The 554,794-nt window shown below is 40.5% G+C and overlaps 3 protein-coding genes and 4 long non-coding RNA genes across 18 annotated transcripts in view; 5 read left to right on the top strand and 2 right to left on the bottom strand.

Annotated features, from left to right (window-relative positions):
• The window catches only part of astn1 (astrotactin 1), a 406,003-nt gene extending 348,953 nt beyond the window's left edge, over nt 1-57,050 (bottom strand). For 2 of the 8 annotated variants that reach the window (XM_037083604.1, XM_037083606.1), the window contains exon 1: nt 56,333-57,050. In XM_037083604.1, the coding sequence (XP_036939499.1) occupies nt 56,333-56,642 (310 nt within the window). In that variant the 5' untranslated portion in view covers nt 56,643-57,050. The remainder of the gene's footprint in view (nt 1-56,332) is intronic. The other 6 variants (XM_037083602.1, XM_037083603.1, XM_037083607.1 and 3 more) reach the window with 5 other exon arrangements.
• A 33,731-nt stretch (nt 57,051-90,781) lies between these two features.
• On the top strand, nt 90,782-321,354 carry brinp2 (bone morphogenetic protein/retinoic acid inducible neural-specific 2). Its single transcript, XM_037085301.1, has 9 exons — nt 90,782-91,585; nt 183,025-183,474; nt 225,286-225,476; nt 229,180-229,361; nt 240,509-240,614; nt 263,359-263,595; nt 308,865-309,087; nt 316,991-317,297; nt 318,940-321,354. The coding sequence occupies exons 2-9, from the start codon at nt 183,092-183,094 to the stop codon at nt 319,759-319,761; spliced, it is 2,451 nt and encodes an 816-aa protein (XP_036941196.1). The 5' UTR covers nt 90,782-91,585; nt 183,025-183,091; the 3' UTR covers nt 319,762-321,354.
• LOC119011867 lies at nt 191,464-192,118 on the top strand. The gene is made up of 2 exons (XR_005072288.1): nt 191,464-191,700; nt 191,813-192,118. It is a non-coding gene; the product is annotated as an uncharacterized LOC119011867 (long non-coding RNA).
• A 71,079-nt stretch (nt 321,355-392,433) lies between the features above and the next one.
• LOC119010569 lies at nt 392,434-397,182 on the top strand. Its single transcript, XR_005071998.1, has 3 exons — nt 392,434-392,451; nt 392,867-392,930; nt 397,101-397,182. It is a non-coding gene; the product is annotated as an uncharacterized LOC119010569 (long non-coding RNA).
• A 99,838-nt stretch (nt 397,183-497,020) lies between these two features.
• On the bottom strand, nt 497,021-499,068 carry LOC119011882. The gene is made up of 2 exons (XR_005072292.1): nt 499,031-499,068; nt 497,021-498,878 (listed from the first exon to the last, which is right to left on the bottom strand). It is a non-coding gene; the product is annotated as an uncharacterized LOC119011882 (long non-coding RNA).
• A 351-nt stretch (nt 499,069-499,419) lies between these two features.
• Nucleotides 499,420-505,799, top strand: LOC119011881. Of its 5 annotated transcripts, XM_037085321.1 has the most exons (11): nt 499,420-499,540; nt 499,621-499,736; nt 499,810-499,914; nt 499,996-500,061; nt 500,160-500,230; nt 500,326-500,432; nt 500,508-500,613; nt 500,694-500,776; nt 500,850-501,875; nt 502,138-502,209; nt 502,318-505,799. In XM_037085321.1, the coding sequence occupies exon 11, from the start codon at nt 502,497-502,499 to the stop codon at nt 503,832-503,834; it is 1,338 nt and encodes a 445-aa protein (XP_036941216.1). In that variant the 5' UTR covers nt 499,420-499,540; nt 499,621-499,736; nt 499,810-499,914; nt 499,996-500,061; nt 500,160-500,230; nt 500,326-500,432; nt 500,508-500,613; nt 500,694-500,776; nt 500,850-501,875; nt 502,138-502,209; nt 502,318-502,496; the 3' UTR covers nt 503,835-505,799. The 5 variants fall into 5 exon arrangements, with proteins under 5 accessions (XP_036941216.1, XP_036941219.1, XP_036941220.1 ...); XM_037085323.1 differs by lacking the exon at nt 499,420-499,540 and having other exon boundaries at nt 499,630-499,736; nt 500,326-500,417; XM_037085322.1 differs by lacking the exon at nt 499,420-499,540 and having other exon boundaries at nt 499,630-499,736; nt 500,142-500,230.
• An 11,207-nt stretch (nt 505,800-517,006) lies between these two features.
• LOC119010589 lies at nt 517,007-523,844 on the top strand. The gene is made up of 6 exons (XR_005072005.1): nt 517,007-518,599; nt 519,415-520,013; nt 521,048-521,083; nt 521,217-521,291; nt 521,567-521,724; nt 523,694-523,844. It is a non-coding gene; the product is annotated as an uncharacterized LOC119010589 (long non-coding RNA).
• Nucleotides 523,845-554,794: the final 30,950 nt, after the last annotated feature.

Here is a 554,794-nt window from a genome sequence, read left to right as displayed (position 1 = left end):
GCAAATTGAAGGTGATTTTCAATAACTGTGCTGACGAGCGGCAACAGGCGGATCAGAGTCATTCTCTCCATCTGACAGGCTGTAATAAGAGCGACGATCTGACGCTCTCTGTGTTTTAAGTGGATCGTAGCTTGGTTTACGCAGCCTGCTAGAAGAGCATTTTTACCAGCCTGGAGGTGATGGATATGGCGGTGCGTGTGCGAAATGTATGCTGATAGGAGTCTTGTCATAGCCTCGTCCTGCTTGCATTAAATGTCAGATTGAATGTGAACAATGTGAAATGCTGGACTCAAGTCTACATCATTTACATCGATTTACATCACTTACATGTCAAGTCCTTAACATCATCAAACAATACAGTTTAGATCAACATCCATACACATCCCAACAACAACAAACATACTGTGAAAACTATACATACCAGAACACTACAGGTGAACAGGGTAAAACTTTTGATGATAGATGACACTTCCTTCGTTGATTACTTACATTAAGGTAATTATTTTTTGTGTTTCAAGTTTTCTGAAATGTTATGTTTAAACATGTTAATGTACTATCTGATGAAATATGCAGTAGTTTACATGAATTTCCAGAACTGTCTGAATCTGAACAATGTGAACATTGGATAAGGCCAGGTTTAAATGTCCAGTCTCAATCTGATTGATATATTCAAGTCAAATCAAGTTTTTCCACATGGAAATTTTCGTGGAAATCTGTTTTTATCACTGTTTAAATACGTAAAGACTGTCAACAGCCATGATAAAAAAACCAAACATTTTCAACATGTCTTTAATAAAATGTTATATTACTCAAGCTGCAAAAGATTTAATGTTTGATCAGACACCGCTGTGAAAACCGTAAGAAAATTGGCATGAATAAAACTGTAAAGTCTGGTGTGTTTAAATCCTTCCAAAGGGGAAATTTCAGGCTCAGACTATGAGGAGAAAAACTTAGGCTTTAAGTTGTTTGTATCATAAAATGATGTACAAATTTGGACAAAGAATAAGAAACAATACGTTTTTGGATTACATTTTTCAGTAAGTCTATCTGAATAGTCAAATAAAGCAATATGTTATTAAATCTGTAGTTATTAACATGATGAAAAAAGTAAGAACATTCAACATAATGAGTGAGTGTTACACTAGAGAAAGTGTTACACTATCTGAGAATTCATTTTTTAAAGTATTTGGCCTTTTTATGGTTTTCTTGATAGTACAGCTGAAGAGGGTGACAGGAAATAGGAGACAGAGAGGGGGAGCGACACGCAGCAGAGGGGCCCAGGCCGGGAGTCCAACCCCGGTCCACTGCAGAGCCTCAGCACATGGGACGCTCGCTCTACCAACTGAGCTAAACTGCACCCCATGACAACTTCATAATGCTGTTTCTTCTTCATCATTTCTTCCTAGAAAGGTGTCCAGATTTAATTTAAAGATCTCAGTTCTGTAGCATGATCCACATCATTCCTAACTTAACCTCTGTCTTGCTTTCAGCAAGTTAGAAAGAGACAGAAAAGGAAAAACAATATGAGCTGACAGCATGAATGAAGTCTTTGGGACACTCAGATCTGTATTTTTCACCCGAAAATAGTGTTGTGTTCCCGTGCAGACAGAATCACAAGCAGAAAACTGCTTTATGGAGGGCGGTGTAGAAAAGCACCCATAAATCTCTTAAAATGACAACGCTGCTAAACAATATTGGCTTGGAAACAATCTGGGCTTGATCAGAAATGGTGGTTGGACGAACATTTTGGCTACAACATCATCATCATCCAATGTCCCTGTTTTCTGCTACCTCTAAAGCCATTCCACGGCCTAATCAAAATGAAACATGACTAATTGTGTCAGAACTAATCAACAGGCTCATAATAATCTGTAGTGTGGCTCACAGTCAGTATGGACCCACCATGTCTAAACATATTAAGCAAACAACTAAATCACATGCAAAGCTTTATCCCACAACAAATTGCAAACAAGCTTGTATACGATGTTTGCCTTCTGTTTCACTCGATTGGTGTTGGCTAGAAGCACGGCGGAAACAAAGGCTGCATGGCGGGATACCACTGCAGTAATACCTTACACACACATGCCACCCACCATCTCAAAGTCACACACTTAAACTCTCATCACTTTTAACTGTGATTAGAATGCTAAGAAAAGACATGATTTTTCTCAGCAGACCTTCACTAAACAAATTCATTGAATTAAATTGGATTTTGGATTAAACTGCATTACAGTGCTCCAGGTGCTACATTCAGAAACAGTAAATAGTGGTAATTTTGTAAAGCCCCCCTTGTGGTGAGAGAGGTAGCAATCTGCTTGAGTGTAGCAGGATGTAATGGACAGGCTGAGGTTTTAGAGGCATGGCCCATACTACCTGGTATCTACCTGCAATAGCTGGATAAAAGAACCCAACACAATATTGTTTCAGTCAAAATACAGCAGTTATTTTTACCTAATTTCACAGTGAACGGTAAGAACATTAACATCTTTTAATAAAAACTTGATGAAAAACATTTTCAAATACATGTCAAACTGTCTGATCAAATCTACGGTATGAATGACAATATTTTTTTTTTTATATATTTAATATATTATTGTGATTGGCTGCTTGCAGATTATATTGCTAGCACCAGTTGCTCAACCCTCTTGGAGCCTACAGATATGGTCTTCTCTTGATCTGTTTCTGGACTTGTAGTACTAAATCAATTGAATATTCAATGTCACTGCAATGAAGAAAATCCTTTACATAACTAGGTACATGTATATACTACCTCATAATTTGGAATGTGTGCGTTCAATTAACATGCACCAGAGATAGATTTGCACTCTGTATGCAGAGAAAGATTACATTCTTGGCCAAAACTGTTTTTATGATGCAAATGTTCTGAACAGGTAGACAGATTTACTGGTAACCAATGATTACGTTAATCCATCCACAAAACAAGCTGATGAATTATGCAAATACTGCATCTGTTTCTGCACAAATGAACCTCACAAAATGGCACTGCCTCCACAATGTTAAATCCATCCTCAGATGTCAGCAACGAACCGCCACAGATGAGACTAACAGTGTGATGCATTCCATGAGCTCTCGTAAAAGCTGGGGTGGATGAGTGCCTTAGGCAATCACAAGGTTTACACATATAAATTTGCCTGGTTATTGTCCTTATAGCCCAAAAAATGATATACCTACTGGGCTGTTCACATGACAGGCTGGCCTCTGCTGGCCTTATGACTTGATTCCAATACAATTCAGCCCTTAGTAACTGTTGTAAGGCAGAAGTCACACTCAGTGTGGGTCTCATCCAGTTTGTGCTTCCCAGCAAGTTCATAGACTCCGACATGTGCCCCAAGATGTCTGTATTAAAACATACTCATACATACACACACAACAAACATATCTTTTTTTTTTTTTCACTCTCACTCTCAGGTGATCACTGCCTCCCTCTGACATCACTCCTACACAAGTAACATTAACCTAATGTCTGCCTTCAAAAAGCACGGGAGCAACTTTGGAACATAACTTTATTGTCCAGCTGAGGCCAGATACTGAACAATCGATGTAAGTTTGTAAACAATTAATTTGAATTGGTGCCAAGTTTCAATACCTGATTGCACATCTTAACAGTAACATTACAGAGAGAGAGACACAGTGACACATCTCCAAAATTGCTTACCCATATGTTGTTTAGTTTACTAAAATAGTATTTCTATAGGTATGTCTTAAACATTGGTATGAAACCAAAAGTATGTGGACTGCATACTGTCTATGAGGAAATATTACAGCATGCTTACTTTGACTCCAGAAATTGATTTTATACAAGAAACGCTCAGTCCACTGGGATGATGCTAACACATAATGGGAATTCCCTTTAATGCACTAATGGAGGTTAGCATCACTACCGCATTAAAAGCATATATGAAAAAAACAGTTTTCAGTGTGTGCTCATATTTGCATACATTTACAATATTTAATATGCTCTGGAAATGACATTAAACCTGCTGATGTCACATAATAAGCTCGATTGGCTGCTGTGTCACTGTAACACTTACCCGCTGCAGCATGCTAAAGAAATAAAACATAACTCAAAACTCCCAGTCTGTTTAAAATACCACCACTGCCAGTGGAGATGTTGTGTGCCAGGAGAGTGCAGCATATACAGTACAAGTCTTGATGTTTCCTATTACATTTATTCGTATAGCACTAGGTTGAGCAGTAAAAGAAAAACATAGCTGTTTACTTTAAAAAGTATTTGATTTATCAGATCTATATGCAATATATCAAGGTGGTGCTGAAGTGAAACTTGAGACTGACTTCCATGTGATGTGCTTTGTTACTGGAAAATTGGCTCATAATATACTGACTCTAGAAGTTAATGATTTGACTGGTTAGAAGTGAAATTACTTTTTTGTAATTACAGAGAAAGTGAAGTACAGAAAAAAGGTTCCATTGTGTATCAGAACCAGTATTGGTTCAAATGTGAATGGTGTGCAGCCCCACTGCACAGGGCCTCGCTCCTGGTCTGCACTTCTGCAGTTTTTGAGGTGAGTTCAAACTAATTCACAGCTATTTGTTCACCTCTATGTCACAGGACAGACTATACTGGCTGACCCATCTGTCGAATTAAAAAAATGTTGCATTCAGCCAAGAAGGCAAGTAAAGTGACTTTCATATCCTTCAGATTTTTGTTTTAGTTTTGTTACAATACAGTGCACATGGATATAGCATTAGTTCAGATTTTCCATTCCTGGTTGAGTCAGATGTTTCATATATAGAACATTGTAATCATTGTCATATGTTTTTTATGGCTGTTATTTCTGCTCACTTCTCTGCTTCCCAACATGATCGCAAAACAGAGAACCTTTCAGAGAGCAGCCAATAGAAAAAACGGTTTCATCTAGGATCCCTCAGATGAATCTAATTTGTCACCTTTTCATCCTTAGTTTTCTGATCAGCTATATGCATGCTGACATCTATTTGCCGGACTGACCCTGTGCTTTATACATCCCTGACATTAATATTCCTTTGAACCAAATGTCAGGTTCATCTGTGCGGGAATTGACCCTTGCTGAGTGACCAAGGTGAATGTTAATTATTACTAGAGCAAATTGACTTTCTAGTTCAGAGGTTGTATTAATTAAGGAAAAGCACAAACCACCCCCACAACCACCTCATGGGTCCTGCCATTTTTCCATATCTGAGAGCACAATCCTTGGTCGTGACCCTAACTGGAACATACATGCAGACAGAAATTCAAGTAAAATCCACTTATTTGATTTGTCTTATCTAGGAGGACACTACTTTTCAAATTAGATTAAATGTCTAGACAGAAATATTAAATGAGTGTTCATTTTAATGTAATGTAGTCTCTACTGAGCTTGGAATAAGAGATGTCTGAAAGAGTTCTCCCCATCAATGAGCAAATAAAAATTTGCAAGTATTAGCATGCTAACACATTAATCTAAGACTGTAAAAATGGTAAGCATTACAGTGGTCACCTTGTTCTTCCCCACCACTTTGCTGTCGCAAGACAATGGGTGATTTGCAGCACAAATGTTGCAAACTTTATATTTTTTAAACATACTTATTTATAATGCATACATTTGTTATACGTATTTCTACTTTGTCACTGAGGGTTTACTGATTAGATTGAAAGCACTGTATGGTCAAAATGAGGACTGGAAACTGAAAACAACATCTGACGATGATAAATTTATCATATAACTCTAAGCAAGAATGTTTTATTACATTTCCAAAATGTTAAACTTTTCCTTTAAAAAAGCCACAGAATTCTTATTAATAACAAAGTCCTCTAACTTCCTAAATAAGTCTGTATTTTTTAAGGTTGTTGTATGGGTACACGTATTCATTTTTCATGTAAGTATTCTAAACTGTAACTCTGTGGAACACTAAAAAAGGCAGAAGAAAACTTCTCTTCATACTTTGACACATGCATTCAAATCTCTGCTCGTAGATATTTTGGGACTCTGTTCACCACAAAACTTGGATGACGCCTGGGTGCAAAGATGCTGCTGTAGTGAACAAGCACTTGAGCGAACAGATCCATGCAACCTGTCCCCTGCATCATGACAGTAAATCGTCCCAGCTCCTAAACCTGTTCCCCCACCAGCGCACTGACACTCCGCTGTAGGAGTCATCAAAGAGGAGTGAGTAATAAAAGAGAAACATTGAAGCATCTTGCAGCAAGAGCAGTGCTATAGTTAGAGGTTGACGTCCCACAGGGGCCACCCAAACAACAATTGTATACACTCAGAACACTCCAAGTGTCCAAATTAGTGTGAGAAACATGTTCACTAATTGCAATGTCTTGCCAAGTCAGTGGATACTGGCCTTAAAGCAGATTTGAATAAAAAAAAAAATCAGCAAAGAATTGGAGTTTCATAAAATCCCACATTGTGCCAATAAATCAGTTGAATCTGAATTTCTGAGAATCTGTCTGAGAAATATAACAGCTCAATTCTCCTTTAAAAAGTAACTTATATTACTAGTAGGAGTACTCCTATATGATGCTAAAAGTTCCCAGCTGAAAGTTACTTTAGTACTTTTCAATGCTTTACATTGCTACAGAGAGCAAATTTTACAAACTGGGGTTTCAAGAGTATGGGTTGGGTGCACCCGTGACAACATGAATCATGAATGAACTGAGCTTGATTGACTTGACTGATTGACAGGTGACTGGTTCTATGTCAGTGAAATGAAATATTCATCAATATACAGGAGCAGATGGATAGAATGACAGAAAGAGAGATGAGTTGATAGATTCAAAATATGTTTTTATTTTCTTAGCCCTGTCTTAGATTCAATGCATGAAAAAAACATCTGGCATCAAACGGAATCTTCATGTTTATATGGTGGTATTGATTAAAGTTGAACATATCTACATATTTTGTTAGGATAATTGAAAAAAAAATCCATTTATGAAATAGGTTTTGTAAATGCTTTTTATCACAGGTGGTGCGTAATGACCCTTTTTCAAAGTATCCAGGTGATGGACAGTGACACGAACTTTCATCCCTACTGTATATGAATTGTTTCAATATGTTAGGCAGCTGATTGGATCATTGTTTACCAAACAACAGCTGATGCTTCAAGGTGTATTAGCAGCAGATCAATGGTTATGAAAAAGTGTTGGTGACTCAGTCCTATAGAGCATTTTTCAAACCTGTGTTGCTTAGTTCAGAAAAAGACAGTCATACTTGGGAGTTGACCAAAACAACCATATCAAACTTCTTAAGAGGATGTATGTTTGTCATCAACAAATTCCAGAGCAATTTCTTGGTGGTGGCAAAGTTATCCGACCTCAATCTGGCCCAATTACAAGCCACAAACTCCAAGTCTGAGCTGAGTGGCTCCCATAGCCTTTGCATCCTGGGAGGCTGATTAGTAAGGCCAACACATGCTAGCAGCTATCCAAACAAGGAATGAATGAAGAACAAATGAAGGTCTGATCTGGATTTAGTATCAGTGTACCCTTTTTTGCAGATATTTTAGCAGAATATACCTTCTTCAAACCTTTCTTTCTGTCTTTACTTTTTTATCAGGAGCATTGAAAAGCTTTGTCAGTTACTCATATACCAAAAATAAAAAAATAAATCCTCTTTTCCTCTTTCTTGTCTTTTAACAGAGCCAGCTAGAAGCTACATTAAGCCTTAGGACATTGAGTGAATATGACCCTATTATCAGTAGAAACAAATTACACATATTTTCAGTGTCCTTATTTGTAGCCTTAAACCATCACAGCTCAGTAAGTCTAATCTATTCTAAATAAATTCTCCAAGGAAACATTAGTACTTCCTGTTTCCTGTTTAGCTGTACAAAATTAAAAACTTATGAATTCTGTCTACAGTCAAGACACCATAACACAAACACTTCAAATCAATTCAGGGAATTTTTAAACCTCAAATTGATGCAATGCATTGCTTGCTTTTTTGACAGGTGTTGATTGACTGTCTTAATCTTCTGCAATTCAAAAGAGGATCATCTGACAATAAAAGCACAAAAAATTACCAGGGCAACAAATTGCATGATCACTTTAAGGGTCAGTTCTCATTTAGAGTTTGTTGTGATGATGGGATGTTTTGAGCTCTTATGTGTTTTTAAGAGACACTTTAGACTGAGCTATAACCTACATGTGGTCAATGATGCTTTAACCCTGTCTTTCTCCAAACACAACATGTGTGAAGTTGTATCTCTAAGGTAATTTCATGCCTGCACTGTTAGCACTCTGAAGCAGGAGCTCACATTCAATTATGATACATCTGCAAACACTAATTGCAGACTTGTTAGCAGTGCTAATCAGCCAAGTCATTATGATAAACAAAACAGCAGATGAGAGAGATTTGAAGCAAAACAGTTTTAAGGCGGTATCTGACAAAGCGAAAATCAGGTTCATAAAATTGGGATAGGATATTAAGGCTACTTTCTAAAGCTGAAAGCAGCACATAGACAACAATTTAGTGGGTGTAAAAATAAGAATTAGATACAGCCATGATATTATTTTGCTGTTATCATAGTTTATTGCAGGAGACTACATTATAGTCATGCCTTAAGAAAATTTGAATTTTCTACATTAAATCTGATTCTCAGTCATTATTATGCAAGATGAATTGGGCTGAGATGGGATAGAATGGTTGATGCAAAAATGGATGGGCCACAGGGACGGGGGAGGACACTATGCTGTGATTGGTTGTTACCTCAATAGTAGCTTATAGCAAAACAAATTGTAACAGCAGCTTCAAAAGGTTCCTGGATTTCAAATGTATCTGACTGCACTTGTGAAATATTTGTGTTTTTGTGGCAGTCGGTTTGTACTACAAAACAGCCCGCAGTGGAGGTGATACAGTAGACTGCTAGCTGTACTTTCCCTAGAAAACACACTGTCCTATTTGGCAAGCCCAGCAAGCTTGCAGCTGTGGATCTGAGCTAAGCAGAGTGGCCAGGCCGGATGTACACATGAAAGTCTGCCCCTCCACATGCACTGAGCTTGGACGCAGGAAACTCTACTTGGTTTTGGCAGGGCGTGTGCTGACACCAGACTGCTTGTGGAGGAGCAGCAGCATGCCATTCTGACACCCAGCCTGTCTGCTCTCTCTAGCCCAGAGACACTCCAGCAGCAAAAAGCGACTCTGAAGGAGGAGTGTAACCCAAGAACAGCAGTAGCAGTTTGGTCAGGAGGGACTGCAACATCCAAAAAAGTTGGCTTGTTCACAAGGGTAACTACAGATCACAAACCCCTCTATTAACAGTACCGCTGCTGGCTGTTACACAAACCAACAACAAGCAAAACTACCCATAAGACACACCTAATCCAGTTTCTATGCCTGATTCAATGTGTTAAAAATAAGCTTACACAACCAATCACAGCAGAACCCACAGCCAAATGTCCCTCCCCTGCTCCTTAGGCCCATCCATTCTATCAATTGAGTAGAGTGACAGCAAGCACAGCTTGCTAGCAGTTCAAACAAGATGTTGCCCATATGGACACTTTGAAAGTTTCAGATGTAGACATCTGTATGTAGACAGATGTAGATTGCAATTTGCAAAACATGTGCTGCAAGGGTTTCAAAGAAAAGCCGGTGAGGTTTAACTCAACAAATCTTATAAGTCGCTTTAAAAGACGAGTGCTCACCACCTACACTAGCTCCTATTGAACAGGCATTTGAAAAGTGCAGTTTTGTAAAGAGAATCTGTTCCCTAACCATTTAAATGTACTTTTCTTTTATCTGCAGATAAGCAGCCACACACTTTCTGTTCTATGAAGCCTCTTTTTTGTATACAGTATTCAATACAACTGATTTGATCGATAATGTCAATGTATTTATCTTAAAAGAGAAAATACTCGTCAAAGTATATTTGACGTTTTCTTGTTTAATTAAAAAAGTGTTTGCATGGCAAAATTAGAAAATTAGAGAGATTAGTGGAGACATCAAATATCATGAAAATCGAAAACAGAGACTCTACTCAAAAGTATTAAAGTGTCAAATCAGGATGTACTGTTAGTACATCGTCCAAGCCCTAGTAAACAGATGGTATTCACTGCCACAGATAATAAGTATAGTAGACACAGAAGGAAATATAAATCATTTTTTGTTATTGTTCCATGGACTAGAATATAAAGGAAAGAAAAACAAAGTTTACCATCACACTGCAGTTAAAGTTTCAAATCTAGCATCCTTCTTCCTGAAGAAAACATAATGATTTAGAGAGATATGAAAGCCGGTAGGGACTGAAAAATTCAGGTCAAGGCAGAGGACTGCATGACCACCATAGACAACTTACACAGTGATCGAAGAGCTGAACAACTGGCCTCATCTAAAACTGTGAAATTTCTCATTGTGCAACAGTCACACATGTACATGACTGATTCCCCTGATGTCAAAGCCTAGAACCTTAATTTACTTTCTGTTTTTCGACTGAAGAAAAAAGATGAAATAATAGCCCTCAGAGTGATGAAATGTCAAAACCAATTATGATTATGACAAAGGAGCCATGAGTCATCTACTTTAATGAAATTAAACATCGTTCAGTCCTTCAAGCAGTGTGTGCAGGACCACTTTATTTTACACGATTTTCTTCACTGATAGAATCTAATTATCTGATCTCTATTATTGGGCCTAATGTGTAAAAAGCCGAATAAAATCCCATAAATCAAAGGAACATTTCTTCTACCAGCGACATAGTCTGGCTTCCTATAGAACGTTGTCTTGTCAACAGCCCTCTGGCCTTTCCAGTGATCACAGCTTTGGCATCTAGTTTGTTGAGTGACAGGTTGAAAAAAGGATGGAGAAGATATTTTGGCGATTGGTAGATGCCCAGTTGAAAAATTGGTCTGGTGTTGGAGGTGGATAATTTAGAGCCTGTCAGACATGAACTTGCTGGTCATTGCCATGTCGGAAAAAGACATGTTATGATTTTTTCCTCTCAAAGTCACTGTGTCAGTCTGTCTTCTGTGAGCTTAGTCAAATATCTGCAATGTTTTCTTCATGGCTCCAGGCTGAATACAACACAAATGGTGGCACTAGGTGATACAGGACTCAAACTGATATGTTCTGGGAACAGCTGTCAGTCTACACCACAGCTATTTTCTACTGAAAAGAGAAAAAAAGTCTGTATGAGTATTGTATGCTGGGTCAGCTGAGGTTAAATTACTGCTCCTCCTCATACAATGCAACCTAACCACACTGCAAGTACTTTTGTACTCACCACTCAGACTTTGACTATTCTTTTTAAACATTTTATAATCCATTTAACTGTTAAATCAATTTCCAGAAGGTGATCTTAGCAGCAAATATAAATCAGTTTTATTTTGTAATTTCGAATTTAAATAGATTGACTCTCAATAGATTCAGAATAAGCCTTCAAAACGTATTATGTGTCATTTTTGTGCAAATGTTACATACAGTTCAGCTACAATTCAAAATAACTCCTCAGGTCATTAAAATAATATTATACATTCCAAGAGATACTGAGCAGCTATGGCCCTGTAACACCTTGAATTGTTGAATTCAGTGAATTATACTCATTGATGGCAAAGTACTGATTTCTCAGTTGTAATCTTTTAATGACGTGTTGCAAAAATAAAGTTTGAGAGTAAAGTTAGTTAAACTGAACCTTTAAAGTTATAATGCTTCCAATTTTATTTGTGATGGTAGTGCACTGAATGTCCCTAATAGTCTAAGAGTTCAGATGGAATCACACATTTATTGATCACTGGAGCCAAGGAAAGTATACTGATTAGCTTATTGAATTCTTGAATTCTTGACCATGTTTGACAGTACCATGACATAATGCAATGTCCTGTTTTTGAATCACTACACTTGACACAAATAGGTAGCAGTGATACAATGCTAGAATATCAAAGAAATAAACAGACAAAATCCTCAGACTCTAGCTCCCTAATTGTGACTATTTTCCTCCTCTGTGACAGTTAGTGAATATCTTTCAGTGGTCAGCAAAACAAGACATTTGAGGTTATCTTGGGCTTTGGGAAACACTGATAGACATTTTTAATTTTCTGACATTTTCTAGCCCAAACAACTACTCAATTGATCAAGAAAATAATCCATGATTAATTTAAAATGTAAACATAAATTTGTTGCACCCCTAGCTCACACCTACACAGAGCTTCATTCTCACTGCAGCTCTCCTACCTTTCTGCTATGTGACCTACACTGGACACTCATGGAATTAAGGGACAGGCAAAGCACATTTCAATGTCAGAACATACCAACATGTCATTTATATTTTTTACAACCTACAAAGTAAATCACTCCACTGACATTAAGTAGCCGTTAGCAGTCATAATGATATACAATACTTAAATCTGCCATGTCAAACACAACAAAGTCATATTACAAAATTGTGTTGAGAGCTTCATGATTCCACAATATGTGTCCTTGAACTGTTCTTTTTTTTTTTCAGCGTCCTGCAGCCTCAACACTTCTCTTTGCCTCTGATGAGTGACAGAAGCAGAGCTCGACTCCTCTCAGCAACATAGTCCAGTCCCCCCTCGTCTTGTTGAATTAAAGGAAAGCTAATCTTAAGTGATGCTAATGGAAGTCAATGATGACCACGAGGAACAAGTGCTAATGTGCTTGAGCAATTAACCTAATATTTACTGGCTGTGACTCTCTGGAGATGCTAGCTTATGCCTGTCTACTTGCTCCAATGCTCTGACATGATGTGTGACTGCTGTAAGTCATGGAGTTATATGTATTTACAAGATAATGTTATCATAACACTGTTTAATTGACCAAAATAATGACAAAACACCTAGAATGTAAATAAATGAGATTACATAATGTACGTGGAAAATATATTTCTGTTACAAAGGACTTTTCGACCAGAAGAACTTAAAATGTTAACGCTCCTCTCATATATATACAGGGCAGTATATTTGTTTCATTGCTGTCACCTGTGTCACACTCTGCTGTGACATGGATTTTGAAATACAGTCATTACTGTGTTAAGTGTTGTGGGTGTATAACAAATAAAGTGCTTTACTGAATACATTCAGTTAAAGGGCGAAATACATTCTCATAGATCTTAAGTTAGATCCAGGAACTACTGGTTTCCTCGGGCAGTGCTAACTTTGGTAGTGCAAACGTGTCGAAGTTACAATTAAAGCCTCTCTCGGGGTGTCTGCAAGAACTTTGACTCTTCAACCTTCCTTATTTAAATCTATTTTCCTTTCTTCAGATATGATTCCTTAGACTGCCAATGTTGACAAGTGAAAAGAGCTGGAATCATAATTGAGTGGAGTATCCCTTTTATTTTCGTAATGACGTGACATACCACCTTCACCAGCAAAAGAAAACAACATTTCTTGTAAAATTTTTGATTTAGCAAAAGGTTGCAACCCTCTTTCATCACAGTTATAGACATCTGTGGTAAGACAGATGTGGGAGCAAACAATGCTGTTATACAACCTTCACTCCCACCTCTGTAATGAGGAACAAAAACAACAATATGCAACCGCACAGTATTAGCATAAATGGAAAAATAAATACATGTATTTTAATACCAAAGAGAATGAAACAAAGTCACTGTGAGGTCTGACAAAAGACAGAGCCTAAATACATCAATTAAGTAATGATTATAATTTGCATTAAAAACACTTTTTTTTTCCCCATATTTTTAAAACTATTTTTACTTTTTGTCAAATTATGCAAAGAGGCAGAATAATTTTAATGTGTTATTTTGTCTACCAACATAAAACACCACAGGACCAATTCTTTTTAATTGACTAAGGAGCCAAATACAATAGAAAAGTCAAGATTTGCTTTAAGGCCAGATGGTAATGGATTTTTTGGGGTCGACATTGATATTGGGAAGCAAAAATAATCCAATCACCGATACATCAGCAAAATGAAAAGGTTACACATATTTAAATACACTATATTACCAAAAGTATTCGCTCACCTGCCTTTACTCATTCTATGAACTGAAGTGCCATCCCATTCCTAACTCATAGAATTCAATATGATGTCGGTCCACCTTTTGCAGCTATTACAGCTTCAACTCTTCTGGGAAGACTGTCCACAAGGTTGAGGAGAGTGTTTATAGGAATTTTTGACCATTCTTCCAAAAGCGCATTGGTGAGGTCACACACTGATGTTGGTCGAGAAGGCCTGGCTCTCAGTCTCCGCTCTAATTCATCCCAAAGGTGTTCTATCGGGTTCAGGTCAGGACTCTGTGCAGGCCAGTCAAGTTCATCCACACCAGCCTCTGTCATCCACGTCTTTATGGACCTTGCTTTGTGCACTGGTGCACAGTCATGTTGGAAGAGGAAGGGGCCCGCTCCAAACTGTTCCCACAAGGTTGGGAGCATGGAATTGTCCAAAATGTTTTGGTATCCTGAAGCATTCAATGTTCCTTTCACTGGAACTAAGGGGCCAAGCCCAGCTCCTGAAAAACAACCCCATACCATAATTCCTCCTCCACCAAATTTCACAGTTGGCACAATGCAATCTGAAATGTACCGTTCTCCTGGCAACCTCCAAACCCAGACTCGTCCATCAGATTGCCAGATGGAAAAGCGTGATTCATCACTCCAGAGAACGCGTCTCCACTGCTCTAGAGGCCAGTGACGGCGTGCTTTACACCATTGCATCCGACGCCTTGCATTGCACTTGGTGATGTGTGGCTTGGCTGCAGCTGCTCGGCCATGGAAACCCATTCCATGAAGCTCTCTGCGTACTGTACTTGGGCTAATCTGAAGGTCACATGAAGTTTGTAGCTCTCTAGCAATTGACTGTGCAGAAAGTTGGCGACCTCTTTGCACTATGCGCTTCAGCATCCGCTGACCCCTCTCCGTCACTTTACGTGGCCTACCACTTCGTGGCTGAGTTGCTGTTGTTCCCAAACGCTTCCATTTTGTTATAATAGAGCTGACAGTTGACTGTGGAATATTTAGGAGCGAGGAAATTTCACGACTGGATTTGTTGCACAAGTGGCATCCTATGACAGTTCCACGCTGGAATTCATTGAGCTCCTGAGAGCGGCCCATTCTTTCACAAATGTCTTGTTTCACAGTCTGCATGCCTGAGTGCTTGAATTTATACACCTGGGGCCAGGCCAAGTGATTAGAACACCTGATTCTGATCATTTGAATGGGTGAGCGAATACTTTTGGTAATATAGTGTATGTGTAAATATGGAGTTGTTACAAATATGTCTACAGTTACATGGGGCATGTTTTTTAAATACTGTGTTTTAAAACTCAGTATTTAAACAGCATTTTTCTTATGGCAAGGCTTGTCTACATGAATATAGCTTAAATTTACAAATAATGAATTTATTATTACCTTTATATTAGGTGATAGATGTAGGGTTAGGTGTATAAGCAACATGATAAGTAAAGTCACTGGCAAAATGTTATTTGAAATGCACCTCTCTGATGCCCACTAAATGTTAATTCACATTTTTTCTACTACATTTTGAACCATTAGGTCATTATGAACCAAACATCGACCAAAATGCCTTTAATTGCTTAATTTTATATACCATGTTCTCTTTTGCAAGATCTATTTTTTAGTGTATAATGGTCACAAAGAGTCAAGAGATGACCAATGCAGGTAGCAAGTAGCACTCTCAATGTAATGTAAATTAATCCAATGTAAACAAAAAAAAAAAAAAAACTACCAAAAAATAAACACCCATTGTGCTGCTTTGAATATAGCCTTAATGTGCTTAGTCATAAAGTTAACAGCTGTTGCAGAAGAGTAAAGAATGGGGATGTTTGTGTTATGTTATTCATTTTCTTCCAGGCATTCAATGCATTTCACTAAGCACGACTGTGCACCCTCCGCTGTACTACGCTAGCTTGCACTAATGTTGAGCTAGTGCAACAGCTAAACACACCACCTGTGTTTCTTGTGTTTAGCTATTTGAAGTAGTATGTCCCCTGAGTGTTGTCGTAAAGCTGCCATCATAAAGTGGTTGTTGTTGGCGGAGTTCTGCTGTGGTTGACTTGTGCGAATGATCATGAACGATTTATCTCAGATAATAATTGTCCAATTAAATCAGCATGTGTTCATGAGAGAATTATCTTGTACTCGATTATTCATATTTTTTCACATGTATTTTTCAGCATCTAGTATTTAACATGTTTGAAGGGCACACGTTTGTGAATTTTCTTTCACTTTCAATCTTAACCAGTATCTCAGTTTTTTGTTAGGTCTCTGATATAAAATGTTTACAAAAAGTTTTGTCAACAATAACCTAACACTGATTTAAAACATTAGGTTAACTTGTTTGTTTTTTTGTTTTTTTTTCCATTTGTTTTTCACTGATATATATGAATCTGAACAGTTCCCACATAAACAGTCCACATTGAAAGCACAACAGTTTCCCAGTAGCTGTCTATTTTGGTAAGCTTTCAATGTGTAATTTGTGCAGCTCAACAAAACGATACACAGACCAGTGATTGTCATTGTGTCTAGATAAACAATATAAAAGCAATGTTAGGGATGCCACATAAAAATCGCTTGAATGAACATCCCAGTTTCCAGTTAATTGCTTTAGGTCTGTAGTCTGGTTTGACAAGGTTTCTCAACACAAAACTCTACTGGTGTACAAAACTGCAACAGATAAAGGTAACCTATTCTAGACCTATTCAGAATCTAATTTTTATAAATTGTTGTTCAAAACAGAATACCAATAGCACCATTTTCATGAGGAAATCTATTCATACATGCAGTATACATATTCATACATACTCTGCACTACACAGAGATCTTGCAGTTAAAACAGCCCTGGCAAAGGTCAAGATGTATTTCCAGGCCTACTGGGGATCTAAGCATTATAACATCATCCATGCCAGTTCTAGTTTATTCAGTTCCGTCTTGGCTGACATGTGGCCATGGTATGGCCTTCTTGTTGCTCAGATCAGGCAAACATGAGTGGACCGCCCAAGTGCCATGTGGTATGTGGTATGTGGTATGGCTGGTAAAATGTTGCAGTCTGACATAGGATTTGATTATTTTTCTTTATTTTAGTTAAACCACGTAACACAGAATCTAATTTCTATTCATCTTAAACACACAACACTGGAATTAGAAATAGAGAGTCCATTACCACACGGCCACTTATTATTCCATCTCTTCCTTATTAGCCATTGTTTGTGTTCAAGCCTCAAGGCACTGGCTGTAGTCATTTTTTTAAAGAAAAATGTTTACCCGCAACAGACAGAATCAATGCAGTTAACATGCTCTCCTGCATCATGTTTCTATAGAGATTTGGAAACTTATGTTTCACAATGTGTCACAACACTGCGATAGCTCATCTGCATAAGTTAAATGTGATCCTGGAAGATTTCAATCTGCCTAATTGGTATTCAGCCTAATGATCTATTGTGTGATACTTTAATTGATTTCAAACATTCAAACATTAATATAACGGTCCTGGTTATTTCTCAGATTAAAAGGTTAATTGCACACACATCATTGTGTCCTCTTCATTACATAACAACAATATGCATTGCTTAATGGTTTGCTTTTGAACTAGTAGCCATGATTTGGATGCAGGAAACAGAAGTTCAACTTTTGCTAAACAAAAGGTGAACTTAGCATGTTAGAACGTAGCAAAATGATGAAACTAACTATTACTGTTTACAACTAGTTCACCCATCAACTTCAACGCTTGTGAACTTTGACTCAGTCATGCACTTTGGACCAATAGCAAATGTTCTGCCTTGACGCTGATTCCAATTTTGCTTTGTATTAGAATTCTGCCATCTGATCAAATTCCAACAGGTCCTGACAGAGTTCTATGATTCACATCAGGTTCACGGTTTCACGGAAGCTTCAGCCTAAAGCCAGGTTTGTCAGTTGCATCTGTAATGAAAATGAAGAAATTAAATGAAAATTTCTCTCTTTCTCACTGTAAGTGTGCTAGTTATCTGCATCTATGATTCAAAAGTAAGCAGCTAAGGCCCTCTGTTAGTAGTGGTTGATATCAAAGGTCCAGTGTGGGGATGTTTTGGCAGAAATGGAAAATAATATCAATAATCATCTCTTCATCAGTGTATAATCACCTGAAACTAAGAATTAGAATGTGCCTCTTATATCTAAAGGGCGAGCGGGTTGTCTTTCACAGAGTCTGCCATGTTGGCACTTCCATGTTTTTAAATGTGGCCACTGTAAGGGAAAGTGAGGGGAGGGGTATTTCACTTGCAACTTTACCATGATGCCACTAAATCTCACACACTGGTCCTTTAGGCAAAAATAAGTCCTTAGTATCTTAGTATAGATTGTTGGTATACACTGCTGTTGTTTTTGCACTGACTCAGTTATACAATTATTATTGAGAATGTACTTTATTGCAGTAGTATTGTAGTGGACTGTACAGTACTAATAGGTGTTACCCACCCAACTTCACCTCCCAACTTTACATACTACTTCTGATTTTGATATTAACCAGCTATACCAATTCTATAATCATCAAGTAAAATTGTACAAGTGCTTCTGGTTCAAGTACCATTCTATGATTTAATGAATCAAACCTGCTGTTCACTATATGGGATGATATGGGACATGGGCTGTGCTGTGTTTGGCTAGAATTTGTCAACCAAATATCCTTGGCTAATATTTATTTGTACAAGTCTGAGGTGCAGAAATTTACTTGAGGATTAATATATCAATGTTACTTATGTTGGAAAAAAAAACACACATGCAATTTGTATTTGTTAACTACCTATCAGCATGAAAGTACATAAGCAGTTTAATCACAACTACTTAAAACATTACAATGTTTCCTTTGTGGCAATTAGTCAGTAGTAATATTCAAATAGTGTACTTTTTTTGTATAACGAATATTAATAAAGATAATAATAATGTTACTGTACTTTTATTTAATTCCAGGTTTTTGAGCTTTTATACTTAAAGCAAAGATCTAAATACATTTTCCACCATTTTAGGTAACAGAAAATAATTTTCCATTGGCTTGGGTCTGGCATGTGATTCTCTCTCAATGATTCCCTGTTACTCACTTTGCACTGTATGTGATTGCATCAATCTCCACTCAGACTTTGACTTCTTGTCCTGCCAGCATTGCTCACTGACCTTAATATATCACTGAGCTCATCAAGGAAGCTGTTTGTCCAACAATGAGGTCCGGCAAACAAAATTGTCATTATTTCAGGCAATTATAGTTGCTCAAAAGACGATCAGTATGACTAATAGGTTGGTAAATAATGTGAATTCAGAAAGGCTGTTGGCATTCTCTTTGCTCATTAGGGAGGAATGACACATACAACCAAGATCAGCTGCTTTATTCTAAGGACATTAAATTAGAACAAAAACACTTATTTCCTTGTGGAATCAGCATGCAGTGGACAGTCGGCTTGTCTCTTCCAATCAGAGGTATAAGCAATAACAACTAACCAGAAATAGCCAGTCTTATTGCTGATGGTTTTGTTTGCTTATGCAGGTTATGCAAAGCCATCAGTATTGAACTGAAACTATTGAAAGCCAGTCAAGTGTGTTAAGACGTGGATTTTGCTATGTCTAAATGGAATTCAAATTCATTAAACTGTTGATGGTAGGACTGACAGTGAATGCTAATATCCTACTAAATGCCTTCACCTCATTAATATCATTCATTTAGCTTGCTGACATACTTTTACTTGCTGAAATACTTTTATCATAAAACTAAAAACTTTTGCATCCAAAGTAGTGCTGGGTGGTATGACCAAAAATGTGTATCATGGTATTTTTCAAAATTCTAACCATTTCATGGTATATGACGATATTTTTTTTTCCATGCATAATCAGGTGTTCACAGCATTTTCTACTGGTTGAGAGAGGAATTACTGGCCCCTTTTAGATAGAAGAGACGGCACATTTGCTGCAAGGTAAAGGCTGCACTCTGCCGCCCTGTCTGTCTAAAAGGGAGGTTTAATATTCCATCTTTCCCAAAAAGCACCACTGGTGTGGGCATAAACATGTGATGTGACGTGAAGCATGAAGTTGGGTGTGAACAGTAACGTACAACATATGCATCAGAAGAAATGTGGTGACACTTGACAGATTTACTTAATTATTGACCCGTGGCCCATATTCTCACCTCCTCAGTCAAACACACGCCAATGTTAAACCCCCGCTATTAAAGGAAGCGTGCAGCAGAGCACCTCGTGTTAGCTGCCCCAAGCAACAGAAAGCTAACAGGAAGCAGGTCAAATTTGTCTTCAAAATAAGAGCTTTACATTGCACCCCGCTGGAGTTTAGAACTGGGTTCCTAGCGGGGGGCTTTCAATTTGAAAGCAGAGACCATAGTAGTGAACAACAAGCGGACAGCTACAGAGACCGAGGAGAGCTAGCATCTCCCGGATCTCAGCGGCTTTCCACTTACTCATCTTGACATCCACGGATGAAGTGATGAACTGCTATCCTAGCTATCCTCACCGTAACATAACACCAGAGCACTACTGTTTACCCACACCACGCCTTGCAGTTGCACCATACCTGTTTAGAAGCGCAACATTGAAAACGGTCCAGTCTGAAACAGTGTCACGCGGTGCAGCGTTCCGTACATTGTGTAATCAAATTCACCGCTATGGTGGTATGTAAAAAATTCCTATCATAACGAAAATATACATCGGTATTCAGTGTGAACCGGTATACTGCCCAGCACTAATCCAAAGGATACATGACGATGTCATTTATTCTGTTGAATGCATGCAGTGCAGTCTCTTGAGGTGTTACATTTTTTGACGTTTAGGTTAAGCGCTGTTCAAAATTAAACGAGTCACAGTAAGTTCACCAGTGCAAGGGCCAAAAGGACCAAGAATAGATGCCTAGAGCAAAATCTGAAACTGCAGTCACTCACTAGAGCCATACATTCACATATATTGACGCACAATGCCTGTTTGGCAAAGCTGAGACACAACAGTGGCACAGTGCCTTTAACAATCAGCCTCCTTTAAAATGATTTTTATTATTTCTAATGAGCAGCATACACTGACGGCTAGTTTATACAAAGAAAAATGAGAATATGCATTTTTCCATTTTTGTTCGCATCATGGTGGAAAAGGTTATGACTGCCCTCAGAAAGAAACTAAAAAAAAACATGTTATGTTTGCTTATTTTCAACCAAATAATTCATTCTCTCTCTGGCTCAGCATTTGTAGAAATGGTATCCTGGGGGCCAAAGCATGACTCGCATCCAAAATGATGATTACATGCTACACATTCACTTCCTCCATGTGCGAGAATGCTTGTTTTACTGTGACAGCCCAGACCAAACTAACTCCAGATCCACCTCAATTATGTCTGCTATTTGTCATAATGCACCTATACGTTTTCATTTGTCCAAGGCCTGGCTAGTGTTCGGTCCACACTGCAACACACACAACAGCAGCAGCTGAACTACAATCATTTTCAACAAGCAACATGATACAAATCATAGAAGATGATGCTTCATTGTTTTAAAACAGAGACACAATAAAGTGGTGATCCTCTCAGAGTGGTTAATCATGATCATAATGTCATGATTTATTAGAGAAAAGCAAGCTGAAGATAGATACAGTTGTTGGATCTTAAGATAAACACGTAAATTAAGTTACATATCTATTGTTTGAAGTTTTCCATGAAAAAAAGCCTAACTGATGAAGAAGAAAATACTTTTATGTCTGTTCAGCGCATCTTGCCAAGCTTTAATCAAATGTCAATTTCAGAGCGCTTGGCCTTGTTCCTCCTTTGCTTTTTGTTTCACAGCTGATTTCTAATTTTATTCCAGTCCTGTTGGATTACCTTCATCTACTTAATGGCTTCCTGATTGCGTGTTGAGTTCTTCTGTTGGCTTTATTAAAATTTCATTTCTGCAGTAATTAAGCAAAGCGGCACTTCTTTTCTTGAGGGGTGCTTGGGCTGCTGAATTGTAGGCACATTAATTAAACGTGATGGTCTTGTAAATAAAACAAGCTGTGGTTTAATTGTAAGGTTGGCATAGTGTCTGGAAAGAATGCTGGAGGACTGTGTCATATTAATAGTGCTCCGCAGGGACTTAGAAGAGTGCTTTCTTATGTTTGTTGATAAGTTGATCCATAAAAATAATCATGTCATAGCTGCCTGGAGCAATATTCGAGCTGACAATGTGTGGCAAGCAGTGCTTTCACTATACTTCAGAAATGAGGGCGTATCTCTTCAGTAAAGACCTTCAGCCAACAGTCGGCTTAGCTCAAAAAAACTTGAAATGTTTCTTCCCTCCCTAAAAACAAGCCTTACTGACAGTGAGAGAGAGTAAGCCATTGTTATGGTGCAGGCAGCTGGAGTGAACAGTGTGGTGCAGAATGCAAATGTGAGAGCTGCTCCACCACCAAAAAAAAAACACAATTTCTCAGCTTCAGTTGTGAAGACAGGTCGTCTGTCTTCCTCCTCTGGGCCAAGACGATAACATCTGTTAGCACATATGGCACATCAGAAAAGAGTAGGTTTGTAAATCTAACGGAAACAATGACAACAAAGATGCTGAATGGTGGGCAAAAATCATATGCTGATTAGAACCAGGCCTATACATCTTGTGCACTGTCACCATGCACATGCGTATGTATGTATGCATCTTCTGGAATGCAATCACTTCTACCTGCCTTATGTCCTGCTGTCCTTTGTGCATGTTTGTCTTCCCTCAAAGCTGCCTGCTACATATCAGATAATAAGTACAACTGAATTAAAGATGCCTTTCCCTCTCGTTTGATGTGACAGTCACATGAAGAATTGATGTATGTGAATATACAAATTAAAGTGCGATTAGAATCTGGAGCTAGATAGTCTCAAACTAATGTATGTGGAAACAGCCATGCCTTGCCTTCCTGAGAGCTGATTCAATCAGGACTGCTCCTTCTAGCCCTTTATATTAATTCTGTGGACAGGATACATTATGAAGTCCTGTCTGATAAATAGTAAGGGCCTCCACCCTCTTCTGCACTGGCATTCACACAGCCTAATGGCCACATGTTTTGAGACCAACAGATGCTCACTTAACCTTCTTCCATTAGGTCAAAGATAGACTGCAAAGTCCATCACAGCCAAATATCTCATGGTCAGCAATGTGCCTCAAGCCAACCACAGTGTTTTACATCACTTATAAATATATTGAGTATATTTATTGTAACTCCATTGTAAATATTGTAAGTGTATGTAGCTAATCATCTCAGTCAAATCCACAGAAACACAAAAGCTGTCTGTTGAATGCAAAGAGTGCATTTGTGTCCATGTATGTCCTCAAGAATCAAGAAAAGAAACAAAGAAACAAAAATCTTACCATGCTGACATACTTGCCAGTCTGAGTGACTACCGCACTGCAGTTTTGCTTATTTCTTAGCTTCCCAGTATTTGTATTTTCATGACACACCACTGCGCATCCCAATACTCAAGATGGCTGAATATCCCTAGATACCACTGTGCATCCCAGTACCTAAGATCTTTAGATATGTACTGACACCACTGTGCATCCTAGTACCCCAGACTATTGGGTCCTACTAGACACCTTTGTGCATGCCAGTACCCAAGACAGTTGGGCATCCCCAGACACCGCAGTGTATCACAATACTCAACATTGTTGTGTATACCAATGTGCATGCTAATACTGTATATTATCAGCTATATTAGACACCCCTGTGCATCCCAGTACCCATAACTGTATGCCTAGAACACCAATGTGTATTCCAATACTGCAGATCTTTGGCCTGTACTAGACATCACTGTGCATCTTAATAGCCTGGATCATTGGGCATCCATGTTACCAACTGTAAATCCCATTACCCTAAATTTTAATATACATTTAAATTTTGGGCATCACTTTTGTACGAAGCTAAGTACATCTGTCACAAGAAAAAAAACCACAACATATCACTGTCGATAAAGTAAGAATGGCAAAATAGAAGCAATTTTCGAGCCCTCATCTGAGCATAGATCATTGGGCATTGTACTTATTATGTGCATTATTGTTGTTTTCTAATATGATGTGAGGGATAATAACAAACATCTAGAAAGGTAAGTTTAAATAAAAAAAACTCTAGAATGACCACTGGGCATCTCCCGGAACCCTGTAGATTTTCAGAGCTAACATCATTATGAATTCCTAGTGACTAATATGTAGCCTCATTCAATACTTGACTGCATAATTATATCTTCTAGTGTTATGTCTCTGGACCACAGACCCTAGATCACTGTACTGTATATCCCCATAAATTACTGTGCATCCCCTTTCACTGTTTAACTAGATAATTGTTTTTTCTTTCCAATCCCATAATGTTATGATGAACAACATCATCAAGTTCATTTAAATAATGTATCATATTTGGTGCTTCCAACAAACTAAAATGAAATTGTTTTCTATTCTCTTTCACACAATGGGAGCCGGTGAATCTGACAGCAATCTGACAGCACAGAAAGCAGGATCTTCTAATTGTGGCAAACACTGAGTATTAGTGGGTTTAGAATTCCATAAACATAAATGGTAATAGGAAAATAAATTAGTGTGGTATTATCCTTCAGGCTCAGTTTGGATTACAGCAAGTTCAGAGGGATTCACCCCTGATTCACCTGACGTGGGAGGGGAGACATTGTGAGTGTTAGAGATGTGAGTATGAAACGGAAGAAAAAGGTGGGGGGTAGCTACCCCGGCAAAATAATGTAGGTACTTTGTTATTTTCTAATCTTTAAGTGTCAATATGTGTTTGTTTTAGATTAGGTTATTTAGGAATACTCCAATCTGCAATCTGAGCCTGACATCATTCATACAGATACTAGCATTGTGACACTCATTTTAGTTTATTCTGTCTTTAGTTAAAAACACTAATGTGTGTTGCAAGATTGCATGGATTTTAATTCATTTTTCTAGGTTTTAAAGCATTTCATTTGTTTCCACTGAGCAGCTGTGACACAAGAAGCTGACATGGGTATAGAGGGTGTATGCACTAGGTGTAGACCAATTATCTGTCTGGCAGATTATGCGGGCCGATATACAACATTTTACTGATTATCGATATCAGAGCTTTTCGTTACTCTGATCTTCGCATCCAGAGATCAGATGTTACAAGTAACAGCTGATCAGCACTGAATAATCTGATTTTGCAAAGTAACTAGTAGCTAAAGTAATCAAATAAATGGAGTAGGAAGAAGAATTATATATTAATTAGCAGAAAATGGATAAACTGAAGCCAAGCACCTCAAAAAAGTACACTACTCGAGCCTTACTAACACTAACTTTGAAACTAAAATGTATATCTATTGTGAAAGTACATCAGGTCTTAATATTGATTATTGGTTTCTTGCATTATAATAAACTGTATCAGCCCTAAAAAAAAAAAAAAAAACACTTCAGTCAACCCCCAGACCACACAGGGTCTCTGTCTTACCACCTTTATGGAACCTCAGGAAGGATATCAATTTACTGCTGTTGACAGCTTACTTTCTGCTACAATGTTAACCTGCTACAAATAACCATTATAGAGTCATCAATGTATTGACTTCAGGTCTTATGAAAGGGAAACAAAATACACATAATGCTGATGTAAAATCCATTCTGCTTTTCTCAGAAGCATCCTGTAAAGTGGTGCTTGGAGTCGCAAAGCTGTGCAGCATTTTTGTTTCACAGTGCTTGTACAGCTGTATGGCTACATAACAGTGCTTATGGCTACAACCAACAAACAGATGACAGAAAAGAAAATAATAAATAATAATAAAAAAAAATTCTAACAAATATGTCAAGCTATTTTTGTGAATTTTCAGATCATGAGCTTATAGTTGGCAGTTTTGAGACAGTGTTTTATGCTCCTCTTACAAGAATTTTACTTATTGTCATCCACCAAATCTTTGGAATAGATCTTACTGTCATTACTTTACAAAAACATGAATAGCAATTATCATTATACATTCCATGTTATTTGCATGACTGTAACAACTCAAAAGTTTATTAAGGAAGTCAATGGAGACATTGGAATAAAATAACTTTTAAAGAGTACCTTTAACTTCAATTAAGCTTGCTAATAAGCATTTTTACATGTGTGGAGCTAATACTGGCTGTTACGTTGATCCTTTGAAAATATCTGAGGATTTTTCATAACGGCAAAGAGTGCTTGTAGATCTTTGAAGAGCACTGATCCTACTAACTCCTTCATATATTCATGTTTAATCTCAACTCTATGATGATGTGCTACATGATTAAAACATCTTAAAATCAAAAACAACCAGAAAGAAGCATATGATCTGGCACACAGCCTGATATTGTGGCCTCCATAAGCAAATATGTCCTGTCATGTCGTGGTCTGTGATCACTTTATCCCTTTTTTTTCAAGGGGTAGCAGGGTTTGGTCCTGGAGCTGATCCCAGCTGTCTCCAGGTGAAGGCAGGGTACACCCTGGACAAGTCGCAGGACCCTCAAGAGCAGGTTCAGTATCTTGCTCAAGGACACTTTGACAGTCAGCTCTGCCCAGGAGAGCCAGGATTTGAACCAGCAACCTTCCAATCACTAGTCGACCTGCTCTACCCGCTGAACTACAGCTGAACTATGCAAATATGTATAAAGTAAAAACTATTTATGGTTGCATAGTGAGATACAGCACCGTCAGCTTATTTGGATAGCATTGTCTGTTATTTCTCATGGTGGAACTTGAGCTGAAACACATTGCAGGGCTCAATCAAGGGATCGTAAGGCAAGTGTGTGAAGGTGACATACACACTACATTAAGCCCACTGCAGTGAGTTCAGTGCTGCTGAACAAGAGATGGTAGAACTCAAAACAGACTTACACATCTAAGCATCCTGATGGCTCACCAAGGGCCAAAACACACAATTTGACTTTGGCTAAAGGGTCAGTTCACCCAAATTAAACCACTAGCCTTACAGCTGCAGCAACCTCTAATTTCCCAGTCAATTTCTAGCCCTACAGATGCCAAATGAATGACATGTTCTAGTGGACTTTTACTAACTCAAAAGTGGAGGACATGTACCACAAAAATTGTGTGTTGTGATACTAAGTTGAAAACTGATACTGATTGAAAATCTGTTCCTGTTTGAAAGTACTTAAGATTTTGACTCCGGGACTTTAACTTGTAAGTATGTGTATTACTATTACTTTTTTTATTACTTACATTCAAAAACTTGTGTTGGATGATACATAAATGTTGTAACCAGATTTGAGACAGTTGACTGTAAGGTCATAGACGTTCAGACTAGAAATCATCCGGTTTCAACTAGAACAACACCAATGACATCCCAATGTGTGCTCACTGGAACTGTTTAAACAGAATCAACTAGATTAAAGCACAGTATTTTGATTAATTAATCATTATTAATCAAAATAATTTAGTTTAAAACATGTTGTGAGGTTAGTCCTGTTTCTCACCAGCGGTTGCTCCTGAGCACTGTGACACGTACACCATCTGCCCACACTTTATTCGACAGTGTGGATCTTCAGGCCATCAGTCCCTACAAACCTTGGCGTAAACTCACTCCACAATCGTTGTTGTACTTCCATTGCCATGTGCTTGTCCATCCAGCTGAGACTGTCGGGCAGCGCAGTCTAGTAGCAATCTAACAGCACCATAAATTACATGTATATCACTACCAAAACAAACAACAATAAAAAAAAAACATGTACCGCTCTTGCGCTATAGATTTTCCCAGTACCACTGCAGATAAAGTCAGCCACTCAGATGAGTGTCACACACAGTTTTTTTCTTACTGTTACATCATGAATGTCCCAATGTTCATGCAGTTCTGCTGAATAACAAAAAGCTTAACCATAATATTTTCTAAATCATGATATGGTAGTCTATTAATCATTAAATGATTGATGATGTGAAGCACACGCCGCAATAGACATCAAATACTGTGGGCCTGTGATACACCAGTACCCACTTCAGCTCCCATAAATACTGCTCCTGCTGCTGGACAGATTAACCAATGCAAGCGGTTTCCAAACGTGGCACTTAGAGGCATTTTAAGTTTCCCCCATATTCATGACATCAGGGAATTTCATTCCGGTCAAGAAATCATCCAGGTCACAACAGGGACCTGCCACACATCATCATGGGCCCTGCCACAGAGAAACAGAAAATCTGAGGGGGCTGCATCTGTATGCAGCCATGTAGGACATGCGGATCATACACATAAGTCACAATGAAGTAGGGCCACTACTAGTAGTTAATTTACATTATCGGTTTATGTACCACTTATAATCACAATTAATCAATTGATCAGTAGCTTGGGCCCAATAATAATAAGGTGGCACAATCCCGCTCAATAGTTGTTGTGCCCTCTGCCACTTACACAGTACACGTGAAAACATACAATACTTCTGCAGGGTTCCGAGAGGAGTCACTCAAATAGTTGTCATCCCCACAAAAGTGCATTAAAGGAGTATGAAAAAGCAGCAGCTAGCTTTTCAACAAGAATAGTGCTCCACCACCTACACTAGTGCCTAATCAAAAGGCATTTGAAAACTGCAGGAACTTTTCTTAAGACAACCCAAAGGCCAAGGTAATTGTATTTAATTATTGCATTTAATGAACATCCCTGTTCCGTGGTCTGACTGATTGACTCTGGAGTGGGGCCAAGCTGTGCCCACTGCCAAGCTACTATTATGTCACATGACTGCTGCTCAAACTGCTGCTGTGTGTTGCAAATCAATGCTCAATGGATGTCTTTGCAGGAAACCTGATAGAAAATCTGTGTTCAACTTTCAATACCATTCACATTTGAACTGATTTTGATCCCTGTAACTGGAATTCAATACCAATTGGCACATCATATTTCAGTCAGTCTTTCTGTTATATTTCAGTAGCATCTTGCTATATTGCATACCAATCTGGTAAATAAAATACTTTTTGAAGTACTGCTACATTTAGTTGTTCCTGCTGCATTAATAAACTAATGAATAATAGACACATAGACACATACTACTGATTTAATACTAAAAAAATACTGTTTTAGTAGCTAAACAGCATGTTGGTAAGGAATTTCAGAAGCAGCCAGTGGCTGACTTTCGGAAAGATTGTCTCACTCTGTCTTTCTTTGTATACAGTAAAAGATCTCTCCTGTACCAAAATTTGGCACCAAATGATTGAATGTGTGACAGTGATAGTGACGTGACAGGTCTCATTTGACAAATTATGTAAAAAGCATTTCTATCCAAAGCCTAAAATGCTCAATAAAAGGCAACTATTTGAGATATTTTCCATGTGTTTTACTAGTAAAATTCATTTTAAAGAGTCAAAACTGTTAGTGCTGGGTGGTTTTTCGGTTCACACCGAATACCGGTGTATATTTTCGTTATGATATGAATTTTTATTATATCGCCATGCCGGTGTATTTGATTACACAACATTCAGAGCGCCTTTTCAATGTTGCACTTCTAAACAGGCATGGTGCGACTGCGAGGCATGGTGAGGGTAAACAGTAGTGCTCTGGTGTTACGTTACGGTGAAGATGGCTCGAAGGTCGTCAGGATGAGCAACTGGAGCTTTCTGTTGCTTGAGGCAGCTAACACGAGGCGCTCTGCTGCGTGCTTCCTTTAATAGCGGAGGTTTAACATCGGTATGTGTTTGACTGAGGAGGTGAGAATATGGGCCACTGGTCTGTAATTAAATAAATCTATCAAGTGTTGCCTCATTTCTTCTGATGCATATGTTATATGTCACAACCACCTTCATGCTTCACGTTACATCACATGTTTATGCCCACACCAGTGGTGCTTTTTGGGAAAGAAGGAATATTAAACCTCCCTTTTAGACAGACAGGGCGGCAGAGTGCAGCCTTTACCTTGCAGCAAATGTGCCGTCTTTTCTTTCTAAAAGGGGCTAGTAATTCCTCTCTCAACCAGTAGAAAATGCTGTGAACACCTGATTATCCATGAAGAAAAATACCGAAAAATAGCGTGATATACATTTTTGGTCATACCGCCCAGCACTAAAAACTTATGAAGAGAATTTTGCTCCTTTATTACTCAATCAAATAAAATAGATTTGAAACCAAAAAAGAGATTTGAGAGCAAAAAAGAGCAAGTGGCAATCATATTTTTTCTTTTTTGATATCGAAACAGAATAGGTTGCAATTGAAAGAAAATATGAGAGAACATATTTCTTCAACTCAAAACTAATGTTTGTAAGTAAAAACATATGACCATTTTGCTTATCAATCAGTCCTCTTTGCTTGTGGTTACAAAGTAACCTCTGCGAGCTCTGCTACTCACGGCTGACTAAAGGCTGCGCGTCGGACGGTTCTTAGGCCTTCGCGTCGTCTATTAACTTCTGTTTATGGATACCAAGTCGGGCATTATCCCTTACATGTTGCATGGTACTCGCGGTGCCAAAACTTCACTGTTCCTACACAACAGCACTGTCAGTCGGGGGATGGACGGACGGAGAAGACCGCGGCAGCCCACAAACACCTGCTGTATAGGAACAGTGACGTTTTGGCACCGCTAATACTGTAATAACATTTTTTGATTAAACTATTTTTTTTTTTTTTCAAATTAGATATGATTATTGACAACTGTAAAAGAAACATTTGCTCAGTAGTTACATAGGTTGTTTTGTTCTTGTTTAATTATAAATGACAATGAAAAGCAGAAAATCCTTGCATGAAAGAAGCAAATATTTGACATTTATTTATACATTTACATTTTTACAAAACAGTTGGAATTTCATTTTTGTATCATTCTATCTACTAATTAATCAAATGTTGTAGATTTAATATTGGAGCTATTTCGCAAAAATGAACCATTGATTTCAATACTCCCTCCAGTGCAAAGAGAGAGTTTAGAGAGTATTTACAAGTGGCAATTCATAGCACTTCATCAATGACTGCATTTATTCATGTTAATCCTACTCTGTCTACACTCGTTCTCTACTGTCTATTGTCAAAGCATCATTTCTTTGGATGAGGCCACAAGGTAAACAACTAGTACTAAACTGATGTTTTCACACTGCATTTTGTGGTCAGAGGGAGAGGGAGTATAAAACTCTTGCCACTGCCATGTGTAGCAGCACTTGGCTAGAGTCAGGGTAACTTTACAAACTGCGAAGGGAAAGATGCCTAGTCTTGGTCATCCAACGAAGGCCAAGGGTAGAGCAAATCAAAAGACGAAGACAACCGGGAGGTGTGCAAAAAATCAGTTAGAAGGGCCGGCTGCTTTGCTGAGGATGAAATAGAAATGTGTCCACGTCCTCCATAGAACACTGAAGTCTTTCAAGCCTCTGACAGCGAGGGAAATAGATGATTCCTTTTAATTTAACCAACAGTTCACAGTACGCCATACAAATAAGTTATTCTTCAGCTCTCTGGCCTCTTTTCAGGTCCTACTAATACAGCATGATTACATGTGCTGCTTCTATAGTGTATTTTTAGGATACTGTAATTCACTTTTCTCAATGGTCAGCACAAACTTATAGTACAAAATTGCATGTGCAGTGCAATATACCTGTTAAGATGTTGGTGGAATGGTCTATTACAAAGTGCAAGGAGCCTCATTTTACCTCTCAGCAGCTGTGTATTGCTTTGGTTTGGCATTCTTGCTCATAGACTGTACGGCAGTAAGTTGTTTTTCAGCATTTGTATGCTGAGAATGACTGTATCTTAAAAGTTAATTACATTAACGCAGCACAAACAAAGCCAAGCTTTATCAGCAGCAGCTCCTGGGCAAAGACTCACTGACAATTACTGCCACTTATCTAATAGATCGCTTGGCTCAAATCTTGTCTGACTGTCTGTCTTTCAGCCTCATCGCAATTTAAATTTCTTAGCTCCCTTATTGGTTGGCCTATCTTGCATTGACCTCTTCTTTTTTCCACCATCTTTGCTTGTCCTTAGTCTCCTCATTCTCCTTCTCTGTCAACTTCTCTACTCTCTCACGTCAGCTGTCTCTCGCTGCCTTGCTCGGTTGTCTCTTGCTTCCCTCACCTGTCACCCTCGAGGGGTTTTATCATCAGCTTACTGTCACACCCTATTTAGGGAATGCCTGAAAACTCACACGCTCGCATACACACATGTACAGCCACACTCACTCCCTGCAGGTTGGTGATCTTACACTTTCAGCTACTTTAGCTTTATTTTCTTGCGAGTACCAAAAAACTTGAAAGAGATTCTCAACAAGACGGCGCTTTCCCAAATGCAGACTGCTGTGCCCTGTTTGCATATGTTACCTTGCTATGCTTATATCCTTGATATAGTATGTGATAAATATATCTGTGAGAACACAGACACTTGGGTTGCCACTATCACACAGGTGAAGATGAGTGGCAGACAGATGTGATGCTGGTGCTGAGACAACAGAGGCAGGCAGTTCCGCAACTGATAAGCACAGGGACTGACAGACAGAAGTAATGGGGATAACAGGGAAGCTCAGAGGAAGGACAGCAGGAAAAGGTAAACATGAAGTAAAAAGTAAACATTTTGTAGCCCTGATTTAAGTTTTCCACTTGCCGCAGTCTTCACAGTTGCTGGAGACCAAAAACAAATTTGCTCCGAGTCAAGGAAGCAGTGCCATCGCCACCGCTGACTATGATAGGCTGGGACAATCAAGCAAAAACACCCTAGAATTCACTAGTTTTAAAGTGAGGTTTCCTGTATGTAACTGTTATGGCCACAAGGGAAGTTAAAATGTAATTTTACACAGAATTTTCCCAAAATTGTGTTGGATAAGTTGGATCAAAGATGATTGGATTGAAACAGAAAGCAGATAACAACGAACGTTTCCTGGTGAGCTACAGCACGTGTTTTTTTTTTTGTTTTACTCTGTGTTTACAGTGTGAAATCTTGTTTAGATGTTGTGATTTTTTTGAAATAAATAATTAAAAATTGTAATCAGCACTTCATGCGACCTTACATATAGGAGCAAAGTAGTTTGGGTACCCCTGTCTTAATTGCTTAGTCTATACCACACGAAAAATGTTCCTCACAGCATATCAGGGGATAAACAGGCAGTGCAGTGACTGATTCTTGCTTTGTGTGTTATCAGCAAAGCCAGGTTTAGACAGTTTGATCGGAGTTTAGAGTGTGCGCGGCAGCTCTCGCTCTTGAGATCGGTCTGTTCTCTTTGTGTCTGTGACGCATGCTGACAAAATGATGGACAAAATTCTCTAGTTGATTCAACAGCCCTGCAGCTGCCAGATGATTGCGGGGGCTGGGGGACCTGTTGGGATGTCCACTGAATAAGAACAAAGACATGTACTGTAATACTATTGATGTGTTTGGCCTCTGTCACTTCCCAAGATGCGCAGAGGATGTACGTGGACATACTTTTATAAAGTGATTGCATCTCTTTTATCATCCACCACTGCACAAGGACTTGCTGATAAATAATATCAGAGAATGAACACACCACCCAAACCCAGTTAAATATTCAAACCAAATATGTCAATTACAAATAACATCATGGACAAAGCATAGTCAAATATGATCTACCATATCATGAGGTTCTCACATTTTATGCCTCAGCTTTTTATTTTTCAACAGTACTGCAGGTAAGAGCAAGTAATGCCCAGGGTATTAACTATTTAACAACGGGACAAACTATTATAGTAGAAGAGCTGAAAAAGGAAAGAGCTGTTCTCTTATTTGTTATTATATGTATAAAAATGTAATTTCTCATGCTGCTGAATAAATGTTAGACCAGACCATCAGGTGTTTGTGGGAAATCCAAGAGAAAACTTTGTTTTGCCTCACTGAAAATATTGTTCTTGTCATCAAACACATATTAAAGCAGAATAGTTCCTAGGTAAAAAGGAGTTGTGGATTTTGGAAATGATTACATAAATATTATATATATTTTTGGGACTTTCTTTTTGGAATTTTTATTTTTTAGAAATATTTTTGTAATTATTTAACACTTTAGTTATAACATACACCACCACCACACCACCATAAAATACACCACATATTTTTACCTATGAAATATTCTGAATCCATATCTGTTGGTGTAGTCTTTTAAAAAATAACATTTTCACTGTGGCAAACAACTTTTGCTCTCAGATTTCCACACACCTGCGAGCGTGGTATCGCAGTGATCTAACAGCATGATAAATTATATTTATATAACTACAATAAAAACAATAAAACAGCTCTTACACTATAGTAGTTTGTCCTGGTACCACTGCAGACGCTGTTGGCGCACTCAGCCGCTCAGACAAGTGCTGCACACACAGTTTTCTCCTTCCTGTTAAATCATTAAATCCCTGGCCATATCACGTTCACTTTCATTCAGTACTGTTGAAAAACAAAAAGCTGAAGCATTATATTGATTCTTCTAGTCATCGACTCTTCCAGGTACGAGCACGGACCCCTAACGGACCGATTAGGGCCCCGTCACGGAGGAACAGGAAGTTTTAAGAAGGCTTCATCAGTAGATCTTATTGTCTGTTCCAAATTACAGGCTGATAACAATCAGTTACTATTCAGGATAAGAGGAGCTTTCACAATGTTGTCCATTCATGTTTAGAGATCTCACTTTAACACGGGTCCTCCATATACAAGCAACACACTCTTATGAGTGCGTTGCTTGTATATGGTAAATCTTTCATGACCCCATCTACATCTTGTGTGAAGAGAAATAGCAATGCACCATCAAAGGAGTTGAAGAAGAATAACTCTAGCGAGAAAATATGAATGTAAACAATGCAGATTTCTGACATCAAAATCATCGTGGAAGGAAAACCTTTAAGCCATTTTGGTAACTGTAGTGCAACACACTGCAGGTCAACATATCTGTTGTTGATATCATAAAACTCAACAGGGCAGATTTCATTTCAATATATTATCACTGCCTTCATGTTCTTAAAAAAGCCAGGGTAAAGTTGTTACCTTTTGATTGCTCATGACAACTAGTACAATCAAGTTACACCTGCATCAGCCAGTACCAGTGTCTGTCCTGCTAAATAGTTTGAAATCACAGATTTTGTTTTTCATCTATTGCTTTTGAGGGGAATTGAGTAAATATGGTGGTTCTTTTTAGCTGGCAGTTGCTTTTTGAAGCAATGGTTAATATATATTCTCATGAAATATTACAGAACTTCACTGCAAAAGTGGTTAAAAATGTAGCTCTTGGCAGTACTTCACCTGTACTTCAGCAGGGCCTTGTTAACATTTTGCCCCACCTTATGCCCAAATCCCTGTGTCACTGTCCATTTTATAATAAATAGGCTCTATTTTTACAACCTCCATAGTTTATAGGTGATAAGCTCCCCCAAGGGAGCAATCCCTGACAAATTGAAAATTCATGACCATGTAAATATTTCACTAACATGGAACTGCTGGCATGCACGGCACATTCACAGCCGTCTGGTACAGCCCTACTTGCAGCCTCAGGCTGGTCCTGACATTGTGTAAAAAATAAATTCCCTATTAATCCACTTGGTTTAAACTTCCAGATGCTACAGCCGTCTTTGACACGCCTGACCAGGTGACTTTATGAGACATCTCACTGGAAATGTAGCAGTGCTGTAAAAGTGAGGGAGAAATGTGAGACTTTCCCTTACTGCACATCTTGTGTTGGTTTTGTCTCAGTCGCTAAAATAAAGCAGAGCCCTCCAAGAATATTTCAAAACTCTGTTGCCAACTTTCCCATCGACTTTTATGAGGCGATACATTCACTCTTCAACATTAAGGGCCTAATGTTAACGATAATGTCTTAACAGCAAGCTATTCATTGATTTGACATCACTGTATCAATAAAGTCTCAAAATATCCAGTTATTAAAAAACAACATGTCAGGAACTGAAGCATATTTTACTATTTGACCAATCAGCTAAAGCCTTTGATCAAGACCAAGTTCTTAATCTTATTATCTGGGTGTGCAAGGGAAGCAGCTCTTTTATCAGAACATTCCTCATGCATGGCTGATAATGTGGTAATTTATTAAAGCTGAATGTGTATGATAATGTGATGCCTGTCATAATCTGTGTCATTTAGTTGACAATTAGGCGGCAGTCCTAATCAATGTTACTATGAAAGATGATAATGTACCAGGCCTCAGGGACGTGGGCCATTTTGTCAAATTAGTTGCTGGCAGTGGCAGAATGCAGGGAAAGTATGCCACAGGGCTCCATCAGAAACTGAAGTAAGTCAAATCTAAAACAGAATTTGTCCTCATGATAATTATTCTTTGTTTGTTTGTTTTTTCAACATAATCTATTTGGTTTCGGCTCTGTGCAGAAAAAAATATGCCTTTTGCAATATATTCTAAACCACAGCTGCAAATGTAAAATTATCCCACCATAAATCCGGAATCTCAGTTTCCTCTCTTCCACTTCACTCATGCAACATGCCAGGCTTGACATATCAAGGCCACAGAAAAAAAGGAACCCATGCAAATTTTCCGCCCTCACCTTTGACCCAGCATCCGGTGAACTTTTTTTTTTTTTTTTTTTAACTGTTCTGGGAGCCAAAAGGAGAAAGTCTGTGCCCTATTTTGAGTTCTGACTGATTGATCTTAAGCAACTATATTTCCCTGGGTTCAGACTGAGAGACTGACAGAAGAAGGTCAGGAGATGCCAAAGGGAGACTGAGATGTGCCAGTAGGTAGCAATAAATCAAGCAAGTAAACTACACATATAAATAGAACTGGAAAATGTCAGATTACTTACTGGGGCTATAATTTATCTAAAAACTGAAAAGTCAGATGATCGACATTGTTAAATTACCACTGACTAAGTATAACTAGCTGGGCCAGCTAAAGACATAAGCCATGCAGTCGCCTAGATTGAAAAAAACAGATAAGGTAAGATAAGTGAATACTAATTTGCTGGTGGTTTCCTCATTTTTTTGCCTTGATGCAACAAATGAAAAAAATAAAGAGAGACATACATTTTACAACCCTGCTCCACACGGTTTTTCATCTGCCTTAGCCTGAACACAAACTGCCCAACTCTGAAAGTGCCAAAGTCGATGATGGTGTAAAGCACTCAGTTGTATTAATAAGTCGGCAGGTTTTGTGACTTACTGATCTAAAATATGCCGGTTTTGAGCTGTCTCAACACCAGAGTGCCCTTCTTCAAGTGACTGCCCATAAATTCACTCTTGTTGTACCTCGGTTTCTATCACTCTCTATCTCCCTCCCTGCTTCCTCCTTGATTTGTGCCGTAGTGCTGCCTTCATTTCCAGCCCAGTGACAGTCCAAATAACAGTGACAGCAAGGGTTATAGGGATCCAATCTATACACGGATGGTGTCATTGTTCTACAGCCAATCAATATTTGCTTCTGAAAAACTTCAGAGGTTAAAGCAAAGAAGTTATGTTTAAAGTTGCTGTTGTGGCCAATGACAGGCTGAGATTGTAACTGACAACATGATCCTCTTCTAATCTGTAGGGCACCACAATGTCTAGAGCTGACCCTGGTACTTTGGATCAAGTCTAAAAATTTACATAGATCAAATATTCTTAACACAAGATATAATTAAGGATCCCGTTTACAGTTGGAGGCATTCTGTCAATGGCTTTACAGAAATATAGACAGTATATTGTTTTCTATGGTGAAAATAACCACCATGAAAATCCTTATTTTATGACTGGTGCTTTATCCAGTGCTCTTAATGATTCCAAGGGATATGTAAAGGTTTAGTACTGTGCCAATAGCAAAAAATAAATATACTGTCAAAAATGAAACAACAAGGAGCGCTGTTTAGCTTAATGGGTAGAGCAGGTGTCCCGTGTATAGAGGCTTTGTCCTTGCTGCAGCGGACGTGGGTTCAACTCCCACCGTTTGTTGCGGGTCACTCACCCTCTCTCTTCGTCCTGTTTCCTGTCAAAATCTTCATCTCATCTCTCAATAAAGGCCAAAAACAAAATGAAATGGTTAAAAATCAATCACTAAAAACAGGAGGGGAGTATAAAGCTGTACATATATATATATATATATATATATATATATATATATATATATATATATATATATATATAGATATATATATATATATATATTTTTTATTTTTTTATTTTTTTTTTAATTATGTTTTGTTTTTTTTTACACTCTTTCTTTATTTATCAAACGAAAATCGAAATTTTTAATTATCGAATGCAAACATTTTATATTTTGGATTGTCAGATAACCTTTTCTAATATTTTGTCAGTATATGGGCCTAATTAAATCGACCATACTGGCATAGAACTACATCAACTCTGGTGGAATTTTGATTAGTAACCTGATGTATTCTACTAACATTTTACATAGTAAATCAAGCATTTGAAGTCTCGCATGGGAAAAAAAGTGTATTGGATTGTGAATTTAATCAAATCCTATTTATTTTCATCTGTTTTTGGTGACTGATCAAACGTTCAAATTTAGTTTATCAATGCATTTTGCACATCAAAGTTTAGTTTGGTCGAACATATTCAAGATTTCACTTCAAAAACATTCCAACATATCAGCAGAATCAAAAGTGGCTGTACAGAGTTCTATCAAACCTGAAACTAACAAGCCCTCTAAAAAATGACTGCTCAAGTGTCGTGTTGCCTTTGAACCGATGTCCTTCTTCTGAGTAACACCTCTCCCCGAGGTTGAGAAACTGACAGATCGAGGCCAGCCTATGATGACAGTAGCAAATTAAGATGTATTGCTTTTACTGGGGTGATGAAATCAGGACATCAGAGGGGGAAACGGAGAAACCAGTCTGCTGCTCTCACGGCAAGAACTTACCAACATGCTCACTTTGACAGAAGCTAATTTGAGAATCTCTGGAGAGAATGCTTTTCTTTTTTGTCTATGTGAATTTCCCCATTCTTCTGTGTGCCATAACAAGATTCCTCAATCTTTCACACTATTTGCCTTAAGAACTCTCGAAGGTGGGCTGTTCATGGGGCGCCATAAATTACAACACCCTGATCTTAAAACAAGGATGAAAAATATTTCTAGCCAGGGTCTGACTGTTTGTCCAGCTTCTAAACCGCTCCCACTGGTCTCTGTGAGCCTGCATACAGATTACAGTTTCTCTCTGCCTTGATCTGCCCTGGCCTGACAGCCTAATAAAACACATGTGGGCAGCAGTACCGCTTTTTAAAAACTGTTTCAACAAACTGCATGGGAGCCGGCAAAAATGGATATGTATTTGAGTGTGCCTTTCTGTTTTTGGCATTTGCTGATTTATTTGTTTGCTTTTACCCCCCCAACAAAAAGCCGTTCTTTAGAATAGAATCAATCTTTTTCCTCTTTCATCTCCACAGAAATGCTAAGAATCTATTGTACCCATGTATTTCTAGTGTTGCTAATCAAACTTTAACGAGTTTTGATATGTGCATGCCACTGGGATTAACTGTCAAGTACTTAAATCTGGCATTATTCACACAATTTTGTCAATTTTAGGCTATTTTAAGTTCTCGTTTGGCTGATTGTGTTTAGACAACTCTGAACATTTCAGAAGTCTGGCTGTTTTCGTTGAGTGGTAGTGTGAATATAAGGTAGAAATTGTTTTGGTGTCATCTTATCAGGTTTCACATGAGTACCATTAATAAAAGAAATGGAGTGTAGGAGTCCTAATTCAGTAAGATATAGAACTAGATATCACTGGGGGTCCTTTATACTGGTTCTGATTAGGGTTGAGTGGTAATACAGTAATACCATTACTGTACCATCCCAGCGTATTTAAAGGCAACTATGTCCCTTTCATCACCATCATGAATTCACAACAGAAAACAGCCCAGTCTCTGCAGCTGTTGCAGTCCCACCTGAATGGCCGACTGCTGCTCTTTTTGGGTAATGCTTCTTCTTCGGAGCTGCTTTTTCACTGCCATAGTTTCTCTGGGCTAGAGAGAGCGGACAGGCTGGATGTCCACTCTCCCTAACCTGGAGACATAACAGTGAGCCACTTGAATCAGTGTGTTTAATGTGGGAAAGTACAGCTGGAAGTCCGCTCACCACTGCCAGCAGCACAGACACATCAGCGCACATGTTGAAATGCCCACTATGGTGTAGACCACTTAAATATGGTGAACACAGCTGCACTGACCAAACGACAAGGGAAAACCAGCAAATTATATAATTTAAGTGTGACCACCCTTCCTCAACTGCAACAGCATGGGATGCGCTGGCAGGCTGTAGTGAGACACGGCCATTCCTTCATGCTGCCTCCTGCAGCTGCAGTTGTACCCTCCAGCCCCTCACCACCACCACCACCACACACATAAAGACATAATACACAGGGTTTGTTGGCACAAACGCAGCTGCAGACTTCTCGGTCAAATACTCCCAGTTTTCTTGCCATTAAACAGGTTGGAAATTGTCCCGTGGTCTAAATGTTCACTGGTTTTACACTGACAAATGCTGAAGCACAGTCAGACAAACTGCTGTCACTGACTGGGTAGTTTTCTCTCACATTACTCCACTTCCATCACCTCCACCTCCACCTATCTCAACATTAGCTAACAACAAAATTTCAATATTTTCTACACAATCGGGGGCGGAGTGGCAACAGGGACGATCAGGAGATTTCGGCCAGCCAATGAATCTGCATAAACCATCCCACAGATTATTCTGAGCGGCCGTGAAACGTACATGGTCGGTCCTTGGGCTAATCGAAATTATTGACATTTTTTAATTCTCCGCGAAAATATCTACATCTACTAAAACTTCTACTACACTAGAATGGATTTGAAGCCCTCTCTAAGTATATATGTGTGTGTGTATATATATATATATATATATATATATATATATATATATATATATATATATATATATATATATATATATATATATAGATATAGATATATATTTATAGTGACTCAAGGTGACCAATTCGAGTGATTTGGCTTGTTTATAAGTAGTGGTTCCATCCAATAGTGAGTGAGGATATTCAAGCCAGCCCACACATTCGCTGCTACATTTGCAGGCTGTAAATTGTTGTTAACTGCCAAAAATTAGGGAGATTTTCGGCGTTTACAGGGATGAAAATCCCACTTTTCATGCAGTGTTATCTGAAATTAGTGTCACTGTAACCTGTTTAATGTATGTTTGTTTTAAAATGAAAATGCAACCCCACAATAGCATTTAATAGCGTTTTTCCACTTTATCATTTGTATCATAATAGAAATGAAAATTCAATAATCAATGACCGCTTTTTACAATTATTTTGCTAAGTTCTAGTTAGAATTGAAATGTAAAATAAGGCACATAATGTGTTTAGACCTTAACCATAGTTAAGCTGAGATAATGCCATTGTTTCTGGGCCTGCATGGTACATTTTTGTCTGACATAAACATAGACATGACCGCGGTCCCTCCGCCCTCCGGCTAGACACGAGGGGGTAATATGTTGACACTGAACCCCCGTCTCTCCCTGGAGGAGAGCGCTACCCACGGCCAGGGTCAGATCGGCTGCGCTGCGAGTTTACAGTCTCAGAAAGAGCGTTATGTCAGATATTCAGAGGACTTTCTGGATCGATATTGAATTGGGAAAAAATATATGACAATGCATTGATGAATCAATATTTTACCCACCTCTAAGCAGGTGTAGTGGAGAAAGTGAGCGAAAGCAGTATAAAGAGCGACAACTCCATATATGATTAAACAAGGACAGAGTTTCTTTAGGAGACTGCTGTTTGTGTTCCAGTGTGAAACTGGAAGTCGGTTTCATTTGAATTGACTAAACCACCATATATGACCCAGTAATTGAAAGCCCTGCTGCTGTAACTGCAATAATACGGACTGGGAAACCAAGACTGAATTTGACAACGAATAATGATTAAAAGAAAAAAAAAAAATGAATGGAGATTTGGAAAGAGGGTGAAAAGCTGCCATAAATTGTCGCTGGGCAGAACAATATTTTGTGAATTAGTGTTTGGTATCATAACATTATCTCATAAAAAGACACCAGCAGTATATGGACTTAAAGGTGCCACATCTGATGTCTGTTCCTCCTCCCTCTCCATCCTCCGCTGTTCCTGTGATGAAAACCTTTCTTTAGAACATCTGTCTAAGCACCTGATCATGTTGCCATGGAAACCATTCAATAGCAGCTGTATGCCATTCTCTCTCTGGCCATAGCTTCTTGCATTCTCTCTCGGCAATTTCCTCCTGCCCTTGCCTTGAACAAACACCAAAACAATCCTTGATCTCTCAGCTTGATGTTAATTGCAGATTTATCCTCCCCGACTGCAGCACAGGTTCAATAAAAGAAGTGAGGATTCTGTTGTGATGAATTAAGGCACATACATTGGCTTGCAGAGTTTTGGTAGGTTTTGGAAAAGATAAACAACTGTCGCAAAGCACAAAGGGGGCACAGTCCAGAAATGTAAAGAATACATAAGGAAATAAAACACAGGGTTAGTGTAAATTATGACAAACTGAATTAGATCATCTTATCCTGTTTTAAGGACAACAGAAATAAACACAAAACAGTCTCACTGAAATCCAGACATAGTGTGGGTTTAATGAGTTCACCTGCCTTGCTCCTCATGGATAGACAGATCCCCCCATATATGACCATTAACTTTTACCTTAATAAATAAACACTCAGCAACACTGAATGTGCAAGAGAGAACAATTGATTTGATTTCCCATTAAATGTTAAGGCTGGGGTTGGTGAGAATGTAAAAACCGGCAACAGCCGGTGTCCAACCCAAAAAATTCCACCCTTCCACCCAGGCCTCCCTCCAAACACCGACTGTCCCCTGCTCTTGCTGGTCAGCTGGGAAATGTGTTAGAAGCTAGCTTAATATGTTCAATGTTCAGCTAGCTTAACACTCTTAGCTTTTCTAGTCAAATAAATACATAAATAAACTATGTCAAGTGCTACAATTACATAAAGACGTGCAGCATAGCAGCCACAATGTTCCTCAGTCTGTAAGGGCTAGCTGTTGCAACAGTTTGTCGTACTGCTGAGGGTGAAGGATTTGTGCTCCTGGGTTACCTGCTAAGTGTGTTTGTATTGGGGAATTCTGGCTGCACTTTCTCTGCCACTCTTGTGTGATTAGCTTTCTGGTGGCTTTGGCAATATTGCCTAGTCTTGTGGAGTGTGCCTAATCTTTTGATTTATTGATTGATGTCAGGATATTAGAGATTTTCTACAAATATAACAAACAATGCTTCCAGAATAACTTACCAACCTTTGCTTTAACAGACTTTATGTTTATTTTAACTTAAAGTTTCACAATATCAGTTGAGTTCTGGATAAGGATATACATTGGATTGCAAAGAGAAAGTCCTGAGGGACTTTATGGATGCAGAGGGTGAAGAAAAACTCTTTCACTGACTTGTCTATTCCACCTCAGCAATGTATCCATAGGAGGCTATCATCTTTATCCATATGTCTGTGAGGACGTGCTTGACAAATATATGCAAGAGCTAAACAGATTCAAGCCAAAAAGTTCTAGCCTACTTATTCTGCAAAGACACACTGTACTGGGTGTACAGCACAATCTTTTTTGTCGGCTACTTCAACACTGGAAATGACAAAAGAAACTATAGAGAGGGATATGATTCATTTTAGACTGTAGCGTGGACTGTTGTCCTGCAAGCAACCCATGACAAGAGAAATGAAAGAGGTACTACTTTTTGGCATCGATATGAGTATTTAATTTCCTTATTATTATTAACTTTACTTTTACATACAAACTCACTAAATATCAATATTTAATTACAGCATAGTAGTTCAAGGTTCATTTATTCCTTATTCTAGAACACAGGGCTGTACAACAAAATGCATGTTGCAGACAGTTGGTTTTGCTATGTGCAAAACAAAAAACATCTATATGGATGAGGTCACAGAAATAAAACATTATTTATGATGGACCCTACTAATGGGACTGGTATATTGCTGTGTCCTGGTGGAGAACAGCTGAAAACTTTGAAAACAAAATTTCTCATAGAGATACAGAATTTGAGGGCATCAATGTTTTTTATAGCTTAACCGTAACATTTTTTGAGATCAGAAGTGTATGCTCTTTCAAGGGTCCTGTTCATCTCATGCAACTGCTCCCATGTCCATAAAATGCAGAGCTGTAACTTTTTATAGCCACCTGCTTACGCATTGCATTTGCTTTATGAGTCACTGTTTCTAATGTTTGTAAAATTAAACAAATGTAGATATTTTGGGGTTGATTGATGATGATGATAATAACAATAACAACAACAACAATAATAACAATGATAATAATACAAATAATACAGAAATAAAATTTAAAAAATCATAATTAGACAATGACATGTCTATGAGGATTTCAGTAGCCCAGGGTGATGGTTTTAAATGTTTGTTTTGTCCAGTCTACATTTCAAACCCCAAAGATTATCAGTATGATTATCAAACAGAAAACTGGTCCATTTGAAAAGCTGGAAACTGTGAATGTTTGGCAACGTTTCTGCTTGAAAAATGACTCAGACAATTAATTATTTTGGGTGATTAATTTTGTTTCAATTGAGTAACTGTCTCTGCACAATGCCAAATATATATTCTAGTTCTGGTCATTAGTGGTAATGACAGCACCTATTGTCTGTCCATTCATGTTGATCAACCTCTGTACTTTTCCAGCGATGTTTCTGCATCAGTCTCAGCCTAGTGAAGTTTCTCACTAGAAAAACTTCATTAGACCAACTGGAAAATGGCCAAACAAGGCTTGTGGTTCTAAGTGCTGGATATCCTCAAAGCAAGGAGCACTCACCATTCATGGTTCTGTTCATAGGTTGTCTGAGATTATCTAACTCACTAACAATGAGAAAAAAGCATGAAAAAAATCAATTAATAGAGAGTTGTGTGCTCACTAAGCTCTGCGAAGTCTTTCTGACACCCGACATGTACTGTAATTAGATGTCTCTGTAACATATTCATTATGACGGAGTAAACAAAGGAAGTTTTAATTGCACAGGGGGATGCAGCTCCAGCCCACTGTTTCACACCAGGGTCCTATCACATACTAAAATTTCTTCTCAATAGCACAGTTGCTATTATATGAGTTGTGGAACTCCTCCCACCAATTACTAATACTGATTTACCAGCCAATCCCTCCTGTTACAGTAGCACTGCAGCATAAAATCCATCCAGTATTACCACGAGTGTGACAAATAAGCCTGGTTTGGATTACAGCAGCTGAACTGCTGGTGTATGTAAGAAAAGCTTGAAATCACTTTGGGTAATTCAAAGTGATACACACAACTGGACAGGATTTAAGGAGCAATACTGAAATTGAGGCCAGCACAACAATTTTGCTCGACTAGTTTTTTTTTTTCTGTGATTGTATTCACTTGAGAGGCCAGAGAGCACTGAGTCAGGAATTGGTTCCACGGAAAGAACTGGAAACATGTCTCTGATGTGGCCAACAGCACGTTTTCCTGATGGACTAGGAGTGCACTTTCATTTAAACTGACAACCATGGTGCTTTTTAATTAATGTTTGGTTTCTGTAGCAATCTGTATGTGTATGGTGAAATATTGGCTATGGTTGAGGTTGCTATCAGTGAATGGTGTTCACGTTTAGAAAGTAAATCAGTCATCAATCAACTCGTCCACTGACAGAAAATTGAGCTTCAGCTATTTTAATAATCGACTAATTATTTGAATTATTCAAGTGAGGGGTTCGCGCTTAACACCAAGTAAGGATTTTTGCCTTTCTTTGTTTAGTAAATCAAAAATGTCTGGGCTCTTGTTCACATCTCCATTAAACAAAACAAGCAAATTTGTAATCCTGCTGTAAACTGAAGTCTTTTTGGAAACTTCAAAAAATAAATACATAATGATAAACTAAAACTTAATGTTGTTAGTTAAAATGTATCCATTGTCCATGTAGATCTATCGACCAATCTGAGGCTGTGTTCATGAGGCTGAATAGAGAGGGTTTCCATTTCCAGCCATGTTGCATAAAACAGTGCATAGTTAACGCTCACGTTCCAGTTTGCGTTCATTAGTTGTAAATGGATAATTCCATAATACAATTCCAATTGCTCTGAGTTTTTTCAAAACAATAAAGGAAATGCAACAGTTATGTGTAGGGCTGTAATCAACCAAAGAAATCCTTGGTCGACCGAAGCCGTGACCCTGTTATTTTGCACTGAAATTAATTAATTAAAATAATCAATCAATAATAAATACATTAATTAATTAATTAATTAACACACTCAAGTCTGTCAGCTCTGGCAGCATTTTGCATCACGTGCACCTGCACAATCATAGCCCATGATTTCCGAAAATATACAAAGTCAACTAGTGATATCAGCACAAGAACTCTTGAGGAATATTGTTATATATTGGAATATTGGAATATGTCATTTCGCTCTGTGCTTGTCAGGAGCTCAGCTTTGTGGCTGAGATCTGGGGGTTGCTGCCGTTGTGGGCAGGTGCAGGTGATTATTAGACTAAAACATTGAAATATGCCAATTCTGATATGCTCATATAATGCACATAAACGCAGACAAATCAGCTTACTGTTTTTGGGTGATATGCCATGTTTGTAGTCAAGCTGCTGTGATATACAAACTGTTGCTTACAAACTTGCATTCAGCTTTTTTTCCATTTTCTGTTTTTATATAATGCTGCCACACTGCTGATATCTTTGACATGGTAGAGTAGGAATGACTGTAATGGAATGGAATGCTTAAAAATAAATAAATATTTAACAAACCACCAGACCTAGGCCTTCTGGTACGTACGGTATCTGTTTGTCTGTTGTGTGTTGGGCTAATCCAAAATAGTGAAAACAAGGGGGGGGGGGGTTCTGAAGACATACCCGTTAGCACTTGGTACTTTCCTCCTGATGACGTCAAATATGCCATGCAGGACACACAACACTGGGATGGAGAGGACCCACTGCGTGTTTATGCACTGCCATAGCAGCATGTAATTAATACACCAAAATCAGAATTTCGGTCGAGCCAGAACGTATCGACCAATAAATCAACCAATTGACTAAAAGATTACAACTCTTGTAATTTGCTGTCCTCCATCTGTTTATACTGTATGAGAAGGGAAAACAGTTGGAAATTTGATGCATTTCTGTTTTTGTTTTTTTCCCCGTTTCAGTTAAAATTGCTGTGTGTTTTATAACAGCTTCATGCAATCTTACACATAATACCACCACCATCATCACCAACAACAACAACAACAATTAATATTCTTGGCCTTGCAAAAACACAGTTATCATCACATCTTAAACTTCAAAGACTGTCAAGTTTTTTATGACAATTTACACTGGGCCAAAGATGGTTTCCTGAAGGAGGACGCACCACTCAGTGTCAGTGCAATATCTGAATGGATAAAAAGTGGACTGTCTTTATGATGTTCAAAAAATTCCAAACCATGGTCAGTAGTTCTTTATAAGCAATCAAAAGGACATCAGTATTAAGTCTCTTCTTCTGCATCACGTATTTTGGGCATTGAAGAAAAAAAATAATCACATTCATAGATTAAATGATTAACTGATTAAGTAAAAAAACACCAGATTCATTAACAGTAACATAAACTCTTGTTGAAGCTATATTCAAGTTTGTTTCTGGTTTAATCTGTCTAGTTGACACAACAACATCATTTCATGCCATTACTTAAGCAGAACAACAATCATGAGGTGAAATAATATAATATAATGTCAAGTTGTCACTAATAAGTTGTCACTATAATGTCACTAAAATGTCCCATCAGCTTTGCCAGTTTGAACACGTGAAAAACAAACCAGTTAAATGACGTGCATTCAGGACTCAGAGGTGACATGTAAGGTTCAAGCACCAGCAGAGTTTAACTCCATTTACACTGGCAACAATATAAAACCTTTTCTGGCATGGATCTGGATTGTACCAGCCAAATTATTGTTCAGAAAGCTGATTTGAATGGGAGGCAGTTAAGGGCTGACTTCCTTCCAAGCCTCCGGCCCAGATGTGCAAATCACTTCCAGAGCAAATACAGCTCGAGTCTCTCACAGGGCAACTTTATTACCTCACCTCCCGCACAATTTATGGTACAACACCAAAAGGGTAAATTTCTAATAACGTAACCGTGCTTCGCTGACACTAACGAGTGGCTGCAGTCCTACAGCTGAAATTTACTGTCAGTCACAGAATCCACTCTTTTCAAATTGCTTCTTAGAAGCTTCACAGAGAAGCAATTTGGCGAGTAAAATGTGAGCCACAGTAAAAGGTGAAAAAATAAAGAGGAATTTAAATTGCATGCACACAACCAACCCCCCATCCCCACCCCCAACACACACACACACACAGTAGTACACAAGCATGCTTTTATAACCAGCTACACTTTCTAAATGATATAACTGCAAAGAGGTTGATGGACTGAGGAAAATAAAAGATTCCCAGCATGCGTCTTAACAAGACTCCTTTTTTTCTTGTCCCAAAATGAGGCTTACAGCTTTAAATTTTCGCCTTTCACTGCAACATTCAGACCATCAGCAAGAAACGTCTGATCTTTGTCTCTATGGTCTGCCAAAATTTAAATTATTACTGGGGTTTAGCTAAGGATATTCCTGATGAGGAATGGATGAGGATGGACCGCAGTTGCCAGCAAGACTCACTGCTGCTTGTACTAGATTTAAGTGTGCTACAGAACAGTGTATTTGACTGACCAGAGTGGTGTGGGTCTGAAGTTAAAACCCGTAAGTGCCTTTTACTTTAATTGATGCTCAGTCTTTTTATCATCAAATGCTCCAGGCCTGTGGGGTTGCAAGGTGACTGAATTTATGTCACTAGTACCCCGCGGTGACACATTTTCATGGCAGAAGCAAATATATAAAGCACTCTGAAAGAATAATCTACTCCATTTTCCATAGTGTATGATCCAACCAGCAATACATTTACAAAGCTAATTCAGGGGGCTAATTCTTGTGTTAACTTTTTGTGAGAATTAGCAAAGCAGCAATAAATTAATTTCACTTATAACTGTGGTTTAAAACACCAAGTATTTCTGTTGGCACCCTTTGAAAAGACATTCTTTTAAAATTGACAATAACTGTACATTGAGGAAAACAAACATAAACAATTGATCGGGCAACCGGCAGACTGCAGGCAGAATGAAACAAACACCAGTGCAATGCTTGGGAAAATATTACAAATGATCAAATTTCACAATATTTGCTGTCATATATGATATTTTTCACAATATCAATGGTGTTCACAATAGTGTTATTTCTCACCTGGCACTCCCTGGAGTTTAGAGGGAAGGGGACCAAGTGATAGAGTAGCTGCATGTAATATATCATACTATTACACTAACTATATATATAATTTAAAGGTTTCTGTTTAATATCATTCTGTTATTTAAAAGTGTTGTATGTGTTGCTGCAAAGAGAGAAGTAAAGAAGTCGACAGCAAATCAACCTGTTAGTCCATTTTTTATTTATATTATCTATACTACTAGTCAACATAAAATACAAATAAAATAAAAGACTATAATTATAAAATGTAAGAAATCTAAACCCCACAGCAATAACATTGCTTATCATGATAAGTGGGCAGTATGGTTCTGGATATTGCCCGAGCCTTTCCTGGTTCACCAACGTAATATCTCATCCAGCAACAAGTTCAGGTAAGCAGAGATACACATTCTAATGGAAGCAAATCCCCCTATTTGTGTCTGAAGGTGGATTCATTAGTTATGGTGGACGCACCAAACACTGAAGCTCTGTTTCCAAAAAAAAAAAACTCCCTGATTATTATTTTGCATTCTATTATTAGCTCAGTGCATTATTTTTGTTATGAAAACAACTTCTGTAAGGCAGCAAAGAAACGGTGTATGGACAAAACACAATAAAACCTCTAATTGAAAATGCCCATGTGACTTCATGCATTTGTAGTGTTATGAAATGAATAAATGCATTATAATCATGAGACTGTGAAAGAAGGATTACAATCTTAACATCAAAATCCAAGCAGTGCTGTGTTTTTCAATAATCAATAAATAATAATAAATAAATGCCAAGTTAGTATCACTCATAGTCAGACTGGACACAAATATAAATAGGACCTCTGTAAAGGTGTGTTCCTGCATCGTTGACAATTACGGTTTACATAAGTGCTCCTAGGAGCAATTACTACAGCTGTGTTGATTGATTATTGATTGGTTAGGGGGAAACCAAAACAGAAAAGCCTATAATTTACTGTACATAACATTAGACTGTAAGTGATTATTTTGTTATTGTGCTTGTTATTTGGTTGCAATCCACAGGTGGACTTGTGACAATGTGCCCTCTAGGTTGCCCTTCAAACGGATAAAAAATGGTGAGAAAGTGCACTCTAGAGTGGCCTTGTAGTGGCCAAAACATATTATACAACAAGTAGTTCTGACCAAGCAATATGATTGGTCAACAAGACATTTAGACTGTGCTCAAATCAGCATGACAGCACACCTGACTCATTACTCAAAACTCCGCCAAGTGTGTTGCAATATTGTATCCATCTCCATGGCAACACAGTGAGAGTCAGAGCTGGAGCAAAAAAATAAAAAGTACGGCTTGAAATTCAAACTTTCTGCTGTAAAATATGCAGAGGAAAACTCGGAAAATATGTTTCTGTGATGACCCCAAGAGAGTGACAGATTGGCGAAAAAATAAAACTGAGCTTTCCGAGGGGGACAGCAACAGGGTCAGGCTGCTTGGTGGACTGAGGAAGAAGGCTAGCAAGGAGCCTGAGACAAACATGCTGGGATGGGTGATCAGCAAACGGGCACGCCACGAGAGAGTGTCCCACAAAATGATCACCACAACTGTACACCACCGTGAGTGACAGCAGAGATGAGGAGTTTACTGCGAATGCTGGTTGGATAAATTGTTTCCTCCACCCAACAACTTCACTTGCAGAAGACGTACAACTATTGCCCAGCAGGATGTCAGAGAATTCACGGAGAAGCTGGCGAAGTTGTGACATTTTCATCCCGGATTTTTGAGAGGAAGGATCTAAACGCCTGTCCCAAATAAACGCCTGGTCTGTTAAGTGATTGAAACAAATAAACGGCCTGGCTGTTATTTATTTTCCCTTCAGTGTGAGAGACACTATTGTGACCGCGGTTAAAACGTTTTAAAAATATATATAAAAGAAAAAAAATCAACACCTTTGTTACAACTTGGGCAATAAAAAATAAGCATTTTCTGTTGATCTGTGCAGTATTGACTTAGTTCGGGAAATTCCGAGACCACGATAAAACATTAACGTCAGCTCAGACTTCACTCATCTGGGACTAGAAAATCCTTTCTGTTGCTAGGTCGTTACTAAGGGCTGGATTATTTGCTGTAGTGGTAAACTACGTTCCATTACATATATGAGTCTACTGATGTGACTGATTGTGTTTCAGTTATTAGGCAGACCCCATGTGTTTCCATGGAAACGCGACGCACACTCACAAAAACCTTTAAAATTTGAGAGTAAATGTCCATCCACATGGATATATTTCGATTATACATTTTATTTTTATTGGTATTGGTTGTATAATCGCAATATTACTCTCGAGGGTGTGCTTTAACGTCATTTGAGCACTTCAGTGCTGCTTGCGGACTGCATCACTGTCGTGCTCAAATGACATTAAAGCACACCCTCTCGGGTAATGTTGCTTAAGTAATGTGCCCTCTAATCACAGATTTTTGTACGTTGGTTGCCTGCAAGTGGTGCCATTTTAATCTTTTTCGCCCCTGCCCCTTAAACAACCTGAGTCCACCACAGCTGCAATCTAATCTCATTGGGTCAACTCCTACTGTCAAAGTTACATCCACTCAAAGTGCTTGTTTTCACCACTGACAGGCTGAGGTTGTTGTCCTGGCAACATTACTGAAATGATTCCTATGGCGATAGATGTGTTCGTTAGATAGATCCTTTTTGTAGCAAGAAACACAAGTCTCAAAAACACCAATAAGAAACCCGTGCTGATGTTAGAATTTCTGTTGAACTGGCCTACAGCATGTGTTTACACTCAGACACCTGGTGTAATGTCCCACACACCATGTATAGTTGTTAAGGGATTGAGAAAATATGCTGAGAGGAACCTTGTCCAACATTAATCATAATGAGGCCATGGCAGGCTCCAACAGAAATGGAGAGGGACAACAACATCCTTAACAGGAGCTACAAACGAGTTTAGTGCTTACAATACAGCATTCAGCAGGCATCTTATCACATTGCTGCCGAAACACTGGTTTAAATGTAATTACTCCTTGTTATCAATACAGCAGCACAATGTTAACATAAATCGATTCTGTTTCCTGAGAAGACACGTATGCAACAAGTGAAAGTTCTGGTTTGTAATTCAAAGATGGCATCCTGCATTCGACAAAAGAGGAAATCATCAGCAAAGGAAATTAAACAACAAACAAAAGAAACATAAGACCAAATAAATAAATAAAAGGCTGCAGCTGCTCCAGTGTTTATATTTGGGTAGCAGGGATCCTACTTGCACTGCGAACGGGAATTGTGCTGGACTCCCCAGTGTCAGTTTTCATTAAAAGTTTTCCGTCCTGGAGTGGAATGCTATGTAAGGAAATGTCACACACCAACTCAGTCTCATTAATATTCCACATCAGTCTTGGGAGAGCTTGTGTGCTGTGCATTTGCCTTAGCTTATTTCTCTTCACCCCATTATGAGACTTTTGGAGTTCAACATTAAGTGCATCTGTATAAAGTACGTTAAATATCTAAGGTCTCTCTTTTTCAGTGTTGTCACGATACTAAAATTATGACTTCGGTAGGATACCTGCCTAGAATATCTCAATACCAATACTGAAACGATACCACGGCAGAAAACTAGAACATCATCAAAAGTAAGGGAATAAAATATCAGATGACAGAATGTGGAAGTTATTTTGGTCAAATAAAATGAACAGGCTGTGTCAATCTTCTGTGTCAAATATAGACTGTTAAATCTTACTACTTGTTCATAAAGCTCTTAGTGGTCTCTGTCCTTCATTCAGATAGCAGCTCCTCATTACACTGGCCATCACTTTCACTGCTTGTGACAAATGTCACTGGTGGCCAGTCACATGACAATCCAGATTCCCAAAAAGTTGGGATGCTGTACTAACCTTAACCCTAACCCAAATCCCATCCACTAGCAAAATGTTGGTAATGTATACAAGTGGCTGGTAGAATTGCTTCAGGGATAAGCCAAAAGAACAAGGGTAATCTTTTGAGTATTGACTGATTTGCCATCAGGCAGTGGACATAAAAGTTAATTTTACACCTCTGAGGAGAGAAGGTCCACTCTGTAATACCACGGTACAATCAGCAGAAAGTGTTTCTGTAGTTCCAACAAGAGTTGCACTCTCATTAACATTTACCAGATCAAAATATAAGCGGAAACATAAGTTATAGTCTGACCAGGACCTTCAGTGTGTGAATAATGCGGCTTGTAATAAAGAAGTTACAGTTATTATCAATACAATAAACTGAACGCTATGTCAGATTCTTTATGATTCTTTTGTGTTTGCTTTCTGTTCTCAAAATAAATCAGGAAACTTTCATAACTTTAGACTATATGGCATACATTTTAGCAGCACTGCTCAGCAGTGCAGCGGCATGTGTGTCAACCACTGATGAGCAGTAACGTGTTAGAAGTAACGCATTACTGTAATCTGATTACTTTCTTCAAATAATGAGAAACGTAAGGGATTACAATTGCAAAAACAATTAGATTACTGTTACTTTCCCACAAGCAGGCTGCGTTACTGCGTTACTTAACCGTGATTTTGTTTTGTGAGACCATCTCGTGAGTAACAATGACGTATGAGCAGTGCAACGTCAGTGGTAAACACTGACTGATGTAGTGATCAACAAGAGACAACATGGAGCGCAGGAGAGAGCAGGACCATGCAGCCTTCAATGCTTGGAAGTACCGACATTACTTTGAGTTTGACTCGGTAAAAAAACAACAGCATCCGCTGTACACTCTGCGTGGGAAGAAACTTTTATTTACAGAGAAAAATTCCACCTCAAATCTGAGCAAGCACCTAGCAAGCCGGCACAGGAATGTGAAACTCACTGAAAAAACCCTGGATCCCCCAACTGATATGACCACTGCGGATATCACATCCAATTCCACCGGGCGAACCTCTGAGGGCCCCTGTCCTGCTAAACAGGTGAAAACAGACTTAAGAGCGACAGGACTTAGTGCCGCTGAACAGAAGAAGCTCGTCGATGCCTAACGTTATATTGTCGAGGACATGTTGCCCATTTCCACTGTAGACTCTGCATCGTTCCCATGCATCGTAGAAAAAATACCAACCAAAAGCAGTTATTTGATTACATTTTAGATGATGGACTAGATGGTGTCGACTCGCTGTTGGAAACAAGACAGAGCAAGAAAACACAGCTGGTATCAGTACTGTTAATGTGGAAAATGAGCACTGAAACAGTTTAAAATATTCAGTATCAGTGTTTATCTATAATTCAATATTGTTGACAACAGAATAAACTCAAGTAACGCATTTTATACTGAAAACGTTCAAACTATGCCCAGCCTAGAAGAAGAATAGTGTAATTTATGTTTAGTGTTTAAATCTATAAGTAATAATGCATTTTGAGCTACAGAAGTTACAAATGAACTCTTTGGTCTGCTCAACAATTCAGTCATTATTTCCTGTCAGCTCTTTACTCTATCTGACCACGGTAAAAAAAAAAAAAAAATCAAAAAAGCCCTCAAAATAGTTCAGAAAAGTCCAAATTCCCACATAAATTAAACAACAGGGTGAGCAGTTTATTATGAGACAGTGTGCAGAGCATATGTGACAACCTACAGCTGCTTTTTTTCAGCCACAGCTCAGACTGCATTTGCACATCTGACACATCAAAATGTCACTACAGAGTGAAACAAGAACTACAGCATCCATGTGAAATGCACATATGAAAGCGCAAGTCAAACAGGAAACTGCTTCCAAAACGTGACAACAAAGAGACGGCCAGATGAATCCGCCTAGATAAAAACCACCAACACACACACACACATGCCAGACATGCTTTCAAACTGCTCTCCTGTTGATTGCTGACTTGGCCCAAGAGAACATGAAATGACTGGTTACAATCAGATCGGGGTACACCACTAACAACACACCATAATAGTAAATCCACTGCAGATCACACAGAGCCACACAGTGTGTCTCGGTGCTCTGTGTAGCTCAGTGGGGCTCTTCCCTACTGCCAGCAGCTTCCCATGAAGCTGTGCGATTGTGATTCAGCACCATGGACAGCAACCAGCTCATTTCCACTGACAAATGAACAATAATCAGCCATGAACAGAGGAGGTGGCCTGAGACAAAACTTATCACTCACTTACAATGCTGTGCTGAGTTCCCTTCCCAGACAGCTTTACAACCATTCACACCTGGGCTCACCTAGCCATAGTAACCCTAATGAAGGCCGATTTAACTAACTACCCACAAGTGGCCCAAACGACTCTGTAAGGACATTCCCACACATAGTTTAAAAGCCTGCCAACTCCTCTCCAGTTAGAACCGGAGAAGCCTCTTGGATGAGAGGTGAAGTCCAGTTGCCTAAAATGAGAGCTACCATGACCCGCATGACTGGGAGCCTTCATCAACAACAATTAGCTATATTTAGCCAGCTGCTGCACATTGAATGCTATGTCAGATTCTTAGTGATTTCTTTGTGTTCACTTTCTTTTCTCAGGATAAATCAGGAAACTTTCCTAAGTTTAAGACTATGATGTATAAATATTATACCAGTGTAAATGCTCAGCAGATTAAAGGAACAGATTAAGAGCCAGGTCATGTGGACTTGCAGGGGGTCCACACTCGGATGAACTTTGCTTTTAACCCGCCTGAAAAACTTCCCCGAGTCCGTCAGCTGTCGCATTTTAAAAGGTTACAAAACATAAAAGACAAGGACAGCATGGAGAAGCCCAGGAGACACTAGAAAGAGAGATACAGGCGGTAAAAGTTGTGTGGACGTGAGAGCAGTTTGGCTGCTTAATTCGCAAGTAGTTTCTCACACATGTGGCCAGGTGAGCCACGTGTGTGTCAGGGAGAATACACTCATGAATGAGCATCCAAGGCAAGGAAGTGAACCTTCTACAAATGTATTCAATTGCTAGCTGTAGCTGAGAGGAAATTTAACTACAATTTGTGTTAGCATTAGGATGCTATGCGGCCTATTCTTGCAATAAGTAGTGCTAAGTGTGACTTAGCCCACCACAGTGTTATCATTACCAGGCGCTAAATTAATAGTCATCCACTGGCGTGCTTATTATGACACACAGACGCGAGCTAACTGCTGCTAACAACCTTACATGTTCATCCTGGTGGTTGTTGAGCCTACACAGCGGTGAAAACATGCTGTAGCTGGCCTAAGCTAATAGACAGATGTTCCGGTGTAATAATAAAGAGTGCGGGAGGGGGCGGGGGTGGGTTAATCCGCTCAATTAGAGGCTAATGAACGGCTGGACGCCGTTGTGCTTTCAAAGACTCACCTAAGACGAAAAAGGGGAGCTCGGTGTTTTCCAGGTCGTCCACCACCACGACGTCTCCGGGAAAATCGTTTCGAACGGAGAACAGCAGCTTCGGCTCGGAGGCCGACGGACTGTGCATGATGCTCAGGTCGTTTTCCCTCAGAAACGGCAGCGCCGACACGGTGACGCTCTTTATCTTGCACTCGGTGTCCTGGCTCTGGTCCTCGTCGCCGTTCAGACATCGGACATTAGGTGTTAGGACGGCCATCAGGACCCAGGCGAGCCCCACTGGCAGCAGCAGCGCTCTCGGCCCCATGTTGATGCTCGCCATCTCCGTCTCCGCTTCCTCTCTCCCCCCTCCTCGCTGTGTCTCTCGCAGGCGGCTTCGGGTCTCTCAGCCCGGCGGATGAGAGAGCAGCGGAGTGAGTGAGGCGGGAGAGATGCTCCGGCGGGCTCTCACAGCGTCGGAAACGAACGCCTCTCGCTTCTCGCATATGATCAGTCACGGGATTTTTCCCTTTTTATTTTTTTTTTTTGTTTAACATACAATACTGACCACCGGCTCTGTGTGGCTGCTCTGTGTTTTAGTGCCACTGACCCCTTTTACTGTAATTGATCGATAAACTGTCCAAATGGCCCTTGTAATGGTTTGGCCATAGATTACTAACCAGGACATGCACCCCTAATGCCCCGGGGGTCCCCTCAACAAAAGCATCATCATTTTATAATTTAATTGTACATGTGGGCACATTTGCATTTCCATCTCCATGCGGCACCACTGAGCATCTTCAGTAGTGTGTCTGACCTCTCTGATTGGGTGGACACTTGACTGAGTGCGTGCAAATTGCTTAATTGATGGTGTAGCTGTATGAGCTGAATGTAAAAACTCTCTGTCTGTCTGTCAGTGTCTGTACAGCCACCTCAGATACTGAAGTACTGGGGATCATTAAAGGGGATTAAGAAAGAACTGCAGGGGAAAAAAAGATTTTTGTATGAGTCTTTTTTTCCCCCCCTTTTTTTTTTAGATTAAATTACACAAAGAACCCAAGATGTTCCAAAAAAGCTCTTTAAAACAAGGGGAAAAAAATTGAGCAAGGCCAATCCTGATACAAGACGTTGAAAGAACATTAAAGGGTAGCTCCACCAAAATGACATGTTTAAGTGTGTTTACGGATCTCAGGGAGAACTACTGCCTATGTGGGGGGAAAAAAAAAAACAAAAAAAACTGGCATTGAAATAATCTGGAATTGACTCCAGTGATGTCACTCAGGGGCTTAGTTGTATTGTGGGAATTGTAGGCACCAGCTCTTAAAAAGGAGGACGAGCGCATAAATATCACTGGATTTGCTGTTACGATTTTGAGATCATTTGTTTTCAAGCTACCCATAATGAGTGTTATAGTGTTATATGAGTGCAATGCTAGACAATTGGACTTCTCTTTAAAACCTGGCGCCTAGATTACCCACAATGTAGCATAGTCATCAAGTAGCATCACTGGAGGAAATGTATCCTCTGGAGCCGCAAAAGGTTTCATACTACTTTTCACATATGCTGTAGTAAGCCCCCAAACCTGTAAACACACTTTAGAATTGGCAGAGTTATCACCGCTGGCAATCTCAATCTAGTGATGTGCAGGCTCACGCGTGCGCTCGCTTTAACACAATGACAGTTACAGCAGGTCAGCTTTACCCTTCAAAACTGACAGCACTCAGTCCCTCACGCCTGAGAGCACCTAATGATGTACACCTGTTTTCACTATCATTGACTGAGCAAATGATCTGAATAACAACAACAAAAACATCATCTCTCACCACAGCTCAATGTGGAACACAAGTGAAACAGCACAACCTTAATGAGCTGGTCATTAACAGAAACACTGGACTGGAAACATTAACAGAAACTGTTGGGCTATAACAGCCAGTCAGAGCTAACATTATGGCTACTTATGAACATGTATTAAATATATAATATGTAAAAAAAAAAAAAAAAAAAAAAAATGCTAGTGAAAGGAGGATCTATCCAGACATTCACTGAACGTATGTTGTTCTACACAGTTCAGCTAATTTACTTTAAACATATATCGCAATAATCATATACCACCATAAATAAATGTACATCGTTCACACACACACACAAGCACACAAAGGCGTTTTCCATTATTGTGGCAGATTCTCCTTCTGCTCAAGTTGAAGCAGGTGGGCAGAGCAACAGTGTACTGTCACCTCACTCTGTGTACCAGTGACAATGATTAAGGTGTAAACATCATGTGGAACAATAAAAAAAAACAACCTGTGTACAAAGAAAACATCATGGTTGCAAAATGGAATTCTGACAGTTGGACTGTTATTAATAATTATTGTTGTTTATTATCTTATGAATATGTTCAAAAAACCTATATAACCAGAGGAGTATGTTTTACTTTTTGATGCTTTACTCTTCTAAAAAACTCTGGTATTGCAGAGTTGCCATTTAATTTTGAAGACTGCAGGAGATATTTATATTGATTAAACACATATTCTGAGAGAGATGAATGAGAATAGTGGATCACACTTCATGTGTTGTGTTTCTGTCCCTTCATGTAGATGTTTTTGGTCTTCCATAGTCAGTGATATACAGTGGGAGCATGGGAAATTGATGATAAACATTGTATCAATAACAAACTTAAAGGGGCTCTATCTAATTTGAAGCATTTACACACTTTTTTTATTTGCCATATTCGTGCAAATTGTCACTTGTAATATCATTTGCAGTTGTAATGATTTGAAACAAGACCTTTCCCTTGTCTCTCTAGATCGCCTATACAAGCCTGTGATGACTTGCCTAAGTTGTCTATTGCTGCTGGACTGTGGATTTCTTTGTGAAGGACTTGGGTCACATTTTGCGCAACTTTATGCGTGAGACTTCATGTACGCTCCACTGACGAAGAGCAACAGTAGCTAGGTAGCTAGTTTAGCAACAACCAGCTTCTAGCACAACACAGAAGTTCCACAGTGTCTTTCAAAATATATCATAGAATTGAATGGCAAAAAACCTGTGTCAGGAAGTCATAATGCTCATTGTGAGTGTGATTTCTGTTGGCTAGGCAAAAAGAGTATTTCCCATGTTCTTTCCAAATGCTTCCGAATGCAGCAAACTTTCACTGTTTTTGAGATTGAAATGAGATGCAGATTGTTGCCTGGATTTTATTAATGAATTTAAACAACATACTATCACCATATCTAATGTTAAGAACAACAAAGCTATAGTATGATGCATTTTTTGTTTTGTCTTGTCTGTGTATCTGGCTATAACTTTGAGCACAATAATGTAATGGAAAACCACTCAGATTATCATTGAAAGAAATGATAAAGGTGTCCTGCTGTGTACAGTCTGCACTTTCCCACACAGTCCTGACAACAGGTCCAGTTAGACAACATCGTTAAAATCAACTGTGTGCCAGGCCTTTAGGAAAAGTCATGGACATAAATGAATAAAAAGTGCAACTTTTTTTTAGCCTAACTTTGCATTGATATTTAATCAACTGTGGTTACATTCTGTTGAGTTTCTTTCCTTCTTTTACATTTCCCATTCTGCTCAGTGCACAGTGTCTGTGTCGGTTCTCAAAAACATAATTGTGTTGCTACTTGCTGCAAGGATTCTTTTTATTCATTTTATATTCTGCAGTAAGTGAGTTTTGTTATAGATTTGAAGTTGGGAGAAGTGTTTGGCCTTGCTCCAACATAGAAGACGGTGTAGACTGTAACAGTGCAGCTGCAGCTGATCCAACTGACAAATGTGAGCCAGACATGGAACGACTGGCTGTGTTGTTTCAAAATTCAATAATGTAATTAAACAGAAACAGAACACACATACTATTGTATTTTACTTTTGTACCAAGTTATACTGAACAATGTTTGTGTGGATGAAGAGCCAGGTGCATTAATTTTCACTCCATTTGTTCCACTTATAAAGCAACAGCTCTTCAAATGGGCCATGCACCCTGGTGCAAGTAATTATGTCACAACCAGGCAAACTCCTTAAGTTCCCCTTTTTGTAATCCTCATGTTTATTGTCTTGGGTTTCCCGTTTTACCTTGTCAGTCAAATGTTGTCTCATTTCAGGTTCCCTCACTTCCTGCCCTCCTTTTTTTCCCACCTGTGTAATTACCTGCCCCAGTCTAATATGTCACACCTGTGTTTGATTGTCTCGCCTCATGCAGAGTATTTCGTGCTCCCTTCCCTTCAGGACTGGCAGTTGCTGAATGGAGAAAATTGCCCACATTTGTAATAGTCCACAGTGTATCAAAAAAGAGTTGAATTGGAGTCCAGTGGATGAAGTGAAGTCACAAGGGCAATATGTATAGACCTATTGCTGAATATAAAGCTCTGCTTTATATGCCCAGTGGTTGCACCTACATCTAAAATCAAGCAATTTTCATTTGATCTCAAATATACTGAAAGTTAAATTAACTATTCCAATAAACCAGCTTTAAGTTTGAAATGCTAATAATGGCCTCGGAGTTCAATGAATTAATTTCTCCAATGTGATATGAAATGATCTTCAACAGTTTGCCAACATGGAAATTAACTGGATGGTGAAATAATTTCAATCAATCATCCAATTAGCATACTGTTGCCAAACATCAGAATTTCCAGGTCCGTTATCTAATAAAAAATTTCAAGTAGAAAAAAAATGTGCAGTATGATCAGCTGAAATAAGACTTTTAAAGCAATTTGCTGACAAAATACTAATCTGCATACTCACATTTTTTATTAATAATAGTGTGGGGCTAAAAGTCAGTAGCCCTGCTAGTGTCTCTGTGATGCTGTGCTTCAAAATAAAAGCTATTCATCGTTGAGGATTATCTTGCCGAACAATACGTGTAAGTATCATGAACTTGTGTTTGCCACAGAGCTTATTTACTGGAATCATCCACATTTCCATTGAAATGATCCCACTGGCTTTTTGAGGAGGACACCAGTGAGAACCTCTGGGTTAGCCTACAAAAATGTGTCATCGCTCTATATTATAGATGCAAGCTAAAACAAGACAGAAAGGTGGGCCTGTGTGAAAAAAGCCCCATACTAAATCGATGTGCTACATCAGCACCACAGAAAGCACCACGCCTTACACCACCCAGACGTCCAACTGCCTTATCACCACTGTCTGACCACTCCGTTGCCTCTTGTCTGACCCGTTTGGCAGAAAAATTGCACTGCACCGCTTCGACGTGCTGCCTGCTGCACAGTAGTGTGTACGTTCTGCGCTTGTGCGAGATGCAATAAGCTGGTGGCGCTTGTGTTGTGAGTTGTAAATGAGGCTTATGCACACAACTCTCTTCACTTTCGATCAAAATGAAGCTTAACTATTTCAGATAAAAACAGCTGCATACTAAACATGCAGCGAGGCATTACCAGACGAACACAATTAATTCCTCCTGAAGGGACATAACAACTAGCCTCGTGTCAGGAATGCAAAGCATGAAAACGGGGAATGACAGTTGGTTGGAATGACCTGCGCACACAGTATTCCGACACACAGCGCTGATTCGCTAGCTCACCGCCAATCAGAGAATCCAATGGCTCAGTCGTCCAACGGCCCTCCTCCTCAGACTTTGCACGTTCAGTTGGAGCAGACAACGTCCAACACAGCTGAACACACTGAACATATCTGTTCCCGACCTCATCCGAGTGTCTCCAAATGCTTCAGACGTCCAACGGTTGGGCCGGTGTGTTCATGCCTTTAAGGCAGTGTGCTGATATTTCAGAACCATGGTCAGTACCATAGGTTCTGACTTGCACAAACCTCTGCCAGATTAAGGATCAACGAGTCAGGCAGGCTAGACTACATCAACTAAACAACCCCCCTGTCACTGAACTTGCTGTGCCTGTAGCGGATGCAGACATGGAATAGCAGTTTAACAAAGGGGGATTTCTTATTGGCCATTTTCTTGACAAAATCGTCCCCCTCAGATCATCTACTGGGTGTAACATTTACTACTGTCACCATCCGAGCTTAGCATGTTAGCAAGCTGACATTTGATAAGAGGCACAAGCAAAAGTACAGGTCAATGTTGAAGTCCTTCATTTTTTCAAATGTTTATTGATAAACTAAGACCCGACAATGGTGTGATAGTAAGTCATTACTATTCATCCTGAGGGAAACATGAATGTCTAGACCACATTTCATGGCAAACTTTTCCATAGCTGTCGAGACATTTCACTTAAAAACACAGATGTCAACCTGGTGGTGCTCGATGAAGAGTCAGGGGATCACCAAAGTCAGTCGACATCATCTTCAGGGGACCATGAATGTCTGTCCAAAATATAATTGTGACCCATTCAATAGTTGAGACATGAGACATTTTCATATGAACCAACCAACCATAAGCCATTTGACACCACTGCCAACACACAGCTTTGACATAAAAAACAAAAGTATTGGCTGAAAGATGCCAACACAACATGTAAAGCTGAAGGGACCTGCAGGGTTGGGTGATAATCTGAGTGATCCTTCCCATCAGACTCAGTCATTTGATACAATGTTGGTATCTAAACATTGATCAGTGAAACTGAACTTTCCAGGTTACAAAAAACAATGGCACATGTATGTTGACTTGACATTTTTCAACAGTGTATTTTTACGATGAAGAAAAAGGGACAACAAACAAATACACAGCAGAAATCCACTGGAATTGTACCGAGACTAACATTTGCAGAGGGCTTTGGGACTCTAAATCCCCAAACTGTTTTGTGGACTAGACAATTGCCATTTGGATTTGGATGCAAAGCCATAAGACAAAGAGATTGTGTTTTCTGTGTCACCACTGTCCATCAATTTAATATTTAAGCAGCTCTGTGGTCTCCTATTAACTGCCATTGCTCTCTCTTTGTGTCCTCATCAGAAGCTGTTTTAAAGTCCAAAATAGGGCAATGCCCCCCCGCAGTGAAACATTAAAAAGTTAAAAGTGATTGAAGAGAATAAGTGGCATAAACAGCGCCCAGACTATAAGACATTTCAATTATTGATGGGTCTTGAGGACGCTGGATGAAGTAATTTCATTACTATTCAAATATGATCTAGTGCTGTTACAAAGTTTTAGCTGCTGGAAGTGTTTGGCCTTTTTTTTTTTAACTTTCCGACTTCTCTGCTGTTGGACAGTCCAGAAGAAATAAGTGACAGAGAAGATAAGGACAGAGTAAAACTTTTCTGGTACATTGCCTTACAGCGCCAGGGAAACTTTTAAACGATCGTTTGGAAGAATTTTACACACTGTGTCAGTAATATAATTTCTTTGTCGAGTTAAAGGGTAAGGCTGGTGATGCTCTATATTTTTTTCGTCATGTCGGAAAAATATATGAAAAGACCAAAACTACCAAATGAATGTTTCCTACAGCGAGAACTGCCTCTGTATTCAAATCTATGTGCCCTCTTCCTCTGTGTCAGTGAGCTCCACTGTCACACTGGACACACACACTGCAATTCATTTTGACACAATCCCACATATACCGTGCCGCAGCCATAATTACTCAAAAGAGCGCCAAATCGATCCCAACTAAGAAGTCCCGATCAAAGACACTGCTCAAGCCTGTTTGTAATATTTGCCCTAAATTGCAGTGTCCGGCTGTTTAAGTAAATAGCACTTGCAACCTGTTTGACACATTCAGGTCTTTACATTACATCACGCTCATTTGTCACTTCTTTTGTCCAAAGCAAACTTGCAGTAAGCGCGTGTAACAATCACAGGAGCTAGACATCATCAAAAATTGTATGTGTAGTCGAAGCGCTAGCCTTTGAAGTGTAGTCTGAAATGGAGCTGCAGGAAACTCTGATGAGCAAGCCCCGCTAACCAAACATCTCCATCAAACAGCCCAGCTCCTTTCACTCCAGCAGAAAGTGTCTGACTTCAGGAGGAATTCAACAGTCACAGGGAAGCTGTACAGGGAAAATACAGTGAGGAATGTCACAACAAAGACATTTTAAAAAGCATGTCTATTTCTGTAACTCGGAGCTCTTCGGTTGGATTTAGCCAGAAGGGAGGGTGGCTGACTTTTTTGGTTTAAAATAAATGTTCATTTTTGTCTCATTTGTATTAGGACTGGCCTGACGTTATATCATCCTGCCACAGACCTGCCAGTGCAGACAAATATTGGAGAGAGTGACTTTTCAGGTCTTGTTAACCCAGTCGCCAGCGCAAATATTGGCATTAAAGGTTTCCGTAAACCATGGACTTGAATCACTACATTTTAATTTCATCTTGTGGTTACACTGTGATTGAAGTGAAGGTCTGGTTAGATTTAGGCACATTAAATTAATGCAATGTTTTGTGTTAGGGTTAGGGTTTATTTTCTGGCTTTTGTGCCAGAAAAAGTGTTTTGCAAAAAGTTTTACCATCCTCCAACCCCACCTCCTCCAAGTGAGAATGTCAGCTCATATAAAGTTGACGTCATCTGAACTAGATCACTTTACTTGTATTGTATAAATCCGAATATGATATGTATCAAACTTAGACGTTCAACTTATCCATGTCCTGCAGAAATGTGCAATGAAAATATTTTAGTCTGATGACAGGCTGCCAGAGGCTAGAGGCTATACAGAGAAGACAATTAAAGGGTGATGCAGAATTGGCATGGATCAACATTCTTGTCCGGAAATAGAGCAGGTTCTAATCGGGACGGGTGAGTCATCCTGCATTACGCTAGTTCTTTCTGTCCTCAGTAAAAAGTTTTTGGACTCAGCGTCATGAAAGGGGTAGAAAAGTCAGGAGGTGCTGAGAAAGGAGGCACCGCATTGTTGATTTTGGTCTTTACATGGGACTCATTAACAGTCAGACAAATGCAGAAATGACGCCAGCGTTACCCTATAATTCAATTTATCTATAGGTGGCAGTAAGGTGGCTTTGCTTTCGGGACAAAATGTCCTTCAACCACAGGGCTAAAGCTCTGGTGTCACCAAGCATCCACCCTTCTGCAGTGTCCTTGACTCTCTACCTGCACTGTTCTGCACCTCACCAGGACCTCTGATCCCTCCACTAGAGATAGAGATTTTTCCCGTAGGGATCCCGGAAATATCTCCCACTTTCTCTCCTATTAATTTACAACTGCTGAGCACTCAATTAGTCTTGAGGCTGCATTTAGAAACGCACCTGAAACTTCCTTAATTCAGTGATAATGACTGGAACATCAACTCCTCCTTCCTGTGGAATCGGAGAAGGGTCCCCCACCTCCGTGTATTATACAGTGACAAACAGAGAAAATGAGTGAGCACCTTGAGTCTAGTCTGGATTATTCAGTTCTAGTGTTTATGATTAGACTTGAGAGACTTGAAGAATGACAAAATAGGGGTGAATGTGTGTGTGTGTGTTTGTGTGTGTGTGTGCAGAGAGAGCTGAGAGTGTGCGAAGACATGGTGAGACAGAGTGCACATGTGAATGTGATTGCAAGCGAGGCAGAGATGAAATTCCGATAGATTTTCTCGCATGAGTTTCAGGTCGCTGCCGATAATCAAAAGCGGTGGAAAAGGGTTGGAGGGGGAGGAGAATAAAGACAGTCAGTGAAAGTTGAGAGACAGAGGGATGGAGAGAGACAGAGACGGAGGGGAAGAAGAGGGCACATACATCAGGCGCTGAGACTAGCAGGTGCAGGGATGGCGGGGAGGGCAGGCCGAGGGCCTGATCAAGAGAAAGATCTCATTGTTTAATCTTGAGACTCTTCCTGATGCCAAACTAGCACGGCTTTGGCCCACTGCATAGCTTGTTCTGTGATCAGGAGCGAACAGATTCATCTTTTCAGCTCACTCGCCCCTCAGCCTATGCGTGGGCTGCAAAGTTGATTACAGCCTAGAAAAGGCCTTTGTCATCATGCTGTTGGAGCTCCGACAACTGGTTCAAATCATCCTGCAGCAGCTCCAGCTACAGCCTCTTCAGATGCTCAGAACACTATCCGAACGTGCCACTTCAGGCAAACCGCCCCAGATTATGCAGAGCCTTTCAACCCAGTGCTGGAGGATTGTAATGGTCTGGAATTGTTGGTTACATGACTGTGTGCATGTGTGTGTGTGTGTGTGTGTGTGTGTGTATGCCGGTGTTTGTGTGTGTTTCATGTGATGTGAGCTCAGGGGGCCGTAAAGTGATGCAAAGATTGTATGAAATCAATGGGCTCCTTCAACTGCATTGTTTGTGCCCAGACACATATACAGCGATGCACATAGTGATGTGTAAATGCTAAAATAATAAAAAATAACAGCATTTTTATCACAGAGAGCCACATTACAATCTTACTTATGGATTTAAAACAATATGTAGTTTGCTCCAAGCTCACTCCAATTCCTCCGTAATCCCCTGCAATCATCTGTGCTTATAGTTCGGCGTAATCAGAAGCTGTGTCTCAAAGCTGTCTTTATCATAAAAACAGTGGGACATAGAGTATACCACACGTCAGTGATTTTTATTGGAGATGTGAGCTGTTGCAAACGTTAAATTGTTCAGCTCTCACTGAGATTTACTGTAATCTCCTTCAGTCATCTGAAAAGGAAAAACAGGGTTCATTGTCGAGTACTGTTGCTTCTGTCCAACCTCATTTGGATAATAATGCTCCTGTTGCCTTTTCTGGAAACTGGACCAAGGTCACTCTGCAAAGTAAAATGGATAATAATGCATTGGCACATGAATAATAAGTCCGAAAGAATCCTAAAGGGATCTTTTGTTCATCACGAGAAGGCTAGATCCTTCGAGGTCAAGTTAAAATGTTGCTGTGGAGTTTATTCTTTGAGTTGGATAAATTCCCCTTTAACTTGTTTAGTTTATTTTTTGCATCTTATATGTGAACACTCTGTATTGGTAGCATGGCAGCGGAAAAGAGTGTTCGACATCTATAATGATGTTGTCCTGTTTTGATCCAGTGAATGGAAGCTGAGCCGTGGTGTATTAATGTCACTGTTTCTACAGTTCTTACTTTCTACATTATCTCCCATTCAAAATGTCCTATGGGTATGCATAGGTAAAGATTATGGTTAGGGGAAAATAAACTATGCTTGAGATATGATTGGCTGGGCCCTGAATGTTGGCACATGGGGATTATAGTAATCATCTGAGCTGAGTGCACACGCACCGTCGTGGAAAGCACTTGGCTCAGGATTAAAAAAATCATGTATAAGAATTTGATAAACAACCTGGTTATGATTTATATCTCTATGCGATTTTAACATTATTAAGTTAACTTAGAACCTGTACATGAATATCTTTGATGCCTCTGCATTAGAATGTCATTTCCGGACTAAGCTGCAGGTATTATCAGCGTTAGACTTGTATCTGTAATTGTGTATCATTATTATATTTTTTCCCCCCTTATTATCTATTTCTTGGCACACACTTTAGGCCTGAATCCAAAATACTGAAAGAACTTTATTGTGTTTAAAGCTACACATCTCTACATCCAGAGAACTCAAACTAATTGGTACCAATATAGATTTTTTTCTATATCGAGAGTGGACGTCGGCGTTAATCTGTTAGGTGGACACTTATCAACCTCAGCATGAACAATACATTTTGTTGCTCAGTGTTTTAACAGAGCACAGAGAGGAGCTGCCAGCAGGACAATGACATCACAGCAAGTGTCAGTTTCCAGCAGGGTGTCCTGCTATGGATTGTCTCGTCTCCACTCATTTTCACTTGTATAAGTGTGAGCAGAGGAGAGCCAGGTGTAAGTTAAGCATGTTTGGCATTTTGCTTTGGATATGCGGCTCGGTCAACAGGATTAAAATGCTGTCAGTTAACCTTTCTACAAGCCACTGATGATGTTCACAGCTGAGCGTGTCATAGGCCCGCGCTTTGTGTTGACATTTCTAAAAAAAGGCGTTGTGTCACATTCACATTCCATGTTTATGACCTGACTGTCATATATGGAGGTGTAGGGGATGGTGGTGGAGTTGCTAAGCCAGTGACCTGTGCTCTGGAGAAGAAATGAAACGAGAAGCTGCAACATAGAGAATTTTCCGGAATTTTCCATTAAGTTATATGCAGAGTTAGCTCTTCTCTAGTTGTAGGTTACGTTGAATGAGGAGGCAGCACAGGGATTTGACAATATATTTATAAAGAAAATATATAAAGTAATAGTCAGGATATAAATCCTGTGCATCAACAGAATGAGACCAAAATAAAACTGCCAGCTTTTATGTCTTGACAGTGAGGAAGAGCTTCAGGATGTAAGAATTAGCCTGTAGTCAGCAGATCTTTCAAAATTAGGTTTGACTGTGACACTGTAGATGAGTAAGTTATTGCTGCGCTGTGCAGTTTTGTAAAAGCACAGAATCAGTGGAGCTGATTTTTTTTTTTTTACAGGAGACATACCAGACACAGGATCTGCTAAATAGGAAGGCTGCTTGTGTTTGACTAGATGGACGTCTCTGATCAACAGGCCTAACGACGACCGGCAGTCATTGTGTGCATATTAAATACAAAAGACACCATTCACACAGTGTCTTGATGTTCTTTGAAGTACGGCAGGTGTTGAATCTAAAAACGTCCCTTGAACGGTTGATTTAATTCCAAAGGAAAACTTCCACCTTTCTCTGCGATGTCGGCCAAACACACTTTCACCATCGTGGGTTGCAAACAGAGACTGTAAGTCATATGCAGTGTCAGCCGGTCACTGTTAGCTCAACTTAGTCAACCAACCAATGCCAGCAGGGTGAGTGATTGCCATGGCAACCGGGGGCTGGTTGACTAGAGAGATTACCATAAGAAACAGATACTGTGTACATCCCTGGCTAGGGAAATGTTTGGAGAGCTGCTCTTCACCGTGAGACACTTGAGGTATTCATGTTGCTGTCAAACCCGTTCCAGTGTTATCGTGCAGATTCTTCCATTGTGTGTCCTTCTTTGTAACAGCAAGAAAATGCACCTGAAATGTGAACCTCTGGTAACTGGCAGGAGATGTTTAATCACTCTGAAGTACTTTTTGTCCAGCCATGCCAAACCTGTACTTCAGTAACTGGGTTTTACAATAATAATTTAAACAAAGTGAAAATGGTAAAACGACAACTGGCTGCAAAAGGATAATTCATGATATCTTGATTTATTTCAATATCTTTATGATGAAATGTTGCTTTTTTTTCTTATTTAGGATGAAAACTCTTGTCATGCACCATTTGCTGCAGATTATTAAACTTGTTTTCAGGTAACTGGTCTTTATTTTCAACATAAACATTCAATGCACTGAGCTTCCCAGATACAAGTGCAAAAAATGGATTCCATGGTTGTTGTCACCCAAGAGAAAGCTCGAAGGTTTCACATTTTAATGAATCAGACCAAACAAAGCAAGACAAAGGCAAAATGTCATCATCATCATCATCATCATCATCATCATCATCATCATCCGATTTAAATTTGGGTGAATTGGTTCAGTTTTGCTCCGCTTCATCTATTCCAGCCATTGTTTTGCCAAGAATATTCAGTACATGTTTGCAGTTCATTCATGATTGATGCAACCCGGTATCATGCCAGACTGTGGTAATAGACCTGTCAGTCAACCGTGTCCCTGTCATTTTTGGCCTCGCCTAACTGTGAAAACAACAAGCCCTGTGATCCAATACCCATACTACCACACTATGTAGTATGCCAGAAAAAAAAGCTTTGTATGTTCTGATTCGAAAAACATTAGATGCAGAATGAAAAAAAAAAATACCAGGATGTCTCACTTCATCTGGCTGCAATTTGTAATGTGCAAGCTGGCCTGCATGCTAAATCTAAATGAAGCTAAGAGAGGACAAGAATCTGACAGCTCATGACGAAGTAGTAAGTCCCAACTATATGCATACTGCATGCAACAGTACTCCGTAAAGGCGGACACAGTACGTACTAAAAGTAAAAAGCAAAAGCATGTGTTTCAAAATGCACCTATTCTGTGGTCAAGTTATCCTGTCCACTTGGAATCAAAACTACTTGGATACGTTTCAGAAAAGATCACGGTTTGGCTCAAAATGAATAAAAATGGCTCCGTTAACACAGTCATTTTTGATTATGGCTCAACATAGGACTTAAGACTGTAATCACTAATCAAAGTCCTTTGATTGAATCACTCAACCAACCCTGAGCTTTTAGCCTCTTTACTGTACGTTCCTTCTTTACTACATGCTGCCCTTTGGACCCTTTGGTGTGATACTGAGCTGAGGGATGCCAGATGCTTAGACACTTAGTTAGCGGGTGACTGTTCCCCGTCCACTATCGCAATACAAAGCTAACAGATAATGGACAGATAGATTATATTCAACAATTCTTTCACTGCATGATAGAGTAAACGACATTGCAGTTAGTACCAGCATATGATGAACTGCTGAATGGAGTGATGGATTTATGGATTAAATTAAAAACCAGTCTGTTCATACGTATGTCAGGCAATGTAAAATCCATCATATTTCCTTTCAGTTGTTATAGTGGGGCTTCCTGGAGGCCCAGTGGTTAACACATATCCCATGTACTGTGATAGTAACATCTCCAGTTTGATTCCAGTTGGGAAGTTTAATTGCGCATCATTCCCCTTCTCCAGCTCTCTCCTATTGATCTGAACTGGTCATCTCCAAGTGTCTCCCCTGTCATTCCCCCCAATACAACAAACAATTATCTAGCATTGTTAAATATAAAAAAATATTTATAGAAATTCACAAGTCAATTTCATGCTTCAGAGACACAAGCTGGTCGAGTAAAAGGACACCTGGCACATAAAGCTGAGAGTGAAAGTTGCTCCATTCATGCATCTTGTTGATACTGGCTCACTGGATGGTAGCAGTCAGAGCTGGAACATGAACATAGCTGTATCAAATAACCATGTCAGGAGAGCCGTCTTTCATTTAGATATAACATCAAGCTGGACTTGAATCAGGAAGATTTTCATGTTTAATAACAGTAAATAATTCAAGATCAAACAATATTTTGATGGTTTATAGAGGGGGATTTTTTAATCTTTACATTATGTCTTCATCCTGCCTGCCAGCTGACAGCTAGATGAAACACTGATCTGAATTTTGTATACAAAGGACAGCGAGTACAGCATCACTGAAATTAAATCAGGGGGCTACCAGATGTCAGCATAATGATGTATGTGCGACGGTTCAGTGTGACTGATAATGATCTGACTTACACCACAAAAGAGCAAGAAAAATGTATCCGCAGGAGATTTAGCACTAGGAAATGCCACTTCGCTCTTTGCAGAAAACATCTGGCCGAGACAAGAAAAGGTCACTTGGAAAAAGCTAATTCTGCACTTGAAAGGAGGATGTCTTATGTGCAAAGACTTTTTCATTAAGGAGACAAAACTGCGGAATATGCCCAAAGCATGGCAAACAAAGCTGTTCAAAAGATAAATGGTGATGACATGAGCTAAAGACCACAATGGGTATAAACAGAGCAAAGTGGATACCGAAAAGAGGGAGGACGCTCTTCGAGTCTACACACTACAGCAGAGAACAACCACCCAACTCTCCAGATCCAGAGCCAGAGCTAAAACATGAAGGAGGCAAGGCAAAACAACCACTGAAGATGTCCGCCTTTAAACTTGTTAAAAGACTGAAGTTTTCAGCTGCACGACCTCCAGAGACTTCCCGTCTTATGCAGCCATGTTAGGGGCAGCAGCAGTGATGCTCCCGGCGGAACCAGATTGTGATGAAGACATGAGTCAATGGCTATCTTATTTTTGAAAAAAGCATTCCTAAAGATAATATATGAAATGGGGCAATATCTCAGAGTGGGTAGCCAACTGAAGTGTCTTCATTCAAGTTTATTGAAACGTGTTCGGTAAATAGTTCTCTCATTCTCATGATGAGGAACTATGATCTGAAGCTCAGCTCTGTGACAGCTCTGTAAATTGTTTTTCTAATCAGCAATAACTATAGAAACTCTCAACCCGTATTAGCTTATGGCCTCAATGATCAATTTTGAGTAAGCGCCAACCCCTTCAGCTTGAAGCACCACCCGATTCTATAGACCTTGATTGTCCTAGAGATAATTTAGTTTAAAAGTTACAGATACAGATGATGGCATAGCAAAGATGCATTGTAGCCAAATGTACTCTGCATCCAAATACACAACCAAGCCAGGAAGGACAAGAGACACCTCCCCCATCTTCCTCATGGGGAACAATGTGTGCACAGATCTGTTGACTCAACGTACATTTTTGACACTGACTGATTTGAAGTTGAGCCGAGGACAACATCTAGGGAACAGGTGAGCATTTCAAGCAAGGTGAAGATATGACTTCTAGGCATCACTTTGACACATACAATGACAGACCGGTTTACTGCCAGAATGTGAGCTCCTCTGGATGTTGGCAAACGTGGACGAACAAACAGCAAACTTTCTCCCACTTCAGTCACGGGGACATGCTTTAGACATGCTTTACGGTAACAGTTCACTATGTTATCTGCATTACTGTATACTCACTGGCATTAATACAAGAACTAAGACCCGTTCGCAACAGAAAGTGAATGAATTATGTAGTTCTATAAGCTTGGTGATGTATTGGGTCATCGCAGGGCTATTTTGAAAATTGGTATAGTTGCTGAGCTAACAGCTCCAGATTTATCCAACATGGTGGCAATCACAATGGAGTCATGCTGCCATGAGCCTCTCCACCAGCTTCTGTAACTCAATGTAATCACTCACCCAGCATTTCATAAAACTCACTCTTTCTGTCTTGTAAAATCAGTGCTTGACTTCCTATCTGTGCCGCCTGCTTGCTAAACCTTTTAAATAGTCCTCAGTCATCTACGTCCTGCTATTAGCACAGGCGTGTCTGAGCTAGACCTTTTACTTGCCCACGTTCACTTTTTCTGTTGAGCTGTGATGTTTAGCCTGCAGATGGCTAAGGCTTATGGGTTATGGTGTTCATTAACAGCCACAATAAGCCCTCATTTAAATGTATGAGGTAAGCCACACAGTACAGCTGAGAAGGCTTCTTCTCCAACACAGCATTTTCACTTGGAAGTGTTATGTCGGTGGGAATTTTCAGGACTTCTTTCACATTGAGAACAGCACCCTGAGCTTTGTTGCCCATTTAGCTTATTTCTATTATTCTTTTTACTCTGTTGTCCCTCTGGCATTTTGATGTCAGGGCTGTACATCATTTTATTCAATAAAGCGTAACTGAAGGGGAGACGACAAAAGCTAGCGAGCTTGCTTACTATCAGTTAGGGAGCTCATTAGCGAAAAAGAACAATAAGTTCACACCGTTTATTTGAAAGATGTGTACCATCGACTTCTGTCTCATAACTGTCTGCCAGCTAGCCCTCTTTTATAGTGCTATTTATACTTGGAGTGAGGAGGTTAAATAAAAGTTGATGGTGCCACACAGCTAATAAGCGAGAGGTGCTTGGTCCTCTTTGGCTCAGTGAAATGTTGCTGTTCTATATGCTGGTCTGACCAGGTCTTTATACTGTGTTGTCATATGATATAGGAGCAATGAAGGCAAAGCTCTTGATTTACCCAAACATACACCTTCCTTCTCTCACCTGTGGTCAAAGATGTTAAAGGTCACCCTACTGATAGTTCAGAAAGAAAAGGGCACTCAGTCTCAAAAAAATGTCATGGGCTTCATTGGAGGAGGCAGGGGGTGCTGTTTCAGGTACCAGTGAGGCAATACAATACAGGCACAAATTATGCATTTATACCTGTTTCACCTGAACATAACTGCTTCAAAATCATTTTAATGTTACAGTGACCTGCAATTAGGTGGATGATGTCTATGACTCAACCACTTGGGTGCCCCCATCACTTGTTTCTGCTGTATGCAACTTTGGTGAACAGATAGCATCACAGTGTGTTAAACTTTAGTATTACTACATCACACACAGCACCAACAATCTGTGATTTTGGTGAAGCTAGATGATATTGTACAGAGTGAAGGTTTTCTGTTTTTCCCTCCACTGTCCTCCAGCAGCTGCTCAGCCTCAACTCTCCATGATTATGGAGTTTCCCGAAAGCACAACTTGTAACTGCTGCTGCTTATTGCCGGTACAAACATAACTCCAGCTCAATAAAAGGCTGCAAGATGCTAACGACCGGCGCTGAGCTGGACATGTTGCTGTTGATTAGCAGGTAATCTGTAGGGTCTGTCTTATGTTATTGCGCTTCCTTGATGTTTGGTTGTGCTGGCAAAGTTGTCAGCCTGCTAGCTTTTCATCATTCTGCAACCTACATGCTATCAGTGGAATTCCTGGGTAAATCATATTTCATCCAAGGTTTAGCTGGTAGCATGTCATTGCCAGGTGTTACTGTGTCTGGTTTAGTTCACGTTAGCTTGGCGTGATGTTACTGTTCTGAGCTGCGTGTCCCGCTTGTGCAAACTTTGACTGCCACATGGCTAAAATCCCTCAGCATGCAACGTTTACTTCAAGACACAAGTTTGCAAGACTTGAAGTTGATATGAAGTGCAAACGTTTGTATGTAGTTAGCATAACATGCAATCATATAACACTAATTGTTATAGAATTTGTATTTTCTGATAGTAGTGTTACCCCCCAATAAACTGCTGGGGGCACCAAACCCCGCAAAATACAAATGAATACATACTGTTGCATGAAGTATTATTAATTTCCAATGAGCTTTTACTTCAAGTGGCTATGACAATATGTCAGATGACAATATCAGAACAATGCATTGCTCGTAGTAACACAACCACAGAGAAATATCACATGAATCTTCACCTCCCCCGCTTTTAAAGATCCTGGGTCAAGCCTGGAACACAGCAGAGGGATTATAGGAATGCACCAGTATCCTTCATAAAGGAGCTGGAGGAAGTGTCTGGAAAGTAAGGCAATTGGGGCTACTTCTCTCCGCCTGCTAAGATCACGACTTGAACCGGGATAAGCTGGCGGAAATAGCAGGACAGATGTTTTAAGCTGAAGTCACAAGAGGCATTGTCAAGCCTAAACGAGACACTGTCAAGAATCTGCTTCACATAAAAAAGAAGAAATCAATACTCGGGACCCTTCGCCGTCTGCTGCTGTGCTTCCTCTCCAGTCGGGTTAGACACAACGGAGTGATATTATGTTTAGACAGCTTGTTTGACCTCGTGGTTTTATTTGAATGCTATTTGGTTTGAACATTGCTGCCGACTGTTGTTGCTACGGTAACAAGAAACTGTGCCACCTCCTAATCGTGATAAAGCGAGCTTACTTTCATGAAAACATTGTTTCCTCTTGCATCCATGGAAACATTGAAGTTATAATCATGCCATATGCACCTTGAATCTGCTAAGTCATGGCTAGCTTGATGTAGTTGTGATCAGTAAAGAATATCGACTGATGGGTATATCCTCATGCTGCTGACCGCCACTCACATGAGTACATTTTGCCTTTCCGTGAATTACTTGAATCCTGACTCTGAATGTAACACCAGTAAGACCTTCAGCTTTGCATGCTTCATTTTCATTTATTTATTTATTTGTGTCTATAATTTATAACTCTCACTGTTCCACTCACTAAAGCGGATTTAGATATATAAGAGAAATACTTTCATCAGGATAAACATAAAAGACGGATATAAAAAAAAAGGTGCTTGTTGGACACAGCATGCTCTCTATATGGCTCTAATTTGATTTTCCAACCCTAAAACAACCGACTGCTGCGCAAAAAAAAAGGCACAGTTGGTAATCCCGCTCTCTTGTAAGTGGTATTTGTTAGAATGCTTTGATCTGACAGGCCAATTAAATGTGTTTTGCATTCTTTACAGATATCTACAGTGTGCGGTACAGTAGGCGCGGCTTCCGCCCACTCGTTCTTCTGTCAACAAGTCTGCCTTTGCAAGGAATCGGTTCTTATTGCGGTGACATCATGTGCTTTGCTGCACGGGCAGTCTAATGAGCACAAATGATCCGGATCATAGCATGAGTACGGTGGTCGATAAATTTTTAAACAAATACTGGCGATGGATAATTTGTTAAGGCCATTAATAATTTATCGACACATGTATAATGAGGCTTCCTCGCCCAGAATATTATAATCTCACCTCGTGTAGGAAGAGTTTGTGCGTGGGGGAGGGCTGATGAGTACCTGAGGGCTGGTGGAGGTACAGTCTCTGTGTCTCTCTCTCTCTACTAACAGGCACACATGCTACATGGTTCGAGATGCACTCGAGCTCCTTAAAAGTGCAAGGTCTTTTTTTGTGCAGCGACTTGAATATGCAAAATGAAGCATGAGCAGGAAATGAGGCACCTGGAGACTCTACCTCCTGTATGATTGCTGGAGAGATGTGATTGTAATTAGTCTCTTGACAAGTCTGATTCCTAGGGCTAAGGTCGTGTTCAGAGGTTCAGAATTTGACTCTTAAATGTACCAGATTAACATTTTTTTTTCTTTTGCCAAGACTGACACTGAATAGCATTTCAGAGTGTACAAATTGCCTTACTGTTCCTACAAAGGACAGGTTAGCTTGTCCAAATCACACATTGTTTCTAGATAGAAAGAATATCATCAACTTAAACAGCATGTACACACACACACACACACACACAAACACACAAACACACACACACACACATATGAAATAACTGTTAATAAAGTGGCTATAGAATGATGGTGCCATCAGTGTCAACACTGGTTCCCTAAAACTTCACTTTCACTGTGCATTTGTCTACCAATCTGCACAAAATTACCTGGGACATGAAGGCTGGCAGCATTTCTGTCTTCTTTCATGTCACAATTACAGACCAAATTAATGAATAATCTCACCATTTGTCCTGAATGGTTGGAAGTTATGACTCTGAGCGAATCAGAAACAATCTGACACAGATGTACCTACAATAATACGGAAAGGAATGCTGAACAATGCGGAATAACAAGGCAAGGCGGTCATGGAAGTTTCACTTTATAATATCATGGAACGTCTTTAACCTTAAAATAACAGCTTGTCTCTGTCTCAGCCACTCCACCAACCTATCATTTCTTAAAATACACGTTTTTTTTTCAAGAATTCTACATAATGTTGCTTTAACTAACAACTTCTGGATTCAGTGCGGGCTGCAAAATTGATTTTAAATGTTTGAATTTGAAACGTGCTTCCTTGCAGGACGTGTAATTTGTCTGCAGTGAGAAAACTGATTTATGCATTTATTACAGTTATTGTTGGTCAAACCCTGACATGGACGACAGCTCAAGTCAGTGCTCCATACTATTTGCACACCTGCCACAGTTTAAGAGGCTGGCTAGACTCCAGGTATCTCATGACTCGTCCTGACTCACCTGCCTTGAATCTTAATGGTCTTAATGATTCCAAGAGAAACAGACTGAAGAAGAACTCGCAAGTGACCCCAAATTAAGTCTGAGCAATTTTTTTTTTATAAATACACATTGGGTAGCTGAATTAAGTTGATTTATTTCATTTTACAAAATGGTTGTTTTGTATATAGGTCTCTATCCCGAGGGATAGATTGCTTGAAGATGATCAGCTTTCGAAAGACCTTGGTGGACACTGGAATTTCAGTCGAACCATGGCGGCACCAGAAGGTGACGCAGCTGTATCCAGTATGTGAGAGTGATGCACTGACTGACTTTATAGAAAAAGGCACTGCTTGTTATTTCCCTTATCTTATCCATCCGTTATTTAAGTGTCACATTTAACAAAAACCTATTTTAGATGGAAAAACAGTTACAAATAGTATATTTGTACGGCACTCAGTTCCTGATCCATTATCTGTGAGCTGACTGATTATGTGCCTTTATTTCAGACTTCTCTGACCGAGTCTGGCAACCCACCAATCTTTCTACCTCCTTCTGCACTGTTTTGCCCTCTGTACAAACTTGCTTACTCCCTGAAGAAACATTTTCCCATCTAATAGAGGTAGGAAGAACAAATAGCTAGGTTGAACTAATTACTGTAGGAAACCAGCCAAAACAGCTCGCTCTCTGTCTCTGCTCTCACTCTATCCCTCTCTGTGTTTCACACACACATAAAACACTCTTTCCTTGCATTCCCTCCCTTTCTCCTGAGATCTGACCGCAGGGAGTGTTTCTATATGTCAGCTTTACAAGACGGATGGCCGACATCTGCCACAAAGCCTCGCCGGACGTATTACCTGAGACACCAAACAATAACCTCCACCTACACACACATAGACACTTGCAGAAAGCACACACTGAGGAAGAGCTCTGTCTGGCCTTAACTGGCCTGCCAAGACCTGACCTTCTAGTTACGACCATGATCACCCCCATGGGCACGGGTGGCATCTGGCTAGGTGATGTGCATGTGTGTTTTTGTGTGCACCGTGTGTGTTCTGTATCATGCATGCTTGTGTTTTTGTGTGCACCGTGTGTGTTCTGTATCATGCATGCTTGTGTTTTTGTGTGCACCGTGTGTGTTCTGTATCATGCATGCTTGTGTCCCTGCTTCCCCGCGTGGCAGTGCTGGCGTGCCGTATTGCACGTGTTTATCTGTGTCCCTTTGCCTGTGTGTGTGTGTGCGCGTGTGTGTATCGTTGGCATGAAGAGCAATGCCGCAAGGAGCCTGGGCAGCATCAGAAGGGCCGCTGTGCCCCCAGAGTTTGACCATCTGTGCGTTATTGGTTGTCATTAAGGTTTCTAATTTGGAGGTGTCTTGGGGATTAGCCAAACGAGGGCAGAAAATGTCATTACGCTGTTCCTCCCGCTGAGCTGCCGTGACCATATTTACATATTTATACACCTTAATTGTCTTTGCCTTGCTGCCGTGACATTGAGGCAGCCAGAGCCGAGAGTGAGAGGGGGGCCAAAAGAGAAAAAGTGAGGAGGACACAGTGCAAGACAGTGTTACACACACTCAAATCGAATTTGGCTCCAAAGTGGATTTAAATTAACAAATTCATTGCTGAGCAGACTAGAGAAGATTAACAAAAGGCAGAAATGCAAAACAGAAAGATGCAAACAACTCTGAAATAAGAGACGAAAGAAAACAAGATATTTTCTAAATGCTCCACTGCGTACATTTTTGGCTTCCTGAATTTTAAACATCATACTGTCTAATTTGTTTTTAAGTACATTTGAAATTCAAATGTAAGATTTTAGTGCAGCGGTATACAGATCTGCTCTGTATACTGCCATTACCGTCTTAAAACAGTGAGCAAAAGGGAGAATTGTATATTCTATATGTTTTGACATATGACAGCCAGCCTGTACTGAAGGACCAAGCCAGTGTCACAGATGTTTCTGAAATAGTGATGAAATGTATGACATACATTTTTTATGCATGAGGTGTCCATTTGTACATGACACTCAGCAAGTTTGAAATGGATTCATGTCCACATACAGTAAGAATGAAATTGCATTACTTAAAAACTGATTTTTCTGGTCACCATATTATCATAGTTAGCTACCTTTAGCTAATTGGCTCAGTTAGCTGTAGAGCCAGCGGCCATGGAGTTTGCTTGGAGCAAGACCTGAGCCTGTGAGTGAACATGGCTTACCACTGAACTGGGACTGAACACAGATCGCTAGAGGTCAGTTTGAAGACAGATGAAACCGTATGGAGGTGATTTACAGCGACTGTGCAGCTGGAGAGGAGTGAGAAAGAGTGGGGCGTCAGCAGCAGGCAAAAATGGTGTGTAGAACCAGAATAATTTCGCATTCTACTTGGGGAATTGGAGATTTATTTTAATCAAACCAGAGGTGATTGAGGATTGACAAACCAAGACTGTTTAGGTGAGTTTTACTGTGTTCATGTCAATTAATTAAGTCAATTTGTGAATTAAATGTGTCTTAAGATGAAGTAACATAACAATTTAGCTCAAGAGGAACTGGAATTCATACGTTGCATCGTATTTCTCTGTTTAGTAAGAACAATGTTTGTAAGAGTATTTTCTTCCTCGACATTTTGTTCAGTTTTTATGCTGAAAGCTGGCAAAGGCTTGGCCAGGCTAACTGGTTAGCATGCTGACTCTGTCAATTTTTAATTTTTGAGATGATAAAAAACAAAACCTGCCTGCATCTTTCAAATTGCCCCTTTAATGCCAGATTTAACAGTCATTGCTTTCTGGCTAATGTCTCCATTTCATCTACAGGCATGCACATGTATTGTTTGACTACAACCAAACACCAAATGGTACGGAAGCCGAGAACCGTCATGGATTTTTCTTTGTTGTGATACATTGTTATCTCGTGATAACAACTTATTATCTCATTATCTCGATATAACAAAGATTGTTTTCTCATGATAACAAATTCATTAATAATGTGTTCGTCTTGATTTCAACCTACAAGGGCTGCCATGAACGGCTTCTGTAGCCACTGGCTGTAGCTGTAGCCTACTGGTAAGTTACACTTCACATTAGTTTGTTTACTTGACTGGGTTGGTTTAGGGGCTACCGGTTAGCAGATGAGAGGCTGGCAAACTCCCATCTATCTGACTGCTTCAGCTAAGGTAACTTAAATATAGACTGACATCAACTTAGCAATGTATTGTGAAACATAATTAAACATTTATCAGTTCATTTAATATTATGGCACACATTATTAATTAATTTGTTATCACAAGAAAACAACCTTTGTTATATTGAGATAACCAGATAATAAGTCGTTATCATGAGATGACAGTGCATAAGAAAAAGAAAAATCCATGGCTGTTATCGGCTTCCATAAAATGGGGGAAAGAATGACTGTTAACACCAGTTTGCAGGCTACATAACTGGATAGTTTAACAATCCTGCTAGCAACACTCTGTCCTGGATGGAACTCGGTGTTCCTGTCAGCTGTGCTGTCAATAACTTGTACACCATTCAAAGAAATGTCCACTCAGCAGTTTTCTGATATATCTCTGAATATTTACTTATTTACTTCTTTAATATTTTTTTTTTTTCTGTCATGAAACTGCCTTTTAATATTCAAAACATGTTACTATTGAATTGTAAAACAACTGGAAAAAATAGTAGTTGGACTTCTGGCCTTTACTGCTGTCTTCCTGGGGGAGGTAATAACGAGAGAAAAGCAGGTGTGCCATCATGTTCTATTTCTGGTGTAATTAGAGAAGAAATGGCCTCAGTGCTTTTACAGAGAATTCACTGTGGTAAAATCACACTTGTGTTGTGTTGACACTCAGAGAGGTGCCCAGAGAGGTGGCACTGAAAACGGGGTATTGCAGCCGCTCAGAAATTTAACACATTCAGTACTACACACAGGTGAATATTTGTACACTGTTTAATTTGGAGCAACAATCTTGTGTTTCTCATTAACAATAGCTTATTTGTGGTAACTGGTACACAACGGAAATACATGTAACTTGTTCATCTGGCCTAGAGCCAGTTTCTGCTACTATTTTGGTGCTTTTGCTTCCAGTATGCTTTAGCCTCGTCCTGTCTGATAGGTATGTGATGCAAGACTCTGTAGTCAACTCCAGTTATCCAAATGAATGGAACACTACTACCACCTCAGACATCTAACTCAGAATTTATAAAATACTATTGATTTGGACAGCCCAGCCAATCAAAGACAATGCTGCAGGGGCCTAAAGTCAGCTCCACCAAATAGAATGAATGGAAACTCTGTAGTCTGCTCCATCCAGGACCGCCTTAACCTAATGTTAGGCCCCGGGGCTGAGAGGGTTTGTAGGCCCTCCATCTCCTCCATTTATAGAGTCTCATTTAAAAAAAAATGTAATATCTAGGTAATCTACATCACTAAATGTACAACAGAGAGTTTTCCCTCTTTGAGCCAGAAAACACCATGATATTGTTATTAACATATCATAACAAAACAAAACAAGTAGTACATGAGTACAGAAAAGAATACAACCTGGTTTATTGCTGAGAATAAGCTATACTCAAAAGAGTCCTCTATAAAGAAATAAATAATACTCAAATGAGTAAAATGACGTTGGCCAGTTGTTTAATTTTACCAGCTAGTGCTGGCACTGCTGCTGCTCAGTGCGTCAAACACATGGCATTGCTGGATTATAATGATGCGTTGTGTGGCCAAATACTTGGACATATTAGTTGTATTACCTTTGGTGCACAGATCCGATCCCGAGGTGTCGTCCTTCTTTGTGAAATGCAGCCAGACACACCGCTTCGACGTGCTGCCTGCTGCACAGTAGTGTGTACGTTCTCCGCTTGTGTGAGATGCAATAAGCGATTCGCTAGCACACCGCCAATCAGAGAATCCAATGGCTCAGATGGAGCAGACAAAGTCCACGTGGCTCCGAAACCTTCTGACGCAGCTGAACACACCGAACTTATTTGTTCCCGACCTCGTCCGAGACTCTCCAAATGCTTCAGACGTCCAATGGTTGGGCCGGTGGGTTCCTGCCTTTATGCTCAAGCCTAAGGTTCGATCGCTGTATGAGGATAAAGGATAAAAAAAAGGCATGAACTCACACTGAAATGGACTCAAATAAAATTCTAATTGTACTGTATGTTGTCTTTTCTTTTCTTTTCTTTTTAAATTTTTTTTGTACTGTTTTTATATCTTGGCTACTGCTATGTGAATCATGTATTATCAAATGAGGCTACTTTTTATTTGATATATTTTCGCAAACACAGGGATGACGAGAGGGAAACACAAAGTTCAAGTAGCAGCCTACTGCCACATCATGTGAAAATATAAGTGAATACTGATTTAGGACTATTAATAACCTTGATAGGCTAATTTAGACTTTCTAGGTGGCCTAACCTTCATTATTAGACACAAATATGTTTTGCGTCTCCAAACAGATTTTTTTTGTTAGGGGACAGGGGCAAAAATGTCTCTTTTGATATGAAAGCATAGCATCTGTTCCATTCAGCCAGTAGAACTCAGCACAAATTTCCCATACTCATGAACATCATCAAAAAGTGTTCCCGAGTATCATTTTATATAATGTAAAGATTTACCATCATGTCGGTACTGACTTCGACATGTGTACACCTTTAGTCAGTGAACGAGGAAGTGCTTGAGTATGGATATTAGGACCAGGGTCGGACATTTCTTGTTGTTGATTAGATTTAAAAAACAAATGCAGGTTTTGTTGCCTGGTTCCAGAAAGAGAGTGACTGAGCTGACACGTCGAGCGAGTTCGAGTGGACGAGATGAGTGCTGGTGGCTGAGGGTGCTAGAGAGCGAACAGGGAAGCGGGGAGCATGATGACAGATCAAAGTGTGTGGAGGAGAGAAATAAAGCCTTTTTTGTGCTGATTGTTTCATGGTGGTTACATTCCAATGCAGAAAATAAATACCCTTCAGCTGCGGAGTTTCAGCCCCTTTGCATCTCCTTCTTGTTCTTTCATGCGACCATTCATAATGAATGACAGTGAACATTAGGGCCCTGCATGACAGCATGACTTTATTGTTGATTCTGATGTGCAAAACGTTTTTTAAACCACCATGGATCTAATCTGCCTAATCGTCATGGTTCTTCAGATGAGTTGGACACACAAACAGGGAATTCTCATCAGGGACCTCTTGTTCCTGATGTAGTTCCTGAAATGAGTTTCTCTGGTTTTTTGGCTCATGCTCATACAGCCAGTCACATGTACTTATGTTTGGATGCCACACTGAAACATCAAAGCTGTTTTAAAAAAAGGAATACAGTCAAGTATAGGGCAGCTGTGGATCAGTGGTAGAGCCAGCATCTTGTTATCAGAAGGTCGCTGGTTCGATTCTGCTGGTCTGAAAGACGAAGTGTCCTTGGGCAAGATACTGAACCCCAAACTACTTCTGATGCGCTGGTTGGCACCTTACGTGGCAGCCACCACCATCAGTGTATGAATGTATGTATGAATTAGTTTAAGTTGCTTTGGACAAAAGTGTCTTCCTAAATATAAATATTAAGCACATTTGATCCATACACTCATATACAGCTAATGTTATAATTTAACTCACCAATGGTGTCCACAGCCGGGAATAAATGGTGCCACTGGATTGGTTGCTGCAAATTGCTACGGCTTCCACCTTTTGAAGATGGTGATTCAAACAAGACACTTAATGTCACTGCATGACAGTGTCAAAGTATGTTACATAGAAAAGTATATTGAAAAATGTGATGGAAACGCCAATGTGTCACTTTTGCAAAAATGTTTTGAGCTACATGCGTAATGAAAAAACACAGAAGGATGAAAAAAGATAGCAGCAGATTAAAACAGTCCATTCATTAGTCCAAACAGATCTGATGTAACCTTCCACATATTAATGCATGAGACAAACTTAAATGTCATATTTCATCAGGGTTTTTTGGTGCTTTTAAAAAGATTGACTGCCGCTCTTTTAATCATGTAACCTTGCCACACTCCCTTCTTTTGCAATCGTATATTGGTTTTCTTTTAGAATTTGTGCCCACTCAGGGTTGGATTAAATGGATGGATTATGCTCAGCAGCTGTGATATCAATGCGCCCCCTACACACACACATTTGGTTTATGTTGATCTATTTGTTGGCTATCTCTTTTTTTGTATTCACACACAACTGATTAATGTTTAATTTAAAGAAAGAGTAAAGCTCAATATTATACATTTGTTTTTTTCAATGTCCTTCCTTACCCAGATTTAGACACTTAAATAAACAATGTGCATTTGCAGATGCTTTCTCCCGACATCGAAAAGAGGAAAATGTTGGAATGCTTTTTCCTGCATGCCGATGCTTACATTATATAACCTATGTTTAAAACAATGTAATAGATGAATGTATAAACTCTGCAGTACAGTTTATATTGGAGAATCATTTTAGTTTGTTCCAATAAAAAAAACAAAAAAAAAAAAACATGTTAAACATTACTTGACGTATGCAGTCCATGATCTTTTTTTTCCTCCTAGTGGCAAAGGTATTCACTAGGCATGCACATAGAATGTCTAGTCCTGGCTCAGTGTGCAACCCTAATGCCTGTTTCAATGAACCAACTCCTTCCAAAAGTAGTGCACTGACACGCATTTTGTGTCTCAGATTTTCTTGAAATTTAGTTTACAATCCAGGAGCTCAGAAACACATCTACTGAATGACCAAAACCAGCAGGGGAAGGTTAGATGCCTTCAAGAAAGTTAAACTCACACCTGTTACCCATGTGCCGTTATACTAGGGTAACTTTTTCAAATCGTTGGTTTTGCCAAATCATTGAAACTCCATACCAAGTTTCCACTGCTGCCTTGAACCCAGGTAGATTGACACATTACACACACAGATGTGATATCATGGATCCCACTCATATTCAGGATATTTGAATTTGAATTTCTCTTTCAAAAGCTTCAAATCTGCCAATCTCTGTCAGTTGGAGACATTCTCCTTTTTTTCCATGACCAACACATAAATAGTACTTATCTGATAGTATATCCCACTTTGATCTGCATTTTAATTCATGATTTGGCATTTTACGTTGGCACAGGAAGGACATCCGCCTTCAGAATCATCTGTGATAACAGCTGTCAGAGATTCCTGTATGTACCTCTGTATGCAGAAATCTCACATGAACAGCCATCAGCCGTGGTTACTATTTAATGCACTGAAATTTGTCCCTGATGTCCAGTATTTAACATCACAGCACAGAGCAGGAAAAAAGGCAAAAAACGAAAAAAGCGAGATCACGCTGAGCTACTGAGTGGGTGTTGTACTTTCTAAGCCCCAAGACAAAGAAAATACATATCTTGTGGATTTCAGTGAGATGCTGTCATCCTCTTGCTCCTCTCCCATCTCAGTCTTCTGTTCTAAATGTCTCTACTTTAATCCCTCATTTGTTTCATGGGGGGATGGTTTCATGGGGGCAAGAGCAGGAGTGAGTGATCCCACACTGAATATCCTGATGAGGAGACATACAAAAAAAGCACACTTGGCTTTCGCGGTGATACAAAATGGTGTGGTTTCCTACTAACGATGCCCAACCTGCCAATAAAGTGCTCTCCTATAGTTGGCGATGAGGGCTTGGCTCCCATGCATGTACATAAACTGAGGTGACGGATGGAATCTAATTATGGATGAGTGCAAACAACAAATTTAAACTACTTTTAATGAACTGATCCATCAGCAATGCAACAGGAAGAACTAAGCATGAAGAAATACAAGGCAAAACAAACGTGAGTGTAGTTTTACAGAAATCCACTGAGGCTTGTGCGCTGTGAGTGCACGCCTTGCATACATGCAAACAGACATATAAACACCTGAAGAGATTGTCTTTTCTAGCCATGAAAGTTTTGACCGTAACAGAAGTTTTAATTTGCAGCACATCTCTGCTCATCTGACCCCGTTCAAGCTTGAGAATCTATTCAGTATCTCGTTGATGTCCTCTGTCTGTGAAGCTGCAGCCCTTTGGTTGGCCATCAGACATGGGCTGCTCCTATTATGTCAGTTCATATGTATTTAACTTCCCCACTGTTGGTCACATACTGTAAAAGTAAGACTTCAACAGTATGAATGAGAGATCATTAAAAAATCCTTAAGGAGGGTCTGGGATTACTTGTGATATGTAATCTATTTGAGCCTGAAATTATTTTACATATGGTAAATTCAGCACATTGTAGAAGTCCACAGCGCTATTTCCATCAGTACAACTGGCGACTACCAGTGACCCCCCGAAACAAACCGTTCCCACAAAGACGCGAATGTCGGGAATAGGTTTTGGCACAAAAGACTGTTTTGATACGTTTTGGAAAAAAACTGAAAAAAAACCAAAACAAAACAAAACAAAACAAAACAAAAAAAGACGGCAGTTGAAGTAAGCACGACACATCAGTGATGTCAAGGTAAATTAAATACGTCATGTGGTTTATGTCCATGTTGTCTCCTGAGTGAAAGTCTGGTACTTGATTGAACAATCAATCCCATTGTCCTCTTTTTACACTTCATCACCTGACTTCCTTCTTTGCCATCTTGTGAGTATTATGGCCACTAGAGGTCGCCACCTAACAACAAATGTACATACTGGCTATTCTAAGCTGCTTGCACAGACACACTAGAGCAGGGGGGTGTCAAACTGATCCAGTAAAGGGCCATGTGGCTGCAGGTTTTCATTCCAACCAAGCAAGAACACACCTGATCCAAATCAGGTGTGTTCTTGCTTGGTTGGCTGATTGGTTGGCTGATCCAAATCAGATGTGTTCTTGCTTGGTTGGCTGATTGGTTGGCTGATCCAAATCAGGCGTGTTCTTGCTTGGTTGGGATGAAAACCTGCAGCCACATGGCCCTTTACTGGATCAGTTTGACACCCCTGCACTAGAGGCATGGATATATAGTTTTTATACAGACATTGCTCTCACATCACTGTTTTTTCTTTTAGTCTGTTAAGTTACTGCCACACTTACTGCAGATGTGAGTCATTAAACGCCTGCTAAAGGGGGGGGTGGTACCCTTTGAGCCCCGTAAATGCAGCAGCTATTGGGTTCTAATTGATGGCAGCTAAAGAACGAAATGAAAAAATGTGGTTGTGACAAAGTGTTGAGTTTGCATTAAAAGCAAATTAAAACAGATAGTATCTGCCGTAATATAATCAATGATAACAGAGAAAATGATGAATAAAGGTCTGATGGACTCCGTATCAGAGATTTTACAGTGCACAGATGGATGCAAAATGAACTTCTCTTAACATTTTGGCATTAGACACTTTTTTTTACTTTAACATATCAGTATCAAGTTCATGATGATTGCACAGCGTAGTGGCTAAAGAAATAATGACACCATTCGGGCTCAGATTGCTTCTCTATAACCATATTTTGATTGCCGCTGGGCTCAAATTCTTCTGGGAAAATGAGGGCTGACTGGTGCTCTAATCAGGATCAACCAATTTCATGTCTCCATTAGAGACTAAATTAATGAATAGACTCCCTTTTCATTCTGTTTTGTTGCCCGTTGGTTTACTGTTAGGACAATGGTGCTAACTATCCACCTTGTTCCTGACTTCGTGAGTTTACCCATGGTTCATAGCGGTAGTCGGCTTTGCTCTTCCGGTTGAACTGGCTGACCTCGGTGTTTACGCTAGTGTAGCTGTCATGCTCGCTTTAAAAAATGGCTTTTAACACAAAGAAAGTGACAGAATGGATAAAAATCGGAGGTTGATACACAGTACGGATGTTTTAATAGGTGGTGAGGACAGTTCTGTAACAGTGTCTCATCCGTCATCATCATTCTCACAGAGTGGGCAGATGACATGAAGAATCAGCTCGATGTCAGCTGCACCGACATAGTTAATTACCTTATATTTTCTGAAGGTGTTGATGGTGGAGAATTACACAGTTACAAAGGCACAGAGGTATATAACAGAGAAGTCATCAGAATCAGAATCAGAAATCCTTTAATGTCCCGCAGATGGGGGAAATTTGTTTGTCACAGCAACGTCAGAATAGAACAGAGCAATAGCAAAATAGACAATACAAAAATAGACAATATAATTAAAAAGGAAAGAAAATAGTGCGAGAATGGAAAGTAAGTACATTTTTATATGTAGTCATGTAGTCCTGCAGCAGCTATTCTATGGAAGATATTCATAAACCCAAATATTTATTTTAGTCTCAAAGACGCGAGCCATGCTAGTCTCCGTTCCACCTTCCTCAGCATGGCGTGTAGGGCGCAGGGCACGGACATGTTTGTCAAAGTGGTTGATGTTCTACACAAGAAGTTTCTGAAAAAAAAACTTCAATTTTCGTGAATTGCTGTGGCAGCCAACAACGGCACATGTTGTACCTGAGCTCATTTTAAAAACAATTTAACATTTATGACATAACGCTAGTTGTTCAGGGCTAGTTTGGCAGCAGTGGTTCATGCAGTTGCAACCGGAAACAGAAAACCGCTGGCGGAAGTAGTTATCTGTCATGGCAGCTCCCACAGGAGTCTGAGGAAACGGGTGGATAATACCACTTGTAAACACTTGGTGTGGGAAAGTAGTCAGTAACCACTTCAACTGATCTTCAACATAAAGGTATGTATTACTGTACAGATTCTTGGTACTGCATCTTAGGCAACTGGACTTGTTTCAGTTTCTTGAAGGCGTTTCACCTCTCATCCAAGAGGTCAGTTAAGTCAGTGACCCACGAGTGGCCCCTGCCACTCTGAAACTTGGAGCTCACTCGTGTCCTTAACAACCCTGTAAGGACACTCCCACACAGAGTTTTAAAGCCTGCTACTCCCCTCCAGTTAGTTAGAACTGAAGAGGCCTCTTGGATGAGAGGTGAAATGTATCAAGAAACTGAAACACATCCAGTTGCCTACGATACAGCACTTAGACTTACCATGGCCTGGATGACTGAGAACCCTCATCAGCATCACTGTACAGAGTAGATTTACAAGTGCGCTTGCGGCTTTTTATAATAATATGCGATAACTAAACCCTCTCATCCTGTGCAGGTCATTGGTTGGAGGACATAAGGATATAGATAATATAAATGTGCTCTGAATGATTTGAATGTTTTGGAAGACAAGCTTTTATTCATTTATTGCATAGCTCAGTGTGTTGAACATCCGTCAGCCTCCGCCCTCAGACCCTTGGAACTTGGTGAGCGACTTGAAGTATCAGCAGTCAGGTGGTTGATGATGTGATTTGAGGGAGTGCCGGAGATCTGTTGATGTGAGCCTTAAAATAGTTGCAGATGGGTAGTTTCTGTCCCTCTGTAGATGTCCCCCCCCCCCCAGGTGGCCTTTTTCTAAATTGAATGCTGCCTTGCTCGCGGTGGTGAGCATCTCACTCTGGTATGGCAGCTCGTGATGAATGCTTCATGTGGCTCCGAGTTAACCAAGTTCATATTGAAACACTCCCTGGAGTGTCGCCATCAATCAAAGCCTCTCCTGGAGCTGTCAAGCGTTTTTTTTTGTCTCCCGCTAACGTGTGCGGTTGCGCCACAACAATCGCAATATCCGGCCCACCTCATTTGCTCCCATTACAGCGGTGGCTCAGGCTGTTACTTATTTCCCTCCCGACGCCCCTGGGCAGTGTATTCAACATGCACTCCACTCTCCAGCCCTCCCTTCAGCCACTTACTTATTCATCACAGACTCGCCAAGGAAGCTGCGTGGCTGACAGACACCAGATTTTTCTAAAGAGAAGGAGACAGACAGACACAAGTGTGTGACTCGGCTCTGTAATGGGGGACACTGTCAGTATGAATCCAGTTTTGCCTCGAGTCAAAGCAACGGACAAATTTGGCTAAAGCACTGCGAGAGAATGAGTGGGTACAAAAAAAAAAAAAAGGAGGGAAGCATTTTCACTTTCATTAGCCAGCCTGTCCCTTTGGGCTTAAACACATAGAGCTCAGTGCACGAACTGCCCCCTTACACACACACACACACACACTCTCATACACACCCTCACTGTTTCTGTTTCTCAGCCTCCTTTATCCTCCTTCCCTGGCACTTTCTCCCTCCTCTCCTCTCCTCTCCTCTCCTCTCCCATCTTCCCCAGCCCACTCTCCCCATCCTCCCGTCTTCCCTCCGTTCCTCTCTCGCCTCCTCTCCTCAGTGCGCATCATCTCGCCGTTCACCTCCTTCCCTCTCCTCCTTCTCTGCGGCTCTCGGCCAATCGCAGCCCGAGAGAGGTGCGGCTTCACAACAGGGAGGATGGACGGAGCTCGTTGAGGGAGAGGGAGAGAGAGGGAGAGGAGAGGAGAGCGCTGCTGAACAGAGACGCTTTCCTGAGCCACTTGGAGAAACAACGCCAGGCTTGACACTGAGTGATGACCGTGGCGCGGAGAGACTCAGCAGACCGGGGATAAAAACGCGGACTTAAACACACACACACACACACACACAGAGGAGGGGAGGAGGGGGCTCGGTTGTGGATACCTGCGCGTCTCCGCTGCGGCCGCAGGTGCGCTACAGTCCCTCTGAAGGGAGACTTTTTCTGATCCGGAGAGGAAAGTGAGAAAAGAGGAAATCTTGCTCGGATTATTTCTTCTTTTCTCGCCCGGTCTTGTCCGTTTTTCAGCCACTCCGAGAGCAAACTTTATCAGCTTTATCAACCGCATTTCAACTCCAGGTCTGACTCAAGATCTCGACTCGGAGCTTTGCCAGTTCGCGGACTGTTCACCCTGACTGTTTTCCAAACGCGGATTACACCGGACAGCATCTCCTTCCTCTCAGAAAGGAGAGTCCCCTCCCGACTCTAAACTTGTGTCTCGAAGCAGAGTCTTTTCATCCCGTCGGTGTTTATTTGAACGCGGTGATGAAGAGGGCAATGCCTGGATTATTACAGCTCACCCTGACCCTGGGAGCAGGGCGAGAGTGAGGGAAGCGGAGAGAGAAGCGGGCTAAAGAAGAGAGGAGAGAAGAAGGAGGGAAGTCGGTGGCGTTTGGCTGCCGTCCACTAGTTCGTTAGCGCCTTCGCCGCTCGGGCTCTCCCACCTCCTTTTACTGGATACACGGACACACACCAAGAGGCGCACGGGGAGGACCTGCGATCACACCCTGGGTGAGTTGAGCGTGTGTGTTCACGCCGAAAGGGGGGCGCTTAAAGAAAACTGGGGGTTTAGAGTCTGGGTGCTGTGCGTTCAGTGCCAGACGTGTTTTTTACGCGGAGCGCAAGACGGTAATGCGGCTTCGCACTGGTCAGCTGCGCTGTGACAGCGTTCGAGTCATGACGCATGATCCATCAGCGGAGGGTGAGGAAGGAGAGCAGAGTAGATCTGATATCAGAGGCATCACTCCCGAGGCTCATCTGCCAGCTTTCACCAACATGGACGGCACGAGGACAGAGAGCACACGTTAATGTTGTGCAAAGACCTGTCACACGTGGCTCTGTAGACGTATTATTATTATTATTATTATTATTATTATTATTATTATTATTATTATTATATAATTGGTTAAATGTGTCTGATTACCCCATTAGACTGTAGTGACGCCCCATAATCGGACCACGCTGACCAAATGTGTGTGTGTGTGTGTGTGTGTGTGTGTGTGTGTGTGTGTGTGTGTGTGTTTGGGTGGGTGAGTGTGTGCTGAATATTTGCATAGTATAACTTTTAAACGTGTTGCATTCTCCTTCCATTGTGTGTGTGTGTGTGTGTGTGTGTGTGTGTGTGTGCGCGCGCGCGTCAGTCTACTGTCACATCATTTAAGATAGAGACCGGAGCTGTATCGACTTGTCCTTCAACCTCTGCTTTGCCTCATCTCACCAACGTCTATGTGCGTCTATGTGCGTGTGTGTGTGTGTGTCTGTGCGCTCCTGCTGTCTCTCCTAACCAATGAAAACCTTGCTGCACGCCTGCCTCTGTGTGTGTGCGTGTGTGTGTGTGTGTGATATTGTTGCTCCATCAGTCACCCTGAATGCCAGCCACGCACCGCGCAATTTCTCACAAATTCTCTCAACCATGTAAGCACAACATTTACCTGTCAGCTACTTTGTCGGGACTACTATATGTGGCCCCTAAGAAATCCTCGGAGAAGTGGAGCTGCTGCCTCAGATTTATACTTTATTTCCGCTGCCCCTGCCGGAGACCCAGGGTGGGAAGGGGGTCTTGTCAAACAGATCATTGAGGAGGGACAGGGAGGGAGGGAGGGGGGGAAACAGTCCAAATCCAGCTCGAATCAATATCTACACCCACATGCACCTCCAGAGTTCACAGCTCTTTCTATCCTCACTGTATAGCTTCAGCTGGGAGAGAGACATGCTGGAAGAGTGGCTATATGTGTCACATACTGTAGAACCATAGGTGGCACTCAGCTCTGATGACATGTTATTTAATGACAGTGTGAGAGTACATCCGTCCTTATATCATGACCGGAGGGGTGGTGGAGGAGAATCCTTTATGTTAGAGACGGTGATGATGAGTGCAGGAGTGTCCATAACAGGCGACTGAAAACACACATAATGCATTCAAACTGCAGGTGTCGATATTCTCTATACTACTTCATACCAAGCCTCTTCCTCCTCCTCCTCCTCCTCCTCCTCCTCCTCGGAGATACACGTGAGCAAGGGCTGGGCGATCTTGCTAGAATCAGTGTTCTAATAACAGAAAGGTATCAGCGTTTTAGTACTACACTCCCATAGTCGAGCAACTTGTGACAGATGGGTTGAAAAAACAGAAGAATGATTAAAATCGGTGCAGAGGTCAAGATATCCTGACGCTGATTCCCTTGTATGTGTCAGACTTAAAAAATGCTGGATCATGCATTTCCCCGGCTGATTTTGTTTGACCTTCTCTGTCCTCGTGTCCCCAGCGTGGAGCACAGGCGTCCTGTTAGGAATGTGCGGTCCACAATCCCTGAGATGAGATTTCTGGGAGGTGTCACACGATTCACTTTCTGGGACTCGACATGGAGGCCTGCGCCTGTACTTTGGAAATGTATCAGTCCACCAAAATAAGGCAAATGTAGGCAAAGGTACATTCAAAATGATCAAATTGCTTTGAGTAGACTGACTTCAGATCTGTAAAAATCGCACATCATTTAGAGGTGCGTTACTGCCACTAACTGTCGCTCTCTTGTCACTTGAGAACATGGTAAATACTCCAGCTTTGTATAGCAGATAAAGTAATCTGTGCTGTACAGTATAATGTGTAGCACATTGTCTCATTCTTTTCACTGGAAGTTGATCCTGATGATACTGAATTATAGGACAATAAACAGCACAGTGAATTAAAGCCCCTGATCAGGCAATGTTTCTACCTCATCTAGTCTTCATGAGGCAAACGGCTTACCTGACCAAGAAAAGGAGCTCTTTCAATAAGATGTTTAAAGGTTCAGTTCACCCAGAAATGAACATTCAGTCATTATCTACTAACTGTCATGTCGATGGAGCCCAGGTGAAGTAACATTGTTCACTTGGCAGCAGAACAGCGCTGCAGCACGCTCCTAAAAAAAAAAAAAAAAAAAAAAGAAGCTGTAGCTGGGGACTAAAGAAAATAAAAAAAAGACAAACTTAAAAATTCCATAAATGGCATCATCTGGCTCATCAGCCAGAAGGGTCTCATAGAAGATAGATAGATGACAGAAATGATACGAAACGTCAAAGGTTAAAGCTGCTGATATTCTCCCATGGAAAGACCAAAACCTACAATTTAATGATCCTACTAACAAGCAGTGTGAGCGTGTCAAAGCCTGATGTATCTCCTTCCTCTGGGCCACAGAGCTCCATTGTTGTCTATAAACTATTCAAAACACATCCGTGAGCCACTGTTGCACTGGGTGACATCTGAACACACACATATTTTATTCTATTTTATTTGACTCAGTCCCACACCCCACGGTGTCCTTCTGCCAGGAATAGTCATTAGAGTGCCAAATGCGTATTAATCCACTGCTAAAAATAGTCCCAGACAAATGCACAATTCCCTCCCGTTCGAGTGTTGTTTGATCACGACCACAGCTGATTTCGGAAACGATTGTACTGATGAATAAAAATAACGATGCATTGCTCTCGAAAATGCCTCAGTGTGCTGAAGCTGGATTAACAGTTGGTTTTGGACTTCTGATTGGAATTTAGCGATAATTATGGCTAGTCCTCCAGTATTTTTACACACCCTATACTGCAAGTAACAGGGAAATAATGTGTCTACCTCCAGGTTGGAGGAGAAAGTAACTGTTGTGATAGCAGGATATGTTGTATGCCTGGAATTCACCAGTCATCTTCATGCATTCTCTCCGCATAATAACGTCTCTGTAAAGCTATGAAACAAGAGCAAAATTAAACCACTTCTCATTTCCCCTACCACCCTGTGGAATCCATTTAAAGACCCCAGGCGGTCCCCGCTCGGCACTGTTGGAACTGTTAATAATAAAAGTACATTCCTCTGTATGGATTAGTTTATATGCTTATAGTACCCAACAGCTGAGATAGACGGCCCTCTGCTGACACATCTCGTGGCCAACAACTCCAAATCAGACCTCTTAAAGATGTCAGCTTGATTATCCTCCGTGATGCAGTATGATTCTGCAGATATTTCCGGCTTTCTCGGACGTTTTCGCAGCACGGTGGCTTGCGTGTTTCATCAATGCCTTTTTTTTTTTCTCCCTCCCAAATACAAGGCGTCAGATTTATTAACCAAAACAGAAAGGTGCCCAATTTCACCGAATCTCCTGGAAGCAGCTGTTGTTTTAAGATGCATTGTCCCATCGAACAAATAAAAGACGGATCCCTACTTCAGTCCTGTCCTCTTCTCCAAAAAAAGGAAAAAAAAAAAAAAAAAGATAAAAATCCAGCTGACCTGTCATTTTAGCTCTGATTTCTCCCCCTTATTTTCCCTCACATTCTCTCTTACATTATCATCCAAGGTCCCACTTTTTCAGGATGCTCTGTCTCTGACCTTTACTTTGCTTGGTAAGTGGTCAAAGAAAAAAAAAAAGAAAAAAAAAAAGAGTTCCATCCACTGTCGCTCTCACCGTGAGTCCCTCTGCAGAAAAGTGCATCAGCTAAATGCGTGTATATAAATGTAAATGCGTGTACTCAGCATGTATGCTCTTCAGAGATGCGTATAGTATGTGTGTGTGCCCTTCAAACCTGCAAGGACGCGGGGAGATATTGAAAATGCAGCCTTTTCAACGATTGATACATAATAGCAGGCTTTTGGATTCGCCACTGGTCTCCTCTCTGAGCATTGTGAGCTGTCCCTTTTTCAAGATAAGCGGTATACAGGTTTTTGAGGTTCAAGTGAGGCTGTGGAACCATCTCAGTATAATGGAAGTTATTCACAAATGTACAAAGATTGCTCTTTCTATGGCATGTATAGGTGGATAAGCGATGAATGTGTCACCCGGCTTTGCTTTACAATGGGTTTTATTTTTCTGGCCGGGTTGAGAGAATATCCAACTCAACAGCAACTGTGGAACCACTGTGTCTTGGACACTGTGCAATCCGGATTCACAATAGTTTGAAATAGTGCTGTGATAGTTTATCAATAATTCCACGATTCAGTTGACAATTTTACAAATTTCTTTTCTTTTTTTGCATAAGAAAATTGATAATACAGGTACAGACATGGCTGGAAACAGGATGAGAGAGAGGGGGAGTGACACGCAGCAAAGGGCCCCAGAATGGGACTTGAACCCAGGGCTGCTGCAGGAGGACAAAGCATCTGTATGTGGGACTCCCACTTTACCAACCGAGCTAAGCGGCACCCCTCAATTAACAATTTTAATCATTAGAATTTTTTTTTGTACCAATATTTAACACTAATGTGTGTGTGTTTGTGTAAAAAAAAAAATTATATATATATATATATATATATATAGCAAGGAAGCAAAATTTCAGGTATACTTTTAAAATCCTCTAAATGAAGATTAGCTTCTTGTATTATTATTATTATTATTATTATTATTATTATTATTATTATTATTTGTAGGAAACATTTCGGATAACAAAAGTACAAAACTCAACAAAGTATTCAAGGTCAAACAAAAATAATAAAAGCAAAAGGTTTTGTTGTTGTAAGACACTGCAGGGGGAAATATTATATATTATATCTTAAATATTACATATTATATCATAATTAAATCACATGTTTATTTTTTTTTTATGTTATTTATCTAATAGTGTTTGCTTGGATCCCATACAATACCGGTGGTATCATGTAGAGTTAAATTCATGTGAACATGATAATGTTATGTCTGTTTTGGTCTGTAGAACATGTGATGGGCACCTTTGACTTTTTCTAGATGTTAAAAGTAAAAAAAAAAACAAAACAAAACAAAAAATGAATGTTATTTTTTAAAAGGGGAATACAAACTGATGAAATAACAACATTAAACAGGAAAAATGTGTTGTTTTTTATAATTTATTTCATTAATTTACTTACAGAATTTAGTCGTGTGATCATCACATTTTGAATGGCATGGAATCCATACAAGGATGGTAGCATTTAAAAAAAGTTAAATTACCATTAAGGTATCAGTCTTGTCTTTTTGGTGACAAAATAACAACAACAACAACAACAACATAATCAGCTGTAATGCGTGGCAAAATATACAAGTTAAACCTTCAAAATAAGAAGTCTTCCAAAATTTGAAGCAGCTGTCCTTTTATAAAGCGGGTGAGTCGTGGAGGAGTTTGATAAATGTGTCTGCTGTAGAGACTCAGTTACCTTTAGAGTGTTAGTTTCATATTAGGTCTGAAATCAGGTGTATGGAACCTCATAACCTGGCACACAATACAATACAACAGCGCTGCAATAAATTCTACCTTTGTGAAGGTTACAACACTCAGTGTTATTGAAAATGTTCTTAAATGCTGTGCGTTTTCACCTTTTCGTGAACGATGTAGAAAGGTTCATCTGCCAACCTCCGGATATTGATTGGCCCACATGATGCTTTTTATTTACAGTAGGTATCTGGTGGTGAAAAATCTTTAAGCAATGCTCTCATGCTGGAGCAGGAAGGCAGTCCTGTGCAGTGGGGTCCTGGAGTAATTGATTATTGACCGATGGAGGTGCAATATCATTGTGTCTCTGTGCACTAATATGGTTTGCTGGAGACACGTTGTTGGCAGAAGTGATGTGAGCACACGCTGCTGTGAGATGTAGACTGAAGCAGCAGGCTGTATGTTCTGTTCGCCGTGTCGTGACTGAACCTGCTGCAGGTTCTGACACACGCTGTACTCACTCTGACTAAGTGGGCTGACTGTCACGTTGTACAGAGGCCCGTTGGATTACAGGTTTCTGTCATGCCCACGTCTATAAAAACAAATCTAACTATCCCACAAAAAAAACATGAATCAGCCTTTCCTCAAAAGACCATGTTGTCAAAAAAAAGTCTAATTAGACTCCTCATTTTGTAGAGACTTAAGAACCTTACTTGACAATAAAAACGGATTAATATTAAAAATGCAGATTTCCATCATATTTTGCAGGTGAGCAGTGATTTTAACTGTGAACTGACAGTAATTAACAGGTGCTCCGTTTGGCTCCGAAGGGAAAAGAAAAGTTCCCTTTGAGTCTCCAGCTGTGGCTCCTCAACACACCTGCTTAACGTTTCTGTTTGTGCGAATCGGATTTATGACGCCTAATTGGTTTAATTATGACGGACAGCGCCTCATCTCAGGAAACACCACCAGATCTAATTCTATGTGGAATGTGAGGGTATGGCAAAAATAATCACAGCTCTCAAACCCCTCACAAGCCACAGCTGGTTGCTGAGCGCTGACGCAGATCGACGCACAGGAAAGCCTCATGTGTGCAGGGAGCCTGGCTGTCACTTACCAATTTGTGCTGATTTAAATTTGACTGTCAGTCGGAGGAGCCATTTACATATGGCATGTTATGACAAAGAGAAAAAAAACCCTTCTAATAGACATTAATATTGCCTCTTACGAGAAGGGCACCCTATTTAATTTACCCCAAGTTGCCTGGTCATGCAATTCAGGCATCATGTAATGGGTTTATTATGCATCTTATACACGCTAATGTATATAATCTAATGTAATTCATATTTATTTTTTATGAATGTGAATCCTGAGTGGGGTGCCTGTGTCTTTTTTGTCATTAGGCTACAGAGCCAGTTGTAAGAACATAGTATATATTGTAGACAGTATATATCACCTTGGTTTAAAAGCCCATGGAGAGCATTCAGCATTTTCTACCCATTGAACTTTAATTAACTGGTTTAAACATGTGTTTTTAAACCCACTTTGACATGACCCGTGCCTGTGGATGATCATTTATAGCCTTCGCAATCTTTGTTTAATGAAGCCAGAAGTGACCATATTTGGACATGAGGGTGGAGCATTGCTGGGCCTCTCCCTTCACTGGATCAGGCTCAAACCCCAAAGACACCGTGTGACAGAAACGTATCAATCACAAGGCAACCATGCCTTAAAGCGTACACCCTGCAACTTTGCTGATCCAATTTCATGTTTTTCAGGCTGTTATTCAGATTGGGGTGGAGATATCAGCAGCTACAGCTGACTCCTGTCAAACAGTTTATTAAATAGCTCTTTATTCACAGTTAGACACCAGCTGCATTTTCCGCCTTTTTGTTTTTATCAAGGGGAGAGTCCAATATATTTTTATTTTAGATTAGATACAACTCCTCTCCTTGCCCCATTCATTTCCATACTGTTTTTAACAGCCTCTGATCATCTGATCTTAGTATTTTTCCACCAGATGTAACAACCTGGCTGCGGGGATTTACTCCCCTTCAGTCACAACAGCATATGAGTGAGGTCCAGCACGGATGTGATGTTGATGTAGCCTGGCTCACAGATGGGATGCTGTGATGGAGATTTTTGCTACAAAACTATTTGAATCAATGGGCAGACATAACCACTCTGGAGAGACAAGATATGTGTGTTTGGGTTAACTGACCCATATAGATAAATGAATGTATGTATGTGTGTTTGTTCCTGGTGCCCAAGTTGGCAGTTAATTTACTAGATTCGGCTGAAAGGAAACTCCAGTCATATGTAGATGTATTATATGTTTTTTAGAGAAGGAATGACCTATAAATGAGTGCTGCCAGCAGCCAGTATACTGAGCTCTCTTAACTTCGTATCCAAAAGATTGTGATTTTCCTTTATCTCCCTTGTTTTCGTGCCAGTCATTAGAAACAGCACCTCAGGGGAAAAAGAGAGAAAAAAAAGAAAAGATGAAACAATAGCCCCCCAACACCGACACTAAGACTGCTGTTCCAATCGGCAGCGCTGACACGCCTCTCACGGCCAACCTTGGAGATGTGCCTGACTTCAGCGGTTTGTTTTAAGGCAAAACAGGGGAGCGTTGGAGTGAAGGGAGGGAGGGACATGAAAGGCAGTTAAACTCTCTCCTCTCTGCCCCTTCTCCCTTTCTCTTTGTACATCAAAGTGCTTGTATCTTCTTAAGGAGAAGCCACTGCAGCTGTAGTGGGAGGGGATGAGGAGAGCGGGCCTGAGTGAGCAGTGTGAACGCTCCATTGTTTCTCATATGTTCATTAATCCCGAGACGGGCTCCAACACGGCCTGTAGCAGTCCAAAGCCTTGCTGACATTTCTATCTACAAAGCGGGTGGACAGAAGCGATGTGTTGCGTGTGCGTGCGCAAGTGAGTGGGGTGTATTTAAAACCCTTTTTTTCTACGACTCAATAGAAAAAAAAAAAATCCCCACAATGCTTTCTTTTTCATTTAATCCACTGAGGATTTTTTTTAAAGCCACTTCCAAGTATTCTTATGAGCTGGGCTGTTGAGTTGTGTAACAAAATGTCCCTCTCATTAATGAGTTTCACTTTGGAGAAATCAGTTGAGGGATTGGTCTGTCTGTCCCTTAATGCCTGAAGAAATTGCTCTGCGAACAGGAAGGCCAAGCACAAAATGACCACTTCGTCTTTTGAGCTCTTTCACTGTACTTAAGAACCGAACTGTCTGAATAATAAATGCATACCCATCATCATCTCATCTTTTCTAACTTTCTTGGCCCCACCTGGAATTCAAAACGGTCGCGCTCAAATGTGGCGCTGTCGCAGAGGGGGGCAAGCTGGGAATAATGGCACACGCTATTCTTCCTGAAAAGATATTCACCGTGTTGCACTCCTTAGTTCATACAGAATGTAAAAGTGCTGGTAGGTAAAAAAAAAACAAAAAAAAAAAAACAGCATCTCCAGTGACAACGTTGTAAAGGTCTGCGAGGACAGGGGTTTTTAAACACCCATTTGAAGTGCAGATTGCACGTTGACATTTCATCAATAAACTGATGCCTTTACTTTATGGATACCATTGCTTTAGTGCGTCCCAGTTTGAGATGCTCCGCTGCCAATTTTTCCTCTCCGATACAATTCTGACAGCTGAACTTTGTGTATCAGCTAATAGAGTATCGATGCAATACCAGTGTATTACAAACCCGGACTGGAAAGTACATTCTGCTGAAAGAAGACCAAAGAATGACTGTGAATGCCTCGATGGAAAAGATGTTTTCGTTCTTCTCTCAGTTGGCTTCTGTGTTTGATTACCTAAGCTATCAAAAAAACACTGTAGTCCTATGAGCGAAGTGGGATGTCTGCACAGAGCCCAGCTGCTCTTCTCAGGCTGAATGAATCTTGAACTCATCCTCAACACACACCAAAAAAATTGTTTTTCCTACATACAAATTGCATTTTGCCATACAGCCCTGACAAAATAGATGAACCCTGAATCCTAAACTAACCTCACAGAGCAGAGGAATTTCTTTCCGTTCGATTAAACTTTCTGGAGCCTGCGGTCTTTCACACCGCTCATTTCTTCTGTCCATCCCCAACGAGCGGTTGATGCGAAGCCAAAAACACATCACTTTCTCTGGGCAGGAAGGTTTTTGCAGTAAAGACCTCACGTCCCATGTTTACTAAGGCAAAAGCCCTCAAGGCTTCCATTATTGTCTTGCATTTCTGTCAGGGAAAGAAACTTCCAAAATGGACCTGCATTTGCATAAAAATGTAGTGCATTGTTACTCCAAATTCATGTATAAGTGATGTTGAGTCTGAAACTTGTCATCCAGGTCCCTGTCACACGCTGGAAGAAGGAACATTAAGGAACACCAGACTCTCTCAGCGCAGAGGCAGTACATTATTCATGACTTATCCTGCACTACAATGTTTGATGACTGCATGGGATTCTCTTTCTCACACCTTCTCATCATCCACCTTCCCTTCCACCTCTCCTCTACTTCCCGGTAATGATTAACAAAGACGTCTATTGGCAAGTAATACAATGATTATAAGTTGCAGCATTGATCCATGCATTGAGCTACATCATCCCGATTCATTGGTCCTGACATCCAAACTGCCGCCATTGATTTTCGTTGTTGCAGTTGAGGGGGATTTATCCTCCGCCACCCATTCTCTCCCCCACATGCATACACACAGCCCGCCCTAAGCCAAACAGGTTGCGCTGCAGAAATGTACCAGTTGTACTTTTCTGACCCACTTTATCAGCATTCATGTGTTCGGTGCTTGTGCAAACATTCAGTCGACCCTCTGTGGGGGAGGGTTTTAATGGGAGGGGAAGGGAGCGGAGAGAGATGGAGGGAGTATGGTCACATACACGTTACTTTATATTCATGCTGTTTTACATCATGCATGCAGGGCAGAGAATTTGACAACCGTGAGAGGGAAAAGAAAAAAAAAAAAAAATCAAGTCAAACAGCCCTACCTCACCTTGTCTCTCACATCAGCAAGATACTCGTTGGCCCCTGGAATACATTTTATAGCACAGATCGAGTGGGCTGCTTCAAAGTGGAGTGAAGTGGAACAACCGTGTGCGCTTATTAAAAACAGATCAGGCAGCTGCATCAGCACGGCAAACTTTGCAGAGAACATCTGCAAAGACGTGATAATAGTCACAGCAGCTCCCACGGATAGAGTGCCATCACGATCACATGTGAGAGCAGGTGGAATATAGATGACTCTGGAGGACAAGGATCTTCATGTGCATTTGTCCGAAGGCCAGATTTTCCCAAGCAGAGAATATAGGGTTCAGATTTTCAAATAGAAAAATACAATTCAAACGTGTGTTATTTTCTACAAAGATAAATGACACTTCACTACTGTAGAAAATGCAGTCAGCCCTCTGCCAAGGAGGCAGAGAGTTGGCAATGTACGTTTCATTAAACCACAGACATGTTGAAACTGTACGCTGAGACTTTAATGCTTTTAGGCTTTTTCAATTTTTCTATTTCATGCTGTGACAGTGTTGTGCTTATGGAGTCGTTAGGTTTATCCACAAAAACCTGTAGGTCAGGGTTATGAAAAGATCACGTTTTTGCTTATCTGTGTTTCCGCTAATGCAGCTGTGAACTGTTCTGTCTCATCAAAACTATCCGTTTTAAAATATCTCCTACCCATCAATCCAACCATCCATCTTCATTCACTTAACCGCAGTCCTGGTGGCAGCAGACTGAGGAGGATATTCTAGACATCCCTTTCCCCAGCTATGCCTCCCAGCTCCCTGTGGGGGATCCTGAGTTTTTTCCCAGGCCAGATGAGATATATAACCCTGCAGAGGAAACTCATTTCTGCCTCTTGTATCTGCAGTCTCATTCTTTTGTTCACTACTCACAGCTCATGACCGTAGGTGAGGGTTGGAATGTAGATCAGTTAAATTGAAAGCTTTTTCTTTTGGCTCAACTCCCTCCTTGCCAGGAGTTCCAAAACTAAAAGTATCCAGAGGCTTTAGACTTGAAAATGTTGATGGGTTGGACTGGGCTGGCTCTATACAAAACCCACTGTTTAGTTACCAATGAATTACTCCTTCTCGCAACAAAAACCCCTGTAGGATCCCAGGGAAGCAAACAAAAATACAAGTTTGAGGCCGAAAACACTGTTGGTCAATGAAATAAACTGTAGTGACGCCTGTTATCTCTGATAGACACGCTAAGCAATTCTCCGACAACTCTGGAGTTGCCTCCTGTTGTCCGGCCAGCACACTGCTGTCAGCTCCAGGGAATGGCCAGCTTGGGGGCTTGGCTGTTTGATGGTAGGTCAACAGAGTAGAGAAGATGGATTGGTAGACTTTACGGATTATTTCCAGGGGTTGCTAAGCTCATTGTGATCACTCTTAGGACAGACAAGGTCTGGTGAGTAACATTAGTTGCGCACATATTCTGAATTCAATAATATTGCGGAGAATTGCTTAGCGTGTCATTGGCTGCACATTGAGGGTCACTGTCACATGAGATCTCACACTTTAATTGTTTTAACGTAATGGTCAGATGCCAATATGAGCCAATAGAAAGCTGAACAGTAAGAACACAATTGAAGAGCCTGTTTTTTTTCTCAGGAAATCAGAGCTAAAACCAAAGTGAGCACTGGACTTGAACAGAAACATGACCACAGCTGCATACTAATGAGACTGTCTCTGCTGGAGATGGAAATAGGCTTTTACTTCTTTTACTTTAGGAGTCTGTTGTTAGCTGTCGCTTTTTGGATTTCTTGAATTTATCTTTGAAAACGGAAACAGGTCACTGACATTTACTGTATCGCAAGGTAAAAGAAGAATACTTTAAACTCTGTTGTCCTTGAAAGGCCATCACAGTACAACTCGGAATGAACACTAGTTTTACACCATGTGTGCTGGATGTGAAGTAGAGAGTTCTTCTGCCCCTAGTGCCCCCCCCCCCCCACCAAAAAAAAATAGTGATGATAATTTAATTCTTTTGAAAGACTTTCTTTTTATTTAGAAATCATGTAAGGTGTAAGGTAAGGTTACATCAATCACTCCTCTTTAGATGTGACTGCCATAGTCAGAGTCCAAACACATTTGTGGCAATGTAAGCGCCCACTCTTTCTGTTTTGATTCCTGTTTTGAATTAGAACTTAGAACTAGAACAGCTTTACGATACTTTTTATTTGTGTATCCGTGATATTAGAATATTCAGTTGCATTTAAAGTTGTTAGTTTGGCTTTGTAAGAATGCTGATGGCTTCATAAACATGAACAGGAGGATGCAGGGTGTGTCTGTGCATGAAACAGCAGAGATTGTGTGTTCATTATAATCCCTGTTAAAAATTGAATATCAGCAATAGTTTATCAGCCTTCCTTCTGTTGATACAGGGAAATGTGATACTTAACTAACTGAAAGTCTTCCCAGTGAAAGAAAGGAAATGAGCTCCAAATAACTGCGCCTCTGATAATGCTAATTTATTCGTTGAAGAGGCATTTCTGCGTCTTTTATTGGCTTAGTTTCAGCAAAGTTGAAACCCCAAATTTGTCTGGCTCCGTTTGCATGCCTGATTACATATTTAATTCATGAGAAGACGTTGCAAAATGCAGGCTAATAAAGCCCCCCTGCCTCCCGCGTTTTGGCTGACTGGCCCAACGTGGGCTTTTGAACTCACTCATGCGCATAGTTTTAGGAAGGCGCTCATGTGAATCTGACTTAACATTGACAACACAAAGTCCAACACATGGATTTTCATTTGGGGGCATGAATATTGTGAAATTCAGCGTTTGGAAGCAAGGTGTGTGTGTGTGTGTGTGTGTGTGTGTGTGTGTGTGCCATCTTTAAAGGGTGGAATAAGTAACAGGCTTTTGATCTCAATCAATATTTATAAATAATAAAGCAGATAAGGGAAGATATACAGTCTGAAGCTGATCTCTGCAGTTGAACAGCAGCGTGGAGCCGCTGCAGAGCCCCGGGAGCAGAACATGGTTAACGGCAGGATGGCGAATATCAAGCAAAAACGTCTGTGGTCTCAAGTGAATTGTATTATAATATAGAATACACGGGACTGCAGGCCTGCCCGAAGACGAGCCTCTGGGCCGATGTTCGAGTCGGCCCAGAGGCCATTTGTTAAACTTCATTACAATGTATCCTTCACCATCTTATAATTCTTTACTTTTAGGTCGTATCCACTCACAATGCATCAAATACAGCAGCCTGGTCAGTGGCTGTGCACTTGTAATTTTGATGCTAGGTGTCCCTGTAGTGTCACTTCTGAAGCGCACCAGCAGTTCAGTTGTTTAAAGAATGAGAAATACCAAGTTTGGGGCAGCTGGGATGGTTGGATGGGTGATACATACTGACTTTATTTGCATCCTGTTCATAAGTTAACTGTGATATATCTTAAAAATTTTCATAGGGAAGTAAAATACGAAAGTGAATGTATTCATTTCAACCCAAAGCGTGATCTTTTCCTTAACCTAACCACGTAGTTTTGTGCCGAAACCTAAACCAAATCGCAAAGATTTAACAATATTAGTCGAATTACTGAATAAGAAAATGAATAAACAAATAAATAACTAAAGTAAAAAAAAACAAAACAAAAAAAACAACAAGAAGAATGCGTAAGGTTAAGAGGGGATGATGGCTTCAGGGATGGCTTTCTTTTTCATTCTCTCATTGTAAAAGCTAGTTTTTACAATATTTATGTCCAAAAATTGTTCTATTGTTGTTAGCTGTAATTTAAGCTCTAACAATACTATTTCCATGTGCTTCACTGCTTCCACACACACAATAAACTCCACAATGAATTAAGACATACAGTGATCAGCCAAAACATTCAAACCATTGACAGGCATCTAAATTACCATCGTCACGATCATTGAACGTCTCTTCACAATTCTGTGGGGAGACCTTGGGTCCTGGTATTCATGTGGACATTCTTTTGTTGATCTAAACGCTGCTGCAGATGACGTACAACCTGTCATGGCTTAGCCTGATGGCTGCAGCCCGCTCGAGCAGGATAATGCACCTCCCTCCACCAGAAACAAAGACTGGATGAGAAGCGAAGAGGTTGAGAAATATGTTGACTGAGTAACCTTCAGCCATTAGCGTTTGCTCAAAGCAATAAGCTTAACGAGCGGCAGCGGGTGCGCTGCAGCCTTATGTGCCCTGGGTTTAGCCTTTCCCACAAACATTCAGGCTGATTGTTGGGGCTGTATGTAGCCCTGGAGGATGACCTGAAGACATCGCTCTGGAAACACTGAAGAGTTTTTAATTTACAGTCAATATTCTTCACAAAGAAGCCATTAAGGCACAGGATGACAGAGTACCGGAAGTAAAACAAATGAAATACATTCAAACATCAATCTGAGACAGCAAAGTTTTTCTGACACTGCCGTTGTGTTTTGGTGACTAAAGCTGTCACACTTTTATTGCATTTCTTTTTGGTTCAGTTTTGGTTAGGGAGTTAAAGGAATACTTTGGTACTTTGGTAATTTCCCAAATTTACAACAAATCCCTAATTCATTTACCAGAGAAGACACTTAGGTATTTTTATTCTAAAACTGTAATTTGGTTAATAAATGTAAATAAATAGTAGTCACATTTTATTTAATTTTTTACGTCTGGGTGGAGAATAGATCTGCTCCTTGGACCCTTGAATCACATTCATCAGATAAAAAGGCCAAACACTTTCTAATTCCAACCACTCCAAGGTGAGAAGCTGCATCTTTTCTCTTGCGTATTATTAGAAACCAAATTTCTTTGGGTTTTTTAAACAGTATGGATGACAATGTGGAGACTGGGAACTTGTAACTGGCATTTTCTGACTTTGCTAATATAATTACTAATCTAACTACGTCAATTAGTTTTTCATTTCAAAAAGGACAATTTAGAAAGACTGCTCTTTGTTTTCCCTGGCAGATGTTCAGCAGGTTAGGCCCTGGCCAAAATCGTCTCCATATATTTGAGCATAGGAATAATGTGAGCTGCTTTGGATTAAAGCGTTTGCCTAAATTAATATAAAGTCAACAAAGTTCAGAAATTCTCCGAAATTTGCTTAAGGGATACACGGAGTTGATTCAATCTAATTTAATTATAGACTAACAGCCTCAAAAAGCCTTTGGGCAAATGCAGGTTAATCACTTTGCCTTCTGTATGCTGGGACTGTATTTAACACATCATGATGGAGCAGCTACACCAGGAAATCTTTGTTCTCTACCTTCCTTCCTCCCAGCATCAGAAGCTGGTCCAACTTTAAAGCGTCACTTTCAACTTGGCGTCTCCACTGATCCTGCAGTCAGCCCCGATGTGCCAGCTCCACTGAATAGCTTTAACAGGATTGGACCTTCGCCTCAACAGTGACGTACTAAGCCAGTCAAGGTCACTAACAGCATCACATAAAAGAAGACATCAGTTCTTAATGAAGTCATACATCACATTTAGCATATGGTTCAATTAGAGGCTTCATAGAGATTATTGAGATTATATTATCCCAGTGCATTCATTAGCTAAGCTCCAATAGTCACCCATCTGATTAAAAGCTGTGAGGGGATTTGCTGCTATTGACTGGGAGGGATCCAAGCATGGTGAGAGATGGAGATGCTGCTAATTTCTGGGGTGAAGCCTACATGTCTGCATGTGTGTTTAATCATGTAAATATGTAAAGAGTGTTTTCTCTAAATGCACTTGTGGGTGTACGTGTTTACATCTGTAAATACCAACGGGGGCAACGGCGGCTAAATGCATGCTGATACGCGCACTCACCCACACCCAGTCACCGAATAATAAACTTAACGCACACTGAGAGGGTGTGCATGCACGGGCAAATTCAGTGTGATGGACACAGAGGTCATGGATCTCCTATTAGATGAGCCGGTGAAAGCAGAGAGTTGTGTTGCATTTAATGGCGATGTGGGTTCTCAGTGATCTGAAGCGGCTCGGTTCTTTTTAGAGAGACACAATGTGCTTTTCTATTCTATTCTAAGTGTTTTCATAATGGAAGATATTCTTTTACACTGTTGTCCAGGATATGTGCTGTGATTGATTTTCTCCATCTAAATGGTGCCGTTTTCATCCTGGGACGCACTTTGTTTCCTTCATATGATTTAAAAAAATAAAAAATAAATTAAAAAAAAAAAAGTTCTGAAAAGTTCCAATAAAGAATAATTGCATACAAACATATTTTGTATTGCTTTTAGAAACAAGCAGCATTGAACTATGCCACATGCTGCAGCATTCATAGCCTAAACTGGTGCAAAACACCTGCCTCAAACTGTGCCTTCATACAAATGCTTCTCTACCTGCCAATACTCCCGATTTCTGCTGGAGTCTAAAGGTAATTTCTTCTGCTCTTCTCTATCTTCGGCCCACTTCCAATTACCCTCCAAGGGCCTTAAGCCCTGAGTCCTCACGGGCTCGGTTGATGTCAGCTGGTAACTGGTGCTGCAGAAGGCTGATATGATATAAACAGGAACTTTGTCACATTTCCCCTTTTGTAATGTAAGGTTAGATTTTGACTTTTGATCGCTTTTACAGTGAGCAAATGGATTAGAGGTGCATTCCTCAAGTCAACTCTATTCCACTGCACTTTTGTAATCAAAGATAGAGCTGATCTCTAAAATAACTAATGATTTATTTATTTATTTATTTTTTCATGTAGTATTTTATCCTCGATAAAATGGATGTTGCTTCTTCTGCAACAATGAACTTGTGTGTCTGCGTGTGTGTCTGCTCATCTCTAAGGGATGAATAAGGTTCCGTCATTAAAAACCACAATCACAAAAAGCAGTGACCCTATTTTTGATAGATTATCAGTGTGTTTTCCAGCCTGATTCAATTGTTGCACACAGATTAAATAAAACAGAAGCCCCAAAGGAGAACTGTGGTCTGGACACATCGCGTTCTGTCTCAACAGCCCAGCTGGTCAACACGGGCACAGAAAGGAACCAGCAGGAAAACATGTCACAGTATGCTGCAGTTAAATTCCTAGAAAAAAACAAAACAAAACAAAAAAAAAACAAAAAACGACAACACTCTCTCTGAGATGTCACACGTGTCAGACTTGTGTTAAACTGTACGTGAATACACTCAAAGCAGTGTCACAGGGAGTTTAAAGGTTTGATTAATCCAACTTTGAACTCTTTTGTAAACTTTATAGATATTGCCTTTAGACAATATCTAGGTTGAGAGTACACCCTCTGTCTTTACTTCCCTCTCTGAGGTCCTGATAAATTCTTCTTACTCATCAGAGTAAAGCAAGGTAACAGAGGCTACTGGACATGACAGAGACATGTCAGGGTCAGCCCGGGCCAGCTGCTCCCTCTATTGGATCTAAAGACACTCTACTGTACTGGATGCTTACAGTTGTATGGCTCGACATATTGGGGTTATAATTGAGAATTCCCTGACAGTGCCCTAAACTGACAAGTGCTCTCAGAGACACAGGTGTGGCTGGATGTGTTTTCTTCTGTGTGATTGCACTACAAGAGAGGGGTCTCCCTCTGTCTTTCAACACCCCCCCCCCCCCAAGCCTATCTCCGGGTCATCTTGAAATCACCATTTAATGTTTACCGGCATAGATGGCTTTGATATCAGCTTCAGATGAAGTGGAATTTCCTGATTGCGTGGGTCAAAGAGGCTCCGCTCGCTGAGAAAATGATTTATTGGACACAGGAAGTCGGCGGAGATCAAAAGAGACGGACGAGCTGCCAACTCAAACCAAGGGCCAGGAGCAGGCTGGGGCCTGTCCAATCTCTCGCACCAGCAGGACCCCTGTCACTGCTGTCGCTGCTTTTTAATTGGCCGCAGAGAGAGAGAGAGAGCGAGAGAGAGCGAGAGAGAGGTGAGGAGGCTGCGCAGAGAGACGGGGCTGAAGGGCCCTGCAGGTCACCAGAGAGCTCGGCCGGAGCCCATTACTCAGGGAGAAGATAGAAGGCCCAGCTCCGATGGAGGGTCGCTGCAACACTGATTGCACTGCTGAGAGTGAGTTCCCATTGAGGCGCATGGAGATTACTCCGCTGTCCTGTCTTCTGAGTTGGAAAGAGGGCAATGGGACAGAGCAGAGGAGCAGCAGGACGTTGCGGCAGAGGAAGAGAAGGCAAGCGAATTAAAAGCATGGAGAAAAAAAAAAAAAGTGAGGTATTGATTTTTTATGAGAGAGAAGATTTGCTCCCAAGATTGAGAGCAATATCATATTAAACCCTGTTGCTGGTCCAGAATGAGAAAATAAAGCCTGTGAATCAATCCTCCCCCCTTCTTTTTCTTCTTTTTTTAATAACTTCCGGGCCAGAACTGCGGCAGCAGAGAATTACAGCTTGTGAGATAATTGGAAAAACATCGGCACGCAAATGCTCCTTTGGCGGAGGGATACGCATTATTCATGAGATGTTGTCTAGGTGTTGTTACAAAGAAGGAATGAGCTTGTAAAAATGAGAGCTGACACCCGGAGTAAATGGTCATCACAACACAAGATGCAAATTAAATAAAGGGCTGATGACACACTCATCCAAAAGAACTTTACAAAACTCATGAATCTATTTTGGCAGAACATTTTTCTTCTCTTTGTATTTGTGACACGAGGTGGACTGTGAGAACAGATGGAAGGCTAACATAGTGAGCTCGCGGAACAGGTTGCTGGATGTACCGTCCAATACGGACGTCAGTCAAATTTTAGGGTTCGTTTTTAAGTTGGAAGTAAGGAAATAAGATCCTGAAATAGTTGTTTATCAGAGAAGCATGTATTCTCCAAAATAGAACAGCGGTATTGAACGTCAATATTAATTGGAATATCGATTGATTCATACAAATAGAACGGAGAGGCTGAAGCCATGCTTGCAGCTCTGTTATGTGCTAACATGCTTGTTTGTATTTGTTGGCATTTATAGTGAGAAGGATGGATTTATCTATTGGAATCTCATTGTTGGAGATCTTTTTTTGGAATATTCTACTGTGTGCAAGCTGTCTGTTCATGTTGCCAATACATGAGGCCACCAGGGAGAGGAAGTCCAGTCTCAGCTGCCTCTGTTCCACTGGCTCGCGTAAATCACTGCAATGTCTCGTTTAACATTTGTCTTATGTTTGATGCATTATGGTTTTTGGGTGGGTCGTCCATCCTGCATCCAACCCAATTCTTGTGAACATCTCAAAGACACCTTGAGGATATTTCTTCAACCTTGGTGCAAACATCCACTTAAATTCGAGGTTGAACTGAGGAGATTCAGGGCTCACTGTGAGCTCATACAACACATTTTTGGCCAAAACCCAAGGCTTAATTAGATGATGATGACAGAATTTCACGCAAATAGGACAATATGATGAAGTGATGACATTTTATGTCCAAAAGGTCAAGTGTGAACCAGCCACTTTTAAAAATCTTTTTTTGCATCTTTGTGTTCTCTCAGAATCAGCAGTTAGGGCGAAGCAAGCAGACGAATGCAAGGGATTTGTTTCTCTCAGTGAACTTACACAGCAGTCGTCCCTACAAAGCCCATTGGTTTTGCTGTTACTGAGCTTCAGGTGATTGTTGTTGCCTCATGTGATAAAACTCTCCGTCAGTCCTCTATACTTCTCTTTACAAATTGTCTCAGCATGCGGCCCACAGCATGGCTGCATGCATGTCCCATGCAAACATGAGGCTAACTGAGTTGTCACAAATGTTAGCAGGCTTTTGAATGATGTTTTCTTCCCTTTCAAACGGTATCATGCAAAACAGTTTTAATTTCACATTGGCTCTCTATTTATTGTGTTTATAAACATATCTGAATTTTGATTGGTTGTACATTGGTGTATCTGAATAATGCTATGACCCAGCCTACTTAGGGCACTTTGGTCATGTAAATGATAAAATCACAGTGTATTGATTCACTTGATTCACTCGCTCTCTTTCCTCGGATCACTTCGCAGATTCACTCCACTCAGTAACCCAGCGCTGCATTGCTAATATTTGTCATTTCAGTCATATTACAGGAAAAATAATGAAAAACCAATGTTGTGCAGGCGTTGGCAGCTCAGAATGGTGTAGGGTATTTACTGCAGTGAAAACACACCACCATTAACACAACATCACGTGTGTACTGAAACTAATGCACCGAAATATTATGTTTGCCTACCCTCCGCAAGCTGGTTTTTATGCAGCACGCTGACTGAACGCACAGAGTGTAAAAAGGGACAGCAGAGAAATGGGGGAAAATGGAGATTAATGGCTTACGCTTAATTAAAATCTCCGGAAACTAAGGGTGGGAAAATTGAAATGTTCCTTACAGATTAAATTTCCCACCACTGCCCAGTTTCACAGTACAGTGAAGCAGAGTGTGACCATCTCGTGATCTCTTCTATGCATTATAGAGTGTCCTACATGTAATTGGAAAGTGGGAGCTGTCTAAAAAGTTGTCAGCTGCTACCACATATTCTCTCCTGGACTCGGTGGGACCTCGAATCATCCTGTTCTGATGCAGTGCTTTACTTTTTATGGGTCTTATTTCATACAGGCATGCGCTTTCTCAACAAATAAACTCAGAAACTGTGAAAACAACAGTGATATATTACTAAACCATTAAACACCTACATTTGGTTCTCTGCAAACTTCAAACTCAACAGTAAATTAAAATGAGAAGTTTCACTTGAATTATTCGCAGTGCTGATAAATGTTCCATTTTTCGCCCACCAACTGTAATCAAAAATGTATTACTGGTGCCCACTTCAAGCCAAAATTCAGATTTTCAGTCCCTTTGTAAACCAATTAGGACTACACACAAGAGAACATTGTCATAAGTCTATCTATGAAATTGATGTGAATAGCATGGCACAGGTTGGCTGATTAACATTAATAATTGATGGCGGATGATGATAGATCAAGTGTCAGTGTTAAAATGGGTGGATTTGGAATTAACTGAATATGGGAAACAATTATTTTAAGGTACAGTTAGCAACATTTTAACATTGATAAATTCATTATGGTTTATCTAGTAAGGTTTCTGTGGAGGGATTTTTGCAGTTGTGAGGCTGTTCTTCGAAATCGTGAAACTGGAAAACAGAAATTCTGCCAGAATGCTTTCAAGAATTGACAAATAGAATTGTGGACGCAATCTAGCCGTCACTGAGTTGCTTTACAGCGCCAAACAGGAAGGGCCCTGGTCGTTTGACACATGGTTGTGATTTTGGACCGAGAACAATTTCAGTGCTTCACGGGACAAAAAAAGTAGAAAAACAAGAAGTCTGTCAAATCGCATTACAGCACAAAGCAGTAAGACCGCACACAAATTCCAACCTGATCCCATCCGACTAAATCTGGAGGCTGCGATGATGAAAATGTGCTAGTTTGCTTATATAACCCTAAAGTGTAAGATGATCCAAAATATTGCCTCTAACCTGACCGTCTGACCCAATGCATTCATATTTTTAATTGATAATTAGACATGTGCTTAATTGTTTACAACACAAATAAGGAAATGGTTATCAAATCTCATGTTATCGTTCAGTGGTGAAATTTGAAGCCACTGTAAGAAAGAGAGACAGTTCACACTCTCCTTCCTCCCCGCAATGATAGTGGCATTACATGCTCAGAGCTGAGTCCACTCTCATCCAATATTGAGGTTTTTTTTATTTTTTCCAATCCCTCTGACAGTGATGTACTGATCCATTAAAACACAATACATGACAACATTACACTTGCAATCCTACATTGAAAATTCCTGAGCGACGCTGTGAACAGAAAGAAAATGCTTGGAAACTGAGCACAGCTGGTCCTGCCATCTGAGGTGGCAATAAGAATTGGAGCAGCCGCTTATAACACACCCCACATCACAACGTATCATAGACCCTGGTGGTTTCGTGTTCCCCCATTTGCCCCCTGCACTTCAAGATGGATGTTTATCATTATCTGCCCTCCCCTGGCGTCTGGCTGGGGTCCAGTGACCTTTGTTGGGGCCGTCGCCATCAGGATTACCTATCGATCAAGCGCTCCAACATAGGGAGCTTGTTGAAAATGTGTAGAAGTGTGTGTCCTCTACAGGCGTGAAGACTATTACCAACAAAGTGAGGGTGTGTAAGTGATCAGGTGTGCTCCGGTGTGGTGAAGGCGTGTGCATCTCCTCGACCGAAGTAATGAGCATATCAAGTGTGTGTGTGTGTGTGTTTGTGTGTGTCTGCGTGTGTGTGTGTGAGTCTCCTTGACCAGAGTGATGGGTGTATCAACTCACAGAAGGTATTAAAGTTGATGAGGTGATTTAAAGTGAGCAATACGACCAATGGACTGAACAATGGGACCCCGAGGACGCGCGCGCACACACACACACACACACACACACACACACACACACACACACACACGTAAACAGGTAGGTTTTTAATGAGGACTCTGAACTCTGATTGATGGGAAACGTATGTCCCTCACCTGATTCATGTACTGCGCCGGGCTGTTACTCTCTCCTTTATATTGAGCTGTAATTTTATCTCTCTGGGGTCAATCATAGGTTGATCTCCAGTAGGATCTTTTGGAGAACTCAATATGGGGAATGATGAATGATGAGCTCTGCAAGCTGTTTGTCAAGGAGTTAAACAGAAGCGCTGGAAGTGCGGAGGAGACTGCTACAATGGCCCCTATCCACACACAAATCTTCCCTCCACAGCGCTGTGTTGAAATATGGAACTATATATTTGCCATAACAATTCGGTGTCACGTAGAGATTTTGTTTGGCTGGGCATTTTTTAAGCTTGTTGGAGCAGCAGTCTCCAGCATGTTCATCTACCTGAGTGTCTCTCTTTTGCTTATAGATGATCGTGATTCAACCTCTGGCTTATAGGAATGATTTTAATGATCCCATGAAGGCAAAAACAATGTTTTAGTGGTTTTATCGCATTTTAGAGTTTGTGACTTCCTGGCAAAAGATACAAATCATCCTGCACTTTATTCAGTAAATGCTCTGTGCATTTTATAAAGGTGCCATGGGTGTTTTAAAAGAAGGACACCACAAGTGTCTGGGGATGGCTTTTGACCAGGCCTCACTGAGTTGTTATAAAATTTCAACAAAAACACAACTTTATGTAAGTTAAAGGTGCACTATGTAATTTGGAGAATACAATTTTAATCAAAAGAGAAAATTGATTGTTGTATTGGCTGAATGAACGGAATAAACAGATTGTGCTCAGAGGACAACACAATTTAATACTGCTTCACTTTGTTTAGATTGAACTAATCTCAGTAGACACCTCTCTAGCTTCAAACAGTCTGGGGACCTAATTCCCCTCTGAGGACGGCTTGTTTATTCAGTTATGGAAAGAAACTTCAGAGTTTTTATTATTACCTCATTAACATTGTAGTAACTACCCTTTTGCATTTGAATTTCTTTTTGGAAGAGGTATGTCAAGCTATTTCAGATTTGTATGAGACTGGATCATATCTTATGGAGCTTATCTTCGGAGCTACGACTTAGCAAGAAACCCCACTTGGCACTATATTGCTGGTTGTCAAACTGGCCTCCATCTTCTCAGAGGCAGCGTTGTTTCGTAGCTGTCCGCCTGTTTTCACTGGGGAACTGCCATTCTGGGCAGAGTCAGTGGACAGCTAGCGACATGCTTGAGGACGTAAGGCACCTTTAGCGCTAATAGCTACTGTAAATGCCAATCATTATCCATGACAAGTATTTCTCTAGCTGCCTGTTTTTTTTTTTTTTTTTTTTACCGGAATCATGTAATAATTATGTGTCAGTGGCTGAGACTCAAAAAACACGCACCAAGAAAATTATCAACAGAAAATTCCAAAAGGACGGATCACATCTACTGAAATCTAGTATAGTGTACGAGCTGCACAAGAGCGGCTGTAGTTTCTGCACCAAACATATCACAGAAATACATATTTTTTGTACATTTAGTACAATATAAACTCTCTAGAAGCAACGAGTTAACAGGAGTCTTGTGGTCGGTACCACAAAGTTGTTTTTGCTTTACAATTCGGCTCCAGAATTCACAAAAAATTGCACCAGAGTTACACCAGACACATATATTGTATGAGACTACAACATGTTTTAATCATATTGGTTTGGCTGGTTAAAGTTATCAAGTGGAAGTTAATAGCTGTGTAGCCTACTATACAGAGGAAATGGTGTTCATTTAGTGTCTGATTTAATTTACCATGTGATAAACAGTACAGGGAAAGTAGGATATGCATGTTCATACATAATTTGACTTATTTCCTGGTCACATCTTTTTGGGCTCGTCTCATTACCAGATAGGAAAATCACTGCCGTGAAGTCTCTATGTTTCTGTTTCTTCATGACTGTGACAGAGAGCGGTGATTGCAGTGAGCAGATTTGCAGAGTAATTGGCTTTGCTGGATGTGTGTTACTGAAATGGAGACGATAACGGAGCCTCCCTTGAACCAAAATTAAAAACTTGCGGGGGAAAACAAAGCAGCCCAAGCTCACCAATCACACTTCTTGCAGTCTTACTGGAGTAACTCTGAGGCCTGGTTTGTTGTTACATTGATGATGATCTGCACAAAGCTGCTTGGTAACCCCTTACCATAAAACACAAAACCAAAGTACCTTGCAGGAAAAGAAGTACTAAATCCAAAATATTCTTGAAACAAAATATGTGCCACACTGGGTAACTTTTACGGCACATCTGGCTAACCGCAGCTAATCCAGTGAACGTAGTGATCGATTACGGTGAGTGTCACTCAAATGAGCCGATCAAATAGAACTTCTCAAAATAAATAGACCGACAATGTTCATTCTTTCGGCAGACAGTACGAAACCATTGTGTCTCAAATGTTGTGAAACTGTGGAGTTGATCAAAAGCGGCAATATTGAGTGACACTAAACACTTGTTGTGCCTTTGAGGAAATATATCCACAGAAGTCTGAGGCATTGTATTGAGAAGAAATTTGGTCCTGTTTGCAATGTAGGCCTCAAGTTTGTTGTGCTTGCTGTAGGTTGGGACAAAATGTGTTATATGTTATTGAGGTAAAATTCCAAGTTATTTTCAAAGAAATAATATAATAATTAATGAATAATACCAATAAGACACTAGTGCATGGTTAAAATGTATACCCTAATATGAAGTGTTACCAAATTATAACGTGTCAGTATGTGTAACATGACACACAGCAGAAAGATGAGATGTCAGGACATTTGCAGCCATGTTTGTTTGGGGCGACCATATCAGGTATTTTAAGCCAAAACATGAGTTTTTTTCACTGAAATTAACACAGTGGTTTTTGTGCTGTAACCTAACCAGAGCATCAGCACTGTGTTGTTAAAACATGCAGTTTCATCATTTGTTGTGACAATTTGGTTGTTATGGCAATAAACAAAATAAAAAGACTGCTAATAAAATAATTCTGGATGACTTAACCAAAACTGCAGGGGTGTCCAGTCACATGCCATGCACGTGCATAAACTAAAAAGCTGAACATTATTTGTGACTGTGTTTTAAGGTCCTGTTGATGTAATAGTGGAGCTCCTCAGCTGCTGGGTTCTGTCTCTCACAGTTCACTCTTTATCCATGTGGTCACAGTCTAATTGATTTTTGCTTTGCTTGAATCTGGCAGCACATGAGGCCAATTTCATACATCCCACTGTTGCTCCTGCTGAAGGAAGGCCGAGCCACACCGACTTCATATGTGATGGATCTGGGCAGACGATGTGTACTGTAGAAGCAGCTGAGGAGGTTATCATTGCCAACATCCTGAAAATTTACATACAAAGCAGACTGAAAATGATCTGTTCTTCAACTTGGCCTTTAGCTATCTAATATTCACTGCTCTCATCTCTGTGTTGGATCCTCCTTTGCATGATTTTTGTTTTTCTTAGTGAGAACAAAATTCACTCTTTGAAACATTTAACAACTAACAATTCCTGACAATGTCTTTCTCAGGTTTGTTGGGATCGGCCAGTATTTGTTTCTGCTGACCTGAGTTATATAATTTTGCTTGTGTGTTTTCCTTGTCAGCACTGTGCTGCCGTTTGTGGGCAGAAGATGAATGAACAGCAATGGGCTGTTGCTTCAAATGCCGCGCTTCAAACGGCAGCACAACGACGCGTCTGTATCCAGCAGACGCTCTCTTCCTGAGAGCTTTGATCCAATGAGCGAGATATACAAAATAACTGTCATCATCCTCGCTTTTAGCCACTGACTCCCGGAAACCTGCAGCTTACCTAATGTAACAAAATTGGACAAAATGGCTGGTTCATTCTCAGATAAATTGTGAGAGATGCACTCCAGGTTTATACAAGAGTCCTGAAGTGTGTACGAGATGGATATGGAAATTTCCATCTCGTACGATGAAAGTGTGCTGCAGGAGCAGGTTAAAACACAGAGAGCAATATTGATGAAAGCAACACTGGAAACCCATATATATGTAAGTTACTATGTTTAAAAGGCTAATTTCTCTTAAAATAATAAAAAAAAACAACACAAAACCCCAAAAACCTTCCCATAATTTCAAATATTTTTAGAAAAAAGGAGAAGGGAAAAAGAAAAAGGCTTTAAAGGCTGGATTGCACCATGTCTCAATACACTTATTCCCTGAGGCCGGGTGAAATCTAGCGTACTGCAGAATGAGGCTTTGAAACACCTGCTGCATGATGGAAATGTTACATTATGATCTTTGCAGAAACAACAACATTGCGGTGAAATATGGCATGATGCAGCTATGTGGCAACGTCAACGCACTCCGCAGCCAGTCATGCCAGAATGAATATCACAATGCGTGCGAAAAGAACACACCACGGGCCTATCAGGTGTGAAATATGACCAGTGTTGTCATTGAGAAAACACTCGGCAAATGTGTCATCACTCAGACTTGTGTACATTACAGGTTCCACAACTTGATGTCTGTAATGATGAATAGCCTGCTGAGTGCATTCTCCAGTGTGAAGGCCTTGACATAAATGCAAGATTTATGTTGACGCTATTTCTGGTAAATATTCATCTAGCTCCTACATCATTTTAAATAGGCTGTACACATGACTGTGGTGAAAAGAATGGCCGTATGATCACACCTAGTTTATGTGCCTGGTTCCGAAGTGTAGTGAATGGGCGAAGTGCGGAAAAAAAACATACAGGTAATGGTTTGTATGCATATGTTTAATATCACAGGCAGTATCTGGGGACGGCATGGCACTGAAACATCTGGAGTGACTCAGTATGTTGTCAAGTTGCCGTTCTCATTTGGTTTGAGCGCCAGGTAAAGGCAATCACATAGTCTAGCAAAACTGATGTCATGTCATGCAGAGAGAAGTTTTCAGGCTGCGGTAGCCGAGATGTGTCAGTGTGTGAAGCAGGTGTAATTAAAGTGGAAACAGATAACTTTTTTCATCTCCAAACCCCAGTCCCCCAGCCCTGATCTCAGTGCTGTGCGCTGGAGTAACATTGTAATATTAAGTAGGCAGGCTTTGTATCTTACTGATCTAGCAGAGGGGCTGTGGGTTTTGAACCGTCTCAAGTCCCGGAGGTAAGGGGGAACACATCAGCAGAGGGATGAAGTTCAATACAATACATGAGTGCTCCATTGAATGAAAGTCCATCAGTTCATCCTTGTTTCGCTCTCCCTCTTTGCCTTCTTTGCTTCTTCCATCAGCTGAGTTTTTTTTTTTTTTTTTTGTTAGTGAAGAGTTGAACAGTGGATGATGTCATTGTTCTGCAGCGGTCACACTCTGCAATCAGCATTTGCTTCAAGATGATAAGTTAATTCCCCAGAAAGGTTGCCAGTTCTAATTGCTGGAAACTGGACATATGTTGATGATGACAAATAAGACGGTGCCATATCCTGATAATAATACAGAATACTCACAACTGTTGTTTGTGGAGCAGCTTTAAAAACAGAGCTTATGAAGTGCTTTGACGGAACGAAAGCAACAAAAGATTATACAACAGGATGATGGGTCGAGCAGAATTCTTCTTCTTTTTTTTTTTTTTTTTAACACAACAGAACTACAGAGTTATAAGGCCATTCTTGCCCTGTGGTGAGTCTCTCAGACAGCACTTAGTTGCAGGCAATGAGCTTCAACATCAGAGAAATATAAATCCTGGCGCAGTGATCTTTCTCTATCAGGGGCTCACGCTACAACCTGCCCAACAGTGTCACAGCCCTGAGATAAGGAAAGTGAGCTCTCTCACATGGATCAAAGAAACAAATATGCAACGTTTTGTGCTGAACAAATTCGAACGTCTGACAAGAGCGGCATCCCGAGCTTATCACTCGACTGTCAAACATACCATTTAGCGGTCCTCACAAGATAAACGTAGGGTGCGCACCGCAGCACACAAAATAATTGTAGCACGCCATGTATCGTCTTTTTTCTCTGACTTTGCCGCACTGAAGCAGAATGAATGAACTTCATTGAGGCAGGTGTCTTATCGTTTTGCTTCTATATTACTTTGTGAAATCTGAGCAAAATACTGTCAGCTAGAAGGCCCCCCTCTAGCAGAAGTCAAAACAGCAGGGAAGGAGCACAGGTTTCAAATGTTAGTGTACAAAGCCCCACTGGTGGTCAGGGAAGGAAGCCGTGTTCTTTTTTCTTCAAGGCTTGATTGCTAGAATGTGAACGAATTGCAAGCACCCATGCCTCTCTATCTCCACTGCATTTATGGCAAATGGCATTGTACTAATACTAGGATTGACACAGTTAAACAAGTGATATCACCACAGCTGAAGGCGGTGTATTGGAAAGTTCAGCCGTGTCACGCCACGATTACTGAGGGTGTATGTGGGTCATGTATGAGGATTTTGATTTGATGATTTCAAAGGAGGAGATTTAATCCACAACCCATTGTAACTCTAGTGGGGCCAGTGGGGGCTTTCAAAAATGGGGCGTAAGGTGTAAAAGTGGAAATTTGAATCCTTGTTAGATTCATGGTTAGGTTCTTAGACCACAGGTTTTGCAAGTACTTGCAGAAATGTGCCATCTGTCAGTGTCATATGTCTTGAGATTTACGTAACCGGGTCTGAAACTGGAAATGATCTCTGTTGAGGTTTTTAGGGGTGGATTTTGGAAATATCAAATTGGATTTTGGCTTTAGTGAAACGACAGCTTCAGAGAGATGACAGGAAACAGGTTGAGAGACAGGGGGTGGGGTGGTGGGTGACATGCAGCAAAGGGTCCTGGCTGGACTGGAACCCTTCTGCACATGGGATGCCCACTCTACCAGCTGAGCTAATGGGGGCCTCAGTCATCTAATGATTCTATTTTTATTGTGATACATGAAGGCTACTGTCAACATTTATGTCATTACAAAGCTCTGTAACTCTGTGATTGGTCTGTGGCACGGCATCAAAGGCAGAACCAACCGTGTCTTTATCTTTCGCCATGTTTCACACTAAACACCCAGACAGAAGCGGATTCTATCCCTTTCTCTTTATTCGTATCCTTTTTTCTCCGTGTCTCTTCCTCTGCCAGTCACCTTTGCACTTCTCGTGGCTCTTTGTAAGCCGTCTCACCTTTCTCCCTCGCTCCCTCGCCGTCTCTCCTCATGTGTCTTTGCAGGCGTGGGTCTGTTTTGACGGCAGTGCATTCTGCCAGCCACGCGTCAGCTTCAACTCTCCCTCCCGTCCATCACCGCCTGCCGCCGCACCTATGCATTAAATATCAAGCCTTGTGGAGGGGAAGAGTTGCAGAATAGGATGCTCAGGGTTTGAGTTCACTTGGCAGTTCTGAAGGGAATCTCTCCCCCGCCTGATGATTAAGCCCAGTTCTCAGTCTATGTAAGCCGGAACAGTTGGTGAGGCAGGGAGAAGCGGTTATGGAGGAGCTTTTAATATTTCCCTGATGTAAAAGTGCCATGGGAGCGTTTGAATATTGTATTAAAGCACACCGACTTTGGCACACACACACACACACACACACACACGCACACACATGCACACACAAAGCACAGGGGCGGGCATCCTTCTGTACTCGTATGCACACACACACAAACAAACGCTCTCTAACACAGCAACGTGCACAAGCCCGAACATGTTTTTACACACATACACACTCACAAGGTAATGAGATTAGCATTCTGATGTTCTTGGAAAATTGGAGGATTGAGAGAGTGGTGGCAAAAATGAGAAAACGGCAGAGGCTCCCACTGGAATAGAGCTGATGCAGCACTGATGACACACTTTTCAGGCAGAAGCAGAGCGCCGAACATCTCCATACTTCTAATTAACTGCTGCTTCTTTCTGCAGCGAGCAGAAAAGGTGAAAGGTGGGGGAACATTTTCTCGACACATACCAAAAAAATGACCCTTTTCTTTCTCCCCCATCCTCCTCGTGTTTTTCCAGGCTGCAATGGCGCTGAAGTGGAGGCAGCTGGAAGTGGACTTTGCTCGATAATTGAGCTATTGAGTTGTGCTATTATGTGTCTATGTTCAGGTTTATGCAACAGGCAGCTTAGCCGTTGACACCTCTGTAAATTTCTCCCTATAACCATAAATATTTCGTGCATATTCCATAGATTCCTTGTATCTCCAGAAATGTCAGCTTCTCGGCCATTCACAAAAAGATCTGGTGGAGTTTTTGACAGTTTTTTTTAAATATATGTTCTGTATTCGGGCTTGGTACCAAGGTCATGAAGTGACACCTGGGGGATGATGTCAGCTGCCAGGTAGAGTGAAGGAGAAAAATGCAAATACAAAGATTTACAATGCAAGGCGTGAGGAGTATCACAGCAGCTGTGGAAAAACTGCATGTTCACATGATACAAACAGGTGTCGTCTCTACTCCAACAGATGTAGCAACTGTATTAGTCTCAGTTTTACTACTTTAATTAAATACGGTGTTGTTGCTGCACACTATCTCGACTGCTAAAGAAAACCTATTATTCCTAATTTGTACAATCAGACTGAGCGTGCGCGTGGATGGAGAGACGTAAGTATGCTGTGACAGTTTGAGGATGGAGTTGCTGCTGCGGCGCTAATGGACGATGGATACTAAAATTGATGCGTGATGGGTGACAGCTCGCCTGGCACCACCAGACATTAATATTTCTATCCTGCGCTGTTCTTCGTCATTGTGACATAAGCTGTTCAGGCCTAATTAAAAAAGATGAGTTTTGATGTATGTGGTTAGGCGAAATTGTTACGGCATCATAAATAACTGATGAAAACTGATGAATTCATCATATTAGTAACACTGCAGAGAAGAGATAGAGAGCTGGGTGTAGTCTCACAGCCAGATATTCGCAGATATTCATGTCTGACAAAACAAGATAAAACGTTCCAGCGCTCCATTGCATAGATCAGAGACGGATTTTGGGCACCATCTGGTCGCTCAAGTTATCAAGTTACTTGCACTGTAGGTTTGCTATAGGCAAAGCTTGTGCAGGACACTCTGTATGCCCACGGCAAAGACAGTGAGCTGGAATATCCTCCTGTTATCTCCTGTTATCTCTCTTCTGTCAGCTGTCTAATTAAGGTATAAAACAACTCATCATGAACAGTTTGAAGACAGATTTGGATTAATCAAAGAATAATATTAGTTTATGATATTTTGGTATGAGTGCATATTTCAGTCAGTTTACAACAACATATCCCATTACATATGGGAGAAACATCATTTAGAGACACTGTCCAAGGTTAACCCCATACTTAATTCAGTTCAATTCTAATTTGGTTATACAACAGCAAAGTTTCGCCCATAGTGGGTTAATCTGGTTAGGTCACCATTGTGTAGTAGTTCACCAAAAAAACACTGGAGACACGTTTATATTTCTTTTACAGTTCCATTTAGTACTGCTCATTAAATAGTTATGATCACATTTCTTTACAAACAGACATCGAGAAAGAACACTTAACACTTTTTGACTATCAATATGTCTGTAATGTGGAGCACTCGCAAAGGTTGTTGAACACGTTGGCTGAAAAAAAAGTGCATGAGTTTACAGTTGTGAGCGCTCCTGAAGTAAAAATGAGAGTGAAGCATGAAACAGAAAACACAAGACACAGCTCTGGTGAAGGAATGTTACTGTGAATGATCCAAGGGGACAGAGCAGACGGACTACTCTCCTGGCTGCACATGTGGAGAATGCGCAGCAGCAGTGACTCCTGAGGCCTGCGGATGCCTGATTGAGAGTGCCGAGAATTTGATTCAGAGATTCTCCTTGGTGTCACAATCAGTCCAACTGCCAAGGATGGAAATGCCTCGAGCAAAGAACATTATGTGAATCTTCCACTGTAAGTTCAATGCATGGCTTTCTCGGTTGCAAACCTGCCATATTAGTACGTAAGAACACTGACTTCACTTCAGCAATTTCACAACATCCAGATAGAGGATCCTTCCTTTTTATTGATTTACTATTGTGTTTAAGGTCATGTGTGCAAGTACAAAACCCAGCAAGTAAAATCTGTTTGATTTCTGTGCGATTCAAAAAATTCATAGCTGTTTCCAGGTCACAGCAAGAGAGATGCCAAAAGAACAGTAAAACATCAGCGCTTGATTTCTGTTATCTTCCTGCGAGGGTGTCGTGTTCACTTTTGAGACTGTCTGGTGAGACAGATCAAGAGCACATCAGGCGGTTCAAGGAGTTCAAATATTTGACACTTTAGTCAAACATTTTATTCAGGTCTGTCACAGACATGTCGCTCTGGAGAGATTCGTCATTCCTTGTCCTTGTCATCACAGCCAGACTGCTGTGGCTGCATTCACAATATGGTTGGTGGAGAAATCTGTAGTACTATTGCTATGATATAGTCATGCACTTAGCCCCCCCCCCCTTTGGAAAACAACCTCATTATAATTTCTGCTTATCTACGATCACTGTGTAATTGGAAACTGAAATGTTCTCACCTAGTATGAAATTGTATTAGGGCCAAAGTGGATTTTATTATCATGACATGCGTGGCAGTGGTAATACTACACTGTAATAGAAAAAATCAGCTTACTGCCATGGCTGTGCTTTAGCAATTAATTTAGGCGTTGTTTTTTTTCTTCTATCTTATGCAAAACGTAAATCTTGCTGTGTGGTGCTTTGTGATCTTCACTGAGTTGGGTGCAGGAGCTGTGAAGGACGAATATTTGGTTTGGCTGGTTACAATATCATTGAATAAAAAAAAAAGAAATAGATAAAAAAAAAACTGTTTAAGATGTACAAAAATACATTTGATAATTGAATATATATTGAAAGCAATGATAAGGCCCTACCTAGAAAACCGACCGCATTGACTGTGTGCTCACATTTACCTTGAAGGACCTCTTGGTACCAAGTAGATAATGAGAATCATCCCTGACATTTGCTCTCAGTCAGATCCGTCTAGTTCCACGCTCTCTTCCAGATCTGGTGACTTCTGGCCCCCACAGACCACGATGGTGACGTCAAAATTGCCAAACTCAAGGCTTAAAAATGGGTGTCAACAAACTAAGGGGTGGGTTCACACTCAGGCGCCACAGTAGCTGTGTTGTGCACTCTTGCATCAGTTGCACAGGCAGTAGCATTATAAATGCAAATGTTGTGTCACAGAATGTTGTTTAACGTGCAATAATTTGTCATTAACAGCTTTACACAATGCTGTGTTTTCAGCTTTTCAGCTTTGCTGCCTTCAAGTGGCAAAAAGAAATCTGCAGCTTTAACCAAGTAGTTTCCTACGTTTAACCCAAGCTACAATCTGTTGATGTTAATCAAGCAGTTTAGCCAAACCTTAATGGTACAACAACTGTTGTATTCAGATGCGTGTGGGACACAATGAATTGGTGCTGAGTGTAGGGGCAACATCAGAAAAATATCTGACTTGTTGCAGAACAAATATACGTATATTGCAAGCAGTCATAAAGACACTAGAAAAGGGTATCAGATGTCCATGGTGGGCAGTCTCACCCGCCATCACAGTTTATTATACGGCTGTAATAATGCCCCACACACCCCTCCAGTGGACATGCCTAGAGTCGTACGCTTCTCTTCAACACATTCATTATCTCCTCGTCGTTTTTTTCTGCCTCTCCTTCACCCCTCATGCGCTCCCTCTCTCCATCTCATTCTCCTTCCTTCCCTTTTCTCTCACTCTGTGGCCGGATCTATCATCGCTCTGCTTTCTCTCCCAGATCATTCTCTCTCTTTTTTTTTTTTTTTATCTCCCTCCTCCCTTGTCCCTCTTTTCTCCAGCCACCCCTCTCTCTCTCTCTCCCCGTCTGTTTCAGCGAGGCTTTGCTGTGCCCCTCGGCCCTTCATTACCTCGTCATTGTGCAGTGGCCACTCCTTTCGACCCGGCGCCACTCTGGGATTAGTGTTATCTCCATCTCTGTCACTTGCTTATCTATTTTCTAGACTCTTGAAATAAAGCTCGGCCAGACGTGTGATGTACTTCAGATTACCGGAGGCAGGAGGCAGGTATGGAAATCCTCCACCGATTAGATGCCCTTCTTCAGTCTGAGGGAGATGTGCACAGACTGCTGGCAAGCATCTTAGAGATACACCGATACACTCTAAATCCCAGGTCCTGGGAAGGTGAGGCCGATGAAATGTTTTGTATCTTGAAACTTCTGTTGATTTGATATGTCTTCAAACGTTTTATACAATCCAATCGTTATTATCCAAGCTGAATGTCACAAATTAACAAGATACACATTAACAGGACAAAAGCAAGCTAACAAACATTCCCTCTGTTTTAGTATTAAAACATAAGCACATTTGCCACATTGCCACAAAACACTTTCACCCATTAGAGTACAAATTGCATAAAAAAGCCAACTGAGTACCCCAAAGACACTTCCTTTGACCTGTTGTCCAGACCGGCTCAACCAAACATGTATATTATACATTTAGTAGAAAGTAAAATGCACCCAAAGGCATAAATGCAACAAATCAAGTGACCTGACCTTTTATCATTATAGGGATTATTTTATTTGAATGATGGTTTAATGCTGTAATGTGCCAAAATAATATGTTGTAGTACTATATTTTTGGTCTGTCGCATGTTACGTAAGCTGCAGCCTCAGGACTTCCATTTCACTGCAGCATATTAGCCGGAGTTATCTTGAAATCCCAATCAGCAAACCACAGACGCGTTGAAAAACCAGTGTTTCAACCAACACCTTGTGGGCGTCAGAAAGGACTCACAATTGTTATTCGAGGCTGAGCTGACCTTTCTGACCTTCAATTGGCAACTAATCGAATCTGGCCTCCTCGCTTGAAGAAACGGTCTTACACATGCCAAATTGTGTGTTGTGTGTGCTGGCCGAAAAAAAAAAAGAGATATGGAATTTTATATGAATTTTAAGAAGAAAAAGAAATATCAAAGACAAAGTTGTTGACAGGGAGAAGCGCAGCAGAGCAACTGCAGCTAATTGCGTACTTTAACAAGCAAAGAAAATCATTAGTACTTTCTCAGTGCTGCTTTAGCCTATGATGCTGGGCATGGGTAGGCACCGCACTGACAAATGAGCACAATGCCATGGACAGATAAAACACAAACATGAAAACAAACTGAAGGAAGCAAATCTCAACCCAAAGTGCTGGATTTGTTTTCCTCTGTGGTTCTCTGTGACTGCCCTTGTATCCTTCTCTCTCAAGAGGCACGTGCAATTGTTTTTAAGCCTTGTCTTTATTCTAGGAGGTCACACAGTTTCCCTACATTATGAATTTAGTACTGTGTTACATAAATGCTCCCAATTGTTAAATCGGAGCAGTTTTCTTTCATGTAAATGTCACAAATGACAGGGAAAGTGTTTTTTTTTTTTTTTTTAGACAATCCTTTTTCACATCCCTCATGCTAATGTGTCTGTATCAGCCTCCAAACTAATAGAAATGTATTGAAACACAACATATGTGTTCCTACAGTTGTACTACATATACTGAGCTCAAACAGCACAGGGATCACTTGCCAGGCACAGTCCATGTTCTTGTCACAGAAAAATGATCACCTCTGGTTCTTGTTTTCACCACTTGGCGTCCAATCACCACAAACAGGCCATCACAGACAAATCTGACGTAGAACGGTGATATGGCTAAAGTGCTAACAGGTACTGGTTTTACACATTTAGCAAGGCAGGGAGCAGAATAGTATTTGTTTGAAGTTTTGTTTCCATGTCTAGATGTCACACTGCTATCTTTTCTCAACTGGTTTCCTCCAACACCTGAAAAAATGTGGCTGCTAGAAGCTTTTACTGTGCAAGTTGTACAGCTAGTTGCTAACTTTTTTTGGGTGCTGTGTGGTGCTGAACGGTTAGTGTACAGCTTATTTATCAGTGCTATTATGTTGAGAGCAGCTCCCTGCTACCCTCAGGCAGTCAGTGTGCAGTAGAACATAGTATTTGACAAAAAGAGGACATGCCAGAAAAGTAAAGTTGCTTATAGCACCCAGTCATGTAGCGATTTTCCTGAAAATGCGATGATGCTTCAAAATGTAATAAAACATGCTCTCAATCCAAAATGTCATAAAACGAAAAAACAACAACCATTTTTTTTTTTTTTCAAAACTGATAATACTTTTGACAGATAATATGATACCATGTTTATTTTCAGTCCAGTAGCATCCAGGTCTCATTGAGTGGGTGATGGAATAGGATCTTGAATTCCAGGTCAGATAAGCGTTGTGAGCTGCACTGCAGGCAGCAAAACATTATAGGCTGTTATTACATTTTCTATCAGGTTTGGTGCAATTTCATTACATTTTCAGGCCTTATTACATTTTTCATGAAATCACAACGCGACATTGTATATAAACTTGTAATGAAGACTGTCGTCGGTGTGTGGGCTCAAACACAAAACAAGAGCTGTGGGTTGTTTTGGTACGTGTTAAAGGGATGTGCCTTATCCTTTTCTGCCACCTCAGTCGCACAGTAAAATCCTATCAGCACTTTGTGATGTCTAAAAGTGTTGTGTGCTTCACAACTTTTTGACACGCTTTAGTTCAGTGTGTATTGTGAGCTGTTACCTCAGATATTTATTTCCATTATGCTGCAAAAACTTGCACGCACCTCTTGGGGCTAATGATGGAGGGAACGACAAAATAGACCAGCAAAAGACATATAACCACCCAGACGCAGTTTTATTTATAAAGCTGACGCCTGCTTGTGTGTATTAATAACAAGAGCTCATTGACAGTGACAGTGACACGCCCACGCTGTTCTGTCCACATCATAGCGTTTAACAGTAGACTGGCTGAGCACAGCTGAGCCATGGTTACAGCAATCACTTTCAGTCCATGTAGCTAACACTTAGTGAGCTTGTTTACTGTAGTCTGGTGTCAGGAATTATCACGTTACGGGGAGAAAGGACACAGTGTGCAGCCTTTTTATATCAAGCAGTGTTGCCATCAGATGTGGTTATTGTATAGACAGACAGACATGCCTGACGGGTCAATTTTTTTTATTGAATGTGACGTGTAATGTTTTATGATGTTTCGGTGTTAAAGTGCTGTTTCCATCAATGTGAATTCAATATTTTCCACTGTTGCCTGAACAAAACAGGCGATCAGAAGACATCCCTCTGGCTTCTATGGAATATTATATTTTTAATACATTTTGCGTTGTATTAGAATAATTACTAAACATCAGGACTATAGTTTTGGCATTTTACTGACCTTTAGATATCCATATCCACTATGCTTCTGGCACATTGTAATTGGTGGTCTAGTGGCGTATGCTTATTAATTTTTTACCAGACCTCAAGACTCGAGCACTAAAACATCATTAATAAAGTGAATTCAAGTGAATGACAGTGTTCTCCATTATGTGGTTTGATCCTGTGAACCTGCCAGTGAAAAGTTGTGGTGTGCAAGGCCTTTGTCTTTTGGCCTCGCACAGCACGCAGCACAACAGTGGGGGAGCAGAAAGCTGCAAAGCCCAAAAAAAAATGAATAAAAAATGAGGTAGTGCAGATCTAGTTGGTAGTGTTTTTGTTGCACCACAATGATGCATCAGAACCAGATGCTCCACTGGTCATTTTATGATTGTATTAACAAGCTAAACACAAAATTCTTTTCACCTGACATGAGTAGCAACTATTCATTAGCATTATCTTCTTATATCTCATGTCTCATCTCATTGCTTTTGTGTAAGTAAAGTAAGCTGCCTATTTACATATCCTGCAGACAGAGGGAACAATTAGCTGTCATTTGAAGTCCTGTTCCTGGCCGTGAATGTTTTAGTCCTGTTATAACTGCTAAATGCACCATTACTATGGGGAAGAATTGACACAACACTGAGGGCTTAACATTTAGATTCGTATTGAAAAGGTAGATAAAAGAAGGTTATAACATGACAGACAACAAGGTGTGACTTTTCTTTCCCTAGTTAGTATCACGGAACAGTAGAATGACCTATGACTTCTAGTATAGCACCTTTTTAAACCATTGTTTTCTTCTCTACAAAATAATGGTGTATCTAAAGCTAATGCGTGTTATTTAATGACATATTTCAAATATTCAGAATGTGCAATTTAAATGAAGGGATGTTAGGTTATTGAGTCCAGAAGGGAATGAATCAGAATCACATGTATTGGCAAGTACGTTTTTCAGTCACCTGAATTTGCCTCAGCAATATAGCAATACAAATATACAAAGTAAGAGAAACTAATATACTGAAAGAAGAGAAAAAGAAACAAAGGGGGATTTCTTATACACATATGTCTCAATGTGAATGAACTTTGACAGTGTGTAAGCAAGCTGTAAAACCAAAATAATTGTTAATAATCGGTTCATCTCTATGTGTGACCCATCCTACATCCCATCAATATTTTGCAATTTGTAAAACCCGCAGTGTCATTATTCAAGAATTTGGGAATGAGACTAAAAATGTTCTCACAAGTAGCACCTGTAAATCATGAAAAAGTCCAACGTGATTGTGTGTTGGCAAAAATAGACAAATTATTTCATCATTTTTACGCCATCTGTTATCCACATATGCCTAATAATGAGCAAAAGCACTCAATTAATTAAAAGTTGCAGCCAATGGGAAGGCAGCCGGGTACATGTTTGATAAAATGGAGGCCTCTAGCACTGTGCGTTGGTCATTTTACTCGCACCATTAAATTTCCTTCTCAAGTGTTTTTTGCATATAGATGAGTGATTTTAACGGCATTGCGATCGGGATGAATATTGTGTAATTTTTTTTATGGGTTTGAGGAAATGTCAGCAGGGAAGATGTATGGGCAGACATTTCACCCCGGCAGTGTTCAGGCTGTGATACACAGACAGAATTTACATGTAATTTGAGGGGGTCGTGGTTTTCGGCAAATAAAGTAAGCAGTCACAGTGTCAGCGTCAATACAGACAACTTACTGTACGGCAGCAGGGAGGGGAGGCAGAGACGTGTCGTGAAGAATAGCTGCTGGCCGCAGTTGTTTGAAACATTTCCCATTTGCACTACATCAAAATGTTTAACCACAGGTCATGTCCACAGGTGTCAGGTCTCTCCCGACACTGACCTCCTCCATTGTCCATCATGCAAATTTATGGCCACAGATGTTGCCTCTCCTAATAGTCTGCGGCTCGATTTATGCGCTCTCTTTTATGTTAGCGATGATAGTGAGCCAAGGCGGGAGGAGACAAATAACCCTGTGGGGAAAAAAAATTAAAAATGAGACGGAGAGATGGTGTGAGAGAGAGGTGACAGAAGGCTTCCGCGTCTAAATTTAGGGCCTAGCATATCTAACACCCACTCACACAGCCGCCGTGGATGCAGAACTTCACACGGCGACTGCCAAAAGGGAGCAGCGCTTTACGTGGAAACTGGCTCATCCGCTTGTTACCTGAGTTCAAGTTGTTCATTAGCGTGAGCAGGATGTGTGTGTGTGTGGCTCCGTGTCTTTTGTTTGCCCGAGTTTCCTTCTCGGGGCTGGCCACATGACTCATCATCATCTCCCCGTCCTGCTTCACCTACAGGCACACATCTGCCAGGCTCGGATTAAACAGAACGGAAGCGCGATTAAGTGGCTTTGGCAACTGTCTTCTCATACATCTTAATAGAATTCACGAGTCTCTCCGCTCCCTCTCTGTTTAGGGCAAAATCCGGCTCCAGTCTTGGTTGTTTTTTTTTTTTTTCCTTTCATTTATCTCAAGTGAGGGGCCTCATTGAGTCAAAGACTGGCTTACTGCGCTCATGGGCAGGGCAGAGCAGATTAGTCAATTAAATGAAGCCATGGAGGAAAAGGGGCTCAGTTTATGCTCATCCTTAAGCCTCTATTCTGTTCCTCTAAAGAAGCCGCTGAGGGAAATCAAATGACCATGATTGTGAAAAAGTGGGCGAAGAAGACAAACGCAGTGCACAGACATGCTTGAGCAAATTCTGTAATGCCACAAATTGAAAGAAACAAACTTTTAGCATTGTCAGACAAAAGTTTACCAGCACCTCGTATACTTAAAAAAAAGAATGTTGGTGGGAGATAGACAGAACTGTTGTACTTCTTCTTGAAATACTTTTCTAGCTGTAAATAATGGTTTGTTTACTTAGATTAAGATTATCTGTAAAAAACAAACAAACAAACAAAAAAACATATAAAACATATGCATTGCTATAGACTAGACCAAAGATGCCCCCTCACAGAAAGGGATCGAGGTATGTTGTCAGCAGTGAAAGCAAACAGATATATCTCTCTCAAACACCTTCAGAATGGTTGATTAAAGATGTAAATTTGTTTCCTATCAATTAATTATTTAATCAACGCTAAAAGTTGCGTAAAAAGCAACACCCAGACCAGTGAACCCGTGACCGACTACAACCAGAAAATCACTTTATTACACGCTGAGGAATCATTGTGAAGGATGTGATATGCAACATTTACGCATTCATACGTCGAATACAACTATTATATTTCATGTATATCATATATTTTGGTTGAGTTGTGTATAACATTATCCCGGATGTTTCCATCAATGTTCAAACCAGAGAAATCCATAACTTTACTCAAGGTGCCAGCATGGTTCGTCACCTTCTGCTGGAGTGAGGGAGGAAGTCAGTGAACAGGACTAAACACAACATGAATGAAACTTTAGAACATTACCTCGTCTGTGAACGTTCCTGTTTGGGTCACATAGATAGATTTTTATTTTTCATTTTTTTATCAGCAATAGTGGTTGTTTGTCAGTGAAGACAACAACTCCCATGATTCCATGCTTCTTATGTTTTCTGTTTGATTGAGAGACCACTAGCCACATTACAGATATACTGTGCTTTTGAAGGAACACGTTGCCACTTCAGGAAATATCCAAAATGTATTTGGTTTCTTGCCAGAGAATTAGATGACAACACGGATTTATACACTGTAAATAGAAAGCTACTGTCAGCTGGTACGATTCACATAAAGACTGGAAACGTGGGAAAACAGCTTGGTTCTGTCCAAAAGGTAACTTAACCTTTCTACCAGTACAACCACTAAACCAACATAAGGGGACTCTATGTAAACACTTTATATGTATTAAGCACTTATTTTACTGGTGAGATGTGAATGGATTTTAACTAAATGTCAACAAATGTGACCTCGCCTTCAGATGATTTGTTAAAGTAGTTTATTGCTGCTGGATTTGGATTTCTTTGTGAAGGACTTGGGTCACGACATTTCAAAGGCTGTGACTTCATGCATGTTCTTCGAGTGCCTCGTCTCAGTGCCTGAGATGGAGTCTGCTAACTTAAACGACCGGCCTGCAGGAAGCCCCTTCAATCTGTGAACCTTAATTGTGTTAAAATTCCCAGTGGCAGTTATACCAGATATATCCAACACATCCTCATTTCTCAATGAGTGAATAGGTCAAATGCCAGCGACTCCCAAAACAACATGAGCGTTGTGGCGTAGCGGCGACTGGTGCGCTCCGTTGTACAATCTAAGTTTGTTCAGGCTTAGGCGAGAAAACCACTTGGCCGTGTTTAGGAAAACGTGGTTTGAGTTGAAATAAGTAACTTGTGTACCTTCAGTTACTAATGCTCGTACGTTACAAGCACAACTACATTTAGGTGATGTACGAAGTTAAAAACACTCACCACTGACTTGTGATTTCGTACTAGACACAGACAGGAGTTGGTTATTGCTACGAACACTACTGACTGCCTAACAAGAAATACTGGGTTGTAAAATAAGCTGAGTCGGCCTTTTGATACTTTGAGCAAATGTTGTAAATCTGTCCTTTTTAGAATTTTAATGCAGGACTTTACATGTCAATTCAATACTTTTGAATTATTATATGGGTACTTTTGCCCTATATAAGTGATCTTAGTACTGTTTTTAGCCACTGAAGAACAAAGACTTTTACATTTGATTATCAGAAGAAAACTTCCCACCGCTCTTAACCTTCCTGCACAATCCTATGATGCTCATCAAAAATGCAAAGGCACAACAAAGCTGAAATTGACTATGAAGCAAGACAATTTATCAGAAGAAGTGTTTAATATACAGTAGATTATTTACAAACGTGCATGAATTTTGAATCACAATAAGTGGAGAACTTTTCCAAGAGCAGGGAATGAGAAAAGCGAGAGGCTCAGTAATAATAGAGGAGATAATTACAGCCCGCTTTGTCGTCTGCGGGCAGGATAAGGCAGCATTGTTGCGGCAAAGATCTTTAACTAGCCGCATGTCTGCGACAGACATGCTTAAAGGTCAGGCCATTGTGTGAAATTAGCAAAGACAGAAAGGTCATTGAGATTGTTCCCGGCTAATAGATAAGCCCTGAGGCCTTAATGGGTTCATGTTTTCCCTTTCTATGAAGGGAGGATAACGCACACAAGCTTGCCCCTTTGTTTCCTGTGGACCTCCATAAACACACACACACACACACACACACACACACACACACACACTCTCTCTCTCTCTCTCTCTCTCTCTCTCTCTGTCACACACACACACACACACACACACACACACACACACACACACACACACACACACAGAGGATGCACTAATAAGAAAAAAAAAACAGACACATTAAGCATGTAAAACTGGAGCTTTGAGGTTATAAGTCCGACATCAGGTTGGTTAATGAATAGGAGATGAACTATACATTGTATATATTGTACAATGGTTTGTGTCTCAGTTTTTACGGCTGTGTGTGTGTGTGTGTGTGTGTGTGTGCCTGTGTCTGTGTATCTCTGATTGCAATTTCAGGGCTTTAAGCAGGGAAAGATAAAGGAGGTGTGTTCAGGAAACTCCTGTTAGTCCCGAAGCAGTTAGGGTGCATGTCAGACTAATAAATCATGTCTTTTGTAACCTCACAAAGAAACACAAAGCAAATGCAGATTCATTTTGAATCAAGACTGAATATAAAAGAGGATTGGCTTGTTCTATCATGATTGTTCAGCTTTTAATCAGTCTGTGATAGAAAAAAACACACACCCAGATTAGGCAAATCGGTTTTGTCGACCCTCCTCTTCCTTCTTAAGACATTTGCAGAAGCTGTATTTAAGAAAGTAGAAAACTTATATTGTATTCTGTTCACTGTTTCTTTGAGACATTCTGTTCTCTTGCCGAATGTGCCTTTGGTTATTTCATGTCTTGAATAGAGACTCTTTTTAAGATTGATTGAAAAAGTTGAAGAAGTGAACCAGAAATGATTATTTTTGTCAGAGGGTTTCTCTTTTTTGGTTAGTAGCCAGCTGGGGCAATAAGAAGTAACTCCTCTGAGTTAATAATCAGTGACATTTACTGAACCAGAAATATGAGAGAAAATAAAAGATATTCAAAACAGAATAGTACTTATAAAATACTTGCAAGCGGTAACTAAAAACTGTCAAATTGTCCTCCTGCAAAATGTATTTCATATAAAAATGTAATTTATTTGAATCCTTATCTCAAACTCGCTTCAGTGGTATCATTGGGAGGGAATGGTGGGACTCACTATCCCAGCCGCAAGTGTACGCTGGGTCTTCAAAAGCCTCGAATATATTCTCATTTTATCTGCAATTTTTAATTTTGAAGTTATACATTTCGAGTAAATTATTAATGGTGCTGAATAAACTGTTTCACAGTGTCTGAAACAATATTGGAACCTCTGTGGGGCTTTCCCCCAGACCCTGCAATAAGGATAGGACACGTACTGCAGGCCTGTAGTTTGTTGCTGATGGGTGCATGGGAACCAAGGAAGACCTCAAGGCTAACACAGTTTTCTGAGTAGCATTATTCAGACTTCCAAAACATAGAAACAAGGCAGTATCCGAGGTAGAAAAGCTTTGAAGGAATCCTTTCAAAGGACAGATGAGCACACAGTTTGCTGGCTCCTGTGTTTAACAGTTTAGTGACACAGCTTGCTCACAAATAAGGCAACATTTTCTATGTAGCTAAGAATGTGAGAGAAGGTAAACTGATCAAGCGATGAGCAGCAGTTTACACTGGAAGCACATTTGCATTTAAATTTTCCCCTGTGGACATTTCTGTCCACTCGGAATGCTATCATATGATCACATTTGCGTCACATTTGCGTTGCCTTTGCGTGCACACACAAGCAGGTTTGTTGGTTTGTAAAAAAAGAAAAGAAGACTTCATGAGGCAACTTTTTCAAAAACTATTTTTCGCTTCTGAGCACAGCTGTTTGCCAAATGAGTGACAATGAGGTAATGTTTTCTAATTTTGTCTGTATAAGATTAATTACTGTAATATAATGATGATAAAATTAATTAAATTTTGTTTTAGTGCCATACTGTACCACCAGACTGTAGAGCAGCTTCTTTCCCCAGGCTGTGAGACTCCTCAATTCATCCAAAGCCCTCTGCCATAAAAAAAAGTCATTTTAATTTGATAATAAGGCAGGTGACAGGAATTAACAATGACTATCATCTTGATATAGAAACAGTCTTCTCCATGATGGTATGTAGGTCAAATAGAGGCTTTCAGTATTCAGTCCTGACTGTTCCATAACGCAATAAAAAATATGTATAGTATGTTTACAATTAAGAGTCCACACAACTGGCTATTTAGTACAGTAACCCCTATCGTCAAGGTTCACGATCTGCACAGGATACAACATCTTATGTTTTTAGATCCTTGATTTATATAACCCCATTCCCACAAAACAAAACAAAACAAAACAAAACAAACAAAAAAAAACCAAAAACCTTTAACTGGGGGAAATGGAAGAAACATCAGGAAACAATATGTGCAAATGGTATTGACACTCTTCGGTGTTGGAGCCGGACAATATATCAGTTTTCTATCTTTGTGTTATAGCCTAAGACCTAAACAACAACAGCGTCCCAGATTTATACCATTCATACCATACTGAAGGAATCATCTTCTTAACTGTGGTATAGAGAAATCATGACGGGAAACCTAAATACACACTGCAGGTGTAATGGACCCACGGCAGTTGTTACAGCAGTATCCAGATCAGACTCTGGCTTTCAGCAGCTTTTTAGAAAAGAAGGAACAATAGTTTACACCGAGGACATAACTGTTACCTGGTGCTGCTGGTCATCAGAGGAACCGCCTCTTGACTATGTTGCCGCAAATGTAATTACTTGTAGTGCCATTTGCAGTGCTATTACTGCTTGTAGCACACATATGAAAGCAAATCCAGCTAATCCTCTGTGTCTCACCTACTGGGGCAACGTATTATAAATGCTCTTATTATGATGTCATTATAGTACAGCCGCCAGTTCAGCTCTGAAGAGGATGAATTTAAAGGCCCAATCTGAAATTTTTCGAGCACATAAATGCAGGTTGCAGGTGTCTCTTGTTTGTTTCACAGCTGATTATAATTGAACATACGCGCCCAATTCCCTCCCTATATTACTCATGTAAACAAACCTTCGACAGCAGCATCTGAAAACATTAATAAGTGAGATTTTGTTTTCTTGTGTAGAGTTATTTGGAGGATCAGTGGATTGGACCGGTTTCTGTTTAATCTGCTCGGCTGAGACGCAGCCTGTAGTAATGAATAATGCTAAGACCCATGAGAGATGGCAACTGTATTGATTTGACTGGGATCTGGAACAATGTCTCATTCACAGCTGGAAGCCCTACATTTAGATACAAGTCATTTGCATGGAGTGTCTCCTACAGAAATGTTGATTTCGGTGTACTGCCTCACAAGGGCAAAATTAATACTTTTACAAATTTGAGAAAGATTTAAAAAAATTTGTTTGACTTGTGAGCCGACACTGAATAGGAGCTGACTATGTGGAGATCAGTTACTGGTATATTTTAGATAGGCGTATTTGATAATAGAGAAGTCAACGAAAAACAGGAGAAATACTATTAATAATATTGAATTCCCATATGACTGACATACGTCTTACAGCGTTGTCCCATCAATGCCGCAGCTTCATTGTGTTAAACAGGCGGCGGTGAGCAGCTGAGCCAGCTCCTCAGGGTGCCAACGCCCTCTGCTTCTCACACATGAGGCACGGCAGGATGGCTCCGAAACTTCCTGGGAAAATAAAAGCAAAGAAGCTGGTCTGTAGGGAATTATATAATGCCTGGGTTAAAGTAGGGACACACATGCTCACACACGTCAACTTTGATTTTGGTGAATGCTACACAAGTACATGATTGCTGGATTCCAATCAGGGTTGAATTCAAGTCTTCATCAGTGCCTCAGTGTCGCTGTATCGATTCCCCCCTCAATCACCAAGAGCAGATTTAAGTGAACGTTTTAGTTTAAAAAAGTGTTTGACCGCAAGGGATATATAGCATAACAGACTTACGCTCTGTCTTTTACTTCATTGTTTTCCATTATGTTCTAATTGAACTGCTGCTACCAGCCCTTTTTAAAGACATTTTGTTGCTCGCTCACCTAGATAAAAGCGTTTTCTAAATGTCAGTTTTATTTTTCACATGGTCTGATGTTGTAGAGCTCACAGGCTTGGTTCTTCTACTTCTGTCTTCAATTTTTTTCTTTTTTTATGTTTTATAGTTTTCACCTTCTGTAACTTTTCACACAAGTGTGGAAGTTCTGTTCTGCGCTTGTTTGATCCAGACATCAATCCCACCCTCCATCCTACGTGGACTTTTTCACTCTTATACTCTATCACCTGACATTTTTCATGCATGGATTCATCCTTTTTGCTGAAAACCCCCCCACAATATTGGACTGCACACAATATGAAAGTCTAAAGCAGCTTGTCTGGTTCCTCGTGATAGTTCAACAAAACACTTTTCACGGTTATGGTTCACTCTCGCCACTACATCTTAAGTCCAAGGACACTACTTTCCCAGCATCAAAGGGCAGATGGAAACAAAAGGTGACTAGCTGGTGAACATAGTTTGGTAGCTAAACAACCAGACATTGCTATAATGCAATATGATAGTTGCTTGATAACACAAACAGACTACTGGACTCATTTTTCCCAGGTTGCCAGAAATATGATTGTGATAATGGTCCAAATGAATGTCAATGTCACTACATCAGCTCACTGTGCAAAAAATAAATGAATAAAATCAGTTAAATCTAAGCACAAGGTTGTCATTATCTAAGGAATGATGGCCAAAACTATGTAAATAAGACTCGTCCTTTAAGACTTGCAGTTGGCCCTAATGCCCAGTTTTCTCTAGCAGGGAACTGGCAGCTTCCAAGTGGGAATATGCAGCTCTGCATGACTGTGATAAAGGCCTGCTGGAGGAAGCAGGAAAGTGCTCAGTACAGGTTCCTTGAATAAATAATGGTAAACACATGTAAACACACACCTAGCTACCCTCCATCAGTCACCCGGTCCAGCGCTCTCTGCATGCCAACATCAGTGCCGAGGAAGGTGCTCTTCAGCTCTGTCAGCTTCCTTAATTAAACCGACCATTGCTTCTTCAATTTTGCCCCATTAAGGTGCTGTAAATCTAGCAAGCAGCTCAGACCAACAGCAATTTGCCCACACAATGATGCAACCAGCTTATATTGGCCTTGCAGCCTAATCAGCCCCCATGAATAAATCAAACGGTAGGGGGAAGCAGGGGGGTGAAGAGATGTGTAAGCATGTATGTGGCTGTGCAATTTGGGGTGTGCTTGACATTCACTTTCATGGGTTGTTTTCAAGGTTGTTTATTGGATTTAGGGTATATATTTGAGTCAGGGAGTCATCTCAGGCCAAACAGATGAAGGGAGAAGGAGTGTGAACAGAAAGTGTCCAACATGGAGGCTTTGCTCACTGTTTCCCCGCAGTTATTTTTGTTTAGTGTCTGTCAGTTTTGGCTAGGAGCACACTGTACAATGTGTATCGTACAAGACGGCCTGTTTGCTGAAGGAGGGCCAGAATGGATGAGAATCTGCTTCTGGGGGGGAGACAGGCAGCCACGAGTGAACTCATTGTTCTCAATATGCACAATGCTCTGTTTCTGCACAGCAACCTCATATGTTCTGTGCTCTTGTTGTTGAAATTCAGAAATTCCCTTTCTGTTGACATTCTGTCCCTTGTGCTGTTTGTAAAAAAAGCAGTTACAATCACTTAGGTTATCAGCAAAGAAAATAAACATTAGAAAATACTGTTTATACTTATAAAATAATGAAAAATGTGAGCATATGCAAGCAATGCAAAATATGCGCACATTCTTTTAGTATCTGTTGGGCCCTCTGTGGACATCCCACAGCTCTAATGCTCAGCAGATCAAGGCTGTTTATGTAATGACAAAGATAAACTCAGCCAGATTTGATCAGTCGCACATGTACTTGCATGGACCCGCAGTTATAAAACCCTTTTCTATTGTCCACTCAGTGCGCTAAACAACCACTTGTCACATTCATGCATTCCAACACATATTTGTACAGTGAATGTCAAGCAAGGTGCCACCCTGCTCATTTGGAGTGATACAGTGCTTCATATCTAAAGCACCCCATGATGTTTCTATACTCAGCCATTCACTCCACCACTAACACACAGATGGAGTGGGCTCTACCAATGGAACAGCCTCTGGAATGGACTGATTGACATTTAACTCTAAGTTCCTAGCATCCTTAACTTTTCTTAGCAGAACATAACCATTTGATAAATGTTTTTTTTTATGAGACAATAAAGTAGTTGCAATGTATTCTGTGTCATATGAGGAAATTTGCAGTGAATGGATTGTGGTTTAATTTTATGATTTAGAGGTGAGCCCATATTTAAGGACACCTCCAGTCAAAACCTAGCCTGGCATCGCCAAGCTCAATCGCGAATATAATTCTGGAACCTCTTAATAAAATTTTTGATAACCAACGGTCACAGACCATAATGCCTCTGGAAGCAATTTCATAGACTTATGACCAATCAGTGCAATGAGACGTGACCTACAGCCAATCAGAGCAAACAATCATCTGCCAGAGCAAATGAAACATGAGCTCTCACATTTGTCTCGTTCTTAGGCTAGTCAAAACCAAAACCCTGTAATTCCTTTTCCCAGACCAGCATAGTTTTTCTTTTTAGATGCAGGAGAATTCGTCAGGTTTCCATTTAATTGAAAATCTCTGATCCCGAGAATAAGACAGGTCTCTGATAAGACATTGCATGATGTGATATGGCAGTTTTTTGACAGGCTGCCTCTTTACCAAAACAGAAAATATCTACTAATAATAACAAAGCAGGAATAAGTTTCCTTTCCTGTCAGCTTAGCGGTCAGGATACAGTGTCGTGCTTTGTAAATCTACCTCATTAAAATCTGACATAAACACTATAGATTGACTTGGAGTTGTTTTTCCTTCTGTAACATTTTCACTGTAGAGCCTCATCAAGTTCCATGAAGTAAAATCATTCATCATCGTGTTTTTGTGCCATTCTCGGGCTAAAAACCAAAAAGGCGTGGCTGATGTCATTGCAGTCATCTATCACATTTCCCATCATGCATTGAGACTGCTGCCATCTATCATATTTCCCATGGTTATGTCTGAGAGTCATTCAGATATGTCTTGGTTTCTGTATACCCAGCCTGTCAGGTACATATAAGTGTATATGTGTTCTGTTTTAACTTGAGATGTGAGTGTGTGTGTGTGTGTGTGTGTGTGTGAATATATCTGCTTTTAAGATGACACAGTGATGTAAGCTAACACCTGGGGGCTAAATGTAAAGAGCACCTTTCAGAACAGCGTTTAAGATAAGGAAAGGGATGAGACAGCTTTATAATGCTCCTACACACGCCCACGCGTCTTGAAATCTGCAGCTGTGTGCATTATGCATACCACGGCATTATTTGAGGCAAAGAAATACTGCCTGAAACCTAGCGAGCCAAGATGAGTTCATTTTATGTATTTTACATCCTGCAGTTGCCTGGTGGTACTGTATGGTCCAAACACACTTCAAGTATATTTCTTTTTATTCAAACATTACTAAGCCAGGCTATTTTTAGAGGTAATTTATTGTTCTTGGCAAAAGACTGAGAAAAAAATGACTGCTCAACACTGAGATACTGCATCAGTGATGTGCGGATACAACTGCGATTTATTGCGCCGCACTGATCACGTCGAACGATATATTAAGAGAAGACTTGTAATAAACTTACATCTTGCAATAAGCCAGATAAGTACAAAGGTGAACCTTTTCATTTTAGTAACCATTATTTTAGATTTTCATATGCAGTGAATTACCACACAGGTACTGTAGGTGTCATTTACACTGCTGATTTAGCAAATAGCTTGCACCAAGATGTCAGCTCACAAATGGAATTTTGATGCGCCATTACACAAGTTTCTTCCAGCCGTCCCGCTGCCCTTGTACCTTGACCACATGTGAACCCTGCACTGCATTATCTAAAATGGCACAGGATTTTCATGTCCCCACCACTTTTTAACACAGAGTGACGTCCTTGGGTAATCCACATAGTTTTGAAGGCAAACACTTGCAACACTTTTTTCTAGGGGGAACTTGGTCAAATGTGAATATGTTTTGTTATACTGCAGATCTTTTGGTAAACGCACAGAAAAATAACAGTCCCTTTCAATCATCACTTTGACCCACTAGAATTGTGTGACGCTGTCTGTGCCTACAGAGACACTGCCCAACAATTATTTTTCCTCCAAAACACAAGCAAGCCACACTGATCTATTTCTATTTGATGCAACAAAAAAAATAAATAAATAAATTGACAAGGCTATTTTTCCTAAAGGTTATTACTATAAAACAGATTGATGCATATACATTTATCCTGTGTCCTTGTCTTTTCAGCCTGTAAAAAAGCAGATGCATTTGACATACCGTCCTGCAATGCTTAGCAAGCACACTGGGGATGATATATAAACCAAAGCCACAAACACAATGATCAATAAGTCTAATGTTACATAGCTGCGACCTCGATGCTTTCCTACCCTTTCATCCTCTCCGGTATACTCTCATGTTGAAGCATGATAGTGAAATAGCAAAAAAATAATCAATACATTAAATTGGTGCCTTGAGTGTGAGGAAATGTTGGTCTCGTGTTTCCGTTGCTGTCTTTTCCCTGTAGGGTATTTTTTATTGAGTTTTGTCTTGCTTTCAGGGAAGAAGCATTACACCACAACTCTTACAACTCTACTTTTGTTACCAGTTTGTTTCCCTCTGAGCCAATAAAAAGGTTTAACAAAGTTTAAAAAGGCAACGTCAGCAGATAAAAGTCATTTACTACACTCATTAACAATAGGAAGGGTGGCCTCGTTCCAGTTTTCTATTTTATGTTGTGACAACACGTCGCTTTGGTGTTAGACTTTAGACTCTCAAAATAAAGTTTGCAGACAAACATTCCACATAATACCATGACTTTTTGACAGTCATTAACATTCTAAATATTCGGTGGTTTCATGGTTACAAATATTGGAAACACAGTCTTGAACTGCAGTGGCTTGATAGCTGTCTTGCCCATCTGTAACTACACCACCATCCCCATTCACATCCTGATAAGAAAGCCAAGACATAAACATGTAATCTGCTCATGATGTGGAACACGTTGTAGAAATGTCAAAATGGTTTATTTGACGTATACTCATGTGAGCGTGTCAGTGATTTACTGAAACTTAACTGCCAACATTGTTGTCTGGCAACTGAGCTGCATCTATTTTAGGACTTGCACCCATTAACATAACAAACCATTATCTCTGTGTTTTATTCTACTTGACAGATGGCAACTTTTTTGGTGTGAAAAACAAAATTATTTATTATTCATCTAAGAATACATTTATAATGTGTTGTTCCCACCTACACATTCCAAAGAGAAAAACAGTCTTTTATACGAGCGATGAAGTTGTCCAGCCTGACACCTCACAGCTCCAAACAAAGAAGCTCAGTGTCAGAGTCAAGTTGCCTGAAGCAAACAGGAATCCACATATGGTACCTGAGTGTTAACTGTCACAGAGGACAGTCAGGAAGGATAGGCTACTGCCAGCTGCTGATGTATAATGTAGTATGGATGGCTAACAGGGGACCTATCTACACTACAGTTTTGAGCACCACCCTGAGTACCTGTGACGGCTGAACAAACAGTCTCTGGATGTCTTTCATGTGTTTGTTTCACCCTGACTCTCAATTCAGCTCCACCTCCCGGCTGCAGCTTGTACACTGTAAAATGGACATGAAGCGAAGACAGTGGCAGGTATTATCATCATAACAGTCTCTCCATTTGATTCCTATTTCATACAGAATTCCTTTTCCCTTCTGAGGAATTAAACAAAATAAGTGCAACATCCATATCACATCTGGGAAATGGATATCTGTAGACAAATAAATGACTGTTGGTGAGGATGAACACATATTCATATCAGATAGACTGGATTGGATTTGAACTAATAAAGAAAATACCAAACATTTAAACTCTTATCTCCCAACGCTGTAACACACTGTTAATAAGATATAGCTGCAGTGACACGCTCGGCTTAACACTAAACACCATGACAAATTAACAGAGATCCTGACACAAACTGTTATGGAGAATTTGATACAACGCCGCAGGCCAAGCAGTTTGCTTATGCTGAACATTTGACTGTTCACTTCTTAAAGAGAACCTCAATACTAAGTGTAGTTTTTGAGTTCATAAACTACATGTACGGTCACGTTCCCAACACAATTCAGGAATTCTGTCCCCGAAAACCTATTAGAAATCCATCACATTCTCACTCCAAAGTGGCCATGATCAGCAGCTCCTTCCGTGGCCTCAAGCTTTACATGTAAAGGGCTCGTTCAAGTTAGACTTTAGACTCTCAAATAAAGTTTCCAGACAAAAATTTCACATTATGACATATAACAACTTTTTGACTGTAATTAATATCGTGGAAACATCAACATTCGGTCAGGTTTAGGCACAGCAACTACACTGCTACACACAGGACTTGGACCACAGTCACCTCAACTGCCCTATGACTCTGACTTTTCTTGCTTCTTTCCTCCTGTGCTAGAGGGGTACCTACATTGTTAAACTTTGAAGTGTTTGGTCACTGGCCAGGGCATTTACTGGTACATAATGTCTCTGAATAACAAGGCAATTCATATTCATCCCCCATGCCTTAACACACAATTATGGAAATCAGCAGGGTTGTAATGTGTGCACAGATTGACAGCATGTAATTGAAAGTAGTAATTGTGCACATGCAGAAGTAGGAGTCTTTCTTGTGTTCTAATATTTAAACTAGTAGTGTACAGTGTTGATCACAGCACATTTAAAGTCATATTAATAAATGGTTTATAAAGCATTTCATTGTTAGTTCAAAGTGGCATGACATTCAACTCATGTTTAATTAACTATACATTTACCACCTAATAACGATGTTTATTATAAGGTTGCTAAAATAAAAAAGCAGAAAAAATCATAAGTCAGTGACAGAGCGGAGCGTTGATTAAAGAGCAAACTGATACCATGGAAATTCATGTCAAGTCCAATTTATTTGTGAGGCCCAATATCACCTACAATGCCTCATCAGTCTGCACAGCTCCATATCTCCGAAATCAGAGAGAGCGAGGGAGTCACATCGTGTTATTCCAAAATGATCTCCGGTCCTGCCCGGTCTAAATTGCAAGTCATGAGCTATTTCTGGTGGAAGCTTTGTCAGCAGTCCTGGGCTGAAAACCCTCCCTGATGAGCAGGTTATACTGCTGATGCCCATCTCCACTGGAAATGACTATCCAGTGTAATCATTTTCCCGCTTTGCTAAGGGCCACCGAAATTATTCAGTGTCTTTCTTAAAAACAGATTTTCTTCCCAGTTTAAGGTGCATGGGAATATAATGAGATTGTATACAGATACAGCTGGTCCATGACAGGGCCCAGGGATCTACAGTATCTATGGTGGGAGTTGGTTATAGTGTTCTATGATTGACCACAAGCTGTGAAAGTTTGGACTTTTTTTGGACTGATACTGATACTTGCATTCCAGTTTTTTTCCTGTCTTAGCCAGCACAATGAATAAACATAATGAATATGTGCAGTCTTGGTGGCTTCCGAATTTCTTGGCCCTGGTGGCTGGTTTTGAGAATATTTGGGGGATTTATGTGAGGCAAGACTATTTGAATATTGTTTATTACAGGGAATTATGCAAATGACTGATTAAAAGTACATCGATATTTGAAAATACCAAACAAATTATATGATTTTCTTTCTGAAACATAATGAATAACATCCAGACAGATGGACAGAGATGCCTTATTTATTTTGGAAGTTGACATTTATTTATGCATGCATTGTATAATAGAAAATTAAAGGACAGCAAGTGTCATTAATCAAAATCTTCCAAAGGCATTCAAATTCAAAAAGAGAAACCTCACTGTCAGTGAGTTGAGGAGAAAGCTGTATGAACAAATTATAATGGTTCATTTTCCTACCTGCTGCCTGTGAGAACAATCAGGGTGTGACTGCACTAGAGTACACTTGGAACCCCACCCTCCTTTTCTCTGTCCTTTTACTCAATGCCACAATAATTAGATTTCCATACCAGCCCAACTGAACCAACCAAACCAGTTTGTTTACTTAAAACCAAACCAAACAAGTGAAGCCTAATTACACCCTATAATATGTGTTATGTTATATAATGTAAGTTAATTTTAGGAAACAGTCAAAGACATTGTTAAAATAAAAGAAAAAAAAGGTTTGATTATAAGATTGGGTAAAAATTGTGGTTTCTGGTTTTGAAGTCACCTGATCTGGGTGCCCAACCATCTAACCCAACATACATCGTTTGAATAAAAAAAACTCAATGCACTTGCACCACTACCAATACAACACTGGATATTATAAATGCTTAGCTGAATTCATCTTATGTGTCAAAACACATAACTGTCAGATACTGACTACCATGATAGAGGAGATAGTCTTTGCCTTTAAGGAAGACTAAAATGGATAACCCTTTTAACCCCTTGCAGGTTCACACAAAGCCTCCAGGCTGTACTTCAACATATAACACTAGTTAGCTCCCCGCAGTTGATGTAAAATTGCAGTTTTAACCTCTAATACTTCCTATTGGCAAAATGAAGCGAGGGGGTAAGGTTAAGACACAGTCATTACATTAAGCCGCATAAAGACTCGAGTCGTACACTCATGTTCAGCCCATTTAAGCATGTAGGCGGCGTATTAAATGTCCTCAGCAGAGCTTTTTCTCTTCCACTCGCTACTATTTATTTTTCACATGGCGATAGAGACGCAAGCAGATGAAGCCAGGAGGCTGAATAGAAGCCTGAAAATGTTATTGCTTAGTAAAGCTAAAAGAAGATTCTGAAAATGCCCATGGATATAGATTCAGAGGGCGAGAGGGAAGCGAGTCACGCTGAGATGGAAGGAGCAAGAGAGATGGTCGGACTGAGACAGAATGGAGAGATGGAGAGAAAAGGAGGAATACAAAAGAGAAAGTGAGAGCGAGGCAGCTGACAGATACGGCAAAGTCGGGTTGCAGACGCTGCCTCCACTATCTTCTGCTACATTTTTTATACATTTCTGGGATTTGGGAATTTAATTTCAAACTTCGAGCCCATGGGGCCACACTAAACAGTGCCTGAACCATAGAAGAAGAAGGAGCGGGGCCATTCCTCTTCCCTAACATCCATGTCTAACTGTGGAGGAAAGCATTCACGCTCTCTGTGCTGTGGAGCAGAGCTGGAATAACAGCTTTTATTAAAGGAGAGTTCAGTAATCACTGCAGTCATTAATGCTCACTTAGCTGCCTTTGTGGAATAAAGTTTTCTACCTTTTAAAGGCAGCCTGTCATTCTGTTAGTGATGCATAGATCATGGACATCTGTAGCAATCTAAAATGCTTTGGAAGAGTAAGAAGCTGCTGAGGTTAACATACAGCTTTTTGGAGAGTAAAGCTTTTTAAAAAACCTTTAGTCACTACACACTGTGGATTTAAGTCCGAAGCTATCCTTTGAACCAGTTCAAAGTTGACTTATCCTACCTTTCACTGTGCAATCTGACCAACATGTTGTCACTGCTATGTTGCTATGTTTTTAGTAAAGTCAGAATGGAGTAATTAAAGTGCACAAAGTGAAGGCTGTCATGAGGCTTTAGTCTTCCTTTTTTCTTTTTAAAGTTTGCTGTCCTTTGGCTGAGAAGCGCTTGTGTCCTCTGCATTTTTCTGGAAGATACAAAGAGAACACAGTTTATAATAGATCACCTGTTTATTACTAGTTGCAACTAGTTGTAGGAATCACAAAGTAACTCCTGATCGTATAATCCAATCATCTAACGATGCATCACATAACCAAATAACAAAAAAAAAAAAAAAAAAAAAAACCCCTCAAAAAGCAAAAAACAGGAAACATGTTTTTATTATCTGCATTGTGGTGCCAGCTTCACAAAATCTGACATTAACTGAGATGAAACAATGTATAAAGTCTTAGTTTAGTGCCGCTTTATCACACACTGACAGCAACTTGTTCATGGGGGCCACTATTCCAATGGAAACTAGCTATAAACTGGAAAAAAGGCAGAATTGCTAGAAATCAGCACAGTTTTAGAGGCTTAAATATTTAAAGAGGAGGATACAACTACACCTTTTTGTTCACATTAGTTAAGTTTACAGTGGTTTACACCACAATGAGTTATGAAATAGCAATTCTGGTAAGTTAGATTGTCAAGGGAATCCTGTTGTTGCAACACACAGCCATCTGGCCACCTGAGTCCAGTATACACTTGCTTTAGCTCTGGTTTGGTCTCCACCAACTCCAAAGAAAGGTATCCACATTTTAGCTGCTGTTCTACTATGTTCATCAGCTAGTTTCCAACTTTGTTAGTTGTTAGCTTTTTTTGTTGCCGTTAGAAACGAGGCAAATGAAAGTAGAATTGCCAGGGGAACCAAAATGTTAAACTAAAAAGGAATTATCAAGAGTTTGGTGATGTGATATGATTTGTAGTGGGCTTGTCACTTTATTTGAAATTTCACAAATCCACTTCATCTTTTGTTGCTGTAAAACGATTGAATAGTTCAGCTTTTAACAAAATATATTCCTCTCTCTCTCTCTATCTCTCTCTCTCTCTCACTCTCTTTGTCTTTGCTGTCTCTATATTCTCCTGCCTGTATCACAGTCCTCTCTCTGCTCTTTCCCACTGTGACCCCCTCTCTCTCTCCAAGGCCGGCTCTCATTGAGCATCGAGAACAGAGAGGTGTTTGTTTCTCGTTAGCTACTGGCTTCATCCTCCAGGGGGACTCAGCTGTTTTGTAGCGATGCAGGGCACATGATTGGAGTTGGCATGGCAGCGTTGCCAGGGGCACTGTGCCTCCAGCATCACAGAGCTGTTTCTACGCTGAAAGAAGTGACAGTGGCCAAAAACTCTCAGTGTTTTCACCTAAAGGTCCCCCTGGCAGTAATTGAAATAATCACCTGCTCTCAGGTCTGCTAGTTTACATCTTTACATTCTGTGTAAACACTACACGTGCCATGTTGGTCTTAGCACCAAGTTAATAAAGGTGACTTAATAATTTTTAAGTGACTGACCTTTCCCCTTTGCCTCTTTATTGTCTCTCTTCCCCTGAGGACCAGGAGTCGGCGTGACAGTGCTGTTCTGCACACGCTGTGCTCCGAGGTTCAGCCAACCCACCTGCTCATAATTATTTAACACCACACTTGCCCTAAAAACATCTAAAATGCATTTGTGTTTGTATGCATCCAAATAAGTCATGAACGCTCTCTGCTTTATGTAACACTGATGAACAGGAGGAACCACTTTATCCTTTTCTTTTGCTTTTTTCTTTTCTTTTCTTTTCTTTTCTTTTCTTTTCTTTTCTTTTCTTTTCTTTTCTTTTCTTTTCTTTTCTTAAAAGCATTGAAATATAACAGATGTGGAATTCTTTTTCAAAGGGATCCTTGACAATAAGGCAGCATAAAAACATAGTAATCGCTCCTCATCTATATATACAAGCCAATCAGTGGGCACTTCTGCACACACACACAGTGATTGCCACAGGTATAGTTAGCTCTGTAAGACAGTGCACCCAGTAACAACAAGTTGACATTTTTAGGCATTGGACAGATGCATACAGATCACTGATAGCTAATGAAAGCAAACTGCTGATATCGGGTGTTTACTTGCTTGAAAGTAATATTTAACTCTGATTAATTCAATTTAGGAAAAAGAACATTTTTGAAGGCATTATCAAGGACAAAAGGTATATTATAATCTGTAACTGAGCCAGGCACAAATAGGTAAAACACTGACTGTTTTGACTTCTCAGGGTTGGAAACAAAGTTTAGATATTTCAGTTTGATTGGTCATAATCTCAAATTAGCAGAAGAGAGTGTTCATCCATCATTGATGCTAATGTGTCCCACATCTGGCCTACAAATTCTGGTAAGTGAATGATAACTAGTTATTTCCCATCAGTTAACGTCATCACAGTCTTTGAAATGTTCAAAAGTCATATTCTGAGTTAAATATTACTTAAGCAGGAGTTAAAATCACCCATAGGAATTGTACCTAATAGTAAGTAATTTCCTGGCAATAATGATCAGCCCAGAAAACTATTAATCTCATTGAACCATTCAGCATTTTTTATATACTGCTCTTTAGGCAAAATACATGTACACATTATTTTGACCAAACCATGAAATTATTAGAAAAAATAATATATACTGATGTATACATGACATACAGAGAAGCCTTCATTTTCTTCTTTTACCACCAAGGTGCAAAGTTTGTGCATCTTAAAATTGCACTAATCTGTGTCCTAAAAAATGCAAAACAAGGCAAACAGCGCAGGGAGATACTGAAGAGACATTAAACAACAAAAATGGGTGTAATTAAGAGAACAGATCTGGGAATTCACAGGCTCAAAGACACTGCTGCATATATAAATAGGAATCACTTTTGTAGATTAAATGCCACTGCTGCGCGACTGAAAAGTGCTCTCAGCGGAGAGGCTTGATGAGCCTGCATGCAGAACAGAACCGTGAGAGGTGGTCACCTGAACTGAATATTTCTTTGAAGTTCATTTCAGTGCGCTGTTATTGAGCTCAGCAATGTTGCTATTATTATTATTATTATTATGAAGTCCATCCCTCGTGCAATGACACTGATGAATAATCTTCCAAGAAAATATCCGTGCTCTGAAATAAAAGGCGAAATGAATGCTGCTTCTTGCGCCGTCGCCACACTCTTCTTTGCTCATATTACTATTTACTTTGAACTCAACTGTTATCCGGTCAAGTGTTGCATGTGCTGAGCAAGTTTAATTTCCCTGGCGCGTATGACGAAACCAACTCATTTAAAAAATATAAATGTGGCACAAAAAAGTGTTTTTTGGCCATTTTTCTCAGTACTTTTCCTGTCAATCTTTCTACTTGTTTTACAACTTTGTCTCCAAACCTCTGAAACCTTCTAACCTCCCTTACCATTGTCACACAAACAAAGCTTTGCCTCTATTGATCTGTCCACCTTAAGAGGTTTTAACAGTCTCTCTAGCCTCTTCCCCAAGAGGTGGAATTGGGAGGGCAGGTAGAATGGGATGTACCGTCTGAACACAGCTGCCTAGTGTGTTGTTAGCAGAGTCACTGAAAAGAGAGAATAGAAGGAGATAAGATGAGAAAGACATAGGAGATGAAGATGTGTTTGAATAGGGTGGCAAAGGGCTGAAGAGGTGTAAAAAGGTCCAGTTTGGGAGGCATGTCCACTTAGATCAATCTTGGAAGTACTACAGTCTGAAACTCCTAAAATTCAGGAGAATCAATTAAACACAAAAGATGTCGGAGCAGTTCGAGGCATTTTGAGTGGTTATGTAAAGATGCTGTTCTAGTAACCTCTCCTTGCTCCTTGAAGCAGAACACAATTTACTGGCAAAAAGTGAACAATACAGCCTATACATTCAAGAAAGGATCTGACAGGAGAAAAAGGTTGTCAAAGTTAAACAAAGATGAACAAACGTCACTGGTGGTCATTATTCTCCCCCTCTTGTCTGGTGTCTGAGTCTGAGTTTGTCCAGTGAATTAAAAGGGATTACTTTATTGTTATCTCAGCATCATGGGGAATCTTCCCTTTTCAGAACAGGAGATAAAATGGAGTTTTGATGACTGTTTTGAAGTAGCACTTCTGTGCTACACCAAGCTTTTAGTTTTATTCCAATTAAAAGCTCAGAATGTCAGGACAAAAGACATTGAGGCTCATCCAAGAACTACCCATATGATCAAATTCATTCTTAATTGTCATGGGAGGGAGTCATGCAGGCAGGGTCGAGGTGAAGTCTGAACAAATGAGTCTTGAGTCTTTTTCAGAAGATGCCGAGTGATTCCACTGTCCTGACATTGGTTGGGAGTTCGCTCCACCACTGAGGTGCCAAAACAGAGAAGAGTTGCCACTGCGCTGAGTGAAGCAGTACCAGCCGGCCAGCTGATGTAGTAGAGCAAAGTAGAAGTGGGGGCATGGGGCGTGTGGTCCGACCAGTGGAAGATGGGTGCAGTTCAATTGACAGCCTTGAAGGCCAGCACCATCGCCTTGAATCGGATGCAGGCTGCAACAGGAAGCCGATAGCGGTCATGGAGGAGGGAGAATGGGAGAATTTGGGTGGATTGTCAATGAGGCGTCCTACAGCGTTCTGGATAGGCTGCGGCGGTTTATTCACAGAGGCTGGGAGTCCAGCTAAGAGTGAGATGCAGTAGTCCAGGCAGGCGATAGCACTTCGACCAGGAGTTTCTTTGCATTGTTTATGAGGAAAGACCGAATCCTGCGGATATTGTAGAGGGCAAATCTGCAGGATCAGGCCACAGGACAGTCCGTCGACGAGGATTACACCCAGGTTCCTCGCAGTCGACAAAAGTGATACCATGACAGCCTCGACAGTGACTGACAGGTCCAATGCGAAGGTAGTCTTTCCCCAGGATGAAGCGGAGTTCAGTTTTACTGAGGGTGAGTTTGAGGTGATGCCCAATTGTCCAAGCAGAGACGTCTGCCAGACATCCCGAGATGCGCTTTGCAACTTATAAATAAGACTACTTGAACTTAAGTCAAATTATCCTCATTGCAAAAACTTCAGTTGATTGTTACTGAACTGCTTTTTGCTTTGTCTAATTTGGTCATATAAGTCCAGTGTTGGACTGTCTACTGATGGAAACTTGGTTTAGGTTCTGTTTTCCACAAAACGTTTAGGGGGCTTCATATCAAAACAGCAATGCAGCATTCTCTGAACTAAGATAGATGGTGACTTGCTTGAAAATGTGTAAGAAACAGCCACAACTCATAAAATGGCTTCATACACATTGTCCTGCATAATCCAAGTCTCCAGAAGCCCCATAATCCAAAATTGATTTGAAAGATGTACAACCTTAATGTGTTCAAGCTTGCTGACCTTCTTCACATGGAGTGTGCATTAATGCTTTTAGATTTGCAGCTACAATAAAGATTTCAGCTTGTAAAAAGGTGTGGATAACAGAACTTCACCTGACTTTCCATTGTTGTGGGGGTGAATAGTAATGACTTTTATCTGAATCCTCACATTTCTTTGCATGCTTATGGCCTGGGACATACTTGCTTTACACAGCACATATGTGTGTGCAAGATGGCTGCCTTGTGTATCATGTTTCCATTTGAAGTGAAGACTCCATTGTCAGCTGTAAATAACTACAATAAAGTCAATTTTCTTGAGCAACCTACTCATTTCTTTATTGCATTTTAGGGAATAAAAGGCATAAAATCAAGTGCTCAGTTTGCTGGCCAGCCTGAAACCTTTCTCTCAACTTTTCTGCCTCTGCTCTGTCTTTGTAGGACACTGCTAATTTCTGACAGTGGGTAAGCCCCTTGGTATGAAATTCTTCTTTTAACTTTTCGCACCAAAAAGTACAAAACATTGTTGCAACAGATTGGAACAGAACAGGCAGCCCAACATTTGGGACTGTCTACTATAGCATTGACAAAATAAACCCATACTTACATCACCAGTTATAATAAAAAACAAACAGAACAAACAAAGAAAAAAAACATGATAACTTTGTGCAGTAAAGAAAATGTACAAAATGCTAACATGGAGCGCGCGTGGAGGCACAAAGTGTAAATTCCCCCAGAGTGTTCTTTGTTTTTATCAGCATAAAGATGAATATCAGTATTTCATTCACAGGATTTGACATGTTCAATGAATTCAGTGTGTATATGCTGCTACAGTTACTAGCTCCACAACTGAGCTTGGATGTTTTTGGTCTTGTTGTCCATTACAGTCTGTCCATCAGAGACTGACCTGATTTTACTTAGTCGTGTCCACCCACTTTAACACCACAACCATTGTATTTGATGCCATCTCACAGCTCAGTGTGGCCTAATCTATTTTCTCATCTTATCCCTGATCAGTTCAGTTTAGCTCTGTGTTATTAGATGGGAATGAAAGCCCATGTACACAGCCACTTTACAACCATATCACTCAGGGAAAATGATTCTTCAAATGGCTTTGGCAATTCTGAAGAGCCCGGGGAGAAGTTACAATGTTTGTATAGTGGGAAATAAGCAGCTATGACAGAAAACCCCTCTTAAAGCTGCTTAAATCTGACACCTGGGAATAGTTTAGGTGATCAATTTCTCCTTTCCTCTTGTCTACGAAGCAGAAAAAACAGCCTCTCTCCGATTTCTGATAAAGCTCATGAGCAGCCATGCAAGAGTTTTTTCTCCTCAAAGTTGCTGAGAGGAAAAAGGTATTTTTCAAAACTTTCTGCTACACTAAGAGACCAGAGAGCAAAGAGCATGCACTCTCCCCACATACCAACTCTGCAAAAGCTGCAGCTGTCTTGATAGGCAATATCTAGCAACTTTTACAGACCTCAGAAATAAATTACCTCCCTAAAGTAACATTTCCGGCCTCTTAACTATACGAATTAGGTGTGCCACACATGCTAGTCTGTGTGTAATTAATTCAGAGCACTGCATAGAAGTATTGTTATATTGATCCACAAAATGCAACCCCAGAAGAAAAGCCAATACATGTGTTATTGATCCAAATAAACAGCAGTGGGGACTCTGTAAGCCTGGCACATAATGCTCAAACTAAAGAGACAGGCAGAGTGGAAGATTACTCAATTAGTGACTCTCCATGTTCCTTAATGCAAGCGAATGAACCCAAAATAGTTCTGCTACTTTGAGTTGCAGTTGCATGGACTACCACAACGTGCACACACCAATTTATGAGGGAGCCCATGTTTACAGATGCGAACAGCAGTGAACACTACTTAACATGCATCACATACCCAAACTCTGTTAGCCTCATGGTAATGACACTCCACAGTGGCAGTGGCTGCCCCAGTAGGCCAATACACCCTTTCCACATTCCAAAAACTGCTGACGATTGGCTCAGGAAATTCAACAAATAGCACAAGGCACTGGTCTGGCCCAAAAGGTACTCAGATCCCCATCAGATCAAATATGTGTGGAGCCAAGTCCAATCCACCATGGATCAGACTTGACACATCAAGGCATGGACGCAAAGCCTCCTAAGACTGTACTTTGGTTTGCCGTGAATCCCTTGATTTCTGTGGGTTGCATGGGGCTTCCGTGGATCAGAATTAGTCAGGCACATCCCATGGGTGCCCGATCTGACTGGCATCTTGGAAATTTGGAGGCCAGGTCGATGGCTTGAGTTCTTTGTCATGTCCCTCGGGCCATTCCCCAGCATTTTTACTATGTGGCAGGAGACCCTGTGCCGCTGGGAGTCACTGCCAGTGGGTAGTGCTGCTGCCAAGGGGAGGAGGTGTACTTGGTTCACAGTGGTGTTTGGGTAAGTGGTATGTGGCAAGACCGAAACCTTGGGTCCTGACACTCATGTGGATCCCAACCCTATCAAGCATTTGTGGGACATGCCCAGCAAAGTCTGATCAACAGCAGCCCCAGCATTGTTTAGACTTGGCATTATGCAGTAACATTTAATGGCCTCATTCTGATACATGAACCATGTTTAAAACTAGTTTATGGTTATAATGGTTACTGTCAGTTGCAGAAATTAGAGTACAGTTCTTTCGTGTTTTCAGTGTTGTATTTTCAAAGTGCCATTACAACAGCAACAGTAGTAGTAGGGGGGCTCCATCAAGGGGAGTGATTATCCTGGTAAAACCCCCTGGTTTTCCCTACCAGTTCTCAAGTCATAAACACAGGACAGGAACAAAAATAGATTAGACTTAGAAAATAGATCAGCAGAAAAAAAAAGAAAAAAAAATCTTCAATTGCCCCCCAGGCTGTCTGTTGAGTGATCAACTGCTAAATAAATGATGAATTGTTCATTCATGGAGCTGACTTGCGACAATCCTGTGATGTTTTAATCGAGTCATCAGGTCAACATTTCAGTGTGTGTTTAAACCAAAACTTTGTCTGTATTCAAAAGGGCACATTTATGAGAGAAACATTTGATTTATAATGAGGTTTTAATCCAAAGCTGCACAGATATTGACATTATTACAGATGTGTAGGTATATATTCAGTGACTTGTTCTGCACCAGCCCCACGTGTGCTTATATTGGTATGGAAAAAGATATCATCTCTTTTATATTTGTGCTGTAATTTACCATATATTTGCAAACTTGTGGAATTTTCCCTCAGATATACTGTGTTGTCACTAATGAATTTGAGTAGCTGATTGAAGTAGTGAACATGTCAACAGCTAGGTATGCATATAATGGAGACTACAACAAAACAAAGGAAAAAAAGGCAGCTTCAACAAAGACTGGTAACACCAGATGCCAGTAAGGTAACAGCAGCTGAAATAACTATCATATAAGGATATGTGAAGGAGTAGAGTAGCAATTTTTGTCTTTTAAGAGTCCAAGGCATGAAATCAAGATTCCTCTTAGCAATGATAACATCACACACAGTCACACACAAACATACTCTTTGTCCCACATTTGTTCTGTCATGATCTGGACGCTCTATGGTTACTAGGGCATATAAGTGCATTTGTCTGACCAAATGAAAAGATTCTACAAAGCAAATAGAATCAGACTATTGTGATTATCGTTTGACCCTAGACCTCTCCCCCTGGACATTCCTTTTTACATTCTCTCACTAAACTGTGTGCTACATAAACCATCATTTGTGTTTGAAGGATAAGTTACTCTAGTTAATAAAATGCCTGAAATTGCTCAGACCCACATTAATAGTGAATGAGGACAAGTTAACTCACATTAACACTGCACACACACCGGGACATACTGTGACAACCTTTGTTTCCTTTCTAACCACAGAGGAGCTCTGCTGTCCCCCTCTTAGCTATAAATGGACTGAGGCTGAATTAGAGCAATTTGCATCTAATGTGAACCATTAAAGACAGTTTCACATTTCCAAGGTAGACTTTTTCCACTTCATCCCGGCAGGAATAAAATCAGCAACAGAGCAGTAATGTGTAAGTAATTTGTGTGACAAATGAGTTTCATTATCAAGGCTAAAGCATAATAAAGAGATACAGAAGTGTTGTGGTATAAATGTGCTGGGGAACAAAATTGGCTCGACCAGTAATGTTCACCTGCTCCCAAAAAGTTATTGAGGTTAAAAATGAGATAATAATTCTGAAAAAAATGCCAACAAAGGTTACAAAAGCAGGCATATGAAAATCCAGCCTGAAACTGAAGAGGGAAATAAGAAATGTCACCAGTATTCAGGGAATTCAGACGCAAATGGCACCAAAATGATTAAATTGAATACCAAAAGGTGAAAACAGTGGAAAAAGGCACTTTTTTTTGTTTTACCATCCACCTAGTTGACTTTAAGAAAAGAACTAAATTAAAATCCTCTTGCAAGTGTTTTTTTCTGGTAATAAAATCCTTGACCTCTCCACATGCTTATTTGATATAGAGATAGTATTCAGTCCAAACAAAGAGTAGACAAATGGTTAAGAGGGAAAAGACACAAAGTGAGCAGCGCAGAACAAAGAGACAGAGCAAGAACAAGCGAGGCTGCTTCAAAGGCAGTGAACAAGCAGTTGATAACTTGGCCTTAACATTTCAGCGACATTTACAGTCCAGATTCCATCGTAACCACAACAATCAATTCCTCCGCGGCTCTGAGAATATCAAACATGTGATGTTTACTGACATGTCCAGGGTCGAGAACTGTCCTGTGGTGCACAGAGGATTACCGCCACTGCAGATACAGCCCAGCACTCAAAGCAAACAGAGGGCAGCTGACATCCATTGTTGCTCTGATTGGAATCACATATCACAGGGGGTCTTACAAGATTACAAGCCCTAATGTCAGCAGATATATCAAATGGCTACAAATCCTACCAGACATTTTGAAGGTTGTGCGGTGATAAGTAAAAAGCATGAGAAGCCATCAAAATTCACATTGTTAGCATCACAGCTTGGTTTGATTTCTCAATAACTTTGCCTTTGAAACCAATACGCTTTAACAGCCCACTGATGTCAGAGCTTCCAACTGGGCTTTGAATGCACCAAAGCAGAAATTTCCATCATATCAATGTACATTTCCGCTACTATTTCTGGCAGGCTTGTTTTCAGCAATAGCCATTTAATGTATGTGCATTTTGTATTTGCCCCTTTAAAAAGGCTTTTACATCAGGACCGTTTGACGTCGCCTGCCCAGGACCCAGTCGCACACCACAGACACACAGGAAATACTGCAGACATACATTGGGTTTGACTTGGATAGATTAAAGCCTGCACACATTTGACAAAGTGCAACAATCCAGTTTGATCTCAGTTTTACCATGGCAGGCAACACTGTTAACTGTCCTGTTTGGTTCTCATTTTGAGGGAAAATCTGGATACAGCCTCATAAGGCGCTGCCCTGTTTACTTTAATGAAAGTTGCTCATGAGGTGCATAAAGGCTAAAAAAATGATTTTTATTTTGACCCAGGTATAAAGTTACCTGCAGTGTGGAGTCCATAGAGGCTTTTCCGATGTTGCCTTCTGCTAACTTGGATGGTGATAGAACAATTTAATTGTGCTCCTTTCTTTACCTCCCCCAAAGAAGTTTACTTTTTCACCCGTGTCCGTTTTTTGGTTGGTTAGTTGGTCAGCAGGATTACACAAAAATCAAATCACTTTTTTTTCAAAGGCATTTTTCAACATTTCTCTTTACTGAATGGTGGTTGAGCAGGGATGGGTGGTTTAAAATTTAGAGTGAAACAGATCTATCCAGTTTGATTTTGGATTATGTTTGATTGAATCAAAGGGGACTGTTGGGTCTTGACAAACATATGCACTCTACAGACTGCCATTCTAGTTTCACAATGAAATCTTAACACAAAACTTTTTTTGGAGTGCATAATGTTATATTGTCATCAACATTTTGGCCTCAATATCAATTTGGCTTCAAAACCTGATGCTGTTCCTGGCTGCTTGGGGTTTGCTTTGCTGTGCCATGAACAGACACTCAAGGGGTGTTTGCTGTGCCGAGTGGTTTGAAATACAAGTCACTTTGAAGACCAGTAACCACACATTGCCACATAAACAGACATTTTAAACCTGCATTAATTTACAGTACTTGTCAGGCAGTTGGGCGTTGCACAACAAGCAGTCAGTGACATGGTCATGATATTAAGTTACTGGTTACTGGTGCTAAATGCTCCACTAGCCACCAGCTAATTTTATCTCTCTGTTGTTTGATGCTGACTTGATCGTGTACAGTTGTGTCCACATTGTTCTTGCTAAAACCAGCCTGCTGCTGTAAATAGGGTTTATGAGAGGAGTGAGAGTGAACAGTTAAGTTGCAGGCAGTAAAACCAGCTGAGGGAATCTGTAGAGTTAGGCAGTGATTCTCCGTGGGTGGATCGTTGTGTGCATTGTAAAGTTTTTGTAGCAAATTGGCTCAATGAAGTTGGTCTTCCGCGGTTGCAACTATTCTGAAAAAAAAATCCTTAAACCAATATATAGGTGTTCGATACAAGGCATCTTCGTAATCACTTTGGTTTCACGTGTTTAAATACACCCCTCTTACCAAAACTGTGTTGGTTAAGATTTATACCAAGGGATAGAGACAGATGTGTAAAGAACAAACCCTTAACAGAAGTCAGGAGCAACGTCAGCAGCAGCAGCAGGAGGACTGAGTGCATGCACATCGTAACCTCAGGGCCAGAAGGAATAACACAATAGCTTGGACACACCTCATGTGAACCCACACCTCAGCCACGTACAGCGCAGGTGTGATTAAGCCATGCTGAATGGATAAAGAACAACTCGCTTGCATGCCAGTTTTTAAAGAGCTTTAGGAATAAGAGCACATATCTGAGTAGCAAGATTAAAAGAAATCTAAATGTCCCTTTTTCCCCCCCTCTCTTTTTAGCCTTAGCTTTGAGACTGGGGGGAAAGGAGTGAACTTCCAAACTCTGCTGGTGATACGTGAAATGAATAATGTAGTGCAGACTTGCAGTAAGCTCTCATTTCTGGTGTCAATAGGAAAAAGGTTAGATAAGGTGCATTTTCACAGATGTCTTCTGTTGACAGTATCTCAGGTTGCCTTGGGCTAATCTCTGTAAGCCGGAAAAGTGCTGAGCAGTCGGATGGAGAAATATTTGCCCTGCATGCCTTTGAGCAAAATTGCTTTAATGTATCAGCTAATTTTCTGCAATTACAAAAGGAAGAGAGAAAATACAGTATATGTAATGGGTCATTTGAACATAGATAAATATATTGTATTAACTACTTACCCTGGATGCCTCTTCTGAATTACCTAAACCCTTCCAATCAGGCCACGCTGTAGCAGTGCTACTGAATCCATCCGCCTTAGCAGGTTGGTCTCATTAGAACGGGAGTGTTGTCAATCATTGAGCTTGTTATTGCTTTGAGATTTCAGTCTTAATATGTTTGTTTAGCTAATTCAATGTAATTTAACTGATTCAAACCAAATATGAGATCATTTTTTTTTTTGTTTTTTTTTTAAGAAACAATTTCAGGAAATTTATGCTCATTAGTTCTTTTTCAAGTGCAAGGTAAGAAGATGAATTTCACTCTAAAGTCTGTGCCTGAACGCGCAGCTGGAATCAGGGAGTTGTTTCCCAAGCTAAGAATAATGCCTGGAAGCATGTGGAAACAGCTGGCATCACTGAGCGAAATACATAACAACACCTAGCAGCAACTGTTAAGATTTCTTTTTCTGTTTCATCTGTACACAAAATGTTAAAATTTGGTTTTAGGAGGACTTATGGGCTGGAACTATGTCTTCACATCCATCCATAAACTTGTGATGTGCAGTGTCACTGGCAACATATAAGGCAGCTTTGTCAGCAGCTTTAAGCTTCAAAATAAGATGCTCCATCTGCCCCTCTAGCATTTGATTAGGACATGAAGGTCATTAGTTAAGTATTACTGTATATGATTTGCTTATTATACAGTTTTAACATAAAAGTAAACATAGAATGATTTGGATTTAGTGGTTCTAGTCTCATATATGGTCTTACAGGGTCTCACTGAAGTTTGTAGCTCAATCGCCATTTTTAGAAGGATGATACCAAATCCGGCAATTTTACTGTAGCTGAACACAGACAGATCCCCTCAGCTGCTGCTCACTGAGGGTCACACACCATCCCTATATAAAAGGGGTTAATCAGTGCCCTTTCAGTGCATTTCATATGTAAAAAAAAAAAAAAGACTAAATGAAAGATATCTTATGTGTTATTTTATGTTGAAGCATACAGCTGTGATACCTGGAAAAAAAAAAGAAAAAAAAAAAAGATTAGAATCACTTTCTATTGTGTCGATTTTAATCCATTTAGCACTGAACAAAGGAAAAATAAGAAACTTTTTCAATCAGACTTGAGTTCATCTAAGAAAGAAAATGACAAACATGAAAGTAAACTTAACGACACTTATACTGAATCTTAAAAATAACCTGATCACGTCTCAAAAGTGCACATATATGATAATTATTTTTTTCAAATATCATATTATCTTGTTATATTATTATTTAAAGTATCATATTTAGAGTATCATATATTTTAGCTTATTTTATTTTTACAGATGTGAAACTTGTTACATGACACACATGGCAGCTACACAATATAAGTCAGCAGTTTTGTTCTACTTGGATGGCTTGCATGTGTTGCAAAGTAAGCATTCCTTCTGAGAGTCTTGTTTGACTGCGTGGCTCATAAGTCTTTTCCAGAATGACACGCAACGCAACTAGTGGATTTTGCTTAACCGGAGTGCACTTTGCGTTGGCTCTGTGTGATCTAAAGTGTGTGGTAGAGTTTCCATGAACCCGTGAGTGGCTGCGCTGACACTTTATGTCGGCGTGTTGTCGATGTATTGACTTTGCTAACCCAGATACGGGAGTAATGCTCCATTAAACTAATTGTTTGAGAAGTGGTTGGGAACTCTCAAAGGACAGGCCACACCAATTAAAAATGCACACACACACACACACACACACACACACACACACACACACACACGCTTTATACACTCACCTACATACAAGTAGAAAGTCAATGAGTGCTGGCCTTTGAGTGTGTTGTGAGTGATTTTTAAAATAGTGGTTGGAGTCGTTTGGAGATATGTCAGCAGATGCGTCGCTATTGATCCCCTCCGTTAACCTTTATCGCTCACCCACCCATCCTCCCACCCCTCACTCCATCTGAATCTCATACATGAGAGTGGGAAAGAGAGGGTGAAAGAGGGCGCTTGTACATTATAGTTGCGAGAGTGAAAATTAGTAACAAGCAAGTAATTTTGAGTTTTTTTGCAAACCAAACTAATTCCATAGTACAACTTGTAGATGCAGCCTGACGGTCTGCTATCCTGCTCTGGAGAGATAAGACTGTGCCCACATAAGAAAAAGTGTACTTAGTTCTTTGATGACAGTTTCTTGTGTCTAACCTTGTTGCTGTCACACCTGTAATCACAGTAAAGAACACCTTGGGTATCAGTATGTCTCCTGGGTGGCATCACATTTGCAGTTCCATGAGACAAGCCGAAGCAATGACAGTCTGACGTACATAGGAAAAATATGGAAAAGAAATTCCATAGACAGGCAAGGTTGTGTAGAATTATACTTTCTTGTTCAGCCGGCCTGTGACATGAAATATATGTTTGACCTTCACGGAGCATTTGTTTTAAGACCAGAAAGAATTTTATGATTTCTTGGTTGTTAAGAAAATTGCTCAGTGGACTTTAATGTGTCACAAGTGAAGGACGCAAAATATATCACTTAACTGGAAATGGTATTTATAAGCAGCTTTTATGGTTTCCGTGAATAAGTGTTCTTTAACACCAGTTCTGTTGGCTTGGTTTGTTTGTGGTGAAACAAGCAAAGCAGAATGATGACAGGTTATTGTCATAGTGGACCTGTGATTTCAAAGCAGCTGTAACTGACAGGAGAATTACAGTCTGGTTGATTGTTGAGTTTCATCCCTGATGCTTTTGTTTGTTACAAGCTCAGTGCCTTTTTTTATTTCACTTATATGCATCTTAAGTTTATTCATTTTAATTAACTGTTATTTTATTATTTTTTGTATTATTTTTACTGTGCCCTGCGATGGACTGGCGACCTGTCCAGGGTGTCCCCTGCCTTCGCCCTAAGTCAGCTGGGATAGGCTCCAGCCCCCCCGCGACCCTGCAGAGGATTAAGCGGCGTACATAGAATATGAACAGATGATGGATGGATGGATGGATAGATTTTTACTGTTATTTTCAAAACCCTACCCTATAGCATTTCATGCCCAACACCACATGAGAACATTTTATATGTGCTGGATTTCACTCTGACATCAACTTTTGATCATAAACCCCAAGTTGTTTGTAGTTTCTTTACAAACCTTTTATGCAGTGGCTTGTACATCTATGGCTGCATACAAATGTCTGGATTTCAGCACTCTGAGTCTCAGTTAGCCGCTTACTAGCAACTTTTAACTGCTTTTAGATTCAAATGTGGGGTATTGACTGACATGTTTCATGTTGTAGAACTAAACAATTCAAACAAATGAAACATTCCAAAATCCCACTCACTATGGTCTCTGGTGACCTGAAGTGTAAAACTGCTTAAAAACATATTTCCGGGTTTTAGGATATCTGAAGGCATACGGCGGGCAGGTAAAGAATAATACTCAGGGGGCATGAGGACAATGTGGAATGTGGCTGAGGAGAGCAAAAGAATAACAGACTGAGCTGGAACGACACAACCCAGACAGCCACTGAGACATACGCTGACCAATATATGTTTTATTACGTGCTGATAACTCTCACAAAGCATCACAACTTAACTTTATTTGATCCATTTCTGTCTTATATAGAAAGCAGGAAGCTATTAAGTGATTCAATCTGTGTACTTTGACATTCGTTCACTCTTTCAGAGCAACCACAGCTTAACAGCCTTCATACACACTAATAGTTATTATATAAACACCATTATACCCTTGAGGATGTTATGTACTTTGATGGTGCATTTGTCTTATACTCCTAATGACAGTAAATAACAGACTGTCCTCCTTGTTATCACCACTTTAGCAATGCACACACACACACGCACACACACACGCACACACACACACACACACACACACACACACACACACACACACACACACACACACACACACACACACACTAAGTATATGTACATTACTAAAGTGAAGAGATAGTAATAAAGAAATTCCAATAAGATTCATATCACATTCATTTGCATGATTTATGAGTAATAGTGGAAGAGGCTAAAAATACATGTTTAGCATAAGTGCATACAGTTTGAATGCTCAGGCCTGGTCCGAACGGAGAGGACTGCTGTAATGGACCAGGCCTTTTAACTACATTTATGTTTTCACCCAAAAGTAAAAAAAAAAAAAAAAAAAAAGAAAAGAAAAAGAACAAACTCATAAGATGTGAACTGAAAAAGAACAGTTTCGCTCTGCAGAATTTTCTTCCCAGTTGAGACAGACTTTGGGGTCCAGGAGTATTTGCTGCAATGTTTTATTAAAAAATATGAATCAATTTAAGTGGAAAATGTGTCCACATTGGCAGGCATCACTGTGGGTGCTGTCTAAGAATCCACTGTGCTTCAGCAAAAAAAAAGCCATTTTTTTCCTGATCTTCTTCTCTGTGCTGGCTTTAGGAGATGTTTCGTCATCATCAAAAATCTGAGGTGGACAGGCTGTGATCAGAGGCTGGAGCTGTCAAACCCAGTCAGCTAAAACCTTCCCATGGTCTGTTGATAGGAGCTTTCATTCATTTCGTACATGCATCATCTCCTTATCTTGGTGCTAATTCTTTGCCTTGCATGTTGCTTATCCTCTGATAATTGGGACCTACTCTGGGCTTTGTTTTAACTGAGGCTCCATAGCAAGGGCCAAAAAGACTGCAGTGTTAATCCAGCCATGCTTGAGGAACATAAAAGTGCAGCTAAATGGTTTACTTTAGATTTTCCTCAAGGTGAGCATCACTGAAAGATAATGCTCCATATGCTCAAGGGCCAACGCAATTATTGCCTGCAAAGAAGTGATAATAAAATGTGTGGCCAATCGAGCTCGGAGGGGATTACCAGACCAGAGTGTGACATGGGGCTATGGGATTACATATGTCTATCATGGCTGACTTTGTTAATAATGTCCTAACGCATGTAGTTGTGTAGTCACGGGTGACGAGGGACATTTGACTGACAGTTTTGTGTTTCAGTTGACCTCATTAGTTTTATGAGCTTTGAGACCAGAAAAGGTTCAAGTGACCACCATTGTTCCTGCGGAGGTTAAGTACGGCACAGATGCATGATGGGCTATTTTTATGATGCTGATGCTGCCAATCCTGCTCAGCGAAATGAAGCGTTACTTCATCGGCCTGGTGAAGCAATTACAAGACCTCCTCTGACTTTATTGAGGGGAGCTGCTGCTAACTAAATGGTTTTCTATAGGAATCCCGGGGGAAGGAATCATTAAGAAATAGCTCTCAGTGTGCCTGTGATGAAGCGGGGGAAATATTCTGTGTGTGCGTGAGAGGTATACATACCCACTGAGACCCAGGAGACCGTAGTACATCAGTTACAGATGGAGGGACTTCTTAAATACATTTCAATGAACTGACTATAAGCTGCTAATGTGCTCTTGTAATCGAGGCAGGTTGCTGCTGATGATGTTGGAAGGGGAAATAAGCCCTCAATCATGCCTCCTATTTCGCTGTGGGCCAAGAGAGTCTCTCTTTCCATTTTTCTTTTTGCGAAAACCCAGATGAGAGAGAGGGGGCTACTTCTGTCCCAGAGGGCAACTCTGATGAATCTTATACAGATTAATCCACCCTGTAAGAAGGCCTTGAGCCGCTTTTTTATTGATTCACCAAAATGCTAATCTCAGAAATTCAAATTCCACTGCTTGTGGCTGACTAGATTCAATTTGCTCGTTTTTTAATAAGGTTCAAATAGAAACATATGGTCCCCTGAGAAATTCCTGCAGATTATTTTCTTTGAAAATTGTCCAAGGTTGTACTTTTTTTTTTCTTTTTTTATCTGGGCCCATCATGCAACTCCAGCTGATTGTTTTATGGCTGAGGTGCACAGGATGAAACGCGAGTGACACATGTGTCAACATGTGCAGCCTGCTGCAGAGATGAGACATTGGCCTTGCAATTGGCCTTGATTACGCGTCACCACCAGCAGCAATCTAGTTACAATGAGAAACATATTTCCTATGATGACAGGGTCATAACATTCCTGCCCTGTCATACTCATTCTCCATGGTAATGGAGCAATCACACAATGCATGACCCTGGTGACTGGCATGGCCCACAAGGCATTAAAATAAGTAGAACACACTGCCCACACACGCACTGCATAGCACCCTTTTCTTTCTTAAACTATGTGCTGGGACCTGCAATACGTCATGGCGCTACCTCTACTGGGGCTCCAGCATGACACTCATGGCAATGAATAATGAGGCTATATGGGACCTAGGGGATAGGATTACATTTTTCATTTTGGTCCAGAACAGAAGACGTTTTAGGACCCGTGAATTATGCAGCAGATGCTCCACTGTTTATCAAAAGCCCTCAGATACAGAGGGTATTCGGGGGGTTGGGAGCAAAGAGATGTATCAAGATTCCACATCAAACCTTCTTCTTCTAATCATGAAAGAATGAGAAGGAGTAGAACGGATGTTATGTGGCCTGCAGGAGCGAAATGGAAAAAAAGAACAGTTGTTCGTGTGGCCAAACAAAACCAGAACAGAACAAATAAGAAATGTCTTCATAAAACACCAGAGTAATGAAAGCAGAATGTCATGTTTACCAGTGGTGATTGGTCTGGCCCCACACGCTTAGTAAGAGTACATCAGATACTTCCTGGCCCCAAAATCTATTTGATGTAGAAGACACTGATTATAGTCGGAGCTAGGATTTATCCCTGTGTTATTACCGAAAGGCACGAATGGATAAAGATGCTAAGCAATATGCCATCTGTAGACCCATGCAGTCTCATCCATGGTGAAAATGATACGAAAATGTGAATTTGCCCAAGCAGTTCACACTTGCCTGATGCTGGAAACTGCTAAGTTACTTGGGTATGGTTGCAGCGCAATCTACCAATCACACCACAGCTCCTGCACCTTAAAGTGTACAGACAGATGACTAAACAAATGTTCACCTCCTGTTCTCTGCACAAATTTGACCAGTATACTATTTGTACGATCTGTTCACTCCAATCAGCAAAGATACTGGTTGCCCAGAATTTAGCTGTAGCGACTTAGCAACATACGCACTGACCATGTGTGTTTGTGTGGCAACTAAAAATTCAGATAACAGATGAAACGAAAGTACTTGCGTTATTCTCTGGGGCTCTTTTTTCCATCTTCCCATTTATATTTATGACACAGATTCATAAATAGCAAATTTTTTAAGTTGAAGCATTTTAAACGTTGCATTAGAATGCCCCATCTGGAGAAAATTAATGTCTGATTATGTCCACTCGGGTACAACAGTTTGATCCAAGATGTTGAGGTGGAGAAAGGTCTCAGTAAAGATGGGGGCACAACAAGCTCTGATTACACGTATTTTGGCCAGTCTGAGTCTGAGATTTTCCTGCAACTGGACATTAGCCAGGCACAGACGCTAGTCCAAGCTAGTTTACCAGGGCTCCCATCCTAGGTCTTTTCCTCTCCGGCTGGTCACGTTTGAAGGGTTCAAAGATGCCCTGGCCAGGTATCATCTTAAAGTCTACTGCTCCTCTGCAGCATCCAAAGCATGTGTCCTCTCTGTTCAAGGCTGTATAACAACATTAAATTAGGAGTCCCTACATGCTACAGACATAAACAAAAAAAAAAAAAAAAGGGGAGATGGGGGGAATAAATACTCATAAATATAAACCATTTTTGTATTGGAGTGTTAAGGACTTCAGGAGGCTGACAGCCTCTGGTGGTATGGCAGCAAATACTTCTGAATCTCTTGCCAGACGGCAGCAGGATGAACAGGCTGTGGTTTGGGTGGGTGTTGCATCATATTGAACATAATAATGAAAAGGATAATCCCATGTAATTGGTACTTTTTAAACATCAGTTATGCTTGATAAGTCATAATAATAATACTTCCATAATAATAATTCCACTTTGTGTCTGCACACAGCTTTCGATCGCCAGGAATTGTTTTGGCATCCTATTGACACTGACAATGCTTGCAACCCCCCCCCCCCCCAAAAAAAAAACCAAAAAACACCTGCTTGGCCCACTTGAAAGTGAAGCCATGTTTGTTTGGTTCTTGTTTTTTGCTGTAAGAGCACATTATTTCCCACCAGCTTGATAGGCCTTTTAACCTGTTATGCAGGTTTTGTGAGCCAGGCGCAGTATTAATGCAGCTGGATGAGATGCTGGTACACAAAGCACTGAGGTTCTTTTTTATAAAAGTACATAGTTAAGTGATTGAAAGGAACATTGGCATTCATTTTGGCTTTGCAGCACTTTGATGATAATGTCAGCCCTGGGAAACCTATTTTTCTCTATTCAGACCTTATTCTACTTGTAAATTTGCACTTCTTTGAAAAATCATAACCAGCACTTAACGATGTTGGCATTGTTCAAGCAGCCTTATCAGTTAGTCAGCACTCAGATACTGTCACTGTCACACACTGTGTGCCACAGTCTGAATAGAAGCACGCAGCCTGTGTTCTTTGCTTCACTCTCCTGGTTATTGTTTTCTATTGCTTAGTCTAAATTGTGTGAAAAAGGCTTTTTTTTACTGCCTTTTAAAGGGTACATTGCCAATTTTCAACCTTAATCTCTCTCTATTGGAATTTAGTTCATGCTGAGGGACAAACTAGGGAGCCCCTGCAATGTTCTCTTTGTCGCTGGGGCGGGGCCATAAAATCCGGCCTATAGCTGCAGCCGAAATAGCTTGAGAGGACATGGTCAGCAGCAATTATCAAGGGCTGCCGATGGAAGACAGCGATTGGTTGTGCAATTGCCTGCATTCCCCTGCAATGGCAACAGAAACGCATTATTTCTTGCTGCAGTGACTTTTTGGCATGGGCAGTTTTTGTTGGTTACTGTCTTCGACAGCCAGGCTGAAGCACCTGATGTGCGTTGCATGAAAGTTCACTTCTGGTTCATGTAGAGTGGAGCCAGAGACCTTCTTTAGGACCCTGAGTATTTTGTTGTGTTTCAGAAATATGTAGGTGTACAATTACCATCTCAAAACACCTGCAACAGCTGTTTGTGCAAAGGCTCGTGAAAAACACACACTAAAGCTTATTGTAATTAATAATCACAAAGCCATTTAATTTAAAGCACTTTGGACCCTCAAAGGACATGTTTAACGTCTGTTCCTTAGCTGTCAGTATGAGGAGACCAAAGCTGAACAAGTGTAGTGGTTGGAGAGGGCACGTCAAGAGCAGAACACAGAGAGGCGCAGTGAGAGCGCACAGAGCTGAGCAGACCTTCCCAGGGCACACAGGGCTGCAGTTCCGACAGTGAGTCCAACCGGGTGGTAAACCTGCAGCAGGCCATCTCTCCGACCAGCCAACCTGTTCCAGTGGAGGAGAGGAGAGAAACCGACAGGATGAAAACTGTAACCAAAGAATAACAGAAGGCTCACAGCCTCGCACCGGCAGCCTCTGAGCGCTAACAGAATGATACGCCTCTGCCTTACATGATACGCCACCTTACATATCACCATATAATTTGCATTAACTTAAGTGTGTACTTTAAAATGTTTGATAAGGTTATTTGAATCAAGTTTTGATTGGATTCACCTACTTTTCAAGGCTTGCACTGCAGTGCTCTTTAGCTCTTCACCATAAGAGGACACTTATGCTTATATAATTAAGCTTATAAAATTCAATGAAAAAGCACAGACCAAATATTGATATTACATGCTGTTGAACTTCTACATCATTGAACAGGTCTAGTCTGGAAACTTCTGTATGGTTAACCTGGCTGAGCAGCTGTGTGGGCGAGCGCTGAATGAGCATAAACATGACAGTTTTAGAACAGGCTCACTTGGCTCTGTGGCTTCCAGACGGCCTGTAGCTCTCCACCTGCCTGCTCACCACTTATTGAAGATGAATGACTTCTGGGCGACCATTACTTATCTCGTGAAATGGCCTTAAAAGGGATGGCATAGCCCTCGTCAGCGCAAATGTGACCAAACACCAAAAAGTGAGGCTCACTTAAAAACACATCCATTATATGTGAGAAAATGTAATAACTGATGCACTTTTGATCCAGCAGTAAATTAATAAGATGTTCTCCAAACACAGTTCATCAAAGTGCAAATTATGTGCAAAATGATGTACGACAAAGGAAAAAAATAAAAAGGGATTTTAAAAAAAATCAAATACCAGTTGCCTGTTTCGTTACAATGGTAGTTTAGTTACATGGACAAACATGATATTAATACCTCTAAAAAGTATTGAAATAAAAAAACCCCACAAACTCTTGACAAAGTCATGTCATTTAAGGCCAACAATGTCAACACATTAGTGGGGCTAAAGAAAAGTTTAGGGGTCACCAAAAACAGTGTGATTCATTATGTTGGTGCAATGAATATCTGTACAAAATGTGACCTAAACTCATCCAGTAGTGGACCAACCAACCAACCAACCAACAAACCATCAGACCAGCACTGGCATCCCCAGAATTATGCCGCTAGCATGGCTAAAATGTAAAGAAATAAAATAAAAAGTACTGCATTTCAAGTTGGGGAAAGTCGTGTTCCCTTGAACCATGCAAATCGTTCCCTCTTCATTAACCTCTCATTCTTATTCACATCAGCATCAGGCGCATGTGTCCAGCGTCTGGTCACAGCAGCCCAAAATGACTGCTTTCCATAAAAAAATTAGCTGAGGTTATGGTGCACTGATACAGTGTGTGTTCAGAATCAGAATTAGTCCAACCTGTGTTTCAGGGTTTGAGGATCAGAGACATTTTGCAAGTGGTAAATTTGTGAACCTCTATCACTGGACCCATTCTTACACCATGGTAAGCTCATTAGTCCACAAATGGCCTTGCTGGCAATGCTCTGATTGGACCAGAATGAATGCATGTGTCTAACAGAACATGAGATGTAGATTTTTGTAAATACTAAAATATCCAATGCACCACACTCAGAAAGCCTCTGATGCTTGTAAGCAAGGCCATAATTACATTGTATATTGTGGGGGGGCATCCTGCTAGTATGACCGGCATATGACAATTTAAAGAAATGTAGTCATAATTATGACTAAATGTAACAAATCTCTGTTATTATTACTATCAGTTCTGTACTGTGTATGGTTTGTCCAAGTGGTGTTGCCATAGTACCCCATCTAGCAGAACTTGCTGCCCAGCTGCTATTGGAAGGCAATGGCACTGTCTCACTACTTCATTACTGTCACATATCCACCTTATTCCTGACTTTGTGAGTTTACCCATGGTTCATAGCGGTAGTCGGCTTTGCTCTTCCGGTTGAACTGGCTGACCTCGGTGTTTACGCTAGTGTAGCTGTCATGCTCGCTTTAAAAAATGGCTTTTAACACAAAGAAAGTGACAGAATGGATAAGCTGCACCGACATAGTTAATTACCTTATATTTTCTGAAGGTGTTGATGGTGGAGAATTACGCAGTTACAAAGGCACAGAGGTATATAACTACCTGCACAGTAACAACATAGGGAAAGGACTGTTGAAGAAACACAGCAAGTTTATATTTCTGAAGGCAGCAGTAGCGCCCAGCCACTGCGTCAATCAAACTAAACATACAGCTGGATAATGCTGAAGGAAAGTGGAGTCGTGGAGACAGGCGGCTGCTCAGACATTGCCAGGTTAGAGAAGTCATGCAGTCATGCTGCAGCTATTCTGTGGAAGATATTCATAAACCTGAATATTTATTTTAGTCTCAGCATGGCGTGTAGGGCGCAGGGCACGGGCATGTTTGTCAAAGTGGTTGATGTTCTACACAAGTTTCTGAAAAAAAAAAAAAAAAAACTTAAATTTTCAGGAATTGTTGTGGCAGCCAACAACGGCACATGTTGTACCTGAGCTCATTTTAAAAACAATGTAGCATTTATGACATAACGCTAGTTGTTTAGGGCTAGTTAGTTGACAGCGATCCATCATGCAGTTGCAAGTCAACCGGAAACGGAAAACCACCGACGGAAGTAGTTATCTGTCATGGCAGCTCCCACAGGAGTCTGAGGAAACGGGTGGATATTGAGAAGTTTAAAACAAGAATGTAATATGAGTGTTGTGTAGACTCTATTATAACTGTTGATTGTGATCTTGTAAAGTGCCATATTACATATTACATAAATAAAGGGGGGGCCCTTAATCAAATTCTGCTTAGGGCCCCCAAAAGGCTTGGGCCGGCACTGCCTGTAATTGACCCTGCTTTTCAAAAATATAGACAGTATAGATGCTGTTCAAATATTATTCGAGTGACACATCAGTGTGAGTTTCAAGCAATGCTGGGGGATCTATATTAATAGGAACTTTAAGCACCTCAAAAATCAATCGACCTCAAATCAACCTTTAAACCGACATGAAATATGTCGTTATCTAACTGCACGGCAATAACAAAAGCGAATAATTACATAAAATCAATCAGCAAATTCATCTATGGATGAAAAGCCAACCCCTTGACTCCAATGGCATCCTAATTTCATACTGCATTGGCTGCTTAGTTAGAATGTATTCATTTGTATTTCTCTAAAGAGCGTCTCTCTAAAACTGGGATCTGTACATTCACGCACTCGAACAGCTGTGTGTCTACAAAGCACCACCACCATCTCATGAACGGATGTGTTTGGTTGTCAGTGTGGCTTCTATTTGCAGCGCTGAATATGTCAGGAATCAGCTTGTCCAACACAATGTGTGTTGGCCCAGCCATCATCAATGACATTGTGACCAGTGAATGTTTTTGGTCAAAGCCCTTTTGTCTGTATAATTGTGGGAATAATCATTACAGCTACATTTGGACTAATGCCGCCCTATTAGCTGGCGTGGCCAGACTGGTAAGCATCTGACGGGTTTCAATAATCTGATAACTTTGTATATATAAAGATTGCCTGTCAGTGCTGTTTTTATGTAGTGTCAGTATAGGGTTTTTCTGTACTGGGAAGAAAGTCTCTACATTTTGAGGGTACCTCATTCAGCCAACTTCAAGGCAGCCTACAGACTTTGTAAACATACATTTGGCACTTGTCAAATGAGGCATGAGAACAACAGAAACAGGCAGTAATGCCATTTTATGATTCGTTTGTGGAAATACATAAACTAAGTCCCATATGCTACCTGACCCTAACCCATGTGAGGGCAGTAAAACATGTTAAAAAACAACAACACTGAACCATGATAAAATCATCATAATAATACAATTCTCATCGTGTCACACTTAGCAGAAACTTAGCAGACACAGCCAAAGATACAGCCAACGTTCATGTCGAGATGTGTCTCTGATGAGCTGACAAATATTCACTCTCCTTTTAGTTCCATTTTAGTTTAGACCAACACCTAATAAAATAACTGTCTCGTTAACTGCTAAACGCTAAACTATGTTAACTAGCTGCAGCTACTGTAGCTTCATCTACCCTTAAGTGGGGGCAGGTAACAAACGTATATATGTTATTTTGGCTTGACCACTGTACGTTCCAACTCAGATAAGATCAAAATAAGCTAAGTAACTGTAAAACCAACACAAATAGCTGAAAGATGCTCAAAGGCTCTCCAAAGCTGGCCCTTTCACACAAATAAAAAAAATATATATATATTGATCAGGGCAGCTTCAAGAACTACCACAAATTGAGCTTTTGTGTATGTTTGCTTTTTGCTGGAGTATTTCCCAGTTTACCTTCCTGTGCTTTATATAATTCTCCAGACAATTTCCCCCAGGACCCCGCCGTAAGTGGTTTCTAAAATGTGTCCTGAGTGACCAATTGATATCATTACCATAACTTTAGGAAAACAGATTGCTCATACAAAAACAGGTACATTGGCATAAGTAAATGTCATGTATATTCCACACATAGCCCTCGGGCACGACTATATTGCTGTCGGGTGTGGTGTAGTTTGAGTTTGCATCCCCTATGGCCCTTTCAATTACCAGAATTTGCTTTCTGCTGCTGCTGGCAGCATATCAACTGAAGCCCAGCTGACCCTGTGTGGACCTATTTGGAAGGGATTAAACTAGCTTGCAACTAATAAAGGAGATGTTGCAGTATGCATATAGGGACTTTATGAGGCTGCTTGACTCAGGAGTGAGCAGCTTGTGTAATTATCAGATGCGTAAATGGAGAAAAATGGAGGGAGGAGGAGGAGGAGGAGGAGGAGGAGGCGGAGGATAGGTGAAAGGGAGAAGACATGGGAGTCGGGAGAAAGGTGCTCTGATGGAAGGATGTGAGAAGGATTAGGAGGACTGAATGATAGAGATTGAAAGACCGAAGGTGGTATGCCATATATATTTTATTATAAATACTTTATTTATCCTGAGGGAAAGAATATTAAACACATGAGGGTGTCTCTTTCCCCCAAATGTATAGATTTAGTTTTAAGGATTAAGAGATTTATTTGCATATTCCAAAGGGACTCATCGACAGGATTGTTACGATATAAACATCTGTGGCTGGCATCTGAAATTACAATGTAGATTGGAAACCCTATGTAAACACCATCTGGTGTAACTCTAACCAACAATAAAACACCATTCAAAGGTTACATGTTTATCATCTGGAACGCATTCATCACGGTTTCAGAATATTGAAATTCACTTCAATTAGCCTAATGAGTAGTCTGAATTTCTGATGCTGTAATAATGACACCGCAGAAATACAACCTTGATCCCTCCAGTGTGTCGATCCTGTTCCTTTGGATGCACCGTGCACAGGATGCAATTAGTATTTAACACAAGCCCTTTGATGCTATGATCAATACATCTAGAGGCAAACTATTCTAGACATAACTGATTGAAGTCAGATTGTTTACCCATATAAACCCACCAGTTTTAGGCAGATAATCAGTAACTTGCAGCTGAGTGCATTTTTAAACTCCTTTTTTCATCATTTATTGAAGCTTTACCTCAGAACCCGGTCAAAAAAGTTCCAGAGGATTACTCATGTCTCACTCAGGCTGCTCAGATGGACGGGGTCTTCAGGGGGTAGTCTAACTTTAGACAGAATTACAAGGGTTCGACCAATCCAGTATTTCAATCCTGTTCCTGGGCCCCCCTGCCCTGCGTCTTTAAGATGATCCCCTGCCACAACATACCTGATTCGAGTCAAATCAATCTTGATGGAGAAAAGTCCAAATCCAGTATTAATGAAATGTCTTCGGAGCACACTTGAAAACTAACGCTATATAAAGACACATGAGAATGGAGGAAATAAATACTCCAAGACTGCACTGACACTATTGTAATATGCTAATAGCACACAAACAAGGAATGATGAAGCTTGAACACTGAATTTAAGTAAGGTCTCACTGAAAACAGCACACTGTTGTTTTTCTAACAAGTCAGCAGGTGGGGTGTGTGAGGTGGGGTAATATGACTTTCAGCAGAGCGTGCTGCTGACAGGCTGTTGTTCTCTTAATTATCAGCTGGTAAAGATGTTAGCTGAGGTATTGATGGGCCCTAATTGAGCATATGGCTGTTTGTTTGTCTAGCTGGAGACTGACCAGAGAACACACTGCTAAGACAGTCATAAACAGCAACACACACACACACACACACACACACACACACACACACACACACACACACACACACAGCCAGCACAGCATATAATTTGTTGGGGTTCCAGTCTCTGACCACAGCCCATCAGACTGCGTCTCCGGACAATATCGGCATTATGCTGACATTATTGCTGGCTCTGCCGCTTCCTAATCCTGACATTTCGTGTGTGTGTGTGTGTGTGTGTATTTGTGTGTGTGTTTTGAAGCAGGAGAGTTTTCTGCTACCTGCTTGTTTCAGCCTGTAGGCGCTTTGAGTCCGAGGAAAGCAAATTACACATTTCTCTCTTTCTTTTTTTTTTCATCTGATGCCCTTTCAGGCCTCTTTCTGTTGTTCTCACATGATTAATCCAGTCACGCTCTTTAATTGCAGTAAACTTTCTTTATCCCTAATCATTCTTCTTTCCATGGTTTGCTTAGAAAGTGAAGCGAGCTCTGTGGGTGGAGCCAAGCTCACTAATCATCTGCGTGAGGTTTGAGAAGCCTCATCAAATATTGACAGCTACATGTAAGAGTTAGCTCAAGCCAGAAGATCAACCTTTTCATCAAGTTTTGCTCTCTTTTTTTTTTTTTCTGCAGTTTGGCAATAAGCAGCTTTGAAATTTCTTTGCCAGCCCCAGACAGAGATCAGTCGAAGTGGCTTAAAATCATGCAGACAGAATTCGGAGGTCTGTAAAGAGACGCTGAGTGTGTTTGGCTTCAGTGAGTGGGATGACTTGGATGGATTTTTGTGTTCCAACCAATCTTGTCAAATAGATTTCCGAATATTTATGGCCAAACTATCTGCTCACACTGACAAATAATGTTACTGGTTTCAATATTTTAATTACGAGAATTGTTTGAACAAATATATCAGAGCATAAGTCTTGTATTATCACTCTATTAATTCAGTGGATGACTTTCAGGAAGTCATATTGACTTTTCACAATTGAAGTTTCTTAAACAAGCTTGGCAGAATCACTTGGGAAATATCCCACTCTGCAAAGATGATTACACGGCTGTATATTAAAACTGGAAATATTATGAACTGCCGCTAAGAGCAAAGATATGGCAAAACAATCAAAAGTAAGGAGAAACAAAATGGCTGTGCCCATTGAGCTTATGTGATGAGACACAAAGGGCCGGCTGGTGACGACAGCCGGTCACTGATGATCTCTCAGGCCTGTCTGTCAGGGATGGAGAGTCTTAAATCTCAAACGGTCTCTGTCTAACAATTTGTAGCAATTAATACATGTTACTCACTTTTTTCATTGTGCGTATGTGTAGACGCAGACTGTAACCTGACTCGATAAAATGTCTCTCTCTCAGTTGCATATAGAAGCCTGTGCACAATTTGTTTATAAAAAAAATTCTATTGATCTGCAGGAGTTGATATTTTTAGAATGGACACGTCAAAGCAGAGAGAAATTTGAATGGATAAGACACAAGCTTGCTGAAATGAGGGTGAATTTCTAAACATATATACAATTAGCAGGTTAAAAAAATGTATATACCGCTGGAAACAGATAATATTTAGCATGAGTTTATAGCTGTGGATTATTTTTCGAATGTTTGTCTCCAACCTCAAGCGGATAAATTGCTGTTTACAGAGGAAGTGCTGCAGAATGGTGAAAAAGAGCGGCTCATGAGCCAGGGGCCCTGCCGGCGTGTTGAAAGCCTTCTCGTACATTCCCATATCCTTTTCACCAGATCAGACCTTAAACAGAGAAAGCTGGCAGCCACTTTGTGCCAACATCAAAATGTAGATGTGAGCTCCTCTCTGTCCCTCTCAGCCGTTCTATTCCCCTCTGTTGTCTCTTCCTCTGGATTCATCTGTCTCGCCTTCTGTCGTTTGCTCTTAACCTCCCTGTTTGTCTCTCTTTGACTGTCATTCTGCTCTGTTAGCATCAATCCTCGTCCAGCTCTCTTCCCTCCACCCCGCCCCCCTCAGCCTCAGTGTGCGGTGAGCCTGAATTACAGGGGGGTAGAGCAGGTGTGCAGCTGGCCGGCTATTGATGCTGACTAGCATAAACGCTGAGAGGTGAGTAGTGAGCTGCTGGGGTTGAGGAATACAGCTGGCCTCTAATGCTGATGGACCTCCCTCTGGTCTAATGTTTGCCAAGGGCCCGGCCAGGTGCTCCGCAAGCATATGCACACACACAGAACCAGTGCAGACACACATATCTGCAGCTCCAAACATTCGCCAGACATATGTGTGTCAGATCTAATAAGGATTCCCAGCTGCAGTAATTGTAGTGCACAGATAGCGAGCCGATGAATCCGGCTGTAGGTTCGTGCTCTCTGCCGCAGAGAAAAATGAAGGTTGTAATTTCATCTGGCTCGGAGACGAGAAGTGCTGAGACACCGGCCTCCACACATAGTTCTCTGCCTCACAAACTGGAGCACAGATGACTTAAACAAGTCGGGAGGTCAAACTGCTCAGGCATTAGCCTTTGGCTCGGTCACTCTGCGGCTGGGTGGGAAGTTTAAGGAACCAGTCCTGGTAGGAGTGACTCAGCTGCATTCATTCAGGAGCCATTTTTTTTTTCTCCCACAATCAGTCGCTCTGTCTTTGTTTCCTCCCCTTCTTTTCTTACTGCCATTGCTCCCAGCTCTCCTCATGTTTCTCATTTCCTTCCCTCTCCCTCCCTTTTTGTGCAAACACGGTACTACAACTCACTCCTTGCTCTCGCTAAGCCTGCAGAGAGCGATGGGAAAAAAAATCCAATAAACATAAGCTGCCGCTCCTCCTTGACTCCGCTGTCGTCCCTGAGATGTTATTTAAACGCGACATGTGGTCGATTTTTCCATTCCACCTGGTTGCTCTCCCCCTTCCCCCCTTCCCCACTATGGATCTGAGACCTTCGTGCCTTTTTACCTTTCGCTCCTGATCCCCCAAGTTGGGAGAGAGAAGTGTAAATACGGAAAAGGGTGTGTGAATAATGCAAGGCGAACATTAAATGTCAGAGCTAAAAATTCACAATTTCCCTCTATTGTCTCCCTGGCATTTGCGTCATGTTTTATGCATTTTATAATTAGCGGGGAGTCTCAGAGGAGAGGAGAGGAGAAGAGAGGAGAGGAGTGGAGGAGAGAGGAGAGGACTGGAGGAGAAGGATGCCTGGCAGTTATGGGGAGCGCTTATTTCTGCGAGAGGTGCCGTTTTAAGAAGTTACAGAATTTAATTTGAAAGGCAAATCTCACAGCTCCTTGGAGTGGAAAACCATTGCACGAATTCTTCTCTGAATCCATACAACTTCTGACACATGCCTCACATATATGATGTACATTCATCACTTTATATTCAAGGAGGCAAGAAAAAAACAAACATACAAATTGGTATCGCAAACATCAGGATATCCCATACAGTGTTTTCCATTCATTCGCTTACTGGTGTCAAAGTGGATGGTTGGGGGGCCCCGTCTGAGAGAGAAGAGAGACAAATAAAAGAAGAAGAGGCGAGAAAGAAAAAGAGCTGAGATGAATTGAAAGGGGTTGAGGAAGAGAATGTCCGTTAGAAAGATAAAGAACAAATATTGGAGGGAGAGAGAGAGAGAGAGAGAGAGAGAGAGAGAGAGAGAGAGAGAGAGAGAGAGAGGGCTTAATGGAAACAAAGGAGGGAAAGAATGTGGAAAATGACTGAGGTGTACCGTACATGGCCTTGCATTTTCCTCTATAGATTCCTACATCTGTCAGCGTTCCATCTGGTCTCTGTTTCTTTCATCCCCTCGTCTCCTCTTATGAACTGCCACAGTCTCTTCTCATATTCTTAGCCTTGAATGCATCCTTCTGTCGTCCCTTCATTGTCGACCTCATATCCGTGTTTTCCCTTCATTCGTTTAAAAGCCTTTTGCAATTGGCAAGGCCCTTATGTGTTGTCTCAGTCAGTTTCAGGTACGTGACATGTGGTCTCATTTCAATTCTGACACAAATGTTTTACGAACTGCGTGAAGAAACAAATGACATTGGATTAAAAAGTTGCAGCCCAGATAAGTTGTGCCACAATGAAGCAGAGGTCTTTTTTATAAACTCATCCCAAACCAGGAGGGGTTTACGTAGTTTTCTGTTGACCTAACCAGTCAGGCGTGATTGATGTCTGTCGCACCAATGTCACTTTCAGTTGATAAAGAAGCTGTTAGGTCAAAGAAACGTTTCGACAAACATCAATAAAATATGCTGAAATATATATATATATTTTTTTATTGGTTGACTTACAGCCTGTGTAGGGTTGCAGAGCTCTCACCTTCCCATGTCTCAGGCATCAGCTTCTCTGATGTATCTGTCTTGTCCGAAGGCAGAACTCTTGAAACAATCTTGAGGACCAAGTTCAAATCTAGTGCATCTGTCACAGGAAATGTTTTATAATTAACACGCTAACATTACCTTAGCTTTTTTCTTATTATTCAAAAATCACAGGGTGAAATATTAGACAGTCTGTTTTTTTTGTTTTTTCTTTTTAAACTGTAAGCTGGAACTTATAGGCCTGGAACATGAAGCTATCTTATTCCATAGTAAGAGATGTTGTCCCCTCCCAGGACACAACAAATTGAGAGATGAGATATCCACCAGACTGTGCATTTTTAATTTTCACCAGCTATACCTTTGGGCCATACAGTGAAAGAAACTGCACCAGCATCGTATTCCATTCATCAGCTTCTCATCCTTCTTTTAGCTGCATAAATACAACCGCTTGACAGATGACTTTGCTAATTGCCTTTTCAAACCGCAGTAATCTCTTGGTGCAGCGAGCGAAAATTAAAAATGCAGTGCCCTGAGTATTGTTTTTTTTTTTCATTTTTTTTTTCATGTCTGAGCCTGCATTTATCCACCTGAAATTAATTCTCTAATTTGTTTGTAAGATAAACAGGGAATACTTAGGATCCCAATCCACTTAAAGCAGCTCCTCCACTACTTTACATATCCATCCTAGAAAGCTGATTCGTCCCTGAAGACTCCACCCAGCACGCCTGCTAGTCATTAACAGTGAAATGAAGAGCAAGCATCCACTTTTCTAGAGGGCACTGTGAAGTCTCACCTTAATACACTGCGTGTGTGTGTTTGTCTGCACATCAGTTCAATGCATGAGATACGTGTTAGATGATGAGGATTCACACTTGAGCTGTAGTGTGATTTGTGCTGTTGTGCTTGGAGTGTGCTGCTGATACTCCTGATCCGTACAGAGGCGGGTGATGACATTCTTGTCCAAACATGCAAGGCATCAAGAAACTGAGGCAGTCAGTCATGTCACTGCAGCGCCACCTTATATATGCAGCGCTGAATGTGCTACAAGTGCTCCTCCAGTGTCAGTCATTTCTGATATGACCTTGCAATGCTGGTCCAATTCTATTATTTGGTCCTGTATACAAGGTACACGGTAATTATTTAATCATTCTCGAACACAGGGTTGCATAACGAAATGGAAGTTTGTAACGTTCTTCATGCTGCACAAATCAAAGAAGATATATACAGTTATTTATGTGCAAAGATACATAAACATGGAGTAGACCAGACTTCATGACGCTGTTTCACCTCTCACCCAAGAGGTCTCTTCAGTTTCAACCAATTGGAGGGGAGCTGCAGTCTTTAAACCTAGTGTGGGAGTCTTTTAACAACTCTTCAAAATATCAGAAACCTGCTTTGATGCTGGAGCCCTCAGAAGCTTCATTTAACGGTTGTGCTTTACTAGTGCATTGTACTTCACACATTCGTAGTTAATCAAATGACCTCAAAGTAATTGCCAACCTTGCCAAAGTACAACCCATGGGACTTTGGACCCCCGTGGGAGTCGGGACGCCGGGGCAGTTGCTGGCTTTGCCTGCCTGGTTCTTTCTCTCACCTGGAGTCACATATTCATATTCATGCAGCCTTTCAGTGTTTTGTAGTGCTTACAATTCCTAAATATGATTTATTCATGTGTTTGTCATAACTGATTCTGTATTAGCTACTATATTAGCTAGTGACAGGTGAACTGTTATAGTTGGAGATAAACTGCTAAAAGCGCATACTGTAAGTTATCCTTGTCTGTTTTTTGGCAGTAACTGAACAGCTGGTAGATGGAAGTCGGGGCTGACCCTGATTTGCATGAAGCTTGGCAAGACAGATGCTTCAGATTTGTGCTCTGGCTAACAGATACACATACATATTCGTTTGTTTCTAAGTGTTCATGAAAGCGTATGAAATCCAATCCAGATATGAGACAATTTAATGAAAGCATAATTGGGGTCTAAGATTTCATTCTAAAAAGAAGCCCTCATCAGTACGATGTCATTTTTATGGCAACAAAAGGCGATGTCCCTCTGATGTGTGCACGTAATTAATGTTCATGTCCAATAACAATAATTATGTGTCTCTGAAGATGAGAATACCTTTCATGTGCAGCATTTCATTTACAGCCACCATGAAAGCAATCACTTTGCTATGATTGATGTTAACATGATAAATACCACTTTGAGGGACAGTATGCTGCCTTCATAATTTTGGACTATATTCACAATATGTGGACAGAAATGTCTGTCAAAGACCGAAGAGAAATTCCTTTCAAACAATCTAATATGTGTCTCTCAGATCATGACATTAAAGCTTGATGTTTCTCGTTGTCCAGGCCAGTGGGAGGTGACTGTCAGAAGAAATGCCGGTCCTAGGTGCCCTAGTACATCACCACCGGGACCATGGCGACTCATTGGCCAGTGAGAAAAGAGAGGTGCTCCCATGGCTCCTCCTGTCTTGCTAGATGTTTGGCATCCTCCTTGATGTTCCTATGGTTGCCGTGGGCGTTGCTATGGCTGCCGTGGCCCGCGCGAGCTGAACAAGTGGGCGGTGGGGCAAGTGGCGGGAAAACGCTCCACGGTTCGCTGTCGTCCCCCTCATCTTCGTCATCATCCTTGTCCTCCTCCTCATCTAGCACCTCGCCGTGGGGCTTCAGCACAAGGCAAAGCGGGGGACAGCTCGACTGGCTGCTGTCAGAGAAGGGTCCTTTCCACAGATGTCCTGAGTACACAGAGTTCAGAGAGAGGTTCCAGCAGGGATTTTCTACCAGATACAAGATTTACAGGTGAGTGAGGTCTGCGTGTGTGTGTGTGTGTGTGAATGTCCTCTCAGTTATGTCTCAGGCTGTCTGCCCATTCTCTCAAGTATTGCCTCCCAACCTTTTTGGCATATGACCTTCAGTGTTCTCTTTTGATTTATGGGTGCACTTCAAAAACGTGGGTGGATGAACAAAAGGCATATTCAAACAGGAAAGCTAAAGATCTCAGCAGCAGAAGACATTTAGTCCTCAGTTTACAGTGGGTCAGCCCCACAACAAGATCCAAAACACACCATCCTGTTTTTTTTTTTTTTTTTTTGTTATGTTTTGCCACGAGTAGCAAAACATAAGCTAGTAGGAACTCATATCTGCACAGGAGGATTTACCTCCTTAAATATAGTCACGTCCCTGTTAGTGTCCTCTCGCAGGCCGTAGTCGATAGTGTTACAATCTTTTGGGGTGTTAACTGCAAGCAGGAGAATTTCATTATTTTGATTTAGCCTTTAACCCAGCACCTCCTTCAAGCATCATAAATACTGTCCTCAAATGGCACCAAGCCTAAGGAGGAGGTACTGCCCGGAGGGATGTGACATGGATGACTCGGGGTTTGAACACTAGTATTAGCTAAACTTGGACACGCCGTGCTTAAGCCATTAACACACCAAAGCAAATTAGCACAAATTGTCAAAAAGAAAACAGGACTTAACCGCACCTGAGATTTCATAAATCCTTTTCATTAAACACTTATATTTGTAAATGATGCCTCTGTGAAACACTCCGTGACCTCTCTGCTCTTAAAAGGTGATATACAAATAAAGTTACTTATGTTCAGTCACAATGCGATTTGAACTTTAACACACTACCCTTATTCAGTGTGACTAGCCTGTGGCAATGCAGACCAGTCTTTGGTGGGAAAATATGCAATCAGAAAAGCTGGGATATCAGACTAGAACATGAATGTCCAAGAACACATGGAGTGTAATGAAATATTTCACATGTAGTGACAAACACTTGATTTGGTCTGAATGAGGCCTTAGGGAATTTCACTCAAAAACCCACGTCAACGTTCTGATGGTGCTAGACCAAAAGTCAAAAGGGACACTAGGGTCATTAAAAATGCTTAAGCCAAGCTGCAAGTCATGCATGCCTGCACCAAAGCTTTGGCAAATATGTCCAGGAGATGTTGATATATTTCACAGGATATCTGAAGATGTGCAGGGCATTAATATTCATCATCTTGAGATGTCAAAAACAAATTCTGTGGCATTTGTATCAAATAACTGCTGAATATTTCAGTCCAAACTAAAACCGAAGAACCTTAAGGAGTACGAGCGACAGGACCAGATGAATTCAGAATCACTGTTATGGGATTAGTTTCTTTTTTTGTTTCCGTTTTATTCATGCTCCCGATCAGAGACCTTTATCTGTTAGAAACATCAGGAAAAAAACAGTAAATACAAAGCACACAGATATTTCACTTCCACTGTTTGATTCTCGGTTGGCAATCATTTAATTCAAGTATGACAGCAAATGTCACTGAGTGGAATATATGAAAATAATACCTCACTGTGCTCAAATCGAATCAGTGATACTACAGAGATATACATGGCTAATAACAAACTCCAAAGGTCAATGTGATGATATTCATCTTTGTCCTTGCCTTTCTAAAGACATACAAATGTTGGTTGTCATTTTTTCGCTCGAACACTAAAATTGAATCAATCCCATCTGTGTACAAGAGCATGTAATGAAAAGATGTTTCTGAATAGCTTTCACTCAGAACTCACGCTATCAGACACAGAGGCTTGTGTATTAAAAATGTGCTGGGTGGGTGTAAAATCTATTTCACCCAGCAGTATTGTGATTTGTGGGACAGCAATGTCTCTGCTCCTTTAATTTAGGATGGTTCTGTGTTGTCATTTAACACTTGGCAGAACTTTGACCTTGTTTCTTAAAGGCCTGAGCTAATTAATTTGAAATGAGCTGTTTATGGCTGATTTTGTGGAGGTCCTTGCTGATTTAACTAAACAAAGTGTGTTCAGAGTCGGACTCTTTAAAGAGTGACTAAACCGGGATCAGAGGGAATTGTGAATGTATGGTGTCTAGGAGATTAAAGTCGGAGCTTTAAATAATTTCAGTGTAATCTGTGAATAGATAAAAGAGGAGCTGTTGTTGATTATGGGTGACACACGCAGAATCGAGCGATGAAACTGGTATAGGCTGCAGTTCTGTCACATTTTTCTGCAGTCATTCAGACGTTTTGCTGATTCTTTCTGTTCTGATTAATGAGCTCAGCAGGGTGAGGGGAAAATGTAAAGCAGAGCTGAGAGTTGAAAGAGCATTTCATGAGCACGTATTGCTACTTGCAATATGAAAAAAGATATTTTCATTAGTCATGGGAACATGACTTCATATATTGAGCTGTCATTCATATTGGATGATTTAATTTGAAGATGTTGTGGGATTGCACTGTATCTGTCTGACATCTTACAACCCCAGACTCATAAAACAAACTCAACTTTTTTGAATGTATCAAATTTCACTGAAACGTCAACATTCGAAAGTGTGGAATCAAAGATGCAGTGCTGCAAATATCTTCAAAATCTCATCAGGAAGGCTCAAAAGTTTGGCAAGATGTATTTGTAGGACTCTTTTCTGACTTTGTAAGAACAAACTTGTCTCAGTGTGAATATTAGCATGATCATAATACAAAACACTTTCATTCAGTTGGAGGTTTTACATTACATGAAAGTTGCATATCTATTGAACATTATATTTCATTATTATAATAATGCATTTACCTCATGCTCCAGAAGCCCTTATTGTGTGCCCTTATATGTGCAAACAGATGCATATTATAGAATTCTCTTTAGATGCAAGAATTAATTTGATATGTATGATAACATAATAAGGAATATTGATAATGTTAGCACTTATCTTAAGGGATTCATTAACAAAGAATCAAAGAGCTTAATTCTAGTGGGACAATGAATGAATGAATGAATCATTATGAATATTCTGGTTATATGTGTCAGAAGTAACAACATTAATTCTCACAGTAAACAATCTTAAAAGGAAAAGGCTAAAGCGCAAGGCAGTCTCATCTGCTGTACCAAATAACTGAAAAGATATGTTGTTGAGTTACATTAGCCCGAATGATTCCAACAGCTTTCCAGAAATCTTTAATTGTATCCACAGTAACAATGCATATCATTCGGCACCTGTCAATTAAAATCATGGATGAACCCCAGATGACGGAGATGTCGGAGAGTGAGGAAGGAAATCCACTCAGTGTAACGTGATGTAACAGTTATGAGTCAGACAGAGTTTCATCTGACATACTGTGTGTTTATGACTTTTAAAAATTAAACGTACTTCTTCTCCCCTATTGTAAACTTCAGAATCTTTGACTGTTGAAAGTTTAACTGCTGTCCCCCACTTCACTGAGAGGTTAAGTTGCATATTGGACTGCAATTGGCTTTTTGCAAGCTAGTTTTGCCGTCATAAATCACACTGGTAGGTTCATAGTCTAAACTGAGCAACAGGGTGAGCACAGAGAAGCTTTCCTCTTGTAGCAGTTGAATGCAAGAGCAGGATATACGCATCATTCTGCACATAGTGAGGCCCACACGTCCAAGGGAGGGAAAAAGAACAAACCTTTTTGACTGTATTGACATTTAGAAACGAGTAATCATGAAGGCGGTTAAAAGGTGATGGAAAGTCTTCTTAACTCCACTGACACACAGGTCCTGACCAGGCGAAAAACATCCACTCTGCAGGGCACTTTTATAAACGCCAGTGTCAGGTTAGTGTAGACAGGAAGCCAATAGGACTTTCACTTAGAGAAAAAAAAACTCAAAGGCATTGCTATTTTTAACATCACCTTATCATGAAAAAGAAGAAAATCCAAACCTGGATATTAGTGATTCAGAAGATTTGTTAAATTTCATTCACTGACATCACTTTTCATATGTTGACTTGTGTAAAGCAGAGGAAACAAAATCAGCTCCTGTAACTGTTAAGTTATTGTAACTGTTAATTTCATAAGTCTTCCTGCTGCAGAGGGCAGTGTGTGTGTGTGTGTGTGTGTGTGTGCCAAGACAGGAGGTTTCTCTGTGTGTCCAGAGGCTGTTAGCTGTGTGGTCGTCAGTATAAATAATGTAGTGCAGTTCTGCCCAGGTCCACAGTTCATGTCAGCCCCTGTCACCATTATCATTACTCCACATTGAATACCAAATGTAATAGATATACACTGCATCCGCTGAGGCTGCAATTGGACTTTCCATTTCCTCGACTTGGAATAGATTTATGTTTTCATTCACATTTTTTCCCCGTCGTTTCCTTCCTCTCCTTCCATGAGCTCTTTAAAAATGCACGACCTTTGTCGCAATGAGGAAATTATGTTTTAAATATCTGTGGTGTTTTTGATTATTCCCCGTTGTTGACTGTGACAGTATTTTAAAAAGACAGAAGTGAATCACACAGGCTCTCACTTCACACCCTCACTGTCTTGCTGGCTGCCTTTCACACACTTTAATGCTGAGATGTGCCAGCCTGATTCATAGTTCTATAGTCACCCTCAGCCAGTGCCTGTTTCCACTCTGTGCTGCCCCTCCGGTCACTCAAACAGCAGGAGGTTAGAAGTGTCTCTTTCTGAGGCACTTTCAACAGTTACTCAAATAATATTTTAGCTGAGCACTTTGTTCTGTGTCATCTGGTTACTCCCTGACTTGAGGTGTTTTTCTTTCACATGTACAAACTCTGCTGTCTTCCCGTCCTTTCGGTCTTCCAAAAGCCTCCACTTGAATCAAATAGAAATGACAGTATCACTTAGGGATGAAGACGAAGTTTAGAATGAAATGACAACCAAGGGTTTCGTGACATAAGTGGGGCAGATTCTTATATAACGGTTGGATTCTTCAGTGATAACTGAGCAGGCAACATGGCAAGCTCAGTCTGGTGTGTTTTCCTTTCTCTTTGTTTTTGTTTTTTTGCCAATACCTCTTTTGTTTTTAATTGTGTGTCTGGAAAACTAAATGCAATTTAAGACAATGACTGTACAAAATAGTATTAACATGAACAACATTTGTGTTTGTGCCTTTAGCTGATAGCATTGTAATTTCAACTTTTTTTTGTCTCCAGTGTGAGTGTGAGGTTCAGATGGTTGCGTTGTGTTTGCTTCATATGTCAGAAATTAACCAAAAAACAAAAGCTCATTGAGTTATGATCACATGAGTTTGCTGATGAGAAAACCTGCTCTGTCTGGATGCTGCTGAATCGCCCTGAAGCAGGCCGACCATGCCGTGGCTGAGGTGGGTCTTGTCTTTAAGTATCTTTTGGGCTCTGTGCAGACATCTCATTTCGCTGATATCACTGATGCTCGATAGATCAGTACCACTGATGTCCTGGGTGGCTGGCCTGTTTCACTGTTTGGTGTGATACTGGGTTGTAGCAAACAATTTTAGATGCTAAGGATAGAATATTTGTCAACACTCTTGCTCTCTCTAAGGGACTGAGGGACTGTACGGAATAAAATGGAACCTGGCAGAGGAGCTGAATCCTACTTCCCTTGTGTAATGGAACCTCCCCTTGAATTACAGTACAACTGCAACACCGTGCCCTCCAAATTTTAAAAGTAGTGAACAAGTACATTTTGTTTCACCATAACTTAGTAAGTGCATAGAGAATTTAGGATGCGATTTTCACATATCAACCAAATAGCATGCAATTGGCAGTTGGTAAAGTGATGGCAAAAATAACAAAATGGTGCATCCTGTTTAGCCATCCAGTGTTATGTTATAGTTATCAGCACTATATCCCACTGGTGCATAAGCTATGCAAAGCCCTTTAATGAATAGAGTGAGATTTCCTACTCCATATAAGTTCATGTATGGCTGAGTGTTTCTTTGCTATATCTTTTGATCATCATCTCATTTATCTTTTGATATCTGATCAGTGAATATCTCCTAGTCCCAATTCACCACTTTTTAATCTTTTCTTTCTTCTTTATGAGCAAAAGTCGTCTTTCCATTCTTACATCAAGTTTACACGCCAGTTGAAAAATGACCCATGTATGCCAGTGTGATTAAATGATGGAGCACATTTATTTCAAAGGTGTAGCAAAGAAACACTCAGCCATGCATCAAATTAAAAGGAATGGATACACGTCATTAGAGAGATAGTGATGATTCTTTTAAATCAAAAGTAAGAAAGGCAAAATGAAAATAAACTTTTGGACGATCAAGAATGAATATTGAATTCTAAAATTGATTTATTGCAGATGTAAAACATGTCTCTTTTGTTGAACAAGTCATAGATAAGAGAGCTTGAATTACCTGCAACTGCTCCCCCAAGTCAGCAGTATCTTAAGGTTCCCACCCTGCCATTTTGACTGGATCTTCACTTTAATACACACCACACACAGTCCTGAGTAGGACTCAGTGCTCCTCAGCTGATACTTCCCAGTGACATGTATGCTCAACTGAGATAGTACATCTGTGTCTACTGAGGACAGTTAGGTCGTGTCCATGATATGTATGGTACTGTGAGGGGTTTAGTGATCCTGTTACTCAATTTTGGAGGAAATCAGGCGTGGAAAGTCTTCTGGGGAACGGATCAGTGACCACATCAACTGACACTTTGACAGTTAGGCCTCAGCTCCAGTGTGTCCTGGATCCAGTGGCGGACAAACAGATAAGAACCACGGCAGGTGAACAGAAAGCCTTTTCTGGTCTATTTGAAAAAAAAAAAAAACATGACTCACAAAAGGAAGGTGTTTTCATCAAATCAAATGTGTTAATTATCAAAACCTATAACCATAACCATCATTATTCTAACCAGATGATAACACTGGCCATACGCAGCCTTAGTGATTGTAAATCCAAGGCCCTGCTTCTGGATTCTTCTTTGGAAACATAATGGTGGGATAGGTTGGTATACAAACACACTAGCAACCACTGATTGCATCCCATAATCAATGGTTTCCATTCTGTGCATACAACAACAGTATAGGTCAGGTGTGAAAGCAGCTCATTGCGAACCATACTGACATTTGTTGTTAGGTGGCGACCCCTAGTGGTTCTAGTAATTATTACAACAACAAATGAGGAACTTAGGTGAAGTGGTAGAAAGAGTGGCAAGTAGGCATTGGGTGTCGAAGAATGGTAGAATGAATGGTAAGAGAAGCATGCCACTTTGATTCAAGAAACTGCTGTCAAGTAAGGTTCCTTCATGTAAGTAACATAACTTAAGTTGCTTAGGAAATGTTGGTATATTGGCAACATAGTTTTTTTTTTTTTTTTTTAAGCAAAACCAGGATGTTTTCCTGAACCTAACCAATATATATATATATATATATATATATATATATATATATATATATATATATATATATATATATATATATATATATATATATATATATGTATATATATTTTAGAACTGGTTGCATTGCAGCAGTTGTTGTTTTGGAAACAGTAACGTATAGCATTTTGGGACTGACTGACAATACCTATTTAATTGCTTTGGTGGGAGGAATCCTGTCTGTGGTCAGGACTAGGGAATAAAGGGAAATGGTTGAAGTTAAGGCATGTGCGTGGCCTCGGATTAGTATTGATACACATATTGTGACTCATACTTAAAGTCACTGCAGACTTTTTCAATATCCAACCAAGACCATAATCTTTTCTTATGCTTATGTTCATATTGTACATCAAATCCTCAATATTCTGGCATAAAGCAAAATAATTGTCTTGTAAATGAGCTGTATATATACAGTTGTCACAAATGAACATTTCCTAATTATATGATTAGAAAATGTGCTCCAGGCAGCTTTTCTCTTTTCTTCCACAATGTTTTTGCTGTTTCAAGCTAGAGTGTATACACAGAGTCTTGGAAAAAGGGTGAATCTGAGCTGGATTGGCAGGTGGCTGTTTATGTTCAAACCATCTGAAGTCTCTGTGCCCTCTTTTTAAAATTAAACATAGATGCACACTTCTATTCCCCTCAGCAGCTGTTTACTCTTGGATATAAATCAGCTCTCTGTTGCTAAGAATCAAGAACAACAGACTGATCCGTCAGATGGGACTCTGAATGATTTACTCAACGCTAAGATCACTTTTAAATGCAAGAAGACCCTTGCTTTGAATATGACCGGGTCATGACTCAGTCATATGAACCAGTTTCTTGTTGTGTCAGACAAGACTGCTACCTCCCACCTCTCCCTTTCACTATCAGACTGGCTGCCCTCTCCATGTAAGTACATTGCAAAAGCATTGTTCAATTCTGGGACTGTTTTTTTTTTTTTTTAAATTTTGATTGCTGCATCCCCTGCTACCCACACTAACAAAGCACTTGTACATTTCAGCCAGCAAGTCCTACTCAAAGTGTTCATCAAGAACGCTGGCAGACTTCCTCCCAATTTGTATGAAAACAATGACAGTGGCTGTGAAACAAGGCCAGCGGGGGCCTGACAACATGGGCCTCAAGCAAACACTGCCAAACCAGAATGAAATGAATACTTTTTTAGAAAAGAAAAACTGCAAAAGACACTATTTAAAGCAAGGGCTCCATATAGGCAAAACTGTATTAAGTTCCTTTTGTTAAAGGAACACTTGGAACAGTTGGGTTCATTTGTATAGCCTTTTTGTTTCATTAAAGATTTTTGACCTTGCTTGTGACTTACAATACAAATGTTGAACATTTTTAGTGCAGTAATGATAATGCTAATCAGTGTAATCCTAAGTGGAGTAATGAGGACCAACATCATTTCAGGAACATTTTCCAAAATTCAGATCAGTTATGGATGAGTCTGTAATAGAACAATGGATAGATGACTGAGAGACTGGCAGTTCAGGTCAAACTCATTATGATGCAATTAAACCTCAATCATAATCATGTGCTGGTAACTTATTTTGCGCCTCATGTAGAAGGAAGCCTGCAGGAAGAGCAAGAAATGATAAATCCACACGATAAACACTGTGGACACAAACAGTGAGTGCAGGACATGCTAAAAGCACCTCTCTTGTGTCTCTAATTGTCCTCCTTTGACCTTACCTGCTTATATCTGATTATCATTAGGAAAATAAGTGCCGGCAGGCTTTTCTCTGCATTAACTTTACTCAGAGCAAGAGCAAAATTGGCTGCTCTCATTAGCTTTTAATAAGGGGTAATCTAGATGAGAAAACATGTTAGCCGCATTTTCCTGGGCTAACCCTAATCCGTTAAATCCTTTAATATCATCATGGCATGAGTAACATCAGGCATGGGTCTTGATGACTGCCCTCCCCTATGTGTTTGCTATCTTCTATGTTAAGGCTGTCAGCTGCAGAAAAAATTCTCCACATGAGAGGCACTGCATGGAGCTAGGACATATACATCTGAAAAATGATCCTATACTTTGTGCTTGTTATTTCAAGGCCTGTAGCTAGTCTTCTGCCCTTATCTCAACCTGGTGAGAATACAGTCATGTTAGCCTCTGTGATAGCTGTGGTAATATTTTTTACCACAGCTATCACTTTCCGTAAAAATGCAATAGTGATTATTAAGAATGGCCCATGCCATAATGTCAATAGAAACAGAGGCAGAAGCACTGCCTAATTTTCACTTCTACTTCTGCTGGGCTTGAGAAAGATTGGCTGCTGATGAGACACAAGACAGGGATGGAGGTTGGGGGGGTGTTGAGGGCTTAGACTGCGGGCTTCTCTGTTGTCCACAACATCAGAGACATAAAAAGCTTAGCGTGGACAGAGCAGCAGTGCAGAAACAGGCCTGTGGCTTTGTGATGGAAACAGTCAGGAGGCAGCAGCATGTGCAGCAGGAAACACTTGTCTGCTGCCTGCAAGTTTGTGTGTGTGTGTGTGTGTGTGTGTGTGTGTGTGTGTGTGTGTGTGTGTGTGTGTGTGTGTGCGTGTGCGTGAGTGTGTGTGCGTGTGTGTGTGTGTTCAGTGTTTATGTGTGCTGGCTGACCAACACTACTATTACAAATGGACATAACACAATTGTGGGTCACACACACACACACACACACACACACAATCAGTGGGGTCTTTGCAGTTGATTTGTCATGATAAGCTCTATATTTCACAAAGGAATGAAACAAGAGAAGCACCAAAAGCTGCACACTTTGCCACCGGTCTTAAACGCATGAGAGGGGGAGCGATGAAGACAGCTAAGAGATAAACACAGTCTAACACTGAGAGAGAAATATGCTTTTTACACTGAAAGAGCAAGACAAAAGGCCAGACGGTATCTTTCAAAGCATGTTTTTTTCTTTGTTACACAATAATGATTTTAATATTTTTCTACAGATAGTGCCTGTCAGGGCATGGCAGACAACAAACGATTCACTCATATAAAAACAAAAAAAAAACTACTCAGTGCTGAGTGTGTTGTTTTCTTATGAAGGAGAGGGGTTTGGGTGTTTACGTAATTATATGATATAACTGAAATATACAGTTGGCACTGTTGTCATTGTTATCATGATATGAGACTATGTATCGTCTTAGGTTTTGGATATTGTTACATCATGACATCACGTCTTGTCTCTTCTCACTTTTAAAGGTGGCATTACAATTCAGTGATGTTTACTGCAATTTTTCTTACCAGACTGTTCAACATATTTTAATACTTGTCTTTACCCAGTTAGTCAACATATCCACATTCCTAATGATTGATAACAATGATCACTGAATATTAATTTGAAGGCTCTGGTTGTTATTGTCTGAAAAAAAAACTGTATTTTATTACCATTCCCACCATTTTGCCTATAGCCCATACATTGTTTTTCGACCACTCAACATCAGAATTCAAAATGATGTATTTCTCTTCACACTAACACTCCTAGCAGCCATAGATAGGAACGCAGACTTGTTCAGGGGGAATAAAGAAAGGGCTTGATAGTTATTTTCTCTTTCACTGTGAAAAGTGTATAGAGATTATGAATAGCAGCTTTTCATTGGATTCCTCTACTTGCTGAATCTTTTGTGCATATAACAATTGATGTTGGTGATGACATACGTGGATTACTCTATGGTTGTGTGGCTGAAAGTGTAACAAACATAAACAAAGGATAACAATAAGGTATTCTTCTTTCTTGTATTTCAATAAATTACTGTAATAGTGAATTCAGTTCAATTCAATGCAATTCAATTCAAACCACTTTATTTGTCCCCAAGGGGCAATTTAAAAGGCATGAGGATTAGCATCAAAGAAGAAGAAGAGGTTTTACTTCATACTGTCCGTATCACATAATAACTAGTTAATACCTTTGATTTCTGTTTGGTTTTTAGAATTCAATGATTCTACGTGTAAAAAAAAGAAAATATTGCATAATCAGACTTCCTCAGTCCACTGTTTTGATTTTTACAAAAAAAGATGACAGGAACATCAACAACTAACCTCCCCAGTCACCACCAAGGAGAAACAGCTTTTGTGTACATTTCAGAATTCAAGTAAAAATTAAGGCTACATTAGGGGCCAGTGTAATGAATTAACCTTTTGTGCTCAGGGAGAAAGCCATAATGAATGATGCATTACCTTTTTAAAATGAACCCAGTGGGGACTTTTGTGAAATAAAGTGTCTGTAAAGCAGCAGGTGAATATAAATGAGACCTTGTCCTTAGAAAAAAGGAAGCGGTATAAATTGATGCAAAGTGAGATTTCACATTAACCTTTAATATGAGGTACTGAGTATCAAAAAGAGGTTTGGCCATTAAAAATGCAATTCAAAGCTCAATCCGTCAAAACAATATGTTTTAGAAGGAGAGGCTGTGAGAGAGAGAGAGAGAGAGAGAGAGAGAGAGAGAGAGAGAGAGAGAGAGAGAGAGAGAGCACCTGTCCATTAGGCCTCTAAAATAAATGTTCAAAGTGTTACTGAAATGCTTTTAGTTCTTCAGAGTTCACATAAAACTCTTGGGGAACTTTTGGGGTGTTCCCGGTCTGCAGCGGTCAGTATCTATGGTGATTTGGCGACAGGGTCATTGAAGCACGTGGGGAGCGAAGGCTGGCCCGTCCAGTCCAATCCAGCAGATGACCTACTGTTGCTCAAATTGCTGAAGAAGTTAATGCTGAAGGGGGACCAACGCATTATTAGGCAGGTGGTCATAATATGCCTGATTGATGTAAATACTATATGTATATCTAAACTTTTCCTCACAACTGTATGTATAAAAACATTCACAGAACCCTCTTAAACCAGTTACACGGTATACAGATCACTTCTAGACTGTTGATCTATATTTTCTACACCTGCAGCAGATTTTTTTTACACAATGTCCACCAAAGTCCTTAATAAACTTCAGTATAACAGTAACAGTAACAGAACTCTGCTGCTTGCCTGTTAACTGCCCACATCATTCCAGTCCTGCAACAATCACCTCCACCGGTTTCTCATCCAGCAACAAAATCAATTAAAACTCCTTCTCGTTACTCACTAAACCTATCAAAACTACATCCCCTCTGGCTTACCAGCCTTCTCACTCCTTCTCACACCAAGCTCACTCTAGGCTTCTCCAGATAACGACCTTGAAGGCCAGCATGCAGGCCCTTCTCCATAGATGTTCCAACACCCACATGTGTATTCATAAACACTATAAAACAAGATGGCAATTAGCCCGTGTCTGGAATAAGCCAACATGTTTAACCCACTTGGGATGCAAACAGACTGCTTCAAATTGGAGCAAAGTGTATCACACAGTTCACTAGGGTCTACTGACTCCCACCTGTCCAGTATTTCGGAGCAGTAACAGCCCGTAAGCTGCTTTAGATGAGAATGTAACACTGACAGGAAACATTGCATCTGCAGAAACAATAATTTACTTTTGATTATTTAAGTACATTTTACTGGTTCTTCTTAATGAGACAGAACTTCAGCATACTGTTGTTTTTACACAGGATAAAAGGGCTGATAACCAGCAGCTGTATGTTTCATGATTATAATTAGTCCGTTCTCATCAGAAAATCAAACATTTAAGTCAACTGTGAAAGCAGCTTATCACAACCAAGAATTAAGTTTGTTGTTAGGCAGTGATCTCTTGTGGCTGTAGTTATTATCACAGTAGCAAAGGAGGATGTCAAGTGATGTTGGCTGTCACCCAAGAAACCGTGATTGGTGTCAACCATGAATTATGTTTCTGAAGCCTTCTGCCTCAACCTTTTCATAAATATACTAAAAACCTAACTTAACTAGATGATTGCCTAAACTTGATCAAGTAGTTTTAGTGCCTAAACCTAACTAAACTATTACTATGTTCTTTTGGGAGTCAAGCTGGTTTTCTACTCTGTGTACTATTATAGTGTCAATTAAACATTTTTTTTTTAAATACCGTCATGAAGTGTTAATCAACTTATAATGCAGGACATATTGTGCAGGACATTTTATTCACAGGTATTTCTAATATGCTGTCCTGCTCACAGATTTAAAGGTCCCATATTATAAAAAACAGGTTTTCTCTGGTCTCTACATATATAATGTGGTCCTCCCTGAGCCTGCCAACTCCCAGAATGAGGAAAACAAGTGATTCTTGCATGGTCTCTGCAGCCCACCCACTGGTAACACGGAGCTCCTACAGGCTGTTCAGATTCAGCTCCTGTCGTTACGTAAAGAAAGGAGTCATTATCATAGGCCGACCTCCTCTGCAGGGTGATAGGAGATATCTGAGAGGGGGGCGTTCATCCCTGAGGTGAAGTTCGGTGTGTCCTCCGGTGAGACAGTATTATTTCACAATGTCGTCGCTCAGAGCTAGACATGCAAATAGCTCTGTTGTTGGTTCTATAAATCAACATCAGTGCCTATATTCTGTCCCAGCTACACAACAACAGAAGAGACAGTGGCTGTGTTTCATATTTTAAGACAACTTGCCGGCTACAGTTCGTGTTAGCTTGTGTGTGTGTGCTTATCGCTTCACATCGGACTGCTTCAGTAATGAGGGTCAGTACAAAGCTGGCTTTGCCTCAACACTGACCCTCGTAAAAGGATCAGTCCCACCCATCTGGACCCAGCAACTGCACCCGAGCCACCGAAACGTGTCGCTGCGGTTTGATAGTATTTATAGTTGCCTACGATTATGGTGAAGTCAGCTGGAAACTGGCTAACTAGTTAGCTCCCCTTTGGTCTGCTATGCAATGGTGTTTGAAGCGAGTTCAATGTTAATGATATTACGATGTAGCTTGGTTGTCACAGTAAAAAGTCTGGAAACCTGCAGACTGGAGACAGAGACGATGTGAACGGTGTTCTAGAGTTTGGAGACTGAGTTGGAGACAAACACAGCTTTCGCTAGCTGTTAGCCATTAGCTTCATGGTAGTAAATGTAACAACACATACAAACAAACTAACATTATGCAGCCACAGAGTCTGTACTTCTTCAGGAGCCTCTCCTTCTGGGTTCCATTCTGGGTCAAGAGCTATAGCAATTTTATACATTTCTGACAAAACATAGATGTTATGGCTGGTCTGTTGTAAAGGGATCATTACATTTTACAAGTGTACCTGATAAAGTGGCCATTGAGTGTATAATGAGAAAAGATGAAATACAGACCGGCAGCTAGAGGAGTTTTTATAAACTGACATGTATACAGGTCTCTCAGTGGAGTATGTTTGGATTAACAGTACATTTTTTTGTTACATTTATATAACGAATGAATGCTTCCCTCCACAAAACAGTATTTTAATGTCATTTAAATGTACTATAATCGCTTTCATTCTTGTGTTACTTTGACTGATTTCATGCTGTTTGGAGGTTTGTGAGCCGAAACAGGAAGCTGAAAAATGGAAATAAACTGATTCCTACTTTGTAAATACATCATGCACCCACATTAAAGTGCATATTGACTAACAAGAAGGTACACAAGTTGTAGTGAGAGAGAGTGAGAGTAAGAGATGGCATCTACACTTCCTACTTTTGATGTGCAGATTCCCAGTAGGACCCAGTGTGAAATGTGGAGACTTATTTTACCAAGTCCCTTTGAGAATAATCAGGACACACACACACACACATACACACACACACACACACACACACACACACACACACACACACACACACACACACACACACACACACACCAGTGTCTAACACACATATAAACCTACAGCTGTCTGCTGTGTGTGTTTGCATGTGTGTTAGTGTGCCTGAGAGACAGAGGAAGAGAGAGATGCTGAAAAAAGAACTAGGAGCTACACAGAGACAATAAAACATCAAAAAGAGCTTTCCTTCAAAGAAGATTACGATAGATATCACACTGATGGAATGGAAATCCGGGTAATATTTTTCTCTTTTTTTCATCATCAAAAGATTAGGTTTTCTGAATAAAACAGTCCCCCCCCCCCCATCCACAGCAACGCACAATCAAATTCTCTCCCACCAGCTTTGTGACAAGAAATAAAGAGTGATGAGTCCTTTAGACGTCACTGATGTTACGTAACTTGTGCTGCAAGACTCAATGTATGGTCTTTTCCTAAACCTAACTAAGTTGTGGTGCCTAGACCTTACCAAGTGAAGCTCGATTTTGAAAGTCTAACCAAATGTACAGGCATATTATGTATTATTGCTAAGACGACCACAGAGGCCTCCATGTGAAAAACTGGCACTAGAGGGATAGTTACAGTGTCATAACCTGAAGCCTATGCTACTGCACATGCTGCCATTTTTGACAAGTTGGGAGTGAAAATGTGATGAAATGGTTGTAGTGAAGGAGTGAATGTTTTGAAGATTTGATTGTAGTGTAAAGTAATAGGATTTTATTTTTTGACATAGTTAGCCTAGGGCCTGCATACTTCAAGCATCTCAGAGTAGGAAATCACCCCTAACTGTCAAAAAACCTTGTTGGTCCTACTAGCCATTTTTAGACAGAGCAACAAGCCGCCAATTTGCCCGTCCATTTGGCGGCTCGGTCCGCGATTTTAGACAGAAGCTGGCAAACTGGGGGTCTGTTTTGGTCCGCTGTGCCGGCATCTGTGTGAGACTCGTGGAGGTGTCAATGACCTGCACTGTGTGTGCAACCCACAGCTGGGGAGTTTTAAAACCAAGAAACATCAGCGGACATTAAGGTGAACATCTGGACAGCTGCAGAGGTCCAGGAGATGCAGCGTCTCCTCGGTCTCTGTAGCTGTTTGGTTGTGTTAGCTTGTTGTTGTGTAGGCAAGTTAAGGACGGTCACTACTTTAAAATTAAAAGCCCCCCACTAAGATCCCAGTTCTAAACTCTGATAGGGTGCAATGTAAAGCTCTTATTTTGAAGACAAATTCGTTGTCACTGTTCACAACCCAACTGGAGCTTCACGTCACGTCACATGTTTACGCCTGCCTCAGAGGCGGCTTTTGGAAAAGGAGGAATATTACGCCTCGGTTTTAGAAAGACAGGCCAGCACATTGCTGCCCTTACCTTGGAGCAAATGTGCAGCTTTTTCCATCTAAAAAGGGCTACTTTTAGGAATAGCAATAAGAGCATTTTGCCAACTTTCTTAACTTAGGAAATCACCACTGTCTTTGCTCATATTTAGGAGTGCTCAAGAGGAATCCTAACCTCTTGAGATGGCAATCAGCCAGAGAGGCAAACAGAGATGGGAATACATGGTGTCCCTGCAGAAGCTGATGTCCTCACAACTGTATACTTGTTTGTAATAGGGGTGAAATGCAGCTGTGCAACAGTAATGATTCTTTTAGAACAACTTTGGCAGACATGAATTAAACTTTGATTCTAAAGACAGTGGGCATGACCAGGGCTGTCAGTGAATGCTGGCTAAAATTTGTTTGAATGTAATCCTGTCACCCTGGCTGGATATCAAATGTATTGCTGAGAATATCTCAAATTAATTACTACAGGTAAATACATTTTAAAGGGTTTTTTATCCTTATACCTTATTTTTCATATAATATATAATTTGATAATTTTTTTTCATTCATGTATGAATGTGGCACGGGGTAGAGCCACATGTCGCATGTTGCATGTTGGGTGGGAAAGATACTGAACTTCAAACTGCTCCTGATGGGCTGGTTGGCAGCATACATAGCAGCCACTGCCATTAGTGTAAAAACTAGCTGAGGGTTAAATGTGCATAGGACACAATCAGCAGGCAGGACATGATAGCTGCAGCTAACTTGCTTAATAAAGAGCCTGCTGATTAGTGATTGGCACCATGCAGTGGGCATAAGGGTTCGGGAAGGCGGTTATAACCAGAGGGGAGTTCCCTTATGAATTTTAAATTGAGGGAAGCAAGAAAATATGTGGATGGACAGAAGCCAAGAGGCAGAGCTGAGGTGGCATAATGAGTCTTCCTGATTTAACTTTTGCTAAGATCCATTTATCTGATTTATACATTTCAAACTCTTGCCGGTGGACATCAAAATGTTGCAGTCTGTCAGGAATGCTAGATGAATTATGGAAATATTGCTCAGTCCAATATTTGCAATGACCAGTTATGAAATACCTCCAAAATGTAAAGGAAAGCTAATTTCCTCCCCCACTCAAAAACACTCTGAGTACTTCTGACAGTTATCATTCATTGTCCACTGTTGTCTCAACAATAGGAGTTTCTCACTGCTCTCTACAGCATGCCAATTTAATAGTCTTGGTTTTTCTTTCCTCTCTTTCTCTTCAAATCAAAATATTTTATTTGTTCCCAGGGGGCAATTAAAGGCACGTGGAGTAGTTGTACACAGACACAAAACAAGTCAGATAGAATAAAGCAGACTAAACAAATTATATTAGATATTTACAGTATTTACATGAGGTGCAAAATATCAGAGGTATGTTGAGTTATGCATGAAGAGGCAGAAGCAAGTTAGTTTAAATGTGAAAAATGCAATAGAGAGGAAGGGGAAGTGAGAAATCAACAGGTTACTTATGTTCTGTTTTGGAATTGTCCAGTGAGGGGTACTGGGGGTCAGGGGTGGATGGGCGTTTAGGAGCTGAGCAGCCTTGGGAAGGGGAAGGTTGCTCTCTTCCTCTGTATTCTGCAGCTCGGGCAGCAGAGCCGACGTCCTGAGGGGAGCCGCTCAAACGCTGGGAACAGAGCGTGGGAGGGGTCCTGAAGGATCCTGCACTCTGGCCTCAGAGTTTGCTGCTTGCACATGGTGGAAAACTCTCTGACCGGCAGTCCACTGCTTTTAGAGCAGACTTTGACTGTGCTCTGCAGGCTTTGCAGACTTATGGCTTGGAACCAGCAGGTGATGGAGAATGTGATGACATGTGCTATGAAGGAGTAATAAAACATCCCAGGAATGTTCTCACCGACCCTGAAAGTGTGAAAGCTTCCTCAGGAATACTGTCTCTGCTGGTATCTCCTGAGGATCTGCTCAATGTTTGAAGCAGTTCAATCATACTTTTAAAAATTGTGCCCAGGTATTTGTACTCTTCCACAGTCTCTTCTCAACTACCCCTGATATAGTCTGCCACTGCCAAACCAGTTTGAATTAATTAAATGTGCATTTGCCTTGAACCTCTCTGTTCATTTCCTATTTCCGAGGGGACTACAATAACTCTGGATGCACTTCTATAGACCTACAACTGATCGGCGCACCAAAACACATCACGTAGCGCTGATCAATCCTGGAACCCACTGGCTACTGCCTGTCAACAATTTAGTAGTAGAAACGAGCTCATAAAAAGCTAAATTATTGTTAGACAATGGCTGATGGGTTTTGTGACGTGCATTTTAACTAATGTGTTCCATCTCCTTTGCTCTCCACAGGGACTGTTCACCTACATTCAACCAAAGACTGCCCAAGTGACAAAGCAGAAACATTACCACTACCAAAGTCCTGCCGCTTGCTCTCAGATTATGCATTTTAACAACATCAAACAAATCACTTGTCAACAACATCACTTGCCAACCTTTATAGAAGTTGGAATGTTTAAATCTGCCGTGTAGATATGATATGAGTGAAGGGTCAGCTGGGTTGTCTAGTTCTCATTTCCAATTTTATCAGAAACAGACTTTAGACCTTTTTGGTCACCATAACCTGGCCGCCCATGCTCAAATGGCCACAGACTATTTATAAAGTATGTCAAATGGTGTGTTGCACAAACTCATTTGCCTGAAGGAGGGGGATCTGAAATACTAACATTTTAATCACATTAAAGTGCTGAAAAACAAACTAGCTCCCCATTACTGCACTAAGAACCTGCGTTAAGAAGTGTTTAGTGTTTAAAGCCAATACTGATCTACTTCCAGGAACAGTCAGAACTGAGCGCTTAGGTGGAGGATCAGTACATGTCAAGTCTGTGCTCGTCATTACCACTGAAGTTATTTTTGGTGTGTATCTTTTTTTTCCACGGTCAGTTGACAGTTTCAATTTGGCTGCCTCTCATCTATCTACATTTTTGTCACATATCCAGCAACGTTTTCCTGACTCTCCTCGCTAACACACAGTTTGAAAACCCTGCAGTACTTTCCTTGTAATTAGCCTGCCACAGCCTGTAATCGATACACTTGCACTATTTGGTTGCGCACGATTTCTTTCTTTTTTTCAAAGTAGAAAAGTAAAATGTTATTGTACATTGCTGCCATGTTCGCTGGCATCAGATTTAAAAATAAAAAATAAATAAATCTAGCAGAGTTACATAAGCAGGTTGACAGCTTATTGCTTACTGCTGTGTCTGGATGCAGGATGACTCATGATCTGCAAATCAGTTTTTACATTCTATCTTGAATTGTGTTACAAAATGTGTAAGTGTGCCAAAAAACAAACAAAACAAACAAACAAACAAAAACAATAAACACAACAATTATGATAATGAATTCTATACAATCTACCGCAAATGCAACAGAACTCTGGGCCAGAACCTTGTCTGTAATTCCACTTTCACTTAAACTATCCCAGAAACAGCCACAGGCCTTTACTAACCAGACCTCACCTTTCTCTCCACTTACCTTCATGTATGGCCTTAACTTACTGCTGAAATCATGATTTTACTGCATTACATTTGCTTTGTTCAGGCTTATCCCTCCCTCTCAGCATCCACTGACAAATCTCTGGGTGGAATAAACTCTCCAGTGGAGAGATAGCAGAAGCCAAACGGCTTACTTAGCAACTGATTTTGAATCAGCAGACAAAAGTCTTCCCAAACAGTGGAACATAGAGGCTGGGCTGAATGTATGTCCAAATATTACCTGAGGTAAGAGACAAAGAGAGTGATGGGGAGCCAGGCACAGAAAACAGAGAGTGAAAAGACAAGGGGGAAAGGAATTAACAAGAGAAATAAAGAATAGTGAGAACAAGAGAAAAAAGAAGAGTGGAAAGGGGTAGAGAAAGAAAGAAGTGTGTGCATGTGTGTGTGTGCTTGTGTGTTTTCCCTTCTGTTGGAGAACGGAAGACAAATTGACCATATGGATAAGAGCAGACGGTAGCCAGGTTGTGCTAAGAACCAGTTAGTTCTACCACATTGTGTTGTTTGGCAGTAAGCCTAATGGTTAGCACACTGGGAACTGGCAAACTAATGGAAACAAGCAAACTGCCACAGCACAGACTTTTTAAGGCTTCTAGGACACTGCAAGGTGCATGTCTGGCACAGTTTGATCCACTAACGCTGCAGAGCGATGGCTGCATGCAAGTAGATTATGATAATGTAATTAAATAAAAAATGCTATGTAGAGATGCCAGAACAAATACAGACAGGTTGGACATGTGGTCAGTGTGGATTTAGGGCTCCATTTATGTTTCCATGCATTCAAATATAGCCCAAGAAACAAAATGGATTCTATCCTGAAACGGTTTCAGACATCCTTTGGTCACAAACGTGAACAACACATGAAAGCAATAAATAAATGCAGTCCTTAACCTTACAAAGTCACCAATGTGCTTTATTATCCTAAACCTTTCAGTGACTTATGTACAGTAGGTTTTATAGATAGATAGATCGATTGGGGTCAGTGTAGTGACATACACTGTGACACCCAGTGTCGTATATTGGCTGTACTGGAGAGAATTATAGGTTATTCCTCAGTGAGGGAGCTGACCATATAAAGGTGTAGTAATTGAGTGGCAGACACAATGAAGTTCAAAATTAAACTGAATTAAAAGTTAAATTAAAAAGTAAAGATGTACTTGGATCATAGGTTGCATAGCAAGAATAATACAGAAGCTAAATACAGAAAAAAAAAAAAAACAAATAGATAAAACAGAAATTCTCATCTCATTCTTCATCCTACAAACGGCTGTACCGATGATACACTGAACCTAAATGAAGTTTGTTAATCTTGATATAATTTAAAGATCATGTTGTTTTGCATTTAAAAGGATTCCTGTTTTACTGCCCTCAATCTTGCCTGATTTAAGTGTCTTTCAGGAGAAAATTAACTTGAACTACAAATACAGTTTCTTATAAACCCCAAAGTAGAAGGGACAGAGTAGAAGTAGGTGGACAAGTGTTTGCAGGTCTTTCTTTCAGGCTGCATACAGCACCAACAACCTTCACCAACAAGGTAGGACAGCCTCTATGGAGCTTGAGAGGTGAAACCAAGTGCAAAAAAAGTCCACAAAACACTCACTGCACCACCCGCCATTGCTCGTTAAGCTTATTGCTTTGAGCCCACAGTAATGACTGGAGGCGACTCAGATGGGCCTATAAATATTTTCATCAACTCAACTCTTCTCTCATTTGGACCAAGGATGGTTGGACGGAAAGAAGAACAATAAAAGTGAGGGGGGTTTTAAAATGAGGGGGGCATTCCCCCAGTGGAAATGATGCCCTTGCCACCATGAACAAATTAGGTGTTGCTGTTTGGGTGAGGCTGAGGACAAGGACAACAAGCTCGTGCATCTTCTAAGCAAAATGATGAACATATTGGCGACAAAATTCCCATGCCAGGCTCTATCTCACTGACTTTTCAGTTTAAATGAAATATGATTAATCCTGCGATAATCAATATTTTTATACAAAGTTAATTTAGTTGGTTAAATAGATACAGATAATGAAGACTCACTCTGCCTGAGCTTGTTAGCTTGCTTGTTGTTATCTGTCAATTACCTATGATAAAAAGGTGTATGACCACATGGGCAAAAAAACAACTACTGCTCCTTTTAAAAAAACAACATCAGAAAATTCTTTATCTGTTTCTCTACCTGTGTTAGTCCAAAATCAAATGTATTCTGAGAAACCAAAAAAGAAATTATGAGGAAAAAACTTTTTGTTTTCAGGTGATGATTTTCATCTTCCTCACCAACTAGACGCTAACTTCATTTGCCGTTTGCTTCTGGGGTGCAAGTTCTGTACATAACAGGCTTATTAGAGCTTTATGCTGAAAACAGCTGCCTGCTGCTGCTGGAAAACAAGATTGAGGATAGAGGTGAAATTGGATCAACACAATAGTTTTGCTGTAAAACCACAAACTAAGAGAGGTTGACAAGCTCTTTAAAGGTGCACAAGTGGGTCTCCCTGAGCTCGTCTGCACAAAAACCTCACACATTATCCTTTGATTCATTTTTTTTTTTTTTTTTTTTTATCAGAGCTTTAATTCTCTAAGTTCAGACCATCCATTTATATACCTGAACTAAATTGCTATTTCTTCATTAAAAGATAGCCATAGATTGACTGCTCTCACTCTTAACCTGGAAGGTTGCTTTAAACAATATAGTCAATGAGTCAATTTTGAAGTAATATGGCAGTGGCTGGCTCCTCTTAGAAGGCCAATGTATTCATCAATATCACCATCATTAGGTTCTAATAACTTTCATATACTGCAGACCATGGTGGCTTGGGGGCAGCAGACAGACTTCAGACCATACTAGTGCACCAAAATTGGATTGTAATTAGCCCTCATACCCACATGTGTGCACATCTCTTTGTGAGGTATGTGATTGTGCTGGCGAAACGGCACTGCATCAACTCACTGTGATAATAAGAAACATCGGATCTTTGTTTTCACACGTACTTATTCAATTATTCCATCCAAGCTGGGGAAAAAAACCTCACAAACAAACTCATTCTCATTGATTCAGCAGATTTTTTCGTGGGGGAAATGACTCCAGGGCAATACAGTAGGAAATGAAATAACCTGCATTTGTATGCTTGCTACCAATGGACTCTCTCTTTTCATTTAGCAAGCGTCAATTTGAATTATAATTCCGAGGTTCAGTCTCTATTCACTGAGCGGAGGGTGGGAACTGGTGGCGGTGGAGGTTAGAGTGGGGGGCAGAACGGTCCGTTGGTGTCTCTCTAATGCCTGGTCTCATTTGGTCGAAATTGTCCCTATTACAAAATAAGAGAACGAGACATGTCTCTGTTTTGCTTTTGTCTGCAGCCTGAGTTATTTCATTTTCTGATAAAGCAAATTAGGTTTTCTGACAGGGTATGTTTAAGTGGCAAAGTGGCAGAAGAGAGAAGAGAAAAAAATGTGTCAAATGAAGAGGACCATTGAGGATGGACCAGAAAAAGGAGAGGCACAAATGAAGAGAAAGTGCTAAATACTTTACGATGCATTATTCAGATACGTACAAATAATGCACATTTGTTGCATCAGTATTCTTTCCCGCCCCTCCCCCACCTGACCTGTTACCTAACTGACACAACCTGCAATTGAAGAAACTTCCAATTTCTTCGATAGGAACTTGAATTAAAGCACAGATATTTTACACACCTTGCAACACTCAGCAGAACTGACTATTTACAGTGGCTAAAGTCAGGATCCCTGATATCCGTTGACGATAAAAATGCTTGGAAACCATTGAGAAAGAGCTCGTCCGCTAACTTTAGAACCAAGCTACTCGTCTCAAAATTCAGATTCTTCATGTGTCAGATTGATGTGGGTGATGCATCTCAGCAGTATGACTGTTATGCAGTTATGAAATATGAGCAATTAGTTATAATGGTATATTTTTTATTGATATTCTTTTCTAGTTTTTTTCAATCATAGGCACTCATTGACACACGTGTTATCATAGTCAGCCCTTGTCAGCCCTTCTTGGCATTTTCTTTGGCCAAATGTGCATGTTGAATTGGCAGCAGAGCCTCTATCTATAGAGAAATCAGTCTGATTGTCTGTTCAGTGAGGCGAATCATTGCACAAGTGGAGAAATGCGAAAAGACAGAGAAGGCCGTTTTGAAAAGTAACAAAAGAGTAAAAGTGGATACTTTAGCAATAGTGAGGCCAAAAACACTGTGTCACATAACTGTTTGTATACCTGTGTCTTCTTGTCTAATACAGACTACTGTCACCTAGTGGCATGGAGAATTAGTTCCTGTCACGCAGTTGGACGTTGGCTGTAGACTTTGTTGTGACCATGTGTTCTAGTGCAGCTTTTTGGCTGAGACACAGGCCCCATGATGCAGCAATCAGCCTTTGTCACTACTAGTTCTTTGAAGTTGGTTTGTTGTGTCTGGGCCTTTACATTTATCTGGGCCTCTTCCCACAGAGAGACACTTCCCGTCTTGTTCCACTAGCTTTTGTAACTTGATGCAATCTCACGCTCAGCATTTCTTTCATCCGTCCTTCTGAAAAGAAATTATTTGTCTTCCTGGAGCCTAATTTCCATATCCAGAGACAAATCGACCCACTGCGGCAGCTGCTTATAGAAATGAAACATTATTTAATTGTGTTGAAACCTTTACAGTGTTGAGTGTCTTGGCGTTATCACAGACATGGGCTTATTTTCAGAGCTGTGGCGTTTGCTCCGCAGAGGTCAAGCAAGGCTGCCCAAAGTGCTGCTGGTAGGCAAAAGCTTGCCTGCCTTAGGGTTCAGTTTTACCCGCTAGATGTAAAAAATAGTAAAATAGCAGTTTTATATTTGTGTGGTAAAATGCTCTTTGATAATTGAGGATCTCTAATTCTTAGGCTATCTTTTATAAACTGAACACGGCGGGCAGAATCACATGCGCAGGAAGTCGAATTAAGGGGAGTTGGGATCCTTGTACCATTTTGCATTTGGCTGGTGGTCCGTCATTAAATTTGGAAATGTGGAAATTTTGGAACGTCCATTGAAACATGTTTTTGCCCTTGAGTCTAGATCTGCTGAGCAGATAATCAAGCAGAAACAGAAACTCTGCCCTCTTCAGATATAAGCCCAAGTATTGATATCTTTATGAAATAACCAGATAAAGACATATATAGTAGCTTTGTGTCACACCCTAGTGTAGACATTCACACAAATAAAACAAGAGGCACAGACAGTCAGGAAGAGACTAACATAAGAGCTGAGAGCTATTTGAAAAGCTGCTGTAACCAGTTATTGTTCTTTACTATTGCTGCACAACAGGCACAAAATGAAACTGATGCTGAGTATCAATGACTTCTCTCTTATTTCTTATTATAAATGATAATCTGCATGTGTTCACAATCTCTGTAACCCCACACTGCTGTACATTCACCTATGAGAACTTTTAAAACGTTCTTGCTGTGTGATTTGGTGGATACCTATGCACATCAATAAGTAATCCCCCCTTGCAGCAGGAGATATGAATAATGCAGCTGCCCATATAGCTGTGCCTTTTCAGAAATGTATTACTGGAAAGTTGCAGAAGTACCACACAGAGACACACAGAGCCTATCCCAACAAATTATCACTGGCAGGGCACTTTTTCCATCAAAGACACCCAAGATATTAAATCTCGATTTCTTTCGGAACAATTATTCAGCCTGAGAAACAATCAAATTGAAGCCTTCTCATTTGAAATGAATTCATTTTAATGCAAAAAGGGGTATCTCATGCTGAAGTGATAGACCTCTTCTCTCTTTTGGGGAATAGAGGAGTGGATACAAATATTAATAAACCCAAAACCTAGTTTTGTAGTTTCGAAGGGAAATAGGACACATCAGCCTCCTGTCACACACACATAAGCGTACACACACACACACACACACACACACACACACACAAACACACACACACACACACACACACACAAATAGGGAGATGGGCTACAGCACAGCTCTCAAAATAGCTAAGAGAAATTTAACAGGGAAAGTGAGGCGTTCGGCTCCTTGATTTCTCCTATATGATTCTAATACAGGAAGGCAGGCAGGTTGGCGAGCAGATTCAGAGCACGTCACGCCTCCTCAGGGTTAACTTTTTTTTTCAGCCCTCCTCTGCAAAATGTGTTCAGAGAGCCTCTCAGTATCACTGAAATAAGCTCAATGCTGTTGAGTCAACACCATGGCAGAGCTTGATTGTTTCTGTATGAATCCGCAAGTGAAGCCAGTGTTTGAAACAGAAATGTTACCAGACTATCACACTCCTGCACTCTTTCTATTCAATTCTTTTAAGAAAAGAAAAGAATCACCTATTCAACCAATACAAGAGGCACATATGTGATCATGTGAGCTGAGACTCACCATGAAGCTGTGTAAAGCTGAGGGGAGCGACACGCACAGCTAAAAACTCAGTGGGTTCATTACTATAAGTGACTCCTTTAACACTGTCACCTTGCTTTCACATTGTCATTTCTTACATCTAGAGAAAAACCATTGTAGAGCATCTGCAGCAGTACACCACTTAATTATAAACTGTCTGCTCACACATGTTTACCTTTTAGGAACAACCTGTACCTTCTCTGATTTAATATTGCACTTGGCCATACTGGGATTTTAATAGCATTTAAATTCACCGTGGAGCCCTGTGAGACATTGCACCAAGTGAGGCCATGTTGTATGGAGTGTGGTGTCCTAAGCCAACAACATTCAGCTGAAGCATGACACATTTTAAAAATAGCTGACAGAGACACTCAACCCAGATACACCAGCCTTGTAAGTGGGCAGGTGATGTCTCATACAGATTTAGATACACGCTGTGCAAATTTAAAATGACCAGACATTAAAATTGGTTTGACTTCCACTTCCAAAATATCAACCAGACCTAGACAGCTGTACACTTGAAACTTCTTCACCAAACGTCGCTGTGCTTACTTTTAAAATATATTCAGTTAGTCACAAATCTATCAGTGCAATATGTAATTTTGTCTACAAATAATCCTCAGCTTTCCCTTCATGTCACAGCTCCCATCAGCTGGCACAATATGGCCACCGTTTGAAGGGTTCCTTGCAGTCAGCCTCCAGTTTAATTCCTTTCAGGAGATGTATAATGACTCTGGTGGGAGCAACTCAGACATCATTAAAAAATCATGCACCGGCTTCCACTCTTCAGGCTGGGTGGAGAGTCTATTTCGAGTGGACTCCCAACAGAGAGTTTTAATGAACTCAGAACCCAAGACAAGAGAATGGACTTTTTTGATTCAACTCTCGGGCTGACAGAGTAGAACAGTGCTTGATCCAGAAAAACTTCATTTATTTAAACCATCTGGGAGCAATAACCTTCTGTTGAGTGTTTGACGAGACAGTCTGACAAATGTTATATGGCAACTTCGAGGTGCAGGGGCCATATTCGTGAACATGTTGGCTCTGATGTCTGAGAAATGTCTACATGTCAATACTGATGTTAGGATTCTACATCAGTTCATCTTAAGAGTATTACACAAGTAACTGTAGCACTAAAACCTGCTATTACATTTGTGAAAATCTGGGATTCAGAGGTTACCAAATCACAGATCTAACAGCATTGACTGATCTGCTAAGCAGTCAGGTAAACTTTCATTGACTTTGCGCTTAAGCTTTGATTTACTAAATCAAGCCCGAGGGTGAGTTGATGTGACAGAAGTAAAGTATTTCCATTTCATGTACCGTGCCACCAAAGTGGTCATCAGCACACCAAGTGATGCATTTCAAGTGTTGACCGTCATCGTGTAGGCTCCTAAAATGTTTGTCTGGCAACTTCAAAAAGAGGTCTGCTTGTATATATATCACTTGATTTTTGACCTCAGTAAACTGTTAGCAAGTCAGTTTATGGTCTCAATCACAAACTTAAGTCATTTTCAATACAGCATGATGTTCATTTTGCAAATTACAGTCCCGTGTAGAGTAAAATAGACATTAAAGCAGGGAACATTTTTAGGGCATGGCTACCTTGTGATCAGTAAGTCACGGCACGTCTTTCGGGTTCTCAGTAGTTCTCAGTAAGATCAGGATGTCAGAATATAAAGTTTTATTTACTGTTCATGAACTAAAAAAGTACCCTCTTTGCCCTCAGTAACAAAGTCAGCCGCGCTCTTTCTCTTGCCATAAATCACTGCCAAGTGTTCACAACTTTTATCTCCCTAACGGCAACTGTGTTAATTATATTTTTTGCTGAAAAGTTTGAATACACTTCACAGTTGAGGGTTTTCTATGTATTTCCAAGGCAGCATTGGTTTCCATTCATTTTCACAGAGTGCTAAATTTAAGTAGCAGACTTTGGAAACTTGCTCAAGTTCTGTAATCCATCAAAGTCAACGTTCACTCTACACTGATTTTTCTTTTGAGTGCATTTATTTAAGACCCTGTTCAGACTAGTAAGTAGCACAGTGTAATTAACATCTTCACAAAACAACAGGTGCTAAATTATTGCAGATGTTGTGACTAGTTTGAGCCCCTTCTTCAACTTCAACTTTATTAAGATCCCAGAGCAACTGATACATACTGTACCTCAGCAACAGAACACATCATCAACACAGAGTAAAACACATTTTGAAAAATAAGAGCAGGTGACAAAAGGTTTTCTTAACTCTAAACAAAGAAAAAATTAGCGGTAAATCATGTAATGCACAGTTCTCAGCTCCTCGTTCTCAAACGATGGTGCTAACGGTTGACATAACACTGTAGTTCAAGGCAAATACATGGCTGCAACTTCATGATTATGTGTATTTTTAGACAACACAACAGTGGATAATGTATTGAAGGTAAATAGAGTAGAGTAGACTATGGTTAAATCAGCTAATTTATTGCATATTCAGCAAGGGCAACTAAACAAAGAAATAAAGACCCAATATGCCAACAAACATGTTTAAAAGCTTGGCAGAAATATTATATTGATGAAAAGGTTTCAAGTCCCCATTTAGCATACTAGGCTACACAGTAGAGCCATAATCCCTCTGGGCTAAAGCCCGCAAGTCAAGAATGAGTGACTGACTGAACAAAACCGATGAACTACAAACAAAATGTTTTTGTTTTTTTTCATGGAAATAGTTGCTATGCTTTCCTGTTTCTCATTGGCCCTTGTACGATTGGCTGGCTCTCAGTCCTCTTCACCACTCTGATAACTAAACAGTGAACTACACAGCGACTGGTCTCTGAGAACAAAATAATGGACGAGAGAGAAGTGAAGCGTGGAATCAGGTCTGTTCGTTCGCAAACCTTCAAACTGATTCGTTTGCAAACTACCCATCTTTAGGAGTGAGACATTTTGCTTTTTTTTTCCTCTCTCTGTTAACAGTTGCACATGCGTAGTACTGATCAGGCAGAGGCAAGGATCAGACATCGACATGGAAGCTGCTGACAGTGTAATGGTAGTTATTTTCTAAATGCCTCTTACTTTGGGCTCTTTTTCAAACTCAGCGCTGGCCAAACAACGTTCTGCTTGAGCAAAGGGGCGAAAATGAGCGTGTCCACCTGGGTGTTGTGTTTTCACCACAGCCGATCAGAGCTGGATCTTATAATCACCTGTGTCTACTGCAGTGGAGTGAATGCAGATTCAATACATTCACAATAGAGCCAAAGACCAGTTGTTAGTGTTAGTGGGTGTTGTGAAAGTGGCGTTAGATTTAAGTGTTAGGTGATAAAATTGTATTATTTCAATTACTCTGTCCGCATTCGTAGATGAGAAAAACATGAAAATAGTCAAACATTACATGGTGTTCACATTTTTAAACATTAAGATAAATAAAACCTACTCCAATTTCTGTATCAGTATGTTCAGTGCTTGTAATGACTTGCTCCTTTCTTACTACTCGTTGCGTTTTCATCCTCTCTGCTGCAGTAGCTGGGCTCCCCTGAGCATAATGAAAACACTTTGAATGAATTGGTTAGAACACATCACCCCTCCTTCTCATGGATCAAGGCTCATTTCCATGGAGGATTGGCTGTGAGCAGTGAAGCGTAATTTTCATGGAGAAACTTGAAGGTTGTGTACTCCAACCAACCACTGACTCCAGGAATAGTCCAAAAGAGTATGTGGGTCACTTCTTATTAATAGGTGAAACTGTACCTGATTCAGGTGAAACTACTCATTATAAAGTTTCAGCTCCGTTCACTTTCAAGACCACAAACCTGTCATCATGACTCAGAGCTCGGAACAAATAGGCTTGTGATGTGCTGTGAGGTGAAGTGCAGAAGTGCATACAGTGAACTGAACTCGCAGCTCTCTCTTTATGCTCTTTCTCTCACGCTCTCTCTGCCTTCCTCACCTATGTTTTTAATGGAACACTCAAAATCATTTACTGGTCTACCATCCTGACAACACAAAGACAATGATCTTTGTGTTTTCTAAAAAACTTTAATTAAGCATTTAAATGTAATGATGATATTTACTAGGGATGTTTAAAGGATAGATATCACCATGGTACTTCCCCAGTTGATTACTAATATTAAAACAGTTATTTTTTTGTATCACAAGTTTCCTGAAATGTAAAAATGTCTGAAATGTAGCATGAAAAAGTGTATGAAAAAAAATGCGTTTTCAGCTGTTGTGTCTCTCTCGAATAACAATGATGATTAATGAAAAAATAAAGAAAAAAAATAAAGAAAAAACCCTTTATAAGGTATGTATGGGATTACATCAACCATACAGCTTGAAAGAAAACATAAGGGCTGCTCTGTTGATCCTGACTTGATGTTTAAATGGTTAGGTTGACAGCCAAGAGCAGGTCGGTGTTGTTGCATTACAGGTATGTTTACTGCTGAATGTCAATCCTACATGTTACCTACATTACATGTATGGGTGTGAAAGTAGAGGCAACGTCATTTAAAATAAACATAAACACCACCTGTAAGCTGTCGGGTCTAGTAGCAAAACAGTGTTAAAACGTTCGTATCCTCCATAATGTGTCAGTCAATCATTCATTTCATTTGTTGCCAGTGTGGCAATTAGTTAGGCAGCAGTGGGGTGCATACAGTGAGCTCACGTATAACACAGGGCACATAATTACAATATTAAGACTGAAACACAAAAACACACAGAAAAAACAAACAACTTAAAATGTAAAGTACATAACTACCAGTTCTTCTAGAGCTTAGGAGGGAGATGGCAAAGGGTATAAAGGAGTGTGTATATCTGTTGATTTTATTTAAGTGGAAGTCTGAGGAGGGTACCAGATGGCAGAAAGTGAAACTGTCGATGTAGAGGATGAGAACAATCAGAGAGAATGGATTCTGTTTTCCTATTTAACCATTTGCTGTGGAGATCCTGCAGAGCTTCCTGTGCAGTTGTGTGTTATTTTTCTGCAGGAATTTATCACCTTTCATTTTTGCTTTTGACCTTGAGAGATTGATACCGCCAGACAGAAGTGTGCACAGACTCATTGAGGGATCGATGAACATTGTCATCAGGGTCCTGTCAACCTGGAACTTGGAGAGTTTCCTGAGACAAAAAGAGACGCTCTTGTGCACAGTGTCAGTATTACTCTCAGATGTCATGTCCAGTATAGGTTCCAAATACTTGCAGGACTCCATTATTTCTGTATTCTCGCAATCAATCACCGAGCTGTCAGGAGAGGGGCGAGAACATCTAAAATCAATACACATGTCCTTAGTTTTCGAGACATTCCGTGCTAAAAAACGATTCATGGCATCGCTTTGAAAACTAGTCAACAACAGGACTGTGGGAAATTTCCTCACTGTTTTAGCAGGCTCTCTGACTGCATCAGCAAACTTCAAGATGTGATGGTTTTCAAGCACGCTGTGGCAGTCCTTTGTGTACAATATGAGTAAAGGAGAGAATACACATCCTGGGATTGGATGGCATAGATGGCACAGAAAATGTACCAGTCACTCTCACACTTTGTGCACTACCCGTGAGGAGGTGAAGAATTCAGCCAACAGAGCCTCAAGTCCAAGCCAAACTTGTCTGTGAGCTTCTGAACAGGCGGTTGTGGCTATGAGATGTTGAGGGCTGATGAAAAGGGCTCAGACAGTGACCTTGCTTGAGCTCTCCAGTTGCTTGTAAATGCAGCATCCTGAACCTCCCTCTTGGCTCTATATGCAAATGTCAGTGGTTCAGGGTGCCTTTTAAATTGACAAAAAGCACAAGTGTAAGTAATGGCACATTCTCTGTTCTCATATTCTCTATCATGCATTACCGGAGTCTTTCACAAAGGGTTGGGCTGATACATTGCTAAAGCTAATAGCCAACATTTCAAAATACTGACATTACGAGCTTACTTGCAATGAGTCCGGAAGATAGCCATGTTCATTGTTGATATTGATGGGACATGATAATGTTCGATTTGTTTTTCTTACATTATAATGAGATGTAGTTAGTGATGGCAATGAGGCACTGCACTCGCAGCACACATCATCTGAACTCAGGAAACTTCCTGCTGCACCTGTTACAGAATGTCACTCTGTTCAAAATAGGTCATTTCATTTGAATGTTCAAGGAGAGAAAAATTGGACTTACATTCATCAGGTGGACACAAACATGAATGCTAATGTTGCACTGTATGAGTAGAATCTATAAGAAAACTGCAAGCTTGCTATACCAAAAAGTTATTGTCGTTTCAAGAATATGGTATTACAGATTAAAGTTAACTTTACCAGGACTTAATCACAATATTTGATGCACAAGTGTGCCTAGAGCTAAGAACATTCCTGCAAATATCAGACATAAAGTTTAGAAGCTTAAATCATTTCTGTGCTTGTAATAATCTGATTCAAGTGTGCCAAAAAAAGAGGCTTGCTTTGCTGCAGACAGGGGTAAATCGCGAGGAAGCATGAACAAAGCCTTTTTTTTTTAAAATGAGAAGAAATGTTTCAGACTGAGTCTAATGAAATATTTCATGTTTAGAAGCTTCCTGACTTCACTTGTGTTTTATTTGCTATTTCAATGCTTAGGACTTGCCACAAGCCACAATAAGGGTGTGTGTATGTTATTTTATCAGTATAAAGTATGAGCTGGCGTCAGCAGGGAACACAGCCAGGGAAGGGTCCATGCACAGCTCTGTAATTAACCCTGCAATGGGGTCAAGTACAACAGCTTATTTACTGACCTACATCACTGGTAGTACGATTTATATATATGCATTCACATGATAAATAAATATGTGTTGTCATCATTAAAACACATTTCAGCTTGTCATCAGCCAGCTGGTGCAAATACTTGCACCTAACAAGTTGTTCCTAATAATCTTAATATTCCTGTGATATCACCTCCATTATGTTCTAATGAGAGCTGAGAATCCCCACGCAGAGCTGGTCTACTGAGGGAGAGACTAAAAAGCCTTTATAAGTTTGCATTATTATTTCAGCTGACAACTATATGGTATTTTTTATTTCTGCATTGAATTTGAACGTTACTTTGGTTAATCTAGCCCTCAAGAATGAATTTGATAGATAAGGATTTCACATATTTGCTCTTTTCCACTCACTTATTTAGTGTGGAGCATTGTTTTTTTTCCTCTTGTTGTTTTGTTGAAAGTAAGTTGAGGGATATAGTTGTAACAGTCACAGCCTAACCTGGGAATTCCACCAGGTTGCATGCATGTTGCAGAGCGGCTTCATTACATTTTTTTTCCCCTCGTTCTGTCAACCCCCATCGGCTGCACTTTGTCTGCCAGTCAGCTGGAGTCGTGAGACTTCATCTTGTTGTTTTGCGTGTTCTTGCTTGTGCTAGCCGTAACGTCCTTCCTTCTTATAAAATCCAAATCTCTTCCAAACTTTGGATTTCAGATTAGCTGGTGCATTGTAAACAGTGTCAGAGTTGCCGGATACGTTGTTGTTGTTATCCCTTGGATACACTAACATTACTCTTGCGAGAATCTTGCGTTGACCTTTAACAACCTTTTACAAGAGTTGAATCAGCAGAATTAGCAGCAAAGCTTCTGTCAACCAATACATAACTTCAGAATCGGGCCATTGACTGGTTAATGGTAAATTTAAATCGATACAGGGGTCTGTGTACCGATGCAGTCGCATCTTTAATGTTAACAACAGTTACTGATTGGTATCGGTGAATCTTTACACCCCTAATAGGTACATATGAATGATTTTTACTTCAAACATTGAACCTTACATAGATTCAACTAACATTATATACTGTAAAGGTAACTGTAAGGTAATATACCCCACTAACAGTAAAACATTTTCACCCACTACTCCACGGCCAGAGAAGAAAAACAGGTGTGAAGTGTTTGGCACATTCACCCTGAGGCCCATCCATTTCTCCCTGCCGATCTGACAGCTAATAACATCCAGGTGTTATTTCCCAACATGCTGCCACCGGGAACATCCAAGGCAAATTTCTGCATAGGCAGAGTTTTTCTTTTTTTATTCCTATTAAAGAAAAAAAATAATTTGCTCTGCTTCAGCGAAACTAAGTGCCAACCGAGCTGCAGGTGCAATCAGTGCTGTGCTAAAACCTTTTAATTAACACCATCTATCATCATTAGCCAAATAGTCAGCCAACAGTCTCACCGTTAACTCTTAGAGAGCGAAGCGAGGAGAAAAGTAAATGATGCACTGCTCTTCTGTGCTTTTCGGCCCATGGCCTACAGCTCTCCTTCCCCATGCTCAGTCACTGTAGAGCGGCTCAGAAAACACATCAGTCTAAATCAGCTCCAGTTAATCAGCTTGCAACTACTGGCTGCCATCCGGTGACTTGCTGGACTAAAAACCAAGCTAAAACTAATGCCTGCTGATGCATGTGATAGCTGCAGACTAATTGTTATAGTTTGCAGCATTCAAATGAGTTTGACCTTTGGTTTGGGATATTTGTCATGTAACCATCGCTTGAATTAGAATAGCTATATTTGTTCTAACTGAAATGACATTGGCCATTTTGTTTGAATAAAAGTTGTAACACCCTCTATATGTCACAGTATATTTGACTTTTTGGTCAAAAACATTGAGCACATAGTGTTAAGGGAGTGATACAAACCTGCTATCAAGTGACCACTTGGCCACTGATATGTGGAATATTTCTAGAGGACAAGTCAGACAGTTAGTGATAGAGATGCTGAGTCAGTAAAATAAATGTGTGTGCCTTTATAGTCACTTCAGTCTCTAAACAACAGATGGGGTAGGAGGCGAAGAATATGGCTTTGGTGTCGTGCTTCACTCTTAAGTCTCTAAATGACAACAGTCAATTGTTCCATGTCATAACTGGTTAGAGTAGATTACGACATTTATACACTTATACATTGGTCAAGAATCTGAATTAAACTGATCAAAATTAAAGATTCTTAAAATAGATTCATAATTCATATAATTCATACTTATATATTATGTATTGTATTTTTTTTTCATGGATCAGGGAAAAGTAATATTTCACTCAACAATTTTTACATTGTACATACAATTCAAGTACATGATGCGTGCATTTCATTTTACCAGTACTGTAAGTCAATTTAGCATTGCAATTTAAAAAAATAAAGCATTGATGAATCATTCGAATGCTCATCAGTTAAACTCCAAATCTAATCTGTCCATATGAATATTGAAAATAGGCTAATTTATTGGCTAGTTTAACATATTAATATCAGCTTACTGGTTCTACTATGAAAAAAAAAACTTTCTCTGCAGGAGCTTTGTTTTTTAATAGCATTTGGCAACACCACTAACAGCAACAGAAGTGAAGGGTATGTCTATAAAAACAAGAGTACGAGCAATTCAGTATGTTTATTCAGGAGACTGTGTCAGTGCACTATTCTCACTCACTAAACCACAATAGAAACAAAGGACATGCATTGTCATGTTATCGCTGGATCAGTTGGCTTTTACCATTCTTTTTTTAAATCTGTCTCATTATATCATCAAAGTGCAATATGTCTGAGGTAACCTTTGAATGTACATTTCCCTTTTAATGTCATTAAAGAAATACTTGCTGTCTTTAGGAGCAGGAAAGTGCAATTTGACATGTGAGTTTTAATAAAGATGCTTTGTTTGACCACAGTGACACGTACTAAAAAAAAATCACTCAGTTAAAAAGAAGCTGGCTGTGCAGGTGTGGGCAGCATTACCCAGCATTTACAACACAGTACTTGGATGGAAAGCCATCAGACTCTGGCTTCTACAATGAGATGGATAGCTTTATCACTGTAAAACACAACTAGATAAGACTTGTCTGGAGTCTCGATTAAAGGGATATTCCGGAGTAAGTTTAATCCATGTTCTAACACACCTTTACACCAAGTACGACCACCCCCGAGAGATAAAGTTTGCGGACCGCTAGCTTACGTAGTTTTAGCATCCTCAGAAACGACCGCACAACAGTAATACACTACAGTAAATGGGTCCAAGTATAAATCGCCATCAAAAAGCCACAAATAATGCTCCGAACAGCACCAAACTTCAGCAACATTAGAAACAGGGTCCCAGCACATATTCCAAGGCATCAAACATTTGATATCGTTGCCGGATTTGTCGGAAAAGGTCAACAAAACTCACCTCTCCAGCTGCAGGCTTGTTGTGGGGAAGCCCTGCGAGTCGATTACTGAGTGCAGTGGAGTTCCGCAGCTCAGTGAATATCATTACTACGGGACTCTACTGCACTCGGTAATCGACTCGCAGGGCTTCCCCACAACAAGGAGGCTTCTCGGGTGGTGAGTTTTGTTTATCTATATGTCTATATATCTATATATATATCTATTATCTATATATGATATAGTTAACTGGTGATCATGATAAAGTTATGGCTCAAACTAACTTTTAATTCCTTGCTTATTAAGTGTCCTTCTCGTGTTGTGGCCCTGGGTACTTAGTTTCACTGTATTCCTATTCCTATTCCTAAACAGAGTCCCTGTGTTATAACACAATACTGCTCTTGATACTATGCTAGTATACTTTGCTATTATTAGTTCTGTTCGTCTATTTTGAGATTTCAAGTAAAGAACTTGTTCTTGAAGCAGAATAACTTTACATTTGGTAGTACAACTCATACCTGAATAATGAATCTGAGTACTGTGCCCTTGGTCACCACTCTTTCTTTTCCTTTTTAATAATGAATTACATAGATATTTCTATTATGCCAGATGATATGAATGCACACAAACAGGCGCTGAGAAAGCGCAATTTTCTCTGGCTCCTCTTGTGTTTTCACTCTATTTATCTTTTTTTTTCCTTTTTTTTTTTCTTTTTCGCCCATTTTGCTTGCAGCTCCACACTGTGCCCTCACACTCTGAGTTGCCCTGCTTTCATAAAAGAACAATGTAGCCACAGTTAATGATAGCTTGTACAAATTGCACTGTGACTGTGGCCAGACTATAGACATTAATTGGTGCATTATGTGAGAATGAACCTCCTAATGAAGCACAAGTCTGACCGTATGCTCCTGGGGCCCTTCCTTCAGAGCAAAGCTTTGTCATGGTTTGCGCTAAATGGTTACAAATCTGAGCTTCCCTTTGAAGACTAATATGCAATGCAGCAACTACAAACTAATTACAGCCCAATGCTGTCTCTTCCATGGTACCATCTGAATGACCTCATACATATTTATCATGTATTATTAAGGGAATTGGCCTATTGTATTTATCCTAGTGTAGTCACAATGCAGTCAACAGCATAATTACAGTATCATGTTGTCTGTAATAGTAAACTATTGACCACGAAAAGGCCGTGTAAGAGCAGCCAGTGGGGAACTGAGACAGTGATACGGTATATGTACCTCCCTCTGTGAATGTTACCCAGTGTGTGTGCATGTGTGTGTAAGAGAGTACTCATGGGAAAACAGTGTGTCACTGCTGGTATTTTGTTCAGAGAGAATGCATACATAATGTGCTAATATTCAACGCCTCTTGTTTTGCCGGCAAATCTATGCAGATGAGGAGAATCTGTACTTTTCTACTAGCATTTGCATAATATTAACATACCTCAGGGTTCCACGGTGGCTGACGAGGACTGACGTGATGAAATGATTTGCAGCTGCTTGAAATGGATGAATTTTCCAGACTGATCTCTCTCTCTCCCTCTGTCACTGTGTTCTGTTGACCAGTTCAATTGAACAAAGGTCTCTGCTACTGCCTGACATTTATCGGGACAGTTAAGGCCGTGGCTGCGCCGGAAGTATTGTGATTTAAGTGTCGCAGTGAGAGTGGGTGGCTAAAGTAGTGAAAATCCATACCCAAGTAAAAGAGCAATGTTACTCCCATTAAATATTACTGAAAAAATCTGAAAATGTCCAGTGAAAGTAAACTCAGGTAAAAAAAAAATAAAAATATCATGGCAATAAATTACTAATTACTATAGAAGTTACTTTCCATTTAACATTTTTTAGTGTTTAATCTTTAATTTTTTTTGTATGCAATTTTGAATGTTATCTTTGAAGATGGCATTACATTAACTGCTTTTGAAACCATGCCAATTTAAAAGCTAGAATGTCATTAACATAGCATCAAAGATTAACGAAGCAAATAGAACATTAACAAAGCTAACCTTGGCAAGCAAACTACATTTTCGTTCGAGGAGTTTTTCAAAGCAGAGATCTCAGCTTTGGCAGGCACTGCTAGCACTTCATCATGCAACCATTGTCTTTTTTAATATCTTTTATATAAAAAGTGTTGACAGAGTTTCGTCACCGGTAGCTGCTTCTGGGTCTCACTCAGTCATTATCTCATCATGGTCAAAAGACAGGGTGCTTCTTTTCTATCCGACAGATGGCAATTTGGGATCTGATTATTATTTTTTTTTTCTCTTATTGTCAATAAATCTCACAAATACACCAAAATCTAAATGAAATAGGTCCCACTAAGTATATGTGTGAATGCAAAAACATGGCCTGGCAAAAAAAATGACCATTTGTTTTCTTGGGATCCTGTTTGTGACGCCAACTTGTGAGGGAATTCTTGAAAACTGATCAGCTACTTACTGAAGAAGGTACAGGAAACATTTATTAAATCTTGATGGAGGAGAAACGGCATAAGCATTACAATTGAGAACAAGACTTAGTGCCTGGCTGATACTGAGGGCAACCCTCTCGAATTACCAGACCCACAAAACTTCCAAGTGCCCATACACCGTTACTCTACACTAATCTATACATATATAAGGATTCTATTGGCTTTTGGAATCTAAATAAGAAACGATCCTTTAGGTCACATTGTGTGATTCTCAGGCCAAATGTAATAGGAGACCAGGCATCCTCAGGAATGACAGAAATGAACTGGCTCCAAAAGTGACTGAGGCATTTTACCTTGAGCCAAAGTTCCTTCATGCTATACAACTCCACTGTTGTCTAAAAAACTATGAAGAACACATCAATGAGCAATACTGTTACACTGGGTGATATGTTCCTTCATCAGCAAAAACATGGGCTCTGCATATTATTGGTGGATTATTTTGGTTAAAAACTGCCCAGCTGTTTTTGTTGAAAATTCCTGTGTCATAAAAAAAACAACATTAAAAAAAAAAAAGAAAAAGAAAAAAAAAAAAGAAACAATTTACTTGGGAGTGTTTTTAAAGATTTGTGCCAGGGAGAAATAAAAGATTAACACGTCGTTGCTTTTCATATTTTTAGTGGGATTTGTTATATGGAAAAAATAAAGAATGATTATGGTTTTCTCTCTTTTTCTGTTCCATAATCAAAACCTTTGTCTAATCCTCTGTGTACTGATGACTTTTTGTTTAAAGACGCTCAGTGTTGTCCACCTCCAATATAAAACTGGCTTGATTACATTCAGACAGTCACACTCAGACCTAGAAGCTGCCCAGTACAACCACAGTCTGATCCATTAGCCACTGAGCAGCTGCACTGGAGCAGCTGTGGTTAAGGGCCTTGCTCAAGGGCACCTCAGGGGCTTTCTTATACCTGATTGTGACAGATCTGTGCTCCACAATGTTCACCATCTACTTCATCTGCTGTTTGGTGCTGGTCAGATTTTTTTAATTTTTTTTTTTAGGTTTGCTAAAACTAGCTGCCTGCTGCCTCTGGACATTAACCAAAAGAGCCTTGAGACTGAGTCAGAACAGTTTGGCTAAGGCACAGTTTGTAAAACAAAAACCATGAGCAAAAGGCCCTAAAAAGAGGAGAACTGCAGAGTCAAGTGATGTGTCTTTGTTGGTTTGTCAAACCTTTTACAAGTCACTTTTTGTGACACGTCATAATATTAGTGCAGCTTTATAAAGCTTTTGACTTGAATAGAGTCAAATGCAGCAAAATCATGTTTTATAGCTTAAAACATGCTTAATCAAAGTCCAACAGTTGAACATCAACTACTCTTCCCTACATTTGTTTCTAGGACAACATGTGAACAAACAGGATACCCAATCAGAAAACATTACTCTTATATGTGAGCAAGTGGGTTGGATTTGGTGAAAAAACAAACAAACAAACAAACAAAAACAAAACAAAACATTAGGATTGCTTTTTAGCAAAAAGAAAAAAAAAGGAGGGCACTGTTTTTACAGCACAAACAGATGAAAGGCTTTGGCACCTTCTGGTTATAGCGGATTGTAGAAGGAGTGAAAGGCCAATGGAAAAATCTATTCAGAGTTTATCCTCTTCAAAAACATGTGAGAGTAAACAGCCATTACCAGGAAAGCCAAAATGCACCACTGACCCCATTTGCACTTCATACACTTCATGCAGTTAATTGTTAGTAAATATCAAAGAGGTTAAGTGGAAATGATGCCAACCACATCAGTGGCTGTTTCAAGCAAACTTTGATCAGGCTTGGAGTCCAAGGATTCCATCCAGATTAGTCCACAATGTGTACCGCTTGTGTAACTGCCGATGATGCTTTAAAGTTATTCTTTTTCCAAGTTACCAAATAGGCTTCAAGTGCTGTACCACACCCTGTCAGCTGACCCTGACTGTACGTAAAAACAAGACAAGCTGCAGCTGTATTTGTGATGTGGCTATTTAATGTGAATTAACTCATATCTGGATTTCATCCTAATACAGAACACTGGTAATGACAAGAGCGAATGGGCCCATTGATTTTACAGCAGAAATAACACAAAAATACAAAAATTTCAAGGGTGGAAAGAAACTACTGTATTGAAACTGTACTCAAGTCCTGTACTCGAGTACAGTTTTGAGGTGCTTCTGCTTTTCTTGAGTATCTCCAATTCATGCTAGTTAAAAAAATGGTATAAAGTATAATAAACAATTAAATTCTGATGTATTACTATTGAGTAAGTTGAAATCAGTCCTTCCTTGAGCAGCTACATTTAGATGATTTAAATATGAATGTAGCACTATTAATCATCCAGTGATATATTGGATTAGTCTAAAATTTGTTATTTTGCATAATAGGTACTTTCACTCTTGGTAATTTAAGTACATTGATGTAAATACTTCTGCCCCATTACTTCAAAATTTCAAAATTTTGGATATAGACATGCACCATTTGCAGTTTTCTTTGAACGTTTTGAGCCTTCCTGACTGTGCAATACTTTTTTCACTTTCTAGTCTGCTGTCATTTATCAGCACTTCCTTTAAGTCCTTGGTGTGCATTGCCTTTCTGTGACGTAACTCCACTATTTCAATGATGAAGGTTTGTTTACAGATCTTGGGGAGTGCCACCGTATATGTGGAAAAAGTAGTTTAAAGTCCTTTGTAGCTCCAGAGGAAGCTGCATGTAATCTGATAAATTGCAGTGGCTTAATTGCATTGCATTGTAATGTTTTTGATTGATGACTTTGAAAATGAAGAAAAAATTCACATACAGTACGCAGCAGTACTCACCAAGACCTGTAAACACCTTTTGTGGAAAAATGGTGGAGTTACCCTTTAAATTAACGCTCATTCTTCTTCCATCCCTGCAACTTTTTAACTGTTTGAGTCTCAATCAATCTGACATGCTCAGATCCCCTTTTTAATCTGGCTCTTTTGTGTCTTAATGTATCTGCATGCAATTTTAAACTCACCTTTTACCTTATTCATGATTTCAGGGAGTTCAGCCACTGGAAGGTGAACAGTCTGGCAACAGAGAAGAGAGATTTCCTCAAAGCTCCATTGCCCTTAGCGCCTGAGTTCCTACGCAACCTGCGGTTACTGGGGCGACGGCCAACCCTGCAGCAAATCAACGATAACCTCATCAAGAAGTACGGGACCCACTTCCTAGTTTCTGCTACCCTGGGAGGTAAGCAAAGACTGCATGTGACACACTCGCCTTTATTCTCGGGTTAGTAATGTGTCGGGACACACCAAAAATAGATGAGCTCCTCCTTTCAGGTCTCAGAGTAATTCACTACAAAATACACTGAATTAAAACCTGCGTTGGTGTAGTGCTACAGAAGTGTACAATCTATGTGCTGGCTGTGGTGTTAAAGATAAATGTCAAGTGAAAAGCAGACATGGAAACAATAGCACACCTTGTGCCTCGAGGATTAAACCAAGGTTGTTTGTTTGTCTCAGTAATTTTCCACTCATCTGCCCCTCTGACGAGGAATGCATGCATTTGCAAGAGCCTTACTAAGCAGAGGGATTAAATTGACCCATTTAAGGATTTTGCTCCTTCTATCGGTTTTCTTTTCAACCCCAATCTTCGAAGAGAGGGGTAACTCACAAAATAGAATCGCTAACAATATCGATTGTCATCGATCATCATCATCATCACATACAGCAGCAGCCCAGATATATGGGTGCATTTTTACACTTGGCAGTAATTTTATGAAGGGGCTTATAAAAAATTGATAGTCAGTATAAACATTTCAGGATCTAAGCATCCCTTTCATCAGAGTCAGGGGGAGATTTACAAGGTCAGCATACTCAGATCAGTCAAACCCTGTAATGTACAGTACACTGAACATATAACAAAGCAGGTGATATTTACTCACTTATAAGAGACATAATGGACTTTAAATTATGACGAAATACAATAATTTGAGCCCGACGTTACTCATACATCTCCCAAAGCAAGTCGAGTTGGCCACCACCTATTACCACGCGGTTCACACAAAGGACAAATCTTGTTTTCCTCACATTCACTTTTCTAACAATCTCTCTGATATTTTAGTGATGTAGGTTTGCATCCACAGACATCTAACTTCAGCACCACTTATCACTGCATGCGTGCGCTGCGGCATCAGCACGGAAGACAGAGCACAGATGAATTCACTGGCACACTGATAGTTGGACTCTATATGTAATTAACAGCCTCGACTAAATGGCACAGCCAGTCTGCATACTGATTAGACCGGCTGGGCGAATGCACTCATCCCCGATCTAGCTTTATGTTTTTGTTCTCTTTTTGTATCGCTGTTTTTTTTTTTTTTTCCCTTTTTAGAGCTGTCTCGCCAGCCATGGTTACATCGAGCTGTGAAGTTCAGTTTTAGCACAAATGTTATCTGGGTTGAAGTGAATAAATTACCTTAATGATTGTCGAAAAATAAAATACACCTACCTGAAAAAAATGTGCAGAATCAGTCAGTAATAAATTAATATTGGAGAAACTAAGCAAAGCTGAGATTTTAGAAACTTTGTGTCAGTTATCATTGGTGTCGAATGGTGAACAGTTTGTCTTGGCTATATAAAATATGCTGTATTACATAGTGGGATTGTTACCAGCAATCTGAGTGCATGACATGGCGGCCCATAATCAAGGGGGGCGTTTGGGGAGTAACGCTTGCCTATCATGTGCCACTTTGTCTTCCTTCAAAAGTTACTTTTCAGCCAAAAAGGAAGAAAAAATGCAGCGAATAGTTCAACCACTGCAATATGTCATGGAATGTGTGAAAAGTCTTTGAGTACTAAGAAAGGTTTTAACTGTAATTCGTCTGTATTGATCCATTGTGGCAGGAACGTTTGGACTCGATCTAGACAGCCTGTCAAGCATTAACAAAATACATTTTAAATCCAGGCTCCAAACAACTGCGGCACTTAAAAGAGTGTTTTTATTGTGGGTGATGCCTTAGTGCTGCCAGTGCAATTATCTTCATGGCTGAAGTACAATTGTTAGCTATGCTGTTTTCACTGAGTTAATTTTTTAGGACTTAATATTTTGCAGAGGCATTAAGTCTTCAGCACAAAAATATAGTGTATGTGTAATGCTGTGGCTTTACTGGATAAATTACAAATTAAATGCATGATTTAATTGATGAAGCAAGAAAATCACTTTGAAGAAATGAAATCTTACCTGTAGATATTAATGCAACAGGTGCAGCAGCCTCTCACAAACTTTAAATAAGATGTTCCTTCCTGAATTTGGTGCAATAGAATTGTTGAAATGAAATGTAGATATATATCAACAAGATTTACACAATTTCCCATTTCAATTAATCATTCAATTAATGATAAGTGAGCTTTAAAAATCATGTTGTGGCGGCAGGCAAGAAGTTTTCTCCGGCTTTGGGCATGCATGGAAACATTTAGGGCATTACGTAACACATACTGCCTATTTCACAATCTAGTAAAATGGGGGATGCTAAATATATAAATTGTATCCTTTGAGCAAATACAGAGTTATTTTGAACCCAGTCTGAATTTCACATTTAATCAAAAAGGCTACCTATGAATTGAAACAAAATAATGTGACTCTACCTCTTTGGGCATTTGAATGGCAGTAGTTTGTGTACAGCTTTGGTCCTTCATTCTATGTGGCGTGACCACTAAAATACTAAATTACTGTACACCAATCAACAATATTAAAATCACCTGCATTATATTGTACAGGTTCCCTTGCGGCTCTGACATGTTGAGACGGAGACATTCGACTTCCTGGGTTGTCCATGTGGTATCTTGTATTGGGTCATTAGAGTGCATCCTTTAGGTCCTGTGGGTTGGGTGGGGTCAATGCCTTATCACATTTGATGGGCTACTGCTGAGCAGTTTTTGTGGTGTGGCAGGGCACATTGTTCTATGTTTACATGGGTGGTGCATGTCAAGTGGCACTGGCAGGGATGCCAGGACCCAGGTTCCCCATGAGAGCACTGCATTGTAACAAGATGATTGATGTGAATCATTTCACCTGCCAGGGGTTTTAATGAAAGGCTGATTGGTGTATAGTGTAGATATAGTCAATTAAGTGTCTCATCCTAGAGGCAGGAAAACTCCAACAATAGCTAACCTCCACATCTGCTTGTTCAGGGTTTGACTTAGGCAACACATTTAAGTGAACTACCTTCTAGCCAAGTGATAGAGCTTTTCAAGTTGAAAGTCAGAGTTAAGACTCCAGTATGGCTGCGCCCCACCACACAGGCTGAGTCTGACAAGCTATAGTTACCCCTCCTCAAATTCAAAGGTTCCACTTCACATTTAATTCCTGATGAAATAGCTAGCAAGACAAGTTAAAACTGTTAGAGAATGCAACACTGTGGTAACCTGACATTAACTTTAATTCACCAGCATTAGCTTGCTTCTGCTTTTTCTTGCTGAAGTCAGCTAAATTATTTTTATAAATGCTAGCCTGTCTGCCAAACAGCTATCTTAAAATGCTAATTCCTTAGCAAACCCCTTTAGTTTCTTCAGTCTACTTTTTAATTCTGCTTTGAAAATAAACCAAGTGAAAACCAAGCCTTTTTGGTATTACTTAAGTGCTAATAGTTTGCCTTTTATTGTTTCATGAGAGGGAACGAAGCAAATGCAAGTGATAAGTTATCTGCACCACAGTGGATAAACCACAGAACCACAACGACAGAGTGAAGGCCTGCCAAAGAAATGTCAACAACTGAAGCAGAACATCACTTGAGTTTTTCTAAGGATAACACCAGGCTGTTGCTCTGTATTGTAATATTGGAAATTACCACTCAAATATTTCCACTTTGTAAGCACATCAAAGAAAGGATTCAATACTTCAATAACAACTAAGTCAGATTGTTCAACATGATCAACTTTTTCATCCACAGGAGAGGAGTCTTTGACCATTTTCTTGGACAAGCAGAAGCTGAATAAGAAGTCGGAGGGCAACAGCAACAGCTCAGTGGTGTCCCTGGAGCTGCTCCATCAGCTGGCTGCTTCCTACTTCACAGATCGAGAGAGCACCCTGAGACGACTGCACCACCTCCAGATTGCCACGTCTGCTATCAAGGTACTGTACACAAGCATGTAAGCGACTAAGCCCACTCACGGTACAAATGCAAATCCATATACTTGACTTTCAAATAGTCCTGGAAAAGTCTATATCAATATATAGCACCTATTCAAATGCACCATAAGCTATATGTAGACTTGTGTTTGCAGAACTCCAGGTCCAAACACAAGCACCCATCAAGGTAGATGTGCAAACATTAATGCTCCTATAAAAGTGTCCCTTTGGGATAGATTAGTATGTGCTGCACTTGTAACAAATAGGTCTCCTTGCTTGTAATGTATGCACACAAACAATCTTTTTAAAAGATTATTTTTCAAGGTGCATCATTCCTCAAAGGCTAGGGGAGAGACGGGAGAGAGCTTGCAAGGACATTTGTTAAAAGTGGAAGGCTAGATTAAAAGCACAGCATATGCACTGCAGCCCAAAGAGCCACTAAAGCATGGCAAATGTCAAGTTTCTTTTAAGTCCCTGTGGGAGAAGTATATCTATGCATACTGTACTCTACTGTATGCCACCTGGACTGGGTTACCTGCTGGTCTGTGCTCTCCTGTAGTTGTGTGTGCAGTTGTGTCACATGAGTGTTAAAAAAACATGGCAATTATCATCAGTATTGGGAAAGCTGTTGGCACAATGTTGCTCTGACTTAATTTAAAGTGGCTTAATGCTTTTTTTTATAGCACATAAGTCTGTTTATTGTTTCACTTTATTTGCCTGCACGCTAAACTCGACTTGCCTTGATGTGGTGAATTGTCATTTATCCAAAACCCACCTGCAGGCTTTTGCCAGCTCTTTTCATCATTAATTGCAAAAAAGGAGGTTTTCTGTTGAAAATCCAACACAGGACACAGGAAAAAAAAATCCTATTACCCCCTCCTTCTTGTATAAATTCAGTTTGTTCCCTTCTTGATGACAGAAAGCAAAGCGAGCGATACGTTCTTCACATCTGAACAGATCTGTTGACTTATATGTAATGACAGCAGGTCTGTGGGTGGGTGGACTGTGCTTTCATGCTCCAACTTAAATAGCAATTCTGACTCAAATGAGTAATTGCTAAGTGTCAACTTTGTGTGTACCTTGAATAAGGGGACTCATTTCCAAGTGCCTTTGCTGAAAACACAGCACTCGGCAGATGCAGAGGTTAGATTGACCATTTTCGTTGCCAAGAGACGCTTGAAAAGGGAGACTGAAGTACTTGATTATTTGAAAATGTATTTTCCCACAAAGCCTCGAATGTTTCTGTTTCAGAAACAGAGAACATAAAGGCCTTCTGGACTCAGTGCAAAATTGCGTTTACCTTCCAAGAGGAGATAGATTAATCTGACAACATGAAATGGAATTTTAATGCATAGTTTGCATAGTTTTCACATAACATATCAGCTACAAGGAATATAAGTGAAAACATGCCCTGGACAAACTTTGCTTCAGTGCGAGGTGTACTCTGAGTGTGAAAATAAAAAAAAAAAATAAAAAGAATAACAGCCTCTCTATATTCAGAGCAGTATTTACATTTATTGACAGGCTTCAACTCTGCAAACCACCTCTTAACTATGCAAGCAAAAACAACGAGAATCTCCTTGCTCACTGAAGTATGAATGTGGCATATTAGTCATAACAGCTGACAACATAAGGCCACAAAAACAAATTATCTGCAAAGCCTGAATTAATTATAAACCGAAATCTTGCTCATTGTGATGCATTTGTGTCTGTAGGATCAGGCTCATGACTATCACACTAAAGTGTTCCTTTATTTTTTGCAAAAAAGTCAATAGTTGTTGATAAGTAAAAAGTTGGCGTCCGTTAAGATCTGTTTTCTGCTTCAGTGAGTCTGTTTTCAACCTATCCAGTGATATTCTGTGAAATACACACTGTACAAATTCAACTTCACACTGCCTCTCATGCCTATTCAACAGCATGTCTTTAGTCAAAAAGTATTGACAGTTTCTGTCAGATTCTGTGGTTTGGTCTAGATACAGTTTCCCAAACTAATGAAAAAGTATGTATGATATTGATTGAATTAAAGAAGAATCTAGGTTTGCTAAACATAAGATATTGCAGGTCATTATTAAGTCAATGGAATGCTATATGGTAATGCTAAATGGATATCCTTAAAGTAAAAGCTGTTCTAATAATGAATATAGTTGAGTTCTAAATCATACAGGACACTTGCCTGAAGTCCCCCAAAAGTGCTAGTTTTGCTGTACGTCAAATGGCTGTGCATAATTTGAATATTTGCACATTGATTAGGAAATTGCACCTGAGACCAGGTATTATTACTTCATCTGTGATCCTGTCTTGTCAAAAGGCCCTATGGCAAATCTACTTTTAGCATTTATTTAAAAGACAACATAACAGCAGCCAAGAAATAGTGCAGTGGATGGCACAACCTGGACCATTTTGTTTTCAGTGTTTATACAACAACCTGCATTATTCAAACATGAAACATGGTGGTAGCTTCATTTCTCACTTTGCTGCAGCAACGCAGACTCAGCAGCATTCCTGGAAGCCCCCTCTGATGCTGTAGTATAGAGCACGAGAAGAGTCTGTATCAGGGGCTGATGGGGTGGTTGGTTGCGTCTTCCACAAGACTTTTCCATCTGGAGAATGGGGCATACGTTCTGTATGACCAAGTTTCAACACTGAATTGTTTTTAAGATATGAGGCACAAGTATGAAAACTTATGTGAGCTGTTGTAATTGCATGACTGAATGTAATTTTAACACAGGGCGGATACTGCACAGTTTGGTGCCTAACCCTGGGCTAGGTAATCTCTGTAGTTTAAATCTTCAGGACACTGACCAAGCTGCTTCATTTTATGTGTTGGGAGTGAGAACTTGTAGATCATTTCTATGTGGAATTTCTTTTGAAACTAGTTTTGGCTTGTGTGACACTTTTGGTGTCTGTGTTTGTATTTTACTTCACCCTGATGATGGCTATGTTCAGCTATATAATAACGCAGCCTTTTTATTGTCCTCAAACTCAGATTGCCGTGGGGGCGATGACATGGGAGTGACTTGTGATCAAATGTTGCCCAACAAACTCCTAACAAATTGAACTGACCATGGTGAGGAACTGGGAAGGTGAAACACTAAATAAAGATTCTACTTGAAAATGAAACATCTAAGGCTGTCAATCATGTAGTTTTGTTTAGATTTTTAATTAACTATAGTTCAAGCAAAAAACGTGTGCGTTTTCTACTAAATCACCCCATGTTTTCCTATCAGAAAGGACATCAAAAAGGAAGAATTGCTCTAAAATGTAGGATGGGGTGCTTCCATTATAACCACTCTACTTTCTCCCCATCTCTGCAGCAGAGTTTGAAATACACCAGCTGTCAACAGCAAGGACACACCAATGACTCTCCCAAACTCTTCTAAAGAGCAAAAAGTCCTCTCGTCCGCCCACTTCATACATTTCTAGCAGTTTTGTGATGGGTGAAGCTTTAGTAAAAGTAACATTAAAACAGGGAGAGCTAGATGCAACAGCATAAAATAAATCAGGGAACTGACGCTGCCCCAGAGGTATCGTATGCCAGTGGAGAAAGACGCAGAGTTATCACAGCCCAAGCTCGACCGAGGATGTCAGACGAAATCATAATTCGAATGCTGCTGCTGTCAGGTGAAAACATTTCATCTCAACAAAGTCTGAAATTAAGAAATCTGTATTTTTCAGTTTAGCAAGCACACATGCAAGGCATTCAGCAGTTTGTTTTGGTTGCATTCGACTTGGGCATAGTCTATGAAACTTAGTCTGAATGAAGTCTAAAATATTTATTGTACTTTGACATCAAATAACCTCCATGTAACAATATGCTTTCAACAGGAGTCAGGAATCAGAAAACGATTCTATGCTTCTGTAAAATTAGCCCGATGACTCAAATAAATCTTGTCTTTCACTGTCAGCAGCTGAATTTTTGCAACATGCTTCTGGTCTTAAAGTGAAGTGAAACCCGACCACATAGGTGCCCTGAGGGGTTTTCTGCAGAACCGAAGGCTACATGGAGAGATTGTAGAGTAGCTCTGGTCAATGTTAAATTGGCAGCTTGAAGCAGAAAGGATGTGTGATATCTCCAGCTTTTGACAGTTTTGATAGTGCCAAGACACCAAGCCTAGACATTCGGATTTCACTGTTTTATATAAACATGTACGATAATAATATCCACTCTAAACTGATAGTTGATATGAAAGCATTACCTTCCAAAGCAGCTCAAATTAAGCAAAGCATCTGAAAATGTTACTGTTCAAGATTGGCAGACTAAAGCAAAGAAACCAAGTGCAGAGACAAGGACACAATCCTGATGAAGAAGATTAGCTAAGTTTGTGACTATTAAACTCCTCATAAATAATAACTAAGCATGTTTCTTTCTCTTTCAAAACTTTAGCTTTGATTGCTGCTTAATAACTCATGCATTTTTTATGTTATGCAGCAATAATTTAATCCACAATTGGATGGGCTTTAAAACCTTCTCAAATGTGTTTTCCATCCATGTACTCATCCATTTTCTGCTGCTTATCTGGGGTCAGCTCACAGTAACAGCAGGCTTAGCTAACCAGCCACAACCTCCAGCTTGTCCTGAGGGATCCCAAGACATTTCTGAGCCATATGAGATATACAACATAATCCCTTCAGAGCGTATTGGGTCTACCTGCGGGACTCTCACTAGCTGGACATGCCCGGAGAACCTCCAAAGTTACAGCACATATGACTGCCAGGCAGGAAAATAGTCCCTTTCTTTAGCAACTGCAAACACCCAGTGATATTGCATCCACCAGCCTACACACATATGCACACAACAAACACACAGCTACTCTGACTTGAAGAAGAGCATCCCTTACATGCTTCTGTAAATGAGGACCTCTGCTATGCAAGCCACCTGCTACGCTGCGTTCTGCCAGATCAACTCATCACCCAAGAGGAAGCGACACTGAGTGGGAGGTACTTGACCTGTGTCCACGCACGCCTCTGGGCTGTGTGTCGCTGCAGCACTGAGTAGGAGGTGGGAGGGAAAAAAAAACATTACCTTTATCTCCAGCATTAAAGTGGAGTATCCACAATCACATGTCCAGTTTAGACCACAGTTTTCTTTAAACCCTCTGTAACATCTGTGTGAAATATTCTGTTTGGGAAGGAGCAGGATTGGCTTTGTACAGTATGATGTAAAGGAAGGCGGAATTTTTATCACAGCGCTGCAGTTGTCAAGAGCCTAGACCAGCCTAGACCAGCAGACATTTCACAGACATTTCTATAAAAGCTCATCACGTTGTAGTAAAAACAACTTTTTTTTATTTATTTATTTATTTTTTTTATTGACCAATATACAGTGACGGAAGGATAAGGTTTAAGCTTTATACCTCTGAAAAATAATTCCACCTTTAAATCTTACCAGTTTTGCTGGTAATTTAATCGCTTATATACCTTGTGGTGTCAAAATGATATTTGACGATGTCATATAGCAGGAGAAATTACTCCTGGGAAGATAATCTTGCAGTTAAAAAGGTCTGTTCCTCAATGTGTCCCTACACTATCTATGGCACTCAGTCCCAAGTCTATGTTGTCTGACTGAATACATCTTTAAAAACAAGCCACAAGCATCTAGTTCATCTTTTTAAATGAGCAACTCATCAACAGCTGGGCACTGCCTTTCCACAAATGTTACTCAAACAGGAGGAAATAGAGCATTTGTTGGTGGCTATATTTGGCTGCAGATCAATACACATTTGTGCTAGTGAGTGTTTACCACAGCAGGTCGGTGTATGCTGGACCGAGTCAAAATGAACTGCTGTGTTTGTGTTCATGGTAATGAAGGAGCAGACAACTCGCAACTCTAAAATTTCCGACCCATGTTCGATAAAATGCCATTCAAAGTCGGGATTCCTTCTTTTTAACTCGGGGAAAATCCATCTTCCCCTGAAGTCACACAGCAATGGCAGCACATATGGGAAGAGTCAAAATGTATAATACTGTCTGTTACCTCATGTGTCTCTTCCCTCTGCTATATCATGTATACTGTATATGCAAGGCTGCACTGCAGAGGGTTTACTTGTGTGAGCTAGGGAAACCATTGTGTTACAAGTTATTGTGTGTTGTGCACATGGAACGCTTGGAGGTTGCAGGTTGGAAACTTGGAAATTTGAACCTCTGATATTGACTTTTTGGTAAGTCCAATTTACATCCATGAGCAGGGCAGAATATTGGAAACACCGAATATATTGCAGTTTTGTGTTACACCATCACTTCGAACTAGAAAAATCTGCAAAAACTTGCTGTTGGGCCAATGCAGCCTCACCCATAGAACTGTGCTGGACCATCAGAGCCATTCAAAAGTAGGGGCCCCTTCAAAAACTACTATTAAAGCAGCAACTACGTACTTCAATTTTCGAAAGAGGAACGAGGCAACACATTTCTAATACCATTTTTCTATTTTAAACACAACTGTTTGTAGGATGCATAGCGATGTGATAATCAATCTATTTGTGGATTCTAAGATTATTACTGTAATCTGAAATTGGTGAAACAAATTAAACTCTGGTTTTGTATTTTAAGTGCTGCACTGCCAGACTACAGAGCAGCTTGCTTCTTTGCTTGTGAGACTCCTCAGTTCATTCTCAACACTACACCATAACACAGAAGTAGTAAGTCGGAATCTGACATGTAACAAGCATTAGAATTGCCATAATAACTGACCAGAAAGAGCCAATCAGAAAACACACTCCTCCACCATGTTTCATATTTGAATAGTGCACATTTTTGAATAAACACTGAAAACTAAATGGTCCAGGTTGCGCCATCCACTAAGGGAAGGGCTCTTGGGAATTTTTTAACAAAGGCAACAACGGGGGTGGCAGCTCTCAGGTGGATTATCATTGAAGTTCCTCACATGAGTTACAAACAAGCTCAGTGTGTATTTGCTGTAACACAGCAGAAATCTATCAGCTCCGAATCTTTTATGGTTTCTTCAAATAAAAAACGCAAGTATAAACTGCGTCCTATTGAGAAACAAATTATGTGAGTTTAGCAAACAGTGGTTAGCACCTACAAAAGTCTTGAGTGCTGTTCTTCGAAAGACATTTTCCAGTTCTGATACAACTGATGCTATAACAGCATCTATGCTCACATCTTTAGGAGCCGCCATTGTTGTTTTCAAACAAATTCTCACTTCTATTGCTGATCCAACAAGCCAAAACCAAATCCTTAACCAACCTGAAATCCAATCACAACTCTTAGAAGAGGAATTAAAAGCCACTGACCACATTTTTTTTATTTTCTAAGCTAACCAACTGCATCACCTTTATAAACATAATATTTATTAATATAGACATTAATACTTATTTTGGTTGTCTTCATTTCAGTAGTAAGTTCAGGCTCCTAGGTTAATAGCTCAGCAGGCAAATATCTGCCTGACATTTATCACATCATGAGTCTTTCTTTCAAAATCTTGTAATGAGCTTTTACTGTAGCATACTGCATGTCTTTACTGAGCTTATAATGGCTTTCACTCACCAGTCAATCAATACTGGTGGAGAGTAAGTCATCTTGAAGACTCTGTTTTAAACATGTAGGAAACTCCTTGAGAGCATTTGACCGTTAGGGGCAAGTGATCATGGACCGTACAAAGTACACAGACGTTAGCTGTGGGTAACTAACAGCATATTATATGTGATATCTTTCTTCCAGACAGCTTTCCACTCATTTCCTCTTGAAAATGTGTGAGATGTGGCACAGCTTCAGCATAAGGGCTGATGTGTCTTTGATGTACACTACCCAAAGCAAATCTGCACCTGTTAGCATCTTTGCATTGACTTTGTAAGCAATGTGCTGCCTCCAAAAAATCCCTTTTAGTTGAGTGTGAGTTCAGAACAGTTTTAGAATTAATCTAAGTTGAACAGAAAACTGATTTTGTTCAGCACTGAGAAGAACAACATGAATGAGATCAGAACAGTTTTTCATTATTAAAGCAGAGATTATCTGAGCCCACATCTGCGACTTAAACAACAACCCAAAATGGCCTCTTCCCCTCCACTAATCTTCCTTTGCTTCTCGTCTTTATCTGTTGCTTATCCTCAACTACATCTTAGCAACGTCTTTTATTTTTTTAAAGATGTTTGAGAGATGTTTGAGATGTGGATCTTATGTAACGCCTTGAAGGCTAGCTTCCATTTCTTTTCATTATAGATGCAATCTGATTGTAAGGCAGAGTGTGACGATGGGAGGAGTGAGTCCATGGACTTACTCTAATTGTACCATTTCCAACAATCACTCTTTTTTTTCTTTCTTTCTTTCTTTCCCTGAAATTCTGTAAAAACTGCTCTTTTTTGTGTCATGCTTGATCTGTAAACATTTCATTCTCTAACATGTTTTCTCTTTCTTTTTCTGCTTGACTCTCCTCCTCTATGTTTCTCTCATTATCGTGTCTGCACTCTCTTTTCTCTTCAATCAGCCCTACAGCACAGCAGCATACAAAACACATTAAGTAGCATAGTGTAGTGTATGATATTTTCCACGACATGTATCTTAGAGGCACTAATATCCAGGTCAGATGTTTCTGCTATAATTAATATTTAATTGACCTTGATAGCAGAGATTTCAGCATGGAGAAAACTTGGTTTTATTTGTCCTTGTTTGAGAAGATACTCTGTTTAGGTCCTACTGAGACATATATAAATGCATGCAATGTTTACTCTTCTTTTCTCTTTCCATTTAAAAAGCGGCAGAGCACAGGAATATGAGAGGGAGTTATAAAAATACAGCAGTGTTGACAAGAGTACATAAATGCACATTATTTAAGCATATCAAGCAGCTGATGAGGAGTCTTTTCTTTAACAAAACACGATCCTGAAGTGTGTAAATGATATTTCTTTCTTCAAGTGACTAGCCATGTTATTGAAATAAATAATACTTAATTCTTCATTGATGCACTTTGTTTTCGTGGATATGTATTTGAATCATGCTGGAACAACATTTTAAGGGAGCTACGCAGGCACCTGCCTCTGCTGCGCGCGAAGATCAGACAAGTGAACGCGACAGTTGAATCTGCGCGCATGACATGAAATAATTTACGTGCGTAGAGAGATCTGCGTGTGTGAAGATGTGTTATCACTCGCTTGACTTTTGACACTAATATAACGCCACAGTAACAGAGGCCTATATTGTAGAAGAGAGATGGGCATTTCATCTTCTCTAAATACTGTGGATTAATATCATATAATAATATAATAGTTATAAAAAAAAACAATGTTATTGATAGAATTATTATCTTATCTTGCCAAGTAATAATGTATTTTTATCCAATCCGCTATGTTTCCCTTGTGACTGAATCAAACCAAACCTTTAACCTGCAAGAAATCATTTCTTACTCTGCCATGATGCTACCTAAAACTAAAATCCTTGTTTTCATTTGTATCTCAAAGACACACAAAGTTTCATGTGTTTTTTTTTTTTTTTTGTATCACTAAAATCAGGCAATGGACGGCCTTCACTTTATCAGGAGGTGAGTTTTACCTCTCTGTGTTTGTTTTCTTGTGTGCAACACTAATGTGCTGCAAAAACAGAGAACAGTAAAAAGCATCAGATCACATACCTCATCAGATTACATCCACTGTTGCCATGTGCTTACTCATAGGGTAAATGTTCGGTATGTAAATAGATTAATTAGAGAGAATGGTCTCGGCCTGTCTTGAGATAACTTAGAGATTATGCTTTTTTAAATTGCTTTACTTCAGTCTTTTTTTTTTTTCTCAGCGCTGACTGAGCGATGTTCAAGCAGTGCTTGTAGACAGATGGAGAAGTATTAACAAGCCAGCGTCCTGAACAACATAACAGAATTGCACCTGACAAGGAGAAACTGTGTGTGTCCACCTGGGTGTTGTGTTTTTATCACAACCAATGAGAGCTGGAGTTGATAAACACCCATGACTACTGAGGAGTAAATGTCCAGTGGAACCAATCATATTAAAGGCAAACGCCAGTGGGTGTGGTGGATGTAAGTTGAAATGAGTGGGGGATACTGAATGTCGTGTGCTATATAAACAAAATAAGTTACTAAATGCAACAGAATGTGGTCTTAATGCAAAGAGAGTGGGAGGAAGCGTTAATATATGGGCTAAGGCTAAATTTTGCCCTGCAGTCAAAAACAAGTAATGGATTCCTTTTCCTTTGCTTTCCCTCATAGTTGGGATTCAAAGGTCTGGAGTGGAGGTTTCAGGAGGATCTATTGGCAAAAATGTTTGTGATTGTGTTTTGTTTCATGTGTGATCACGAAAAACAAACAAACAAACAAAAAAAGTGGTGTTTTGATACCTGTGAGACTGCTCTGATGTTTCTACATTAGCATGGAACGAACAAACCAAACACTGGCTCCAGTAAAAGTTTTATGTTTTATGTTTTCTTAGTGTCCACCGTAGGAGAGGATGAAATGAGGGGTGTTCAGCTGGTTGCAATCTGCACTAAATCCCACACACTTAACCTCTGAGCAAAACGTTGAAAGTTGTGTGTCGTGCTAGTTGCTCGCTCTATCATTTAGCAGAAAAAAAATATCACATGACTCATATCACATTTCTAAAGAAGAGGCCATTTTAATTCTCTTTAACCAGCTCAATCTTGCCAGTGGCACGATCATGCATAACATCTGTAATGCTGTTGTCTGATTATCTGCTACATCCACAGATCGTGTTGCCTTCAAAAACACACATGTAACAGTAGATACCATCAGACCTCACAACAGCACACGTCTGCTGAAAGGCGTTCGACCTAATGTGACCTTTCCTGTCTTTGCCTTTGCTGCGTCTGAGTTTAAATCATCCTGTGCGAACACCTGCACTCGCTCTCTCCCCCACATTTCTGGTCTTCCTCCATCCCCCCCTCTCTTCCACTGTTCTCCACAAGAGAGCCGGCACACTGTGGGCAGCTGTGGTTGCAGGTGTGGCGGTAAAGCAAAAGATGGCAATAGTTTTCTGTGCTGTCAGAGGGCTCTGCCACATCCAGTCCTCTGCCTGCCTTCACACGCTCTGCCTGCCACAAGCTGTGTGTTAGACCGCCTGAGACGGGAACATGCCTCATTCACTGCTAATGTGACATTATGAAAAAAAAAAAACAAACAAGAAAAACACAACATATATTGTAAATAGATCTGTCCTTTCTCTGTTTCCTAGGTAACTGAAACAAGGACAGGCCCTCTCGGCTGCAGTAACTATGACAGCTTGGATTCAGTTAGTTCAGTCTTGGTGCACAGCCCGGAAAATAAGATCCACCTAAAAGGTAAGGCATAGCAACACACACACACACACACACACACACACACACACACACACACACACACACACACACACACACATTCTCTCATCTTAAAATCATGGGCACATTCACAGAGAGTCCTAGTCCTGAAGAAAAGGTCCACTGAAGGGATAGGATATTTTTTTGCGCACACACTTGAACACACACTGTGTTGCCACCTCAGTCCACCACCCTGCCAAGCCTCTCACCTCCTGTGTGTAGTAGTTGGCCGGGATGACCCTTTACTTTACGCTGCAGTAGTTTATATGTCTGTTCTGCCTGACTGGCTCTCAGTCTCATGGGGAATCTGTTATCTTACCAGGCTTTAGATGGCCTGTGTCTGACCCCAACCTAACCCCTCCAACTACACCCGGAACACTCAGTGCACACGTAAAGTTAAAGTGGTGTTCTATCGACTAGCTTTCTTGTTTGATAAAACCGAAACAAGTTATTTCGATGGGGATAGCAGTGGAATAAGAAACCTCTTTTACACATTCCACCATGCTGCAAAAGAGATCTGGATAATGTCCCTGGCTTAATAACCTCATTAACTTTGCAATTAGTTGTGTAAATCAGTTTAATGTGCACTATACTTTGTTGCAGCAGTACATACTGTTTTAGTACTAACTGTAGCTTTTGTATTTATCTTGAGGCAAACATGCCAGTGTCAGAATGTCAGCCTCATCTCTGCGTCTCATATTGACAAAGCGATGTATTTTTCCAGTTCACCGCTGGGATGCAATTATAAAGGGCCACTATTAATATTATTAGACAAAATAAATTGATTACCTTGCCGTGGGTGAAATCTTCAGTTCGAAAACACATCCACACACCTAAACAACTGAATATCTTAAACCCACTTTAATTATGTTTTGTATTTGATGTCAATTAAATACATTAGTAATAAGAATAACTCAGAGTTTAGTTTTGGTAACACAGTGGACATGAACAGCAGTCTCCTGTCACATGCCGACTGGGCATTTTCACATATAAATGACACTAGGGTCTACAATCCTGGAGGGCTAGTAAGCGAGCTAGCAAGATTTGAAAGTGGCACCTCCTGTAAGCCCCCCCCCCATCCTGTCAGTGCTCCGTCCAAAGCCACGCCCCCACAAACCTGAACACGCATCTGGCAGTGGGACTCAGCAGGGAGAAGGAGACGCCGGAGCACGATGCAGCAATTCAGCTGAATTTAGCACAGAGCAGACAGGAAGTGAAGCGCTGAAATAACAAACAACGTCCGGTTAATTTTCAAAATAAAACACTCCATGTTGACACCAGCACACTGTACTGGTGGCGACTGCCGGAAGGCAGAACAAAACTGGATCGGAGCGGCAACGCAGCGGACCGTATCCAGTGGAAACTGGGCCGACTCATTGGCCATTCTCATGGCTAAAAACAAAACACAAAGAAGCTAACGTTAGCATTGGGCTAATACGAGCTACAAACGTAGCCAAGTTGGCAAACCTTACATATTGCATGAAAATAACAAATCCCCCTGAAACAAAACAAATCATTACCTGTCCAACAGAAAAAGGGAAACCTCTGCATCACTTTTCAGGCCCTTCACGTGCTCCAGTTGTCTCCACCGCTCAAATGCTGGACTGATGTTGACTCGGGTCCGACTTTTTTCTTGATCCAGAGCCTATTTTGTCGCAGCCTTTTCTGCCTCAGGCTTTCTTTTCCTTGCCTTTTTGTAGCGGGGTGAGCTGTTACAAGTAACGCTGGCTGCATTTTCTCTGCCATTAACCAAATGAACGTCTTCTCCTGCAGCTCCGTATTTCTGCAGAGGAGTGAGTTGAATATTTCCAGCATCAGTGAAACGTAACGTGTGCACGTGCGGAGGAGGGAGGGACAGAGGGCAGAACGACACATGAAGGCATCTGATCAATCTCTGCTAGTCGTGCTAGCATGGATTGCTCAGCTACATGAATACATCATGTATTGACCACTCTCAGGATAGCAGGACCATTTCACCCAGTATAACAAAATTTGTTTCTGAACAACATTACAGACCCTAGCTTTAATAACTTAACTGGTTGTATTTGTAAAGAACCAATTATTACTGGTCAGTCAGCCTCTGATTCACATCTAAATGACACATCTAGCATTAAGTCCATTCTAAAAATACATGCACAAAAAAGTACATTACAGATTAACTCCTGTGGAGGTTGATGGTTGAGGAAACCAGCGTGCAACACTATGACAACCCTGTCAGTTCCCAGCAACACAATATAATTAGAGATGCAGCTGCCTCAATTATCCCCTCCCAACCAAAGGCCTTTTGGCTGCTGGCTGGTTCCCAGTCAGTTCCTAGTCAGTGGGCAGCTTTTGGGTGTCCCCCCTCCTCCTGGGGTTTGCCTAGATTCCACTGTAAACATGTCTGTTCATTCAATTGCAGGGTGTCACCATGAAATGGCACTTCCCTCAGAAAAAAAAGAACAAAAACAAAACAAAAAAACAATATACAGGGCATATACCCTTTAAACCTAAGACATATTGTTCTACTCCTTTGTATTTCAGACAGTTTTATTGCACTTAATTTATTTAATTTAATAATTATTTCATGTCAGTAATCTAAAGTTGTAGCTAGGTCATATTATTATAGGTTAAGCCACACTGCAGTATATAAAGTTATTATAATTAGTTCCTCATTTACATGCTGCAGCCCTAAAGTTATGAACATATAAATGCATTCATTGTTATCATTTGAGAGTGTACTATAGGTATATTATTCTGACATTATCCAGTTTATTGAGTCATGAAACACAGACTGTGTTGATTTAGTTTGTTTAAGCACATGAAATAAGGCAATGTAGATCATTCTCTTCTGATGAAACTGGCAACCCAATACTTAATGCTGCAGTCTGGAGTTTTGAGAAAAAAAAAGTGGACTTAGTCAGAAAATTTGATTGAGCACAGCTCCCAGGTCCCTCCTTTTTCCTCTCTGCTGCACTGCATACAAGCTAACAAGATAGATTTGCACGATATATGCACTATTGCGAGTATTACTGTAACCGGCGCCACTGTAGCCTTATGGTTAAAATATAGAATGAAAGGTATATCAAGCAGCAGTCCTTACTTGTCCAACAGAAAAGCCGCTAACTCTGCATTGCTCTTGAGTCCTTATAAATCCCACAGCTCCCTCCACCTCTGAAAATGATATTTATCCTTGTTTTCTCTCTGGCTCGGTCCAATTCTTTGTTTTCACACAGGTTTTCTTTGTCAGTCTTCTTATTTCTTCTCTTTGACATGGGCAATGGTGGGGCATTTTTCAGCTCTGTTGTTGTTGTCTGTTCTCTGCCATTGTTTACAGTTTGGGTTTGAAAGTATCTGACCAGGTAAGAGCAGGCACTGGGCATGTGTGGGGAAGGGGCACTGCCCAGTAAGGGAGGGGGGGCTGCCGGCAGGGTATGCACGAGAGTGACTGACACTTCTCAGACACTCACCTTGGCTCTGTTTGGTTGCATTGAGCCAGGAGCGGTGGATTCTTGCAAATCAAATTCAGGCCGCTGGGTGGAGCAACAGACAATGGATTTATTCACAGCTGACCTGTATCTTATTCTACTGTCAGATCATAATGACAAAAAATAGTTAAAGTCTACAGCTTTAAGCATACGACGCCCTGCTCCCGCTGTAGAGGCCCAGGATTTGTGGCTCTTCAAAGTTTGAGCACGCACTCTGGTGGACTGGTTAGGGCCCTGTCACGGAAAACACGGAACATTTTAAGAGGCTGCATTTGTATATAATTCAAGCAGATCCAACTTTCAGAAGGCAAGTGATTGATGTTGCGTGAAAACACTAGTCCAGCTGAATCAAGAAAGTAGCGCACTTGTTAATAATTTACATGCGTACCACTGATGACATGATTCAAACCGACTGCGTTTTTATGTTCCTCCTGAATTAGAAATCGACACATTGCACGTGGAGGACAGGAAACTGACCCACAGTCTTGAGGAGAGCGAGTGAGCAGCACACAAAGCTGTTGTGTTCACTGCTCATGGCTGGCACATGTGCCGAAATGAAGCACGACGGGTTCAATGAACGGTGAACACTACATGCAGTGCATTTTGGGGTTAGTTTAACGATGAGGGGAACAAACCTGCCTTATTTAACAGATTTTCATATTTAATATACAGGTGGGATGTATGATCCCAATTCTCGGCAAGCTTCTGCTTGGAACACACTGGCCTTAACAACCTTCAAAAGAAAAGGAATTTTTGTTGCCAAATCAGATGACACTGCAGCAGTGTCTGTTCTTTTGGTTGGGCTGGTCCACATCTCCAACGATGTTAAACCTGATGTTGGTATTTTATGAACATTCTACCTACTGGATTAGATGTGAGACTGAAAAATATTATACTGATATCAAAATGTAAGAAGCTAGCTATTGCACTTTTCTAGGATTGAATATCCTGTGGCAGCCCTTCATGAGGGGACTGACAGGGGTGTTATTTGAGGTAATGGGGTAATAGAGACAATCTAATCAGTGTTTTAAATTTAAAAATCAATGAGGATAAATGAATCCAGATTCTTACATACTTAAACCTTATGCTTCAAATGACATGATTGGTTGAACTTTACTGAATTCTTGTGAACTCTGCATGTCCACCCCACTCTCTCCCCTGTTTCTTTTCACTTTCTAAGTGGGTTGGAAACCCCTGATCTGAAGCCTTGTTCTGGCCAAGCAGTCTGCTTCAGTTCAGTTCAGTTTGTTACACATTGGAAAGGCTATTTTTTCATTTTCATTATTAAAAGTTGTGGATAGTGCCAAAAAACTTTTCCATACTGTCCTGTTTTTTCGACAACCCTCTGTTGAGGTACCTACCTCGCTGATCACACACTAAAAGGTGGAGTTAAAACACTGCAGCCCACCGGTTAGTTAGTCTGAACAACCAGAGTCATCTCATCCACTGCATTCTGAAGTAGGAGTTCATTCCCTGCTTTTTACAACAGTCTTCTTTCTCGCTGCCTGCTACCTTTTCTCAGGTAAAGCTTGTTCTCTTGCTGTAATAAACAACTACATGCGTGTGCTATGTGTAGAGATTATGTGGTTAAGCAAAAGAGAGAGAATCTGATTGTAAGGAGTGAGTGATCGTGCAAGATTGCGTTGGCGATGATGATTGTGAGCAAAGCAGACAAGAGAAAAGGTTATCAGTTTGCATATGTCAGTCGGGCAGTAATGTACACTACAGATCAAGTGATAAATGCAGCAGCTTATTAAGACGTAAGAAACAGTTTGTTTGATAGTGTTTTACAAAAGCATACTGCTTTAAATCTTAATGCAGTTAATTTCAATAATACAGAACATCTCCAGCTTTTTTCATTGATAGTAAATTAAAAAGCTTCCCCTTTTGTTTCCCTTCTATGCACAATGAAACAGAATAAGTTAAATGACACATCTCAGGAGACTTAAAGCCAACACAGCTGGGGACACAATTCCTTATTTTTGAGATGACAAAACAAGTGTTTCTCCTCACATGACCTCAGATAAATATGACTTGTGACTTGTGTAAGGTTCTGTCATGAGTTTTAGGAGAGAGCTGACATTATGGTGCAGCAACATCACACCCACCTTATTATTAACTGGCATTGTAGTCTTGTTACATCCAGTATACTGTATATAACACTGGTTTTGTGATATACCAGTTTTAGAAAGGTCGCTTGAAAATCAAACAGTGTCTCACAGAGTTGTTTTCCCATGTTTTGTGGGGCTCTCATGGTCTGCTTATGTTAACTACCTTATTTCCATTTTTCTTTTAGATGAACCAGAAAAAAATACTGCTTAGGGGCATAGCACTACAGGTGTTAATAATTCAGTAGCAGATACTACTTCTGAAATGATGATCACAACTTCTGTCCTGGATGATCACAAGACTTTTTTGGTCACATAAGCACATACTGGAAGAGAACGGCCTTGTGGGCAGACTATCTAATAGACAAAAAGATTAAAAGAGCGCTAAGAAAAGAGAATAGCAAAACACCATTATCCTTGCGGACCATCTGGCCTTGCCCTTTCCTTTAGGAGCTATCATATAAGGAAAAATCACTTGCACTGATCTGTAACCTTCTATAAAAGGGAGACAAACGGGGACCAAACTTTCTCGTCACTTAAGGTTATCCTTGAGACTGTACTTAATCCCAGGTGTAAGGTATATGACATTTCATTGAGTCACTGCTTCATAGTGGGTACTTCAGACATCTCAGAGTATAATTTCCCTTTCTATTGCAAGGCCAATAGTGATGGAAACGGCAGTTCTTTTTACTGTACTGAATCACTAGAATGCGTTCATTAAAATGATTCGTTCAAAAGATTTGTTCACCAAATCGTTCAGTGGTCTCCAACTTCCTGAACAGATAAGCAGCCAAATGATCCGTCATTCAGTTCATGATTCAGCCCTGAGGTTCACGTTCACTTATTGAGGGATGGTGTGTTCAGGGACTATAGTACACAATCATTCGCGGGAGACGCAGTGCTGCTCTGAGTGGTATACATGCACTAAAATTATTACACGGTGAAAGTGTCCTCTGTGCACAGTAAAATCACTTAACATGATGCTACACGGATGTTAGCAACACAGCGCTAATTTTAGCAGTACGGTTACTGAACATGAATCATCTCCTCTGCCCTGGGTGAGTGACACAGCGCCATTTTCAGCACAGTACGTGAACAAGAATCACGTCCTCAGCGTCAGTTCTCTGCCTGCAGTAGGTTCGCGAATCATGAATAAATCACAGCGCGAACGTGATTCACGTCCTGGCGTCCCTTGTTTGCGAACGACCTGCTGAGGACGTGAATCACGTTCGCGCTGTCACTGAATCAGCATGAACGTGAATCACATTCGCGAACGTGAGTGACGGCAGCTGCTGAGAATTGTGTTCGTAAATGTGAGTGACTTTTACTGTGCAGTAAAATCACTTAAGATGATGCTACATGGATGTTAGCAACACATCGCTAATTTTAGCAGTACAGTTACTGAATGTGAATCATCTCCTCTGCCCTGGGTGAGTGACACAGCGCCATTTTCATCACAGTACATCAACGAGAATCACATCCTCAGCGTCAGTTCTCTGTGTGCAGTAGTTTTGCGAATCATGAACAAATCACAGCATGAACGAGAATCACGTCCTCACAGTTCTCTGTGTGAGTCACGGCAGTTCCACTCCCTGCCGGCATGATCGCGGCGGAGCTCAACTGAACTGAGAAAGGAACGAATCAGTTCATGAATGATCCCATTCTCTTCGTTCACTGAAAAGATTTGTTCGTTCGAACGACACGTTCGCGACCGACACAACACTAAAGGCCAAATGCAGTATTGTTGTTGGAATGCAGTCAGTGTGCCTGTGCTTCTCAGATGATGAGAATTATCAGCACGGGATCTGGCTGTAGTGTGCATTTAACAACATAAAAAAACATAAATGCTATGTTTAACCTTGAATTTTATTATGTTGTGAAGCATTCTTCTGACATATGAATGCATTTTTCATATATTATTCACTGTTGCTTTACACACATACCTTTAGATACTCCCAGAGCAAATTCCCATGATTAATTCATGATTCCCATGAAGGCCAATTTAAAGCACCTGGAAACAATTCATGCCTGTGACTAAATAAGCAACAACATTAACATCGCACTGATGACAGGTTTGTATTAATATGCGTTTGTATTGATATGTGTATCTGTCAAATATATTAGCCTGGTCAGTGGCCCTACACTTCAAAGTTTGATGCTGTAGTTACCCCTGACTGAAAATGCCCCCAGTGCATGATTTATGATTTAAATCAAACCAGAATGTTTTCCTAAAATCTTTCATGTTAATATGAGGCCCCAGCACATATCAGTACAGAAAGAAGCTGGTTAAGGACTTTATGGGTTTTATGGGCCTTCAAAGTTCCAAAAACATTTATAAATGATCAATATTGTTATTTCATACAAGAAAATTAGTTCACGTTTCATTTGTCAGATAAAGTTCTCAGGAAGTTTTATTTGTGGAAAGATTCAACTTTGCTGAAATTGAATATACCCTCAAAGTTTTTTTTTTTCAATTTCACACAGCTGTCAGAGATCCACCAACACTGTATTCGATATGCATTGCCCCAAACCCATCTGTGGTCCTGAACTTAAGCTGTCTCAGCTCTACTGAGGCCCGGTCCACACGGGCCAAAACAATCTTTTTTTTCTCCGTCTTCCTCGTCATCGTTTTAAGAATATTTGCGTCCACACGGATCCACTGAAAACGACCAAAAACACTGTAGTTCATATTGCAGGCCTATAGGTGGTGCTTGACATTCACCAAAACTGAAGAAGAAGACATGGAGCATGCGCATTAAGCTTGCACGCTGTAAACAAACAGACAAACAGTCGGAGAAACCGACCACAGCAAGAAGAAGATGAAAATGGCTAGTGCAAGGGAACCAGAATCTTTTGTGCGGACCAGTAATAAGGTCGAACTGCTGCTGCGACTCACACTCGACTACAAGCCGAGTAATTTGCAAGAAAGGCTCAATATCTTCTGCGGCATGAACACGAGTATGTAGTCCGCCATTGTCGTTGCTGTTGTTATGAGACGTTGCGGGGCTCAGAGGTCGAGAGGTGGGGCAATGGCATCATCGTTTTGTAGAGTATGCGGATTCGCCGTCCACACAACAACGGGAGGGCTGCGTTTTTGAATCCCTCTACCCTGAGACCTGTTTTCAAAACAGTTGGTTTTCAGGCGCTGCGTTTTCAGGATCCATATGGACGGTCAGCCAAAACGATGCAGTGCATGTGCGTTTTCGCAAAAGAGCATTGTCGTCTGGACAGCAGGCTGTTTTTGTGCCTGCACCTTTAAATGCTAATGAGCTCCGCCTGTCAACGCCTGCCTTGCCTGCTACACGCCCCTCTCAGGGAGAAGATGTGGCAGCATGTGCTAATGTTATGGTGGATGTATATATATGTATCACTATAGCTCTTGACCCAGAATGGGACACAGAAGGAGAGGCTCCTGAAGAAGTACAGACTCTATGGCTGCAGCAGGACGTTTCAGAATGGTTAGTGTGTCTGAAAAATGTTAGTCTGTTCGATGTGTTGTTACAGTTACTACCATGTAGCTAATGGCTAACAGCTAGCGAAAGCTGTGTTTGTTTCCAACTCAGTCTCCAGTCACTTGGACACTGTTCGCATCGTCTCTGTCTCCAGTCTGCACATGCTTCCAGACTTTTTACTGTGACAACCAAGCTCCATCGTAATATTATTAACATTAAACTTGCTTCAAACACCATTGCATAGCAGACCGAAGCGGAGCTAACTAGTTAGCCAGTTTCCAGCTAACTCCACCGTACTCGTAGGCAACTGTAAATACTATCAAACCGTGGTCACACTTACCTGAGGCTTGGGTGCAGTTGCTGGGTCCAGTATGGGTGGGACTGATCCTTTTTACAAGGGTCAGTGTCAAGGCAAAGCCAGCTTTCTTACTGACCCTCGTTACTGAAGCAGTCCGAAGTGAAGTGGTTAGCACACACATATAAGCTAACACGAACCGCAGCCAGCACGTTGTCTTAAAATATGAAACACAGCCACTGTCTCTTCTGTTGTTGTGTACCTGGGACAGAATATAGGCACTGATGTTGATTTTTACATCCAACAACAGAGCTATTTGCATGTCTAGTTTTGAGCAATGACATTGTGAAACACTGCTGTCTCACCGCTGGACACACCGAACTTCACCTCAGGGATGAATGCCTCCCTGTCGGAAATCTCCTATCACCGTGCAGAGGAGGTCGGCCTGTGATAATGACTTCTTTCATCATAAACAAAAGGAGCAGAATCTGAACAGCCTGCAGGAGCTCCGTGTTACCAGTGGGTGGGCTGCAGAGACCATGCAGGAATGGCTTGTTTTCCTCATTCTGGGAGTTGGCAGACTCAGAGAGGACCAGCTTATATATGTAGAGACCAAAGAAAACGTGTACATGATATGGGACCTTTAAATGCACACCCACATGTCATCATTTGAGATAGTGAATAGTCAGTTTTGGAGCTCCCTTCTTCCCAGATAATTGTGTTTTATCAGTGCTGCAGCTCCGCCTTCAAAGCCCCTCCCCACAGAGGAGCCTGCCGTGCACAAGCAGGCTTGTAACCATGATAACAGAGGACACCTGATAACCTAGACGGCGCATTCAAAAACGCAACAAAAAACTAAGCCCATTTCTGATCAAGACAACTAAATTACAATATTCCTCACATCGCAGTAGACAGAATTACCAGCTTATCATTACCTGGTGCAACGTCATGCTGCCGTTCTGAAGAATGAGTGACGTCACATAAAAGACACTTTTGCTAACCAGTATCCATAAAGACAAAGCTAAACACCAGAGTTAGAATACAAGCTAACAAGCTAGATATACCAACAAGCTAGGCAGCTCGACTGTAACATCAATGTGTGCTATTTCGACTATTACATAAACCGTCGCCACCATAGCCTTGTGGTAAAAATATAGAATGAAACAAACATCAAGCAGGGGTCCGTCCTTGTCCAGCAGAAAATCTGCTAACTCTGCATCACTTTTGAATCCTTATAAATCCTGCAGCTCCCTCCACCTCTGAAATGACGCTCTGATATTTATCCATGTTTTCTTTCAGGCTCGGTCCAATTCTTTCTTTCTTTCTTTCTTTTGTGGGCAATGGTGGGGCATTTTTCAGCTCTGTTCTTGTCTCTTCTCTGCCATTGTTTACGGTTTGGACATGAACATATCTGACCAGGTGAGAGGAGGCACTGCGCCTGTGTGGGGGAAGGGCACTGCCCAGTATGCTGTCCGGGGGAAGGGGGCTGCCAGCAGCATATGCCCAAGAATGATTGACACTTCTCAGACACTCCCCTTTGATCTGATTGGTTGTATTGAAGTGAGAATGGGGATTCGTGCAAATCAAAATGGGACTACTGGGTGGAGCCACAGACAGTGGATTTTTACATAGGTTATTTTACTGTCAGATCATAATGACAAGTTTAGCAAACATAAACGAAAAATTGTTACAGACTACAGCTTTAATATTCCTTCTATTTACTAATAGTGTAATGTATGAGGTCTCTTGTTTCTGTCTCTGTTTAATCGAATTAGAAAAAGTGCAACCACAGCAATGCACAAGGGTAAACTCCTCTTCTAATTCCAAGCAATTAGCCTGACGAGCTCTGTTTAAGAAGGATATCAGAACTTATCTTGCAGCTCCATCAACAAAAATTAGGTTATGTTAGTTGTTTCTGGCACTAATTAGGTCTTTATTTAAGTGCCTTTGGTCTGAGTAAATGATTACCTTCTGTACGGATAAGAATGAGATATTTTGAAATAGGTTTCTCATGGGGTGTGTGTGTGTATGTGTGTGTGTGTGTGTGTGTGTGTGTGTGTGTGTGTGTGTGTGTGTGTGGGGGGGGGGGGGGGGGGTGTTGTCCATCGATCAAATTCCTGCATGTAAAGTTCTTCACTGTAACATGAGGAACTACTCAATCTTTGCAGCCTCTTTGTGTTTGAACATTTGCACCAGAAAAATCACAGAGGGAAAATCATAGAAGGAAAAAAAAACTGTATCAGAGTTAAAGGAAAGAAAAGTGTTGCATCGTTTTGTGGTACAGTACAAACTCCAAAGCTTGGTGCTGTACATTCTCTATGCATGTTGAAAAAAGCTCTTTGTATTTTCTATTCCCGAAGGCTTCAACGCTCCACTGTTCTTACTTTCTGATTTCTGACTCCAGTAAGAACACATGCAGGAGTGCATGAGGAAATAAATATGCAGACATCAGTGCATCGCTTGAGTTGAGCAGCTCTGTGGCTTACATAACATTGGTTCACAAAAGCAAAGAAAGTAATCCTGCTCTCACCAGAATGTTCTGGATGAAGTTTGATACAGGACACCCTAACTACATTCTGAGCAAAGTTAAGGATTGGGTTTCATAGAAATAAATACAATTTCTGTGCCATACATATGGATCATCACAGAACCAGATCAACAGCTTGGCTACTTCAAATGGAAGGTTCAGTACGACCTGTAGTGATTTTATCCTCTGAAAATGAGTGAGAACAATAATAAATAGGTCTCTTAGTTACCAGAACCATCTTTTGAAGGTCCCTAGTCAACCCCCACCAAGACCGGCCTTGTACAAGCTAACCTGTGTTAATAGACTCACCACTGTGACCACTGTGACAAAGTTGTGTTTGATGTAGACTACCTGTGCAAACAAACATGCAATGTCCAGTTATATTTCAAAAGAAAGGCACCAAAACCACTTGGTAAGGTTTAGGAAAAGATAAAGGTTTCACCTAGTCATCATTGACTATTGGCCCCACACAAGACCCTAGTTGCCTAGGTAAAAGTCCAATAAATAAAGCACCCCACCTCCTCCTCCTTGCACCCCCCTTTCAGGTTCTTAATGCCCAGTTTATGTCATTGTTCAAAGCAGTAAGCTTTGTTTTACTTGTGCAGGAACAGAACCCCCATTTGCAAGTCCACCAGACCTTGGCCATCCTCCTGTACTGTCAGGTACACAAATACCAATTTAGTCCCCTTCTGATACCTCCAGGAGTACTGATGCAGGCACTTAATTTGTTACAGGATTCTACCCCCAAGACTCATTGTAACAACCATAACCATTTGATAACTTGGCTGTAACTGTGTGCCCCATTCCCCCCATTATATTCCCCATTCACCTTGAAAGCCCATAGCCCTTTCATAACCCCAGCCATATATATTTATATAGGCAGAAATTCTTGAATTTGTCCACTGGCTCTACTGACTTGCTTAAGGCTTTCCATGGCCCATGTCCATCATTTATTTTGTACTCATTATAGTCACAATGTCCTCAGTTTAATTTCATTTTGACACAAGAACCACATAGCCTCTGCATATAATCCACAGGTTCCATAGAAAACCTGTGAAATTGCCCTGATAAAGAATGACTGTTCTCAGTTGAACCTGAACCATTACACAAACCCCTCTATTCGAAGGCCAATTAAACGAATACAGTATGTTCAGTGCATATGGACACTTTTTGACAACAAGCAAACTGCATCGCTCTTTATTCACCTAGTCTGTTCACAATCCCAGTTACTACACCTTGAGTCAATAATGGATGTCCTTGGGACACAATATAGGCAGCAAGTCATTTGTCAAATTAAATGGCACATGCCAATATCCACAGTGAAACTTCCTAATGACTGATGACATTGTTTTTAGTGGGAGAGTCAGTGGAAGGGTCACTATGTTTTATTTCCATATACTGTATAAGGTAGTGGGTCCTCTCTCCCCACTGGTGAGCTGTGTTGTTGGTGTAGTCACCCACACTTCCTCTGAAAGCAATCTGCCACTGCCTCATACAGCTGAGAAAACTGTCTCCTGTCACCAGCAAAGGGAGTCCGACCAACTCTCACAATCCCTGCCAGTCTGTCAGACATACTGTACATGCCACATGCAACGGTGAGCTAATGTAAGCCAAGAAAATGCGAGTAAAATTGGTATAATTTGAGGGGAAACACTACTTTTATTCACTTCCTGCGAGAGAGATGCCTCTAAAGCACAATGGGCATCATTCATCACTAATCAGCATCACTAATTGATGGCATGGTTTCCAATTTACTTGATTAATGTTAAATCATTGGCACATTTAATGTATTTTAAAATTTAAAATTATCTGTAAATTACCTAAATAAATAAATACATAAATAAATAAATAAGGCAGAATTATCACCATAATATTGTATTTTATTGAACTGCACAAGAGAAGGAAAAACACAACCATGCCAACATGTCAGCACTGAAATGTGTGTAAGAGTACTCCTGAGTGTTTGTAGGATTTGTTCTTACCTATGAATAAATCCTGGATAAGAAAACATTCATGAGTGCCACAATCTTCGTAAAAACTTCGTAAATGGGACTTAAGAACAAATTTGTTTGTAAGAACGGTTCATGAATGAGGCCCAATATTATGATAGTAACAGAGCGTCATAGCTTGAAGCTAAAGGCCATTGAACAAGATGTCGTATTTGTAATGTTAGGAGTGGTAATGTGATGTCAAAGTAGGTATTGTATGGCAAGGATTGTATAATGCAAGCACAAAAACGTATCTGCAGGCGCTGCTTTAAATGACACCACTGCCCGCTGACAGATGCTTGGTGGCTTTCACAGAGGGACTGCAGGAAAACCTCTACCAGATCCTCCCCCACAGCACCCCAAATGCTTCTTAAGAACTCTGCTGGAATTCCATCAATAGTATGAGTGTGGCCCCAGGACAGATGCTGAACGACACTTACGAGCTCCTGCAGGCTGAGGGGTCTGTCGAGTGCCTCCCTCTACTCAGGCCTAACTCTGGGCAGTCAATGAAAGGATTTTCTCAGCACACCACCTGTCACTGTATAACATGGCTTACAAATCATTTGCCAAATTCTTTATCTGTGCCTTCTTTGACATCACAGACCTCAATAACAATCTCAAATGTAAAGGTTGTTTAAAAGGCTGGTGAGATATAGAGGAGTAATGGAAGAGTGCCAAATGAAACTTCATCCTTTGAAAAAGTCCATGCAAATATAGAGGCATTCTGCCCTTTTGAGTCAAATGCCTGTAGGATCTAATTTACTTTCCAGCAACTTATCTATTCCCAGCTTTACTGAGCTAACTCTAACCCACCCACCGTGTAGCTGAATCTTTGTGAAAGACAACACAAAACTATTGCAAAAGAGCACAAAACAGCTGAAGAAAGCAGGAACCCAGCTGAAGAAAATGTGCACTTTAGTCTGTTTTGACATATCTACAGAAAATTCAAGTGACAGTCAGATAGAAACGTCACAAGTCAGAAAAAAAGAAGGTAGCTATGAAGATAAGCATAAAGAGCGACATAGAGAGCATGTCATTCAGCACATGTACTTAAGCTGGGTCATTGCCAAAATCTGAGGCTCTCAAGAGCAGTATCACAGTCCAAGGGTACACAACAGCTACAGCCAAGAGTGCATTCCAGTGTAGTGGACCAATCACTCACTACAGCAAAGGCTTAGAGAGAACATACACACTTTTGGACACATACTGATAACAGAGGGGTGGTAATCATCGGGGAGGCTTAAGAGCATCAAATTGCCCAAAATGGAAAGTGTGGTCTCTGCTGGAGACTGAAGGATAGAAAGAGAGGGAACCATGGGTCTGCTATTTCTGGTCTACTGGTGTGATCTTAAATCTACAGCTGGATGGAAGCAAAGAGTTATAGGTAATGACCCTAAAAGCTCCCATCCAAAGATGACACCCCAAAGTTCTTTATTTTCCTGAAAAACTGGTGGGGACTGCAAAACAGGTGCTTGAAGAGGAATCATTCTTTTCATTTTTATTTTTTTTTCATCACTGTTTTCAGCAAAAGCACAAATTACACCGTTTTCTCTTTTTCCTGTTTCTTTAGTCAATGACATCTCCTGTCATTTCAGATACCTGCCGCTCCCCACCTGCAATGTAGTTTGTTCCAGTAAAAACCCATTCAGTTGGTCCCCTTACCCACCAGCAAACCTGTTTCCTGTTCTCTCATTATCTCCCCTGGATTTGTACCAGCCCTGTTTCCCTAGATATATCAAGTCTGTGTTCCAGCTTTAGTTCCTGTTTCTCATCTACCTGTCATTTTTAATGTACGTTATTCATAGTTGTAAGGGGACACTAGATTAACAAATAGAGGCAGAGACATACAATACATAGAAAAAGATGGGAGAAAAGATTTTGATCCAAGCGACATGTAACACGATGTTCTGGGTACATTTATTCAGAAGGAATATAAGACAAAATGACAAAACAAACCAAACAAGAGGAAAAGATATTACAAAAATACGACTACTACTACCACCACTACTACTACTACTACTAATAATAATAATAATAATAATGCAAGCAAGTTACTGTTGCCAAGAGTTGTTTTGCAGAGCAAAGCATGTGTATATGTGTGTATATCTATAACTGAGAGAAGGGAGACAGAGCAAATAACAACAAGTGATATCAACCGTGTCCAGACCCATAGAAGGCTACTGGCCTGTTGTAGATACTTATGGCCCTTTCCTGAGCCTGCCCCTATGCTGTGGGTGTCAGCCAGTTGAGCTGTGTTGGTGCTGGGAGATATTAACAAATTAACATGTTTTGAATCAAGTGAACTGTCTCGGTGCTGTCTATTTACTGGCATTGGCTGGATTATTTGGTGAAACTTAGTAGGTGATTTGGGGGGGACCGGGGAGGATGCTGTCCTTTAACACATTGGCCTTGTTAACCCGCCACACCTCCGCCATTGCCACTGCATATTATTCACAAGACTATAACATTTCAGTTAAAATATTTTTTTAACCGTATCTTCAATTATGTGTGCAACCATAATTGAACTAAGTATGTGTAAACTGCAAAAATTGGATGAGTGTGGTGGGTGAACTAGTGTTGCCCTTGACAGTGAATGTGAAATGTGTTTCATTATCCTACTTTTAAATAAAACAAGTAATGGATTACTATTTAATTCAAGGCATTCAATTACTCAATGAGATATGTTCATGAATTATTGCTATTTATTAGTATGACTGCAAAAAAATCAAGTTTGCTATGAATTCATAATGAATTGTGATTGATTCACGATTTCATGGTTTTTGAAAGGATGATAACGGTGTTTCTCTTCCGCATGTACTCAGTCGTTCATTTGACAAGATGTTTTGGTGTGTTCATGTATCTGTGGTTTGTAGAAATGTGTTTGACTGAAGGCGTGTGATGGACCCCTGGTCTAGCCAATGCTTCTGCTGGCACTAATGAGGAGCTAGTAATAACAAATAATACAAAAAGGCAAACAAAAATAAATACAGAAAATAAGTAAATTGAGGTTGATGAAAATTATAGACGTAAACGAGTGAGCAGATGAAAGAGTGATGTGTGTGTGATTTTTACAGCATGTTCCCAGTTCCACCTGCCTGCACCCTGCCCTAGCTGACTGATCACCTGTCAGTGTTCACTAAGTAAACGATTGATTGCTTCCAACTCCTCTGTCTCTTGAGTCTACCTCTACTATATATGTATTATATACTATAATTACATTATGGAGGATTGATGATTGATTCATTCACTGAGTGTAGTTTCTCACCACAGAGCAGTATGGAATGACACCAATGTTAGTATTAAACAACTGAAATCCAAAGGAAGGTAGCAAACTGGAGGCTTCGTAATGAGTGACCCAAATTTTTCCCTTCTTAATCATTACTCCCTATTATCTACAGCATTTCCATGTGATATTCAGAGTGAAGGTTGATGAGTATTTAGCAATCTTGACCCATTTCATAACATCAAATAGCAAATTAAAACCAAAAGGAACTACAACGTCACAAACAAACTTTGGAAAATGAAATTGAGGTGTAGTTTGATTTTTTAGTGTGGTCAACACCCCATCTGCTGACACGGAGGGAGAGATGTTTATAGCGTTACGACTGTCACCAACCGGTGATGAGCTCACCGGTTGGTGAAAAGGGTTTTCATTTTAGCTTCCGTTCAAGTCTTGGATGTGATTCATTTTATTTATTTCCTCTTTCAGTCTAATGTGTATGTGGAAATTCTTAAAGAGTCATGTTAAAGGACTTGTGAGTAAACCTATGAATCAATGCCACCTTCACGACATTCACACAGACATAATTACATAGATGAGACATAGATAAGGGTTAATATTCATCTGAGACACATGGTATAACATATTTAAGTGGTGTTTTATTCGTTTCGGATTAGCAGATATGAGTCACAAGATGAATAAGACAAGCATTTCGCTGAATACTAATGTGCTGCTGCAATAGTGTTGTGTGTCAAAGGTGAAAAGCAGCAAGGTGAGCAGAGGAGGAGTGATAAGTGTTCCACTCTGCCTGACGAACATGTTGAATAACCTGTCCTCATGTTTACTCTCCCCCACTATTAGATTCCTTATAAAAATCTACTAGGTGGTACAGAACAGATTTCCCCTCTTTTATTCTCTGATATAAATGAATATTGATTATTGTAAAACCATATATATATATATATATTCTACATAGAAATGAAGACAATGTTAATGTCATGTTGTATTCTGTCATCATGGGGGTAACAAAGGGAACAATTAAAGGAATCAGTTTTTCAGTTTTGTACAGAGATAGTATTGAGAATCAGCAGTTTCTTAGCATACTTAATGGATCACACTGCCAGTTCTCGCCGAAAAATATAAAACCTGTGATTAATGCATCCCCTGACTCACCCAGACGCATTTAACCATCTGCTTTGGTTTTCTTCTCTCTCAATGTTTGTCGACGGCAGTTTTGTTTCACTTCAGCTTCCCCATGAGATCATGGAAAGAAAGAAAGAAAGAAAGAAAGAAAGAAAGAAAGAAAGAAAGAAAGAAAGAAAGAAAGGACGAACGAACGAACGAAAGAATGAATGACATTGGCAAACAGCGATGTGGAAAAAGTGACAGAAAGTTGGATAGTGATTAGTGATTGGTGGGTAGAGTGTTATTTAGCTGTCTCCCATACTGAAGAAAGCCCTGCCAGACTTGCAACTACTAGACACACACACACACGCACACACACACACACACACACACACACACACACACACACACACACACACACACACACACACACACACACACACACACAAACATGCAAAAACCTCAAAGCACCTGCCAAACCATGGAAGAGGAGAAATGCGAGTAATTACATCTCTTTCCAAGCCATTGAAAGAGTAAATACCAAAGAAGAGACATGCATATTCATAGCAGGGCACAGTGGGATTGACTTGGCTGTTGAAAATCATCCAGAGTGAGATTGTGAAGCTCGGAGAAGGGAAGCTTTTGACACAACAAATTGATGATTATTAGACAGACAGGAAGAAACACATGGACCAACAGACAGATTCAGAGAAGCAGCAGGGACACTGCGCCGCACGTCTTCTGAACGCCGCCTGCTGCTTTGGAACAGATGACGATGCACTTTTAACATCACGCGTCGGATTTTGATTTGGTTTAAAAGGCTTTCCAGTCAGGAAACTTTGGCAGCATAATCAGCACACCACTGTACTTTTAATGTAGCCTAATTTAAATTATGAAAGCAATGCAATTGAAGCTATGATGTTACCTTGCTGTTAAAGGGGCACTTTGTAAGATAAAGCCAACGTTTATTTTTAAAACACTAACAACATGAATTAACTTTAACAATTGAGCTGAAGCAGCAATGTGTATGTCCTGTGTTGTAGAGATGAACGTAAAGTTCGTAAAGTTCTGAAGTAAAATAATGGATCCTACATTAAAGTGCTCTGCTTTAATTTGGTAGGGTTTAAATCAGTTTAGAAAAACTGTATGAGAGATACAGCACTTTACACACATGGTGCACACATTTTGCCAGGCAAAATGGTAAACAAGCTGGTAGACCAAGGAGCACAAGTCTCGTAGATGAGCAGAACATTTTTTGCAGAAATAACCCTTAATGACTGCCCAGCAATTGAGGAAAGCCCCACAGGATGTAGGCAGACATGTTTCATTCTGAACTATCAACAGAACATTAGCAGAACAAAAATCCACCTATACTCAAATCGGAGGAGGAGAGGTGGGCAGTTCGGAAAAAGGAAAAGCTCAAGACCCAAAGCCGCCACTTTCTTTGGCATATATGGCAGTGATTCTGTATGACATGTACGGCCACACTAGCATGTACTCATGATTTCACTGCTGACAGTAGGATGCACTGAAGGATGAATGAGGTAAACTGGAGAGTTCAGTGTGCTCAGATTCAGTCAAACTCACTAGACAACATTGCATCATTACATCGACATTTCTTTTTTACATTTTAGAGCATTTAGACAGGAATTCCTGTTGCCAGCCTCTGTTCTAAACTAATTATACAATGTACATCAATAATGATTTTCAACTTGAATAGTTTGTTCCTCAAGATCTGATGTGATTAAAGTGAAACTCTCGCCAAAATGCAACCAAGGCTTTTTTTTTTTTTTTTTTTTTGTGAACGTATATGAGTCAAACCTTTGTTTAAAAACATAAATACGACAAAAGACACACTTTTAAGATTTACCATATTTTAATTTTGGTCAACCTAATATTCAATGGGAGTGCTGGAGCACTTTAGAGATAGCATAAAAATTGCTATTTTTAAAACACTAAGAAGGCTTGACACAACATGAAACTTTGATCGTAGTATCACCAGAGTTTCTACACATGAACACCAGCATTGAGAACATTGTTTGTGGACACAAAGTTTACTAAAAAGAAGGTTTTTGAACAAGTCACCTGTTCTGCTCGCAGTCGTTATGGCAGCCAAGAAGTATCAATCTCCAAATGCGACATAACATGGAGGACAGTTAAGGCGGAACGCTAAAGCTTAGTTCCATATTAATTCAAGGATAATTCATTGTTTTGTCATTAGCCAAGTACAATGTTGACCTTGAAGTTGAAAAAGGAGCCTCGCATAAGAAACAATACTAAAATCAAAAGCTGGAAAAGCCACGTCAGATCCCGCATGGATAGTTGCTGCTGGAAGACAGTAGTCCTCCATGTTATGTTGCATTCGGAGATTGATACTTCTCGGCTTGAATCTTAAAAGTACCTCTTTCGTCGTAATTATGCTTTTAAAACTAAGGTTTGACTCACATACGTTCACAAAAAAGAGCATAGGTTGCATTTTGACGAGAGTTTCACTTTAACGTGTTCCCTTAATTTTTTTCTTAGCCCTACTTGGTTCCATTCCACCCTGTGAAAAATAACACAATTTCCAAGTACTCTAGCTGAGTAAGCCATCTAAGGTCGTGATGCAGGCAGACTCAAGTCAGCTAACAGAGCTTCTTAGCTTCAATGATAACTGAGCTACTTGCTAATGGTAGCCACAGCCAAAGATGGCTGCAGCAAAGTGTAGAGTGAGCAGCAGTAAGCAGATATGCTGCCCCCTATTCTTATGGGAGCTACCTTCAGATTCACCTTTTAATGAACATGATGACCAACAGTGTTTCCTTTGGCTTGAGCTTTTATTTGTTATCAACTCTGTGGCTTGGATCCTCAATTAATACAGTACAAATTTCTATCATAAACGATTTAAAAACAAAATCCTTTTGTGAATGAAAAAAACTTAAATTGTACTGTATGCTTTAACTGTCTGAATTATGAGCCAAGAGTTTTATACTCCTCATGTTTTCTGAGCGTTTATACAGTCATTTGAAAATATTGGCCATGAATCTGTGTATTGACCTAGTGGCGGAATCTTTCAGGAGGTTGGTGCCACCCTTTAGTTGTGAAAACTTTGCCAGTATGCCATTTTCACACAAGTCATATTTGATTTGGCAGAGTAAGCAAAACTACAGGTGTTACTGAGAATGTTAACAATGACTCTGTTCTATTCAAGTGTGCCATGACAGGGAGCCAGCATGAATAATAACAGGACCCTGAACCAAAGCAGCAAAATCAAATTCAGCCATCATTACTTTTATTATTTACACCAGGACTTTTGCCACTGCTGAAATGTCAAAATGGCTGGCTCGAGAGACAAATGAGCGAGGCAGAAACGTCATGATCAGATACCAGTATGGAGGTGTGAGATGTTGTTATTAATTGTGATACCATTTAAAAGTAAGATGAATGGATTTTATTCTTTTTCCAGTGCTTACTACAGTCTGCACTGCACTCAGTAAGCAAGCTATGTGCTAAAACTTTCAAATTGTTCACATTTCGTCGTGTTCAACAGAGTGAGCCAACTACATGGCTGACCAGTTACCATACTGGCCATTTTGTTTGCTTCAGATATTTCTACTTTTCTCAAAAAAGACAAAAACAAAGACTCATTCTGAAAATGTAACTGAAAACATTAAAAATACAGAACATTACAACACTCTTGTCTCATCCAGACTATCAGTGGTAGCACAAGAACAGAAAGCCTGATGCTAATTATAACACTGCAAAAACTGAGAAGTTTCTAGTCAAAATGTACACTTTATTTAACCAAGAAAAAAAATAATTTCAAATAGGACTTTTTTTGGGGTATGTTTCTCACATGTTGCGTTCAAAGACTTTTGTTTGTGTGTTTGTTTTTTTTTACCTTTATACAAGGACGAAACATCCTTGGGTGACAGTTTTGTTTTTTTTTTTTTCATTTTCACTTATTTTTCGAGTGACATTTTATCCAGTAAATTCAGAGATGTGAATCATAACTTACGTTTTCCATATTTACAGTCTAACACAACATAACACTAGAATTTGCCTCAGTAAAGCTCATACCTTCGCCACAACCCAACAGTTCCCTCTAGTTCAACCATGATTCTACTCAGCTATGAGACATCTTAGTGGCTACCAAATGGCGCAAATCATTTTCAGTGGGAAAAACTGAAGAAAAAAAAACAAAACAAAACAAAACAGGGATATCAAGATTCAATGTCCACAGATTATTTGCTAAGGCTACAATGATTGCTATCTTTCAGCTCCCTGATAGGTTGAAAATTAATGTTTATAATCCTGTAAGAAATGACATCATGTACAAAATGCTATGCTAAGAATTTCCTTTTACAATGCCATTTGATGTATCAGGAAACGCCTTCATGTAATGTTCATAGTCTAAAAAAGAAGTGCCACATTCTGAACATACTTTTAGCCTTGCAAAAATAACCTGTGAAAGAATGTAAAAAAAAAAAAGAAAAACAGCAAAAAAACCCCACTCTATTCTAAAAATGAAGAAATACCTCACCATGTGTTTCTCTTATTTTTTCCAGGATTGCAAGATGTCCTGCCAGAGTTCTTGCGTGGGCGTTTTGTGGAGGCAGCCCTCAGCTATGTGGCATGCAACTCGGAGGGCGAGTTGCTCTGCCGCAACAACGACTGCTGGTGCCGGTGCTCTCCCCGCTTCCCAGAATGCAACTGTCCCTTCGCTGACATCAAGGTCATGGAGGAGAACCTGGAGAAGAGCAGAGAGGCCTGGAACGGCTTCAACCAAGAGTTCATGGAGTCAGGTACGAACTGGATGCTTCCTATAAAATGAATGAAATGGAAACTTCCACCACTGAAGTTGTGTTGATTGAGGTTTTAGATAAGTGATTAAAACGGTGACCAAGACAATCAAAAAAGCTTCAACTTGAATAAAGTTTCAGTTATGCTGAATAAGGTTTTAGTTTGACTTTTAAGGAGACTTTTGGTCGATTTCAACATGCAGCTTCATTGCTCAAGCTACCCTTGACTTGCCAGTACCGAAGACGCAAACACATTTGGTCCAACCATTACAGGGCTCCTTGAACGGAGAGTTTGCATTGACAGCTAACAGCATAGGGTCAGAACTTTACACTGTGTTTTAAGCTTCTTAACATGCACCACATCTCACCCCAAAAGTTAAAAAGTTATGCAACATCAGCAGACACCTTACAACACAGCACTGTAGCGTGTATGACTCAAAATGAATAAAAAAGTAGTTAAAACAGTGTGTTTGTGCAAGGAGCTACATACCGGTTTGTTGACATCCGTGTCCTCTGGTAACTAGACCGAACTAGTATATATACTGTATGCCAGGCCACTCGGAGCTTATGTCTGGGCTGGATATGGTTCGTCAAATGAATAGACCTGCTTTAGGTCAATGTTTCATCCAGTCATGTACTTTATCAGTTGGCATGACTCTTGTGGGCAAATAGATCTGATTACAAATATATCTTGATTACTTTCAGGCATAATATGTACACTGATAATGAGATTATATTAAAGCCACTTTGCGTAGAATACACTAAATCAGCTTTTTTAAATTAGCTTATTTTTTGTACAGCAACCTTATTACATACTCATTTAATCCTGGTCAATATCGTTCATAACAACATAACTTACTTATCCTTTTCCTTTTCCTTCAAACTTCATGAAGAATCTAAGATCTTGCACCATCCCCATACACCTCCTCCAAACTATAGATACATAATCAACCATCAGCAGTGTTTAGATTTTAAAATTGGAATTTGCAGGCATCCTGCCTACCTATCATCTCCCCTATTCTCTTGCTCTTCGCCTCTACTGAAAGCTAAGCTCTCAGCTCTGAACATAGTCCTGGCTGTTAGTGAAAAGTAAAGTCACAGTCACTGCCAAATGATTAAAAAAAAGACATTTTGGGTCATGCAGGTGAAACAAAATCTGTTCCTGTCCTGTATAGAACAGTTATGTATATAACCACTGTTTTATGATTTCTGGATGACCACCAGATTTATTATCTGGGCATTAGCAAGGCTGGTTACTGTGGAGGTGTATGTGCTGCATTTGAATGCAATGCTGATTTTGTGATGGGGGTGTGTTCAAGCTAAAATGGGATGTTATGGTAGTGGTTACATTTATTCAGATGGCATGAATTTGTTTGAAGAACAGGATGTTCTTGGTGAAAATAGGTGCTTTTATAGCCTTATTGTTTGTCACATTTTAATTCTCGAGCCTACCTTTTGGATGGTGCGAAAGTACAGACTGTTCAAATCCAACACAGCTCCCTTGTGTTGAGTGGCTTATGAGTTTCAACTCCCTTAGAGTGGTCTTTTGGACCAGTGAAGGAAAGTTCCCACCAAAAACAATAACTATCACAATATCTATTTGTATAAATGTATCTTCAGTGTCCACAACTATAACAATGAAGACAGTGGAGCGAGGTACTGTTGGGATCATCCTCAGTGTGGTTTGATGAACAATAGAAACAGTGACGGTCAATCAAAATCCATCTGAATTTACAGGGCCATCTATAAGCTTGATTTTTGCCTATACTATTGGTTTTGTAACTGCATTTCTAACTCACATAACTTAATGTTGGTGGTTTATGCAACAGATTCTCTCTTTTTGGTCATATAAATAAAACTTTTAGGCTGTAACCTTATATAGCGTGACTCTGTTTATAAAGTACCTCCATTATGACCATTTTGATACAGCCCAAGGATATACTGACAGTGTTGCAGTGATTTAGAGAGATGAGCTCTGGGCAGCTGGACAGGGACCATGTTGTATAAGATCGTTCTGTTCCAGTTACAGATGTAGCAGGTGGGATGGTGATGATTTATAGCTCCAAGCTGGATGCAGTTTATTCACAATAACACTCTGTTTATGCAGCGTGTGCCTGTGAAGTGTTGTTCTAACCATGTTCATCATCACTTGTGATATTTACTGAAAGGCAGTGTGCATTCATCAATTATGTGACTATCATCATTTATGACTGTTATACGATGTTACTGTTACATGGTTTATTTTGTGAGGGTTATTTTAGTGTTGTATGGACAAAACATTGTCTTAATCAGTGTATGTCAGTGTTTCTATTTAGATTTATTTGTGACAGTCTATTTCTCAGATCTCAGAGTGGAGGGACATTGTGGTTTAGGTCCATCGGCCAGCTGTTTCTATCCTTTATGCAAACATGCTTTTACAAGTAAACTCCAAAGGGGAAACAACTAAAGCGAATCTAAAATCTTTCTGAGTACAACACAAGGTTGTCTTGCAATATTATAGCGTGCTGTCCAACTTTTGAGCCAAGGGGAAGTAGCGTTTATTGAACAGTGGAGACGAGTTAAAATTAAGGGATAAGTGTATGCGCTTACACATAATTTAGCAGAAGCACAAGTAAAACAGTAAAAGCTGTGTTTTACCTAGGAATTTTTACATTTTTTCGTACCTTTGCAAAGTGTGCCACCTGGAAGATTTCAGAGTGTCTGCTGGCAGCAGATGGACGCTAAGCAAATCCCCCCCCCACACAGGATTTTTGCCTATGTAATTTGACAAACAAGCTGTTATTTTGTTTGACCCCCAGCATCCACTGGGTGACCATTTACATCCATTGGGTGTTAGCTAGCAACAAGCTAACTGTCATTAACTGTTCATTCCCTCAATTATGCATACTTAACTGTCCTTGTTTTTCTCAAATTAATTTGCATGATCAAATGGTGCCAATTAACTTTTTGAATTGAATTACATTTCAGTGATAAAACAAAACAAAACAAAAAAATGGCAATTTTTTATGTCTGATAATAATTAATATCTGAGGGAATCGTTTTTTTTTTTTCTTAAGTAAGAAGTAACAGTAGGGGCCTGGAGCCAGCATGAGGAAAAACTAATCAATTCATGTGCAATACATGCTGACTTTATTTCAATATGGATCAACCAAATGTTATTAATTTCACAGATTATTGTTTGTAGCTGTATTCCATACAAATGACTACATTTGCTATAACATTACTATGTGATTCTTGAGTGAGGCAGCATTATCCTGCAGGAGAAATTATCCAGCCTATTCAGCATGGCTTGATTCAGTGACACTAGTTAATCTACCAAATGCTCGTTGTTACTGTCGTTGAGCTGACATATTCAGGTAATAGTTCAAGTGGATTACGGTCCTTCCTCATATGCTTAATGCTATTGCCGTTTGTATGAACTGGGTGTGTTAATTGACCTACATATGCAAACTAATCTAACATCAGAGATAAAACGCAGACCTCTCTCACTCCTTTCTCTTTACTACTCTTCCTTCTCCTTCTCCTCGACCGCCTTCTCTTCCTCCTCCCTCCTCTTCTCAGCAACAGCAGTCAAATTTCAGCAGCGGCACACCACTATTTACAGGTAGAGGAAACACTATGAAGAGTCATTAAGTCATAAACTCTGACAGCTGTTGGCTCTAAATGAATATCTATCTAAAGTTTGCTAACATTAGCCACCAGTAGCTACCAGTTATACCTGATCAACATAGGCTGTAGCAGTGAAATCCCTTAGTGTACCGATTAGAGCAATATCATATTTCACTGTAACATAATCTTATCTTAATATTTCCATTAATTTCAACACCTGGGTTCATTGTTGTAGTTATTAAACTGTAATGATAACTAAATGATAGTAACAGTGTCCTCACTAAGTGATTCACTGAGATCTGGACATAGTGACATCACCTGGAAAAGACATTATCAAACAGGGTTAGCCAAAGTTTTTTGGAGGTGAAAATGAAGGTGACTGGTAAAATTATGAACAAAACTTTCATCACAAACCACCATTAGTGAGTTTCCTGAATACATGAAGCACATATCGTGGATGTTGCCAGTCATTTAAAGCAGACTGTATCTCTGAGGCTGTTCAGGAAACTGAGCTGTTGCTTTGCTTCTTTCCATTGTGCTATAGTTGGACCCAGGGTTATGCTTTTACTCTTCTGGCCTGCTGACCCTCTGCCGATCATACGGCAGACCTACACTTTTGTTCTTTTTAGGTTATTTAGTGGCTGGCAAGTGATGAAATGACACATTATTGCCCCAGATTGCTGTGAAGCGTGATTGCAGTGTCTTTGCCCTCACAACCTTTTCTTGGGAACACTACGTTTTTTTGGAAATCTAATTGTTGTTTTTAAGAGATCGAATACACTTTTTAGTACACTTCAAGGCCTGTTAAAGATTCTCTCACTATTTGATTCTCTCACATGAGAAACAACCATTGACTGTATACAGTAGAAGACGTCACCCATAGGTTTCTGAATAGCCAGGATGAAGCCCAAAGTGGGTGGTGCTGGTGGTCGCCAGCTTAGCAGTGATAATTCCTGGCTGATCAAAAAATGGGCCAGAGGTGGAGCATGGATGGAGCTGAAGCTACCAAGCTATGACATTATGATATGATTTAAACCGATTAGTTGTATAGTGGCCACTGGAGAAACTGCAGTCTTTGGTACTTCTGTAATATTTTCAGTTCTCAGACTGGGAGATAGGTGTTTGTACTCTGCACCCAACTCTCTCCTCCATAGCTGACTGGCTCTGAGCAGCTGAGCACACGCTTTGCTCACTCACTCCATCCAGTCCACAACCTTAGCAGCAGAAATGATATATGGTGAGTTAAAGACACCAACGCTATCGGCAATAAAACTATCCAAAGGCAGAGTAACTTTTGTACGAGCAGAAGTATTAATATATATATATATATATATATATATATATATATATATATATATATATATATATATATATATATATATATATATATATATATATATATATATATACACTGTATTAGAAGGAGAGGGATGGGAAAGAATAACAAGTTGAAGTAATATTATTCTCAGTGGCGAAAGCTAAAGATAATTGGAAGAATAAGTCATTTGAATTTAGCCATAGTGTTAAGGTCTTTCCCACTTCCTGTAAAATTAAGAGGATAGCTTGAGAGCAATGTGAGTCATTTCTACTGAGGAAAGTTGATAATTAAAGAAAACATATTTATTTTCTAAAGACACAAAACTTAAAAACACAAAGCCTTGGAATATGGAATTTGACTTGTTGTCTGTTTCCAGCATACTTTTTGCACTATTAGACATTATATGGTATATGTGAAGTTTAGAGCAGGTAGCCAGAAAGTTGTGTCTCTCCATGCTGTGACACAATGATGGAGGCCCCGTCAGGTGTGCAGTCTCACGCTTGTTAAATCGATTTCCACCAAGCCAGGCGGCTTTATCAAAACTATTCATCACAGAGCGCGAGACACAGGTGTGTGATGTAATGGCAGCAATGATGCAGAACTATTCAGGTATCACTTCCTAAATTGGCTGAAGCTTTGTCTTTCTTTCTCTCTCTCTTTTCTTTCTTTTTTTTTTATTGCTTCATCTCAACACATCAGCAGCTCACGTCTTAATGACTTGGAGGGTGTAAGCGGGATTTAATTGGAGACAGGTTTCTGGCAGCTTTTCTTAAACTTTGCAAGTGTGTTGTGTTTCCCCGCAGAGTTTCATGTGATTGTGTGTGCGATGCCATTTACGTGGAAATTGCTTAGTGAGTGACATTACAGAGGTAAACAGCATCTCCGTGCATTCACTTAGCCTCTCTGACGGCACCTGACTTTGCAAAGTTGCTTTTCTGCTGTATATTAAATCTTTATAAAGAAACACTGACAGAGGATTGAGAAGAGAGGAGGAAGACGTGTAATTGCCAGGCTTTTCTTGTTCCGCTGACATTATGGTTTTTGTCAGGAGCTTAACTTTGTGCTGTTTGTCATAAAAAACGAGGCCTTTAGTACTTTTAGAGGCTTGGGTGTTTGAGTAAAGAGCTAAAAATATCAGGGAGGGCTCCTCAGTTCGTCTCACACACACACACACACACACACACACACACACACACGGACAGACAGCGCAGACAGGCAAACACTGTACACCCACAGGCATGTATTCAGGGGATCATCAAAGTTTGATCTAATTTTAGGGAACACACACGATCCACTTAGACATTCACACACTTAACCCAACTCACACAAGGCAAGTTGAGATGAAAAGATGAATACAGATAGATGAGGAGGGTAATCTACATAGCAAATATGTTTGACTTCGAGCCCTCTTACTCACTATCTCTCCCTGTTTTTTGCATCTTCTTTCTTTCATACACACGCTCAAAGTAGTTTTTGGATGTGTGTGTGTGTGCTAAAGACAGACATAAGGGGATAGGATAGGTCTCATGTACAGTTTGAGAAGGTTCTTGGAAGGTGTGAATACGTTTTGTATGGAACATCACACCTTTTGTGAAATTAAAACACAGCCATCTTCAAGGCTTAGCACTAGATTACTTAACACCTGGCTTTACTCAGTGTGTGCATAAGATTGCACTGCCGCGTTCCTGCTTCAGAGCTCTCTGGTTTGTTTCCTCTGTTACCGACTTAAAAGTTCTTTGTGAGTGCTTTACCTTGAGGTACAGCTCAGAAGGTAGTATTTGAATATTAGCACTCAACAAGTGCTAATTGCAAGAATTGTTTTCATCATTACAGTGGCGTTTTAACATACTGTGCTAGGTTCTGCCTGTCCTCAAATAAACCAAAAAACATAGACAACCACATAGGTTCAATATTGACATACAGAACATGTGGCTTAATTGAAGCGGAGACCTCTAGTGACCATAGTAATTATTAATATGCTTGTAGAGAAGCATGTGAGGAGATTATTTAGAGTGAAAGTCCATATAGGGAGAAGGTCATGGAGGGATGGACATGTTTAACAAGCACAAGATTTTCATTCAGGAGACTGCTGTTTGAGTCTGTAAGCAGAAGTCGATGTGAGCTCTTAACCTAAACAATGGTCCCCTAAACCTCGCTAAGGATTTTTCTTGCCTGAACCTGACCACGCTACAAGCCCATGATGAAAGTCTGAGGCATAAGTCACTGATACGCTGCAATGGTCAAGACTCTTAAAATTGACGTGTTCAGTCTAATGAATGAGGATGTATTGGAAGTGTGTCAGTGCTTCTTACAGGCTCTTGGATGTGCTAACATAAAATAGTTTTCCAATATAATTTCCTTAAGTCTATATTCTTCTTTCTTTTCTTTCATCTCTCTTTGACCAAATACCTTTGAAAGACCAAAATCAACGATGCTTTAGTCTGTCTTTCAGTGTTCTGACACTGAAATCACACAAATCACATCCAGGACATGCAATTCAACTGAGATGACATTTTGGATAGAGTCCCGTCATAGAAACGTTACACTGGTACCAACACTGGTTTTCTTTCCTTTTTTTAATATATTTTTTTATTTTGCTCATTGTGATGTCATTTCATGGAGTATCTTCAAATGCTTCATACTCTGTACTCCTCATCTAAATGATTATGCAAGTCGGCAATGAAATGATTGGATTACCTTACAACAGGTCTGTTATACTTTGTACGTAAAAAAGTTTTTTCTTTTTATTCTAAACAAATATAACAAAAAATGCTCCTAAAAATATTTCCTTTGCTAGAATTTAATGTAAGTCAGACAGAGGTAAAATCAAGATTTTGGGAACTGTTTCTTAGCTGTTGATTAGTACACTTTGTGCTCTCATAAGTATTTACACCAGCAGCTCAGAGTATCTGGAGTTGACTCCACATAAAATACAGTCCCCATATTACTGTAATGAAAAGAAAACAAATGTAACTTACTTTCAAATCAGAATAAATGCACAATTATATGGTATACAATATTTACTTATGTTAATACTTCAAATATTAATCTACCAGCGAGGTGTAACTTGAACAGATTAGCCTCATTTCAGTGACCTGTGATAAATCCTTCTCCCTAAGTATGGCTTTCGAATTTAATTAACCAACCTCAGCCATCACAGGTGACACAAGGCTCTCTGATTTACAGGATGAAGTACCAAATTTAAGAGCAAAATGTATAATGGAATTTGGATAGGGATTAGGATTACCATATCAGCAGCACATACTGCCCAACAACCAAATCATTAATCTGAATCTTCTCAGCTGGAGTGAGGTATGAGAGTCCTCGGCCACCATACATGTTGCAGAGGGGTGAAACTAAGTAATGAGTTTGCTCATACATGAAACATAAGGCGGAGCTTCTCTGTAATAGGGATTCAGTTCCCTGCTCCGAGGGGGGGGAAGAAGGTAATGTTAACTTCCCACTGAGAGCAAGACGAGTGAGCAAGGAAATAGACCATTTTAAAAAGAGAGACTTTGATCTTGTGCTGTGCTCAGTTCATGTTGGTCAATGGGGAGACCAATATACCATTACATGTAAAGCATTAACTATCAGGACTAGTGCTCTCAAGAGTGGTTTTAAATCTCAGTCTAGTCTCATCACTTGGTTTCTTCTTGATCTCAAAGAGGACTCTGGATTTTATTTCAAAATCAAACCTACAGCACTGTATTGGATTTTCTTTTTTTAAACAGAAATTGTGTGTTGAATAATGACGGTTACTTTGATATCAGCTGTTAGTGTTTGTATTTGCTTGTAAAACAAAACGTAACATTCTACAGATAGAATCTACAGATCAAAAATGGTTAGCTGTTACTGTTTACTCTGGTTCGGTGTGAGCACTGACCACCAGTTTCACTCCAAACCCAAGGTGTCAGTATTTGAGGACCTGAGTCTGAAAGAGATTCAACGAACAACTATCTTTCCCCAGAATTGCCAGCAGCACCTTCAAACTGAAACATTTCGATATTGCTTTGTTGAATGCTAATTTGCAAGTCAGCATGTATTATTAACTATATAACTTTTACAATGTGTATGTGTGTGTGTGTGTGTGTGTGTGTGTGTGTGTGTGTGTTTGTAGGTAGATACGGAATCTTTAACAACAGTTCCATCATATAATCTTTTGTGGCAGAATGACAATTAAATTAATCTTGAATTGTCATTGGGAGCACGTTAGCATGACAACTATAACCACCCATTACTGTTTTTGAATTGGGTTTCTCAACAATTAGCAACACAGCCTCAGAGGGCTGCTACATTGTTGTAGAGTTATGTATGTATGTTGTATTTGTCTAGTGGCACAAGAAACATTTTGCAGCTGTATATCTGTTTGCCAAAGATTGACCATCAAAAGACATTGTGGATAAGAAATTCAGGCACTGGTTTTGCTCAACCTGCTGCAACACAATGCCCCACATTAGTCATACAGTGTTAATTGGATGTGGTTTGCAAGTGGAACCATTTCAGTCAGTGTCCAGTGACGAATCAGGTTTGTAACGTGACCATTAGGCCAACATGTCAGACGATCAGACAAAGTGCAGTACTGGATTAAACTACTCATTAAACAACAACTGGAAAGTTTTTTTTGTCTGATTGTCACCATTGCAGGATGCACATACGCTGCAGAGCACAGCTTGCTTAGTGTTTGCCAGTCAAAGCTCTTAATCAAGAAAAGAGGGACACACTGAACTAATAATAGCCCTGTAATGGCTCAAGCAAAACTGCATTTACTATTAATTGCTCTGCCTAGTTCCATAGCAGCAAAGGAATATGAAGAAATGTCACAAGAAAAAACAGTGTGCCTTATCAAATAGCTGGTATACTCTAAGCAAAGTCAAATTTGGTACATTATCAAAAGCTGTCAGTATATTTATATCTGCCCTCTTTAAGATGGCAGCTGCATAACATCTTGAAGAAGCTGCTATAAACACTGGAGACAGATATTCAGTAAAAGTTGGTTCTTTTAACCATTTTAATTAATCCTAACCAAGTTGTTTTTGTGTGTAAACCTAACCAAATCTTAAGCATAGCAATGGCAGATTTAAAACGTCATGGAACTGTTCAATGTGCCAGGTCAGAAAATGCTCATGTAGGTTTTTTTTTTTTAAGGTAATTTTGTTGGTAAGGCTGGAGGATGGATTCTTTGGATTTAATCATTCATTCAACCTTTATTTAAACCTTGAAAAAACACTGAGAGCAAGCCTTCATTTACATTGATATTGAGAGCACAAATAAAAAATGTGATAACAAACAGAAACAATGAACATAATCACAGAACAAGTTGACAGAATGGGGACGTAAAAATGAAAACAGATAAGAAGCAATATCACAGAATGCAAATAAAATGGAAAAAAAGTGCTTGGAAATGGTAAGAAACTGCAGCAAACGAACTTGACAAAACACAAATAAAAGTGAGATGACAGCATGTAGTTAAAATCAGTTACATTTGAATGTTGAGTAGTTTGAGTCTTAAACTGGCTTATAGGTATACCCGTATCAAATTTAAATACATGCTGTAAAATGTTCCAAGTGGATAGAGCACTTAAACTGAACGCAGTTTTCCCTAATTAAGTTTTTACCCAGGAAGCTTTGAGCATTATACAATCACTAGTGCATGTTCAATAGTGACTCTGTGACTGGTTAAATAAAGAGCTGATGAATGGTGGCATGTTGCCCTTCAAGGCTTTAAAAAGAAACAGAAACCAATGGCTGTCACTTCTTACTGTTAAAGGTGCCGCACCCAACATATTTTCATATAGAATACAATGAAGAGTGGAGTAGCAGACACCAGTATTGAATCTGAGAGTGGAGCGATAAACTGAATCTAGTAGAGTGGAGACAGAGGCATGTCTATAGATAACATCATAATCCAGGACAGATAAAATCTCTGCTTCAATAATCCATTTCCAACAGAACATGGGGAAAGTAGATCTGTTTCTGTATAAATAACCAATTTCTTGTCTTAGCTTGCTAACAAGTATGTTATTATGAAATTTAAATGTGAGTTTCTGATTCAACCAGATACCCAAATATTTGTTTTCAGAAACCCTTTCAATATTGTGTCCTGTTAGAATGGGATCTCTGGCTCTTGAGAATATCATGAATTTGGTTTTGTTTGCACTGAGGACTAATTTCAGGTTAAAACGAGAATCTTGCAGTTTGTCTAAAGCTTGCTGGAGAATTTAGAGAGTTTTAGTATAGTAATACAGGACTGTATCATCAGCATAAAAATAGGTGCTACCATTTGTTACAGAGGATGCAATATTGTTAATATAGATTGTGAACAAGACAGGCGGAACCCCTTTAGACAATGGTGAAAACATGGAACAATCATTTCTTACATTCACATATTGATGTCTATGAGACAGTCGTGGAACCAATTACAGGAGTTACACGCAAAACCTAAAACAATTAACCTCTGTATAAGCAAAGCATGGTCAACATCATCAAAAGATTTTTTTTTTTTTTTTTTTACGTCTTCAACCTAACGGTCATCATCATTTCTTGAGATTCAAATCCAAATAAACTTTTGGGATTGATTTATTTGCATGATTTGTTAAATGCCTGTTATTTACTATTCTGGATTTTATTTAGTTCAGCATTTCAGTTAAAGGACACCTAAATTACAAAAAAAGTGTCCTGATATTGGAAAGATGGGCGAGCCAAACATGCCATCAGTACTGGAGATGTTTTTTACAGTTTCAGAGGAACAGTGCAACTGTAAACTGATTACGTCCCCCTTGTTGACTGGTACATTTGCATTCAGATCTCTGACAGACAGTACTATTTAACTATTCATCATCATCATGTTACAAATGGTAGCCATATGTCATTAAAGAATCCATAAATAGTACTCTTAAAGTTATCATTGCTCTCTCTCTCTCTCTCTGGTTTCCCTGTTCTCCATGGTTTATTCACCTTCTCTTCTCTGCATTGTATTGCTCCTCTTGTAGTTTTGCAACACAGTACAAATTGTCTAATTGTCTCTCTCTCTCCATTATGTTAATTAAAAAGCATCCCTGGAAGCTAACAGGGATCTGTTTGATACTTGGAACCACCGACAAATAGTCCTGGCATGGATTTTACCCAACACTATCAGGACCTCCCCCCACTTTGAATCTTTGCCCATTTCCGCCTTTATTGCTGTCATAAAGCATGCTGTCTCAGGGTGGAGATGTAACACATGCACTTCCTAGATTTGTCAAAACAACAAAAGAAGGAGGGATTATTTTAGTCCCAGAGATGGATTTCGCCTATGCTCAAGATTTGGCAATATTTCCTCCACTTCGCTTCCCCCATTTATTTCAAAGAAAGACTACATTTGGCACAGGCAGCCTGCTTTGCTTCTTCTTAATTCTTCTCTTTTTTCCTTTGTTGTTTTTTCCCCTCTTGCCCCCTATTTGTCTGTTCTTATTTCTTACTTGTTTTACAGGAGTCACAAAGCAAATCGTTCCTCTGCCATTTGTTATAGCTATTGTCAACTTTGTGGATTGGAGTACCTATTAAGTTAAAACAAACATAAATATGTTCTTACAGGCAAGAGGAACAGGCTGAACTGTAAAGGAACCCTTAATCTAGATTCTAAAGCAGGAGAGCCTTTACATCATGACATTGTTTAGGCTCTCATTGCCATATTTGCATAATTTTACGAAGACACATCAATCCCTGAGAGATTTTATTCATCTGGATACACCATTGAGATGGTATTGCACCATCACTCACCATTCAGGATCTTGGAAAAAATTGAGATTGTTCTTTGAGAGCTTTTCTTCAAGTGATATAGACAGAAATGGTGGATTATTGTAGATTTGAGTTCTGAATCAATGATTTATTATTTACCTCTTAAGACTGTTCTCAGTCTCTAAACCCTTAACACAAAAATGCACCTGCACAGCTTAGATGGAAATGCTGTAAAGTCAAAATGCTACTACATGTTACCATGATCAGGCATTAAAAAAAAAACAATTTTGATAATGTTCACTATTATCACTATTTTGAAGGATATTCTACAAGATATACAGAAGGGGAGATGCAGATTGATGTAATAAATCAATTAATTATTCTGTTACCTGCTATTGTACAGGATAGGGACATTTAAAACAAACAATGAATACATTCTGAAAATCACTCATGTTGCAAAAATCCTAGACAGGCTCATCGGATGAAATGGGCAATGAAAATGGGGAGAAAATGGATTTGTAAGTGTTGTAATTCCATTAAAGAATACAAGAGTGGAATAGTAAACTGAATCTAAGTGCCGCAAGATGGGAGCGACTTTGTAAAGGACATCCTCCTAATCCAGAAACAAGAGAAAAACTACTTCATTCTTCCTTCAGAAACTCAGTGGGAAGCTGTTTCTGTTTCTGTATTCAAAAGCCAGGCTCAGGCTGGCTTTGAACCAGGTGCCAAGCTATTTTAATTATGTGGCTCTCTCGAAATTTAAACCGTTGGCAGTGACAATGAATGCCGTTATATTTGCATGATGTACTTATTTAAAGTTAAGAGAGCATCATGAAGTAAATTTAAGGAAATGTAATATCATGGTAGTTAAACCATTTATACAGTATAAAGGGTATTGTCAGCATAACTCACAATAATGCACAAAAGCTAAGGTTATATCCATTTTTAGACAGAGGCATCACCTAATCAACCTTTCAAATCCAGGCGACTATGCAGAAGGTATTTGAGAGATTCAGTATTTAACAGGCTCAGAATAATTGCTGTAGACAGACATAGCAAGTAAAGATCCAAGTTATCAACACCAACTGAAATCTTGATGTTCTTTGCCTCATGGGGCCTAACTGAATGACTTCCAGAATATTGCAAGGTGTGCCTTTTAACTTTTACATTCAAGTTCATACATTTTTCTGGCTCTGGAAGTGGAAATGAGTTACCAAATCTCTGCCTTGCTTGCTTGTTTTTCCAACTGGGGTAATAGCAGTCAGTGAGTACAACATCATGTCTATTAGAATGGCAGAAGAAATTGGAAATGTAAGAAGCAATTTAGAGTTCTGTAAACAGGTTAGGGGCCAACAAGGTGTTCACTCAAAGATGGGATTGTCACCATATGTAACCATTTGGTGCTAATAAAGGAACTAGTGTTGCTTTCCTGCAGCGAAGTGGAATGTAGGTCAGTGTTTGGTGTATGGTATGTTTGACTGTCATGCGCTAACACTAATCATACCTTAGATGGTTTGCCATAATCAACATATTTTCCTCTACTTAACACCATAGCTGCCATGCACAGATATTTCACAAATTCACCATTGGACACACCAGTACAAAAGTTTCCTCTGAACTAATCTGGGGTTTCCCAGAATTGTATATTATTGACATGTCTATTGATGGGGTTGTGCCTATGACAAGGGCTCTGGTTTGTTGTAATTGTGTGCTTTATGAGGGTGAAAGAACCTGACAGTCAACGACTCAGTGAGGAAGTAAAGTGTGAATGCAATGCGTCCCATCTCACAGGCAGGTTAAGCAAATGATCCTAATTAGGACAATTGCTAGTAGTGAGGATGCTGAGAAACAGAACCTGAACTTGGCTTCCAAAGGGCTATATTATCTGTGATTTTGCATTTTTCATGGTTCTTCACAACCATGAAGTGTGATAGATCTCCAGCCTATCAAGGATCTTGCCTATCAAGAAAAGCTCTGTTAATTAGCAATAATATGTTCCATGAATTTCTCATTCCCTCTCACCTCTGGCTCTGGCTTTAGTTATACAAATGTACTGTAGGTCACACGTCAGACATGTAGGTCACATTTCTTTTCAGGCAGTTTCAATCACAGCTGAGTTTATTATTATTTTTTTTATTGTAATTTTGAAAAAAAAAAAAAAAAAGTGGAGCCAGCCTCCAAATGATCAGTTTCCACAAGTGCATCAGTAAACACACACACACACACACACACACACACACACACACACACACACACACACACACACACATTCGAAACATTCCAATTCACCTCTAATGGTCTCTCTCTCCATCATGGGTTATTCAACTACTGAGTGGTTAAAGATTAGGGGGTCTTCTGTTGCCAGGCTTGAGTGACTGGATAATCACAAAGGCATACTGGCTATTACTGATTGAAGAGAAAAAGCCTAGCTGAGTTAAAAGCTTTTTAATACATAAGTCAGAAGGTGTATTGAATGCTAACATAATTTAATTTCCAGAGTTTTTTATAGTTATTTTTGTAGTATATTTTATCATCAAATTGCGGTTAGGGTTAGGGTTACACTGCAGTACATATGATGTAACAGCATAGTCATACAGTGTGTGTGTTTATATCACCAGCTAATATTTATTTCTGCACAGTTTGCTGCACGTTTATGTTTTGGGAGGTGTTAAGGTGACTCCCTCCACACGTTCACCATGCCAAATGTCTTGACATTGTTGACTTATTGAGTGAGGGGCTTCTGTCAATGTTATGACTTATATCAAATTAAAGTTGTTTTAATCTCATTCTCCTTCAGTGTCTAACAAAAGTAATGGCACTTTTCAGAGCCTCTTGGTATATCTTTTGGCAAGGATCTGGCCTTCACGTGAGTCCTTGAAATCTTTAAAAGTTTGCAAATTTGAGATAAAATGCAAGGCCTGCAAAGTCTGTGAAAGTTGACATAAATAGACACAGGTCTCCTAAAAAATGTTTACTTAACATGACCAAGTGTGTCATTGTTTCATGGGCCATCTGTCTCAAGTAAATATTGTGGTCTAGTGCATGCGTAATTGATTTATCAGTAACTAACTTCCATCCATTTGTCAAACTGCTGTGTTGGGTCTTGAAAGGAAGGAAAGTCTGGAAGGGAAGGTCTAAGAAAAGTGGAGGGAGGAGGAGGTCACACAGGGAAGCCTTGTCTCGGCACAAGAGGAAGCAGAAGAATCTAGACTGTGCACTGTCTGGTGCGGCCTGGAAAAGTGTCTCAAAATTGATGTTTTTCTTCTATAGAAATCATCATCTTGTAGCACCACTGTGTTCTTCGTGTCTTAAACCTTTTTTTGCACCTGGTGTGAGAATACATTTTTTGGCACACTACTATTTTACTATGGCACACCATAGCAATTAAAGAAATGGTTTCATGGTAGAGGAAGCTCCTGCGAGGTGGGTTAGTGTTCATGATGGTGACAAACCAATGCCACACTTTAGCTCAGTACTCCTGATAGATACTGTATGTCTAGTGTGCATTTCAGTCTTGTAGAGTCACACATGTGGTGGTGCATAGAGAGCCAGTACTTTTACCAATCCCATCTTTGTCATAGTTGTGCTACCCTTAGGTTTATTGATACAGTTGAAGACATATATTTTCTGAAAAATGGCAAACATACTAGAAAATGTTGTTATTCTTGTATTTTTGGCCAGCGGCCCAATATATATCACACTCACTGGCTTTATTACTGAAGTTAATTACTGGGAATGCAGCATCATCTTCCCATTCCATGCAGTTTAAATAACATCTTATCTTGACTTTAATGTTACTGTGTTCCCTGTTTTCAACAACTGATGAGCACATGTTAAAGAAACTGATGGAAATTGTGACTAAATCTACAAAAAACACAAGCCAAATTCTAAAGGCACAGTAAGTAAGAATTTTAGTTGAAAATCAACAAAAATCAACTGACCATAAAGAAACAAAAGCTTTGACATTATATCAAAGAAGCCTATGTATTGTGTTTTCTTAAGGCGATCATTCAGTAGCACAGTTTAGGCAGAGTCACATAATAAAAGCTAAATGCACGGTCAACTAAGTTAACTAGCGAAGGGCAGCTACAATTAGCAGCTAGAGTTAGCAGTTACTCCAGTTGTATGCTGCCTGCTATTTGCTTGGGGTATGAAATTAACAGATCTTCAGTTCTTTCATATCAAACCTTTAATAAACTAAATAATTTATGTAAAAATGTATATACATCTACTTTATTCTATTTCTTCCCTTTTTAATTATATTGTTTATTTTTTGCTATTGGTTTTTGTTCTGTAATATTCTGAAGCTGCTGGGACAAACAAATGTCCCCATCTGCGGGACATTAAAGGATGTCTGATACTGATTCTAAAATAGTCATATAATACATTATGGATAGACACATTTGTATGCACTGAAGTTAAACTCTTCCATAAAATAGACTTGCGCTCTGAAACTGCTTGAAAAATGTTAACGGCTCTTAAAAATGATGATGATGACTCTGTATGTTACAGACTGGAGCTCAACATCTACATTATAGATTACCATTAGAGGTTCTAATCTTGCTCTCAAGAGGAACGTTTTTAGGAAATTTGGTTAGATCATGAATGCCTGACCCCAAGCTACACAGTCCTGGATGTCTGGATGTGACAGGGACAGTTTTTTTTTTTTTTTTTTTTTTTTTTAAATATATCTTGCAAGGGCAACTTACTAGCTCGATCGCGCCAGTTACTACCTCGCACGACCAACTTCCTATCACGCATGTGCAAATTACAGTATTTCTCATGTGCAAGACAATAACTCACACTCGCGAGTTAGTGAGTAAGATGCAGTGGCGCTCTGGCTCAAATGATTGAATGAAGTGAACGTTGTGGTGTTAACTCAACAATGATGGGACGCTGCCATTTACTTCAATAACTCATACGGTAACACAGTTCACAGTAGCAGCATTGTATCGTACATAGTCGCCATTTTGTTGCACTCTGACCCCTCTTTACGTGCAGTGTGTTAACTATGACCTGTCTTATACAACAGCACCCCCTTGTGGTATAAAGAGCAATGGTATCAGTTGTATATAATAACAGAACACAACAAATGTGTTAAGTGTCACTGTGAAAGCCAAGAGAATGTGGTCTGTGTGAGAATGTACAATAATGGTCACCTACACTGTATATAAATCTGTCATAAGCATGGTAACAACTTCCTGATAGGATAAGACATCCTCAGTCCCTTGCCTGAAATCAACAGCATCAGGCTGGAGTCAGGTTCAGTCATAAAATAGAATAAACAAACAGACCGATTAATGTCCGGCTCAACTACTTTCTCAGACTTCAGTTCAGAAAGAAAAACTCAGCCTGAGCAGCACTCTGCCTGACCCCACGCAGTACCACCATCAAGTCAAAATTAGTCATAACAAAAGCATTTTCTGTCTAAAGGATAAAACCTTTGTATTTTTTGGTTTAAAACATCCAGTCCACATGTGCAGTAATTTTACCTCTACATCTCTTAAAGCATCTATAAGCCAGATGCGCCACTATTTTTATCTGCTCCAGCTAATTAGACCAGAGTTAATTAGGCAAGTATAAAAGCAGCATATTTGAAGGGAACATAATTGCAGTATGTTTTCTTAAATGTATTTGATGCTGTTCATTGGTGCAATGCACACACACACCTCTTCTGAGACCTTTCATTTAAGAGCCTATTTGTTCTTGTTTATTATTTTGTTAATAATGTCATCCAGTTTAATTATTGTGGAACTGAATTTCAGTCAGTGAATATGACCTCTGTAAGAAAACCTCGGTCAGTCAGATTATAATGCAGTTTCTTGGTTTCTGTATACTCACCCTCACTGGCTCACTTGGTTTGACCCCTCTTGTTTCTCTTAAAAACCCTGGAAACAGAAAGCTGCTCACTGTTGGCGAGTTGCCATGGAAAGTAAAAACATCTTCATCAGTTTACCTGTTCCCAGAATAGCATAAATAAATTCATAAAGGGATTGTACCCATTTCACAACTCAATATTGTGAAATTGCTAAAATTTCTAAATCTTTTGTGAAGAATATTAGAAAACAGGTGAGTGACAAAATAGAAAAAAAAATGAAAACCTTAAAAAAAAACTGAGACTTGTGATCTTGTTTCATGTGCTTAGTTGGATGCATGGTCATTTTAGCATGCTACACTTGCTGTGCTTAGCTAACATCACAGACTAGCAGGGATTGGTCACGTTTTAGAATATAAAATTCCTGTTAAAAATGCTAATGTGTGATAAGCTAAATGCTAGTTTTTGCCAGGCTAGGTGTTGTATGCTCTGCATGTTTTTTTTCAGTGACACAGACATTTCAAGCATAAATAAAGCTTTTTTTTTTTTTCTTTTTGCCAAATCATCTAATTGTTTTTTATTCCAAATATAGTACTTTGAATAGTAGTGTCCTGGTCTACTGATGCGGACATTTGTTGTTGATATTAAGAATACACTGTCCATGTTTTAATTCAAACAAAATTAACCCTAACCCTAACCCTTAAGTCATACTCCAAACTTCAATAAAAAAAAAAAAAACATATATATACATATACATATTTATATATTATATATTATATATATATTTATTCAAATGGCTTAGTATTTATCACTCCATCCATTTAACTTTTGTTTTTGTGAGTAGCACATAGGGACTTTGTTATGAAATGATAGAATAAATGAATCCTGAATGGTAAAGTGAAGTGGCTGGAGGAGGGACATGGCCTTACACCAATGCATATTTCAGATGGACATCAGTAACATAACATTACAATCTGTTGGAAAAAGTAAGGAAAATATATTTTTCAGAACTTTTCAGGTCTAAGACCGGCCTAAACAGAGTGGACAGGATTTATTTATGTTTTTACCTTCAATAAAAATGGAGCTAATCAGAATTGCTTCACTAATTTTTCATAGCTCACTAATTCACTTTGCCATTATTTTTGTGATCTGTTTCTCTTCTCTTGTTTTCGTCTTTCCTACTTGGTGGTTTATTTCTTTAATCTGATTTAAGAGGTCAGGGGTTGTACCTATCTGTAGTCTCGCCTCACCCTTCAGCCTGCACAACAGCTCTGTCAACTCTATTTAAACACCGCAGCATCAGTGAAGGCAGACTGTATAAGAGAAAGGTTAAAGAGGAAAGTGGAGGAGGAGAGGAAGAGTGGGCATTTGCATACTACATCTATATGTCCCAAAAGACTTTGGCATTGGCAAGCCAGCACAGATGTCTGTGGAGGAGGCTTTGGCTGGAGGGAAAGGAGAGGGTTGTGGATTGTACAGGAAGACAGAGGTGGAGAGATTCTCTGGAGTGATAGATGTAGATAGGTAAAGTTTGATTTTGACAGAAGCGGAAGAGCCTGAGGCGGAGCGAAGAGGACAACCGCGAGGAAAGCCCCAAATAAATAGTTGCTCATCAGTAGCGCTTAATATTCTCATTTCCTTCCCTACTTATGTCACGTTCAGGCCTATAAATACCCCAAGGGCACAAGCCGCAAGCTGACAAATAGGCAGTTGGCGGCAGTTCATCTTAGGACGGTGTTCCAGGTGAGAGGAGGTGACACCATGGCTCTGCAAGGCATAACCTGGTAGCTATTAATCCTTCAACGCATGTAGAGGAGAAAAAGATGGGATGGAAGAGGAGAGGAGAGTAAATCAAGGAGGAGAGCGGAGGGGAGGAAGGTGGAGAAATGGAGAACGGAGGACATGAAAGCAGAGTAAAAGAGATGTGATTATAGGGACGGAGGGGAGAACCATGAGGAGAGAGGAGACGGGAGGACAGGAGATGATCTAAAGGGGAGGAGAGGAGGGCAAATCAGAGCAGAGTCTGGGAGAGAAGAGCAGAAATGAGGGGATGGTGGAGGATATCAAGTAAAAAGTGTTACCTGAGGAAATTGAGCAATATGAAATGAGAGGAAATGACTAGTGAAGGAGAAATGATCGCATGGAGGAGGTACAGATGAAGATGGTTGGACAAGAAAATGAAGACAAGAGTTAGGAGATTTAATTCCTGAGTGTCTCAGATGTCATCGGTTTAAAAAGGTTGTGACAGTGCCGTACTTTTTATTTGTTTTAAATCAAGCAATGTGTCTTTTAATGCAGACTGACAAGAGACTTTTGTCACTGTCGGGGAAAATAGGAAACTCGTCTTTGCTGTAGAAAACGTGAAAATACTCCCCCAAACATGCACAAATAGCCTCTACCTTTTCCTCCCCAAGTCTTCAGGAAGGAAGACTCCCTCCACCCTTTTCTAAAGATAGAGATAAGGAGGAGGTGTCGTCCTTTCCTCCGAGGGGTCGGTCGATGTAATAAACACTTTCTTATCATTTCGCTTGCCTCACTTCCTGGAGACAACCTCCATGAAGCGTAACTAAGATGGTGGTATGGAGTAGCTATGGGGATACATCATTTACCAGGTAACCACTGCAGTTGGGGACTTCAGCTGATGTGAGTTTGCTGAAATCTCCCACCACTACACTGACGCATGAACGGCCAAGTAAAGTAAAGGATTTAAAAAAGGCAGATATACAAGAGAATAAGGACAAACTACAAACACAGGTGACAGTCAATTCTAGAACTATTTTTGCAGTAATTATGTAATGAACCCATAGAAACCCATGAAACTCTTTACCCTGCTTTATATGTGAATAAACATGTACATCACTGGGGCAAAAAGGCATTGTTTTTAACACAAAGAAGGACAACAGTACAACATACTGAAATTGCAAGAAGGCACAATTAATTAAGAATGTATCATAGCCAGTGTTTCACAAAGCAGATAACGTTTCTCTAAGCTCAACAACTCACAAAATAGTAAAAAAGTTGAAGGGGGTGTGGGGATTTTCTCCAGGGATGTCAAAGAAGTTGCCTATATTAATTACTGCATTTCTGTAAATTTGGCATGTTTATAGCCCAGAAAGTGTCATCTACTTTCATGAATTTAGTGTAAATGGGGAAATCAGTTGAAACGGTGTATTAAAACAGATGCTAAATGGTGGTAGGTGAGACGCAAAGTAGCCACAGCACTTTTTACAAGGAAAGAAACATTGAAAACACTTGTGTGTGACATCACACTGTCTTAACGCAAGAACTCAATTTGCAGTTACTGGTAAATCAAGAAATCAGGCAGTGTGTTCACGAATGTCTTCTAACATTGGCAGTTACAAAAGCCAAAACAGGTCATTTTGCATTACAGTGAACCAAATAGCAAATAACCGACAGTATGCATTTCATTCTCTCTGTTTTATTTGGCTTCTTTTTTTCACAGAAGACAACAGTTGCCATCCTGTCACTAGAACAACCATCATGTGCTGCCATCCTTATCTAGGAGACCATAAACAAGTGGTTCAGTTGCAGGGTAGAGTGCATTTTGTGAATTATTTTGGTTTGACGAATGGATGAAGATGGACTGATCAAATTAATAGGACTATAATCTGCCTGGCTGAGTCAGTATATCCCTTTGAAAAGCATACATAGTGTACAGACTGTGTTGTACCACTCTTTGGTGCTGTCGTGTGTTTCCATCTGCTGGCCTGACTGGCTGGACCAAGGCTTTTTGGTGCCAAGTGCCAACATGACTCTCTGGAGACTCAATTAGAACACAGACACACAGCCTATCAAATGTCATCACAGCATGTGTGCTTGTGTGTGAGCATCCTTGTGTAATTGTCCAAGTGTCTTTGCATCTGTGTGCATGTGCGTGTGTGGTAGTGTGAGTCACAGCTGCATACGACCAGGCCGACAGGCCTTCCAGTTAATGAGCTGCTCATTAACGAGCCTCTAAAGCCAAAGACAGCTTTTTTTTTCTTTTCAGGGCCTAGTAAAGTTCATTCTCTCTGAATGAACTTTTAGAGAGTTTGAGAGCCAGACAGGAGGGCAAACACCTTTAGTCATATTCTAAATTAATGTCCTTTGTTCAGAGACACAGGCTCGGATCCATGTAGAGTTCTCATAATAAAAATGCTACATTCCAGAAACCTTGTAATCTGAAACATTCAGACCTTCTACTGGAAAAAGGAAAAATGCAGTCAAAATTGCAATTCCGGCTTGTAAGCTCAGGGCACATCCATCTACCCTGACTTCAGGAGGGCACAGTTGTCTTATATCACACAACAGTAGCAGCACTTAGGTAGAGGGTGTATTTGTAGATGACTATATTTGTATTAGGTAAGTATAAATAAAACCCTTTTCCTCCATTTTGTTCATATATGATAAGAAGCTGCACTGTTGAGCGTTCACATCTTTGTACACCTGCGAAAGAGACAAAGAGACCAAGTTTTTTGGTGTAGCACATCTGGTATGCTTGGAAGTTGGAAGTTGGACATCTCAACTAGTAAATTCCGACCTGCAACTGCAACAGCATTCCTGTAGCCCGATTTGAGTGGGAAAAGTACACTGACACGCTGATAAGAAAGGGTGGTTGGATGGGTCACTCATAAGACTTAACACAGCACGTTTACATAAGTGACATGACTGAACATATTTTGGCCAACCTTAACTCTATCAAGGTGTTACATAGTAAGTTGATTTCAAACCATTATCTTTTGGTGCCCAAACCATGACCATATCACAGCTTTAATAACAGTTCAAAAGTCATAACATGTCATAATAGGTTAAATGTTTGTCTGCAAGTCTAAACCGACATTACAAGTAGCTGACTTGACTGTAGAGCCCTTTACATGCAAAACTGACACCTTAACATATAAGCTATATATGCTCTCAAAGAAGACATTGACTATTCCATCACATGCCAAACCCATTATTAAGACAGCTTGAACAATTAGCATCTCAGTAAGCTATGATTTCATTAATGAAGCAGCTGATTCATGTAACAGTTTATGTCTATTTACATCAGGCAGAAGTTCAGTCAGGTTAGTCAGCAGGCACAAGTCATTATGCCGCCATGATCACCTTTCATTTCACACCACATGACATCAGATATTTATAGCCACTCATTACTCACCTCAGCAGTGACATCTTATTGGTCGGAGATAATTGAGACCAAATTTGCTATTCATAAATTCACAATGGGCTCTTCATTGGGGTTTTTAATTATTTCTCTCTGTGTAAAAGGTTAAGCGTGGGAGGAGGGAGAAAAACTCTTTTTCAATTCCTCAGCACAAGTTTAGCTTCCAAGTGACCAGTGCTAACGCTTGCCAAATCCCTTACAGCGATCTCTATCTCTCTCATTCTCTTTTAATCTGTCTCTGCGCCTCCCGACCTTCCAGCCCCCACAGGGAACAAAGTAATTCCCATTGCTTCGGTACAGAGAGCTCAATGCAGTCTAAGCCTCTTGCAAACATCTCTTACCTTACTTCGCCCTGGGCCCCAAACATCTCAGACATCTCGCTGGAGAAGCTGAAACGCTTCTTCACTTCTGTACTGACAGAACAAAGATTTATAGCTCACTGTGAGCTCTTCATTGTGGAGAGACATTTTCACCTGTAATTGCTGACACACTTGCCATCGGACACCTTCTGTGAGGCAGCAGTAAGGCTGGCACTGCAGAAACTAAATGTGCTTAAATCAATAAATAGAGGCTAAATTTGGCATCTCAGCAGAACATGGACTGGATTGCATGTGCACATCCTGGTTATCATCACTTCATCATATCATTGATCATCAAGGGTAAAGAGGATGATTTATGTTAACAGGAGGTTCTTTTGAGGGTGCTTTTGGATGTGTACCCACAGTCTTCTACAGAGGCAAACTGTGTGCATTAGTGTCCTTTTTATACTTTGAGTGCTGGAGATGCTGGGGATTCCTGTGGATTCAAGAGCAGTACACGTTGTAAAAAGTCTTATTATCAAGCACAAATAGAGGTTAACAAAAAACATCAAATATACAATGCAAACTTAGAGTGTTCAAAGGAATAGCAATTTAAAAGCACAGCTTGTAAGACTGACAAGGTGAATGCTCCCATGAATTGAAAACCAAATGGCTTTCTTTTAGCTGAAAGAAGAGAAAATCATACCCTTCAGCTTATTCCTCAGTGAATCAGCTCAGGACGACAGTGCTTTGGAGAACACTTGAAACACAAGTGAGAAAAAAAAGGGAAACTTCACTACTCTATTCATGGACCATGACTTCATAAGAAAACAACAAATGTAAAAAAATGTGATATTTTACTTTTGCAGCATGTTTGGAAACAATACAATGAATGATGTATGAAAACACAACCTTTCCTCCCAGTTGATATAATGGTATTGTTTTTGTTTTTTGATTTTATTTTCTGTGCATTTATTGATTTAGTTATTATTTATTTTGCTTTCTTTATACTTTTAAGTTTGGTGTCCATAGTCTGGTACCAGTAAGAATGCCTGTGATTTGTTACCAAGGTGGAAGAACTGATACTGTTTTACTTTTAAAATGGTGGAATACACTGTTACAATGACTCAGTGAATCTGAGTGCAACTTTGAGTTTGACTGTCACTAATGTATATGTTGAAGTTGAACTTATGGAATTTAATTTGATCTCACAGGTCCCGTTAATAAGTACCTGCTTTTTCCTCCAGAGACTAGAAACAGGCATAAAAGTACAGGTTTTGTTGTTTGTCTCACACTATGCCAATAAAAAGTTAAATTACAAAAAAAGAAAATGATAACGCACAACATATTCTCGTTCCTCAACGACCAAATAGACATATTGCCAATTACTCTTAATACAACACATATGACCGCTCCAACATGAAACAACGATATATACCAAAGGGTTAGGGATGAGGGGCTAGGATATGGACAATAAGCTTTGTTATTTACATACTTATACGTACTGTATGTAGCTGACGTATGTTACAGAAGTTAAAAGAACTCATTTGTGCCACTTGTTTGCTCCAACAACCAACCCCATCTGTTTTTATCACATAGCCCAATGTCCTTCTTGTGATGTGCTCCACAAGAGGTCACTGCCTAATGCATAAATGTCAATAAGATCATAACCCGCATGCACAGGTGATCAATACAGCCATGAGGAAGGGATGTAACACAGTGGCAACACCTTTTTCATTATAAAGGCAATATTACGGTCACCACAGTTATTAGAATTCATTCTCTGGGCACCAAATGTTATGACAGTCCCTCCAATAGTTGTTAAGATATGTAAGTCAGGACCAAAGTAGTGGACCAACTAACTCGTTTTCATTGCATTTCCAGGGCAACATGGCTGAAATACGTTGTTGAATTAATGTTGAACTCAATTCCCTTTTTTTTTTTTTTTTTTTTTTTTTAAATGAGACGGATCCTTAATATATACAAAAACACACATATTCAGCAAATATGGGAGTTTGGGCTGCTATAAGCTGAAATAATTGAACTGAACAAATAAGTGATTTAAACATTCAAAATCCAAACATTTACATGTAAAGTGGTTCCAACGTAAATGATCTCCAAACAGTTTCCATACTGTAGTGCTGGCCTTTCTGCTTCCTATATATCCATTTGGCTCCATAACCTTCACACATAAAGGAACTCAGTGATAATGTAAAATGTGTTAAAAACATAAACGTTGCTATAACTTGGGATCGTTTGCAGCTTGAGCGGACGAACCATTAAAACCCATCTGTGTGCAGACAAATGCAGCACTGGCCCATCTGGGTTCCCTTTGCCATCTGAGACCTTGGGAGTATTCAAGGTTAATGCCCCCTTATTAGGCATAGCCATCAGACCCCGGAATGGCTTCGCCATAATGTATGAGGTCTGCATGTTAAGGAATGCCTTACACTGGTTAAGTAGAGGTTTGTCATTATGCATCTGTCCTCCATTTATCCTTTATTAAAAATGGGGAGGCTGCTGCAGGCATTTTCATGCTGGCGAGTGGGACCCACTAGAATCACAGTGAAATGTTTCTTCTTTTTTTTTTTTTTTTCCCTGCTTAAAGCTGGAAAGAATAATGATATTTCCAAATTTCCTTGGGTGAACAGAGCAACAAGATAATTGCAATTCACTGATACACAATGCAAACAATAAAGATTGTAAATTGTAAAACAATGCATATATGTCTAACTGAATATGATGTATTGTAAGTAAAGGATGGTAGAGAGAAAATGTAAGGTTAAGAAGCGCATACAGTAAAACAAGTTGTGTACTTCTGTTCATTATCCTTAGGTTTTATTCATGTCTAATCCCAGACAAATCCATCATTTTATTCAAGGAAGTGTGTTTCATTTTGTCACCTGTTGCAATAACTTCTGAGAGAGTTAAAGTGAGGAAGGAAGTTAGCGAAGTAATTAGTGTCATAACTAACTTAAAATTGGCAGAATAAATCGGATGAAAGACTTTATTCGATATGAAAAACAACAGTGGAGGCTGTCTGAGGCCCCTGTCACCCCTTTACAATACATAATGGTTCAGTCCACCCCTGCAGCTGCAGCAGCAGGAAGATGTGTCTTAGCTTAACGAGCGGAGTGGCTGCTGCTCATCAGCATGTCTTTACCCAAGAAAGCAAAATCAGGGAGTCTTATACGAAAGGAAAAGGCAGAAAGGGACAGAAAACAAGGAGAGGGAAGACAACTCCTCGCACATTTCTTTCAAAAGAAAGGTGAGCACAGCTCACACCTAGCACAGTTTAAGAACAGTTACAGCTAATAATAATGTCAGCAGCTGTAAAGATTGAAGGCAGTCAGACAGCCATGAGTCTAGTTTCTCAGTTTGAGCAGCAGCAGGTTCCTCATCCTCATCTCATCCCTCATTAAGTGCTGACTGAAATTTATTATTACAAGCCATCATTTCACATGGAGGTCGCAGACCTCGTGGTAAAAGCAGGTCACCCGTGGAGCGATATAAAGCTCCTTTCCCAGTAAGTTAGCATGACATATTGGAGATCAGAGGATTAATTTCAAGACCAGTATTTCTATGATGCTTATGGCTTAAAAAAAATATCTTAAAAACTGAGCCCATGACGGTCTTCAGAAGACAGTTATGTCATTTTCAGAGGGTTAAAAGAGAGTTAATGAGTAATGAAAATAGCCTATAATTCATATTTATTTCAGAATGATTTTCATGTATTAAAAACAGTTCTGAAATAAAAAGAGCATGTGTATGTGTATAATATAGTTCAAATTCAGCTATCACTAAAATTTAATGTTTGGTCAGTATAGTTTGGGACTCTCATCTTCCTGCTGTGCAGTAAGAACAGAGGAGATGAGATGAGATCAGAGAAATGTTTAGATTTTCTGGAAATCAGAAGATTAAATCACAACAAGCATGTAGCCTCATATGTTTATTGATTTAAGCACATATGTATTTTTTCATCCCAAATCCAAAGCCACCACCTGTGAGTCTGCAGCTGTGGAGATAAATTAGACCTGCATGCAGGACTACAAGGGAGACAGTTAGCAGTAACCAAGTACCTGTCATGTTGTTCTTTTCACAAATATGGGAATGATAGTGAAAAATAACATTAAAATGCATAGTTTTATATACAACGGCATCATTTTTTTGCCGTCTTATACAAGGGCCCAATTAGATTTCTTTTCACGGGGCCCAAAATCCCTGGCAGCGCCCGTGGTGACATCTAGGGGGATGGAGAGTAATGACAGGTTAACGACCCATATCACCTAATGGTTTTTGTGGAATGAAAAAGAAAAAAAGAAAAAGAGAAAAAGTCAGTAGAGGCCAATTCTACACACCTTGCCATGATAATTGTTTTCTGTAGCTCTGAAGCGACCTCACAAAAACTTTGTTTCAAGCATAGCATTAGGCATGTATTTAGATATTCTTTACATTTTGCATTAATTCACATGTGCACAGCTCAGCACATCTATAGTGTTCATTTTCATTTACACAATTTGGAAAAACATAGATGAACTGTGCAGGATGATTTGTTTGAATTGTGGAAATTATTCAATTTACTTGTGAGGCTGACTGTAACATTTAATATGCTCTTCCTCTCTCATAAATGGCTTCTCTTACAAAAGCAGTGTCAGTGTTGTCTGCAGTAAAGCAGTGACATTCAAGTACCTGAGCAGATGAATGAAAATACTTGTTTCAGCCCCATTTCCAACTCCACTCACACACACAATTACAAACTACTGCTGCCTGACAGTGATTCCCCACATCCTTCATCCAAATACCCTCCATTTTTTTTTTCCCAACAGTGAAACCCTGCAATCTGCAGGCAATAATACCCTGCAATGTCTGATCTTCAGACAATATCTCAATCATAGTGGGTGTTAGAGAACCAGTGAACCTCCTGTTCTGTAGCAGCTGCTGTTAAAATGTCCTTGAACAACCTCCAGCTGCTCCACTGGAGCAGCTCAGTGGCTGGCAGTAGCAAACTGTGGTTTTACTGGGCAGCAGCTCCCAGCCGGCAACCATGCAAGGACACAGTTTCCTGAACAGCTCCCAAATGCGTGTAACAGTGTAAGTGTGAAGCAGGACATTGCTGAAAAGCGCATACATGATCTATTAGCCCTCCACAGATAAATAAGGGAAAAAGAGAATTGAGTGAAAGGTTTTTCCCTCAGGTGGAGGAAGCCTGAAAATAGCTTGCTGGATACAAAAGACTGCCCCCCACCCCTCGTGTTCGCCTAAATCCATTATCCATTTCTGATCTCTCAGCAGGAGACAGGGAGGTAGTCCATCTCGAAACAGCTATGCTAAAGGCGCAGTGGAATCCTAAAATGTTTGTATCAGATGTGGTCGGGCAAATTTGACCTGGAAGATAATACAGTGCACAGTGAGAAGGAAGAATAGCTATTTCACTCATGCAGACAAGACGTAGGCTACAGGACCACTGGCACGCACTGTGTTTGGTTTCAGTGAAAGATAGATTGGAAGAAGAAAACTTATTATGAGACTGCAACACGACAATGTCCATGACATTTTTCAGTAAGTTGTCTCCATTAATGAAATTCTGAGAGTATTCTCAGGAAAGAACACGGTTAGAAAGGAAAATGTTCTCAATGTTTTCTTCTGGTTCTGGTGGCTTGAAAGCAATGCACACAGCAACTTTGATTATCTGGCAGAGTACTGCTAGAATTGAACCAGTCCTGTCTAGACCAATACCCTCCATTTGCGAACTCTCAAAAGATTTTAACACCCTATTTCTTCATTATGCACATTGTCTGTATTGCAGCCACAAGAGGCTTTGACATTTGTGTAAGTTGCACCATGTTTATTTTGCATATAACTGTTTTTGTGACATTTTAGTGACAGCAGTTCCTATCCCGGCTAGTATGCTGTTACTTATTTATATTAATATCCATGCTATCACTATCAATGCTAGTGATGTTGATCTTGCTAGAACGACATTCTCGTTGCATTGGTAATGGATTGTGTTTGATTATTGACCACACCGCCAGTGATGCAGTGAAAAGTGCAATAGATACAATAAAAAAAAAAAAGTAATCTCTTAGCAAGTGGAATCACAAGGAACGTCCCTGATACTTTGAAAAAGGGGTTCAGAATTGACATAAATGACAAATTAGTTCCAGTCATTCCATATTTATGCTTCTATAGTCAGAACACAAGCAAGTTCTCACAGAGAACGCACTCATCGATACCAACAGTAAATATCTGTGGCTCTGGTTGGACTTGCATAATCAGACTGTGATTGTGAAATAAGCCTTACAGCAAGTGAATATATTGGATGCACTGTGTACATACAGCCCATCCTCATTGGAAAAACAACCATGTACTGAAGGTCGACCGTGAAAGCAAATTATATCGTGCTGCAGTCACTTGCTCAATGGTTCCCTCAACAAAAAGCATGTGGGATTTTTGAATTGAGTTTTGGATTATTGCAGAATTGTAGCTCTATGGCAAAAACAAGTTTATGATACTTACAAGTTTTGTTTTTCACAGCTGAACACGGCTTTAATCATTTTTGGAGGGCCAATGCAATAGCCAGAAGAAAAAAGAAGCTAACATTCGACTGTAAACGACCTAGATTGTGGTTGCATGTCTTCGGCTACACCAAACTATACACATGGCAGCTAAAGTCTGCCTATAAAGACGGACTAGTGAGTAGATCAGTCTCCCTGTTCAGCATTGTAACATTAAATGTCCCTAGCGACTTCTGTAGTCTCACTTAACCACTTGTTGGCAACCACCTTTTTTGAGACACATGAATGGTTTATGTTGCAAGAATATTATTTACTGAAGTATTTTATGTTGTAGAACAAAACACAAAAAAAATATCTTAAGATCTTGTTAAACTCAGAGCTTAAATTGAGCCTCTAACTCCCACCGACCTCCCACTGACTTAAAGACGAGGGAACTGCGATTGCAAAATGTATTTCTGCAGCATGCTATTACGACTCACATTAGTATTTCTTGTTAGGCGTCGACCTCTAGTGGCTATTGTTAGTAACTATTACAGCAGCAAAATGGAGAAGTCAGGTGAAGTAGTACAAACAGCAACAAAGTCTGTATAGGAGTTGGATGGGGTGGAAGGAATGGGTTAAACAATCACTGTCCTCCTCCAGTGACTGTTAGCCATGGTGCCTATGTAACATTCATAGAGAAGATACAAGGTTGTTTATTTGTCATTATAAATAAAAGTAACAATACCATGCATAAACAAAGCAGTCAGTCATCAACCATCAAACCATAACCTGCCTTTGAGTAGATCCTAAACCCACAAAGGATTCACACTAGTGGTGCCATCCTCTCTCTGGCCTCCACACTTCCTCTTACTGCTACGTTTATATTTGTCAGTCTTATTCATCAAGAGAGGGCCTTTATGCCTCCTCACCAACCTTGAACGAGTAGGAAAATGGTGCTTCTAGCTGATTGATCTTCTTTATGACTTGGTGGAAACTGAAGATATGACACTGAAACGTTTTTTTGTTTTTTTTTCCCCATGTTACAATCACCCACAAGAGTCCAATAAACGCACACTCTGATAGTATTACCTCCCTGACGTGTTGTGCCTGTGCACATAGTGGTTTCCCAAACAGAAATGATATTCCATTTCTCACTTAGGCAATGGGTTTGAGATGGAATGCTATGAGACATGTTTGAGATGTTGAGTGTAAATCTGTTACATATGTTTGGATTTGGGTGTGTAATAAAATGTCAGGCTTCACTGAGACATGGTACATTTTTATTCAGCTGATGCTATGCCAGTGCAAAGTAGGTTGTCTTTTGTGGGTTTTTGTGGCACCGAGTTTACAATTCCCCAGCTTAGAAAGCCGGAGCTCCCCTGGAGCGATGCCTGACATGGAGGGAATAGGGTTGTCATTTGGTCTATTTGTATTCCACTGAAAGCAGGAGCTTAGTGACTCTGACGATGAATCTGAATGAGTGCTGTTAGTACATGGTGACCTGTCCTCTCATTGGGGCTACTGAATTTGCTGAAGGGCAACCAAGCGACTACTCTTATTATTCAGTGTAAAGTAGTGTTACTCAGGTGAAGTTATGGGGTAGTAACTGGTTTTATGTCATTGTATTAAAGCTTTTTTGCCTATTGACAAAAATGAATCAATCCTGATGACAACTGTCGCAGTAAATGTACTGTTTCCTGCCTATCTATCATCAGTGGACGTTGGTTTGCTTAACTGTCTTTGTTTTACTCATACTTTAAAGTTCCAAATTCAGATATTTTGAAGTCTTACACAAGTCTTGGCACTAAAGAACACACCAATATTTTGGGTTATAGTTAACAGTGACAGACTGGATGTTTTTTTGTTTGTTTGTTTTTTTTTTAAAAAAAAGGAGATGCAGCAGAGATTTCATCCTTTTTTTCCTTACATGTTTTTTTCTTCCTTGTCAAAACCTGGAGCCTGCATTATCCAAGATGCAACTCGACTGCATAGAAGAGGGATAGGCGCAGGCGTCTGCTATGCTCCCTTCTTTCTACCCAAAACCCAGTGATTTTTCTTAGTTTTTTTTTGTTTGTTTGTTTGTTTGTTTGTTTTTTCATTTTCAGACTTGCAGTCTTCCGTCCCAACTGATGCTGACTCAGTTCACATCACTTGATTCATTAGTTGTCATCAGACACTCCTTCTGGCAACACAAGAAGCTTACCTTTAGTAAAAAGCTAATTGACTTGTGCCCAAGTCAGACTCTGTTCATGATCTGAAGACTTTCCTTTGACCATAACACAATGACTTGTGACCTCACTCCGCATTTTGACTTTTGATGATATCCTTCAGTCCAAATATTTATATTATGTTGAAGAAACTCTTCACTCCTAACTTCCCTTGAGTGTAGTGGAGTGGAATGGACACACTACTTGCATTGCAGATCAACAGGTGGGCAACTTCCATATACTACATTTAGTGAAGGGTGCAAGATGACTTCTTTAATGCAGCGCTTTACACAAAATGTAGGACTACAGACTGATTGTGTCTCTGTGTGATAATTTGAAGCAGTTTACAAGAGTGAGTCACTTTTTTTTTCCCTTAAGTGAGCGGATTGTAACGTGACATGAAAAATGTTCCCATCTCTCTTGGTGTCCTATACAACTGGATGATTTGTTGACGTTGTTTAATGATGCTCGACTGTGGGTTTCTTTGTAGGACTCGGGTCAGATTTTATATGACAGTCCAAAGCATGTGACTGATATGTTCTCTATGTCCACTGATATAAACTAAGGACTGGCTTTCAGCACAATGTAGAATTTCCACAGATCTCCTCTCACCAGAGCTATAATGGAGACAGATTTCCAATATCATCGAAAAAAATGTTTTTTTAATTCAACTGTAATTCAACTTTAATGAAAGTAATGAAATAATGAGCATACCCGATGTAACATGCATAAATGTAGACATTTTGACTGCGTATGCTATCATGTGGAAAGCCTAAACTTTTCCTCCCACTGCTTTCCTTACTCGAGCAGCTCTATCAACTTCCATTAATGTTCTCTATAAAAATGCACTGACCATATTTTCCATTTGGAGCATGGTGTTCTAAAAATACAATTCTCAAATTCAGGTCAGCATTTGATCTATGACAGAAAAAGAGTCAGTCAGGTCAGTTTCCGAGCCAGCGTTGATGAAGAGGCTGCAAAGTTTGCTTGGTGTCACTGCTGGGAACAAAGTTAAATAAAAAAAGATAAAATGAAAGGCTTTGAAAAAGAACTACCGCATATTATTGTTTAACCATTCTCAAAAAAGTCAATTAATGTTATATAAACCACTGTATCTATACATTATTGGACAATTTTGACATCCTACCATACACCCCACAGTATCAGCATGAGTTTCACAGACCAAAATCACATCTCATCTTTAGTTTGTTTGATAAGACTCCGAGAGTCTATGCCTTTATTTGTGGAGATGAATGCAACTTTAATTAGTCTGTTAATAATAAATAGTTTAGAGTATCGTTGCTCATGGATTTATGAATTCAGTTCAAGTTAAGGACAGACAGAGACCTTGTCCTATTGAAAGTTTTTTGACTAATTATTGAAGATGTGACCTTAAGCACTGCGAGTCTTTAAGGGATTATAATCTGAAAACAAAAAGATAACCTTATTAAGAAGTAAATGTAATTAGAGTCTATCATCGTGAATCACTCACGACTGAGTGAAAAAGAATGCTATTTTTCAATTTTTCTTTCTAATCTGATCTCATAGTACTGATCTAACAGTACTTATAGATGCAAATGTGTGACAGTAGAACACTTGCACCTTCACTCTTCAGACCTGGTATCAACATGCATTTTAACAGATCCAGTCACAAGTGGACAGCTCTACGTACAGGTGTGAACACATCCAAGACACATTCAGTGCGTTTATATGCACAGCTTAGTCAGATTACAGCTATAGTTCGACTATGCTGCTCAATCAGACAACTGCAGTTGTCTGAGTATACATGCCGGTGAGAAAATTGAATTACTAGTCGATGCATGTCATACCCCGGTATACTAGGTGGCGCTGTACCCATTTCAACTAATGGTAATAGAGTCACCTCCGGCTGACCTCTTTACATCACCAGCTGCCTTGGCATTTGAGAAAGATGGCGTACAAGGAGCAAGGGGAAACTACATCTTTGTACATTTCGTATATATGGTGTGCATGATCATTACACAAATTAGATGCACAATGGCGCTCTTGCTTGCGGTGATTGCGGAGGAAAGCCGCTGCCGCTGCTGCCACTGCTGATGCCACCGCTGCTGCTGCCACTGCCACTGCCACCGCCACAGCTGCCACCATCCTTTTACTTCCGGCTCACAGCCCCAGTAAAAAAAAAAATCTCAAGCCTGCGTAGAATGCAAAAATCCGATCCGATCTGATGGGGCGTACACATGCAGGAGTAATGCAACTATCAATCGAATAATCTAGATGTATTAATCCGACTAAGCAATCCAATTCCGGTCCGATTTTAGTCAGACTAAGGTGTATATATGCATCTTAAAGATCCGATCATAGTCAGGCTAACCCAGTAATTTGGAATTTGTATTTGTAATCCTATCACTCAGACCCCGCAATGAAGGTCCATCTGCTCAACTGATTTCCTCTGTGAAATATGGTAAATATACTATAATAATATGCTTTAATATACATCTAAAATTTTATAAATACAGTAAACAATAACCAAGATAGGGCACCTCGTTTGATGCCCATGAGGAAAGTCCAAAGTCTCCCTCGAAAAATGTAAAAATTGCAATCATCAAATTAACAAGTTTTGAAGTTAGGAGGAAAATGTGGGCCTTCTCGTAGCTTCAGCAAATGTTACACATGAATTTATTTCTATCTTTGTGTAAAAAAAACAAAACAGTGCATCTGTTTGTTTGTGTATTTGCAGCATGGGGTCACTTGAGACGAAGGTATGGCTGATGGCCATAAAGATGTCGATACCAAGTTTGAGCAGCCTCTCTGTATAACATTTACATTTTTCAGTACATAGTCTACATATCATTAGGGTTCACAGGTACTTTTACTTTTACATTACCTGCCCTGAGGATACAAGACGTTTCCCTTGTTCTTCACATTTATAACTTGTGATCTCTACGGTCTCCCAAGAACTTATATATTAATTCTGATTTTTCACATTTACTTAAAGGATTTATGTTCTAAGTAAGTAAAGTGTTTTTTAAAGTATTGAGCCAGTGTAAGTCTAAAAGTTCAATCAATCCACAGTGGTGACAGATCTCACTTCAAAAAGTCATTTGAGTCTGTTTTTTTTTAATGCAGACGATCTACAGAGACTGCCAGACATAAAATCCTTCCCGCTAACTATTGTGTGAGCAGAGTCACTGATGTATGATGGATGGCGCCTTTAATGTGCGGCAGACACTTTGAAGTGATGGAGATAGCAGCTTACTCGACAGCTCTGGACCCTCTGTTTTCCGCTCCGTCTCTCCCAGCCGGCGTTGCTGCAAAATAAAAGAGGGAAAGCGCTGCCGTGTTTGCCTGAAGACATCCCAACTCCAACCTTATTGTCTGTCATGTTTGCAACAGAATTAAAGGTACAGAGGAAGAGGGATGATTATTGAAGTTGTTGTTGCGAGAAATCATGTGGGATTTAATGAGAGGATCTTCACTTAGATGTACCTGACAGACAGGGGCACTGCACAGGAAAGAGGCGTCTTAAGAGAAAGGAGATGTTCCAGAGACTGCTGTTCACTGCTACATGCTGTATGACAGGCAGTTGCAGACCCATCAAATCTAATTCCAGCTGTGAGAGGCACTGTGACAGTGTGACTATGCAAGGTAGGAGCTGATTTGTCTAGATGTTTGACAGAATATTTTGATTATATACAACATTCAGAACAAGCTAATATAGCAGGGAGACTGCAAAGGAAAATTGGATTTAAGTGAAAAGTTTTATATTATGCACCACTATTCATACTATATATAGGAACATCAGAATAATAGAGTACATGTGCGGTTTGTAATTCTGCCTAAAAAGTACAAATGGCACATGTGAAGAGGTGAAAAATAAGGAGAAACTGCACTCAGCTGGTAAAATAATGGATAATACAGTGGGAGGCTCCAGGAGATTTCCATTTCTTTGTTTATTTCTCTTATCCGATGGGCTCCAACGCCAATTCTACGCGCTCAACCTCCCAAAAGCTGCAGAAAAAGGGCCAACTGTTGCCAATATAGTGGGACACAACAACTAGGGCCACAGACACTCATTAGATGACCCCAACATTGACCAACTGAAGGCCTGCTGTGTTAGGGCCCATAGATCCAACAAAATCATTGCTTTAAATAATGAAATTCCAGTCATCTGTAAACACAGATGTCAGGCAGAGCAGCAAATACGTACAACTGATGACAAACAAAGACAAACACAATCAAAACAACACCAACACAGTGTGATGTTAGCTACATCCTTATGATCCACATGGACTCCAACCTCCATTTCAGATGAACTTTCTTTACCAGACTGACTGGAAAAACACTGCTTGCCAGTAGTGAAACCAGAAAGCTCATTCAGACGTGTGACTCAAACCATTTCTCAAACAAGCCCCAAGTCAAGGACTTACCAGGAGTATCTGGTCTTTATAAAGAGAAAAAAAAAAAACAGGTATATCCCGCTCAGCAAACTGAACAGCTGAGGGAGTGCATTTCACCCGACCTACACACTCTAAACAAGTAACTGAGAGCTACAGCACAGGAACAGAAGCAGCAGCTGCATTAAGGACCTCCGCCAACTATGAACCAAAGACATTCATAGTGGGAAAAACATGACAAAAGTTACAGTGCACAGTGCACTCGTTGTGGTGACACTGCCTCTTATCACTAATTTCAAAAATGTCCCAAGCCAGGCTTTGCACAAAGTTCATGGGGATAAATATAAAAGCCCTATTCCCCCAGTTAAATAAATGGATAAGATGAAAACTAATTTCACATTGTTGCTTTTAGAAATAACGGAACCACGTATAGCCATGCATATCTTAGGCTCCAGTACTTAAACAATAGCTCTACACCAGGGGTCTCAAGCTCGCGGCCCGCGGGCCAACTGCGGCCCGCAGGACGATAGTTTGTGGCCCCCGCCTTCATATGAAAGTTTAATGTTAGTGCGGCCCGCGGATTTGATATGAATGCTGTCCTGATTTATGCTTCTCTGTATCCGTCGGTATGCAACGACGCAGAGCCCTCTGCGTCATAGCGTACCCTCTCCGACCCTCTCTCTGTCAGCTTACGAGCACCTCCCCAAACAACAGAGAGCTCACGGAGACCGCATCGCTCTGATTGGTCCGCTAGAGTTACCTCATTTCCGGAATCCCGATTTGCCGGCCGTATTCCTTCCACAACAATAACGTCGCCACTCGTCTCCTCTTTAGTTCTCGTCTCAATATTTACAATAAAAATGTCGATCAGTTCCAGTTCCAACAAATGTCTTCTCTGTGTCTCCATTGTTCGTTGTTGGTAGAGGAACGAGGCCGGGCCGTAAATAAACTAGTTGATAATCCTAACGGAAAGAAACGTATCGCCCTCTATTGTTAGCGCTAGCTCCATGCTAGCCACGAGCCGAACTTTATTAATAACTTTTAATTAATTTAATTTAATGTTAAACTATATTCAACATTGTTGGGCACCACAAACACTTCGTGTTTCCATGGTTTCTGACCTTCAACCAATCACGAACTGTGCCGTGCTTGACGTCATATGCAAGCGCAGGACCCCAAGCCGATCTGGCGCCGGCGGAAATAACACACATTGCAGAAATGACGTTCTCCGTGTGTCGGCTAATCACTGAAACTGAAACGTCAACGCGACAGTGACACCAAGTGGAATTATATGTTCCATTGTTGTTCAGAAAGTTAAAGGTTAAAGAACTGTTAATACAGACATTTGAATCTGAATAATAATAATTAGATTTCTCTAGTCAGCAACTATATGTTTCTTAAGTCTTCTATATCTGCTGTATTATTATTATTATTATTATTATTATTATTATTATTATTATTATTATTTTATACATATTATTATTATGTCATGTCATGTCATTGTCCGTAACCGCTTATCCCTTTCCATGGGGTTGCGGGGTGTTGCTGCTGGAGCCAATCCCAGCTTTTGTCTCAGGGCGAGGGCAGGGCACTCCCTGGATAAGTCGCCAGCTCATCGCAGGGCCCTCACTGATGAGCAATGGGGGGTTCAGTATCTTGCTCAAGGACACTTTGACATGCAGCTCAGCCTTGCCCGGAGCTGGGATTTGAACTAGCAACCTTTCGATCACTAGTCGACCTGCTCTACCCACTGAGCTACAGCCGCCCCATTATTATTATTATTATTATTATTATTATTATTATTATTATTATTATTATTATTATTATTACATATTTATATATTAAATATGACACCATATATCAAAATTTTAATATGACATAAAACATTTTCTTCATGTCATAAGACATGACATTTTACGAATACGACATTTTATTTATTTATTACTGATTGATTTATTTATTTTCTTATTAATTCTTCATTTGTTTATTTTTTTCATCTTATTTTGTGTTAAAAATAAAAATAAAGACATTTGAGAACATTGGAATGTTTTTATCAGAGCTTTTCTTGTGGAAAACCTGATGCGGCCCAGCCTCACCCAGACTCTGCCTCCAGTGGCCCCCGGGTAAATTGAGTTTGAGACCCCTGCTCTACACCATGCTGGCAATTATGGCAATGTGTTTTCATGGTGATGTAGAGAGAGGCAGGGGAGGGGATTGCTCACTGCAAAATGGACAGGAAGTTAACTAGTGATGACAGTGCTTACAGCAGCTTTCATCTAACCTGTTTAAAAAGTTTAACGATTAAGGAACAATTATGGAACAACCATTCATCCATCCATCCATCCATCCATTAGCTATACCCTCTCATCTTTTAGAGGGTTGCTGGGGGTAAAGCCAGTTGCCAGTGACATTTCCTTAGATGTGGCATAGTGCCCGGTCACAGGTCACCAGTCGAACACAGAGCGGAACGCAAGTGTTGAGGCTTCATTTTAAAGGCTGACCTTGCCTCTACATGAACTTTGTCGCTATACTGTATATCAAGGTCACCTGACTTTACTCGATGCCTCAATCACAGTTACTAACTTTTGTCACTTAAAGTGGGGATCATCAAAGTGATTACAGGATACATCCACTGGGGTCCATGAATGTCTGTAAGAAATGTCATGGCATTTCATCATTTTTTTTTTAAATGGCTGATCAACATTGACTTGACTTAAACTAAAAAGCAGTTAACACTTTGAGTTCTACTGACTTCACTTTTCACCACACTGTACAGCATATGGGAGATTGGGCTCTTCAGATCCCAGCTCTGACGTTTAATATGCCACGTCCTTGTCAGGAGTTAAATGAACAGGCCACAGCCAGCCAGTCACTTAGCTGTCGTCTCTGCTTGATGATGTCATGAATCACTTACTCTGTGCAGAGATGGAGATTTCGGGGCCGTGCAGTCGGCCATTATGGAAAACAACCCCCGGCCTCTTTATCTGATAGATTTTGAGTGAGCCAAATTGTCCATAAATTTTTGACATGGAGTCATAAATGTCAGGCAAAAGGAGGAAAACAGACAGACGAATCCCTCCAGCACGATGGCAGTGCTAATGATTACTACTGAGAGTGTGACAGGAGACAGAGAGAGGGGTGAGAGAGGCTAGGACGGAATAATGCTGAGGGAGTGTTCAAGGAGGACTCAGAGAGCAAGAGTGGACGATTTGAAAAACGGAAAAAAATGGATAAAGAAATGGGGGGAGGTTGATGAGTGGATGAGGAATAAAGGTGGTTGTGTGCGCCACAGTGTGAGTTAATCATTGATGGAGTGATACAGGAGGGGAGATGCAAAACAGAGGGAAGGAGTGTGTTGAGGCGAATGGAGCCATTGATCTCACTGGCTAATGGTCACAGTGAGACTCGCAGCATGTGTCTGTGCAGAGGAAGAAAAATACAAGTCACATGGGATATTCTAATGAGCTGACTGTTAATGAGAGGCTCTCAGATGAGGTAACAGGCTGTCTCGGGAGCCACACTGGAATCAGTCAGACAACAGTAGTTGTGGATAACAGGTTGTGTTTCAATATTTACATTCAACAATAACAGCTACATTCTGTGTGGATTTTGACTTAGCTTGTTACTGCAGGATTTAAAATGATGCCCAAGTCTGTCCTCATTTACCAAACTTTTTACTTTTTGCTTTTTTGTTTTGCTACCAAACAATGTTGAACTATACAACGTAAGCTTATTTTAAATTGGGGTGAAGTTTTTATTTATGCAAGGCTTATTTTAGGAAAATCGCTCTAAGCACAGGACACCTAGAGGTTTCTATATGAGGTAATAGCGCAGCATTAGGACAAGCAGCTAAAGGATATCATACATATGTTTTTGGATGGCAGTTGACCTGATCACAATCTCCAAGTGTCAGTATTTGAAGTGTGGGGAATGAATCAAGAATATACTGTCTTACTATATATTGAAGTATTACTAAGTATATATATTTTTTTAGTTTTTTTTTTTTTTTATGTATCATAATTAAGTACATAATTAAGCTGTAGAATATTGACACCACATTAATTAAACCCCACTTTTAATTTCCTTGCTGCCGAGCTCAAAATCTCCCAGGAAATTGAAAGTAGCCTGGCACCATTTCTTTCAGCTTTTTACGTCTCCCTTTCAGACTAGTACATACTGTAAGAAAATGGAACGTGATCCTGTTGCCTTATGGGACAACAATAATCAGCCCAGTCACCAGGATATAACGTTCACATTAATACTTCTGCAAACCACAACTATGTTCAGAGGACTGGGGGCAAGGGGACTGGTAAGATGGACTCCTTTGAAAATATTTCTTAGACTATGACATATAGCAGCTTTATAGGTATCTACAAATAATTAATTTGAAAGGTAAACAAATGAAGGACGTAGAGGACATTCATCCTCTTCTGAAATAATTGATGAATAACTATAATGGAAGACTTAAAGGTACGATGAGCAAAGTGTATAAAATCCTTCAAGGTTAACCAGAAACAACAACCGACATAATGATGAAGAAATGCATAGATGCATTTTGAATACAAATAACAGATGAAGGGGAACTGATGCTTATGAAATTCAGAAAACTATCCATTCATTGTTATTCACTTGAGAATTACCTCAGAACACAAGTATGAGATACTTCTTGACCCCAGAAATGTTTTTTTCTAAAATAATGATCAAGGGTCTCAGTGCTGGAGGAATTATGGTGAAAGTAATGCTTTTTAGTAGTTAAATATCTTCTACTCATGCACAGTATTAAATACATGTTGGTTAGATGTGGGTATATACGCACACGGGTGTGCATGTGTATATCAGTTTGTCAATGTGTGTACAAATACAGAATATGCATATGTGTACAAGTGCGTATGTATGTGTATGTATGTATGTAAATACAGACACATAGAGTGAAGTGACTGTATTGGATATTTATAAATGAATGTACATGTACATGTTAGTATCTCACCTACTAGAGTATCAGTTATAACTCAATTCTATTTTTATTCCTCTTTTTCTTTTTGGGGGTAGTTATCTGTTATTTATTCATTTATTTATTGTTTTTTTTCTCTTCATGTTTAATTTTGAGTTCTGACAAAAGATTCTCTTTGTTACTAATTGTAAACTCGAAAGTAGCCATGTTGCATATATGAAAACAGCAGATAAAATGTTTTCATGGGAAGTCATACCATCTCCCTCCAATGCGACCCAAACAGGGTCGCAATCGTATATTAAGCCCAACCATTATGTTTCTCTAACCCAAACCAAATAGTTTTTGTGCTTAAACCTGACCAGGCTGAACATACTCCCTTGTGACAGAAGAGAAATCAAAAATCAAAAATCACTGAGCAAAAAAATTAAACCAAGATAAAAACATTTTCAAATTTAATTGGTCAATTTAGCAGAAACAGATAGCTAACATTCATTCCAACGAAAGGGTTGACAATAATATCATTTGAAAAACTGTGAGGAAAAGTTTTCTGTTTCCACTTTTGATAAAAGTTAGAGAATGGAATACTTTACTGCTTTATTAGCAATGTATTGCAGTGATATAGAGCACTTTTTCTTGTTTCTGGTGGAGTTTTACCCCTGCACAGAGAATACATGCATGTACTGGACGACTGTAGTACTAGGATTGAGCTCTGACTGCAGCCACTTGATGTGACCACACCATTTTCCATAGCATGATGTGACTTTCCCAGATTTTAGCACTGAAAGACTCCTTGTTGGCTGTAGCTTTTCATGTGATTGTGGCTATGGCTACCGCTTTTTTGTCTGTAAGAACAGCTGAGGAAAGACAGATTTTTCCTTTGAGCGTAATTGTGCGTAGCAACTTGTCCAGAGCATGGATTGAAGAGTCTGTCCTAAAAAACGTGCCATTTGTATCCCCTATGTCCTTCAAAACAATGAACTCACACATTTAGCTCAATGTAGGTTTCAGTTCTTCATAAAGGTCACTAGAGGTTGCATGAAATGAGCACTAAAAACAGATCAACTGAGGAATGTACCCAGCAATAACAAAGTTAATGTTGCACTTCTAATTTGGCCTCATGTCAGCACAGATAGGAAGCAAAGGGGAGGCTACAGGAAGAGGAGATGGAGCTGAGAGTTACAAGAGATGCAGAAACAGACAGAAACACGCAAAGACAGAAACCTCAAGGGAGAGAATGAAACAGCACTGACTCGCTAGTCCAGAGGAGAAAGATCACACTGAGGCAAAGAGGCAGACATACGCAAAGAGAAGGATGGAGAGAGACAGACCGTTGTGTCATTTGGGATCACTGAGCACTGTAATAGGCTTGAGTCTCATCAGTTGGGCTCAGCTCAGGTTGGCTTGGCTGCTGATTTGCTGGCCGTCTCCCTGCCAACAACCGCACATGGGAATACGATTCTCCAGCAGACCCAGAACAATCCTAGAAGGTCTCACTTAGCTGGCTTTGGGAGAAAAAAATAATAGGTTCAAGTTTCCCAGAGGCTTGATACTGGCATTTGCCCACTGGTTTGTATTTGCTAACACTACGTAAGAGCAGTGTAATTTACTCCAACAATGTCCAGTCATGTTGGAAATTCTACACACACACATGCACACACTTGTGAAATAATAACCATTTGATGTAATAGCACCATATAATTTTCTCTCCTTAAATTGGCCGGGGCTGTAGATGTCTGTGTGTCTACAGCAACAACACAGGCGCTGTACTGAAGGTACCTATAAGAGACAGCATGAGGCCAGTATAAACCACGCTCAGTTTCTTAGATTGTTGCTCAGGACAGCAAACTTGTACTACAAGCTGAAGACTACATAATGCATGATATAAAAGCACAATTCAGAGACATATTTGGTATGAAGTCGCAAATGAATTACCATTTAGCAAAAATGACAGGACAGCAACCTACATGATGCTCTCAGAAACCTACGCTATGTCGTTTTACACAATGTTCTTCCAAACATTCTCTTCAAATTCAGCAGCTTTGCTCAGCTTTAGCACCTGAATCTTCAAACTGTGACACTCTAGTTTGGTCACTATGTAATTTGAAGTCAAGTTAGCAAAAATGTGTATTGTGCAAATCTGGTATCAAGGCCACATGGTCCATAATAGGATGATAAATTTGATATCCTAGCAAGACACATAGGGAGAAACACGTTCAGCACATTTCTAGTTGTGTGGAGGAACACTCAGGACACCCACTTCATAATGACTTCTGTCATTATGACAGGAGTCATTATGAAGTGGAAAGAACAGCTCTAAGGATGTCAGCAGATACCAAGTGTGTGCCCCTTTAAGACATTATTTTACATAAATACATATTCAGTAATTGGAGACCTATTGACCTATGGAGAACTGTGAAAACTGAAAAACTGTGTTTTAACCGCAGTTTGATTTCAGCATGATATTAAATTTATTTGACTGACAAGTGTGTAGGAGAAGACAAAGGGCTGACAAAAAACTTACGTAAACTGCCCTTTTCACTTACAATAAGGAAAAACACCTCATTATGCTAGGTCTATGCAAATAAAACCAATTCAGATGCCTTATGGTTTTGATTGACATATTGTTGGAGATGGCAGAGGTTATGTAAGGTGTGTTTGAAATGATCCTTTAACCGCTGAAACCAAAGATGTATTGACATTAAACCTAGCTTTTTTTCATTGTTTGGTTTTGACACAAACTTGCTGTGACAGCTGCAGAATTTGCTGTGAATGACATTCCCAACAGTTTTTTAGCCATTTGCATTTTAGAGGAGAACGCCACAGAGTGAGAGGGGCGGCTCTCACCATTTCACCACATGCTTTTATTGGTCCATTCAGTTTGTGATTATGGAGTTTCTCTCAACTTGTTTTGGCTTTAAAAGAAAAGATTACAACATAACTGAAACTGCCCATCTGTGCATGGCACCATGCTGTCAATCATCAGATAACTATTCTTTCTAAATGACAACATTGCCAATGGTGCTACTATGAAAATGATGAGCTTCTAATGGTGAGGTGAATGAGTATAACTGCGGATTGTAGCACAGGTGTTTACTCTGTAATGGCAATTCATTAGATGTTAACAGCTTTTTTGTGCTCTAATGACAAATGAAACGCCCCAAGCGCCTCAGTCATTATCTATACATGCCGCAAGGGATATAATGCTGTTGTTAGCAAATAAAGTACTCAGGGTTGTGTCTAATTTTGTTCTGTTTTCTCTTTCTCCACCTTTGTGTTCTCCTACTTTTCTCCCCTTCTTGTCTCTTTTGAACTCCTTGCAGATGAATTCAAAGCCTTCCTGAAGCGCTTGCCCACTGACCGGTTCTTGAATGTGTCCATTATCGGCAAGTTGTGGTCAGCTGACTTGTCCCTCCTGAAGCGCTATGCCCAGCTGGAGTCAAGCACTGCCCTGGTCCTGGGCAAGGCCCAGAAGATTGTCAGGAAGCTCTTCACCCTGAGCAAACGCTGCCCGAAACAACCTCGCATCAGTCTGCCCAGAGAAAGGTAACTACTAGGATACATTAACAGAAAAAAACAACTAAACGGAGAAAGCATCATTTGTCATTACTGGACTACAGGCTCTCTAACAGCCCCTCAACAAGAGGAAAATCCAGAGCTGGAAAGATTCCAGCTTTTAAAAAGTCCAAAAGTTATACACACCGGAAAGTGGGAATCATGCCAGTGATTAAGCTGATATCTCTCCAAAACATGTCTTTGTAGATTGATGGCATTATGTTGTCAGCTTTTTCAGCATTAGGTTGCCTCTGCTGACAAAAGATTGTACATAGGTCAATATGTATTACTGTATAAAGCTGTTGGGCTTTATGAGTGTACCACTATGTAGATAGATGTACCCAGGGCTTAACTGAATGGATCGTATTCACCCCAGATATTGTTAATAATGTGACCTTGCAACAACTGTGCAAAAGTTAAAATCATCAGCATTTTATAAACGCATAATCTGTTAAGAGACTGTAAAAATCTCACTGAGAACTGAAAACTTTTGCGTTTGTTGTAGCCTAACATCTCTACAGTCTAAATGCTACCACATCCCTGAACCAAGTATTTCCAGTAAGTGAAAGTATGTCTGGTATGGGCATTCTCCTGTTGTTAGCTACATGTGTTAAATAGCAACTTTTGACAATCTCTGGACCCTCTGTAGATGTCATCTGGAGTTTATATGAGCAAACCCTTCAGCAGTCATTCCTCATACTTTCCACAATATGACACAAATAGTGCAAAACTAGAAAACATCTCAGAGGAGAGACTGACGCACAAAGTCTGACAACGGTCAGCTTTATTCCTACATGTAAACAATATCACATCCCTCCTCTCTCTATGCGGACCAGCTTTTCACCTTCCACTGTGGCCTTTCAGAACAACTGTTATCATTTGGCCTCCCAACGTGGTTAGATGACTTCATAAAGACAATTTCTTTTCTAGCAAAATGCAGCTCTTACTTTTGACCTTTTTATATAACATTTGTGTGGCTGTGTTACTCAGGAGGTAGAGTGGTTCATCCATTGATCAGACGGCTGGTTGTTGTAGTAGCATGTCCTGGTGTCCCTGGGAAAGATACTGAACACCTAATTGCTCCCAATGGCTGTTCCATTTGTGTGAGTGTGCGAATGCCTCAGCATAGAAATATTGTGGGGTCTTTTGGATAGAAAGCAGGTCAGAACCTTGAATAGTAGCCACAGCCATCACTGTATGAGTGTGCGTTTGGATGGGGGATTGTGGCATGTGCTGTCAAGTGCTTTGAGTGGTTGGTAGACCAGTAACAGAACATCTGACCATCAAATGAGACTGCTGTTCATTCCCTGTTTCCAACCATCAGGCAGTGTTGTTGCTTTTCTGCAATCATTGTTGAACCGTACATATTTATTATTTCAACCATGATATAACTTGCATGTTGTAATCATGTTTGCCCAAATCATTATCTTGCCCTAAACTTAACCATATTGTTATTGTGTCTAAACCTTAACAAACCCTAACCACAGCAACAAGTTCTCTCTCCTAACTCGTCGAATACCGCAGCTTGGTCAGTGGCCTTAAGCTGGGAACACCAACCTTCTGTCTGTTTGCTGTTATTTTTATAACAAATACATATAATTGCCAGTGGACTTCTGGGGCAAGTTCTAGGGTCATGCAGAACCCTTCAGAGCGGAAGGTGATCAAAGTTAAAAGGGGCACATGGACCTGAAGATGAAACAATGATTTGATCAGTTGATCAAAAGAAAATTAATTGACACCTAGTTTGAGAACAGATTTTGTGTGTAACTAATTTTTCAAACAGAAATCTAAAACATTTGGAAGTTGCACAGTTAACTACTGATGGCACAGTGATGTACAGTATCTTCAGGAACTTTATATTAGAAGTCTAGATTTAAGCATGCTTTTAGAGTATTGAATATTTTTGGCCTATTTTTCTCAAATACAATGCTTTGTAGTACAAAAAGACTAATTTAAAGGGAATAGATAGAAAACCTTTATGGCACACAACTGGTTGCAAAGTATGCTATTCTGTTCTCCAAACTAGCTAAACAAATTACAAAAACAACTATTTCCTACACTTAAGACAAATTATGTAACAGAACTACTGCTACTAATTATAAAATACACCTTGACAAAAGGCCACTTTGGGCATCAGGGGTAAAGGGGCATGAACCCAAGCACCCTTAGCTGCCCCCTCTACACGTGCCTTCCAAGTTCAGTCATGTCACATACATAACTTGTGTTATGTAATTTACGAATGTTGACTTACTCGTGTGACATAACTTAAACATAAATCAGTCTTGCCTGTGGTCATACATGGCATGTGAACCCCAGTCTCTGGGGGGAAATCCTGTTGTTCGAGCCATCTGACCCCCTGACCACCCCTGACACTGACTTTTCTTGCTTTTTATGCTACTGCACTACAGGTACTCTTCACCAAGTGATGCATGAGGGCTACCTGTAGTGTCAAATAAGCATAGGGTCACTGACCAGGCTGCTGTCTTGGGATGTGTTTGGAGTGAGAATGGACAGATCATGGCATTATCATCATAAAACTGATTCTTTTACTTCTTTTGCTTCATGAGGAACAAAATATGTCATCCTGCTGACAAGGGTGTAAGAACAGAGCACACTTGTGTGTGTCATTTTACAGGCCATAGAAAAAAAGATTAATTTGTTGTTTGATTCGGAGGACTTATTACAAGCAACAACTTCCCGGACGGATGCAAATCATGATGTGCAGAACTGTTCAATAGAAATGTAATTTCCAGGGATATAGGGCTAGTTTTTTTTAATGCACATACATACAGGTGTTTGCGCTCAGTGGCACACACTGCTGAACAGACAAAGAAAAGAGCAACACTGCTGTTGAAAACTACCATCTCCTAATAATTTGGCAGGCTAACTGACTCCCTTTGCCTGAGTGAAAGCTACACCTGTGGTTGACTTCTGAGCCAAATACCCTCTTGAGCCTCACTCAGCTGTCATTACACATCAGTTCTGTTGCCATGCCAAAGGGAAAATTGAAGACAGGCTTGTGAAAAGCAGGTGTTAAAAGAGGGAGGGGACTTGAGTAAGAGATGTGAACAGCCAGAGAGAGAAAACACAGGAGAAATAAAGATGATGGGAGGAGTGCAAGAGGGAAAGAAGGGGAGCATGTGATAGAGATGAAGGGTCTAGTTACAGGTAGTGGAGGTCTTTGTTGGGTAAAGTATGTTGTGTGGTGGCATGCTGTAATCAAGTTATCTCCCGGTCTGACAGCTCAGCACTTGTTTACAGAGGACTTTTTTTCCCTGACAGTTCTTTCCCTCCACCAATCACTCCATCGACCCCCCCCCCCCATGCTGCCTCGCTTTCTGTCTTTATTTCTCTCCCTCAGTCACCTTCCTGTCGCCTCGCTCTCTCTCTCCGTCTTGCCTCTGTCACTCAGAATCTTAACCCAGTTCATACCAGCAACAACAAGTTATCAGGGGCTTCTCAGCTGCAAAAGTGTTCTATTTCCTTCTGCACAAATCCATTTGTTTTATCATCATTCATTTTTGTCTATTTACACAGGCCTGGGGGGAAGGAATTGCTGGAGCATTTGGGCAATGTTGTGTGTGATTTCCTGAACTTAGCCTGGGGATAGAATCTCTGCAGAGCCAATTTTCAGTCTGAACTTGTTGCTGCTCCAAAGTGGATGGTAATTTATGTATGTCTGCCTTTTTCATCTCTGACACACCAAACATCCATCTTCTACAGGAAAAAGGTGTCAAATTGCCGTGGATAGATAATCCCATTTGTTAAAAAATATGGAGTATACCGTGAATTAGATGTTCAACAATGAAAAATGGGCCGTATGCGGTTTAAACATCCGTGTAATATCGGGATATCATTGTTTAAAGTGCTTATCCAACCTTTTCAGAAAAAACTTGTCTTTTACCACCCACTTTGAACTTCACTTTTTAACTGAGAATCATTCTTCTCAGAATATCTAAAAAGAAGATATTTTCTTGAATAACAAAATATTTAGAGATGAGTAAAAAAAAGTATATTAAACATGGAAATTAAATGAAATAAAATACAATGCACACTGAAAAAGTCATGGGGACAACTAATTGTCAATTGCTGTGACATGGATATTGAAGTGTACTGCATTTCATTTCATTTGTACACCATTGAAATAAGATCAGAGAAACATGAGATGTGTAATGGGGAATGGTTACGCTTAAAGGGAAACGTGGTCATCAAATCAAGGGGAAATAATCAGTATACCTCAGCAATGCATATTTCTTAACCGACACGTCTTAACAAAGAGTTAAATATACAAACAAAGAAATCTATGAATGTACCTCATGAATGTAACAACTCCTCATTCCTAAATGAATGCATGCTGACAAAGGAGTATTCTGACATTTATTTGCACATGAGCACATCCAGAAATTCACATCTTAAACTACCACTAACTAACTATTCCGAGATGTTGTGTATTTTATGGAAAGCATTACCAGAACAACAGCAGCTGATTTTTAAATTGGATTAATGCTGTATCCTATATGCTTGAATGACCAGATTATAAATTAGACTTTTAAATGAATGGCTAAAATCACATTCCAAGTCCCATAACCTGCTTCATTAACCCTCCTCCCCCTTGTTACACTGCCCTTCTGTTGACAGCAACTGCTGGGATGTCAGGCAGTTGATTTCTCAGTAAAATACATTGCACAATGGTTGATATCCTAAGAGAATGTCATGTGTGGGATCATTTTTAAGCTTTGAGTAGTCTTTGCTTGTCAAAACTACACAACTATCTCTTGAATATCAACATTTATAACTGTTTAACTGAACACAAAATATACTTCAAAACCCAGAAGAAAAAAAAAAAAAAAACAGTGCAGAATACTAAACTTCTGTATAACATGGAATCATCTATTTTACTCCATGAAATTAAGAGACATCAAAATATCACATGAAGTGAACAGACAGCGGTTCTCACCTGTTTTTATGTGAAGGATGATAAATGCATAAAGACAGTGTACAGGAAGCACACTCAAACAGACCATTGTCACAAGTTTAACTCTAACCACTACTTACAACATAAAGAATTGGTGTTCAGGACCCTCCTACACAGAGGAGCACATCTTTTGTCAGTGAGAAGCAGGGAAGGTGGCTGCAGCTTGCATAATGAGCACTATGGAGAGAAGTATTCTTTCTAACTTTCTTCAAAATGGAGTGCTACGTCTTCACCTCATTCCATTTGGCCAAGTGGCAATGAGCTCCCTGAGGCAGGAGGAAAGAAATGATCCTCACTATTTGTGAGAACCACAGTTGTAATGGGTGCTGCTACTCACCAGCCACGAGAAGCAACAATGAGCACATTCCAAAACTTGAAAACAACCATGGACATAATGGCAAAGAGCTGAGATGTGCATGTAGATTAGAAGAGAAGAGATGTCAGATGAGGACTAACTAGTTGGTTTGGAAAATGCACATGTAGATAACCTCCCTAAGTTTTCTCTAAGCCTTTCTGTAAGAGGTTTGGGGCTAGGCAATACTCCTAAGCTGATCTCCATCTGTCAGCATCCATCCACATTTTGTTCTCAGTATCATTTAATTCATAAAGAGCTCTTGCAGAAGGGGAAAAAAAAAACACTTTGAGCTTAAAAGCTTGCTAACTGTCAGTTCTAAGATGAGGTGGCCTGACTACCGATTTTCAAGGCTTCTGATAGATTGCTGTTTTGCACTTTCTCATTGACGTGATTTTGGTACATCAGAGGAAGGATTCCTCTCTTCCCCCTTTAAATTAGTCTTGGTTGTCATCTGTTTCAGTCATGAAGATGTCTGGATATGTACTGCACCTGGAGTGACTTGCTGGAGATATGTGGGAGAAACATCATATTCACATGGTAGCCATTTTCCTCTGACATCACAATCAGGATCAGAAGCTCTGCTGTTGTTTTGCTGTGTTTCAGGGTGCAAGTTGTATAAAAACAGGAAACCCAACAGACATAATTTCACTGTTTTCTGATTGAAAAACAACCGAAAAAACTGTAATCTAAACTCCGGAGGGATTTGGTCATATTTAAAGGTAAAAGAAAAATCATTAATGTTCAACCACTTCCTAGATAACATTAAACCTTAATTAAACCTGAATGTCAAATTGAAATATTAAAAAGGAAATGTCTGAATGCTAACTTTAGTTGTTGTGTTATCTAATGTTGTTTCACTTTAAAAATATTGCTGGATGTCCCTCCAGATTTTCACTATCCAACATCTTTTAACTTGCGGACCAATCGAGATGTGGTGAACTGATAACAATGTCATATTCCATATAGTAATTCAACCTGCAAGCTGGAACACAGCAGCACGACATTATCGCAGCACTTGAGCTCCACAACCCAAGCATGAAAATGGCTGCCCTGTGAATATGGTCTATGGTAGGATTTTCCATTATACTTATGCAACTCTTGTTATGATGGGGGTATGTCTGCTTTATTCTCAGACTCAAACGTCACCTGTTGGGTGATGGTGAGTGCTTGAGTGTGAACTGATTTAATTTCCGCCTCTGGCTGGAACTTATTGAAGATGGGTGAGAGTTGGACAAGATTTGATTTGAGGGTTTACATCCTGGTGTGGCCCTACTTCTCTTGACTGCTTGAGCAACTTAATGGAGCTGTGCAGGATTTGATTTTTGTCTTCAGGCAACTGCTTGATTCTGCTCTATTATTAAATAAATTTAGTGGAAGACAGGTGCTTAGCCCTTTAAATGCCATTGTGAGTGAAGGTCATAACATCTTTCTTTCAGTCAGTTTTCATCTTTGCACAGAGCTAAACGTATAACTTCAGTGAAATTACCGTGATTTGCCATTATCATGGATCCTTATCTTCTCAAACTAAGTGTATTGGTGGTTTGGGTCTGATCCGTGTGTTGTTACAACATTTTTAAAGCTATGAAGATTAGCTAATCATAAAACAGATTTTACCTTTGTTTGGCCTTGAGGAATCAATGGCAAATGACATATCAATACCATGGTGCAGGTCACCCTTGAACAGTATTACAAACTCAATTAAGGTTTGTGTGACAGGGTTTTTTTTTTAGAACTGCAGGTGATGACTGACTTAATGTTTTCGAAGGATGATTAATAAGGATTTAGATTTGCTTCCACTTGACACCGGGACATCCTGTTGGCTTAAACAGAAGATACCTACCATGCAAAAAAACTCAAATATTGATTATATTAATGAAATCTGCCTTTTTGCTTATATATCTTATATTGAGGCCACTCTCGTGTGTGCATATAAAGCCGGACAGAGGTCAGTCTAGTTTAGTATAAAGACTGGACCCAGTGTGTCTACTGACCCCTTAAAAGCTCTTTTTGTCAAATGTGTATACAAACACAGACGTTAATACAACAACCTTGGTTTTAAGGGACTTGCGTGATGTAAATCTTTCTTAAAAAAGATTCAAACTACATTCTCTGTGAAATTGTTGGTGTTTCTTACAGCAACAGAACAATCAACTGAAACCAAATGCTGGTGGCTGAGTAGAAATCTAAGGCCACTGTTCCCATAACAGAGCTAAAGCCTCTAATGAGTTTTCTGTGCCGGGCAACTGTGAAAGAGCCAAGTAAAGGGGAGACACAGATGAGTTATTTTCTCATCATAAGAAAGGAAACTTCATGGACTCTCAAGAAATGCTAAAACTTTCAGATGTAATCAAATCAGTTGGCAATGTGTTCAAACAAACTCTTCATTTTTGATGACTGAATAAGCCAAATAAAAAAATGGCCTTAAAGGATAACAGAATTTCATACTATGTTACCTTGTCACCTTTCTGGCTTCAAACACTGTTCTGTGACCTTATCTTCACTGGTCTCCAGGCCACTGGAATTACTAAATAATCAGTTACCTACTCTGTCTCTTCTCTCTGCAGGCCTGTTGGTTTCTGGTTGAGCAGGGCCCAGTCTCTGCTCTACTGTAATGACCACGGAGTACTGGGCTCCTTCTCTGAGGAGGTGCGGAGCTGTATATGCCCTGTGGAGCAGCCCACCTGCCAGGGAATCATTCCCTGCATTGTGGGCACCTCATCCACCTCTTGCTCCTCCTGTGCCACTGACAACGCTACACGCTGCGGGGCCTGTCACCATGGCAACCTCCTTCATCTTGGTTCCTGCCGGCCAAGCATCGCAGCATCCTTGGACCACTATCTGAACTTGGACTTGGACATGCCTGATGCTGAGGTTCTCAGAGATTATTGTACATGTATTGCATTAGTTCTAAAAGCTATGTTGAGCAAATGGTACAGTAACGCGGTTACAATAAAGGTCATGACGCAATTAACATACTCTCTATATCAACACACTTTGATACAGGTTTCTTGATGCATAGATGGAAACCCACCTCCATAACAGTGCAATAAAGACATAATATACACATTTTTCATTAAAATTACAAAAAAGCACTAGAGCACTGTTAGGTATACAGTACCTGAATAGCACCCTGAAATCCTCTTCCTCTGAAAAAACTCTTTTTGCTTCATAGTACAAAAACATAAATACAACACAAATTAAAACTAAATGCTTGTATTGTAGGTCTATTGAGATGCAACAACATTGTAAACAAGTCTATAATTACCTTGAAAAGTAACAAATAAATATGAACATTTAAAGTGCTACATTTTAGATCTGCTTTTTCTGGCTGACATTTTTGTAATCAATTCCATTTCAATAATGTTACCTTTTTGCTTTAAAAATATGTCATATTGTATGTATTTTTCTTAAACAAATATAAGGCACTCCACCATATTTCACATAAACGTCTGTAAAGTCTTCATAATAAGTCTGTAAATCAGCCTATTAAGGATGTTGTAACACGTTCCAGCTTCCTAGAAATGTATATTATCCTCATGAAAGTTAGCTTAGTGTGGGTTTTGCAACAAAAAAACTACAACAGAAAGCTTGTGTCACAAAATGGCGGCCATCAGTAGTGTAAGTATCGGCAGTGCAACCGGTGCAGTTGCACCGGGGCCCAGACGCCCTCAGGGGCCCATGAAGGAAGAAAAAGAAAAAAAAAAAAAAACAGCTGTCCAGAATTGCCACATGCCCTGTTTTTGTGAATGAAATAGCTGGGAGCGGGTTGGTAATGTAACGTTGAGTGGCCTTGATGCCTGTCAGTCATGATGAGTCGGGTCTTGTCACCTCTCTGCTGTGTCTGCAGCTGAGCACTGTGGGCTGAACCGAGGCATGTCTCTCTCCCCGGGCCAGGAGAGTTGTCATACCATAACATACCAAATAATAGCCGGGATGATTGTTTGTTTCAATCACTTAACAGACCAGTCGGCAATTTGGGACCAGGCGGCAATTTCAGACCAGGCGTTTAATTCCTTCCTCTCAAAAATCTGGGATGAAAATGTCTCTGGATGATTTTCAACAGCCAAGTCAATCCCACTGTGCCCTGCTATGAATATGCGTGTCTCTTCTTTGGTATTTACTCTTTCAATGGCTTGGAAAGAGATGTAATTACTCGCATTTCTCCTCTTCCATGGTTTGTCAGGTGCTTTGAGGTTTTTGCATGTTTGTGTGTGTGTGTGTGTGTGTGTGTGTGTGTGTGTGTGTGTGTGTGTGTGTGTGTGAGTGTGTGTGTGCGTGTGTGTGTGTGTGTGTGTGTGTGTGTGTGTGTGTGTGTGTGTGCGTGCGTGCACTTTTGTTTAGGGCCACAACAAAATATTTACACCTGGGCCTATCACCATGATGTTACACTACTGGCGGCCATACATGTGTAGAGAGCATATACTGTATTGTTTGAGGACCAGCGTGGAAGTGATATGTCTACTACTACTTGCCTACCTGAATGTGATCTCACAGTTTATTTATTCCTCTTCAGGTGAAGTACCTGCTTCAGCGACTGGACAGCAGAATAGAGGTCCACGCCATCTACATCAGCAACGATGTCCGTCTTGGAAGCTGGTTCAACCCTGCCTGGAGAAAGAGGATGTTGCTGACACTCAAGAGTAACAAAAACAAGTCCAATCTCATCCACATGCTGATGGGCATTTCTTTCCAGATATGCTCAACTAAGAATTCAACGTTGGAGCCCGTGCCTGCCATTTACGTGAATCCTTTTGGAGGGAGCCACTCTGAGAGTTGGTTCATGCCTGTGAACCAGCCTGACTTCCCTGACTGGGAGAGAACTCGACTGGATGCTGTAGTCACGGCACAGTGTTACAACTGGACACTCCATCTGGGCAACAAGTGGAAGTCTTTCTTTGAAACAGTGCACATCTATCTGCGAAGTCGCATAGTCACAGATGATCCAACAGTGAATGAAACACTCTTCTATGAACCGTTGGACTTGGATGACCAGACATCCAACTTGGGGTACATGAAGATCAACACACTGAAGGTGTTTGGTTACAGCATGCACTTTGACCCCGAGGGCATCAAGGATCTGATTCTCCAGCTGGACTACCCCTACACGCAGGGTACACAGGACGCTGCCTTTCTCATGTTGCTGGAGATGAGAGACCGGATTAACCGCCTGTCTCCACCGGCACCACAGCCGCTCGACCTGTTTTCATGTCTGTTGCGTCATCGGCTCAAGCTGTCAGCTGGAGAGGCAGCACGCATTAAGGACTCTCTGCAGATCTTTAACTCCAAGCTTCCCAATGCTTCTCCTGAACCTGAGCTTGCCCAGCTGTGCAGCTAGCTCATAAGTCAGGAGTGATTCTACACACAGAAGGTGGACGTGCTGCTTCAGGGGCAACCAGAGACAGGTTGGATGGGGGGGGGGCGGGGGCAATGAATGAATAGAACCCACAACTTTAAAGGTTGTCTGCTGGGCTTGTCTTATGCTCACTCTTGGCTTGGTTTCTGGTGTCACATTTTTATGTTAAATTGCTGCCAGAGCCCTTTGATGAACATTTGAGTCGTGTTGCAGACTACTTGGAGAACAGCTAATCCGTGGACACTCTTTCAGAGGCTCTAACAACTAGCCTGGAGGCTTACTTTTGCTATTACTGCCCTGCTTTAGGCGAACTGTACGACTGGATGAACCAACACTGATAGATTTTATGATTTGGAACCTCAGAGAGCCGATGTCATTAAGTATACCTAAGACCTCTGCCAAAGATAGAGGTGATTTTGATATGTAAAGCGGAACTCTTAAGGGGTCTTCAAAAAATGAGTTAATGGAAGAGGATTTCCCCTTTTCTAACCCTATTTTCTTTGGCTACAGAACAATCTGGTGGGAAGGGAAAATGGGATAATATTATATATGTGGTGAATGAGTTGTTATGTTATGCTTAAAAGTTAAAAATTTGATAATCCTGAACCCTGTTACTGTCTTTGAATATTTCTTTTTAATCCCTGCCTTCCATTTTATCTGGCATTTGAAAAACTTGTAAGTATCTATGCTTAACATCCGAGTGAGAAGCCTGTTAGTGATGTTCTGTCCTTGGTGGTGTGTCTAAACCAAAAGACGGTGAACACAGCGGCAAAGTGAATGGCAAACTATCTTAAATGTTGAGTTATTTTTCTGAGCTGACATCATAAAGATATCTTCTGACGTGGTAACAAAAAGGTCTGCGGATATAGCGCTGTAAATAACGCTCCATCTAACCCCAGGTGTGGACAAGTGCACATTGCTTTTTAGATAACCCAGTGCAAAGACCAAAAAAATGTTTATAACAAGACAAACTCATGCCTTATATGGAGAGTCAGTGTTAAGATAAGAAGCACATTTAGTTTCTGTGTTTGATTTCCCAGCAAAGGCTGTATTGCTTTTTATATTTCAATATTTCTACCAAGACAGAACAGCAGACAAATTCTCCAGTGGTAATGTAGCTTTTCCATGTAAATGCCAGTCACACTTTCTGCATTTATCTGTTTTGATTTGGTGTTGTGAAACTTTGAGTCACTATCCACAGTGCACACCAGTACTAGCATAATGTAATTGTTCTGCAGAATCCTTCTATACAGACTCTCAGTAACTCATAGAGCCTTGTTGATTTTGTTATGGTTTAAAAAGGTTTTCAATAGTTTGGTTTAGTCTCAGGTCAATGAAATCATTTTTTTTTTTGACAAGTGGGTCCAACGTCAGCTGCTGGTTACCACGGCGACAGGAGTTTTTGCAGGGTAGTGATGGTACTCTTGAGAGCTGCAAACTTACCACTTATGATACTTGATATGATTCTACATTTACTTCACTAATTTCTCACTGAAAGTCAGTAAACCTTGTATGTCATTTTCAGCAGTTCTTCTGTGCTCAGCTTGCTTAAGTAAAAACAAAGTGGTTTATCTATCTGGGATCCTTCTCCTTGTTTCTCACTGTTACAACATGTGTACTATGAAAAAACATATTGATATAGACCATTTACCATATATATATATATATATATATATATATATATATATATATATATATATATATATATATATATATCACAGAACAGGTTGTCAGAGTTTTTTGTATTTACTCACATAAAGGTGCAGCACAACTGCCAGCAGGTGGAGGGTGGAGATAATGTTGTTGCAACTGATGTTATGTTTCACTGTAATGTTAAGGGGAACACAGCCACTATATCTGACTTCACAGTATTTTCAAGATCAAGGTTGAATTCAAGTTTTAAGATAACAAAGTACCAAAATTGGCAACTGGTCTTGCCAGTTACAGTCTATGGTCTCATCACCTAGAGACTGTCCTGCTGTCATTTCCATTCTGTGATGCACAATTTTCAACAATCACATAAATTGTTCTGCAGGGTCATTTACAAAACACATGTATAGGTATCGATTGTTTTTCAAACTGTGTCATGCTACTAAATATCTGTATTTTGGTTGTCTGGTTGTATGTGTGCAAATATGTCTAAAGTTACTTTGTGCAAGAGTTCTTCATCTAAATCATACATCAAACATCAAACTTACACAATTTGGGAAACATTTAGGCAAATTGACAAGGTTTCCCTATCTTGTCCCATTTCCAACCTTTCTTTTGCCTCAAGGTCAGTACTTATTAAGTTACACTCATCTACCATGTAGTCATTTCACTGGCTGCAAGTGTTTTAACCTGTTAAGCCAGAGCGGAGCCCAACTGAGCTTTTTTTTCAGTACCTATGGTAACATAAAAGTGAAATATGTAGTTTGGTAACCTAGAAATTTTAAATGGCACAAATGGTGCTTATTGATTATGTAAGGATCTATACATTTCTTGCCCTTTTGTCAAAGGCAGAGAATTTTCCAAACAGAACTGACCTTAATAAAGCTGGTAAGTGAGGTTCCAGGAATTTTAAGAAAAACATGTCCTGGTCACAATGGCATGGGACTACATGGGACTACATGGGACTACTATGGGAAAACTACACTCTACCACACTCTCAAGTGTAACAGTGACGTCTCTGATATGTGGCGCTCACTGTTACCATGGAAATATTTGCCGCACCCATGGAAGTCACATTGGTGAGTTACTGCTACCACCATTGAATTGTTTACATTATGTTTATCACACAGAGACTATGATTAGTCCGAAGTGTCAGAAGACTGAAAATCTCTGAATTAAGGACTAGTGTCTGAATGTTGTAATAAAAGGAATCATGTGTTATGCAATCCTGCTGACAAATCAACCAACCAATGGACACAGGTGAAAACATACACAACCTCCTTAGGTTATAAAAAGCTTATAAAAAGAAGGTTGCCTAGCACACTGGTTTCACTAGTACACCACCTATCTATAGAAGAAATGCGACTGAAAAAAACAAAAAAAACAAAAAAAAAAACATTTGTGAAGCCGCTCCTCAGTACATTGCCATTAAATGGATGCACAAACTTCAAATTACCCTTGGCCCCTCATAATAAGATGAATGTCCTCTAATATAAGGAGTGCAGTGGTTTTTGTAAGATGAAAAGCCAATTTCCTGGGTTGTCAGAGAGCAAACAAGAAGCAAACGCACACTGTCACATTACATCAGCCTGCTGGTTTATCTGCTGGAGAGGAACAGAGAGAGAGACAGGAGGAGTGACACAGACAGGGCAGCGAGGAGAAAGCGCGCCACTTCGCCCTGTTTTTTTTTTTTTTCTTCTCCCCTATAATAAGGTGTGGAAGGATTCACTCTGCATCAGGTTAATAAACAGTTATTCATCTTCAGCATGGCACCTAGGAAACAGGAGTGGGTTTGCCCTTGGGCTAATCTTCAGGCCTGTGGAAGACAGCCAATCCATCAGAGCACTATTTAGACTGCATACTACAAACTTTCTGGACCTCCCAAAGAAGCAAGGCGAAAGGAGAAACAAAAACAGAGTGATTGAAGAGGGAATAGATGACATACAGGGTGAGATGGAGGGAAGATAAGGTTAAAAGAAAGTGGGAGGGAGAGAAAAGGTGAGAGGGGTTGGGCTGCTAGTCTTGAGAGTGATTTATGATGTTTAGAAAGTCAGACCGTTTGAATTAATGAGGTAGAATTGGTGAAATCGACTGGCACGTGTGTGCACGTGCAGTCATCGTGCTTGTGTACCCACAGGCCTTTGACACTACCATCAATAATGGTGTAGATTTGGGGGTTTGAAAATTACTTTCAAATTGTGTTATTACAAATGTATCCAGAGAAATGATTCATGTGTGGAGACAGTGTGAGACGGTCATTGAAATTGAAAAGTTAGATCTTGTTTGACCTTGACTGAGAGAGGCTGAGGAAAAATGAGTTGTTCTCCTAAGGTGGTTGATTATAGCTGTATCAACAGCAGCATCGTGGCAGAAAAATCTGACTCAGGTCTTATACAGCTCGTCAGTTTCACATGACAGCTTGCAGAAAAATACAAAACTAATTGATTCCTCATATTGCTTTCCAAAACTCACTTGGCCAGCTCATTCATTACTTCCAACCAAGAATAGACAAGGTTACATTACATATTCACCAGTGTTGCTGCATTTTGAAGAGATACAGCACTGAAAAACTGCCTGATAGCCCTGACAACATTACATGTCCTAACAGCCTGCCCTCTATTTAACAAAACATCATAAAATAAATCATACAGAGTCTGTGAGAACAACTGTGCTTTTCTTCCCCTATACTATTCTTTTGAAGGTTGCTCGGAATGTACTGGCTATCGGGCAGCCCCATGATTCCCTGACAGAGGCCTCGCCACTGTGTAGCGTATAGTCGATCATTTGAAATTGCTAGAAGATTTGAGATAGATAGGATGAGTGTTGTGTTCAGGGAATGATTGGGGTTGAGGAAAGGGATGAAAAGGGGGTTGACTGCTGAGGACTCAACTGGGTTTGAATAGAGTGATGTTATGGCTGAAGCATTAAGGAACTTGGTGGCTTAGACTCAAATCAATGAGCATATGGTTTTGCCATTTCCCTGTAGTTCCTATGATGGAGAAGTATGAAGTCTAACACAGATATTTGATGATGGGAAGAAACTGGAGTGCAAGGAAGAGCCCATGCATGCAAAGGAATCACAAGCTAACTCCTGGGACCTGGGACATCCATGGTTCAAATGTGGGACCTTTTTGCCCTGAGGCAGTTGAGCTAACCCGTGAGCTGCCATGCCACCCTGTGAGTGTGGAGAGAGTAGAACAACAGGAATCAGCATTCTGAGAAATCAAGACAAATGGTGACAAAAGCGGCTAGACAAACTGTTATAGGTCTGCACTGAAAACTTAACTAATGTGGTGCAGGTGGCTGGATTAGTGAATGGCGTTGTCTTGCTCTTCAACCAAGTGAAAACAGCGACAACCACAAATGTTGCCATTGCACCTTCCTGTCCCAGGGCCGTGCACAAACCACGACAGTTTGTGCACAGTGTAGACATGGGTCAGGGGCTCAACTAGGGAGGTGATCCTTGGCTGCTTACCTTGTGAGGCAGCTAAAATCACATGATGATCTGGGGTCTCATTTATAGTGGTAAAGTTTGGGATTTATAAAAAATACAAACTTGCCAGGAGAAGTTCTGTCCACCATGGAAACTTTGACCCCATCAACTGGAGGATATAACAGCTGCGTGTCATCATTGGCCTGCACCTTAGCATCCATCACATTTTGCGACGCATTCTTTGCATTTGTAATGTCCACACTGTCTCCACCAAACAGCATCATTTTCTTGTCTGAGCGTCCACAGCAAGACATTTGAATTAACACTGTGAAATTCCGTTTTGCCCCTTTTCACTGTGTTTTCTGTGATAATCTTCATGCTGTCAGTGTGAATGCATTTTAATCAGGGCCATTTCACTGACTATTTAAAATGCAACTATGTGCCTTACGTGAAGCCTGCAAAAGGTGCAGCATGTTTTGAGTTGATTGGGATTCATAAAGGGAAACTGGCATAGGATGTGACTAATATAAATCAGAATATTTTTGTCCATAAGCATTTTCTGAGTTTTGTCCATATGCCATATTTTGACATGAATCCTCCATCCATCCATCCCTCCATCCATCCATCCATCCATCAATGGATGGATGCAGAGGCTGCAGGCTTAGAAAGGTATTCCATGAATCCTCCACACAGTTTTTTAAAATGATCTCACAAAATGACAGTTCATTTGAAAACAATGACAGCTAATTAAGAGGTTAACATAACTGCCATAGCATCAGTTATATCAGGCCTTTGTTCAAAGACTCTTTTGGACAATACTTCATTGATTTGACCCACTGAAGCACACATTGGACCACAGCAAGTACATCAGGTTGCCTTCATTTGTACTGAATGGACCAAAGAAAGGCAGGTGTTCGAATCTTATGGGAAACCCGATCATCAACTCTACATGAAAGTCATCCTCACCTTTACAACCATGAAATCAGAAAACACCTCTCTCAAAGTAGTAGCTAAAGAGGGAGGGGATGGAATACAGCAAAGGGCCACAGGTCAACTTGGCTGCAGTGGAGAGGACACTGTACAATGACACTGCCTCATTTGGCTTACATCAGGGCAACCTAATGTTCTCATTCAAAAATGTTCAATCTCAATCTGTATTTATATGGTGCTTTTCATACAGAAAAAGTATCTCAAAGTGCCTCACAGAAATATACAAACAACAGCAGAAAAAGAGAAACAGCAAAATAAGATCAAGAGAAGAAAATTAAAAGAACCCAACCCTCCCACCCCAACAGACATGCACAGAGACATACACACACTCACACAGACACACAGACACACACACTCACACTCACCCATACAGTAGCTGTCACTAAAGAGACATGGCCGGGCAGCGAGACCTGTTGCGTGGAGGAAGCTACCTTTAGGGGGCCAACCACACTGTGAGAGATCCCGGTCCAAGGCCGCAGGGAGCACCGCCACAGGAACCACCTCAACCCAGGCAGACAGGAGGCCCCACACCAAGGTGCAGAGCCCTCTGGTCACCCAGGCCGGAGCTGTCCATGGGACAGCATCCCCCGTGGCCACGACCAGAGACCACTCCCAGTCTGGCAGGCCCCCATGAGGAAACACTGGAGATTAAAAACTGACAGACTAAAACAGTAAAATAAGGCAAAAAGCGTAGAAGCTAAAAACATGAGGGACTAAGACATAAAAGCATAAAGGCTAAAAACACGAGAGACTAAACATAAAAGCATAAAGGCTAAAACGTGATAGATTAAAACAGTAAAAAAGGATTTAAAAAAACAAATAAATAAATACAAGTGCTCTGATTAGCAGAGCATAAAAGGAATTAAAAAGAATTTAAATTTCAATTAAAAGCCTGGCTGAAAAGGTGGGTCTTGAGCCTCTTTAAAAACCTCAACATTCTCTGCGAAACAAATTTCATCTGTGAAAACTACAGTTAGGAATCTTCTATTATATATTATAAAGCAAATTATGCAAATACTCCTCCTTGAACCAGCACCTTATCGTGGTGGAGGGGTTTGAGCACCTGAATGATCCTAGGAGCTATGTTGTCCGGGGCTTACTGCCCCTGGTAGGGTCTCCCAAGGCAAACAGGTCCTAGGTGACAGGTCAGACTAAGATCGGTTCAAAATCCCCTAATCACAAAATAATATCAAGAACGCGTACGTCACCCGGATTGGCGTTACCGGGGCCCCACCCTGGAGCCAGGCCTGAGGTTGGGGCTCGCAGGCAAGCGCCTGGTGGCCGGGTCTTTGCTCACGGGACCCGGCCGGGCACAGCCCGAAGGAGCAACGTGGGCCCGCCCCCAAGTGAGCTCACCACTTGCAGGAGGGTCCAGAAGGGGCAGGTGCGATGTGATTTGGGTGGCGGTCGTGGGCGTGGGCCCCGGCGACCCAATCCCCGGACGGTAACTCTAGCCATGGGGACATGGAATGTCACCTCACTGGGGGGAAAGAGCCTGAGCTGGTGCGAGAGGTTGAGCGGTATCGGCTAGAGATAGTCGGGCTCTCCTCTACGCACAGTCTGGGCTCTGGAACCGAACTCCTTGAGAGAGGCTGGACTCTCTTCTATTCTGGAGTTGCCCGCGGTGAGAGGCGGCGAGCAGGTGTGGGCTTGCTTATAGCTCCTTGGCTCAGCCGTCATGTGTTGGAGTTTACCCCAGTGAACGAGAGGGTCGTTTCCCTGCGCCTTCGTGTCGGGGATAGGTCTCTCACCGTTGTTTCGGCTTATGGGCTGAACAGCAGTGTAGAGTACCCGGCTTTCTTGGAGTCCCTCGGAGGGGTACTGGAGATTGTTCCAACCAGGGACTCCGTCGTTCTTCTGGGGGACTTCTGGGAAAAGTTCGGGGAGGCCATGGAGGAGGACTATCAGTCGACCTCGAGGAAATTCTGGCAAACCATCCGGCGCCTCAGGAGGGGGAAGCAGTCCTCCACCAACACTGTTTACAGTGGAGGTGGGGAGCTGTTGACCTCGACTGGGGACATTGTCGGGTGGTGGAAGGAATACTTCGAGGATCTCCTCAATCCCACTGACATGTCTTCCATAGAGGAAGCAGAGGCTGAGGACTCAGAGGTTGACTCATTCATCACCAAGCTGAAGTCACTGAGGTAGTTGGGAAGCTCCTCAGTGGCAAAGCACCGGGGGTGAATGAGATCCGCCCTGAGTACCTCAAGTCTCTGGATGTTGTAGGGCTGTCTTGGTTGACACGTCTCTGCAACATTGCATGGCAGTCGGGGACAGTGCCTCTGGACTGGCAGACCGGGATGGTGGTCCCCCTATTTAAAAAGGGGGACCGGAGGGTGTGTTTCAACTATCAGGGGATCACACTCCTCAACCTCCCTCGGAAAGTCTATTCCAGGGTACTGGAGAGGAGAATTAGTCAGAGAGTTAGTCGAACCTCGGATCCAGGATGAACAATGCGATTTTCGTCCAGGCCGCGGAACACTGGACCAGCTCCATACCCTCCGCAGGGTGCTCGAGGCTTCATGGGAGTTTGCCCAACCAGTGCACATGTGTTTTGTGGACATGGAGAAAGCATTTGACTGTGTCCCTCGTGGCATTCTGTGGGAGGTGCTCAGGGAGTACGGGGTCGGAGGCCCTCTGTTAAGGGCCATACGGTCCCTGTACGACCGGAGCAGGAGCTTGGTTCGCATTGCCGGCAGCAAGTCAGACCTGTTCCTGGTGCATGTTGGACTCCAGCAGGGCTGCCCTTTGTCACCGGTTCTGTTCATTACTTTTATGGACAGAATTTCTAGGCGCAGCCACGAGCCGGAGGGGATCTGGTTCGGGAGCCACAGGATTTCATCTCTGCTTTTCGCGGATGATGAGCCGGGACCTCCAGCATGTCCTGGGACGGTTTGCAGCCGAGTGTGAAGCGGCTGGGATGAGAATCAGCACCTCCAAATCCGAGGCCATGGTTCTTGACCGGAAAAAGGTGGCTTGTTCCCTCCGGGTTGGGGGAGACCTACTGCCTCAGGTGGAGGAGTTTAAGTATCTTGGGGTCTTGTTCACGAGTGAGGGAAGGATGGAGCGTGAGATTGACAGGCGGATCGGTGCGGCGGCTGCAGTAATGCGGTCGTTGTATCGGTCTGTCGTAGTAAGAGAGAGCTGAGTCGAAAGGCGAAGCTCTCGATTTACTGGTCAATCTACGTTGCTACCCTCACCTATGGTCTTGAACTTTGGGTCATGACCGAAAGAATAAGATCCCGGATACAAGCGGCTGAAATGAGTTTCCTCCGCAGGGTGGCAGGGCGCTCCCTTAGAGATAGGATGAGGAGCTCACCCGGGAGGAGCTTGGAGTAGAGCCGCTGCTCCTCCACATCGAGAGGAGCCAGTTGAGGTGGCTCGGGCATCTGTTTCGGATCCCCCGGGACACCTCCCTCCTGGCATGTCCCACCGGGAGGAGACCCCGGGGAAGACCCAGGACTCGCTGGAGTGACTATGTCACCCAGCTGGCCTGCGAACGCCTTGGGATCCTCCCAGAAGAGCTGGAGGAAGTGTCCGGGGTGAGGGAAGTCTGGGTGTCCCTGTTCAGGCAGCTGCCCCGCGATCCGGCCCTGGATAAGCGGAAGAAGATGGATGGATGGATGGATGGATTATGCAACTAAATGAAAAGTCTTAAAACAAAAGCAGGCTGAAATGTATACATATAAATCTACTACTACTACTACTACTACCACTAATAATGATAATAATAATAATCATTTTATTATTATTATTATTATTAGTGGTAATACTACTACTACTACTACTAATAATAATAATAATAATAATAATAATAATAATAATAATAATAAATACATAAATAATAATACATTGAATTTATTCATATATAACCTTTAAAAACAGTTTACAAAGTGCTTTGACAAATGCCAAAACAAAGGACTCAGGAAGACAATATTACAGCCAAACACAAGGATGCCTAGTCTAAAGTGTGTTAAAACAAGAAGGCACAGTGCAAAAATGTAAAAATACAATAAGGAAATATACATAATTACAATTGAAATGAATAAATGTGATACAACAGACAGAATCACATTTAAAAATTGCACAAAACTAGGCTAGTTAGCATGACTAAATGCTATAGGGGGAGCACAATGGACATTTCTAGTTTGGTGTTATGTTTGTAATCAGTCAGTTTGGTTTAGTGCACCATCCTGGAGGGTTTCTGTTGTCTTCTCACCTGTTGATATGGACTAACAATCACTAGTAGGATCAGTGAGCTATTAGCAGAGCAACATAGCAGCTTCTTTTATTGACAAACTGAGTTGGATTGAGCTGATTAAATTAGACCGCTCAGAAAATGTTGCCTTTTTCCAAAAGAAACTCTGAGGTTGACTCAACTTTATCTAAAGCCGTACATTTAATCCATCATGGTTGATAGTGCGAGTTATTGTTTATGGAGGGTTTCACTCATTACTGTAGGAGGCAACAGTTGAACAAATTAATGGTTTGTTGATTTGCAGGCAAACACACTAACCAGAATGTGGCTTTCTTTTGGAAATGGGGTCATATCATAACAGGTAGTTGTGATCTACTGTATGTGTGGTACATAGAAACATTTAGAAAAGAAGAGCCTTTTACTTTATCCTGTCTGTCTCTAGCTAACAAGAGTAACTTGCTTGTTGACAACAAATTAATGATCGGCAGTATCAGACTCAGCCTTAGTTGACTTTGACAACATTTCCTTTATCTCCAACCACCGTGTTCAAGTTTTAGATGAAGGTTGAGGGATGATGTTAGTTTATGTTAGGTGCATTTGAGAACCAAATTGGAAGTGAACATCTGTCATATTCTTTCTCTAAAAAATGCAGCAGTGGCAAAATTCTATTAGAAACCTTTGTCATTCAACTGATTCAAGGTGGGATTGCTCCCAATGATTTGTTTTCTGTGTTATGTCACCACTGATCACACAAAGTCATGTATTAGCAGTGTTTCTCAGGTCATGTCTGGAACCACAGCTGCAGCACTTTTGGATAGAGGTAAGATCTTTAGCCCGAGCCCGAGCCCGACCCGGCCCGAAATTCGGGTCGGGTCGGGCCTAAAATGTCAATCATTACGTTCGGGTCGGGTCGGGTCGGGCTCGGGCTTCTCTCTTGCTGACTTTTTTTAAAATAAATATATGTTTATAAAAATGTATACTAAAACGATGTGTGGATACTAAACTAAGGAATACTTGTTGTAAATAAATAATTTGGATAAAACAGAGAGGGCGGCGCTGTAAGGTAATTGCTATATAACTACTACTTAACAGGAGGCGCAGAGCAAGAGCACGCTTTGCGCACGGCTTTGCGGACATTTCGTGAACGTAAAATACTATGGGATAAATTGAAATTTCGGGTTTGCTTCGGGCTCGGGCCTGCAAATCAAGTTAATTGGTCGGGCTCGGGCTGGGTCGGGCTTTAATGCCTGCGGGCCTGGGTCGGGTCGGGCTGGATTTTTTAGGCCCGATCTTACCTCTACTTTTGGAAAGCTCAAACTTTGACATGTCTTCACAAAATAAGGAAGGGTATGGTGTATTATACTGCAGGGAGTAGAAAAGGTTTACAGTCTATATAAGAGGACCATGAATGAAGTGACACTTGTAACCCTCTTCAGAAAAAATGTATGCCATATGCTTTCAGAAGCTAGTCTCAACTGTCCTTATCAGAAGTATGTGTCTACAGTAGGGGTGGATCTATTCCAAAATACTGGTACTACCAATACTCTGTACACCTTATCACTCCCTCCCGGAAATACACGGGACCATGACTTCAGTTACAGATGATTTTATTCTCCTCCTTCGTCCACCATAAAACCACCATATGTCACTGTTTGAATACACAGCATGCAAAATGAAGACATACTTGTTCAACACAGAAATAAAGGATGTAAACACATATGCATGATACAAGATAACAAATAAACCTAACTGTTGGCTGCACACAACAGAGAGGGAATATGATTCCATTTGAGAAAACTTCCAAAACCAAAAATAAAATGTCAACAAATATCATACTTAATCCAAAAAATAATATTCAGATGAGCAGTAAAATATCTCTGCACAAACTTAAAGGTCCCATATTATACTGTTTTTAATCAATTTCACACAGAGGTCCAACAACACTGTGTTCGATATGCATTGCCCTAAACCCATGCATGGTCCTGAATTTCAGCTGTCTAAAAGTCGCTCTACTGAGAGCACGCTGTTTGTGTGCCTGCACCTTTAAATGCTAATGAGCTCCGTCTGTCAAGGCCTGCCTTGCCTGCTACATGCCCCTCTCAGGGAGATAATGCCTGTTATGCTAGTGTAGCATGTGCTTATGTTATGGTGGATGTATCACTGTGGCTCGCCAAGATGCTGTCATTCAACCACACCAGTTTGACCCAGAATGGGACCCAGGAGGAGAGGCTCCTGAAGAAGTAAAGACTCTGCGGCTGCAGCAGGATGTTTCAGAATGGTTAGTGTGTCTGAATAATGTTAGTTTGTTCGTAGGTGTTGTTACAGTTACTACCATGTAGCTAATAGCTAACAGCTAGTGAAAGCTTTGATTGTTTCCAACACAGTCTCCAAACTCTTGGACACTGTTCGCATCGTCTCTGTCTCCACTCTGCAGGTTTCCAGACTTTTTACTGTGACAACCAAGCTCCATCGTAATGTTATTAACATTAAACTTGCTTCAAACGCCATTGCATAATAGACCGAATCAGAGCTAATTAGTTAGCCAATTTACAGCTGACTTCATCAAACTCGTAGGCAACTGTAAATACTATCATACAGCGGCGACACTTACCTGAGGCTCAGGTGCAGTTGCTGGGTCTGGTATGGTTGGGACTGATCCTTTTACGAGGGTCAGTGTCGAGGCAAAGCCTGCTTTGTACTGACCCTCGTTACTGAAGCAGTCCGATGTGAAGCGATTAGCACACACACACAAGCTAACACGAACTGTAGCCAGCACGTTGTCTTAAAATATGAAACACAGCCACTGTCTCTTCTGTTGTTCTGTAGCTGGGACAGAATATAGGCACTGATGTTGATTTTTACAACCAACAACAGAGCTATTTGCATGTCTAGCTTTGAGCAATGACATTGTGAAACACTGCTGTCTCACTGCTGGACACACCAAACTTTACCTCGGGGATGAACGCCCCCCTCTCAGATATCTCCTATCACCATGCAGAGGAGGTCGGCTTATGATAATATCTCCTTTCATCATGTAATTAAAGGAGCTGAATCTGAACAGCCTGCAGGAGCACCATGTTACCAGTGGGTGGGCTGCAGAGAATCACTTGCTTTCCTCATTCTGGGAGTTGGCAGGCTCAGGGAGGACCAACTTATATATGTAGAGACCAGAGAAAACGTGTTTTTCATAATATGGGACCTTAAATGGTTTAACTTCTTTTCAGGAGGCTTGCACACTTCTCCTGCTTCACAACTTTCTTATGCACCTTTGGTTTCTTATGATGTCACATCACTATTCACCTGCATCCCCACTCAAGAAGCAGTAAATCAGTAAAGAAACACCTGCCACGGGTCAGCACTCTGTCCAGCAGGAAGTGAAATGTCTCACAGAAATGTGATTTTAACACTGTTGCAGAAATTATAAAATTTAGGCTGTAAAATTAACATCTGAATTAAGCAGGTGCACTTTGGCTGTGCAGTAACTGCAGTTTGCCTGTGTATTTCTACAAAGGCTGCAGTTACTGCCCTCTGGTTTGGTAACACTGTAGGACTCACCATACTATCCTCAGTACTCTCTGCCACAGCTAGACTCCTTTAGTTATGGATTTGAGTATCCCAATTTGTTATCCTACATTCGATATCATAAATCAATCCCAGGTGATTATTTAAGATACCTTTTAGATGGCAAACTGATTTGCTTTAACTTACCATTCTGATGAAAATAATGATTGCACAGTCTGTGCAAAATATGCAAAAAATGCAAAAAATAAATGAATGAAATGAATATAATATAACTATATATATAAATATTTGCATTGCCTTCTCAAACCACATCTGTATGAACCCAAAATGAAGAGATTTCTCAGGGATCTGACTCCAATAAATGGATCTGAATTCACAACTTTTAAATTGCTTCTTCCCTGATTGGCGTTCAGATCATTAAGAGTTATGCTGTGTTGACATATTACCAGGTAGTCTTACTTTCTAACTTTCTAGCTTTCTACTTTCTACGAGTAGATGTGTTATCATACAGCTTCAGGTGTCTGCAAACCACCACGATTAGTGATTATTTTCCTCTCCTCCAATATCATGATGTCAGTGTGAACGTCAATGCCCATAGGCTTTCGAGACACAGTGTCACACAAGTTCAGTGTTTTCTATTCACATCTAATTGTGATCTATAATTGACACTGTATGTAATCTAGTCATGCAAGTAATTTGTGTTGTGGTTGGTCTGGATGCTGCATAATGGCCACAGAAAAATGACACTATCTGCATGTAGACTGGCTCCCTATTGAACTTATCAGTATACAATTACTTTCACTATTCAGTCAGCCATTGGGATGGATTTACTCTAGAGAAATGAATGAAGTCTGGCACAAAGGAGGCACAACTACCAATGACGGGGAGATGAATTGTTTTCCCTGCTCACTGTCCTCAGGTGACGGCCGAGGAACTGTGGAAACACTACACTGCAAAAGAAAAAAATATCCACTGATGGGGGAGGCAGTGAAGTTGACGAGGGAGTGTGATATAAATATAGGTAAAACAAGAGTGAAAGGACAGGCGTTCAGTCAATGGCAAGTACTCCGTTGTCGTGTCAAAGTCTGTCCTCCCGTTGATTTGTGTTTCCCCTTATTGACCATTGAACCATTGAGATGGTTCAAACCAGAATTATTTTAAGTCACATTAAGTAACACACTCTCTCTTCTCTCTCTCTCTTTCTCTCTGTCTCTCTCTCTCTCATGCTCTCTCTCTCTCTACCCCCCCTCCCTTGCCACCTTTCCATCTTCTCTCTCTCTCTCTCTCTCGCTCTCTCTTGTTGTTCATAGGGGAAATGTTGGGTCTCTGTAAATACATCTATCAAGGAGTATGTTCTAGACCTGCTCAATTTGGAAAGTATCATGAGATGACTTTTGTTGTGAATTATACACCATATAAACAAAGACTGACTGGGTGAGTGATTCTTATTAATAAAACTGGGTGTTTAACTCTGCCGTTTCATAGCAATGACATCAAGTTTTGTTGTTTCTGGGCTGTCTTCATCAAAGGTGTCGGTGTGTAGTTTGAAGATGAAAGAATTCTGTGGAGCCAAGGCTGGGTGGAATGATAGAGCAACCTTTATTGAAACACATCTCAAGATTTACTTCAATTTCTTTGTAGTTTAAAAATAAATGACTTACCAACAGCGTAGATAATAAAGTGATGTCATATATTACTCAGAGCAGAGGCTTGTATTTAATCTTTTGTCTGTGTTTGGTATAGGTCTATAACAAACACCAGGGATCAGAGTGCTTCCAGGTCTTTACCAGACTAAGGGAGCATTTACTGCGAATCAAGCACAATCAATGTGTTACACAATGTGCATGGAAATGTACAATAGATGTACCATCTGTCTGTTAGGATTAACTGCAGATTCAGTTTGATTAAATCGACGCATGGAGTGTTAAAGACTCAATGCAAGGCAGCAGGGCCAAGTTAGAGCAATAAAGAGAGGATCAGCACAGCAATGCCAGACAAGATATATATCTTACTTTCAACTCCCAAGTAGTAAGCAGTGTTATGTGCTGTTGGTTTTAAAGACCATCACATCGCTATGGGCAACTATCCCAGACAGTAAAATCTAAGTCTTATTGGCTATTTTGTGTTGAGCTGCGGCACAGTTTTGATTTTTGCAAAAGAAGTGATATGAAGTTTTCTCTTGGCACTGCAGAGAGAGAAAGAAATAGGGAAATTTTGACTCCTTAAGCCGATGGTGGGAAAAGGCTCTATGTACGTGTGTTAGCCCGCAATAAACTTCTCAGGGAGCAGCAGAATCAAAGAGGCTGCTCTGATTTTAGAGCAGGAGATTAAAGACATTGAATGTAATTTGTGTACCCAGAAACTAGTAGCCTCTTTCACTCCCGACTCATCAAATACACCGGTTTGGTCAGCTTAGAGCTATAACGCTGTCGGTACTCCATCAGGAGTTTTCGCGTGCTTCATAGCCAAATTAGCGATACTAAAAATATGCAATTTCTTGAAAGATTTTAAAGATAAAGCTTACTGACAGTCTTTTCACATATGAGTTTTGAACTGTTACATTTTTTTTCCCCAAAACCTTTAAATATTTCCCCTGAAACGACAACTATACCAAAACCAAAACACTGAAATTAGTAAAACATTTTGTCAAAACTCCAAAGTGCTTCTGCAAACTGAAATTCAAATATATATTTTATATATAATGCATATAAATTAAAATACACATTTGTCCTAATGAGGCCACATAATCAAGAGTACAAAACTGAGATTTTTACATTGTCGGCTAGGTAATACTGTACTGTTAATATATTACACAGATATTACATTGACACAATCCTTGTATCAGAGTAGCTGTTTTACTTTGTAATGTGAACAGGCAAACATTGCACAGTTTCCTCTAAGGGCATGGATGCTTCTTTCTGTAAGGACTGGGAGAGGAGTGGATAAGAAGACCTCTCTTTATCCCCTGTGGCGTGGAAGGCCACAGATCTTTCAGTATTGAGCAGGTATGATTTTTTTGGACTTCACTGTGGATTGTGGGGACAATTTTGACTGTTTCATTACTGCTTTATGATCTGCCTCAGCTGGTGTCAGAGCAGCTGGTTTGCAGCCATCTTGCAGGAGGTCAGCACAGTCATTAAGCTGCTAGCTTCTGGCCAGGCTACTGGCATCAACAGACTGACCTTTACACACACTACTGTGAGAGCTTGGGGGCTGTGTCTCCATGCTAGCAAGAACGCAAAGTAGTATTTGATTCTAACAACGTTCCTGCACCTTGTTTGCATTAGCTTATAGTCACAGTTGCATGATAGTTCAGGACCTTGGTGTCAGGGATTTTTAGCTCTTGGAAAGAATACACATGGATGTACTAATGATGAGGGATTAGTTTTTGTGCTATGTATGAACCAGATCATTTAAAAGCAGAACCGGAGCATGAGAATGAATGCACAATGCACATAGCCTGTTACAATGGTCCAAACTGAGTAAATGAGGTTCCTGTGTAAGTGTAAGAGTAGTTGAAGAATGAAAATGTGACATCTGTAAATGATTATAATAATTTCATGAAGGGCAATGTGTTTGTGATTGTTAATAACATGTTGTGTTGTTGTTATGTTGTTATGTTATGTTGTTTTGGGAACAGAGATACATGTCATTTTTAACACATCCTACCTAAATAACTAAATAGGTCGATTGTCAGCATCTCCCAAAACATTAACTTGCCAAAATATGACCTTTGCTGCGTAACAGTGATACGCGTACCATATTTTCATAGTGTAGTCACAGTTTCGTTTAGGAAAGAAAAATACATGCTTAGGTTTTGGAAAAGATCATGGTTTGGATCACCAATAAATGAACCTCCGTTACCTGATTATATTACTGTATGTTGTTACTTTATGTTATGACTTAACTATAACTTCACTACCTTAGTAAGCTACTTTTTACTTTTTACTATTTCGCCTCACTTCCTCCTCTACAGCTGCTAGAGGTCGCTGTCCTACAAAAATGTGAATGCAGGTCGCAATGATCTGCTTTATTATACAAACTATATGGTTGTTTTTATCAGGACAGGCTTGTCGGTTTGGGATTCATTGGAATGTGACCTATTTAGTCACATTGGTATGAGGATGTGTTGTACCAAACATATGAGTCTGTGTTACAGCATGTGGCAGAGCAAGCTAGGCTTCACGACAAGCAGAAAACACAATTAATGCATTAGGTTTCACCTTTCAATCATACATTTTAGAATACCAAATGATGATGATTCCAAAAAAGGAACAGCAAAGTACTTTTGCTATGTTGTATCTGTCACAAATATCATTACATTAAGATACATTTGTACTAGCTTAGTGGCACATGCAAAGGAAAACTTAATACATTTGATGCCTTAAAGGCTGGAACCAAGCAGTCTACATCGACTTTCAAGCAGGTGAGGCCAAACTCTCAGTGAGCAGAGAAGGAAACAGCAGCAGGCCAGAACTACAGGAACCATCATATGGCCCAGGGTCATCACACCAGGGGTTACTGGCAAGGGAGTTGCACCCTGCTGCCACCCACTGAAAATACAGAACCTCAATTTTGCCCAACAGCAGACACAGCGGCGACTGCTCACTGTCGGAAAGCCCCTTCACTGTGAAGAGGCCGCTGTTGCCTATGTAAAACTGCTGGATATCTGTTTCTACAGTATCAAAGGCAGGGAGTTGTTGTTTTTTTTTTTTTGGTTGTGCCTTTTTTTGGTAGTACTTTCCTTGCTCTGTCCATGGAGTCTAAGAACACCAATATTTATAGTGACAGGAAAGATTAAGTGTGTTTATCTGCACTGAAACATTTTGTTTCTGCTTTCCTTTGAGACTTTAACAGTTCCATATAGGAGGCCTGTTTTGTTCCTCACGGTTGATCCATTTTTTTCATCCACCCCACAGTGCTGGAATGAGTGACAGAAAAAGTGTGCTGTGAGGAATAAAAGAGGGGCAGAGAAAACAAGAATATAAGACAATGAAAGGATGACAAATTGAGACAGAGAAAGAGGCAGACAGGCCGGCTGACATGCAAATATTCCCCAGCGGAAGTTGCTGTCCCTTGTGATAACGATCCTGTCATTTGAGCGCGAGCCTGAACAGAAGAGGACGGCATACAACAGAACAGGACAGTTTATCCTGTTGAGCAGAGCAAGGGGACTGCTGCCACCATTCACAGGCAGACAGGCCAAGGCACAGGTATGGGGAATATACCTTAGCATTGGTTAGCTCATAGCATCTTCGGGACCAATTATCACTGCAATTCATGAGCAATTATGAAAGGCCTACAGGTGGATGCTGTGTTGGTGGTGGAGCTCAGAGAAGGGCAGCAGTGGCAAGCAGAGGCAGAGATGGGAGGTCTTTGGAGTTTAAATTGACTGTCAAATTGACAGGGTGCGTTGATGAGTGTGGATAATGTTAATGTGATAATGTAACCATGTCCAAAAATAGCATACTAGTGCTTGCTATCGCACAACTGCGCTGCCGGTGTAATTAGCTTTGAAGTAACATATTCGCAGGTGAGTATTAAGCATATTTAAGTTAATTATTTGTCACACCACCGGTGTGTAAAGGCCTTAAGTCACAAGCACATTCTCCTGGTATACCTTATCTCCTCCAGCGCATTCTCCTCTTCATCCAATCACAACCTGTCACATTGTCCTCGAGCCAGTCATTTGTAAGCTGTCAAACTTGAAATGTTCTCTCTTTCTGCTGTCATTCAGCTGTCATCTCAGCAACACAAAGACTGTGTGACCCTCCTCCTTTTCCCCTTCACCACCTCAACCATGAATCCTTGGCCATCTCCAGTCGACCCCCGGAGCAAAAGTTTCTATCGCATGAAGTCTTCCCGACATGGGGAGCTATTCCTCATCACCACCTGTGTCTGTGCTCCGCAGGGGAAGTCATTCAATAGTCAACTTCTGTCAGTCTTTTAGATTGCTTGAAAGTCTCTCCTGACTGAAATTGATTTATAAAAAGATTATAAAACTAAAGCTGAATGGGCCACTGTCCTGGTTTGTACTTTTACTGACACTTAATGCTATTGTACTAATATCCTCATTATTATTCAACATAAAAAAAGTGAAAGTGTGTAGGTTTATGTTATTGCTGTCACTTTTAATTATTTCCTTGTTTCTGAAAAATCTTGTTTTTTTTTCTGTCACTTGGCTTGGCAGATGGCTCTTAAGACTTTGATACCCATGAGGTTTGGATGCTGTTGCTATGAAGAAAAAGCCAGTCAGAGTAATCAGAGTGCAGAACAAAGCCTGCATCTACTCATGGACAAAAGGCCCATGCTTGTGATAGTACAGGACATGAACAATAATGGTGTCCTCATTAGTTGAGTTGTAGCGTTAGCTGACTGAGTGGCGATTCTTATCATCGCACTGATATGACTGAGTGAGTGAATCACCAGTCGCCTCCAAAACTGCATCTGTTCCCAAAACAACATGACTGTTGCAGTGTACCAGTGTCAGGTGTATCAGACGTTTGTTTGCGGTCTCTTTGATAAATGCTCAATATTCAAATGGAATTCAATGGAAATCTCTTGCAGTGTCCAATCTTCTAAAATTGCCACTGATTGATATGGTTGTGTTTCGTTTGTGTCTGTATTTGGTTTCTTTAGTTCATGTGTTCATATTAATTGCACAAAAAGGCTTACAGTGTCCACCATTCAAACTCTGCCAAAACTAAGACGGTTCTCACGTTATCTTTTGTGAAGCAAAAAGAGTGGAATTACTTGAAGATACATGAAGTCAGTTTCCATCAGATCCCCTCATGACTCGACCACATGTGACTGTGTGTCTGGATAAGGCCAAGATGATACATTTTGTGTTTTGCGGAAGTGTTTAAGAACTCCTGACCTATAAAGCAGAAGAGGGGAGCACTCATTCTGACATAAGCGTGACTCAGAGGTATTGAACTCAGAGGTAAATCTGTCAAGACAGCCGGTAACAATGTAAACAAACTGAAAAGTGAAATCAGTTCAAACAGGGCAGAAAAAAACTCTGCTGCTACTTCCTGTTCCTGCACACATGTTGAAGTACAGTTACAATTGAACTATGTACCACTGGGAACTGTACAATGTTTTATGATTTTTCAGCTTTTGTAAATGAGCTCTTGTACAAACTGCTCTGGCATGCCATCATCATATAAGTCAGCGCTGCAATACCTCTTATTCTCCTTTCAGTCTTTAAAAGAGGATGCAAATATTCTTTACTGTAGAGGGGTAATACAAAATGGCTGGCTGTTCTAATTAAAGTGTTTCCCACGTATAGACTTTACACTGGTGAGCCTCCCAGGTGTATTAACAGCTGCCAAAGTATATTTGGCGCAACATTTCTTTTTCAATTTGTCAGTGAGAACAACGTTATGATCAATTAACTAGTGGACAATCCCCCCTTGCTGCTGCCCCCTTGGTTGTGTGATGTAGTTTGATGCTAAATGGTTTTGTTCAGCTATGTAATGAACAACCTTTCTCCAGACGTGGTTCACCTGCTGTAATGACTACATGATTACTGATGAAAAAAATCCTCAAAGCAAGGTGTGTTTTTTCTGCGACTTCTGCAGATGACATTACTGGTAAAGAGAAAACAGAAAGGACATAGAAAACAGAGGCAAGCCAGTGTGCATGCATTAAGGCGGACGACGGAAGCAACAGCATGCATTGTTAATGTAGGCAAACTGTTGTAAGCGGTTGTAAAGAAAGATGGTTTGTCAACTCTTGGCAGATTGTCTTCTTTCACCACTAACTAACTTATCGATATCGCAATTTATTACAAATCCTTTCAGCTTCGAGCTGAAATGGATTCATTTATTTTGCCCCCACAATATAAAAGAAGACTTATTATCTAAGTGCCAGATATATTTATTCTGATTTTGCCCCCTAACACTTGAATATAGTGTTCAGGACTGGAGCAGTGCAAGGTTTTTTTTTTTTTTAATTCAGCATCTTCCTTCACAAATTAACAAATTTCATTTCGGCCTGTCATCAAGCTGCACACAGAATTAATGTTAATTAGCAACAGCTGATATAACCTGCCACTGCCTGGTTGTCATTTTGTGAAATGTTGATGAATGTTTCATACGCTGCTCTTAGCTGAGAGAGAGAGAGAGAGAGAGAGAGAGAGAGAGAGAGAGAGAGAGAGAGAGAGAGAGAGAGAGAGAGAGAGAGAGAGAGTCAGAGCACAGAGAGTCTGTGTGATGTTGTTTTGCAAATCCTTGTGTCAGAAGTCAGAACCAGTTGCATTGGTGCACACAAAGTCACACTCTAATTTTCAATGGCATGTACAGAGTGTTGATGGGCGTCTGCCAGTTGTAAAGTTCCATTGCAGCACTACCAGGCTGAGGGTAATACTCAGTTCACAGTAATGAAATGATTAGAATTTGATTTATCAGAACAGACACAATCCATTAAAATGTGTCCTAATCAGCCTGATACCAATTCTCAGGACGTCTTTATTGATAACTGTAATAAGGTAAGGAAATAAAGAATAAATTCCTCTTATTTGGAGAAGATTTGGATTCATGGGACTGTCAAATGTTCCTACCCTTAGCACTTAAATCATAACAATTATGGACTTGAGGTATCCTTGATAAACAGCAGCAACTATGCTCAGACACATTGGTGCAACTGGGCAACAGCTGATCTGCGAGCAGTGAAATACAGTGCGAGGCCCAGTTGCTGGATGAGAGGTTTACTTTCGATAAAAACGAAACCAACAGACCAAACAGACCGCCAAACCTCCGTATCCCTATGCATTAGTGCCACTGCGTCCCTATACAACATACACTTGAACTGTTATAGATTTTTTAAGGTGAGCCTTGTTTTAGGTGGTTTATTTCACCTTTTCTCTGGACCCCGTTCACTGCAGTACAAAGCTGAGCGTCTGGGCTGGAGCGGCTCTCTACTTCTCAAAACTGAGGCTGCGCTGATCAGTGATTACGGTAGGGAACAAATCGACTATAGATATGTACTTTATATGACACTTCAAAAAAACATGAACTATCCCTTTAACTACATGATCATGACAGAAAAATGATTGAGGATGGACAAGATTTGTGCAGGGATGAAACATGATCAGATGAGGCAACTATCTGAATGTCTTCATGTTGCATGGACCTTTGAACCGTGGTTGCATATCACCCTTGTTGTTATGGTGGTGTACAATACTGTGCCTGTGCCTGTTAACATAACGATCATCAGGAAGCTGAGCTAACAGCAGCTGTTCTGTGTGTAACAGTTCAAAAACTTCATCCCAGCTATGTTCCACAATTTATAATCATCAATCCCCACTCCATGTTGTGCTGAGCTTGTGGTGTTTCCATGTTGGGAGTGACATAGTCACAGCTTAGAGACCAAACGCTGCATGTATTTTACATTTACAATAATGTATTCTGGGTCAGCTGGCTCAGCAAAAAATTCTTTATTAACACCTTGTCTGATACTGGATCTATGTTCATGAATTTCATTTTTACTTTATGACCATGGCCCCGATAGAACACTGACAGGTCCATAAACTTTGTGCCTCTAATATCTTTAAACAATTAAATGAGGTGGTTTCAGCTTTCAGGCTGGGTGGTAGAAGTGGTAGAAAACCAAAAAAGTTTACAGCACATACTACCCAAGTTGAGCCAGAAGAAATTAATTTCAGATCCTCCTTTCATTGATATGGCATCATTGTTTTTTCAGGTGTGTTTCCCTTGCCTGGTTTCAGACCTCTCAATCAACACTACTCAAATGTTGATCTAATCATCACCCTTACATAAAACATGAACATATCAAATAAAGTGTATTCCCCTACAACTGAAATGGTCTGAAATTAAATTTAAAGCTAGTATAGCAGTATCTTAAATGTAGATAGCAGAGACAATGAGAGAAAAGAACAAGCCAAGTCACCTGAAGACTTCAGTCTGTTGTTTCTGTTAAAAATCAAGATTTTCCTCACAAGCAATGTATAGACTGATTCAAAAAGTAATTCCTTATGACACTAGAGGTGTGTGGGGTTGTCTGTATCTGCAGAGAACCTGCTCTCTGTCCATTTTTTCTAATTTTGCTTTCTTCAGGATGTTTCTGGTCATCAACCTTTGGGCAGTGGGTGTGTCTAGGCCCCAGCCAATAACAGCACACAAAGTGGGAGGACGGGACTCATAAAAATGTAGCCAGTTGCTAGATCATAAGCACGGATGCAAAAAGCAGCTATGGGCTGGGGGGAGAGATCAACTTTAAGTAGTATGTTTGCAAACCACAACGGACAAATCCTTCTCGATTCTGTTGCGCCAATCTCTACCAAGAGAAGACGACCATAGAAATCTACTCCCTGGTTTACTGACGAAACCCAAGATCTAAGCAGGCCTGCAGGAAAGTGGAACGAGCATGGCATAAATCTTAACTGGATGTTTTTTTCTTGCTTGGCATTATAGCGTACTTAATTGTAAGTGTGCTCTAAATACTGCTAGAACAGCATATTTCTCCGGCCTAATAAACAATAAAATAAACACAACCCTAGATTTCTCTTCAACACTGTGGCTAGATTTACTCAAAAATCACAGTCCATGAGCAGTGCACCCTTTAATGCGAATGATTTCTTAGATTTCTTTTGCAATAAAACTGATGAGATTAGATTCAAATTTAACTCATCATTTCTGGCTTCCTTGTCAAAGCTTATTATACAACATCCTTCTGATGATTCTCAGTTAGTCTCAGCTCTAAACACTTTTGAAAACATCTCCCTTGAGATATTGTCTAAAATCGTCTCATCCTCAAAACCAACTCCCTGCATCCTGGACCCCCTTCCACTGTTCCAAACTGTTTAAAGACCTATGGTCGGCACTGGGACCTACAATGTGAAATATTCTTAACTCAATGACTCAATGTCCCTGTTAGTTTTAAGTCTGCTGTGGTTAAGCCTCTACTTAAGAAACCACACCTCTACCCAGGATCTCTAAATAATTATAGACCAGTATCCAACCTTCCCTTCCTCTCTACAGTCTTTGAAAGAGTTGTGTTCCAACAACTTTCAGGCTATTTAGTTAATAAAATCTCCTGGAACCTTTTTAATCGGCTGTCAGAGCCTGTCACTCCACCTGGCATATTGTTAGACTGACTTGAAAGTCAATTTGGCATCTCTAGCCTGGCTAAAATCGTACCAGTCCAAAAGAACACAATGTGTTTGTTACAATAGTACTTCATCAGCTTTTACTGATGTGAAACGTGGAGTTCCCCAGGGCTCTGTTCTGGGCCCTTTGTTTTTATCTTTATATATTTTACCTCTTGGCCAAATTATTCGGAGTTATGGAATACATTTCCACTGCTACATGGACGGCACTCAGCTGTATGTGCCAATAAAAGCTGATGATGAATCTCAAATCATGAAATTAGAGACCTGCTTATATGCTGTGAAGAAATGGATGTCAGAAAACTTCCTGTTCCTAAATTCGGATAAAAGTAAGATGCTGGTCATTGCCCCCGCTAAATAAAACAGAATATAAAATAAAACAGAGACATCATGTTGACAGGGTGACCGTAACTCTTGATAAGTGTGTTATAAATTCAACCATCAAGAATCTAGGTGTTACTTTTGATTCTACCTTTTTTTTTTTTTTTGATCAGCACATCAAATAAATTATAAAGATCACTTTCTACCACCTGCACAACATAGCTAAAATTAGGTCCTTCCTGTCCACCGTGGACGCAGAGATTCATGCCTTTGTGTCATCTAGACTGGATTATTGCAATGCTTATTTCCAAGTCTTCCATGTGATAGCACTAAAAGTCTTCAGATGGTTCAGAATGCTTCAGCTAGAGTCTTGACACATACAAGAACATTTTATCATATGATACCAATCTTAACATCTCTGCACTGGCTCCCAGTACATATAAGATCAGACTGTAAGGTGCTGCTGATGACATACAAATCTGTACATGGCCTTGCCATGTTGTACATGTCAGATCTCATTACACCATATATTCCAACTCGAGCATTACGCTCTCAAAATTCAGGGCTCCTGATGGTTCCCAGGGTTAAGAAGAAGTCAGCTGGCTGTAGGGCTTTTTCCTATGGTCACCTTTCCTCTGGAATAACCTCCCAGCTGACATCAGACAGGCTCTGTTGACGCCTTTAAATCTAAACTCAAAACTCACTTCTTTGATTTAGCCTTTAATTTTCATTTCAATGTACAGATTGTAAAGCCCACTGAGACAATATGATTGTGATTTGGGGCTGTATAAATAACATTGATTTGATTTGATTGTTTTGATTCTCTTTCACATGAGACAGAAACTTTGTACTTAATGCATCCTTGAACTGCAAAGGCATTTTAACTGGTTGTTTTCATCAATTTTCATTACACATTTTGTATTTCTCTTGCCAAAGTTGTTCCCTATCCAGTGAAATATATCGACATCTACTAGATTTATTGGCACAAAGTTTTGTACAGACATTCATGGAGTGCTGTTTTGTCAGATAATCCCCTTATAATTCATATACAGCCTCTATGAGGTTAACATTTTTATCTTTTAATAAAATGTCCAAACAACCGTTGGATGTATTGCCATGAAATATATCAAAATTTCAGTTTGTCCAGAAATGTTATTTATGCCCAAATAACTTATAATAAAATATTCCCATGATTCTTAAATGACATTCAATGGCTTCTCTATATTATTTTTCTATAAATTGATACATCATGTCACCTTTCAAGGTATGTACACATATTCAATACTGGCTGCTACTCTCTGTTAACTAGCAGTATATTAGCTAACAGCCTCAGTATTGAAAGGAAAACAGTGTCAGGAGAGTTGCATATTAGTGAGTGGTGAGGGCAAAGTCAAATCCTCGCCCACAGAAAACAGCAAACATAAAGTCGATGTCAGAGTGAATAATGACTGAAAACAAAATGGCCTTTACGTCTGAATATCAGCTTGTTTTTTCCCTGAGCCATGAGAAGATCACTTCTGAGTATCTGCAACGCCACACTGCCCACCTTTATCAGACTTTCTAAACACCAATGGCACACCACTTTTTCCTTCAGTCTAAGAAAGCAATATTTCTTGTCACAGTGAAATAAAGTTTAGAATGGATTATTTACCCCCCTGCCAAAAGTACTTAGAGCTAAACAGCCAGTCAGAGAGACAGAGGGGACTGAGAGGGGAGGAAAACAGAGAAATTGGCATGCAAGCGTTTGTCCATGGTCGGGCAAAGATCGGTGAATCGATAGGCTGACGGAGGGCTGACAGAATGACAGCCCCAATGCTGATCGTTGAAGGACATCAAGGAAAAGCGAGAGAGTTGTAGAAAGGGGAGGAGGTAAGGAAACAAAGCGTTAGCAAAGGCAGGAGAGAGAGTGAGAGGCTGACAGGTAGCAGTAATGAATGATAATTGTTCATCAATTGGACGTGCTCAGTATGTGGAAGCGAACATTCAACCCATACCCAACCTCATGCCTGTCAGCACACACATACACACACACACACACATTCAGATACCTGTCTGCACAAACATAAATCCCATAAAGTCTATGTTATGTATTGTACTAAGCAAGTAAATGATGCCCAGGTGAGTACGTTTTCCCCTTAAAGTCCGCGTAAAGCAAATTCAGCCATTTTCTTCTAAACACATTAAAAAGGTCATAAATGTATTTCTTTAAAACACGTAAAACGCATTCAACCATTTAGAATTTAATTTGGAGCTAGGCTCACAAACTGTGTTTCACGATTTCTGAGTTCAGGATTTGATGGCCGCGTTACATTGCGGCCATGATTTGCATAAACCCAGCCCTGCTGCGGAAGCCCTATAAATACACTCAATGCATTAGCTTCGGTGTTTTTTCTGCTGGCTCTCCAGTCTTGGATAGCATCTCTTAGAAGAGTTTGCAGCTAGTTAACCAGTCAACCAGTCAGCTAAACAGTCATGTCTCCTCCACATCGCTCCTGCATCTTTCCTGGATGCCACAGTGTGCAGAGTAATGACACTGTTAGCTTATTTAAGTTTCCTAAGGACGACAATGTAAGGAAACGGTGGATTGATTTTGTCAAATGGAGCTACTGTGGAGAGTTAAAAATCACCACCAACACCTGTCTCTGTAGTGTCCACTTAGTTATATGTAGTTACAGCGACTGTCACCAGGTAAAGTCTGGATATCTAAAGAGTCCGTTGACGCTGGTCAGTGGGGCCGAACCGACCCTGCCCGTCCCGCCGACAGCGCATGCTCTCATCTCCGCTGGCGGCATTATGTGCATTATGTGCCTATTTTAGGACAATGTGCTGGCTACGGTTTGTTTTAGCTTGTGTGTGTGTGCTAATCGCTTCACATCGGACTGCTTCTGTGACGAGGGTCAGCACAAAGCTGGCTTTGCCTCGACACTGACCCTCACAAAAGGATCAGTCCCAACCATACCGTAGCCAGCAACTGCACCCAAGCCACTGAAAAGCGTTGCCACGGTTTAATAGTATTTATAGTTGCCTATGAGTATGGTGAAGTCAGCTGGAAAACGGCTAACTAGTTAGCTCCGCTTCGGTCCGCTATTCAATGCCATTTAAAGCGAGTTTAATGTTAATGATATTATGATGGCGCTTGGTTGTCACAGTAAAAAGTCTGGAAACATGTGCAGACTGGAGACAGAGACGATGCTAACAGTGTCCAAGAGTTTGAGACTGTTGGAGACAAACACAGGTTTTGCTAACTGTTAGCCATTAGCTACGTGGTAGTAGATATAACAACACATATGAACAAACTAACATTATTCAGACACACTAACTGTTCTGAAACGTCCTGCTACAGAGTCTGTACTTCTTCAGGAGCCTCCTCTTCTGGGTCTTATTCTGGGTCAAACTGGTATGGTTGAATGAAATATCTCCACGAGCCATAGTGATACATATATACAGCCACCGTAAACATTAGCACATGCTACTGTTAACGCAAGGGGCATCCTCTCCCTGAGAGTGAGTAGCAGGCAGGGCTCTCCATGTAGGCATTGACAGACAGCGCTCATTAGCATTTAAAGGTGCAGGCACAAAAACAGACTGTTCTGAATAGAGCTCAGTCGAGCGACTTTTAGACAGCTGAAATTCAGGACCATGAATGGGTTTGGGGCAATGCATATCGAATACAGTGTTGTTGGACCTCTGACAGCTGTGTGAAATTGATGAAAAACAGTATAATATGGGACCTTTAAGAGTCATGCCACTGTGAGAAAAGAAAGACACATTTTAACAATTGATTACAAGAAAATCACTGATCCCTTAAAAAAAACAAAACAAAAAAAACAAAACAAAAAAACAAAACAAAACAAAACAAAAAAACTCACAGCCTGATCTTCTGTATGTACAGTAGGGTCCAAAAGTCTGACACCACTTCATGCTATTTCTTTGAGAACAAATAATACTACCAACCTAATAATGTTGGTCAAAAGTTGAATCTTTAAAGAATGTCCATAAATTTAAGAATATCTTAGCATTTGGTATGTGCCAATACCAAATACATCATCTCCTTGAGATGCTGTCAAATCATGCTCAATTAACATGAATCAATGCAAAATATAAGTATTTTAACTGGTGGGCTTAGACTTTTTCATCTTGTTCACATGCAACTATCCAATGAGTTAACAAAATATTTTTGCAAAAAGGACAATTTATCTTTTAGCTTTCATGACTTCTTGTCCATGGTGATGTAAAAGTTGAGCTTGAAAGCTTTCCTTTGGTTTTGTTTATTTTAGATTCTTAGATTCTGAGGAAACATAACAATATATTTTTGCTTTCATACTTGACCACTGCTGGACTGGCCATTTGACATACCGCACATTTGCCCGATGGGCAGGCAGGTCTTTTCTGTAGAACATCCTTTTTATTTTTTAGTTATTTATTTTTGTTGACTGAATGGCCCAATATTCATTTGACACTGGGCTGGCCCAATCACAGACGAGGCCCCCTCCCCCTTGGGTCTCCCTGTCAATCAATCAATCAATCAACCAATCAATCAATAAATCATGCCATGGACTGCTTGTAAAAAAGTTAAAATGGAGAAGAAATGCAGGGGAGGCACAGACAAATTGAGAGAAAAAAAAGCAACAAGACCTTTAGGCAGACACAGTCAAAACTGCAAAACTGATGGACAGCAGCTGGAGCTTGTAGACCACCTGCACCTGTGTCAGCACTGGGAGCTGATGATGATGGAGGTGGCCGTGAAGGGGATGAGGCGAGGCAGAGGCCAGAGAGAGATGACAATGCTGGTGGCAAGGGAGAGTTGAACTTGCATTTAGAGGCTATGACTGGGCTGTGTCTGTCTGCCAGGTTCAAATATGATGGATTATGTTGATGACATTATTTGGGTAGCTTGCTAACTTTTAACACAGCATGCACAGTTGCCAGCTATGTTATAATATCAATGAATATAAAGTCAGGTGTTGATGTACAATACATAGTAATATAATTGATTATTATTATCATTAGTATTATTATTGTTATTATTGTTATTACCATCATCATCATCATTATTATTATCATTATTATTATTATTATTATTATTATTATTGTTATTGTTATTGTTGTTGTTGTTGATCATCATTATTATTATTATTATTATTGTCACTTACAGGGCAGCTGAGAAAAGTGAGCTTTTGAGAAAGCTGCTCTTGTAGCCTGATGAAGTGAAATATAAGATCATCAAAATATTCATTGAAATGTAGCAGGCAGCTCTGTTTTCTTCCAGCCTTCCTGTCTCACCCTCTGTTACATCACATGTTTTTTTAAGCCCTGCTGCCTTTTCCAATAAGTACTGTATAAAATACATGATGCAACTATCTACCCACATTTTTCTTGATGATAGAAACTAGTACTGTGATCATCTAGGTCTATCAGCTATAAATCTGAACTTTCTCTCTCTGTCTCCCCCTCACTATTTAAATGTTGCCTCATTGGAGGAGATCTTTTGTCCAGTGTGGAGATCACAGGTGACATCATAACTAGGTGACTATATAATCTATGAAAATATATTCTTCTTCCAGAGTATCTGATCATTTGAATTTGTCATTTGATCATTCTAACAGTTATCAGGGACCATGTCTCATCTCTTCCCCATCTTTTAGGATCACATCACCTTTGATCGCTCTTTGGTCAGCCACCTCTTATCCCCAGGGAGTCAACTGGTTCACTTGTCCACAGTACTTACCACTCTGCTTTGAGGTGGTTTTGGAGAATAGTACCATCATCTTTAAGGGGACAACAAGAATGGTGTACTGCCAGGTGACATTCAACCAATTTGGGGGGGGGGGGCGTGGTCTGGGCCACAAATACTAGCGACATTTTTTTTTGTCCTAGTCCAGCCCTATACATGACAGAAACTTTACACTGAATGCATCATTAATGCCTTGACTGAAAATACATTTTCATTGCACCTTTCAGCCATATAATGGCATAACAGTATGCCTGTCTACCACACTCTCCTTCTTTACTTAACATGGCACTTATATGCAATAAATGTTACCACTAAGAGGAATATTACCCCAAACTATTAACATAGAAAAAATAATTAAATGGAAACAGGCATGACTTTTGCCATGATCTTGTCACAGCTCTAGCACTTGCTTTGGGTAGGTCATGACATCTGTACTAGAGGAAGTAGTGGAAGATAAAACAGATTACTTATTATAATATTGTATACTATGTCGCCCAGCTGGCCTGGGAATGCCTTGGGATCCTCCTGGAAGAGCTGGAGGAAGTGTCCGGGGGAGAGGGAAGTCTGGGTGTCCCTGCTAAGGCAGCTGCCCCTGCGACCCAGCCCCGGATAAGCAGATGAAAATGGATGGATGGATAATACTGCATAATTGGAAACATATGAGGTAACAAGCGCGTGCCATGGAAATTGTGCAACAAATGTAAAAATCAAGCACTAGCAACCTAGATTAAATTACTGAGGTCAATTTAAATTATAAACAAAAATTACTGATTCAATATAAACAGTCAAGTTTTTAATATTTAATAAAAGTTAAGGAAAAAAAAAACAAAACAAAAGGGTACAAACCAGTGAAGTGCTGGGAACACAAACAGGAATGACAATCCAAGCTGTTTGTTCCAGAGTTAAGCACAGCTGTACCTGCTTGTTATTTAGGAACAATCTAGTTGTTACAGGTGAGGTTATATGTCTAGGACCCAAATGCAGATAATGGAGACACGAAGTAGTGAGCAGATGATTTATTCAACAAACTGCAGGGGGGTAATGTGGGGTTGCAGTTAGGCAGGCAGGCAGACAGACTTGACTGGAGACAGTGCGGAGGAACTCAGGACAGCAGCCGAGCAGGAAACAAAGCAGAACAGTGCTGGAGATTTCTGCATGAATCAACAAAGAGAAGGGCATGAGCGCAAAGGCAAAAAACACAGGAAACACAAAATACTCAGAGTATAGGGAACACAAAGGGCAGCACCCTGAAGTCACTGCATGGGACGTAATAATCTAGCACCGGTGGCAGAGAGACCAGGTAGATGTAGGCAGTGGATGACGAGTTGAACTTCCTCAGGTGTGCCACTCAGCTGCTGCTGCTGCCACACCCACAGACACACTTTAGTAATCTGCTGTGATGTATTTCTAAAGTGTGGTCATCCAAAGCAATTACAGCTGTCATTTTATTCTCAAATCACTTCACTTTGTTTTGTTTGATAGTCCTTTTTACAATTCACAACCAGATTGCACTCATTCTGGTCGTGATATGCTTGTCAGACAAGGCTTACTTCCTGTTGCCAGTAGGTGAAGCAATGACACAACCTTTTTAATGGCATGTAAAAGACAATAATGTGACATTTTGAAAAGTCTGGACCATTTACACATTAGTTTTAATGACTTCCTGTTTCATGCATCAGCATCATGACCTCAGAATCCATCATGAAAACCTTTAGGATTTTTCTGACAAAATTTGACGTGAACAAATAAATCCGGTTGCACGTGGCACTGGCAAATAATGCATCAGGTAAGATCTGTAAGAGAAATTTGTTGATGTCAAGTTTAAATCGCAAAAATGAAATTCAAAATGTTTGTTAACCCAACTTCCTGTTTGGTTTAGATAATGGCTCCAAAAATCGTTTTTATAGGTCTAGGTGTGATACATATGTGCAAAAGATTTCTTGTATGTACATCAAACTGGCCGCAGGTGCTGCTGTAAGAATAGAATAATTGGATTTCCTGTTGCCACTGGGTGGGGCTATGACTGTAACAGCATATTGGCATGGTAATGCGTTCAGGCTGGGAATCTTATCCAACAAAGCAATGTTTGGGGCAAAGAAGAGAGAAAAAAAGAAAAAAAATTCCTTGCCTATATACGGGATAGGGGGTAGAGAGAAAGAGAAACCAGACAAAGAATCAGAACCACCAAGAAAAAAGGTATTGAAAGAAAACAATGGAGGTAGGATACAAATTTGCAAGGGAGGAAGTGAAAACAAGGGAGTGGGCAGAAAATGGATGGATAGGGGGACTGCTCAACATCATCATATTTAGGGGACACAGTGCTGAGGGAAGGCTTGCAATAGCTGTCTTAAAAATAATGAAATACACATCAGAGGAGTGTGAGGTGACCTGACTTCATAGGCGTAGAATTGTATATGGACGTGTCCATACCAATCTCAAACGATGGCTGAATTGTCCACACCACTATTAAGGTTGAAGGGGAAAATAAAAAATGCGTCTCATACAAAGGGTTAAATCCGTTCCCACTTTGGCACTGCCTCCCAAATACATCTTTGAGACAGGTCTGTTTTTTGATTGGCTTAGCTCCCTGTAGGCTGTCCAAGTTGTTTCACTTGCAGGCTTTGTGTTGACGATTAGAGGTTGACACACATGTCCAAGGACAATGGTTGTAGGCTTAGTTCACGAAGATAATGTGGTGTATTTCTGAGGAAACTGGTCCAGCTGGACAGCTGTTGATAAAGGTCCCATATTATACTGTTTTTCATCAATTTCACACAGCTGTCAGAGGTCCAACAGCTCTGTATTCAATATGCATTGCCCCAAGCCCATGTCTGGTCCTGAATTCCAGCTGAATTCCATTCTAAAAGTTGCTCTACAGAGCTCTAGTCTGAGCAGTCTGTTTCTGCGCCTGCACCTTTAAATGCTAATGAGCTCCGTCTGTCAACGCCTACTTGGAGAGCCCTGCCTGCTAAGTCACTGGTGGATGTATATATATGTGGCGAGGGCAACTGTAGGCCCCTGACAGCAAATGTGACAATGCCACACTGGGAATTTCACTCAGAGAATGCCCACTTAGCACACAAGTTCTACAGAGAAAAGGAGCAGAGATGGGAGTTCCAGTTCAAACACTTTTCTATTTAGACAGCAGATCAGTTTATGTCTCAAATGAATAAGGATTGAAAGATGAGATCAGGTTAAAAAGTAAATTGCTTTATCACAAATATACTTTAAAAGAATCCCCCTAAATGCTAAAAAACAGGGTTAGCAGTGCAGGAGAGGGGGTGTCAGAGAGGTCCACAGAAGGGAGTAAGTGAAGGGAAAGAGGGGGGGGGGTCACCAACATCAGGCACAGGAAGGGACAAGCCATTCACACTGCAAAGCAGAAGACACACAGGTTACTCATACACTTATAGTAGGTAATTGAAACTCACTTCTATGTATAAAAGGGACACAGTAAAGTTGGCAAGCAACAGACCCAGAGAGGGGAACCCTCCACCCAGTGACCCCCACCTGTATGCCTGTGACAACCTGCCTGCACTGGCACTAAAACACCACACAAATGTCACTGGTTCACAAACATTTGGTCACAACAAGCCATCTTCCCAAGCACAGTTCTTAAACTAAATTCTGGTAAATAAACCCAAAATGGAACAATGAGAACAAAACTAAATAAACAAAGAAAACAAGTAAAAATATCAAGAATTAATAGTGAACAAAAGATAAAAAAAAAAAAAAAAAAACAAGCAACCAAACCTATAAATACAAAAAAAATCAGTATAAACAAAGGGTGGTCAAAAACAGCAGTAGCCAGAGCTCCTCCTTTGCCAGAACCACAATTAGGTCATGTGGTGTTCTCCGTTATATTTGCGTTCCTAGTATGAAAAGCATGTATATTAATCCTGTTCAAGAGGTCATATAACATGCAACATCTCCACAGCTATAGTCCATTACCCCAAATCGAACATTTAATTTATTAATTATTATTAATTATTTATTAATTAATTATTATTATTTATTAATTTAATTTCAAGGAAATGCATACCTGGGAGTTGCAATTTACACCAGACAACTTATGTGCATGGTCTGGCACTAAATGCACCACACTCCTCTCACTAGTGGCACACTGTGTGGGGGGGAAAAGGGGGGAGATACCACCACTACCTTGGTTCAGCTGTCATGTTACCACAAACACACCTGCAGACACCAGGGAGGTACCTCATAAAGAAAAAAAAAAGCCAACAATATGTATGGGACTGAGAGGACAAAACTACATACCTCAGTTAACCATTAGCATCCCTAAAGCAATGTGGTGTCAGGACAGAGCAAGGCAAGCCTGCTGAACAAGGGACTGAATGATTAGGTGTTACCTGGCGCTAATCAGTGATTGCAAGGTGTGGCTGACACAGGAAAGGGGAGGGGGGAACTCTACCTGTCACATATATGTATTGCTATGGCTCGCGGAGATATTTTTCATTCAACCACACCAGTTTGACCCAGAATGGGACCCAGAAGGAGAGGCTCCTGAAGAAGTAAAGACTCTGCGGCTGCAGCAGGATGTTTCAGAATGGTTAGTGTGTCTGAATAATGTTAGTTTGTTCGTAGGTGTTGTTACAGTTACTACCACGTTGCTAATGGCTAACAGCTAGCGAAAGCTGTGTTTGTCTCCAACACAGTCTCCAAACTCTTGGACACTGTTAGCATCGTCTCTGTCTCCAGTCTGCACATTTCCAGACTTTCTACTGTGACAACCAAGCTCCATCGTAATATTATTAACATTAAACTTGCTTCGAACTCCGTTGCCAGCGGACCAAAGCGGAGCTAACTAGTTAGCCAGTTTCCAGCTGACTTCACCATACTCGCAGCCAACTGTAAATACTATCATACAGCGGCGACACTTACCTGAGGCTCCGATGTGAAGTGGTTAGCACACACATACAAGCTAACACAAACCGCAGCTGGCACGTTGTCATTAAAAAATGAAACGCAACCACTGTCTCTTCTGTTGTTCTGTAGCTGGGACAGAATATAGGCACTGATTTTGATTTTTACAACCAACAACAGAGCTATTTGTGTGTCCAGCTCTGAGCGACGACGTTGCTTAACACTGCTGTCTCACCGCTGGGCACACCGAACTTCCCCTCGGGGATGAACACCCCCCCTCTCGGATATCTCCTATCATCGCTCAGAGGAAGTCGGCCTATGATTATGACTCCTTTCATAACATAACGACAGGAGCAGAATCTGAACAGCCTGCAGGAGCGCTGTGTTACCGGTGGGTGGGCTGCAGAGACCATGCAGGAATTGCTTGTTTTCCTTATTCTGGGAGTTGGCAGGCTCAGGGAGGACCAGCTTGTATATGAAGAGACCAGAGAAAACGTGTTTTTCATAATATGGGAATCTATGTATAACGCAAAGTTTAATGCAGTGGTTTCCACCATAATGTAATGTAATGCACTATGACTGAAGTAAAGTTCAGACATCGTTATTACACAGCCTCTTTGTCTGTCATTAGTGTCATTACAGTGCTTAACCATGTATAGAATATTTCTCCCGGACCATGGTGGTGGTGGTGGGGGGTGACTGACTATGTCCCCGCCAATGTCAAAATCAATGCTACACCCTTGCCTGACTTGATCTGTACAGTCTGCTTCAGGCCATGCCCATGGATATAGGGGTTGTAAAAGTTTGTATTCTTTGGTCATGTAAATTGGTATGAAAGCTTTTAAATGGAGCATTGGTTAATCTATTCTTTCATCCTGTATGAGCAATTATTTGGAATGGAAGCAATATGTCCGCATGCTGCACAAAGCTACATTTTATTTTATGACCTTATATGTCAGCCACAGTATTTTGACTGGTAAGCTTGGGCCAACAAGTCTTGCAAATTAAACAATACAAAACACCATTTGTGACTGCCGTCCAGAACACTGCATCGAAGCATTTTTTGATTGATGCTGCTATTGTTAGTATGACATAATTTGTCAATGCCTCTCTAAACCTTACAAACCACTGATGAAAGAAGAAAATGTATGATGCTAAGTTAAACATTTGGTTAGGTTTAGGCATTAACAGGACTTGGTTACAATTCAGTACTGATTTATTCATTAAAAGACCAATGTGCAAGATATGACCAGATTTTTTGTTTAAAAACTGAAGTGCTGAGATTATGTTAAAGATCTCTATGTATTATCAAATCAAATCAAATCAATTTTATTTATATAGCCCAAAATCACAGTCACTTTGCCTCAGTGGGCTTTACAATCTGTACAGTGAAAAACATCCTCTGTCCTTAGACCCTCGATTTGAGTGAGGAAAAACTTCACATGTTGATGGAAAAAAAAAAAACCCTTTTAACAGGGTAAAAAGAAAAAAAACAAAAAAAACAATGGAAGAAACCTCAGGAAGAGTCACAGAGGAGGGATCCCTCTTCCAGGATGGACAGACATGCAACAGATCCAGGAGACGACTGAGCAGGACGAGGCATCACCAAGTGGTGCCCGAGCCACATGACCTCCTGTCCACCATGGTGACCTGGAAGAGGGCAGGACACACACGATAATTAGTAATAGACAGAAACAGGCATCGAGATTTACAGAAATATAGATATGAGGAGATAGTGAAGCAGAGGAGAGCAATGATCCAGCAGAGCCCAGGGTGTAACGATCCAGATCCGTCAGTATGTCAAGGCAGCAGGAGCCTGGAAATGGTAGATGGTCCCAGGGGGCTGTGGTCCTTCAGAAGGGAGCCTGAATGAAAGAGAGGAGGAGGAGAAAGAGAAGGAGGAGAGAGAAGGGGGGGACTATAGAGGGTGTAGAGAGTGACACAGCTTGCAGCTTGTGGGAACAGAAAACAAAAACAAAGGTTAGAGAAAAGCGATATTGATCAGAATGAACAGATCGTCGGCTGAGCGATGTAAAACTAGTGCTATAGGAACTCATTCAGTGCATGTACATGCACAGCTTAGTCAGATTAAAGCTATAGTTTGAGTATGCTGCTCAATCAGACAACTGCAATAGTCCCAGAATACATGCCGGTGAGAAAATCGAATTACTGGCCGATGCATGTCATACCCTGGTACACTAGGTGGCGCTGTACCCATTTCAACTAGCAGTAATAGAGAGCCACCTCCGGCTGACCTCTTTACATCGCCATCTGCCTCGGCATTCGAGAAAGATGGCATACAAAGAGCGAGAAGAAGCTACATCTCTGTACACTTTGTATATGGTGTACATGATAATTACACAAACAATTGCGCACTTGCTTGCAGTTATTTTGGAGGAAAGACGCCGCCACCAACCACAATTTACGGCCCCGGTAAAAAAAATCTCGCATCTGCACAGAACGCAAAAATGTGATCTGATCTGATGGCGCGTATACATGCAAGGGTAATGCGACTATCAATTGAATAATCTAGATGTGTTAATCCGACTATGAGAAATCCAATCCGGTCCGATTTTAGTCAGACTAAGGTGTATACATGCATCATGTGTCATGTAAACGCACTGAGTGAGACTGACACCTAGCCACTGATTACAGTTGATCTCAAGGGCTAATTAAAGGCTAAATCGAAGAAGTGAGTTCTGAGTGAAGATTTAAAGGTGTCAACAGAGTCAGATTGTCTGATGTCAGCTGGGAGGTTATTCCAGAGGACAGGTAGCAATAGGAAAAAGCCCTACAGCCAGCTGCCTTTTTCTTAAACCTGGGAACCATCAGGAGCCCTGCATTTTGAGAGCGTAATGCCCCAGTTGGAATATATATTGAAATGAGATCTGACATGTATGACAGGGCAAGGCCGTGTACAGATTTGTATGTCATCAGCAGCACCTTACAGTCTGATCTTATATGTGCTGGGAGTCAGTGCAGAGATGCTAAGATGTTGCAAAGATGCAAAGATGCTAAGATGTTACATCTATGAGGTAGAGATGTCTACTGAAGTTAGTCTGTTAACCAGCTAGTCCCTGTAAAGGATATTCTCCTTGTTGGTAGAGAGTAGCTCATTGTCTGAAGAATTTTAGACTTGGTGTGATGAATCAGATCTCTTTAATACACGCATGGAGAGGTGACCCACAGTGTTCTCTCCAGTCTTCCAGATGTTTCTGACTTAAATACAACAGAGCAATGGTTACACACTTTATTACATTTGTTAATCACCCCTCCAAAACAATGACCCCCTGATGTTTGTGTTGATCTTGCCTTCCCCAGGGCAGTAAACCCTTGATGTTTCATTGGACAGTAAATGTCACTGGATCAACCGTCCTGTTAACACCTCAGGTGAAGAGAATTGCTCCTCATATGACCTCCTCATCTGTCCATACCTTGGCAACTCTCCCACACCTTAAGTGACGAGGAAACTCCCCTCCTCACATCCTGATGTGTTCTCTACCATATACTGATTTCTGAATCCAAAGCTGTTAAATTCCCACATTCCTCCCTTTTGGTGCAAGGTGTCAACACAATGATTAGTTTATTTATCATAGCTCAAGTATTTAGCATTCTCCATTTTTACAGGAATTCAGTTGACATTTGAAACACTTTAGGTAACAAGAAAAGAAAGATATAACTTTAACAAATCTTTCTATGAATCACTATCACATAATGATTTAATTAATTAATTGATTGATAAAATAATTGTCTATTTTTCCTGATCACTTGCACTGTTGTTGCACGGTTGATAGCATGTCCTTTCCGGAGGTCCTGGTCCTGTGTTGGTAGCACAATGGATGGAACTATAGCCAAGATCCTCCACCACGGAAGTCCTCTCCACTTCCCCACAGGTTAGGTTGTTTCCATCTCAGAAGCAGCATCGCTGGGGAAAGGTTTGCACTGGGATGCCTGGATCTGGATTCACTCCTCTTCCTCAGCTACAGGTCCCCAGGCTGCATGTGGAGCTAGGCTCAGGAGGGGCAGTTTTTACCTTTGGGAAGATGAGCTTGAAGACATAGTTAAGCTCACAGCAGTGTCTTAAAACTTTCATCATCTGTCCCTAATAAAGTTAGGAGGTAAAGTTGATGGATAAAGGACAGTTTTGTACTTAAGAACGACATTAGACATGGTTAGTAAAACAGTTGTCAGTACAATTCTACTCATGCTGTGGTCAGGTAGTAGAGTAGGTTTCCTCTGAGAGTTAACAGAGTAGACAGCATGCAGAACATGAACAATTAGAGGACCCATTTTAATATCAGCTGTGGCAAAGATATTTTTGCGGCTGTTACAGCTCTAAGATATCCTACCATAATTCACTCTGTGGGGGAAAGTCATTTTGATTAATGACTTATTCGTCACTGTTTGGCAACATGGGCTGTTGACCTGGCCATCACATTCATAGGGAGATTGGTTGATTTTTTTTATTCAACCTTTACTCTTTCAAAAGGGATTTTTAAGGTCTGAGAGGCCTAAACAAAAAATAAATAAATAAATAATATATAAAGCTTGATTTGAGTCAGTAGATTTAAAGTCAGTAGAGGCTATCTCTGCCTCAAAAGTCAAAAAGTCATTCATGATCAAAAATAGCACACTGTGTCTTTCTAACACTTTAACCACTATCTGCCATCTGCCATGGAGACACTGTCTTAGTTTGACCACAAAGGACTTTTTGAGCAACTGAGGTTTCACATTACACATTTCACAAACGATTCATAACAAAGTACTCATTTATTAAATAGATGGAGAGTCCGCTGTCCACCACCTGTGCCTGACTTCAGGTGGGACCTGTCCTCTTTTTGTCAGAGCGTAACTTTCCCTGAGTTTTCTTGAGACTCCTGCTGGCAGGTCAACCTTCTGTCCAGGCTCAGGTGTTGATAAGCAGAGTGCCAGTCCCATCCTCATTGCCAAAATATAAGGTATATCCTCCTTGAGGTAGAGAGTTGTTAACTCTGAATAATTTTAGACTGGGTGTGATGAATTACATCTATTTAATGCATGCACCATGGAGAGAAAGCTGAGGGTCTTCTTTTTATTCTGCATGAATCAAAGAGATCCTCAATACATACTGAATTCTGTTGAATTGATCCGCTGTGCTCCGGCATCCAGCAACAGTTGAAGCCTTGCTTATCTGTCTCCCAACACACTGACATGATTGGTCAGAAGCTAATGTCCTGTGTGCATCTCTATAGGGTACACACACCTCAGATTCATCCAGTGAAATTGTTTGGAGTAAAGCAGCACCTCCTGAATCCAGAGCTCCAGCAGTAAAAAAATAAAATATATTAATTTCAGAAGCTAAGTCTGTTTCTATTTCCCCTGGAGAGACCTTTGATTTATCAACACATGAGGCATTACACTAAATTATTAGTTCTGCATTATTGGAAAGTCTGTGGGAAATTATTTGAATCACTACATGCATTTTTGGCTACACACTATGGTATTCAGTGAGCTCCCTAAATCTAGCAGTTTATTTTTTGAATGATTGCTCCCACCTGCAGCTAAATTAAAACTGCCCACTAATGAGTCCCAGAGTTTATTAGATCAGGAGTTGATCAGATAAAGAGGAGAGTCTTTCGTTATAATAAATTTACCAGCTCAACCATATTCTTTTACAACAGATCCACACTATCTCTGGGGGGTTGAGAGAATGACTTTCATCCAGAGATGTATCATAATGTTCCTGGCTATGTCAGCTCTTTCTGAACTCTGAGTAAAACTAAGCCTGTAGGCACTGATTCCATTGAATGTAGGCTCCCCTTAACTTAGGTGTTGATGAAACAATAAGGTATTTTTTTTTTACTGATTTGCACTGAAATATGTTTTTTGTACTCAGTTTGAGTGTCATTACATCAATCAATAGAACATTTTACAAAATATGATGCAATTCGAAGCCACAGGCCAGAAATACATTCTAGAGAAGAGTTTGACAATTTCTATCAGAAAGAAATAAAAGGCGTATTTTTTAGTGGCTGGCGATCTTTGATCGAGTACAATCTGATTTAAGTCCAAGTGAAAAGCTGGATCTTTAACAAACAGGGATAGTGACCTGCTCCCACCATCAGTATGAAAGGATTCAGAAAGGTACCAAAGGTGATTAGGCTTGATTGAATTAAAAGGAACACCGAGTGTCATTCTAACTGATACTGTCATATTACTGAGATAAGCAAAAGCATAAATCATGTTCCGTACTTTGTGCAACTGTGTGTCAAGAGAGATCCCCACTACTACTGTTACAAATGTTCCGATTACTCTAAATAGTCTCTTGTTACATTGTATTTTATACATTAATAGCAACATTGTCATTGCGGTTGAACACATCCATGACATTTATCTTTACCCACAACAACTCCCTCATCTGAAAGTGCAAGACTAAATACAGATTGTCTGTATTCTCTCGACATATTTCATTGTCTCTGAACTGATCTTATTAAGTTAAAGCAGCATTAAGTAAAACATAGCATTTTGTGCAATTTGGCACATCCCACAGTTTGTGAGTTCCACACCACGGTTGTACTAATCCCAGGTCTGTTACAATTTGTCAGATGTAATGTAGATGCTAATTACAAACAAAACTCATTAGATAATAACAGTGTTATGGCTTGAAACTTGAATCTTAAAGTAATTATGTATATATGACTGTGATCTTACCCTTTCATGGAAGTTACATAGTTCAGAAACAGAGATAAGGGAGTGGAGTGGCTGAGAGAGTCACTTTTCACCCTGTTACAAGACACTTTTCCATCAAACTGATTTTGAAGCTCTTCTTTTAGGGTTGACAAAAAAAACAACCAAAAACATTATTTTGCTTCATTGAAAAGATACATTATATAATAAGTGATATGAATTAATCAAAATATGTTAAGTTGATGAAGGCATATATCAGCAACAAAACCTTGGAGACCTAAGAAGAAGACAGCCCACTGATCAGCACATCAGCTGCATGCTGAAGGTTACCAGCAGGGAATTGGCTGGCATATGGCTGACTGGTCCACCATGGACAACTCTGGTCAGCAAACAGCAGTGTGGCCACAGTCCTGCTGTTTATGGAAAAAACTCCTCATGCATTTGCAGCAAGTTCAACAGCTTTATCATTGTATGCTATACATGTCCTCAGTCATGTCAGTGGAAGTCCTCAGAAAATGCAGAAAAAGTTACACGCCAGAGGAAAAAACTTCTCAGATAATAGTACTTCTAATTTTGTATGTAGTGAATGTTTGGAATTGTTTACCACTGTGGAAAAGTACCAGATAAAGTGCACAATCAGATATACCACACTCATATGGCTTACTACATGTTTAATGTCATTGTAATTTTTGGTATTAGCTTTATTAGAATTGTTCAAATGAACATTAGGGCCCTCTCTTTCTCCCCCTAGCCCCTGCCACCCTCTAGGTGAAAAGTTACAGTAAAACTTTGACTTGTAAAGTTAGTAAAATAGAGTAACTTTATAGATGTACAGGGCACAGTATTTAGTCGGAGTTGAAAAGCATATCTAACTGTAATGTACTGCAGATACCTTTCTGTGTCAATTTGTATCCTTCAGACAAAGAGGGAGAGGGAGATTAAGAGGATTTAGATATTTTCAGCAGAAGTGGCCCTCAGATGATGATGATTGACTCAGCGTAACCACTATGCAAAGTGGTGATGTACTCCCTCAAGAGTTCGATGGAGACTGTGCAGCCATCGGCAACTATCAGAGCCAAGTTTAGTGAATAAAAATAGTTCGTAAAAGGTCCTATCGACACCAACCTCTAATTCTGATGAGTGGTTACCACAAACCAGAGCCTTAAAAACACAGAGAGCTGTGTCAAAGGAGGTTCAAAAATCTACAATGAGACTCCGCTGATCAGATCCAATGTTTTTTTTTCCATAAAGAGAAGCAGGACTTGCCAGGAAACGTCAACACATAACATCATCAGACATGCAAATAAATACTGGATATTGCAAATACATGATTAATGGTTGAAATACAATACAAATACATTTTGAGATGATTTTAGTCTAATTCAAATTTGATCAAAGAAAAGTTTTAGTTGATCAGCTGATATCAGCAGTCTGTTATCCTCCAGCCTCGATTCCTGTGGGAGTCAGAAACACATCCTAATAAATTCATCTTTTTTGCCCTTCAGGTACAAAAAGGCAGCCATCAACTGAATACTAACCCATCCATTCAACTAACTGAGGTGCAGTCATGCAGATGGAGAACATGAGTACATGCTGTCCATAGCTTTGCGCCAAGCATAAGATTGTGTGCCTCAAACAAAACAAAAAAAAAAACAAACAAAACAAAAACTTCTGGGTGACACCTTTCCTAGCAGGCATAATACAAATGCAATTTTCAAAATGTTAAATTTTGTTTATTTTTCTGTCTGTCTGTGGACAGTGACGGTATCTCAAAGAGACAAAACACAGTCATGAAACTTTAGGTGTGTAGTTGAAGCAAAATGGAGGCAGACTGAGGATGAGCATGGTTTGAGCAAGGGAAGTGGAAGTATGCTTTTTTTATATACATCTGGCCAGGGATGTTTCCCACACTATCATTGTGTAGGTGAGGCTTTTGCTAGCGTATGTAGTCATGTATATGCTATGTTTGTCAGGAAGGAATTCACAGTGGTTGGACAAAATGCTTGTGCTTTACTCAATGTCATAAACTGGATTGAGTATAGTGAAGAAAATAAGGAGTGAGGAAATTCAGAGCTGTTATTACCATCCATCCTGATTTATCTGATCACAAACTGATCACACTTCACACCTGGCATTAACATGCCTATCGACATCTCACCACTTAGATTAGATGAGTGAGAGATTAGATCTCACTTCCCCATTCTTTATGGAAATAAACACACACATCACCGGGACAAACAGATACAAATTCAGAAATGAACCTCTTCTTATTCCACAACTCCAAAAATGCTTTACTATATTTGTAAAACTTTACATTTAACATCAGTGAAATGTTGTCTCCTTAAGTTTGGTGTACATCATGAAATCCGTTGAAACAGCGTGTTCAAACAGCTGTTGGCTGAGAGATGCAGTTAAGACATGCAAGCACCGAGGCTGGTACAGCAGTGCTGTGCCAAACCAACTCTCTTTCACATGAAAATAAATATGTTATTATATAGAATGTAATTCTGAATTCACAAGCAAGCTTGAATAATTTAGAATCTGCTGTACGTTTCTCCTCACCATACAACTTCTAAAAGCACACTTGTAAGGGAGTCTGGGGAGCTCGAGCCCCACACAGAAAGAACCTATATGAGGATATATGTGCATATACGAAACCTGTATGCAGCTTATCTGCGCATATATACAGCATATATGCACATATATGCTATATTGCATATATATAGCATATATGTGCATATATGCCACATATATGCCACATGTCAGCCGCATATAGGCCAAATTCAGGTGCATATATGTGTATATACAGGGCATATAGGTCTCCTATATCGCTTCTTTATATCCACATATAAGCCCTATATGTACATACAAGGTGTGTCTCCTATATAGCTCATATACCCAGTGGCAGGTTCTGTTTGTCTGAAGCACCAAGTTGAACCACTAAAACCAGTGAGCGTTTAAATGCCCTTATTTTGAATAAATGCTAGAGATTTCGTTTACTTCAAATGAAAGACCAGTTTTTTATTCAATGCAAACTATGAAGCCATTATCACTGGTCCATTTTTATACTGGGCAATAGGCAATAATTGGCCATCCTTTTTGCGGCTAGGTCTGTGGATTTAGACAGCAGGTGGTAAAAGGGGGGTCTGTTGTGGTCCGCAAATTTGCTGCCTTGGAGGGTACACTTATTTCCACCTCCATTCGTATCTAAATCCGAGACATCAATGCAATTGCGGGAGATGAGTGGAGGTGTCAATGGTGTGCACTGTTGTGCGACCCACAGCCGGGGAGTTTTAAAACCAGGAAACAGCTGATCACAGCAGACAGTCCATGACTTCATCTGGGGACATTAAGATGAGCAATTGGACAGCCGCAGAGATCCAGGAGATGCAACGTCTCCTTGATCTACGTAGCTGTTTGGTTGTATCCACTTGTTGTTGTAGTGGCAAGCTATGAACGGTCGCTACTTTCAAATTAAAAATCCCCCACTAAGAACACAGTTCTAAACTCCAGTGGATTGCAATGTAAAGCTCTTATTTTGAAGACAGATTCATTGTCACTGTTCACAGCCCAAGAGGCAGACTGAGAAAGTTTCAAAGTGAAAGGTAACTGACTGCACCAATTGTTAGTTTTCTTATACAATAGCTTAAATATGCTTTTAAAATCCTCTCTCTCTTTTCATGTGCTTTGTTGACAGGAGGTGTGAGCAATAAGGAGGTGTAGTTAATAAAAGCTGGGTAAAAATTCAAAGCCTCTCTCTCTCTCTCTCTTTGGTTTTTCTATTCATTTTTTGATTTTTAATTTAATGTAATTTTTCTTGTTCTTGTTTTATTTGATTGTTTTAATGTGAATAAATTATGTAAAGTTCTGCATTTTGGTAACTCTCCTCTCGTTTCAGGTCACTTGCCCTTCCTCTTGTGTAACCAGTCTGATCGTTTCCCCTGATTCCTGATTGTTTCCACCTGTTCCCCATTACCCTCATGTGTCTTATAGTCTGCATCTCCCTTTGTCCTGTGCGGGAGTGTTTCTTACGAGTCGTCCACCCCAGCCAGTCTTCACAGTCCTCTTCTTGTTCCAAGCCACGTTTACCTCATATATGTTTCTTTTTCCTCTTAGAAGAGTGATTTTTGTAATATTTTCTTGTCAGTATTGAAGCCAGTTTAAGTTTAATGTGCACTCCATTCTGCCTCCTGTGTGTTCTTGTTTTGCGGACGTCGTTGAGTTAACTGCAGCCAAGGTTAAATGTGCAAACATGCTGTTATAACAATGTGTACACATGTGGCCCAGACCACCTGTAAATTCCAGTGACTCAATCTCAAATGCATCCTCAATGCTTCAAGGGGTGTTCTAAAGTGAACTTAGAGTTTTCCACTTGTAATCAGATTACTCAGAACACATGCTAATACCAAATGTGACAAGGGCCTTACTGAACGTGTGACAGACTGACCACTTCTCAATGTAGCAGCCACATAGGGATTGTAGTCACTCAACAACAACTGTAAACAAAGTTCCCCTTTAAGGTGTTTATGGTACACACTGATCATGCAGTTCTGAGCCAATAAAAAATGCAATAGCATCATGTATCTACAAAAGTAATCTTTTGTAGTACAACAGTTAAGGTAGCTACACTCTGTCTCAGAATGGGAGACCTCATCTATGAAAACCATGTTCAAGTGAGTTGGTCAGTGTCCTGCTCTTTTATGATGAAGTTCCCCTCGAGCTTAAGTGCTTAAAGTGAGTTATCTCATGTTATGTGGTAAATACTTGAATGGATCACATATTAATACACATTCAACTGTGGAAGAAAGCTGTCAACAATTGATGTAATTAGCTGTCTTGTTTCAAAGCACATTTTAAGCACATTTTACCTCTGGTTGTCTGTTCTGAGAAATGACCTGACTCATAGCCCTATTTTTTAAAGGTACACTTACCTCTCACATCTGTTCTGATCATAACTGCCAGTCCTAGCAGTAAAAAGATTCACAACGTGAGGCTGGTAAGTGAGAGATGGATGTAAAGGCAAAAAAGGGAGAGTGGTAAAATAAGTGTGACAGAGCTTAGACTGAAGAGAAATCAGTGATGTGTTAAATCATATTCCAGAATCAGGTTTGGGCTCTCTGATTCCAGGAGTGAGGAGACAGCAGAGGAGAAGAAAAGAGCAGAGCATATGAGTGATTCTCTGAAAGCAAAGAAAGCATCTAAGAGCCTGTCCAAGGTCAAAATTATAACCCCTGAGCTGGTGTGGAAGCCACCTCTTGATTATCATAAAATAGTACTACAACCTGCCTTGTGACAAAGTGGGCATTTTGTGTGTTGTACTTTAGCACAATACCTTGAAAATAGGGCTTGGCCATCTTTTAAGGCCACAATGTGATACATGATTATCTACCTTAATATATATATATATATATATATATATATATATATATATATATATATATATATATATATATATATATATATATATATATATATATAAAAGCACTTGATTAATGCTAACATGGGCCAATAAAATCAAACATCACTATAACCAACTAGGATGGGATGATTCAGCCCTGCAGGCAAACACACCAGCCCCTGGGGCATCTGTCCCTGTGATCCTATGCTGCTCCCCTCGGTGTCACTTATCCTGCCGCTCTTTGCTGCTGGATAGTCTCTTGGCTCATCAACCACAAACTATCATAACCAGAGTGAGAAAATGAGTGGGAACAGTGCAGTTGGAAAATTTGGGAATGTAGAAGGGCAGGTCAACTCAGAGGCATGACAGTATTTTTATTTATTTGATTTTATTTGTGTGTTTTTCATCATTTTGTTGTGTTAACCTAATGTAGCACCTCAAGTGTTAACATGTTTTGTCTCTGTATAAACACATTTGTAATATTTTCCACTGTGAATTGAGTTATTGTTATAAATTACCTTAATGTGCATGGCTAGAATCAGCTAAATCCCAATATAGTAATACAGCAAATTGTTAAAGTTAGTCAGTTACACCACAACTTAAAGCTGTAGTCTGTAACTATTTTTGATTATATTTTAAAACTGTCATTATGATCTGACAGTAGAATAAGATACAGGGCAGCTATGTAAGTAAAACCCAGTGGCTGTAATTTGATTTGCGAGAATGCACCACTTCTGGCTCAACTCAATGAATCAGAGCCAAGGGCAGTGTCTGAGTGTCATTCGCTCTCGTTCATACACTGCTGGCAGCCCCCCTCCTTTGTGCAACACGTACTGGGCAGTGTTCCTCCCCCACACAGACACAGTGTCTGCTGTTAACTGGTCAGATACGTTCATGCCCAAACTGTAAACAATGGTGGAGAACAGACAACAACAACAGAGCTGAAAATTGCCCCACCATTGCCCACGTCAAAGAATTGGACTGAGCTGGTAACTTTATCTACCATGATTTGAGGAATATTGTTTGTTACTCGGGATATCTACAGTGATGGGCATGAGGTTCTTGTCATTGTAATTTAGTTTATTGGTCAGAAATAGAACAATCTATAATAATTATTCGTTATCTGGCATCCTCTGTTACTGTGGTTACAAGCCTGCTCGTGCACAGCAGGCTCCTCTGTGTGTGTGTGTGTATGTGTGTGTGTGTGTGTGGGGGGGGGGGGGATGGGGGGGTTGTTTGAGGAAAAGAATGGACCTGGGAGCTGTGCTCATTCAAATATTCTGGCTAAGTCCAGAGCTCAGAGCTGCAGACTGGAGAATGTCACTTGCACCACCCATTTCGGGAAGATTCTTGATTAAAGCAACTGATTCTTTCCAGATGCATGTGGATCAATTGCTCTTCCCCCCTTTGGTCTTGCTGCCAACAACACCATCCTGTTGGCACAAGCCTACATCCAAATCATACGGAGGACAGAGAAGGTGACAAAAAAAAAAACATAAACATCTTGCAGTGGTCCAACGACAGCATCGCAACTCTCCAGGGATGCTTTGAATCCACAGACCGGAATGACTTTCTTGCCCCCTGCAGTGACATCAGTCAGCAAGTGTGCGTCATCATCATGAGTGGATCTTCATACATCTCGTTTTGTGTGGATAATATCATTCCCACCAAAAAAGAAATGATTTACCCATCAATAAGCCCTGGATAACCAAAGAACTCAAAGAAAAAGTGAAAGTATTCTTCACTGGCATGGAAATTTGAGACAAAGGATGTTAACAGAGAGGTAAAGCATGCCACAAAAAACTATCGGGCTGAAGTACAATAACAAGGTGGAGGAAAAATTCACCCAAGAGAGACTCCATTCAGCTTAGCAGGGGATAAAGAACATGGCCACTGTGAACACTACTCCCTCCACCCACAGGACTATCCAGGTGGCAAGCAGCGGCCCAGCATCCCTCTCTTACAACATCGACTCCTTTTTTTCAAGATTCGAGACAGACAACACCACCCGAATAGAAGCGATCCCTCAAGCCTGCAACAGCTGAACTCTCTTTCAACACAGAGGAGGTGGGTAGAGCCCTCAGGAGGACCAAAAAGAACACAGCACGTGGCCATGGCCCAGACAACAACAGTGGCTGTGTCCTTTGGTGCTGTGCAGAGCAGCTGAGGACTGTGTTTTAGCTACCCCTGCTATGGAAGCACTCCCCAGTGGTCCCCATCCCCAAGAGGAGCTCAGTTAAAGGTCTGAACGACCTCAGGCCTGTGGCTCTCATCACTCTCGTGATGAGGGCTATGGAGAGGATCATCAAGAAGCACATAATCTCAGTAACTGACCCACTGATGGATCCTTTCCAGTTGCCATATCGTGTAGGCAGAGGAGTGAATGATGCGAAAACATTCATCATGGAAAAGGTACACAAACACCAGAAACACCCCAGCAACACAACCAGACTCCTGTTTCCAGACTTCTCCTCTCCATTCAACACCCTACAGCCACACATCTTAGCAGAGAAACTCTCCACCCGCTTCCACCTGGACAACCAGCTGATCCAGTAGATTACAGACTTCCTGACCAAAAGGGCACAGAGGGTGCTGGTCAACAACATCTTCTACAACGTCTCTGTCACCTCTTCAGGGGCCCCACAGGGCTGTGTCTTCTCACCTCTGCTCTTCCTCGTTTACACCGTTGACTGTAGGTCCATCCATCCAGACTGTCATCTGGTAAAGTACATGGATGACACAATTCTCCTGTCCCCGCTCTCAGGCTTTTCACCACAGCTCAGTGCCGCGTAAGTGTGGAGTGGTGTGAGGATTCGGCCCTGGAGGCAGTCACGGAGAAGACCAAGGAGATGGTGGTGACCTTTTCCAGCAAGTAGAGGGAGCTGGCTGCAGCTGCTGTCAGCACAATGTTTTGTCTGAGTACTTAACCTGCTGTTTTCTTGATATGCTGACTTGTTTTTGTTAGTGTCCAAGTACTCCACATGTCTGAAAGCTCTCCTTCTATTCTCCTCCTGGGTCATTCAACATCCACATTGACACAGATTGCAAATCTGCCACTGACTTTCTGATGTATTACACTGCTTCAACTTCACCAAACAGCTGTGGCCAGTACCTGGATCTGGTCTGGTTATTGACAGCCTTGTCAATGAGAGTGTCGCTGGTACCAGTTTATGGATACTACAGACAAGTACTGAGAATTGAAAAGAATGTTTGTGGTTTCTGTGGTTCATGATCAAAATGATTCTGGTTGAGAAAAAGGTCCACAGTTAACTTCTATTCAAAGCTGTAGTCAAACTAGACTGTACATTTCTGATATACAATCTATGATATATTATCCTTGTGCCTTATCTTGAACTTATATTAGTTTAGGGCTGTGGGTAAGAGAAAACACATGCATTTTATATATATATATATATATATATATATATATATATATATATATATATATATATATATATATATATATATATATACCACAAATGAAAATATTCAAATAGCTGAATGAATAAAATAAGGTTATCCATAAAATGAAATACATATTGACAAAATAAATGCATCTTACATGAACATTCACTAAGATCTTTAGTAGGGATTTTCTATACACACTCTACTTTATGTCAATAAACCACTTACTGACACTGCACTGTACACCCCAAGACAGACTTTGCGTTGGGGCACAAGTCAAGGCTGACACTTGTTAACATTACTACTGACACCCACTTATTTTTTAGCCCCGTGTTAATTTGCTCTTACTGCTGTGAGCAAATGTTGCTTGAAACGACAAAATGATTATTTGAATCAGTGTATCAAGAAATTTGTCAAATTGTACCAAATTGTTGAGTAATCTCAAATGGATAATATATTCAAGGAAAATGTCTAGGGAGCATGTTTTAAACTGAAAAGCTCATAAGCATCCAATACTTGAGCACACCTGCAGTATAAATGTAAGAGCCTGGTAAGAAATCACAACACCCATGCGAAGATGTGAAATCAAACTCATCTGTCATTACCTTCAGGATTTCGTCTCTCAATAATTCAAATTCTGAAGCTGCAAATCAAATTCTGATTCCTTGTTTAAAAATAACTGCTCCTACCATTTTAGTCAATTTTTCCCTTGATGTTACTGGTTAAAACTTGGGGTCAGACCACCAAAAATAAAGGAAGACTGAAAAAGAACTATGAACAACATTTCTTTTTGATTTTCTGACAACTCATAGATCTGAGGTGGGAAAACGATCCTTGGTACGACCTTTATGTGCCTCTTTCAGCTTCTGACCCTCCTCAGAGTGCCTGACACAGATCACTGCTTTTTACAGACTTCAAGGTCCCCTGTCACACTGCTGCTTGTCACATTGCTGCTTGTCAAACTCTTCAGTGTGTTGCCAGTTTTCCAGCTACCTCATCTATTGTATTTCTGTATCTGCCTGATCCCATTTTTATTTCCATGTGATCCTTAATGACGAGTTGGTCAAACTTTATTGTTTTTATTTCATGGTTTCATTTTTATTTCACAGTCCACTTGAGTGCGTGATCAAGTCTTATCTGCAGTAATACAGTCAAACACCTGGCAGCAGACTCTGATCTTTAGAGTTGAATTCACCTTTAAAGGGATATTCTGGCGTAAGTTTAATCCATGGTCTAACACACCGTGACACCGAGTAAGACCCCCCCTCGAGAGATCAAGCTTTCCGACCATTAGATTATGTATTTTTAGCAACCTCAGAAAAGACATCACTATAACAATACACTGCAGTCTATGACTCCAACCAAGAAACGGCCATCAAAAAGCCACTCATAGCCACAAATAATGCTCAGAACAGCACCAAACTTCAGCAACAGCGCAAATAGGGTCCCAGCACATAGTTCGAGGCATCAAACATCTGCTAGCTTAGCCGGATTTCTACTGAAAAGAGAACACAGCTCATCACTCTCCTGCAGCAGCATGCTTGTTGTGGGGAAGCCCTTCAAGTCGATTACAGAGTGCGGTTAGAAATACTCAATTCCGTCTTTTCCCTGTCTGCTCTTGACAATAACTGTCATAAACTGGAAGGCTGTTCATTCTTGAGCTGCAGAATTCTACTGTACTTGGTAATCGACTCATCAGGGCCTCCCCAGAATGAGCAAGCTGCTACAGGAGAGTGGTGAGCTGTGTTCACTTTACAATAGGAATCCAGCAAAGCTAACAGATGTTTTGATGCCTTGAACTATGTGCTGGGATCCTATTTGTGCTGTTGCTGAAGTTTGGTGCTGCTCTGAGCATTATTTGTGGCTATGAGTGGCTTTTTGATGAAAAATCTTGGGGGGGGGGGTCTTACTCTGTGTCACGGTGTGTTAGACCATGGATTAAACTTACATCCCTTTAGGGATTTATTATTGTGAGCTGACATGTTTAAAATGACGAATGGAGGGACAGATCTAAAAGGACTGCTGGTTCAAAATATGCACTACATTACCATGTATACATGTGCATATAAACTGTATATACTGTATGTTCTGTGTTTTGTGTGGCATCATGGGATTCGATAACTTTGATTTTGTTACCCAATGTGATCTTGATGCCACACTTTGAAAATTACAGCCCAGACTTTGAAAGCTGGCTGGCTTCCCTGTCAGCCAGCTACTTGGCAGCTGTCCTGAAAAAAAACACTCTAAAAGGAGCACAACAATGTGGAAATGAAATATTTCTTGGTATAATACCCACATTTATAATTCTAATTTGTTGTCACCTTTTAAACAGTTTCCACTGTCAAAAACAACTTCCAAGGTGTTATAAAATGAGTCATTCCTTCCACCGCTTATGGAATTAAATGGAACAGCTTTCATGTATTACTGAAAGACTTCCTTTGGTCCCATGTAGATTTACACTGGCAATGAAAACAAATGCTGGCAGAGACTGATGTCAATATTCTGCAGAAGCTAAAACACTGTTATAAAGAATCAAAAAATCTTTGGACATCCTCAAAAAAAGTTGTCATGTAGACACAAACTGATGGCTGTCTTATAAAAAAACCAAGCCACATCCTTTGAAGCCTGCTTCAAAATTCAGTGCTTCTCAGAAGGCATTCCAAGCTTGTGTACCCAAATACCTACAGCACATATTCATATCAGCATTCCACAAAAAAAAGACTGGTGACAGGAAGAGGAAAATACCATTGTCTAAGCAATAAAAGTTCAAAGAAAGAGAAAGGGGAAAGATATTGACATAAAACTATACAGTGAAGTAAGTCAGTCTGTAAGTCAGTGGTGTTGGCAACGTAGGATGCACTGGCTTTTATCTTGGCTCACAATCTCACACATCGAATCACTGTTTTCTGGTGCTGGAAGGAAGCATATCTATACCTAGTGTTATTTCTGGTGATTGCTAAAGAAAAAAGGTTGACTGTTCCTGTGTATAGAATATTCGGTCGCACTGTATTTACAGTATGTTATTAAGACGTGACAAGCCCTACTTTGGATCAAATTAGACAAAAACAATACACCAGTAATATGTAAAAAGCTGTACTTTGTATCAAATTAAACAAAAACAATACACCAATAATACATCAAAAGCAGTCCTTTGTATGAAATTAGACAAAAACAGTACGATAATAAGCCGTAACAAGCTTAGACACTTAAATAATGTAATCTTAATTAGACAGTAAAGTCTAGACAAGAAAAGTTATACTGTAATTAGACACCATATAGCCTACCAAAATTATGCTGTGATCAGAAACCGCATATGAAGTCTTATTACTTAAAATATAGGCTAATATACTTAGACACTATCATACCAAATTATACTGTAATTACAAACCAAATCAGAGATCCTAATACACTATTAGACACCATTTTACAAGATCTTAGTCTGATTAGAAATCAGACACAATGCCATATCAGATCCAAAATGTGCTAGTTAGATGCTATTCTACCCTGACTACCAAATTATGCATTTGATGCTATCAACATCGGCCTGTAGCTTAATTAGACGAGTGTACTGCCATATCATATCGGGCATGGCCTTTATAATAGTCGGACAATACACACAGTCTTCAGAGAAAAATACATTTATTTGAGTTTTATTTAACATAGTGTCACTTTCTTACAGAGTCATTTATAGATCATTAGAAGAAAACAATAAATTAACTGAAATCAAACCACATTGGTTCACATCTGTTCACTACTACACACGTCCCTGGTAACCTGGATGCTCTCTGAGTCTCGCTGAGTTTGTAGGTGGCTTCCTCAACACTCTACTCCCACAGGTAAGACATGAGACCATTTAAAGCCATCTAACTATCCAACCCCAGTAAACATTAGACCAGCTACTGAAGCTGCCTAAAATACTTGCAAAATATCTGTCTGTCGATTTAATTCTTCATTATCACCATTATCCCAACCACTGTTGGGTACCTTCACACTTTTTAATGGGTTTTCAAAATGGATAATATAATAGCTTAAATGCTCTAACAAATCACATGATTACACAATTTGCATTACATCAGTACTGAAGCCAATTACTATTAACTCACCATCCACACCCACAGCTGCCGATATGGCATTCCACGCACTATCCTTCTTATGATTATCCTCATAACAAGGATGGGTGACATCATAAATGATTTTGTGGCTCTCCACTTCAAGGATGAGCTTCTCTTTGTTCATGGTGTCATCAGTGACCTCTGAAAACCTCTGACCAGGCCTCTGGGCCTGGCCTCGCCCAGTATGACATTTTGGTGATGCAGTTAAGTGAAATATGATCTGTCGTCAGCATATTTTATTAACACAAGTGTTTTATTTTGAAAAGTAACCAGATGTTTTAATGTGGAGTATGTGCCTAACTTCTTGTTTTGATATATTTGCTCTGTGCTGAATTGCTGCGTTGTGCTCCGGCATCCGCCAGAAATAGAAGTCCTGCATATCTGTGCTGGATGGCTCCGGACAGCCGGAGCAGGAAAAGAGCAGATATGCAGCACAGCGGACCTGGTGGAAATTGACACGTAGACAAAAATGAAACCTATCAGCTCAGCGGGCATGGCAGAGACACAACGCAGCGGACACATATCCATTTGAAATTGGGGGTAAGAAAGTCCAATAAGGGTCTAACAGTAAGAAGGACCACTTTATTTTACAGTACAGTTCTGTTGTAATGTGCCACACATGACCCTCTAAGTGGGTCTAAAAAGACTGTAATAAGGGTCTAACAGTGAGAAGGACCACTTTATTTTATAATACAGTTCTATTGTAATGAACCATAAATTATCATACAAATAAGTCTAATAAGGGTCTAACAGTGAGTAGAACGCACTCGGTGTCAAGGTGTGTTAGACCATGGATTAAACTTACAGCGGAATATCCCTTTAAGGTACTGTTTTTTTCCAATGATCAATAAATGACTCTGTAAGCTCAAATAAATGTATTTTTCTCTGAAGACTGTGTGTTTTGTCCGACTATCATAAAGGCCATGCCCGATATGATATGGCAGTACATTTGTCTAATAAAGCTACAGGCCGATGTTGGTAGCATCAAATGCATAATCAACGCGGAGGCCTTACGCGTTGGACGGTCTTATTAACATACTATATATTCCTTCTCAGGCAGGCATCTTATCACAGATCATCTGATGAATATATATGTCATAACATGCACATACATCTGTGCATCTGCGCAGCTCAGATAAACGTATATCAAGAAGTATGGGTTAGACCGGCTCAATTGGGAGAGTGTCATGGGATGACTTTCGTTGTGAATAGGTGCTATGAAAATAAAGACTGATTAAAGATTGTTGCCCCCTTCTTGTCCTTTGTTCTCCTGTATGTCATTAATCTTCTCATCCCCTTCTTGTCCACTGGATAACTGTCTAATAGAGGAAAGGTACCGAACAAATAACTTAATCCCTGACTCGCTAGCAGACACGAGATGTGTAGTTGACATACAGTGGCAGATCTGGACCAGGAAAAAGCAGACTGGGAGAGAAGGCTGGGTTGCTTGTAATGGCAGAAAGAGAGAACAAGTAGTAAAGAATAATATTAAAGGGGACTCTGAAACAGGACAGTGTTGTCTTTCGGTACTGTTTGATGTCATTGCAGCTTTGAACACAGGAGTACACCATAATATCCTTATCAACAAACCGAGGTACAGGGTGGATACCTCTGGTTCTGCCCTGTAGTAGGTCCCTTCCTGCCTCTCCGACAGGAGTTGCTGTTAATAAGTATGCCTTTTCATCTGAAAATATGTATGATTTATGAATGTCTTTGGCCCTATTCTGTTTGCTTGTATAATTCCCATTGGATGGAAAATGAGACACTTGAAATGTTTTCCTTTTAAAATGTATCATTCATATGCACAACTGTTTAGAGAGATAAGCTGAGATGATTGACCTAGAACACCTCCAAAAAATATCAATGTTTGTGTATTGTGTGGAGAAAGGTTCAACTCACCATGTGTAACTCTTTTTAAGATCTTGTTTTACTCAGAGAAGAAGCCTCAAACAAAATTGGTTGTCAGACACATGGTTGCATGTGTTAGCTCAATGCCTTCGCAAGACTGTGAAAGACAGCAAAACATATGTTGACATAGAACATATGTTCAAGACTAGGGGTCGACTGGATTTTTAGGGCCGATGCCAATACAGACTGCCGATTTTCTTGAGCCGAGATTTGGAGCCGATACTACTTTTGCTCCCTCAATTTACATCATAAAAATTACACAATGATGATAACAAATGTTACGAGTCTCAATTTTAAAAAAAGGAAGATTTACTGAAATTAAAAAAGGTGAGGTAGAACAAGAACAAGTAAATAATATTTAACAAATATTAAAAACAGGTGAGGTAGAACAGTGCTCTGTGAAATGCTACTACACTGGACTGGTTTTCTGCTCTGCCATTTCTTGCAGTGTTTCCAGCAACACGGTGTCATGATTCCTGTTTGTGTTGTGTTTTTGTATCTGGTTTTTGGTTTCTTGTATTTGATTTATGTCGGTGTATCATGTCTTGTGTCATGTTTCGTTTTTCCCATGCCCTCTTGTGTCTCTTGTCCTTTAGGTCTTTCCTGTGGTCTGCCCTCTGTCTTCCTCTGTCTGTCAGCCTTGTTCCCTCCTGGTCTGCCCCTCTGTGCTCCTCCCCTTCATTATCACACCTGGCTTCCTTCCTCCTCTCTCTCCTCACCTGTTCCTCGTCTTGTAATCAGTGTCTGTGTATTTAGTCTCTGTGTTCCCTTTACTCCCTGTCCAGTCATTGTTTCTGTTTGTCTTGGTTTGTCTTTGCCTGTTCAAGTTCCTGTCCCCTGTTTGGTATGTTTTGGTTTTGAGTTTTCCATGTTTGAGTTAAACTTTGATTTTTTTTTTTTTTTTTATTTGTACTTTGTCTTGCTGTTTTCTTTAGTTGCTACTTTGTCTTGCTGTTTTGGTTGCTACACCTGCAAGTGGCCCTCAGTCGGTGGTCCAGATGGCGCCAGTCCCTGCACCTCAGGCGGAGGTCCGGCCGAGGCCTGTTCCTACTCCTTGGTCGGAGGCCCGGCCGAGTCCCATGCCAAGTCCAGTGCCTGTTCCTGCTCTTTGGTCGGAGGCCCGGCCGAGGCCTGTTGTTGCACCTCGGTTGGAGGTCCAGCCGAGGCCTGTCCCTGCACCTCGGTCGGAGGTCGACCAACCCAGGCCTCAGTCTCAATCCCAGTACCTGCCAGTGGCCCTCAGTCGGCGGCCCGGCCAACACCTGCCAGTGGCCCTCAGTCGGCGATCCAGATGGCGCCAGTCCCTGCACCGAGGTCCGAGGTCCGGCCGAGGCCTGTTCCTGCACCTCAGGCGGCGGTCCGGCCTAGGCCTGTTCCCGCACCTCGGTCGGAGGCTCGGCCAAGTCCCATGCCAAGTCCAGTGTCTGGACCTTGGTCGGGGGCCCGGCTGAGTCCAGTCCCTGCTCCTCGGTCAGAGGCCCGGCCGAGGCCTGTTCCTGCACCTCGGTTGGAGGCTCGACCGAGTCCCATGCCAAGTCCAGTGCCTGTTCCTGCTCTTCGGTCGGAGGCCTGGAACTTTGAATTTTTTTATTTGTTATTATTTTAACTTGCTGTTTTCTTTAGTTGCTACTTTGTCTTGCTGTTTTGGTTGCTACTTTGTCTCTTGCCCCCGTGTTGTCTGCCTTGGGTTTTCTGCATTCAGCTTTTGTTAAATAAAAGTTCGCCTATTGTTCCCCTTGATCCTTGCCTTCCTGTGTAACTGTGTTTGGGTCCACCTCCCCTTTCCATAGTTTTTCCTTTTAACCCATACCTGACACGGAGCTGCCTATGGACACCTGTCTGTAAATAATGCCGGCTCGGCGAACGCAGCATGCCAATACACGTAAAAAATGCAAAAATTGGCAGATAACATCAGCCAGCCAATGTATCGTCTATCACTATTCAAGACCACCACAATGTTCACCAAGTCTGAATGAAAAGTTGGGTTAATGTTAGAGTTATGTTTTCTGCCATTGTAAATGGTTGCATGTAGTGTGCAAACCCTGAAACGACACACAAGATTGCAGATACAAGACAACGCTGTGTAGTGTGAATTGCAATCAGAAATCTGGTGACTTAAAAGGACATGTAGATAACAAACGCTTAAGCGTTGTTGGCTACTTGGGAAAACCCAATCTTAGACTTTTGTCTTTCAACTCCAACTCCATTCTTGTGTCTGAAGTTACTAATTGGACTGTGAACAATGACACAAAAGAGGAAGTCTTTGCCCGGATATCAGTTATCCGAATGTCCACTGGTGAGACCGGAAGCCTATAAACATTGGCTGCTGCCCCAGACTAAGCGCTTTACAGACTACAGTTGATGGGTCCAGAGATTGGAATTGAACCAAAAAGTAAGTAATTTAACGGCTCTTTCCACATTGGACATTTTTTGTCAAGTGTTAGCTTACCAGCAGAGAAACTTTACAAAAGTCAGGCCTCTTTTGTCTCAGGTGATAACAGTTATGTCACAGTTTGCTCTGCTCCTCCCCTGCTCTGCTGCTCAGCCACACCCCTCATCAGTCTAACAGCTTTCACCTGCTGCTCTCACCTGCTCACCATCTCCAGTCAAGCCAGTATATATGCAGCCTCACTCCACTCAGTCTTTGCTTGTCTTCGCTCTCATGCCTGACTCTCCAACACTTTTTCTCGGATTGCTTACCTTGTATCGACCCGACTTGCCTCTGACCATCGCCTCTTGTCTCTGCCCTGGTAAATTCACCAGCCTTCTATCCCTGACCACAAGTATTGCCTGCCTGTTTTCTGTTCCTCGTCTGCCTGTGGCTGGTTGTCACTTGGCCTCTTCCTGCTTTCACTTGCTGAATAAAGACTGTCTAAAATGAATGCCTGGTTCATCTGTGCTGCAATTGGGTTCACTCCATACCCGTTACAAGTTCATACTTTTAACATATCATATTTTGAATAATATAAACCTCCTTTCAACTATCTCAGCCAAATGTTTTCGAATCATTGACATGTGGTCCAAAATGTTGCTGTTAAGCTTCTGACCAGGTCCTATAAAATATCATATCCTATTAGCACATTATGTTAGAACTGTGTATCCACTCTTAATGATTGATTGGTTCAGAATGTCAGGTTATTCTGTATTTGTATATTTGGAAGTTGTGAGGTGCAAAAAATAACCATCATCAAACATATCGTGACTGTACGTGTTTTGGACGTCCCGTTCGGTACAGTGGGCCCTGTGTTGAAACAGTCAATATATGTCTATGAGCTCTCCCTAGAAGAGTAGAATTTTAGTTAGTTTAGTTTTAGCAATACAGTTTTGGCAACGCATGCATTACCATCCATCAGCTTTAGCATGCAAGTCAGCACTTATTATTGCTGCCTCTTACAGTAATTGCAGACCATGACATTCATGACATTCAAATCAGAGACAGCATTGTTGTTGGCATATGTGATAATGATGCTCAAAAGTTACAGCTCAAGCTTGACGTCTGGTTTCAGTGAAAATTTCAAATCAAGTGAACAAATCAAACAGCAGAATGTGTTTTTATGCACAATATTTTGGTCATTTAAATGGATATTCTGGTGTAAGTTTAATCCATGGTCTAACACACCGTGACACCTGCAGCTGGAGAGGTGAGCTTTGTTTATCTTTTCCGACAGAGCCGGCAAAGCCTTTAATGCAGGGGGCATAAATCCTGACTCTAACAAATTGAAAGCCATCACACAACTACCAATGTTGAGGAGCCCCATTAGGTCCTTGGTTTCCATAACTATGTAGCTAGATACCTGCCTGAGCTCTTCAAAAAGCTGCATTCAGTTACTAGCCCGTTTGAGAGAGAGAGTGGGTATGGACTCAGTGGAGTCAGTGGTGGCTAGTGACTGTAAAAATTAGGGAGGACAGGAGAAAAACCAGTCCACGGTGTCATGTAATTTTATACAAGTCAACTACTTATCCCTACTTTCTTATATTCAATGAAAATTAAGCTATAAAACAATGACTTACAAGACTTCTTTAAAAAACATTTTATTAAATGGCAAAAGGCTGTTGACATTAGGACCGTGAGAGAGGAGCGGAGAGCGGAGAGGCTGTTGACATCAGGACCATGAGATGTACAGTGGGCTAATATACAAGACAAAAAATATACCAACGTGTACCCCTTCCGGGATTCAAGCCCCAGTCAGGCAACTGCTCTACCCACTGTGCTACCGCAGCAAACAATATACATACTTCACAACAGCACAACACATCACACTCATCGCTCATCACAATCGCCCAAAACAACTGTGTTGCTGCTCTGTATTGTGTCCCGGTCGTGCTGCTAACGTTATGTCCTCCAGCAGGACGAACGAAACGAAAACTATGAATTATCTTTCTGACTGCTTCTCTCTGATTTCTCCGGACAGTTTTTTTTTTTTCTTTCAGAAATTTGCTTATATTTCCTTTGAAACCGATTCCAATATCGCTGAAAACTACATATTTCTTGTCCCAGCATGGCTGGCAGTGAAAGCTGTAAAATACATAGAAGTATTTTTTATTTACTGTTGTATAAAGGTGAGAACGAAATTTGGGAACTGTTATTGGACCAACCTGCTGTCAATCTTGTATTCTGGTTGCTGACGTCCTCCCTTAGTGCGTCATGTTACATGAAAAAATCCTAAATGCATTGAGTGAATGGAAGAAGATCCCTCCCACGGAGGACAGAAGCCCTCCGTCCTCCTCTAGCCGCCACCTTCCTACTCCCTGCTCCTCTCATAGACTGCTCTCTCTCTCCTCGGTCTGCAGCTGAAGCTGTTGAACCATTTTAAGTGGATTTTCTTCCAAAGAAGAACATTTTTTTATGATATAATATATCATAAATAAATGATACTGAGATTTGGTAATGAGCCTCCTCTGACTGATGTGCAAGAACAGGCCTTTAGACAGGGTTAAGCCAGGCCCTACATATTATGATGGAAAAACTGTCATTCCTACAGAAAGAAGTAGCTATGGCCTTATTAAAGGAACATACTGGTGGGTTAAAGTGGCATTCTGCTTCTGCAAGTTGTCCGGCTGAAAGAGAGGATAATCTCAAAAGATCATGGGCAACATCTGGCATAAGAATTTCCTTTGGGATGAATTAAGGTTAATCTTAACTTGTCTTACCTTATCTTATGTCTATTTTTGTAATGCCTTCTGCTGATTATTGTTTTTCTATTAGGCACTTGTGCTATATATTTTACTTTATTGTTATTATTGTTATGCTGCTGTAACTCTCACATCTGGCACAATAATTTTACCTTTTCTTTCTTGTTGTCGTCTGATCTTATGTCTCTATGATTTTACTTAAGCTGAGGAGCCATCCATAGTTTTAAAAGATAGCAGTCACAGCCGTGATCACAGTCATTCAGTCAGGGATGTAGGCATGTTTTGGGCCATGGGGCTGTTAGTGACTCATCAGACAAGTACAAGGAAAACAGAGGCAGACCCTAAGTTAATCCCTCGACCACCAAGGTTTACCTCCATAGGAATCCTTGGTGTTCAGTCCCCTCTCAGTGCTGGAAAACCATCTTCTATAATATCTTCTATTATGTTTTGATACTCAAAATCATCTGTGCAAATACAAATGAGAATGCAGCAAAAACAAATCTGGAAAAGAAAGAAATAACATTGTAGCAAATATAAAAGTACCCAGGCTTGTTGCTTTACATGGCAGTGAGGGGCTTTACAAAATTATCATGTGGCCTTTCTCTCCACTGTTCCTAAGCATTGGTTCTGCAAATCTACATATCAGCAATCCATGAGAAGTTGCAATAAATAACCAAATATATGGCACAAGTAACTTTGATAGAGTGTAAGACAAGATGAGGAACTGCTGAATGACCATCTACTATCCAAAACAGGGCATTTTCAGTGGATGAGAGGATGGTTGTTACGAAAGCCCGATTGGCTATAAAGCCATACGTGGATGCAAAGTGAGGTCTGATGTTTTTTATACTTGTGGATGTAAATGGCTACACCATCAACTGGAAGCTGTACGTGGGAAGTTTGCATCAGGAAGGGGGCTTTCCCTACCACAAGGTGACATCACCGGTCAAAAAAAAATTCCTGGGGTCTGACTACCTCATTTATTGTGACAGCGTCTATACAAAGTCCCCTTCACTTGGGCCAACAGGGATTTAAGGATTGCAGGACATACTTGTAAGGGAGAATTGGTGTTCCATTCACTTAGGAAAATGCTTTGATCAAAGGGTGACCAAGAGGCTTGATTCACTGGATTAGGTATAGACACCAGAGAAGTCTGCATTTGTACCAACATCCACCCTCTCTAGGGTTGGGGGGGCACTTTTGTGCTGGCAGAATACAGATGATGCGTTCTATCAGAGGATCCTTGTCGCCAGACTCCACAGTTGGCCTCTTGGCTGGTACTCCAGTCAATCATAGAAAAAAAAAAATAGACATGATGATCAAAACTCAGTGACTCTATAACTTTAAACCATTTCTTTTGGTTTGGGATCTTTCTGGACAGCCTGAACTTGCCAATGCTGACTGGAGTGGCTCAGATGGGTGTGTTTTTTGTACATATCAGTGTGCAATTATGGTGCAACTCTGGTGTTAATTGTTGCTATGGTGGGTCTTATAGAGAAAACAGTGTGAGCCATGGTGCACTATGCATCAGGCTTATTTGACTGTTGCACCCAGGCACACACTGTTTGTATGAGAGCCTTCTCTAGCAGTTACATTTCTATAGCCACCTGAAGGCAGCAGGACTGGTATGTAATTTTTGACACAAGTGTGCACATTCTCAAAGCGATGCTCAGTTATGTGTTTGCTATCCAGAGTAGATAACAGGCCACCAGCACCAGGCTCTTGCAGAATCTCCCCTAAAATCTGTATCAAATTCCTCCAAAAACGTTTGTGATCTTCTACACACTAGAAATGTGTTTGGGTGCCATTAAATTATGCACAGGTCCTAGGAGTTACAGACCTAAGTTGACCGCTTGTCATAACCACTTCTCTGTTCCCACAAACAACGGACAGGACAATTTGAAAATAGCCAGCATCGAGAGACGACAATCTCTGCAATCGCTGCAAAAGAAGCCCTGCCTGGCAATGTGAGAGGTGTAACGTGGGCTGGAGAGCAGTCGTTTAAGGTCAGTTGATGTCTGGACAGATGCACAGTTTATACTAATCTTCAAATGTTACATAACAATTCCATGTTAAATCACACTTTTGCCTTGATAGATTTTGAATCCATTTCTTTTTGTTTGTTTTTTCTCTTTGAGTTGTTAATACAGACTCAACATGCAGTAACAACAAATAATTACTAGATACTGAAGCTGCAGTAATCCTGAAAAAAGTGTTAAAAGCCTGTTCTCGTGAACAGGCAAAACACCCAAAACTGCTAAATGATATCAAGGTGGCATGTTTGAGGTTTATTAGTATCTTCACAGGGTATGTTTTAATTGTTCAGTTGTGATAAAAGTGTACTATTTTTTTTTAAGTAATCTGATGTTCCAGCCAGAGTTAAAGTTTTACCCATTTAGATGGAAATCTAGAGTTACACATATAACCCTAACCCTTATTATTGCCCCTGCCTAAATCCCTATAAGTTGAAGATCCCTGTCTCACCACCATTTGAATCCAAACATTCCAAACATGAAGTGTCTGGAGGGGCTGCCTGCCCTTCCGACATCCAGCCTGTCTGCTCTGTCTAGCCCAGAGACACTGTGGCAGTGAAAAGTAGCTCTGGAGGTGTAGTATGATCCAGGAAGAGCAGCAGCCCATGCAGCAGCAATATGCAGTTACATTGCTGGGGAGGTGCACATCTTGCACCTATGCAGATACTGCGCTGTAGCTATGGCATTGATTCAGCACAGAAGCATAGGTCAAGCTTTGTGGATTGTTTCATAGCAAAAGGGCAGCTGTTACCTGGAGAAACCTTGAAAATGTAAGTGCTACATTGTTAGTTCTAAAAAACTGTACAAACTTGACATCAACTTTTTTGTCTTTAAAACACAACTTGAATCTCCATTTTGCAACAAATAATGTCTCAGGTGTGTTTACACAAACAACTCCTGAATCTGTGAAAAAATAAAGAAGAAGAAAAAAGAATAGAATAGAATAGAATAGAAAATATTAAAAGAGAGCAAAGTGAAAGGATCTCAGATCTGACTGAAATGCAGAACAGACATACAGAAGGAGGTGGAGAATAGAGAATAGGAGACAGACACAGACATGAAGATGTAACAACTAATACAAGAAATATAGACAGGTGGGGTCTGATGTAGAACAACAGAAATGGCACACAACTGAAAAGGATTTTTGTTCTAATATCATGACAAGAAGAGTCAGAGGCACAAATCTCTGTGTGTCATCCTGGTGAAGCTCACTTCTTCCATCGCTTCCTCTCTGAAATTGTCTTGACCAACCAGTAGTAGGTTCTAGGGCAGCTACAACATGATCCCCCTCTGGCTACCCACTCACAAATGCTGGAAGTGGAAATAATGTCACCAAGAGTTGTAGGAACTGGACCAGGGTTTATGTAGTACAAGTATGGGACCAGAAGAGTAATAATCTTATCAACATCATACTAGCGTTTCACTACAGTTATGATAACTATATCTATGGAATATTTCACAGACATGAAAAGAATAGATACTTCAAGTGAAAGGCAGCAGTTTTCTAGTGCAGTCTCTTTTTCCCTCTCTTTCAGTGAGGGTCGTCATCTTGACATTATATTTACCGATGATTATCAAGGGCAAACTGAATGTATAAATAGAGCTGGTAGAAGCAGCACTGCAGCAGCAACACTGTCTGTGTGGACTCCAACAAATCTAAGTGGGGTAGTTTAGCTGCCAGGTGCTGCTCATGTTGCTAACCGTTACTGTGGTCAGTGTTATTTCAGCTGGAGTTTCGATCTACTGAACATATATAGATTCAAAGTTAATATCAAAGTTTATGCTTCATTATGTATTTTAAGGTGAACTTTCCTGTAGGCTAACATTAGCGACAACAAATAAACATGAACTTTTATTAATCCAGGTTCTATGTGAAAGAATAACAGCTGAGAGAGACGGACTTAACAGACATGGGGTTTGATAGTTTCAGGCGAAATCGCAGAATCGTGTGCACATCTCAGAACTGTGGCAGTCTCGTAACAGTAGATCTCCTGTTGGAGGTATTTCCTCATTAGCATGCGGATATGAAAATCAGCTATCACTTCAAAACCCAGACACGAAGACACATTCTGAACACTGTCATTGAAACTGTTGATAATAAATAATAATAATGAAATACTATGAAACATAATGTTTTTGTTTTTTTGGTTTTTTTTGGGTTTTTTTTGTTTTTTTTTCCAGTGCCAATACCACATTTTTAAATACAAATCATTTGAAGCTATTGTTTCTTTTGTTTGTTCAGGTTTTTTTTTCATGACAAGACATGACATGACATTTTCAACAGCAGAATTCACAGTCACTGTCCTAGACTGGGCTTTAACAGGGGCTGTTTGAATCACTTTTGAGGTTTTCCATGAAAGAATGACGTCTGCTACACAAAATGGGTGCACAAATTTTTTTTTTAAATTATTATAATAATAATAATATAATAATAATATTTAAAAGAAAAATTGAGAAGAGTTATTATTATGAGCAGTAGCAACCATGACAAAAAAAACATCCATGACACCAAAATAATTGCATGCCATTAAATGCTGTACAATTAACTCAGTACTTTTGATTGAGCATTAAATTTTGTACATAATATAAAGCACTGAAATACATTTTCTTGACTGATTGCAATGAATATGAAACTAAATAACCCAACCCATATTGACGGCCATTCACACTACATACAGATCTACACTTCAACATGTATTCAAGTTTTTTTTGTTGTGGTTGGAGATACTAAGATGTCAACCATATTATCTCCCCAGTATTGTACAGACAGTAAGATCATCCATGGTATGCAGCAGTGAGGGCACTATCAAGGACCAAATAAGCTGCCAGAACAAAACTGAAAGCTGGCATCAAGGAGGCAAAGAGACATCAGCAGGAGAGACTGGAGAGGGACCTCAACATCAACAGCCTAAGGAGGAGAGGATAGGCCACTGTCAGTAACCACAGCTATCATTACTCCTGCACTTGAAAAGTCTGCTGTGTCTAGTCTTAATGCGGCCCTCACCTCCACCCTGATGAACTGTTCAGACAAACTGGTTCTCCAGCATGTCAAAGACAGCATCCCTGCAGACTGGACCCTCACCAGCATTCTGCAGAAACAACAGATCCACAGAGGATGCCATATCCTTTAGTCAGTCTTCACTCACCTGGGGAATAAAACAGCTATATCAGAATGCTGTGTGTCATCTTCAGCTCAGCATTCAACACAATCTCAACCTTGAAACTGATTGGAAAACGTGAAATTATGGGCTTGAGTACAGCACTCTGCAACTGGATATCAGCTTTCCTCATGAGCAGACCCCAGAGAGTACGGACTTACAATTGCACCTTCTCCCTATGTTACTGCTCAACACTTGAGCCCCCCAGCGCTGTGTGCTCTGCCCCCTCCTGTTCAAATTGTAATATATGTGTCACATTTTAAACAACAATGAGAGTTCATATTGGGAGGGAATCAACAATCTTGCAGAGTAGTCCAAGAGAACTATTTACTGCTCAACATCAGCAAAACAAAGGAGCAAAGAAGGAGGCAAAGATACACCCCCCTGTCTACATCAGTGGATCTGAGGTGGAGCAGGTGAATCGTTTTAGGTTATTTGAAATTACCATCATGGAGAACCTTGAGAATCGTGTTCATCACACATATCTACCCTGGTTAAAAAGGCACAGAAAAGGCTTTATTTCCAATGAAAACTTAAGAAGGTTAAATTCAGGGGCAATTTTCTAGTTAACTTGTACAGGGGAGCAATAGAATGCATCCTTACTGGAAACATCACAAACTGGCATGATTGATCACGGCCCAGGTAAGGAAGGCTCTATAGCAGGTGATTAAAACCACCAGAACATCACTGGTACAATCTACAGAGCGTCAGTGACGTCAGTCAAGTGCGATGTCTGCACAGAGCCCAAAGGTTACTAAAAGTCAAAATTAGTAATGTCAGTGTCTCAGTCATCGCATAGAGCGCATGGCCAAACATGAGGGTTTGGAGCCTAGACTGACTCAAGAATCAAGAGTAAGCCTGAATACAAGACAGTCTTCACAAAGACTAATCTGGTGCTGTAAGGAAAGGCAAATGACTGCAGATAATGCCCCAATCTGCCTGTCAATTGTCATGCTCTGTCTTTCCCTTGCCCATGAACAGCATACCACAAGTTACTTGAACTCATTCGCCTGGTGCAGAGACTCTCTCACAGCCCAGAATGTGCAGACTACCATTTTTCAGCTGAGTAACAGGGCTTCAGATTTAGGATTGCAGGTCTTTGTATTGCAGATGATGTTTTCCTGTTGGCTTCATCAGACTAGTTCATCCAGTGCACACTGTTACAAGTGGGTGTGACACAGCAGGGATAAGAAATTCCAAGGTCATCATACAGGGCACTAATCACACCTTGGCTATTCTGAGATATTCTGTTCAAAACAGAATTGGTGAATTGGCAAAATGATGGTGGAGCCCAGTGCCCACTGAGAATTAATTTGACTTCCTGCCAAAAACTCGGGACGACTGACGTTTTGTTATTTATACTTCAGCATGAAGTTAAAAGTTAAGATCTGTCCAGGAAAACACTGACAGTGTTTGTTCCTGTCATCTCTGATACAGGAAGATGATTTGTTGCACCCAAACCTGTGATAAAAACAAGAGACAAGTAGAACAAGGCTGCATTGATCTGACACTGAAATTACAGCTGACATCAGCAGAGAAAGGAACATTTTTAAAGTATGACAGCAACGATATGATGTGGTCAAAAAGGTCAGGACAAAATCTGGTTGACTAAGCTAAAGGTGTGACCACCGCCCTAGTTTAAAACAGGGCTTCTCACATGTATTGCTCACAGTCAAAGGTCTGGACAATTGGCGATAACAAAATAAAATTTAATAATTTATTGTCACATCTCACAACTTCAGTATTTAGTTATCAAAACATTCCATGACCATTTGAGAATAGATCTTTACGTCTACAATGTGCACTTGAATGCAACATCAAATCAATGTCAATTTTGTGTGCATTTCAAACTCCAACACAGGCAGTAGAGTTGAGAAGCACAGACACAGCTGTGGAGAGAAGCAGCTTGCATGTAATTGACACCAAAATGAGCCACAGCATCTCGGCATCGTTCTTGAACATTTTGGTACAACCATTTATCTGCCAGTGTGACGGGTGGACTTATGACGCATTCAGACTAAATGCATAGCAAATGTTCACTCATTTAGATTATATGCAGTCAATTCATGTCAGTGTTATGTCACAAACATACACACATCCATCTTTGAAACCAGGCGGTGCAAATGGCCAGTTGAAAGTATTAAACTTTTGGCAAAAATGTTGTGTGTTATGCGTGGCTTCGCTAAGTCCTGTGTGTGGAGGGACAGCCTTGTGCTGTCATAATATCAGATTTTCACTGGAGGATTATAGTGGTCAAAAGAATTCATGATAATATAATTGCGACATAATCAATGGATTATTTACACAATGTTATCATATGTCAGTTAACACAATATTAATATATTCATTCTTTGAAAATCACTGTACAGTGTCAGTACTGACACAGTACTCTGTGACACCACTTGTGTGCCTGGACTACGAGTCACATTGCTTTGATCCAAACATTTACTGTCGGAAGAAAAGAATATTTCAGAGAATATTTTTTTTTTTTTACTTTTGTTGATAAAACTTGGATTTATCTCCATACCCATTTATCAGCCTGGCAGCAAGAACATTCAACAGGGGTGACCACCATTGACTGGTGTTTCCCTTTTTGCAGCCATTGCAAGTGTGAATGAATTGGAGCTCATTTGTGTGTCTCTCTCTCTCTCTCTCTCTTTGTGAGTGTGCCTTTTTGTGTGTGGTTTAGTGTATGTGTGTGTGTGCGTGTGCGTGCACCTTTCCCTGCATGTACTGTCTTTGATCAGCCATTACTAGCCTGAAGGTAGAAATGAAGTACCTCAGTAATAGGCCTTATTGTGCTGTGACTTTTTAATGTCCAATACTTAAAATGGTCAGAGAACAAAATCACAGCAGGTGTGGACTTGTAATGTATTCTCCTAGGGATAGCTCAATTTGATATTCTAAAAATGCTCTCTGTAATAAGTTTCAAGGTGAGAGCTCAGCGTGAGACAAAGGTTAATTCCTTTAATACGTTTTTACTCTGATGTAACCGAGATGAGGAAGGTAAGTTGTTCTCACAGTGTTATCACAAATTATTCTGTTTCTACAGTCATTAGCTGGAGAATTTAGAGCACTTGAAGCTCAAACAGAAATCTCCCTGCCCACATTTTGTCATAACCAAGCACTTAAACTATAAGACTGTAGATCACATACTGCCTTATACATGCGGCATATTGATCTTCATAGCTTGATCCATTTCTCTGCATGTGTACAACTTTCTTCTAGAGACTGGAACTAAAAAATACGCATTTTCATTTACAGTCATTCACCCTCCTATGATCAGCCAGTGAAGCAGCTCCAGTGTTTGTTTACTGACGCTGTTTCCATGAAGTTTCTGGTTCTCTAGTTTGTGTCTCTGGTAGAGACTTGCGTGTGCTCAGATATTGATTAAACTGTCTAAGATTGGGGCGATATGGATGGGCTGCATGGAGAGAAACTTCTGAATTATAATGCCATGAATGAAAGTCAGGTGATAGATTTAATTCCAAACAAGTCCCCCTGTGTTATTCAGACACAATTATGGCTTTATTCAGACTACAGGTGTAGCGCACTGAGATAATATTCTGTATTTCTCATTGATTTTCCAGTCATGTTCAGTGAAAACATGTCTAAATAAGTGCTTTAATTCATTCTGTTTTTATTACCATGGTTACTGTCAGGTTGGTGTAAATGGAAAAAACTTAGAAGGGATACAGGAGATGGACCCAAATGCAGTTACTCACGGGAGGCAAGGAAATGGGGAAAATCGCAAGGCAAGCTTTATTTTAACAAAGCTGAAATACAAAAACAAAACCAAAGACCACAAAGGAAAATGTGTCCGAGTACCAAAACCAGAGTAGCAGCACAAGAGCAAGACAAAGTAGCAAAGGAAAATGCAAAGTTCAAATCAAATCAAAGTTCAAATCAAAGTTCAAATCAAAGTTCAAATCAAACATGGGGGAAAAAAAATTAAAAAAAAATCCAAAAATCCAAAACATACCAAACAGCAGACAGGAAGAACATGAACAGGAGCATGGATGCAGACATACAATGAACGGACAAGGAGTGAAGGGAAAACACAGACTAAATACACAGACGCTGATGAACAGACGAGGAACAGGTGAGGAGCATCTTCCAGATGCCCCCAAAGACCACATCAAACACAGACAAAATTAAGTCGGGAGGATGGAGGGGGTCTGGAGGAAGGCCAGAGTCAAAAGGATGAAGGGGGGTGGAGGGGTTCGGGAGGGAGGCCAAAGTCCAAACAAAGCTGGGAGGAGGGAGGCCGAGGTTGAGACACTCAGGAGGCCAATGGCGGGGGCGAAGGCTGAGGTACTCAAGAGCCCGATGGCGATGGTGAAGGCTGAGGCACTCGTGGGCTGGGACCCACTGGAGGCCGGCGGCAAAGGCGTGGGCTGGGACCCACTGGAGGCCGGCGGCAAAGGCGTGGACTGCGACCCACTGGAGGCCGGTGGCAAAGGCGTGGGCTGGGATCCACTGGAGGCCGGTGGCAAAGGCGTGGGCTGAAACTATCTTGAGCCCGGACCGCTGGCTGGGAAACACTCCAGGGTCTTGGCCAGACCACCGATGGAGGTTTGCCGGGAGCTGGTGGCCTGGGAGCCAATGAAGGGTCGCTGGCAGCAAACGACCTTGGCCGGGCCTCCGACCGAGGAGCAGGCACAGCACTCAGCTGGGCCTCCGACCGAGGAGCAGGGATAGGTGCCGTTTGGACTGCCGACTGAAGGCCACTGGTAGGTGTCAGCCTGGGTGTCAGCCACACCACTAGTGGAGCAAACCCAGCAAGTGCTGGCTGGGCAGTTGACAATGGAGCTGCACTGTAAGAAAAATCTGTGTTTTAACAGTTGAATGATTGTACATTTTAACAGATATTGTCCATAAATGGGATTCACAGGTTTATTTCTGTAAATTTACATCCCGAATTGCATTATGGGATTTTGATCTTCCAACCAACCTCTCTTGGAGGCCATTGTTTGCAGGTGTCAGCATTTCATTTGTGGTAAGGAAACAAATAATTAATTAACAATACAGCATAAACCAATCAATAATAAAGCAACTGTTTTATTAACAGTAGGTCTAAAGGAGTTGGAAAAGTTATATTGTGGAATAGTCAAATAGTCAACGGCTCAGATATCACGTTAATGTTTGCTAGCTAGTACTAACGGTAGCTTGCAACGTTAACGTTAGTTATACTGTATTGTAAATTCAAGCACTTGGTTTGATAATTTTAAATTTAGAAACTGAGAAATGAATTAATTGTTTGCAAGATTAGAAACAGCTGCTTTGTATGTGAGCCTGTCTGTCGTAATAAAGATCACTCGTCAGTTGGTCATCATCTGTGAGTTTACAGTATAATTGACAGTATTTTCTGTCCACCATGTGACACGTCATGACGCAACCCCCTCCTCCCTCAGTGTGCGTCTGTCAGTGCAGGTGCAGGTCTATCAAGGTCTCACTCGGCCGTCTTCACTTGTCAAGGTAAGCCAATTGATTGAACTTTCAAAGAGAGATTTTCTCTGTAAATTATTAGATAAATGTTATGTAAACGTTCATGTTAGTGGATTAGAGTTAACGTTCGCTGAGGTATTTCACTGTGGTCTCTCACTTGCTAGCTACGTTAGCTTTAGCTAGGTTGGTCTGTTAGCTGCCTGTTGTCCCATTGTTGACATGTTAAAAATGGCACATGGGAAAACTTAACCTATTGACTGCAGAAATATGGCTTTATTTCACCAGAGCAGACAGGTAAAGAATATGCAGCCACAGCTAACATAAAGATAAATAACATAGCAGCCTTAAACAAGAAAAAAAAAAATACGTCAGTGATATAAAGGAACACTAACGTTACCATATTTTCCGGACTATAAGTCGCGCTTTTTTTTTTAGTACTTTTGTTGCCCATGCGACCTATATTTAGAAATGACTTGTATATCAGAAATCTAGGCTATGTCATCTATGACCACAAGACGGCAGGGAGGCTTTTATTTCTAAATCCATCCTCATTCAGTAGCTCATCTTCATCCTTATCACATGCTGTTCTCCTTACTGAGCCGTCAGACCCGGGTCTCTCTCTCTGTTGCGCCGTAGCGCTTCACTTCACTCCCAGTATTTTCACAACATGTGCTGGTCTGTCTCTGTCCCTGGCTCCGGACATGGAGCAGAGACCCAGGTCCGACTGTGCAAGGCTGTCCCTCTCTGAAGCAGAGGATGAGGTCAGCTTCACTCCCATCAGTCTTTACAGACAGCCAACACAATTTGAAGGAGATTCTGATCAAATCCCCTTCAGTTTGTTCCAGGACTGAGTTGTTTTTCTTTATCCCAAACTTTATCAGTTTGTAGCGGAATATTTAGTTCCGGCATTTATTTGTTTGTGTACACAAAGCCCTGGCCATTATATGAGACCCAGCTATTAATTGTCTCAAAAGTAAATGCGACTTACAGACCGATGCGACTTGTATGTTGTTGTTTTTTTTTTTCCCTCTTCATGGCTTTGTGACAGATGCGACTAATACTCCAGTGCCACATATAGTCCGGACAAAATACGGCACTCATTTTTACTTCGGACTGGCATCAGAGCAGAGCATAATGTTATATTGTGCAAATATTTATTAGAATTTATTTATTTTCTAATTTATTTATTTAAAATAGTTTTCTTTGCAGCCAGTGCAGTATTTTTTTTCAGATAATTGTTCATTACTCATAATTGACATAAAAACGTTAAATTAATCTTGAATTTTGCCATAATCTGATGCAGTTTAGGGGTGGAAAATAAGGGAGAAGGTGAAAGAGACAACAATGGTGAAACCCTAATATGCTGCAATTCATTTCAAGCAACCTGGAACACTTTTTTTGCAATAAAAAAAAACCTGGTGCAGTTTCAGGAAAAAAATGTAATAGTCTATGTTCAATAAAGCCGATAACAGTGTTTTCAGTTCAAATATGAAAATATTTGTTGGCTAAAATTACTGTATTTGTTTTCAGGTGAACATCTACCCATACAAAATTCATTGGACAGCTACGCCACATGACACCTCAGACTCTACCATTGACACTACCTTGGACACTACTCTTGACTCTCTAGAAGCCTTAGTATCCATTACTCTACAAAGCTTACTTGTTTTATGGGATTGCCATGCATTCTTTTTTTTTTTTTTTTTCACTTGCTATCACTATGACACTTCAATGTGGTATCTGTGAGTTCACAAGTGCCTCAGTGTCTGCCTGTTTAAAACATTACAGGACTCATAGAAACATTAGCCGGGCAGTTTTTCCTTATGGTTTTCCAGATTGTGGAAGAAGCTTTACCTTTTACAATTCCTTTAATGTGCACTTGACCAGAAATCACCATGAGGGGAGGAAACAGTCTTTTAATTGTAACATATCTGTACAGCTGAAGTGTTGTTGGGAATTTTGTGGCAAAGAGTGTGGAAGCATAAAATGTCTTGTAGCTCATCTTAAGTTTCATATGAAAGAAGGTCTTGAAGTGAAGTGATGTCCTTTTGGTGGATGTGGAAAGACTTTCAAAATCATATCTACCTTTACATCTCATTTGTCAAGATGTCACAAGCAGTGTGATGTTACACATATTTGTCAAGGTCATATCAGTGAGACAGAGTATGTACATGCTGATTCTGATAATGGGCCAGGGTCATACATTGACGGTGAAATCCACCATGATGATGGAGAGAGTGCAGCAGGGCAGCAAGATAGAGACACTGACCCAGGGTCAGCCGAGGATAGATACACTGAAAACATGGCTCTTTTTTTTCTTGGCTTACAAGCCAAGTATCTTGTCCCAGCATCTACAGTCTCAAAGATTGCAAGTGAAATGAGAGTGCTTCAGGAACTCCATTATGAGTTTACTATGGATTTGTTTTCAAGAGGTCTCCAAGAATATGGTGTGCCTGATGAGGCTTTACACAATCTAGGGCAACATGTATATGAGCAAAGCCCAATGCAGAACACACTACATACAAATAATGGCAGCTTAACCACACACCACAGAAGACTTCAGTATTACAGGAAAGAGTTAAGCTTAGTTGAACCTGTACAGATAAATTTAGGCTGTGATGACACTGGCAAACAGCAACATTTTCATTACGTTCCCATCTTACAAAGCTTAAAAGCTCTCTTGGCAAATGAAGGTGTACGGCATCAAGTGCTACATCCCATACCTGCCGATGAGAATATGCTACATGATATTGGAGATGGGCATGTCATCAAATCAAATGTTTTGTTTTCATCTGATCCGCACGCTCTTCAGGTCATGCTGTTTCACGATGCTTTTGAAGTTGCTAACCCCTTGGGGTCTGCCAGGCAAAAGCATAAAGTTCTTGCGGTGTACTACAGTCTAGCTAATGTCTATGCCCATAACAGATCCACTGTTGATTCTATCCAGCTTGTATTACTTTGTTTGGAGAGGGACTGTAAATGGTTTGGACCTGACACAGTTTTTGACACTTTGATGTCAGACTTGGGTGACTTGGAGACAACAGGCATTTGTGTTGAAGGGAAAACCTTCAGAGGCAGTATTGCCTGTGTCATAGGAGACAATCTTGGGTCCCACTATCTTGGAGGATTTACTGAAAACTTTAGCAGTGCAGAATATTTTTGTAGGGACTGTCATGTTAGAAAAGAGGACTTTCAAAGAAATCCTCTTTCTACAGCCACTGAGAGAACACCAGCTAGTTACAGTGAATCATTGCAGGAGTTGCAAAATAACCCAGATCTGAAAATGCATCAAGGCATCAAATCAAACAGTGTTCTTAACAAGCTCACACATTTCCATGTCTGTACACCAGGACTCCCACCCTGCCTTGCCCATGATTTATTTGAGGGCATAGTTGACTATGATTTGGCGATGTACTTGCAGTTTCTAGTAAAAACAAGGAAATCGTTCAGTTATAATGTACTTAACAGCAGGACTGTGACCTTCAAAGGAGAGAGTAAGAACAAGGCCAATGTTATACCTACCAGTGGGACAAAACTTGGCGGGCATGCTGCCCAAAACTGGTGGCTGCTTAGACATTTACCAATACTGTTAGATGAGTCAGAGACCCCAAGGAGGAAGTCTGGCAACTCATACTGCTACTGAGACAGGTGGTTGAGCTTGTCAGAGTCACAGGTTGCATACATGAAGGTGCTCATTGAGGAGTACCTGGAAACAAGACACATCCTCTTCCCTCTTACACGGATGAGACCCAAACACCATTATCTCTTACATTACGCAGATCTTACACTACAGTTTAAGAGGTGTATTCGAGCCTACCAAAGCTGTGGCAATGTGTTCTGCCCTGAGTTGATCATGTCTGACTGTACAAGGTTTTACTCAGACCTGTATGATAGTCAGGTTAAGGGTGAATTGACAGAGTTTAATGTCTCACATTCAAATGCAGTAGTGATAGACAGAATTACTGTACGAGGTACATGTCATGCAAATGATATGCTTGTCATTGTGAGCTGTGAACTTGGAAATTTAATTGTCGGGCTGATTGCATGCATTGTGGTGAAAGAAGAAAAGTCAGTGCTTCTTGTGCTTAGACAGAAAAGTGCAAGCCTTGATCCAGATCATGGTGTTTTTGAAGTACAGAGTGTGGGGGGCTCTTTTATTTGCAAAAGAATTGATGAGCTTCTTGATCACTTTCCAATCAGGCATTACCATAGAGATGGCAGGCAGCTGTTTGTACTTAAACACAGTCCACCATGGAGCATGTAAGGCACAAGATCAGAAGAAGAGCAAGTGGACATTGTTATCACAAAGTTGATGGACCTTGGAGTCACAAAACTTGATGACTGTACGTTTTTGAAAGCAGAAGACTTGGATGGGATTTTGCCACCAATACAGTCCAGGCGGCTGATAACTTTGGTGTCATTACAAATCATTCCGACGAAATTAGATCCAGCTGAGAACCGCATATATCAGTATGATGGAGTCTACAGGGCAGCAGAATGCAGCCTCTAAATAACACATTATCTGCAGAGAAACTCGTTCATCTCACCAATATTTTTTTTTTATGATATGCTAGTGCTATTCCCCTCTGAGTCCAAGGTTAGCTGTTATCAGCATCCAGGGTCTGTAGGTTGACCTGTTAACCTCTGACCTTGATGATGTCATCTCTGACCACTGCAGGGCTCATTCTGATAATAATGATTCCACTTCGGCATTCGGGTCCATTTTTAGCGCAACTAGCCAGAGCTTTAATAAGAAGAGCTCTGCTGTTCCTCTCTCTTTAGCCTGGTGTTTGGCTGCACTTAAAATAAAAAATGATAAAATGATGCGGTATATGAAGATCTAACCTCAAGTTTGCGACTCGAGTTTGAGTAGCAAACTCAAGTCCCCATCTCCGCACGCACACACACAAACACACACACACAGTGTCTGGAAGAGTCTGCCTCACTTCTCTTCTCCTCCAGTTGGGTCCTGTGCTCCAAAGTATTTCCAGGTCTACCGAGAACACACGATGGGAACATGAACTAAGACAGTTTCAGGTCGGTTTCAGATAGAAGAGTGTTGTTGTTGAAGACTCACTATCGCTTGTCCAGACCTAATGTCATCCAGCAAGTGCAGGAGTGCTTGAAGTTGACGACATCTTTGCAGTTTACATTTTGTGTTTTTATGTACACTCTTCATGATTTTGCTCATTTGATGTTTAATGCAATTTAAATAACACAATTGTTCATAGAATACCTTCATGTATTTTGTATGACAGCGAATCAGGGCCAATCAGGTTGTTCTTTATTGAGCAAAGCCCAATGCAGAACACAATGGCAGATTAATCACACCAAAGAAATCTTCAGTCTTAAAAGAAATAGTTCAACATAGTTGAATCTGTACAGATACATTCAGGCCGTGATGACACCGGTAAGCAACAACAATTTCATTCCTTTCCCATTCCAAGTGCTACATCCCATACCTGCCAATGAGAAAATGCTACATGATATTGGAGATGGGCATGTCATCAAATCAGTTATTTTATTTGCTTCCCTTAGTGTGGCCATAATACTGTTGTCTTAGTTTTGTGCTACAGTTGAAAGAAAACAGTCATTTTAAAAGGGATCTGTAGTGTCCTCTTGACAGATGTACTGTTTAATATAATGATTTGAAGGATGATTTACCCAAATCAAATAAACCATTAAATAACTGATGGCTTCCTGTTCTTTACCGTAGGATAAAGATCATTTTATACTGGATAATGTCCTGTTTTTTTCACAGTAAATGTTCAGTAAATTACTGAAATTAGATTTACAGAAAATGTTCTATTTCACTATAAATACCCCATTTAATAACAGAAAATGACCTGTTTTTCCACTATAAAACACCATTAAATGACCACAAATATCCTATTTTATAAGAGATAAACCATTAAATAACTGAAAATGTCCTGTTATTTTGTCTGTGGTTCATTGTTAATTGAAGGTAAAAATCTGCTTTTTAAGACCAGTTAATTGGTGGCAAAATTACGTTTTTTAATTAATGGTCAAAGTCCTGTGTAATGAGTTGCCAGTACTTTTACTGTTATTTTACGGAAAGATTTCTGACAGTGTGGGGCTCCAGAGCCAGACTTCAGAGAGCCAGGTAGCAGCTGAGAACATCGCTTTCTTGGTGGGGGCACTTTGTAGGCCAGCCGGGTTCCCCAGAAAGGAGACATTTAAGCTGAGGCTGGAGCTGGACTGTGGCTTGAAAAAAAGGTTGCTAGCAGCAATTTGACGAGCCCTGCTAGTAGGACTAGTCATAAAGTCCTGATACCATACCATTAACTGCTGGGTCCATTTTACAAGGTCCGTTCATTCTGTCAGGTTGGGGTAAAACTTAGAAGGGATATAGGAGGTGGACCCAAATGCAGTTATTCATGGCAGGCAAGGAAATGGGGAAAACGCAAGGCGAGCTTTATTTCAACAAAGGTGAAATACAAAAACAAAACCAAAGACCACAAAGGAAAATGTGTCCGAGGACCAAAACCAAAGTAGCAGCACAAGAGCAAGACAAAGTAGCAAAGTACAATGCAAAGTTCAAATCAAAAATCAAAGTTCAAATCAAACATGGGGAAAAAATGCCAAAATCCAAAACATACCAAACAAGAGACAGGAAGACCATGGACAGGTGCATGGATGCAGACAGATACAATGAACGAACAAGGAGTGAAGGGAAAACGCAGACTAAATACACAGATGCTGATGAACAGACGAGGAACAGGTGAAGAGAAAGGAGGGAGGAGGCCAGGTGTGGTGACGAGGAGGAGGAGCACAGAGGAGAAAACCAGGAGGGAACAAGACTACAGACAGAGGGAGCCAGAGGGGAGAACGTAGGAGAAACTTAAAGGACGCAGAGGGTCATGGAAAATCAAAACAAGACACAACAAGACATGATACAAAGACATAAATCCATACTCAGAACATAAGAAAAGACAAGACTCTACAGACATGACAGTTACAAACATTATTTTTTAATACTTACCTGTGAGAAAGATGGTGTACTTGCCCTTTAGGATCCCTTTAAAGGAAAAGAAAAAACTGTGGTGTTGAACCCGTAGAGCAATAGTGAGGCCAAGTTGTTGTGCTTGATTTGGAATCGTGGACAATGTTAATAAATGTACAGTGAAATCAAAACATCGTTGAGAGTACAACACAGGCAAATCATATAGTTTTCTCAAAACAAGACTCAAGACAAGCTGTCTGAACCATAATTGATCAGATCAGATTTGTGCGTGTCCAGACTTCACCAACCCATCTGTAAGGATTATTGTGATAACACTGCAGGTGTCAGTAACTACATACTGTTGTGTCTCAGCTGGACTCTGCTCAGCTGCCATGATTTACTTCTCTGATATTTGCATATTGCCACTAAATCACTTCCATTAAACATTCCATGGTTAACTGTTATCGCTGCCTCAAAATTTGCTCAGAAACAACATTTCTTTGACTGAATGAAACAATATTTATGCACCAAAGGTCCTTTGGTGGCGAGATTATGATTTCAGTCAGTTAGTATTAATACAGGCAATAATCTATCACACAAAAATAACTAGTGTGATGATCTGAGCATCTGACAGATGCTTGGTAGTAGTCCCACCCAGCAGCCCCTGTTACTATCTCTGCTCTCTGTGCCCCCTTTTGGTCCCAATCACAATCCATGCACACCCCGGTGGTATCACTATTTCTTCTGGTTGGAGGCTATAGACATAATATGCTTGACAGAATTTTAAAATAAAACAAAATCCAGATCCAGAATTCACTGCATCTTTAATCTTGACTTTTTTGGTCATAAACCAAAGTGCGAGAAAAATTGAACTTGTAAGTGGATGATAGTGCTGGATTAAGTGATAACCAAAATGTTAATGAATTTATATTTATGTGCCAACATTTGTGGCGAGGCATTCAATTGTAACATGGGTGATGAAGATTAAGTTTATGGTCCACTTGTAGTGCCAGTGGCTCCGGTTAACTCAAAGACACGGCAGGGAACGGGGGGTTTTCCGCACATATTTATATTACACTTTACAGACCATACCATGCCAGGTCTCTACAGCACTAGTTATTAAATGATATAAAATGAAATCATGAGTGGAAGTACATCTGCTTTTCTTCTACGTACAGGTTAAATTACCCACTAAACAAGAGGATGTGCCACCTATTGGCACTACCTTCAACAACTACAATTGTGACACAATGATGCATTGATATGACACCTATAACCTCAAATATCAACATCATGGTGGCGTTAGCATCTGCACAAATCTTCAGTTTATCTCTGCGGTATCTTTCATTAAATTGGTAAAAGACTTTGACCTACTTGTGGTGCAAGTCAGGTGTACAGTTAATATTTACACTTCATTTTCTAGCCATACCCTGGATAGTTTCAGATCTCTCCAGACCTCGTTTAAAAAAATCAAACAAAAAAAAAAACACAAACTGCCAACAAAGTTAGTGACTAGTGGCTCAAGTCCAATATGTTCTCAGACTGCAGTCTGTTGTGGTACATACTGCTTATTGGAAATAGGCTCCAACTGAGTAAAAGGACACCTCTTTCTGGCTTGTCGCTGTCCTCTGAATACTTATAGCTTCTGTACATTACAAGTCTTAATACACAGTGATCATATGAGAAGAACACATATTACTTTGAGGTATAAAACTTTTTTTTTTTTTTTTTTTTTTTTTTTACCAGGCTGAGAGTAACAGGATAAGAGGAAGTTAAACACTAAATACTAATCAGAAACTCACAATTGGAGTGTTCAATAGATTCAACCATTCAACGGGGTATGTTATTGACTATAGATTAAAGCAGACAAGTGAGATTGTGTAACAGGCAGAAATAACTATGATGGAGTTGAGCAGGCTGTTCTCGGGATGCAGCCTCCTGGGGGGAGAGTGCTGTCAGCTGGAGCAAGTTGCCCTCAGTGAAGTTTTGTCTGATGATGTCTTTTCAGGGTATTCAGGGTACAGCCTGCTGACTGCATTTTGCTGCAGGGAACATTGGGGGCCTTTTAGATGAAGAATGTGTGAAATCAATTTCCAAGCTTGTTGTTGCTTCTGGGCAGTAGTTGCAGAAAGTTGCAAGGCATGATTTTGAGTCATGATATCTCATGAAGTTTCTCAAGATTCAAATGACTATTTATGTTCGATTTGTCTTTTACATGCAAAATGTATGTGCAACATTACACATGATGTGTATGAGAGAGCAAAAAGCAAAACAACTTCAGGGTCAATGAAAACAGTGTGGTATAAGATTGTTGTGTTCACCTTGAACTAAATGAAAGTCAAAGGGCACAATTTTATGGTTGCATTGCAGTGTAGGGTTGATTTGCAGTGTAGCACACTTGAACATTTGAATTGTTGTTTCATTATGTCATACTGAGAAATACTCTGGCTTTTATTGACAAATTCATTTGTATTTTTTATTATAGATCACAGTTTCTCAAACATTTTTACACCATGTAAGCCTTCCACCTATGGAAATATTCTGCCCTCCAAGTACCACCAATATGACTGACATTAAAATACAGTACTGTAGACCTACTCTATACAGCTTACTGTTGCACGCTATTCACTGCTTATTTTAACAGGTGCTGTGGATGCTTCAGCTGCACTGCTTAACTAGCCTCAAAAACTTGGGCTCGGTTCACTGTCATGAGCTTTTGTTTGACCACGATGCTCAAAAATGTCTCCTTCTGCTCAGCACCTGTCCTCCAAAAAGTTCCCATTTTGAGCCACATTTGTGGTGGCTTTTAAACTTTCATTTAACCTTGGTTCTATTTTGCAATCAAACATTAATTCAAGCTCATAACTAGTCATGGATGACGTATGTGCGCTGGATATGCATGAATATGACAATGTAACAGGCTGAAACAAAAATATCATAATTAGACAAAATCTTTTTCAACTTACATTTCAGTTTAATTATTCCAATTCAAAAATCTGCAGTATGTTGATGGTTTTAACTGTATGTTTGTTTAATTTTCCGAAAAACTTTCTGGGCATCCTCCATGTACCACTAGAGGGAGTGTGTCCTTCCAGTTCTACTTGTACTACTGTTTGAGAATAGTTTATGTAAATAATGTTTGTTTGTTCGTCTGTTTACTTGTTTTAATTTTGGGTGGATTTTGAGCAGTTATTGCGCTGGAAAACATCAAACCAGTCTAGCTGTTGTTGACTGTAAAAATTTAGCTAGCAGCTTCTCAGTTAAAATTAAAATTAAATTATTGGTAATTTGGTGGTGATGGTGCCTTTTGGAGGATTTTAAGTCAGGTATCAATTACTTAATACGTCTTTCTGTGCAGTTATATACCAATTTGGAGGGATAAAGGCAAACTGTAGCTGGTGAGCTGAGTATATCTGGTGAGTGTATTTGCATAGATCGAACACAAACACAGACCTTCATGCCAGGTTTTGCTTGTTTATTTTGCAGCTTATGTACACAGTATTCTGGCAGCCCAGAAGTGAAACTCATATGAGTTATTTGTTAAATTCTTTGAGTTAGTGCTAGCTAGCCTAGTAGTTTCCAGTTAGGTTGGCTTGTTCTACTCTTCATCCATTTATGATGGACATGACCAGCAGCCTCCTGAATGCCTCCTCTGAAAGTCCTGCACCTTATCCTCCTCCCTATGCATACTTTGTCACTCTACATTTATCACCTGACTTCCTCCTTCTTCCATTAGAGGTTGAAATAAGATACTTTTACAGTTGAACTTAATGATTGTTTTTGTGAAGGAAATTGTGTACTTCATGAAGAGAGATGTGAACTGAAGTCTCACACAGGAAAGTTCAATGTAACTGTTTAATGTGACCTGTGATCTGTGACCCTTTGTGTTGTTTTATGACATATGTAAGGTATTGAATAATCACTCAAGGTATTAATATTTACTCAAGGTTATCACTTCCTTCTTTGTGAATGACTCCTTTAAGTGCAGGAGAGCAGAGTGATAACACACCCACAGAGACAGATAAATACCATGCTTTTCTCCTAAGACATTGAGTGTTCACTTTGTAACAGACCTGCATGTTGCTCTGTGAGTGCTCCTCTTGTACAAGATTAAAACCTTCTTTGAACTTTGAGCTGACTCTGATCTCCTTCCTCCAGTTCTAAATCATTGCAGAATTATTTTAACAGTTTTTCTGACAGGCTGGTACAATCAGCAAGTGGTTTTGTAGTTCCAGCAATGTCATGTCATGTGCAGTTGTCATAATTGCATTGTTTCACTCACTCTGATAGAGCACAGTGGGCTGGAAGTTTGCAGTGGGTCCAGATGTTACAGAAGACTGTAGTGAGAAGGAACGGTTTCCCCATAGTGATTCTTCTCTCTGTGGTGAAACATATATAGCAGCTATTGATGTCTACATAAAGAAAGAGGTACTATGGCACACGTGAGAAAAAAAACAAAAACAAACATATATTCTATTCATTAGTCTGGCACCAGTTGTGCTCCTAGAAACGTGACAACTGATCCTTCAGTAGCATCATCCGAATAAAAAACAGCAGTAACATGAATTCACATGAGTTTATCTACTCACAAAACACATACATTTGCACAAAAGACTTACATCACATTACATTACAAGTCTTTTGCTTTGTAGTTTTTTAAGACAAGCATTAGTCTAGGCAACACTGGTAACACCAGTTTAAACAGTTCTCCTGTCTATCATCATGGGGAATGTAGGATCTCTCCCCAACAAGATGGATGATCTAACAGCGTTGACCCGGCAACAAAGGGACTACCGTGAGTGCAGCATTATGGTGCTTGTTAATGACAGATGGTGTAACTCTGGGCACATCACTATTAAAGAACAGGTCTGCAGTAAGGCCATTAAACTTTTAGTGGTTAGCATGAGGTCGTACTACCTCCTGAGGGAGTTCACACAGGTGATTGTATTCAACGTGTATATCTGACCCCTCTGCCAATGTTGATGCAGCTTGTGACGTTCTCCACTCAGTCACAAGCTCACTGCAGACACAGCACCCACAGGCCCTCTTCCTGATCTCTGGGGACTTCAATCATGCCTCTCTGTCCTCCACCCTGCCCACATTCCCTCAACATGTCACCTGCCACACCAGAGACAATAAAACACTGGACTTAGGAGGCATACAACTCATCCCCCTAACCCTAACCCTGGTCCTCATCCATCTCCGCCCTCTGGTGGGTCCTTGTATGGACCCACTCCAGTTTGCCTATAAACTAGGCATCAGAGTGGACGACCTCATCACCTTTCTGCTAGACAGATCACTGTCTCACCTGGAGAAGCCTGGAAGCACTGTGAGAATAATGTTCTTTGATTACTTCAGTGCTTTCAACACCATACAGCCTGCACTTTTGGGGGTGGAGCTCATGGGGTGGACCAACACATCACGTCCTGAATCCTCGATTACCTCACCAACTGGCCACAGTGTGTGAGGACTCGAGACTAAGTTTTGTTCTCAATAATCTGCAGTACAGAGGCCTGTCCTGGACGCTTTCCTGTTCACCCTGTACACTGCAGACTATCGCCGGCCTCATCAGGGACGAGGACAACAGAGCCTACAGAGAACTTATTAAAGACTTCAAAGACTGATGACAGCAGAACCACCTCCAGCTCAGTGCCAGGAAGACCAGAGAGCTGGTGGTGGATTTCCGCAAGCACAGACAACCCTGCGCACAGGTAAACATCCTGGGAACAGACATTGGGATGGTGACATCTTACAAGTACCTGGGAGTTCACCTGAACAATAAGCTGGACTGGACTGATCACACTGCAGCGACATATAAGAAAGGTCAGAGCAGACTGTATCTGCTGAGGAAGCTCAGGTCCTTTGGGGTGCAAGGGGCACTCCTGACCTCTTTCTATTACTCTGTGGTGGCATCAGCCATTTTCTATGGAGTAGTCTGCTGGAGCAGCAGCATCTTGGCAGCAGACAGGAAGAGACTTGATAAACTTTTCAAGAAGGCCAGCTCAGTCCTGGGATGCCCTCTTGACTCAGTGCAGGTGGTGGGAGAGAGCAGGATGATGGACAAGCTGTCATCACTGCTGGTGCAGGAGTCCCACCCCCTGAAGGACACTATCTCAGCACTGGGCAGCTCCTTCAGCAACAGACTGATACACCCTAACTGTGAAGGAGAGGTATCACAGGTCCTTCCTTCCTGCTGTGGTTTGACTCTACAACCAGCATTGCTCCCAATAGACCAAGCATGTGCACTATGTCATAAAATAACCCAATTTTCTGTTTTTTGCACTAACCAGACAATTTCACACACCCAAATGTTTTATTATTCAACAACACACTGCCATACTGCTTACACTTACACTGTAACAGTGTTAAACATTATTTATATCCAATGTATGAGTTTATTTCTATTTCTTACTTTTGTATTGTATTGTTTATTCTTTAACTATTGTTTATTACAATGCCACTGTCCTGCTGCTGTGATGAAGAAATTTCCCCATTTGTGGGACAAATAAAGGAAATTCTGATTCTGATTTTGAAAAACAGTCCATAAAACTATTTGGGATATACTGTTATCACATAACTATATGATGAGGCTAGTATTTACTGTGATACTCTGTGATTTTTGTTTTCCTAGATTTAATCTGAGATATGTCCATACGTGAACATAATTTCATGACTGTTTACAATGAGGGTTTTATAGTGTTATCCAGGCTAGGCTTTTGATACCACTGGAAACTCTATTGGATTTGGCAAAGACTGGATTTTCTCCATGACGAGAGAGATGGCGATCCACTGGAGGATCTGATTGCTTTATCCTTATCCATTAGAGAGGGGATACATCGATTCCTTCTTCTGAGCACAAGTTCATACTTACAGAAACTTGAACAAACTCTTTTACCAAGACGACTATACAACTTGACTGAAAGACACCGCACAGAACTATAAACTGTTGGAGTTGAACTCTGAGTTGAAAATGTAACTTTCATAAAAGAGAACTATTTAATAGATTTTTTTTGAATAGAGATGCTGACTGCCAAGTTGTAAACCTTTATTTTTTTTCTATTTTAGCTCTCCAAGGTTTTCTAATACAAGGTGTTTTACTTGAACTCATCCCCTGGCCTGTGTTAGTCTTTTCTGGCTGTTACACAGCACAGTATTTACCGCCACGAACCTAGACACTGGTCCACTGTCCAGCAAACTGATCAAAAGGTCCTTTGCTCCTTACCCCTTTGAGAGAGAAATTCTCAAATGTCCCTTCTTATTATGATATATTGTGTTTACATATGAAACGTAATAATAGATACAACATTATCATTTTAGGTAAAGTCATATCTTATTGTTGGTGTGCTTCCAACATGAGTTCTGTCTTGTGATACCCATGTGGTTACAGAGTGTTAATGGATGTATTCATGTATTGTATGTGGGCTAATGTGATGTGAACATTAACATACTAGATAAGGTAAGGAGTCACCCTGAAGGAGGTTGGTGAAGCCAAGGGAGATCATGTGTATTCTTGTGACTGTTACAAATCTAATATAAAAGCTATATAAAAGCTGAGGAAAGACTACCTCTCCTCAGTCAACATCTGTGCTCTATTGGTGTGTGACTCATGCTTGCAAGCAATAAAGCATATCTAGAAGAAACATTGTGTCAGAGCTTGGTGTTTGACCAATTATGATCTGCACTAGAGAAGTGACTGATTGCTAAGACACCCTTACAGGCAGGTTAGCAGGGCTAAATTCAAATTATAGACTAATTATAGACATATTTTGCTCTTTCAAACAACTTTAAAGCCCAAGAAAAATATGTTGGAAAATGTTTTATTACATAATATTAGTGGACATACAGTACAGTAAGTGGCTGGAAAGAAAATTACTGCTGCAGCCCTCCTGTATTATTTAGCATTGGTCTGTCACAGCTGCCTCCATTAGCCAACCTTGAAAATCTGCTTTTGTATGTATTTCACACTCTGCAATGGAATTGGACTGAAGCATGTCATTTTCAATGTTGCTTATTTTTTGTGGATGGAACGGATCAACTGCTTTGATGTGAAACAGCCTGTTTCTTAGCTTGATTGTTGTACAGTTACACATCTTTCAGTCCCTTCTAATGCATTAGCTGTACATTGTACATATCTTAGCATCGTGTTTAATGTTCACTTTGAATATGTAGTGCACATATTTCTACTCTCCAAAGCAGTTTTCTAAACAGAGGATATTTCACAAAACACTTAACAACACCTCTCAGACATTTCACCATTTTAACTTTTACAACACACATGGATCTAAGCTTGTTGTAGCTGGTTGATTTGGAGCCAGTAGTTTAATGATCCCTAATCTAGAGTTAAGGCTTCCAATGGGTCACACTACCTCACAATTCCTCAGATTTTCAATACTTTCCCTCAGAAAGTTTTGTGCACAAAGCTATTTATTTATTTATTTTTACTTTTCAACAATCTTAGCTTTTGAGAAATCTTGGTTAATTTAAAGCTGCAGTCTTGAGATTTGAGAAAAAAAGTGGACTAAGTCAGAATATTTGAATGATACAGCTCTCAGGTCTCTCCTTCTTCTGCCTTCAAAGCCCCTCCCCGCAGAGGAGCCTGCTGCGCACGAACAGGCTTGTAACCACAGTAACAGAGGACACCAGATAACCAAGATGGCACATTCAAAATAACATCAGCAACATAAACTCTGATTGTTGTATTTCTGACCACAACAACTAAATTACAATGACGAGTGCCTCATGCAGATCATATCATGTGCTGTGTATTTGTACTTTGTTTTATGCTGTCTGCTGTGTATTTATAGTGTATGCTGTGTATTTACACCGTGTACTGTGTATTCGTTAAGTGTAATGTATATGTACTGAATACTGTGTTTGTATACTATGTAATGTGTATTTATACTGTGTGCACAATCTGAGGAGTTTCAAGGTGAAATCGAGCTCTGATGAAACTGGTAAATGATTACAGATATCCGAAATGTAACAATGTGAACATGTTTTTTGTGAGCTGTTGCAAGCTAAAAAAAATAACAGTGTATTCATACATTTTGTTTAGTAAAAACACATTAAAGTCTGTTTGCAGGTCTTGTGGAGTACTACTGCATCCTAGAAAATTTAGTATAAAGCCTTTTGTGGCTTATAAACTGCCTCCAGCGATGTCTCTCAGTGTAGGTGCCAGGTTTTGAAAAAGAAGAGGAACGCATGGAATAAAGTTTAAAACGTTTTAAGGTATCCATATTGAGTCAGACAATGTTATATGAGTGCAATACTCGATTAGCGGCCTGCTTTTCAAAACCTGACACCTACATTACCTGTAATGCAACTGAATGACAATGCAGAAGGCAGTTTATCAGAATACATATAGCAGACCTGTAAACACACTTTAATGTGTGGAATTAGTGGAGTTATCCTTACTAAGTAATGCACTTCAGTAAATGCACCTTAGTAACATTATGACCACTGACAGGTGGCAGCAAGTAAACACACTGTCCTCAAAGTCGATATGATGTAAGCCTGAAAAATGGGCAAGCATAAGGATTTGAGCGGGTTTGCCACATTTTGATGGTTAGATGACTGGCTCAGAGCATCTCCAAAACTGCAGCTCTTGTGGGGTGTTCCCGGTCTACAGTAGTCAGTATCTATCAAAAGTGTTCCAAGGAAGGAACAGTGGAGAACTGGAGACAGGGTCATGGGCAGCCAAGGCTCATTGATGCGCATAGAGCGTGAAGTCTGGTCCGATCCAAAGGATGAGCTACTGTTGCTCAAATTGCTGAAGTATGCTGGTTCTGATAAAAAGGTGTCAGAATACACAGTGCATTGCAATTTGTTGTGTATTGGGCTGAATAGCTGCAGACCAGTCAGGCTGCCCATACTTACCCCCATCCACCGCCAAAAGCGCCAATAACTGGACCACAGAGCAATGGAAGAACGTGTTCTGGTCTGATGAATCAAGTTTTCCTTTACATCAGACCATGTACACCCTTCCACGGAAATGGTATTCCTCGATGGCAGTGGCCTCTTTCAGAAGGGTAATGCACCGGGCCACAAAACAAAAATGCTTCAGGAATGGTTTGAGCATTACAACGAGTTTGAGGTGTTGACTTGGCCTCCAAATTTCCCAGATCTCAATCCAATCAAGCCTCTGTGAGCTGTGGTGGATAAACAAATCCGGTCCATGGACGCCCCACCTTGCAATTCACAGGACTTAAAGGATCTGCTGCTAAGATCCTGGTACCAGATACCATAGCACACCTTCACGGGTCTAGTAGAGTCTGTTTTGGCAGCCAAAAGGAGACCAACACCAATTTTAGGCAGGTGGCCATAAAGTTATGTATGATTGGTGTTTATCTAGAACACTGCCATGAAATTTAATATAACACCTGCCTAGACTTCACTTTCTTGAGAAATGACACCTGTAACCATGAACATATTATTGCCATTTAGACATTTTGGATATGTGGGATCACCTTATTTTGTAATTTAGGTGATCAGGTACAATCGACCTTACCATAAAAAGGTATCAATGCAGCCATTATTACAATGAGGATGGAAACAAATCTTATCTATTTCCAGCAATGGTCAGGGGGCCACTGTTAACGGATGGAATCAAATGGTACCAAAATCAAGTATAACATGGTCCCCATGTCCCCATAAATTATCAAGAACATCATAATGATAAGCTCTGATGTTAATGGTTCAGCTCTTGGTATTGCTGACATTAAGAAATTAGAATTCTTATTCATTTAGGCAACATAAAATATATCTTGTATATTATAAGTCAGCATCTGTTTTTAATTTGCAGTAAGATTATCACATTTGTCAATGGTGCATTTTTACTATTCCCAACCAAAAAGAGTTTCAAAGACTTGTGTATGTGTAAATGGCTTTGCAAGCTCTCTCCCTTCCTGTCTTGCACACAAAAAATACACACACACACACACACACACACACACACACACACACACACACACACACACACACACACACACACACACACACACACACACACAAAGGTTGAGAGAAACAAATGCTCAAATGTCTGGGTGCACTTCACAAGAAAAGGTACAGGCAGTACTCTTCGTCACAAGTGGTACAAGTCTTTTCCACATTAGGGTGGAAACACGAGCAATCTTTCCAAACATCTATTCAAAGTACATCACATGCAGGCCAAGAAGTGCATTTTTTGAGCATCTAGCTCATGGTTGGTCTTTGTTCCCTCTTCTGTATGCAAGCAGCCTAGAGAAAAAAGTGTCTAAACAGGTAGCTGATTGTTTAGCAATGAATACAGTTGTTCATTCATAACCAGAATCAGAAATGGTTTGAGATAAGTTGGCTGCATACTGGTTTCATCACTATCACCAGCATAACTTTCTGCCATGACATGGATTTTGCATCATTACTGTGATCTCAATTGTGAGTGTATAAATGTAATTTTTTAAAATGTCTGTGATAAAATTAAATTAAAGAGCTCAATGTGTACTCATTAACTAAAGTTATGGATACTAACTACTGGTATCCTTAACAAAGCACCCCCGTTTCGAGTTTCAGTTTGTCTGCAACAACCTACACACACATCTTCATCTTCATTGCCATTAATTTGATGGAAATGTACCCACAACAACTGGAAAAAACTTACATGCTTTAAGCATGCTTTCTGCTTTAACCATTTTGCTTTAAGCATGCTTTCTGCTTTAACCATTTTACTTTGGGTTACTTTTTCAAAGAGGCATCTTAAACAGGATGCATTTCAAAGCTTAGGCCCAATCCCATGTCCAAATTGTTTCCCTTCCCCTTGTTTTTGAATGAGCCCCTTGCCCCTCAGGGACAGAGTCACAAATGGTAGTGGTTGAAATCTCCTCCAACCTATCAACCCTCATACATCATCAGTTAACATAGAAAATGGCAAAACTTACAGGTTCAAGATTTGGTTGTAATGCAAACACCATCTGTTTAGTGTAACCATTTGAAAAACTAGAATAGTAGGTTACATGTGGGAAATGGTTTTATTACATTTGCTCTGTTAACATTACACAAAAGCTACTTCTGCTTTATGATCCTCACCAGTGTGCATGTCTTTGGTTGGTGCTGTTTGTAAATGTACTTGATAGACAAGGCCTGTGGTACACTGATTGTTGTACTTAAATAAGTTTGGGATTTGGGATTTCTGTGAAAAAAAATGATGTTGTGAGACTTAATTCTGCCCTGGGTCCAACTCTGAGAATGAATCACAACACATTCACCGTGTAATTAACCTACATTAGGCTACTTCTCTCAAATTGTAGACCTACATGTAGACCCAATTTGAGTCCTATTTGAAAGCAACAAACACACTTTTTCAAATCTTTTTAAATTTCTTTTCTTAAGATAGGTTCACCTGCATCGCCAATGTAGTGAAAAGAGATTATGTTTGAGTGCATTATCCCCCGCTAATTTTGTAATGTCATGATAAAATACTTTGATATACATAGTAGGCTATATCGCCTAAAGGAAATGTCTCAGCACTCAGAACATCCTCTGACCACTCATAAAGAGAGATAAACTAATAATAATAATAATAATAAACTAAGTGTTAGCAAAAGTAACAGGTTATTAATAACAATTCAGGAGTGTAGTTGCCAGGTCATTTGTCAATGACAAGCGTGATATGTAAACCAGTCAAATCATTTATCAACCTACTCTCGTTTTTTGTGCAAGGGCCATTCAGGAGTCATTCATAAATTCCATAACAATTCTACAATCTGTTACACCCTATTGAGTTGAATTTATTCACGTAAATAGATGTAGTAGTTCCAGTTAGTAGTTATTTCATTCATTTTACAGTTAAATGGTCACAATATAGTCTGTAAAATGGAGTTGTTCAAAACAATGCTGGTTGCACTTGCAACAAAAACATAAAAATGTATACAGTGCACATGAGAAACATGTAGCAATGCTAATTCTGTTCTCTGTTTGTTTTGTTTTTTACTCTTGAAAATAGCACACAGAATTAAAACGGAGATAAAATAGTAGAAAGAACTGTTAAAATAAAGATGCCAACCCTAAAGACCGACTCATATGCAATAGTGATTTCAACTCACACATAGTAATGCATAGCCAGAAATATCTCACTTGTCTTCACTTTTTTTTTTTTGCCCAACTCGAAGCAGGTATCTGAGAACCGGCCCCACTGAAATGAAAGCAGCTGCCCTACTCCTCCATTGTCTGCAATTTTTGAGCTGTCTCAGATGGCTTATTCTGTCATTTTCAAAAGAACAGAAAAGCTCATATAAAAATCCCAACTTGACAGATAACCTTCACCTGAGCTTCACAATGCAAAACCTGCTGGAGAAGGTGAATGTGAAGCATGTAAGGTGTTATTGAGATAGCACGATCACATCCAGTATGGACCAGATGGAGAGACATTTTCTGTAAATGCTGGGTGTGTATGTTGTCCATTGAAATAATACCAAGACACAAGTCAAAGTAACTTTGGCTTCTAGTTTTTACTGTATTCACATCTAACAGGATGACCAGGTGAAGCCGCAAAAGGGTGAGCAGAGACTGCTAAACACTGAAAAAGGTCTGGTGAATGTACTATACATTGCAGTGTAAGGTAATGTACCGTTTACACTGTTTGACTGAACTATGCCACACACTTCATATGTCTAATTCATTTTAAGGATAAGTTCATCACATTTTTTATTTATTTAACCCACTGTTCATTTCACATTAAAGATATATATATATATATATATATATATATATATATATATATATATATATATATATATATATATATATATATATATATATATATATATATATACACCTTCCTTCACCTTCCTTTATCTGTGAACTGGAGCAGAACAAACACTGTTGTGTACTGTGTAAGTCTAATCTGTATTTCTTAATTCAAGGTCATTTTACAGCAGCCAAAAGCCTAAAAGAAAATAATCCTTGCAAAACTTGCAAAAAAGTTTTGCAAGTCTCTTTTAATGGCTCTAAAATTAAACAACATAAAGAGGCAATATTGTTGAAAGAAACATAAAGCATCCATCCTATAAAATCTAGGTTTAATAGAGAAAATAATGAAAGAGTTAGTACAGTTACAAATCAGCCCACACAATACCATAAAATGAGGATGAATGATTTTTATTCAAGATACAGATTTATTTTATTCGTCGACAAAAAGGGGCAGGAAAACTTGTGCTTAACGACCACCTTCAGTTCATGTTTGATTATCTAAAGTTACAACTGTATAACCCCCTCAGCTGCACAAGCCAGTTACAAATGGCCCACAGTCCAAATGAATGAAATACTCACATTCATCTGCCTCCATAACCCTCTGTCATTTTGATAAGTTGCCCTTTTATTATTGTTAACTGTCCCGGTTGAATCCAGTTTCTAATACAAGCTGTCTGTGTATATGTTATTATCCCTGTGAGAATGTTTTTTTTTTTTGGTTTTCACCTTCTCAGATTCATAACTTGTGTCATTTGTGGCGCTCTGTTCAGCATTGCATGTAATATAGTGTTCTGTTTATTGCTGCACAGTAAAACAGAAAATGAAAGAATCGCTTCTTGGATTACTGCTGAGCCAGAACAGAATACAGACATTGTTCCACGCGCATTCACTCTGAGAACATGATATTGTCATTTTTATGACTCTCTACAATAAACAAAAGAAATATGAACTCCATTCCTGAAGAATCTGAGCCTCAATTTACCCCCAAAGAGATTGCAGTGTCGAGGAATGTCTGTATGAATATTTCCTGCTGGAGTGGGTTGTTAAACTGACTGTGAAATAGGTTTCTGAACAAGGCTGTGTCCAGTGGATTCTATGAGAAAGGAAAGAGTGGGCAGCACATCTAAAAGCCACCTATGATTTCAACACTGACCCCAGAGTCAAGGGTCCTCATCTCTGCCGCAATCTAGCTGTCAATCCAACATGGCCTCATGCCAAGTATGTAGAACCTCATTCTTGTTCTTCCTCTAGTTTTCTCTCTCCCTCTTAAGTGCTGGAGTGCTCTTCCATATCCAAACAAATGTATTATCTCATTATTTTAACCTTTTTGTTGTCTGCTTCACCACCTACACTGAATCGTGTACTCTGAAGAAGCGCTTAGATTCTGCAGTAATGCTGTGGTGCCACCACTTTACAAAAGCAGAAATCTTTATCAGGCTGAGTCAGCAATGCTGAAGAAAAAGCAAGGCATCGACCACCGGGCAGGAGCAAATTACCCACAGGGGCCCTACTTTGCACGGCATGAGGTCATGTGAACCCAGGGATAGGAAACAGCAGAGGATAACAGTGGGGAAATTACTGCTGGGCATGAAAAAGTAGAGAAATGAGAGCAAGAGACAGAGGGAAGGAAGGGAAGAGAGGGAGGAATCAATAAAGTAATCTTTAGTAATAGGCAGAGCATGGGCTCAGTGCTCAGGATTACTCAGTATGGGGCCATTACATGGAGAGTCCAGCAAAGCAATTATGAGTCTTGGGAGGAATTGACAACGAGATCCCCATGGGGAGAAATGATAGCAGCGAAAAGATGGAAAAGTGAGACACAGTGTGTGTTAGTGTGTGAGCTTGATGGAGACAGCCAGAGGAGGAATATCAAATAATCATTACCTTGCCCTGCCATCCCTACACCTGATGCAATAAACCCTCGTTTCCCACTGATTCATTCATGCTGTCTCCTCACATGATGGAACATGGAAACCAAATAGAACGCTTTCCACCTAGTGTTCACACTGAGAATTCTTATTCTCAGTGTGAACACCAGGTGGAAAGCTCTCTCTCTGCTTCATCTGCTACGCATAAAGCAGTGTTTACATCTTTACCGCTGTATGTAAGAGTGAATTACTGACACTGCTGCTCCACTGCAGGGAGAATCAATACATGTCATCAATACATTCAAAACCACTCATTACTATTTCCAAGCTTGACATTTGTTGAATGCTCCATCTAGTTTCAAAAGGCATCTCACTGAGCCACTTGTTCTTCTTAAACAGTATTTAAGCCCAACTGAAACTGCAATGTTCCCACAACAGTATAGGGTGCAATCCAGTACATATCATGTTGTCACTTTCAATGAAAACTACCTAAAGTAATGCATATTTTATATTTTTTGTTTTAGGGTAGTGCTTTAACCAGTCCCAAATCCTGACTTTATATGCAACCACAAAAACGATTCAAATTTGATGTAAAATTCCAATTCCAATCAACTTTTCATTTCTTTTCCATCTTTCTTTCACTCTCTCTGTCTCTCAATTACACACACACACACACACACACACACACACGCACGACCTCAAATATTCTCACACAATCCTCTCCTCTTCATCCTGGCTCGAGCCGTGTTGGGCATACCGGCAACAAGTGCATCCAGTGAGTGTGCTTTCAGCTCAGCGCAGTGGGTTGTAATCCTGGAACTGTGGTCCTCTTCTACACAGTGCAGCAAAACATCAAGCTAAAACGCTCCAGAGTAGGCCAACACACAAGGCTACATTTCTGTAGTCGCTCTACAGAGTCGCTCTACAGAGCTCTATACAGAGCAGTCATAAGTACAGACTCTGCGGCTGCAGCAGGACATTTCAGAATGGGTAGTGTGTCTGTATAATGTTAGTTTGTTCGTATGTGTTTATTTACCACCATTTACCACCATGAAGCTAATGGCTAACAGCTTGCGAAAGCTGTGTTTGTCTTAAAAAGAATGAAACGCAACCACTGTCTCTTCTGTTGTTCTGTAGCTGGGACAGAATGTAGGCACTGATGTTGATTTTTACAACCAACAACAGAGCTATTTGCATGTCTAGTTTTGAGCAATGACATTGCGAAAGACTGCTGTCTCACCGCTGGACACACCGAACTTCACCTCAGGGATGAACGCCCCCCTCTCGGATATCTCCTATCACCGCGCATTATCATTATCCTATCACCGCGCATTATCGGCCTATGATAATGACTCCTTTCGTTATGTTGGACAGAAGTCAGAACTTTAGACACCACTCATTGTCACGTGTGTGGATACAGCTATATGAAGACATTCGGTTTTGTCGGAAGTCAGGAGGTCCTGAAGCTTGGTTTCCTTGAGAGTTCCGGGTTGGACTATGGCACGGCGCGTCAGTCCAATAGCCAGAAGGAAGGCCGGTACTCTGTTGAGGAACCCTCGGTCTGAAGGCCCAGTGGGGTTTCCGCCTTGGGAGCGCTGGGGGCAGAGTCGAACTTGGCTGGAAACACACAAAGTCTCTTTTGTTGGAGGCTCCTTGCAAGGCCTCTGAAGCAGACAATGACTGCAACGTTCTTCATCAAATGAGGATAGTCTTGATAAAGACGTTTCCTTTGTTGTTTCAGGTGGTGGTTTGTAAGTTCTGATTCTTAACTAATTCAACCTCTTCTGGATCAGGCGGCGATACTTTAACGGTATATTAAAATCAAGAATCAAAAAGAAAAAAATCTTGTTCTGTTAAACTGGGATAAAAGGAAAGCACTTAAAGTGGTGGTTTAATATGCTTTTCTTAGCGCTTGTTACAAAAATAAAACTAAAGATTACTTAAAAAAACAATAAAAATAAAAAGGAAAGAAAGAAGAAAAGAGATAGAGGAGTTGGAGAAGTGAAGAGAGGAAATCAGGAGAAGAAGCAGGGGGAGAAGAGAGTAAAGGAGTGCAGAGGAGTGCAGAGAAGTGCAGAGGAGAGCAGAGGAGAAGAGAGTTTCTCTGTTTTATGGCCTGCAGCAGACGGACCAAGAGGGGTGGGGGCCGGCTTAGTGTCTTCCCTCCTGTGATCTGAGTTTAGGCTCCCAAAAGTTTAATCTAACTACACTATTGTATTCAATGTTTTGAAATCATGTTTAACCTTCCCAAAACTTCACCACCTTGAACGTCGGATTTTTGTCTTCGTGAAAAGATGCAACATGATTATGATCACTTATCATTCAAAAAGAATTAAAACATGATTAAGGCATGAAATAATAAAGTATACAACATAAAACGATAAAGTATACAATACACAGTAGGACCAAGGACTTATACATATTCCTTCTAGTTCTATCTTAACAAAACATATCAGACATTTAACCGGTAAATAACACAAGTGTTACACACAAAAGAATGATCTGGAAGTCTGTCCCCATCACCAAAGGGAGGGGCTGGTTTCTTCCAGACTTCAAACTCATTAAGTAATGAACTTCATTTTGGGCTTGACAATAACATGGGAAAGATCTATTGTATGACCTTCTTAGGCTATTTGGGAATCTGCTAAAATTAAGAAGATTAAATTGTAGTTTATTAGTTATTCAGAACGTATAGGAATTTGGATGAGGATAGAGACTGCAGTGGGATTGGAATGTCAGACCCAGGAACAACAAAGGTCGTAAATAAAAGTTTGACATGTGAGGTGGAAGAACACACAGATTAGGTTTCCCAGTTAGCATCCCCCCACTGGAGAATGTTCAGAGGGAGAGTGATGTAGATTGGTAAGGCACTTTAAATCACAATATCTGTGTTAGCAAACAGTTCTCTTTTCTTCTGATATAGAGGGAGAAGACTTTATCGTGCTTGACCTCGTTTGACCTGAGGAAAAGGGGTTCATCTTCTTTGGAGGGGGTGGAAAAACCAGATGTGCTTAGTCATTGTAAATTACTAAAAGAAGGTCTCTGGTGATCTGTTTATAGCAAGAAAGACAACATCCTCTCACTCTGTGGAGAGGAGAAGATCTGCCAGGCCAAGAGTTTAAGGGGGGACTGGATCATGATGTAGCAGGAAGGGGTCAATTTGGGTCAAAGATAATCATGGCAGAACAGCACCACTTTAAGATGCAGAGACAAAGGGCTTGTCTTCCTACACAGGAATCGTTGGTTTTCCTCATTCTGGGAGTTGGCAGGCTCAGGGAGGACCAGCTTATATATGTAGAGACCAGAGAAAATATGTTTTTCATAATATGGGACCTTTAAATCTAGCTAATCAGCTAATCCTCGCTCATTAGTGAGTCAGCTTCGAACCCTACCAAGCAAAAACTTATTGAATAACCGTTGATAAAAAACAATTTTGATTGATATTTCAGTAACATTGAGACTTGGTTGAAAAGTAAAAGAAGAAAATACGTCTTTCAGGGTGTCGAAAAGATGGATCCCTCTTTGTCTAAATTTATTTGCAGAGTTAAAAAATTAGTTTTTCAATGACTTACAATGACTTTAATTCAATTTCATTTCAAGCATGAATTCATGATTCTCTATTATGTTTTTTTCTACATATATATTTTCAGCTGCAGAGTAGGCCAACACATAAGTCTACTACATAAGTTATTCAGTAATACTCAACAATAAATACCCATATACACTACAATAATTATATTGTAATATATATATTATATATTATATAATATTTATTCAAGATCTTCCCACTGCTGAGAGTGTGGGAGAAAAAGGAAAAAGACAAGAGCTAGAGTGGTCTGTAGACTCCTCCACTGTCAGCAGAGGGATCAGCTCCTTGGAACGACACTCGGTTTTGCCCTTTATCTCAATCCTCAGTCCTAACAACTGTGCCAACATAATGCATTTAATTGTTTTGTGGGTCAGGCTGGGTACAGCTCATTGATTACCACGACTTTTAGCAAGGAGAATTTCCCGCGCCTCCAAGGGTTAGCTCTGATAAAGTGTTAGGTGGGCGCAGGTCTTAAAAAACATTGACCTGCACAATGGTATTTTGCAGTATTAAGGAATCACTAGCCCCGTTCACACAGGAGAGGACGCATAAATACTGAAACGGCAGTTTGCCCATTCTGCGCCAATGGTGATTCACACAGAGCAAAGCATCTCCGCCTTAAAGACGAACCGCCATGAATTTACACAGAAAGCTGGTGCTGTGGCTCCTAAAGAGGCGTGTTGGTACACAATGATGATGTCGGCGTTTTCAAGGTGTCTCCACGGTGTCCCCCGTCAATCAGACTCCTTCACTTGGAGGGACGAAGTATGTTTTCTGGGGGAAAGTTCACTGACATCTCGGTTGGGAGGACTGACCACTGCGGTGATTTATTTCCATCACAAACACTCGGTGAGTTAAAGGGATATTCCAGTGTAAGTTTAATCCACGGTCTAACACACCTTGACACCGAGTACGACCCCCCTTCCAGAGAAAAAGTTTGCGGACCACTAGCTTACGTTCTTTTAGCATCAGAAATGACCGCACAACAACAATACACTGCTGTAAATGGATCCGAGCATAAATCGCCATCAACAAGCCACAAATAATGCTCAGAACAGCACCAAACTTATGCAACATTAGAAACAGGGTCCCAGCAAATATTTCAAGGCATCAAACATTTGATATCGTTGTCGGCTTTGTCAGAAAAGATAAACAAAACTCACCTCTCCAGCTGCAGCCCTGTGAGTCGATTACTGAGTGCAGTAGAGTTCCGCAGCTCAGTGAATATTATTACTGCGGGATTATTACAAAGTTGATCTCTCGAGGGGGGTCCTACTTGGTGTCAAGGTGTGTTAGAACATGGGTTAAACTTGCACCGGAATATCCTTTTAAGGTTTTTTGCCGGTGACAGACGCTGTTGTGACAAAGAGTCAGTAGGACAGGCAGGAGGACAGAAGCTTCTCCACGGATATCTGCTGTATTTTTTTCCTCAGATAAGTTGCCACAGACAGTTACTACATTAATTTTTTTCAGGCATGTAACGTTGCTTTGTGGGACATTTCTTTGTATCAAGTTGAGTGAAGGACCCCTATAGTTAACTGACTGTCCGATCGACACACCCTCGATACGCGATGCCGGCTTATCCATTCACTGGTTTGATTCACAAATAATACAGCCCTGATACTACTTCCAGAGGTGGATCAGTGCTGGAGCGAAAATTCACCCCTTGCCATCTCTTAGAGATTCACACTGAGACAAAGGCAGGGAATTGGTAAAGCCACATCCAAATGACAGTGTGAATGGGGCTACTTATTACAAGACATAAATTGAATTTGGCCAATGGGGAGGAAGGTAGCAATTTATGCCTCTGTTTTTTTTGTTTGTTTAGTTTCACTTCAAATACCGTAACATCATGCCCTGAGATGTAGGGAATCAAATCAAATCAAATCAAATCAATTCAATTTTATTTATATAGCCCAAAATCGCAATCATATAGCTTCAATGGGCTTTACAATCTGTACAATGAAAAACATCCTCTGTCCTTAGACCCTCGATTCGAGTGAGGAAAAACTTGACATGTTATGGAAAAAAAGGAACCTTTTAACAGGGTAAAAGAAACAATAGAAGAAACCTCAGGAAGAGCCACAGAGGAGGGATCCCTCTTCCAAGATGGACAGATATGCAATAGATGTCACATGTACAGAAAAGAGCAATAAGTCACAATTTACAGGTTACATTAACAGAAAGTCTGATACAAATATACGTAAAGTGAGCGGATCCAGGAGACGACAGCGCAGGACGAGGCATCTCTAAGTGGTGCCCGAACCACATGACCTCCTGTCCACCATGTTGACCTGGAAGAGGGCAGGACACACACGATAATTAGTAATAGACTGAGAGAGGCATTGAGATTTACAGAAATATAGATATGATGAGATAGTGAAAAAGAGAAGAGTAATGATTCAGTGGAGCCCAGGGTGTGACACTGCATGACAAGTGGGATTTTCGTCAGTAAGCAGCGCTGTAGATTGATGTGGAATTTCAGATTTGCGACTGCACACGGCAATTTGCAGGCAACACCGAAAACTGCAGTGAATTGTTGGTAATTGACATGGGCCTTGCTTGGCAGTTGTCCCCTCATGACCCCCTCCCACTAATTCTAGGGGAGGCTTTAACATGTTAATGGAAATGCTGTGAGCTATACAAATGTAAATCAGAGTAGCAGGGGGGAGTTTTACCCCAGGTAACCTTTTTCTAAAAGGCATTAACTTCATTTTAAGAAAATCTCTGGTATAAATAGATCAGGTTCAGTATAGCCTAATTACAGATTCTTACATTTTATCTTGAATTGATTCATTTAATATAAATATGTTAGAGTAATTACTGTGTATGTCATTAGCAATGGGCAATGTTATGTAAAAAAGATACACAAAATGATTTATTTATTTATTTATTTTTTCTCTCCTGGGACCAAGTTAAAGATAAGATGCCAGTTGTTAAGAAGTTAAAATTTGCATGAAATATTTTGAAATAAGTAAGATATTAAAATGTATAAATAATTTGTTTAAAATGTTTGAATTTCTTGGGTTCTGAATGTTTAAGAGGAGTTAAGGTAATTCTTATTACGTATGAGAGTTCATGACCTTTAAGAGTTTTTACACCTCCAAGTAGACCGGAACGTGAAGAAGAAGAAGAAGCCGAGAGTTAATGGTGTCAAGCAGCTAACAGAGGACTGTGTGTGTCGTCATTGTCGTGTTTTATTACTTATGGACTGTGAACTGTTGTCGGACAACGTGTTGTGAGTGTGTGAGTTGGACTCTCTATCGCAGTCAAAGTCGTTTGTGTTTTACTGGACACAAAGCAAGTTCAGCTAAGCTAGCTAGCAGGAACTAGGCTAGCAACCCAGTCATTGCCGAGAGGAGGCCTGCGCTGACAGGGGAAGCTTTGCCGGGTCTTTTGCCGAGCCATTTTCCCACCGTCAGAGGAGGAGATCAAGATTAGATTATTATGGTTTGCACTTTTAGAAGATGATTCAATGAAAAAGTGGCGAAGGAAGGTGACAGTCTCAATGTTATGAGCTAAGCTACCAGTCTAGTACTCTGTGCTATGTCCCTGACAAACCATGTCCACTAGGCTAGTGGACTCCATACCAGCACTAACAATAACACTAGCAGGCTCTCTAGTCACCTGTGACCTGCTGAGTGCTGCATCCCTTGTGTCAAACCTGCTTCAAACACCTGTCTATATTGCTAGACAAAACAGCAGCACTGACTCCAGTAGGATGAAGGCCGTCTGCTCTTAGCAGAGCCTACTTAGCCTACTGTACATCTCATCATTACCCCACTAGGGTAAGGGACCAGAGGCAATTACTCGATGCCAACACATCTTTCTTGCAGCCTGAAAAGTCCTGGCTAGGCTATCTTTTGAAATCTCAGATTGCTTCTGTTGAATATTGTTGGCGCCAGCATGAATTACAGTGTTGCTGTAGCTTGTTGTGCACCCTGAGATTAGGCTCTATGTTGCAAGCTCTGGCCCCAGGTAAACAGTAAATAGTGGCTGACGACGCTAACTTAACGTTGTGGCTAATAGAGTCCCCTATCACTAGCATGTGGAGTTTAGCCCCGTCAGCCAGGGCAGGGAAGGCATGTGAGCCAGCCGGGCTAACACCTGGGCTAGCAAACACAGAAAACTGGTTAGCAGTTGGGAGGGGTGACTGCTAACCAGCCCACACAACCGGTGACCTGCTCCTGCACCCTCTCCCACGCCGCGACCGAGCAGGAACAAAGTCCACAGCAGCTGCCAACGAGGCTGAGCTAGTGCCAAGGCTAGCAGGCCTGCTATTAGGCCTGGGCTAACACTATCTGCAGTGCCCGTGTTTCTAGCTGAAAGAAGCTGCTCTAGCTCACGTACATGTCTCTCTAATAAAGACACCCTATCAGTAACTGCAGAAAAGTCAGCTCAGGCCATTGTAACACTTGTTTATCGAGGCTGTGTTGACTGCGCTGAGAGGCAAAGAAGCAATGAGCTAAGCTAGCACGAGGAAGCTAGCTGGGCAACAACAGACTGCCCAGTAAAAGAAGCTCAATTCAACAAAATATGCACAGGTTATAAAGATTAGCATTAGCTACGGTGCAAAACTAGTGTGACTAGGAAGACTAAGAAATCGAAGAAGAATAAACAGCTAAGACAGACAGAAAAGGAGAGAGACACAGTAAACAACAGCTTTCGATCTCACGGAAGTCCTAATATGCATCACAGGAAGCGTCGTCACAGTGAAAAAAAATAGATGTCACACAAGACTACAGGGTATCCACAATTGTAATACTGGAAATAGTTTAATTAGGACTCATCACACAGTGCTCATGATGACACTAACTGATGTAGCACAAAGGACTCATACTTAATTTTGTTCTTTAAACTCTTGTGTGGAAAATAACAATTAATTGACCTTGTAACCTTAAAGACAGTGTGTTCCTGTTGGCGAGCTTCCAGCTTGGTGGTTGTTGTTTAACTAACTAGACTCACTTCAGCTCCACCCACGCTCCATCTCTTTATCCATTGTTGATCATTGTTACGTGTGGCCAGGTTAGTGCCCTGTGTGTGTGTGTCCTGTCTCCGCCCTGCTCTGCCTTCCTGAGCTCAGGTGTGGGCAATCACCTGAGCAGGTAAAAGGAGGCAGTATCAGGGCGTCGCTCTCTCTCTCATTACAGGTGTGTTCCAAGAGGAGGGAGGCTGCGCTGGCCTCACAGTCTTTTGCTGTTGATTTGAGTTTGGGTTTAGTTCCCTGGCCTGTTAGAGTGCCAGGGCTTTGTTGTTTTAATTTGGGTTTGAGTTCCTGGTAGTCCTGTTTTCATATCTTTTTGTTTTCTTTCTCTAAGTAGGTTTAGCAGTTGATTAGGCCAGCCTTTCTCAAACTTTTTTCAGCCAGGGCACCTTTCAAAAGTGCATAAAATCTCAAGGCACCCCAGTGTAAAATATGATTAAAAACGACACTGCATAGCCTAAACGTAAATGCAAACGTCCTGTTTATTTAGACAGGACAGTAATGAACAGAGCATAATACAACTGTAAATATTAATAATAACAACTTCATAGCAACTTTATAGCACCTTTAAAAACACAGGTTTACAAAGTGCTTCACAAAACAATAAAGCAGAGACACAAATGTCATAAAACCATAAGAGGTGGACCGCCCAAGCTATACAGCAACACAGGCAATACAAGAACCCAACAAATTGAGAGCAGGAGAACTCAAATGAAGTGCAGAGATAGCAGGAATGTTTTTCCATCATAGTGCTTGTTTCCATCCGTGCTATACGCGCACGCACACACACCCACACACACACACACACACACACACACACACGCAAACAATAATCCGCAATGAGAGAGGGAGAGAGAGGTCCACATTCGCGCAGCAGCGCGCATACGCACACAAATAAGCCGCAATTGAGAGAGAGAGGGGAGAGAGGGGGGGGGATGTGACTCACAATCAATGAGAGACGTGAGCCTGGTGCGACGCACACAACCGGCCTATCCTGGCAGGGATGGATGAGAGGCAGACACGGAGCTCCTGGTCCACAGTCCTCAGTCGCTCCCTGTACTTGTTCTTGATGTATGTCAGGCTTGAAAAGCTCAGTTCGCACAGATAAGTTGTGGAGAAGGGAAGCAAAATAGCAACAGCGCTACTGGAAGCCACTGGATACTCTTTTTCCACTGATATCCAAAACCTGTCCAATTCCATGTCACCAAATCTCATTTTCAATGTGCGGTCTTCCCTGATCTCCATCAGTTGCTCCTGTGTTGGCAGTGGCCAGTCCGTTGCGCTCTCCAGTGCGCGTGAACTCCATGGATCACGGACCCAGTCAAACTGTGCATAACACTCTGATGGAAAATAATGATTAAATCGCTCGTCAAGAGATTTCAGATGCTGGGCTATGAGGTCAGAAAGCGTGCTGCTGTTTACATGCACATTGCACAGGGGAAACATATCCAGCCTGCCTTGTTCCACAAAGGAACGCCAGAGTGTGAGCTTAGATCTGAAGCCACGCAGTTTGTCAGACGAGGAGAGGAGGTTTTCTTCTTTGCCTTGCATTTTAATGTTCAGCTCATTGAGGTGCTTGAAGATGTCAGCCAAATACGCGAGTTTTACGCACCATTGCTCATCTGCGAGCAGCTCTGCATATGCAGATTTCTCTTCTGTCAAGAAGACTCTGAGTTCTTCTCTTAACTCGTACAATCGGCCCAAAACCTTCCCCCGTGACAGCCAGCGGACTGCCGTGTGTAGCAACAAGCTCTGATGCTCTGCCCCCATTTCCTCGCACAGAATCGAAAACAGGCGGCTCTTTAACGGGCGCGCTTTTATGAAATTAACAATGTCCACTGCTCTGTCAAGTACGTCCGAAAGTTCTTTTGGGAGCGTCTTTGCAGCAAGTGCCTCTCTGTGAAGGAAGCAGTGGGTTGTGCGGATGGCAGGGTTTTGCTGTTTGGCCCTGCTAATGAAACCTTTGGCACAGCCCGTCATAGCAGCCGCACCATCCGTACAGATACTAATACAGTTATTCCAACTCAATCCTCCCTTTTCAAGATACTCAGTTGTCACACGATAAATTTCTTCTCCTGTCGTTTTGTTTGGCAGCGGTTTGCAGAATAAAAAATTCTCTCTAATACGGTCCCCATCCACAAACCGAACATTTGCCAAGAGCTGAGCGTGCCCACTCACGTCTGTTGACTCATCAAGTTGTAAAGAAAAATGTCCACTTGTCTTGATTTTCCCCAAAACGGCAGCTTCAATATCCACAGACATGTCATTGATTCGCCTCCCTATTGTACAATCCGACAGCGGGACCTTTGAAATTTCTTTTGCAGCTTGAGGCCCTAGCATTTTGTTTACTATTGCTGTACATGCTGGCATAATTACAGTCTCTGCAATAGTGTGGGGCGTCTTTGTTTTAGCTACTATTTCAGCTACGAGGTAGCTAGCTTCCAGTGCCTTCTCCGAGACTTTTGCAGATTTAATCATCATTTGTTCTTGACGGCTGTGTTGACTTTTCATTCGAACAAAATATTCAGCATCCTTGTCAGCAAGTGATGGATGATTAGTGGTCAGGTGTCTTTTAAGTTTGCTCGGAACCATCCCTTGGTTTGACAGTTTCATCCCACATATTAGACACAAAGGGAGAGGGCATGCTTCATCCCCAGTACTGATGAAGCCAAGTTTGAGGTAATTGTCGTTGTATGTTCTCTTTTTAGCCTTATCTACCTTTGCGACCTTTGGTGCAGACTCAGAGCTGGTGGACGAAGGCTCGCATGAAGTAGTAGGCTGAGGCTCCATTTCACAGTCAATCATGTCTGGTTCTTGTGGGGCTTTTCTTTTTAAAAAACGATCCATGGTGCTTGTTCCTTGCTCTTTGTGAAATGTATTTTCGCGGTTAAATTATAAAACAATGTGCTGTGTGCTGCGCTATCACGCTGACACCGGTGGGGACGTCACGTTACGTGAGACAGATTTTTATGGTTCATTTTATATATTGTTTATCTAAAATGACTTTACAATTTTATTAATCCATTCATATGTAAGAAAGAATGTATTTATGTATTCAAATATATTCATATATGTCATATGAAATTTGATTTTTTTTTTTTTTTTTAAGAATTTTTTTTTTTTTTTTTTAAATACAGAATACGTCATTTTTTTTTTTTCCAGGAGGAGGGAGGCTGCGCTGGCCTCACAGTCTTTTGCTGTTGATTTGAGTTTGGGTTTAGTTCCCTGGCCTGTTAGAGTGCCAGGGCTTTGTTGTTTTAATTTGGGTTTGAGTTCCTGGTAGTCCTGTTTTCGTATCTTTTTGTTTTCTTTCTCTAAGTAGGTTTAGCAGTTGATTAGGCAGCTTTAGTTGGGAGGATTCCCCAGATGCGACGGTCATGGCTGGTCTGGGGTCTCCTCTCTCTTTTTTTTTTTTAGTTTGGCCAGGAACTCTTGCCTTTTTCTTTTGTTAAATAAAAACCTTTAACTTGACTGTGTTGAGTCGGCGTCCTTTATATGTTACTGGCCTCTTTTGTTCGAGTCTTTGGTTGTGTTTAGTTTGGGGCCATAACAATCATCTAGGAGTTATGCTGAGTCAAGCAGTGGCTGGTATCACCCACTTTGAGCACCACTGTGGCTCTTCAAAAACCTATGATATATGGAAAGTAAGAAGTCAAATCAAAAAAAGTCTCTATCAACTAGAAAAAAAAGAAGAATTTTCTAGTGCGTCTTGACACAATGTTCACACAATGGTGTATTTTCAGACCAACCTTATATTGAATGGAGCGCTCATGGAGGAGACTCCCTCACTACTTATTCCCCTGTCCTCTCCGAATTATGTCGATGAAATACACTGCCCTTCCAGCTACAGTCAGCAGGCAACATTACACAACATAAACACCCGACAATGGAGGTCACCTCTGTGTATCGCTCCTGCAGTCAGGTTCATAAACAGGAGTGATAAATCTAATTTTAATCCCAGAAATAAAAAAAAAGGTCTCTCCTCTGTAAACACCTGCAGATCCCAGCAGAATCTGATATGACTCTGGGTGGTTTGTTCATCCAGTGGTTCTGGCTCTACAGAGCTGGCCAGCTCTGAGCAGCTGCACTGTCCGGCCTTCCCAACACAACACACAAGACTCAGCAGAAATGACATAGTGTTCTTTTAACTAGTTCTGAGTCAAATAAGTTTATTACAAGAGCTTGGAAGCTCAAAGGTTTGAGACATCGTTTTGAAACTGGCCGATTCTTCCAGATCCACAGAGGTTCCGGATTATGAGATTTTACAGTGCAGTCCTGAAATCCCACATGTACCGAGCCAACCTCAGTACAATTGCTCATTAGTAATAACTTCTTTCTCTTTGCCTCAGTCTGTGTTGCTGTTCTGCCTTTTGAGGTTGCTCTCTCAACCTTCCCCTCGCTTATCATGTCTTTGCTCTTTTGCTTTTAGTATCACATTCTGGTTATGAAATATTTTTCTCCCTCTCTTTCCCTTAGTATCTTGTTACCTTTTCCAGATTGTGGTATCAGACTTTTTCTCACTATCCATATCTGGCTTGCTCTTTCAGATATTTTGCTGTAGCACACTATTTTTTCCCTTTTGATACTGTATTATCAATCCCCACTTGCTTGAGTTCTTGTTTGTTTCTCCACCATGCATTTTCACGTTCTTCCGGTCATGCTTGCAGTCTATTTTTCATGTTATTTTTTTCTTTCCATCCCCCTTCTATTGCCACTCTCTTTTGATCCACCTGTCATTTTTTTTTCTTCTAAAACACAGTGGATGGTTTGATTCCACCTTCCCCCTATACTTGAGAATGTCAGTGTGAAGCAGGTAATCCATATGACAATGTATTTTTGTACATGACTGTATGTCAGTGTCTGTATGGGACTGCCCTGCCTGTTGCTACAACTGTTATGCTTACTATTCATGACACATTAATCATTGTGAATGTATAAACAGATCTGGTGAAAGCGTGCTAGAACTCACTTGATTTTGGGGACACAGCATCTCATTTTCACTGTTATCCAATTTTGTTTATTTTTCTTTTTTCTGTTTTCCTTTTTATTTTGCTTACAGAAATGACAACTCCCACTGGCAAATTGTATTAAATCTGCCTAGCAAGCTAATCCTTGCTCATTAGTGAGTTAGCTACAAACCCCGCCAAGCAAAAACTTTGACATTTCAGCAACATTGAGACTTGAAAAGAAAAGAACAAAATACGTCTTTCAGGTTGTTAAAAAGATGGATCCCTCATTGTCTGAATGTCAAAAACTTAACAATGAGTTGAATTCGATTTCATTCCAAGCATGAATTCATGATTCTCTATCAATTCTTTTTCTGTATATATATATATATATATATATATATATATATTAGCTTAACACCCGCTAGTTCTGTCATATGCTAATCAGGCACAGCACCATCTGGGAAATTATGTCATGGGCTACACAGATTCACATATTGTCACACATGACTGCACCAGGATGTTCAGTAGATGTCACTTTAGTGCTTCATGAATTAAATACAAAGACTAAGCTGTATAAGGAACTTTCCAGAACATTTAAATGGTTTGTGACACTTGTGTCACCATGGATTCTATCTAAGGTAAGTTTGCTGCTTGAGTATAATGTGCTTGCTAGGCTTACACTGACAAGCTAACATTGGTGCTAGCATAAGCTGCAAATTAACAAATTCACTCAAGTCGAGTCAAGACTACACGTTTGAAAATACCAAAAATTTGGGGATATGGAATGGGAAATAACTAAGCTTAACAGACCACTGTGGTTGGCTCATTATCTCTGCAAATGGCTTTTGTTACAAACACTTTCATAAACCTTTCCATGTTAGCTTTAATTATGAAAACTATTACAGGACATGTTGTGTTTTAACCACACATGACTCCTGAAACAGCAGAAAGTGAACATGATGACCAAGTAAAAGTTTTTGGAGGCAGGATGAGCTCGGCTTTGCCCTACTTTGGAGCAGGTCCTATTTTACTTCTTGGCGCAGTAAAATAATAACTAAAGTAGATGACTTGTGATTGTGATCCTGTTCCTGTCTCCTGATCCTGCTGGTGGTGCATATGCCAGTGGCCCCCAGAAAAATCAGGTTGGTGGTCTGACCCATCAATCTCTGACCCCCAGCACTAGACCTCTAACTCACAAGTGCAAAAATGAATTAAAACTCAGGTTTACGCACATTTTTAATTCAATACAATTTATCCAATCAATTCAAATCAATTTTGTCTATGTAGCCCAAAATCAAAATCACATTGATCACATAAATTGTATCACTGGCACAGGCATTGTTATCTAAAAACTATTTCCAAGTAAAAAAAAATGCTCCTTGGGTGCCCAAACCCATTGAGAACCAATGCCTTAAGAAACCACCTCGCTGATCTATGCCTACAAAGTGCCCTGCAACCGATACTCATGCTGCTCAGTTTCCTTGAGAACTTGTGTCCTAGACAGCATGTAAAGCTGAATGTGTATACATGTTCATGTACATGCATGTGTGCCCACAGCAAGCTATGCAATTGTGGGTGAGGCATGTCTGACGTGATCTTTGGAAATAACCATAGAGTTGCTGACTGGATGAAAATAATGTGTCATGCTAAGGTCATGTTATTCAATCACCGTGGGATTCAGATCAGTGGAGCACTACGAGCAGATCTAAACTCACACATATGGAAGAGATGTAACATATGTTGGACACACAGAACTGGTCCTGAATAACAATGATACACTTTTATATCTCAGGAGGCATACATGGTGCTTGCCGCTCACACACACATTCCAGGGGCAACCCTTCTCCCTCCCATGTTTGTGTAATATATGCTGCGGCGGTTAGGCATTGTGAGTATACACATTTGGGTAATTGCATTCTCCTTCTGTTGCCTGCTCCCTGTAGGGAAGACTGATGGTATTACAAAGTAGCTTTTAGAAACACAGGCATCGCTTCAAGAAGCATAAAATACATGTGTTGCTCTGCAGAGTTATTCAACTTAAATTGGGGAGGCATTTTTATATTATATATTCACAGTATCATTTAAATAGTATAAATGCCTGACATACTGCTTCATTGTTATTGGTTTGGATACAAAAACATGGGATGTAATTGTGAATGCTAAAGTGTCTGTATGAGTCCTGAGCTTTTTTGAGTTTGTCACAACCTCTCAAATGATTTGATGGGACTAAATAATGTGCCATATTCTATTAAAGCGCTTTTCAATCATAGTGTTTCACATCACTAAATACATTCAATAAAAATCAGAGAGGAAGAATTATTTTCAGTAGTGTTTTGAGTGGGCACAAACTCATTTCGATCCTCTTTAGCCTTTTTCATCTTCATGTCGTCAATTTCTGTCTAAGGACTCACAAATAGTCAAACGTGCTGAGTCATCAGTTCTTGGTGTAAGCACATCCACAGACTCCCATGTCATTCATTCTATTGAGCAGATCTTCATTTAAATTGCCTATTTTGACCAAGGGATTCATTCTGAATGAGACAATTTGTAATGCCTCAATTACAGCATCATTCATGCCCCGGTGGGCAGACACAGTGCCTGAGCCACACACAAATACTTTAATTACCCACGCAGCTTGACTTGGTAGGGGGTATATGGGTCACAGCTGAGCCTTGGGCACACTGTTATGCATGTGTACAACTGTTTTTCAAAGCATGGGTCAGGACCCAAGGTGGGCTGCAGGACTATTAAAATGGAGTATCAAATTATTTCTTAAGATACTGGTGTCAGAAGCTACTGGCTATATTAAGTAGGTGAAACTGTTCCTACACTAAGAAAAAAACTGAGTCTAGGCAACAGCCTATGAACTACATGTCTACAGAACTGTGCAGTTATGTTTCACTTTAAGGACTGCACTTTTAAACTATATATAGGTATATATGATATATTTGCCAACACTTCTGTTTTTAACCAAACTTGAAAAAAAACATATTTTTTTCTATATTTTACAACCAGCAATGCACATTTTGTGTCACATTGCCCATAGCCAGCATTCACAATTCACAATTAATCAGGATGAATTGTGATGATTAATCGGACTGCCTGAGAAACAAGAATTACCTATCTAGCATGCTATTTCCTAATAGTATACCCAGTGGTTGTTGAGGGTTAACCCCTGAGTCTGACATTGCTGTATACAATGACAATGTGCATCATTTAGGAATGATTTCATAACTGTTGGACAAAAAGATGGCACCCACACCAAAATAGTATCACTACAGTTATCAGCCAGCTTGTGGTGGTCTGCTGACAAGTCACATCAGTTCTTAACATAGAATAACACATTTCCAAATGGCGTTTCAAGATCGATTATCACCATCTGCAACAAAAGACAGAAAAAAAAAAAACATTACAGCCAGACTGTTAGATGGCTGTTCATCATATATAAGCAAAACTTTATTATTTGACAACTCTTTTGTCTTGCTCTTGCCTTTTGTTGAAGCTATATTTGGTGGTTTTATGCAATCGACAACACAATCTTTGTTCCCCCACAGACATTACATTCCAGCAGTACAAAAGGTTTCACTGAATACATCATCAAAATTATATTTGCTTGTTTGCCAGTGGAAGCCTGTTCCAGTTCTATAAAACAGACTAAGAATCAAACGTAAACCCTGCACTAATGTTGAGAGTGCACTGCTTTTGTAGTTCATATACAAAACATGAATCTAAAAAATATCACATTTTGGAAGAGCTGTAGAACAAAGAAGACAATGGTAAGCAGGCAGTCAGTATCATAGGAGTCAACATAGAAAGCTAACAATCACTTTTGGAATGAGAGGTGTTGTGTTTCTTATATTCCAGCCTCACTGACCTCTAGCTCTTGTATAGGCTCCCACAGACTTTTACATATAGATAGATAGATAGATAGATAGATAGATAGATAGATAGATAGATAGATAGATAGATAGATAGATAGCACCTTTAAAGAAAATTACTGTAAAAGTGTTTCAGTAATACCTATTAGACAGTCCTCTGGGAATGCTCCCTATAGGTTCTCTGAATGTTACACAAAAAATACTTTCAGAGAACCTTGAGGGAATGTTCTCTAATGGTTTTCTCAAGTTTTTACAAAATAACCTTCGGAGAACTTTTATTTTATGTTCCCTGACAGTTCTTTTGAGATTTTTGTAAAAAACAACCTATAAAGAATGTTCTCAGCATGTTCTTTGTAGGTTATAAAAACAACTTTTAGGGAACCTTGAAGGAACATTCTCGAGGGTTACTGTTTGCTGGGGTGTCATCGTACCAGTGCCATGTCTATATATACGTAAGTCTGAAAAAGTTGTAATTCCTAGAACTTGTCTTTTCATCTCCATTGTAAATCTTGACATACCCTGAATAGGGACAGATGAAAGAAAATCTTTGTTTATGAAGCTTTTATGATAATGTTCATCTTAAAGTAACATTCTGGGGATATGAGAAAAAATAAAACATAAATACAACCAGAACATCTGAATGATACATCTCCCAGGTCCCTCCTTCTTCCTCCCTGCTGTGCTGCAGCCCTGCCTTCAAAGCCCCCCCCCCCCCCCCCCCCCCCCCACAGAGGAGCCTGCCTTGTGTGAGCTTGTAACCACAGTAACAGAGGACGCCAGATAACCAAGAAGGTACATTTGAAACAACAACAACATAAGCCCACTATTGTTCTATTTCTGACCAATACAACTAAATTACAATGATGAGTGCCTAATGCAGATCACTGTATATATCCTGAGTAACAAACAATATTCCTCACATCGTGGTCTGCGGAGTTACCACATATTCATTACCCAGTGCAACGCCATGCCATCTTTCTGAAGCATGAGTAACATTATTTCTCAAAACCAAATCAACCACTTCAGAGTGTACTGAACACAAACTAATGTTATAACTGCTCGTTCACTTGAAAGACACTTTTTCTAACCAGTAGCAATAAAGACAAAGCTAAAAACAAGCCAGATTTACCAGCAAGCTACATAGATCTATTGCAACATTGGCAACACTGATATGTGTAAGTATTACTGTAACCGCTGTCACCATAGCCATGTGGTTAAAATATATAATTATACATATATTAAGCAGGGGTCCTTACTTGTCCAGCAGAAAAGCCAGTAATTTTGCATCGCTCTTGAGTCCCTACAAATCCTGCAGCTCCTCCACCTCTGAAATGATGCTCCAATATTTATCCTTGTTTTCTCTCTGGTTCAGTCCAGTTCTTTGTTTTTACGCTGCTTGTCTTCATCAGTCTTCTTATTTCTTCTCTTTGACGTGGGCAATGGTGGGGCATTCTTCGACTCTGTTGTTGTTGTCTGTTCTCCACCATTGTTTACAGTTTGGGCTTGAAAGTTTCTGACCAGGTAAGAGCAGGCACTGCACCTGTGCGGGGGAGGAGCACTGCCCAGTATACACTGCGTGAGGGGAGGGGGGCTGCCAGGTATGCACAAGGGTGATTGGCACTTCTCAGACACTCCCCTTTGCTCTGATTGGTTGTGTTGATCTGTGAGAGGTTGACTCTTGCAAATCAAATTACAGCCACTGGGTGAAGCCACAGTGGCTTTTTACACAGCTGACTTGTATCTTATTCTACTGTCATATCATAATGGCAATTTTAGCAAATATAACAAAACTGTAGTTACATATTATAACTTTAATGGTACAACATTTTGAGATTAGTAATTAAACTACACACACCACTACATAAATTTTGAGGCATTAGCGTAATTACCACAAACAAGCAAGGCACCTGTGCAACTATGTCCAACTACCTTAGCCCTCTGCTAACTTGAATGGAAATGAAACAGTTTAAAGTCTCATCTTGCCCAAATGTTACCGGAACAAATTCATCAAATTCTGATAGTAGTATGGGTAATTTTGCGTGGGGTCTGACACTGAAAAATGTTATCCACTGTTGAACAACTACTTCTTTTACAGTGTAAGTTTACAGGAAAACACCTTTCACTCAATCAATCAATCAATCAATCAATCAATCAATCAATCAATCAATCAATCAATCAATCAATCAGTCAAATCTTTATTGTCCTTTAGCTGTACCAACAAATGTAGTGCAGCAACAATTAGATTGCGTTTCTGCGGGATTCCATAACATGGACACAATAAACACACACAATATATAAATATAATAATTTAGAGCTAAAACTATAATAATGATATGATACTATGATAAAACTATGATAAGGAAGCTGTTGATTAGTCTTTTAGTTCAGCCTTTTTGACTCTGGAACCGTTTTCCTGATGGGAGCAGTTCAGAGAATGTGTGGAGATGGTGGGAGGGGTCCCTGACGATGTTCAGTGCCCTGCTCCTGCAGTGCTTAGGAAGAGTTCTGGACTAGTCTGCCTTATGTGACGTTGTGATTTGCAATTATGTACAATTCAAAGACTGGTGCTGGTCTTGGGGGCTTGGTTCAGTGATTTCTTACTTGTCAGAACATTTGGTTTATTGCTTGATGTTTAGAATCTTGAAATAGACAATTAATTTTGCATGATAATGTCTCATGGAGAAACTGTAACCCCAGTATAATATGTTGCCTGAGCACACTTATGCTGGAAAAATAGAGCAGACGTGAGCTGTGCACATTCAGAACTGAATGCTGAGAGCACGGTTATAGTAAAGAAGAGTGAGCAGTGTGGATAGATCCCATCATACTACAACCCACATCTCTTGTTGAAGATGTGACAGTAGGATTGTACATTTTCAAATACTCAGGGATAATGTCATTTTCACACAGGTGCTAAGTTCTTAGTGATAAAATGTAAACCTTGATTGCAGGAGATTTGGCTGAATTGCACAAACGTCTTAAAGGTAAGTTTTTAAGGTGTGGGTCTGCAAGGTCAACAGTATCTTGCTGCACATCTGAATACAGATGAAGTCTGATTAAACAAAGTAAATATGGAGATGGGGGTGGAGAATAGCATCATAGTGCTATTATTCACTTGGGGCTGAAGTGGCTACTGTAAAAGACAACTCATTTGCATAAATATTTAATTCTCCCTCCACTCATACCTTTGTACCTTCATGGACATATCCCTCTTAATATCTGCCACAAGAGGTCAAAGCCCAGACCAAACACTTCATGCCTCATCCCCAGACAATTAATCACACGCAGTGAATCCTTGTTACACACTGTGGTAGATAGCCACATCTTCATCCATGCAGACTGAAGAGCTGTATATTTCTCTCTTCAAACATCCCCTGAATTAATCTTGCCTTGATGCATGAAAAAAATGCCTGCAATAGCAATGAGGTACATTTTTATTCATGATGCTACTCTCACAGAAAGAGAGACAGGTACACTGTGTAAAGTTTTTTTTTTTTTTTTGTTTTTAATAGTTTCTTTTTCACATGGGATGTTGTATACTGGATGTGTATATATTGATAATAACATCTATACATGTATTAGAAAAGAGACAAAACTGTCCAGGTAACTGATCCAAGTGGAAATTCTTAGCAGACACAGACATTTTTGGAAACAAAATGTGTGTTTTTTTGTTGTTGTTGCTGTTGTTTTTTTTTTTGTTTTTTTTTTTTGCTTAAACTGATTACAAAATAATGAATTGACATTTTGACACTGTTCTTGTACAGATTAAGCCAAAAGTGATAAAATGTATCATTAGATAGCTTCAGAGGTTCTGGGAGCCAGAATTTGTAACCTCTGGCCACAACCAAGGTAGCTGTGTTTTACAGGGTACCTGCTTTGCAAAGCTGAAGACTAACTGAAACCTAAAGACACTGGACACGCCATACCTACAGATTGTTCTTCCAACAAGGACAGATTGATAGTCAGGAAGAAGCATGAACCTGACAGCTGTGAAAATATACATGATAACACACTGAACTACTGTACAGTAACTAATGGAGGGCTGGCAGTTGAAAACCCAACAAATTCAGTGAGAATGCTGATCGTTTGCACTCTTTACATGGTGTGACATGTGTGCTAAAAAGACCAAAGAAATAAGAAAGGAACTTAGAGATTGGATGCGATTCTAGATGCAGAGGCGTATCTTGTTTTGCCTAAAGAGGGAACTAGAGGTGAATAAACCTCAGGCACAGCTTTTAAGTTAGTGGTATGTCTCCCTTGGGTAACACAAAAGTCACATAATTGGTTGCCAGTTGGGTGCAAACATTTGGAATATGAATATGTATTCAGAGCGTGTTATCTGTTCATAATTAAATTCATTTTTGCTCTTTGGCAAAACAAATGCTCAAATGACCAGGATCTATGGACATTTTTGATTTATACTCCATCCATCCTCTGCTCCCCTCCCACTGTCTGTCAATCTTCTCAGTTGTTTTCTTCATCTGCAGAGTGTAACCACAGTATATACCTGCAGAGAAAAATACCATAGTGCTTTGCACTTTTGAGTGCCAAATGCTGATAGATTGAAGAGTGACGAGCTGGCAGCAGGTATGCGGCTGACAAATGGCTGAGGCCTCGAAGATGAGAGTTAAACCTGCTGGTAACAGGTGCAGGGTTCATGTGGTGTAAAACAGACCGATGTTTCCTGTCAATTGGATTTTCACTTTGAGTTGAAAAATAAAAAAAATAATAATTATACCAAACTGTAATGTGTGCAGTGGTTTTGAAGCAGATCAGTAGTATCCTTCAGCCTGGGATATCATTTGGAAATGGAATCATTTAAAAGGTGAACACTATTTATTCAGTGTAGTGTTGTCATGAATAGGATTCGCAATTGGGATATGGAGTGTAACGATTCTGTAACAGCTGTCACAGACTTTATTTACAGGCTTTAAAAATCATACAATCCATATTTGCAGATGGTGAGGATGATCCAGATGAGCTGACTGGAGAATGCAGAGAGTGTGTGCAGAGACTGCACTGTCTGCGTGCCTGACAGCACAGTTGTGTCCACTGCAGCAATTTCACACAAAAACTACATGCAAACTAATATCGTATTTGGTGAAACATGAACAGTGGGCTATTTATTCTTTAATATCTTTTTGATTTAAACTTAGATTTCTACCATCAATTATGATTACTGGATCAGCTAGCCCTCTCTGCTGCGCTCCAGGACAGATAATGTGATGATGGCACAGTGCTCAATGGCAATATACTGATTTAAGATTTGTGTTGGCTGATATTTTTACAACTGAAAGGTGTTTATGGAATAATTATTACACTTCACTATAAACGCAAATTCAAGGTTATTAAAATATGAGATGTATGAAAACACTTACAAGAAAAGTTTTGTGAACACATTTTCATAAACATTCAAACCAGCAGTGTTACTTCCGCACTTGCACTTCCATATTTATGCTTATAGTGACCTATCAAATGTTCCTTTTCCAACAATATCCCAGGCTGAGGGATACAACTGATTGCGGGGCATAATTTGGGCATTGGGCTTTGAAGCTGAACTTGCCGTGGAAAAGATCCTTTTCTCCATCATCTACAACATTACTGCTGCATTGATTCCTGATTTTCCACACGATGGAGTGTGCTGAGGGTCATAACCTGCAAGCGTTAATCACATGTAAATAAGAAAGTGCGCGGTTTAGAGGAATTTGTGTTAACGCATCATTATCACATCAACTCTGAGAGTACTAAGTGAGATATAAATTGTGCATCACAATACCTAATATATTGCAACATCGTTTTGAGGCTGTATCACCCAGCCAAAAGTGAATCATACTCTTATTTATGCATCTATACTGGTTCACAACCTAGTAACCATACCAAATTTTAGCAATGTACATTTATGTGGTCACAGCAGCGAGAGGAACAGATAGATGTTACAGTGGCTGAACTGGATTTCCTACTAACAGCCTGTATCATCTAACAGTGGTTTTCGGAACTACAGTAACAGCAGAGCATTTGTGTGAAACCAAGAAGAGGGAGTGACGGACAAGAAGCCTGATAGGAACCACATGCTGAGCAGCACTTTACTCTTCTTCACTAGTAAGGGCCCCCCTGCTGTGCACACACACACACATACACACACACACACACACACACACACACACGCACGCACGCACACACACAGCAAAACCCTACATAGCTTAACCTAACTCTGTTTTTCAGATGACAGGTGTGTGTGTGTGTATCCAGAAGAGATTAGGCTAGCTGGCGAGACAGGTCTTTGCATGGAAGATAAATGTGTGTCCTGGGAATTTAAAAGGGGTAAAAAGAATTGCACATGCCTATTGCCAGCTGCAGAAACTGAGAAAGTTAAAAATCTGAATATTTTTTCTCAAAGCACTTCCATGCACCTCAGAAGATACATTTGATATGTATTGAAATATATGGATATTTTTTTTCTGACATTCACAAAATAGACCAACCATTTTCAGACCAGGTAAATGCAATTAAAACCAGCTAAGTCATCAGGAACAACTGTTGGCTGTTAAATTTTCTGCAAACCACTGATTATAGAGATAATGTTGACATTTCTATAAAACATGTAATATCAAGTTCACATTACATGTTTATGACATTGTTTTGACCTGACTGTCATATGGGGATGAGGAGTAGATGGTTGTGTAGTTATAGGCGTGAAGGCTGCTTAGCCAGTGACCACAGTTTGAGACTGCATTTAAACAGGTGCATGTGAGATTATGAACAACTGGAACAACATTTTTTTCCCGACCACACATAGGTCATAAAACTTTTACTATAAAAATGAGTCATTTAAATTGGTTAAGAACCCTACTGAGGTGCAAAACAATATTGTGACATACCTGACAGTCTGAGATTATTAAAAAGTAGCCAGCAATTAATTTAGCTTAAAACCAAAAGCAAAGAACCACATTCGGAAAACCTTGTTGATGTTAGTCACCTTCTCTTTGGTTCTCTCGCATCATACATCTGTTGATAATTGTTTTATACTGTGCTATAGCATCAGAAATAAATATTTTCCATGTTGTTTGTGTGTATGCTGGATGTTGCACTGGAATATATTAAAATATAGTCTCTTTGAATTAACTGTATAACAGATAACGTAATAGACCTAATGGTAATATCAATGGTTAAAAGCAATTTTCGTACATGATTTGATATATTTATTTCTAATGTCAATAAATAACACCTTGTAACACATGCAATAATTTATACTGTACCTTTTTTCATCCCTACCAATATTTAAAATATCAAGTATTCACTTTGAAAACGTAACTTTGTCAGCCTTTTTGTCATACGCATTGTTCTGTATTTGTCTAATTTTAACAAACCTTAGCAGAGTTTAAAAAGACTTGCACATTTTAAGTAGCAGTGAGCAGTTTCTAATGACAGGAATCTGGCATAGGAAAAATAACAGACTGTCTCGCCTGTGGGCCAGCTGCTAAACAATGCGTCTACATTATTGAGTCAGTGGGGGTTCAGTTCGTTTGGCAGAGTGTAACAGCACAGGGATTGGTAGATGAAAGTGCTGTAATTTATCTGGTAATGATTTATCATTCTCATTTACGTCTTAACTGGCTTGACTGCCACCTCAAGCTACAAATAGATTTGAATGTCAAAGACACTCCTAAGCTGAATGAATTGAAATGTGTTTTTGCCTTATCCCTACAATGTCTCCTTAATTCCCTACCGGCTCCAGGAATTATGGGATGGCAGGTAGACGGCAGCGAGCCAGCTACCCCTTAAAGTTTCCCAAAAGACACTTCTTAGGCTGGCTCATCAAGCTGTGTGTGCCGGCTTATCGATCTTTCCCAGGCTTTGAGGAAGAAAGAGAAAAGGAGACGAAGTGGAAGATTCAAGCTGTGCTGCCACAACAGCAGGAAGAGCGACCATGAAAGAGGAGAGGAAGACCAAAACCTCAAGACAAAAAGACTGGAAGAGTGGAAAGAGACACACAAGCACTCACACAAACACGTGCCTGTCTTTTCATCACTTTCTTATTTTTGTGCCCTTCTACTAACCAAAGATTGATAATACAGTGATATGTTAGCTTGAACAAAAACACTCAGAAAAGAGGCCTCGATTCTGGTGTCGTATTTACCATGTAACAGCCAACATCAGCTAGTTTTAGTTACACTGAATTAGCTTACAGAAATATACACTATTATAAAAGATCAGACTATTTTCACATATCCTTAAAACAGGTGGTAAAATCACATGTTAGATTGTTGTTTTGAGAATTAACCAACTTGATGATGAACCTGAGGGCATTCATTCAACCCAAGTCCTGTGGGCAAAAATATAATCTTGATGAGTTTAGAGGCTTGTGGAGACTGCCAAGTTGTGCTCAAGCCATCCCCAATAACACACACACAGACAAACACACACACACACACACACACACACACACACACACACACACACACACGCACACAGTAACTTTTGGTCAGTTCCCAGTTCTGGATCCCAGTAGAGCTTCTTTTGATATGAGATGGAACCGTGATCTTCAAAGTGTGAATTTCCACTGAAAAATCTGCAAGAACTGCATGAGTCAGCATGTTCCAGGGCCTTTTTGAAAAGTTTTCACCCCCATGCTGAATTTTTGAAAATCCTTAGAAAAGAGCAAGCTCACAATGCAGTCAGGCAGATCAAACAGATGGTCAGAATTGACTATTCCTCTGTGCAACAAGCATACAAGCTATTAGGAAGAAGCACATAAGTATGCACGTAATGAAAAAATCAACTGTGTCATTGGGCAGTCCCTCCAGGTAGTTGTGATGTTGCAATTGCACTGATCAATGCAAATTTAACCAAACTATATGGAGTCTGCCTGATCTTGCCTTTACTCGTCCAATTTGACCAATCATCATATTTTCCTGCGAGCTGCATAAACATAGCAGTCCCCTGTGCAGAACATTGAGCCATACATATGTGACCAAACTAACTTACGTGTTACTAGTTGTGAAAATGCAGGAAAGACATGAATGTCTCATATCTGCCAACAAGTGCTTAAGACCGTGCAAGGCATTTACCTGTTTCTGTTGTATCCAGGTCTATAGCAAGTGCTGAAAGGATCATGGTGACTCTGCTTAAATATGCACGGTTAGTGGTAACATTTGTGTTATAAAAATCATGAAGTGATGCTTACCTGTTTGCGCAACAAATCACTTGTGTGTGTGATGTAGGCAACAGCTTAGAAATGAAATGTTTAAACATGGTGTGCAAGCTTTCAAAATATCAAGTTGGATGTGTATGATTGATACACACACATCTTATATAACAAGCAACTTTTTCCCACAATTTTTCACTTGCACAAAAAGGCCTAACACATCACAGAATGCATCAGAATCTTTTTTAGAAAAGCTGCTTTGAAATCAGGTAGTTTAGGCAGCAACAATCCCAAATAATCCTATGCAAATCTGGACAGACTGGTTGGACTTAAACCCTTCTATTTTCAAAAAGCAGAGTGTCTGGCTTTGGTTTTGAAAAAAATCACCACAGAGTTAAGGTGCAGGCCAAAACTTTTTGATATATTTAACTAAAACCACAATATTTTGTGTTGGATGAAATAGTTGAACATTATTGTACATGAACAAGGTTAAGATTGGGTTTGGGGAAACTAAGTGGTTTGGGCTTATATAGGTAAAACATCAAGGGACTTGATGGTTACAATAATAAACATGGAGGGAAAAGGGACCAAATTTTGATTATGCATTTTGTGAAACTTTTTGTGAAACCATTACAGTCTGGTTAGGTTTACACACAAAAACTATGTAACGTAAGTGACTGTCATCAGGTAAGTCATTTATGGAACATGACAAAACCCTGTTGAGTCTTGGTTACAAACGGGACTCGATCCCCTTCTCATGACCCGTCCAGCCAGCCTGCCCATCCCCATAAATTCAAAATGTTCTTACTCTTTATACCACTGCACTTGAGGGGTGCTTCAAGAGGTTACACAAAAAGGTTAACTACAGCATCAACGACCTGGGGTCAGAATAGGCTGTTCTTGAGAGGACAGTCTGCATCTTGAGATTGATTACTTGTCAAACAATATTTATCAGCAGTGATCGCATTTTGGACTAACTCTGTTGTCTGACAACACCAACAGAAAAACGTGTCAATAAAAACTATATTGAATGTATTGTCAGCTGCATTGAACACAATTGAGATGTAGCTGGTAAACTCAGACACACACCAGCTAGAATGGCAGCAGATTGTCTCTGAAAGCTGCCATGCTATGCAGGCAGATTCTGTCTCAGATGCAACATCTCGCTGGTTTTTACACCATTGTCATTGCAAATGGCAGCTAATCCACTCTCTCACTCATTCAGTTGCTCTATCATTTATACGTAGATCAGCATGGAGACTATAGTAAACTTCACAGACATTTCATGGACAGTAACCCACTCAATAATTATAATAAGAAACTTTAAATATTAGTTTTTCCAGATATGTTTTAAAGTTATTGTTAAACATTTTGTGAGAGGGTAGGTTTACAGTACAATAACTGGCAGTTATTACTGCCAGGAACGACAAAAGGTGAAAAATAAACTGTGCGTAAATTATTCAAAAGTGAAAGCATCCTCCCTTAAATCATCCGCAGCTTTCTGTAAAATCCTCTGAAGTTGCAGCTGTTCGCAAACTCCAAACACTGGTTTGGGCCGATAGGTTTCTTCACACGTTTCTTTCACATTTTGAAAGAGACACTGGTTTTCATTGGCTGAGTTACCAGTGATGATCGCTGCAGTGCATCCCAGGTGGCCTTTCCCAATTTGATGAAAAAAAAAATATAGTAATAATGATAACAATAATGATAACGATACAACAACACTGGTTTTCTGAATAGATGAATTGGTTAAAAAAAAAAAAAAGTAAAATTTAGGATGAAATAAAGGTTTTCATTGTGACATAAACTAACATAAGTATTGGACAACTGTAAAACAACTGACCTGATCTTATTACAGTTCATCCATCATCCAGAATTCTTCAGCACATTCCATTTTTTCCTTAAATTTCATGACCGACTAAATTCAAACCAAAGCGTAAAATTTTGTTTAAAAGTTTTGAGGGTGTCTCGATGACTCGAAAGGATTTTATTTAATTGAAATATAGTGGCTGTGATGGATTGTACGCTGAGGGCCCTGAGGCTTTCACTGGGACTTTATCAACCAAGTTGAATGAAAAGTTTGCAGCAATTATTTGTTTGTGTCATAGCATCTGCCCTCATCTCCACCTTCAGCCACTGACAGGGCTACCTGAAGCACCAAGTGCTGCTTGCTGCTGAAATGTCTGATTCAGATGTTGAGACAGAGAGGAGACGAAGGGAGGGAGACAAGCAGACTAAAATGGACCAAATTTAGACAAAGTGGTGGAAAGATGCCTTGAGAGGTTTCCCCTCCTCTCTAACTGGCGTGAGAAAGATAATGCAAATGAAAGTGTGGCCTGCTGAGTGATGATAGAAGCTTAAAACCGGTTTGCGGCGTATCTGGTCTTCACTGACGGCACTGTTTCTGCTTTGCTCATGAAATTAGGGTGGAGTTCTTATAATCTGCCTATTCAACACCTTCGTGTTTTAATAAGCTTAGAGTTGCCTTTATCCTCTTCCTTCCTAAACCCCCTTATGGACAGCTCAATGCTCCCATCGCTCAAGAGACCAAACATGTTTTTTTCTTCCTTGCTGTTTTATTCCTGATGCATTTCTATTTCAGTCTATTAGAACACACATTCCAGCATGCTGTTGTGACAGATGCTGGCACAGTTATTTATTTAAATGCAATTTTACTACAATTTTCTGCTCTGATTGGTGCAAAGTGGAGAGGGATTGTTGGGAATCAGGGGGTGGATTATATGACAATTTGTTCTGAAGAAAGACCACATCAATAACAATCAACCTGTGAGTGCCTGTGAGGGAGAGACACTGTTTTATCAGTGTGATAATCCATCCCGTTTCAAAGACAAGTTCAGAAATCAAGAGCAGCACAGTAATCCATTAACAGACAACTTATACTTGTGACTTCTGGGTATATGCCAGTAAAAATGCCAGGACTGTTTACAGATCAGTTTAATGGTCCTGTAGTGTGTAATATTTGACCTTACAGTACATTACTGCAGACTGCTACTGCAGAAGTTAACTTGTCTGTCCAGAAAATAAATAGCCAGAGAAAAAACATTAAGTGGGGGTGGAGCTGTCAACAATTCACATGGTATATTCAGATTAATGTACCTCTCCACAGCACAAATCCATCAGTACAACAACAGTCATGTCACACCCATGCTCGGTTGACCCTTTTCATTCAACAGTGTTATTGTTCATATCCATTACATATTTTTGTTTTAAACCACTCAAAATAAAACTCTACCTCTCCCATAAATTATCATACTAAAATACAATTGGGAAGGACGTACAGGGATTAAGCTTTAAAATTAAGATATAGTTTGACTTTAAAGTATTGAATTTTATTCACAATAGCTTAATGTCAAAAAAAAAAAAAAATCATCAAAGTAGAAGCAACTGCAATTAATTAGTAAGTGATAACAGTACGTCTCATTTAATCCATTGTACCATTCACCGATTAGTCTCGGCACCAGACTGCAACATGGTACTAAATTACACTAAACAGGGAGGATGGGTGAGTGGATGGCTGGATCACTCATTGTATTCCATTTGAAAGATGTCCCTGATGCCCAAAAAAGCTTTTTCAACATAGACAACATAGACACTGACATGAAGTTAGGGGGAGCCGACATTCAAGCCAGAGACCTCCCGAGTAACAGTCCATGGGCTTTCCCCAACACATTACAATATTAAGCATTCAGCCTAAACCCTTTTTTGTACTATAACTGTATTTATGTAGCTGCTATTGATCTAGTTTGAACATTTACTGATGATCATAACATAACATAACATACACACACACACACACACACACACACACACACACACACACACACACACACACACACATATATATGTATATATATGTGTGTGTGTGTGTGTGTGTGTGTGTGTGTGTATATATGTATGTGTGTGTGTGTGTGTGTGTGTATATATATATATATATATATATATATATATATATATATATATATATATATATATATATATATATATATATATATATATATAAATGACTGATTCCACAAGAGAAATTGTTATCTCAACAAAAAAAAAATACTAAATAATAACTTTATAGATGAGATTGAAAATATAAACACACAATTACATTTGCAGTTGTGCAGACAACTCACTATTACATACAAATGTGCACTATATTAACAACACAAAAGAGGATGCAGTGAATGCTATATACTATATACAGTGTGTACTGTGTGATTAAAACAGTATTAACAGGTGGTATTGCTGTAGTGTGTTCACCTGACACAGAGGTGAGCTGTTGTAGAGTGTTATGGTCATAGGTAGGATGGAATGTCATTAGTGTTGCAGATTTATTCATTAACCAAATCATGGACAAATTAGATTGTTGGCCTTATAATGATGTTAGACCAAGCAGTAAAAGATCACCAAAGTAATGACAATTCATCCAAATGGGAACATGAACATGCATTACAAAATTGCATGGTCTAAAATCAGTGGTAATTTGATTTCCTCAAAACCACAAACTCATTTATTAGTTGTTGAAATATTTCAGTCTGGACCAAAGTGACAGACCAGCTGACTGTCTGACATTACAGTCCATAGAGCCATAAACACAGGCAGGGTTAAAAATAAAAACTCTAATATACTGTTCAGCTTTGGTGCTTTAAAAATATATACCCTGATGTTATCAAGACAGCAAGGACAAGTGTCCAGAAATTCTGTGGCATCAATAACAAATGATATGCTAAGACATGAGAAAACAGCCTTTTTTGCTGAAATATTATTCCAACAATTTGACAATAAAAGCCTATTTGTCATGAAAGTATGTTTACAATAAAGTCGAGCTCTCTGCCGCAGGCGTCATATGTGAATTCATTGCAACTGAGAAAGGGTAAATATATTCTGATATGAAACTTACTTATATATTCAATTGCATCCTTGTGTCCACAGAGGACACACTGCTGTCTCCCTCAGGTTATTTGAGGAAAACAGATCCTATGACCAGCATTTTAATTTAGCTAAACTGAAAAGGCCAAATCATGCATGGTTTTGCAGAGATAACAGTGTCAGCCAGTAAGACTGTGAGAAAATTAACTCCGGTCATTGCTGGAGTTTAAATGTCCTTTGGGGCTAGAAATAGCCTTTTAGAGTGTTGAGTATTTTTTTTCTTTTTTAAAGTTCAACCTCTTGTAAAAATATTTAAATGAAGTGAAGGCAACCCAGAAGCCAGTGTAAGAAAACTTCAGATGGTAGAGGCATTAACATTTTGCAGAATCAGTTCTAATATAGGTTGGTAACCTTTAGGCAAGCAGCTTGTTAGAAAGACTTGTATAAGATTCAAAAGATGTAGAGGAAGCAGTTTTAAACTATACCATCCAGGGATTCCAAGAGAAAAAAAAATGTGCATTGATGGGACGGGAAAATTTGCAATACCTTGAGAAATGTATTTAAACAGAGTAGTGTCTCCAAGATGTCAACCTTGGAATACAACGCCACAGGTCACTTGGGCCACAACCACCACAAGAGGCCAACCCGAGATCCCTAGTCATGTACTTTATATAGACTATTTTTGATGGACATAAAAAAATTTGTTCAGTTAATATTCCTTAGTGAACTGCTTTCCAGATCATTCACAAATTATTATGAAGATGTTCAGGGTTTATGTAGTGTTACTGCTCTTATAAATTAACCCGTTTAAATGGTTCAGCAGCTGATGGGTCATGAAAATGAGAAACTATAGTCCTTTTAGGTTTAATCTATGACCAGCAAGTCTGGGAGTCAAATAAAAAAAGCAACAACAACAAAACATAAAAACATTAAGTGTGTGTCTTTAAAATATTCATTTACACACATGGAGGGGCCCTTAAGTAATTGCAGGTCTCCCTTCCCTATTTGGTTATTAGCTAGTTATTTCAAAACTTCAAAAACGGAACCATTTAATTTACATTCAGAGTTCTAATGTTGTGTTTTATTGTATGGAGTGGACCAGTTAAGGATAAAAAAACCTTCTGAAAATATTTGACATCATAGCTGCAGAATCCTCCTTTGTCCTGATTTGTGGTGGGGGGCTGGAATGTCCAATTACAACCTTGTGTCGATTCTACCATTGTAACAAAGAGAGTACATTCTGAGACATTATCAGTTAAGAAAATTAATGAATCAGGTAAGTTTGATTGATAGACAGGTGGCGAGAACTTTACCCAGTACAAAAACACTTCATTTTCTTCTCACATCGTCATAATGTCTACCCCAGAATTGGAATTTGTTCATGTTGAACAGCGAGAGAGGGAATAATAATTGTGATATAGGATTTCAAGATAGATAAGATAGATGGATAAAGATACATCTAATCATGCAGGTGTTAATACGTCACTTAATTTAGATATCAAAACTAAAGACACAGCAGACCCTCAGTGTAAGAAAAATATTAAACAGGAATTTAATGACTGAGATTGATGACAATGAGGAAATATCTACTTTATGTATGTTGCCAATGCTGTAAATAGAGGGAAACTTATAATGTGGTCTTCAATAAGAAAAAAACAAAATTGTTAAAAGATCTGGCCTCCAATTATTTGTGTTTTATAGAGGTTTAATCTGTAACCTGAATAATCACCAAATTGATTAATGTGTGACATAAATTTAGGTAGGCTCGAATCTGGGCTGTAAAGGGTTGATAGGATATCGTCCACATACAAACATTCTTTTATTCAGTTTTGTCTAACCAGGATCCCTGTAATTTCTTTGTCTTCTGTAACTGCTTGTGTGAGCAGTTCAAAAAACAAAGACAAAGGACTTAAGGGTCAGCCCTGGTTACATCCCCTGCCATTTCTTTCGATTCTGGCGGAGGAATAGGCTTGTTTTGTGCGGTTAAAAAAAAACAAAAAAAAAACTCAATGAGGTTTTTTAATCGCTGCCAAATCCATTCCTATCCTTTACATTCACACCATATTCACTCCGTTTGGTTGTTTACGGAAGCTGGTCAAACATCCACAACCCAGCAGCAAAATGGAAGCTGAATGAAATTTGTACTGACTGGACTGAACTGACTGACTCAAACTGCTTTTATTTCTTTTTGCTTTCTCCCTAATTTGGACTTTATTTCCTCTTTTCTTTGGAAATGGACCTATAAGTGACAAGAAACCCCAAAAGGGACTTTTGTTGGAATATTTTGTGTTTGTTCTCTGGGATTGTTGGCTTTGGAGGCTTATTTAAGTTGATGTGGTTATTTATTTAAACCTTTACCTTTAAACTGAACCTCTTTGGTCTGGAATGATTTTGTGTTTGTGTTGTTCTTCTTAGGTCATTCAGTGTGCAGGGCAGTGGTCCTCAATAGGCGGCATTCATTCTCCCTCCAACCAGCACAAGACCCATGTGCTTATGCCAGGAGACTATAGCTGTGATGAAGATTTCCAATTTGAAACAGCATTATGAGACAAAGCACATTTCTCAAAATTCAGAGGTAAGAATAAATGCGCTGAAATCATCATATCAAGCTGCAAGCAGGATTCTTGTCACATCTATGACACAACAACGAATATAAACAGAGTGCTCACTTAGAGACTACATTTTGTTTTATTCAACTACTTTAATCTGTCTAAACAATGTTTGTGGCCCCTTAAGATTTGTATTTGAGTACCCCTGGTGTAGGGTGTATATTTTGTTAGCTGTACATCCTTGTGCAATTTGATTGAATCATTTCACATGAAAACAACTACAGACTTAACAAAAACCCTGAACGCTGGTAAACTGTTGAACATCTTGGTGTTGTGTAACTCCAGTTATTGAGAGGGTGCCAACCTGATCACCGTGTAGGCTTGCCTTAACTCACAGACAACGGTAAAATGACCTCTCCCAGCTTTTGGCATAATTTCTTCACTTCATTGTGATTCGCAGTTTCCCCGCCTGTAAACACACCGTCACTTTGGTGACACTTAGGCTCTTTAGGTACAGGTACAGCAAAAAGGCTGGGACACTCTCAAAGTGAAGAGCAGCTCCGGCAGATGAGTGACCCCCAAAAAGGTAGCAGAAGGACAGGAGCGAGGTTGTCAGAGTGCCCCCCCGGTCAAGCATAATGTGCTGGGCCAAGGACAAGGTCATCTTAGGTACATTTAAACAAACCAGTACCTCCTGATTTAAGAGCCATACAACTATTATTAATGTCATCCAGACTGCAGTTTGCCCACTTCCAAGTAAGAACAGCTTTTAACACCTCAAACTAGTTTACAATAGCGGCCTGGAGGGATTACCTGGGGCCTAAAGGACAAATGACACCTACAGGATGAAGATTGGGTCTGTTCTACAGTTTGGGATGGCATGTTCAAGGTTAAGAAAATCCCATTAACACTTTCCAAGCCTGAGTTATTCATTCAAGATTTTTATTGCATTTCAACAGTGTGACAATACTGCCATCTACTGAGCATGTATGGGTAATTGTTTAACAGTTATTTGCATGAATTAAACGTTCTTCACCAAAATTTTCTTAGAAGAGGAATTTACTCAGACAAGCATTTTGTTTATTTGTTCTTTTCTCTTTTTCTTTATGTACTATCAGTTCACACACTGCATATTGTTTTTTTCTTTATGGCAGATGAAATATATGTTTTCATCAAATCAATCTCTAAGTTTTAATAATTTAAAGTTTAAAGAGTTACCATCTCAAACAATGAAAGGCCTTGTTCCAGTGAAAAGGCTCCCAACGCCAAACCGCTGCAGGAGAAACAGACCCAGTAAAGGTTCTGTGTATTCCTTTGAAGTGGAAAACGGTGATCAATTTAATCAAGACGTCACACTGTTCGGTATTTGACTGATAACATAAATAATTAATGGGGTTCTGTTATTGAACCACTTAAAATAAGTTCTGAACTGAGATATACAGCTACATATTTGTGCTTTTAAACAACTGTTCATCAATACCTGCAATGTACGTGAAGGTTTAACTAAGCATCTATGGGCAGTTCTGGGTGGTACACCTTTGCAGTCCATTTGGTCAAGCAGTTCAATAGGTTCAGTGGTTTGTGTGTAAATTCAGCTTCTGCATTAGACTGTGAAACTACTTCTCCCATTCTGTGTTATCATTGTGTGAAGGCCATCCAAAATGACATCTTAAACCTGAAGAGAAAAACTTTGGAGTCAGACATTGTCAGGCATTGTTGCTTTGCTTTCACTGTCACTGGTGTTGTGACAGGGGTCTACCCTGTTAACTACTATCTGTTGTGATACTGACTGCCAGCAATGTCATGGAGTCATTTCTGTTATGAAAAGCGAGCCATCCGACTGACTGAAGAGCTTGTTAGTAGGTGTCATATTGTCTATAAAAAAAGATTATTTGTGACAGGAAAAGAACCAACAGTGACAACGTCAGTTGTTACCATTTGGAAAATATCCAGAGCCTGACAAGTTAGAAGAAGTACTGGTCCTGCTGCATTGCAAATCCACAACAGCTGAGTTCTGCAACAGGTCTGCACTGTGCTGAGATGTCACTCAACCAATGCAATTACACCCTGAGGGAAAGATGCTGTTTCCACAAATGTGCTCAAAAACAGTTTGATCCCTTTTTGACAAAGGTGAGTAAAGCAGATTTTCTTCAAGAAACAGTGAGGATTTCAATTTGAGTTTAACTTAGGAGGAGAAATTCAGTACAGGATATTTACAGTATGTAGTATTACAGTGTGTGGTGACATGTACTGCACAATTTACAAGCACTTACAACAGAATAATATAAGTGACATTGTACTCAGCGTTTGCTGTGTCGCAGTGACAGTCCTGTCTCTCTGCTGTATGGTTAAACTTGCAGTGAAAAGCAGAATGAATGCTATACTCACAGGCTTGATATGTATGGAAGTTGTTCCATTAATTCAATTAAAAGTCAGGTTAATTTCTATACATACAAGACAACTGACAATATCATCCTTCATCCACATTAAAAGCGTCATACTGTACAAAGGATAAATGTTGACATACACCAACAAGTCAAAACTGGGCCCAATTAACTATCAGTTTGCTGTGCACTGCTCATTTCCTGAGCTCCTTCACGCAATAAGCTTTGATTATCTTACCTCTCCCTCCTATAACATACAATACAATCCATACACCACTTGTATGTTGTGCTGAGATATCCCTTGACACATCATACAAGCCTTTACTGTTCATTTTGATTTCCCTCTCCCAATTTTCCACAAGCCGTCACCCACAGCAACCCTCCTTGCCACCCTAAGATAATAAAAGTGTTTTGAAGGCATTTGAGACAGTTTTTTTCTCTGCCCTCCATGTACTCTGTCTGCTCACAAACCTTTTACATCACACCAGGGTGTGTATCCAACACGATGACCTATGTATGAGTTTGCATATTGCTTTAATCATTGTGAGTTACTACAGAATATGACATGTCACCTCTGAATTCTATCGTTCTATAAATTACAACAAAGCCATCTTTGGGAAGAGTGGGGATTTAGGGCACTGTGTAGAAGCCTATTTTTGTTAAGGATACAAATTAAAACATAAAAAAATAATACTAATAATAATAAAAAAAGCATTATTGTATTTGAGTAGAAGCAGAAATCTATGAGGTCAGTTGATAACTTGGATAAATAAACTTGGGTAAACTGTAGAGAAGCAAGAAAAAAGAAATTACTTACCAAGTCAAGTCAGTGAGAAACAACAAACAACTTCAGAAATTCTATTCTCTGCCTATTGCCTATCTGCCTATAGTATATAGTGCACAGCACAAGAAATCCCACACAAGTCCATTGTATTGGGGCACAGGCAAAATCTCACACTATTACTGTATCTCCAATCTTAAAGCTTGATTCATGATAATTTTCTTAGATCTATACTTACACTTTGACAGGATTAGTTCACCTTGAAAATGTTCCTAGAAAAACAGTGTTGCAACATTCTTCTAAACAACTGAAGGAGCTAGGGAATTGATTTAAAATCAACAATAAAATTGCTCTATACAGATCATCTGGCTTAATAAAAGTCTCCAAGTGTATCATTGGTAAACATAGCATAGGCACAAAAAAGGCCTTGAAATGTGTATATGCCACTTTCCAAGCATTAATCATGATTTATCAGAGAAAATACTAGACATAGAAATGTGTTGAAACTTTTGGAAATGTTGACCCATCCAAACATTTCAGAGACAGAGGGAACTGGTGGCACAAATGATGAGGTTGTGAATGGAAGATTAAAGAGGTACTGTTCAGTGCATAATGATGCATCTCAATTGTGATTTCATTTAATACTAGACTTAATTATAAATCAATGTTAGAAACATTCAAACCTGCTGCAATGTTGCTTGTACTTGCACTTGATGTGACGGATAACTATTCCAGAAACACCTAAAGGCGCATATCAGAACAAGTAGAAGAGCCCGGCAAGTTCAGAAAAATTACATCACTTCACCGTAATGCAGCCTCGTTCTGACACTGCAGACTGTCTTTGATTTTGGGATGCCCTTTGTCCCTTGTACCTGTGAACCACTGAGACGCCCTCTCTACTTCCTGCAGGTTGACTTTTGAGGTCAAAGGGTTTTTTCTTAAGAGCAGTCTCATGCACAAAGTTGAAAGGACACAGGGCTTTGATTTTTTTCCCCCCATGACGGCCAAACATATTGTACTCCATTGCTAGCTTGTTTGAAAATATGTATTTCATCATTCTTCTTGTTGCATCATCTACCTTGTGCCCTGTACAACTGCCACCATGGCAACATGGCATCAAGGTACACGTTGCAACGGGATCTGGATGGATCACTTTGTTTAATACTCCCTTGCTGTTTGTAAAGAATAGGAATGAATGAGGTCATCCATAAATATTGGATCTCAGGACTTCATGAAACTATGCACCAGATGACCTCCATGGAGTCATTTTATGTTCTGTTTTGGTTGTCCCCATCTACTTCAGTTACTAAGGAGAATGCTGAAATGCTGTTTTGCTGTGTTTTGCTCCAGAAATGTTGACTGAAAAACTGAATCTGACATACCATTGTTTTCAACAGTGTTCTCACCTTCTATGATTAAAAGATGCTGAGCATAAAAAAACCTTAAAGCTTAAAGATTAAAGTTGTCGTATCTAACTATTGTTTGGTTATATTTGCTAAAATCGTCATTATGATCTGACAGTAGAATAAGATACAGGTCAGCTGTGTACAAATCCACTGTATGTGGCTCCAACCAGTGGTTGTAATTTGATTTGCAAAAATCTACCACTCCCAACTAAATACAACTAATCAGAGCCAAGGAGAGTGTCTGAGAAGTTTCAATCACTCTCGTGCATACGCTGCTGGCAGCCCCCCTCCCTCACACAGCGCGTACTGGGCAGTGCCCGTCCTCTGTGCAGGCGCAGTGCCTGCTCTTACCTAGTCAGATATGTTCATGCACAAACTGTGATCAATGGCAGAGAACAGACAACAACAACAGAGCTGAAAAATGCCTCTGTTGCCAAGGTTACAAGCCTGCTAGTGCAAGGCAGGCTCCTCTGTGGGGAGGGGCTTTGAAGGCAGGGCTGCAGCACAGCAGAAAGGAAAAGGAGGGACCTGGGAGATGTAACATTCAAAATTCTGACGTGCACTTTAAGCAGGTTCAAAGAATCACATGTATAATTTACACACCTGTGATCTATCTGTGATCTCATATCAACTTAAAATGACAACACATGCCTTGTGATTTTCCCTTGTACAGTCTAATACCAGCATAATTGTTGGTTTAGTCAGGAGAAGCCATGGACCCAAAGAGAATCAAACTTCACATCATAGAGATCACCTCACAAACAGATGTAGCCTTGAGATCATAGTGCCTTCCGAGTGATTAAAAAAAAGACCTGGCAAAATAGCACTGTTATTGTCATTCCAAATTTCCATTCATGAGCACAGCACCTACAATCAGTGAATGAGTTGTTCCCATCTTTCAGTTTCTGATTTTAAAACAAAAAAAGGGATAAAAAAGGGAGTCCTTCCCCACTGTTCGTTTTTGATTTTGAAGCTAAATATGGGAAATAAGCTGTTTTCCTTTTTCAACTTCAAAGCAGAAATAAAATCTAATTAAGGTCATGCTCAAGTTCAACCAGCAGAGAAATCACTTCTGCATCTGTTTCTTTTCTTTTCATTTCCAGCCATACTCTCCATGGCAGCAATGTGTATAAAATTGTGACTGTTTACTTTGTTCTTGAAGCTCGTAGATTGTTTTGGCTATTTGCTCCTCTGAATGAGCTCAGTGCGGAGAACAGGGTTTTTGATAGGTGAAGGGAAAGCAGCAGCCATTTGTTGGGGAGCTAGTTAACCTGAAGCACCCCAGCATCTGCTCTTGTTTTGCTTCAACCTGACCTTGGTCTATCTCTGCTTGTACAGCTCTCACTCAGCTCACTCAACTGTTTCTCAAAGACTCCACAAATGAGAAAATACCAATTTACTTTAATTTCCTTTCCACATTCTGCATGTGTCTCTGAGGAAATATACACCAGAATAATTGACTGTGGTTTATGGGTGTCTGCGCACAGATGCAGAACAGAGCTGTGGAGAATATACTGGCTGAATGTATGACAATAGGTCTGCAAGCAGTAGAAGATTATTTTCCCTTTCAGCTGACATCTAAATAGCACAGCAACCTCAAGATATTAAAAGTAGTCGGTGTCTGTGAAGAAGATCAGCAGCAGGTGAAAGTGACTCATCTTGTTGTTGCTGGCTCCGAGTCATAACTTTTTACAATATAATGTGCGGCTGCTGTGACTTTTTACATTCATCTTGTCACCAATTGATAGAAGGGAGCTGCACATCCTGTTCTCTGAAAGGGTGTGAGCTCTTGAAATGTTCACACTTGTTTGGGTCACACCTGATTGAGAAGCACAGTACATCAACCATTAATACAGACACACTCCACTGAAACGCTCTGTGGGTCTACTTCCTGTGGAGTTTATTTTATTTTGACTTTGTTTCTTTGTCCCCATTTGTCACGTTGACCATTAGGTCTTTAAAAATCATAGTGTTCACTCAAAAACAGCCATAATCTTTCATCTCAAAAACATGTTATGTCATGTCATTGTCCGTAACCGGGATCGCAGGGTGTTGCTGCTGGAGCCAATCCCAGCGAGGGCTCCCTGGACAAGGGAGTACCCTGGACAGCTCATCGCAGGGCCCTCACTGGCGAGTGACTGAACGGTGACAACATCATCTAAAACACGCTCATGGTGCATCGGGCTCTATAGGGAGAAACATGTAAACTATGCATCTGGTTTTTATGGGTATATTATAAGTTACTAAGTCTTTTAGCCAAGGACTCCCACATTCCTACAGTTTTCAATTCAGTGCCTGTCCAATACCAAGTCTCAATATAACTCAAACAGAACCCTACCAAATCAAATCTCAACCTCTGGAATCATATTATCATAACTGTTTTATAATAGAGTACCATATATTTACCCATTATCTTGAGCGTATTTATCTTGGAAAGCACTGAAATTTTTCTTTTTTGTCAGTGTTTCACCAGTATTTAATAAAACCTCTTATGAGTAACTGCAAATGAGACATTCAGACTTTAAGTACATTTTAACATAACACATGCCCAAAAACTCACTTACAGGAAGATAGAGTCTTGAGCAAAAAGCTGCAATACTGTTCCCCCCCAATAGAATTTCATATCTTTCACTCAAGGCCCAAAACACACCTATCAATGTTATGTGTACAGGAATGTACTCTGTGGTACAAAGCAAGGTCTCACCAGTGCTCTCATACACACACAAACTTGTGTGAAAAACCCCCCAGAAGCCTCAGATGTTCCATGCCACAGGGGTTCTTCCATGTCTATTTCTTGACTGTGAGGTGATGATTATAATTTACACAGTTCAGCAGATATGCAAAGACCGGTATGAGGCATGAAAGCAAACAAGTGGAAATAACTGCAAAGTTGTAACACAGACATAGAATAAAACAACATTTTGAATGTGAAATAATATATATTTGTCAGTATTTATTTCTCAGCTCGACTTCCTGGGTGGAGTGTGAGAAACAATGGGGAAACAGTCCCACAGGGATGTAATTGGTGTATTGTACTTTCCTCCATTCCATTTGTGAAAAATCAGAATGTCTAAAGGTCTGCAGCCTCATTAAAGCTGCAGTCTGGAGTTTTGAAAAAAGTGGATTTAACCAGAAAATTAGAATGACACAGCTCCCAGGTCCCTCCTTCTTCTGACTTCAGAGCCCCTCCCCACAGAGGAGCAGGCTTGTGACCATGGTAACAGAGGACGCCAGATAACCAAGACAACACACTCAAAATAACAACAACGTAAGCCCTCATTGTTCTATGTTTGATCAATACAACTAAATTACAATGAAGAGTGCCTCATGCAGATCACTGTGGATATCCTGCGTCCATCCATTTTTTCCATCCATTTTCATCCGCTTATCCAGGGCCGGGTAGCGGGGGCAGCTGCCTGAGCAGGGACACCGAGACTTCCCTCTCCCCAGACACTTCCTCCAGCTCTTCCGAGAAGATCCCAAGGCGTTCCCAGGCCAGCCGGGCAACATAGTCACTCCAGCGTGTCCTGGGCCTTCCTCGGGGTCTCCTCCCGGCGGGACATGCCAGGAACACCTCCCGAGGGAGGCGTCCTGGGGGCATCCGAAACAGATGCCCGAGCCACCTCAGCTGGCTCCTCTCGATGTGGAGGAGCAGCGGCTCTACTCTGAGCTCCTCCCGGGTGACAGAGCTCTTCACCCTATCTCTAAGGGTGCGCCCCGCCACCCTGCGGAGGAAACTCATTTCAGCCGCTTGTATCTGGGATCTTATTCTTTCAGTCATGACCCAAAGTGCATGACCATAGGTGAGAGTAGGAATATAGATTGACCGGTAAATCGAGAGCTTCACGAGGGAGCAAGCCACCTTTTGCCGGTCGAGAACCATGGCCTCGGACTTGGAGGTGCTGATTCTCATCCCAGCCGCTTCACACTTGGCTGCAAACCGCCCCAGGACATGCTGGAGGTCCTGGCTCAAAGGAGCCAACAAGACCACATCATCCTCGAAAAGCAGATGAACTCCTGTGGCTCCCGAACCAGACCCCCTCCAGCCCGTGGCTGCACCTAGAAATTCTGTCCATAACATTAATGAACAGAACCGGTGACAAAGGGCAGCCCTGCCGGAGTCCAACATGCACCGGGAACAGGTCTGACTTACTTTGCCACCGAGGAACTTCCCAACTACCTCAGTGACTTCGGCTTGGGTGGGTTAGCCGATATCCCGAGTAACAAACAATATTCCTCACATCACGGTAGGCAAAGTTACCAGGTAATCATTTAGGTAATTATCGCCACCATCCTGCTTTTCATAAGCATGAGTAACGTTATTTCTCTAAACAAAATCAACCACTTCAGAGTGTACTGAACACAAACTAACGTTATATCTGCCCGGTCACTTGAGAGACACTTTTGCTAACCAGTAGCCATAAAGACACAAGCTAACAAGCTAGATTTACCAACAAGCTTCGTAGCTTGACAGCAACATCGTATGGCGATATGCACTATTGCGAGTATTACTGTAACTGCCGCCACCATAGCCTTGTGGTTAAAACATAGAATGAAACATATATCAAGCAGCAATCCTTACTTGTCCAGCAGAAAAGTCCTTACAAATCCCACAGCTCCCTCCACCTCTGAAATGACGCTCCAATATTCATCCTTGTTTTCTCTCTGGTTCGGTCCAATTCTTCATTTTTACACTGATTTTCTTCGTCAGTCTTCTTATTTCTTCTCTTTGAAGTGGGTAAATGCAGGGCATTTTTCGGCTCTGTTGCTTTTCCACCATTGCTTACAGTTGAGCTTGAAAATATCTGACCAGGTAAGAGCAGGCACTGCGCCTGCGCCTGGGAGGGGCACTGCCCAGTATACACTGTGCCAAGGAGGGGGGCTGCAAGCAGTGTATGCATGAGAATGATACTTCTCAGACACTTCCCTTCGCTCTGATCCATGAGTAGTTGATTCTTGCAAATCAAACTACAGCCACTGGGTGGAGCCAGTAGATTTTTACACAGCTGTCTTATTTTAATGTCAGATCATAATGACAATTTTAGTAAGTATAACAAAAAAATTGTTAGAGAGTACAGCTTTAAGGACCAGTTAAAGTTTCAATATTGATCATGTTCCATAATGCCACTGATGAGCAAACAAACAATAACATTTCTGCTGTTGTTGAGATGAGTTCAGACAGAATTAGAAGCACATTCCAGATGTGACCAACTACAAAGTAAATGGAGAGACATGAACCCAAATTAATATCAATTCTCCCGGAGACTCAAACTGATTCAGTGATGCAGCTGCAAGTTGGAAAGGTTTCACCTCAAGTGAACTATCCTGTAGTCTAAGCAATCTAAGTAATCTGGCGTTAGCTCTTAAATGCACATGGATGTGAGGAAAAGGTCGACAGACTAGAGTGAAATACCCAAACACAAACTCACACAGACACAATTACTCTTTCTGACTGAAAGACTTTCTCGCTAGAGTTATAATAATAATGATACTTACCAAACCGAAATTACAAAGTGCTTTTCAACAAACAATTTGAAATACGCATCAATCTATGAATAAACATGGGTATCTTGAATAAATTAGGAATACAACTGAAAACAATGAATGATTAGTTTTAATCAACACATCAGTCCAGCAGATCACCTCAGCTGGCAGCCACAACATGGCAATTTAATTTTTTGGGGCAACTTCGACCATCAAAGTTATGTCCACCATAACTGGTTGTTTTTGCCATTAACAGATTGAGGTTGTGTCTGACAATGTTGCAGAAAAAATTCCTACAGAGATAGACAAAACGAAAACCATGGCATTCTGGGAAACATGGGAAACAGTGGGCAAAAACCCAAATCAAAACCCGGCTGCTGCTGTAGCTTCCTGCACTCAATTGCTGAGACTGTTGACAGTCAAATGGGAAACAAACTTTACAATGGTATGTCCCCACAGACCCTCAACTCTATTCTTAAAATCTGATATTGTTTGAGCTTGGGATGCATGAGCACAAGCTGTCAGATAAATTGCTGCACATCCTTGACACTTCAACTGGCTATTCATTTAAGTCATGTCCTGCAGCAGGTTTTGGCTCCTTCCCTGCCCCCAAATCATCCAACAGCAGGAGAGTACTGAGGTTGTGGATGTTATGGATATTGCAGCAATTTGTCAGTGTCCTTTATCCACCCAATCTACACTGGCAATACTTGCAAGAGATTTGCATATGTGTCCCTTCTTCATCCATTTCTCTTTTCCAAAATAAAAACATGTGCTACCTATTTGTTTCTCAACATATTCTTAAACAACTGCAGAGGTTGTCACTATACCCAAACAACATGGCCAATGAAGCATACCAGTGTCAGATGTACAGTGCCTGTAAAATGTTTTCACCCGCTTGGATGTTTTCCACTTATAAACTTTTAAAAAACAGAATCATGGTCAATATACAAAACAAAAACCCTCTAATGTTAAATTGAAACTGGATTTCTACAAAGTAATGTCAATTAAATAAAAGTACATAATATGAAATAAGTAGTAAGCTGTCCTTTTTGCGGCTAGGTCCCCGGATTTAGACAGAGGGCGGAAAATTGGGGGTCTATTTTGGTCCGTCAATTTTGGTACTTGGAGATGAGCAACTGGAATGCTGCTGAGATCTAGGAGAAGCTAGTGTCTCCCGGATCTCAGCAGCTGTTTCATTGTGTTTGCTTGTTGTTGTAGCAGCAAGGTGCTAATGATCGCTACTTTCAAATTACAAGCCCCCCGCTAAGAACCCAGTTCTAAACTCCATTGGGGTGCAATGTAAAGCTCTTATTTTAAGGACAAATTCTTTGTCACTGTTCACAGCCCAACTTTGTGGTTCACGCACGTCACATGTTTACGCCTACCACAGTCACGGCTTTTGGAAAAGGAGGAATATTATGCCTCCATTTCAGAAAGACAGGGCAGCACATTGCTGCCCTTACCTTGGAGCAAATGTGCCACCTTCTATATCTAAAAAGGGCTAGCGATGACCAAAAAATGTATCTTTGGACCCATTTAAGATTCCCTTTAGAGAATTAGAGAATTAAGAATGAACTTACGAAAAGTAATGTGGTTTTTATATCGCAAATCTGTGAAGGTACTCTATGAAGGTTTTTTGCACATAACAAAATGAGCATTTGTTCTGGCCGCAGAGAGTGTTAATATATCACTGTTGAGTTAACAAGTGGACAAAAAAATGTGCTTACTTATTACCAAATAGAGGTGGAGTTGACATGGTGAACATGTATGCAAACAGTTGCATGTTTAGATATCTATCAGACATGGAGAAATTCTTACACCTGATTAAAGTTCATCTATAATTGCTCTCCTTTTGGCTCTGTTTTTGATTGTTCTTGAGCTGCTCCACTATGCTCAGCAGCCAGTTGTGAACATTGTCTGACAATATCTGGTTTTAGGCAGATAGTGTAGATTTGTTTTTTTGTTTTTTTTTCTTTTGTGGATAGCCGTCTGCTCTGACAGAGTGGAGTCAGTGGGAATTTTAAGACATATTCCTATTCTCTTTCAACCATTAGTGTCAGCAAGCTTACCGGCCTAATGCCATGTGTTGACTACACTAAACAGATGAGAGATACCAACACAGATAATTAGCAAAGTCAGAGAGAAAAAGAGAATTATATTTGAATGTTTTGTTTGGAAACATGCTTGCAGGAAATGCCTCAACAAATAGCTCAGCTAAACATCTTAGTAGAGTCAGTAAGGCAAAAAACACAAATCCAGTGCTTTAAGTGCCAGCTTTTAAATCCTATTCTTTGGCATAACATTAGTTTTTTAGTCACTTCTCACAAGCTGCTAAAAATGTTTTTGCCCTCTCTACATCAGGTTCATCAGGAGATTTGATAAGCTCTGTGCATGCAGAGCCTGTGTGTCACTCACAAATAACAAACTCCATGTATCTAAAAACTCTTGCATCAAGAACAAATTACACAAAAGACTTCTCTTGTGTATTTGTTCATGGAAAATTAGAATTATGGGAGGTTTCTTTTTGTGTCAAGCAGCTGAAGAGCTGCAGCAGGACGAGCGTGAATTTGCCAACAACGCAATGTCAATGCTGGAACTACATAGTGCGCGGCCTTACTGGTCGTTTAATCCATTTGGTAATAGAAGCATTCACCAATCAGTCATAACATTAAAACTACCCACTAAATGTTGTGCAGCCAAACCAGTTGTACATGTTAAGGCATTGTCATAAAACGTCTGGGGTTGTCCTGTGGTGTCTGGCACTGGGTCACTGGTAATGGATCCTTTGGGTCCTGTATGTTGGTGGGTGGAGCCTCTATGGGTCAGACTTCCCACACATCCCACAGATCATGAGAGGTTGATGATATACAATTATTAATCACTATTAATTAGGGGTGAGCGATGCTGCAAATTTTGGTATCGATCTGATACCAAGTAATTACAAGGTCAGTATTGCCGATACCGATAATTTTTACTTGAAAATTCCTGATCATTGAGTGATTTTGTACTTTTGCCTTTAATTAGCTGATCATGATTATGATAATAATTTTAGCCAAATAAGAAAATAATATTTCATTTAGCCTAAATAGGAATACTAATGTTCCTTCAACAGATACACAAACGGGTTATCATATTCTGCCATATTCATACTTCAGAGTGAACCTGAGTGAGCGGAGTGAGAAAGGTGGAGAGGAGCACTGGGCATAAAGACTGAGAGAGACGCTGTGATCGCTTAAACTCTGTGAAGAAATACAAGTGATTTGCTATAGAGGAGAACCTACAACAAAAATATGGATCTCATCGCGTTAGTATTGATCTGATGGAATACTCACATTGGTATCTATGCAATCGATATTTGGATCAATCCGCCCACCCCTACAATTACTTGAAAAACTGATAGTGATCAATTGAAAACATTATACGTTTAATTAAAATATACTTTAATGGGGAATAAATAAAAAAGTTGCTAGTACTTCATTCTGTGGATTTTTCATTTGGGTATGAAAATTGGGTATCAATGCCATTTCTATTTAAGAAACAGTCCTGCGTCTTCTGGAGGATTTCAGGAAAATCCCTCAAGCTATTCAAAAGCAGCTTTTTGTGGTGAGTCTGGGTGGGTGGGCCACTGCCATCGGGGAGTGGTGTTGCCATAAAAGGGTATACTTGGTCCACAACTGTGTTTGGATGGACAGTGTAAACCACTTGAATGTCAGAACCCAAGGTTTCCCATCAAAACTAACCCATTGCTTTGTAATGAGATGAACAATGTTATTCACGCCACCTTTCAGTGATTTTAATGTTGTGGCAGATTGCTGTATTTTGATAAGTTAAATCAGCTTAAACACATATCTTTGACTCAGAATAAACTCTGTTTTTTGTGTTGACAAACTACGGTATGTTGCAGAAAACATACATGGTTAATAGTCATGAAACATACATTTGCATTTCTGCAACATATTGTCAGCAAGTTGGACACACAGGTCTTGTCAAATTCCATTCCTTCTGCGGGTTCATGCATACAAAATTCCAACAGAAAATAAGTAAAACATAATATAACCATGTTTCATACCATTACATTATCAGGAAGCAAAACTTCCAAACCAAATAGCATTGGATAAATTAATATGTTTAATGATACAGCAGTCAAAGCAAAGAGGATGAAATACAGTGTTCGTTTTGCATTGCTTGTGAATATAACATTCATTAGTCTTCTTCCTTGTCCTTTGAGGGTAGAGCTCTAAAAGGGAAAGGACTTTTATTAGTCTTGACATTTTATTATTTTTAGTACATGTCTTCCCTCTTGGCAGATCAATTCTTGAAAATGTCGAATTTGGAAAATCCAGTAGATTCTGTTCTCTGTTGAAGTTACCCCAAGGTTAACTTTAAATATTGTGATATCTACTTACATGCCTTCAACTTTGCCAATAAAAGGAAATATAATACATGACTAGGATAACTTTCTTGGAGCTTCAAATATAACATAGTGCTGCTGCTTGAGGCTTCACTTTAGATGTTGAACAAATGGCTTACAGCAAAGGAAAAGATAGGGCTACAATTTGCAAAACTTGGAGGGAATTATCTTTTATGCACACATTTTATGCAGTAAATGTGTTGGCTCTCTCTAACTTAAGTGGACTGTCCTTTCTTTTTTTTCAAATGTTCTTCAGCTGAAGTGTGAGCTACTGTAGCTAGATGCTGTAATTATGCGAGTGTCAACATTTTCTATTGCCTACTCAATTCCTTCAAGAGAGCACCAAATTGATTTAGGGTCACTCATACTCGATTATTAACATCTTTTTATTTTTCTTCGTCTGAGGTGTTTCTAGCTGCTAGTAGCAGCTAATGTAGCCTTCAAGCTCAAACATGAAGCAGAGACGAATTTAATATTTTGACTTTTTGGAGGTTTTGTTGAGAGGCAAGAAATGTATGACATTCAATGCCAGTAAGGCATAAATCACAAGAAAGCATAAGAGTGACACTTAACATGAAGACTGTCAAAGTTAAGTCCAGGACAGCTGCTCAGGGAAAGCCTCCTTGACAACCTTCCCCTTGAAAAGCAAACCTTGAAATCCAACACACGGACAGAATAAATCTTTGCATCGACATTGACTGGAAATCTTTTGTTATTCACATCCATTATACACACCCCATACCATCAGCTACAGTAAAACTCCACTGTGACACTGCTGAAATATGGGTCAGTTCACCTCAATTACAGGATTTCCAGGCCAAGTTAAATATTTTGGGCTTGTATTTGAATTTTAAAAACTAGTTGTGATGAAAGTGTTGAATTGAATCACAAAACATAAACTTTAACATAAACTCCAAAGTAGTAAAAACAACAACCCAGCAGTGGCAAAAACAAACCCACCACTTATGCACCAGGTCAGCCAGTGAAGTTAGATAATATCATTATTAGGGCCTACTGCTGCATCAGAAATTAGTACACCTAAAATACGCAAAGCACACATCAATAGAAAAAAAAAAAAAAAAAAAACACTGCTGGGTAGATTGTGGCAGGAACAGCACGTGTATTTTTGTGTCCTCCAAAACTGTTATTAAGGTTCACATTGACTTCCCATTTAAAATAGAATTAAATATTGGATTGTTTCAGAATTTCTTCATCTTTATGCCACATACGTCTTGCTGTTATTGGGGGAAACCTGTGTTACCCTGTCCTGCATTGCTATTTTAAAAACGCTTATTGCAGCATTAAAAAGGGCCCAGGGCATGCATAATGACGACAGAATGTATTACTACATCCATCACTTTTTTGGACTTGATTTTTAATGGCACTGCTTCTATCGAGTTGCCTGTTTTACTTTAGTTTGGTGAACACGGAATTATCAATGTCCCCTCTGGCTATAATGTCATGTCAGACTGGTTCCTCCACACTAAATCTCTCAGTGTGGATGTCAAAGTAGCTCTCGTAATGTTCAAGACAGTTTAATATACAGTAATTCTACATTTACAACTGTCATCTATCATGGAGTCAGCTTTATTCAATACCTTAACTTTTACAGTGGATATTATTTTCTTTTATTACAGAGCAGTCAGTCAAATTGTAAAAAGCTGTGAGGGCAGCAGTGCTCATCTTTTATTCAGGAGCACAGAAAGATGTACTGCAGGTTGCCATGAATGTCATGTAAAGCTTTTTATGATCATGTACCATGTAACATGAATATAGAGAATCTTTTATATATTATTAATTATTAAAAAAAAAAAATAGGGGGCAGAATATCACCAGGGTAAAAGATGACTGCTACTCTTTGCTAACTACCATTAGTTGTAGCTAGCCACTTTTAGCTAATTAGCTCATGACTCAGGTGGAGCTCTAAAGTTTCTCTGGACCAGGACCTCGAATCATCAGGGGGAGTTACAAAGGTTAGCAAAGCTCAGCTCAACCGAGTTTAGCAACTTGGGAGCAGGGCCGTTTCAAGGAATTTGGGGGCCCCAAGCAAAATGGACATGGAGTCCCCCCCCCCCCACCGCACGCAAAGCCTACAGGAACCACAGCATAGCCATACAGTTTAAGTTCACCCACACTTTATATTATATACAGTATTGACGGTGTGGCTGGGGAAAAAATAATGTTTTTATTAATATAATCCACTGTTCAGGTACAGAATGCATCACTGAGTGTCTGACACCTAGAAATTTGATAGGCACTACTGTATATTAAAAATTCTAAAATGTCCATGGGTAAAAGTGACTGGTATTTACACAGTTTGGTGGGAATTCAATAGTGATTTGCACTGTTTGTTTTTTTTCTAACAATATGACAGCACACGCCACACATCAGTTTAAACTCTGGGCTGTGCAGGATATCAGCTATCATTATAGAGCTTGAGGTACCTTCTGCTACAGAGGAAACGTCAGCACTGAGAAGTGATGCATCTGTGGAGGAGGCCATGACACCACTGGATCAACTCTATTCCATGTCAGCTTCTTCCTCATGAATGGAGGATGAAGTTGATGTTGTAGCTGGGAAAATAATTGAAAGAAAAATCTGAAATTACCTGTGAAGTACGTTTGACCATTTCACTGTTTGCATATTGGAAGAGGTCATTATTAACAGCTCAGCTCAGTGAGAGAAATTCACTCTACCTTCATCAGTGGAGGGTTCCTTAGGAAGAGCACCTTGAGGGAGGAATAAAAGATATGTTAGCATTTTTACATTTTGATGTTTAGAAGGGATGCAGCTACTTTCACAACAACACATTTTTAAAAACATCCCAAGCTAATTGAGAACTACACACTAACTGTACAAGACAAGTAGAGCTATTTTATCCAGTGTAATGTATCACTTACCACTATCTTGTTCTTATCCTCCTCTTCCTTTCTCTTCTTTCTTTTCTGGCTTCCTGATGCATAATTACACTTCATGTGATGACTGCCAAGGTTCTGCATTTTGCCGGCAGCAGAGGGCATGAACCTGGCTGGCTGGCTGTTGTCAGTGACTACTGAGAGGGCCCCCCTTGAGGGGGATCCCAATAACAGTGTCATTGCACTTTATTGCATTGACTATCAATGGGGCGCTCACACAGTTTGTCATAGCATTTTATTTATAACCAGTCATTGTCTTGGGGCCCAAGGCCAGCTCTGGACCCCAAGCAATTGTTTAGTTTGCTTGCCTTCTCACAAGGGGCCTGCTTGGGAGTGAACACAACTAGACAATGGGATCAATGGGAACTGAGGGTTTATTTCAACCAAACTAGAGGTGACTGTGGAAGGACAAACTAAGACTGTTTTAGAGAGTTGTTTTTTTTCCTTTTGTTTATGTTGAATTTGAATGAAGTGTGGTTTATGATGGATAAAAGCTTATTGTAGTTCAGAAAAAGAACGCAACTTAAAGATAGGACAGACAGGAGGTGGCTGGTTAGCATGTTAACTTCAGGAGACATATCTGCATTAAGAAACAAAGATGTCTCTGACATAACCATCACATTCTCCAGATGTGAGACGATTTTTGGAACATTATAAATTCAAACTTCCATTTGCAGGCTCCCATCATTCTAAAAAAAAACAAAAAACTGAATATATAGTTATGTGCAAATCAGTGGCACTTGTTTAAGTGTTTTCACTCACAGTAGGCCTACATTAGATTAGGTGTCAGGGATTACTCTGATCTTTTTTGGTTTTCTTTGTTTTGTTTTAACGAAAGGCTAACTTTGTGTGTCTTGTGTTTTTCAGACAGAAATGTGACAAATGTGTAAATTCAGTATTTTTTCCTCATATAAGGTTGCAATAAGACACTATCTGCTACCACATTACTGTTGTTTGGTCTTGTGCTTTGAAGTGTGGGACATGTTCATATTTATTTGATGAGTGAGTTGTTAGTAGTCAGACTGAATGCCATCAGACTGTCACACCCCTGTCCCACACTGCCTGCTCACCTATTCACACGCAAGTTGTTTCACCCCTGTTGTGGCTCTGTTAAATTAGAGTTCAGTTCAGGTGCTTTGATATTTGGTGTGAGAGGGGCAGTCAAGATTGAAATTGGGGAAACTGGGAGTGAAGCTCTCAGTTCCCTATCAGCCCAGACCAGACCCTCCTTATCCGCAAACATAGTGATCCAATATGTCAACTTAACAATATTAGCTGCCCAATAGTAAAATAACAAATTAGACAAACCCAGACCACTATCAGATTTAACTCTCTCCAGGCTTCCCCTTTTATACGTGCAGGTTTTCTATTCCATATGAACGAGGAGATAAAGCGATCCAGCTGGGCAAAATAAGACTTTGGGAGAAAGATAGGAATCAATTGAAATAAATAAAGAAACCTGGGCATTACATTCATCTTCACTGCATTTATCTGTCCTGCCAGCGAGAATGGAAGTTTTGACACAGTCTAAAATAAACCTGTAATTTTATTGAAAATAGCCTTAATTGAACCTGCTATTTTATTCCCAGAAAAGTAAATTTGTCATTTTCAATTTTAAAAGGCATATTTTCATAAGTGATCTGTCTTGCCAGATTATTCAGTGGAAATAAGATTTTGATAAATTAATTTTATGCCCAGATATGCTACTGAATTTTTGCTGCATGTGGAGAAGGTAGGGCGTGTTCTCTATTGGGTCTGATATTTGCAAAAGCAGATCATCAGCATGAAACAGAGTTTTATGGTTTGTTTCATCCCTGGATATACTCTTAATCCTACCTTCCGATCTAATAGTAAGTGCGAGTGGTTCAATTGCAATCTCAAACAAGAAGGGCGACAAACAGCAATCCTGCCTTGTACCTTTGTGGAGCGGAAAGTATTCTGAAATCAGGCCATTTGTCCTGACTGCTGCCATAGGCATTGAATATAGAAATGTGATCCACCTACAGAAAATGGGCCCCATTCCAAACTTTTTTAAAGCAGTGAAAAGGTAGGTCCACTCAATTCTATCAAATGCCTTTTCGGCGTCAATGCTTAAAATGACTTCAGGTTGTACTGTTGAATGTTAAAAAAATTAAAAAAAATAGTTGCTGTCCATGAATGAAGCCTGTTTGGTCCTCATTAATAATGGTGGGGTGCTGTTTTTTTTGTTTGTTTGTTTTTTTGTCATTTAACCTTTAATTTAACCAGGAAAGTCCCATTTAAATTAAAAACCTCTTTTTCAAGGGATTCCTGGCCAAGAGGCAGCAGAAATTATACAGTTACACTCACAATATACAGACAGCAATAAGAATTATAAAAAACAATTATCAATTACAATTATATATATAAAAAATCAAATTATAAAAAGAAGTTTCAGATAAATTAAAATTATAAAAAAAAAAAATTAAAAAAAAGTTACAGTAAAGGAGGTCAGCCTGGATTTAAAAGCATTCAAATAAATCAGTTCAGTTATTTTCCAATCTTTTTGCAGCATGTTCCATGGCAAATGGAACAGACAGCAACAACTGATCTTTTGAACGCAAACCGTAAGAATCAACAGTTCTCCATGTGATTAGGTTACAGAGGAGGGCAGTAGCCCAAGCATGGCCTTGTAAATAAAAGTGCACCAGTGTACCCGCCTCCTGGTGGACAAAGAAGGCCATCCCACTTGAGAATACAGTTCAGAATGCTAGGTCAAGGCTCCACAGTTGATAAATAATAAATATATATCATATACATCATATACATCAGGTTTCCATAATCAAAAATGGATAAAAAAAACTTGCAGTGACAAGCTGCTTTTTCACCTCAAAAGAGAAACAAAATTTGTTTCGGAAGAAGAAGAATATGGGGCTTGAAGGTGAGGGAGTAATCAAGCAAGACACCAATGTATTTGTACTTATGAAGCACCTCTATGACATTTCCCTCAACAGTGGACACTGTGGGGACAGTTTAAGGTACTTTCTTAGTGTTTGAAAACAATATTAGTTTAGTCTTGTCAGTATTGAGGACTCATTTTGGCTGCAGGAGTGTGTGCTGGACCAAATCAAGCTTTCTGCAGAGAGTCAACAGCTTTAGCAGAAGTTGATCCAAAACAGTAAATAACTGTGTCATCGGCATATTTTTTTTCCCCCCCAAATCATTACTGTACATAATGAACAGGAGGGGTCCTAATATTGAACCCTGTGGCACCCCTTGTGGACACTCACAAATCAGAAGACAGACTATCATATTTAATGTACTGACTCCCATCACCCAAATAATTTATGAACCAGGAAACTACATGATCTGACAAACCCAAACAAAGAAGCATATGCTTTAAAACAGCATGGTCCACAGTGTCAGATTTATTTGACATATCAATAAAAAGTGGAGCACAGTACTGCTTTGCAGCAAGAGCAACAAGTATATCATTGATCACTTTTGTAGCCACAGTGATGGTGCTTTTTTTTTTTTTTTTTTTAAGCACAAACTAATATTAACACTCAGCACGTATGATACCTATTAGACCTGTAGAGCACAATATTAGAAAAAATATTCCATTACGATTTTTTTTTAACCCTGCAAATATATTACGATATGAAAAAATACAGGATTTTTCATCAGATGACCTGAATAGCACTTTATGTCATGCTGCACTGCTGCTATCTTGTGGACAGAAAACTGCACTGATCTTACCTCTTTTTGTCATACTGAGCTGTGTGGTACCGACATAAATAGTCAAACTAATTAGTTGTATTACCTCTGTTTTGGCAACAGATGCAAGGCACTGTCGACACAGAACAGAAGTTTGTTTAATATCATCCTTCTTGTAGCCGAAATAATTCAAGATAACTGATGTTGCTTTTCTTTTTAGCACGTTTTTGATGATCTTCTCTTGTTCGTTGCTCATTTTTCAATATTGTTACCAGCAACTCACTCCATGTGCAGGGGCGTGGTCTGCTTCTGTACACTGATTAAGAACTAATGTGATTGGTGGATCGCTGCATGCAGAGTCTGCATACACAGTGTGTGTCAAGTACATTTGAAATTAGATGAGTTCATTTGCCTCCTACATTGCAGGCTCTGCGATGTGGCTATAGTGCACACCTACATCAAAATGACAATGCTCAAACAATATATAGTGCAGCTATAGTACCTGTTATGGCCCCATGTATTAACTGTCACTCTCCCTCCGTCTCCCATGGGTGCAGATTGGTGTCAATGTAGTGCTTTGCCTTGTTCAGGTCTTCGAAAGATACCTGCTCACCAGCTGGGGCCGTGATCTTCAATGTGGCTGAATATAGGAGACCGTATTTCACACCCATGCACCCGCGAAGTAATCCTCTGCACCTCGGTGAATGCTGCTCTCTCTTTTCTGACAGCGGCTGAGTAATCTGGGTAAATGGAGAAACGCTTGCTGTTGTGGGTGATGGGACCTACACCCATGGCCTTTCGAAGAACATCCACTTTCTAGGAAAGCAGTGGAATTTGACAGTTGTTGGCCTCGGAGCATCCCCATCCTTTCCTTCTGCACCTCTTCATTTACCTTTGTAAACTCTGCGTACACACTCAGGATTTGTGTCCTTGAATCACTAGCCAGGTTGTCCATTTTCTTGTGCAGTTCACCTGCAGCTGCCATCACAGACAAGTCGATCTTTGTTAGCACACGCTGCTCCATTTGCTTTATAGCAGTCATGATTGCATCAGCATCTGACCCTCACCCTGCTTCCGCGGCTGGATCTGAGGCTTCCATCCCTGACTTCGGCTTTTGAGATTTAGGCATTTGGGGCAGTTTTGAATATAAAAAAAAAACACACACACACACGACTAATTTGAGGGATTTGGCACTTTAAAGATACGTTCGCCCTGGAAAGGATGAGAAGGAGATGAGAATTATCAAATAAATGTTCATTCTAGGCAGAGCTCACAAAACCATGTCCTCACATGTTGCTCAGCTGCAACCCCCTGTCAATACTGGAATGTCTAACATTGATACAATACCTTCAAATATACCAACATTTGGTACCATGTTCAATACCACAGGGAAAAAATGTACACAACATTGAGAGCATGAATGAAAACATGATTATCTCAACTTGACTGTTATACATATACAAAAGTTCACATACATTTTGTCAGGCTTGGGCAGAAGAAGAAGGCTCAGATGCAGAATGGCAGAAGTAATGACAGGCTTTATTTCCTGAATTGCAACTCTTCAGACAAAATGATAACAAAAATGCTATGAAACTCTATAGTACACACAGACAAGGCGAAGACCAACGACACAGAGAAATAACAAAAGGCGCTCCCGAAGGAGGAAAAGGCTACACTATTCTTAATACCGTACTTGAATTATGAAACTTAACAAAAAACACTCTGAAGAGGAAGGTGCACAGGCTATGGAAATTATCTACTCTATATTTACAAAATTACAACAGAAAGTGCTCCAAAAGGAGGAAAACAAGCGGCTATGAAAAGTTAAACTGAAAATCAAATCCCTATGAAATCAAAATCACTCTTCTCAAGAGGATACAAAGCAAAAAATAAAACTTGACGATACTTAACGAGCATGGTAATCAAGGCTGTGAACAGGGCTGGATTTACTTGACAAGATGACAAATACTCTGGCAATGCAGACAGGGGAATACAAAGACTATATACACATGGGGGAGGGGAGCACAGGTGGAAACAATCAAGGATTAGGGATGAGCCAGACTGGTGACACAAGAGGAAGTGCAAGTGACCTGAAACGAGAGGAGAGTTACCTTTCAAGAAAGAAAATGTATATCATGACAGTCTTCAGTTCCAGTGATTTTTACAGCTCACATTTTTCTGTAATGGAATGAGAGGAACACACACGCTCCTTAAACTTCCCTGTTGTAGTGTCTGTGGGTGAGTCTAATGGATGTATCAAATAAGCCTGATTAAAATAGGCCAAGAAAAGTCACTTACTGGTATCAATCAGAATCAAAGTAAGTTAAGAGGCCATTCTACACATAAAATTTGTCACATTTTCAGAAGACCTATAATAAATTAATTACTAAACCAAACTTCATCAGTGTTTTTGTGTACGTTCAGTCATTCCATCACAAAAAATGATAGCTGCAGATATCATTGGAACACAAGAATGCAATGATATACATGTTCTTCACAAGTGTATGTAAACTATTGAGCTTGACTCTGTATTTATTTAAGCCATTAGAAATCTAACTATAAAGCCTGATTGTTTGTATTCACATATTGCGAGGGAACCGTTGACCTAGACTGTTTTACACGTGTCAGTTGTGTCGCTGAGGACCCAAGGGAGTGCTGTGTTGAATTGTGTGCAATTTGGACATGCAACACTTATTATTAAATCATAAAATTTTGAATAAACTGATAACACTGGCTTCAGCGCTCTGGGTTCATGGCTCTGCAGAATGAAGCTGGGCTCACACGAGATCCCTCTCACCTGATCTCATAGTGAAGCAAAAGTAAAACCTTGTTTGATATCATTGAGCCATCCCCTGTTGAGCCTGTGAGCAGCTAAACAGCCTAAAGACTGGATCTGATGGGCACCAATTAGCTCTGTAGGTAGAGCAGGCATCCCATGTTCAGAGGCGTAGTCCTTGCTGCAGCAGTTTGAGGTCCCCAGGTTCGAGTCCCGTCCTGGGGCCCTTTGCTGTGTGTCACTCCCCCTCTCTCGTTCCCTGTCACCTGTCTGAAGCTGTCCTATCTATTAAAGCCAAAAAAATGACTGAATCTGTCAACCCCTCACACCATCAGATAATCTGTGAGGAATGGCATGTTTTCATCGGGCAATGCACTAGTATTATAAATACACATGTATCAGAATGCAACATTGACACTTATTTAGAGTTATTTTTCTGGGGAACATACCGTATTTTCACGACCATAAGGCGCACCTAAACATCTCAAATTTTCTCCAAAATGTGTGGCGCGCCCCATAGTGCAGTGCGCCTAATGTGTTGTTTTTTTGTAAGGCGGATTACATGAGAACGTTGAAGGGTGAAGTGTGAAGTGTGGGCGTTATTGTTGTTGTTGTAAGGCGGACATAACAGAGGACTAAATGAGAACGTTGTGCCGGTATGTGCGTCATTGTTTTGGCAACCCCGATAATGGCAAAGAGACACGCTTACGAAGCACAGTTTAAACTGAAAGCTGTCAGTTTCGCGGTGGAACATGGGAATCGAGCAGCCGCGAGGGAATACAATATCAATGAATCCATGGTTCGCAAGTGGAGGAAGATGGAAAACGAGCTGCGACAGGTCAAGAAGACGCAGCTGAGTTTCCGTGGACACACGGCGAGATGGCCCGAGTTGGAAGACCGACTCGAGCAGTGGATTGCTGGTCAAAGGACAGCTGGAAGAAGCGTCTCTACAGTCACCATACGACTAAGGGCAGTAACGCTAGTGGAAGAAATGAAAATTGAACATTTTCAAGGAGGTCCGTCTTGGTGCTTTCGCTTCATGAAACGGTGCCATCTTTCCATCCGGGCCAGGATTTCAATAAAGCACAACCAAACTCAGTTTTGCTCCCGCTGCCTTTTTAAATACACACACTAGCATGCATGTTTTACCGACGTGTTTTACCATGCCCGCGCCCTATGGTCCAGTGTGCCTTATGTATTTGTTAAATACAGAAAAAGCACCCGTAACTGAAACCGCGCCCTATAACCCGGTGCACCCTATGGTCGTGAAAATACGGTAACATTTTGTTTCCAGGGCAAATTTGGTGTAATATTTATTCATCTTTAAGCTCTAAATAAATGTGCTCTAAATACATTCTCTTTAATGTGACCAATAAGAATATTAAGTGTTGCATGGGTTGTGTTCAAGGCAAAACAACTTTATTTGTGTAACATATATAAGCAGGTAAACTCAAAGTAATACATTCGACAGCTAAGGCGTCACCTTAGGTGATGTTACAATGTAAATGTTTGAAATTAGGCCCCACAGTAAGAGCAATTTAATGCTACTAAATCTAGTCCAGATGTGCAAAATAAAATTCCTGCATTGTCTAAATCTGAGTCTGAAATGTGATCCTCACCATCATTATCCTCATATTTTGTTGTAGATAAACCTAGACCCAAACCTGTAAATGTTCAGAAATGCTATATGAGTGTAACTGTTGCTCTCATAGCTTGATGATCTTAAGATCATCTGTGGTTGAAATGAAGGAAATAATTGCATCGCATTTCACCTCTCTGTCAAAAATAATCTCATCTGCTAAAAACAGTAGAGCAGATAGAAGGACCATGTACAATTGCAAGTGAAATGTGTCGACCTAAGTGTCTCTGAGACGTTGGCACACTGGCACCAATGGCACTGGGTGACAGACATGACAAAGCAGGCAAAAATACAGCTGTAGCCATCGGGGGTCCAACCTGAGTGACTCCAAATGTTGACAGTTTTTTCGCCAGAGAAAAATTATTGTGCCCCAACACTGGTACTAGCATTGGGTTTCTCTTTCTCTCACTGGAACACTGCATTTAGTCTGTGTTGTCTACCTCATACCAACATCAAAAAATTTTACTGCCCTGACCTACTGGAGTGATTTAAGACACCTCGCTGTGTAATGTGTGTGTGTGGTTAAACGATAAGCAGTAGCACGGTGGCAGTCCTTCGGTGGCCTGTGTAATTCAATCCGCTGAACCTTCAGAGAGTGTCTGTTTCTGAAACACTCACTGCTGAAATCAAAAGGGGTAATTGCCTATAACCAGTGTTTGAACTCAGACACTGGGAAGAGGCCTTGTTCTTGTTCCTGTTCACCATACTGAAGGCCCACTTTCAACCTTTTGACTCAGAGTGAATTGAGTGAAGTGAAGTGTCTTTGGCGGTAATGTGTGTGTGTGGGTGTGGGTGTGTGTGAGGTGGAATTGTGGTATATAGAAATGGTGTCAATGTCATTAGTGTGTGTCCTTGTATACAATCTGATAAAGAACATAGAGCTGTAGATTACTATTTCTCACTTTAATGCACTAATACTCAAATAACACTTTTTGCAACATACACAAATGCAACAGATGCTCGATATACTGCACTGCATTTTTTGCATAAAAATATCTCTCTGGTCTTGGATGAAGAAAAATACAACTGAGGTAGTTTTGGGTGGCACTGAACAGACTTAAAACACCACATAGACATAATATCAGCTTAAATATAACAGTAGCTACCTTCAGCAAAACCAGTGCAATGTTCATGTGGAGTCTTGTTTCTTGCCACCTCATAGATTTAGGTACATTTGGCTTTGTTTTGCCTTTCACAAACTAATGAGGGGAATGTCTGGCTCTTTGACTGCAGAACTGCACAACTAATACAAAAACATTTAATTGACAGCACTACAGACATAGTGTCAAGCTATATATATATATATATATATATATATATATATATATATATATATATACATTGTAATTTTGACAGCTGTCAAGTTGATGTAATCCTCTGCAGGGTCGCGGGGGGGCTGGAGCCTATCCCAGCTGACTTAGGGCGAAGGCAGGGGACACCCTGGACAGGTCGCCAGTCCATCGCAGGGCCACACATAGAGACAAACACTCTCACACACTCTCATTCACACCTACGGACAATTTAGAATGATCAATTAACCTCAGTATGTTTTTGGACTGTGGAGTACCCGGTGAAAACCCACGCTTGCACAGGGAGAACATACAAACTCCACACAGAAAGATCCCAGGCGTCCCAACCGGGACGCGAACCGGCGATCTTCTAGCTGTGAGGCAGCAGTGCTAGCCACTGGGCCACTGTGCAGCCCAACACAAAACTAAATTCAAATAAATAATTAAATATTGCTATTTGAGCAGCAAATGTAATTATTATAAAAGCAAAATCGAACTCAATGATATCTTAGTGGAAAACTGAAAGCTGAAACGGACCATAAGTAAGGGATAATGTTCTTATACCATGGTCACTTATACCATGGTCAGTTGCCAAAGAAAATAAATTAAGACCATTAATTTATATTTCCATGCATTTTACAATCAAAATATAACTTTTTTCACAAGTCATAACTAAGTTTCCCTGGTAATGCCTGAGGGTTTGACTAAAATCATTTCCCTCCCGTAAGGTTCTTACGCAACGGAAGCGGTGTTCACTCCTCCCGTAAATAGGACGGACCATAGATACGACTTGGCAGCAGAAGACATTCTAGTCCACTGAGCGATGAGCCAGAAAGCTAACGCTATGCTAGCAAGATTCAAAGTCAATAACAATGTGTACAGTTGACAAACAGTAAATATAATTTGACAGCATGCTAGCTAATAAGACCAGCTAGCTAACCAGTCATGTCATTGTCCCAAAATCAATATCAAGTTGATTGTGAGCTTATTCGTGTATCAGTAAGTTTAGAGGGGAACAGTCAATTTGACTGGAACTACTTAGTAGGTGTCCATATATCAGGGGTTAATGGACACCGTGCAGCCAGTCAGAATCGAGTATTCCCCCAGACCATGGTATAAATGTAAACAAAATAATATTCATCAAAATACTGTGTGAAGTTTGTAAAGAATGCAGACATCAGTCAGTATATGTGTCCCCCTCCTTCTCTTGTTTCACTGTCTAAATAAGGGGTCTCAATGTGACAGCCAGGAGTGTGAGAGGGGATCGGGGGGGGGGGGGGGGGGGTGAGTTTTATGCCGCATTGTATCAAACACACAAAAACATTCAGCCACGATTGCAGTGGCAGAGATTACCAGCGTCTACCATGGAGTGAAACACGGCCATAGCTATTTATCAGTGGATTGCGGCCATAAAGTAAGTGCAAGAATCTTTAATGGTTCTACAATTGCCACTAAAATGTCATGTTGAAGAACAAAAAGTGAAGCTTCAGTTCAAAATGTCCTTGCTCTCACTGTTGTCTCGGCTTACGGGCCGAACAGCAGTGCAGAGTATCCAGCCTTCTTGGAGGCCCTGGGAGGGGTACTGGAGAGTGCTCCAAACGGGGACTCCATCGTTCTACTAGGGGACTTCAACGCTCACTTGGGCAGCGACAGTGTTACCTGAAGGGGTGTGATTGGGAGGAACAGCCTCCTTAATCTGAACCCGAATGATGTTTTGTTACTGGACTTCTGTGCTACTCACAGTTTGTCCATAACAAACACCATGTTCAAGCATTAGGGTATCCATATGTGCACTTGGCACCAGGATGCCCTAAGACGGAGGTCAATAATCAACTTTGTAGTTGTGTCATCTGACCTCCGGCCGAATGTCTTGGACACTTGGGTGAAGAGAGGGGCTGAGCTGTCAAGTGATCACCACCTGGTGGTGAGTTGGATCCGCTGGCAGGGGAGGAAGCTGGACAGACCCAGCAGGCCCAAATGCATTGTGAGGGTCTGCTTGGAACCTCTTACAGAACCCTCTGTCAGGGAGGTCTTCAACTCCCACTTCCAGGAGAGCGTTGATCAGATCCCGAGGGAGGTTGAGGACATTGAGTCCGAATGGACCATGTTCTCCATTTCCATTGTTGACGCAGCCGTCCGGAGCTGTGGCAGTAAGGTCTCCGGTGCCTGTTGTGGCAGCAATCCTTGAACTCGGTGGTGTACCCCAGAAGTAAGGGATGTTGTCGAGCTTAAGAAGGAGTCCTATCGAGCCTAGTTGGCTCAGGGGACTCCTGAGGCAGCTGACGGGTACCGGCGGGCCAAGCGTGCAGCAGCACGGACGGTCGCGGAAGTAAAAACTTGGGTCTGGGAAAAATTCGGGGAGGCCATGGAGGAGGACTACCGGTCTGCCTCAAAGAAACTCTGGCAAATCATCCGGTGCCTCAGGAGGGGGAAGCAGTCCTCCACCAGCACTGTTTACAGTGGAGGTGGGGAGGTGGGGAGCTGTTGACCTCAACTGGGGACATCGTCAGGTGGTGAAAGGAATACTTCGAGGATCTCCTCAATGCCACTGACACGCCCTCCATAGAGGAAGCAGAGGCTGGGGGCTCAGAGGTTGACTCATTTATCACACAAGCTGAAGTCACTGAGGTAGTCAAGAAGCTCCTCAGTGGCAAAACACCAGGGGTGGATGAGATCCACCCTGAGTACCTTAAGTCTCTGGATGTTGTGGGGCTGTCTTGGCTGACACGTCTCTTCAGCATCGCGTGGCAGTCAGGGACAGTGTTCCAACTACCAGGGATGACTCTCCTCAGCCTCCTCCCTGGGAAAGTCTATTCCAGGGTACTGAAGAGGAGAATTCGGCTGATAGTCGAACCTCGGATTCAGGAGGAATAATGCAGTTTTTGTCCTGGCCGTGGAACACTGGACCAGCTCTATACCCTCCGCAGGGTGCTCGAGGGTTCATGAGAGTTTGCACAACCAGTCCACATGTGTTTTGACTTGGAGAAAGCATTCGACCGTGTCCCTTGTGGCATTCTGTGGGGGGTACGGGGTCGGAGGCCCTCTACTAAGGGCTGTATGGTCCCTGTGCAGACAGAGCAGGAGCTTGGTTTGCATTGCCGGCAGGAAGTCAGACCTGTTCCCAGTGCATGTTGGACTCCGGCAGGGCTGCCCTTTGTCACCGGTTCTGTTCATTATTTTTATGGACAGAATTTCTAGGTGCAGCCACGGGCCAGAGTGGATGTGGTACGGGAGCCACTGGATCTCATCTCTGCTTTTCGCGGATGATGTGGTCTTGTTGGCTCCTTCAAGCCAGGACCTCCAGCATGTCCTGGGACGGTTTGCAGCCGAGTATGAAGCAGCTGGGATGACAATCAGCATCTCTAAGTCCGAGACGATGGTTCTCGACTGGAAAAAGGTGGCTTGCTGCCTCCAAGTTGGGGTAGAGCTCCTGCCTCGAGTGGAGGAGTATCTTGGGGTTTGACAGAGATTGACAGGCAGATCGGTGCAGCACCTGCAGTAATCATTGTATCAGTCTGTTGTGGTGAAGAGAGAGCTGAGCCGAAAGGCAAGGCTCTCGATTTACTGGTCAATTCCTACCCTCACCTATAGCCATGAACGTTGGGTCATGACTGAAAGAATAAGATACCGGATACAAGCGGCCAAAATGAGTTTCCTCCGCAAGGTGGCGGGGTGCTCCCTTAGAGAAAGAGTGAGGAGCTCTGTCACCGGGAGGAGCTCGGAGTAGAGCCGCTGCTCCTCCACATCGAGAGGAGCCAGCTGAGGTGGCTCCGGCATCTGTTTCAGATGCTCCTGGTATTTCCCTCCGGGAGGAGACCCCGAGGAAGACCTAGGACATGCTGGAGTGTCTATGTTGCCCAGCTGGCCTGGGAACGCCTTGGGATCCTCCCGGAAGAGCTGGAGGAAGTGTCCAGGGAGAGGTAAGTCTGGGTGTCCCTGCTCAGGCAGCTGCCCCCGTGACCCAGCCCCAGATAACGTGGAAGATGATGGATGGGTGGATGGTCCTTGCTCCTTACAGTCTGGAGCATTGATTCACAGAACTGCAAGATGCACCGTATTGTTCTGTCTGTTCTGATGCATCAAACCCGGGCAACACAAAACTGTATCCATGTACAATTCAATATTTCCACACAGAGGAGTGCTTTAAATATGGGCTGTTGGAATTTTATGAGGACCCCCATGAAACCAGCATTTATCTATCTATGATCTATAATTGTGGATATCACAGAAAAAAAAATGGCCTGCGTGTAAGTCAGACCAGTACATAGGGAGTTGACAATGCATCTGTGAATTTTGGCAAGCATAACTCAGTTATGAAGACCACAAGTGATCCACAACACTCTAAAAAATGCAAAGCGAATTCTCAGCACTGCAAGTTATGATGCTGAAGCTAAGTCTGCAGCAAATTCTCAGGCTCAGCCAAAAGCGCAGATTCTCCGAAGAAGTTTTGAGAGTTTACTTCAGTACAGTACAAAGAGGCATGTACCAACCCGTTGGGTATCTCTGTTGCCTGCAATTCAGCGGATATTGGAGTGTTACATTTAGTTACTGGGAAAGGAGGTCTGTCCTGACATTATTTGGAAGGTTATGTGCAAAAGTGATGCTGATGCTGCCACCAATAGCAGCAATGAAGATGAAGTGACAGTGTCGGCGTGCGCACCCGGCCCCATTGCCTGATTGTTGTGTACGCATCTCTAAACTGTCTGTGTTTTGGACAGTGCAGGAAGGGGTTGAATGTCATTCCCTGTGTCCAAAATGTGGAGCTGTGACTATTACTGTATATTGTTCTATGTGTTCAGGGCTGGACTGTTATCAAATATGTGAATGTCAATTGCAGTTGAATCTTGGGGACTATTAGCATCCACTTAAAGGTCCCATAGTATACTGTTTATCATCCATTTCACACAGCTGTCAGAGGTCCAACAACACTGTATTTGATATGCATTGCCCCAAACCCATCCATGATCCTGAATTTCAGCTGTCTAAAAGTCACTCTCCTGAGGTCTCCTGACAGCAGTCTGTTTGTGTGCCTGCACCTATAAATGCTAATGGGCTCTGTCTGTCAACGCCTACTTGGAGAGCCCTGCCTGCTACATCACTCTCAAGGAGAGGATGCCCCTTGAGTTAGCAGTAGCATGTGCTAATATTTACGGTGGATGTATATACATGTATCGCTATGGCTCGCAGAGATTTTTTCGTTCAAGCATACCAGTTTGACCCAGAATCGGACCCAGAAGGAGAGGCTCCTGAAGAAGTACAGACTCTGCGGCTGCAGCAGGACATTTCAGAATGGTTAGTGTGTCTGAATAATGTTAGTTTGTTCGTATGTGTTGTTACAGTTACTGCCATGTAGCGAATGGCTAACAGCTAGGGAAAGCTGTGTTTGTCTCCAACACAGTCTACAAACTCTTGGACACTGTTCGCATCGTCTCTGTCTCCAGTCTGTACATGTTTCCAGACTTTTTACTGTGACAACCAAGCTCCATTGTAATATCATTAATATTAAACTCGCTTCAAACACCATTGCATAGCGGCTGAAGCGGAGCTAACTAGTTAGCCGATTTCCAGCTGACTTCACCATACTCGCAGGCAACTAACCACTGCAACACTTACCTGAGGCTCAGGTGCAGTTGCTGGGTCCAGTATGGTTGGAACTGATCCTTTTACGAGGGTCAGTGTTGAGGTAAAGCCAGCTTTGTACTGACCCTCGTTACTGAAGCAGTCCGATGTGAAGTGGTTAGCACACACATACAAGCTAACACGAACCACAGCAGGCACGTTGTCATTAAAAATGAAATGCAACCACTGTCTCTTCTGTTGTTCTGTAGCTGGGACAGAATATAGGCACTGATGTTGATTTTTACAACCAACAACAGAACAATTTGTCTAACTCTGAGCGACAACATTGTGAAACACTGCTGTCTCACTGCTGGACACACCAAACTTCACCTCGGGGAAGAGCGCCCCCCCCCTCTCTGATATCTCCTATCACTGCGCAGAGGAGGTCGGCCTATGATCATCTCTCCTTTCGTTATGTAATTAAAGGAGCAGATTCTGAACAGTCTGTAGGAGCTCCGTGTTACCAGTGGGTGGGCTGCAGAGACCATGCAGGAATCACTTGTTTTCCTCATTCAGATCAGAGAGGACCAGCTTACATATGTAGAGACCAGAGAAAACGTGTTTTTTATGATATGGGACCATTAAGATAGTGTGTCTTCTTTATATGAACAATTTGGTGACCATTTTGCTTTCTTGGGATGTATGATATATTTAACTGATACAGGTTTGTTGGAATGTGATTCTGAATGTTCTGAATAACTTAGCCAGAACATACAGCATTTGTTATTTTACATTAACATTAGAATTTGCCATTTGAACACTAAAACTTAAAATTGAATAAAAATAATTGTGTTCACCTGCCTTTATTTAGAAAAAAGAGGGCACTGTTATTCAAAATAACTTCATTTAGGATTGACACATAAATTCTCATACTGCTTTTAAAGAAGAACTTAATTAGCTGGCTGATGATAAACAGGATTATTTGAGCATGATAACAGCATGTTAGCCTTAATTTGTGGAGTAGGTGGTGGGGATGACTTTATTCTCGAGAAGGACTGATCAATTGTCCGATTGTTGAGCTTGAGAGTCCCATTCCCACATTGCCTATTCATTTATATATTTATTTTTAACTCAAGAACATATCTGGATTTTAAGTTCAGGGTCACTTACTTTCTGGGGATATCACTGTAGATACTGATGTGAATAAATATCCACAAATCGTCTTAGAAATGATAGAAAAGAGTATATCCCTTCCAGAACTTGCTTGAGTATGATCAAGTTTTCTTCATTATCAAAGTAATACAGTGCAAACAGGACCTACCTATAGCCTACCTAACATGCAACTTTTAATTGTGTCAATCTCCAAACAATTATAGGCTAAAAACAAAAAGGCTGAGTTTTGTAATTGACACATGGCAACATTATACTTAATTTTTGCATCCCCCCAGAGCCACCACATCATGGGACCTGTGCTTTCAAATAGTAGAGCCTGGTTATTCCACGTTGATTGACTTTTTTCACCTTGTGATGTCTTGGTTTTATCTGAGGGGGACAACAGTGTGAGACTGGAACCCCTAGGAAGAGAAGGATAGTAGCACCTTACAGTAGATACAGGAGGATATTAATTAACAATGTGCAGCTTTTTTTAGGTGTTTAACAGTCAGACTGGATGTTTTGACTAATGCAGTTTGTGTTGGAACGTGTTCCTTTTTAGAGGTGCAAAAGGAAGAAGTGTGTGGGGGGGGTTCATATCTGAAATTTAACTTCTGTGAAGAGCAGGTTTAAAATATGTGGCACCGTTAAGCATAACAGTAGTTGACAGCTCACTGCTCAGCACCGCCTCGCAGCACAAAGAGCAAAGTTATTTCAACATTTATTTTAATAACTATAATTATGTTTTCATCATTATTTACACAACTTTACCTTTCAGTTTCCTGCTGTTCCCTCTTGCTTATTGCTCCTGACTTTAAATATCTGACTGCAGCTTCTGTCTAATGTGCAACAATTGAGCCAAGAATAGTCATTAAGTTGGCAATTATATTATTTTTCATCTTTTTATCTAAAGTCACTAGATTACCGATCTGTGTGTTAATTTGATGGCATCAGGCAGAAAACTTTTATCTTGTGGGATGAATGCATTTATAAATATAATTGACCAGCTCAAAGTCCCAGCAGCCTGCTGGGTGTTTTTCTCAGTTTGCCTGATGGCCAGTAGACATCTGCCAGTGAATGTGACTTACTGTGTTTAATGTTTTAATGTGCACTACATCAATAAATAAATGCACTTTTTCAATTATCATAAGGGACCCACTCAAGCTTCGACAGGTTTTTGTGGTTTACAAATAAAGTTATAAGTTAAAGCCACTCAGTTAAAGAACTGATTTGTAGTTAATCTAATTGATCACATGTGTGAACTGTTCAAAGAGACAGCTGCCCTTGAGCTCCCTGATGGCTGCTGGATATCTAGCAGGCTAAATTTCTGGTTGAGTTGCTGACGATACAGGATGTCATCCACAGTAGCTCTATGAACTCAATCCTATTATGCATCTCTTCATATGGCGTAGGCACAATAATCGCCTGTGGTCCTTCACAATCAGAATACACACACACACACACAAACGTTTCAGTATTATGTAATCTTGAATCCTTTTTGTTGTAAGTTTTGGCTTAAAATACCTGGTTTTGTCACCACAAACACGGCTGGAAAATGTCCTGATATGTAATTAGAAACACCTGATTTTGTCACAACAATTATACAGTTGGAAATATCCTAATATTTCATAAAAATGATCCTGGTTTTGCTACCACAAACAGAGGGATTATCCCAGCATCTGGAAAACATCCAGTGACACTTCCAACCGTGAAGTGCCGTCTCAAACAGTTACTGGCTTTTCAGCTGTCTCGCCTGGCTGTAACTCCACCTCCACCCCTGAAATTGACACTTCAAACTCAGATATTAGGTGTTTTTAACAAACCATATCATTAGGGGAGGAGATACTTGAATGTGCATCCAGCTGCTATAGGAGAAAATGAAAGAAGGTAATGAACTAAAAGAGAGAAAAAAAGATGAACATAACCCTGGGGATTTGGCAGATACAGTGATGCTCCTACTTGTCTCCTTCCCCAGAGTTTTGACTTTGTCATGTCATGTCATTGTCCGTAACCACTTATCCCTTTCCATGGGGTCATGGGGTGTTGCTGCTGGAGCCAATCCCAGCCTTGTCGTAGAGTGAGGGAGTTTTTTACAGAAAAAAAAAACATGTTTCTCTTTAATGCTGCCCTTTGAAAAAAGGTTCTTAACAAACTTGCCAAACTGTGTCTGTCTTTATGTCTATCTGCCGAGACAGGAGCAAGAGAGATAACCCCCACTGTTTGTGTGTACACTGACTCTCACTGATACCCTGCAGTGTCAAGGATCAGAGAAACAGAGCGAGAGAGAGAGCAAAGAGGGATAGGGGCAAAGAAATAGGTATGATGAAAAGATGATGACAGGTAAAATGAGAAAGGAAGGAAGGTCCATAGATGGAGAGAGGCTGAGACTGAGAAGGATCCTGTGAGTCACACACAGCTGTAATTCAACTTCTGACGTGTATGATTTTTCTTTCCCTTTGCCAGTCCATCAGCAGGACACAGGCGCAACTCTTACATGAGAATCAAGCTGAGGTTACTGGGGTTCGGACTCCAGCTGTCTCTCGACATTAAAATGTGTTGATGCAGCTGTGCAGATAATCTTGTTGCCCTTTGGTTGGGTTTGAAACAGTCTGCAAGTCATTAAGATTTGGATGAACATTAATTCTCTTGACAGAATATTCTGTCCCGCTGTCTTGCTTAAGTTGCTTAATGCTGTATTAATTGATTTTTTTTCTTATCACCACAGGGAAGAGGAACACCACAACAAACTAACACAAATGTTGTTGGTTAGAGTTTTAACAAACAATTCCCTATTGCCTAATAATTTGAAGTTGTGTTTGTGTCCACCTGATGATTGTGAAGGTCACTATTCACTCTCTCTGTTTTGCTCTTTACTGAAAAATTATGTCTCTTTAGCTGCTAAATCCTCCACTATTTTCATCAGCTCAACCAACACTACTCATTTCACACTGGGCCAAAAACCCTACTTAGACCCGCTAAAATTGGGCTTTTGTGTGCAATATGAATGCATATATTAAGGATTTAGTCACAGGTCAATTAACCCTGCAGTAATCACAGGCATGTATCGCCTCCAGCCCGGCTCAGCTGTGATGTGAACATAACACCTGGGTGAATATGCAGATTTTCTCTGCTTTTCAGGCGTGTTGCCATGATGTGTGTTGAAGTCATGTCCATTGGCTTGTTAATATCTTTCCATCCGTCCCTGTCAAGCAGAATGTGAACATTGTTCAGTCAGTGCTAGGTTTTAATTCAAAGATATAAAAATATGTACCGTTGTTTGTGGCTCCTGTGTGGTCTAAGGCTTAGTCAGCTGTCCGATCTGTACTGCTCTCTCAAGAGATCAGCTTATTTGATAAAGATCAGAAGAATTTAAGAGAAGTTGAACATCTTGTGGATGTATTCTGATGAGGTATATGATGTGCTGCTTTTTACCGTTCCCTGTTTTTTTTTTTTTTCTGGCACGTGCATGATGAAGAATGGTACACACAAGAAAAAAATAACAGAGAGGCAAACTTGGCCACTTGGCAATGTGAAAATAGTTAAATGAAGATTATTAAAAACTCACGCATACACACTAATTTCTGTGTAAAAGTGGTATAACTGCTTCTGTTGTGTCTTTGGTGCTGAGCATTCAGTGGGTAAATACCAGCTTTTGATCCCTTAAAACCCCTTCACAGTCTTTGAGGACACCTGTGAGTCATTGATCTAGTCTGGCCATCATGTGATTTGTTGAGGTCATCTGAGTCCAAGTGTGAATGGGAGTTATTGGGTTTGAGGAGGGAACTATGGACTGCATTGTAAGTGGCTGATAACTGATGTTGTTGTTTTGTTTAACAATAACGTACATGTTATCATATGGTTCATCCTACAGTCTTATCCTAAAATAAAACACTTCACTCACTAGAACTCTGACTGACTATCGCCTACTTCCAATACAAATAATGTTTCTACAGAAAAATGTACTGCAGTGATATGTTCCCATCTCTACATGGAAGAGGTTGAGCACAGAGAAAGCTGATCACCTTCACGGAAACTGCTCCTGGTCACCTGTTCTGGTATGCGGATGACACATGGGTCAAAATCAAAACACAGGAACTGGAATCCTTCACAGAATACATCAAATCAGTGAACAACAACACAAGTTCATGGAGGAGGAGGCCAGTGGATGGAGTCTGCCCTTCTTGGATTGTACAGGGTTCATTGAAGATGATAGAAGCCTCAACATTTAAGTACACCGACAACCGACACACACAGATCAATATTTGCTCTTTGACTCTCACCACCCACTGGAGCATAAGCTGGGGGTTATCAGAACTAGACACTGCTGGGCTGAGACTGTGCCCACAAGGACAGAGAGGAAGAAATATGAATAGAATCCAGCAGGAATGCACTTAAAACCTGTGGCTGCCCAAACTTGGCCCTTATCAAAACCTCAAAATGGTCCAAAGCAGACATAGAGGAAAAGTGGAAAAAAGGAAGAACATTGTTGTTTCTTATGTCACGGGAGTACCTGAAAAACTCAGAAAACCACATTCCTGTTTACCTTAAACCCAAGAACACACCGAGACAAAAGATTGTCAACCAGGATAAACCATCCAGGCAAAAGCAATTTAATGTAGTGTGAGCAGTTCAATGCAGCCAACCTTGGGTATGTACAGAAGATTGGCCACAGATTTGCACAGATTTGTACATAGCAAATCTTTAAGAAATTCAAGCAAGTCCAGTTGCCTTCATATAACACTTAGATTTACTCTTGTTACTAGGGTTTGGCCGGTGAACTATGCCATTGTCCATTACTTAGGGCTTTGTTGGCTCACTTTCATTCTGCAGCCGGAATGTAAGACAGATATACCTGTCATGGTTGTGTTTAACTCAAGATCAACCGCCAAGTCCATAATCCCCACATCCTGAGGCTCTGCGAAAATGTGTCTCCAGCGGAAAAGAAAAGTACGAGATTCCCATCAAAGCCCATATGTCTTTTTTGTGGTTTACTGATCAGCAGCTGTGAAGCCTTGGGGCAGCATCTCCTGCCAGAGACAATCTGGCATTAATTTCTCCTGTAACTGTGGCACGTCTGCATATCACTTAGCTGGATCATGTTCATTCAACAACAGTAGATTATGTATATTTTGCAACTTCAAGGTGTTTGGCAGGAAGTACAGTGAAATTACAAGTGTTAGAAGTTACGAACAAAGTAATGTGCAAAGAACACTTCCTGATAGCTAATGTACACTACAATAGCTTTCTGTTGTTTTGTTATAAGGGGTTGAACTCTTCTGTTGTTTACATTACACCAAAATAAAAAAGTTTCAGTATTACAGCAACTCTTGACAGCTCAACCTGAGAGGAATTTAGGTGGTTAAATTTAATTGACTTGAAATATTTAATCAGCCACAGAATAAATTTAATTCATGTCAAGCTGGGGGGAAACATTTATTTACACATTTATTATTCATAGGCCTGTAACAGCTCACTAATCTCAGTTTGCCAAATGACATTAGAGTTTTAGGAGTATCCAGCAGGTGGCCTCAGCTCTTAGGAGCAGCAGCAAATACAGGAAGCAGCATTTTAAAAAAGAAGGACACATGCTTGATTATATTCCCTCCATATATAAATATTTGAGGTATTAATTCCCTCTTTGGACTAAATTGTATCAAGCTGATTAAGAAAATATTTATACATATCAGGTACAAAAAGAAGCAGAAAACTACAGTAAGTAGGATTTAATCTAATTGTTGTTTGTGCAGAAATATGTTAATCTCCCAAGTGAGCCTAATCTTCATGCACAGTATTTACACTTCAAACATCATAACTTGAATTTTTTGGTGGGTCATTACATTTCTTTTGATTGATATTTGGTGAATTTGCAGTGTGTGTGTGTGTGTGTGTGTATGTGTGTGTGTGTGTGTTATGATAATGTGGTGAGTGTAAATATCTTCTGGTTATTGTGAGAGAAAAATGCTTTGAACTGTTGCAAAATCTTTTATCACGGCAGCTCGATTATTTGTGGTCTTTTTGATGTTCATCTTGCTTGAGGCTAATCAGCTCCTACACATTTCACATGTTGTCTATGATTATGGAGGGATTTTTATTTTTATGACTCTGTATGTCATATTTGGCTTAAATATTTAGCGCATGGTTGATGCATTTTCGTCAGTTTAACAAACACACATGGGTAAGTCTGGGCTGTTTTGCCATGCGCTAATTTATTTTTTTCATCTTCCTGGGAGCTCATCTTAAAATCTCTTTTACATACAGTACAAACAATGAGAATATTAATACTTTAAGTATATATATTAGGAAGCTGCAACAGTCTTTAAGAAAAAAGAAACATTTGCCATATTTATTTATTTATTTTTTGGATAGGGACAGTGCACATTGATGAACATCGAAAATGTCTCTGTAAATATGCCGGATGATAGCAAAGCTGCTAATTTGCATCTGTAGTCGATAATAATACTTTATTTTTGGATAGGGAATACTTTATTTTTGGATGATTCTTTCCACAAATATACATACAGCACATACTTTGTTTTATACCCCTAACAAATGCAATGTCACCCCAGATGCCACCTGTGTTTTGGACAATTTAATTACATGACAATTTGTGATGTGAATCTCACACGTTCAACTGTTCCTTTCTTTCCCCCATCCTCCTCCAACACCCATGTTTCTGGAATCTCGAAATGTTTGGCAGGACTCGTAGCATCTGCAACTAAACCGTTGCAGAGTATCAGAATGCTGCAGTGCGCCTCGTTTACAGTGTACCCAAATTCTCCCATTCTCCCTCCTCCGTGACCTCCACTGGCCTCCTGTTGTGCCCTGCATCTGATTCAAGATGACGGTGCTGGCCTTCAAGGCCATCAGTGGAACTGCACCTGTCTACCTCCACGCAGCAGTGAGAGCACTTTGCTCCACTACATCAGCTAGCTGGCTGGTACCCCCATCGCTGAGCACACTGTATTTCGCCACTCACATATCACCTGTTGCGCTAATGCGTAGTGATACAGAGGTTCTACAGTTGAGAAAAAAATGTAGTGCCAAAAGAAAGGCCGGTCTGACGGCGATGTAAAGCAGTGTGAATTTTCTCTTTACAACGTACACTTGAACTGTTATAGATTTTTTAAGGTGAGCCTTGTTTTAGGTGGTTTATTTCTCTTTTTCTCTGGACCCCGTTCAATGCAGTACAAAGCTGAGCGTCTGGGCTGCAGCGACTCTCTACTTCTCCAAACTGAGGCTGCACTGATCACTGATTACGGGAGAGAACAGATCGACTATACTTTATATAACCCCACTTCAAAAAACACAAACTATCCCTCTAAGGAGTTAGTCAGTGTGGTGGAAATTTCTGTCAATAAAAGAGTAAAGTCAGATCTGTCTTTTCTGTAAGTTTAATCCAACCATCTACAGATGGACTCACCACCCAGTCAAATTCATGAGCCGAGTGAATGAGCCCAGAGTAAAGGAGTGTTCACAATTTATACACAGATATCAACAAGGTCAGGGGAAGAGACAAGCACTCTCAGTGCCAGCAGTGATTAAGCTACACGCATACGTACATACGACTATCCCAATCAGACAGGCTTCTAATCCACACAAGACATAAAGTTAAAACTTCATGACGCATGACCTGGGACTCTGTGCAAAGCATAAAATTATCAGACATAAAACATGAGACAGGAGGGCGACTTTCTATCTGAGTTTTGGCTGGTTCGTGACTCTACTACAATCATATAGGGCAGAGGTTAGGTGTTCATACATTTGCAGTCACATGAAGCAAGTTAGATAAATGTTTTTAAGAAATCATATTCAACAAAATAGTTCAAAATTCATCAACCCATAATGAAAAGGAATTTTTCCATCACAGCCCCTAAACAAAAGCGCGCACACACACACACACACACACACACACACACACACACACACACACACACTTAGACACATGCACAGCCACTCCAGAGAACTGTTATTGCAGGGGTGGACTGGCCATCGGGAGTACCGGGATTTTTCAATGATGGGCCGATGGATGGCCGTTTTATTTATTTATCTATTTATTTGCTGTGCCTTAGACGTTTCTCTGTCGATGCAGTCAAGTATGTGAGAGATTGATGAAAAATCAAACTGAGCTTCAGCGTCTGTCCGAGGAGGACAGCAACAGGGCCAAGCTGCCTGGTGGAGAGAGGAAGAAGGCTAGCGAGGAGCTTGAGACAAACACGCAGGGATGAGTTATCAACAAATGAGAACGCCACGGGAGAGTGTCCCATAAAATGATCAGGGTGATGGAGAAACAAATGTATGCCACCGTGAGTGACAGCAGAGATGAGGAGTTTGTCGCGAGTGCTGGTTGGCTGAATCTTTAACTCCACCGCAACAACTTCATTTGCGGAAGGATGCCAGAGAATTCACCGAGAGCCTGGCGAAGTTTGTGACACTTTCATCCCGGATTTTTGAGAGGAAGGAATTAAACTCCTGTCCCCGATTGCCGTTTGGTCCCAAATAAATGCCTGGTCTGTTAAGTGATTGAAACAAACAATCACCCTGGCTATTATTTGCTATGTTATGGTATGAACTCTCCCGGCCCGGGGGGAGAGACATGCACCGGCTCGGCCCACGGTGCTCAGCTGCAGACACAGCAGAGAGGTGATGAGACGCGAGTCATCATGACTGACAGGCTTCAAGGCCACTCATCGTTACCTTACGGACCATCCACCAGCAATTTCATTCACATTTGTTGTTTTTTCTTTCTTCATGGGCCCCTGACGGCGTCTGGGCTGCACCGGTTGCACCACCGTAACTTACGCTACTGTGTCGTGGTCCTGTCATTTCTGTTTTGTTTTTTTTTGTTTTTGTGAACTGTATCACTGTGGGTGGACACTGTAAATAGTTTGCACTGTGAACCTGTTTTCGATCTTGTAGGTGGAGGTAATGCAGCTCACTTGGATGCCAATGGCCATAAAACCAAAAAGAAGAAGTCTTTGTTAGTTCATCTGTTTTCATCCACAAAATGTTGGTGCCTGTTCCTCAGTTCTTGTGTACTCTGCCTTTATTCCTCTTGGTTTTCATCTGCTAGTTTGAGAAAGAAGGTTTTTCTATCATTGTGAAGAATTTCTATTGGAGGAAATATTCAGTAACTTCACTATTATTCAGTGTAGTGACCTCAAAATCACTCCACACATCAATGGTCTCCTGCTGGTTATACAACAACTGTCAGTTTGGACATGTGATTTGCCATCATTTTGAGGAATTTCTATTGGGAAGAATATTCTATAACTTTGCTCTTAGAAATAGAAATACAGTAACTTTTGACAGGTATTGTCTTGTTTTCTTTGTGGTGAGGATTCCAAGTTACTTTAGTATAAAGTCACATGATTTGGTCAAACTGGTGCAACTGTAAACTTATGATGTTCTGTATAATGTTTATTTATAGCATCCCATAAATCAAGAAAAGAGCCATCAAAACTAGTTAACTTATTTGTCAAGAAACCCCACACTTCTATGTTTCTTTACACACAACACACACACACATATATGTATATACATATATACATATATATATACATATGCCAGGGAATTCATATATACATATATGTGTATATATATATATATATATATATATATATATAGGGCTGTCAGGCGATTAAAAAAAATATGTATATATACACGCATATATATATATATATATATATATACATGATTATTATGAAAATATCAATAATTAGTTAGCTCAGTTGATAGAGCAGTCGTTCCATGTGCCGAGGCTCTGCAGCAGAACCAGGTTCGACTCCTGGCCTAGGTCCTTTTGCTGCAAGTCACTCCCCCCCTCTCTCTCCCTGTTTCCTGTCATACTCTTCAGCTGTACTATGTCATGTCATGTCATTATCCCTTTCCATGGGGTCACGGGGTGTTGCTGCTGGAGCCAATCCCAGCCTTGTCTCAGGGCGAGGGCAGGGTACTCCCTGGACAAGTCGCCAGCTCATCGCAGGGCCCTCACTGATGATGTGGGGTTCAGTATCTTGCTCAAAGACACTTCGACATGCAGCTCAGCCTTGCTCTGAGCCGGGATTTGAACTAGCGACCTTTCGATCACTAGTCGACCTGCTCTACCCGTTGAGCTACAGCCGCCCCAGCTGTACTATGAAAAGGCCAAAAAAAAATACTTAAGAAAAATATGGGTTTGTGCAAAATAAGCACAGATGCCACTCAGTTAAAATCAACAGTGTTTATTAAAGCTTTCTCCAAAAACACAAACCACCTGCTACTACAACAGTTTCCTTCAACAACTAGTAACATCAAAACATAAGCAAGCCAAACATATAAATGGGTGGAGGCGTGTGTGTGTGTCTGTGTGTGTCTGTGTGCGCGGCAGGAAGTCCCTAATAGACTACAGAGATGGATCGCAGGACTACAGATTAGTGGGCGTGACTTAAAAACTCTTGTTGAAGAGACTACAGGAAGCACCAAATGTGATGTGACAAGGTCATGTGAGAACACCCGAGGTGAGGATTCAGATTGCACTGAAACAGATATCTGGAATTCAAAAATGGCGGCAGTGATTATGTCGACCAAAGGTGATCACTACCCATGCACGCAAGGTTTAAACAAGGGTGGCGGTTACAAAGCTAAGCTAAGTGAAAGCTTAGCAGACAACAAAGAAACAACACAATGACCATGTGGTGCACAGCGGTCATCTCTCCCTCAAACAGTGGCCGGTAAGTGAATCGAGGTTCATTTATCGTCCGCTGATCGAGCCGAAATACGATGTATTGTGGTCACATTGTGGTCACACGTCACACGAGTTTGAAGAGTTTGAAGAGATGTTACAGGGAGAATGAGTCAAAGACTCACTATAAATCGTCCTGAGAAATTTAATGAATCTCAATGTATCAATGATTGTGAATATTTAAATAAACAGAGACAATCCCAAACAGAGATCTGGGCTGGAATGAATGAAAAAATAATAGTTAAGTATAGTTAAAATGTTGAGAATTATACTGTGTGTGTTTGTGTGCACGTGGCTGTATATGTGTGTGTGCATGTGTGCATGCTTACACATGCATATTTGACTGCATTTGTGTGTGTGTGTGTGTGTGTGTGTGTGTGTATTACACTGACTCATTGATAAATCTATCTGTGTTGGCCCAGTTGATCTCGGTTGCCACGGTGATGGTAACCAGGCTGGTCCTGGTAACAGACTGTGAGAGTTGTTTTCTTAGTGATTTCAGCTGAGGCTCACCTCACATTATCATGCTTTTCTCTGCAAAACAGTAACTGCTATCACTAAAATAGTGATATGGTAGGTCTTGTGAGCACTTTGTTAAGTTTGTGTGTGTGTGTGTGGTCAAAAATCTTGTGGAGCAGTTTAGAAAAGTGGATGTGTTTGCCTGCCTCCAGATATGCCCCCCCCCCCCAGTTTAATGGGACTTGATGCAGCAGTTGGTTGATGTTCCTGTCAGTTAAACGCCCACTGAGCCAAAAGTTTTTGTCCGATTGCCTCCAGAGATCCACTGTAACACCACGACGAGTGTGTCTAAAAGATGGTGTTTTTAATTTACTGCTGGTGTGAAAATTGTGGAAAAATGTTCAGAATTTTTTGCAGCTCCTCTCCACTCTGTCAGTTGCCTCCTCCACTCTGGCTGTGAGCATTCTACCCCATACACACCAATGTAAAAAGCTCAAAGTGGCTGAAAAGTAACCAATGTTTGAACTGCGACTGTGCAAAAAGTATGAATGATGAGAAAAAGTTCAGGTGAGAAAGTCCTCATCTTTGAATGTTTAACAGTTTGAATTAAGCAGTATTACCCGAGAGGGTGTGCTTTAACGTCATTTGAGCATGACGGTGATGCGGCCAGGACCGAGGCGCTTGCACTGAGGTCTGCAAGCAGCACCAGCCCTGTCATGACTCCTGTTTGTGTTTGTCCTTGTATCTGGTTTTTGGTTTGTGGGTTTTGATTCATGTTTTTTTTTTCTATGTCTTGTTGTGTTATGTGTTTTGTTTTTCCTTGTCTCGTGTCTCATGTTCTGATTTTTCCATGCCCTCATGTGTCCTTTAAGTTCTCCTATGTTCTCCCCTCTGGCTCCCTCTGTCTGTTGTCTTGTTCCCTCCTGGTCTGTTCCTCTGTGCTCCTCCCCCTCATTATCACACCTGGCTTCCTTCCTCCTCTCTCTCCTCACCTGTTCCTCGTCATGTCATTAGTGTCTGTGTACTTAGTCTCTGTGCTCCCCTCACTCCTTGTCCGGTCATTGTTTTCTGTTTGCTCTTCTCCATGCTCTTCCTGAATGGTATGTATTCTTTGGATTTTGATTTCTGGTTTCTGATGTTTGATTTGAACGTTGATTTTTTTTTTTCTTTGTACTTTGTCTTGCTTTTAAGTTGCTACTTTGCCTGGCTGTTTCAGTTGTTACTTTGCTTTTTGTCCCGTTTTGTCTGCCTTGTTTTTTTTGCATTCGGCTTTTGCTAAATTAAAGCTCGCCTTTTGTTCCTCTTTATCATTGCCTCCCATGTGTAACTGCGTTTGGGTCCTCCTTCCCTTTCCTTAGTTTTCCCCTTTAAAACCCCAACCTGATAAACCCTTAGTTGTTACTAAGGGTTTGTAATTTATATTTACATTTATATATTACATTAATTTATATATATTACATTTATAATTTTCATCTCCAAAATGGAGTTTAGTTCTATTTATTTTTCAACAGCATTTGTAATGTTATAGCTGTGGCTATTTATATGTTCTATTTTAATAGTTTTATATTTATAACCATAACTTGAGAACCTAACATTGTTTTTAATCTTTATAAAGGTGTTCAACTGTTCTATTATTCTAGTGTTCCAAGTCATTGAAATGTTACATAAACAAAATAAAATCTCTCTCCTTATTACCATCCCTCCACTAAAAATGTTTTTTTTTTTTTTTTTTTTTTTTTTTTTTTTTTTTTTTTTTTTTAAATTAGGTTTGTATCGAACCATGGGTCAAAATTTGTGATACAAACCGAATCGTGAGTTTGGTGTATCATTACAGCATAGATAGATTAGATGGTGAGATTGCTTTTAGCAAATGGATCTCTTAGCAACGAGTATTGACAGAGGAAACAGTTGCAACAAAAAATTATGCTTTCAATGTACATATGGGCATTTGGGTTTTGCTTTGGGTCAGAATTGTGAACGCCGATCTAATTAGAGAGGGCTGGCTTCCCCAAATGATTTATATACACCCAGTAAAGTATCTTTGTCTCTCCAGTGCTTCATGTGGAGATGCAAGGACTGTGGGACAGCATTAACAAAAAGATCTGAACTGCTCAAGCACTAGAGACTGTAGACTCGTATCCATGCACTTATTTAAATTGTGCATGGAGGTTCAAGATTAAGTTAAAAAAATCACCCTACCAAACAAGCAGTCAGCAAAGTTGTGTCCACGTTCACATGCCATATTTGCGGCCATAATCAACAAACTAACTTTTATCTTTCCTTTCCTTCTGACAGCCTAGAAAAAGTGAGACTAGAACTTCTGACAGAGATCGGGATAAGGAACAACTAAAGGGTCATCGCAGACAAAATGGCTAACATGTTTGCCTACAGGCAACATGAGGTGGTAAACCAAGAACCAAGCATTCAGGACTTGAAGGACAGTTGGCCTGCACTCTTCACACAGACACAGGTAAGAATGGAACTTCAGTGATTGAAGTCTGAATACTTCAGGATTTATTACAGTGAGCTGTCACGAATTGGTCATAATGTGACGTGAGACATGCTGGCGTCCTGATGTCTATCACAAACAGATCACTATGCGGGGAAGACATGATATTTCTGCTTAGATGCTTATGGGTCAGCACACAGCTTGAGTTTATCGTTCTACAGACAAATAGACAGAACCTGAACTATGCATACCACGGCCAGCACTTCATCGGATGTTACCCAACAGCGACAGGGTGGAGAGATCTCTGTCTGTCCGAGTAAGTACGATTACCGTATGCGCATGCATTACTACAACTCAATTAAATAAGTTACATAAAACACCGTTCTGAATTTAAAAATCTCCCTCTCTAGTTACTGCAAATGAATTCCTTGATATAAATTTCACACAATCGGATTACGGTATGTTATAAGGTGTGTTTTGTTTTTTTTAGTGTTTTTTTTTTTTTTTTTTTTTTTTTTTTTTAAGTCGATGTATGGTGTATGTAAAGCAGTGCATGAGCAAAGCAATACGGGTTTGTTTGTTACTTACAGAATTAATCGACCACTCCGCTCAGAGGTATTACAACACCGATCCAGCCATGTATCTGGGGGATTTCAGTGATATATCCGACACTGACATCCATGCCAGAATAAACAATGTGAAAAAGGGGGAGAAATCCTGAGGCTCCGTCCGAGGAAAATACTACTTTGGAAAATATCCAAACCGCGGCGGTTCCGACGTCCGGTGTTTCAGATTAACGTGGGGCTATGTTAACTGGCGACCGTGAGCCGAATGCGTCTGTGGTCGCCGTAGCTACACCAGATGTTGAAAACGGGAAGAGAAGACGTAGCTGTTCTCGGTTAAGCCTTTTTTTGTTCAGGTTTTCTGATACGTGTTCGGCCTCCTGTTTGAGTAAGTGTGTGGCTGACTGTCAGTCGTTGTTTTTGTTGCTGGTTGTTACGGAAGTTGCTGTAAACAGGAAAAGGGAGAGCTGCTCTTCCTTTGAATGTGTATCTCTAATAAATATTAATAAAATGCAGTGACTCGTCTTTGCTGTTTGAATAAACATGCATCACATAGGCGAACTATGGAACCCTTTGAAATGAAAATAGATAAATACAGTACGAGACTCGAACTTGTACTCAGTGAGGGGGGGGGGGGGAACTCCAACCCTGTCCGTAACTCAACAAGCCAACAGAACCACAGTGGACTCCCGCGATATCAACTATTTCACTCTTTACAGCAGACACACAGCTGCCCCTTGGACACAGAAGCAGGCCAGATCAACTTGTGACCGCAGTGTCTGTTCACCGTGTCTGTACTATGATGGCTCAGAACACAAATAAGCAGCCATTCGAAAAACATTTTTGCCCCCTAAATATGTTGGTGCCTGCGAGATTGCGTGTGTATAGAGATAGATATCTATCTATATCTCTATCTCCTAAGGCCCAAGGTGTTTGTTTTTTTTATTTATTTTTTTTTTACATGCATTTTTTATTTCTCTTTACTATTTGGGTTTATTGGAGCCTAATTAGAATAAAAACTAAACATCTTCTGATGTTATGTACTTTCAGAGAAAAATTATGTCCACATATGTGGACTCATGTTCCGAATTTCCACAAAACACAATCAAGTCAACTTTGTGTAACAGAGTGAAAAACTCTTTATTTCCACCTTGAACATGGCAGTTTTTTTTTTTTTTTTCTGACTGCTTTTGCATGTATTAAGCCATACACACATGTTTGAACATGTTTTGAATATCGGAGAGTGGAAAAAAAACATGGAAACATTGCATTTTTGCCCTTTTGGACAGTAAACATTAACTCATAGTTCATTTGAAAAGCTGCAAACAGTTGCAGGATGACATTGTATGCTTGTAACAAAATATAAAACATTCAAAGCAAGCATTTAAAATTGTCACTGTTGCATCAGACTATTAATGTGTTTTGAACATCACAGTGGAAAAAAAGGAACAATTTTGCTTACGGGAGCTCAGAGGTCAGAGATTGATCTTCACATGTCTAAGAAGACCAGTACATCCTGATAGTTGGGTATCGGATGCAGGACATCAAAATGCAGGCACCAAAAAAGTGGTAAACCTCATCCACTGACATATTGAGTGGGTCCCCACTCTTAGACAGTGACATAACATTCGAGCATTCTGCAATCATTGTCATCAAATCTTTATCTATGTACTGTTCAAAATAGTCTAGTGGGGTCCAGCCATGTCTGTCTAGATCAGATTCATCCTGATGCTGATACTCTGCGAGGTCTGGCGTCAATGGCGTAGCCTTCCAGCGTATTCCACGTCCTGCACAACCAGAAACAGAATAAAAATAGTATTTATTGCACCATTTCATTTCATTGCAATTGAGGTCTATTGGTGCAAAAAATGTCTGTGTAGAAGTTTCTACAAAATTTGAGGATTTACCCTCAAGGCTTGCCACAAATATTAACTATTACCTTGTTGGGACTCTCCCTTTTTCTTTTTGGTTTGGTTTGCCAAACGGAAATTGTCTCAGGGAACTGATGACAATTTCCAAGTTGGAGATATTGTTTTAAAGCAAAACATCAGGGAACAGCAGCGGAAGGGTGGTAAAATGGCTCCAGACATGTTGGGGCCCTTTACAGTAACGGCAATTAAGGGGAAACGTGAGTCTAGCCAGCAAAAATGGCAAACTCATGGCCAACATAGACCAGCTGGCTCATTATGTCGAGCCAGAGGAGAGAATTCCATCAAAGCTCCGAAAAGGTAGCGGCTCTCCTCTGGCTTGCCCCACCATTCCGCCAGCCTCACCAGCCCCCGCCAGCGCCCGCCATCCTCGCCAGCCCCCGCCAGCCTCACCAGCCCCCGCCAGCACCCACCATCCCAGCCAGCCTCGCCAGCCCCCACCAACCTCGCCAGCCCCCGCATGCCTGTGACCTGTGCCCCTCAGGCAGCTAGGTCACCAGAGGATCGACCTATCCCCAATGGTACATCCTGTTCAGTAATGTCACATGATATAATAACCCTATATATCCTTTGAAATTACTGTATTGTTTCATATTTCCAGCACTCAAGCATATATGGAGGTGCAAGGCGGAGGTTCTGTGGGCCAAGGTGGGGCCTTATCAGCTATACACAGCTGACTTTATAAGCCTGGCACCTGGTAGGAAATTGGTGTGTGAGGTGAGTTTGTTAGTTGTTTCAGATTTTCCCCCCTTGATATGCAAGTTAATTATTTAAATATGATTTTGTGCAGATAATCAATGGTTACCTCACACAACACAGTCAGTCGAAGATGAGGGTCATCAACTCATATGAGATGACATCCATCTTGAACAGAACATAAAGGGGGATGAGAATGGTGAGAATAATTGTTTTTTTTTTTTTTTCCAGAGGAGCTCACTACAGTTACACATCTTGAATCTTAAATTCTCACTTGCAGCTTGACGTGTTGGACTGGCATGTACTGATTGGGGTCGTCTGCAAGGATCATCATTGGACTTTAGTCGTAAGTTCAGTTTGAGTACCATTTATGCAAATATAGACACAAGTCAATTCTAGTGCATTGAGGTATACTATCTGTAAAAGGCAATGTATCCAAATCAGAGACGGTCCCTCTTTATTGACCCATTTGGAGCCACCGAACATCAGATAAAACAGTGCAGGGATTCAACAAGGTCAGTAAATCAGAATTTATTGTGCCTTTAAAGTATGTTAAATGGATTCTGATGTGCAATTTTCAACCGTAAGTTTTCTTCCCTTTTTGCTTTAGGGCCTTCATTTGGGAAAAAAAATGTAAATATCTCTCGCTGGACCTGCAACACAATCACGCATCCCCGCCAGCAGGATTCCACGTCATGTGGAGTAATAATTTGCAAAGTAAGATTATGTACCCTAATGAAGTACTTTTAAATGTGTGAATTGAGTTGCACTGATGGTAATATGTGCTTTAAGATAGCAGAGCTTCTGCTGAAAGGGGAGCCTATCATTTTCCCAGTTAATGAAATGGGAATCGACCGAATAAGAAGGGAAATGGCCCATGCCCTACTGGACCACTCTGGTAAGATTTAATCGATTTATCAGCCTAGCTGAAATCTTTATACACTTGAACCAGTGTGAAATTGAAATATCTGTTAACAGACAACATGGCGGATTTGTGCCGATTCTGTGGCAAGAGCAACATGAGAGAAGGGGGCCCTTCAGAGACACCTATGGAAAACTGGGTAGGAAGACTACAGTTCTTTCCATTAAGTGTGAATGTAATTTCTCTAAAAATCTTACTTGCATATCTTTCAGACTGAATGTGATGCCTGTCACATGTGGTTTCACATGGTTTGTGTCAGGGACCCAAGCTTGCAGCAGGAGTGCCTGTGCCTTGGCTGCAAGTAAAGCTCCACCAACTCCACCCTCTTTGCTGCCCTACATAGGCTGGCCAGCTAGTACCACCATGGATAAGAGAACTACTGTCAGCGACATCACGACTGTTCTGTTCTTTTTTTAATTGAATCGTAAAAACACAAAGGAATGTGTTAAAAATAAATGTTTTGAACGGCTGCTTATTTGTGTTCTGAGCCATCACAGTACAGACACGGTGAACAGACACTGCGGTCACAAGTTGATCTGGCCTGCTTCTGCAGCCAAGGGGCAGCTGTGTGTCTGCTGTAAAGAGTGAAATAGTTGATATAGCGGGAGTCCACTGTGGTTCTGTTGGCTTGTTGAGTTACGGACAGGGTTGGAGTTTTTTTTTCCCTCACTGAGTACGAGTTCGAGTCTCGTACTGTATTTATTTATCTATTTTCATTTTTCATTTCAAAGGGTTCCATAGTTCGCCTATGTGATGCATGTTTATTCAATCAAACAGCAAAGATGAGTCACTGCATTTTATTAATATTTATTAGAGATACACATTCAAAGGAAGAGCAGCTCTCCCTTTTCCTGTTTACAGCGACTTCCGTAACAACCAGCAACAAAACAACGACTGACAGTCAGCCACACACTTACTCAAACAGGAGGCCGAACACATATCAGGTATGTTTTGTACAGAGAAAACCTGAACAAAAAGGCTTAACCGAGAACAGCTACGTCTTCTCTTCCCGTTTTCAACATCTGGTGTAGCTATGGCGACCAGACACATTCGGCTCACGGTCGCCAGTTAACATAGCCCCGCGTTAATCCGAAACACCGGAGAGGGAAATCCACAAGCCCCGTCCGAGGAGGAGGAAAATACCGCGTTAAATCCACAAGCTTCAGACGAGGAAAATCGTCAAACTGCGGATGTTCCGGCATCCCGAGATCCCGAACCGCTGACGGAGGAACGCGAAGGTAAATAAAATAATGGAGATGAAAATAAATTAAACTTTTTCTGTTTGATTGTTTTTCGAACCAGCATGCGAGACCTCCTTCTCCCGCCGCCATGTTTAAATCACAGGATATGACATAGTATATTCGCTCAACCAATTGCTATCAAATATGGTGCCCCCTTTGGTTTGGAGTGGTATTTAAAAAATAAAATAAAATAAAACTCTATAGTTTCTGACGTTTTTAAATAATCTCTGTTTTTTTTCTCTCTTTCGCCGTATAATAGAGGGAGTTGGAGAGTTTGAACCTCGGTCAGAATCGTCTCCTCAACACAGGCGTCGTGTCTGGAGAGCCGGAGGTGATTTTTTAAATTTATTATATTAAGTATAAATAAATAAATAAATAAATAAATAAATAAATAAATATACACACACACTAAATTTATGAGTTTGTTTTGTTTTTACAGCAAAGGCGTCATGGAGATGGCTGGTGAACAAACGATTAAGAAGGAAGCTGGCCAGAGCATCTAACTGCGTTCACAATCAGTTCATCCTTCAAAAAATCCTTGGTACACAGATTGCAGCGAACCGGACCTATGTTAAGATAGCTGAAATCATAAACTCATAAACTTTAGGGGGTTAAAATATGTCTGATCCACACTGTATTCCAGATGCACTGCTTGAAGCTATAGATGAATTAAATAGAGACTCTGACTGTGGACAACAACCGACTGACCCTAACCTGAACCCTGACTTACTTCAAATGATAGAAAACAGTCTCCACCACATTCATCAAAACCATCATACTGTACAGAATGAGTTTTCTCAGCTGCAGCAACAGCAGCACGGCGGGTCTCTGGTAGAGCCAGCTTCTCCCAATCAGAACGAGTCAGCTTCTCAAAATCAGAATGAAACTGTGCTGCAACGCGGGCATTTTAACAATCTGGATATAAGACGTGTCTTTAACATTCCTCCTCTCGGAGAAGTACCTGATCTTGCTCAATTTTATTTAGACGTGCGCAACTTTGCGGATTTAGCGGAGAGAGTCAGACCCAAGGTTAGACGTAACAACGTCGTACAGATTGAGATAATAGCTGAAAATGCGCGAGATCACATCATTGTTAGATATGACGAGCAGGAGGATAACATCGTGACGGCTTTTGAGGGGGTGTTAGCGAGGTTAATACAATCTAACGCACAGATCAACGAAGGCTCCCCTTTAGAATTTGTCATTCAAGTGATCCGAAACCCTCGAGGCGGTGGTAGACAAAAGCAGTATAAACCGTTAGATAATGAAATCATCGACCTGAAACAACCGCGCCTGTGCGTGGTAGAAAACAAAAACAACAACCTCTGCTTCGCTGTCAACTTGGCTCATCTCACCCATCCTCATTTCACCGATAACCAAGCCCTGGAGCGCAGTAAAGAGTTGCAACGGTTGGCGGGTCTGGGCGATCAAACGGAAGTAACCCTGAGCGACGTTGGCAAATTTGAACAGATACTGAATCGCAAAATTGTGGTATATTACCGACAGTCGGAGAACCGGACTCTTTCACTGCTTGAAACAGATTTTCCCAATACGTCTCACCCGTTGTATCTTTTCTTGTTTCAAAACCACTACTACGGTGTAAAAAATCTGAAAGCTCTTTCAGGAGTCAGACACGTCTGCCATCACTGCCACAGGGGTTACAAGTCCCGAGAGAAACATGCCTGTCCTAATCACTGCAATCTCTGCCTGGAGCCTGACTGCGTTACGCATTATTCCGACGCTGTATTCTGCACAGACTGCAACAGGAGTTGCCGTACACACGCGTGTTTCTGGAAACACAAACAGCCCAGACCTTTCTCTCATTCCAATCTCAGCATCTGCCAACAGATGTACAAATGCCCAGACTGTAAACATCTCGTCTCACGTCACGAGGAACATAAATGGCTAATAGATGTAGAATCTGCGGAGCAGAGCGTCCTCCTCACAGCGACATAAACAGCGACCAGCACCTGTGTTACATCAGGCGTCTGGAACCTGAAACAGACCACGTTGACGGTATATTCTTTTACGATTTTGAAACATTTGTGAACCAGGAGGGTGTGCACGTACCTTATCTGGTGTGTACAAAATCGCTCGCCGGCGAGGAGTGGCACGCATACGGTCCAGACTGCGTTCAAAAGTTTGTCCAAAAATTCAGAAAGAAAAGACAGAGAGGCTACATTCATTGCACTCAATGCCAAGGGATTTGACAGTTACTTGATTCTCAGTTACCTGATGGGAGAGGGTATGACGCTCTCTATCATCATGCAAGGTAGTAAAATTATCAGCTTCACAGAATCCGATTTCCGGTTAAGATTTATCGACTCCCTGTCTTTCCTCACCATGCGTCTCAGCGCTATGCCTAAGGCGTTAGGTTTTGAGGATAAATCCAAGGGTCATTTTCCTCAAAAATTCAGCTCAGAGAAACGATTACAGTACGTAGGTCCCTACCCCCCTCCCCCCGATTATGGGGTAGAGCGCATGTCCTCCGCTGAGCAGGAAGAGTTTCACGCTTGGTACAGAGAGGTCTCTCGAGGTGTTTTTAACTTTGAAAAAGAAGCTCTGTGCTACTGTCAAAATGACATTGATATTCTGAGGGAGGGTTGCTTGACATTCAGAGATCAGTTTATCGACGAAACACGCGTGGACCCCTTCAGCTGCGTTACCATAGCCTCTGCATGCATGAAAGTGTTTCTCACCAATTTCCTGACCGATAACACTCTGGCCATACCTTCACCCGACAACTACAGACGTCACTCCAAAACATACTCAAACTCCTCCATCCAATGGTTGGAGTGGGTAGCGTATTCTGAAAGAATCTGTATTCAACACACTTTAAAAACAGGAGGGGAAAAGAAAATAGGCCCGTACTTTGTAGGTGGTTATGCTGAGAGAGAGAGGGTGAGAAATGGGTCTGGGAGTTCCAGGGTTGTTTTTTTCATGGGTGCCCGTCGTGCTATCGGTCTGATGAAATCTGTCCTCTGACCAACACTTGTTACGTGGATCTGCATGCGGCTAGTGAGTCTAGACTCTAGGAGCTGAGAAACGTTCACAGTGTTCATACAGTAGTGATGAGGGAGCATAAATGGAACGAGATGAAAACATCAATTGAGCGGGTAAAAAAGTTCTTGGAGAGCTACGTTTCTCCCGAACCGCTGTCCCCTCGTTCGGCCCTGTACGGAGGTCGGACTTCGGCCTTGAGGTTACGGTACAGTACGCCGCCTGGAGAAAGCGTGCATTATGTAGACGTCACTTCCCTGTACCCATATGTCAACGCCAACTGCTCTTATCCTTTACAGCACCCTAAAATCACCTGTGAGGATTTTAACGATTCCCGCGAGTATTTTGGAATTTGTATCAGCCGGTCCCAAGAGTTATGCCTACCAGATCAGAACCAAGAAAAAAGTCGCCGTAAAAATGAAAGGTATAACGCAAACTCGAGAGTGTTGTGAACAGATCAACTTTGACAGTGTGAGAGGGCTGGTGGAAGGCTACCTCGATGGTATGAAGGAGGCGGTGCTTGAGACCCCTCAGCATGGCATCAGAAGGGATAAAAAAAGGATTTCTGCTGAAAAACTCCTAATTTCAGAAAAAGATCCGGGTGGTCTACGATAAGAGATGTCTCTTCCTGGACGGGACGACTCTACCGTTTGGTTATTAGGTATTTTATTTTATTTTTGTATTTGTTTTTTTTATTTTCCTGAAAAATGGAGGAGATTGAATATGACCCTAGACTAAAAGTGTCTTTGTCATGTCTGATTGTAGGACCCAGCGGGTCTGGTAAAACTCATTTTGTAAAATTTGTACTGGAAAACTGTGAACATGTGATGAATACTGTACCTGAGAATATTGTGTGGATTTATACTTCTTTTCAGCCCCTGTATGCCGAATTGCAGAAAACGAGTAAAAAGATAAAATTTGTCAGAGGGCTGCCTGATTCTTTTGAAGATTTTGAGGATACCCTCATTGTCCTGGACAATGTTATTTTTCAAGCCTCTGATCATCCTGAGGTGGTTAAAATTTTCACACAATATCAGCATCATAAAAATATGTCGGTCATGATGTTAACTCAGAATGTCTTTCATCAGGGTAAATACAGTCGTACTATCAGTTTAAACAGTAATTATATGGTGTTATTTAAAAACCTGCGAGATAAATTACAAATGAATATTCTGGCTTGTCAAATTTTCCCCTCGCAAAAAACCTTTTTCTTGGAAAGCCTCGAAGATGCCACCAAAGACTCCTACGGGTATTTAATCCTCGATCTCACACCTTCCTGTCCAGAACGATACAGAGTGAGGAGCGGTATACTTCCCGACCAGTGGCCCGTCATCTACTTGCCTAAAAACAAGTAGGTTACCATGTCACAGTGTATAAAAAGGAACGCCGTCTTACTACAAGCTTTGTACCGAGCATCGCCCCAGAAGCGTAAAGATATCATCGTCCACAGTTCCCCTGACTTTCTCCAGGTGTTGTGTGAGATAGCTTTAAATCTGTTGAAGGGGTTGAGTTCCTATGAAAAAGTCAAAAGATGCGAGGCTCTGCTGCGGAGGTATCTCACCCTGATGAAACAAGGTCAGAATGAGGAGCGTCAGGTTACTCTCCGCCTGCAAAGTGACCCCTCACCGTTACCAGCACCACCGCCAGCAGAGTCTGACCCTGCTCACCCTCCGCCCCTGCAGGAATCTGACTGGGTTGAATCCGACGATACAACCAATGAAGTATTAAAATCCCTACCCCTGCGGGACCGTAAAAATGCACGGTACATTATGCAGAAATTGGTCGGCGGCTATGGAGGGTGGACGAGCAGGGGTAAATTTATTTATCGGGGGAATGTGGTGAAAGGATCTCATGTGATTGATTTATTTAAAAACCTCTCCCTCTCTTATAAAAAAAAAAACCCAAACTCATCCAAAAGGCTGGATGACTTTCTTAAATACTCTGGCGGAACTAAACATTCCCTTATCTTTGGTGAATAATCGTCAAACTCGTGAACAGTACCGACGTCTTAAATCGCACGGTGACGGCTGGGGAGGAGAAGAAGAAGAAGAAGAAGAAGAATATAAAACACCCGCGCCTTTACCACGTCGTCAAAAGGAAAAAAAGGTGGCTTTATCCCCCACATGGACGGCTATGAAAAAAGATAAAACATTTCCACCTCGACGAGTTGGAAAAAAAGAAAAAGATGATCCTATCCCCTACATGGATGGCTATGGATAGAGACTGTCCGGAAGAATATAAAACACCTTTCCCAAATAGTCGTCGAAAAGAAAAAAAGATGGCTTTATCCCCAACATGGACGGCTTTAAACTGACTTTTTTATTTTCACACACACACACACAGAGAAAGACGTGGATGAATAAATAAATAAATCTTCAACAAAAAATTGTTTATTGGTCTTTTATTTTGTTACACACGTTTTATCAGCATTTTACACACACATCGCTGAACATTTGTAAAGAGCATGCCCCGTGACGAAAATGTCGACCGCATTGATGACAAGCGAGGCGACGTTGGTAATGATTCACAAATTCAGATACCATACGATCATTTTTAAAGACGTCGTCGTGGTACAGAGCCAGTATGTCTTTATAAGATAAACTCCAAGCCCTGTGGCAGTGATAAAAAACACAATGCTGTCCGCAAACGACCGACAGAGGGTGCTGAAGCTGACGGTCGTGGTACAGTATTTTCTCCGCGCGGCTCTCCAGAAACTCCAAGATGGTGGAGGGGTAGTGTGGAAAATTGGGCGGGAATCCGTAAGAGTCAAAAAAGGTCGCGGAGCCATCCTGTTCCAGAGTCAGAGATAATCAGTGTTCTCCGGGCAAGTGCGAGGGATGGGTGTTGACAGGGAGGCGGCCGTTATCTTCAGGGTAAACTCGGAAGCGCGTGTTCCCATCAGACAGAAAGCATCGTTGCTGCGAATCAGTTTAATTCTCAAATCTACCGAGTTGAGCAAAAGTCTCTTGCAGAAAAATATGTCGGCGTGAAGCGGACCCAGCAGGTCCACTTCTCTCGACTCCTCCTTGAATACGGCTCTCTGATTTAATCCATTATTTGGTACGTTATTGGTAACGATACAGTAGAGTCCATAGCACCCGCTGTGTCTTTGTAAAACAGGCCAGTGCTAAATTGACTCTTTAGCGTATTTTCAGAATAGTTGAGCAGGGTCTCAATCATGGCTCTGTACGGATGTGTGGCGCTGGACTGTGAAATCAATCTATCCCCTAGAATTACGTCGCATTGGCTGAAAATCGTATTGAGAGGATAATTGATGAGTGATACGGCCGTATCGGCGGGGATGTCGTTTCCATTCTTCTCCGTAATTTTCACCCGGAGGAGGAAAAAACACGGTCGCCCGGCGGGCGTTTCTTAGTCCTGCTGGATAAGACCATAATACCTCCGGCCCCTTTCAGCTTCCCCCGTTCTTTCAGTTTTCCCACTACTCGATTGACTGCGTCGGCGGCGATCTTACTGGCGGCTGTTTCAACAGTGGAGCTACGAAACGGAACAATTTGGAGAAGATAGATCCTATCCCTCTACCGTACATCATCGGCGTTCCGTAAAACCCGGGTAGAGCACCTCCTGCTTGATTTTCATGATAGCTGACAAAACGATGAGGATCTTGGCTGAGACGTAGCGTAGCCATCCTTACCGAAGCAGTAGAGGACGCTGAACGGGTCTGAACTGCAGCTTGACTATGGTTTTCCCATAAACAAAGTCCACAAACCTGTCTCGGTCTGTTTTAATTTCAACGTGGATGGTTTTGCTTTTTCGATACGGGTAGGTAATTGTGAATATACAGACGTTACTACTGATGTGCGTACGGGCCAGGACACTATTATACTTGCTTAACCCTTTAAGCGCCAAAGTCGCAAAATTGCGACAAGCAACATTGCTGAATAAAACAGGCTGTATCTATAAATGTGGTGCCAAATCTTGTTACTACTTTTCACCAGGAGATGGCGGACATATGTGGCTGTAATCTGAGCAGCATTTGTGGGCGTGGTTCTATTCAAAGTTTTAGAGTAAAAAGAGTTTGTAAAATAAACTCCAGCGCAGAGATGCGGCGGCGTAGCAGTGGTAGTCAGTGGTAGTAGTGTTGAGCGTAGCGAGAGCAGAGCAGAGCGAAAGAGTGTTTTTTCATTTACTCACGATGCCGAGAGGTCAGTTTACGGTCGACGAAGTACTTCGTCAGGTACTGGCTGACTCCGATTCCGAGGAGGAAGACGTGCAGTTGTCCAGTGAGGCAGAAACTGACGTTAGTAGTGACGGCGAGTCCGCACGCCATAGTCCACAATCAGCACATGCTATAGCGGATGCTTCACCTCAGCGTGGCCGAGGTGGAAGCATTCTGCGAACGCCAAGCAGGGGACGTGGTCGAGGTGGCAGGGGGGCTCATAACACCGCAAATATGGGTGAATGTAGTGGAGATGAAAACAGCCGCGGTTGTCGTGGCAGACGCGGGAGAAGCCGCGGGAAAAAACACACCGCTAATGGCGGCGGAGGTGGCGTTCACCGCCGCACCGTAAATCACGGCGGCGATGATGATGATGATGATGGCTGGCAGTTCTTGAGAGAAGAGGAAGAATATCAAAAGTGGATCAGAAATTTTGATGAGCCTGTTGGTTATTGTGGAGGCGATCTGACAAATTCTGAGCCCATTGATTTCATCTCTCTTTTTCTGAATGATGAATTCTGGAGCCTCATCACCAATGAAACAAACAGATATGCCCACCAGTTCTTTGAAAGGTAAATTTTGAAACCAAACTCCAGATTTCATGATTGGTATGATGTGACTGTCCCTGAAATGAAAGCTTTCATGTCACTTCACTTGTGCATGGGGCTTGTGGAAAAATCTGAAATTGAGGACTACTGGGCAGGTTTTTGGCCAACTTACACACCTGGCTTTGGCAAAGTGATGGCAAGAAACAGATTTGAAAACATTCTTTCTTTCCTTCACTTTGTAAATAATGATGACCGCATTGAGAGGGGCCAGCCAGGTCATGATAGACTCTTCAAAGTGCGTCCCATAATTGATTTGATCATTCCTCGTTTTGCTGCTGTGTATGGCCCACTCAAGGAACTTTCCTTGGATGAAATGACCATTGCATTCAGGGGAAGGTCAACATTGAAACTGTACAACCCCAAAAAACCTGACAAATATGGCTATAAAGCATTTGTCTTGAGTGAGGCCAGCTCAGGTTATGTATTGGAGTGGTGCATCTACAGTGGCAAAAATACAAGCGATGAGGACAATTTAGGGGCAACACACCATATTGTCCGTCAGCTGCTTGCCCAGCACACTGGGAAAGGGCATGAGGTGTACATGGACAGCTACTACACATCACCAGCCTTAGCTAGTGAGTTAGCTGCTAAAGAAACTGGAGTGTGCGGGACAGTGAACTGCAACAGGAGAGGGATGCCAAAGGGGCTGAAACCAGCCCAGTTGCCTCTGAGAAGGGGAGATGACCCAGTGTTCATGCGGCATGATAAACTGCTGGCTTGTGCTTGGCATGACACAAAGCGTCTCACTCTGCTGTCCACCATTCATGGCAACACAGTCACCCAAAAACGGATCCGGACAAAGGAAAATGTGACTGGGTTCCGTCAAATTTTGAAACCAGTGTGTGTGGACAGTTACAACTCCTTCATGGGAGGAGTTGATACATCTGATCAACGGATGAAAACATACCTGTTTCCACACAGATCCTGGAAATGGTACAACCGCATTGTTGATGCGGTTCTGAGCATCAGTGTGGTCAATGCGCACATCATTTACACACGTTGTAGTCCTGGTCCACACAAACCACTGAAGGCCTTTATTCAGGACATTATAACATCTTGGCTTGAGGGCTTCTCCAAAAAGGAAAGCAAAAAAGGAGGACGGCCTTCAATGCAGCAGGGAGAAATGCCACAGAGGCTCACTGAAAGACACTGGCTCTGCAACACAGACGAACGTCCAGATTGTGTTGTCTGTTCAGATCGCACCCGGCCGAAAGGCCGTCGACAGACACAGTTCAGGTGCCGTCAGTGTGGAGTAGGTCTTTGTGCTGTGGATTGCAATGAAAGATACCACACACTGAAAAACTACAAGCAGTGCCATCTTGATCATTGAAGGTCTAATACGATTCCATATAGCCGCCGACCAGTGCTAAAAGATTATACAAATTGGATCAGTGAATTTATTTTTATCCCAAATTTCGTTTCATACTAAATATATTTCACATTGACTGTTGACAGTATTCCCTTATCTCAAACCGATCTCAAACTACAGCCTTTTGAAGTCTCTATAAGAAAATTGACATTTTCCAATATGGCCGCCACCTGTTGATGTCACAATATGCAAATTAGATGACAATTTACTTCCAGCCCAAATTTTGCTTCAAACTGAAGATATTCCTTCTTCCTTACAGTATGCCCTTATCTCAAACCACTTTCAAACTGCAGCCTTTTGAAATCTTGAAAACAAAAATGGATGTTTTCCATGGCCGCCACCTGGTGATGTCACAATAATCAAATTAGATGACAAATCTACTTCCATCCCAAATTTTGGTTCATACTGAAGATATTTCTCATTTACAGTATGCCTTTATCTCAAACCACTTTAAAGTTATAGCCTTTTGAAACCTTGATATCAAAATTGAACATTTTCCAATATGGCCGCCACCTTGTGACGTCATAATATGCAAATTAGATGAATAATTTCATTCCCATCACAGACTTTGAGTCATACTGAACAAATTTCTCATTGACAGTATACCTTTATCTCAAACTACTTTCAAGTTATAGCCTTTTGAAATCTTGATAGCAAAATTGTATATTTTCTTGAAAAAACTCCGGCGCCTAAAGGGTTAACTATGTGATCATGTGCGGGCTGACTCATACAGATAGTCACAATTTACACACACACACACAGGCAGACACAGATAGATAACGGGAGCCAGCCATAACTACATACTGTGACAAAATAACTCTATTTGTGCAAACACATAAGATAGGGGAGATGCTCAAGGACGTTCCTGTCAAGACATGGGAGTCATCACAGGCTATGCATGCGGACGGAGAGCCAATCCTTGCGTTGATCACACGCTGTGCATGCGGCCACCACACATATCATTAGCCAATTAGTGACAGATACGAGCAACACATACCCATCAGTAGGCGTAGCGAAACACAGGCTTATAACACTGAAACCCCTAGACACGAGTTAGATCTGTTCTGATATTTACTATTGATGCTATACTGAGCTGATCTCCACTCTCTGCAGACTGTGTAATAAATGCTTATTCTTTTCCTCAATTCTCTGGCTGGTCTTTTACTACATCAACGGACTCGGGTGAGGCGGTGTTTTAGGCCGCGCTCAACAGTAATGTATCGTATTATACCTGAGACTCACCACGTCTCCGTAGTCACCTTTCACGTTCACTACACTCAGCAGAGGTGAGTGGCTATCGCCGACCGGTTGATACTGAACGATATCCATGTACAGAAACAGGTTATATATCCCTGCGTTTAAATCGCAGGGATAGGGGGTAGAGCGCTTTGACAGAGTCCACCATTCGTTGACTTTTATTCCTAACATATAAGCCAGAGGGGGAAAGGCCTTGATTTTATATCGACGGTCGCCTTTGACGTCGAGGCATTTGGTGGTGTTGCTGAAAGAAGCGTCGAAGGAGGGGTCGTACTTTTTGACTGCCGGGACCAACTGATCCATGAGCTCTTTAGGGCGACTGTAATACCCTCCTCGACCAAATTTTAAAATGATTGTGGGCTGAGGTTCCTTGGTCGTCCTGTTCAGTTCCACGTAGGAGGCGTCCCCGTGTAAATTATACCAGGTGCGGGGATAAATAAATTCGCACAGACCCACCATCCATTCTCCGGTCAGTTCAATGGGCTTAGCTAAATCCACGGTGTAACAACTACTGGTATTCGCTTTAAATAATTCCTTACTAGCGTTGGAAGGCAGGGTCTCATAAAACCCCTCGGACTCTGTATGTGCCATGATTCCTCGTCCGAATGAGCCGGTGAGCTTTAAACGGGGTTTTTTTATATACCCACTACCTCCGAGGCTTTAACCCAGCTGTTAAACTTCTCCGGCCAGCTTTTCCATTTGACGAAAACCTGTTTTTCCCCTTTGACGATGCGCCGTTTTAAGATTCTCTCCACATGAAACATTCTGTCGTCGGTCATTTTTACTTTCTGCAGCTCGGCTTCATAAAACGAACCCTCGATAGGCTCACCGTCGTAATCTTGCAGTTTGTAGACAGGAGGTGCGCGCGGAATGCTATGCATCACTGTAAACACTTCGTCCGTAAAACTTTGTTCATATTTTTTATCAAACACTCCTCTCAACTTTGATATTCTCACCAGATCCCCTTTCTTAAATTTCATCTTTATTTTAGGACGTGAGGAGATGGTACTGTACAGGTTACAAAACACTTGATCAGCATTCTCTGAGGTCACCTCCATAGGGGTCATTTTTATACTCCTATGGTAACTGCGGTTGTAGCTATTTATCAGATCAGGTAAGACCTCGAGGTAACGTCTGGTGTTGTGGGCCGTAAAATATCTCCACATTCTCGTTTTTAACATACGATTAAACCTCTCCACCACTGAGGCCTTCAAGTCGCTCGCTGTCGCAAAATGTACAATACCGTGTTTCTTCATCAGAGTCTGAAAACTCTGGTTGAAAAATTCTTTCCCCTCATCTGTTTGTAGCTTTTCGGGTATTTGACTCTCTAGTAACACCGGCTCAAAAGCTTTCACCACTTCGGAAGCCGTTTTCTTCTTGAAGACGCGCACGTAGGCTTTTTTTGAAAATACGTCTATAACGGTCAATAAATATTTGAAACCGTCGTTATGATCGGTTAACGCTTCCATGTCGCACAGATCGGCTTGAAATTGTTTTAGTGGTTTCGTCACAAAGACTCTGTTTCTCTTAAAATGTACTCGCGCGGGTTTATGCAGCGTATACGCGTCCTGCTCCGCTAAGAAATCTTCAACATCCTGAACGCTGACTTTTTTACCTGTTTCGTCTTCTGCACCCTTACGGAGCTGCGCTACTCCTCCAAAACTAGTGGGGTGAAGCGGGTTGTAATACACTTTTTTCATCACCCCTTTCTCGGCCATCCTGTCTTCTAAAAACTTCAAACACCGTCTGCGCTGTTGATCTGTGAGCTAGCTTTTTAAACCATTCGAAAAAAAAAAAAGAACAGACACTTTCTTTTTTCTATGCACGTTTTTAATATGTCAACAAGATACAATCTCAAAAACAGGATGCATGATTAAAAAAAAGTTACAAACTGGATACATGATTTTAAAAAAGTTACAAACAGGATACATGATTTAAAAAAAAAAGTTGCAAACTTTTACAAACTTTTTTTTTTTACTTTTGTTTGTTTTCTTCAACTATAAGTTTATTTAAAAAACAAGCTTAACCATGTGTATAACACTGTGTGACCATTCGCAGCTGTCCGATTTTCACCACATCGTCTCCTACCAGATCATCATAAGCATCGCTGATAGGGTCAAAGATTTTCTTCACCGCTCTCAGTTCATGCAGGAGAGTCTCTGCCACGGTGCGGACTTTGGAATCCTCCGTTTTGATGTTGCGGGCCACCAGCAGAAGCTGAATGGATGGAATAAAGCGAGGGGTGAAGAGCATTTTCAACAGGTGGTAAAAGTGATCCTGGTGATAGTCTTCCTCCAAGACATCCAGACACTCGTGCTGTCTCTGGCTGGGGTGGTCGGTCTTACACCCGTTGCAGCGGTCGACACGATGTTTGTGGAGGACTATGTTGAGGAGGTGATAAATGGCTGATTTAACGGTATTGATGAGAACCGAAGACATCCATCCGTCAACCTCGTCCTCCTCAGCAGGGTCATCTGTGGTACGGTCCTCCTCCTCCTCGTCCTCCTCGTCCTCGTCCTCCGCCTCTGAACAAAGAGGTGTCTCGGGCATCTCCCGCTCCTCTGAGCGATCGTCCTCCAAACAAGGAGACATCTCGGGCATCTCCTCCATCTCCTCCGAGTGGCAGTGCTCCTCATGATGGCAAAACGTTGAATCCATCTCTAAAACTGAAGATCTGATGAAACGCAGTGTCCGGCAGCCGCAATGAGTGCTTCCTTTATAAGTCCAGAAGAGAGGTGTGGTTTGGAGGTGGGAGGTTCAAAGAGGCGTGGTTATGGAGTGGTGGGAATTATTTTTTCAAAACTAAAACGATATAATTTTTCTCACTATGACCACGTCTCTCCAGCTGCAGCAGCATTGGAAGAGGGTCGTAATCCTCTTCTTTATCCCCAACATCTTGCTGAGCCATTCCGTAGCAGGTATGAGTAGCACGGTGCGGAATAAACCGCAGTCAGGATTAAATCTCTCCAAAACAAAAATGTCCATTGATTTCTCGCAGGAATCTAACGAACACAGACTGGCACGAGTCATCCATCTGCCTGAAACTGTGGGTGTGGATGACCACATTGTAGATAAGATAATTCTCGTCTTTGCCAGCTCATCGTCATTAAATCGCACACCCCTCCACTGACGAGGATTCTCACACTCACTGGGCACTCTCTCGCCGTTTTCTTTCTCCTCCTCTTGCTCCTCCTTCGGACGCTTCTCAGTCTCACTCTGCACTCTCTCGCTGTTCTCCTCTTCCTCCTCCTCTTCCTCCTCTTTCTCCTCCCTCGGACGCTTCACAGGACTCTCACCGTTCTCCTCTTCCTCCTCTTTCTCCTCCCTCGGACGCTTCACAGGACTTTCAGTCTGCACTCTCTCACCGTTCTCTTTCTCCTCTTTCTCCTCCAAACCCGAGTCTTCACAGGGTACGTTCTCTTCATTAGGATTCTCTTCACTCGTAACGTTCTTATTCCAAGACATTGACATCTTCACCATCAGCTTCATCGCCACCCAATCCTTGGCGTTCAACACCGTCGTGGTGCTTGAATGATTCAGACTTTCTCCATCACCCAGCTGATACAACCACAGCTCACCCACCTCGTACTTGAATTCATAACCCCAGGATCCAACCCCCCACTCACGTAGAGACCATTCTTCACGCAGGCTCGCTGGCGGTGGTATCTGGGTACGACACAGATACATCGTACAGCTCTTCTCTTTTTTCGGAGCGCCCGGTACAGCCATAATGTCTTCGTAGAATGTTGCAGGTGTCTGACTGAGCAGCGATGATGACCACTCGTCACACGAGTCTTCAGGACAGCTCGCTGAAGCAGAAGAGAAGGAGACCTCTTCTCCATCCAACGGTTCAGAAACCGCGTTCTCCATGTGAATCATTTCCAACAGAGACATGTTTGGTACAAAACCGCAGAGAAAGACCTCGTTTTTGAAACCGCTTCTCAAACTAGAGGGAGGTGGCACAAGCGTATAGAAAAATACCACCGACGGAACGCCTATCATGATGTGGCAATACCTCATTGGATAGAAAAAAACAAACCCTAAATTAGCTAGAGGGAGGCGGGACAAGTGTGGGAAAAAACGCCTCTTATGACGTTCAGGTTCTGTCTATCTATTTGTCTGTAGACCGATAAACTCCCATAAGGGGACCCATATGGGTCAGCACATAGCAGAAATATCATATCTTCGTCTTTTTTTTTTTTCCATTTCTTCATCTTCTCCACACCTGTTCAAACCGTATTTCTGGTTTTGTGATTGAATAAACTATCTGTGATGTGACTGCAGAGACCGACCACCACCTGCTAGTGTCAAGAACGGACACTCAGTACAAATGTGAAATGGTATGCAGCATGCAGCAGGAGCAGTGTGACGCGGCTGCCATTCAGCAAGCAGACTATCTTAACATCACCAGCCAATGCCACACACACATACGGAAACACACAGAGGAGGAAGTGTGTCTTGCAATGCTCAAGTCAGTCGTGCTGGGGGATGGCCAGAACACAAAGAACAGAGCCCCATAACCATCAGAGACTACTGGACTATCCGAGATGAAATAAGCACACAAGACGGTGTGCTTTTTAGGAGCCAGCACATCATCATTCCAAAAGCTACGAATGCTGAGACGGATCCACTACAACAACACGGGTGGTGAGGCTTGTTTCAGACAGGTCTGCAACACTCTCTACTGGCCAAACATGCAGGGAAAGTCAAAGACTATGTGCACCAGTGCTCAGTGTGTAATGAGTATGCTCACTAGCAACAGAAGGAGACCATGATGTTACACCCACTCCCTGCACATCCCTGGCAACTGGTGAGTATGGACCTGTTCAGCCACGCATGGCAGGATTTCCTGCTCATGGTGGATCACTAGACTTCTGGGAGATCGATCTACTTCCAGACTTCCAGACCTGTCAGCAGAAACAGCCATCAAAAGGTGCAAGGCGCAGTTTGCACAGTACAGCATCCCTGACCAGGTCATTTGTGGAGGTCAGTTTGACTGGGAGAGTTTCGGGTTCTTGTGAGGGAGTGGGGCTTCGAGCATGTCATGTTCTCCCCAAGACACCCAAAAGCTAACGGCAAGCCTTTTCTACACTGGAGGAACACGCCCACTGAGGGCATGTGCTGCAGCCCAGCACAACAACTGATACTACTATTTTGTGGTTATTGTTCTACAGTGGTTCTGGTTGATTGACTTGTTGTCTCTTCTTGTCAGTGACATACGCAACAGTAAGCAAAATGAAAAGTTTTAACTTTGGTAATTTGGTTGCAGAGGACTTTATCTATTTCATCAACAGACACTGTCAACTTTACTGTTTTCAGTGTCACCACTCAGCATTGTTTTCAGTTGCAGCACACAGTTGTCACACTATACACTACTCCCACCAACAGCAGACAGTTCAGTTTTCAACTAGCTGTTGAACATAGTGGATCATTATCAGCTAAAGAGCTAGACATTTCCCTCCGGAGGTAATTGTTTTCAAACCACTTATATTCATCAGATGGCCAGAAACAAGAGTCCAAAATTCTAATGATGCCCTTTGTCTGCTGGATGTGTGCTTTGGCGACTGATATCCTGCAGACAAGGGCATGATTGTGTGTGTCATGGTAACGTAGTTTCAGGTTCAACAACATGCCATACATCGTGGGTGTGGATGTGTGAGAGACTGTGAGAAAAATGCAGAATCAGCTGATCAGCCACTCTGAATGTGACAGTTATGAACAAGATAGAAAGATCCAGATATGACAAGATATATAAAGTAAGAGTTTAAAAATGAATTCCAATCACAAACAGATTTGCTTTTTGAGGGGGCTCTTAAAGGTGTATAAGCAGCCGATCAACAGAGTAACTGCTAACTGCTTTTAAGTGTAGCTACTTTTAGCAAGTTAGCTCAGTTGGCAGTGCAGCTAGCAGTCCATACTGCGAGCCTGGAGCACTGAGGGAGTGTAAGTGCTGTTTATACTGCAAGCACAGGAGCTTTGGACCACCAGGAGGAGAAGGTTCTCGGGTCTGGGTCAGGTAGAACCCAGTGGGGATTACTGGCAGGGAGCTGCGCCACAACAACATATCAAAACTGTTATTTCCTCATATCTCTAAATAATTATTAGATTTTTAAAACATTTTTCAGCTAATAAACTGTAAAGTAAGTTAAACAAAACAAACTGAACTTACTGTTAGTTGGTTAGTGGTTTAACCGGTTCAACCCACCTGGTGACAATGATGCAGAAAGCTGTGTGCAGGAAACCTGGAGTGCCACACCTGACAATCCAGAGACAGACACTGACCATGTCAGAAGGAATTCTCTCTGAGGTAAGTAATTTACATTTTAAGGAGGCTATGTATTAATCATATGGTTAAGTATTTGCAGGGCAATTTTAGTGAGTGTTATTTGTTTTCTATTTGTTTTTATTGTTTATTTTAGAATAAAATGGATACATAGAAGTAAACAATTCATCTCTTCTGAATAGTTGAGAGTTCAGGTTGATTAGACTTTGATAGCATTGGAATTTTACCCTTGTGTTTGATTGGCTGTTGTCTTCCATGTATTTTAATGCGATATTACAAAAGTAACATTTTGGCTAACTCTGGCAGACTTAAAGTAATGCCCATTAATATACACTGTCCCTTAAAATAGACTGGATAAATAATACTAAACAATGCTGTGTTACACTGAGGTAAAACCGAAACTGTCACATCCCCCGTACTGACACTATGCAATTCTACAAAGTTGCTGCTGCAGTGGAGATTCTGTGCAGACAGTGGATGAAAAAGTGAACAGCTTAAACTGACTTTAATGAATGGAGCTAGGTTTACATCCAACATAGTTGGCATCAGAGAGAATTCAGTTGACAGGGTGTTGCATGTGAACTTGCCTGGCATGGCAAGTGATGACTTGTAGGGTGTAATGATCTTCAAAGAATTTAAAGGATTAGCTAAAGGATGTCCTCACAGTCATGAGCAATATATTTATAAAAAGAAAATGTATTGCATACATGTAGATTTTATGAATCAGTGTTAATCAGGCACGGACCATCAAGTTCAGCTTGAGAAGAGTTTAAGGATTTTAAAGCAGGTTAACCACATTTTTCAGATTAATTAATCGCCATTTTCTTCATTTCTTACAGAAGTGGGACCAAATTGGACTATAAATGGAGATACTATAATTCTTTCAAGTGTGTTTGGGACTGCTGTGGGTGGCTTGAACGTCAACACCTCAGGACATGATTGCATCTTCTATGAAATCATCTTGAATGCAGACAATGCACCAAAAGGACTGACTAAGTAGATACCACTGGGCCAAAGAGACCAGATTGAGACTCAGCAATAAAACTGAGGAGCAGTGACATTACAGATTTGACTTGACTGTACAAAAGTTGAAAGATGACGATGATCACAGCTACTGCCAGTATTGTAGTGAAGACCACCTCAGTGATAACAATGGGACACATTTATTGTCACAGATGAGCAATGACACTTTTCAGCCCACTACACCTGTACTCAACAGCTGGGGTTTTCCTTCTGTGATTAATGTAGGGATCACACGCAACCAGGATCTTGTTCAAGCAATGGAGTCTTTGCATTTATGTTTTTCTGTGGAAGAAACTAACAAGGAGATTTAACAAAACATGGCGTGGTCATCCTTATTACAAAGCCATATACTTCCAATGACTTTGAAACAAGAGAACAGGATCCATTGTGCAAGAGATACAACCAAACATCCCAGGTAAGCTGAAAGTCTTCATTTTTCAAGGGGACCCTTTCTTCCTACATTATAGTTTTGTAGAAAAGGCCCTGCTTTTCAAGGGGTTCTCAAAGAGTTAGACTTAACTAAAACATGAATGATATCTAGTGGCACACACTTAAGTGGTATTGGCAAAAAGAAAAAAAAAAAAAAAATCCGATATTGACGATTATAGTGACTCTGCCTGAATGCATTCAAAGTTTCATTTATCTGGTACATTGCCAAACTTGAAATTAAACCTGTGTTTGAAAATAAAGTAAGTAATTAAAAAAAACAAACATGAAACAACAAAACTGTTGATGGTTTAGTTGGTTGATGACGTGGCACAAGACTCACTCTCACATTGTATGTGAGAGGGCTCGCCACTCCTGCCAACACTTCCTTATAGCGTGTTAGCATCATTAGCAGTGAAAGCTAAACGGGAAAGCCTGAAAGGCGTTTGATTTGCAGAGAGCTGAAAGTTCCATTATAACGAGTGGAATGGTAAGGTGTTATTCAACTGTTTAACAGCCATGTTTGTCTGTACCTGTATTTCCTGATGCAATCATCATGACTCTGGATTTGTCGACTAACTGGTTAGCCTGTTAGCAAGTGTAGTCATTATTGGTTAGTGCCGATAACTCTCTAACAATACCTGTTCTTTTTTTGTCAGCTGTTGAATCAGGGAACTAGATTTTCAGTTCCTTAATTCAGTTAATAGTTAATGAGGGGAGTGTGTTTATTTTGCATATTCGGGCAATACAGGTGTCTATTCTCATGCTTGATTGTAACATGGAGGACGGGAGTTATGAGCTCAATAGGCAATATTATGAAAGCTTCTGGCTTGTGGGTTTTGAGTTACCTGTTACCTGTTAAACGTTTGGTTGTCTTAAAATGGAGAGAACTCGTTCATCCACACTATGTACAGTTGAGATTTTGTGGGAAAACAGGTCCATTGTTGAGTTCAGGAGACTTTAAGAGGGCAAGTGTTGATGTAAAACAAAAGATGTAACATTGTCCTGCTGTTTCAAACTCAGGTTCAAGTCATACCTCAAGAGGATCTATCGCCTCCAGTGAGTGTAATTGTCTCTTTTTAATGGCCTTCATGTTGTACAGCAGCATTGCAGACTAAATATTTAACCAGTGAATGTTCTTATATTAGCTGTACAATAGTATTTTTACTTTACTTTATCCTTCTTTTCTTAGGTCCAGTGCGAGACCAACTGTACTGGTTTGAATGGAGTCACAGTATATGGTGATAAACAATATGACATATCTTCTGTAAGTACATACGCACTGAAATGAGCATTTTCTGTAACTGATCATTTTCTCCATTATGTATTTCACAGTTGCCCAGAGCAATGCTCCCTAACCTTACCTAACCCTAACTTAACCCTATCCCTAACCTCTTTTTTTGTTGTTCTTTTGTTTTGTAACTGCTAACAGCAAAGAGAAGTGCAGCTTTAAACCTTTGTCACTGGTTGCAAACTCCTACCGGGTGCTGGCCAGTTCAATCACAACATTTTTGTTGTTGTTGTTATTTGTAATTGTTTCAGATTTCTGAAGGAAATTACCAATTTCCAGGAATGATACCTCAGCAGGAGGAAAACCTAGTGCTTCCGCCACAAGGATCCTTAATGCCTGGTGGGCTAAGTCAGCTGAGTCCTTATCCAGTCCGTCTGAATGAAACTGCAAATAGAGTGATTGTTCCCAGGTAATTTCTGTATTACAGTTCATGCTTTACAGTACTCACAGGTTTTGCCAAAAGCAACAAATTGTCCAATTTGGACAGCTTCTAAAATTGTTTTCTAACTTCTGGATAGTGTGTTACACCCCTGGTCTAGGGGGAACCCAAGACATAACATCATGTGTGTCTCCCCATTCTTTTCACTCCCAAGAACAACAGAACAGTAACAACACTGCCTACATTTAGGAGAACTCTCTGCAGGGGAAAAGCAGAATAGATCCAGGGTTTAGGCACATAAATTATGAATTGCATAGGGGTTTGAAAGGTGCTATACTGAAAGTACTATTACTGAGTTCGTATAAGGGAGAATATACCAGACATCTTCAGTTCTGTACAAAAAGCTGCCTTCTAGTATATTATTGCAAACAGCAGCAGACTATAGGAAATAAGCAGGGAACATCACTCTTATTGCTTAGGATTCAGTAAAATTACAGTATTAGGGTGATGTCACCAGTTTTAACCAGTGGGAGGCCCCGGTGAGAACAGTGAGGAAACGCTACCTAACTTCTGAAGTGGCTGCAAATTTTATCCAGATTTTACAGAGCACTCCTGCAAAAATTTTACCAGCACCATGTGATTTTATTGTTGACAGTTTTAACCATAAAATAAAATCAGCGCTGGACTCAGTGGATCCATTTTTAATAAAAAACATTAATACAAGACCTACACCCCCGTGGAGAAATACAGAAACTAAAAAACTCAAGAGAAACTGCTTTTATGTCTTAGTCCCTCGTGTTTTTAGCTTCTACGCTTTTTGCCCTATTTTACGGTTTTGGTCCGTCAGTTTTTAATCTCCAGTGTTTCCTCTTGGGGGCCTGCCAGGCTGGGAGTGGTCTCTAGTCTGGCCGCGGGGGATGCTGTCCCATGGACGGCTCCGGCCCGGGTGACCAGAGGGCTCTGCACCTTGGTGTGGGGCCTCCTGTCTGCCCAGGCTGGGGTGGTCTCTGTGGCGGTGCTCCCTGTGGCCTTGGACCAGGATCTCTCCCAGTGTGGTTGGCTCCCCAAAGGTAGCTTCCTCCACGCAACAGGTCTCGCTGCCCAGCCATGTCTCTTTGTGTGTGTATGAGTGTGTATGGGTTGGGTTCTTTTAATTTTCTTCTCTTGATTTCATTTTGCTGTTTCTCTTTTTCTGCTGTTGTTTGTATATTTCTGTGAGGCACTTTGAGATACTTTTTCTGTATGAAAAGTGCCATATAAATACAGATTGATTTGATTTGATTTGATTTGATTCTAAGCAACATTAGTTAATGACATTCTAAAAACTTAAACTCACTCTAACTGCTCACTCACCGAAACTTGGCTTTATGGTCAAGACCAGTATTCCAGCTTATTTGACGTGTTTATCACTAAAGCTGTGGTTATACCTCATGAGCAGGCCCCTGCAGAATGCAGGCTTAGAATTCTGATGACAACTGCAGATTTTCCATAGATTTTAAACAAGTAGAGTTTGTGCTTACAAAACTGTCATAGTAATTGCAGTTAAAAGTAGTAAAAAGTCATAGTAATTGTTTGATTAGTAACTCCATTGTGATAATCAAATTAGGGAAGGTAACGCAACACACAACTGTATTACAGAAACATATAGTGTGATTACAGTAATTGCCTTACTTTATAATTGTATTCTCCTCTCACGCAACGCTCTGAGAACATCGACTAAATGAAAGTTTGACTCAGTTATTCTTCTTTTGGATTCAAAGCTATTTTGAGTGTAAATAACACATTTTTATCTAAGTTCACATCTAAATCACACATGCAACTCATTTACCTTGGAGAGTGTTCATAACTGTTATCATGCTCTTTTTTGAAGTATTCTTCAAATACATATTTCCTCATTTGGTGTTGTGATGCTAGTTGTGGAGAATGCTTTCTAACACATCCCTGAGGCCAGTTACATTACACCTACAAATAGATTAACTGTGTCTCTTCTTGTTTACAGGTCCAGAGAGGATGGTCCATGGGTTTTGATGATGCTTACCAGTGTGATACCCCGGCTGTTTAATTTAATCACCTATTTGTATTACAAGTCATGAGTGTATCCTGCATTTTCAAAAGGCCATTAATTTAATTAAAAAAAAAATCATAATTTCTTCAGTTTATCATGTTTTTATTGTATCTCAGAGCTCAGGCTCAAAGCTGAGCTAATCAAGCTCAATCAAATATTCAATAACTGTCATTTAGTCACTTTCTACAAAGATAGGGAGGCTATGAGATGCATCATTTTATTTTTGCCAAAAGCTTCATATACAGTGTGCCTCTTGGTGGCACATGTTGTGAGAAATGTACAGTATTTGGTTCGATTAAGATAACAAATGATTAAATCAGTGTTAGTATTTTTATCTGAAGTTATTTGACATTTTTTAAGTGTTTATAAGTCAAGGATGGGTCAAAAGAATACAATAGAAACTTTGGCGAGAGTCTTGCCTCCCTGTCCTAGTCATTTTCATTTAGTCCTTAAGTTTAGTATTTGTTCACCAGTCTGATTTCATCATTAATCTGTATATCTCCCATAAAACAGTGCTAGACACAGTGATGATCCTTTTTCATACCAAAAGAGTAACATAGCTAAGGGATCTAAGGGCTACATCTGAAAACAACTGGTACTTTAAAAAACACCTGTGGCCACCTTTGTTCTGGACAACATGTAATTTGTGGAGTCCTGGGGTAATAATTACAAATCATTAGAGCTCTCTGATGACACTAATCCTGTCCAAAGAGGACAGGATTAGTGTCATCAGTAGGAGAGCAAAAACTGGCAGATGAGTGCCTGGACCAAGCACAGAACACTGAGTTAAAAGAGGAAGCAGGAAAAAGGCTCAACACACACTGTAGGACTATTCCCTGAAGGTAAACAATCAGTGGTGCTGGGAAAAACTATGAAATGAAAACACTATGAAACAAAAATAATGAAAAAAATGTTTTCACTTTTGACCTGTAAAGTGTTTTACCCATTCCATTACCATGTCAAGGGCACATGTAGATAGAGCCACCACCACAGTACATGTACTGACTCATAGGGAACAGGACTACAGCTGAGTCTACATGCTACACCGATATTTCTCAGCAGGGTTTGAACATGTTTCGAGAATATTCACAGTGGAAAAGGGACAACATAAAGCACACTCAAAATAGTACATAGACTAACAAAAACTTTGTTTTGGGTGTTCTTTTGTACATAACTTCCTGCAGTTGTTTATTTTCCATCTTTGTATTATCAATGTTCGTTTGTGTCTTACCAAATATAATGTTAAACACTGTAGCTAACATCCATTGTGTCACCATACAAATTAAAATACTCCACCATCATAATGTTCCTAGTTCACATTTGGCCAATGATGCTACATACACTGATAAATGTCTGTCTGTGGTCTTGATTCCAAAGAAGAGTGAAACTAATGAGCCCAGGTGGTGTTGCACCCAGGTTCCTTGCGGTGAGGAAATCTGCCCCTCCCCAGAGGAAAATTGGGATGAGAAAGCATTGGTTCGTGTCTTCATTCGTCTGAACTTTCACCTGTGTTTTTCATGTTAGTATGGAGTGAAAAGCCATCAATAATAACTCCTAAAGTAAAACTAAATGTAGCACGTATTGAGTTTGTTGATGAACTTGAGTGTGAGTGAGAGTTTAGAAAACAGGTGTAGGAAAGGAAAACTATTTACCGTGGTTAATAGCAGCACTCTTGTTGCCCGCAAAGTAATTCGCACACAGTGTTTTTATTTGTTTTGTATAGGTTGAGCTCACTATTAACATAATGAGGTACATTGCTAATCATTATATTTGAAGCTGAGGCCCTGAACATTTGGCATATATGTTATTATTTCGTGATTCCTGTGACTAGGAATTTTCTAAGATTCATGAAGAAGTTCATGCAGAAAAGCACAAAGTTAAAATTAAAGGTCCAAACTGTGAATTTTGTGAATTAAGAGCAAATGAATTTGTGAATTAAACCAAACTGTTTCCCTATGTGACATGGTCAATGTTTTTATTTTAAGTACAGTTTCATACTACAGCTAATGGGTTTTAAAGAACCAGTATGTTCTTTTATACTGCACAGTTATAGATCCAGAGTTTAACTCTTGGCGGAATTATTTGCGCTAAGTAGAGTAGCCATTGATACTGTACTGATGCTGATGAAATGCTCCTGAACAAAATGGTAAAGTCCATCTAAGAGTGTGGTGGAATGCGACGATGACCAACATGGGATAAACCATACCAATGAACTTTATTATAACAAGGCATGAAGTGAATCAGATAATGGACACATATATAAAAGCAGAAGACATTCATGCACAGGGAATTGTTTTATATATATGTTTAATGTTTTTGAGATCTGGAAATAAAGATGAAATTTGGGATGAGAAAGCATTGGTCTGTGTCTTCATTGCTCTGAACCTTCACCTGTGTTCTTCAGGAACCTGAACAGCACTGAACCAAAAATAATTTGTTACTGAGACCCATAACATAGGTGTGGACAAGGCCTTATTCAGAGTAGCCTGGGTTGTGTTTTGTAAACTAGTGTTTTCAGTGCTGTTCCTTGCTACGGAGCCCTGGAGGTGACATGCATCTTTTTTTTTTTTTTTGAAAGTTGTGTGTGCCAGATAGTAATTCATGTGCCTTTTGATGTAATGAAACAATCATAGTTGGTTAAATGCAGGCCTATTATCATGGATTAAGACCATCTCCTAATTTTAATTAATTAATTAATTGATTAATTCAATTTAATAAAGGGTCTTCTTATTATTATTGTGCAACGGTAAGGGGTACATGTAATAGGTATTTTGATGATCCACGATGAGTGTTCAGGTGAAGGTTTTATTAGCTATTATGCTAGCCATGATCATGGAGGAGTTGTCAAGGCAACAGTAGTTTGGTTATAATTAATTTATGAAATAACGTTGCTGCAGTGACTGCCGGCAATCAGGACAAACAAATAACAATGGATGCAGGTGCATATCAGGGATGGAACGGTTTATAAAAAACGTCCAAATCAGTTTGACTGTCTCGCTTCAGTTTGCATGTGTCGTGTTTGGTTCATAGGCATGTGCACTTCTTTTACTCATTTACTATCGAGGTGAAGTGTGTACACTCCAGGGCATCAGGTGGCGGCACTGAGCTGGATGCCAGCCGCCAGTAAACAAGAACAAGAAGTGAAGCGGTGTAGCAGATAGTAACAGAGTATCTTTGGGTCAGCTGTGGAGACGTTTGTGGGCATGGCGAGTGGAAAAGAGTTGGAGCTAGAATATGTGCCAGCAGCACTGTATAGGTCTGCTGTATGGGACCACTTTGCATTTAGAGTGATCTACGATGATGGCGGTATGAAAGTTGTTGACAAAATTGCGACAGTGTGCAAGAATTGTGCCACACGTGTTGTTTATGCCAACAGTAACATGACTAACAGGTCAGCTCATCTGTGAGGACATCATTCTGGTGAGACAACTGGCAGTGCAAGGAGGAAAGAGAGAGAGAAGACAGGACAACTTCTGCTCCCCACAGCTTTTAAACAGCCTTACAGTGACGAGTCAGACGGGCCAACATGTATAACCAAAGGAATGGGGTTTCATAGCCTTTCATTTCATAGCCAAAGATATGAAGCTTTTTGCTGTGGTAGAGGGTGCAGGATTTCATGGTATGATTAAAACACTCGAGCCACGGTATAAAATAAAATTCCCTCCTGCAAACACTTCAGCAACATGATAATTCCCGCACTTTACGAAGAAACCCGACGAGGAGTTGTTAAAATTATTAATGGATGGACCTCCAGGGCTACTGAAAGTTTCCTCACTGTGACTGCCCATTACATTACATTAGTGACAGTGAATAAAAATTTGTTCTTAGCATTTGTTCAAGATAACTTTTTTTGCTTTCTCTCAGCTTTCACAGTGACATTAAACATGTTTATTGTGTTCTGTTATTATTAGGGCTGTCACTTTTTCAAAAATTCAAGTTCGAACAAATTTCAATTGACACACAATTTATTCGATTGAATTTGTGCACGAGGGGGGAGGAGTGTGCCAGTACATCTTACTTACTATCTTGCGAGAGCAGCTCACTGTGTGCAAGTAAAAAAAACAAAAAAAACACGTCACCTCCAAGGCTCCGTACCTTGCGGCCCCCCTGTCCTGAATATTTTAGATGGTTCCCTGCACCAGCACACCTGATTCAAATGATCAGCTCATCATGAAGCTCTGCTGAAACAGCCCATTAATTTGAATTAGTTATGACTAAAAAACACTGTTTTACACTAACTGGCATGCGGTATACTATGTAATACACACAATCAATATAGTTTGTGTATAATATGTAATATGTGTTTGGGGAACAGTTAGGAGTCTCTCAGCCTTGTGAGGCTGTATGAAGGCACAGGGGTGCTTTGGGCTAAATGCTAACATGCTCCCAGTTCTGACATTTTGATGTTACTGGGTGTTACGTTTACAATGTTTGTCATCTTATTTTTGCCTGTTAGCATGCTAACATTTGCTTATTAGCACTAAACAAAATGCAGCTGAGGTTGATGAGAATGTCATTAGCTATGTTTGTTTTTGGACATAAACCAAATTATTTGTTACAGTGAAATTGTATTTGCCACTCTCTGCAACACACTGTAAATACACGCAATGTGAATAAACACATCCTTTGCTCACATTTCTCATAAGTTGAAGTAAAACAATCCTTTTTTTTATGTACAAAACAATTATTTCTTTCAGATTTCAAGCAAAAAATAATCTGTGTAAGTGAGCACTTCTCCTTTGCCAAGATAAACCATCTACCAGACAGGTGTAGCATATCAAGATGGTAATTAAACAGCATCATTAGTGCACTGGTGTGCTTTGGACTGGTCACAATAAGAGGCCACTCTATAATGTGCATTAGCCCACATTAGCCCAGGACCCACACATCCAGCTTTTTCACCTGCCTGATCAACTGAGACCTGCTGGAAATCTGATGCTGTGGTTTTGGAACCAAATAATTTCTGCTCAAACTGAGAGGATTCTGAGTAGGCAAATGCTCACCTTCAATGGCATCTGGCACTTTAGAGAAGTATCCTCTTCCCAGATGAATCCTACATTATGAACAGAGTGCCTCATGGTGGAATTGGGGTTATGGTGTGGGCATTCATAAGCTACCTACAGCAAACACAGGTCAGTTTTATTGATAGCAGTTTGAATGCACAAAGATTTGGCGGCAAGCTCATCTCACCTCGCTTGACAATAAAACAGCCCCATCTCGCAAAGAATATGTACACAATTGCTGGAAGTTGATAAAATGCCAGTTGTGCAAGGCCTGCAACTCTCTCACTGAGTGTTTGGGAAGCTTTCAGTTGATATCTATGACAGTGCGCTCTACTTCAATATGGGTTGCAACCTGTCGACTGTACTGCGCCACGGCAGACTCAAAACGCAACTGGTGGGGGTTGCTGGACAGCGAACGGCAGAGTGAAACCGGATCAGAGCCGTAACACAGCAGACATGTGTCTGGTGGAATCTCAGGGTAACACAATTTCCATAGAGACATAATGGTGCCCTGACAGGAAAGACAGATTAATTTGCAGAAACAGAGACAAACAGACAAGTAAGTAAGAAGAACAGAGAACAGGCAGATGTCTCTGGTCTATTGTGATGGGCTGTTTCCAGGTCTTTGTACAGCACATCTCAGCCTCATACCACCTGTATGACCCATTATCTCACAAAACAAACAACAATTTACAGCATGGGAGGACAAAGAGGCGAGAAGGAAGTAGACATGAAGGAGAGACAGGCAGCAGGAGATCAATTGTTCAGTCGAACTATTGGAGAATTGAATTCACTGTAAATGGTGTAAGTAATTATCTTATCTGACAATAGACCCAGTTGATTTACTGTGCGATAAATGCTGTGTAAGCACAGGAACCATAACAGCCTGAGAAAAGTAAAAAGTTTTGCAGGCCCAGGTCATTTGTTAATGGGGTAGAAGCCGGAGCTGCTCATGGTTTACACCAGAAGCAAGTAGATGATTTACTAACTGCAGCATTGACACTGTTTGATATTGTGTACATTTAGATATGTACCATAAAACACCATAATGTCCTCAGAAATCTATAGTGAAGTTTAGAAACTTCAAATCTTGCCTTAGCTTATTTCCATGATGTCAAGTTGTTACAAAACGATGAACTGGTCATTATTTTTACAGTTAGTCTACTGGTGTGTACAATCATAATTTACAGTCTTCTGTCATAAATAATGGCAACTACTAACGGACAGCAGAACAAGAATATGCAAAACAAAAAAAAAAACAAAAAAAACTGATGCCTGTTGGTTCACTGTAGAAAGGTACTTCTTTCATCAACTTCTTTTGTTTTAAACAAACTTATTACCTAATATATTTACAGCTGTTACCATGACTGTATTATGGATCTGGGTACTCAGTGCCTAGTGGCCACTTGCTATATTGCAGCAAAAGATCCCCTGAGGCCCAAAAAGCATTTTCGCCATAGACCACCGTAAGAGAGATGTCTGTAAAAGTGACAGAAGACATTGAACTGCAAACAGGGTGAATTTATCTATCGAGATGTTATATTTATTGAACCTAGAAAAGCAAAGTAAAAATCTGTAACATCATTACAATGTAAAGTCTATGGCTAAAGCGGGAACTTTGTAGATTAGCTCAGTTGGTAGAGTGGCTTTGTCCCAGCTACTGCCATCTCTGAATCAATCAATAATAATAAAAAAAAAATAATTAGATAACCATAACCATAACATAACCAGTAAGCCCATAAACTAAATGGTCATGGCCAGAACTCAAAAATGAGACTCAAATGCAAGGATCACACAAGATTATTGGATAAAAGTACAAAAAAGTCCAAGTTAAATGGGCAGCTTGAAGCATATATAATAGTGGCATTTAACATAACAATGAGGTAGACAAAAATGTAGTAGCCATCGTCTTTCATCTTACTTCATCATCTCACAAAGTGTTAAATTATTCAAATTCATTGTCTATGTCATATGTTCAAATTGAACCTGGTTTCTGTGGGAGATCGCACTGTTCTCTTTCGTTCACTCTTGCTACAAGTGCACAAAGACATGAAACAGCCCACACATTACATTGCATTTTGAGAAGTAAACCTCTACTAATTGACAATGACATCAAATTTAACTTGCCATGCCATGAATATTCTCCTGTAATATGCATTTATTATGGGAAGATACCACTTTAAAGAACATATCTTCTTGCTCAGAAATTACCAGACTGTCATAGTACAGTATATGTCCCTTTATAGAGGAAGGACTATCCATTATTAAGGGAATGCATACAGGGAAATCAATGGTTTTAGCATATTAAGTTAGGGATAAGAGATGTCTGCACTCATAAAACCAAGATTAAAAGTTTAAAAAGTAGTGTAGCCTGCACCATCATCCTGGCAGTAAAAAGAAACAGAGTGCAGTGCTGACAGGGCAGCAAGTGAAATTACAATGTTCATTAAGCTGTCTCTAAATCCTCACTCAGCTGGGAGCAACATCTGACACGCTGGTTAATGCTGCTGTACATTACACACACACACACACACGCACACACACACACACACACACACACACACAGAGGGAGAGTGTGTGAGAGAGAGAGAGAGAGAGAGACAACATAAATGCAGTGAAAAGTATGTTATGAGAAATGCAAATCGACATAAGAATTTAAAATAGATCCTGCTTACCTGTACAAATACACCCAGGTGGACACTGAGTTAAGGGGTAACTGCACAAAACACCATGTTTTCCATTGGTCCAGCATTGCACTACAACACTGTTGGACTTCATTATAGACAAAATCTTTTCAGAATACAAAAAAAAACAAAAACAAAAACAAAAAACGTAACTAAGCCACTGATTGACAAGGAGCTCCCCCATAAGTAGGCTAGATCTCTGTGTTGTTGTCTGGTGGTCAAATTGTCTTTTTTTTAACCTTTTAATAATTGATGGACAGGTACCCATTTAAATGAATTTTGAATGAATTTTCCTGACAGAAGACCTTTCAGTTATATGATATTAATTATAAACAGATAAATAAAAAATATATCATGACCTGGCCGGGCAAATGGAGCTTGCTCCCCCTTGACCTCCACAGTAGAATTTGGACAATCAAAATGGATATTCTCCCAAGATTGATACCTATTTACAGCAGCAGATGTTCCTGTCAAACAATTCAGTAAGTGGGATAAACACTTTTCAAGATTCATCTGGAATAATAAATGACCACGAGTTAAACATTCAACATTACGGCAGCTGGGGGGCAGAGGGGGCAGGGCTCTGCCTCGTCTTAATTACTACTATCTGTTAGCTGAGGCCTTTGGTATTTTTGGTCTATCCAGCCTATAAACTTTAATAAAGATATTGGGCTATCTATGGGCTATCAAGCTATCGCTGATGGACATACATATTCAGTTGGTCTCAGGCTGTCCTGGCAAATTTAATGAAGTACATCACCTACAAAATCACTGCATTAGTTAGTTCCTTGAAAATGTGGTCAGAGGTGGTTAAGAGATTTCAACTCTGCAGAGAAATTTGATTACTGAACTTCCTCCCAGCACTATAGAACTATAAGAACAAACAATGGAGAACAGATTATACTAGATGGCGCTGGGAAAAAGAAGCTAACATAGTAATGCAAGATGACTCAAGAGGAATCCTCCCACCATGAGACTCTTCATAAATATTATGAATTCTATCCATGGTATAAAGAAGATGACTTTTATGCTGCAGCTTCAAAAGGAGAATGGAGATGAAAACTGAGTAAAAATTGCCACAAACACAAAGAGAGAAAGTGAAAGAAAGTTGGTACACAGTAAAGAAACTGCCACTCACCTGTTGTGCGTATTAACTTTGTGTCTATGACTTATCTTACACACACAAACAAAACTGAAGTGAAATGCTGGTATGATGTCGATGTGGCACGTGAGTGAGAAGTGTGACTCATGCACCTAGTGTGGCTGATCTAACCTATTAATATGGATGTCGAAATGAAAGGCAAGCAGTAAGGCCACGCAGCAGCACTGCACATGCATCCAGTGTATCCAGACTGTAACAGTCAAGAACATTGTCAGAGCAGTACAGAAAAGTTCAGTGCAACAGCCAAGTGGAGTGCCGTACAAAGTGTACAGGCATTGCCCAAGACTACAAAAGAGACTTTTGAGACTCATCAGGGCAGTATGGCTGAGGGAAAAGGTAGCCAATCAGTGGTCAGAATTTGCCAATACCTATGCATCCATTTCATACAAGCCATTATTAGCTAACACCATGATCTGGAGAAGATCAAAGACCTGAAACTTGCATATTACAACAGCCTCGGTCTGAAATCCACCCCTGAGGTAACTACATCTGCATGGCATCAATTACAGAAAGGTATCAACAATGGTTGCATAATATCAGTGACCCTGGTTGCCTTTGTGTAACCCGGGTGGGAAAACCCTTATTAATTTATCATCTTTCCCTTATGATGTAAAATGTTACGCACCGTACGTCATCATGTTACGTCATCAGAGCGCAACCAGTCACGGTAACATAACCCAGCTGTGGCTGGATACCAGCAGTAACGAGAGGAGCATGGTGGGGAAATGTTTGCTGCAGGAGCCGACTACCGGAGCCACCGAGCGTCTGAATCGGAGCCACTGAGCATCTGAATCGGAGCCACATGCCGATTGAATCAAGGAATTGGCCAGGTTGATGGCGAGCCAAAAGTCTAGCCTGGGCACAAAGCCTGAAGATTGTGCCGGGAGTAAAACCAACTGAACCTCCACTGCTCAGGTCGGGTTGGTAGGAGGCTCTTTTGTGCAGCCGCCCTTTTTTTCCCCCTCATTTTTGGCCCTCTCAACTCACCAATGGCCCTACACACACTACACACACTCGCCCCCCAACACTAGGACTTTCTTCCCCCCTCCACTGGGCACTCAACCATTGAACTGTTGTATTGTGGTTGTGCTTTGCCACTACCGGTGAAGCTTGAACTCTTTTGGTAGTTTTGGATCATATTTACGCTGCCAAAGTCCTCTGTGTCATGACTCCTGTTTGTGTTGTCCTTGTATCTGGTTTTTGGTTTTGGGTTTTGATTTCATGTCCTTTTTTTCTATGTCTTGTTGTGTTATGTGTTTTGTTTTTCCTTGTCTTGTGTCTCATGTTCTGATTTTTCCATGCCCTCATGTGTCCTTTAAGTTCTCCTATGTTCTCCCCTCTGGCTCCCTCTGTCTGTTGTCTTGTTCCCTCCTGGTCTGTTCCTCTGTGCTCCTCCCCCTCATTATCACACCTGGCTTCCTTCCTCCTCTCTCTCCTCACCTGTTCCTCGTCATGTCATTAGTGTCTGTGTATTTAGTCTTTAGTGTTCCCCTCACTCCTTGTCCAGTCATTGTTTTCTGTTTTCTGTTAGTCGTTGCCTCCGGTAACTGCGTTTGGGTCCACCTTCCCCTTCCATAGTTTTCCCTTTTTAACCCAACCCTGACACTCTGATGTTCAATGATTAAATTAATTGTACATGTTGAGGTTTTTTTTATGAATGGCCACTCATATCTGCATTTCATATTCTTATTCTGTCCCTTGCTGTCAATGTTTAATGTTTATGTCTCACAATTATAATATATGGTGTCACTAAAACATAACCACGTTCAGTGTCTCACTCTCCACTCCTAGAGTCAAACCTAGTTTTCTGAGCCTGACCCAGATAATAATATTGTAGCTATCTGTTAGCACCTAAACTGTGATTTAATAGGGTAGCATACATGCTACATTTGCAACTAACACGCTTGTCATGTCAGCAGAAGTGGTGTGTAGAGGCCCCCTTTAGGAAAGCTAAATACAGCACCTCGGTCCTGAAGCAGGGAACAGTGTCAGACAAGCATTGCTTCTCTTTGGGAGGAGTTCAAATCTTATCAGTGTCTAAAAATCTAGTGAAGAACCTGGGAAAGATTTTGCAGTTTGAGATAGTTTGTCACACTCCAGTTGACCTTTGTTGATGTGAAAGCCTGACTATCAGCAGTGGACAAGTCAGGATGTCCATGGAATTTCAAAGGTATGGATTTATCAGCATGGCATCCTGCCAAGGTTTCTCTGGCCACTGCTAATATACGAACTTCCACTGACCATCCTCGACAGTAGAATCTCCTCTGCAGGCATGACAGTGCAAACCAAGAGGAAATGGCAGGCACACACAGCTGTTGATCAAGTTGAAGTGAGGCTGAGACACAGCGTCCTGGTAGACTCTGTGACAACCTCTTGAGCTGCGATGGAAAGTATTTCAGGACCTTGCAATGAAAAGGCCAAGGGGAGAGAAAAACAGCTACTGACCGGCAGCTGAAGGTCGACCTTGGGAAGCAGCTGAAGTTCCCACTATGCATTGCAATGAAGTCACTGAGGCCAGACTTTGTCTTAACATCAGATTCGTCCAAGCATGTGGCTATAATGGAGCTCACTGTCCCCCAGGAGGACTTTTTGGAGGAGGCCCACAAACACCTGAAGGCTTAATATCTTGTGGTAACAGAGGAGTGCAGAAGGAACAGATAGAGGGCCAGCTTTGAGGCCACTGCATCATCGATGCAGGTGAAAAAGCATCAATCAAGAGGAATGATCCATGATGCTTGGTCATGTAGGTGAGGATGATCAAAGACCCAAAACACCTTATGACCCTGGGTTCATCTCTGAGGATGTGTCCAAGTCACATCACTAAGAAGCTTATTGTCATTCATTCATCCTCTGTAACCACTTGTCCTTTGCTGGAGCGATGGGGGACTGGAGATGATCCCAGCTGACATTGGCTGAGCAACAGGGTACACCTTGGACAAGTCACCATCACTGAAATATGGGGACAGACAACCATTTATGTCCACATTCACACCCATGAGCAAATTTAGAGGGACTAATCAACGTCACTTCCACGTCTTTGGAACGTGGGAGGGGAGAACCCACACAGGCAAAGAAGAACAAGCAAAGTATGGCCCTGAACCAGTCAGGCCTCAAAACCCAGGTCCTTCTTGCTGTGAGGCAACAGCGCCTGGAGGTTTCAAAAACTGAACCTACAGTAGCAAGCTGAACATTAACACTTCCTTTGTGACTGGCACCAAAATATCTCTTTTTGAACTTTTTGATGCACACAGACAATGTCAACAAAGGTCGACAATAAATGATTAATTATTTGTGAAGTTAAATGTGACTGTTTCCTCTCCTGTTTGCAAGGATTGTCATAGTTCGATCTTTTTTTTTTATTATGTGTGTGTGTTATAGATGTTTTCTTGTGTTGTCCTTTAATTTTCTCCAGTGTTCTTTTCCTAATTCCAGTGTTTTTCCGTTCTTTTCCCTCACTTGTCCTTTCCCCACCTCACCCCACCTGCACCTAATCCCCTCGTTAGTTTGAGTGAGAATTTAGTCTTTGTTGTTCCCTCTTTTCTTTGTCAGATCGTTCTGTTTTCTCCTGTGTTACCAGCCTGTGTTCTCTTTGTGTATTCCTCCTATGTGATTCCCTGCGTGTTCCACCAGAGCTGAGCCTGTTATCTCCAGTGCTTTCCTTCGTTCTCCAGTATCATTTTTTGTTCCTCGTCTTTTCTTAGTTGTAGTTTGTTCTTTTAGTTGGTACTTTGTCTTACGTTGCATTTTTGGATTACATGGTTTGGATTATTTTGGCTTTTCATTAAAAGTTTGTGTTACTTATCCTGCCTGCCCTTGTGTTTCTGCATTTGAGTCATAACCATTTGTGTGACAAGGATAAAGTTGAAACAAAATTTTGAGTTATATTACTCTACTAAACATAAAGCGCAGAATGCTTTCTCTAAGGGAAAAGTTGAAAGACCAGCTGTCAGAGTGGTTAGAGCCGAGCTGAGACTTGTTGGAAATAAAATGTGCTAAAGTGCCCCCCTAAAGCTGAGAGAACAACCTGGCCAGTGTCCACAAGGTAATTTAAGTGTGTTCCTTGAGCCATTAAAGGGGTACTAACCAATTTTACACATCAGTCTGTTTGCCAGTGTTGAGTACTACTGCATATGAGAAGAAATGTAATAATGCCTTTGTTGACTCCAGAGGGAGTCATGTGAAATCTGATAAATGTCCTTAAGTCAAAATTATTTTCATGGCTAGATACAATCAGAGGTGAGCAAGAAAATGTTTATCTGTAATTGGGTGATACACCTCATACACAGTTAATTTCATGTATATTTTAGTTACATTCACATTTTAAATTAAAATATAAAACCTGACACCTCTAAACTGACAATATGTTAATTACAACCAAATTCTTCTTTTAAAGCTGTTGTGGAAAATGAGGTGCTATATTGTCCTTCATATGTGTTTGTGTGTGTGTGTCTGTGCGTGTGTGTGATTGTTGTAATAATTTATGTAATCATTTATTTATTTGAAATCTGATTGCTGATACATTTCGCAACCATAGTCAGTAAATTTAATTAATTTAAAATGTGCTTCTCCTGCGATGAGCTGGCAACTCATCCAGGGTGTACCCTGGCCTATGCCCATTGTGTGAAACTGGATTTGGCCCCAGTAAGCCCCACAGCCCCCTTAGGGGGAAATGGCAACATCCCGCGACCCTCACGGATAAGCGGAAAGAAAACGAAACAAAACGAAATATGCTTCTTTGATTCTGGTGTATCATGCAATCTGCTACGTAACTAGTCAAATAAATGAAATAAGTAAAAAGTACAATATTTGTGTAATGTGTAATGGTGTTGGAGTATAAGGCAGTAGAAATTGGAAATATTCATGTAAAGTACATATACCTCAAAGAACGTACTTAAGAACAGTATTTGAGTTCATGTACTTAGTTGCATTCCATCACAGTTCCTCACACATAATGAAGAATCTGTGGATTACATAGATAAAGGTACACCTTTAAATAAAACTAAGGCATGTATTTTTTAATCTTGTACCTAGCTTTTATAACCATATTGGGTCAATGTAGTGTGACCTTTCTTTTAGTCTTGTCAACATCAAATAATAAAAAAAGAATGTTCAGACGAGATATTCACATGGGAAGACAGACAGTAAGGATGGCAAAGGAGCAGAGAACCAGCATGAGTTATTCCTCATTAGCTGCAGACTGACTGAGACAACCAGCCAGTAAGAAATGGAGGGCGAGGTTCTAACAAAAAGCCTCCACAAAGGAAAGGTTTATCAGCTGCGCTCAGAAGTGTTGCTGTGAACACGGAGATGAGAGCGAGGAGACAAGGAAGGTGTGCTTCTTATCTTTGACAGAGGTCAGCTCTTGCAAGGAAAAACTGCAGCAGAGATGGAGAGGGATTAATTGCAATCCTAATTATGGGAGACTTGGAAACAATGTCCCAGCCAATCAATATGGGAGGTCACAGTAATTCCTGTTTGTGTCACAGTGGGACATAATAGAAATTGGTCACACAGATCCTCAGGCAGCGACCACCAGCATACAGCATCAACTTGCAGACAGGAGTAGAATGGTTTAATAATCTGCTTTGTAGTGACTGTGAAGTAATTCAAAGGACTGACTCTGCTCACAAAATGTATTCATAGCAGGATGTCTGTCGGGTTGCCAATGTCTTTTAAGGAAACACCTAATGGAAGCAATGATACATTTCATGATAAGCTCACGTTTCATTTAAAAAAAAAAAAAAAAAAACTAAGAATATTTTCTGTGTAGCCATAAAGCCAAATATTGGATTCATTTCTATTCAAGAGCATGTTAGGAAAATCATACTCAAACTCAACTAGATGTTGGAAATGCTTTTTTTTTACATGCACACATTATCTGCTGACTATGTGGAGTTACTGCAGGGTGGAATGAAACACATAATCCCCTAGTGTTGTCTAACAATATTAATGGTGTTGATACTGCTCTTCAAAATGAGTTTAATCTAAAAAGTGATTGAATTTCAAGTAAGTAATTAAAGCAAGTAATTTGAGGAAGTAATTGAACCTTATATTGGGGCCAATTATTTGTGCTGTGCAGAAGCTTGTTAATTGAGGTATAAGGAAGGCAAGATCCATTATCACAATGAACCGTCTGCTCTAATAAGAAAGCCACAGCCACAGCAACACCAGCTTCACTGGGAGAGAAAGTTGTTGAGGACCAGATTTGCATTTTTGCTTTTAATGATTGGCTCATGAGTTGCTGCTGGTTTCATTTGTGAATACTCTATTCTCTCACAGTAGTTTGATGAGACCAGTGAAATCCTATTTTGAAAAGGAGAGCAGGCATCCACAACATCACTGTCCTTCTCCAGGTGTTTGCCAAACAAAAATATGTGAGGTGGAGGAATGTGTTGGGTACAAATGACAGTGCATCATATGAATGCAAGTGCAGGTCATTAGAATGTATTAAAGGCTTATATAGCATGTTCCCTACTCTTTAACATGCTATAGCACACAGTGAACAGTCACTCTCTACAATGATAAACAGTTAAGTTTGCACTTTTTCTGGAAGACTGCGGTGCCAGCCTTCTGTGTCACTGACCGACAACATAGAAAAACACAGGCATTAACATAAGAAGTAAAGCCTAAACAAGATTAATACAACAAACCACAAAACATCAACACAATCAGTCTTAATAATGATACTGTATACTGCATAGAATGTTGAGATTGTGGAGCAGTCCCCTAAGAACTGACCCTTTTTAAACCCCACAGGAAGATTTGGTTTCTGCAGATGTAAAACTGCTTGGTAAAAAAATAAAAGCTTCTGACCTTTAAGTTGGATGAAAACCAGTTAAGATCAGGACCAGCAAAACCGAGTGAATCATGAGGTCTGTTAATTACGATGTTGTGATTGACAGCGTTTTAGGCAGCAGTGAGATCAAGTAACACTAAAAACAAGGTTCTCTGAGTCGCTGTTGTTAATGATTTGATGATTACTCTTATGAGAGCTGTTTCTGTTCCATGATTGGTTCTGAACACCAATTTCCAGTGAGTTGAAAGACATTTACACAGTTGTTTGTATACTACCTTTCCAAGTATTTTTCTTAAAAAGGGAAGATTGCCACAAAGACTGCTGGAAAATTCCTGAGGACTCCTTTATGCCTTGTAACCCCACTATCGTCTCCTCTGCCTCCAGATGGAATTCAGGTTATTAACATGTAATGTGAACGCACAACAACAGTGAACATATCAATAGTTGGTAGAAAAGTTAGCTGCAAACCTTGTATTATGCCAACTAGGTTGAGGATGTACATCATGTTGCATCATGCTTAACAAGCATTTAGTTTAATTTATAATCACAATGTGTTGTTTGTCATGTGCATTAGTGTAACAATCTCTTCTATTAAAATTAAGAGGAATCACCATGAAGTTAATTTGATCAGACTCTTACAGTTATGCCATATCATATTCTGATAAAATATGACCAGACTTTTTGGTTTCTGGCCTTTTCAACCCTCTTCTCTGGATGATGAATGAAGATGATCTAAAGTGTTCACTCCACAGTCTAAGAATAATAATAATTTTACATGTATGGTTTAATTGGAGGATGATTGAATTTAGAATAAATGAAAATACGTTTCTTAAGTATTCTGATGTCCAAGGCCAACACAACGCTAAATGGTCATTTTGTTTGTTCATGTCTGCCCATCTCTAACAAGACAGATATAACAGTTTGATGGGATGAACTTGACTCCAAACAGCTGGTCATCTTGGTCAGTGGCAACTTTGTCACAGTCTGGAAACTTTGTTGTAGTAGTCCATGTATCTCAGACATGAACAGCAAACTTTTTTTTTTATCTTTGAAATGAAATCTGGCCAAACTTCAGTCAGAGTATCAATCTATTTGCCCAAACTCTAATAGCAGAACGGAATAATGTCTGCCAGTGACTGTTGTATTCCATCTTTGCCAGATTAATCAGTGTTGTGGTACACTGCCATAACTAACATTTTCCTATTCGCAGTGGCTGAGGCAGCTCATGGAGAAAATTACTATGTCAGCTGAGCCAACCTCACTTCTCCACAGTGAAGTGCAGGAGATGTGTTTGTGTTAACCTGCCAATCTTTCAAACAAGCACAGTCCCTAAGGCCAATGAAGAAATCACCGTAAACAATTCAAAATATACGGGAAAGTGATTAAGTGATTGTAGATTTCAGTTCATAAACTGTTTTAAAAAAAGCAAACATTAAAAGACAAGGAGAGGAAATGCATTATATGTTTCAAGTGATTATTTTCAAATTCAATTAATAATATTGTCTCTCTGACTCTCTGAATCACCTGCATCATCGTTTGTGTCACATTAGTTTAGAAACACAACGCCCACTGTGAAGTGGGAGGAGAGTCAGAGTGTTGGTAATGAAGTGAATAAAGAACGGGAATGCCAGTATGTTACGGAAACAGTATGATGATGTGACAACACAACACATCCACATACCTAAACAACTTAATAGGTTAATTTCCAGTGACTCCCAAAATGACAAATATCACTCTTCAAAAAAATGTTTTAAATATCTCACCATTGACCTTTGGTTTCACATTGGAGTGAAGACAGTGGTCTCCTGGGTTAAAGTCCTGTGTGGACATATTACTCTTTACACTATTTCACTTGACTTCCTGCTTAGTTGCCACAATAATAACTATAGCCACTAGAGGTCGCCACTTTATGGTCTTACAAGCCTCTTGCCCAGGTCAAGGTTGATTTCCTGTAACTTCTGGTAGTTGAATGCAATGTGTGTATTGACATTAAACCTATAACTTGTTAGCTAGCAGAAGTTAGATATATATTGTACAGGTGGGCCACTGTGACACTTTCTGTGTCAGTCTATTGTCATGTGTGAGAAAGTCTTTCCAAAGGCTCTACAGAATTCTAAATTCAACAAAATCATCACAAGAAATTAAGAAAACTTCTCTTGATTTCTTAAGTCATCAGATAAATGCAGCCTACAGCAAAAAAAATTGGAAGGGTGGTACCATGAAGTGGATCAGTAGATCAGTAGATGACCTTTTCGCTAGAAAGTTAAAAGAGAAAAACAGGAAATAATAAGTAGGATTTATAGAAATATCTGGACAAATCATGCTATATTATGTACTTCATATAAAATAATGAGAATGCTGGTTTAATAGGATGCAAATCTCTTTTCTACCACAGAATATATTAAAGGTTCTAGGACAAGTTTTGCTGACAAACCGTTGAATTAATCAAGATTGATGGATAAGACTACATTAAACAAAGCAATCGTTATATACAGTATGATATGGCTGATTTAGCATTGTTCTGCTACACTCCCTTGAATCACGTTTTTATAGACTGAAAAAATGACTCATCTGCACACAAACAACCATGAATATTTGCCAGTTATCCCATTAATTAGTAATGACTTTGAACTAATTAATGAATCATAATTAACATATGCTTAATAAGAGCAATCAATCAAAAAAACAACGAAAAGGCCAAAGCTTACTGCTCACATTTTAGTACATCCCCATGCTCCAATTCAACTGATGTTCATTCCTGCTTTTCTTTATTCTCCCAACATTCCCCACTCAGCTCTATATCAAGCCAATGCCCAGATAGCTGTTTCAGTGGGCAACAGAGCATAGTATCACAGCAGGAAAGGAGTAATTAAGTCATGAAAAAGGTCCATGTTCAAACAATGCTGGAGAGGGAAATAAAAAGGTGGTGAGCAGATGGACGTCTTGTGGGAATACAGGTCTAACAGAATTCATCTATTTCCTGTGAAGCTCATTTCCAGCACAGTCACTGTCATGATGTGGCGGGCAGGCTTTCAGGTGAATACTTACTTACTCCAACATTTAATCATTTTTCTTGCTTTAATGCATCTGAAATTATATCTGTATTTGAGTCTTTGTCAACCCTTTTGTTAGCATTTCATTGAGCTAACGCATACTTAAATGTAAAGCTTAAAAAAGTCAAGAAAGCCGATCATGAACTGACTTTAAACAATGACTGACCATAGCGTGTTGTGAGGAGTTCTCTGTGTCCAGTTGTTACCAGATGAAGGTCTTGGATGTAGACTCCTGAAGCAAAATAAAAAGAAACAATGAGGTGAAACTTTACTTATCCTGATGTTTACTTTTGCATGGGTTGCTCAGTGTACACTGTAAAATAAACATGTATATTTTAAGTATACCTATTCAACATAAATAATCTAAAATAAAAGTAGAGGAGTGTGATACTAATATTGGTGTAAGGCAGGTGTTATGACTGTAGTCATTTTTAGTCAAATCTGTTGTGTGTGTGTGCCCTGAGTTTTGTCTGCCTTCTGTTTTCTCTATGCAAATAGGTGTGTGCCAAAGCTGTGCCATGATTGGTGGAGTGGTTCCAGGCCCTGGCTCTTGATTGGCTGCACACTGAAGACCACCTGGTATATAAAGAGCCAAGATGGTGGATATCTGATGGCATCAGACTGAACCATCTCAAAGCCCTCTGCGGAAAGCATGGTGCATCACCCTCAACAATAATCAAAGTCTATCTAGCCTACATCCGCCCCCTGTTTGAATACTCCGTTCAGAATAACCGGCATCCAGACCATCAGACAGAGACACCAAGCATTAGCCCTAAGATACCTAAGCACAGCAATAACCAACCCTGCCCTTCAGAAAACCATCCAAGAAGCCAAACAAACTGTCAACACCCCCCTGTCATTCATCCTCCAGCTGAAGCCCCCATCCCCTGACCCCCTGATCCCCCTCTTCCATGGCCAAGTAACTTAACACAAAACATACAACACAAACCATCTAATACACACAGATGAATATATGAATATGAATGATCACTTGTGAAACACAACACACACACACAAAACACATAAACACGAGTCTGCACTAAGTACACATGAGTACTTTATTTTGTTTCTCTCTCTGTCTCTCTCTCTCTCTCTCTGTCTCTGTCTCTCTCTCTCTCTCTCTCTCTCTCTCTCTCTCTCTCTCTCCTGCCTTGGTTCACTTACGTCCTCCTTCCTCCAGAGTCCAGCCCCTCCCACCTCTTGCCGCTCACCAAGCTCCACCCACAACAATGGGTAGAAAAGGGCAGACGCCCTGAGCTACTCCACCAGGCTCAAGAGCTCTCGACTCGACTCGATATCTGATGGCAGCAGGCAGTCCTCATCCTCCTTCTCTCCCGACTGGTCATGCTTCAGTTCTGTAGTTCTTTTGAGTAGTTCAGTTTCTTTTGAGTAGTAAGGGTGGACTGCCAGTTTTGTTAACCTTGTTTTTTTCCTGTTTATATATTTAGGGAGGTAAGCCTTGTGTCATTTGTTTTTCTTAAGTTTGGGTTAGGTAAGGTTGATTATTTCCTAGACAGGAACCTTTTGTTTGTTATTTTGGCCTTAGTCCACCCTGAAGCCCATAGCTCAGCTTATAGATATCATTATATATTTTTGTCATTTCAACTATCTTTGTAAATAAATAATTGTTCTTAGTATTCAACAAAATCATTGTTTGTGGCTACTTGGGATTTGGGGAAGATGGGGCTTTTTCATGTTGTGCCCTAGGCCCCCTAGACTGGGGCATAACACATGAAAGGAAGTGCAGGGTTGGAGTCAAATAAGGGCCCTAAACAATCATACTTACAACCACCCATCTGAATTCATGTGATCATGTTAATCTATTTTTACATTTTCTGAAGTCAGATTTAGGTATTTTCAAAAACTATTACCAGTACATAGATCTTAATTTCACATCAAGTCACAACATCTGCTAAAAATCTGAAGGGCTGGTGGTGTGATCTGGCTCTTATTTATAATCAGTATTGTACTTTAGGGGATACTGCCATGTCTGGTATTACCTGAAATGCCATCTGATTTGTTGCACAGAACCTTCTGAGCAAAATGTTTGAAACAGGGCAGGCACTTTTAATAAAAACTTGGCAGGTAATTAGACAAACCATCTATAACCGTCTAACTAGCAAAAATGTCTTTTCATTCAAGTTCTGACTGACAAATGCACAGCAGCTACACAAACCATTGTTGTTTTCTAACAAACAGCTGCCGCTCTCACTCACCATCCATCCATCCATCCATCTTCTTCTGCTTATCCAGTACCGGGTCGCGGGGGCAGCTGTCTGAGCAGGGACACCCAAACTTCCCTCACCCCGGACACTTCCTCCAGCTCAGGATCCCAAGGCGTTCCCAGGCCAGCTGGGCGACATAGTCGCTCCAGCGTGTCCTGGGTCTTCCCCGGGGTCTCCTCCCAGCGGGACATGCCAGGAACACCTCCCGAGGAAGGCGTCCCGGGGGCATCCGAAACAGATGCCCGAGCCACCTCAACTGGCTCCTCTCGATGTGGAGGAGCAGCGGCTCTACTCCGAGCTCCTCCCGGGTGACAGAGCTCCTCACCCTATCTCTAAGGGAGCACCCTGCCACCCTGCGGAGGAAACTCATTTCAGCCGCTTGTATCCAGGATCTTATTCTTTCGGTCATGACCCAAAGTTCATGACCATAGGTGAGGGTAGGAACGTAGATTGACTGGTAAATCGAGAGCTTCGCCTTTCGACTCAGCTCTCTCTTCACCACAACAGACTGGTTAACGACCGCATTACTGCAGCCGCCGCACCAATCCGCCTGTCAATCTCACGCTCCATCCTTCCCTCACTCGTGAACAAGACCCCAAGATACTTAAACTCCTCCACCTGAGGCAGTAGCTCTCCCCCAACCCGGAAGGGACAAGCCACCTTTTTCCGGTCGAGAACCATGGCCTCAGATTTGGAGGTGCTGATTCTCATCCCAGCCGCTTCACACTCGGCTGCAAACCGCCCCAGGACATGCTGGAAGTCCCGGCCCGAAGGAGCCAACAAGACCACATCATCCGCGAAAAGCAGAGATGAAATCCTGTGGCTCCCGAACCAGATCCCCTCCGGCCCATGGCTGCGCCTAGAAATTCTGTCCATGAACATAATGAACAGAACCGGTGACAAAGGGCAGCCCTACCGGAGTCCAACATGCACCGGGAACAGGTCTGACTTACTGCCGGCAATGCGAACCAAGCTCCTGCTCTGCTCGTACAGGGACCATACGGCCCTTAACAGAGGGCCTCCGACCCCGTACTCTCGGAGCACCTCCCACAGAATGCCACGAGGGACACGGTCGAATGCCTTCTCCAAGTCCACAAAACACATGTGGACTGGTTGGGCAAACTCCCATGAACCCTCGAGCACCCTGCGGAGGGTATGGAGCTGGTCCAGTGTTCCGCGGCCCGGACGAAAACCGCATTGTTCCTCCTGGATCCGAAGTTCGACTATCGGCTGAATTCTCCTCTCCAGTACGCTGGAATAGACTTTCCCAGGGAGGCTGAGGAGTGTGATCCCCCGATAGTTGGAACACACCCTCCGGTCCCCCTTTTTAAATAGGGGGACCACCACCCCGGTCTGCCAGTCCAGAGGCACTGTCCCCGACTGCCATGCAATGTTGCAGAGACGTGTCAACCAAGACAGCCCTACAACATCCAGAGACTTGAGGTACTCAGGGCAGATCTCATCCACCCCCGGTGCTTTGCCACCGAAGAGCTTCCCGACTACCTCAGTGACTTCGGCTTGGGTGCTGAATGAGTCAACCTCCGAGTCCCCAGCCTCTGCTTCCTCTATGGAAGACATGTCAGTGGGATTGAGGAGATCCTCGAAGTATTCCTTCCCCCGCCCGTCGATATCCCCAGTCGAGGTCAACAGCTCCCCACCTCCACTGTAAAGAGTGTTGGTGGAGAACTGCTTCCCCCTCCTGAGGCGCTGGATGGTTTGCCAGAATTTCCTCGAGGCTGACCGATAGTCCTCCTCCATGGCCTCTCCGAACTTTTCCCAGACCCGAGTTTTTGCTTCCGCAACTGCCCATGCTGCCGCTCGCCTGGCCTGCCGGTACCCGTCAGCTGCTTCCGGAGTCCCCCGGGCCAACCAGGCCCGGTAGGACTCCTTCTTCAGCTTGACAGCATCCCTTACTTCCGGAGTCCACCACCGGGTTCAGGGATTGCCGCCACGACAGGCACTGGAGACCCTACGGCCACAGGTCCGGACAGCCGTGTCAACAATAGAAGTGGAGAACATGGTCCATTCGGACTCAATGTCCCCAGCCTCCCTCGGGATCAGGTCCAAGCTCTCCCGGAGGTGGGAGTTAAAGACCTCTTTGACAGAGGGTTCTGCCAGACGTTCCCAGCAGACCCTCACAATACGTTTGGGCCTGCCAGGTCTGTCCAACTTCCTCCCCTGCCAACGGATCCGACTCACCACCAGGTGGTGATCAGTTGACAGCTCAGCCCCTCTCTTCACCTGAGTGTCCAAGACATACAGCCGGAGGCCAGATGACATGACCACAAAGTCGATCATTGACCTGGTGCCATGTGCACATATGGACACCCTTATGCTTGAACATGGTGTTCGTTATGGACAAACTGTGACTAGCACAGAAGTCCAGTAACAAAACACCACTCTGGTTCAGATCGGGGAAGCCGTTCCTCCCAATCACACCCCTCCAGGTAACACTGTCGCTGCCCACGTGAGCGTTGAAGTCCCCCAGAAGAACGACGGAGTCCCCGGTTGGAGCACTCTCCAGTACCCCTCCCAGGGACTCCAAGAACACCGGGTACTCTACACTGCTGTTCGGCCCATAAGCCGAAACAACAGTGACAGAACTATCCCCGACCTGAAGGCGCAGGGAAACGACCCTCTCGCTCACTGGGGTAAACTCCAACACATGGCGGCTGAGCCGAGGAGCTATAAGCAAGCCCACACCAGCTCGCCGCCTCTCACCGCGGGCAACTCCAGAATAGAAGAGAGTCCAGCCTCTCTCAAGGAGTTCAGTTCCAGAGCCCAGACTGTGCGTAGAGGAGAGCCCACAGGAGGGTGGGCCTACGTCACTCCTTCGGGCTGCGCCCGGCCGGGTCCCGTGGGCTAACCCTAACCCGGCCACCAGACACTCGCCTGCGAGCCCCAACCCCAGGCCTGGCTCCAGGCTCCAGGGTGGGGCCCCGGTAACGCCAATCCGGGCGACGTACGCGTCCTCGATTTTATCTCTGTCATTAGGGGCTTTTGAACCGATCTTAGTCTGACCTGTCACCTAGGACCTGTTTGCCTTGGGAGACCCTACCAGGGGCATTAAGCCCCGGACAACATAGCTCCTAGGATCATTCAGGTGCTCAAACTCCTCCACCGCGATAAGATGCCGGTTCAAGGAGGAGGCTCTCACTCACTGTCACACCTAAATCATAGCTATTGTTCCTCACAGGACACTGATTATTATTTCACTTTTTTCTTCTCAGCTGTTCAAAGTGGGTGAGGCTCAATTAAAATAAAATGTCACATACTTCAAAACACTTATCAGGCTTTGGCTAACCACAATCTGATCGGGTGTTTTCATTGTTGATTATCAATCAGACCTGATCAAACTACACTCACACAGTCCTGAGGAAGGGGGTTTAAGTTTTCTGCATGAAAATGTCAATTAAACTTGTAATGCCCACCAATGCAATACTGTCCGTAAACGTAATAAAACCACAAACATAATAAAAATCTGCAGCATTTAATGTAATAAACCCACACATGGAATACATTTTCCACAAACGTAATAGACACTGTAGTGGTTGTTCTTTGTTTGGCTGTATACCTACTAATACTACTGACCGTGGGTGCAAAACCCAGCTGCTGATTCTCCATTCTGCTGTCACACAACAGAATGTATTACATCAATATGTAATAGTGTTACATTAAAATAAGTCGGAAGCAGCAGCAGCCCATTCCTAGATTGAAATCTATTCAAATTCGCTTTATTGGCATGAATGCCACGACAACAATATTGTTAAAGCGCCAAGAACCACGAAAAGTGTACCTAGCACAGTACGGTTATACTTGCAGTGTGTAGCACCCGGGTGAACTGAATCAGTTTACCGGCCACATTCCAGTGGGTATATTCCAGTCACATCTGATACAATTAATCCTATGATTATCCTGCTTACGGCATAACAGTGCGCTTTCCACAACCTTAGAGTTAGATCCAGTCAAATGATATGTTTCTGATAGGACCAAAGTGTCAGTTGGACTTCAGAAGGGTCGGAACTCAAACACTAGAACGGCCATAAGTGTCATTTGGACCACTAGATTTGAAAGTCTATAATCTTTCATGTAAATACCCAACTGAGTGATGAATGCATTCATTGTGTCATGATATTTAAAAAAAGTGAAATAATAACAAAATGTACATTTTCACAATTAATTATACATTTATCAATATTCATATTATTGATCATAGTAATCATTGCATATATTTACACAAGAATTTAATAAAAATTCAGAACACGAAAATTAACATTTAAAGTAATGTATTTGATTATGAAACATTTTATTTTAACACTTAAGGTGGAGATGGCTCAGCAGTGTGCAAGACAGACAGTGAGAGAAAAAACCTTTTGCTGACCTTCACAGCTGACAATGCCTGCTTGGATTTCAAAATTCACCTCTTCTGTATTTGGTCCTGACTTTGAAATCAGTGCAACTTCTATCAGAATTTGTGTGTGTGTGTGTGTGTGTGTGTGTGTGTGTGTGTGTGTGTGTGTGTGTGTGTGTGTGTGTTTTACTCACCTACCAGCAGGAACTATTGAATGATTTGATTCAAAAGGACTTTGAGGATTAAGTAATCCACAGGTAGCAAGCAGCAACCAAATGGAACTCTGACTGGGCATATACTCACAAAGTGTGTGTTAGAGAGTGTGTGTGTGTGTGTGTGTGTGTGTGTGTGTGTGTGTGTATGTGTGCATGCATGCACATGCACGTTTGTGTGTGTTCCTTGCTCTTAAAATCACTGCTGCCCTGTTTGTTATGGAGATGCTCTTGAAGCCATATTGCATTTCTAAATGTACAACTTTGATAATGTCATCTAAAGGTTTAAGCCAAAGCATTTGCCTTACTGAACTGTCCTAGAGCAAGACACTGGATCCCTAAAGCTTCAGGCTTCTACTGTGTATTTAACCTTGATCTCTACATAAAACATAGTAAAGATAAAGACTACAGAGACTTGTATACTACGATTTGAAATCAAACAGGAGTAGAACAAACAAGAGTTCCGTCTGAATACGTGTTTGTACAAACCTTAACTTTAGATGTGTATACAAAGAGTGTAAAGCCTGTTATTGCCTGAGATTAGGAGCTAATTGAAAAAGGATCACTGCTGCCCCAAAGCAAGATACATGCAAGTAAAGGAATTACAATTTGAAGGAAATCACTTTTGAAACAAATCAGACACATCTCTGCTAAAACTACAAAAGCAAGCAGTGTGAGCTAACACTAGCAACATTCAAAACCATCATCATGAAAGATGAAATAAACACAGAGTTGGTTTAGAGTTACCAAGACTTTTATATTTATTATTACGACCCCTCCCTTTTTGCTCTCACCATGATGCAGCTGATCACTTCCTGCAGGAGCTGGCAGTCAGGGAGGGTCGTTAAGGCCAGGTGCTGACTCCTGGCTTGGCTTCTACCAAGGCTACAAATGCCAGCTTGATCTCTGTTGCTGTGTCTCAATTCAGGGTCTGCATCCTTCGGAGGCCACATTTGAAGGCCAATTTCGTCACAACGCCATGCATAGGTTGTCCCAATTCGAAGGCTCCACCAAATGCAGCCCGCACATGTGGCCTTCTTTTTCCTCTTTTTGGAGGATGCACCGCTACTATCCCTTGTGGCCTTAAATAGCACCATATTCTCAGGGGCGCCGCTTAGCTCAGTTGGTAGCGTGTGCCAAGGCTCTGCAGCGGACCCGGGTTTGACTCCCGGCCCGGGTCCCTTTGCTGCAAGTCACTCCTCCTCTCTCTGTCACACTCTTCAAGCTGTACTGTCAATAAAGCCAGAAAAGGCCAAAAAAAAAACTGCACCATATTCTTTGTGCACCCGAAAAAGAAGAAAGAAAAGAAAAACTACACGACGACATCACGTGGCAGAGATCTTGTATTTCAATGTAAGTTTTGGTTTATACTCATTTTTTTAATCATTTGAACATCCAATGCCAGATACGTTAAACTTTAAACCTTAAAACCTCAAAATGTCTGTGATGTTGGTAAAGCTTAGCTTGATGCCTTTGGAAGTAAAGCCTTAAAAGCCTTCACTTTCAAATGTTGGTGACAAACATGATGTCACCTGCCCCCAGGCAGATGTTGTGCAGGACAGCACAGGCTGTTATGACCTGAAATGGAGATTCGTCCTAAGCATCCGAGAATCCCTATAGAAACTTAGCAACATGTATTCATTTAAATAGATGTTTCTTTGAGAAAATCCATGACATCCACTGGGAAAGGTTCTGGACTTTGTGTGAGCTGGTAATGTAATGAGCCCACGGTGAATCATATTCCTGTTTCAGATCTTAGACCACAGCTTGTGTCTTCCTTGATTGTTGCACAAATTAAACTGTGATGGCACTCTACACTAGTGTACAGCTATACTCAGACATAATTACTCAATAATGGTTAACTTTTCTTCCAGTGACCTTGCATCTTTGAAATCACTACAGGTTTCAGATTTTATCAAACAACAGCTCAGATTTATGCTAGTGTTCTTTACCTCCTCCAAAAAAGTGAATTTAACCACAACAGACTGCTATTTCAAGCCAAAGAACACAGCTAGTGGTTGTAAAATGATCTGTGTTTCCCTCAGAGTTGTGCCCTGACGGACTCCCATCTATGCAAAGAAACCTTCCGTGACGGCCCAGCATATAGTTTAAGTATCAAGAGGAGTGTTTTTGCACTTCGCTGACTTTTGCTCAGCTTCTTAACCTCAACTGCATACTAAATGAATTTGTCATACCATCATACCATACCATTTTCTGGCTTGTATGTATAAAAGATACGCCACACCAGAGATAACATATGTATACTAGTAACAGCAGGGGAAAAATGTATATATTAAAGGGACAAAAGAAGGTAAAGAACAAATTGTAGCTCCCATAAGATTTTTCTGCTGATGACTCACTGGAAATGTTGCTTCTACATGTTAACAAAGTAGGTTCACCTTGGTTAAAACTTTCACATTTTGCTACTTTCCTTAGTAGAAACTTATTCAAGGAGGGTTTGTGTTTTATTTACAAAGTTTTAGCCATCATTATTAGTGATCTAATTCAAGTTAATTGCTTGGGGAATGAGGAAATATTGCTCAAAAGGGATGGGGCAAAGAACCCAAGCCAATACATAAAATAAGACAATCCTTTATTAGTCCCACAATGGGGAAAATTGCAATAATACAGAAGCAAAGAGGATAGCAAAATAGAGAGCATCAATTATAAGTAATAAGTACAAAATATAAGTAAAAAAGCAGTAAGAACCATATGAACAACATAAATGAGATGCAAAACTTCAAAACTATTTACACCATTGCAAACTGACATACTGAAATTGCTCATCGGGATACTGAGATTGCCGAGTTGGAAGTCAGTTTTTGGTGTGTGTGTGTGTGTGTGTGTGTGTGTGTGTGTGTGTGTGTGTGTGTGTGTGTGTGTGTGTGTGTGTGTGTGTGTGTTTGTGCACAGTTTACTGGAAACAGTGCGGAGACCTTACATACATTAGTACCATATGTGTTATATGTGACCAGGCCATCCATCCTGGATCTCCGCCTCATGTGGCCTTGTTACTCACTCAAAAACAGGTTCCATGAAATGAAGTAGTGAGTTCAGTCAAGAATACTATCTTTTCATTTGCTTCTCTCCCTGCTCTCCTTTACTTCCTACTTATGTTATTTTGTGATTTTAGGTCCATAGTGTTAATATAGTATGTCAAAATGAAAAAAAAAAAACTGTACAGTCACACATGTGGTTGTGCTGAAAATAATGACACCAAACAAGGCAAGGTAAATAGTTTTTAAGGTAAAATATATTGGTAAATGAAATATAATGGTAAAATTAAAAGTAGTCAAAAACGGCCAATTATATCCCTGATGTCCCACCTTCAAACATAACCTCATTTGGCCATCCATGAAAAAGCTGCTTAACCTCCCACTTTTCTATAGGAATACATGCATCCTAAGGGCAATGCACCAGTATGTTGTAATTTCACCAAGATCCCTCATTTGTTCTGCTGTTTTCAAGTTCTTAGCATTGAGAGTGCTGTATTTATTATTTGTGTTATGGTGCCCCCTAATGATTGTTTCTGTGTTTCCGTTTTCTCATCAGTCTGCACTGAGCTCAAATGCGAGAAGTATGTATTTCAGACAGCTTGTCCATTAATTAAATTACAAAGTTCTCAGATCAAGCATCTATTTTTCGGTTGTATGGAGCTGACACTCGCTGACAGCTCGACTGCAAGAGGCGTGTTGTCAAGAAAGGAGCCATGTGGTAACATATTGCACTTTCTGGATTCAAACTGAACTCAAACTGATTCAAACAGGAATAAAAAGAGTTCAACATGATGTACCAGTGTCCAGCTTGTGATTGTGCACCAGAGCATAACGCAGAGTGGCTGGGGTTTTTTTAGACCGCTGCCAGCTACACAGGCAATGGACTTACTGCTTCCCTTTCTGGAAAACCACCAGTGAACAAACTGTCTTTCAGACACTCACACTAGTTTACAGACACTATGTAGTGTTTGTGGCAGCTCCTTTAACAGTATTTAAAGAGACTGTGTTAATAATTGAGCACAGGTGCCCTTTGCCTTTGTTGAAGGTTTCCCCAGACTCTCTTCCCTCTGCCCCTTCATCAACAATCAATCCAACCCTGCATTGCAACAAATCATATGAATTATTGCCTGTAACTAATAATTTAATGGCTGTGAGAGAGTTCCCTAAGCTACCAGGAAAAACCTTTTAATATCTTAAGCGGTACTGCTGTATATCTGAGGGCCAGAGCTGTTGTAACAGTAGGTGTAAACCTCAGTGCAACTTTATGGGTGCAGTGACTTAAGTCATGCTAGTGGTGGGGCTGTACAAATAACAGTAATGGTGTTGGTCAGTATGTCCACCATTTAATTTAGGACTAAAATATCTCAGTAATTACTTGGATTGCCATACAATTTTGTGCTGGCATATACAGCCCTAACTCACAGAAAGAAGAAGAGCCATTCATGACTAAAATTATCTCATGACATTTTCCAATTTGAGCAGGTCTATACCTTCTCAAAATAAGGATATTTAGTGTTAACTAAATACTCTTTGGCTATTTTACTCATCATTTGCCCCATGAGGAAGCAGAAAAAACTGCTTTTTAACAGGCAAAAACCTTGAGTGGAAGAGAACTCAATGGTGGGTGGCCACCAGCCATTTTTTGTTTGGTAGTCTGGCAGCAGGCATCAACCCCAGGCCCTCCAGGTAAGAAGTGATCACACAAACCACTTCACCTTATGCTTTCCATTATTTCACAGACATGCCTTAACTTTTGCACACTGCCTGAGCTCATCCCTATCTGCTATTATATAGAGTCCAAATACTTGAAACCTCTCTGATAGCCCTAAGAACAGAGAAGCTGGAGTTTGAGGCATTTGGGAAAAAGAGATGAGCAATGAGTTTTCCACCTTTATGGCCCATAGCATTATTGCAGTTGACACCGAGAACATGACGATGGTAAATGTAGTGACTTTTATTTCTTAACCAATCATCCCAAATTGACAGCCATTGATATAGAGGAGCCATAACCCTGAATACATACCTATTTTGCAGAATAGACATAAAAGAGATAAAGGATGTAAAGGCAAGTCTCCCTGTGCTGATTAAATATTAACGACAGCACCAGTCGATGTGCCAGAGCAGCAATTGGTATTGATCAAAGTTTTCACTGTGTAGTGTCTTTTTAACAAATGCAGATTCAGAGATAACAATTACCATTCATCCAGTGGAATTATTCCTCCACATTTTAAAATGAAAAACATTACTGTATGGTAGATTATAATGAAAAATTGACACATATTTTCTGAATTGGTCACCTGCATAAACTCTTTTATACACAACCAATGTCTGTCCAGGACTGGCTGCAGGGTGAGAAACTGAGCTCTTGTTAATCCAAAATTAATTTCCCTCTGAAATATGCAACCAAGGTTGCACTCTCGAGTGATGCAGACTGTGCACACAGCAGAATGCAGCCAATACATCATGTAACAAATAAGAACACTTTATATTGTGGGAAGCCAAAGGGAAAGACAGAAAGGGAGGTTTACCAGACAGTATCTGGAGTTTCCAGTG

Source organism: Acanthopagrus latus, chromosome 21 (assembly GCF_904848185.1).
Source record: "Acanthopagrus latus isolate v.2019 chromosome 21, fAcaLat1.1, whole genome shotgun sequence".
Taxonomy (NCBI): Eukaryota; Metazoa; Chordata; class Actinopteri; order Spariformes; family Sparidae; genus Acanthopagrus; species Acanthopagrus latus.
This window is presented reverse-complemented; position numbering and strand designations above follow the sequence as displayed.

What these genes read in the sequence shown, in the direction of transcription:
- brinp2 (XM_037085301.1), top strand. Translation starts at nt 183,092, where the DNA reads ATGGCGACTCATTGGCCAGTGAGAAAAGAGAGGTGCTCCCATGGCTCC. An exon ending in ACCAGATACAAGATTTACAG is followed by an intron (nt 183,475 to 225,285) that starts GTGAGTGAGGTC and finishes TCATGATTTCAG; the next exon opens with GGAGTTCAGCCACTGGAAGG. An exon ending in AAATAAGATCCACCTAAAAG is followed by an intron (nt 240,615 to 263,358) that starts GTAAGGCATAGC and finishes TATTTTTTCCAG; the next exon opens with GATTGCAAGATGTCCTGCCA.
- LOC119011881 (XM_037085321.1), top strand. Translation starts at nt 502,497, where the DNA reads ATGTCTGATCCACACTGTATTCCAGATGCACTGCTTGAAGCTATAGAT.